General features: G+C 52.7%; 11 protein-coding genes, 3 long non-coding RNA genes and 1 pseudogene across 38 annotated transcripts; 8 read left to right on the top strand and 7 right to left on the bottom strand.

The window, feature by feature from the left end:
• Nucleotides 1–7935: 7935 nt before the first annotated feature.
• On the top strand, nucleotides 7936–19272 carry LOC104153927 (cytochrome P450 3A12-like; annotated as a pseudogene).
• A 12135-nt stretch (nucleotides 19273–31407) lies between these two features.
• Nucleotides 31408–48888, top strand: LOC104153926 (uncharacterized). Of its 2 annotated transcripts, none has more exons than XR_696346.2 (3): nucleotides 31408–31498; nucleotides 41718–41892; nucleotides 45762–48888. It is a non-coding gene; the product is annotated as an uncharacterized lncRNA (long non-coding RNA). The 2 variants fall into 2 exon arrangements; XR_011134660.1 differs by lacking the exon at nucleotides 31408–31498 and adding an exon at nucleotides 35621–35817.
• On the bottom strand, nucleotides 48734–61780 carry LOC104153925 (cytochrome P450 3A24). The gene is made up of 13 exons (XM_009690064.2): nucleotides 61608–61780; nucleotides 58618–58711; nucleotides 58111–58163; nucleotides 56852–56951; nucleotides 56127–56240; nucleotides 55748–55836; nucleotides 54595–54743; nucleotides 53352–53479; nucleotides 52552–52636; nucleotides 51965–52125; nucleotides 50991–51217; nucleotides 49971–50133; nucleotides 48734–49353 (listed from the first exon to the last, which is right to left on the bottom strand). Exons 1-13 carry the CDS (start codon nucleotides 61676–61678, stop codon nucleotides 49255–49257), a joined length of 1533 nt encoding a protein of 510 aa, XP_009688359.1. The 5' UTR covers nucleotides 61679–61780; the 3' UTR covers nucleotides 48734–49254.
• LOC138061054 (uncharacterized) lies at nucleotides 52533–82193 on the top strand. Of its 2 annotated transcripts, XR_011134661.1 has the most exons (4): nucleotides 52545–52672; nucleotides 78776–78974; nucleotides 80354–80509; nucleotides 81030–82193. It is a non-coding gene; the product is annotated as an uncharacterized lncRNA (long non-coding RNA). The 2 variants fall into 2 exon arrangements; XR_011134662.1 differs by lacking the exon at nucleotides 78776–78974 and having other exon boundaries at nucleotides 52533–52672.
• A 7598-nt stretch (nucleotides 82194–89791) lies between these two features.
• Nucleotides 89792–138633, top strand: FOXK1 (forkhead box K1). Of its 2 annotated transcripts, none has more exons than XM_068908346.1 (9): nucleotides 89792–90171; nucleotides 116300–116497; nucleotides 126926–127082; nucleotides 128310–128456; nucleotides 130213–130406; nucleotides 131582–131748; nucleotides 132444–132725; nucleotides 135038–135262; nucleotides 137625–138633. In XM_068908346.1, exons 1-9 carry the CDS (start codon nucleotides 89792–89794, stop codon nucleotides 137843–137845), a joined length of 1971 nt encoding a protein of 656 aa, XP_068764447.1. In that variant the 3' UTR covers nucleotides 137846–138633. The 2 variants fall into 2 exon arrangements, with proteins under 2 accessions (XP_068764447.1, XP_068764446.1); XM_068908345.1 differs by having other exon boundaries at nucleotides 135035–135262.
• An 11861-nt stretch (nucleotides 138634–150494) lies between these two features.
• AP5Z1 (adaptor related protein complex 5 subunit zeta 1) lies at nucleotides 150495–162580 on the top strand. Of its 2 annotated transcripts, none has more exons than XM_068908089.1 (17): nucleotides 150495–150609; nucleotides 151529–151666; nucleotides 152060–152246; nucleotides 154430–154574; nucleotides 155657–155769; nucleotides 156249–156417; nucleotides 156880–157020; nucleotides 157418–157455; nucleotides 157527–157689; nucleotides 157966–158144; nucleotides 158840–158982; nucleotides 159835–159984; nucleotides 160209–160320; nucleotides 160719–160816; nucleotides 161297–161429; nucleotides 161608–161822; nucleotides 162151–162580. In XM_068908089.1, exons 1-17 carry the CDS (start codon nucleotides 150569–150571, stop codon nucleotides 162419–162421), a joined length of 2436 nt encoding a protein of 811 aa, XP_068764190.1. In that variant the 5' UTR covers nucleotides 150495–150568; the 3' UTR covers nucleotides 162422–162580. The 2 variants fall into 2 exon arrangements, with proteins under 2 accessions (XP_068764190.1, XP_068764191.1); XM_068908090.1 differs by lacking the exon at nucleotides 150495–150609 and adding an exon at nucleotides 150650–150694 and having other exon boundaries at nucleotides 151493–151666.
• A 151-nt stretch (nucleotides 162581–162731) lies between these two features.
• Nucleotides 162732–183479, bottom strand: RADIL (Rap associating with DIL domain). 2 transcript variants are annotated; one of them, XM_068908087.1, is made up of 14 exons: nucleotides 182930–183479; nucleotides 176354–176661; nucleotides 174771–175430; nucleotides 174444–174481; nucleotides 173465–173625; nucleotides 172116–172228; nucleotides 170947–171184; nucleotides 170164–170336; nucleotides 169694–169844; nucleotides 169108–169298; nucleotides 167677–168073; nucleotides 167438–167577; nucleotides 166469–166608; nucleotides 162732–165696 (listed from the first exon to the last, which is right to left on the bottom strand). In XM_068908087.1, exons 1-14 carry the CDS (start codon nucleotides 183477–183479, stop codon nucleotides 165588–165590), a joined length of 3369 nt encoding a protein of 1122 aa, XP_068764188.1. In that variant the 3' UTR covers nucleotides 162732–165587. The 2 variants fall into 2 exon arrangements, with proteins under 2 accessions (XP_068764188.1, XP_068764189.1); XM_068908088.1 differs by having other exon boundaries at nucleotides 167707–168073.
• MMD2 (monocyte to macrophage differentiation associated 2) lies at nucleotides 183368–216760 on the bottom strand. 3 transcript variants are annotated; one of them, XM_068908093.1, is made up of 9 exons: nucleotides 216184–216760; nucleotides 200047–200128; nucleotides 199346–199506; nucleotides 198554–198628; nucleotides 198098–198199; nucleotides 197468–197537; nucleotides 191456–191557; nucleotides 186351–186456; nucleotides 183368–183488 (listed from the first exon to the last, which is right to left on the bottom strand). In XM_068908093.1, the coding sequence occupies exons 1-8, from the start codon at nucleotides 216228–216230 to the stop codon at nucleotides 186364–186366; spliced, it is 732 nt and encodes a 243-aa protein (XP_068764194.1). In that variant the 5' UTR covers nucleotides 216231–216760; the 3' UTR covers nucleotides 183368–183488; nucleotides 186351–186363. The 3 variants fall into 3 exon arrangements, with proteins under 3 accessions (XP_068764194.1, XP_068764193.1, XP_068764192.1); XM_068908092.1 differs by lacking the exons at nucleotides 183368–183488; nucleotides 186351–186456; nucleotides 191456–191557 and adding an exon at nucleotides 195513–197000 and having other exon boundaries at nucleotides 216184–216739; XM_068908091.1 differs by lacking the exons at nucleotides 183368–183488; nucleotides 186351–186456; nucleotides 191456–191557 and having other exon boundaries at nucleotides 196907–197537; nucleotides 216184–216759.
• A 5316-nt stretch (nucleotides 216761–222076) lies between these two features.
• Nucleotides 222077–244701, top strand: WIPI2 (WD repeat domain, phosphoinositide interacting 2). 2 transcript variants are annotated; one of them, XM_068908961.1, is made up of 12 exons: nucleotides 222077–222351; nucleotides 229965–230047; nucleotides 234826–234995; nucleotides 236598–236694; nucleotides 237317–237414; nucleotides 237600–237692; nucleotides 238516–238586; nucleotides 239681–239788; nucleotides 240543–240707; nucleotides 241681–241788; nucleotides 243092–243222; nucleotides 244002–244701. In XM_068908961.1, the coding sequence occupies exons 1-12, from the start codon at nucleotides 222278–222280 to the stop codon at nucleotides 244112–244114; spliced, it is 1311 nt and encodes a 436-aa protein (XP_068765062.1). In that variant the 5' UTR covers nucleotides 222077–222277; the 3' UTR covers nucleotides 244115–244701. The 2 variants fall into 2 exon arrangements, with proteins under 2 accessions (XP_068765062.1, XP_068765063.1); XM_068908962.1 differs by having other exon boundaries at nucleotides 222079–222351; nucleotides 243092–243189.
• Nucleotides 244702–249122: 4421 nt separating this feature from the next.
• Nucleotides 249123–271863, top strand: SLC29A4 (solute carrier family 29 member 4). Of its 4 annotated transcripts, none has more exons than XM_068908959.1 (11): nucleotides 249123–249158; nucleotides 262679–262851; nucleotides 264021–264158; nucleotides 264499–264612; nucleotides 264696–264824; nucleotides 265440–265514; nucleotides 265897–266162; nucleotides 266300–266435; nucleotides 266765–266952; nucleotides 267301–267541; nucleotides 267664–271863. In XM_068908959.1, exons 2-11 carry the CDS (start codon nucleotides 262689–262691, stop codon nucleotides 267804–267806), a joined length of 1593 nt encoding a protein of 530 aa, XP_068765060.1. In that variant the 5' UTR covers nucleotides 249123–249158; nucleotides 262679–262688; the 3' UTR covers nucleotides 267807–271863. The 4 variants fall into 4 exon arrangements, with proteins under 4 accessions (XP_068765060.1, XP_068765061.1, XP_068765059.1 ...); XM_068908960.1 differs by lacking the exon at nucleotides 249123–249158 and adding an exon at nucleotides 259676–259767; XM_068908957.1 differs by lacking the exon at nucleotides 249123–249158 and adding an exon at nucleotides 260532–262341.
• A 138-nt stretch (nucleotides 271864–272001) lies between these two features.
• TNRC18 (trinucleotide repeat containing 18) lies at nucleotides 272002–332973 on the bottom strand. Of its 9 annotated transcripts, none has more exons than XM_068908956.1 (28): nucleotides 332895–332973; nucleotides 312978–313103; nucleotides 310573–312372; nucleotides 305805–305907; nucleotides 305137–305342; nucleotides 304782–304928; nucleotides 303715–303899; nucleotides 302647–303070; nucleotides 301183–302130; nucleotides 300369–300544; nucleotides 299293–299429; nucleotides 298713–298841; nucleotides 296629–296803; nucleotides 295199–295562; nucleotides 291827–292123; nucleotides 284201–284434; nucleotides 281265–281707; nucleotides 280257–280421; nucleotides 279268–279409; nucleotides 278707–278824; nucleotides 278360–278435; nucleotides 277885–277993; nucleotides 276606–276722; nucleotides 276164–276328; nucleotides 274321–275615; nucleotides 273613–273849; nucleotides 273069–273143; nucleotides 272002–272485 (listed from the first exon to the last, which is right to left on the bottom strand). In XM_068908956.1, the coding sequence occupies exons 3-28, from the start codon at nucleotides 312017–312019 to the stop codon at nucleotides 272279–272281; spliced, it is 8121 nt and encodes a 2706-aa protein (XP_068765057.1). In that variant the 5' UTR covers nucleotides 312020–312372; nucleotides 312978–313103; nucleotides 332895–332973; the 3' UTR covers nucleotides 272002–272278. The 9 variants fall into 9 exon arrangements, with proteins under 9 accessions (XP_068765057.1, XP_068765048.1, XP_068765050.1 ...); XM_068908947.1 differs by lacking the exon at nucleotides 332895–332973 and adding an exon at nucleotides 328897–330027; XM_068908949.1 differs by lacking the exon at nucleotides 332895–332973 and adding an exon at nucleotides 328897–330027 and having other exon boundaries at nucleotides 295313–295562.
• Nucleotides 332974–345412: 12439 nt separating this feature from the next.
• LOC138061076 (uncharacterized) lies at nucleotides 345413–348170 on the bottom strand. Of its 2 annotated transcripts, XR_011134697.1 has the most exons (4): nucleotides 347971–348170; nucleotides 347163–347313; nucleotides 346299–346432; nucleotides 345418–345746 (listed from the first exon to the last, which is right to left on the bottom strand). It is a non-coding gene; the product is annotated as an uncharacterized lncRNA (long non-coding RNA). The 2 variants fall into 2 exon arrangements; XR_011134696.1 differs by lacking the exon at nucleotides 347163–347313 and having other exon boundaries at nucleotides 345413–345746.
• Nucleotides 348171–368963: 20793 nt separating this feature from the next.
• Nucleotides 368964–394182, bottom strand: FBXL18 (F-box and leucine rich repeat protein 18). 5 transcript variants are annotated; one of them, XM_068908517.1, is made up of 6 exons: nucleotides 394030–394182; nucleotides 392048–392248; nucleotides 389596–391115; nucleotides 386650–386868; nucleotides 376533–376664; nucleotides 368964–374753 (listed from the first exon to the last, which is right to left on the bottom strand). In XM_068908517.1, the coding sequence occupies exons 2-6, from the start codon at nucleotides 392198–392200 to the stop codon at nucleotides 374597–374599; spliced, it is 2181 nt and encodes a 726-aa protein (XP_068764618.1). In that variant the 5' UTR covers nucleotides 392201–392248; nucleotides 394030–394182; the 3' UTR covers nucleotides 368964–374596. The 5 variants fall into 5 exon arrangements, with proteins under 5 accessions (XP_068764618.1, XP_068764616.1, XP_068764617.1 ...); XM_068908515.1 differs by lacking the exon at nucleotides 394030–394182 and adding an exon at nucleotides 393355–393585; XM_068908516.1 differs by lacking the exons at nucleotides 376533–376664; nucleotides 394030–394182 and adding exons at nucleotides 376429–376517; nucleotides 393355–393585.
• A 5180-nt stretch (nucleotides 394183–399362) lies between these two features.
• Nucleotides 399363–404488, bottom strand: ACTB (actin beta). The gene is made up of 6 exons (XM_068908776.1): nucleotides 404309–404488; nucleotides 402504–402632; nucleotides 401919–402158; nucleotides 400951–401389; nucleotides 400464–400645; nucleotides 399363–400100 (listed from the first exon to the last, which is right to left on the bottom strand). Exons 2-6 carry the CDS (start codon nucleotides 402624–402626, stop codon nucleotides 399957–399959), a joined length of 1128 nt encoding a protein of 375 aa, XP_068764877.1. The 5' UTR covers nucleotides 402627–402632; nucleotides 404309–404488; the 3' UTR covers nucleotides 399363–399956.
• Nucleotides 404489–434986: 30498 nt separating this feature from the next.
• On the top strand, nucleotides 434987–447999 carry FSCN1 (fascin actin-bundling protein 1). The gene is made up of 5 exons (XM_068908265.1): nucleotides 434987–435863; nucleotides 443574–443730; nucleotides 444461–444582; nucleotides 444846–445013; nucleotides 445388–447999. The coding sequence occupies exons 1-5, from the start codon at nucleotides 435041–435043 to the stop codon at nucleotides 445588–445590; spliced, it is 1473 nt and encodes a 490-aa protein (XP_068764366.1). The 5' UTR covers nucleotides 434987–435040; the 3' UTR covers nucleotides 445591–447999.
• Nucleotides 448000–450614: the final 2615 nt, after the last annotated feature.

Here is a 450614-nt window from a genome sequence, read left to right as displayed (position 1 = left end):
ATTGAACGAGAGTGCTTGTGGCAGGAGAAATCATGCCGGGAGGCACCGCAGCCGGTGCCGGTGCGGCGCGGGGACCCCCGGGTGCAGCCGGCGGACCCGCGCGGGAGCCCGGCCGGGCCCTCGGCTTCCGCGGTGTCTGCGGCCGCTACAGGAGACTCTGCCCTGGGGTCTCACACCGCATGACCCTTCTTCTCCCTAGGATACAAAAGTATAATATTTTTATAGCACTTGTGCACTACTCAAGGCTCCTAAGGGTCTCTTTAGCGAGAGTCCAGGGGCTTTATCAGCGGGGAAGGGAAGGGCGCTGTGTCGGTGTCGGGGACAAGGGCACTGGCGGAGGAGCTAAGGCCACGTCTGCTTGTGAACCCCAAGGAAGCAATTCCTTTTGGACCATGCAAGTTCCTCTGTAGTTAGAGACAATTAACCCTGGAGACATCGCTTTGGCTGCAAACCATCTCTGTTCTCTAATGCCTCATAGTGCTCGTAGCCTTGCGTACCAGAGAGGCTGCTCGCCGTTAGCGCGACTCTTATTGCTGGGGTTAACCGCTGTCTCAGAGACGCTTCCTATTAAATAGGTTATTATCTGAAATGAGAGAGAAGAAAAACGCACCAGCTTTGTGACGCGGCGCTGAAATTAGAAGGAGCATTGAAGTCACCTCGGAGCAGCCTGCGCTGGGCGCCTTGCAGCCTCCTGAGCTGGGAGGGCCGGCGGGCAGCACTCACGAGGTCGCGAGCAGGGGGACGAGGTCTGTGCTCCCGGGGCAGCCGTGTCAGTCCGCCAAGGATGACCTTGTCCCCCCTCCCCTCCCCAGCAGTGTGTGCTTTTTTAACTGGGAAAATGCACCCTCCCAGGGCTTTTCATCCCCTTATAAAGGTGGGGGGGGATGTTCTTCGTTGTAACGCGGCTTGCAGAAGGGTTTGGGAGAAGGGAGCTGTGGCGGTTTTGCGTTTATTTTAGCACGTCTGCTGTCTGAGTGCGGTGGGCAGAGAGCGTCGCTGCCGCTTGCCAGAGTGCCGGACTCTGGGCTGTGTCGCCGTGCGGGGGCACTCCCCGCGCTCGCCCGTACCGGGCGCCCGAAACGCTCTCCCTTCCCGCCTCCAGCCTGTTTTCCAGCTGAGCTTTGCCTTTGCAAGCACGGCGCCGGCCGCAGCCTCCGTTGCCAGCCTCCCGCTGCAAGTAACTCCTTCTCTAAACGTGAAATGCTCTGTTTTTCCTGAGTCGCTGGTCTTGGATGCAAGAGCTGCATACGGCTCCCGGCCAAAACTTGGGCAATTTTTTCCCTTTTTCGTGGACAAGGCGCTGGGGTGCCACAGCAGCCTTACCTGTAACGCCGTGGCCGGCTTGCCCACAATGCTAAAACCCTTTTAATGTTGCCAGGAAACGTAATCTGGAGAACCTGCCCGGCTGCTTTTTCCCTCTTGGGTGCCGTTTCAGTGACATTCGCTTTCAAAAAATAGCTGTGGTAGGTACAGGCTGCACCACTATATTCAGTCCGAAGGGCTTCATAAGCATTAAATATGCCTTAATATTCTCATTTGGTGTAAAATTATGCAGCGATGAGAGTCCAGTGCTGCCCCACCTGCAGCTCTGACCGGGGGCGGCAATTTTGGTTGGGAATATCTGAAATAGCAAAACAGGCTAAATCCTACCCTCTCCTGCCAGTTTCTCTTTTCTTGTCAATCCCTCTCACAGACTGGAAGTGCTAAGGTTTTTGCTTTAATCCACGCGGGAAGGAGAGGAGGCTGCGCTCAGTCACCTGGAAAGCAAAAATAAGGCACGCGCAGGCTGGGACTGAGCACCGCAGAGCCCATGCTGGAGCGGACTGTGAAGGGCATCTTGGAGGAGGTGTAACTGTTGTAGACTAGAGCAAGCGTACGATTTTTCTCAAAGTCTGCCAGGCCAGGGTGACAACAGCACTATTAGGGCTGTGCACCAAAAAAAAAAAAATCAGGTAGCTATATCCTTTACAAAAGTTTGTGAGCGCTGGTGCGTACCCCTGCGGATGCGGCTTTCCGTCACGGCGCTCCCAGGCTTGCCTGCAGGAACCCTGGATGATAACACGCACAAAACCACCAGCGGCGTGATTTTCCCCTCCTGAATGTGGTTCATTTGTCTCTGTTAGGCTGCGCAAAAGTTATCAGAGCATGCTATTGTGGGGAGAAGAAGGGGTGAATGAATGATTTGGGGGGGGGAGCAGTGTCACTGACCCCTCCGCCTGACCCATCACCTTCTCCGTTGCTGGTGCTATGTAGCGACTACGTGTTTGCTAGGCCTGTGAGTCTCCTCTTTTTCCTCTTACTTCAAATTATCAGTCACCTATAGATCAGTGTAGCCCCCACTCAAACCCATGTAGCAGGAAGGGAAATATTTCCTTGGGTGTGAGGTTGGTACCTGGTTTATTTAGCTTCGGTGGGGGCTAACCCCTTCTTTCTCCTCCAAAGTCAGGCTTTGCCTTGGTTGCTGTCAGAGAGAGGGGAAAATACTGAAATATAAACCAGCTTCCCGCCGAGAAATCACAACAGCTATTAGCAAATGGAAAATCAAAGGCTCTGCGTGAGGGGAAGAAATGCAGCTAACCCGGACTGGGATATTTACAGCTGTGCCTGCAGCACCGCGTACGCTCCGATGGTGCCATTTTAAAACTGAGCACTGGCTAATTTTTCTTCCTGCCTCTAGTTGCAGTTCTGAATGTCCTTATTGTATTGGGCCATAATCACATAATTACTTTGTGGAAGAATAAAGCTTTAGGTGCAAAGAGAAAAGATAACGCCCGGGATATGGCAGCCTCCGCCTCGCAAGGTGACGGGATCTTGCAAGAAGCAGACCATAATACAATGGGACATCACGTTCCTGCCGCTGAACGGGCGGCTGCTGCCTCCAGCACCGAACTGCTGTGTGTTCAGCTACTCTGTGCAGCTGGGGGAAGCGGAAATCAGACACGCTCTTCCATAAACTGACTAATTGATTACTGTCAGTCACTGATTACATGAATCATCGAGCACATGATGGCCTTGAGATGGGGATATCTGAGACTTTGTCCCGCCAAAAATACACCCGCAAACCTGGGTGTTTGCAGAGGTGACCTCTGCACCTGCAGGAAGACTGGTACCTGCTGTGTTTTAGGAGATAAACACAAGTATTTGGGCCCAGGCAAAAATACTCCTAGCCTGTGGATATGGCCGTATGCAATCTGTCGGTGCTGTTGCCTTGTGCTAACTGGCAGTTCATTGCATGAGCACTTTGGTTTCCTCCAGGCTATGGCTGAGACACAGTAGGGCGGTTCTCAGTGCAAATGAGCGTGATGTGTGCGGGTGCCCCGGGCCCGGCTCTTCGGCTGGTTGAACTCGTACGACGAGGGGCTTGGCGTCGCTCCGCTATCTGGGTCAGCCGAAGCGCTCCGGGGAGGCGAAGGGAAGGGGACTGCGCTGTGCCGTGCCAAGGAGGACATCTCCGGCTCTCCCCAGTGGGCTGCCGCCCTCTCGCCGTCTGCTACAGGGAACGGCCACAACATAGACCAGGCCCTAACGCGTGTCCACAGCAGCCCAGGGGAGTGCGAATACGCAACAGCTGTGCCAGCCGGGTGCTCTGCTGTCCCTTCTGGTGGCGTTTCTAACATATTGGCCCTGTTTCTCCAGGAGAAAGCGGCGCGTCCTGCGTGTGTTTGTGGGGGACGCTCAGTTTCCTGAAGACAAACAATAACAAAAGTCATCTCGAGTGTCCTTGGGCCCTACAGCAAGCAGAAAGTCAGGGGCAGAAATGAAACGGGAACCCATCTGGAAATGCTGTTGCTGAGTCTGGGACCGTGAGCGTGCGCCGACCTCCCTGCGTGGTGCTATTTGTGCCAAGGGCTCTTTCGGTCCTTCAAACCGATTCGGAGCCAGTGAGCTGCCTCTTGCCCTAACGCCCTCACCAGCCTTCACAGGGCTCCAGGACACATGCGGATAAATCAACAGAGCCATGAGCGCCCAAACTGCGCGGTGGGCTGCAGGGAGCACGGATGCGGCGCCTCCGCGGTGACCCAGCCTCTGCAGTGGGGAGCCCAGATGCAAAATGGAAAATGTGATCCTCACCCTGTTCCCTGTCCTCCTTCAGGGAGGTACATCGGTAGCACAAACGTGGTCCAAAAGTGACCTAGTTAGTTAAAGCTTCACTGTGCACTTGTGGCTGTTACAGCAAGCCTATGTCTCCAGAGCTGGCAACATCAGGTCAAACCATCATAGGCTCGCGTGCGCCCGAGGGATTCTGCCCCTGCGGGAACCCTCTGGATGGTGGCAGGTCCTGTTCCCTGCTGAATCGCAGCCGCGCGCTCTGAAGGCCAGAGGGCTTTGCCTGTAGATGACAGATCCCTTGCAGCCCTGGGAAGTGTTTCCTGGCAGGGTGCGATGCCAGTGAAAAGAGGGATGATGTGGATGGGAGGAGGTGGGTGGAAGGATGGGATGTGGGACAAAGATGAGGTGAACGGACCTGCAGAGAGGGGGAGGAGGGGACAACAAAAAGCCAGAGCAGAGGGAGGACTCGGCTCTAATGAACCTCTCAGCCCCTGCTGAGCACGATCCCAAAAAGACTGCAGTCTCCTGCAAGGCGTTTCTCTCCTCCCCAGTGTCTCTCCTCCCTTTGGGGCCCCCCATCCCTCCTGTATCCTAAATAGGAGGTGCAGGAAGACAAGATAAATGGAGCTGGGAGAGGGAGACATAAGAGGAACCGTAGGCGATCTACACATCCAGAAACACCCTGGGAGCACCCGACACTTCCGCCTCCTCTTACTGGGGCCGGGAGGGTTAATCTGCCATTCCCTGCAGTGAGAGGCTGCTGGCAGCAGTTACCCCAGGGGACAGCGGGCAGGGGGAGACCCTGCGGGGTAAGGAGGCCGGCTGGGGAGACGGCAACATTTCCTGTGCCCTCCCCATTGTACCCCTCGATAAAAGCAACAAATCCAGCGAAAGTCCGATTGCAACAAGCCACGAGCTCAACAGGGGACCGCGTCCGAGGGGCGATACGGCAGGAAGCTGTAAACCCCTCCTGGCAGGGGGCTCCTTCCCCAGCTGAACTGGGGCCCAATAAGTCACCAGGCAGCTGGCTCCGGTCAGGGGAAGTATTTTTTTGCACGGCGCTCCTGTTTATGAGACTCCTTGCCCTGGGATATTGCAGAAACTGAAGACAACGGTGTGTTCAGAAAAGGACTGAGCAAGCTAACGGGGAACAAATCCAGCAGCGGTTCGATGCAGTGCCGCTCGTTTAGCCAGTGCAAGTGTCTGGACAGTCCCTCTCAGCCCCATGTGAATCTCACTATTTCCAGGCTAAAAGATGAGAAGGAAAGAGTTAAGCAAGGTTGAGCCCTTTGTTATGCCTCCCCTAATGACAATTACACACTTTTAGCAGTTTAAAGTCACTAGAGCTGGACATGTTATTAAGGTCTCAGTTCAGGGAGAAACCTGCCCAAGGGTTAAAGTTTGAGCAACTGAGCAAGCGAGGACACTGCTCCTTTGGGTCATGCGAAGGTGGCTGCAGTTAAAAACTGGGGCTGAAAGATTGCTTAGCGGAGATCAGGGTTTTGTAGCAGATTTGCGCTCCCACAGCAGGCTGGGAGACGCCATGAATTTCCTGCCAGATTTCTCCGTAGTCACTTGGCTCCTCCTCATCCTATTCCTTAGCCTTCTGGTCCTGTAAGGAGAGGCCAGACTCACAGGGGTGACTGGGGAAGGGGAAAAGCGCCTGTGCTCAGGGAGGAGCTGGAGCTCCCTGCACCTCCTGGAGCCTGTGCACAGGCCAGGACACGCAAAAACAGATGCAGTGTGTGTGCTGCCAGTGTTAAAAACAGATCCTTGGCTTTCCTGAGGTACCTTGAAGGCAGAGATAAGAGCTAATAAAGGGGATGGATAAGGAGAAGGAGCTCTTTGCTCCATGACACCTGCCTGCAGACCTCTCCCCCCGTGCCCTTTCCAGGTCAGCTCAAAGAGGGAAAAAGGAAATTGGGTTTGAGGCTATGGGGGAAAGAAAGAACTTCTTGTTTTGTGCTTTTCTACAGAGGTCCAAAGAGAAATAACCTCGGCATTTTTGTTGTCGCAAACTCTGGCTGGTTGCAAAGGAGATTGGGGCGAGGGGAGGTCTCCCTAGACGACTTTTCCTGGCTTGGGTGTGCTAGTGGGGAGCAGGGGAGTGTGTGACTTCTGCCAGTGTAGACGTCTCCATTTAGACAGTTATGTTGGCAAAATCGTCCTTTTGCTTATGCCACTCGGTGGAGCTGTAGTGAGCTATACAGGCAAAAACTTAATTTTGCTAGTTTAATTTATATCCGTACTTTGCTGCGGTATTTGTATAACTCTACCACCTGAGCGCTGCAGTAGGTCTTAGCAAAGACAAACACAAAGGCAGGTTTTGACTTGGGACCTTAATCCCACTGAGGCCTCTCTTCAGTCACCTGAGTCTAAGCTCTCTGACTCAGGCAACTAAATGAGGTCCCTGAATAAAGAGCTGAGGATCTGGGCGCTCAGGTACACCCATGGGTTTGCATAGGTTGGGTTGCATCTCCTTTCAGCCCTCACCTAGGAGGGAGGTGAGCACTCATGCGATGGCAGCTTCTTCTCCTGTATTGAAATGTACCCCAAATGATCTCACATTTATTGCAGGTAGAGAGTATGCTTAGCATGTTGGCTGCTTAGTCCATAATTTCAGTATTCTCCAGGTAGCAGGGGCCAGCTATTTAAGCTATTCATTGCCCTCAGGATGAACCACCTTCTTTCTCCTCTCGTTGCATAAATGCGTCTCACATACTGACTTTAGTACGTCAGCTATGGGATAAGGCCCTTTCAGACCTTCAAGAAGCCCGGTATTCCTGGGCCACGGTTTCTGGAAACGTTCCTGGAGTACCAGCGCGTGAGTAGCGGGCGCTTCTGCTCTGCCGACGCTTTAGGGTCTTTCTCATAGCCTGCTCTGTTCTCCCTGTGCTTTGGCCTTCTCTTTCCCCTGCCCTTGGTTCAGTCTAATGGAAATTATGCTTCTAATTAGGAAACTCTCTGGAGACATAGAGAACACGAAAATTACCTTTAGTTACTGGTTGACCAGGATGAGGTGTGTTATGTTTTCATACACTTCTTAATTTAAGCTATTAGTTTCCCCCTAGCTTTCCACCTCCTCCTCAGCAGCTAAAGACCTGTTGAAAATAAACAAGCAAAAAATAGAGGAACAGATGCCCAAGGCTGCTGTTTTCTGTGAAAACTATGTGCTACTTTGTGCTTTCTGCCAACCACCATGAAGATGCCCTGTTTAGCCACTTGCTGTTTGACTGTCCTGAAACTAAACCAGATGAACGGATTCCTAAATAAAACCAATTATCAAGTTACCAGACCTTACCAAATAACTAGATACTAGCTGGGCAAACGCAGGATGAAATGCATTAGCTTTGGCCTCAAAGAAAGAGGTGTTTAAACTCGTGTTTGCTGGGCTTACAGCCCGCACATGGTCTCTTACTAATGTATTAGTTGATACATGGTGACTGTTATGTTTCCTATAAGTTACATCCTTACATGTAACATCAGTTAAAACCTTAATGTAAACAAAACGAAACAGCCATCATCACGCCAGTTCAGTAAGTGCAGTAGAAGATCTCAGGAGGAAAAGGCAGTAGCAGCTCTGACTTGTTGAGCTGGAAATGAAAGGGCATACTGGGATCTAGTTCTGCCTGCTCAGTCTGCTCATGCTAAAACTGTGTACCCTGTCATACCTTGTCTTCATTATATTTTTAGCTCAGGTTGGCTAGTAGAAGTTGAAAATGCAGTTTTCTTTCTCTACTGTCCTTTTTCCCTCCAGTGCAGATCTCCAGAGCCTAAGTAACGTGGCTCTTAAGAGCTAGTATGCATCCTCTGCCACTTACAATGGGTCTGTAGGATCCACCAAACTGCAAGCTGTGACCTGCTTTGATCACTGTTCACCTACAAACTGTTCATTTCTCCTTTTTTCTTTTACAGGGAGTCCTGAATTTTGATCGGAAGTGTTTTGAAAAATATGATAAAATGTTGGGGTGAGTTTCTTACTACAGAACAAAATGCCCTATTTGAGGTGCTCCTCAGCCCCAAAATGTCATGGTGACACCCATACAAAGTGGCGTGTTGCTGCCATGTCTCAACATTTTACTTCCAGCAGTGATAGGTTGGGTCTTGGGGGAAATCCTGGTTCCCCAATGGAGATCTCTCCAGCCATCTCTCCAAGGCTCCTCGCCTGCTAGGATTTCAGTACAGTGTAAAACTGGGATGATGGCAGCCAGTTTTGGGTGGGGGGGTGTTGTTTACATAAGCTTTGAAAATAACCAGTGCTTCTCCTTTGGGGAACATTCAGAGTCATACAATGGTGTTAGTGACCCTGGGGCCAGAGAAACTTGCACCATAGAGAACCCAGATATTGGATTCTGGCAGCTCCCTGCTGTCCTCCAACCCCCATCAAATCTGTACAGCCAAACTTTCATCTCTTAGCTCTGGATGCACTAGTGAGGGAAGGCACCAATCATTTTCCTACCATGCTACCTGCTCAGAAAGCTCAACTGCTTAGTGTCAAACTGAGCCACATGTCTTTGAAGCTCCTGTTCTGTCTGTCTTGGGCAGAAAGAGAGCTACAGGCTGCCACAGTGTTTTTCATCTTGTTCCCTGCCTCCCCCAGCACCATAGCAGGAGTTAACCTTTCAACCTGTCTCTGCTCCCTGCATAGCACTGGTTTTGTGCAGGCAGATGCTGGGCCTCTTATCACGCTTCTCTTGGGAATCTCTCAAACTGAAGCAAAACTGTTGCACAGAATTCCTGGGAGGCTTCAGGAAACCCAGCACATTTTTTAAAAGATTAAATGTTCTCAAGCCTCTTGAAGATGGCAGCTTCCCTCGGCTGTGGCCCTCGGCTCCCTGCTCTTTGGCCACACCATGGCTTTTAAGTGTTTCTGTCTCCATTGATTGAAAAATAGAAGACATAGAGTTTTTCCCCTCTCATTGCCTCGTATGCCATGCAGGGAAGTCTCTTTACCTCACAGCTAGGCCAGTCTATGCGGATTTATTGACCGCAGATACCAGTTGTGGAAACAGGGCTCAGGTAGCACAAATGCAGGGGATCAAAGTCATAGCAAAAGCTGCCTTATGTCAAAACACATACTGCTTTGGAAGTTCTTTAATAATGCAGACTATAGCTAGAGATGCCCACTTTGTCTATGTTTGGCACCATCTTTCTTCCCTTTCTCCTGTTTTGCTACATAATGAGTTTCAGCCTCATCTGTTTAGCTGTTTTGTCAGAGAGGACTCAGCTGGCTCAAAATCCTTTGGGCTTGGGCAATTTTTGTGCACTGCTCTGGCCACAGACAAAGCAAGCTGCGTTTGCTCCAAGTGACTGTGATCAACAGATTGATTGTGGGTTTCTCTTGGCCTAGGTTTTTTGATGGCAGGCAGCCTGTGCTAGCCGTTCTGGACCCTGTACTCATCAAAACCATCCTGGTGAAGGAGTGCTGTACAGTTTTTACCAATCGCTGGGTAGGTACCTAGTACAGAGCTTTCCCCTCTGGTGTGAAGAGTGCGTGCACCAAGGAAGAAAGTTTCTTCTTAGTTTCCATTCTTGCTCTCTGCTCTCTGTGGCCCTTGGCAAGTAATCACTCTGTGTTGTTCCTCTGTTGACAGTACAGGCGGTGAAACTATGCTGGTGAAGTGTAGAGGCCAATCTGGCAGGCACATTGGTAGCCTTAGTCTGGATGTACCCTAGAACTAACGTCATTTATGACTTATGCTTTCCTTTCCTTTTCAGCTGTTGCTGGTTGAGGCAGAGCTGCTAGGACTTCAGGGGCCAAGTCAATGCTCCGATTTCTTTTTTTTTTTCCCTAGGACTGTCATGTGGAAGAGGGCTGGAAGCCTTCACACATCTCACATTGTATATCAAAATCCCTTTTGCTCTAAAATTCTCCTTCTGCAGAATTTTGGTCTGAATGGAAGCCTGGTCTGACGGCCCTCAACCTCACTGAAGATAAGCAGTGGAAAAGGATTCGCCCTGTGCTATCTCCAGCCTTCACCAGTGGGAAGCTGAAAGAGGTAAAGCAGAGGACACTGGTACTTTGCAACAGTAGTTCGAGGAGTACTAGGGCAGTTCTGGTCAGTACAGACCTTCTCCTCAAATGGGGAAGTCACCCCCGTATGTCAAAATCATGTCCAGCAGCGCCTTTGTTCTTGAATCAGTAGCGTGGTGGCTGTCCAGCCTATCATGGCTTTGTCACTTGGGAACAGGGCGCGTGGGGAGTGAAATGGCACACAAGATATGACAAACTCAGGCTGGTGACCCCGTGACCTGTATTTTCTTCTTCCTAAAGAAGAAGGTCTGACCCCACTCAGACCTTGAGTGCCCATTTTCCATGCACTCAGGAGCCTTGTTCACTCCCAGATGGCTGTTCAGGACCCAGATCAGTACCACCACGTTTGCACAGCATGGTACCCAACCTATTCATCTTCGGCCTGGCTTCAATAGCTTCTTTCCCATACCGCAAACACACTTCCCCAAGGCTGGAAAAAACTGCCTTGTGCGTTTGACCAAGCTCTGGGCCACCACTTTGCTTCCTGCCACTAATTCAAGGTTAGTCGTTTGCAGCTGGCTTGTATTGCCCTACAGGGAGGCTCTCAAATGCCCTTTGGCCTTGGAGTCTGGAGGGCTGCAGTCTGCTGTCTGTGTCACTGACGGGCTGTTCCTGGCTGCTTAGCTGAAGGGGAAGATGCATGTGAGGGGACCCTTGTTCAGTCATACCCAGATGAGTTCTGCAAACAGCTTATTAAGACCAGAGAAAGCAATGTCCGGGGCCTCGAAATGCTTTCTCTACAAGCCAAAGAGTTAATCACTATGAGCTGGCAAATCACAAATACCAATGTGGAGTTGCCTAGCAGCACCCAGCCTTGCTTAATGGAGGTGAAAGAATCAGCAGTGCTTTCTGCTTTGGTTTGTGTTTCAGATGTTACCTATCATTAACAACTATGGTGAGAAATTAGTGAAAAACATTGAGAAGAAAGTAGCTAATGATGAGTTCCTGCCCACAAAGGAGTGAGTAACTGTGTGGGGATGAGAGGAAAGCGTCTTTATTCAGCATGGGGAAGGAGTTGTTTTGGAGAGCCGTTTTCATGCTGCAGGGTGGATTCCTTGTCTTCCCTGGGATATCACCTGAAGACAAACTCCACCACGGTCATGGCCATGGTATATTCCTCAGTTTTGGGCTTGCTGTGCTCTGCTATGTTCAAATTGGGTAACTATGCTTCTCCCTTCCTCATGTCATTTTACTGGGGAAGCATTTTGAGGAAGGAGTCAGACCTGTTCTAGAAGGCCCTCAGACTGCAGACATGGTATTTTTGGGTGTCATTTTTACACTCTCTTTTACAGATGGAAATCAGAATACAATCTTTATTGCCCTGGGCTGCAGTTCAATGGTTTCCATCTATAGCCTAGGTTTTCAAAGCCGAGAAAAATTGAGTCATGAATGGACCTGAGGAAGCTTTGAAAAACATAATGCTGGTTACTGCCAAACCAGGACACGACCTGCTATGTCAGGACTCTACACTGAGTCCTTGGTTAAAAGAGATTCTCTCTCTCAAGGATTGTTCCAAGAAGGAACTGTTCACTAGTCCTGATGGGTTCATCCTATTTGTTCTTTTTTTTTTCTCTACCTAGCCCTTTTGCAGCCTACAGCACAGATGTGGTGGCCAGCACTTCCTTCAGAGTGAGTATTGACTCCATGAATAATCCTAGTGACCTCTTTGTCATCAACATTAAGAAATTTATCAAATTCAGTTTCTTAAATTTTGAACTAAAATATGTTGTTCTTTTCTTTCCTTTCAGTGTTTTTCCCCTTCATTATCCCAGTGCTAGAGAAGATGAATCTGAATCTGTTACCCTCAGAAGTCATGAACTTCTTCAACAACATTTTTAGTAAAATGAAGAAGGAACAGCAAAGGGGCTGCTATAAAGTGAGTGCAGTCCAGATGGCATTTTTTTTCACTCTCTTTCTGAGTACAGGAAGGATCTGTTCTGGCATTCAGGAGCTGTAGCATGTCTCCTATCCTCCATAATAGCTCCCTGCTTGTTGAACCTAGGGAAGGCCATAAATATGTCCTGCCTGGGCTTCCATGGGGAGAAAGTATGTGTGTTCATAAAAGTCCCCCATCTGACCACAATGTGCTCTGAAGTCATGAATCTGCCGTTAGGGTTGCGAATGGAGCAGGTGCTGGCATGTCAGAGAGGAGTGTGTGCTGGACAAGGTCTGCCTTCCTCCCCACCCATGTCTTCTCTGACTGTCTCTTTCTCTCCCCAGGACCAGGTTGATTTCCTGCAACTCATGGTCGATTCGCAGAACTCAGGTGACAGCTCCAACCCTGCTGAGAATGACTCATATAAACGTATGTCTTTAGAGCTGTCTCTCTCTCAGCAGTGAAAAGGGCTATAGTTAAAGGAAGGAAGGGGAGAGGATTTTATTCATTAATTCTGTGGGAGATTCAGGCCCTCAGCAGTGGGCAGTAACGATGCTTACCACGTGTCAACCATATTAGAATATATCTAAGTTCCTGGGACAAATCCTGAGGGCTGTTTGTCCAACAAAGAGCAAAAAGGATGAATGTCTCCTTACACTGCTGTTTCTTACTTTTTCTTCCCCAAAGGCAAGTGATGTTTGACTGTGTTTCATAAAGCACACAAAACACATATGCTGTATATACCTTGTTCATCTGTGAGCTCATGTGTTGCTTATCCTATATAAATTGTTAGATTCGGAGAATAATGGCTCAACCAAGGCATAGCCTAGTCTATCTCCCTCTGTCAAGGCAGGATGCTCATAAACTTTTGAGACTCAAGGACAGAGTTTTCGTACGGCATCTTGCATTGCAGGCTGCATCCTCACGGCACTTGGACACTACTGCAGTAGCAGTCTTAAATCCTGTACTGTTATGATTACCACTGTTATGCTATGTTCAGGGCGGTACTAAGCCTTCAGCAGTGCATGGTTCACCTCAGAGCTTAGAGGAACTTCTGGACATCTCTTCATCTCTACCTGTTCCTGGCTTGTGCCCATATTTTTTAACCTGCTGTGGTCTGGGAGCACAATTTGAAGACTGCAGTTAACAGAGACTTTCTAAATCAGGCTCAGGCTGCATGTAACTTCAACGGTTTGATTTTATCTTAAAGATAGCAATGTCACACTGCAGATTTTTACAGCAGTTTTCTGGCATTACATCAGTGCCATGCACACCACATCGTGGGTGCCAGAAGCTTTCGGTGTGTGTCAGCCAGATGTTTTCATTACTAGGTGTTAAGTAGTTATCATTAGAGTTGCCTGAATTGACCAGTGGGATCCTGGATTCCTGAGGGTTAGTGAGGGTCGTGCTGTAGGTTTCAGCTTCTTGCCTCTGTTTTTATGTCTCTTTTTAGTAATAAGTGATGAGGAGATTCTGGCCCAGGCTCTTGTCTTTGTTTTTGCTGGTTATGAGACCACCAGTTCCACCCTCAGCTACATCTCATATAACCTGGCCACTCACCCTGATGTGCAGCAGCGACTTCAGGATAAGATGGATGCAAATCTGCCCAACAAGGTAAAGGAGAGTGGGAGATGCCAGGGTATTTCCCACCTCTGCCATGTAGACTCTGAGCCAAAAGCCGGGCTAAAAGCAAAACAATCACTTTGTGTGGAGGAGACGCCAGCTACACACGCTGACAACTGCAGCGTTTCCTCCAGTGACTTCATCCCTGTCTCTGAGGCTGACCTGCATCCATCAAAGTGGAAATTATAGAATTTCACCTTCTAGAGCAGGTCTCTGATGCCTGAAGGGGAAGTGTGGGGTGTGTATTGGGGTGGAGTTGAAGCCCCAAGTTCAAAACCATCCAAGAGCACCAGGGCCTAAGATCTAGACACTAATGAAGAGCAAACTGACATAACTACAGTATTCAAGGGGATGAAGTTGAGCAGTTCTGCCTCCAGCTCTGTTTGGTGCGGTCTCGTGTGCTCACTTATCAAGGCAGTCTTTACTGACCTAAGACTTTCCTCTCCCCTGCCCTCCCGAGGCTACTCCCACATACAACACGTTCATGCAGATGCAGTATCTCCATATGGTGGTGAATGAAACTCTCCAGCTCTTCCCTCCCAGGGGGGCAGACTGAAAGGGTCTGCAAGAAGACTGTGGAGATCAATGGCGTAACTGTTCCAAAGGGCATGGTGATAATGATCCCGGCCTATGTGATGCATCACGACCCAACATACTGGCCTCAGCCAGAGGAGTTCAGGCCTGAGAGGTGAGGCCCAGGCTGGGGAAATAGCCACGCGTTCTACCTGAATCCTGGGAGTAGAAATGGCAGCGAAAGTGGGGAATGCATGATTATAACATTTAAATTAGGAATTTATCATTGTCTGACATCTAGTCCCAGCATTACCATGAGGGGAGTTTTATGATCTACATCCATAAACTGTGCATGGAATTTAATTAACTGTATTGAAGAAAACGACAGCGAGACCAGCTCCCAGCAGCTGCAACACTGAGGGGTTTATGGCCAGATATTAAAACACGAGCCATTGGGTGACTGGCACAATGCCATACAAATCAGCACTGGAAGGGCAAAGACGTGTAGGAAATAAAATTTAATTTTTCAGTTCTAGTTATGAAACAGTCCTTGCTCAGGAGTCTCTGTCAGCCCCTGAGAAATGAGGCAATAGCCCAAGACAGATCTGGGAGACCCTTAGGCCGTCAGGTGGCTCAGAGGGCCAGATCTGTGCCCTTACACCAGGTGTTCAAATGCCCTGGAAGCGAAGCCCTGAGTGGAAATGTGGTCTGTCGTCACCTTTGGGACAAAACTTGGCAGCAGTATCAAGCAGAAGTTAGGGAAGGGGGTGTGTGCTGCAGGAATCATATCCTCCAGCTGGACTCTGTTTGCAGCGATGGCAATTATATTGTCCGGTCTGTTCTGGAGTCACATCTACGGCCCTCGTACCTTGTGTTGGTTGTACATGTAAGTGCTACACCCCTATGGCCCAAGCACTTTGCCTTGACTGCACATACGGTACATACCATATACCTATGGCCCAGGTGCCTTGCGTTGATGGCGGAAGGAACCACCCAAACGGAAGTACTCTGCCAATGGGCGTATTTCACATTGGTTGCTCCAGCAGCTCGATCCTTACACCGTTCCACCACAGCAATGGTGCATTTGTAGCTGGACAGATACTCTTTAGGGACTGCTTGTCCCGCTGTGAGTGGATCAGAGGAACATGCTGGGGTCTCAGTAGTAGCAAGATACTTCACTGCTGATTAACATAACTAAGGTTTGTACGCAGACCTCATGTACTGGGAATGAAAAGCCCTATGGCATGAAAACCAAATGATCACTAAGAAGGAGCGTTACTGAAAATGCTCAGTGGCAGATTTCTCTGTGAAGGTGATTGTTCTGCCCTGTTTTTCATGATGAGGAGAGGAACAGCTGGCATGTCTCAAAAGCAACCTTCCTTTTAGTCACACAGGAGGAGAACATCTTTGTGTTCGCTTAATCCTTTGATTTGAAGGGAAGGCATGAAGCTGTAGATATGTGTGTTTAAGGGTTTGAGATCTGGGTTCAGGTTTTGAGCTGAGAACAGGAGTTCTGAGAGAAGAGTCGCTATGAAACCATTAGCATATGTCAGGTCTCCCCTGCTCACCTGATGAACCTGGAGATGCACAGCAAACTCCAAGCACCGGATAAAGGCAGTGGCGTAAGGTATCTATTGAGAAAGAAATAAGGGGCTTGGCTGGGTTTTCCTAATATGCACAGAAACACAAAAACCTTTTGCCTTCCCAGACCCTGCATCACTTCAGATCTGAAAGCTGACATTCCTTTTTCTAAGTTTATTTTTTTGTATTCTGAGCAGGTTCAGTAAAGAGAACAAAGAGTCTGTTGACCCCTACACCTACCTGCCGTTTGGGGCTGGCCCCAGGAACTGCATAGGAAAGAGGTTTGCTCTCCTCACCCTGGAAGCAGCTGAGCTTGTCCTGTTGCAAAACTTCTCTTTCAGACCCTGCAAAGATACTCCGGTGCGAATATGGGCTTGCTGTTTTTCATTATCTGCACTCTAGTCCCACTGAAATGGTCATGTGTGCTCTCTTTTGCCTACATCTCAGGATAAATAGGGAACTGTCTCACATGCACGTTAAATCCCTCTCTTCCCTGAGGAGTTCAGAGACTGATAGCTTCAGGAGCACTGAACCTTGTCTGCAGACTTGGGTTTTACTACTTCACACAGAGATCATGGAGGAAGATTTTACCGTAGATTAGAGAGGCATGTGGGAATGACTGTATTTAAATGCTCTCAGTTATTTTAAATGTTTCAGTACCAGTTACTGATACATTTTTTCCTCTACAGAAGCAAATTTAATGGTGATGGAATATATTAGACTGAAATCCCTGATGTCCTCTGCCTCTGATACACCTAAGTCACGGGGTGTTCACTCCCCATGGTCCCCAGCCAGTCTGGCTTGACCTGGCCTAGGAAGACCCTACTCGAGATAGGAGAAAGTTAGTATCCTCCCTGCCCACCCACCCTGCTCTGAAGCTGTATTTTGTAAGACAGCCACGGATGTTAGCCATGAGAGATCCTCAAACAGCAAAATTCCTCTCTGTTGGGCCACCAGACAGTCCCTAAAGGGTAACAATTTTCAAGTAAGCCCAAAACAGACTAAATTTGAATTAATGACCCTGTCCCCCTTTGAGGCTATGCAGGACCTAGGAGGCAGAGGAAAACAAGGGAATAGGCTCCCTCCCTCCTCCCAGTTTTGCCTGGCATCCCTGTCAACGGTGCAAGCAGGCTCTGCAAGTGCTGGGAGATAGAGCTGTTTGACACAGAGTAAAGATGATGGCCTTAGGAGTCATGAAAACAAGACAATTCCCTGCAACTCAGAGGAGGGTAACACTAAATAAGGTGTTACTGTTGGGTGTGGACACTCAGTTTCCAGTCTCCACCTGGCTTTCTGCACTCATGGCCGTGAAAAGCTGCCCCATTAATATATTTTGTTCTTGAGGCATGCTCAGGAAATCAGAGCACAGGGGGCAGCAAGCATATTCAAAGGACATTTGTTGTATGAAACAGAAAAACGCTCGTAGAATTATTACTTGGCACAAGCTCTCTGCTGTAATCTCTGCAGATTCAGATTGCAACTCAACTAGTAACCTGGAGGTGAAAGACTGTAATAGTCCATTAACAATGCAGTGACCTATCCACCCTCCCCCAAGTATAATGACATTTTTCTAGTCCTCTGCAATCCATAAAATTGATTCTTTTTATAACTGCCTTTAATTAAAGGGAGACAAGTTAAATATGTATTGTATTATTGGTGCCCATAGGTTTATGGTGCTCTTTCAGCCTTTTTTTTTTACAGAAGAAGAAATCATCTATATCAGATTAGAATAGGAGGGGAGAAAAATCACCCCAGAACATCTCTTTGGAATACGTATATGGAAGCTACAGTCTTCTCTCACTCCTTCACCGATGGCGCACTGGGCTCAGAGCCACATTGCTTAAATTTCCTGATACAAAGTTTATTGGGATATGGGGGTTTTAGTGCAGCTTGTCGGGTTGGGGATATATTGCCATTGTTTTGATGAGGAGAAGGAGAGCAGGGATATGAGCAGCATTGAATCAGTGGAAGAGACCTAAAACAGCTCTCCCCTCCCCTGCAAGATGACTCCTTCCATCACTAGTTTTAAGTGTTCATTTTATTAAGACTTCTAGCCCAGCCCAAGCGAGCCTGGCGCTTTCCTGCGTGAGGACCTTTCTCTTGGGTACTAAGCCTGAACAGCTCTCTTAATTTCTTTCTTCACAGAGAGCTTATTGCTCCTCCAGCTCCCATTACGGTTTAGCTCCCCTTAGTACTGGCACATTTCAGCTTTAAACAAAATGGTACTGCATGCCCTTTCCTTAGCTGCTGCTCCACAGATGGATGCTGAATGCTTTTCCCTCCGCATCCAGCCTGTTGATCAGTGCAGTGAGCTCTTCCAACTGTGCTGTGTGAAAGGCAGAACTGACTAACCAATTCATTCAGGAGCTGAGGAGTATTAAAACCCAAGTTTATATGGGTATTACATGAGAAGTAGTGATATTCCTGGTATACATATGTCTGCAAACTCAGGACAGGCATGGAAAACAAGGAGTGGCTGAGAAGTATGTGGGCTGTAGGGGTCCTGTCAGTGTCAGGACTGTCCTTTTCCCAGCTCACATGGCTCTTCTGTTTTTCTTCCTCCTGCTCAAGATCCCTCTGGTTCTGGGCACACAAGGTTTCATGCAACCTAAGCAGCCCATCATCCTGAAGACAGTCCCCAGAGGTTGTGCTGATCTAGAGAAGTAAAGGAGCTGGAACAGATCAGAGAGAAGGTACCGGGGTGGTGCTTCCACTCTCTAACACTTGAGAGGAGATACAGCTTGATGTGCATGTTGCACAAATTTCAGTGGTGCAAACCCCCATTTCATAACAGGGTATTAAGGGTTTGGCCCAGCATAATTGCATGAGCATTATCCTAATGAAAATGTCTTAGCCCCAGATTACACTGTCCCACATCAGTAAGGGAATTTTGCAAGACCATTTGCACTGGAGTTATTGGGATGCTTTTTCTCTCTCTTTGAAGATGAACTTTGCTCAGCAATTTGATTTCAGACACTGTCAGTCTTTTCTGGCGGTGTAATTTAAATCAAGACAGGGAGAGCAAATTGCACACAGTTGAGTAATATTACCACTGCTCCTATTCCTAATGCCTGTTAGGTGACTCTATATGTCTTCTGGGAACGCAGAGTTGTCCAGGGCTATTTCCTCATTTGTGTGCAGTGAGACTCTTGCGACTCTCAGACGTGTTCAAGTGGTCACAGCCTTGTAAGAAAATCTAAAAAAAATCAACACCAGAAAATTTGCCACAGGTATTATTTCCTGCGATTTTAGGTGGCTTTTGCATGATTCAGACTGCAGATTTGTTAACTGGAGGAGTGCAGAGACAAGCAGTCACCCTTAATGACTGGAGATCTGCAGAACGGGAGAGAAGTGCACTGCATGTATTTCCTGATTGTTTGCTTATTTTACCCCGGGCACGCAGCCTTCTCCCATAGAAGGGACTGTCAACACAAGCACCGTCTACACTGCTATCATGAGACTGTTTAGTTTTTTACTTGTATTACCTTTATAACATCAACTTAATTGAATTAACAATGCGGGGTGCAGCACTGAGGTCTTCACTTGTCCTGGAGAATCCTACTCTAGAAGAAAGATGTTGCTTTTGGCTATTGACAGCTGGGAGAGCTTGCTAGACTCTGTCATTTTTATGTTCTAGAGAACATAATGCTATGTACTTTCTCATTTCACATTACTCCTCCAAAAAGTACTAATGGAAGGTGAATTACAATAAGAACCTCGCTTATCTCTACCTCTGTAACCAACTGAAGCCAGTCTCTGCTTCTGCTCTTTCCTCCATACACAAGTGAATCTATCTGTCGGTCTCATAAGCATTTAGCCAGATAATGATGCGGTCCCATTGCTTTTTCCAGTGGGGCTTCTCCATTTTTAGGTGGGAAGGTTTTAAAGCAGGTACCTCTGCCTCAAAAATCAGAGTCTCAGAGTGAAGGTAGAAGCCCTCTTTTTCACTTAATTCTTTCACTATGACCTTTGTAACAATCCAAATTACTGAATGTACTGTCTTGCTAGTCTCAGCCAAGCACATTTCTTTCCGTGAAAGTAAGAGATTTGATTCTTGTGCCTGTTCCACGCTACAAACTGGCTAACTGCACGCAGTGTTCAAAGTGTTCTCCATGTGCTCGCCTAAACACCTCTTGCGCCTGTTTTTGTGTACCCTTCAACAGGAGGATGTCTTATGCTTCCAAACCATAAAATGTTGGTGCTGGATAAAATATTTGTATGTGCATATATACTGAACCCATGTATAGTGATGCTTGGATTCCTGGGGGATGAAAACTCATTAAATAGAAAAGGAACCCAAGGCATTACTTTATGTGTATCATCAGTAGTAAGAGCTGCGCCTAGAGATGCAGAGTTTAGTATAGTCCCGTTCAAAAGAAATGGCTGTGCAAAGTCACTGACAGCACGAAGTGGCTTCCATTGCAAAACTGAGTTTAGAAACTTCAGCCGCTAGACAGCAGCTGGCTAAACCTTTGATTTTTCTATCACTGCATTTTTGAGGAATTTAGTAGAAAGCCCCTAAGGAGACATAGTAACCTTTCTGCAGGGGATTAAATTCCTCTCTATGACTCCCTTGCCTGGAGGGCTGGGAGAAGAGTAAGGCTCTTTTTCTAGAGCATCAGAGTGAACTTGCCAAGATGGCTAGAAAATTCTAGCAGCTCAGACGTGTGCAACCACAGCTTCCCCTGCTGCCTTTTGGGACCTTCAGACCTTCATGACTCTGCCGTCACAGTGGTTCGCCAGAAGTGGCATGGAAAATCCTCTCGTCTCTGCCTTGAGAGGTGACCGAGAAGACGAAGCTGTTTGTTGAAGCAGTACACAGTGTCACAGGTCAGGAATGAATTCATAGCCTTGCTGGACAGAAGGTCGTGGCTTGCCCAGCAGCAGTGCAGGAAGGCGACCAACCCACAGGCAAAGGGGTTTGCCTGCTCATGCCATGCCTGTGTTGGAATAATCAATCACATATAAATGTCAACGCTACAGAAGATATCCTTCAGGATAATCTCTCACAAAGCTGCTTAACTTTTTAGTAATATACAGTTCACTTCCAGGTGTCAAAGAATTTCAGCCTCTCTCATCTCTCTTCAAAGGCATCTTCCTCTGCTGGCACCCAGCGCTGCTCCCCTGCCCTTGCTTGGCATGCACCAGTAAGCAGCTGTGGCCACTTCCAGCCCAAATTTACCTCGGAGAAACTAAGAACAAACTCACAGGACTGTGCTGCTTAATCGCCAAGCGTTTGCACTGAATTCTGGCAAGAGATAAAGTGATGTTGAGGCATGACAAATTTCATGCTCATTTTACTGAATTCAGTCATGTTTAAGAACAGAATTTGCACACCTTTTCCGTGTCCCACTTGTCTTTTATAGTAAACTTTGGGTGCTGAGACTGATCTGGCTTTTTGCCTTTGCCTTGCCTTTGTCTTTGCCTTGAAACAGGAAGGATGTGATTAGGAAAGTGGAGGAAAGAGGGCAGTATTGCTTCCAGTGTGGTATGTGCTCTTTGTTAACCAGAAAACTTAATTTTCACGTCAGTGGAAAATGAAAATCTCCTCCCTGCAATACTGGTGGTAGGGCTGACTGTCTTTGATTCAGCCAGAGGGAGGTGACAGTGACTCAGTGGTGTAATGGTTGTATCAGGGTTATAATGGGAACAATTACATAAATTAGGAGACCTTTCTATCTTGAAAGCTGTTGGAGTGGATGAAGACTCATCTGAGCATCTCATCTGAGTGTCTCAGGATGACTGAATGGAGAAGTGTAGCAGGACATCAAGCCTTGTGCACAGGAGAACAAATCTTGGTTTGTATAGATCAGCTTTAAAAGACGCTATGAGGCACAAGGCTACAAATCTCAGATCCCTTTGCTAAACCTGTTTAGTGAAGTGTCAAGGATGAAAAGGAAGATTAGGGAAAAATAGCTATTAAATGGAGAAAAGGAGCCTGTTTTCATGGACCCCTTAGAGGGAGTTTCACCATTAGAGGGAGGCTTTGTGGGGTGGCTTGATGGGAACTTACAGCAGGGAAATCACTTGGATACTGTGAGTTTTTCAGGAGACAAATGCGACTTGAGCGTAGCACATGGACGAGGACTCCTTGGCTTCATTCCAGCCTGTGCAGCTAGTTCAGAGGTTGTTCTACATCATTCCTCTCTCATATGATTTCCAGAAGTACTGAACATACACAGCTCATCATAGCTAGAGGGAAATAGAGCTGCGTTCTTTAACTGCAGCAAACCTCAGTTTACCTGCCTGTAAAATTGTTTTAAAAATTAAACGATTAGTGATAGAGCGATTTAGCATATGTCCACCTTAGTGCCATGCTGTGATTTACATCACAGAAAGGTCACACAGTGAGCAGGGGGTTTCCTTGTTGACACTAATGCAGATGTGCTCTGGGAGCTCACTAGTCTGCTCCAGCTGCTTTTGGGCATACACTGGACCAAACTAGAGCTAGTTTGAGGTAAGTCCCCTTCTTCTCCAGAAGTTCTTATAGGATGAAGATAGGACCCTGAGCACCAACTCTGTTGCTCTACATATCTCCTCTGATTGCATGGCACTTCTTCCTGATGCAAACATAGATTCAGCTTAGCGACAGTTCCTGCAAGGCACTAGTTTCTACAAGGATAGTTCACCTAAGCTGCAAAGTTTAATCTGGCCTCATTTACTCATGGTTCAATTATTTAAGCTGGTTTCCAATAAGAGCACCCAGGTGCACTTAACATAGTACTCACTCATTGAAGCGGTATCATTCCTGGGCTTTAACATGTGCCTGAGTACTTCGTTGGCTCTCAGCCTTCTCCCCTGGCTGTGCAAGCCAGCAAGCTGGAGGTCCTCAGGCAGGTCCCTATTAGGGTGACAACGCCTGCTTCAATTGGCAAGGTAGTTGGAGCTTTCCTGACCGTGACCCAGCTTTGCATAGAGGTTGTCCATGTTACTGCTGCTGGTGCTGTACTAGACCTGCTGCTGAAGAGACAGGCCTCCAGACACCCTTATTGAACACTCCATTCAGTTAAAAATCAATGGAATAATTAGACCACAGAGCCTGCCCATAGGTCAGGAGTCTGTGATTTTTCCTGAAGCAGCTTTGGTCCTGGGCTCTTGTTTTAGTGTGAGGATTGTGAGCAGAGTCACTTCAGCACGTAGGCTATAAAAGTGTTATGACTACTGGTATTAAACTGACAGGCTAATGTAACAAGTGCATAACAAGGTCTCCTAGAATAGAGAGGTGAATTCTTTGCAGTGCTCATTTCTTGGACAACTCAAAAATGAGCTGATGAAGTGAATACACTGCAGGCTGACCAGGTGTCCTGAAAGGGAAATTGCAGAAAATCCTCACGCAGGAGACTAGCTTTACAGAAAGGAGGAGATAGAAGGATGCCAGAAGTCCTGGTGCTGGACTACAGGAACAGGTAGAGTACATCCCCTCTCGTTCCTTTTACCTGCTTTGTCCCATGGCCCAGAAGTTCATCTCTGTTGCACAGTCACATTCCTGTTGCTCTCTGCTTACAGTGCTCCAGGTCCCAAAGCTTATTAGTTTCTCTTCCCTGTAGCTGTCAGCAGTGCCTCTCCAGTACGAGCTCTGTTTCCGCAGGATTGCAGGGCAGGAATTAGTCTGGGACTGCTAGCTCCTTTTCACATACAGTTTTGCATGACCCATTTGGCTCTGATTTGCTTATAAAGCGTTCAATTCTCTTGGAAAGGGCCAAGGGATCCACTCAGTGCTTTGTCCCAAGACTTCTTTTGAAGGACACTGTTCTCCATGAGAACCATGTTCTGAGGTTAGGAATAAAAAGTACTAAGTCCACATTAAACTCAGCTGTAAATCTTCTAAAGATGTGATAATGTTATATATAGCTTTTCATCCATAGATCTTAACCTGCTCTAAGAAGTATCAATTTTCACCCCCCTTTGCGGGGGAACTGAAGTAGGCCTGCCTAAGCGAAAGGAAGTTAGTGTTGGGAGGAAAAGCCCAGTCTCTTGGCTCACAGCCCATGCTACCCATTAGAAGTAGGAGAAGATTCAGCAAGCGTAGACTACGCTGTCCTCCACTGCGATGTATAAGCCTTGCCTCTTGTGCACTGGGCTTCTTACGCACCTTTGCGCCACCAGCAGTCATCTTCAGTGACAAAGGACATGACAGCTACTCTTTATATAAGAACTCGTATTTACCCCTCTTACCACTGAAGCTTATGTAAACCGTCAGCTAGACACACTACATACTGTGAACTGAATTTGTAGAAACACTTTGCTATTTCATTTTTAAACCCAGTGATTCAATTCCCCACAGAGCTAAGGTAAACTGTGATGCAGTTCCTGCGGAATTTAAGGTTTCAAGTCAAACAGCAGTCATTTACCCACTCTTTTAAAGTTCATATCATTTGAATGTCATATGTCAAACTGCTGCTTTTTGCACTGACGGCGAATGGATATTTATTCCACTCTCAGCTGGCCAGCAGCCTGACATTCATTACTGATGCACTGCAGCTGCTAGGGATTGAAAATACCTGTAGGGGTGCATCTATCAAAGCCGTCTGCTTCTTAAGGGTTACTCCTCCTTATATCAGCTCAAACGTTTTGCTTCAATCTGATTTTATGGCTGCCACAGGTCTTCAGTTGTTTTCTCCTGTATCTGGACAATAGGATTGGGCACTGTTTTTCTCCCCATTCCCTCCAAAATCATGTTCTTACCTAATTTTTCACAGCTCCCCCAGGGTTTGGACTCATGGTCACTGTGCACTTGTCACAAAGGTTTATGATGTTCCCGTTCCTCCTCCGGGGTCACTGCTGTGGCCAAAAGGCCGCCAGTTTTGCAGTCGGGAAGGCAAAAGCCTAAGTCCCAGCAAAGCTTCAGGGGATTGCAGAGATCTTTTTTTCTTTTTTCCCCCTAGTGAACTTCTCAAAAACTGAAAGGTAAAAGGGACAAATTTACAAGAAAATGGAAGAACTTCAGTGGTGGGTCTGCACTGGGCTCATCTACTGACTGTATGCATCAAAGGGAGCAGGATTCGTTTGGGGATGGAGGCTTCAATCCCACAACAGGAGCCTTGCAAAGCAGCACTGTCCCCAGTACAGGTGCAATTGCAGTTTCTGGGGAGTCAGTGTATGAATGAATACCCAATATTTTGCAGCTTATTAGGCATTAAAGTGTTCAACTGACTGCAAAGGAGTTCAGGGGGGAAAAAAAAAAAGACAACAGAAATTATTAGATTAGTTTGCATTTAGACATTGCCCTGAACTTCCCAGAGCAATTTACACCTGCATGAGGAGTCTGTGAAGTTATATTGAATCAGACCAGGAGCATTTTACAGCCACTTTGCACAAGCATAAAAGATAACATAAGGTGCAAAGGAAACAGCCAGCCGGACAATTACATAACGTCTTTGCATGGCTTATTAATCCTCATTACAGCTCTATGTGCTGAGACTCTGCATCTTCTCTTCCTCGTCAAGGGATGGTGAGACTGTGAAGCTGATTTAGCCACCTGCCAAACTTCCAGTGGCTGTGAATGCTGGTATCAGAATGTCTCCTTGATCTTGCAGAGCTGGACCTCCCTTGCCGGTGTCTGAACTGCATCTTGCTGAGTTACGATGATGGAAATCACAGCAGCATCCTGCCAGGCTTCTGAGTGGTATGTGACGTTGCCCTCAACTACATATATGTCTTTTCTGTGTGTGTGTGTGGTTTTTTTTTTTAATTACTTTAGGACATGGGCAATGTAGACAGTCTCTTGTAGTTGCGCATATCCTGCTGGACGTAAAACAGCCTCTCTCTTCTATATTCTTTTCTCTGACATCTGCACGTATCTCAGGGAGGGGGGCTGACCATGGGCCCAGCTCCTTGCTGGTGCTATATGCTCCTGAGTTAGGTCTGGACGCAGTCGTGTGCCTCGGGGCTCCGGCAAAAAGGCTAAGATGTTTATTTAGCCCATTTCCACCAAGAGCTGGAAAGCACCGCCAGCACGTGTCTGAATTGTACTTGTGAACTCAAGTTAATGACCCAATATATAGCTGCCTATATCTCCCTGTATCTACAGTAATATTTCATGAACAGTGTTAGTATTTGCTGTAATTCTTACTTTTATGTCTGATACTGAAATTCCTTGAAAGAGAACAGCTTCCTGGAGTTTCTGAGCACCTCCAGAGCTGTCGCTCTATTTCCCACTCAGAGCCGTTTGCTTAAAAGCCCCTAGGCCTTGACTTTTCTGACCGAAGATGAAGAGACAGATCTAGTGAGTTTGGGGCTATGAAGGCAGGAGACAGCTGGAATAGCTGGACCAGTTTTATGCAGTTAGGAGACTGGATATATAATTTTCTTTCCAGGAATCTTATTAATGTTATCTTATTACTTCATAACAGATATAACCCATGTGCTAGGGCTGGCAGGCTGTAACCGGGCCTTGCCAGGGAATTACTTATATTTTTCCATTCTTGAAAAACCAAACATCGTATTTGGTTACACTAACAGCCTCATTTGTGTGGGTTCCGTTCACTTTACATATCTTCTTCTTGAAGTATTGCGGCTGGAGTAACCATTTCTCCCTCCAGCAAGTGTCTCAGGGTCTGGAGGCAGATGCGCTGTTCCCCAGATGCTGAAGGGATGTCTGCGTTGTGTCTTACTCTCCTTTGGAAGCCGCCAACCAGCCCAAAGGCGATTTTTTTGGCAGAACATGTCTCGCAGATGGTGGCATCTTCTTGCCGTCCCTCGCCGTGTCTCTGGGCACCGGGGTAAAATCTGGAGCTCTTTGAAATGAGGCAAAAACTATTCTTTATCTATTGCTGCTTTATGACTCCTTTCTGCCTATTTATTAAGCCCTATCTGGGGCTTGGGATGGCCTGTAAAACACAAGGAGAGGTAGAGACTGTAGCCAGGTTCTTACCTGATGGATTTTTTAGCTCTCCACAGGGTATAAATGATAGTTTCAGCCATAGAGCCCGTTCCTTCCAGCACTCACAATTATGCTCTTTTATGTGTGTATCGAAGCACAAGCAACACATCCTTGTCAATAAAAAGTCCTTTCTAATTCGTTTTCATTGCCCTCAGGGGAGTTTTTAGAGCCCCGTGGAACCTTGTGCAACCCTTTAATTCCTCCCACTTTGGTCCTAGCCACTGCTTGGGGCCTGTTGTTGCAGCAGCCAGGCCAGCTGTGAAAATCGCTGCTCCGTAATCAAGCTGAGCGGTGGCAGCTGAGTGACACAAAGCGTTACCTGCCCATGGGGACTGAGCGCGCTGGCTGTTTCTGCAGCGTTATCACAAATGTTTCCGTGCATTTGCTTGCAAAATGTCTTTATCGCGCCAGGAGGAATGTCCCTTGAAGTCAGCTAAGCAAATAAATAAATAACAGTCAAAGAACAAAACAGTGGAAAAGTTTCTAGAGGGAAATAAGTGATGGATTGAAATAGATTTGAGGATGTTGGGTTGCGCAACTCAGGGTGACAAAAGGGGATCCTCATCACGCTACTTCCTTGTGTGCCCTTAAAAAAAATGTCTCCACATGCTGATTTAAAAGGGATGAAGAAACAAAACAAAATGGCCAGATGTGCCTTGTGAATGTTGTTTAAAATTTATTTGAATTTTTTTTCATAATATAACTGTCAGTAGCCACATCAGAGGGCCAGAGCTGGTGCTTATTGACCATGGTGCAAGTGGATGCTGGAGCTCCTGAGAGGTTTTTTAGTATGTTCGGGCACAAATGTGAGCAAAGAGAGAAACAATTTCACTTTTTAAAAATAATAATAGCAAACAATGGGACCAGTAACCTGGAATTTGTCTTTGCTTTCCTAGAGCAGCCTTTAGCAGTGTCAAGAGACCCTTGGAAAGCAACTGATTGATCTCAACATTAATGAAAACAAGCACAGCATAAAATTCCAGCCAATGTGATTGCTTCCCAAAGCTTCCCGGAGCGAGGGGTAACTGCAGAGGGAATAAAGCTGAAATCCACTTTGGCTGTCGAGGGATGATGTGTCCTAGTTCAGATTCAGGACTGCGCGTGAGATCATACCAGCCGTAGCGAAGCAGCCTGCGACCTTGGAGTGCTCGAGTGTTTGAAACGCTCTCTCAGAAATGCAGCAGGACTCTACATCTACCGAGAGTTGTTTCCTTTCCCCTCTCTGGCCGACCTCAGCAAAAGCTATAATATTATCTACTGAGCCGCGTGAGATGTGGACACCGGTGACACTCTGATGTGTTACTGCCCAACATGCAGAAAAGAGGGCTCAAATCCAAAGTTTTCTGGTACGTCTTGTGACAAAATAGCAGTAAATATCCCACCCAGAATCAAAAGACAGATTTGTCAAGCTGGTATCTGTAGTGCAGGCGTGTGTGGGTGTGGGTGTGGGTGCGCACACATGTGCGTGTGTGTGTATGAGAATTTTCTGGGTTTTCTCGTCTGTACGTCTTTCTCATTGATCCGGCCAAAGGAATTACGGGATTGAAAGAAGATTAATAGTTCAATGCACAGTCGGCTTCTTATTTTGATTCAATCCATTCCTGTCACTTTGACTGAACTAAGCTATTAATCGTGTTACCCAAAAAATAATTAGGGCTCATATCACATGGACTTTGTTAGCCAATTCTAACAATTGTGTTGGTAAGAACTTCCAAATAACCTGATATTTAATTATAGTCTGCTTGTTTGGTGATATACTGATCTGGAGCTTGCTTTCACTCCAAATTTTGGCCTGTTACATTGATTAAATGAGAACCTTTTATAGCTAGTCTTCAAATTATCAAATACTTGCCTAAAGCTATCCCATTGATCAAGTGTATCATTTGTAATACAAATGTTTTTATTAGGAGGCTTTGTTCAAGCTAAATGAAGGATCAAATTAGCTGGAGATTGGGCTGAGTAGAAAATGCTGCAGCTGGATAATTTCAAGTGCTGAGGCTGAACATTTCTTTCAAATGACAAGAAGTGATCAACTGGGTCTTAACATAAAACACACACACACAAAGGCATCTTTGTATTGATTCCTCTCATTTCTATGATATTCTTTATTTTAAAAAAAAGTCAGGTTACAAAGGATAGGTTTCAAACCTATCACCTCACTGCAGCTAAACCAGTCCGAGTCTTTATTCTAGCCAAAATTACCTGTGCGATCAAAACATCAACATGCACCCAGACCCTCTTCCCTCTCCTTCATTATTCATCTATATTGTATTACCTCTGTTATCAGTTCATTAAAATTCATTATGCATCCCTGTTGTTAAGTCAAATACCTCCTTCGCATCTTGAACGGCACAGTAATTTTTTTTTTTTTTTAGAAAGGAAATCCGCTAGAAAAGGGCCAGAGACTTTGGCGGCACAAATATTTAACCGTACCGACATTCGTGGTAGCTCACCAGAGTCTGGGCATGATTGAGAGTTTATCCATGGTTAGTTTATGGAAAATGGCCATGTGAGTGAGACACTATTACTTTACTTTACTTTATATATATACACTATATATAGACACTATATGTGTATAGTGTGTGTGTGTGTGTGTGTGTGTGTGTGTACATATATATAACTTTATATACAGTCAGAATTAGGAAAGGTATTTGAGATTACATTTTTGGCTATCATATAGAGCTGTAGATATTAGGTATTTGCATTCTAAAGTAGTCTTCCATGTTTGCATCCCACTCCCAGAGCAATATAGAAAGTGTTTGCTGAAACAGGAGTTATGGATGCTTGAGGAGCTGGTATAAAACCTCCCACGATTAACATCTCCTCCATGAGGCTGCTCTGTGGGCTGACTTCACAGGGAGAGATTTCACAGGCATTCAGGATCCTTCTGAATATATATCTAGAGGCATCTGCAATAATCAGAGGAAATCCCTTGAAGCCCATCAGATAAAATATACAGAGTTAGAAAGGGAGCACAGAGGTCAGTTAATCCCTATGGACAAACTATTTCTGGTCTATTCAGGAGCGCAAGGCCAAGTTACAACTTGTGCTAAGCACGGAGAGCCGCTTTCACAGCCACTTCATGAAGAACTCCAGCTGCTCACAGCCTCACCCCAACTCCAGTTTTGTTTGAATTACAGAACAAAAATAAACATAAATCTTCTGAAACTGCTGGTTTTTTTCCTTAGTCTGAAGTAGACAGGAAAGCTTAGGTCATATACCGAGATCGAAATACCTATAATGGCCTTCCTAGTGCTCCATTAACGTACCAGATTGGTACTCAAGCAGTGACATACACAGTATGGTTTTTAGGGAGAATTATTACTTTATTCATTACTTCCAGTGAAAGGAGTAATGAGCCCAGGTGAAGTTACAGGTAGTAGTGAAAAACAGAGATGTGTCTTTCTCAGATACCCTTTGTGGCTGTTTAAAATATGTATTTATGGACACACACACATATATACAGACACATATTATGTATATGTATATATATGCGGTTTTTATACATACATAAAGCTTTATATATATATGCACACATATATTTTAAGGACTGAATGACATACATATATGTCTGTGTGTCATTCTTTCAATCCTTAGAAAAACGTACATTGCAGATATACACACACATGTACGTATGTATGTTATGCTTTCAATTCCTAATTCCCTCTAATATCAGAAGTCACGATTAAATATTCCTCCGCAATATCAGAGGAAGCAACTAAAGCTCATTTTGGAGTTGGCAGGCTCTCAGTTCCAAGGAACAGCTGATTCTTGGGAAGGTCTGCTATGAGAGTGTTTGTCACGTTATCTCTATATTTCAGATCTGCATGTCTTACACTTTGCATTTATGCTGTGGCCAATAATAGCTTAATGCCCTCCTCATAAGGTTTAAAATTCTGCGACCGTTATGTTAACTGAAGGAGGTTTAAACATTAATTGGGAAAACTGCAGTGTATTGGTGCAAAGAGTATCTTTTCCAGAAGAGCTACAGTAGGTGTTGTAATAAAAAACAATCCATCAAATTTAGGAGCTGTATTTACGGAGAGAGACAGAGGGCTGGAGTGAATTAACCCCTTTACTCTGTAGATGAACACCCAAACACATTACTTCAGCCTGCCCAGAAAAGTGAGGAACAAAAGCAATGGCTTGCATTGATAATGTGCAACTTCATACGAGTCAAGCAATTTAATTTCTGTAGGGACTATAGTGATTGAAAGCATCGCTGATGCTGATTAATCCCCCTCCCTCTTTTTCTCTTTTTTAATTTCTTGCTCCTTGGTGCTTTCTTCCTCTCAGAGGATTTCCACTGTATACCTCAGGATACCTCTTGCTGCATGCATTGAATACATGTGCAAAAATCCTGAAGATCACACTGCTGTCCTTCTTAACCTATGTTGCAGTTTATACTACTGTGTTTATCTCTGCTAATTCTGAAAAAATTATGTAACTCACTTAATGACGCTCATAATTTCTCATCAGAGTTTTGGGCAGGGAAGGGAAACATTTCAGGTTCTGGAGCTGAAATTTTGCAGCAACCTGATGATGACTCACTTTAATTGTAATGGTTTCAGGAAAACTGACCCAGAGTTGATTTCACCATGAATATTTGTTTTAGCAGATAATCTGATTTAAAGGGAAAAAAGCATCATCTAAGTTTAAAAATGACTCATGTTTGCTCACCCAAATAACATAACAGCTCTTCAGCTCTTTGCTATGTTGAGAAATCTCAGTTCAAGCTCAACGTCACGCCTCTGTCTCCAGCATCTTCTGGGAAACTGTGGAGGTGAGTCATGGGCTACTTAATCCACCAAGGCCCTTATGACTTCTGCAGTTGCAAAAGAGATTCCTCTGATGTGGCAGCTGGGATGTTTTGTGAGGTCTAAACTGCCTACGAAAACGGAGGATGTCAGGGAGAATGGCTGATACAACACAGCTTCAGGTAGGAACGTATCTGAGGGTGAAGTCTGGCAGGCAGAGCTGTGGCTTAAATGGGGAAAGTTTGCAAAAGTTTCAGGAACAAAATCCTCATTTTTCCAGTATTGTTTTCAAAAGGAAGGAGACCACTTTTGTGGAAAAGCCAGGATTTTCAGTACTTGCTTTTCTTTTCCAAGTGTTAGACAGGCCTTCCCAACATGCACAGAGATGAGATTTAATTGACTAGCTCAGATAAATTGTTCCCAGTTGTCAGATGGGCTAGGCTGTACATGCTGATTAAGAGTAGGCACCACTCAACCAATCATCCATGTTCACATGTGCGGGTGATAATAAGAGGAGAGCTAACAGAGGTTCTCCTTAGGATGAAACAATAAAAACATATTGTTTGGGGAAAAATAGTTCTGACTTGTGTGTGAGATTATGGACATTAAATCCATGTGGTCAAAGGAACATGGTAAAACTGTGATCAGCTGGTGCCACAATGATTGCTGGGAAGGGGGAGAACCAAGAGTCAGCAATGGTCAGCAGACAGCTCCCAGAGTGGAGGGTCCAGTGAGCTTCTCCATGGATATGATAAGTTTTTGCTGCAAATCAGTGGGAGTTCTTGGGAAATAAATTTCGGAGGAACTAAGTGCTGTCCACTGTAGTCCAACTGTGCCCAGGACTGTAGCCGTTACCAGAGTCACCGTCTCCTGCTGCACTACGTTCCTCATGAGTGGTATGAGAAGGTGAAGAGGGAATGATTTTTACTGCCACTTTGAACACAAGAACTAAAGGCATCAGCTGAAGTGAGAAGGTGGCAAATTCAGAGCAAAGAAGAAGAGGTGCTTTCTCATCCTGTGCATAGCTAAGGGCTCCATGAGCCACAAAACCCTGGCGGCTGAGAGTATTTCTGGGGAAGTACCTCTAATGCTCACCCTTCTCCCATGTTTTCCCATGGGCACCTGCTACTAGCATTATTAGTAACAGGCTACTGAGCTAGATACTCTCTCTTGTTTATGCTCCTCAGTTATGTCACTGTCTTTAGATGACCAAGAGATCGTAAACTGTCACATACAGGAGCAGTGTTTCAGCAAACTGAGCATCACCTCGGTTGCATTGAAGACTGATAGACCTGAGACTCAAATGCTGCTGTTACTTGAAGTATACTCTCAGTGCTGTGGAGGTTGATAATGACTTTACATCTGCCTTCAGTTGGAGCAGGCTCAAGGATTTCATTATTCAGCACCCTCTCCATCTGCTTTATTGAAAATGTGTGCAGAGATTAAACATGACAAGGAATTTGTTTCCACGAGACTGATATTTTGGCATGAATTAAGAAATATAAGTACACCCTCCTTCCCCTGGAGAGGGAGGCAGTCTGTGTCTCTCAGCTCTGAAGGCCTCCAGTCTGACCAATACCATGGTGCTGAACAGCAAATGGTACCACAACCACCATGGCTTTTGGGATGGCAATGCCATTTATTTCTCTACTCTTTCTGTAGACACTTTCTGTTCATACTCCAAAAGAAAACAGCGTCACCTAATGCCATCTCAAGAATGTCCATCTGCATCCAGGCATCATGAGTGAGAGAAATGATTTGTCGTGCAATACTATAACTAGTTTTGCCTGTTCCCATCCGTCTGCTATCAGCATTCACTCCTCTGTTGACAAACTGAATTCCACCTTGATTTTATCTTTCCAAATAACACAGATTAACTGGAAACTGTGTCCTTTTTTGTTGTTATTTGTGAAGCATATAGAAGGAGCAATCCTCCAGGCGAGATACAGACTTGGTCTATGGAAAGATTGTACTTCTAGTAAGCAGTTCAGACCAGCATATTGCTGGAAACTGAGACACCAGAGGAACCAGCAACTTCTGTAAGAGTCTGAACACAGTAATGCAAGTGGCCATGTTATTATGCTGTTTTAATACTGTTTTCATATCTCCCAGCCAGTGTCTCCAGCAGTGTTACTCACAGGCTTCATCCTCTCGTGTTCTGCCTTCATCCTCCTTTGCTGCAGCCGTTGTCCCGTATGCAACATGAGTTGAACAGCAGCATTAGACAGACAAGAGTGAGGCTGCCTCTTCTGTCAGTATGATTTTGATGTGACATACACAAGAGGAACTTCTGAAGCAAAACACAGGTTTATGTATTAGTGACAATTTCTGCTATTGTTTCGTGGGCTTAACACAAGCAGAGACAAAAGAGAGAATTAGCTGTGCTGTTGCAATCCTTGCTACTCTGAGACAGTGGTTCCATATTTACTTTTTTTGGCACGAGGAGATAGCGGTTCAGCGGTCAGGGACTTGTCTGATAGCTGTAGCAAGAAGACCCAGGGAAATTAGGATGGATCCTGCAGGTAAGCACCATTAACAAAAACACAGTGAACGCCTTTGCAGGCAAGATATATCTGCTCACCTCTGGAGAACTCGGGCAGAGCTGGAATTTCTTAGAGCAGCCATGCGAGTTACAAAGGCGCAGTGAGTCACTGTCGTCATTATGATACTCTACAGGGACAATAACTTAAAATTTTAAAGAAGCCTTTTCTGGCTTGGTTGAATAAGATGCTTCATAAAGTGACTCTAGATAATCCCTGAGCATCTAATGCTGCTTGCCTGTTAGGCAAGGAGGGAGCTGCGTCTACCTACAGGTTTTGCTGCACATCGGGCTGGACAGTTAGCTTATAGGCCAGGCAGGCAAGGATGGAGCTGGTGGCTTCACATCCAGAGAAAATCAGGATAATTGCTTAGGTCTGAAGCTCTTTAGCTGTAGTGATTTTGAAAAAAAAAAATGGTGGAAAGGGCGAATGGCGAACAGTACAGGCTGTAGTCTATGCTTCTTGCGGCACAGTATATATTACAGTACATACATACACTAAGGAGAGGGGTTCGTTCCTTCTCAATGTGTTCAGGGAAAGAGATGCGGGGAAAGGAGGCTATGCTGAGATAAATGGTTGTTTTGAGGTATTTTTTAATTAGCTCCTGCAGATTACACTGCACTCTTGATGAGCTCTTGCCAAGTTTGCTGTGATTTTTGTAAGTCTGTAATAGTAACAATATAATCGTTTTCTATAACAATAATAATGATAAAACCCAGATAATCCTTCTGTATCTCCTGCATAAGCTTCATGTAATTAATCACTTGGTGAAACATTCTTGGTCTAAGGGATGGATGAACGCAGCACATCTCCGTGACTTGATGAACAAGCAGCAAGCACAGCCTTGCTGTATTCATCATATCTTTATATGCCGAAAGCAACGTCAATCTAGTGCAAGATTGGAATAGGGTTAAAATGACAAATAGGTGTGTTGGGATCTCAGATTTGTCCCTCACTGCCTAGAGGGGAGCGTATTACCAAGTCAGTAGATTTAGTGCTGAGGAAAGAACCCAGTTTGTGTTTCATCAGTGAGTAGAAAGCCAGCTGCTGAACCCCACCAGCGGATGGAGAGTGAGGGTGAAGAGACCTCACAGGACACCCACTTTCATCTGTCCCTTTAGAAGAAGGGCAAGAGTTTCTCAGTAGTGCTGAGAAATGCTATTTAGACAGCTGGAGGCTCCTCTGAAGAGTTTACCCAGCCCATTATCTTTTACTGGTCTGCTCTGATTGATGTACACCAGAAGGAGGCATACGTGCTCATGCTTTCCTTTTCTTTTAGTTAGGAGACATGTTTTCATATAATTTCTCCTCTTATAACAATATCTCATGCACAAGTACATGCACGTTGCGAAGGAACAATCTCTGCACTCAAGCTGGATGAACAATTGCTGACCTGCTGCCCTCCATCCAGGAGCCTGGATATAAAGGCTTTTTTGAAGTTACTTTTATATAAGAATCCAGTCTCTTTCTTTCGTGACTCCTGTTTAAGCCCTTAGAGTCCATCATCAGCTGCAAGTTATTTACTCCCTTCCGGGAAGAGAAAGCCAGCAGTCACCAGCAGTAACACAGCACTCTAATTTGCATGAGGATCTCTGAATGCCGCTGACAGATTGCAAAGCAACCCTTTCTGGTCCCCCTTGAACAATACTGCCATGCATCCCCATCCCAAATTTCACAGTCACAGTAAGTAAGTGTCCGAAGTTCTCTTTCTGTCATGGGTTTTCTGCATAGCGATTAATCATCGCCCAGCTAATGTGGCCAGCCTCCATTCTAGACCTTGCAGTGGGGGAAGGCAAATTTGCTGGAAAACACCTGATATTATTCACCGACACTCTCAGCACCACACACTCACAAGCACCAGGATGCGTGTTCAGGTGGTCTAGCCAAGGTTACTTGCAGAGACATAGAGGACAACAGCTGCTGGCTTCTGAGTCCTCCTTGCCTTCTCCTGGGCTCCTCAGGTCAGTGACCTTGAGCTGTTTTTTGCACTCGTTAGGTAGGAGCTGACAGCGATTGGGATTTTTTTGTCTCTCCACCTCTCATACCCCCCAGCATGAGTCGTTAGGCAACACATTTTTACCTCCGTTCTTTACCTCGCTGTCCCACTATCATTTCTTAATGGCTTCACTCGTTAGTTTGAGCTGTTCCTTGTTTTAGTGTGTTCTGTGCTTTCTGGTCTCAGTGTCCTGAGAAGCTGCGTGTCGATGTGCCATGATCTCAATGGCCTGCTAATAGAGGTACCAGCAGCACATGCCATGCTTTTATCTCTTCTTCTGCCACTCCGTCTGCTGCTTGCGCACACAGACATTCCTATTCATACTCCACTACACTGATCTTAATGTTTCTACTACTAATCTCTAGAGATTAGTATAGGGATGAGAGAAAATACTCTTCCACAGACATGGACATGATCCTCTCCTCTTTTTTTTCAGGATAAATATCAGAGTACGAATGTTAGTGGGCATTTATATTCTCCAATATACCACCTTTCAGCTCAGGAACGTCTCTGGACCTCTCCACTCCAGCTTCTTGGTTCCCTTCTCTGGTAATCTTCTTTCCAGCTAGTTTGCTGGCAAATCAAAGGCACCACATGGCCAAACTGCTAGCCAGACTGTTAGCTGTTAACCTGGTGTGCCCATTCCGCCTTTCTCCTGTGCTCTTCCCCTTCAGCTCCCAGCTGCATGCATTTATTCCTGGATTTTAGTTCAAGAAAAAAAATTTAATTCTGTTTAAAATAACGAAAAACCCAACAACTAAAAACATTTTTGGCTTTCTCTTGAATTATCTGACTTCAGCTTCTCTTCTAGTGCTGAGACACAACTTTTTTTCCATCCAGGCTAACTGAATACAAGCTGTTCCTTGGCTCCTCTGTGGTCGCCTCGCACCTGGACCTCTTTTTTGTGCCTGTGCTTTATTTTAATAACTAATTGTGAGAAGAATTTCAGAGACTATTGGGAGGATGTTCAGATTTGTCCTTTAAGGGAAGCATTAAGGAATGGACATCTACAAGACAGTGAAATGCTTTGGAAATTGGCATGATGCCTTGAGGAAAAAAGTCCATGTCGTTCAGAAATGGGAAAACGCTAACCTCAATAACAAACTTTGACAGCATTTGGATGCATTCTGCTTGGTGCAGAATTCAGCTTTTGCCATCTGCAGATTAGACTCTTAACTGAACCAGGTGCTGGACAAGTGCTTTCCACAGGTCATCGATTCCAACTTCATCCTAAATAGCACCGGCCCCAGGCCAAATTCACTCCTGAAATAAATGGACTCATCTCTCACTTACATAGCCAGGCAGACTGGCATGGTGTGTCTTCCACGGCAGCCCATGGCATCAGGAAAGTCACAGCAGACTAATTTCTTCTTGAGCCCTATTGCAGGCAATGCAGCTACGTGCTGGCCCTTAGACAGGCTACTGTCTTTCTGCTCCAGTTATTGCCACAGCAGATGAACGCCCACAGTGCGAACGGTGCACTCGCATCCAGGGGAGATGAAAGGATAGAGGAGGCCCAGCATGAAAATATCGTGAATGCTTAAAGATCTCCTTCCATTTGTTTGACCTTCTTGAATATTCCTCAGTCTCTTATGTCCCATGCCATAGGAGCTTCTGCTAAACCACTGTGCTGCTATGATTTTTCCTATGTGCTTTTTATCAGATGCACTCAGTTTTGATCTTTGAATAATCACAGAACTTGATCACCAGAAGTCCATCCTACTTGTCTGAATGCTGAAGTGTTATTTTTTAAAAGTTATTTTTTCCTCTTGCTGCTAGGAAGAAAAAGGAAAAAGTAAGCTCAAAATTAACAAGTTATTTACCCCTAACCCCAACAAAGGGGTTTCCAGGGTTGCTCACGGGCCCCAACCAGCCTCACTTGGGGTTTGCACCACCCCCTGCCCATGGGCCAGGCGCCCATTTCAGCTCAACCTGGGGCTCTGTCCTCCCGAGCTCTGCCGTAGGTGGGCCCATTGGCAGCTCAGGCCTTTTTCTCTCTAGCATGAACATGGAGAGGTCGCTGATTGCTTAAGGAATAAAACCAGTGGGTTTGTGCTGTCTGCTTTGAGTGGGAAAGTCCTACAGGAGAAGGAGGTATTTTCCTTATAGAGGTATTTTCCAGTGTTTCTCCCTTTTCAATTCTGAAGTTTCACAGCATCCAAGCTACCTTTTTGGTAAGTTTTCCTCAGCCTACTGGCGTTGTCTGAGGTTTCACTCAGGCTTTCCACAGACCTGTGAGTACACCAGTAACCTGATTCCTGCAGGATCTGATACTTTCAGACATGAACAAGCCTGGGATCCTGGTGCCCCCAGGCAGGGCCTGAGAAGTTGTGTAATTCACTTTTTACACTTAGAGGTTCATCCTTTTACTATTTACTTCTGAGCATTTCTTCATTACAATGTTCTTATGATGCTTTAGGGCCAGAAACACCCTGAATAGAAATCAGTGCTTGTCACTTACAGCCATGGAATTTATTATACATTAATGCACATTTCTGGTTAAAATATCACACTTCGGCTTGTGAATCTTCTGTATTATCAGAAGCTTTTTATTTTAATCATTTTTCTTCCTTTTTTCTGCCCCTTTACATGCAGGAATTAGTATTTAATGATTGGTTTGTGACAGAAGAGATCAGGCCATTTCGAGAGTCTCAGCCTGCACGGTCTCTATGCTTTGACTTAGCAATTTAGTTGCATTTGACCCCCTGGGTTTTACATCTTTTCTTGTGGGCGAAGGCAGCAAAGGAGCCCAGGAAACTTCTTCTCCACTGCTTTTCCACAGCTAATGTGAGAACAGAGTTCAACATCCCCCTTACACTAGAAGTTCAGGGAGAAAAGGCAAAAAAAAAAAAAAAGAAATCTATAATTCTGGAAGGATTTGAGGATTTCTCTGGAGAGCTGGAGAATTCAGCAAGTCATCCTCTGCCTTCCCATGCTCCCTTCACCTGTCACGGCGAATATCAGTCAGCTGTAAAACGCTTCTCAAGAAACGACGAATTGCAAGGGGCACGTGTCGTTACCGTGGGCTGCATGTTAGCTATCAGAAGGAGGTAGGTAACCAGAAGATATTTTTCCTGGGGGAACCCCCAGCTGTATGACCCTTCCGTATGTGCATACGCACGCGGAGACCCCCGTAGCTGCGGCGCACTCTGGGCCCTCGCAGAAGCACCGCGGGCCTGGGAGCGGCAAAGCCCTGCACCGCTCTGCCTGCGCTCCCGCAGCCCGGCATGGGTCGGCCTCAAAACCTCATTTAACTGCGAGTAAAACTTTGTCCTTGAGATCTTTGTATAGCGTCGGGCTGCATGATGTTCAGCAGCTTTTGAAGTGCAGTCGAAAGCTTTCTCTGAGAGCACAGGTACTTGCTTCCTACTGAGTTTTTCCTCCTCCTGATGCTGTAGCCCAGGACAGCGGGCAATTAGCTGAATTGCAGGCAGGTCTCCTGCGCGTCCCAGAGGACCGCGTTGCACGCGCGTGGGCTTCCTGCCGGGCGTGAGCTAGACCGCTGTTGTTTCTTCACAAGGATTACTAATGATTGGAAACGTATTCACCTGCTGCAGTAAAAAATGGGTTACACCAGTCCCGCTTTAATGAGGGTCAGATCCTGGCTGGCCAAAATGGACTGCCTGCAATCAGAAAGCGCAGGGGGGAAAATAACCCATTATACTGAACAACCATTGTTGGAGGGAGAAAAAAATTCATTTAAAGGAAGCTCTTTCCCACAATTTCAGGGATAGCTGATCTGGGCTTTATAAACTTTTTTTTGCAGTATACTCTGCTGACCAGATATGAAAAATAGATCAGATATTTTTTTCCATAAGCTTCATTTATACTCATCAGAGTGCAACAAGTAATAATACCAGGAAATAGATTTGCAGGCCAAAGTATGATTTTTAAGTTAAAGATGTTCATTTAATTTCAACTCTTGTCTCCTAGATGTGCCTCCTCCTAATGCTCTAAATAGCTCTGCTGCCTCTTTGATGTTTACAGCCTTCAAATGCAGAAAGACAGTTCTCTACAATTCCTCATTTTGCCAAGCAATACATACTTAGCGCTTTTCATCTCTCTCCATAAATCAATCCCTTTCCTCCAACAGGAGCTAGAATAGGATTTCTTTCCTTATTAGGCTTGTACTGAGAATTTCTTTTCAGAAACAGATAAATGATACAAGGTTTATTTTTTTCCCCCATGACAAAGCATCCTATCACACATTATTAGCAAACATTTCCACAGTATAAAAGGAATAAAAATAGAAAGTGGGCCATAAAAGAGAATGTACAGCAGGATGGCATCTCATCTCACAGCATGGTACTAAAAGTAGAGCAGTTCCTTTGCATTTCTTTGCAAATCTTCAAGAAAAGATCCAGGAGTCCTAAGAAATGCCCAGCATCTTTTACTGGGGGATTCTGTTAAGTTCTGCATGATCTTTGACATCGAGTTAATGAATTTTTTCCTCATTCAGAAAACCCACCTACGGCTTGCAATGTGTTTGAAGATGCCGTTCTTCTCTAGCTAGCCGCGGCTGCCCTTGCTTTGCTTCTCGGCGCGCTGCTGGAAACGCACACCTTCCTGGGCAAAGCCCGAACTACAAAACTGCCTGCCTGAGTTATAAACTCTTTTGGACCCCACTTCTCTCAAGAATAGACTTTTATTGTTGACTTTTAGTGGAAGCAGTCAAAGATGAGCTAGTTAGGGTTGTCACCTGGTAGGCCAAGTTCCCGTGCATATAACATGCCCATAAGATTGCTTCTTCTGCCAGGTCCTTCACCGGGATCTCATCCTCTGATTTAGATATTTGGCTGTACTTTAGAGACTGCAGTGACAAGGATTGCCTAGGAAAAATACTTACCTGAAGGTTTTCCCATATTTCTAAAAGCAATTTTGGTTGAAATCCAGCAAACCCTGCAGAAATGATTTTAAAATGAAATTACAAATGAAAGATGAATACTAAAATGGACAACGATTTCAGTAGTGATTTGTCAAGAGAAGCTTAGGACTTTTGAGATTACACCGCCTGGGCAACAGCTGCCCAGGGACAGAGGCATGGGCAGATCACGCACAGAAGTGCGTGCATCCACTGGCATGCGATCTGACCTGATGCTCTTCACTGCATTATTCTCTCAGCTACAAACACCAAGAGTGAAGACAGGGAGGCCACTCAATGTGTCTGTTTTCCAATCTTGTGGTTCCCAGGACGATTTAGAGGCCGGAAATGTTCCCCTGGGTTCAAATGGCTCTAACAGCTGCCCAAGGGATTCGCTTTTGGGTTTCAAAGTCTATCTGGAAGCAATAGAGAGAATGCATTGGGACAGGCAGAAGCTAATGGACAAGAGGGTCCAAAACCCAAGTATTCTGGAAATTATTAAATAAATGTGGTAAACAGTAAGCTGTACAGCTGCAGCACACATTCAGGGAGGGCACCCAGAGGGCAACCACTATCATCTCAGAAAGGAACAGGCGCTCCAAAGGAAACCGATATTTAAAACTTTCAGCAAAATGCCAAAGATCTGCTCCAGCCCTCCTGCCAGCTAGCAGAGAGGAGGCAGCAGAAGAAAGCAGAAAACCCAACACAAAGCAGACATGGCTTTGTAATAGATAAACCAAAGCAGTGCCAGAAGTTATCGTGCACCGGATTTTGCGAACATGCATTTTAATTTCTCTTATTGCTCTTGCTGTCCTTAGCCCTGGGTTAGCACAGCAGTGTGTCAGATAGCTTCCTCCTGATGGCTTTTCTTGTCGAGTAATATTGACAGCATTGCAGATTTCTGTTCGCTTTGTATCATTATTGCTTCCACCTCGGGGCCTACTGGATCCCTATGAAGATTTATGCTTCAGCATTTTTGTTTGCCTTTTTCTATGTTAAAACAGCTTTTGAAATATTGGATTTGGGACAGTGGTTGCAAACTTCCGGGGCAGGATCTCTGTCACGCAATCCTTGTTTTGGATCAAGATATTCGGATCAAGACCCCTTGCAGTGGACAAGAAAGAGGACAGGGGACTAGAAGGGATGATTTTACTTCTCGTTGACACTCATCACATAAATGTAAGTGCTGATGAATGCTGACACCTGAAGTTGTAAAATACATTTGTGAGCGTCTGGAAATCATTCACCCATCTGATGCCCCAAGTCTACAGCAGGTTTTGTGAAACCTGCAGGACATTTCCCGAGGGCAATGCTGGGCCAAAACTCTGCCCAGATGTTCAATATTCTTTCTTCAGGGCTAGTCCTGCCTGATAGCTGTGTGCTGCTTGCTAGGAGGACAAGGTGAGTATAGGGCTTGTGCAATTTGATATAGCCCCCATGTTTGCTTTGGCCAAGAGGCCCAACGAAAGCAAAACACTGATTTAATGCTGAACCTCTGCAGGGTGTTCCCACAAATTGTGGGAATGGTACCAAGCTGTCCTGCTGCCCTCTGGGGAAGGGTCAGGCTGAGTGACGTAGTGGAAATGTCTATGTGTCCATGTGTGTGTCCATGTGTGTGTGTAGAGCTGCAGCGATTACAGACATGCTTCTGGGGTGTTACCTGCTCTCCAGGGAAGGGGGGGGTGGCCTGTCTTTCTGGAGCTATCACTTGAATTGGCTCTGACAATCCTTGTTATAGCAGGATTGTTTGGGCCACTTAATCTGTAGAGCAAATTTTGCTCCTCTGACCAATGCCCTCTAGAAGCGGCAGAGGACCAGGACGGGTGGAGGAGCGCACGATTGTAGCTGCAACATGTGCTGGCTCTCAGCCCCCGCACTCTACAAAAGGGGCTGCTCCAGCACAGCGACAGAGCTTTCGCTGTGACATTTTCAAGTGAAAACAGAGAAAACAGGATGTGTGTGTGTATATGGGTGGGATCTGCCGCAGCACAGATCATAAGACTGAAAGTACTTGGTTGCTTAACCAAGAGGGGAAATTTTGAAGTGTTAGCACCTTACAGTTCAAATATTGTTGACAGTATAAATAATCTATCCCTTTGAATAGTTTTCTTTTATTTTTTAAGCGGTTACAAAAGCATCTCAAGCATCAGTAATTGTATGTAGTCCCTTTCAGCCAGTAGGTAGACTTTTCAAACTCAAAGCTCAGTAATTCAAAGGAAAAATAAAATATTTGTAGTGGTCTCTTGACCCATTTTAACTGTTTTCCTGGTTAGCGTGTTGGAAAGTCACTGCCCCCCAGGGAGGCTGAAGGCTGTTCAGTTCTGTACTGTTCCTCCAGAAAACAGAGGTTTCTGTAACTGCTCTTGTCATTGCAAGGGGAAGTTTGGCATGTCAAGACAATGACAGCTAGGAAGTCGTGGGTGGTGAGAAGGTTTCTGAAATTCAAGATGTGAGTCAATGAAGAGCCCAAACTGACCCGCTTGATTTAAATCACACAAAAACAAATTAAGCTGGCAACATTTTTGGTATTTGGATGTTAGTGGCACAGAGGAGCTGTATACTTTGGTGGCGCGTGGCAGGTAAATGCATTGTTCCATGCTCCAGGCACTAAATTCCTTACCCCAAACGCTTCTCGTTAGCGCTACTCTACCTCTGCCCATGACAGTAGCTGTAGATGTAGTCTTAATACAAAGATCCCCTGGCAACTTCCCCGATGTTTTGAATTTTGCATCTCCAGAAAGTTTCTCTCCCAGGACAGCTCTGGCCTGTGAGCCCTTCAGGATAATACAGGTTGGGCCTGGCTGCCTAGTAAGTCCAGCTTGCAGCACCTGCCAGGGGACTGGATGTGTGTGAGCATATGAGCTGCCTTATGCTCTGGAGACAAGTTTTGACTGTGCCCAGGGCAGTGCTGCCATCGCACCAAGTGCATAACAAACCTGGCATTGCAGAGCCTCCCGAGAGGCAAAATAGATCCCTCTCTTCCTTTGTGCTCACCACCTGCGTGGTCTTTTCCTTTGGAATCTCCTTGTTGCTTTTATCTTTAGGTGAATGCGTGTGTATATACACACACACATGCACATATATATATATATATATATATGCTTGATAAGTCTGTACTAGCACAGGCTGATTCTGTTTGCTGCATGTTATGTTTCTTAGGGTAACATTTAGACTGAGAAGCCCCTGAAGAACGGACTATGTCTTACTGAGTATTTCCAATATGCTTAACCCTCTTGGGCTTTCATTTCCTGAATGGCTTTTAATGTAATGTAAAGAACAGGAATAATATCTTCCATTAAAACTTTATTAGGTACCTCTTCCATTTAACAGAGAGCTGTTTCACTTACTCCCAGCCAAATGGGTTCCAATGATTGAAAGCTAAACACAAAAATTCAGAATATGAGAAAGAAAAAAAAAAAAACCCTGCGATCTTGAAATGATGAGGAAAAAGAGAGAAGCAGGTTCAGTGAACTGTCTGTGAAGCCTGGCACAGCTCAGCGCAGTGCCCTGCAGACTCCTGAGTGGGTGAGTGGAACTGCCAACCTGGGCAGCATGCCTCATTTCTTGTGGGGGGAATGTACATCCCTCATTTTTACATCTTGCTGGCTTCTACTGAAGTCTAAGTTATAATTATTGGGAGCATCAGAGGTCTGATCACTTCCACAGATGTTGCTAATGCTGCTGATGGGTTGATTGACATCTGGTTACCACCAGAGAGCAGTCTGAGTGGCAGCGTCTGACCTTCTCTTAGGAGCATCTGTATTGCTCCTTACCTTCCCTCTGGCTTTTGCTGTGACCTTTGGATACAAATCGATCCTAGATTAGTGTTTGTTAACAATACCTTAAAATTAGTATACAAGAGACAAGTTTCTGAAAAGGTTAGACAAGCTTGGGGCAAGTGAGTGCAAGACCCTGTTCTCCATGATGGAGGCAGGTTGGTCTATGTGATCCATTTTCCATAAGTGTTTTCCAGCCCTATTACCTATTATTCCAGGGCAAAACCAGCAAGACAGCCCTAGGACTGTGTGGCATCTGTGCCTTCTAAGCTGGGCTGGATAAAACTCTGACATAGTCTAGGGGATGGACTATAACCTGTTCTTTTTCTTGGCACTCAATGGTATGCTGCTGGAGTTATTTTGCCAAGCAAAGACAGGTAATGCATCCAGCTGTACTGGACTGGCTTCAGTTCATAAGTGGTAAGCAAAGTTTTTCATTCTGCCTTGAACAGATATCATCTTTGCTACTCCATTTGCAGACTTCCGACTGTACAAAATTTATCAGAATACCCCTATATACATGACTATATATACATATGATTTAGAGGCTGCTGGTCATGTAGTGAAATCAGCTTGCATCTGAGTATTTGCAGAGACCAAGCGGTGTAGGAAAGCCTGTAGAGAACATCCGCTGATCATGAACTTTGAACTGGTTCAATAAAATCTTTGATCCATATCCTCAAAGGTGTTCAGTGCGTCTTTGTTACTGAACAGTTGAAGACGTGGCAAAATAAAGCTCTGCAGGTAAAATTAACTGTGTCATGGGTGAAATAAAGCTTCATCAGTACCTATAAAGTGCCCTAGCAACACAGGAGAATTTCTAAGTAATGAACAGAAATGCTCAGTTAGAGCTTTTTCCATATTTTATGTTAATCATTAGGGTAGAGCTGAAATTAGCTTTAATTGATATTAAGGGTTGAAAAAAATGAATCCTCTGGAGAACATAGACTCTCTTTAACCTTTAATGATGCAGTAAATAAAATATCCTGTCCACATTTGTGCAATGGTAAGGGTTTTCAAAATTCTCTATCTACATGGTGTGGAATTCAATATGCCTAATTCTATCCCTTGCAACAGACAGAGGTGATGTAAGTGCATAAATTCAGCTGCAGATTTTCCCCATTTCTGAACTATCTGTCACCACCTGGTAATTCTCCAGACTGGCTTGTTCATTCTAATAGGGAGATTAAACAGGAAGGCAGGACTGTTCAAACTAAACTATTTCCACGTGCCAACTTTTTTTTCCTTTGTGCACCTTCTTTTAACGTGTAGGCATCCAACGCCAGTGTGTCAATAGAGAAGTTGTGTATCAACAGGAAGCAAGGGGAAGGAGCAACATTGCCTCATTCCTTTTTCCAGGTGAAATATGGCTGAAAATATGTTATTTTTCACTTTACGGGCAAGATGGAATTGCACAGGACTTCAATACTTAAAGGACACTAAGTTTGATAATAGAGTAAGGCCATTCTTCTGTCTGTCAGGGCTCAGACCGATGATTGAAACACTTAATAATTGACTTGGTGATGCATGCAAAATACTTATCCTTTGCTGTAAGCCGGAAATCTATTTTTCTTGAAATCCACTTGCAATTAATTGAAAGAATTGCATCATTTAGGCAAGTTACTGTAATGTTGATGATTACTCTGTTACAGTTAATTGAGAAACAGAAAACAAATCTCCCCAGTTATAACCATTCTTGTGTTTCATCAGAACTGATATAATAACAGTTCTCATATCATGGGCTATATCTCTCTTTTGGAAAGCTCCCAGCAAGCCTTTCAGTAGGACGGGGTATAATCATCCGCAAATATATAGAAATCTTCCTGAACGACTGGTCAATACTAATGTTTTATCAGGGTACAATTTCTGTACTCTTGCACAGTGATAGAGGTTATCCCATGGACAATAACTTGTCTGAGAGTCGAAAAGATCCTCGAGAAAAGTGAATTTTTTTAAAATGCTGATGTAACATGGATATTCTTTTCTGCTCTCCCCCCCTTTCTTTTTTTTTGCTTTGAATTTGAGAGGGATTTAAAGAGGAAAGTGAAAAAGAAGTGTCCCCAAAATTAACTTCTGTGGTTATGCTGTAGCTGGAAGAGTATTCCTCTGGTACAGAAAACCCAGATATCTTGGGCCAATACAATGTCCCTATCACTAACGTACCAAAAAGATCAACAGTTAAGGAAGAAATCAACACTGTCTGTATAAGGCCAATATCTTTTATCAGCGAAAACATCTTAGTACTCAAAACGCGTGTGCACTGGGGTTTTTTTTAGCTTGGACAGTGATATGCCCAGGTAAAGAGGAAACATCCGAAACAGTGGAAATAAATGTGATGAATGCATAGCTACAAGGACTAATAGACTGCTGGCCAAATCATATACCTCTTCCTGCTCTGCGGGATTGCCCAAAGTGATGATGCTTAGTGAAGCAACGGAAAGTGCTAGGAATGATGGAGGCAGCCTGTATAAGCAAAGTCATTTTATGCAGTTAGGACACAGAGGATCTAATTTTCTTCTAGAAGACTCATTACCATGATTTTGTTACACATATTATTTATGAGCTGTTATGATAGTCCTGGCAGGTCATAATTGGCTCATGCCAGAGAATTGTTCACATTTTTCATATTTGGAAGAATGAAGGATCTGTACAGTTACCCTAATGACTTCGTTCCCGGAGATGCCATGCACAGTATAGGAACGGCCTGTATTGGGTTATGGCTAGATTAACCCTTTCTTGTCCTGAGCACCGTGCATGGGAGTTCAGTTTTGTTCAGGAGATACCAAAGTGACTTTCCTCTGCTTTGAAGCAGCTGTTTGGCCTACAGGCGACCTTTGCTAAAGATATCTTCTTTGTGATGGTGTCCTCTTTCTTGAATCTGGAGTTAGTTTTGCCTGGCACTATTTTTCTAAGGGTAAAATGCATTTTTTTGTTTAGCTTCTGTGAACATGTAGGGGTATTGCATTTTTCCCATCAAAGCTGATGCTGCAGCGCTGCAGGGGCAAGATAGACACAGTTCCTCACTAATGGTTTTTGACCTCTTATAAGAGATGAGCAATAGAGAGGGCTTTACTGACAGCACTTCTAATAGCACCATTTTGTGTATATAGCAGAATCCAAACAATATTTCACAGTTTGTGAATCAAAGGGGAGCACTACAATTGTTTTATCTGCCTTCTGGGACAGCGCAAGCTGCTAACTCTCTTGAATTAAGGCCCCGTGAATTTTATCAAGTCCTCCTGAGAAAAGGCCAGTTTTGGTTTAAGGATTCCCAGCAATGATGAATCTACCACACAGTTGGCTGACCTCTCTCAGTGTTAATTAGCAGCATCATTAAAGAATGGACTTTGAATTCTTACATAATCTCTCACTATGTCAGATTATCATGTTTGGATCACGTAGTTTTGTTTGCTAGGCTAAAGAGACCTCCTTATCAAAAGTATGTGGCTAGGAGAGAAAATTATTACCAAAGATAAGAGGATTGGAAAACATGCCTTGGAGGGAAGGCTTGCCGGAAGCTTATCAAAAACAGTTAAGGGGTAACTTGATCACTCTTGTGGCTCCCCTCCAAACCTTTCCCATGTTACTAGCATCCCTCTTGGTTTTTAGGCATCGGGACAAGATGCAATATTGTGGTGCTATGTGGTGTGAGAAATCCAGAGCCAGTAGAACATTTCACCTGTCTTGATGTTTCCCGTTTACACGCTTGCAGCATAGGGCTCTTTGGCAGAAGCACCACCCTAACGGCCGGCTGCGCCAAAAGTGGGGCGTCAGCCGTAGGCTGCTCTGAGCAGTTGAGGAGCAAAGTGACTCGTGCCCAGCCACCACGGCATGCTGGGCAATGGGGCTGCGTGGGGCAGGCCGCGTCCCAGGCTCTGCGAGGAAGCAAGCCAGAACGGGCTGCAGCTACAAGCCCCATCCAGGCAATTTCTTCAAGAGCAGCGGCCCTCCGTGAAGCTACCGTCATCTCGTGCAGCAAGCTGCTCCTGGAAGGGGGCTCGCTGATAGGGTGAGAGCTGCGAACGGCTGCACAGCGCCACGCTGAAGGCAACCTCCTAATCAGACTAAGAGGTGGCAGTTATATTGTTTGTAAAATACGTTACCAATATGAGGGTTTGATCGCGTTAAATGAAGGATCAGATTCATTAAATTAAGTGGAAAGCAATGTACACAGATAATTTCAAGGGTTGAGGCTGAATGCAGTTTTTAAATAGGAAGCACTCAGCTGCTATACACAACACAGAGCAGCTCTCAAATATTTTTAATGACAATATTTGTACACACTTTAGTTTAATTAACACATGGCACAAGAGAGGTTTGGTAGCTAGGATATAGTCTCACACCAGTTGGCTCAATTGCATAACACACAACACTTCAAGCATTAAGACATTGAGAAGAACATCACCCGTCCCTGCCCAGCTAGGTCTAGCGATTTGCATTTCCATCACACCTTGTTTCTCTTGGATGCGACAGTATCTCCAGATGGAGAAGTCCCCCTAGAAGTGAGCGGATGATCAGTTCCTCAGTTGGATTTATTTCCTGTTTTCTGCAATCACGAGTAGGAAAGCTGTACATTGTCACTGCCCAGTGAACCACATTACATTTCTGACAGCTATGTTTTGGGGTAAATATGCAGTAATTGCTTCCAGAATTAACTAGAGCTGCTCTTCCATATGTGTATGTGAGAGCTTTCCTGTGATATGCAAACCCTTGTTCACACAGTATCCATCAGACTCCGGAGGACTGTTGCAAACTCCGCTGGGTTTTATGCCTTGGCAGGTGTAGTGTCAGTTCTAGGGACTAACTTCAGAAAAATAGGTTTCTGGGGTGTTAAGAATCCCTGTGAATTCAGCTTGAGAGGGATCTGCAACATTAAGAGGGGGGGGAAAAAACATGTGAAGATGGACAAATGAAATATGTAGAGATTAAAGAAAAGAAACCCAGCCTCAGTCTGGACCCTATTCGATCCACAGTGGTAAACTTTTGCTGACATGAGACATTCTCTTAACCTTCCGTCAAAGCACCCATCCAATTAAGTTTACTCCTAGCCTGGAGCTGCATTACAGAAAACTCATGTAGGTGAGAAACACCTGTTTCTGGGAGCTGCTTAACTTCTGCAGAAATTGAAGGTCCTCAGCAACCCTCTGTCGGACTCAAACACAATATAAATCCACTTTTTCTAGGTTTTGCTACTCTGTCATAGAAAAACTCCCCAAAATTTTTTCATTACAGTCTGCCAGCTGACCATACAACCTAGTTGTCAGAGCACAGAACCGCAGGTCTGGCAAACCAGACTCTTCCCCTGGTTCCACTGTCACCCACCTGCAACTCTCAGTACTGGAGAGAGGGACCCACCTTCTTTGGAAGTGCAAAGCAGCCTGGTTTTAGTACCTATGGTAATAGTTATCACCATAACCGAGCTATTACCAAGTCACCCAGCTTTTCTCATGTGAGTTTCAAAACATGGTGCGTGTTCCTCACCGGAGTTTCCTTGCAGGTCCGGAAGGTGAAATGCTGCAGCAGGATGACGATGGCCGCTTTCAGAGTCAGGAGAGCAAACCTCATGCCAATGCAGTTCCTGGGACCCGCTCCGAAGGGCAGGAACGTATACGGATCTATGGCCTCTTTATTTTCCTTACTGAACCTGGTTAATGACATGTGTTAGTGCAAAAAGAATGAAGGAAGCAGGAAAAGAAAAAGCTGCTTCTTTACCTGTCTTTGTATTTACCTATTTAGAGAGCACCTCCCCTTGCTGGTGCACCACAGAAACTTTCTGTTTTTATCAGCAAGGTGTATCAGCATGGCCCATCAATCTACGACTGTGTCAGAGCCCTTGCCCAGGACTAGGGGTGGGATCTCACTTCAGTGTCTGAATGCAGTACTGGCCTTCCAGAACATCAGAAATTGAGAGCAACATGCTGTCTCCCCAAAAGACCGTTATTTGCTTTCGGTGGTCCCTAGACCAGGAGTCACCTTTGTCAGGAGCAGCCTGCGGTTTCAGTCTGGATGGGAACCTTGACAGGCGTATACCATTTATAAAAGCAACGAACTAGGGAAAAGTTACAACTTCACCGAGACCAAGGAGAGATCAGCTGAAGGAGATCAGCTCTGGTATTCTCTGTAGCGAAGCCTGCATGAAGGAGGCAGGCTCAGCTATGAGGATTATTAACTACTACTAGTAGTTATGATTATAAAAAATTCTAACAAGCTAGGCATACGTTGTCAGTAAGCTTGAAAATTTCATACAAGATGTTGTGAGGTGTCCATGTTATTCTCCCAACAAGATTATGTTTGAAATCCTACTTTAAAGACAAAGCTCATCTTCTTAAAATGCTGCTCCCATGACCCTGCAACTTCTCAAACTGCCGTTATTTGTTTGTGTAAAAAAAAAATTAGCCACCACTGGGAGTTTATTAATTAGAGGCTAATACTTAAGAATTAATTACTGTATCCGAGAAAGAGCAGCATGATATTTCTTCCCTTTCATTACATAAGTTGTACCTTTCTGGTCTGAACTCTTCCGGCTCCGGCCAGTGCTCGGGGTCGCGGTGCAGGGTGTAGGGTGGGATCATAACCACAACCCCTTTTGGAATGGTCACACCGTTTATTTCTACGCTTTTCTTGCAGGTTCTTTCAAGTCGTCCTCCAAGAGGGAAGAGCCGGAGAGTTTCGTTCACAGCCATGTCAAGATATTCCAGTTGCATCACAGCTTCATATGTGGGCGGAGCCTGCCAAGCAGCAGGACAACGGTGACCCGGTATGCTAGCGTAACGATTAGATTTCCCTAAAATGACTGCTGAAACCACTGTGTCCCCAGCCCCCTCTGTGCCACAGCCCGAAGAACAAAATGTAAGGTGTGAAATAGTAAAATTGGTTTCATTTTCTGTCCCTGCAGGACAGAAATTACTAGAAATCCATAGCCATTTGTGCATGGATTACAAGTACGGCAAACGCATTCGTGCAGCTGGGTGGCCTGTGATGCTGATGGTACATCTGTGCAGCATGAGGGATCACACACCCAGTGATGAGCATCTCTGAAAAGAGGTGAGAGTAGCTGAGTGGTGCATCCCCTCCTGGGACTGCAGTGAGTTTCCCCCACCTCATGTTTCCCTTTGCTGCCCTCTCATGAAGAAGTCAATGTACATTAAAAAACTTAAAACAAAGCAAGGTAGGACGGGATAGAGAGAGCACAACAGGATCATGGCTGCGACAGAGTCACGGTACAGTTTATAAATGCAACTTCATGTAATATTCTTGAAATAAGTGTTTTGGAGGTAAATTTTCAACTACCAAAATGAAATCCCTGCAGAGCTGAGTTTTCCTACTACATACCTCTGAGAGCATTTGGAAGATCCCAGAGGAGAACATCTAGCTAAAGAGTTGTCATTGCCTCGACTGAATTAGAAAGAAGACCCCCCCCCGCCCCGGCGCCCCGGCGCAGTGACGATCCGTGCCTTCTCTCAAGGGTCCCGTACCTTGTTGGGCAGAACAGAATCGATTTCCTCCTGCAGTTTCTGCTGTACGTCAGGGTGTGTGGCCAGCTCATACGCAAGGTAGGAAAGCGTGCTGCTGGTGGGCTCGTATCCAGCGAAGATGAAAATAACCGCTTGTGACAGAATTTCCGTGTCAGTCAGGGCTGTGAGGGAAGGGAACATGTGAAGTTAAGCTGAAAAGGAATTAACAGTCGTGGCAAGAAACAGGGAGCAAGGGGTGGGTTTCCGACAAGTCTGTGGTTGTGCTGTGGTTGTTTCCTGATAGCCTAGATTCACAGTTGTTTTGCCATCTGTGTGGGAAAAGTCCTCTGATCAGAGAAGCCAGACAATTTCCTAGGTATAAACGATTGAAACCGCAGTCCTAAGGCCTGGCAAAGGACTTGGACGATTCACCACAGCCCCAGCGCCGGCAACAGGGGACAGACTTTTGCCTGGAGCTGGCTGGTTCTTCCTGCTTTTCCTGGAGAGGGTGGTGAACCATTTAGGCTTTCTCTAGGAAACTCAGCTACCCATATTCTCCTCCACCCCACAGCCCCTGCTCCCATGATGCATTTTTTGGAGGCTGTTACCTTTATACGTGTGATTCACTTCATTGCTGCCAGGAGAGGCTGAGTTCTGGGATTCAATCATCATCTGCAGAAAATCTACTCTGCCCTGAGAAGGAAAACAGGAGAGTTTCTTTTGTGACAAGTGAGTAGTCAAGGATGGCTTGAATAAATAGATTTAATAGCCTAAACTTTATATTTTAAACTGAGACGGTCCCCAAAATGCATTGTGACTTCCTTGTTGTAAAAGCCAACACTTGCCCTTTATGTTGAAAACTTATCTGCGTTTTTTACGAAGACATTGGCTGGCAGAGCACTATCTCATAAATGAATTTCACAAAAAGAAATCCAAATTAAGAGGGAGAATTTTGCCAGGAAGCACCTTCACTTTTTGAAAAAGGAGAAAGGGGAAGGCACAATCCTGAAAAAGGCAGTATTCTTGTTCCTGTACTATTGTACCGCTTACTCTTTTTTTTTCTCTCTTTTCCTCTGCCTAATCTTCTCCAGGGAAGATCAGTGTCTTAGTCTGTTGATTTATTACAAGTTTTGCAAACCTAAGCTTAATCCAGTTCTGTGGAGCGTTTACCAGGATTTAGCATCAGATCACGGATATACAAAGTCTATTGTGCTCCTCTGTGTGACTGGTCAAGTGAGAGTTTATTCTTACAACATTAAAATCAGGTGCTTACAATTAAGCAGCTTTGGGTTCTTGTTGAGTCATTGGATGTTGGATTCACCTTTGATATTGTCACCTTAACTGGTTTTCACTTTGGCTTATTGGAAAGAAAGTATTTTCTGCCACAAGCAGGTTCATGCTAGCTTACCTGGTGGGTTTCCTTTTCACGATTCTTCTTAATTTTGGAGATTGACCTTATGAAGAAATCTACAGCATCTTTGGGGAAGAAGCTTATATTCATCTTAGCAAAAAGAGGAATAAGGAATGGGCAAACAACTGAAAAATAAATCGAGAATGAAGTCACATACTGTAAACAAAGTTTATCTCATAAAATAGCTGTGGCTGCGAGCAAGGAAGCAATAACATTCCCAAGAAATTATTTTCCTTAAATTATTTTCCTTCTTGATTCCTTTTTCTGCCTGGGGTGTGCTCTTTTCTCTCTTCGGGTTAGTTTGTCTTGACACAACCCTCTTCCAAGTTCCTGTGAACTGGGCATGTCTGAATTGGGTATCATTTTTATTTAAAAGACTACTAAAGTATATGCCATCTGCTTATACTAAGGCACTGTTTTCTAAGGACAGGTCACTTCTCCTGTGCTTTATACAGCACTACCACAAGAGTGTGAATCAAAACAGAAATACTTTAAGTTCTGAAATCCTTTCAAGCTGGGCCGTTCACTGCTCTGTTATGCTCATACAAATAGTTTCAAGCCCTCGTCAGGGCATTTCCTTCAACACAGAAGCTGGATCCTGAGCTTGCTTATAGATTCATAAAATTTACAGCACTAGAACCTCCTCTACACACAGATTACAATTTTCCCTGTATTTTAGCAAGGTATATAATCTTGATTTAAGGTTGCAAGATCTCTTCTCTAATACTGCTTAACAGTCCCGCTTTAAAAAAAAAAAAAAGGGAAAAAAAAAGTAGCTTACAGGAACTCTTTAACCTGAAGCACTATATTTACAGCTCATGTTTCACCATTTCAAGGACAGGATTTCCCCTTCAGGGGATGTCAACTGAGCTCTTCTTTCCCAGGTGTGTTACCTTGCGTCTAGCAGTAACACTAGATAATGTTACTGGGTCAGGATTACATCAACCAAATGATTTAGATCAGCCCACTAAGCTTCACCAGCATCATTTGATTATAGATAAAAATAGTAAGTAGCCGACTTCCAATCTTACCTCCTTTGCAGAGTTTTAGCATGAGACTAGCAGTGGGGAAATGAGAAGCCAAGACTGGCAGGACTTTCATCCTAGATAGTAAAGTTACCTAATAGTAGTTGATTGGCTAATGTATAGGATGCAGTAGCGTCTGATACCCTTGCTAAAGGCACACCTTTATGGTACTCTGCAACATGAAAATGAAGTTTTCAATAAAAAAAGTCATTTACATATCAGAATGAAGAGCGGGTCAAAAAAGTCAAACTTGACGAGCTTCTTCATCTCTCTGACAAATGGATCTTTGGGGTTGTTCATGGAATCAATGTTCACACCAAACGAAGTGCTAGTGACAACATCCATGCTGTAGCTTCCAAAGATGCTGAGGAAAGGTAGAAAAGATAGGCTGTGGTTAAATATTTGGAATACATGAATAATGCCTATGTCCCACTAAAAAAAGGAATTCTCATGAGGCCTTCTTTCCCAATATTGAAAAGGATGTTGGATATGTGGCAACTGGGAAGCATTTGTAATGAAAGACTTTTTTTTTTTAAAGCTGTGGTTTCAAACTCACACAGCTTGCAAGCAGACAGCCTTTCTGGGGACATTAAACAGCAGGTGGCTACATGAACAGGTTACTACAAGGATAGCATGTGGCTCTCGAGCACGTTAGCTTCTCCTCAGGGGCATGTGCAGTAACACACGCTGCTTTGAAGAACGCACCATGGAAGCAGTTTTGTTTGACCCAGCATGGCCATGTGGCAGTATGAATGGTCCTTTAGGCTATGGGGTTTTTGGTAACACAGAGTTTTGCTGATGTGTAAGTGCTAGTGTACAGCTGCCCTTTCCATACCTGAATTATTGAAGTTCAGGTGAAACATGCAGGTTTTGCTCCAAACAGAGGGTGCAGATGAGGGCAACAGAGAACCTGGGCCACACTACAGCCTTCCTCCCTCTGCCAAGCACAGGTGGTGTGGCAAGGGATGGAAAAGCGTCCTACAGGGTTGCATGCAGGTTGGGAGTCTCATGTGCACCAAGGCAGCCCAGCATACTGCTGAGCATGAAGGAAGAGTACAGAGATCCTGAGTATGCACAGGAAAACGGGATTTTCCTGCAGGGATTCACAAAGCTGTGCTCAAGCACCTTTTTCTCCATCTAATTCCCTTTAGAAGGCTCTTCCATGGGTCTCTGCCTCCAGGAGGTTTCACTAACATCCCAGCTTAAATTTTCCCTTTGAGATTTCCAGCCAGTCTTTCAGTTAGCCCTGTTATTCATTTCAGAAGTCTGGTCTACCAAGAGAGTGATCTATGTTGCCGGGAACGAATGAACCACAGCACTTGCTAACAAGGTTTGCTACGTATCCTGCTGCCCCTAGCATTTACTTACTCCTTCACAGCTATAGACTTGTCCTTTTCCACTTCCTTCTGAACATTTTTCACCAAAGCTTCCGCATAGTGCTTTATTATGGGAAACATCTGCAAAACAAACCAGAGCCAGTCACTTCAATATGGTGCATTTTACTCCTTTAAGACAGGCTTACAAAGGACTGTAGCAGTTTCATAAATATTTACAAATAAGATCTTTCTGTCGAGTCTTTAACTTAAGCTTTTTTTAAGCTGTTTACATTAGGAGGCATAAATTAAACAGGCCTGCTTAGTCACCAGCCTCTGACTAAAGAAATTAGACCCCTATGACTACCTGAACCTGAAAACACTCTGTCTACTGACTTTCCAATTTAGTTTGCACCTGATCCACTGTGTATTACCTCCTTTAGTTTCCCACTGGTGAAGGTTGGAGAGAGCACAGTACGAAGCCTTTTCCAGTGTTCATCTTCAGCTAGCGAGATAGCGTTGCTCAGCGGCCCTGCTAGATCTGCGTGCTGGAGGGAAAAAGGCAAGGTCACAAGCCTGCAAAAGATAGCGGATGCGAATGCAGCATGCAACTCCCTGCCCCGTGGCTCTGCGGCGTTATTACTGGCAGCAGGCTAAGGCCTTACAAACAGTCTCTTTTAAGGCATATATTCTACATAATCACTTTCTGGCAGTAAAGCAGCTTGGAGATACCGTTTCCCTATTCAGAATAAGGAACCAAATGCATCGGAGCAGCTGGGGACACGCGCACGTCTAAGCGCACGAACCCAGAGCCCTCGCACGGAGCTGGGAGTTGCGGGACAGCACACGCTCCAGCTTGGACTTCTATAGACTCAGGCACGCTCCCCCGGATGGACAAATTCCTCCCTCATTTACTAGTGTGAGAGCAGAATTTGCCCAAAGTGCAGGCAAACAGCTTCCTCCGCCAGCCAGGGTATCTGGGGTGCCCCCAGCTCTTGTACAGCAGGGGAATAGTGACATATAGTGGCCATTTACGGTAATCCCAATAGTGCAGTCACTCCATCTCCTGAGGGAAACGCTGCAACATGCTTGGTGCGCTTGTTTCCGGCTGTACTTTTATGTCTTCGAGACTGATACATTGCAAAGCTGCTGCTCTTACCCTCCGGTTGGTGAAGATGTTGTAGCACTCTTTGACCAGCACAGTTTTAATAATTTGGGGATCCATGACAGCCAGCACAGGTTGCCTGCCGTCGTAAAACCTGGTGGGGAGAGGGAAGGAGACAGCTAAGCAGACGCGGAGAGCTGACATGCAGGGCTTTGCTGACGTTCGGGAAGCAACATGTGGTAAAGAAATGCTTCTCCGTCACTAGCCTTGCCAGTCAGCAAATGCCTGAATGAAGAAATATAGAAATTAGAGCTGGAAAAGGGCTCCCAGGCTACCCATCTGGTTTTGTAAATGATGAAGAGAGTGAAACACCTCCCACATTCACTGGGAAATGAGCAGGGCTCAGTCCCTCGAAGGGGCAGATACTAAATGAAGCAAGTGTCTTCACTTTCTCCCTTGACTCTCTGTGTTTTTCCAGACACTTAAACACATTACAGTATTAGAAGGAAACTTGTTCGACCCCTTCCACTCTCTTGAATTGGGTGTCTGGAGACTTGGGCTGACAACACTGGAACATCCTTGGAGATAAAAACTTGAGTTTTGTTTTTGTCTCTTTTCAACTGCCAGTTCTGAACGCTCTCCTTGAACAGATGTAGACTAAGTGGATCTACGCATTTTCCCCTTTCATGTAAAGATCTGTTTTCCAGACTTGTAACTTTAAAAAAAAAATTTGCTATGGAAATCAATGGATGCATTACAGAAGACACGTAAGTTTGTATTCCAAGTTATAGCAGTAGTAATAGCAGCCATAAGAAATGCCCAGGGTATAGAGGTGGTAGCTGTTACACTTTGCACTGTCGTAGGTGAGGATCAGGGACACAAGGAAGGCAGTGGACCTTGGATCTGTTTCTCCTCTCAGTATTGGGAGTTCACGCACATTCTTTCTGCTGCCTGTAAACCCGAAGAACTTGACTTTCCGGTTCCAAACTCTCCCTTAAGTAGATAGTTCTTTGCTACCAATTTTGTGAGAAGGGGGTGAGGGCCTCTTGCGTATGTTTTAAAACAGTTTTCATAGTATAGGGCAAATTAACTTCTATATAGCACGGCGGTGGCACAGCCCTGCAATCAGGCCTTAATGTAGGCAGACCGCTGCACCTTGCCCTTGCTGTACTCACCGCCACGGGACCGCCAGGGTCCGCCAATAGGCCTGCAGATACAGAAAGGGGATCTTTCCTAATGCATTTTTTTCCTCCTCTTTGAATGGATTCTGGTTTTACCTTAAGAAGAGATCACCGGTTCATACAAATACTCACCCCCAGACTTTCCCGTATTTCTCAAAGCATGCATTGTCAAACTCCACGAAACCCTGTGGAAAGCAATTTAAAAATGAAATCAAGCAGTGAAGAGGCTGATGCTGGAGATGTGGGTTGGGAGCAATACCTTTAAACTGGTGTCTAGAGCTGACAGGCAGCTGGAGCTGACCCCTAAACTCTGCTCCTCTCCTAAAACGTTGCAGAGGACAGCATAACTGTGTATCATACCTCTGTAGAAGGAGGCTGCAGAGACCTGTTTGCTAGGACCCCAGTAACGGCAAGCGTTCACTTGGGGGCTGCTGAACCGGGGCTGGCTTGACCATTGCAGCAGCCACAAAGGCAGGGAAGGGGGCTGCACTGCTGAGCCGTCATCCCGCACCAGCCTGTGCACAACCCGAGCATTAGAGCAGAGCTTGCCGTTTGTAGATAACTTATCATTGCCATGTATCCATTTAGCTGCAGCTGTACGAGCAAAGGCAGCTGTTCCTGGAGGCTTCGATCACTTACTTTGCGATATTCCAGGCACGTCCCAAAGAAAGGTAGAGGCCTTGGCCCGGGAATACCTAACTTCTTGAACAAACCAAATGGCCAGATCCCGTATCTGTAAGACAAGAGATGCAACTGAGTGCTACATCGCCGTGGGGCTGGGACTGTGAGCTCCCCAAAACGTACTCAGGACTGCAGCAATGCCACTTTGGCTCAGAGCAGAGGAGGTTGGTCTGGGAGCTGGAAAAAAAGTGGCCCAAAAGAATATTACCCGGTAGAACTACTTAATAAACACGGCAAGCCTCACTGCTGCTACACAGATCTTCAGAGAGATGGCTTTGAGGAAAAAGCAATCGCTTCTTAAAGGAATAGGTGCTCCAGCGGAAAGAGGACCTTAAAGCCTTTAGCAAAATGCAGAAGAGGAGCTCATTGCCAACCGGAGGAGAGGCAGTAAAGGAGGGGATGGAAGAATGAACATCAAGCTTACATATTATTATTGTAGAGAAATCAAAGCAGTGCCAGAAGTAATATCCCAAACAGGGCTTTTGTCAAGCTGCACTTTAATTTCATTTATCGTTCTCCCTCCCCTTAGCCCAGCGTTAGCACAGTGGTGCGTCAGGAAGTCTTGTCTTGGTGATTTTCTCTTTAGATTTTATTGACAGCTTTGCAGATTTCTTTCCTCTGAAACACCCTTTTTGGCAGCTATAAAGTTATTACTTCTACCTCGGGGCCTTCTGCTTCGCAACGAGGGTCTAGGCTGCAGCCCTTTGAAGCTCATCTTTGGCTGTGTTGAAAGAGCTCCTCAAAATATTTGTTTTTTTGTTAGTAGCTGCAGCTTCCCAAGTGAGTGGATCTTTGCAGAGGGGATGTAAAACTGCTACGGTCTGACAAAGGGATGTTAACGGAGATCTTGTGGGCCGTGCAAAGCAGTTGCTCAGTCCGCCCTTGTCTTGGTGAATCTTTTCTGCAAGGCAAGAGGCTGGCTGAGATGTAGAGGTGTTTCCCTTGCAATTAGTAACGTTTACTTTTCTAAACCTGGGGGAAGCCCTGAATGAAACCAATCCAGCTGGCCCAGGTTTGACCTGAGCACAGAACTGAACATCCTCTGACAGACCAAACAGAGCAAGCAAAAACTAGGGAACAGAGGAGGTACCATTACATGGTGTTTGCAGGTGAGGAATCGGTTCACAGAGCCCTTACCAGTTTTTCTGCGTTTGCTCCAAGAGCTTGTGTCTCTGCAGAGCAACTCCTTCCCCGCGTAACCGCTGCCCCCTCTGATGCTGAATGCGGCCGCTGACCACGGAGCAGGCTGGGAAGTAAGGGAACGCCTGCACTCTTCCCAGCTCTGATGTGGCCTGAAACTTCCCCTGCCTCAGTTTTAACCTTTTCCTTCAAGGTTTAATTCACTGCTCCACTTGAAATGTTTATGGATGCTCATTTGTAATGTTTACAGGCAGCTGGAGCTGCAGAAGGTCCAGGAAAAGCCAGGTTTGGCTGGTTACAAAGCCCAGAAACAGTGTACGAACAGAGAGTAGGCTGAATTCATTTGAAATATAGCCAGGACAGTACAGCCTAACACTCTTACAACTAAAACGTGACACACTTTTCTGCAATCTGGGAAGGGCCATTCAGCGTAAAGCCAGAGAATAGTCATTACATCTTCTCAAGTTGGATTTGAGCCAGAAATGCCTGATAATTGTTTGTTTGTGAACTAGAACAGCGTTGCCCCAGACAGAAGCAAAAATGTTGGAACAGCCTCCTAGTACAAATCAGCGGTGAATTTTCTGTTTTAGCTCCTGGGGTTTGTCCCTTGCAGGCAACTGCAACTGGTTGCAGGAGGCAGGGATGTGGTAACCGGCAAATCGGGCATGACCACAGAGTTACTGAGACAGGAAGGTTTGGGTCAAATAAACAGAAGGTTTTGGAAAGAGCCTGCCCCAAACAAGTCTTTGAGTGGCACAAAACTACCTAAGCCAAATCACAGGAAGGGGTTCAAAAACAGGGCTGAAAGTTTCAGAAGGCAGAAACCTTACTGAAGTGTAGAGGCTGGAGCATTGCCAGCACAGATAAATGGATTGTGCTCATGTGCATTGCATTAATCATTAAGGTTTATGGCTAGAAACATGCTGTTCCTGCCTAAAGGCTTGTTAGCCCTGCAAAGTTTCTGCCAGCCCAGCCTTGTTGGCAGGGTGCTAGGGGTGATGCTGTGTCCCAGCAGAAGGGGTTTTGGCTGGCCCTGCTACGCTCTGAATGGCATCTGCTAAGCTGAGAAAAGCACTCTTCATGGGCATGGCAGCCTCTGCAGCAGCAAGGTATGTTTCTGCTTGACAGCATTTGTCTGAAAACCTAGGAGGAGAGCGCTGGCCTTGCTTTGGGCTCCCTTTCTTTGATCAGCAAGGGTGGGCTAGGCGGAAAAGCCCTGGTGTGATATTCCTGTAGGTATGCTGAAGGTCTAACTCCTGCAAAGCAACCTGGACCAGGTTTTGGTGCATGGAGCAGCCTTAGCTGGGCACTACTAAAGGAGTCAGGAAGAGTAAGAACTGATCTTCTGAATGCTCTCTTTCTCTGCTGCCTTTCTGCTGCTCTCTACCTTTGCAGGTCATATAGTATTATCATTTACGGCCTACCCTCCTGCACAGGGCAACTTCTAGCCAGTAGACTTCTTTGACTCTCTGTTTCTGTCCAAAATTGCATAATGGACCCTGTTCCTTACTGAAGCTTGCATCCTGCTGTTAATTGAATAATGGAGAATGCCAGATATTCAGTATTACCTTGATGCTTAGAAGCAAGCTTCTAACAGTGCGCAGGAATAGTGCAGATCTCTGTGTCTTGGAGGAAGAGCTCATGTCCATATGGATCTTTAGACCACGTGTCCATATGGATCTTCTGCCAGTGCCTTGGAAATCACACCTACCTGTTTGCGCTTCAGCAGACTAGCTACATTAAAATGAACAATGAAAAGAACAGGAAAACGGCATGAGCAAAGAACCAGTAAAGGACGTTTTACTCACAATGTCAGGAGAGCTAAGAAAATGAGCAAGAGAGCCCAGGTCTCAACCGAGAAGGACGGAAGGAGGTTCATCTCAGCTCTTCCCTTGCCCACTCTGGGCTCTGGCACGCTGTGGCTCTCCCTCTGTCTGAGGACTGAGGGAAATAGGGGTGTTTCACAATGTGTAATCTGTTGTGCCCAGTCATATGATTTAGGGGCTGTCCTTCTGTCAGGAAGGAGGAGGCGTGAAAGGCAAAGGTAGCAAAGTATGTTAATCTAAAGAATATATTTCCTGTTGTAGATAAACGTCTGGCAGTAATGTTTAAGGACCTTCAAATAATTTGATGTATAAATTGTCAGGAATTCCAGTTAGTTTCTCTGTTGTTATAGTCAGCAATAACTGACTTTTCATTGAGTAATGCTCCTGGGCTCCTACACCAAAAACAAATAAAACCAAGTTACAGTGAAAAGGTAAATCCCAAAGCAAGTGTCAGAGTTGGTTTACAAAAGGGTAAGGGAAAGAAAAGCGAAAAGGTTATTGGTGTATTGTATGACAAGATCTTTTCTGGCAGCTGAATTAGCTGTGGCAGAACTTAAGATTTAGTTTAGAATATCTTTGTTTCTGCATGTGTTGTGAAGAGAAAGGGCTGTCTGCTTGCATCTGTGGTGATCAGAAAGAGTTTCTAACAAATGGGGTGACTGGGGCAAGTTATGCAATAGGCTACAAAGAGTCTGGAGGTCTACCTTGCTTGTTGGCTTGTGGCTGGACGTTTTATAAGAAAAATGCTATTCTGCAACTGAGAGCAGGCCTTGGCCATGGCACTATCATTTCCAAAATAACAGCTCAGGATTCATGGGGAAAAAAAAATCTTTCTGCAGCACCTGGCAAAGGGCACAATCAGGGGAAAACCAAGAGCTTTGTAACGGTTCCTCCCTAAGGATGGTGCAGCAGTGTAGTAGCCCCCAAGAGACAGGGACATGTGGTAAGAGAAGATTGCGGTGGCAGAGAAAGCTTGGCCATTTTGATGGTGTCTGATGTTAGTGGTCATAACGTCAGGGCAGGAGGATACGTGATTTACATGGAGGTACACTACAACATCTTTAGGGCTTCATTCATAACTTTAAAACGAGTAATTCCCTTCCTAGTGACCGAGCTGACGTCCTCAAAAGGAAGTTTACCGAATGCACTGGGTGTTATACAAGTATTAGGAACACCATGTGCCTTTATCTCCACGGATATTGCTATGATTGATGTATTGACTGATACATGGATATCAAGCCGTGTGGTGATACAAGGCATAGTTGGAGAGCCAGCGTCTGACCGTATCTCGGGTACGTCTGTACCCATTTCTCCTTTGCCTGCCCTTTGCCCTGAACTTCAGGCACAAGCGAGTTGCAGATTAATTTGTAATAAACATGGTCCGCTCCAATTTATGACATGAATAGACAAGTTAATGTCATAGTTATGCAAGCCTGGGTTGGCACCTACCTTGCTTGATTCAGATATATTGCAAGAGCATGTGACTGAAGACATGCTTTCCTATCACTAGTCACTTGACAGACTCTGGATTATTTTTCCAAAGTTCCTCTTTGTATGTTTTGATGTTTCCTTGAAATCTGAATTTAGTAGTCTCTAAATGTTCATGACCTACCCTGTTGGGAAACAGGTAATACAGTTTATCTGCAAAAAAGGATTGCTATAGGATTGCTCCATCCTCTGCAAAAATAAACTTCAATCCTTGCTCTGCTTGAGTCATTTTTAAGGGTAAGCATAGTCTCTGGGACTGCTTGAAAGAAGGCAGACAGGTGCCAAGTCCCACTGCTGGTTTTGAATTGGGGTCTTTTGACCACTGGCAAGTAGACTGTGCATGGCGTTGTTGTTGTTTTGGTTTTTTTTTTTTAAACTAAAACAAAGTCCTACAGAAGACTGACAGATTAAAACAAAAAATAAACAAACTGATTCTACTGATCCATGCCAGAGGAAAGCCAATGACCCAGGAATGAATGACTGACTTTCACATCACATGTTCAGTTCAGAGCTGAGTTTATGCCCTAGCTGGCTTTCTATTCAAATCATCATCCCCTAATCCTAGATTGCAGCACTATCTGAGCTGCCAGCATCGAGGGCCAAGGCAGGATGGCCTGGCTAAGCTTTCTCATGCTATTTAAAGAAGGGGCAGGTCGTGTCTGAGAGGTGGCTTGGCATCTTCCAAACAGAGAGCAAGGAAGACTTCTCTTCCTGCCCTCCGTTCCTGGAAGAGAAGAGAAACACCAGCTTTTGGTGTCATATTCAGCCACGACTGAACCTCACCTCATAGAAACAGTACGAGGGAGGAGGACAACACCACCAAACCCCTGTCCACCCTCTCCCCTTCCTCTGGAGGCCTCTGCCTGCCTGGGGCTGCACCATCCATGAGCTAATATGGTGCAAAGCCAAAATCTATCTTAGGATAGCCCCTGAGGCTCCAAAAGGCACATCCTTCTCTAAGCATAGCCGCATGTGTCTCGCAGCTTGGTAGAGATTTATGCCAATAACACACAATGGGTTTTGTTGTCACTGCAGTTTCTCCAGGTGGAGGAGTTGCAAAGCAAAGACTGTCCTGTAGTCTAGCAGCTAAATACATTTTTTCTTCATAACTGAATTGGAAAACTCATAAATCTATTTCAGGAAAGGTCAGTGGTGCCCCAGACTTTCAGCAAAAATCAGAAGCTACAGAAGATCCATTTTGTCTTCCCTGTTGTTTACTCTTCTACTCGTCCAGCAACAAAATGAGTCAAGGAAGAGGTGCGAGGCAGGAGAGGGGACACAGAAGAAAAAAAAAAAATGAGAGGAAAATACAAAGCAAGGAAAAACAGGATCTGGTTTCCCCATGATCACCAGGACCAAAGAAGCTGAGTTACTAAGGGCTATCCTGTGGATTCTCTGTTGCCTAATAGGGGCTAGTGCTTTTCAGTCCCTCTCTCAGAGAGGACACAACTAGAGTCTCCCTACCCAATGGCCTATTATCCTGACACCCAAAGAAACTCAGTACTGCAGTCATCTCTATCATATCCCATCTGACTCGGACTGACTGGTTCAAAAATTATTTGAGAAAGAAGATGCAAGAGCTTCTGACAGACAGACAGGCAGCATCATCAGGCAAGACTCACTGCCTTAGAAAACCAGGCTTAAGGCAACCTCCCCAAATCACAGAACGGTTGAGGTTGGAAGGGACCTCTGGAGATCATCTAGTCCAAGCCCCCTGCTCAGGCAGGGTCATCTGCAGAATTTTAGTTTTCAGAAACTAGGGAGAGTCTTGACATTGGATGTTAGATGTTATTTCTGATTAAAATAAAATTCTCAAAGTCTTCACTATGGGAGCAAGAGAACTGAATGAACTTACTCCATCAGGGATTTTCCCTTCCTCTCTTCCTTCCCACATATTGTCCCTTCCCTTTATTCGGGTCCTTTAGACCTGTCGTCTTCCTTAAACATCGCTGATCTTTTGGGCCTATTCTGCTTTTCATGGACATTTTGAAATCCGCTGCATCTTGTCACAGCTTTTGGTGAACATGACAACACAGCTTTCCTCTGGAAGAGACGTGCTGCTCTGCAGTGTGAAAAGTTGCAACCCTGAATGGAGATTGCAATTATACCTATGGAAATGCACTTCTAGTGACAGAGCTTGTCTCATTCATGGGTGACATTACACATAATGTGGAATATTAAGTGTATATGCAATGTTCACCCTAAGCCTTTAGGCTGCTGCAGTGTATGGTAATTCCTGCACTGTCACTGTGCTTCCAGGAGAGAGACAGGCTGAGGTGAAAGGTTTAAAAAGCCAAACTTTGCAGCAAATCCAGAAGAGATTTGAGCTGCTTTTCTACTTCTAAGGCTACTAAGTAGCTCAGATTAATGGATTAATGGCTTTTGGGAAAGCAAAATAATACTGAATTGTTATTTGCAGTGTAATGAAAGGAGTGCTCCTAATCCAGGTGGTGAACAAGGTTTGATGAGCATGAGGGATTTTGTTTGTAATAATGGCTGGGGGCTGGGCAATAAAATAGAAGAACATGTATTCCTTTCACAAACTGTAAAACAGAATGATATAGGGGTAATGGATGCACTGTGGAATAGCAATTATGACTGGGACACAGGTGTGGAGGAGAAAGCACTGTTCAGAAGAGAAAGAGCTATGGGTAAAAAAAAAACAGTAGGTAGCATTTTGTGTTAATGATGGAAAGGACTGCAGAGGGATAAGGAGGGACAGGCTGGTTAGGGCTGAATTTTTTTTTTTTTTTTAAATCTAACCCACTTTTAAGCATGACCATAAAAGAGGTTCTGCTGAGCTACTTCTGCGATTTTGATGGCAGTTCCCAGGGCTGCATGGGCTATGGCAGGGAATCTGCAGTGTTTCTTAGGACATAAACTTTGCTGGGGAATTATATCATTGTGGAGTACTTAAAACTTTGCAGAGAGGGATCAGAAAAATGCTAGTAATTGCAGCAGAGCTCAGATAATAGCTGTACAAGAGATTGCAGGTTTCTGCACCAAAGAAACACCAACCTGGCAAACAGTGGGACTGGCCTTAGATTCAGTTTTTGCTAAGTGATTTAGGATATTCTAGAACAGTTAGTAGCAAAATTACCTGGGGTTAAATGAAAAGCATACAGTTAGTTTAACGTAAATGGAAGTATGAACAAAAGTAAGCTTATAAGTAAGGTTCTCTTTTTCCAGAGGACAAATTAATGAAATGAACCAGCAGATCATCTCAGGGCCTTTAACATAGACTATGCCTAGGCCCTTTAAGTCAAAGGTGCTAATGTTATTAGCTAGTTGTATGCCAGCTGATGAGGAAGAAACTTAGAGGAATGGACTCTACACCTAACTGGCTAGGCAGCTACATTAAAAAGGATTTTAGGAATAAGCTCACAAGCTTGGAGAAGCGGGGGGAAAAAGCCCCAGTGGTTTTGTGGTTCACTATTTACAGTTGTGTATTGCACCCATATGACCTTCTGGGCTGGAAGCTAGTTTTTGTGCCCTACTCAGCGCCGCCTCGAGTTTGAACGCGCCAGCTCACTGGGGTCCAAGTGGGGGTCCAGCGTACCTGGCATTCCTCACCACCCCGGAGACGTGCCCCCAGAAAGCTTCATTTGTTTAGTTTGGCAAATGGATAGCTGGGCTGGAAGGTGGTTGCTGGGCGATGAGTAGATGCCAGGTAGATGAGTTATTTAATCAAATTATGATGTTCGCCCAGAGACAAATGGGTATAACCCAGCCATGAATAAATGTTAGGCTGGGAATGAGCAGGATCCTAGCCTGTAGAGCTCAGGAGACTTCCTGTTGTGCTTTTGGGGTTAAAAAAGCTCAGATAATGTAAAATGAGGCTAGATAAGATAGCTGCTGGTAGGAGGAAAGAGGAATAAAATAAATGTCTTACCAAAGCTCTTTTGCCTTAGCCATGTGAGTAGTGCAGTTTCTGCATAGGCAGAATATGTGTGGAGACAACTGTTTATTTTCCCTAATAAGCAATGGTCTAGCTACCCGCAGGAAAATATGCGTTCATAACGAACGCTGCATCTTGGTTAAAATATTGATACACTACTGCTGGATTAAAAAAAAAAATCAATGTATTTGGAGGGGTGGGTAATAGTACTTTACACAGTTCTATGTAGAGATGACTGATGCCCTCCTGTACGTAGATTTCCTTGGGATTTAAAAAACTCAACAAAAAAGTAATTAATTCCCTTGGATGTTTTGTTCCATATTCTGAGCTTTGGAACTAGACAGAAACTAGGACATTTTTCAGATGCTTTTCAGTTACAGTAATATCTCTGAAACATACCAATCTTCCTTCATAATCTTTACAATACACTATTATATTCCTTTTCATTATAAGAAATGACAGCTATAAAAGCTATATCATGTCTGGATAGCTAATTAACTCTCAGAAGTATATTCTTTTACCCAAACCAATACAAATGTAACTTCGAGGTTCTCCCCATTAAGCCTTATAAAATAAGTTGAGAATAAATAAAGGAGAGAACCTGTATCCTGCTAGCACTCCACGTGACTCCTTACCTGTGGTGCAATGAAAGACCTGGTTCTGCCTCAAAAGTGAGCAACAGGAATAATCGTGGACAAGTGTAAACTGGAAGAGAGATATACCAGGTACAAGGCGCAAAATCATGTTATTTCCTGGAAAATAAAGAGAGGATATCCTGATGGGTTTGATTGCATGTGAGTAAGTGTTGCATTTTTACCTCATAATTTTGGCCATGAAAGTAATTACAAGAGTTGTCTGTGCAAGCCATTGCCGTGAGCCAACTTCTGCATTTGCGTGTCAAAGCCTGGTGAAGCAAGTGCACTTGACTCCTTTAAAGTGATGGATTTTTCAACGGGTGACCAAGCTAATTGCTCATCCAGAGTTATTAGGATTTCCTTATGCAAAGCACTGCATGAGATCGTGCATGAAGCAGGAATAACGAAATGTCTTCCATCATTTTCCCAGCCATCAATCCAGCTTTCCATAGGATGACTCGCTCTGACTGTAACCCGGCAGGTCCGGTTCCACCACGGTCATAGTCACACTAGTTAGTAAGGTGCATGAGACTGATGTATTCGTAGTAGGAGAAATGGGAATCCTGGCCTCATCCTTCAGTTGTTTCTCTGTGGCCTGACTTAGTGGTGTTTGTTTTCTTCACCGCTCTTTGATAGACTAAGATAGATGAGGCAGCGTCTCACAATGGATTTTGGGCACAGCCGTAGCTGATGTCAGGCTCATGGCACGCCGGCTCTCACTGTTGGGTGGGGTTTTTTTGTTTGTGGGTTTTTTTTGTTTGTTTGAAGCTTCTCATTTACCCAACAAGACAAATACAAGTGTTTCCAAATTGCTGCTCCCCGACCCCCATCCCTGCCCCTCTGGACAGCTGCTTGCTCTGCCTCCAGCTATCTGTAATGTTAAAAAAGGATTCCCTTAAGGATATTTTTGTATCGCGTGACAGTGCATCCTGAGACTTCCTTTTCTGTTTTCTAAACAGTGCTTCTGCAGTGTCTAAAGTCCGAGCTTAAAGTCAGGGCTTCTTCTCTTTTCATTAAATGCAAACAGCATTATTTTGAGAATGGGTCCTTAAATGCTCACATATTTACCTTGTATAATATAATTTTAGGTCATCTCAGCTATCTGCTATGTTGTTTGAATTAGCTTTTGATAAGTCTTTGATTAGTATGCATTTGTGTTAAGATAACTGCACTATAAAAACAAAAAAGACAGGAAAGGGAAGGGGGGGGGAAAAAAAAGTTGCGTCTTCTCAATTGCAGATTAGAAGTGAGTCTGAGAAATGAACTGAGTGTATGCGCCCAGCAGCGTGGACCCGGGTCAAAGTGTCGATGAGACTGGCTTATCTGGCCCCGGGCCTTTGTAACGAATGTCCTTTGGGAGGTCACAAGCTCCGGTCTCCTGTTGAGCTGTAAAAACAGCTCTCGTTACCTGCTTTGCCCCTGCAGTTTACTTTCTTGGATATTTAACTGGTGACTCGACGGCTTCAAAATGCCGGGCCCGGAAGTCTCTAAGGGAGGCGTGGGAAAGGATGGGGGCTGCGTCCGCACTCGGAGCGACACGAAACACCGAGCTCTGCTGGTGACAGTGGCTGGGCACAAAGCCCCCGGCGGGGCCGGTTGCGGAGCCGGGAGCGCGTCTCCGGCGCCGGGAGGCTTTGCCGGCTCTTCCTGCCGCTCTGCCAGCTCGGAGCAGAGCGCGTTTCGGAGCAGGGCTCGGCGCACTCCCACCGTGCAGCCTCCGCCGCCTTGGGGATGCGGTTACGCGCTGCCTGAGACAACCGCCTCCGCGGTGAATTCGGGTGCAAATCTGACAAGACAGGTATAAATGGCAAGGACAGAAATAGCAGCTTTGAAACACAGTTATTCCCTTAGGTTGACGCTCACGCCTGTGTGCCCAGCGGCGCGTCAGGCTCTCGAGGGGAAAAAACAGAGATGGGGAGAGCGGCTGGCTTCAAAACCTTTTTCTCGAGATTCATGGCCTGATCCTGCAATCCTTAAATGCGTGAAGAATCCTGGCATCTGCCGTCGGCCTGAGTAACTGGTGCTGCTCACCTGCGTGGGAAAGGAGGATGAGACCCTGCTCAGAGGCACTGCGCTCTTAACTACAAACTCTTAGCCCGGATTTTGAGCGCAGACCCCCAGCTCGTCCAGGCAGCCCTTGTTCACCTTTGCATCGATTTATGCATTCAAGAAGAATTCTAGGAATAATGTCGAGCCCGGCAGGTCTCCGAACTTCCTTCCGCTTTGTTCCTTCGCCACGCAGAACGCAATAGTTGCTGTTGGCCCCTACGCAACTAATTTCTTTAAGTCTGAGCTGCTTTTCAGCAGGAATGCTCTTTGGAGCCCCGAAAATATTCTTTCCTCTCTTCCTCCTGTACCCACAGCAATTCCCGCTCTTCCCAATAACCTTCAGCTTCCCTGAGCGTATATGTGTGACAAAGAAAGACCTTTAAAATGTTGGACAGAGACCCAGACTGAAGGGCACGGTGATAAATTCTGGCCCAAGTTTGACATGATGGGAAATTCATTCCTCCCACATAAATTATTTGCTGGTGCTTTTCAGACTTTAGCTTTTTACTGCGCCTTTCCAGTGACAAATAGTGAAATATGACATTATTTACTTGTGAAGCACTAATAATGCGTGCAAGCCATAAAACCTGACGACGCCCAGGAGAGCTCGCAGTCACCAGCCTAAACCCGGCGAAGACAGCATAGGCGAGAGACCCCGCGAGGGGACGCGCCTGCGTGCCCGGCTGCTCCTCCGCTTTACGCCTCCCAGTATCGCTTTTTGCAAGCAGCTCAGTTCATCCCGATTCCTCGGTTCCCCAAACATGTGGGCTGCCCTCTGCAACCTTGGTTGTATAAACATCCCTGAGCTACTTCACTGCTGCCTGACGCAGCCTGCCCAGCGATGCGTCCCTGATGGAGTGGAGCTGGGCACCAGCGCTGCGATTTGGGGCAAAACCTTGCTGAACTCCTGTTGCTGCCGTCTCGGTTAACCCGCGATGGCCTGCAGGGCAGAAGTGATTTTTAGGCATGTGGCTGTTCACATGGACATAAGCCCAGTCTGCTTTCAACTTTCCTGTGTTTGGAGGAGGTTGTTTTTTGTTTGGTTGGTTTTTTTCCTTAATGCTGCTCATGCTGGGCCCTTGTGCGGTTTGACTTTGCAGTTATGGAGCAGCAGGTTGGCTCAGCCTGGTGCCATGCGTTCAGACCGCGGAGCAATTCCCACCCACGTCCTCAAGCCTGCGGCGTGTCCCTGCACCCATGGCATGTCCTTGAGCCCGCGCCGCGTCCTCAGCATTGCTGCCCTTGTCTCTGCGAAACTGGGTCTGGCTGTATCTGCCTGGAGAAGAGATTTGAAGGAGGGCACCTGTGGCATCTCAGTGGTCTAATTTACTCTGTTATGCCGAACCTGGCAAGTTTTAAGCAAAATTGAAGACTAAGCCTGGGATTGCCCTTGTGTCCCCAGCCACGTCTGCTACTGTCAGGCTGCTGAACCCAGCAGGATTCCCGAAGGCATGATGGAGCTGAAACCGAGCTGAGGGCTTGGGTCAACTCTGTGGTGCGCGTAGATCATACTTCTTCATCTCTTTGGGCTTTGGCAGTTTGAGGAGTGTGGTTTGCTTATTGAGCGGTCAGAATTCATCACAGACGAGAGCCGGCAGCGCAGTTAGCCTGTGCGCGAGGGAGGAGAAGGCATCTGGCCTCCTTCAAAGAAAACGCAAAGCAGCTTTGGCCATATCTATTATCGTTATTGGAGCTGTCAGCCGCGATTCAATGCAGAGCTGCAGACAGACGTGTCGAGGCCAGCTCCCCCGCTGCCTTCCCCCAGCAGCACAGGAGCCAGCGACCATCTCATTTGTGCTCATTTAATCCCATCGATTTTGGTGGCGCTGAAGGTGCAGGGAGGCCCCAGCTGGCTTTGTGGAGCGTCGCTGGTGGCACCAGCGCGGCGTGAGCCCTTGTGCCCTGCGCCAGCACCAGGAGAGGAGGGGATGGATGCAGGATGGATGGGGCTGAGCTGCCTCTCTGCAGCCCTTCGCTGGGAGAAACACCAGTGCTGTCCCCACGTCCATCCCCTTCGTGCAGGAGGCACGGGTGGCTGTTTAAGCATCCTCCCTGTGCCTGGCTATACAGGATGCAGCTCTGAAGGCCATCTCTCCTTGTGCCACCCACTCAAAGGCAAAATTTTGCCAGTGGCTGAAACAGGAGCTGAACTTGCCCAAGGGGGTCCCGCATTGTGAAAGCATGGAGTCGTGTTTTGGCCACCCTCGCGCTGGGCAGCCCAGGGCTGACGCGCAGGGATGAGCTCTTCCGGAGTAAAGAGATTTTTCCTGCATCAGGTCACTGGACAGGCTGGGCTGCAACCCTATCACTTTCTGATGTCTATCACCTTCCCTTAGGAAGGTTCTTATAGCTTGTTTTTACTGGTTTTGCTCCATCTTAAGGTTGCCCTGAGAAAGGGAGAGCTTTTACTGTTTTAGTAAAGTTTAGTGAATATTTCTCTGCTTTCAAGCCCATTGCACAGAGCTGTGCAGCAGGCAGTCCTGAAGAGGCAGCTCTCCTTAGCAGAACTAAGGAAATTAATTCTCAAATCTATTTAAAAAAAAATAAATCAATTGTGTCAGAACTTAAAATTCCAGGGAGGTGCTGATTTACCTTGAGTATCTATGCATTTCTGTAGAAAATAAGGATATCTCGAAGAGACAGTCAGTATTTCTGCGAACCTGAAACTACAGCTAGAGTTTGCTGCCCAGATTAATTAAAGGGCTGGAGAGGCTGCAAATGTGATTACCTTTTCTTATCTTGTTCCAAAGTCCGTGCAATATCTACAGCGTTTCAAAGCTCTGAGTTTAAAAAAAAATCAATAGTAGTGGAGCTCTCATTATCACCAACCTAAAAATAAAGTTATATGCGAAGTGGAGAAGCAAAAACAGCAGTGAGGAAGCAGGCTTCACCTTCACATTTGTGAGTGGATTTCCCCCTAGGAAAAGCTAAGGAAAGTCTGAAAAAATACTAATGTAAAAAAAAAAAAAAAACCCTGTAACCCATCACCATCGTCTCTTCAAATGAAGAATTAAAAGGGGGGTTGTCTGAGTAGTCGGTATCATGTCCTTAGAGCGAACCAGAGAGATGTGATTTTTGGCTTGGCTGCCAAACTCCAGCCTGGGAGCACTTTCGTCCTTCTCCTTGGACAAGGCCTGTTTAATAGTAGGTCCATGCAGAGGATTTGGTAGGATCTTGAGAAATAGAGGAGAGAGACCCTCCTTTGCCCGAAGAAAGGAAACGCAGATAGTGGTAGCTAGCTTTGCTTCCCCCAGGGAAGTGTGGGTCTCCCCTAAATGCAGTTATTGAAACCGCTTTCAGGCGTTAGTGCAGTCCATGCTTGAGATGGGGAGGGAATGTGCACCTCTGAGAAGGGTGCTTTCTCCCATCCATCTCATCAGGACCTTGGTTTGCTCCTGCCCCCTTGGCTTGCTGTTGCCACCACCCAGGGATTAGGACAGAGGAGGGCAGCTTGCTCCCCGAGGAGGTGCGGAGAGCTTCCCCAAGGGCTGTGCTGAATGGAGATAGCTGCCAGCGAAGCAGTGCCAGGCCGGCTGGATGGCCCAGGGTGTTTCTGCCACCAAGGGGCTCTCGCATGGCCATGCGATTGTGACTCTCCAGAAAGCCACCGGGCCCACGCTGCTCCAGCTGCATCGGCTCCGAGACCAGCAAGCATTGCCACCTGCGAGCAGCAAGGTCAGCAAGCTGACAGTGCCCTCTTGGCCCGCTGTGATAAACACCCAGTCACCAGGATTTTATAACGCAGCTCAGAACAGTATCTGCCCTTCGTTATGCAAACAAGGTCAAATCTGTGCCAGCACATAGCTATGAGTCATGGCAGGTTTCGATCGGGATTTCTGATTTCCCAAACAAGGACTGATGAGGCTCCTGGTCGCTCCCATTAATCTTGTTTTCTGGGAGCTTGGCATGGCTAGAGTTGGAGTGGTTTCGTGTGTGCTCTCAGTCGTTTGCACAAAAGATAACAGCGGAAAGGGACCAAAAATCAGGCGGGAAGGATCTAGTCTGGGTTTCTGCCTGTGAATTTCATCTAGGTCTTTGGTCGTTGCTCAGTGGTGCCTTGGCAGCGTGGTAGAAACCCAGCGGAGCCCTTGCTGCGGGCGGGCAGGGGGCCGCCGGGCGGGAGCCGTCCCGCGGGGACGGGGGCTGCATCCCTCCGCCGCAGGCACGGGCCCCCGGCCAGCTCCTCCGCGGGGCAGATCGCTGCCCGGTCTGCGGACAGTAAAGCCCCTCGCGCCGTTCGGCTTGCGCTGCCTCCTGCTCGCGGTTGGGTCTCGCTGTAGCGTCTTGGGAAGTCGTTAACCTCTCCGCTCGTCACGGGGCTTCGCTCCTGCCCTTGTCACAGGCTAGCCGCGTGCCTGCGTATAAATGACCTTAAACACACCTGGGACAAGACAAACAAAATTCATCTGCCTGCTGCCGCCTCGCTAGACCGCGCTCTGGAGGAGGGCGAAGCCGGCGGCCCCAGCCGGCGCGGTCTTCGTTCGCGAGAGGGGGGCGACGCTGGCGGGCTCTGTCCCTAGGACTGGCTAAAACGTCCCCACCGTTACGCGCGATGCTAGAGCGGGAGCGCTCAGCCCGGCAAGACGATGGAGGTTGGAGCCAACGGGGACGGAGCTAAGAGCCTGTTAAGCTCTTCTGCCCTCTGAAATCTTCACACCTTGAACTAGTTTTCCTTCTTTGATTTGTTCCCCCCCCCGCCCGCCCTTTGAGGCAAGCAGCCAATAAAAGAAACTATCAGAAACCACATAAGTCACCTCCCGCTGAGCTTTATTCCCCGCTGGCTCGTTGCATCAAAGGCAAGGCAGCAAAACAGGGCCACCACGGGCTACGTGCAGAGGAGGAGGAGTCCCGTCCTCCGCGCGCCGTGCCACGCTGGCGGCGGGTCACGTTGCCTGGAAGGGGCCTCGGAGTTGACGGGGACGCCGGCAGCAGCCGGGGCGAAGAGAGGAAGTTTCGAGGCCTTGCACGAGGCAGCAGCGTTGGCGCCTTTGCCCTGCCGCCCTCCCCGCCCGGCCCTCGGAGGGCAAACCCCTGCACCGGCCGCTCGGGCTCCTTCCCGTGTCCTCCCGCCCCAGCCACCTCCGCGCTTGGAAACCTCCTTCCCTGCTTGCTCTGGTCCCTCGCGCTGCGCGTGTCGAACCCTTTCCCCCGGCGCGCTTCTGGCGGGGAGGTGCAAGGGGACTATTTATCCTGTTTATCTCCTGCCTGCCCCTTCATTAGGAAGGGTAGTTTCAGGCCCAAAGTTTTGTTGCCGCTCCTGCTGTCTCCCTTTTCGCGCTGGAGCTTGCTGACCTCAGAAACGTCGAATTAGCAAAGCCGGGCCTCGTGCACGCAGAAGACATTATTTCCACCTCATTTGGAGCTTACCGCTCAGACGGTTTTTGTTGTGCTCTTTCCAGCACTTGGTAATTTTGCTCCGTAATAATGGGATCAGTGTCTCATAATTAGTGCGAACTGCAGTGCTACGTCCTGGAAAATGAGACACGTTGGGAAAATGCTGACTGTTCCCCCTTCCCGAGAGACATTAACCCTGAATTTTTCAGGGCGGCGCGGAGGGGCTGCGCTGAGGTTATCACGCTCAGACGCAGCCCGTGGAAAATGCATCGCCAAGGCTGAGCAATTGATGCAACGCGGTAAAACCCTTACCCAGCGCTTTGGGCGTTTGAATAAGGGCTGCAGGCAGGATTGAAGCAAAGTTGCGTGCCGAGGGTGTCATCACCACTCGAGCCTTCGGAAAGGCTCTGGAGCGTTGCATCCTTCCCCGAATCCCTGCTCGCAGCCCCCGCGTTGGCCCGGTGGGGCGGGCACGAGGCTGTAACTGGGCCACGGGGTGGGAACGCATCGGCGGGTGCAGCTCGGGGCTGTTCGTGCACCCGCTGCCCCCGCCGCTGCCTTTTGGCTGTGCATATTTATGGTCACCTTCGCGCCCAGCCTGTGCAGGGCACGTTGGTGGAGCTGCTTTTGATTTCGGGTGTTACTTAGCCGCAGGCGTGCTGCCAGTAGTGCGCTCTGAAAAGATCAGGGGAATGAGCATTAGGAGATAATAAGTCTTATTTACAGTATGGGGAGTCTTTGTTTCAGAACAAGGCCCCTTACTTAAAAATCCAGAGAGACAAAGGGGCAAAAGCGAGCGTTGCCTGGGCAGCTAACACAGCCTGCGCATCGCGGCATCGCTGCAGACCTGCCGTTAGCAAACACGCTCACCGCAGCGCTTTCTCACAGGCTTAGCCCCTCGTTACGTCTCACTCGGGTCCGCGCGTGCTCTGCCAGGGCGCCAGGCTGCTGCAAGGGACAGGGCCTGGCACAAGAAGGCTGCGTATGCCGCCGGCAAGAAATGCATCTTCCTCCAGCCTTTTGGCGGGTCCAACCTGCTGCGCTTTGCAGCGTTTCGGATCTGCGCTTGCACGCAGCACGGCCTTTGCCCCGCGCGCATGCCCTGGGACGGAGCCGGTCGCCGTCCTGCCCTGCCTGCTCGGAGCTGAGCCACGACTTCTGCATGTCTGGCTGTGCCTTATTTCAAAGGCACGTTTCTACAGTAGCCAGGCTTGAGGACAGATGCTTGCTATTTTTTTTCACTCTTTTTTTTTTTTTTAAGACACTGTAAAAGAAAAACAGACTCATCTTCCCGAGTCGGGCGTTCTCCTGACAGCAGAAGGGAGTGATGGATGTGCCAGGGCAGCGTTTCATCAGACTATCGAGCCACGAGGTTGGCTGCTGCCATTCATTCTTGTCATTTGAATCCTCCTGATGTGCAAGATCGCATTAAAATCCTGTAAGGGAAAAGTGCTGCATATCTCCTTGTCAGAGATGGTGACGCGGCTTCATCCATCCAGCGCTGGGACAAGCGGAGGGGAGCTCTTAGTTGGGCGGCTGGTTGAAGGTGACACGAGACAGTCCGCCAGCACCGGCCTCCACCGCCTCTGGTCCCCGGAGCATGGCAACATGGGAAGGGGAGGCTGGCCGGCGCGAACCGCCACCGCGGTCTTGTTTGCCATGTTCTCCACCCTGCTCATTAGCAAAATCTGGAGCTTTTTCCTTCATCTTGCTGGTGACAAAAGAAATTTGCCTTCCTTAAGCTTTTTACTGCTGTCCTCTTTTTTTTTTTTTAAACATGAACAGTCGGCCGGTGGCCAGATTTCTGAAGGTGTTTAAGCATCGACAGATGCAGCTGGGTACCTGGAGGGATTTTTCAGACGCATCTTGCTGTAATTGTTTATGATATTTTTCACTTCCTGACATGATCTCTTTGGTAGCATCACCATCCCTGTTAGGAATACATTTTCTATTGCAGAAATGAGTTGAATTTTGCTTCTTTTCTTCGTTTTAGTCCCAGAACTCGAGGAAGCTGTGCAAAGGGGAGAACAAAATGGGCAGTTTGCTGCAAATGATTACATTTGTATAGGTTTTAGGGTCCTTATAAATACTAGTGGGATGCAGAGAAAGTGCACGCTTTTAGTTACAGCAACAAAATGCCGGTATGAACAGAGTATTTCCAGAGATGTGGACTTTCAGTGAGAAATATTCAGAGAAATCAACCGCTCAGTCCCTTTGAAATGCAAAATATTCCTGCAGTAGAACGCCACGGCCAAATTTGCCAGCAAATTTGGGGTGTTTCTATATTTCTTTAGAAGAAGCAGTTAATTCACAGAGAGCTTCCTTGTCACATTTGCCTACGCAGAGATGGCAAAGTCACTGTAAATTCTGGGGCTCATGTCCGTGTTATCATTAAAGAACAAGGTAAAAATCTGAGTGCGAGCTTGAGACAGCTCTGCTGAACGGAAGGGTTTGGGCTGAGCCTCCTGCCTTGCACCTGGGCAAGGAGCAGGTGCCGTCTGGCCCCGGAGCCGCTGCTGGCGCACGAGCGGGGCTGCAATTTCCATCCTGCACTGCCATCTATAGCATGGCGCTGAGCACAGCAAAGCGCCAGGCGGCATCCGAAGACTAACCGAAGCGGCAAGTTCGGGGCAGGCAGCGAGAAACCTTACCGCAATGGATTAAATTGTCTATTTGTGCATGCAGCGAGGGGGCAGAAGGGCGGCTTGAGCACCACGGCTCATGTTTTGTTGGGATGGAAGACGCAGACTGGCTCGGGCTGTAATCATGGTCCTGGAGAGGTGATCGGGCAGGATTTATGGCCCCTCTGGAAATCCTAGGAAGTGCCCAAGCAGCAACATGTTTCTCCAGGGTTGCTTTCCTCAGTGACAGATTCCTCCTGCAGCATCTCCAGCTATCGCCCCGCTCCATGCGGTTGGCACCGGCTCTCACGATGGCCGTTTTCGGCGCTTGCGACCTTTCGCTTCTTGCCCCGCTGCACCCAAGCAGGGCAAGCACGCCCCGGGCTGCCAGTGCCCCAAGTCCTATCCACCATCCTGGCCATCTGCCTGACTAATTTTGGTGTTTGCAACACAACTTCATCCCCTCCCAAACCAATACAGCAAAGGGTAGCGTTCTCCAGGGTAGAAGCTCAAGATATGCTAAATCAGAGGTGTGAAACCAAAACCCATTTTGACTCTGATGAGCAAAGGGAATTTCTTTTCATTTTGATTTTTAAACCAGATGTCGCTTTCATGCTCTGAAACCTCCGAAACAGCTGAATGGATTTTCTGCAGCCTCCTCACACGCACAAAAATTCACCTTAGGGCTGAGAACAAGCTTAAGAAATTGCACTGTGTCGGAGATGGGTTTTTTTTTCCTCCCCTCTTCCTTTTTTTATTCGAAAAGTTAAAAGGATCCTAAAATAGCAACTGAGAATTGGATTAAGAGTCCCTTTGTCAACCCCAGCCCGCTGCTCCAAGTCTGCAATGATCATTTCTCACGGGGCCTGGCTCCCCTACCACTCACCGTTCCGGGTGCGATATTTCTTACTGAAATGACGGACGTGGCCATGCTGAGGCCCAGCGTGTGTCAGATGCAGCCCGGAGCGGGAGCTTTGCTGCGAAGGGCTGAGAGAACGTGGCCCAGTTTCACGTGCCTCCAAAATTTACCTGTGAGACAGGGGAAGGAGAGCAAGGTCCCAGGAGCCAGGGAGCTCTTGATCCTGAGGAACCTCAGCTGTGCTCCTCTCTTTCTCCTTTCTGCAGGCAAGGAAGAGGAAGGGCCCGGCAGGCTCTGGTGACCACCTTGTCCCACTGGAGGTGGCAGTGCTGGCAGCAAGCTCCCCTCGTGCCGTGGGGTCCTGCAAGGCTGCTCTCCCCAGACCTGTGATGTTCACAGACTAGAAAAGCAGCACTCGCTTCACTCCCAGGAATGGATAAATATGTCTCAGGCAGCTTTCCTGAGGTAAATCTAGCAAGGAAGGGACATGAGGAGTAAGAGGTGTAGTTACATCATGCACGTGTCATGCGTAGCTATCACTTCTCTTCTAAGCAAACCCTGCAATGCTGCGGAAGTCTTAGGTTTGTCCCACCACAATATGTGGCTGCCTCATCCTCGCTTCTTCAAGACAAAGCTCTAACGAAGAGCAGCCTCCAACATGGAGATCTTGCAGGATGCCTAATTGTAGCACCGGCCCTAGAGGGACGCTAATTAGTGCTCGCCACAAATCTAGCTGATTGCAGTCCCTTTTTGTACAGAGTGGGAATATCCAGGCACGTTGGCTTCCTTGGGAAACGCTCTCATTGGCCGAAGATGGGCCAAAAGCACCAGCTCCTGCTCTCACCATTAATCTTTAGTGAAACATCTTGTATAAGTAAGTACTGCCGATTTGAATACGGATTAGCTGAAGCCCTGTGTCAGTGTGGGAGGAGACCAGAATGGGCTTTGCAGATGTCCAAATAATTGATTTTGGGCATCCAAGAGCACCAGAGATTGATGGGGAGCTGTTCATAACCTCCAGAAAGGACTTGGTGAGAGCAGCCCTTCATGCAGAGAAGCCGGACAGGCTCTGCACAGAACGATGCATTAGTCAGCCTGGCCTCTAGCTGTTTTAACAGAAAATTATGCGCTAAATGAAGCACTGGGAAACAAATTGCATAATCGACTTGGCTGGGAGGCCCGGTGCCGCGCCGCCGAAGGCCTGGCACTGCCGGCCATGCTCACCAGCACAACAGAGGCTGTTTCCACCGCCCGTGGGACCTCACGTCAGGGATTTGCGATTAGCAACGCTGAACAGCCGGAGGTCAAAGCCGGCACCGCAAGGGCAGTTTCAGGACGCTGCCTCGTTTGCACGCCTCTCCTAACGGCGGCGGGGAGATAACGGGCACGCAGCAGAGACCGGTACGCGCGTGCTGTGCTCATCGCCAAAGCTGGTGGGTCCCTTGGGGGTTTCCACCAGGGGAAATGTGTGCAATGGGGCTGCTTGCCTGGCCAGGAGGGGAACAAAGCGCTGGCCTTCCCCGGGAAAGGGCTGAAGCCTCTGTGGTTAAAGCCTTGTTGGGCAATGCAAGAAGTTCGGGGGGGACCGCGGTGTCGGGACTAGCATTTCCTGCTCCTGAGCTGGAGACAGGAGGGGATAAAACAGAAACCCGCTTTATGATCCTAGCTAAAGATGTTAGCAGTAAACTTTACCTGTTTACACCTGCAGCAATTCCTCTTCTTGTTCTTCCAAGCCTAGCTCAATTTCCCTTTTATTCTTGTGTATGTATCTGTAAATAGCCAATTACTAGCGTTAGACTCTGCCAATAAATTGCTTGCTTTTTATTTGTCTCCCTTCCTCCCAGAGTCAGCTTGCATTAAGTTACTGCTGCGGTGTAGATAAAGGGTTGAGACAACGGCTTGGCGTCCACATAAAACAAGTTTTTATTGAACACGACCCACTCGTTCTTGCAAGAGGGAACAGTCCTTGCCCTTGGAAGATGCGAACAGCTGGAATATGGGTAATTTTCTGACCATAAAAACTTCATTTTACTTTTACTGCTATTGAAAAGCCCCAGATAGGTGCTTTTCTCATCCATTTGATTAATCCGAGGTTAGAGGCCATCGCAGCAACAATTACAGAGCTGTGTACCTTTGTGCATGTGGTAGCAGTGCATCTCACCCTCTCGGCAAAAGAAAATCAAAGGCAGAGTGTTGCTAGTGCTCAGAAACAAAGAATACCCTCTCTTTTTCATCTGACACTCCAGTGCCGGCTTGCTACGCCCACTTAGGCTCCTTTCAGCTCCCAACATGCTTCCTCCCCGTTGCCTAGCAATCCTAACAATATTTTATGAGGCCTTATTCCAGAGGTACCTTTTGCTAATATGGAATTTGAGCTTGAAGCTCCAGGAGCAGCGTGGAGGAGGCCTGAGATAACATGCCTCCAATTTATTATAGCCAGGGGATGGCAGGAAAAAAAAAAAAGCCGAATAATCATGATGGGCATCTTAGCAATAAGGTCTTAAATTGTATCCCAACAAGCGAGCACGACGCCGGAGGAGGCCTCCGTCCCGCTCACCAGCTCCAGCGACGGTGATCTGCTGCAACGGTTTCTGAGCAAGAAGAAACGATGAGTAAAAACAACTTCTGGCTGAGCGAAGGAGAAAGGCGAGAGGGGGACGAAATGCCGCATTCGGTGCAGCCGGCTTTTACCATCTGGAGGTTGGGCACCTCCGAGGAGGCGAGTGAAGCCCCTTGTCGCCCACGGCCGCTCCGGGGAGCGATTCGCCCTGCGGTGGGGTAGCTGGCTTGGCTTTAAGTGGGCTCTCCCAGATCAGCCTCGTTGGTAAGGCCAAAAACTCCACGGGCCCCAAAGAGCACCTGCTGGTGGGCCTTAGCAGGGCGAGAGGAGGTCCGCGGGAGCTGCGCCGGGCAAGGGGGGGCCCTGGGGACCGCCTGGGGAAGCTGGACCAGAGCTTCTTCTAGCGATACCTCCTCTGAGAAGGACGACGTGCCATAAATATGAAGATACTTGTTAAACAGGCCAAGCCGCTCCTCAAGTCACTTGCGTTAAAACGAGCCGCAACGGCAGCAGCGGGAACGAAGATGGGCTCGCAGCTCGCCCACCAAGGCCTCGCGCCGCTCGCCAGAAGAGCGAGGGCGGACGGAGCGGCCCAGACCCCCGGGCGCTGGAGAGCTCCTGAAGCCCGTGCGGGGACCGTCCCGGCGAGGTCAGGGCTCATCCGTCCGAGCAGGTGCCACCAAATCTCTTTTGGCCATACAGAGCACAAAGGCGCCAAAGTGCATCAATCCCTTAAGAAAACGGCATTCCCTTCACTTCTTGCTCTGTAGTCCCCTCCAAAAGTACAACCAGGAAGAAATGAGCCCTTGGGATTGGATTCATTGTAGCTGAAGGCTACAGAGTTCCTATATTTATGTTTTAGTTTGGCCAATACAAACTTTGTCTAAGATCTATGCTTTCTGTAAGGTTACTTTTAATGTTTTTCTTCTTTTAATCCTGGCTTTAAAAAGAAGAAAAACACCCTGAACTTTATCAAAGATTGCTCCATAATAGTAACCACTCGCTAATATAAGCTGAATTAGATTTGACCATTAAACTCCTATATGATTATTATTTTTGTTGGTGCTGAATGACTTCCAGTTAAATTCAGCAAATGTTTAATTTCTATAAAACTTGTATTTATTAAAAAACAATATAAATGTTTTCATACTTTTTTATTTCTCTCTTTCTATTTGGAGGGGTTTTTTTTTCCTTTAACTTCCAGGGTGGGCAGTTTCTCTGAGCAAACACGTCCTCTCCTGGCTGTAAAGCAAGTGTATTAGCATGTTGGAACTGGTAAGTGAAAGGGACTGGAAACAAAAGCGAAACCTATTCCATGGATTTTCTCAAGCTGAAGTGCAAGTAAATTGGATTTTTAAAATCCTTTAACTTTTAAAACTGCATGATATTATTAGTAAGTAAGTAAGACTGTTTATAGCAGATGTTTTTCTAAAGTAGACAGTGTGCCCTTGAAGTGACACCTAATCACTGTAAATCTAGTCTTTTGCAGCACTTGCAGCAAATGCCCTTATTGCACCAACATATCTAACATAACCAACTGGAAGGGGGAGTGCAGAATGGAAAAGGGGAGAGAGTTTAACACTTAATCCAGGATTTAACTAGGAAACGGGGTTAGTGCTGTAGATATAATGAAGAGTTTGGTCTGCAACCAAACAGAGTGTCCCTGCGGAGGAGCAGGATGGTCACAGGGGACTGTCCCCAGGAGAGCCTGCTCCCTGCTAGGCTGCGCTCGGGATGCTCGGGATGCTGGGGCCCAGGAAAGCACATGTGGCTTCTGCTAGTCCCTGCTTCGAGAATAAGCTGTAGACGGCCAAACGGCAGAACAGGTCATGGTTACTTCTGATTTCCTGACGTGATGCTCTGCGGGAGCTGGAGCCCATGGCTGCTCCCACCTGGGTCCCGGGACACCCCGGGCAGGGCAACGCAGCCCCTGCACTCTTCACCTCCGTCCTCACTTACTCATCCCTTATTTGAGGAAAGGCAAAGCCACATGGCCCAGGGCCACCACATCCTTCCTCTAGCCTTAACCCACTGCCCGGGCCAGGGTGTATCTAGAGTGCATGCGCATCCCTGTGATCCCAGGAGCCAGGGGCGGGAAGGCTGTGAGGACATCTGACAGCTCCTCCTTGCACTGAAGGGCTCTGGTCTGTGTTGGGCCAGCAGTCAGACAGCAGAACAGACACAGCAATGTTGGTTTCAGCTTCTTTTCTCTCTACCCACACCTCTCCATTGCAGGCTTGCAAGTGTGTCCTGCAAATCTACTATATCCATATGGCCACTGTCACTCCTGCTGGATGCTGGGAGTACCTCTAACCCTGAGATCCTGGAGGATTGCCATCGACTTTGGGGGGACACAGCTAGCTTTTCATCTTGGTAGAGCTTTTTGCTGGTCACCAAAGTAGTAGCTGTGGGGCTTGGAGCATTTCCTAATGGCCTTGCAATGGATGGCAAGCACTCTGGAGAAGGAATGTGTGCCCAGCATGTGGGCTGCTAGGGAAGCAAAGCCTCTAAAGAAGGGAAAGTGCAGAGAGTGGCCAGGCAGCTTTTGATGGGAAGCTTTTGCTGTCCTCCACTGGAAGGAGGCAGAGGAAAAGAGGGAAGGAGGTTGTTCACCGAAACCTTGGACGCGGTCTTCCCTCAGGGCCAGGATAACGCAGGGTTGAGGTTGCCGGATCGGATGCTCGTGCCCAGAAGGTGCTGCGGGAAGGAGAGCTGTTACACACTCCTGCTGCTGTGGGCGGTGGTCCTGGTTTCCGATTAACCCAACCTTTCATGTGCGGTTCACACCTGCAAAAACACAGGAGGGAAGTAGGCATCAGGTATTACCCCTGTGGTCCGGCCAGCGTGTTACGCTCCCTCTGTAAAGGTGTGAATGACGGTATAAGGCTTGGGATGCTAAACATGCAGGCCCAGTGTTTTCTGCTTAACTGTTTTGGAATAATGCAGGGCACATTCTAGTTTTACTAGGTTTACTGGGTTCTCTCTTTCCTCGGGCATGTTGTAAAGCAAGATATTTCAGATCAGCTGCTTCCAACCATCCAACAAGGCGTGTGGCTTCTTTTCAGCAGCAGGCGGGCAATACATGCTACAGTTGCTCATAAAAGTCCCCAAACATATTCCTTTTGGACTGAAATCTTCTTCTACGTTCTTCTTCTACCATAAGATCTTATATTTATCATTTCAGTTGTTTTCAGCTGTTAGAAAGTGGGGTTTTTTGGTCCCTCTGTTTGCATTGATGGAACATCAGAAAATGAGATCATTCAAAAAACGACTAAAAGCAAATAGGTCAGACCTGGCATGTTATATATATTTCTCCGAGGCCCAAGTTTCGAGCCTAATTGAAAGAAAGTTAGCTGAGCAGGTTTAAAGCTGTCAGTGCACATGACAGTGTAAATGTTATGAATTATTTTAACTGCAAGCCATGAAATGGTATTGCTTTTGTAAAATTAGCTTGACAACAAATGGTCTTCCTCAAGGCTCTCCAAAATGGGCTAGCATACATCAGGCAGTCCCTGGCACGGATGCTAGACCAGAGACAGAATATCTGCATTGCGAATGAGCAGATCATATAATATCTTAGGAATGGCAAAGTCTGGGCATCAGATGTTCCTAGGTCTTTATTGTATTTCGGCGAACTTACTGCGAAAATACATTCTTGATAAGTGTGATCTGGAAAAAAAAAAAAATCCCTCTGTGAAACCTAAATAAACTGTGATAGAAACATTTCCAGCATGCTGGTGTTTACAGTAAACAAGATCACAACTGATTTAAAAATGAAAAAATTCATTGCTGGGGGAAGACCGACCTCTCTGGGCTGCACAGCCCCGGGAGGGGGCTGACGAGGAAGCGTTTCGTTCAGCTGCATCCTGCCGGGCCGCGGGATCGCGGCTCGCACCCGCCCGACCTGCCCGGCCCCTGCGGGAGGGAGCCCGGCCCGAGCGGGCGCTGCTGTTCCAGCGATCCCTCGCGTCTGCTGGCTCTCGCCGTCGGCGTGCCTTTTCTGTCTCTAACACCGCTCCCGTCAGCACGGCAGCTCATCGGTACTAGGGAAAACGCTTCTTGGTGTCTTTTGTAAGCTTTGGGCAATGCGGGTGCTCGCGCTACGCTTCTGAATCACTGGCACTGTTTTCTTCCACCTTCTGCTGACTAAAAGCTGTGCAGAAAATGCATTAATTCCTGTATCAATTTATCACGTCTTTCATGAGCGGCCCCTTTCTTATCAGGCCATCTGGATTAAAACCTTGCTCAGAGCCGCTGCGAAAGCTTTGTAAAGCTGTTCGGGTTGAGGATGGGTATTCTGGGGCAGCCCCGACCCTCGGAGGCAGGCGGGACCCCAACGCCCCTGCACAGCTCGCCGTCTCCCCGCAGCCAAGAGCATTTATACAGGCTGCTCCAGGCCGGGTCTGCGGGACGGCGCCGGAGAAGTGTAAGGACCAGGGCTGGAATCGCGGATCGTTCAGCAAAATTGAGTAAATGGGCAGAGATCGCATGGGGGAAGCTGGGGCGGGCACGGCGGCACGAGCATGCGTGAGACGGAGACGCTGTCGTCCCGCTGCACAGGTTTCAAAAGCAAACTGCGAACCACACTGCGACCGCTTGGTTAAGAAGAAAATACGGACAGATTATAAGATCAACCCGCTTTTTGCTCCTGCGTCGCAGCTCTGTGATTTTTCACAGGGCTGGCAAGTGGAATAAAGGACCCCTCCAGGCGGGGAAAGGAGACGGGCTGCTGCCGAGCGCCGGCGTGATCGGAAACGTCACGCCAGAGACGCAGGGCACATCGTTCCTCCCTCATACCTGTTTCACATCAGTTTGGCCAGAAGTGTTTAAAATCTGCATGACAGCGGCTGAGAGACAGGAAAGGGAAGAGGTTTACAGGGCGCTGTGCAGAAGCAGCCGAGCCGGAGGGCACGCCGCCCTCTTCTTTTATATTTCATCAAAGTGTTTGTGCGAGACGAGCGCTGAAGTCTCTGCTCGGTTGCTAACGATGCACACTTTAGGCTGGTGGGAGCTGTATCACGCCCGAACCCATGTGAATGGCAGCGCGCTCGGGAGAGCCGCTGGACCGGTCTAGCATGGAGACAGCAGCATCTCTTTTACTTCGAGCAATTGCTTTCCTGCCCGCCTCCCCCCGCCCCCCAGCCCAGGTCAGGGCCGCGCGCAACAGGCTGGCTTTGGCCGGCGGCGTCCGCGCTGTCTGCCGGGCGAACGCGTCAAGCGGCTCGCGCCCGGCGTGCGGTTCACATCTTCCCCTTCTGCCCTGGCTGCTTCTCAGTTACGCTTTGGTGGAGGAGATTTCCCGCGGTGTTTGCAGCCAGGCAGAGCTCTGGCTGAACTAGGAGGCGATAAATATGTGTTCAGTCTCATACATCCGAATAGCAAGAAACAGCCGTCTAAAGTGCTACAGAAATGCAGTATTTAACTTGCACAATCTGAGCTTTTTAAAGTAGGCACCATCCAGCAGACAAATGCAGAAATGTACCCTTTTATCACTGTTTTTGCCAGACTTGTGTTTGCCCAGTGCAGTGGTATCTGGGTGACCATAAGAGCCCATTACATTCATTTGCCCGCAACTGATAGCACCAAGCAGATTCCTGCTGTATACGGCTGTATGAAGACAGTCGGCGATGATACACCACCAAACAAATATTTGACAAGGAAAGTCAGGTTTTCGCACCGCTCTGAGCCACGCTGAGTCTACTCCTGGCTACTCTCTTTTCTAGCCCGACCCCCTCCTAGCTGCTCCCTGCTTTTGGTTCGTTTAATCTCTGCTCCCCGCTTAGCTCGTGCTATTGCACAGATGTGGTGGAGCTGGTCAATGCCCTGAAATGGCTAAAGGCGTCACTACAAAGTCACTACCAAGGGTTTTGGATTATTTTAACATGTAACCTGGCAGATTGCTACACCTTCCTCGGTAAATTGCCCCGATATTAGGCAGCTCTGCCCTACAAACCTAAGAGTTGTGTTAATGCAATGTTTTCAACCCCTGTTTGCACAAGGCAACTGTGCAAAACCCCTGTTTGCTCCTCGCACCTGGGAGCAGTTTCCCGGCCGGGGTGAGCCCACGTCCGGCCAGGTCAGAGCACGTGCGGCGCGTGACGGCTGGTGCCGGCCACCGCGCGGCTCTGGGGTCCGTCGCGGCGGAAGCAGTGGGCCACCCCCACGCCAGCCCGAGCCCCGGCATCGCTGTCAGCTCCCACCTGGCACCGCTGCTTCCCCATTTGCGGTACCCGCCTGGTGGCTCCCGGCCAGCCGAGTATTTTGGTATGCAACTTGTAGAGCCAGGAAGTTGGGCCACACCTGTAGACATATCCATCTAAAACTTGCCGAGGAAAACAAACCACTTTAAAGTCAATCTAGCCATAGGCATAATTCAAACAGTTGTGAGCGCATTTACACTGGGGTAGCCGGCTTGGCTTTAAGCGGGATTAGTTGATTGGAGGAGTGCAAAAACCCTTGTCTGAAGGGCCTCTGGTTTGATGCTGTTGCAGGGTGGATTAGAGCCGCGGCAGGGTGTTGCAGGGCTGCGGAGCCTGGTTCTCGGTTACTCATCACGCAATGAGCTCAGGGAATAGCTGCCGGGGGCTGGCGGGCTGCTGAGGACACCACGCTAAGCACAAACCATCCGGCAGCTGGGAGGAACCCCATTCCTTTATACCGCTCGATCCCATTTTGTGCCAAGCTGTGATTTATCTTGGCGGCGATGCTGGTTTCTGCAGCAAATTCCAATCGGAAAAGATTTCCAGGCAGGGGAAAAAAAAAAAAAAAAAAAGACGACCTGTCAGAAGAATCACGGGCGTCGAACCGCCCGAATCACGCGGCGAACGCCTCGGTGGCTGCGGAGCGACCGCGACCCACGTGGACGCGGCTGTCGCCATCCGGCACGGGCCGCTCCGGGCGCTCGGGAAGCCGTGAGCAGGCTGAGGTCCTCACCGCCAGCCTCGCGTGCCAGCTGCAGGAACCTGTAGCCCGTATCCAGCATGGGCTAGGTAATGGGACCAGCCCGCGCCGCAGCTGGATGGGCCCCGCTCGACGAGGGCGCCCAGCTCTGCCTCGCCGGCTGGCTGGCCCCCAACGTGTTTTGCCCTGTAACCTTAGAAAAAATCACTGACAAAGTCTGGTAATTGCCTCATCCTATTTCGGATGAACAGGCCAGCCTTAGGTTTTAGAAAATCCTTAGACTAACTGAACTAAAATCCACATTTCTGGTGCCACTTTCTCTTTCTTTGGGCAAGCCGAACGCTGCACTGGCAGAGCACGTGGTTTCGCTTTGCCTTCTTGCGCGTGTGCATGCACACCAGTTTGGATCCAGTTTAAGCACGCTTAAGCTGTGCTCACATCCCTGGTGCAACAGGACAGCAGGGATGAGCTGGCTCTCCCGCGCCGGTGGCTCGTGATGCTGGGGCCGACTGACCAGATGGTCACGTCTTACTTTCTGGCCATGAGTGTCTGCAGATTTTGAACAATTTGGGGGCAGGATGAGGATCTCAGGCACGTGGGTGTGAAAGAAGCAGCTCCCCAAGAAAGTCACGCGGCAGCTGTGTCAGTGCAAAAAGAAACCAAGGCCACGAAGCAAAAGCGTTTAGTCCCACTGCTGTGTGCCAGGTTTTGCTCCTCAGCGTCGGAGAGCCCTATTTCTGCATTAATTTAATGGCAGGTAGGTTGGCGCTACTTGTGTCCCTCGTCCCGGCATGCCTTTCCTCTCCTTGGGGACTGCGACGCCGGGCTGGAGAGCAAACGCCACGGCCGGGTAGGAAGCGGCGCTGGCGCTTTGTGCGATGGCACTTTTCTTTCTTCCTCTCAGCCGGTGTCAAACTGAAGTGGCAGCGAGCACCCTGTTACTGGAGATGGCGAGATGTGTAGCTCCGGACCGGGCGGCTCAGCAGTCATTAATCACATGGACGATGTTGCAGGAAGGGGGATGTTAACGCTGTGGTCCTGGACAGATTCCAGCTTGTTTAATTATAGACTTCATATCGGAAATTTGCTCTGCACTTTTGACTGGTTATGGGATGGGTTTTTTTTTTTCCTCCCATTTTCTGCAAACTGTTGAGCAGCCTTGCTACGAGCTGCTCTGTTCGGCGCGCGAGCAGAAGTAGTTATGGCTGGTGGCAAGGTTTGCAAATTCATCGTGTTTTCTGGTTACTATTACAACAATTCAGCAGCCTACGAAGCACCGAAAAGTTTCACCTGTTTCATGTGGGTCGTCTAACCGGGCGCGATCCGCTTACACGCTGTTATTGCAGAAAAAGCGTGACCTTTATCACCCATCACGGGGAACTTTCCGAAAAACGTACCAATAATTTCAAGTAAGAAATAAAGGAGTACAAGCTGAGCGGCAAAGGGGAACGATCGGAAGGGACGGGCCCCTCCGCGGCCGGCCTCTCCGCGAGCTGCTCCGGCTCACTGACCCAGCAGAAAACGAGATTTGGGGAGGTTGGGGGTGGGGGGGGGGGAAGAGAGGGTTGACTTTTTGCTGCGGTAGCAAATGGAGCCGGCTCACGCTGCGGGGGGGGAACCGCTGGGTCACGTCGAGCGGGGCTCGACGGAGCCTCGGCGCTGCGGCTGGCGGCGGGGCAGGGCCCGCGGCCGGCGGGTGCTCGGCGCTGCGCGGCCGGCGGCGGCAGGCAGGCGGCAGGTCCCGCCCCGCCCCGCGCCGCCCCGCCGGCTCCGCCCCGGAGGCCGGCACGCTGGCTGGCTGGCTCGCTGGCTGCCGGGGAACATGGCCGAAGTCGGGGAGGACAGCAGCGGGGCGCGGGCTCTGCTGGCGCTGCGCTCGGCGCCCTGCAGCCCGGCCGCGGCGCCCCCTCCCGGGCCGCCGCCCCCGGCCGCGCCACCCGCCGCCGCCGGCCCGGTGCTGGCGCGGCTGCAGGGCCGCGAGTTCGAGTTCCTCATGCGGCAGCCGGCCGTCACCATAGGCCGCAACTCCTCGCAGGGCTCCGTGGACGTCAACATGGGGCACTCCAGCTTCATCTCGCGGCGGCACCTGCAGCTCAGCTTCCAGGAGCCCCACTTCTACCTGCGCTGCCTCGGCAAGAACGGCGTCTTCGTGGACGGCGCCTTCCAGCGCCGCGGCGGCCCGGCCCTGCAGCTCCCGCCGCAGTGAGTGCGCCGGGCCGGGGGGGGGGCGCCTGGCCGAGCGGGGGTGAGGGACCCCCTGCCCCGCGGAGGGCCCGAGGGGGCGGCGAGGGGGCCTCTGCCCCACTGAGGGGGACGACGGGCCTGCCCGGGGGACGGCGAGGGGCCTCCCTCTACCAGACGGGGTGGTGGGGGAGACTCCCCCCCCCCGGCCTGATGTAGGGGATGGTGAAGGGTCCTCTTCTCCAAAGAGGGGGGTGGGGGGGGAGCCCCTTGCCCGACGTAGGGGACAGCGTGGGGTCTCCCCTTCCAAAGGGGGTGTGGTGGGGGACCTCCCTGCCTGACGTAGGGGATGGTGAGGGGCCTCCTCCTCCAAAGGGGATGGTGGGGGAGCCCCTTGCCTGAGGTAGGGGACAGTGAGGGGCCTCCTCTTCCAAACCGAGTGGTGAGGGACCCCTTGCTTAACGTAGGGGATGGTGGGGGGCCTTCTTCTCCAAAGGAGATGGTGGGGGAGCCCCTTGCCTGAGGTAGGGGACAGTGAGGGGCCTCCTCTTCCAAACGGGGTGGTGAGGGACCCCTTGCTTAACGTAGGGGATGGTGGGGGGCCTTCTTCTCCAAAGGAGATGGTGGGGGAGCCCCTTGCCTGAGGTAGGGGACAGTGAGGGGCCTCCTCTTCCAAACGGGGTGGTGAGGGACCCCTTGCTTAACGTAGGGGATGGTGGGGGGCCTTCTTCTCCAAAGGAGATGGTGGGGGAGCCCCTTGCCTGAGGTAGGGGACAGTGAGGGGCCTCCTCTTCCAAACCGAGTGGTGAGGGACCCCTTGCCTAACATAGGGGATGGTGGGGGGCCTTCTTCTCCAAAGGGGATGGTGGGGGAATGCCTTGGCCGACATAGGGGACAGCCAGGGACTCCTCTTGCCCAGCAGAGGGCCTGAGGGGACGGTGAGGGACCCCCTGCATGCAGGAGGGGGTGGTGGGTGAGGGACCTTCATCTGATGGAGGGCCTGAGGTGGTGCTGCGGGGCGCCCATCTGGTGAAGGGCCTGGTGACATGACAGCAGATCTTCTGCAGCGTGGGCAAGGGTTGTCGTCCCCATCCTGGCCACGCTGCCATCCCCAACCAAAAAAAGGGATGTCAGTCGTCAGGGCTGGCGCAAATCTGGGGTTGCTCTCTCTGGAAGAATCACGCCTGGGGAGGAAGCATGAGCCCTGGCCCCAGGGTACTTCTCTAGTGGGATGCCTGCCATAGTCCTTCTTCTCTGCACCTGCCTGCCACCATGCTCAGATTTGATTGGTGGCCCTTGAGGGTCTTCCAAAAGATGAATAAGAGAAGGAGGATGCTTTACAGTGGTTTGAAACTTGCTACACCCAGGGTTTGTCTTCACTGGAAAAGTTCTAGTGGAAAAACCATTGTGCTTGAGTGCTTATTTTAGGATTGGCCAGTTGTGTGTCGTTCCTCATGTCCCTCTGGGGCAACAGAAAGAAACAGGGAGCGGCCTGGCCCCCAGGGGAGGCCAGGGGAGGGGCAATGTCACTCTCCAAAACCCTTGGAGAGCGCTCGCCCAAAGTACCTCCGCTTCGTTCTGGAAGGATAGAGGGCTGCAGAAGCGTTTTGTGACATTTTAGACAAACTTTCTTGTTTGGGAAAAGCGTAGAAAGAGGAATGAAGTCAATGTTAATCTATTTTTTCCTCTGAAAATATTGCTCATGGTTGCTGAGCACTGTCCAGCTCCTGCAGTGCTTCACCCCAGAGGGGCAGCATGGCAGTGGCAGGGGATGTCCTCTGTGGACTTCCCTTCAGGTAGGACTGGACAGGCTACGGCCATCTCTAAGTGCAAACACTCAAAATATGAGTCTCCTGCATGTATAATTATTTTCCTTTGTACTTGCCATTGTTTGTATAAAGCATCTGTTTCTGTCTGGCAGTTTTTGGCTTTGGTACCGTTTACCTCCAGCGTGAGGGTCCTGGAGTTATCCCTCTCTCACCAGCCTGTTGCTCAGGGGAGGTTTTTTTAATTACTCATTTCCTCTGCAGGCTGCTTCATTTTATACTTAGTAATTTAGTTATAACTCCCTAGCTGCTTGCTCTCTGAGGCATTCTAGTTTGCAACGTGTTTCATTTTCTAAAGAGTTGTCCATTAGTGTCTGTTTAATTAATCTTTCTTTGTAAAACAAGCGCACCCAAAGCCCAGGGCATTCGTGTTGTGTTGCTCCCTCTGGTTCTGGATTTACTCGGGTGAGCTCTCGCCTCCTTGCCGTTCTCTTTCTTCATTTAGTTAATCATAAGCATTGTGCTCAACAACTCTCTCAAGTAGAGAACTGATTATTTATTCCCCCCCCCCCCCCGTTTGCTCATGACTTCTGGAGTGGGAATGGCAATTTTCCTTCTTCATCACTTTAAAGGGAGGAGTTTGTTATGTACACTTAGGAACTGTGCACAATAAGGCATCCTCTTTACTTGGCCACTGTTTATAAGCTACATAAATAAACTGAATGCTCCTCCCTTTCTGAGTTCTAGAGTAGAAAAATGTTTTGCATCAATCTAAAGGAATTTGCCCCCTTGCTTCTTCCAGGTAAACAACTCCATGCGTTCTGCCGGGCAGTTAAGGGTTTGTAGCCCAGACCAGGAAAAAAAAAAAACTTCCTCAAGCTTGGTATGCGCGATCTCGATTGAGACTTAACACTGATCTCCTGTCCACTTGTATCTCCGCTCTTGAAAAATCAGACAATCTCTCCTTGCCCCTCCCCACCCCAAGCAAACCATGGTTAGGGCCATTTCTTTTCTGCAGAGAACTGTGTAGGCTAGTTGCTGGATGACTAATGTAGTCAAAAATGGAGGGAAAAAAGTGAATATCGTGCGCAGGCGTCAAAGTTCAGTTTAGATATTCTTTCAACTATTATTTTATGGTAATATTACTGTCCTGTTTGGTACAACTATAGCTTCTCCATGTGCCAGCAGAATGTAAAGTTTATATTAAATTTCAGGAATTAATGGCTGCTCCATTTAATGATTTAAATGGGAAGCCCTTGTGATATGAGGAGCACTTGCTGGTAGTCTTCTAAGAACTGGTTATCTGAATAGTTTTCCCCCTCTGTCTTATTTTCACCTGTAAATGGTAGCTAAAAATATGCAAAGTCCTGGTTCTTTTGTATTAGTGCAGTCACTGCTGCTTTTATGTTACAGGCAAAGCAGATGCTTGTGCAAAGTCATGAATGAAAGCAGAGGTTTCTAGGAAAAAAATGTCTTTAAGGTGTAATTCATACTATTAGTTAAAATAAATCCTTAATTCATAAATTCTATTTCTGAGGTTTCTTGTTACTTGACCTTTTCCTGTATAAAATATCTCTATTTATTACAAGCCATCTTTGGAGTTCGGAAGGAATTATATCCCTCAAATTTACAGATTTGGAGGGGGAGAGGAAAAAGGAGGAGTTGCTGTGGGATGTTTCTTTTTGAAGACTGTAAGTACCTTCTAAAACAATAGACTCTTTCAAAATTAAGGGCCTTTGAAAGTTTTCGTATCACTTCCTCCATCTACATCATCTGTATGTATAATCTGCTGTAACCAGAATTTCACTGCTGGACAGGAGTATTGTATTTCACAGCTGTGTTGTTATGGAAGATTATATTTCACAGATGTGATGACATAACTGTGAAGTATAATTAAACAGTAATGACCAACAAGGAGGGCATTTCCTAGAGGTTAATGACAGTTAGAAACAAAGTACGTGGAAGAGTGGAGGGCCTGCAGTACAGCTGAAGACCCCTTAACCTGTTTAATTAACATGAGAGTCCCACTACGGCAGTTATTATAAATATAAATCAAGATGAAATTATGAAAATACTTGGTATTAAAAGTAAGTGCTGTAAATAAAGTTAAGGATTGCTAGAAGCTTTTGATCTGTGCTAGTGGAAGCTGGAAATCTGTAGTTAAATGATTGGGTGTTTTTTGTGTCTGTTTTTGTTTCCTTTTTTAAGGAAGAAAAGGGAAATCAAGACTATTGGTAGGATGGACACTAGATTTTTAAACTATTGATACAAGCAAAAACTAAGATCCAGCAGGAATCTTTAACAGGAGTGCTTTTTTCCTACTGATGACAATAACTTGTTTCATATATACCGTGTAATCAAGTGTTTACAGGATCAGGTTAACATTGAATTATTAAATTTCTCTTTGTAATCTTAAAAATTGATTCTAGTTTTTTTTTTTTTTTGAAAGAAGTGATAATGACCAGTTACAGAGACTTCCAATAACTAAAATAAGCAGTTGTCTTCCTAAATAACTGAACAAACTGAAACAGAAGTTGAAACTTAAGCTTGTTAACCTGAATTTTAAGAAGCTGTGGATCAGGTTTTCAAATCCTCCTAAGTACAAAAGTCCTATTGACTAGAAATTGCAAATGTTGATTGAGTGTAGCTTAGTAATAGCACTTCAGCTTTCTGAACTTGTGGGAGTTCAAGAGTTTGGAAAATGGTACTTCACTGTGAATATTTTATGGGGTGTTTGCTTATTGCTTCTGTGCCTCTGTTTTGTATTTTTGCAGTAGAGGTATTAATGGGGCCTAAGGTTTGTGTTTTTCACTGTAAGTAGGCATTGTCAGTGTGAGATTTTTTTTTTTTTTAATTTAAAAAAATAAGTTGTTAAACCTGCAGTTCTTTTAGCATTTAGAAGACTGAAGAAATGAATGGAGTAGCTTTTTATTTTGAATGTAAAAGATGAGGGAAGTAAATATATGGGAATGTGAAATTAAAATATGGAGTTAAAATTTAAAAAAAATCTATTATATGTATAAGCCCTGTTATAAATCGAAAACTTACTGTGCATCTGAGCTTTTAAATGTTTGCTGCTTTATTTATAATGAGATTTTCCTAGATGCTTAATAAACCTGACAACAATAAATAGTCCAGCGCTCTGAGCACTTATCATGGTGCTGACCCTGCAAAATTTTATGCCTATATTAAAATTTATGTATTGCAAGTAATCCAGTTTGCTGCAGCATTTGGGTCGTAGGGATGTCTCTGCAGTTGGGGTCTGAAGCATTAAAAAACAGTTCTGTAACCAAGTAGAAAATTGTATGCTGGATTCAACAGTCTGTTCGTTTCCCTTTCCGAGGGAGCTTGTACAGTCTGTTAGCCAGTGGGCTTGAGACACGGATTAAAGTAAAAATGACACAACCTAGAAAAACTGAGACACACACAACATATCGCAGTGTTTTGATGACCTCACTAACCACTCAGCCTCCATTCTTGTGGTTAGCATGATGCCATCATGGTGTGTATGAGTGTGGATATCCTTACATCTCAGAAGGAACTGCAAGCCCTGTGTACACATACTAAGGAAGTGCTTTGACCACATAACCACGACTACAAAACTCGAGTTGTTTCTGAAATGCTGCATATGTACGTTGACTCTGATAACTCCCTGTGTGTAGTTTTGTTTCTTAGCTGTTGTGTAATCTCCATTTTCAGCAAAAATAATTCCATTCTTTGTTTGAAATGCATCTTTTTCTTTGCTTTGCTGCAACTACTGGAAGGTGTTTTCGTTTTATTAGATACTGTTTAAAAGTTTGCTGTCTTGGTGCTTCATCTTGTCTTTTTCACGCTTTTTTGGTTTCAAAGACTGTCTTTGAGAACAATTTTTCTTTTGTTGTTGTTCCATCGTGGGATTAAGATAAAGGATAACTTGATTTTAGTTACAGAGCTTCTATCAAGTAGTATTTTTGGGGTGAGCAGCTCTTCCGTTTGTCATGAGTTATATTAAATGTTTAAAGAAAGTTCCTGCTGCTGTATGAAACTAAGGTTGGATTTGTCGGTTCAAAAATAGCTGTGCTGTAAGTCACGTTGTGAATATAAACTAAACCTATGCAAACCTCAGTGTATGTTCTCTTATGCATTCTTTTAAACCAAGCTAGGTTCATTTTAGCTGATGTGTTGATTATGAAAAGATTAATCTAAGCAAAACATGCTGCACTTGTCTTGTACATTCTTTTGCACAGTCTCAGCTATAAAGGCTTAAATGTAGGTTCAAGTTGTGCTGGTGTAACTTCTTTATGTTAACAAACTCTCAGTCATGGCATGTATTCCTAGCTGACTGTTGAATTTTTCCAGTGGGTACTGTTCCATGTTTATATATATATATCTCTATGGGATGAATGAGCATAAGAGTTTTTGCTTTTGTGAAAACGGGAATAAAAATGATGAAATGCATAATAATTCACATCTTGCATTATTTTTGTGCAAGCTGTGTGAGCATCCTCACCTCAGAATGTCTGTTTTGACTTCTTGCAAATAATGCTTTTTTTTTTTCTTTTTGTTTCATTTTGCAGAAAATGGGGCGTGCAGTCTTGCACCAAATAGCTGAAAGTATAAATGACAACCGGATTAATGTGATTGTTTTCTTTGTAAGCAAGCTCTTAGTAACTGTGCTCCGATAGCCATTTGGCGTCAGAGCCGTTCTGTGGGATGCCAAATTCTCTCGCGCGGTGCTGCAGTTTCCTGGAGGAGTAGATGTGGCAACAGGATGTTGGTAAAGAACAGGAAACTACTTGAATTTACTACTTATGCCATGCAAATAAAATCTTATTACTGGCCCGTACGTAGTAATTGGTGTCTGCCGTTGACTGAAGCTTCTGCAGCTATTGAAGGCTGCGGAGCTTGGCAAGCGCGTTAAAGCGTGCACTTTGGGGAGTTACGCTCTGATACCGTGGGGTGACAAAAGAAGCATAGCTTGGTCGGGAGGTTGTTAAGCCGCTGTTTGAGATTTGACAGTTACCTCCAGCTGGCTTTATTTGTGTGGGCTGGATCCCAATGAGCACTCAGCTCCGTATCAGTTCTTCTGACATGTGCTAATTTACTTTGAGCTGCTCCTAGCTCTAATAAATGTCTGAGCAGGCAGCGTCTGGGTGTTCTGCAGTCGGAGCCAAGGGGCACCGTAACCAGAAATGCGTAACAGCCCGAGCTTCATCTTACTATTGCATAGATGAGCCAGCATTCCCTTCCTGATCCAAGTGGAAATGTGGCTTAAAACAAGACCAAAATCTGTGCTTTTGAACAGGCGATGTTAATGAAAAGGGAGAAGAGTCATCTTCTTTGCTTTTGATATAGATTTTTTCCTTTCCTTTTTTCTTAATGGCGTTCCAGAGCACGGCGGCTCACACACACAACCATACCTAACACTCTTTCTTTTATATCCCTTTGCTTCAGCCCTCGTGCCTCTAGAGGTTCCCTGAAGGTTTCCTTAGGTTGCAGATTCACGGCTGGGTTATCCACTTCAGGATTCCTTCCTTTTTTTAAACAGCATTAAAGCTAAATATGCTGTAGGGCTTAGAGTCCAAAGCGTACTGGGTGGTTAGGCTCTTTGCTTTGTGTTCTTACAGTTTTATATTTCTAGGACCCACGGTGAATTCTGGAAGATGACTGCTTAGCTTGTGCTGTGCTTGCTGACGGGCTCAGCGCGATAGCTCAGGCTTTGGTTTATGGATCGGAAGAGGCTGGTGGGCTGCTGTGGACAGCAGGATGGCATCGATCTGAGAAATGCGGGGAGCCAGAGGTCTAGGAAAGCAGGTGTCATTTTGTGGTGATGTTTTGATCAAATCTGTAAGATGAAGAGGTTGAAGTGGTTTTTCTGCCTTACGAGTCTCAGCTATGAGAAGACATATTAATGTACTTTCAGACTACTTGGTTAATTGACTAACCATGAATACGAATTATTGTATAGTCTTAATGTGTGTGTTCACTTCAGTGGCTAATTCTGTATTACACGCTGAGTACTTTTTTCAAGCATTTATACATCTCCTATTTCAGCTGATTGTAGATTGCTTTTAAAATCAGATTCATGTAGCGCTAATCTCTCATTTAGGTATGTGTGACTGAAAATTTCTTTCCAGTACCATGTTCTTTGTTTTCAAAATATAGATACAATTTTGTTAATGTCTGTTCACGCTGGTGCACAAACATTTTAGCTAGTCATTGTCTTCGCTTTCTTCAGGACAGCTCAATAAAATGCATGCGTGCATTCCTTCTGCATGGCAGTTAATTTTTATGAAATACGTACTTTATTGGACAGTAAAACATTTAAAGCTTTTAATGGCCTAATTAATACTCTATATCCACTTCTGTCTTATGTATTTTAGTCTTTGTTACATTACTGTTCCTTGTTTCTTGTTTTCATGCATTTTTATCATAAAAATTTCAAGTAGTCTTGAGAGAGCACTCTAATAGAAGCCTTTACTTTGAATATTCAGTAACTGTAATGTAAGATTTGATTGATATTCCCTTCCCTCCCTGCCCAATCTGTTTTTAGTAATTTGAAGGGGAGTTTAATTTCTTGGGCTGTCATTCGTTGTGTTTGTGCGTGCTCTGATATGTTCTGGTGTTTCTCTCCCCTCTTTAAACGTAGCAGTATGTAATTTTCACACTGTTTGAGGACACTCTGGCTGTTTTGGAGAAATAACGTAGACATGAATTGGGCGTTCTGCTGCCTTAGCTGAGGGGTGAAGAGGTGCAATCTTTGGTTCTGTTAATATATTTTGTTCAATTAGGGTAGGAGGGTAAGTGGAAGATAATTTTAAGTGCGTTATCACTTACTATCCTGTTTCCAGAGTCTTCCAGTGTAAAATAATCTGTATCTTTTCATGTGCAAGTACAATCCGCTCCATCTTTTGGAGCAGAACGAGGAGACCAAACGCCATGCCGAGGTGGTCTAAGTAGAGTGGGAAAACCATCCCTCCCCTTCCCTCTGAGATACAACACCATTGCAGCTATCCCCCTTTTTCTGCATCGTGCCACTTTAAAGGGAGCCTTGAGAAGTCTTCCCACACAAACTGTTTTTAATCTTCTATCTCCCTTAAGGCCACATACTGAAGCCACCAGCATTTTGACTAAGCAAGACTGGACTCCCTGCAGAGCCAGTTCGTGCACTTGTTAAAGGGATTGTTCTTGAGCAACTTAAGACCTTTCCTCTCTCGAGGGCATAAGAACCCTGGGCTCTTAAATACTCAAAATCCTGATTGTGTGGGAGGAGAAAAGGACTAGGCATAGAAGGCAAATTTGCTTTCCATCTGATGGGTAGACCAGAAGTGTTTTGATTTTTCATATTCAATCTGAGGCATGGTCCAAACTAGTAAGAGTAGACTCTGGGTGTGGGAAATGTTGTGCCAACTGCTAGTTATTTATTGATTTTTTTTTTCCTTTCCTTTTTTTTTTTTTTTTGGTGCATGGTTTGCATAGCTCGGTGTACCTTGCATTGGCTGCCAGCCCACCATGTGTAAAGAAGTGTTGACTGTCAACAAGCCTGGCAATTGGATGGCTTTGCCTCCTTCTGTCTTGACCATTCAGCTGTATAATTATCTCTATTCTTCTACCATTTCTCCCTTAGGCGCTGTATAAGGAGACAAGCCATAATGCAACGGTTCTTGCACTGGCAAGGCCTGCAAAGGAAGTCAAAGGCTGGCACATGCTTTGTTGCTAGTATCTTTAAGGCAAGCACTGACTTCTTCTTCAGGCTTGGGAGTGCTTAAGAAAATACTCTCAGTATCCAGTGGTTCAGTAAAAGTTTCAGTTTTTTTTTTAATTTTGTGTAAACAAGGCATATGCAAACGAGTTATTAGAAACAGGTGTAATCAAGTAGTTTAGACTTACACGTAATGTGTTTACAGTTGAGTGTCCTAGGTCTGTTTCACTGTCAACTGAGCTTGGACTCATTTCATGTGCCGTGATCCCAAATCTCAGGTCTCTGGTGACAAATGGATGTATCCTCTTTTCTCCAAGTGGTTTACTATTTTTTCTGATTTACCTTCTGCTTTATGCTCCACCAGGAGGTATCGCAAGTGTGAGAATTCTTATAAGCAAAACAGACTATAGCGCAGAAAGGTTATAATCATGTTCCCAGAAGAGCTGATATCACTAACTGTTAAGTTGGCATGAAGCTTCCAGATAAGATGCATCCTTCTGAAAGGAAAATGTTTCTTGAATTCAGTGAAGCACAGGAGAGGTGCATTAGAATATGCCAGTAGTTAGACAAGTTAATTCTCTAAAGTTTCCTAATTTAAAGGTAATGAACTAGTATGGCAGTAACTCACATGTGTCATTGTCATTTTAGTTTGTTAAATTCTTTTGCAGGAGGAAAGCCCTCAGCACAGTAGTAGATGCTGGCAGGGTTTACAACACTTAACATAAAACAATCCCAAGATTATTTATTTGCCAACTTAGCTGTGTCCTGCTAGGTGGTCTTTCACAAGCCAATCCAGTGAATCTCCTCCTTAGAACTGAATAACATTGAAACAAATTTTTTTCGCTTTCCTTTGGTAGGAATGTTTTATCTTACTGTGTTTTGTGTCTGGGCTTCTCTTTCAACCTTTATTTTCAATTTCAGTATTTTAGAGCCTGCAGGTGGGTGTTACTTGGAAGACATATTTGTGAGAGATGATCTGTGTTGCCCCAAACACTTACTTTGCTCTGAATCCAGAAGATGCCAGCTTTTAAAATATTTAACATACCCTCCGAGCAGCTTTTTAAACAGTACTCCTGGCTTCCTCTGCTGAGTATTGAATGGATTGTGAAATGCCTTCAGAGGGAGCAGAACGGACTTGAGTGAACATTTTGCGAAGTCTGAATCCATATGGATTGTTTTTTATAAAGTACATAAATAGCACATTAGCTCTTTCCAAATTGCCTTGCGAATGAACTGAACCAGGCTCAAAGGAAAATGTAACATAGTCATGCTCTATGTGTTAGAACCCTCTTAGTGAGTCTGATTGAACTCAAAGGTTAGTAACGTCCCATGTGTAAGCGCCTGCTGGCGAATATACCTGGGAATTGAGATCTCCTCCTGAGTTTTACTAGGTTATTTTGTTTTGTGCAGCCTTTGCGAATGCATTTATAGGGTCTTTCCTTAGCTTTGGAACCGTAAGTCTTCTGGATGGGTTGTGAGACCTTTCAAGGAGATCAGCTGGCTCCTTCAACGAAAGCGCTTGGCGATGGTTATTAAGCTGTTTTATGAGCTGGCCTTTTCAAATAGGTAGTTTCTCCTCCTTTGCCACAATATAACATTTCCTGAGGACTTGCATATTTGTGATAATAAAGGAAGGGTCTCCCCAAGAACTTAAAGGGGGTGAAAATGGAGGTAGAACCAAAGTGCCATGTTCTCTGTGGCAGCCATGACCAGATCTCTGTGGTGGGAGGGAAGAGGCAGAATCTGTGGCAAACTGGAAATTCCCTGGCTGTTAGCACCAAACATTTTAAAACGTTGCTTGAGTTAGGTATGGAAATGAATAACCAGAACTTCTGGGAGAGTCCAACTTTGGCCCTGAAGTTAGTTCCATGCTGTCACTACATTTTAAATTCTCAGTGTACTGCGTAATTTCTTATTGAAAACAGAAGTCTTTGTAGAAGCTGTTATAGGGAAGTTCCCCAAAGCGTGGGTGCAGGTGGGGCTTTTTTTTTGGCACTGAGGTAGGTGTTGATTGTGGCTTGTGATTGAGGGAGAGACACATTCAGTTGGGTGTTTCTGTCAAGATGAGCAAAGAAGGAAAATAGTTAATATTGACCTTTTTAATATTAACAAAGATCAGCGTGAGCAGCGGTGACTCGGAAAGCCAGTAAGAACGGCTCTCAGATTTCACAGAAGCTGGGAAGAAGCGAGAGATGCTGGTAGTGGCCATGCTCTGCTGAGTCACTGCTTGTGGTATCTGCTCTGGTACAATTGAAGCCCAGCTTATCTTCTTATCTTAAGATTTGTCTTGGGGGGGATGAGGGGGAAGCCCAGTGCTTGATGCATGGGGAATAGGTAGCCCTTTCTGTGCAGGAACACTGTGTGGGCAAATATGTATGTTACAGGACTTGTATTTGCCATTTATTTGACATCTCTGAAAAACAAGCTGAATGTCAGCCTGACTACTCATTGGCCTGCGCTGCCACGACAGTAATAGCATTCCCGGTCCGTCAAACCAGCCTGGCGCTGCATGTTGCCATCGTGGCTGGAGCTTGTGGTTTGGCATCCCTCCCAAAGGACTGGGGAGAACGGTAAGAAATACGAGAATTCCTACAGGAATGTGGAATACATCACATCTTGGAGACCTTGGAAAGGGCTGAGCAAAATGTACTCATGATCCAAGACATACTGCAGTGTCTGCCACTTAAGTTTTGCTGTGGAGAGTTTGCCACCACTTTGTGAAGAATAGGTGTAGGACAAGAACGGTGATAAGCAGAACAGGGAAACGAGTATTATTCTGCTCTTTCAGACAAGTTGCGTTGCATTGTGCAGTTGCATTATCTTAGCGGGGCAGCAGGTTGGAGCTCAGAGGTGGGGAGGAATAACCTTGTTTGCCACTGTGATGTGTATTGTATTTTTTTAATAGCATAAAACCTTGGCTGCTGTCAGGCACATGTTTGAATATTTGTCTTCTCAGTGTTTCCTTTCACTATCTGCTCTGCTCCATAGTTCTCCTAATTTGATCTGTACTTTAGCTTTGTTTAATGGATGTCATCTGATAGCATTAGGCTGGGGTTTTTTTGGTTTTGGTTTTGAAACGTCAAATTGGAATTTGAATTGATCAGCTTTAAAACTGAACACGAGGGCAATACAGATATTTTTACCAATGTTGTCAGATTGGCAGCCCTGTAACATGATTTTCTGTGTCTTCAGAACATACCCACAGCTTAGCTAAGTGCCGTGCCAGTGAAAAGTCCTCTCTGAGGCTTTGTGGAAAAAATTGGCCTATCTACTCATTGAAGTCAGAGCAGGAGTGACAAGTATGAGGTTGATTCTGAGATGGACCCTGACTTAACGGGGCTGAAATTACCGCTTCCACATGGGCCATTTTGTAGCTGTCGCTACAGGCCAAAATTGACTGGAAGGCGTTCGGAGATCTTTGAACAAGGCTTGGAGGGGCTGCTGATTCAGTCGCGCAATCTAAACGGCTACCCAGCCCCACAACGTAATGCGGTTAAGACCCCGTGAGAGGTCTTGTAGATCCTAAATACACATTTACCACTGAGGCAGGTGAGCGGCGCCTGTGAAGAGACAATTGATCCTGCTCCGGTGTTGATCAGCCTGGTGCTATCACAGGCAGTGAGCAGGAGGAGTTAATTTTAGCTTGATTAGCAACACAGAAGGGAGTACAGATGACTGCATTGTAAATGGCACCGGGATGAGATCAAGGAGGGCAGTTTATTTCCATACCTCTCAGTGGGTGTTCTAACCAATTTCTTTTTCTGTTTGTTTGTTTTGAGGCAAACCAAGACTGTTAATGCGCTTAGTCCCTGAAATCCTTTTGTGGGCATAATTCTGAATGCTTCAGTATTATTGCACGGTCATTGCTTCCAGGGCACACCAGGTGCCTGTAGCCCATTCCTCATCCGTTTGCTGTTTCTTTGCTCTGTGCTACCTGGCCCTGCAGCAAGTGGCGAGTGCTTCGCGGTACGGGGCTCGCGGTTTTTTTCCTGCTCACCTTTGTTTATATTCCTGAGCATGTCCACGTCTGTTTATGATTAAACATTGCTCAAACAGCCAGGTTAAGATTTATTGACATAAAGGAGGCTGGGAGGAGGGAGTGGCTGGCCGGTCATCGGTGTCTCTTTCCGGCTGCCTAGAGCGATGTTACTGAAATCGTACACGTGTCTGTGAGGGCTGTGGCCTCTCAGGCCGGCTCCTCTTCCAAAGCATGGTGGCAAGGGCCTGTGGTCTTCCCCCCTCTCCCATATCGCGTGTTAAAAGCTCAAGACAGGGTATGTTGGAGGTTCTGAGAACATCCCATGGCTCTTGAGCTGGGGACCGCGGTGTTTCTGTAGGTGGGAGACGGCTTGCATGCCTCTGAGGAGAGAGAGTAGGCTTTGAAATATATGTCCTGACCTACTGTAGCTTAAAGGGGGGATCCCGGGTAGACGCCCTGCAAAAGAAAAGGCTGTTACGTGGGAGGGAAGGAGGTTCAAGATGAAAGGTGAGCCGGTGAGCACTCTTTAGGAAGTAAATTCAGATGAAAGTAAAGAAATAGCAGTGTTAGAAGTAAGTTCATAAAGACTCACCATCTTTTCTGAAGCTAAGGTAGTTTATTTCCCTCATAGCTACATGCAAACGAGAGGTATTAAATAGTTTTTTCGCTTTCGAAGGATTCTGTATGTAGAATTTTCTTTTTTTTTTTTAAACCACAGATATTGATTATTTTCAGGCCTTTTTTAAAGGAAAAATGTAGTACTCATAGCACACTAGAGAAATTAATAGATTGATCAGCCTAATATGGAAAGTGATTTTTGCAGTCATGAGACTTGATGATAAAAGCAAGATACCCCCCCCGAAGAAGCATGTTTTAAGTAATATACGTAATGCAATTTACATTTTCTCTGAAGTTCCAATATTTATTGGTTGATAAAGAAATCCTCAAGATAGGATCTAGCCCTTACAGGCTAGAATACTTGATTACTGCAGTGGTGGTATACAGAAGCAGTAGTGTGTTTTATAGAGCCTCTGAACAATCGTTATTTTTTTTTTTTTATGTATACAAACACACACAACAAAGTAACATAACAGGCTTGCTGCGTGTTACAGATCATATCAGTTGTCTGCCTTGCTGATAGCGAAACTTTCTGGTGCTGGTAGCCAACCTCATTTAAATAAGAGCATTGTCTGCTCTCCGGCCCGCCCGCTTCTTTAGTGGCAAACTTTCATATCAGGTCGTGGTGTTTTATCCGGCCACTCATTCTGACACTTAAAAGAGCTTCCTATTCCCAAACTTCAAAATAAATAGCAGCTTTACGGTTAATTTTAGACTCTGAAGACAGTTCACTAGGTGCTCTCCCCAGGTAGCTAGCTGTTGATGTCTCTGACAACATGACTGCTAAGTTTCTCCACCATCTTGCAGCGAGAGGAGCGATAAATTATATGCATTTTAATTGATTAGTGGAGCGGTGCTGGGTTAAAGTGAGTCTTACCATATGACACACTCACATGCAAAAAGTTCACTATATTTTAACTCTTCACTCAGAGACACCACGTTGTTTATGGACAGGGAGTACAAGGGGGAACAGAGCAGCTTCTGTAACTGTGGTAGAAGCTGGGCCAGAGTTCACCTTCAGGAGACTTCAAGAAGCAAACAAAAACCGAGCCAGGATTGATTAAATGGTAGCTGTCGCTGCTGAAGCTGCGTATGAATTTATATGGATGTAAAATCACATCTGATTTTTGCGGGTGTAGGAATGACCTTCTGGACTCGTCCATTTAGTACGTTGACAGACTTGAGTGAGATCTTCCGCTGCTCCCGCCTGGACTGGCGGTCCTCCAGGTAATCTTTCCTGCTTGCTGCTGAATCGCATCCTGCGTGCGTTTAAAGGAGCAGGAGCACTGGAGGAGCCACCTCCGGAGAGCGAGCCCAGCGCTCCTGCTTTGCGATGAATGGCATATTTTGCAGCTGACACCAATGTTTTGAAATGTGAAACTCAGTGAGGTACAATTACAGCACCACCTCTTTGTTTCTCTGTTCTTGATGGATGGGCACCGAGTAACTCCTGTGGCGTACTGGCGTACACATTTAACAGGGTGGTCTTTGAGGTGGGCTTCAAGTGAGTCACTGACCCAACTACCCAGTGTCTGCCTTAAGAGTGTTTATTATAAAAGTCTGTCAGTGATATTCTTTTGATTATCCTAGGGCCTAGTTTCTGAGATCACCTTTCATATTTATAATCAGTCTGGAAATATTTGTTAGACCCATGTCAGGACTAATTTTAACCTAAGTGTTTATACTTGCTGTTTGTGTGTTTTAAATATATAGGTGAATTCATCCCTCGTCAGGTGCACATCGTCTGGTGTTTCACTGAGTTTATGACCTGGTAGGATGTCAAGAACATCCTCAGCTTTTTGTAGCAGGAAAATGAACACAGATAGGCTGCTAGCTGGCTTACCATGGTTTCTGTTGGCGAGGTTTCAGAAAAGTTGTTTTTGGAGCTGCAGATACTTGGCCCTTCGCACTCTAATAGCTTTTTAGAGGTGTTTGGGGCAGCTTCAGGTAGGTTTCTCAATACTGGACTGAGTAGTGTTGCTATAGGTCCTCTCCTGTAATGTTGGAGGTGCAAGGATCTGGAAAAGGGCCACATCCAATGTGGGCTTCAAGGGGGGGGGGGGGGGGATAGTTCCCAAAGGGACCTCCTGCCATTTCTGCTAATTTTCTACAAGCTGATTAAAACGCCCATCTTTCGCAGCAGTTTAAGGTCTTCTTTCCGTCTTTTCTCTGAGATTCTCTTGTGACACTTTGTGAATTTATTCCTTGACCTTGTTGTGTTATTGCACTGCACTGAAAAAACATCAGCTCCAGTATCTTAACTTTTTTTTTTTTTTTTTTACTTCCTGTTCTGCACTGTGTTTTACTTTTCAAAGGGAATACTCCTGAAGTGGAGCTATGTTGGACATCTCAGGTAATTTTAGAAGAGAAAAAAATCAGAACCCAGTTACAGGGTTGCAAAGGCTGTGAAAATAGAAATCTCACTCTCCATTCTTCCTTACTGAATTCTCCAGGGTGAAACAAACTTTCCAGGAGAAACAAACTAGAACACTCTTGCTTGAAATGGTAACTGTCACTGTTTATATCAGGGTTGTTGCTAGATTTATCAGTCTGCTTTGTGGCAGCAGTTACAAGGTTTGCTAGGGAGCCAATAAGAAGTTCTAGGGAAGATGTGCGTTTCTAGGGAAATAGCTGTCTTCGAGTTGCAAAGCATGGTATTTTAGTACAAGTTCTCTTGAAGGTTTTGCTTTCAGCATTTTCAATAACAACAACAACAAAAGTCCCTGTCTTCTGCTGAGCTCTTAAAGGAAATGCATGTGCACCCAAACAGCATTTTGATGCACACTGGGCTGGGCTTTGGTGTCTGTTTTCCTGGCCTTCCCGAAGAGCCTGGGGGGGTTTGCTCTGCCACCTGCTTGGCTCAGTTCCTCTTGCTGACTCCTGCTCAGGCGGCTGGTGGACAAGACCTTGCTTTTCCTTAGCACAGCGAGGTGGGACGCCTTGCAGAGACTGGGGGAGGACTGAGGGAAGAAAAATAGTTTTTGTGTATGTCTGTTTGTGCATGGTGTTGGCAGGGAGCAGGATTCCAGAGTTTGCCCAAACTATCCTGTGAGCATTACTCTCTTCAAAGGAGTTTGCTAAAATACCTATTTGAAAATGTGTCTGTGTGTGGAAGTGTTTCTCAGTGTGTTTGTGAGCCTTGATGAAATGGCATAAAGGGAAGCCCTGTGCACCAGAGCTCAATAGAAACATTCATTACAGCTAATTTACTTGCTGCTTTTAAGAGACATAGCTATTCATAAGTTGTGGTTTTGCCTGATGCTGCTGGTAGTATTTGTTTTAAATAGATACACTTGCCTGCACACGCTCTTTGCCCATATGAAATCCTGTCTGGCTATGTTGGAAACCTCATTTTAAACACGGTAATATGCAGTGTTAGGCAAATCCCAGCATAACCTGCGGTGCCTTTTCATTAAGGAAGAAAATCCTTTGCTGTATGTACAGTTATGTACCACTCCAGCTAAGCAGTAGCAAGAAGCATAAGGAAGATTTTGCCTGTGAAAATGAGAAATGACCATTTTAATTTTTGTCTGAAGCTTTGTCCTTGTTCAGCCTGCATACTTTCTTTGCTTCTCCCAAGGACAGTTGGTGAATAAACTTTGGAAGCATAAAGGTGCTATAAAGCACTTATTTTGCAGCGTGTAGAGCCTGTGCATCCCGTTTGAGGTGACGTAAATCTCCTTACTCTCCTTGCAGACGGGACCTGCTGGTTGCCATGGCAGGATTACCATGGGTACGGGACAACTGGGAAGCACTTGTTGGAATGCAGAAAACATTTTCCGTCTTTGTTCATTCCTCTTGTATACGTCTGAGTGAGTTCAGGTTTGAAATAATTAGCCAAGTCAAAACAATTATAACTTTTCTATTTCAAGAACTTTTTGACACTTCCAGGCTTAAAGCATCAGCGTGGCAACTGACAAGACTTACCTGATCGAGAACAGACACTTTTCAAATTAATGAATTGCATTTTGTTTCGTGGATGCATGTGCGAAGGTGGTGTTTGGATCATGTGACTGATTAAATCTGAGTCGGTGGTTACAAACTCTGGGGTTTTTTTTAATTTTTTTTTTTTTATAACTTGTCAAATCTGCAATGTTTCTGCCGCTGAAATGTTGGTACCTTGCTCTTCCCTTCCTCCTTGCGATTCTTGGCCCCTCCATGTCCTTTATATCAGCATTGGTGCTTGTGCTGCCACGTGGTAGGCAAGAGCAGGGACCTGATCTGGCTGACAATTTACTGCAACATTTAAAAAAAAAAAAAAAAAAAGAATTATTAGTTCAGCTACCTGATTTGGCTTGTTGTGCAGTTACTTGGATGTTACTGTTGGCACAAGGGTGATGTTAGGAGGAAATGGCTGTGGGGGAGGAATGGTTGTGGGGGGAAGGAAATGCCTCTTACAGGAGAGGAACACGTTTAGATTGTGTTAAAATAAATCTACCTGAGATTGAGTGGCAATAACTGATGTCTTTTGGGAGGAGATAATGCTTAAGGAAGAAGGAACCAGCAGGCCATCCAGAGAACTTTACCTAGTTGACTAGTTGCTCATCCCATTGAGCCCAGGGTGAACGTAGGAAGAGGGGGGGGTTCCGGCTAAGTCAGATAGCACTTCAGTATCGGGGTGCAGGGGACAGCCTAAAATCCTTCTAGTAATCCAGAACTGTAGGTTAGCCAATGTTAGTTCCACTGGATTGGGTGAGAGGAATGCTCGATTACTTCAGGATGAGTTTGCCTTTACTAAAACCAGAACTGCATTAGCTCTGGTACAGGAGCAACGGCCAAGAGGCACTTCATGCAGGTACTGCGTTCCCAGGCTGTATTTTACACTGAAGTTATTTGTGCGTCTGGCGTAACAGGATGATGAAAATAGTTGCTGGTACTTCCTTCTGGGAAAAGTTCCCAACACCAGAAAATTGAAATTCATGAAATAAGATCGCTCTCTCTTGAATTCAGCTAATTATTTCAAGCCTGAACTCACTCACATATGCACACAGACTGTTTTAGTTCAGTCCCAGCTGATATATCTACTTCTTTGTGTATCTGCAATGTTAAGCATGACAGCTTATATGATAGAAAGTGACTGTGCTACAAAGCACGCAAGGCAAATGATTTGTATGCTGAGGGTAACTGTGCAGTTAGAAGCCAGTCTTCCTGTGTCTAAACTCATATTTAATTTACAGAATACTTATGACCAAGTGTTTCAGTGGCTTGTTCTGTCTTTTTTCAGTGTCGATGGAGTCACTGTACTCCTCTATTTGCAGATAATCTCTGATCCTAGTTTTCCTTTAGTTATGTTAAGAACCTTAAAGGTGAAATTCATGGCTTTTCTGATTAAACAATGTGGAAGAACACCCGAGGCCTGTTTTAGGGATTGTTGCAGTTTCTTTCTTTGTCCTGCTGCTATCTGGCAACATGCTTGTCTTGCCCCGTCTTTGGATTGAGTCGATCCGTTCCAGGAAGGACCCGTGTGCTGAGGTGTCCCCGTGGCTTTCCTGAGGAGCGATGGATCCTAGGCTTCGCCATTCAGTTGCCAACCCTTTGCTCATCTCTTCATAAAAGCAACAAATTTTATTTTCTGACCATTGTCTTATAGGTGTTTTTCTGGCGTGCGTTTGACAAGGCCTTTAAGTAGGCCTTCAGTAGGATTCTTCTGTTAAATCTGGTCAGATCAGCAGAGCAGTTGAAAGGGAAATAGCAAATGCTTAAAAACCTCACTACTTTAAGACTGGTAACCTCCAAAGTGGACCATGCACTCTTAAAAACCAGGCAGTGATGCTGCCTATGTCCCCTAGGCTAAAGAGATGTGTAAGGAAAATACATATAATGTCTTGTACGTTGCCACGGAGATATGGACAGCCTGTTTAGTGAAGTGTATTTAGACTTGAGAGAGCAAAATGTTTCTCCAGAACTCTCTGCATAGTGCAGTGAACTTTATTTGGACTATAGGTAGAGCCAGCCAAGTAGATGACAGAACTGGTTTCTTACAGGTATTGCTTACAAAGTGTTATTCAGGAAGACATTCTGGGGTGGGAAGGGGAGCGGGAAATGCTGGAAGTTATTTTGTTGTTTTATTATAAAGGAAGGATGAGTGGTACATAATCTCCTGTGACGACTAAGACAGCTTTCAGAGCTTGTTGTATGATTTCACAACATTCATTCAAACTAACGGTTATTATAACTTAACTCGAGATTGAAAAGTGGTTTTGTTATGCGTACTCTCCCCAGCTTGCTCTTTCAGACAGCTGTAGCTCATGCAAAAACAATCATGTTGAGCACAATCTGATGACTATTCTCAAGCCAAGGACTAGTTTATTTTTACAAAGGTAGAGAAAACTGATTTTGTTATGTCAGTTACTGAGATGGGGGAAACCCTTCTAAACGCTTTGCATTTCAAGCTTTTTGTTTTGCGCTGGATAGCACAATGAATGAGGCCTCTTTTAGAAAAGCTGAAGCTTTGAAACACGTTGTTTAAATGTGATCAGACTTTCCATAGGCAAAACATTCACAGAGAAACAAACCTTGGTTGTTAGATGTTCACAGCTCAGCTTTTCTCCAGTGGTTACTGCTATTATTAAAGCACCGTTGTTGAAGACATATGAATATGAGGGAGTAGTTCTGTCTCGATAGCTTGCCCCTCTGTCTGAGGGCAGACCTTCAGGGCTTAGGTAGGTGTTTAAGTGAAGCAAACTTATCTTTTGTAACCAAATTTAGTTTGATATTGGGCACACTGATGCTTAAATTTCTGCAGTAATTCTTTTATGGTGTCCTAGGCACCTCCTTTTTTACTGCCTCAAACAGGAACTGGGAGAGGGAATGGATTTCTGACTTAGTGGGAACTTGATTTTCATAGACATGGGTATGTTGTTCTTCCCTTTGCCGATTACACAAGATGAACAAAATTAGTTGCAGGAGGTAATCAGAGCACTCCTCTGTACAGGCTGCTACATACAGTACCTGCACATTGGTCATGGCCTGAAATTTTGGTATTTACCTTACGGATTGGCCTAAAGGGTAAGAAGGCTCCATCTTGCCCTCTGTTTTTTTTAAATAAATAAATAAATCATGCCAGGTACCTTGAAATAATTGGTAATGGAAATAGTTAGCTTGACAGAGATGACTGAGAGCAAATTCTCGCTTGGGCTAGGAAACTCTAGATGTTTTTGAAATTTTGCACATAGGAATAATACCATGTTCTTTGAGGTACGTTACACTTAATGATGCAATGAAGAGATTGGTTTCAGAGAAGATATTAGGGACACAATTTGGGCTGTTGTGGGGGGGGCACTTTTTTAATAGGGATTTCATGGAGATCCTTGATCGAATTTTAGCTAGTAACGACAGTTCTGCTCCATTGCTACATTTGCTGCTACAGTTAAAGCTCTGGCTATGAATGTCTGCTGAATCCAAGGAATTTACTGATCCTAGAGATTATCTGCTTCACTCTTAGAGTTGGGCTACTGTCCATTCACTTGATAGAGCTGCAGGGAAGATTTAGATGTTTAGAGTCAATAATGCAGTAGCAGTATCTTTCTGTAAGCTTAACAAGAAAAAGTGGCAGTCCCGGTCAAGGGAGACCATCACCCTGGCAAATTTTTCTGAATGAAGCCCCAGCCCTATGTTACTGTTCTGATTCAAATTGCTGAAAGTGCTGTTTTTAATGAAACGTTGCATAAAACCTTGTTCCTCACTCAACCTGCATCTTGGCACCGTTGATGACACAGATGCCACTAGTGCGTTTGTACTTGCACCATTCAGGAATAACGAGATTCCAGAAATTAAGGCAAGGTAGAGTAGACAAAGATGGTACTGACTTGCTGATCACAATTCATGTGTAACAGTCTTACAACTTACTTTTCTGGTTATTCCCTTTTGCATAATAAACTGGAATGATGTTTTATATATATGCTTCACTTTGGGTTTTTCATGAATTATGTGTCTTCTCCATTTTGTCACTGTGCTTTTCCACGGTGTAAATATGAAAACGCAAATCTAGCCTTATTTCCTGCCTCTCTTTAAAATCTCTTCTCTTGCTCTTGCGCAGCAGATCTTAGCAGAAGCCATGTGGCGTTGAGCAGCCCATGGGGTGCTCTAACAAAGAAACCAGTGACTGTAATGGCTTCTGTTTCTGTTCAGTCTGGTGCTGTGTTTTGGCTCGTGAATCTCAGTTTCTTTCGCATGTGTGAGTAAAAGACGCTTTGAGGAGGGGGAGAATATTTCTGCTTTTTATAGAAAATCATGCAGTGGAATCTTCTTGCCTTCCCCCTCCACCCCAACCATTTTCCCTGAAGTCTGCTTTTGGGGTGAATGTTTATGTAAAGTCTAGTGTTTCCTAGCATTTTATTTTCAGACCTTACGTAGATGAAATGCTTGTGGTCACTGTCACTGGTTCACCACATGAAGGATGCTTAATAGCATGGGTGTTGTGTTGTCAGTGTGAGGAGCTTATCCAGGAAACTTTTTGGAAAAATCTTTTTTTTTTTTTTAAAATAAGATACCAGCAACATCTCTTATACATCCCTGTAGCCATGTGTGGCGTGTTCAGCCTTTCTCCTTGCCTTGGTCTCCCAAGCAGAGCATGCATCCAGCTGGTGCTGTGGAGTGTAACCCATGCATGCAGCAGCCAGCCAGCAACCCGTTTTCTTAGACTCCCTTCTGCCTGCAATCTTGCAAGGCAAGAATTGTTTTTTATGCGCTTTATGGAGGTGCAGTTTATGGATATGGTGATGCAGGTTGTTTTAACAGAAATGTTCACGCTGTCTTGCAAAGCATCCCGGAGAAATGGGAATCCCTTTCCCACAAGGAACTGAGATGTATGCTATAACGTGTTATAACTGTGTATGAATACAATGTTTGGCTTATATGGCCAGTGATTGTGGGATGTACCTGCCTGTAGCAGGTATTGAACAAAACTCAGCATTTCTGGAGTTAAAGCAGGTTGCTTCCTGCCTGTAACCACCCAGGAGTTTTGCCGACCATAAATTTAACCCTCTTTAATCAGCTGGGGATCTCAGACGTGCTTAAGAGTTACCTGTTAGGCACCTTTGAAAATACCAGTTATCTTCATTATGCTTACTATGTGGAGTCTAATGTGTCCTGTCCGTTTGAGCTTTTTCTCATGATGGAAGCGTTAAGGAGTAGTAGTAACTGCTAAGCTTGTTTGATAGGAATCGTACAACATGGATCAAATAGTATAACTTAGTTTAAATAACTTCAAATATATACAGTAATCTTGAGGAATGCATACACTTGGTATTTGTCATTAGGGTAACTTCTTGCATCCTGGGTTTTTCACAACAGTAAGTGTATAGTTTTTGTTTAAATAGCTAGCTGCAGCCTGTCTGTTCCGAGCAAAGGTTTAGAATGTATGGCAGTTTAAAAAAAAAAAAAGTCTTAATTTGGGACAACTCTTCTGATAAATTGCCCCCACTGTGGCTCCACAGGCAGTGTTAACAGAAGAAGCACTAGCACAGACCAGGCTTCAGAAAGTTTCTAAAGCTGTAAAACACGCTTGCATATACCTATTCTCTGATTTTTGTAGGACTGGTTCTTTACAAAATGGCCAGCTATGTGCTAGCTAGCAAAATATGTTAAAACTGGTTGTGTGTCCTGGGTTCTGCTTCAGCGGGCTGGGGAGCTTGTCTTCCTAAAAGTGAAATCACAGCAGCCAACAAATTGTTTGCTTGTGCAGTCAGCCCAGCCCAGCCTCTCTGTTTCTCTTCCCTTGTTCTCTTTTAAGACTGTGGGTAAGTCACGTGGCTGAATTTGATAGCTTTGGGGAGGGCTGTCAAGGAAAAGCAATGTTACACAGGGCCTTTTCTGCACACATGTTTACAGGGTTAGGCTAGACTTCACATTTCAGATTGACTCATGATTTTGGAAAAGTAAAAGTTAGCTTTTGTAAAGGCTACCCATACTCACAGACTGATGGGGCAGCGTAGCAGTTTTGGGTGCAGCTTATGACGCTTTTAGGTAACGTTACAGCATCAGAAGGTATAGTAGGATGGAGGATCTAGTGAGCAGGAAGGAATGGCTGTTTATAAGGAGCTAGCTGCACCATTGCTTGGAAGCAGTAACGTGTCGGAAATGCTAGCCTTGCATTACTAGGCCCTTCTCAAAGGGAAGCCTTAAACGACAGTAGGGTAGAGATTGTCGCTGGTGTGGAGCTGCAGTGGGAATCTCCTGGCCTAGACACTGTTGCAGAACTGCCCTAGGGCTCTGCAATCAGACGTGGTGAGATCATCAGCAGGTTGGCATTGCACTGCACGGTGTTTAACAAGCACTAATTTGTCCTTGACTCAGATATTGAAAAATGCTGGGCACCTGGCATTGTAGTAGAGAATTCCATCGCTCCATGAAAGCTTAGCTTTTCCCCAGTAAGGGATTGAAAAATGTCTAAGCTTTGCCCTTTCTGGTGTTGAGCCTTAGTCGATATAATACTCAAGTGCAAATGTATGTGTTCTCTGTTTTTTCTATAAGCAAATCCATGCAGCAGTACAAAAGCTGAAACCCTGGAGTCGTGTTTCAACAGTCTTGTTTCAGGTTCATCTAAGTTTTGTGCCTGCTGCTAATAGATACTGCAAGGTGCAGGCACTCCACTGTTTTGAATTGCGCTCTTCTATTGAGTCTGCAGGGAACCATGTTTAGAAGGGTTAGGTAAACATGATTAGGCTGCATTGCCAGCAATGATGTTCTTATATGATGCATTAATGAGTGCAGGTGGCAGGACCTCTGAAGTGAATTAAATGCAATGCAAACGCCAGCTGCACAGAGCAGAGCCGTTGTGATTCCAAGCTGCCGAACGCTGAGTAAGCTCATTTGGGAGATGAGATGGGAATGAGCTCCCCGTGCCTGAATGATAATTTTGCACTCTTCATGGCAGGTTTCTGAGCATTACCTTCCTGCAGAAATAGGTCACGCTATACCAAGAACAAGCGAGTATGTTCTTAGAGCAGCAACGGCGTGTTTTCCTCTGCTTCTAGCAATAGCAGCAGTGGGATAAGTTAGTCTCGAACACCAATTTACTAACCTGTCACCTTATTCTGTTACCTGGCAGGATTCAATAACACATTAGTTAAAAGAATTGTGTCCTGACTATGCTGGGTTTTACAGTGCTAGAACAACACTGCTTGATTCCCTTAATTTCCTTCTATAGGCGAGCTTGTGGAAACCAGCATAATTACTGTGCTCTGCTGGCCTTTCCCACAGTGAAACCTGGTTTTTATTTCCTGCTTCTCTAACCTTAGTATCAGCAAAATGATCCCTGGAAAGCTTGTATTGATTGCACGTTATTGTCTAATTAAAGTGCAATAAGGTGGAGTTGTAGAACACTCGCTTTTACAGCCCTGTTCCTGTGGTAGACACTATAAATTAGAAAGCTCTCTGTTCAAATATGGAAAATGTCAGTGCTTATTTCCTTCTGAATTTCCCAGCATCTCTCAAAGGCTACACTTAGATCTGTGATTAAAATTTTTCGGAAAGAAACGTACTTAGGTCCTAAAGGCTTGATGGGCCCTCTTCTGACCCTGTATGCTATCTAAAGGGAGGCACTTCTAAATAAATGTATTTTAATCTGAAACCTGCTAGATGATCCTTTAGCATCATGTGCAGAGATATAAATGGGTATTAGTTATACAACATGTTCATGCTGGTCTGTAAATAGTGCTGTCTGGTCTACCTGGAGGCTGTTGGTTGCTGGGTCTGGCCTTTCTGTTTCTTTTGATCCATGTTGCTTGTGGTTTGATACTTTCTAGTAACTTGCACCTTCCTGGGTGAGTTATTTGCAATGTGCTAATAAAAGATAAATTCCAGTCCTTGTAATAGCGGGAACCCAAGAGCTTGTCACTGTAGTTCTGCATCTTGCTGAGTCGTTGGTGGGATACGTGGCCATGGGGAAACGACTTAGCCTGCCCAAACCTTCAGCTTGCATCTAAAATCACTCTCATACGTATGCAGAGATGTGTTCAGTAATCTGGGCAGAAAGATACTTTACAGGAAGGTAGGCTCTTGTGCGATGAATGAATTAATGCGACACCAATTACAAAATACATTTTACATGGTTTTTGTGTACATCCTCTGTGAAACTGAATTTTCCTTCTCTTTCCTGTGCAGGTGTACTTTTCGATTCCCTAGCACGGTTATAAAAATCCAGTTCACATCTTTATACCATAAAGAGGAAGCAAAAGAGGAAGCTTCGTCGCCTCCCCTTCGGCCTCTTTACCCTCAGATATCACCTCTGAAGATCCACATTCCGGAGCCGGATCTCCGGAGCGTGGTCAGTCCCCTCCCGTCCCCCACAGGCACTATCAGGTAAGACAGTGACTACCCTGAGCGCTGCTGTTGGGAATCGAGTCGTCTTTCTCCATGCTGTCTGCAAGCTCCATCTCTGCTGTCCGACACTAGTCTTTATCAGCCTCATGTCATTTATCCAGTGCACATGATGCATGAAATGCCCTATATATATAAAAAAAAAAAAAAAAAAAAAACTTGTTAAATACTTGATATTCAGAATGATGGAAGACAGTTGAAAGAACTTTGTTAATGGTGGCCAGAAATAGGGATCGAGGGTTTTGTTTAAGAGCTCCAATGACAAGAGCGGAAAAAAACCAATGAGCCTTAGAGATGAAGGAATATCTCCATAGTATGAAACCATTTCTGGCAATTAATTAGAAATATCTATCAAGAGCTACCTATATGTATGGAGAAAAAGATAAAACAGGCAGTTCTAACATAAGAAAGCAGGCAAATATTTTCTATCTTAATAAAACTCTGTTGATGCTTGCTGGTGCTGTTACTATCTGAAGTAAGGGCCAAGGGTAGCCATTGGCATGTGGTTTTCTGTGAACAGAAGGAAAGGGGGGTAGGCTGCTGACCATACACTGAGGGGCTGTAGCAATTTGAATGTGTATCTGTGCGAATATCCTGTTTTGTACATGAGCTGATTCATGAACGTGCAATAGAAATAACCTGAACATCAAGTTATTGTCTCAAATATTTTCTTTCCCTCTTTCTCGGCAAAGAGTTTATGTTACAGAGTTGCAGTGATCTCATTTAACATTAAAGATATCGTTTCCAGTATAGTACACCTTATTTGCAAAATATAATAAAGTTCACTGGCAGGTATAGGACAGTGATTTGAGTGTTACGGTTTAAAAGCTGAAGTGCCAGCATCAGAATAGAAGTCTGCTTGGTAACAGCCTTTGTTTTGTTTTCTTATCCAAAGATTTTTAAAATGATATAATACACAAGCATCTTCTGGTTGTTAACAGTAATTTAATGAGTAGTTTTGAAATGTATATGGCTGAGAATGACTTCAGTGTCACAATGAAGGCGGTTTGGTTTTGCATAGATCGAGAGGCACTTGCTTGTTTGGGTTTTCCCCCCCCCCCTCCGCCAGCGCTTGCAGAGTCGCACAGATGTTCAGTGCAGATATTCTAGAAAGAGGGGGCTGGTGGTAGCTGTGGTTTTAGTCCTCTGTTCAGGCACTGCTTTTAGTTTATATTTAACCTTCTCTTTTTAGATGAAGCTTGTTGCTGGGAGAGGAGGGGGATGGTTTCTTTGCCAACATATGGTAGTTAGTTTCCATTCAGTCATCCTGTGCAAAGCAGCAGTGTGGTTTATGTTACTAACAGAGGCTGCGTCTTTTGACTCTGGCATATGCCTGCAACTGTCATTTGACTCCCCGCGAATGTTTCTTTTGCATACGGAGAAAGTGGAAATAGTAGTGTTGAATTGTGCTCGGCCCCTAACGGAGTGTTTACTAAAGATGATTAATGGTTGCATCCGTTTGTCTTGAGCAGAAGCAAATCCAGCAGAGTCTTCAGAAAACCTCAAAAGACTCGTGAGGTTTCACATCCAGATCCCTTTCGTTTCTGAGTCCCTCTCGCAGAGGAGGGGCCGACCCGTTTGTAAACATCCCCGTTCAGCCCCTGCAACCTGCCCTGGCCCTGCGCGGGGTCTTGCGGCTCTCATATCCTGGCCTCCGCGTCGCAGGAAGCGATTCGGGTGTTTCTGCCCGAGAACGGGAATGCTCTTCGCGGGGCGTAGAAGCGGCCGGCTTGGCTCTCAGGATGGGTCTCTGCAGCGGGGCCCGGTTTCATCCCGGGACCGAGCGAGGCTGGCACACGCTGTGCCAAGGTCTGCCAAGGGCCTGGGCCGGTGGGAGGGGGCTCGGGACCCCGCACCCCCATCCCCTCCCGGAGTTTGGGAGGCACTTTCATGAGCTCAGCTCTCCTCCTCCTCCTCCCTCTCCCCCTTCCAGTATTTACTTTCCTAATTTGGTGCGTTTGCCTCGCTCCTCCCTGATTGGCCCATGGAAAATTATTGCAGTTTGGAAATCCTGGGCCGGGTTAAATTTCCTTTTTGGAAAGTGCCTCCTGCCCCCCCCCCCTCCCTTTTTCCTGCCTCCACCCCAGTGTGGGGTGCAGGAGGAGGCTGTACCTGCACACCCTGCACACCCCGCACACCCTGCACACCCGCGCTGCTGCTCCCGCAGCCAGGGCCAGCCCTGCCCGCCTGCCCACAGCCCTGCTCTGCCGCCCTGTTTGCACTGTAGCCTGCTTCCCTGCAGGTTCCCCCCTGCAAGCTTCTGGGTTTGTTTTGTTTTGTCTTGTTTCTTTTTTTTCCACCCCCCAGCCTATTTATTTCCCCTCTGAGAAGTGCACTGCCTAGAGAAGGGAACGAGCTGCAGTTAAAATCAAACCTGCCACCCTCAGCAGCTTCGCGAAACAAGATTCCTGCCTGCTCCTAGGGAGAAACGTTTCCACTGTTTTCTTGGCGAGGTGCTTTATCTCCAGGAGTGGCCGTTTGTGGATGTGTGTTTGGAGCGCTGCTGTGTACGGCTTTAAGGAGAAACGTTTGCTGGCGGCACGCTCTTGAGAGGCTAACGCACAGGCATGGCCGGTTTCTTCCTGCCTCGAGTTCACAATTCCTTTAAAAAGAACCAAAAAAAAGTTAGATTTGTATGTCCCGAAAGGAAGAGGCCACTGTGGTTATCAGAAAAATCTAGGAGCAGCCTGTCCATTTCGCACATCACAAGAAAGGGCAGAAAGTACCTGGATTCAAGCACATCTCTCTCTTTCAATAGATTCAAGGCATTGACAAGCTGGCTTGAACCCTGTGTAGTTAGGCTAAATTCAGTTCTATCTGTTGAGAAATACACCCAGTCCTCACAAGAAGTTTCAGGAGCCCAGGGACTGTCTTTCAGGGGTGGCTTTCAAGTTCACAGCTTGCATTTGGAGCTGCTTCTTTTCATGATACCCTTGCTGGGGACCTTAATTTCCTCACCTGTGCTGCTCTTAACTTTGTCTGGTTTTGCTGCAAGTCCATCCCATCTATGTGAGCGCAACTCGATGTGGGTGTTGTAATCCTGTCCCAAGAATGGGTTGTGCTTGGCGTGTAAACATCTGCAGTCCGGGTGAGATGTAAGAGCTTGTTCCTGGTCACAAAGTTATGTTGAGTTGCAGTTGAGATTTACAGTATTTAGTTTTTCTGTTTCATCTTGTATTCGCTATTAATGACCCTCTAATAGTAACTTAACTCTGTTTTCCAAGTAACATCTCTTTCCAGTAGGGTTGTTTTTTAAAGTTGCTGAAAATGAAACTATTTCTCCATACATGCTTCCCTATTCTAAATAATAGCAGTGATGTTCTCACTGATAAAAAATACGACAGTAAAGAAATATCAGATGCTGTACTTTGGAGGTCAGCATCATCATTCACATTTTACAGCTGCTACTTCTGCCTTATCTTTGCACCAGAATGACTGTAGGCTTGAACACTTTGTCTTGTACTTGTTTGTTTTTGCTGCTGAAAGGGCATGGATAGTTAGCTCGTATTTACAGTCTTTATCAGTAAGAAAAATTTCTTTGACATGTAGGAGGGAGAGCCCTTAAAGCCCTCTGAGAACCACTGTTTGAGAAGTGTCTGGTGAGGTTCTGTGCTAGTTTAATTAAACTAGCAACGTATTTATGTGTGGTCCCAAATTTATTTTCTAAGCAATTCTTGGTGCTTACTGTGCCTGCCCATGTTTGACTGTTGCTAAAATGGTCAATTCCTAGTTTACAGTGAAATTAATGGTATGAAAAATGAAAGATCAGCTAGTATCCACATGTGGGTTTGACTTTATAGGTTTGGCTAGTAAAAGCGAATATGTGAGCTGAATTGCCATATCTTCAGAAGTTATAAAGGTTTTTAACCTCCCCCGCGCCATGTGTTTTCACAGGGCAAAATTACTTTTGTAGCATGCTCTGCGCTCTGATAGCGGATAATTCGGAGGCCTGCGCTTCAGGAACTGACGTTATCTTGGCTCAGCCGCCAACTTGTTTTGTGGCCTTTGACAAGTCATTTAAATTCATTGTCTGTTTTTATGCATGTATGGTATGTGCAGTAATAACTACTTTCTAAGAGTGTAGTAGATAAATTATGTATTGGGCTTTGATTCTCTAAAGCATTACGGAAGTGTGTATGTTTCTGTGAGCCGTGTTATACTACATGTGTGCAAATGCTGGATATGCTTTACTTCACACTTGGCTTGGTGAAGACGGAGTGCTTTTTGTTGAGCTCTAGGACAACTTTACAACGTGGTTTCAGATCACTTGGGATTTTATCTGAACTTGCATGTTTCTTCTGAAGGTGTCGAAGTGAGAAGCTGAGGGAACCCTGAGCTTAATTGCTGCAGTCATTCACTGGAACAGGATGCATAGATCCCACCTCTTCCATCTCATTCGGGCTTTTCTTCTTTCTATAACACCTATTAGCCATTTAACTGAAAAGCCAAGGAAGAGCTCCACGGCAGGCTTTTTGCAGGCTCTTTTGCATTGTCTCGGTTATCCATTACTTCCTGGAGTGGGGCAGAATATACTGCACTGGTAACTCCCACAGTTGGACAGAACAGTGATTATTTTTAATCACCCTTGTCTCCAAACCACAAGCCAACTAAGTGTGATGCACATGCATCATGTAAGAAGAGCAGCAATCTATACCAGGCTTGGGATTTCCTACGCACGTTTGTTTCAGATGATGGACTGTGTGCTGGAGGAGATGTGCCAAGCCATGTGCTGGAGGAAAGCTTGCAGATGTCACCAGCTACACGAGCACTTCCTCTTCCCTTCACTCCCCCTGGTTAGGGCTGGTGTGAAGTACTCACTGAATCCACAGGGTGAGCTCACTTCCTTTCTATCAGGGGAACTGCTGGAGCAGAGACAAGTAATAAGAATTTGAACTTTTGTGGATAGTTAGCTTTCTCTCCCTGTGGCTTGTTCAACAACATGGTTTTTCTTCAGCATTAAGCAGGCAGAGTTGCTCTCAGATTTCGCCTTTCACGTCAAAATCCAGCTCGGTTTGGCAGTCTCACCACTTGTGATTGTTTCTGAAACTTGTCTGAAACATGCAACGTGCAAGGACTTGCCTTTCTTTGAGTTGCATTTTTTGGGGCTAGGCTGGGGAAGGAGAGAGTGGCAGAGGATTCTCACCCATTATTTCTGATTGGTGTATTGTGGAAATGCTTGTTTCGCAAGCTGAAGTACTTTGACCTGATTCGTGATTATTGCACGTTTTAAGGAAAAAAAAAAAAAAAAAAAAAAAAAGGTCCTAAAAAGGTCCTCTATGTCTTTTTGTGCCCCTTGTGCAGGCTCATGAAATGGAATATGGGAAGAGTGTGAGATTTGTAGTATTTCTGTAACATGGTCCTTGTGCAGCATAAACCAACCTCCCAATTTGCATTTGGGGAGGAGAGTGGGGAAGATTTTGTTAAGAAATGAGGATTCTCCCTTTGAACTGAATTGGGTCCAAAGGAGAGAAAAAAAAAAAAAAAAAGCCTGCTCAGACAGGAATCTGTGTATTAGCAGTGTTGCCAGGGTAGTAACTCTTAACACTGCTGTGTCTTTTGTGCTTGCTTTGCAAATGAGCGTTTTGGCAGTTTTCGAAGACGCTATCCATATGTATGCTCTATCCTGAAGCACAAAATTGGAGAGGGTTTTTTTCGTCATCTTTATCAATGCAGGTTCTAAGTCAGGCGAACAATTTTTTTTTTTTTTTGTGGGATCTGAGGTAATCTTTCCTCTTTGTCCCAGAGAAGATAGGTACTTCATCCATATACCTGGCTTAAATTATGCTTCTATAGCTAGAGCCCTACAGATATTTCTCTGGTGGAGAAGAACAGGATTAAGTAACAGGGCAAGTTTCCTGCATTCTCTTAGTGCTGCTCCTTCTGGGGAAATTGGCAGTGGTATTTGGGAGTGCGTTCTGTTCTCAGCTTGTTCATAGACTTGTAATATGAGCATAAATCATTTAACCGCTTGTTGCTCCCGGTCTATAAAATGTGGCTAATACTGAGAGAGCTTGTTTGGAGATTTTACGTGTAAGAATTGCTGTATGAGTTCAGGCAACAGATCCATCTAGCCCAGGATTCTGTCTCAGACAGTGGTCAGTAGCAGGCAACTTTGGGAGGGTGTAAGGGCCCGGGTAATATATAATAATGCTAAATCTTTGTTCTGTTTGTTGCCTCTAGTCTCTTGCATCAGGGACTTCCTGATCTCCTGCCAAATAAAGCCCCTGATAGATCCTCTGTCCTCCTCCTTTCTCCATGGATTTGTATAATGGCTTTTTGCATTCACATAGACTTTCAGCATCTGCCCTGTCTTACAGCATGTAGTTCCGCAGGTAACTGTTCAATAGAAACACTTATTTTGGACCTACCACTTAAGTTTCATTTTGATTCAATAGTGCTTGGATTGGCAGAGACCAGGAGCCAAACACCTTCTCTGTTGCTTGTGTTTTTATAAATTCTATCACATTGCACCTGAGTTGTCTGCCTTAAACTATCTGTTTCACGTGTGGAATCTGCTCCATATCTCTCACCATCCCGGTTTCTCTAACTTGTACTTTATCTGGCTCTACTGTATCCTTTTTTTGAGATGAGAGGAGACAGAACAGCACACTGCATTCTAGATATGGACACTCCACACATACAGTGACACATCCTGTTTTAGCTAAAGTAAACCAATTTTTGACATTACAGCAGAAATGCAGTAAGTTGCACATCTTCTCCAGGAGCTGATATTTAAAGACTTATTAGTTGCTAGAAAGTGCTGTGACCTTAAGAGGCTGGATTCATGTTGGCAGGAGTTAAAAGTGAATTATGATGCTGCAAGACTTGTCAAATTCTTCAACAGCCAGAAATAAGCTCTGTGTTTAAAACACATTCTGCACATTGTAGGGATGAATATATTGCAGATGCCGCATTCAGTCCTTGCCTTTCTGGTCTTACAACTAAAGAAGGGTTAAGTATTAAATGGAAAATGTATTGCAAAGGACTGATGTGATTCAGCATATGATTGTAGTGTGAGTCTAAAGGCTGAGTCTGAGTCTCAGCGTGATATTTGGGGAACTGTGGCCCAGAATCCTTAGTGGATATCAAAAATCTCTGCAAGACTTTGGCTGTGACACCACAGCTAACGCCCCAATTCTGGGGTTAAGACTGTAGGTAACTGCAGCTGGCCTATAAGCCCTGTGTTTTTTTCAATGTGAGAAAACATTTGCTTCCTCTCTAAAATGCCCTCTTCACAAGTTTCACTCAGATAATCTTGCCTTTCTTGTAAGCTAAGAGCGCTTGCATGGACAGTGAGCATGGATCAGGGCAGTATGTCATTTGGCTGTCTGAGGGCTGGGTGAAACTGCGTATCTATCTGTAGCTTTTATCAGGAAAAGGTTATAGTATTAAAGTGGATCAAGTTATCTGTTCAAGTATTGATGTAGTATTTATATCCAACACATTGTAATCATTGTCCCCGCATTTACTGCATGTGTTTTATAGCGCAAACAGGTGTTCGCAGGGAAAAAGTCTTTGTTCCATAGTATTTTTAAAGGGGGTGTGAGTACATGCAAGCTTCCCTGACCAGCCCCTGCACTGGGTGGTGAGGAGAATTCCAGGAACTCCAGGAAATTGATGTCACTGCATTGTGTTTGCTTGTTTTCTTTAAACTGCACCAATGTTTAATTTTAACTTAACCCTCAGAGGGTATTTTTAGTAAAACTGTTTCTTTACTCCTCCTGTCCCACTTGGGAGGGGGGAGTGAGTGGGGGGCAACAGATTCTGTCTCCTTGTTTTTTCCAGTGGTCAGCACTCTTTCTCCTGTCCGTCCCTCCTAAGAGCTCTCTGGTGATGGACTGAGAGCTCTTCATGGAGCAGCTGAAAGTTTTCTTGTTGATTTGGTGCCAGTGGCTCTTGATGTGATCATTAATCCAGGCTAAAAGGAGGTAGGATTACCTGGGTAAAAGTGCTCCATTCTGATATAAGCAAGATACCACTCCCAGGTCTTCACATACTGCTGTGGGACTGTTGCCTCATTAGGAGACGATCAGGTTCTTCAGTGATGTTCCACTGGGAGAGACTGGCTTGTCTTCTAAAAGTTAGCAAAACTTCAGGTTGAGGAGGTTTGTTGACTCTAATAGAATCACAGCCCTGCAGGGTGTTGCTGTTTTTCTTTTTCTTTTTTTTTTTCTTCCTTTCTTCCTTTTCTTCTTCTTTTTTTTTTTTTTTTTTTTTAACAAGAGGTCATACTTACAAGATTATCAACTTCAGAAGCTCAGATTTGAACAGTAAAAGCTGGGCTGCTTCCTCTACTGATCTGGAAGAATTAGCTCAGTGTTTGTGTCTGATCTGCTTTGGAACGGTCTTTGAAGCCATCCTAGTTTTAAAAAATGCAAAGAAATACAGCCCTGGCGAAGTGCTGTAGTGGAGGTGCTGGAGGACTTTTCTTTTCCGTATGCTTGACCTAAGTCTTAGCTGCTGTGTTTTTGGCTTGCTGTTCGTGTATTTGTGCAAATGACGAAGAACAAAATTGGCAAATTCTGTTTCATCCTATTCCACTGCCCGTCCATGGGTTACAGTAACTGCTTGGTTGCCAAATACAAGGACTTTGGCTTGTCATTGTTTCATGTATGAAAACGATTTTCATTTGTAGTTATCCACATGTTATAAGTAACATATGTATGGAGGAGCTATTGAAAAATGACAGATGCATAATTAAATTCACGATGTCTTAGTATTCACCTGGGGAGCGACAAGAGTGTCTTCTGTGCTTTGACACTATCCACTTCCAAAGTGGGTCCAAAGCATGGAAGCGCTAACTTTGATTTGCGTTCCTGCACAAACAGATCTACTGTGAAAAAGTGAAGTAATTCACTTTTAAAAGGAAGAAGTCTCAGTTCTGCTGAGCTCAGCACTACAGCGTTTGCAAAGAAGCTGCAGTGAGAGGCAGCGCTTCTCGGTTTACAGGGTGGACTGTGTTAGGAAAGGGTCATTCTTTACACTGCTAATTTGCTTGTGTGCTGAAGGGATTGTCCGTGTTGAGCAAACCAGTGCTGCCTCACTCTTTCCTTTCCATCCACATGTGCGAGGGTGTTGGGGAGGAGCTATTTAGACGGGCAGCTTTTGAGGAGGAGACTGTGATTTTTTTGTTCTTTTTTTTTTTAATTGTTGTTATGGCATTTAGCACAATGCCATGATGAGTGTCAGTTGTTGCATTCATTTGTATCAGGGTTAGCATTGCTGTTGAGCATTTTACAGGGAAGAGGATTGTTCATGCCGTTTTTAGTGAATTCTAGTTTCCAGCTGTGGGCTTCAATTTGCATCTTTTCAGTTTGAACTGCTGGTGTTGCTATGTAAATCTTCAGTGTGTTGTTTTGCTTTCTTGTTCATTGTTTCCAACTCTTGTGCAGAGGACGTATGTAATCCTGTGACTTGACTCTGCGTCATAGTGCTCTGGCTTTGCACCCCTCAGCGCAGAGCAGTACAGAAGGGAGGAAAGACCAAAACATGGAACTTCAGATTCCCAGATTCGTCCCTCTTCCCCTGTCCTTCCTACCCCGCAAATCAAGGATGCATGATCCCTTGACAAGTCTTGCTGATTAGTTCTCATCTTGTAGCACTCAGTTGAGTGCCTGAGTGGTGCCACAAATTACAGTGACCTTTTATTTGTTTGTAGCTTTTTCTCAACTTTAGCGTGGCTTTCCTGCTCTGTAGTTGTTCCTGTAATGCCATCGTGTGGTCGTCCTAGAGCTCTAAATGTGTCTTTTCCCCCATGCTAACCAGAACTGATGAGATAAGCTACCTCCTGCACTGCATAGTAGTGAGTGTGGCTCCCTTTTGTTATCTGTGCTTGTGTGCTGGTGAATCAGGGAAGTGCCTGTCTCTAGCTATGTGGCATTAATCTTGGTGTGATGTTTGGGCGTCTGAAGCCCATGTCTCCTATTAGACAGGAACCCTTGGGGCAGGTGACTGCACTGGGTGTTTTAACTTTGATGCTGTAGAGGTAGGTAGCCTGTATCTGTTTGAAAAGTTGAATAAACGTTTGTAGCATAAAGAGAGTGATGTTTTGTCAGCTTTATAGCTGCAAGTCATTTTTTTATTTATTTAAGTATTCATCCCTGATACAGTGGTATGTGTTTTTCAGTGAAGTCCCATGTATAGAGAAGCTGTTTAATGCTTTGAGATTGTGTGAAGGTGAGTGGGGATCAGACTCTGTAGGAATTCTGCTTTTGTCACTGGTGTGTGTTTGTTTGTGTCTCTTTTCAGTCTTTCTGTGCTTTGAATAAGCCACAGGGGCAAAAAAAGGTCCAGTCCTTACCTCCTTCTCAGTGACCTGGAAGCTTTGCTGTATCTTAGATGTAAGAAGTATGTCTACCTTGCTAATAAATAAAGTAATGAATAACTGTATTTCCTTTTTTTTCTTTCCAGTGTTCCCAACTCTTGCCCGGCCAGTCCACGTGGCGCTGGATCCTCAGGATATCGTTTTGTTCACAACATTACCTCGGATCTGCAGCTGGCAGCAGAATATGCCGCAAAAGCAGCATCAGAACAGCAGGCAGATGCATCTGGCGGGGACAGCCCAAAGGTTCAGAGAAACATTACTTACCCAGCAGTGTTCACTGGGAGACTTATTAAGACCTTGTGGTTTATTGCCAGTGCAATAAATGGGTCTAAGAATACCCTGTATTAAATACAGTATCCTATAGGGATACTATATTTAGTATTGTCCAGGGTTTTGCAACAGTGCCTTCAAATCTGCTTGCTTAGCTGCTGAAATGCATTTAAGTCATTCCCTAAAAGGGTTAAGCTAGAAGAATTTGTCTTGCTTGCTTGATAAATCAGAAGCTATAAAGAGTATTAAAATTCAGAGTCTTTTTTTCTCCATTTAATTAATGGTATTTTGCAAAATGCGGTTGGGGAAAGGGGAAGCAGGGGAAGAAACAGGATCCTCACCGTGAGAAGTCTGTAGTCTGACTTCAAAACAAAGGCCTGTCAAGCAAGCGTTAAATGAGGAGAGTAGCAAGTGGAATTTAGATTAAAAAATAACTGAGTTGTAATGATAAAATTTAATTTTGGTGAGCTGATCTTCAGATCAAAGTTGAAGGTCTGGATCGAAAACCACCTGATTTGGGATTGGGTGGAGGAGCACAGTGCTAGATGGCTTTTTTGTAGGTTGAATTCTCCCTTGAGACAAGAAGGGCTGTTCTTGATGGAGTAATATGAAGAGCTGGGAATATGAGATCTGGCCCATGAGTCAAAGTTCCTAGAATGAAACAAATCCTCCTGGAGAGGATCAGGTTTCATATTGGGCTTGTTGCTGGGAGGAGAGCTGGTAGCATGCTTTCATGAAGCCTTTCTAACAAAGTTTAGTTGTACCTGGGTAGAATTTAAGGCTTTAGTTTCATGAACGCTGACAACAGTGGATGTACCCTACAGCCTCTAGCTCTGTCTTTCTTTCAATTGCTTGTCCTGATTCTGCCCCTCATGATGCTAGGAGCATGTGTGGCAAACTCAGCAGGGAATGGAACCAGATTAAAGTTCTGTGTTTTTGGGGGTGGTGGGTGGAGAGAGAGACTTTAACTTGGCTCTAGGCCTATTTGCATGCAACTGCTTATGCTGAGTTGGGGGATGACAGTGCAGAGCAGGAGGGAAAGGGAAGAGGATGGTACTGCTTTTAGCTGCCATCCTTATGCTCTCTTAGTGCTTGTGAAATACAGCCGAATGTGCTTTCTTAATCAGGTTGGGTGGTAAACTGCGGCATAAGAATTCTGATTTGGTAACTACATTTGTGTGTGTGTGTGTTCTTCTTTAGGATGAGTCCAAGCCTCCGTATTCTTACGCTCAGCTGATTGTGCAGGCTATATCTTCAGCACAGGACAGACAGTTAACACTAAGTGGGATCTATGCCCACATTACCAAGCATTATCCATATTACAGGACTGCTGACAAAGGCTGGCAGGTGAGTTCTTGAGACTGACAAGCCTTTAAACTACTTCAGTAGGGCTTATTGCCTGTGAAACGTAGTTAATAAAGATTTGGGGCACTGGGAATAGAACTGCTTTGACTATTCCCAGGATGAATTTGTTTAACATAAGCTAAATAGTTTGCTTGTGGGTGATTAGTTTTTGGAAGATTTTCTGGGGCAGTGTTGAGTGTTACGATTGGCCTTCTGGTTGTTTTTGAAACCCTGTTATCACCCCGGCCTGTTTTCTGTTAAGTTCACAGTCATCCCTCTTCAATTTTTGTGTGTTTTTTTTTCTTATTCCTTCGTGTCCTTGCTATCAGCAGTCACTCCCTTGTTCAGAGACTGTTAACCTGAATCTTGCTTTGTCCTTCATGCTTCCTGTCTCTCTTTGGAGAGATCTGTCCAAACAGAAGATGTCCGGCCTCAAACTGATGTCCCAGTTTTTAATCATAACTCCTTAAATCATCTCAGGTGTTTTCTTTCCCCAGTATATTAACTGTGTTGCCTAAGTAACAGCTTGCAATGTTAGAGTCTCAAAATGGGAACTTGGGGAACATCAAGTCTGTACCTTCCTTGCGGTATTAAAGGAAATCATAGGAGAGCTTGGAGGTAGTTAACACACGCTAGATCAGGCCTCAGTTTTCACTTGAGGGCTGCTTTCAAAGTCTCAGAAACCTCAGCTCCACCTGCTTCCCCTGCCCCAGCACTGCACCTCTGAAATGGGTGTTGTCTTTTGGATAGAATATACCAATGCATCTGGAAAGACTCTTGCAACTGCTGAGTTTATTGTGTACAACTGGCAGGAGCAGTACGGCTCGGTGCACTTTGAGTACAGCTGGAATAAATACATGCTGCCTCCCTGGTTTTCTCCTCCAGTTCTAATTAGTTGTGGAATTCACTTCCTGCCTGAACCTGCTCTGCAGAGCTGCGGTGCTTTGCGAACCAGTCACTGCATCCTGCATTCAAAGCCTGCTTTTTTTCCCTACCAGCAGTCGTGCAAGGCTTTACTTGTGAAGAGCTTCTGTTGTCTAAAGCTACTACAAAAGCTCTTGTTTTATTTTGAAAGTGGAAAACATAAGTTTATGCACGCCTGGGCCTTTCCCCTAGCCCAGCAGACAGCGCTACACCCAGAGATGGGCTTTTGCAGTGAGTAAGAATAACTAGTCCTGTCAACATCTGCAGAGCTGTACAGTGCTAGGCTGGTGCCACATAAATAATGGATTCTTCTCGGAGATAGCTATCTGAAGGCATGTAGGCTGGCTTGCATGATGATTACCGTGAGATGCAGTGTCCTTTAGGGCATGTTCAGACACCCCGGTGATCGTTTGGCAGGTAAGCAGTTAGCCCAGGCTCAGACAACTTTTTTCCACTTGTCTAGAATAAAATCTGTCTTTTGAGTGAGTTCTGACACGGTTTCCACTTGTTTCCCCCTGCTTCAGCAAAAGATCTTCCTCTGTTTCTTTCCACAGCATAGCTACAGTACTCCTTGGCTCTAGAGGTATGTCTAAGTGATCAAGCAAATCCATCTTTCTGCGTGGCTAGTAGAAATGCTATGTCCAACTTATTTCTCCAGGTTTTCTCTTGCAGTTCCTCTGTGACTCTGGAGCTGTGGGAGTGACTTGCTTCTGCCTTTAACACAGATTCTGACAGGGGGCATTTTATTCGTCCGGACTGTGTAGTGAAGCCTGTTTGTCTTTGTTATGTGCTTCCTCGTGGCAAAATAATCACTTCATTCTTCTGCTTCCTGCAGAATTCCATTCGGCACAACCTCTCCTTGAACCGTTACTTTATTAAAGTCCCACGCTCTCAGGAGGAGCCTGGAAAGGGCTCTTTCTGGCGAATTGACCCTGCCTCTGAAGCCAAACTCGTAGAGCAGGCCTTTAGAAAACGAAGGCAAAGAGGAGTGTCTTGCTTCCGAACACCTTTTGGGCCTCTCTCCTCCAGGTAACTTCAACTTCTTCTAATCTCTCTGCCAAATTCATTGCAAAGAAAACAAACGTAAACCTTTCCTGAAGTACAGTGAGCAGACTTTACTGCTGTTTACAGTTTTGAGTGGTAATGTAGTTAGATAGTCCTGAGGCATGGTCAGAAAACTGTTCTGACTTCTTAAGCTTTAAAAAAGATTTAAAAAAAAAAAAGCACACCATAGAACCAAACAACAACGCACCAAACGATCAATCTGTTTTGGCATAATTTCAAAGAAGTTCAGAACGGTTATCAATAGAGTAAATGCTTTGGGATGCCAGTCTTTCGTTTCAGGAAAGCTGGGTTTAGATGTAGATGAGATCCCAGTGGAAGTATTTTTTTTGGTGGTATTTAAGACACTCTCCTATAGGGAACATCATGTTCATTGTGGCTGTCCAAGATGAAGCACTGGGGGGGAGGGATCTGTGCAACTACTCCTGTCAATGGTGTAACTATAAAAGAGGAGAGACGTGCCGCGACTTTCTCTGCGCCCTATAGCTGCAGGGTGGAGACTTGCAGTCGAACCCCGGCTGGAGCCGTTTCTCGTAACAGTCCTCCCACACCTCGCTTCCTTTCTGTCCCTTTGAAAACAGGGGGAGACAAGGGGAGATCTCTTCAGCTGATCCGTTCCTCAGCCGTGTTTGTCTTTAAGGAAGTGTTGGATTCGTCCTCTGTTTGGCCACATGGGGCCAGGGGCAAGAACCAAGCGGTTGGGGAAGGGAGAAAAGAGGGAGAAGGGGGAGCAGCTGCTTTGTAAGCATATGTGGGGCCAGACGCTTGCATCTACTTTGCATCTTTCTTCCTCTTTCTCTCCCCATCGCTCTGAATAGTGACAAAGATTCTTTGAGAGCGGCCTGAAATTTTAAAATCCAAAGATGAGGCACTTTGAGCTTTCCTCTCAGCAGCGGAAGTCTTAAACATTAAACCTAGAGCATGGTCTTGAAGGGTCCAGTTTTTTCAGCAGTGAGTAATACAGCTGCATTTGGTGCTAGAGTGTGTATACAAGGTTATTCCTGACAAGTCGGTAGTGGGTAATGCGGAAAAATGGCTGTCTTCCTCCTAGAAGATCCTGTATCTGGGATAACTTGTTCTCTGCTGCTGTCTTGTGGTCAAAAAGCATCTACACTTGCCAACGCTACATTCTGGTGTTGCAGGAGCGCTCCCGCCTCCCCTACTCACCCTGGCCTGCTGTCCCCTCACTCTAGTGGCCTACAGACTCCAGAGTGCCTGTCGCGGGAGGGCTCACCCATTCCACATGATCATGACTTTGGGTCAAAATTAGCCTCAGTTCCAGAGTATCGGTATTCTCAAAGTGCACCTGGTGAGTAGCTCTCATTTCGCAGAGAAGTGTTTCATTCCACTGAGTGCAATTCTGAGTATATTGCAGGCGTGTTTCTGCCAGTCTGTTATAGGAGGATATCGGTCTCCTCTCTTTCCACTTTGTTGTTGGAGACAGATGATGCTTATATGGCTTCAGAGTGTTTCTTTCTTGCTAGTCTTTGGGTTGGTGCGGGGGGAGGTAAAGAAATGTGTAGACGCACATGAGTACGCCTTAAACTAAGTGAATTTTGGGAACTGACAGCAGACTAGCCACAGCAGAGCATAGCTCACGCAGGCTAATTTGCTGGACTTCTTGATAAAATCAACTTGCCGGCCCAGAGCTCCATGGTGCTGTGCTCAGGGACCTGGTAATTTGTTAAGCCCTAGTAACTGTGTCTGCTTGTCAGCTGTCCTGTAACTGATCTTGCGTATGGTATCCTTCCATTGCAATTGGAAGGCAAAGCTCATTAGGTAAAACCTCATATTTTTGTGCATACTGTGTTTCTTGTTTACAAGAGCGTGCTCAGATTGCAAGTATGGGGTTTTTTTGTAAGCTAAGAAATGTGAGGTTGAAGGTAGCTTTTTTGGCACCTGCTGCCAATGCTGCAGCACTGAGCATTACAGATTGGAACTGATAGGTAAAACAAGTGGAGGCTTTTTTAGCTCTCCTGCTAATGTCTCTCTCTTGTGTTTTAGGATCTCCGGTCAGTGCCCAGCCAGTGATTATGGCTGTTCCTCCCCGGCCATCTACTCTGGTGGCAAAACCAGTTGCCTACATGCCAGCATCAATAGTGACTTCTCAACAGCCTTCATGTCATGCAATTCACGTAGTTCAACAAGCTCCCACTGTTACGATGGTCCGAGTTGTGACCTCCTCCGCAAACTCTGCAAACGGATACATCCTCACAAATCAGGGCACAGCAGGAGGAGCTCATGAAGCTGCAGGAGCAGTGTTGGACTTAGCTGGTGACCACCGAGGTAGCTTTTCACCTCCCATGCTATTTGACTAATACAGTTTGAGTGGGCCTTTGGGGAGGATGGGAAGGTCAAACAGCTGTTTCATCCACCAGGTGGCTAGTCCTTGATAAAAGATGTCTCCAGGTGAAACGTAAACCAAGTAAGAGCTCAACCAGTTGATCTTTCCACCAGTAAGCAGGAAAAAATATGCTGCTTTGTCCCCTATGGGAGATGAAGGGGGACACGCTAATCTAACAGATCTTGTTGGAGGCTGAAATAACGTGTAGTACTTACTGCAGATATAAACATTAGCCCCAGTGCTCATATTATGCCTGTGATTTGCTCTGTTGGGTACACCGTGAAAGTGTATGCTTATCTAGCCAGAAGAGATGGCATTGGAAAGGCTGCAACACTCTGCTGCAGGATGACCTTGGCAGTGAATGGCTACCTTTCTCTTCCCTGGGCCTCGTTTCCTAGGGGAAAAGGGGCTGCTGAAAGTGCAGGCAGTGTCCCATTAGAGAAATCTTCAAAAGCCGGTAACAACAAGGGCCCCCCTTTTTTCTTCCTAAGCTGGAAATTCCAGCCTCAGGGGATTTAGTGAGCTAAACTATAAAAAATACTTTCTCTTCCTGTCATCTAGACAACACCTTGTCTGCTGGACACTTCAGAATGGCATAGTGCTGCAAGACAGATGCATGTGTTGCACCAGCAGTGCAGCAAGACTAGTTATTCTGATCGCTTTTATGCGGGCAGTGGCAATGATCCTTCTCTAAGGGAACGGAGAAATTATAAAGACCTTTCCCAACAGTAATAGCACAATCACTGGCATTTTTAGTTCAACACTGGTTATGGTGCTTGAATTACGCTTGCATTCTCCAGAAATTCCTGTCTGGATCCCATCCGTGTTCCTGAAGCATCAGCAGCAGCTGCCTACTTGTCACCTGTTCCCCTCTTTCACTCACTAGTTCTGCTGTCATTCTTTCTTTTCCTACTTCTCCAGCTCCTGTCCCCTCTCATATCTCTTTCTAGCCTCTACCTTCCATGTGTTTTTCCTGATTGCTCCATTTTCCTTCCAAATCTCCGGCTTTCTTTGCCTTTTCTTTCCCATGCTTCCCATCAGCATGCCTGCAGGTGCCAGCTCAGTGCTTACTGTCACATCTAACACCTCTCCTGTGGTCTTCTAGTGTTGATATGGGAAAACAAGTCTTCTCTTCCTACAGGAGTAATGAATTTGCGCTTCCTAACTGCCTTCACTGCTTTGAGACCTACAGAGCCACTGGAAGAGAGGAAGGGGTCTCCTCTCATGCATGCCCAGCAGGAGACTATCTTGTAGCTGCTGAATTGATCCCTTACTTGTCTTGTAACCTGCTGAACTGATCCCTTAGTTTCCCTGGGAAGTGAAATAGTTGGTTCTGAGTGTGCTCAGTGATCTCTACCCAGAGACTCGGCTCTCCCCACCCCCAGCCCTCTGATTTCGTCCTGTGTCTCCATAGCTGGCAAAAGCTTGCGGTCATGGGAAGGCCTCCTTGTGAATCGACCCACATGCAGGCCTGACGGCAAGCTGTTGTAGGCTTTTGGCCCCAGGCATTGTTTGAGATCCTAATGGCTCCTCCTGCTGTGTGGTGTTGAGAATCAGGCCAATTGGCATGTAATTGGAGAAATCTCATAGCTCATGTTGCAGTGACTGCTTGTCCACATGCAGTTACAACGTGCAAATAAGGGAGAAGATGCCTTTTAAGGACAAAGGGTCAAGTTTATAACCTTGTGGGGGTTTTTGGTGTGTGTGTTTTTTTGTTTTTTTTTTTTTTGGCTGGGTGGCTTATGCAACAGAGAATAAGAGTTTAGTGTTTTCAGTTATCCATCCCTGACCTGATATGCTTCAAAACAAGCATTTCAGAGGGACTGATCTTCCCTATTGTTATGTCCCTGATTGCGGTGTTCTTCCCCTAGTGAGCAGGGTGAGTGAACCTTTGCCTTCCCAGAGCTGACCACACTGTATGAATCAGCCAGCAGAAAATGTGTGTGTGTAGAGCCCAATCCTGCCTGAAGAGTTCTGGGCACCTCTCACAGGATTAGGCCTCTAGGAATACCCTCAGCTCCTCGGAGCACAAATGTGTTGCTCTTGTGACTAAGCTGCCTTGCCCTGAGATGCAATGCTTTCCATTCCCTCTATGTAAACTTTGTGGGATGCGTCAAAGGCAAGTGACTTTGTGGTGCTGGGGGGTTCTCATATTTGTAAGCCTGGGGTAGGTATTACTGCTAAAATGTTAATGAGAAGAAAGACTGTTCCTAAGCCAGCCCAGTGGTGAATATCTGTTCTGCTCTTCAAGTAGGCATGGATGACAAACCAACAATTGCATTTGCCACGATACCTACAGCCAGCCGTGTTATTCAGACAGTCGCCAGTCAGATGGCGCAAGGTGTCCCAGGACAGACAGTCACGATCCTTCAGCAGGCAGCTCCCGTGGCCATTGGACAGCACCAACTCCCTGTGCGGGCAGTCACCCAGAACGGGAAGCATGCTGTCCCCACCAACAGCATCACTGGCAGTGCTTATGGTATGCTATGTTTCCATTGCTTTCTGGTTTACAATTGCTCTCCAAGCTTTGCAGTTAAGGTATAAAGTTTGGAGTGTTTTGCCTTCTTAGCTGTGCAAGTCATTGTGTGTGTGTCTGACTCCAAGGTTATACACTCTGCAACCTCTGTGATGCAAAGGTAAGTGATAGATACTCTAACAAATTAAGCCTTGATCCCAACCACCTTTGCTCAGTTTTCCTTAGTGGAGAAGTTTTCCAGCTGCAACATTGCTTCTGAAAAATCCAGTCTCTTTCTGTGTCCTTGGCGATGCATATATTACTTCTTACACTCTACCTTTTGAGACTTACTTGTTGAAAGTGTTAGTGATTCTTGTTTTGAGCCTTTTTTTAGCTCTGACAAAAACAGCTCTTGCTTTCAGTATGCCTAATAATAAAATTTCCTTGGTGCTCTTTAAGTATCATGAAGTCTTAACTCCATAGAATATGAAGAAAATGACTTATACTTTCCCATCTTAAGGGCTTAGGGTTTGAGAGAAGTAAGACCTAATTCATCAGGTAGGTGGATAAATGTAGGATAGTTTATGTACAGGATGTGTTGTAGTCATTTGTGAAGTCTGTTTCTTAAAATCCCATACTAGCTATCACTTTGGCAGCCTCTTCTATGCTTGTGGGGCCCCTCAGGTTTTGTCAAGTTAAGGATGATGACTGGGGATGGTAAAGTGCAGGCTTCTTACTGCCCTTCTTCCTGATGCAACTGTAGACACCTCTGCTGTCCCAGGCTGGTGCTAACAGAAAGTTTGAAATGAAAGGCCTAGGTGGGGTTTTGACAATTTTATTAAGGCAGAATATGAGTGCTTCTGCAAGATTTTTCTCCTGGTCTATTCCTCGGTTTGCCTGCTTTGTTCTTGAATTGCAAGGATGTTATTGAAGCAATGGAAAAATAATAGTAATAAGGTTTTTATGCAACTAAGATATCAAATAGGATCAGATAGGTGGAGTTGCTACTGCCTCACAGTACTGTTTATCTAATCTGGAATCGGAATTTTTTCTTATTTTACATTCATGCTAAGATGTGCTAATATTACTAAAATTTGTCTAGCGCTCTCTCTTCAAATTGGAAGTATTTCACTCACATCTAAGCTTTTAATAAGTGGTAGTGAATTTTCTAGCAGACAAAATGGAGCCTGGGTCTCTTGATTTTTTTGGCTGTGCAGAGTTAATGTCTCCAGCTGCTTGGTTTAGGTTCTCTGTCAGCTGCTGAATTGTAACTGGTGACTGCCCTCATCTGTACCCTGTTTTTTTTCCTTCATCCTCTTGATACTGTGTAGCCTCCTTCCCATGCCCTGGTGGAAGTCGCTGGGCTGTGAGGGCCTTTGTTCTGTTTCCTTTGTTTATTTATCCTAGGGCTCCTTTTTTTGATGCACTTAACAGTGAACACACCACCGATGTTCTGTCATTCCATCCCTTGCAAATCAGTCTGGAGGGCAGAGGATGTGCTGTCTCCTGAGTCCTCTTTGGCTGCCTCCCCTATTGATGCAGAGTCCAAAAACTGCATGTGTTTTGTTTTCCAAGTAGTGCTGTGTGCCAAAGCCAGTGTGTAAGCACATTCTCTGTCTGGAACTAGGAATTGTAAACGCTTTTACACAGGGTCGCTACTTAAACCATCTTTTCTCACTGCTTTTATTAATGAGAGGGTGAGAGCTTTTGTCAGTACTGGGATACAAGATTGGGAGCCAGAAATTCCTAAGTTCTAATCCCAGTTCTGATGGGAACACTTACTCCATCTGGACAAATCAAAAGTTATTAAGCCTTCCTGCCCCTTCTCAAAGCAAGATATCAGTACGGTCGGCATTTGGACTGTAATCTGGTTCCCAGCAGGCTGGAGCTCTTGCTGTGCGAGCTCTGCCCAGTTGACTTTCTTACTAGCAGTCTCAGAGAAGCCAAAGCGGTCCCTCTAAATCAAAGGTGCAGCACAGAGATGTTGTAACTTGCAAGAGGATTTGATTGTAGGTGGTCAGAGAGCTACCTCCCAAAGAAAAGTTATACTGTAACTTTAGCAGAGGATTGATCCTCCGCGTGTGGACACGAATGCCTAGCTGGCAATGCCTTGTTTGGTCATGGATAGAAAGAAGGAAGTTCTCCCATGGAAGGTGTGTTGCCAGTTTAGTAAACTTGTACAAAGCTGAAATTACGTGGGAAGAAAGAGAGAAGGCTAGCAAGTCTTACAAAACGGATTTGAAAACAGCCCTTGAGTATGTGCCAGTTATCACATTTGACTGTGATTTTGTTTTCTTGTTTTCTGGAATGGCAAACATTTGTGTTACTTTGTCACATTAATGCCCTTCTCTCCCTCTCTCTCTCTCTCTCTCGTCCCACTTCCCAGCTCTTACAAATCCATTGCAGCTTCTTGCAGCACAGGCCAGCTCATCCACTCCTGTTGTAGTCAGCCGGGTATGCGAGGCAGGGACCGAAGAGACAGCAGCAGCCTCTTCCAGTGAACCTGAAGTCAAAAGGCCCCGTATAGAAGAGCCCAGTGGAGCAGTCCCAGCCCAAACCGGTGTCATCACATCCGCAATGCCACAAGGACAGGCAACCAGTGAATGAAGAACCGGTGGGAGGAGCTGGAATGGTGCGGGGTGGGCATGGGATGGCAGCAGCCCCTAAAGCAGCTTTCAAAGAAAACAAACCACGACTGTAACAGCTTGAAACATAGAGAATAAAAAGCTCTTTTTAAAGTCAGATTTTTTTCAATGGGAGGTCAACACCTATTAGAATCACAAGGTGCCAAAAAGAATGAAAAACGCCTCCCAAGAACCCATACCTGGAACTTGGTTCTGTCTTTACCTATGGGATATTTTTCCTCCTCTTTTTTTTTTTGATTCAAAAAAATATACAGACAACTGATTGTATGACTGCTGGGATTTTTTTTTTTTAACCGTCTTTTCCCCTTTTGGCTCCGAGGGGATGGCATTTGCAGTTCAGCATCTAAAGGAATGTAACACAGATACAGTCTGCTCCCTGGAAGGAAAACTCCTTATTTTCTATGCCTTAATACTTCTCAGAGCTTTGAAACATAGGACCATTTAAAAGGGCCACAAAAGGCAATCAAATGCTGAAAGATGGGTGCAGTATTTCACAACAACAGCATTAAAGAAACATGGTACCAAGCTTAAAGAAAAAGGCAGAATGATTTTTTTTTTGGTAGAAAAATTCTGAATATGAATGAATGTTTATTTATGTGGGGATTCAGGAGGAAGAGTTACACGGCTCAACCACCTGGATTTCCGAATGCAATTTCTCTCCGTTCCCTCTGAGGGAAAATAAGATGACAGAGGAACTGTATTAATTTGGTTCCTGAAAAGAAATTAAAAACAAAGGGTTTTGTAGCTTCAGTGTTTTCTTACAATTATTCATCAGTTGCTCTGGACGACAGCTAAAGTATCTTGATGACTGAGGGTTACTTGGGGATGGGTGTTTCGGAAAGGTTCTGGATGTATTTAATTTTTTTTGTGCTCACATCCTGTGCTGGAGCACTAACTAGAGTTTGTTCAAAACTAGCATTGGAGATCAAAGACATTGCCACTGTCTCTGTGAACCTAAGAAAATATCAGTCAGTCTTCTGCGCTAAAGTGGTCTGCTTTCATCCCTGCTAGAAGTATGGCCCCCGGCTTGAAAACTAGATGGGCAGCGATCAAAGGCCAGGGTTGTGTGTGACCCTCTGCCACAGAGGGTAGCAGCCAGGCTCTGGTGTTATGCTACTGAGAGGTTAAGTGCTGGGGTGAGAGGCAGCAGAGTACACGAACAGTATTTAATACAAATTCTGTAAGTGTGTAGAAACCAAGGAAGAAGAGACCTTTTATTTTCTATGAGGGAAAAGTCATTTGGGCGTCTTCAAGTTCAGTTTGGAAAACCTGTTTGGGGTTTGTTTCGTTCCTCGACTCCCTCTCTCCTCACTCCTGGTAACATATATTTGGTTGGCCGGTAGGAGAAGGCTTTTATTTCGGCTATATTCCAGGCTCTGTATGTAGTACATCTTACAAGTCGAGCAGATTTGAGTCACTTGAACCATGTGGAGAAGTGGGTATGTGTGACATGCTGTGTGACTGGCAAAGAAATCAGCCTCAACTTAGCCTCCAGGTAACCCATTTGGTTTTACACGTTTGATCCCTTTGGCTAACTTGTCTTCTGGCTACACAGTAGAGATCTTTTAACTTGGAAAACTTCCTGGCTTTGGTAATGGCAAAAGAGAAAGCATGAAGGGGATGTCTTCTGTAGGTTCTCCCTCTGCCTGTACTAACTTATTGTGGAGTTATTGTCTTGTCAAATCTGACAGTACTATTCCAGAGCAGAGAGCAGCACACCTGCCATACAACCGTGCTGCAAAGATGTCCCCGATCTGCACTGAATTATACTGTCAGTATGCCCATGGGGATTAGAGAGTAAAGCACAAGGGTTTAATGTCTGCTAGAACTTGGGGAGAGGGAAGGAGATCCAAGAGGTAACAGCTGGTATCACTTGTTCCCCTCTAGGTTTCCTTTCTCTTTGCCAAATCCTATTTAATAGCCAAGTCCCATCACTTGAAAACAAAACATTCCTGGGTTTTATCCAAGTCAATTGTTTTGTGAGAAATATTTCTGAAAGAAGGAAAGAATTTCTTGGGCTTGCGATTCGCAGTTAAACTCCACAGTTAGAGGCACACAAAGTATTCAGGACAGTTCATTTATCTACAGCTATACACCTTATAATTTAGGTGTGTGCCTTTAATGACAAGTTATTAGATGAGATTTTAGTACTTTGAAATGATTTTGTGAATGAGGATTGTTACAGACCACAATCTGATTGAAGCAGGCCAGCCTGCAGGTTCCCTTTCCTGCTAGGAAGACTAGGTGCGGCACAGTGAAAAAGCGCACAGATTGGTTCTGTCTCTTCTGAAGCCTTTGTGTTAAAATGGACTTCAAGGAGGCATACACGAGTGAGAGGGCCGCATAGTTTATCTATGACGAACCAGTGATTTTGGGTGAATGCTGTTTCAGATATAGGCACGCCTCTGAAACAACGCTGAGGTTACAGAGCATCACTGAAGAGAAGATTACTTGGTTTTCCTGTATGTTAGGTGAATCGGTGCAAGATGAGCAACCAACAGAACGCAGTTCAGGATGTGAAGCTAGCAAAGTGGGTTTTCCTTTTTTTTTTTTTTTTTTTTTTTTTCTTTTGAAAAAGTCTAAGTAATTAGGCAAGCCCTGAACTTACCCATTCTCCTTTAGGGTACCTGGAGCTGTCAGTTCATCCTATTAGGCTTCTGCTCTATCAGTCTGCCACGTTCCCCTGCTACGGTAGGAAGTGCAATGCCACTTGAAAAAAAATTTTATCTAGTTACAGCATTGCCTGATATTAGGCAAAGTAACAGTTCTTGCTAAAAATCCCATAGGGAGCTATGGAGAAATGTGGTCCTCATCTGCAACATCTCATGTCAGGCTTCCAGATTCGTTCTTCTAACACGCTGCCCAGTCCAGAAGGCAGCATGTTTAGAAAAGCAGAAGGTAAAGGAACCCCCCGTAGCTGCTAGTGGCAGCCTTCCCGCCAAACGTCAGCTCGGAAAGTGGCAGGTTACAGAAATGAGAGGAGCAGCTTAGAGCTGTCTAGCTTATTTTTGTAGTGTGGAATAATTTAGGATTTCTGGGGATCGTTTTGTGGATGATCTTTTCAGAATCCTCTTTAAAATGCTTTTTCAGACCTTTAAAATACAGGAGAATGTGAACACGCCAATAAAATTTGTCCTGTTTCCTGTATTGATATTTTTTTAAAAAGTTGATCAGTTTACTACTTTGTAGTTGGGGGGTGGGGAGGGAAGGAAAAAAGAAAAAGCACGTCTGTGTTAGTTGGAACAGACAGCTATTGACATTCAGTATGTGAAAAAATTTAAATAGCAATTTTGTGGGTGGAAGGATGAGCCTAGAAGTTCCCAGAATTTTATTGGCTCTTCATTTAGAAGTGGCTATCATTTTAATAATCCTTTATCCCTGAGGGTTGCAGTCAGTATGCCCAAAGAGTAGGTAGGCCCTCTTCAATCAAAACAAAACATTTGACTGGTTGCTGTCTGTGCAGCCAGCACAGGATTCAAACAAGAGATTTTGGATTTCTCCCTTTGCTTTTCCAAGCCACGTCGTTTCAGCTGACTGTGACTCATGCATTTCTGTTACTTGACTTGGTTTCCTCAGGTGAAGTCTAGCGCAACTCAAAGGTCACTTTGAAAAGCAAGTAGCAGTTTCTTTCTTCTGTGCTGCGTTCAAATGCTCCTTCATTCCAGCGTACTCTAACCTGTAACTCTTCCCTCTTCATCAATGTGCCAGTCACAGAATAGTAACTCTTTGTTGTTTTTATGAGCAAGAAATACAATGTCAATTCCCCAGAGAAACCTTTGGAATTGCTTTAAAAAAAAATTGAACCACAACAGTCTTTCCATTTCTAACTGGAAGCTGGAACTGCTAAATTTTGTGCTGAGTCAAGAGTCCTAAATGAAGACTCCAATGTGAAACTTTTTGAAGTCTATTTCCATTTTGTTTCTTCCTAGTGGCACCACTCTTACACAAGGTATCAGTCCTGATTCTCCAGGCTTTCAGTTTTGAGCGCTACAGAGAACAGTGAAAGGAGAAGAACATCACAGGATGTGATGGTATGTAGAATGAGGCTTCCAACTAGAAAGAAAATGCTGTCTTAATGGCTCTTTGGAGTGCTTGGTTTAACCTAAATTTGGTCATCCAAGACTTACTTTCTTAGAGTTGCATCTCATGTCCTCATGTCCTCAATATTAATTGATGCAGGCTTGCGGGGGGTCATCTTATGCTGTCGTCTCCTGCTCCCTGGATAACAAAGGTCATGGCATGTCAAGTGTTTGATCTGCTATAAATTAGATCTGGGAAGACTTAAAAACTGAATTTTTGAAAGTTGAATACATTTTATGATGTTTCTTTTTGATATTTTTCTCGTCTTAGGCAATGGCAGATTAATTTCACTTTGATTGCAGTCAGTTTATAGCAACTTTTGTTGCCTTAATTTGCAAAAGCTGAATGCAATTGTTCTGGTTTTGTTCTACCGGATTTACTTAAGTTATTTTTTTGTCTTGACCTTGACTCTTTTGATACAGGAAGCTTTTTACAGTGAGATCAATGTGGTCTGATTTAGTGATAACACAACACAGTGCTGAGCACAGAAATGAAGTTCACGATTAGCTTATATATTCTTTTCATCTCCTCTCTCTCTTCCTTTCTCCCTCGCTCCCCCCTACACCATTAATGCTGTCCCTTGTAGCATATCCAGTCATATTTATCCACTGGCAGGAGCAGCACCTTGCAATAAGTGCTTCCCAAGGCTATGCTGAAAGAGGATTCAAGGATGAAAATGTGTGGGATATGGGGGGCTGCAGAGCAGGGGAGGGACTGCCCCAATGGGACCCCCATTGAAAGGGGTCAATTTGGATGCCTTATTTTTAGTTTTTGTTACATATTTTAGAAATGTTGAACTGTTGGGCACAGTTTGTTCAGGAAAGTGTTTTCACACAGCCATGTTAAAGCTTTATAGAAAGGAAGAAATAGTTAAACAAAAACCTGCAGCCTTTACAGTGCTTCTGAAATCATGATGCCATGATCTGCCTCTGTTTTTATTGGAGAAGGGGGAAACTACTGTCCCTCAGGCCTCTGGCTTGTTGATATTAAGCATCATTAGTAAAGGTGTTAGTGCTGAAGGAGCATTACGTAGTAGGCTGTACACAAGCAGCGTGTTTTTTTTTTTTTTAATTTCCTTTCACATGTGCCTCTGACATCTGCCTTGTCAGAGCACTTGTTACTGACTTGCAACTGCTGTTCAGTCAAATTCCACACTTTTCCCCCTTTTTCAGTAGGGAAAAGCTGGTAGTAAAATAAAATTTGAAGCGGAAAGGGCTGGGGACCAATATGTAAGCAAGTGAGAGCAGCTGACCTGAGCTTTTGTGCGGTGTGATGTGGAATATTATTCACTGCCTGCTGGAGGCATTAATCTGGGGTTGGAGCTTTTCCTCCGTACTAGCAAGGACATTTCCCAAAGAACTAGTTAGTATTACCCTAACACGGTGTGGATAAATGCTAGAATGCAGAGTGAAAGGAGAAGAGTTTCCCTACTGTGCCTGAGTGTGTGGGATTGGGATGACAAGGAACTAATCTAACGATAGTTCAACTACTGTACCTTTCACTTGAGGATCAGAAGCATTTATTCAAGGTTACTGCGTTTAAGGATTAAATCCTTACTGGATGGTTGTTCCCATCTTTGTTTCTCAGGTTTAAACTATGCCTCATAAATCACAGTTTCACTGTGATGAACATAAATTACATAAAACTGCAATATTAGGTAAGATGAAATCTCCTTCTAGCTCTCTATTCTGCCGTTGACCATTTATAGATGTCTAGAATCATGGAATAACTCGGGTTGGAAGGGACCTCTGGAAGTCTCTGCTACAGCCTCCTGCTCAAAGCAGATCCAGCTAGATGAGGTTGTCCATGGTCTTGTCCAGCTGAGTTTTGAATATCTCCAAAGATGGAGGTTCCACAACTCTTCCGGCGTTTGGCCATCCACGTGGTGCGTGTTGCAACGTGTGTCCGTTGCCTCTTGTCCTGTCACTGTACACCTCCGAGAAGAGTCTGGCCATGCTCTCTCTGCCCCCTCCTATTAGGTAGTTCAAGAAACCAGTAAGATTTCGTCCTTTGCCTTCTTTTCTCAAATCCAAACCAGCCTGGTTCTCCGTCTCTCCTTGAACATTATGCGCTCAAGCCCCCAGGGCATCAACTGGAGTTGCTCCGGAATGTCAGTTTGTGTCTTGTACTGAGGAGCCCAAAACTGGACACAGATTCCAGATATGATCTCAGAAATGCTGAGTGGAGTGGAAGACGCATCACTTTCCTTGACCTGCTGGCTACGCTTCTGCAAGTACAGCCCAGTACATGAGAGGTCTCCCTTGCTGCAAAGACACGCTGCTGACTCATGTTCAACTGCTTTGAGTATAGTATGAGAAATGGTGTAGCAAAATAACCTGGAAATATTCTGGATTGCATTTGTATATATGCCACCAGCTCATCCTTCTCTGCCAAGGAAGAGTGCCAAACGTGGTCTTCTAGCTTTTTGAACAGGAAGGCAGTGCTGAGGGGTGCTGATCATTTTCATAAATGTCTTGTGCTTTACCTTATCAAATGACAGTTTCAATTCAATGTGGAGCTGTACTTTCAACTTCTGCCTTGACCCAGAATCTTTTGGATTGTTTTGAATCCTGCTGCCAGTAAGCTGGACTTGGGCACTAAGAATGAACCTCTAAAAGGAACATGGCTAGCTTCATAGTTTTGTCATTACAGTACATTGAGCTTTTGTGTTTGCAGATGTCATCCTGCTGCAAATGATCTGTCTTCCCATGTCAACCAGCCTCTCAGACAGCTCCTGTTTCTGCTCTCCTTTCACAATTTCTTTCCTCCGTAGTTGTTTCTCTCCGTTCCAGAGTCCTTTAACCCAGATCCTAACTTAATACCATTGCTTGCAGGTCCGTGTCTGGTGAGAAGCTGCATTAGGTTGCAGGTGGACAACACATTTTTCAGTTATGTAACTTTTTCTTTTCTTCTGAGTGAAAAAATATTTCAAAGCTGCTATTTCTATAGCATACACTACTGCTATAAAGTGTAGCTTGCAATGGAGCCAGTTGTCATGCTGCAGAATATAGTTACACTACAAGGTCATCTGGAGTGCTGGAACTGATGAGATTGGGAAGTGAAGCTTTCTTGCGTTTTGGTCTGTATCTGATGAAAACACAGCTGTGACTTGGTGTTGGAGTGTCTCCCTCTACGTGGCTGTCTAGTGGCTATTTGACGGTGACTAGTTAGATCAGCAGCCGTTGCCTTTGCTAGGTGCATTATATGCAGGACAGAGAATGTGCTTATTCACACAGGCGTGTATATATACATATATAGTAGTCAAAAGCGGAAAACATCTAGCTGTGAAGGTGGGCTTTCTCTGTTAGATTCAGTCTTTCATGGAGCAGCAGTATGAACGTTTTACTTTGGACTGAGCAAGACATTCTGGAAAATACTAGGTTTTCTTGGAGCACTATATTTAAATTCCAAAATTTTAATCCACTTGACTTGTAGCCATTGTATTTATGATACCTTCTGAAAATTCTTTTGATACCTTTTCAATTTACCAACCCTGAATTAAAACCCTTGAGAGTATATGGCTGGTCCTTTCCTTACATGTCACTTTAGTTTCAGAGCCTGGGGGTAGTTGTGCCAGGCCAACCCCTTCGCTCTCAAGGTAGAAGAAACCATTGGCGATTCATGGGTGGCAGCTAAGGAATAAACCCTTTAAATATTTTTTTCAGAGAATATTAAATTAGATCTGTGTAAACATAAATTTTATATTTATTAATATGTGTGTGTGTGTGTATGTAAATATAGATATATAAATGGTCCATGACTATTTCTTTCTCTTAAATGGTACTTTACACAGACTTTTTATACAGTATGTTGGTAAATTCCCACACCAGGCACTGAATCTAAAAGAATGATGTACCTATTTTTGTAACAAATGTGGGCAGCCTGTAGAAGCAGCTTTACTTCAGCGATTGCTTTCATTCCTCTCTCAGAGCAAAAGAGCCAGTTTGATGCTTGCATCCTCCTTGTGTAGGGGCCCTGCTTCCAGCAAAGTCGTGCGTTCAGCAACCCCAACCCATGCTGTTCTGCTGGCAAGGAAATCCCCAAAACGGCACTAGTGAAAGCTGGAATCCTTTCTAGTCTCAGAGTATCTCTAGGTGCGATACCTGGAAGCTCTTTACAGATTCTCCTCTGTAAGTAATGGGACCTTATTTCTAATACAAATTAATTGAGGGTCCATGAGGATGCTATAAAGTCGAGGAAGTCTTCCCTGTCTCTCTGTCAGGTGGGTAAGCAAATGCTGGCGCACTATGAAATAGTGTCTTTTCCTTTGTGGTGAGATTGTTTTCCTTTTATGATACTTCTGTCTCTCTTTATGGGGCCTGAGGTTTAGATATCCCTTTAAAAACAAACATATAACCATTTTTCTAATGTTTGCATTCACAGAGAGTAAATTTTACCTAGTCAGTCAAATTTCAGGCCTGGTTTAACTCCATGCAGATTACTGTATTTGCATAAGGATGCCTATTGACCCACTTGGGCCTTTTGAGAATTATTCGTAGAAGCAGATTATACTTAGCTGCTTAATCCTGAGAACTCTCTTACAAAAGTTGAAATGTGTTTCTCCGTAAGGACTTGAGTGAATAATTTTTCCTAGGTTTCTGCTCTCTGGTGGTTGGGCTTTGCTACTTCAGGGAGGCAAGGCTGGTGATAAGGGGAATAACCATAAGACCAGGGAAAGGAAACAGCTTTCCTGCTCAGCACAAAAAAGCCCTTGTGCAAACCAGACTTCCTCTAGTATTTGACTACTGCTTCATGTCTGCCACTGAGTTCAGCAAATGCCCTTTGGAGCCAGCATCCTGGCCCTAACCTTGGCACCTTATTCATGATCTAGACCATTCAGTCTCACTTCTGCCCCACTCCGTTTTGTTTAAAGCAGTCCAAAGCAGACCCTTTCCTTAAAGGTAAGGGCAATGTTGAGGAGAAATGTCTGCTAGCTTAAAAAAAAAAAAAAAAAAAAAAAAGAGAGAGAAATTTAACTCGAGCAGAAAAAATGAGGTTTCCTTGTTTCACTACCTTGCTGCTAAAAGTTTGGTGCAGAACATGCTCATGTTCTGCTGATTTATACGCCGCTCTTTGGATGTGGACAGGCTGCTAAGTAGGCAAGCTGGCTCTGTAGCAATGAAATGCTGTAAACCTGAACTCCCTATATCTCTTTCCCCTTCAAATGGTCTTGACGTGTAGGGAGCCAGAGTACTGATCTTCTTTTAATGGAAAAAAACAGAGAATGTATAAGTTTTACTTAAATATTCCAGTATGGAAAACAATGAACAATGGAAAAACAGAATGGTTTAAAAAATGGAATGATTTTTAAAATTCAAAATTCATCTGAGTCAGTGTATTGTCTTGGGATCTGGACGTGCTGTTCGCACCGTGATGAAACTGGCACCGCCCTGCCTGCTCGCCAGCCTCCGAGCCCTGGAGAGGAGCAGTTAACTGGTGCCTGCGGCTATCCAAAGGTCTGTTAAAGGCTGCTTAGAGATAACTCAAAACACGTATGCAAGCAATGGATCATAAAGCTGGAAGTTCTGATCAAATTCGGAATATTTGCTTTAAAAAAAAAAAAAAAATCTTATCTCCCCCAGTTGTATGTGGACGCGTTCCCGCTGAGTCCTTTGGGGAAGGCTGCAGCGCGATGCAGCCCCGGAATACCTCAATGGTTTGACAGAACTTTTAACTGTTTTTGCTACATAGATCTAGAGGGGAACCCTTCCCCTTTCACAGATATTTGGCACTTAATTTAAGGAATCTTATTGTGGGGGGGGGGGGGGAGGGAAAGGGGAGGGGAGAACTAAAGCCATGCTTGCATTTCAGTTCCTGTTTTTGCCTGTACAAGACACCTCCAGCCAGATTTTTTTTTTTTTACAGCTGATATCAAAAGTATTTTTTTGTGACTTGTGTTTGCAATCAGTGCTTTTTAAAAAGCAGGTGTGTATCCCAAGGGAGAAAGCTCCATCTGGGGCAATGGGTGTGAATTTTGTCATCTTTTTCTGGCCGTGGTGCAGCACTGCCCCATGAGATGCTTAAGGACGCGCACCGAGCGGGGTGGGAATGCACCCTGGCAGCGCCGAGGAGGCTGCTGCTCACCGGAGAAGAGGAGAAATAGCAGTATCCATGGAGCAGGACCTGCATTTTCACATCAAGTGGGATACAGGTTTTTTTTGTTTTTTGTTTTTTTTAAATATGGAGCCATACTTTTTTGTTTTTTTAAGTAATTTGAAATCTGAATGTGATTTCTAATGTATCAAGAACGTTAATATTTTAAAGCTATAACAAAGTTTTAAATTTCTACTTTTTTTTTTCCATTTATTTTAACTGTTCTGTTCTGTTACCTTAATTTGATGTATGTGGTTGGGGAGTGTTGCTTCTCCTCTTAGCATTTGTTTCTATAACCAGAAATAAAATTATATATGAAAGAGAAGATGCCCTGAAATTGCTTGCTCCTTTTGAGTGGCTGACCTGCCTGCCGCCACTATCACATGGCAGAGGGTTTAAGATTTCGGCATCTGCTGTCGAGCCTGCCACGTTCTCATTATGAACCGCTTGTGTTTAAGGCTTTTGGACACCGCGCATCCTAAACGCGTTGTGGCTGCCTTCAGATGAGATCCGCACCTTCACAGGGATGTGAAGTCGGCAACTGTGGCAGCACCGTTTCGCTCGCCGCGAGGGAGCAGGTTTTTCTTGTGATTCCATTTTTTTGGGGGGTGGCTGGGGTTGCGTAGCCGTGTCGGTGATGAGGCTGGTGGCCCTCCGTCCTTCCCTTCGTCCTGCCGCGAGGGAGGACTCTGGTCTGCACAGCCGCTCTGAGCGGCGTCTTCTGCGACGCAGCGCGGATAGTCTTGAGGTTTTCCTAGCGTACATGCAGATAGCAAGTGAGGGGACACCGGTTTTAAGGATTTTTCCCTTATCTCCACCGAATCATGCAGGAGGGAAGCATGCGTTTGGACACCTTGGTCTTGCTCAGAGTTCACGGATACCTTTTGATCCCTAAGCTCGGCCCTGATGCTTGTCAATTATTTGGGAAGCTGTTAACTCAGAGCAGAAACAAACATATGTTCCTGTGTGCTTGAGAGCCGTAATGCTTCCCCTGGGGACTATAAACCATGCCGCAAGCTCTAGTTCTAGCTCTCATTTTATTGTGACATGCCACATCGTGTTATTTTGCAAGTTAAACCATTTCAATATATCTTCCTGTAATTTAGAGTAATTGCTCCCTTTAAATATCTGAGGATAAAAATGTTCCTTTATATACTCTACCCAGGTTAAATAGTTAACGTTTTTCTTCTCTCGTTACCTAAAGGAGGTTCCATTTAAATTCTTTGTTTATTTTGACAAAACAAAGTAATTCTGAGTCCCAAAATTGAGTAGAAACGTTTCTAAGACCTGACTTGACTTACAAGTTAGTTACGTGCCGCTGCTCTAAACGTTTAAAAAGCAATTGCAGTGGGTGGCCAAGATGCTCAAGCCAGAGCCCTTCTTTGGCGTCCTTTAAACTGGCCGTATCGTGTTTGGCCCCCGTGTTCCCAAGGCGCTCCGGGCAGGGTTTCCGACGGAGCCGAAGGAAGCGGTGCCTGGGGAAGCCGGTGGCTGTGGGTCGTCCAGGGCCGCGGAGGCTCGCGGGTGCCAGCCCTGCGGGCCGGGGCCGGGGCGACGGACGCGGCCGCTGGCCCGGGGTGGGGGGCCGGGGGACCGAGGCTCGCTGCTGATGAACTTCCTCAGGCCGGCGGGCGGCCCAGGGCAGGAGAGCACCGGAGGGTGAAGGAAGCGCCAGGCCGCGTCCTCGCCTTCCCGGGGGGCTGACGCCGAGCGCGGCAGGAGAGGCTTCCGGCTTTTTCTAGCGGGGTGGGGGGGGGGGGGAACGCTAACGCCTCTTTAACCTTTTGGAAGCTAGGCCGAGCACCTGCTGAGCAGCTATTTTTAACAGCGCTTGCCCTTTTCGCAGAAAGCGTCTTTTTTCAAACCGGTCGCAGGAAAGGCTGATAGCGTCTTTTACCTCAAGGCCGGACCTGTGCAGCGAGGTTTGCTGCCGCGCGGGCCGCTCTCTGCGGCGGCGGTGCCCCCGGGCCTGATCTGAGGCCTGGGCCGGTTTGTCTTTCGTAAACCGTACTGCGCTGGTCAGGGCAAGAGGGCTGGCGCCGCGTGAACAGCTCAGGGCTGCCTCTCTCCCAATAATAGCATAATAATAGCATAATTAGAATAGAGTAATAGCAATAGCATAAATAGAAGACAATAACAGCAATCCCCTGTAGAAATAACCGGCAGCAGAGAGCGCAGGTTGTGCTGCCGCTGCGGCGGGGTCTGGCCGGAGAGGCTGAGGTACCTGCCAGCATCCACCCCGGTACCCCTTACGGGGGGGAGGAAGGCTGGGCAGGGCAATGCTCCCCGCAGTGGCCCCTGCGGCGCCAGCGAGGCTGAGGGAGGGGGCAGACGTCCCCCCGCTGCCCCTCTGGCGCTGCTGCAGCTCTGCCCCCTGCCCCCCGGCCGGCGCGCCGGGCGGAACCTTCGTGCTGCGGCGGCCGCGGCCCTCCGGAGCCGGCCCGGCGCGGACCGCCCGCCTCTGGCGGGGCCGCTTTGCCGGCGCACCGAGGCGGCGGAGCAGCGGGACGGGATGTTCACGGCGGCGGCCGAGAGCTTCCTCAAGCAGGCGAGGTACCGGGGCGGGGGGAGAACGGGGGAGCTGAGAGGGGCCTCAGGCACCGGGCGAGGGCGGGTTGACCTGCCGGGGGGCACTGAGGTACCGGGGAAAGGGGGCTAAGGCACTGGGGAGGAGTGCTGTGGGTCCGGGGCGGGGGGAAGGAGCTGAGGGACCGGGAGGAGGGCCTAGGGGGACCGGGAGTGGAGCTCGAGGGACCGGGGCGGGGGGCTGAGGGACCGGGAGGGGGGCTCGGGGTACGGGGAGGGGGGAAGGGTCTGAGGGACCGGGAGGGGGTCTAGGGGTACAGGGAGGGGGGAAGGGTCTGAGGGACTTGGAGGGGGGCTAGGGGTACGGGGAGAGGGGCTAGGGGTACGGGGAGGGGGGAAGGGTCTGAGGGACTTGGAGGGGGGCTAGGGGTACGGGGAGAGGGGAAGGGTCTGAGGGACTTGGAGGGGGGCTAGGGGTACGGGGAGAGGGGCTAGGGGTACGGGGAGGGGGGAAGGGTCTGAGGGACCGGGAGGGGGGCTAGGGGTACGGGGAGAGGGGAAGGGTCTGAGGGACCGGGAGGGGGGCTAGGGGTACGGGGAGAGGGGAAGGGTCTGAGGGACTTGGAGGGGGGCTAGGGGTACGGGGAGGGGGGAAGGGTCTGAGGGACCGGGAGGGGGGCTAGGGGTACGGGGAGAGGGGCTAGGGGTATAGGGAGGAGGGAAGGGGCTGAGGGACCGGGAGAGGGGCTAGGGGTACGGGGAGGGGGGAAGGGGCTGAGGGACTGGGAGGGACTAGGGGTACCTGGAGGGGTAGGGGTACCGGGAGCACTGAGGTAGCGAGGGGAGAGGGCTGAGGTGCTGTGGTGAGGAGCTGGGGGGGGGGGTGTGGAGGTGCCGGGAAGGCCCCCAGCCCCACGGCTGGTCCTGTCCCATCCCGTCCCGCCAGGGAGACGCCAGAGGAGGAGCTGGACCGGTTCACGTCCCGCGTGGCCGCGCTGCTGCAGGGCCGCGACCCGGGCCCCGAGGCCGTGGACGGCCTCCAGCGCCTGCACCTCGTGGTGGCCGCCACCAAGTACCCGCGCAGGTGCGTGCTCCCTCTCTGGGACGGGCCCCCTCGGGTTCCCCTCACCGGCAGAAGAGGTGAAGCGTCCCTTTCTTGAAGAAAGGGAAAAAGAAAAAGCTTGGTGCTGCAAAGAAACGCTCTGTTTCACCGAGCTAGGTATATGTGTAAAAATCCCTTTTGCCTTTCTTTCTACTGCAAAGTGAAGGCTATCTCCTTTTGCTGCGAAGGTAACCAGTGTTTGTCAGTGAGCACTCTTTTAAGTTGTATGAAGGAAAAAAGCTCAAAAGCGAAGAGGCTAAGTAAATTAGTCAGAGTCACTGTCAGAAGAGATCATCCCAAGACCAAGAATATGTAGGAAATAAATGTTTGCATTTTTCCTTGCCTGGCAGTGATGCTTTGCTGTGGTTCTTGCAGGCTAGATGGCAAGTTTGTGGAACTGCTGCAGACAGTGCTGTGTTTGCCCAAGTGTCCTGAGCAGGTTCAGGTGTTATGTGCTGCCATCCTGAGAGAGATGTCGCCTTGTAGTGAGCTGATCCTCTCCTGTGAGGAGGTTCAAGATACAAAGCTCTTGAGTCTAATATCCTCCGTCCTTTTGGCTCAGGTAAATGACCTGTCGTATCAGAAATCTTCTCTCATCAGTATGCATTTGCTTTCTGATTCTTCCCTGTCTGCTGAGGGTGCAAGTCAATTGACGGTCTCTAGGAGAAACCAGAAATATTTCCATGTTCATGTAAGGAACCTAATAATTCTGCTTTGTGTAAACTCAAATGCCAGCTTTTGTTGTGTTCAGTGTTTCATAACAGATTGCTTAAAATTGTGCTGTGTAGGGCATGAGGGCACTGGAGCAGTAGGTTGTAACTGGAAGCGGAAATGAACATTTTGATGCTAGCTGCTGTAAACAACTTCAAGTCAAGGTTGCTTGTACCTGTAAGAAAAAGATTTGAAACTGAATTTATTACTGCTACTTTTTTTTGTATGGTACTGGCTTTCACAGTCAAATATAGGATATTACTCGTAAAACTCGAAACATATATGGTGCTACAAACGTGGATGTTGTTTCAAAGATGTAGATTAGTCACAGAGAAGAAATCATTAGGATGTTCCTGTTTTTAGTGCTGCCTGCATGGGCCGCCCTCTGGGAAATAAGCTAGATACTCTTTTTTTTTCCTCTTCTTCTTTTATATGCTATTATCATGCCAATTAAAGATAAAATATTTTTTGTGAACTGTTCTGAAACTTCTTGTTCTGAGTTTCAGTGCGTGATCAGAAATGCCTCCTACATTTCTCATCACCCCTCTGAGTCTCCTTTAGCTAGAGAAAATGAAACCAGAAACAGAAAACGGACAGCAATGTGCTGTGTTACTTGGATGTTGCCTTACCAAGAAACTCTCCCATATCCAGCCTTGAGACAGTTTTGTAATCTTAAAATATAAAAAGATACTGTATCCATTAGTTTTTGTTAAATCAAAACTAGAACCATGAAGATGTTTTCCTAATTTTTTGATGTTATTAAAGTTAGTATATTTTAACTATTTCAGTATCACTTCTCTAACATTGGCTAGAAGTGATGTGACAAGCAGCAGCCCTTCTCATGAAAGCAGGCCAACTGTAGTAGAGCCTTTAAAAAGGTCTTCTGCTTATTCTCCTTTGTTACTGCTTTGGGTAGAAATCCTCTTACTCTTTGCCTTCCTGCTGCCCCCTACCTTCTTGGCTGTGCAAGGTTGTTCTTTTTATAAAGCATTTGGCTTTCTAGAAATCACAGCCTCTGGTGTTGTATTAGGAACCGTTGATTTGCGGTCAGTCAGGTTTTGCTCTGAGTAGCAAGAGACGTGTCAGCAACACATACAGGTAGCCCTACCATTTGCAGTGGGCTGCAGTGATGTATCTGCAGGAGAGGGGCTGTTCCTTCTCTTTTCCTTCACTGCACAAGTCCCCAGACCTTAAAGTGGATTGCATGTCGCTTTGGTCAGTCTATCCACGTCTGTTCAAGGGAGAAGCACAGAAAGTAGCCCCAGTAGTGGATGAGGTTCCAACATGCAGTTTCCTCACTGGAAGCTCACATGAAACTTCCTAATTGCTTCTAGGGATCAGATACAAATGTGACTATTAGATGGGGAGTACTGGAGATTGGTGTTTGTTCACTGCTTTCAGCAACCAGCTGTCAAAACCCCTGAGCACATAGAGAAGATTCATTTTTTTGTTGGCATGGTGGCATTTGTGGGGGGAGAAAGCCTCTCAAAAGGCTGGGTGCACCTGCAATCTGTAACAGTCATCTTGGACAGAATGATTTGACAGCATCTCAAAACTGCAGCTATAACAGCTTCCAAAAGGGGAGGCTGCTTTATTTTCCTTCTCCTGAGGATACAGACTAAGCAGAGAGTCCTAGAACCTATTACAGTGGTCTGCTTTATGATCATAAATTTCTAATTTAACAATTGAGCTAGCAAATTGACCACACGGGGAGTAGTTAGTGCTAGTACTCACTGCTCTGGAATTGATGGATCAAAGTAGCGTTTAATGTGAAGACATCCATTGCAGCTGTTAATTTCCACTTTAGGTGACAGTTGTCCACAAACCTGTTGCTCCATCAAAGTATTCCTCCCTGCTGGGAGCTATGAATTCGCGTTACAGAAGAGCTCTGTAAAGCATGGTAAAATAGTGTGTATCGTGAGTTCTCTTTACATTTGACACTGGCATTGATACCTGATGAAAGTTTGTAGGGTATTGATTTCTAGCACTGGTAGAAAACTGCCTGCCTAGCTTTACCTCTGATTCGTTTTTAAGGGTGATAAGAAGGCTGAAGTGTCTGCTGTGGGGCAGCGTATTGTAAAAGTACTCGAAGGGAGACTGCCAGAGGGTCAGAGTTCTCGGCACCTCCTTCCTGTCCTGTCAAATGTCATCAGTCTTTCGCCGGTATCTCTAACTGAAGGTAAATACAGGAGGGCCTGAGCTTATGACCTGCGTAGTGATCAAAAGGGGCTCTGAAGGCTTGGGCTAGGAGTATGGCTTGGAAACTACCATTAGAAGTGATGTCTCTGTCACAAGGAAAGTAAACTTCTTGGGTGAAATATATTCCACTGTTCAAAAATTGTACCAGGCCCTCGGGTGCTGTGGCCCCTCCTGGGAGACGGAGTCCCTGGTCTGTGCGGTTTTGCATCAAAGTGACACGTACCCTAATTGAGATCTCCAGATACAGTCGGAGTATGAATCCGTAGCTATCCTGAAGAGCATCAGGGCAGATGATGAGAAATAAAGAGAATTGTGTCTGTGTATCTGTTCAAGAGACCAGCAAAAATAACTAGGGAATGGAGAGTTCAGAAGAGAGGCAGGACAGTAAGATAGTAGTGAGTGATATGTCCTGGCGAATAAACTTTAGGAGAGACTGCGGGCATAAAAGGGTGAGCATATGTGTTATGATTGAGTTTGTTTCTAGGCATGTCCTGTGGGAAAACTCTAGGAGTTTGCACATGTTGTGCAGGCGGTAGGAGAAGCTTTGGGGAAGACAGTGGGCTGGGGCGTATGGGTTGGCTGAGCAGGCAGGATTACCTGCCTTAGCTTCTGTGCGATCATGCTTTTATCTGCAGAGCTGAAGCTAGCCACTGCACGAATATGTTTGACAGTATTCTAGCACCTTCCCCCTTATAGCAGCTGCAGTTAGAGACATATCAAAGGAACAAGTATCTCTGGACTGATCTGGTACCAGAAGTCCTTGGTTTTAGCGCTCACTTCCTGAATTTTTTGTTGACAACAATGAAACCAACTCAGTTGCTAAGAATGAATGAGAGAAGGGCGCAGAGCTGTGAGATGGGTGAATGATCCTGGATTCTGAAGTTGTGTAAGGAGGAGAGGGCGTCCACCTGGGAGGTACCCATTTCTTTGCTGAGTGCTGGATCAGAGAGCTAGCGATCTAGGCCAGAGGAAAAGCACAGCAATTGAAAGGCAGCAAGGGTGTGCTGCAGAGGCCGCTTCTGTGCCCGGTCTAGCAATGACCTTGTGACTTTCCCTGTATAGAGCAGATCAATGTGGTCAGTAAAAAGATGGTCGACTGGCTGAGATATGCGAGCGTTCAGCAAGGAGTCGCTCAGCCCTCTGGAGGCTTTTTCTCCAACCCCAGAGCCAGACAGGTAAGTGCTGACTTGCTATGGTATCCTACATGGGCATTTGCTAGTCAGTTCCCTGCTATTATATGTTGCAAATTCAACTTCTTGTGGGAAATGGTGACCTAGAAGTGCCACTGCTCTTTGTTGCTTTGTCTGGGGTAAGTGGTCAAGATGCGAAGTAGGGGGGATTTATAGCTCCAAAATTTAGCAAGTGCTGTGGGGCCAGAACCTCAGTCCATGGAGTAGGTGTGAGGGAGTGTCTTCTGGTGATCAGGTACCTTGGACTAAGAGGAAAATGAGGCCTTCGTCAGAGGGAGGGGAAAAGTTTGGGGTTTCTCTGCTGGACAAAATGAATCTAAAAGACAGCAGTTTCTCTCTCTGGAGAACTGCCCCTCTGCAGGCCCCAAGGTACATATAAACAAGGGTTGCTAGTCTCCATGCGGTAGGTAGAGTCTTGCTTAGCCGCTCCCTGGGAATCTGACCTAGCTCATCTTTCCTCCCAGCCTGTCCCTGTCACAGAGGTGGACGGTGCCATTGCCACAGACTTCTTCACAGTGCTCTCACTGGGTCAGCACTACACGGAGGACCAGTGGCTCAACATGCAGGCCTTCTCCATGTTGAGAAAGTGGCTGCTGTGCTACGGGGGTGAGGGGCTGAGCACCCCTAATTCAGGTGCGAACTGAAAGCCTGCGGACCAGTGTGGATTGCACCCCCAGAGAAGTGTGTGTTCTGAATTCTGAACTGCTTTGGTGGCTTCACCAGAAACCCTGCAAGGGGCAGGGTCTGGCCAAGTGATAGCTGTGGCTTACAATTCAGGGCTCTTGAACTAAGAGCAGGGAAAATTTGGGAAGGAGTGTCCTTCCTTAACTGACTCTTCTAACTGACCCTTCAACAAAGAGTGACTCATTCAGTGGGTCCCAGGATTTCAGGCCAAACCCCCCTGGTCCCTGCGAAAACAATCCTGGATGGTGGGAGACAGCATCTACCTGGTGTTACCGTAACACTGCCTTCTTCCCCAGGCTCCTTTACCTCCCGGTGCACCTGGGAATAGACAGCTCCCTCTCTGTTGCTGGGCAGCTGCGTGGGTTACACTGCCCGTGGTGTGGCTTATACCTGGTGACCTTTACTTTGTAGATGACAGATCAGAAATGGATGGCTCTGTCATGTCCATGGTCTCAACTACATCCACATCTAGTCATCTGCTTCCCCCGAAGGAGCGTCTGCGGGAAAAAGCCTTTGAGTACTGCCAGCGGCTTATTGAGCAGAGCAACCGGCGTGAGTCTTGCCATGAACGCTCCTTGCAGCCTTCTTGGGCCTGTTCTTGAAAATGCTTGTTTGCTACCTCTTTGGGTTGGAATCTCACGCCCTAGAGTTTAGAGTTGGGGTCTAGGCATGGGACCAGGTTTGGCTGCTGGTGCAAGTCATTGACCAGGCTTAAGCTGGGATGTTGGGAGGGATTTGGAGGCAATGCCCATGTTCTGCCTCCTGCCTTTGATTTGCAGGGAATGTCTTCCATAGCCTCTGTCTCTTGGCCCTCGTTAGCCCAGAGCCTGGAATTGGGATCAGTATTTCCTCCCAGCTGGCCTGAAAGCCCAGTGGGCTCGTGCTCAAACTGACGGCCTGATGTACCTATTTGGACCCAGAGTTTATCTTTGACTTCTTTCTCTGGCAGGGGCCCTGAAGAAAGCTGATGGGGAACTGCAGAAAGCTGTAAGTACGCAGAGGAGGGGCTGGAGCTCTGGGAGATGAGACTTCCCCTAATCTGATCTGCTCCCCTGCAGTGTCTCATCGAGGCGGTGACAATCCTGGACATCATCTGCAAACAAGACTCCTCCTATGTGTACCGCACGCTCTCCTCCCTGAAGATCCTGCATGGCAGAATCAGTGGAGATGTCACTTACGCGAGGGCACTGCTGCCCATTGCTCAGTTCTTCCTGAACCACAGTAAGTCAGCAATGCTCACCCCCTCCTCCACAGTTTAGTCTTGCATGCTCTCAGCACAGCCCTTTGTCCTGGGGACTTGATGGCAGCCAGACCTGGTAATTCAGCCTTGGCTGTGCTCCAGGATGGGTGATCCCAGTCCTGGAGACGTGGAAGCTGTGCTGCCTTGGGCTCTCTAGAGTAACATACCCCAGGCTTGGGCTTTACATAAGCCATTGGAGCCTGTGCTGGCAGGGCTGCTGGGTGGGCTGTGCTCAGGAGTCTGCTGTATCCTCCCAGGTGAAATGGCAGCTGTGGACTCCGATGCAATCTACAAACACTTGTTCACCGAGATCCCAGCTCAGCTCTTCCACAACCCATCACTGGCCTTCGAGTTCATCCAGTTCTGCAAAGACAACAGCCAGCTCTTCACTGACACATCCAGCATATTCAGGCAGAGCTTCCCAAATCTCTTCAAGGTACTCCGTGTTGGAGCAGCACAGAGGAGATTCTGCTGCATGTGCCTTTTGGTGCCCCTCAGAGCACTTCACATGCCTTTTGGTGCAGTTCAGAGCCCTCCCTCTTCCTATTCATAGAGGGAAGTCTGAGTTAATGTCCTTGGGGTGGGAAGTACAGCGATTTAGCAGCTAGAAAAGGAGCAGGCTGTAGCGGAGGGGAAGGTCTGGCTTTTGGCATAGGCAAATTCCCAGATTGTTCCCGACAAGTGTATTTTCTTTCTGTGGAGTGCACTGAGCTTGGGTATCAGCGTTCAGAGGCCACGAGGGCTTAATTTACCTGTAAGTCCTCGAGACAAGTCTTGAGATCAGCCCTCATTTAAATGGTCACAAAGGAGCTTGTGGTGCCTTCCTGTTGGGGTAAGGCCAAGAAAGGCTCCGCGTGCTGGGTCAGTCAGCACAGTTAGGAGCCAGCACTCTGTTTTTGGAAAACTTCAAGAAGTTGCTGCTTGCCAGCCACTGACCCAGCTGCCAGGCACCTGTGATGAGCTATGAGCAGCCTCCCCAGCTCTTGACTGAAACCTCAGCCTTCTCTGTTGTTGCTTTTCACATGTGACTTTCCCTTCCCCATCCCCTTTGGTCACAGTGGGAGGAGAATCATCTGGGCCTCAGGGCAGAGTGACAGGGTTAGAGCAGCAGCTGGTGCTTGTTCCCTGCAGTTCCTGGCGTGGAACAGCCCACCCCTTATCTCTGAATTCGTGGACCTTCTCCCATTTCTGCTGGATGCAGGTACAGCCATTGAGATTTTCCATTTGCTGCTTGACCTGCCCTGTTTGACAGCAGCTCTGGACATCCAGCTGAGGTAAGGCTGCCTTCCCCTCCTCTTGCTTGCTAATCAGGGTCTTGACATTGGCCATAGCCTAGTACCCACTGCTCTGAGCCTCAGCTGCCCTCTGCTGCTGTTATGGAGGGAGAGGTGTCTGCTACAGCCAGTTAAAACAAAGCTGCACATTTATCAGCCCAGTTTTCCTAGTAATGTGCTGTGCACAGGGAGAGAAGGTAACCAACTCTTATGCTTCAGTGCTGGGTTGTCTTTGGGTGTCAGGATGTTGTCATCCCTCCCCCCGTATCCAGCTCCAAACTATCACGAGGTGCTGTTCTCCTTGGGTGTCTGCCATCAGCCTCTGCCACAACACTGTGGTGTGGGCTTTGCTGGTCTTCCCTCCTGACTCTTATCCCTCTTTGTTGGGTTTGTGCTCCTGGAGGCAAACATAAGTTCCCTCTTAAGGTCAGGAGGGACTGGAGGAGTCTCCAGGGAGGTGGGATAGGGCTGGGACCAGCTCTCACAGCTGTACCACTGCTCTTCCTTGTCTTCCTTGGCATTAGCAGCCCTTTCTGGAGCGCTTAGAAAGGGGAGGTCACCCTGGAGGTAGGAGGTTGGTGGGCTTTGGAGGATACAGAGCACCATTTTTATCTCTCCCAGCAGGGACACAGAAGGAATTCTGGAACTACTGCCTGAGTCTGGAGGCTGTGGTTGGTCTGAGTACTTTACTCAGCTTTCCTGCCATCCTGGTTTTCTAGCTTCCAGGAGGCCTAAACTGGGATGACTTATTTTCCATGTTTCAATGGCAGGATAGTGATTCCATTAACCAGGATCCCGACTAAGGCCTGGCCAGTTTTCCGACTGCAGCACGTTTTGTGTGCCTTCTGCTAGGTCAACCTCTCTCCCTGGCTCCGAGAAGGCTGCCTGCGACCCAACTGTGAAGCCAGCCACCTGTCTGGAGGCTTTTCGCCATCCCCTCTACAAGAGCATGTTCCAGTACCTTCTCCGCATCGAGGCTGCCCCTGAAGACTCTCCGGAGAGGTAAGAGGCTGCCACAAGGGTTTGGTTGAGCCATCCAGATCGGGGAGGCAGCACTCGGGTTTGTGAGAAGGTGTAGCTGCTCTCAACTGGAGTGCAGTGGGCTTGACTTTCCCTCTGTTATCTTTGCAAGTGCTTAAAGACCTTGTGGAGGAATATGGAAGGAGGGCCTGGGGAAGTAGCTAGGATCAAGCCTACTTCAACAGTAGCCTATCTGTTGCCCACAGCCTGATTCCACTTCGGCAGCTGCTGGGATCCCTGGCCAGCAGCGCAAGGGTCGTGCAGTGTGCGGAGACTGTCCCTGTCTTACTGGAACTCTTCTTCAGTGTGGTGGCAGAGGTGGGCACTCTTTGGGCAGTTTGGCTCCTGGACACGCTGGGAGGGGTCTTTTATTACATGGATAGCAGCCATGGATGCAAAAGTGTTAAGGCCCTGCAACCTTGACAGAGGGTTGAATGAGGGGAGGGTGGGATGGTCTAGTATTGGCATGAACATAGGTTGAGCCAGCTGCTTCATCCAGAGAAGCGGAAAAGCTCCACGGTGTAGCATCAGTGTTCATTGCTGTTCTTTCAGCCAGCTGTAAAGCAGGCAGGCAAGAGCAGAATGAGTGCTTCATGCCTGCTTTGTACACTGTTTCCCTCCTGCTAGATCCTGTTTCTGTCCTGGCCTAGTTCTCTCTGGCTGAGTAGTTTGGTTTTTGGCTGCTGGATGTCACTGAAGCAAGGGCTGTGTCTCAGTTTGCAGATAAGCCACTGATAAACCAGCTGGTACTGTTGATGCTGCAGAGGAGTGACCAGCTCTATGAGACCCCGGCATTTAAAGATGATGTGCACAGGTGAGACCAGAAGACAGGAGGCACAGCCAAGCGTCCAGCCCCTCCCCTGGCTACAGCCTGGCTTCCCAGGACAGCCCAGGAGCCTTTTCAGTTGTGGCTGAGTTCCTGTTATCACCTGTCATTGGAGAGTCCAAAGTGGGAACTGCACCTTCACCTCTTCCGTAGACACACCGAGCATACAGCCTTACCTTTGACAGGGGTGGCTCGCAGCCTCCTTTCCAGGGAAGAGAAAGGTCTGACTGGCCTTGAGGATGGGGCTCAATGTAATGAGAGGTTTTGAGCTTCTCTCTCTTGGGGAGATGTCAGGGAGGATGACAGTGCAAGGGAAGCAGCTTGAAAAACAGAAAGTTGTGTTGCTCTGGACACCATTTTTGGGATGTGTCTTAGGGTAACTGTCAATCCTGTGTGCCTATGGCCAGATGCTGCTAGTTCCTCCTTGGTTTGGCCATGGTCTAAGTGTTCCCCACCTCTCTCCTCTAGGGTGCTGAGTTCGCAGCTGCTGACCCTCTGCAAGTTGCACCCTGCGCTCATTGTGGAACTGTCCAAGGAGCTTCTGGAGTTCTCGGGATCAATCAGCAACATCCGGAACAAGGAGGCCCTCTTCACCCACCTGGTAAGTGGGGCCTGCCTACTTCTGCCACAGGACGTTCCAACTGCAGGGCACTCTTCTGGTCACCTTCCCTTTCTTCCTTTCCTATCTTAGCGTTAGCTAATCTGATTTGCCATTCCCTAAAAAAAGATTCAGTCCCCTTTGCTTTAGCTTGCCCTGAGCACATGTGCCTTTGTTTTAGGTCTGGGCTATTGGAGAGTACATGTCTGTGTCCTACGACAAGCGCTGCACCGTGGAGCAGATCAACCGGTTCTTTGAGGCTCTGGAAGCCATGTTGTTCGAAATTACCCAGCTCCGACCGCTGGCCAGCATCCCCAACTACCCGCCCCGTGTCATCACTGTCCTCATGACCACATTGACCAAGCTGGCGTCTCGCAGCCAGGACTTGATCCCCAGGTGAGAAGGGATGGCAAGGGAGGACACAGGGCTGAAACATACAGATCAGATGGGTTCAAACGCCAATGTTTGCCACTGTTAGATGATCAGACTTAGCAACTGGTGGGACCTGAAACTGAAACAGGACTGAGGAAACAAGCTGTGGAGCAACACAGTTTGGGGAAGTGGAGTCTGTGTGGTGACTAACACTCCGTGTGCTAGGAGGAGCGGCTAGTTAGCATCCGGTGTTTGCCCGCAACAAAATCTTTTGGGAAACACAGGCTTGAGTAGTGACCTTGCTGGGAGTAAAGGTCCTGCCAGCTGAAGGTCGCGTCCTTCTCTCCTGCAGAGTATCCTTGTTCCTGTCCAAGATGAGGATGTTTGTGCAGAACCCTGCTGTCACCTCTGTATACTGCGAGGAGGACTGTGAGGAGATCCTCATCCGGGCAACTGAGCTCATGAACCTGCTGAAAATGCCAAGTGTGGCTCAGTTTGTGTTCACACCATCTGTGGACGTCGCCAGCACACAATTTCAGAGAGATGTGAATGACACTCTCCCTTTTGCCCTGAGGATAGTCAGCCGGCTCTTAGAAGGGGGCGCTGGCTTCGTGCCAGGGTGAGAGAAGAGGGTTTCTGAGAGGCTAAAGCCTCTGTTATAACTAATCTGCTGCTGACACTCGAGGCTGAGGCCCTGCTCTGAACTGGAAATGAGGAACAAATGATTGCAAATGAAATGGAAAACAGGAATAAGAAGAGCTGAGGCTGCTCTTCTGGCCTGAGCCTGTTGTACTTGTCTTTCTTAGTGCCTGTTGCTTGTCTACTGCCCGTGCTTGTCTTACCTCTCTTTGGCCGTTATAGATTGAAGATCCCAGTGGATTTGTGTGAGTGTGGCAGGAGGGTAACTGCCTGCATTAGTATTCTGCCAGCAAACCTTGTCCCTTGGGAGACATTCTTTCTCTACTTCCCTCTCCTCCGATTTGTTTCTCCTTCCCCTTTTTCCCTTGCAACAGCCTGGCTATGTGTGTGCTTCTGCTCTTCCCTCTCTGCTTGTAGCAGATGGGCCAAACAAAGGCCTATGTGAGGTGGAGATAGCAGAAGTGATTCTGTTAGGTCTGCTGTGAACCTTCACTAGCCTTTTGTCTTACCACCACAGTGAACATGTTGAGACCCAAGATACATCCACCAGACAGGAGGTTAGAGAGATTTAATGATCCAGTTTATTGTTGACACCAAGAGCGTTTCTTAGCGTATATCAGCCCCATGTCAAGCAGGTGTCATGCTGTCTTCTGTATCTGCACTGGAAGTTTATACACGTTCAAGCTGTACAGTATTAACAAATTGGGGAAGTAAATATGTCCCACTGCTCCTCCCAGGAGAAGCAAGCCCTCATGCAGACTAGTAAATAGCAGGGTTTATTTACAGTTGTTTAAATACCTGACTGCGCTGTGAGCAACCTACAGCTCTGGGGCTGTCTCCCATCTCCAGGGGTGCCTGCCAAGTCAGACTCAGCGGGAAGGGGAGGGAGCCTGGACTGTGGCTGCTTTGGTACCTCCAGAACTAGCTAGGGTGCAGCCAGTGCCAAACAAGCCTCCCCTGAGCCCTGGCTCCTGGGCAGAGGGTAATAAGGAGAGCATGCAGTTGCCCAGGGACTCCAGGCAGCCCATTTCCAGCTCTCCAGACCTCAGGAGGGCCACTGCTAACTCCATGGAGGATGACTGGGCCAACGTACCTACTTGACTCAAAATTGAGCTAGTCCCCAGGAGCCCTGTGGTGCCCTGAGTCTTTGCTCGCCTGCGTCATACAGCTGTGTTAATGGCAGGAGTGATGTGTTTTCCCAGTCTCTGCTGTGGTGGTGCCCTAGGCCATTTGATGCGAGCATGGCCCAGCAGGAAAGCAAGGCATTAGCATCTCGGTGAGGGTGCTTTGTCCATCTTGCCCTAGAAAAGGCAGTCCAGCCTGTGTTCAAATTCAGTCACCTAGATGTTTCCACTGCATGCGTTATTTTGATAGCTCTATCCTTCTGCTACCTGTGAAGTGCAGGACTAAGAGCGTGGAAACCAAACTATAGCAGTGAAATATCTAAGGTTTAATTAAGGCCAACCTGTTAAGTGCCTCCTTTTTGGCATCACGGTCCTTGGAGAACTGTTGTTGTGAAATGCAATGTTGTCTAATCTGCTGCCTGGGCCTGGACTATGCTGGCTTGTTAGGTGCAGGGTGTAATATAGGGCTTTCTCGCAGGCTGTTTTAATGGGGTTCGGCTAAACTATGCCTTGGTATCTGTCTATATGTGGAAATCAGGTCAGGTTTATCCTGTTAATGTTGCTAAAAGCACACATGCAGCTTATCAGGCATAGTGTCCAGGAAGCTGTGTGTGCAGGGGACCAGCCAGCCGCATGGTGGAGCTGCCACCTCAGCTCTGCTGACACCATTTCTGTTGGCAGCAGAGAGCAGCGCTGTTTCTGGGACTTCTAAGACTGACCTTCTGAAAGGGAGCCTTTGCTGTCTGTCATCAGCTGTCTGCATGTCAGCAGCAAACACTTCTGAGATGCTCAGCTAGGCAGGAAACAGGGTGGCCTTACAGTGGCCTGGGAGAGCTGGAGGGAGAGGACCAGGACATGGTGACAAGATGTTGTTTGCCTGCCTGGGCTAGCGTCAGCCACACGTCTGGTTTGGCACCGCAGGCTGGAGCGTTCAGTCAGGTCCCTGGTGGCAGCAGGCACAGACCCCCTGGTCCCAGGATGCAGGGGCCAAGGGCAGGCGCAGAAGCTTTAACCAGCCTGTATCCCCTTGGAGGGGGGTGACAACGCCTGTATGGGAAAAGGGCTGCCGTCTCTGCCTATAAATGCCCTGCTCTGCTGGGCTGGCCCTGGGGAGAGGAGTCAGGAGGTCTTCTGCCAGGAGTGTGGTGCCAGAGCTGGGCAGTAAACCTGCTGCATGGGAAAGGAAGAGAGAGCTCTTCAGGAAGGCTCTTCCCCTTGCAGAGAATTGCTGGTGGTGTCAGCCCGCTGCTGTAGCTGTTTTCCATCCCGAAGCAGGGCTGGGGCAGCATGATTGTGGCCCAGCAGCAGTTAAGGCACTACACTAGGGCTCCTGACTTAGGGTACGGCACCAGGGGGCTTAACTCCTAGCAAGGTGTCCTGCTTGGGATCCTGTGCTACACCATCGTACCGTACTGCAGTGCACAGACACCACTCCTGGACACTTGTGCTGTATTTGCCACCCCCAGAGATGGGCACCTGCTCTGACTGCCCCTTTCCCAGCCTGACCTGCCAGAGCCTCAGGTGGCTGTTGTCGCAGTGAAGCCCAGGCCTGGCCCACATGTTAATCTTTAAATTCCGAGGGTGTTTCAAGCCTTTCATCTGCCAGCTTTAGAGAGCAATGGGAGAGCTGGAAGTCTCCCTGCCAAACCTGTGCCAGAATAAGAAAGATCATGCAGGGCTGTCAGCCTAGAGGAACGGACGAGCCTGCTTACAGCCTCCATGGGGGGGACACCCCCTTCCTGCCCTCTGCCAAGAGGAATGTAAGAGCAGGAGAACTCCTGAGAAGGAAGACACAGGGTGTAAGGTCAGGCCGGACAATGGATTAGGGAGTGATGTTCCCAGCCAATGCAGTGGGAGAAGCATCTCCTTTCATCCACTGCAGCACAGGGCAGGATGTTGAAAAGCAAATTGAGGGCAGTAGTGGAGTCCTGGCCATCCCTCTTGTGCTCCAGGCTCCAGGAGGTCAGCCTTAACCAGAGCTGCACCCAGAAGCTGCTGCTGCAGAACAACCCTCATACCACAAGAGCTAAGAGGAGGAAGAGGAGCTGGAACTGATTTTTTTGGCTATTTCCACATCTGACTTGGCAACCAGGAACCGCAACTTCTTCCCTCCGGAGCGGATGAGGTCCACCGCACTGCAGAGACCAGCAACAGGGAGAGAGGTGAATTCTGGTTCTCCCGTTGCCTGCCCACAGGCTGACAGGTCCCCTAGGAGCCTTCTAAGGTCATGGACCATGTGTTAAACCAACAGGCCTCCATCTCCCTTGGCCACCTGGCTTACAGCAGTGGTCATGCTGGGCGCCACAGGGCAACTGTTTTCTATTTGCAAAACACCCCCACCCTCTGCTTTGTGCCTGCTCAGGTTCGTTCAGTGCTACAAGCAGGGCCTGTTTCTCTTCTGCATTCAGCTTTAGGGAGAGTCTGGCCTTCAGGCAAAGTGCTGCCAGGACAAGGGAAAATGAGTCCAGAGCTGCTCTGCTCCTTTGGCTTTTGTGGCTCTGTCTCAAACAGCCAGGCAAGGTGCAAGCTGCTTCATTCTGCAGCGTTTGAAGGAAGCCTGGGGCAGGATGAGGCTCGGCAGGACTGGAGCAGCTCTGCCCTGCTGATGCACCTCTGGGAGGGTCACGTTTATCTCCCAAATGTGGCCTCAGCCTTTCCTCTCTGTATCCTCTTGCAAATTCCCAGTACAGCTGCTTTCACCACGTCCCAGTTTCATGCTAAGGTAGCTCTGCTCTCTGACACCTGCCCTTCCTACAGGCTCCTGTGTTTTGTTTGCTGCGAGCGTAGCAACAGGGACTAGGAGACCCTGTGCAACTCTTTGCTACAAAACAGCAGAAAACCTGGGCTTCAGCAATAAATTTCCTTGTGCCGATCCTGGCCCAGGCCCTCAGTTAGGGTGGGACTCACCTCTGGTAGTCTGCCCCAATGAGACTGGTGCCGTTGACGGCCAGGATGCGGTCCCCGATGGAGAGTCTGCCGTCCGCGGCCGCCGGGCTGTCCTGGATGAGGGTGCGGATGTAGATGCCCGGAGAGCTCAGAGAGGTGTGCTGCGGGCAGGGACGGGCAGTGAGTGACCAGCCAGGGCAGCCAGGCACCCCGCGCCGGCCTGGCCAGCAGCTCTTCCCCACGGGTCGCAGCAAGGCTGGACCCTGGAGGCTCTCGGGTGCCTGCAGCTGGGTGCTGAGGAAAGCATTGCTAACACTGACAGGTAGGAAACACGAGCCTTCAGTTTTTACGCTCTGTGTGGACACAGAAAAGAGCAGTAGGGGCAATCTTTTCTTGTTCAATTTAATTACAGGTACAACATCGTTAACAAGCCTGCTGCCCTGTTTGTGGAAAGGGAGCTCTTTGCTCACAACTGTCCCTGGGGTTGAGTGATGCTCTGTTTCCTACTGACTAATGCACTGTCGTGAAAGGCCACTTAGTAAGATGATCCACTGCACTAAGCCAGATTGCAACGCGTCCCTCTGCCGGAGCAGGGAGAGCAGCGAGCGGTGCCAGCGCTGCTGGCCTCATGTGAGGACAAGCTGCCGCGCTGCTCCTGCTCACTTTGCCTCTCACCGAAGGGTGGAGGAAAGACCTCGGCTGAGTCATTTTCCTTCCACAACAGCTTTGGGCCTGGTTGCTCTCTCCAGCTGCAGGACAGCTGTGCTGGACTTAGCATGCACAGCACAGCGAGCCAGGAGCAGCGATCTGTTTCTCCCAGGAGATTCCTCTGTGCCTCATTTCCCCGGGAGAAGCAGCCTAGCTCGATGCTAGGGTTGGCATTAGCTTCTTTGCTGGCTTTGCATGGGGTATGAAACATTCCCTCCCACATGTCCCACTCCAGCTACTTGGTGGGGCATCAGCCCTGTCCTGTAGTCGGTGTGAACTCACCAAGCCATCGATCAGTCCCATCCCCAGCCCGATGGGGCCTCTCTCCAGCTCCACTACAAAGACGTAGCAGAAGTCATCAGTGGCAGAGCTGCGGCTGGAAGATGCTGGTGTGGGGTAGTCATAGGGGGTCGGAGAGCATCCTGGCAGCAGAGAGACTGTGTTACTGCTCCAGCATCGCCCAAACTCTGCCTTACAACTTTCCATGGAAAGCATCTCACCAAAACCCCATCAATGCTGACCTTGGGTAGCCCCAGGGCTGGTTTCGGTACCTTCAGGGGTGCTGCCTTTGATGCTGTTCAGCCCGTTCCTGCGTGCGTCCTGCAGGCCAGGGCCCTGGGGGGACTCCAGGCTCCCAGAGTCGAAGTTCAGGGGGGTGGTGGGTGGTGTCAGCAAGTAGGAGGTGTCCACGGGCAGCACGCCACCCTTTGAGGCCGCGCCTCGCCCCAGCTGCAGCTGCTTGAGCTTCTCCTGGAGCTGTGGCTCGCTGCTGGGGTGCTCTTGCGGGAGGCCCCCGTCCGCCTCCGGCTCCTCGCAGCCACCCGGGGAGCAGCAAGCCGCGGGGCCCAAGGTGCTTCCCAGGGCAGGGACGGGGCTCTCGCGCACCTCCGGGACATCGAATGCAGTGGACGCTTCTTTCTTTAGAAGGAGAAAAATGCTTGGTGTGAGCCCACGCAGCTGCTTTACAGCCTGTCCGCCCTTCACCATCCTCCTCTCTGAGGGAGGCTGTCTGCACTGCCCGGGTGCTTTGCATGCTTTGCACAGCTTTGCACAGCTCTCAGCTGCATCCAAAGCGTGAGCAAGGAGGACGCCGCTGGGGCTCGTCCTGGCTTCCCGCGCAGCTCTGACGCCGCAGTTGTGCAGCCGGGGCAGGGCTGGGCATGCACGGCCAGCCAGGAGGGGACGCGGGCTAGTGACATCCCCACTGGGGGAACCAGCTCTGAGCAAGGGGATCCCCAGCGAGATCGTGTTAGAGGGGTCGCAGGGGGAGCAGGGCTCCCCGAGGGCCCCAGAGCTGGGCAATGAGCCCCAGGGTGACCGGGAGGAGCCGGCGGGGCCCACGGGTGCTGGGGCCGATGGGAGCAGGCAGGGAGAGGAGAAGGGATCAGACCGGTTGGAAGAACGTCCTCCCCAGGAAGCTGGAGGCAATTACACGCTGCACCCGCAGCACGTCTTGCCCTCCCAGTGCTTTAAGGACATTAATTAATGCCTTTGTGAGAGCCTGCCCGGCTCCATGAAGACTTTGGGGATGGAGGCAGTACAGGGGCCCTCGCCTTCGCCCTGGCAGGGCAGAGAGGACAGGGAATGTGCCGGGCAACGGGGAACGCCACCTTGCAAACATCTCTCCCTCCTCCCTGCTAATGAGATTGCTGGGTCAGGTCTGTCCTTTCTGCTCACCTTCCCGCGCTCCCCAGGCGGGGATTAGCGGGGGCTAATCCCTTCCAGCAGCTCTGCGTGCTGAGCGGGTGGCATGCGAGGGCAGCGCGCGGGCCGAGGCTTGGCTACGGGCAAACAAGGGCAGCGAGCCCTCGGTCCGGGCCAAGAGCTACCGGAGCGAGTACCACGGGAGTAGCATGGGTGGGATGGAGAAGGAGCCCTGCGACCCTCCTGCCCGCCCAGGAGAAGACAGCCCCTCGGCAGGGCACCGCACGGGCCCCCAGAGCCAGGGCTACCTTCGCGGGGGCCGGGTCCGGCACGTCACCGCCGTGGGGGCTCTTGGTGTGCAGGCTCCAGAGGAAGTGGCGGATGTAGAGGAGGTGCCGGTAGATGTTGTCGTCCAGCGTCTCCACCTCCAGGTCCACCCGGAAGCCGCTGCTGGGCAGGATGATGGGCGGATGGTTATCGAAGGACTCCAGCACCTCATCTGAAGGCAGAAAGGGAGGGAGGCTAGCGCTGGCCCGGGCTGCAGCCCCGCTCCCCGCTGTGCGCAGCCCTGCTCTTCTCCTCCGCCCTCCCCGCGCTTCCCCGCGGCTCTCGGCCGTGCACAGCGATGGGGAGGGGAAGGCGGACACGCTGAGCTGGGAGAGGCCAGCATCCCTCGTCCTCCCTCTGCATCCTTCACAAGATGCTGGTGTCCTGCGAGCACGGTTATTGCTGATCACTGCAATTACCCCCGGGAGCCCCGGGGAAGGGAAGGGAATTACTCGCCGTTTGGTTTAGACGTAAAAACCTCGCCCGGCGCCTGCGGGTGACGGGAAGGCGATGACGGGAGCAGCGCTGGGCGCAAAGGCAGGGGCTCACCGCGCCGCAGGGGCTCACCGTGCCGCAGGGCGGCCGCGCTCTCCTCCTCGGCAGGCTGCCAAGCCGCGACGCGGCCCACGTCCATCGCCGCCTGGCACTGGCTCAGCACGCGCTGGAGCTGCGCGGGGCTCAGAGCGGGGAACTCGGCTCGCAGGCACGGCCAGGTCATCTGGGACACGGTGCAGGGCAGCCGCGTTACCCTCAGGGCTCATTGCCGAGCTGCGGCCGCGCCGGCTCCCTGGGGCATCCCCGCCTCGCTGCTGCCCACCCTGGGCCAGGACGGACGGACGGACGGATGGACGAGCTACCTGCTCCCATGAGCTGCCCTCCGGCCAACAGGCACCAGCCAAGGGCACGTCCACAGCCCTGGCTCGGCACTGCCACGGGCACCTCTACCTGAGCTGTGAATTTGGCAAAGTCATTCTCGCTGGTGCCTGCCCCCCAGCAGAGACGGGCGCGCGCCCCGGCTGGCGCCGGCAGCCCCTCACCTGCAGCAGCTGGGAGCCCGGCATGGCCAGCAGGTCGGCCACGCTGGCCAGCTTGGCGAAGAACTGCTGCGCCAGCTGCTCGAAGCCGGCGCCGCGCAGCCACTCCAGCAGCAGCCGCACGCAAGCCCGCAGCTTCACGCCCTTGGACCAGTGGAAACAGCCGAGAGAGGAGCCTGCGGGAGGCAGAGCGGCCGGGCTGAGCGCCCCGAGGCTGAGCGTCCCCCACCGCCCGCTGCCTGGGGGGAAGCCCACCACTGAGCGGGGTAAGAGCTGCCCCGGGATGGAGAAGCAAAGCCGGGTTAACGCTGCCCGTGTCCCACAGCCCGTGGCTCCAGGCACGCTAGCGCTCAGCGGGGCTGCTGTGTTAATCAGGGCTGATGAGCACCATCGTGCTCCTCAATTAAAAAAGCAGGCGGCAGTGGTTTATTACCCAGGTGGCCCCAGGAAAGGTGCTGCACTCAGCACCCCTCTGCTTGGGCTCAAAATAGGAGCCATCTTGCGGGGGTGAGGGCAGTGCAGCCAAGGAGGCACAGGGCTCAACCTCTCCTGGGCAGCAGGGCTGTGGGGGCAGAGCCGGATTTGGGCTCAGCTGCCCCACGAGGATGGTGCTGAGACCTGCCTGTTGCCAGCCTCCTCCAGCTGCCTGGCAAAGCCCCTTCTCCTAGCCCTACCACCTCCCAAGGTGGGCATGCTTTAAAATGCCCCGGGATGGTCCCTCAAAGCCCTCAGCTTCACCTGGGTGGGAAGTGCCCTGTCCCAGTGAGGCATTTGGGGCGGACTGACCCTTGTCCAGGAGCTGGTTGAAGAGCAGCGTGTTGGAGAAGAAGAAGAGGTAGGCGAACATCTGCGAGGTGATCTCTGGGTGCACTTCGTACTGGCGCAGCAGGTCCAGCACAGCCTGGTAGATGAGCACAACCCTGCGCAACTCCTCGGGCAGCGCGGGTGACGTCCGCCACGTCTCGCGGCCCTCGTTCTGGAAGGGGTTGCACTCCAGCAGCGCGGGGAGCGACACGTACAGACACTGCACCGGGAGGTACAAAGAGCTGGAGATGTGCAGCAGGATGGGGTATTTTATCTTTTTTTTTTCTTTTTTTTTTTTTTTGCATCAGCCAAATCCTTCAGACCTCCTCACCTCTGCAAGCAAACCCTGCTGGCCCTACTCCAGCAAGGGTTTTTTCCTGCTCTTATTCTCCCTTGCAATGTGCCAGTGTTGCACAAGACTTTTCGCTGTTTTTTTATAAAGACTTTTCTTCGCCTTTTTTTTAAAAAAAAGAAAAAAAAAGTGGTGGTGGGCAGGGGAACGGGGCCAAGCTTTCCCTATTGCCTAAATGGGGAGGGAGCAGCATGTAGCAGGCGCCTGTGCAGAGGAGCGGAGGGTGCAGCAGAGGGGTGGGGGGCGGCCGGCGCTGCCGGCCAGGCTCTGCCCCGGGAGAGCCGCGCCGAACGGACCCGGCCTCGCGGATGCCGGCGGAGAGGCAGCGCCGTCCTGCGAGCCCGGCGCCTCCCGCGCTGGAAAGGGGCCTCCCCCGCGGACACAGCAGCCTTTCTGCAGCCGCACACTGCGCGCTCTGTTCGCGGCGCGGGCGCTGGCGACCCCGCTCGGCCCCCGCGGTCCGGCGGCCGCGGGCCAGGGGCGCCGTTCGCGCCGCGGCCGTGAATCGCCCCGTTGTGCCGGGGGCCGGAGGCGGCGCGCTCCGGCCTCCCCGCGCCAGGCGGGCGAGCGCGCTCCCCCCCGGCCGAGGCGCCCTCCCCGGCCGGCTCGCTGCGTGCCGCGGGGATTCAATACTTTCCTTGGGCCGCGACCAAAATCGGAGCGTTTCAGCCCAAAGGAAAAAAACACCCTCGGCGTTTTGCAACCGCAAGAAACCGGGAGCTGAGTGAAACCCCTGCTGGCCGGGAGAGCGCTGCTGGGGACGCCCGCGGGGAGCCGCCGCGCGCAGCGGAGCGCCGACCTTGGAGACGTAGTAGACGCACTGCTGGAAGGTGTACATGATGACTTCCTCCAGGACCGTCATCGCCTCCTCGCTGGCTGTGATGGTCGAGGAGAACAGAGACTCCTTGGACCCTACGGCACGGAAGACGGAGCTAAAACCTGGGCGCTAACCTAGCTGGGCTGCCCGCTGGCTGTGCGATGCTGCAGGGCAGGAGCCAGCCGCGGGGAGCGCCCCGGCGGTGCGGGCAGGGAGCCGCGGCGCGGCCGGCCGAGGAAGAGCAGCCGGCTCCAGCCCAAACCAGCGCAGCCGAGCGGGGCCGGGCAGAGCGCGAGGCGGCCGCGGCCCGGGCTCCAGCGCGCCGCACGGGGGTCCCGGTGCGCGGCCCTGCCTCGAATAAACAGGCACCCAGAGCCCGGGAGAGGCGGCCGGGCGGCCGCAGGCAGCTCCAGGCTGGTCGAGCGGGAGAGGAAGCAGCGCGGAGACGGCCGAAAGCGCAGCTGACGCCAGCTCCCGAGGCCGCGGCTCAGCCCCCCGGCTGCGTCCCCCTCCCGGCTTGCTCCCAGGTCTCCTCTCCTGCCAGGCGCCCGTATTTTTAGCCCATCAGTGCTTTTTTTTTTTTTTTCTCATGTGAGCTGTCACAGGTTAAGAACGGGCCAGGGCTTGGGCCGGGGGGCCGCGCGGCCAGCATCGGCATGGGAGCGGCGGTAGCCGGCGAGGGGCGAGCAGCCGACCGCGTCCCTCCCGATGGCGTGGCCGGCGGCGCCGGGGGCAGCCCAGCGGTCTCTGCTCTCTGGGGTCCGGGGCAGGGTGCAACACGGCCCTCCGCCTTCATCGCCTCCCTCAAACACTCCTGCCTCCTCGGCCGCAGACGCACCGAGACCTCCTTGATCTTGGTGACAGCAGCCGCGGAGACTTTGATTTGCTGCGTAGACCAGACGGCTCCTGAAGCTGATTTCATCCCCTTTTCCTTTTTTTTCCCCCCCTTTTTCCCTGCATCAGCAGGTTGGCTGGTGAGCGATTCCAGAGGGTTTCCTGCAAATTCCCGTTGCCCCCCGCGGCGGCTAATGCACTCTGCAAGCTGCCGTGGCAGAAAGGGGAGCCGATGCCGAGCAGCCCGGCCCCGTTTAATCGCGGGCTGTCCCCGCCGCCAAGCCGCAGCTCGGGCGGCCGCCAGCTCGTCTCTGCGCGCGCCGCCCGCGCAAGGCGGTCAAAGGAGCAGCTCCGGGGCAGCCGGCGACGCTCGGGCCTTCCAGCAGTGAAGTTGCCCCCAGCAGCGGCAGAAAGCGGCGGTGCCAGGCTCACGCCGCTCCCCCCGGCCGCCCCGTGCAGCAGGCAGAGCCCCGCGCTGCGTCGGCCCCGCGTCCTACCTTTGACGTCCAGCTCTTCCTCCATGCTCTGGATGTAGGTGGGGGATTTCTGCTGCACGAAGTAGAGGATCTCGATGGCGTTGGACATCCAGAAGAGGATGTGCTGCAGGTCTGGCAGCAGGTCTGTGACGGTGAAGCGGGACAGGGACGCCGGATCCTGGCTGCGGAGACAGGGAGAGCGTTTCTGACCATCGGTCCGCTTGTATTGCAGCAAACGAGCGTGGCTAAACAGCAGCTCCCCGGGGAGCATGCGCTAGGTATGCCAGTTCTGGAGGTTTAAATCCAGCCTGCCTGCGCTGGCCTGTTCAAAAATAAAACAAAATAAATAAAAAGCATCTGGAAAGCTTCTCAACTGCTGAAACATTTTTTTTCCTGCTCTAATAAAGTCTGGGAAGCTTCTCCTGGAAGCGGCCTTAGAAGAGACCTGGGAACGAGCACCAAGAACTTCTCCAGATGCTGCTTTGGAGCCCAAGCGCTGGAAGCCGCCGTGAACGCGGCCTCGCGCGCTGCCCCCAGAGCCCCAGAGCGGGGCCCCGTCGCGGGGCACGGCGTGCAAGCCGCCCCCGACCGTGCGCACGTAGCGCCAGCCCCCGTGGGGCCAAACCCTAGCACGAGCGGCCGGAAAGTGCGAGCGCGCGGGAGTTGAGCCCAGGGCAGCGGGGCCCAGGCGTGGCGGGGATGCGCGTGAGCCAGCGCAGCTATTTTGCAGTGTGCATCTATTAACTGAGCCCTTCCGAGCGTGGGAGGCACCGGGCAAGAAAGGGGGCCAACGCCGGGTCTGCGCGGGATGCACCAGGGATGCACGCAGCAGGAAAATGGAGCGTGTCACGAGCGCGCTGAGCCGGGGCGGGCGCTGGGGCTGCTGCAGCTGGCCCCGCGCTGCCCTTGCTGGGGAAGGAAGGGATCGCTCTGCTGGCGGGTTGCATTCGCCCCCCACCCTTTCCAGGAAAAGCAAGGCCGGCAGGTTGGTCATACTTACTGCTGGGACTGCTTCTCGGCCAGCTCCCTCGTCTTCTCCTGGGACCAGGGAGAAAAAGAAAAGGCAGCAGTGACTATAAGGAAGAGCAGCAGTGCTGGTGGCGCGGCGGGCACCGGTACGGGCACCGGCACCCCGGGGCCACTTCGTGGGCGGCTCGACCCGTTTGTGCTTCCCCAAGAGGGTGAACACCCCTCTGCTCTTCTTCCCCCTCCTGCCAAAAGCTACGTGTAAAGAGCTGGCGGGAACCGGGCTGCACCAGCGGCTGGCGGAGCCGGGGATAACCCAGGCTGGGGGGGGGGGCTTCGCCGTGGGACCCCCCGGACTGACCCACACCGTCCGCTGAATCATTTTGGCCGCCTTGAGCAGCAGCTGCCCGAAGTCTCCCGGCTCGAAGGCGGTGGCCGAGTGCTGGACGCAGAGGCAGACGAGGAAAGCGGGCGTCAGCTTGTGGTCGTCCCCCGCCGGCTCGATGAGGGTCAGGATGCGCCGCAGCAGCGCGTCCTCGGCGGCGCGCTCGAACTCCAGCAGCAGCTTTCGGCGCGCCGCGTTGGGGCCGCCGGCCGGGCCCGGCTTGGCGGCGGGGTGCCGCGGGCCGAGCCGGCCGCCGCAGGCCGCGCACAGGAGCGGGGTGGCGGTGGCGGCGGCGCGCTGCAGGGCTCGCAGCCTGGCCAGCGTCTGGGCCGGCAAGGGCTGAGCCTTGGCCGGGTCCTTGTAGAGCAGCAGGTAGTAGAGGCCGAGGGAGAGCAGGTCGCCGTGCCGCAGCGCCACGGGGCCCGCCGCCTCGCTGAAGTTGACGGCCACGGCGGCGCCGGCGCCGGGCTCGAGCAGCAGCCGCTCCTCGGAGCGGCGCCGGGCCGGCGGCAGCCTCCGGATGGTGCAGTGCAGGGCCAGGATGTCCGGGGCGCACAGGGCGATGCTGGGGCTGCTGGCCGCCGTCCGCTGCCCCACCGTGTGCTGCTCGCGGTTCAGCAGGTAAACCAGGCTGTCCTGCGGGGTTGGGGGGGGGGGGTGAGCCGGGCACGGTGCTCAGCACCCCCCGAGGCTCTGCCCCGCACCCCCTCCCCGTCGCAGCCCCGAGGGTGAGCAGCCTCTCCACCGCGGTCCCGAAACGCAGCAGCGGCGGCGTTGGCAGGAGCGGGCGACGGCGCGAAGCCAGCCGAGAGCCGCCGGGTGGCACGGCGGAAGGAGCCAGGATGCCGCCCCCCTCGCCTCCCCAGGCCCTGCGGCAAGGCACGCCGCCGCGCCGTGCCTCAGTTTCCCCAGCTGCACGACGGGTTGAGCGCCGCAGGGCTGCAGCGCGTCCCAGAGCGAAGAGCGCCGGGGCGCTGCGGCCGCGTAAGGGCTGCAGCGCCGCCGTCACCCCGGGGCAGAGCAGGAAATCTGGGACTATCCAGCTATGCAACCCGGACAAAGTAGCCACTAACGAAAAGAGCGGTCCCAGTCGCTCGCTACGGGCCTCCTCCGCTCGGGGCAGAGGCCTCCCGGACGGGCTGCCTGCTTACCGGCTCGCCTTACTTTCGGCGGTAAGCAGGCAGACGGACGGGGACGGGGCAGCTCGCGAGCCGTCGGCCCGCGGCGCCGAACGCCGGAGGCTGCCTGCCCGCGGCGCCTGCGCAGGGACGTCCGAAGGCCGGCTGCCGAGCGCGCCGAGCAGCAGCGCGTCCCTCCCGCTGCACAACCACCTCCGCTCGCCCAAAAAAACCCACCGCCGGGCCCGCGCGCCTCCGCGGAGGGGAGCAAAAGCTGCTAAAAGCGCCTGTCTTAAGGATGCTCTTTGGCAGCAACGCATGCCCAACGCAGCCATGCAAGAAGCGACCCATCCCGCCGATCCCGAGGGCTCGGCCGGTGGCAAGGAGCCGGCGAGGAAGAGGGTGCCGGGCCGGGAGCGAGGAAGGCCGCGCGGTGCTTACGTGCTGCTGGCTGTAGCCCTGCAGGAGCAGGAGGTGCGGCGACTGGTAGAGGGAGAACCGCATGCTGCTGCCGGGCCGCTGGCCAGCCGGGCTGTCCCGCGCGCCGGCCGGGCCGCGCAGCGTCTCGGGCAGCGTGCAGTAGTGTCGCTGGAGCGGCTCGTCGTGCCGCGGCGCCGGGCGGCCCAGGCTGGTCTCGCTGAGGCTGCGCCGCAGGGCCGGCGGGCTGCCGTGCCGCTCAGCGCCCGCCGGCAGCCGCACGGCCCCCTTGGCCCGGTTGCGCTGCAGTTTCCGGGCTTGGGCGTTGATGCCTGCGGGACGAGAGGCGGGATGAGCCGCTGTCCCCCGCCGGCCGGGCCACCCTCCTCCCTGCAGCAGCGCTGCAGCCGCCGCTCCCGCTGCAGCACGGAGAGAGCCGGGATGAAGCAGCTTAATCCCCCGGGACGTGGGCGCGAGGCGGCGCGCACCCTCCCCGGGCCCACGTCCCCTCGCCCTGCGCCCTTCCCGAAGGGTGACGCCGAAAGCGGCTGCCGGCAACCAACACGAGGGCGTTTTGTGCCAACACCCCCCCCCCGCCCCATGATCGCCGAGGAGCCCTGTCCCCCCCCGCCCCACGCGTCCCAAACCTCCTCCCCGCCGAGCAGCCGGGCAGCGGCTCGTCCTCTGCAGCATCCTCGGCCGAGCCGCGCTGCCCGGCCGGAGCGGAGCGAGAGGAGACCTTGGCTAGAGCAAACAAAAGGGCCTGGATGCCTCCGGGGATGCAGCGCTCGCTCTCCCGGCGCCGAGCCCGAGCCCCCCGCGTTTCCCCGGCTGCTCCGGGCACCTGCCGGTGCCGGCCGGAGCGAGCGCCGGTGCCGCAGCGGGGGCTGCCTGCCGCAGCAGCGGGCTGCAATTAACTTCTGCCCAGCGTCGATTCGGGAAGAGCTGTCAGCAAGACGAATGGGAGCCCGAGCAAATGAGCGGGGCTGGCGCAGGCACAAAAGCAGGCCCGGTCCCCGCCGCGGCAGCGCCGCGCACGAGCGAGCCCCGCGCGCCACTCGGCGGGGGCAAGTCCTGGAAAAGACATAGAAAGAAGTTGCGGATGCGGTTGGGGATGTACCTTGCATGGGGAGCCTGCGCGGAGCAGGTCGCTGGCGCTCGGCGACGCACGCGGAGGAAGAAGAGGGGGAAAGGGCCTGCAGGATTTGCTCTCGGGAGCGATGCTGCGGAGGGGCTGCAGCAAGGAGCCGGGTCCCCGCGCGCAGCTCTGCCCCTCGGCTCCGCGCGGGAGCAGGCGGAGGGGAGAGGGCAGGAACGGGGCCCGAGTCCGAATCGGCGAGCCGGCGAGCTCCGGACAGGAGAGGCGATCCAGCCCAGCACTGCTTAAAGGGACACTCACGAGCTCAGACCCAAAAAAATGCCATCTGCCTTATTTGGTGAGGAACAGGCTCCCCGTTCTGAAATACATTTTTGTGTTTGTTTGCTTTAAATCGAGCGCTCCTTTGCTGGGAAAATGAAAGAGATGGGGCTGGGAGAGAGAGAGAGAGAAAATAAACCCTGCTGTTTACATGCCTTAGGATTAGGGCAAGAGATGGCCAAGCAGCCTGCAGCGGTCCGAACCGCGGCCTGCAGCCACTGCCGGCAGAGGCGCAGCCGGGCAGGCCGGGAAATGCCCTTCCACGTGCCCTCTTCCTTCTTAAAAAGGCAACCAGCCCCGCACCCCATCACCCCTTGCAGGGCCGGCGAGCAGCACGTTGGGGCACGTGGCGAACGAAGCCCTCGGCCGGGCTCTGGGCCGAGCTCGCCGAGGGCTGCGCGGGAACGGGAGCGCGGGAACGGCTGCGGGAGCCTAACGCGGCCCTGCAGCGCTGTTTTCTGGGGGAGCCCTGCAAAGAATTGGATTTCGGGGCATGATAACTGTGGCCAGGCTGGGTCCGGAGGGGACTAGGGAGGCCCGCACGCAGCAGGACGGCCATCCGCAGGACCGGGACCCGACGGCAGCGGTTATTGCCCCAGGTAGCATGAGCCGGGCTGGGAGCACGCGGGGGCTGCTGGGTCCCGTGCCAGGACGGACAGGCCATCATCGGTCCCTTATCTAGGGGAAAGGAAGCTTCTGTATTTATTTTGTGGCATTAAACCTAATAGGAAAAAGTTGCTTTTTCACTCCAGCTAGCGCCCCCGCCACGGGCTGGCTGCTAGCCCCAGAGCAGCCCTGGAAAGACAAACACAGCTCTTTTCCTGAACGTAACATGGGCCTCCTGTAAACCGGGTTCTTTGTTCAATCCTCTGGTACCGTTTTCTCAGTTGCAAGCTAACCCACCCAAAACACCGGGAAAGCCATGCCGAGGCCGGGGGAGAGCTGGCAGCTGCTTGCATAAACGGCACCAAAGAAAAGGGGAGAAGGGGGCCAGGTGTGATGGGGAGCGCTGGACGGTGACGCAGCCGCCGCCTCCAATCACAGCCTTCTCACTCTTCCTCCCGGGGGCCGGCATCCCCTACCGCACCGCCCCAGACCCGATCTTCGGTAGTACGAAAAATAAGGGCGAGCTTGAAGATGGGATGTAATAACCTGAGCAGGGCAAGAGAAAAGAGAACTGCAGAGGGAGGCCGGCGCTGAGAGAGCCCGCTCGCACAGAAGGCCGCCTACATTGGGAAATAAATAAAAGCCCAGATTTTTCAAGCAATTTCCTGCTTCCCCGGGAGAGAGGTGCTGCTGCTCCTGTTCACCCCGGGCTGCCGCCGCCGTCACGCAGACCGCGGGGTTTTCCACCTGCTGCTGTGAAGAAAGTTGGCTTCGAATTTACCCAGGAGGAGCTAAAGTGGGGCTGGTCCTTCCTAACTTAGCTGCTGTGTCGCACCCGAAGGAGATCCCCCCCCAAGTGCAATCATGCTAAGGTGGTTTTTTTTTTTTTGATCTACAACGCCAGCTCCTCAAAGATACCTTTTAATATCTACGACTTTTAATATAACAGGCTTAACTTCTGCGCTTCCCAACGCGCGCAGGCGATTCAGCCCGCTGACTCCTGGGGAAGCCCCGGGCAGCAAGGGCCGAGGAAGGAGCGACCAGCAAGGCTGGGGCACGTGCCCGAAGCGGGCTCTGCGCTGCCGGCGCATCTCCTGCTCCCGCCGGCGAGCGGGGCTCCTCCTGCCTCCTCTCCCCCGAGCCGGGAGCCCGGCTGGCAGCTGACGCCACGGGAGGACGTCACCCCTCGTTTACAGCAGACATGCTCAACCTGGGCTGCTAATTAGTGGCACGAAGAGGGAGCGACTTCCCCCTGCAGCGGGAAGCAGCTAATAAACCAATTAGGATAATGGGTAACTGAGCAGATAAAACTCTTAAGCTATGGGCTAACAGGTCACAGATGGATGCAGGGCCTTTCCTGCCTGCTCAGCAGAGGGGCAGGCTGCAGCCCGTGCGTGGGCAGCGAAGCCTGGCCCTCCCCGGCGGCTCTGGTGATTCCCGGGGCAGGGAAGAGCTTGGGACATGTTTCCGCAGAGATCCTGCTCTGCTGCACTTTGCTCCCGGGGAGCTGCCAGGCCAAAGTCCTGTTGTTCCCGTGCAGATGCTGTGTTTTCCATGCCAATGCTCTGCTCCTGGGGACCTCTGCCCGGCTGCGGGGACGAGCCAGCCAGCCTGCGTCATGCCAGGAGTTTTAGCTATTTCTGAGGTGGCCGCCAGGCAAGGGGGAGGCTGCAGAGCCGGCTCATCGGGCTGCTGCCCTGCTCAACGCTCGCTGCCGACCGCGGGCGCTTGGGCAAGGGGAGCAGAACAGGCCCCGTCTGGGGTCTGACGGGCAGGAGGCCTCCCGCGCTGGGCCAGGCAGCAGCAATATTGCAGGCTTTCTAGGATGGCGGAGACAAAAATGCTAAAGGTATGCCTATCAAGGTTGCCTGCAGTTCCTCATCCTCCCTGCGTGCCTCCGGCCCCAGCAGCACGTGGACCGGGAAGCTGTGCTCGCCACCACGGTGTCCCCTTGGCCGTGCTGCTGCCACGGGGTGAGATGACTGATGGTGCCACCAAAAGAAAGACTGTTAAAAATGCAATTTAAATAAGACCAGTCAGGGCTTTGTAGCCTGCAGAGCAGATGCCCTGAGTAAACGTTGGTGCACGTTTCCTTTCTTGGAATAGTCCAGTCAACCAGGGAAAAGGCCTCAAGGTAAGAAATGAAGTCTCCTTCTGCCATCCCCACCTGAGACTGCCCAAACAAATGAGGTAGTATCGGTCCATCGAAAGCATAACTGGCTTATTTCCAGGTCTGGGGCACGTGAGTGGGTCAGGAACTGCTTTTCAATTGGGAAAAACCCAAGATGCCAAGCCTGGACCTGCTCTGCACTGCCTGCTCCCGGACAGTGCGGGGCCCGGTTCTTGAATCACCTGAGCTTTGCTGCAGGCAAATGAGAGAGAAACACCACCCAAACTGCTCCTCTGTGGCTTTAGCAAACCAGAATAGATCTCGTTCCTCCCTGCAACAGCACCGGGGTGCATAGGTGCAAATGCTCCCCTCTCCCTATGGAGACCCCTCGCAGGAGAGCCTTAAATCACAGGTGGCTTTTCAGAGCGTTGCACGGGTTGGTACCCGATGCACTGGGCTGTTCCTGCTTTTCGGGGAGTGTGGGGGAGAAGTGGTGCCAGCGCCTGGGCTAAGGGATGGAGCTGGGGTCCGCCGTGCCGGGCACGTGTCCGCGGTACAAAACGAGCCCTGGCTCGAGCTGCTCCAGCCCGTGCTGGGGTCCAGGCGGCAGCGCTGCTTCCCGTGTTTGCTGGCGCTTTGCAGGCTGCAGTGAGGCTCGGCGTTAAAAGTGACCTCGAGCTCGTGGCGGGAGTGCTTGCAAGAGCCAGCAGGCGACCCTCAGCACCCGCAGCTAACTGTAACTATTGCACTTGGCTCTTTCCCTTTTCTCTACTCAAAATGAGCCATTTTTAGAGTCTGTCCAGCCCACAGCTATTCCAAAGCTCTAAACTTCTCTCTGATCTTGGAAAAAGAGAAGGAGCTAAAAGCAGGCATCCGCCTCTGCCTCCTCCTCCGACACTCGCCCCAGCCCGGGCCCAAGCCCTGCGCCAGGAGCAGCCCCTCTTCCTCCGCTCGTGTCGCCCGCGGCAGGGCAGGAACGATCTCCCGAGGAGCCGGAGGGGCTCAAGCTGCTCCCAAGATTGCAAATTCCACTCCCAGATTTCAGGGCACAACGGGCAGTTTCCGGGACGAAACTGCAAGCCAGTGAGTTGCGGCTGGCGGCGGCCCTGGCAGCCCCATCTCCCCCCTTAGCGCGCGGGGGTCTCGCAGCCCTCTCTGCTTTACAAAGGGGAGATGAAACGCACTGAGATCTGCTTGATGACTGCTTTAAAAAAAGGTTCTCCTGATGCTCTGAAGAAACCACCTGCGCTCAGGGGAGAGCCAGGTTTAGTAAGAGCCCGGCCCAGCAGCAGGGGCCGCAGGAAACGCGGGAGCTGGATGCTCTCCCTGGAAACCCGCGTGGCCGCTCGCCGCGGCTGCATTGCCCCTACGCCGCGTGTCTGGGCTCCTCCAGCCCTCCTTACAACCGAAGGGAAGAGCCCCGTTCCCGCCGGCGCAGGAGGCATCGGGCCGTTTGCTCCAGCCGCTCGCGGGGAGCAGCCGGGCTCCCGCTCGGCGCGTGCCCGGAGGGAGGCTGCTGCCGACGCCTGGGGCTGTTCTCGTGGAAGCGCGACCCTTGGCTACGGGCGTGAGGAACTGCTCCGCTCCCGTCCCCAGGCCGTCCTGCCCCAACACCCCACTGGCGAACGGGCTCTTTTGGCCCATGCCGCTCTACTTGTTATGTTTCCGCTGGGTTTCGCTGCAAGAGCAGCGTGAAAGCAGCCCGGCGCGCGCTCGCAGGGGACGGGCAGCTGGATGGGCAGCAGGCAGCACGGCCCGGCCGGCCGAGCGCGAAGCTCCCCCGAGCCGCGACGGGAGGAACGGACAACACGGATGGTCTGGGGAGGCCGTGGGTGGGCTGCAAACGGGCAGGGGGGGATTTGGGTTGGTGCCTCGGTGTGAAACCCCAAATCAGTTGGGGCGAATGTTTCGGGTCGCAGGTACTAAACTGAGCCAGGAGAGCACCGGCTACCAAATCTACCCGAGAGAGTATCGCAGCGCCGCGTGGGAGCGAAAAGACTGCTCCCATCGCACCCAGCGCTTGCACCCGTGCTCAGGAGGACAGACCCGAAATCGCCTTTCTCCACTGCAAAAGGTATCGCCGTGGCCCCACGCAGCCGCCCGACGCCGAGGACCAGCAGGCCCAACCCCTGCGCGCGCAGCGTGAGCGGGGCCGGAGCGCCCCAGGCCCCCCGCCGCAGCTGCTGGGCTCCCGCGGGCAGAAAGCAGCCGAGCACCACTGATGCGCAAAGGAGGGCGGAAATCAAACGGACCGAGCCTAACGAAGGCACGGCCCGTCCGCCCCGCCAGATGACTCGCTCACAGCCATGCTGCCAGGAGATCCTGTCCCCTCGGAGGGTGCGTGGTGCAGGGCCAGCTTGGCACCGGCACCGCGGCGGGAGCTGCTCCCTGATCCTCTCCCGGCCCCGACCGGCTGCCGGGAGCTCACCGAGCACCGGCACGGGGAGCGTTCGCGCCCGGCTCTGACCTGCGGTTGTGGTGTCCACGTCCCTGGATGCCAGCTCCTCCACCTCTGCCCTCTTGCGCAGCTCCAGCCGTCGGGAAAATCCCTCCCTGGGCTTCCAAAGGTCCTGGATGAGGAGCGGCTTCTCGGCGTCGCCGAGGACCCTCAGCCCTTCGGTCTGCCACCGCTTCTCCGAGCCCTCAAACCGGCCGATGACGTCGCACAGCACGTACTGGCCTGCGTTCACCTGGCTCAGCCCGTACCGCTCCAAGGCCTCCTTCACCAGCTCCCGCGCGCCCGAGCTCCCCGTCGCCAGCACGCTCTTGTAGTTGGTGCCCGCGCAGATGTTGCCTCCAAAGATCTTCAGGACACCCGGGGCAGAAAGCTGGGTGGAGAGCTCGGCTGGATCATCGTTGCCAGCCGTGGGGAAGGATGATGCTGAGCTCCGGTCCTTGTAGCTCAGTGTCCGGTACAAGACCTGGGAGAAAATCCGGCTCTGACGCTTCAGTCTGCTCTTGGATGGTGGAGCCATGGTGGAGGAGGACCCATAAAACATAGTGCATGACGTTGTCATGGGACACAGCTGGGCAAGGGAGAGACAAACAGGGAAGAATCAGGGCTTTGAAGGCCAGATATGTGACCGATAAGAGGAAAGCAGCCGTCTGCTCTGGATGGGGTGCAGGGAGCGCATGGCAGTCTGTTGCCGGCAGCCCATGGAAGATCTGCTTCCTCCTCCGACACAGGGAGAGGAGAGCAGAGAGGGAAGGCAGTTTCCCTTGTGTGACCCAGGACACCAGCAGCCAGGTTCATCCAGGCTTCTTGGGATCAGCAGTTGCCCCCAGGATGGATTTGTCCCCAAAAATTTGACCTGGAGCAGTCCCAAATTTCTACATTGTACATATTAATAGCAATCCCTCTTGCCTAAGCAGGAACATGCTTATCTGCAGCTGGTCTTGCAGCGAGAGAAAAGCAGAGCCCAGCAGTTTTGTCACACCCAGGATTCAAGAGGGACCTTCCTGGTTAGGAGCCAAGGCATTAGGAGTCACTTCCACTAACGAGTTTATGGAGCAATCCCATTTTTTAAAGGTGAAATACAAAGCTCAAATGCAAATTAAATCACAGTCAGAGGAGAGGTCAGTGCTAAATGCCCTTGCTAGCTAGGAGGCACCAGGTGAAAATGGGCTTTAAGTAGCCTTTCTAAAAACATCCTTACCCTGTCAAATCCTTTGGCAGCTGCTAGCCTGCTAAGGATGTTAAAATATACCTCAGCATTAGCAACAGCAGTGCCCACGAAGGGACCCTTGGCATGTGGGCCACCCGGGTTGTCTGCAGTGGCCCCATGAACAGGCCAAAGACCATGAGGATTTTTTGCTCTAGGCAGATGACAGTCAAGGTGATGCTGCTGCCAGCCTCTGGAGCTGGCTCTTAAATCGCATGCTGGATGCAGAAATACTCGGTGTTTGCACAGTGCTGACTATGTCACAGGCTATATGACAAACTGCTGATGGGAATGGCCCAGAAACAGACTTTGAGCACTTCTGATTTGGACAGGGCAGAGTTTGCCCAACTCCAGAGTTTTAAGCCGCTCCCTGGGACTGCGAGAAGCTCTCCGTTTCTGGACCTCTCGGAGACATCCCTCCCCGAAACAGCCACGATCGGGAAGAATGATGTCGGTCCTGGAAAGCCTCCAAACCACCATCTAATTCAGGAAGAAAAAGCATCCCTGCTGCTAACGGAAGAGGTCACCTTCTCACCCAGAAACAGCCTCTGGGCTGCGCACAGGGAATGGTGCGGCATGCAGCTCCGCATCTGTGCCCTGCTCCCCGCGGCCCCTGTCCAGCTCTGCTGCTGTCTGGGATATGCTGCTCCGGCGTGGAGATCAGAAATGCCTCTCTTCTCAGGACAGAGAGGGCAGGGCCCTTCAGGCTTGCTTGGGTCATGTTTCTGGGGAGCACTGCTGCAGATTGGACCTCGGGTCCAGGGGAAGAGGTCAAGCCACCCAGCAGGTACCCCACAACTTGATTTACAAACCACTTCCCCAAGCTCTTAGCGCTACTCCACCAGCCCCGGGCTACATTGGGTAGAGGAAAAACTGCTCTAGCATCCCAGGAAGACCCCGCTATCAAAGATGCATGAGACAATAACTTTGTTATCAAATTGCTGTTTTCAGTATGCAGATCTGACCCGATTTGATCTCATCTCATCCCTCGAGCACAAAAGGAAACCTTTTCACATCTGCTATTGGTAAAATCATTCCTTCAAGCCCACATCATAGGCAGTGAAACCACACTCACGTCTTGCTGGTCCCTGCCTGGTTTTGAATACGTTTATTTATAGCTCAGCTATTTTCCTGCTCTTTCTATCAAACGCAGCTTCTACGGAGTGCAGGGCCAAAGCCATTTCGCAGAGCAAGTGTTAGGAAAAACATGAAGTCTGGATAGAAAGATGTTTCCAGCCTGGCCGTTTCATTATTCAATAGCCAGAGCTACATTGGTTTGATTGCATTAGGCACCAGCCCAGACCACCTGAGAAACGATAGCTTTCCCCAGATGACGGTCTAATACGTAGTCTTAATCCCGTGGACATCAGGAGATGATCATGAAAGGTGCTGTCCCCACAGCTGCATGCTCAGCCGTGCTGGTCGCGGCCTTCGCCTGCGAGTCTAAAGGGGAAAGCACGGTGCGTGCAGTGCAGGTGAGCATCTGCGCCGCTACCCGTGACCGCGTTGCTCCGGCTCTGAGCCGCTATCTGCGGACAAACCGGCAACGGCATGAACTCTTACGGCGAGTCACCAGGACACCGGCTCCGAAACCTCCTGAGCCTGTTCGGAAGTCGCCTCTGTGCTGCACGCGGCCCCGTTTCCCCGTCTTGCCGTTTGAAAACGTGCGCTGCTTGGGGACGCAAAGCTCGCAGCCAAGGAAGCGTGATCCGGACTTTCCCAAAGCTTTGCTTTCTTATTCAGCGCAGGGCAAAACTTTCCCTGGCACTGACCGCTGCAAACCATGCAGGAATGAGCCAAAAGTCTGTTGCTGGCTCCCCGAGGAACGTGCGTCAGGTATAGACCGTCTCCTCGCACGCCATGCCTGACCACACCAAAACCGGCTCCTTTTCTCTGCCAACGCTGCCTGTATTTATTCTGCAGTTATGACAAATGGGTTTGACATTCACGCGGCCAACCCACGCCGCTCCATGACCACAGCGGACTGTGCTGCTCGGCAGCCCGGTGAGTAAAATACCACCAAGTCTAAAGGCAGTTTGAGTTTACCCGCCTACGGCATCGAAAGCCAGGTTGGAGGTGGGGGGGAGGGAAGAATTTGGGCAGCTCCTGTTAGCAGCAAGCAGCAACCCCCAGAGAGTTTCCCAAGGGCTGCGGCGTTCCCGCTCCCTCCTGGATCGGCAAGGCCAGTGCCCCCGATGCAGCACCCGTGCGAAGGTCTCCTCTTACCTTGCCATCCTTCTCACGCGCCCTTCCTCCTTCCCTTCGTCCTCATCCTCAACACGAGCCTCGGGCTTCCCCCCGCGTCGTGCATCCTCCTGCGCTCGTCCTGCCCCTGCAAGAGGGAGAGACGGAGCGGTGTCGGCTGCCGGCGAGCGCCGCCGCGGGGCTCTCCCGCCGGCTCGGCGCGCGGGACGGCTTCGGCAGAGTCCTGCACCGGCCCCTTTCGACCGCGACCCCACCCCGGGATGCTCGCCGAGACTTTCGTTTTCTTGCAGCTTGTTCTATTTTGTGGAAACCGGGAAAGCGGCCGAGCGTGCGGTCCCCCCGCCTGCCCCGCGCAGAGCTGGGGCACGACAGTAACCCGAAACGAGAGAGAAAGAGGCACCTGCTAAGCACCCGCCTGTGATTTCATGGGTGTTTCTCGGAAAAAGACAGCAGGCAACAATAAAAAAAAGCTTTTCCGTGGCTCTGCAGAGGTTAAAGATGAAAGTGTCGGCTAATCAGATCACCTAATTGCGGCTGCTGTACAACCAGCTCGATTCAGCCTCCTCTCGCCAGCCGGGTGCACGACCCGTAACCGGCGTCCGGGCTACGGGGGAAACTTCGGAAAGGAGACCGGCCGGGATGCGAAAAGCAAAGAGACGTTGAATCTGCCTCCGTCTCTCACGGTGTCTTCCTATGATTAATCGCTCTCACCGTTTAAATATTTATGCCTTATTTCCAACGTGTCTGGCTTCAGCTTCCAGACGTTGATTCTTGTCATGTTTTTCTCTGCTCAATTAACGAGCTTTTGGGTACCAAGCTGTTCCCCCCCCCACCCCAATGAGAGTATTTAGACAGTTTAATCAAGCCATCCCTCCCCTCTCCCTTTTGTTTTATTTATAAGTAGACTAAACAGATGCTGTCTCCCGCTGTAAGGCGTTTTCTGCAGCCCCTGCATCCTCTTTGGGGGGTGTCCAGTGCCCTCCCCCATTTTCCAGCCCTGCTAACAGTGCACCCAGCAGGGCAAAACACGGGGACGCCTGCGCTGCGCTCCTGCTTCCCAGCCGCAGCGGCCCCGCGTCCGAGGCGCGCAAGCTCTGCTTTTGGCTGCTCTCAGCTCAAAACCAAGTCTCACAGTGCTGTGACAGAAAAAGCCCTTAGTGCACGTGACACCCCCACCGAGTGAAATTTTTGTCACCTGGAAAATTTTTCACTTCTCCAGCAGAAAAATGAAGGGGCAGCTGCGCAAGGGCCCACCCAGCTAGCTCCCGCCGTGGTCCTGTGGATGGAGGGCGACGGGAAACTCCCATTTAGCTGCACCCAACATCTGGAAATCAGCTCCTACAGAAAAGGGTGAGTGTTCAATTTGTCATCCTGACTGGGGACAGGAAAACGTTCAAGACTCCAGTTATTTATTTTTTTGTGCAAAAAGATTTCCATTGTCCATTCTGCCCTAACTACGATGCCTGTCATTTGCCCAGTTCACAGTCCAGATATGTACACACTATTAACACTGTACTAATCTTTGTGTCATCTACAGACCTTTCCAGAAATAATTTACATCTCTTTTACTGATAAAAGCACTGAAACTACCAACTAGCGATGCCCAACAGCGGGTGATAATCTCCTCTGATAACTGCCTTTGCAATGTATCAGGTTTATTTAATACAGGCTTCCTTGACACTGTATAACGTCAGCTCTAAATACTGCAGAGGACTGACTTTTAATACTGTATACTGCAGATTTTAACAATAATATCACATTGCACAAATGCCTTACAAAAGTGTACCACATCCACACAGTCACCCCTCTCATTAGAGGATGAAATCACTCTTACTTGACAAGAGTTATTTTCCATGCAGCCGTGCTGCACGGCGTGATTTTTTTTTCCCCTGATGCTTAAGTCTTTAATCAACTAAATCCTGAGCCAGGTATCTCCTTATTTTCTCCAGGCAGGATGATATCAAGCCAACCAACCTGTAGCTACCAGGTCATCTTACTCCCTTTCGGGAAGAGCAGCAACACTATTAAAACACTTTTTAATCTTCCGGAATTTCCCTTGGGTTTATCCGGGCGTAGACACAGCTCTGCACAGCAGCGAGTGCATGTGCACGCGGGTGAGATTTCAGCTATAGCCATCCCACAACTACAAGCAGAAAAGCTATTTCCCCAGATCCCTATTTGATTTTTTTTTTTTTAACGGAAACCACTCAGATTTGCAGCCTCGGTATAATGGAAACGACCGCAGCCTAGATGCTCCAAGCGGAGGGAGAGGCCGCTCCAGCACTACAATGTGGAACAAATTATAACTCGGAGAGCAAAGGAAATGAGAACGCTCTGGGCTCAGAGGCTTTGACGTCGCTCCTGGAGCGTAAGTCGTGCCCTGCGCCGATCCCCGACCTGCCGCCCCGGCCAGGCTCACGGGGTGCCCGGCCCCGCTCTCGCCCCCCTCCCCAGCCTGCACATCCTCTCCCCTCAATTTCGCATCAAGCCTCTACTTTTGAGACCAGCACTTTATCGCCTGTGTTTTATCTGTCTAATCTAGGGACAGATCCGAGGCCGGTAATGTCAGGGCCAGGCTGGCTGCTGTCTTCAGCCGGATCAGAGCCGGTAAACTCCTTACTGTGTTATTATTAGCAGCGGGCGTTCTGGGGTAGTGCCCCGGACCCCACGGCTGCTAAAATGGGATATAAAGGCAGTCCCAGCCCTGTAACGGTTAAGTTTTTCTTAGAAGCAGCCTCAGCTCCACAGATTATAATGATTTGGGACCCAATTCTGCAAGGAACATGCTGCAGCATGTTCTGCTCAGAGAAACAGGAGTCCTTTTAGCAGTTCTTTTCTTGTAGTTTTCATTATTTTACAGGGTCTTTTGAGTTGCCAACTCGCATCAGCTCTCTGGTAATGAGCGCGTACAAATGATAGCCCTCTGCCTTTGCCACGCACCTCCATTCACACGTGCACAAGAAACAGCTTAAAGAGTGGGTCTGCTTTCGGCTGCCTTTTGAGCAGCTGGGTCTCAGTAGGCTGCCTAATTATAAGATCTTAGTGATACTTTTCTTTCCAGTGATAATTAACTGATCGTGGAGAGCCCTGAAAATAGGCACTTTGAAAGCAAGCGACAAACTCCCCTGAGTTTTCTCTGCTGCCGTCACACCTCTGCAAGAAACTGCTCTGGTCTCACTGGACACGGACGGTCCCACCGCCTCCCCGCCGAGGCCAGAGGTGCCAGGACCGTCGCAAGCTGTCGAAAGCAGGCGAAGGAGGGTGTGCGTGCAACGGGAGAAGGATCCCAAGGAAGGAGCATGCAATGGGAAAAGGATCGCAAGGGTAGTGCAACGGCAGGAGGATCCGCAGGTGCCGCGTCTCCCCACGCGAGCCCCCGTGCCTTCCCGCCGCCCGGTGCGGTTTGCCAGGCAGCCGGGCAGGGTTGGTCGCCAAGGGCAACCACACAAGCCTCAGCTCTCGCCGCTTTTCTCCTGCCTCTACTTTCGAAGGGGATAAAAACAACTGTTCCGGGCCGAGCAGGCGGGGGGACCGGCCGGCCGGACCCCGAGGAGGGGCTCTTGCTCCCACGCTGCGGGATGCCAGCACGGCGCTCGGTGCCCGCGAGCAGGGGTGGCACCCCGCCTCGGCCCGCGGGGATGCCGCAGGAGGGGATCGTCCCCCCGCCTTCCTCCCCAAAAAAAGAGGCACCACCGGCCCGCTGCGGCTGCGCCGCCCCCCGCGCAAGGTACTCACCGTGCGGGGCTCCGCTGCAGCAGCGCCCGGAGCCGTCGGGGCTCTGCGGCGCGTCCCGCCGCCGGGGCGGAGCGCAGCGCAGCGCAGCGCAGCGCGGCGGCACCGCGGCGCCACCCCGCGGCCGCCCGCAGCAACCGCCCGCGGCGGCGCCGCGCAGCGCCGAGCACCCCGGCGCCGGCTGGTGGCGTTTTGGGGGCGAGGGCTCCTCGCTTGGCTCCGGGGCAGAGGTGGGGGCTGCTCCTTTGGGGGAGCAAGAGCAGCGCCGAGGGCCGCCGGTGGTGCAAGGCGCGGCCGGGCAGGAGGCAGGCGGGAGGGCGAGGGGCTCTCAGCCCCATGGCTTGCCTGGGGCTGTCGCCTGGCCCGCACTGCAGGGCTGCCCGCGCCTTTCTGGCCCTGCGTTAGCGCTTCCAAACGGCTAAGGCACCAATTAAAACCTGAGCGAGCAAGAAATGCCAGGCCGGCGCGGGCATCAACACCTTGTCTGCGTGGCACTGGCTTTGTGAAACAATTTGGCTAAACAGGTTTTATCAAGCGAGTTCTAAAATCGACCCGGAGACTGCTGATTTGACGGTGGCTCATTACAGGTTGGGAATGTGAAATCAGTAAGGAATTGATTTTGACTCAGCCGAGGAGTTATTCAAGCCAAGGTCACTGCTGATGCTCTGCCTTGCTCAGTTAAAAGTTCTCCTTTTAGTTGAAGGAGTGTTTTGGTGCTTGGGGTTCCTTTGGGGTGAGAATGACCCCTGCTGCTGCGACCCCATCCCTGGGCTCCCTAGGGCTGCCCATGCTGCTATGCTCCCAGTAGGTGACAAACCACCCTGTGACACACTTGTCACGGCATCCTGTGACCCAGACGCTCTTGAGAATCACAGTGTGAAAGTAAAGCCAAGCCACGAGGCATCCCGGTGCAGCCGGCCTTGGAGATCCGGCAGTGGTTATAGCCCCCCTGCTCCGAGAGGTGACGGGGAAAACTCGTGGGAGACGTGGAAATGGTGAGTCATGTTTCAGGATGAATTCAGCAGCTCCCCTTGAAAGCAGGGAACCTCCTTCGGTCTCAGGAGATGCTGACCAGTGTTGCACCCTATGGGGTCCCAGCACCAGGAGGAGCGTGATGCCAGTGACAAAATGTAAAGGGAGAGGTGCGAGCAAGAGGGTAGCCAGTGGACGTGCATAGCCCAGGGCGTGTCGCAGAGGAGGCAGCCGCTGTTTGGCAGGCGCCTTGTGTGGGGCCAAATCCTGCCTGCAGGCTAGAGGAGGAGCTGGTGGCTGTGGGAGAGGTCAGGGGAGGGGGCAGGCGATGGCCCGGGGTATATCTGGGCACGGTGCCCCTCGGGTCTGCGGGGAGCAGCGGTTACCCTCTCTGCCCAGCCTGCCGTAACAGTGAACTTCACCTTCTCCCTGCAGCAGGACTGCGTCTGTCGGGTTTGGCATCCTTCCTCCCCCAGCGGTGCCAGCCCCGGGGCCTTGACACACACCAAATACAGGCTCAGACACTGCAAAAATAAGAACGAAAGGCCAGAGCAGGAGCTCAGGGGTTTAAACCGAAACCGCTTCTGCGAAGGGCTTGAAAACCCTTCAGCTGGCCTAGTCAACACGACAGCTGGAGTCAGCAAACTCAGCAATTGTTTTTTTTTTCTTCCGAGGAAACTCCACGGCTTGGAGACCAACCCAGACCTCGGGGAGGCTGCCAGTCCCTGCATTCCTCCCCCCCAACAAAGCCGAAATGTCTCTGGCAGCGGCCAGTGGGAAGGGAGAGGTGGCTCCGAGCTGCAGCCCTCGCCCCGGGCGCTGCCCCGCAGCCCCTCTGGCCCTGCCGGCTTCTCCCTCCCTCCCGGCCGAGCCCCCGGGCTCGGAGCGCTCCCTCAGAGCAAACAGCAGTACCAGCTCTGCTTGGGGATAACTCACTGCTCTTTTGTCCCTTAAATGACGCCAGTCAGACAGAAAAGGGGTTTGGGTTTCTTTCCAGATCCTTCAGGAAAACTCATTTTGACTGAATAAGCAGGCAGAAGTGAGGTATCTCGAGTTTTTATTTCAATCCTACTCCACAGGAAACAATATCCACTAGTGTTACCTTTCTTACATTTGTTTTTAATTTTTTTCCAATACTGTGTTAAATATAAAATACTGGTTGAACAAGAACGGAGGGTGAAAAGTAGAGGACGCTAAAAAGATCACTCAAATCCTCATTCACGGACATCCTGAATGCTACAACTCATTTAAAGTTAGTATAAAACAGGGTGACAATCAGATAACATTTCCCCCGGTCCTCCACAATGCTTTACAAGGAAACGACTTAGAAAGCAAGAGAAGACAGAGAACCTATCAGCCACGGAGACTCCTGCTCGGCAAATCAAGGGTCTTTGCAAAATGGCTGGATTTCAAGCCAAGGTAGCGATGTTCCCCACACCCTCTAGCGGACTTGGTCCCCAGTGCCCACGACTGCTTCTCAAAGCCTGCCCTGAACCGGGTTTCCAGCAGGCTGAGACCAAGCGGCCTTGACAATGCTGGCTGAAGGAAGGCCCTTCCCGTCCCTGCTGTCCCTTTGCCTCGGGAGTCCCCCAGAGCCAGATTTAGGGCTGATCTCCCCCAGATCCCCAGCGCTAAAAGTCCTCAATGGCAAAACAAGCTTCCCAGACAACTCACATGGGATGAAGCCCCCAAGCGAGATATGATGGTGCTCCCTGGTCACCTTTGTCACCAGGAGATATTTGCCCAGCAGAGGAGACAGGTTGAGGACTGCTCACTGCACAGTGTGTCCTTAGTGTGATCTGGTGATAGAGGAGGAAGGGACCTGAGCCAAAGTGGCTCTGGGAACACAGTCCCCCAGATTCAGGAAAGTCAAAAGTGTTTGTAAAGCACTGATCATCTTCAAAGCACTTTACAAAATGCTCACGTTAGCCCTGTGAGGTAGGGCCGTAGCTTCACCCCCATTTACAGATGGGCAAGCTGAGGCACAGAGAAGGGTAACGACTTGCCAGAGAGCAAGTCAGCAGCAAAAGTGGCAGCTCATGTTCTGGGTTCACATATCCCTTGATTCCAACCCAAAATTTGCTCCACAAACAGCCAATTACTCAATTCACAGCTTTATCTTCTTCTCCAATGAGTAAAACAGAGAACAGCCAAGGGCAAAGAAGCAAGAACTGGGTCCTGGAGGGTCTGAGGAGAAGCAGCAATGGAGATACCCGCCTCATACTGGCTCGTTCACCTCCAGGGGCCCTGAGACTGGACCAGTAACTTGCTGCATGGGGCACAAAGCTGAATCGCTCGCCTCCGCACGGCTCCAGGCTGGGGCACCCTTCACTCTCCTGGGGACCAGGCAGGCAGGGAGCCTGGCTCCTAGGCTGGGCTGCTAGAGAAGCAGGCACTGGAGGACTGTAAATCTCCTTCGCTTGCCAAGTCCAGCTGAGGCTGCTGCAGCTGCAGTGAATCAAAGGGACAAGCGGAGCCCATGGGCAATCGATGCATTTAGGGGCTTGTGAGGAATTTGCAGGCAAGGCTAAGGGGAGAGGCGTCAAACCCGAGCAGCGAGCAGCCCCTGCGGCCGGCAGCACTGCTGGCATAGCTGGGAGGTGGGATCACACGGGATTTTCCTGAGGCTTGGCTGGCTGGCGTGTTCTTCCAGTAGCACCGTTGTATCTAAGAAATTGCCAGCACCAGAATTGGGGTTCTCGCAAGGTTTTGCTATAACTTCTTGGTGAATAATATCCTCCCTATTTACAGAAGAGAAAGTGAAGCACCAGGCACCAAGTGGCTCATCCAAGGTTGTGCAGCAGTCGGTGACAGCGATGTGTGTGCCACCCAGCAGCCTTGCTTCCCAGTCCTATCTGAACCGGAAGGCGTGCAGTGCCCTGCGCACCCTGTGCATCCAGTGCAGCTCCTGGCCCTGCCACCAGCCCCGGCCACGGGGCCCGGGGAGACCCTGCGGAGCGGAGGGCTAGCGGGAACGGCCCCAGTGCTCCAGGCTCGTCTTGGAAACTTGGGCAGCGGGAAGGGATTAGAAAGGAAATTTGCTGCAGCTCGGTTAGGTTAGAGACATTTCCGTTTCACTGCTCAGCAGGAGTCGCACAGATCTGCGACTCTCTTTTTACATGGTTAAAATGAAGGCTGAAGCTGAACACTTTTGGACTCCAGGGATGCATGGCTCCGCTTTCAGCTGGGTCCTGCCAGAAAAAAGCGGCAATGCATTGCTCAAAGAGCCTGTTCTTGGAGAGGAGCCTGCTCCAAGGCTCACGTTCCCGGAGAGCTGAGCTTTGGGACCACAGCGGGCACCTGGCCGCGCAGCTTGGCTTTGCAAACAGTCAGGCAAGAGAGGAGTGCAGTCCTCAGCAGCAGATGGAGGAAAACGAGCCTTCGGCCCCGTCCAGGGAGGAGCAGAGTGCTGTAGCACTTACACGCTCGGACCTGGGGGCGTGCAGCCTGGCACGGACACTTCCCCACCCCTCGGCCCAGGCGGCCAAAAACAGAAGAAAGCAGGCTGTGTCCTCCTTGTCCTGCCTTGGAAAAACCCACAGTGGCAGTGATTCATTCGCAGAGGGCTCCTGCTCGTCAGAAGCACGTGGAGCCGCCCAGCGCTCCGAAATCTCTCCCCGGTGGCTGTTTCCTTCCTACCTGCCGAGTATCGGGCCGGCTCGTGCCCTGCCGGGAGCAAAACCCCCCTGCCGAGGGGGCCTGCTCCTGCGGCAGCAGCTTCTGGAGGGCAATAGCCATCTTGTACACCGAGGTCTCTCCCTCCTGGCCGAGGGCTGCCCCTTGCTCTGTATCTACCAACCGTGACCGCTTCCTTACTGCCCCGTGGAGTTATGTAGTCCTGCCCAGGTGTTTAAAAAGAGTATCGCTAGGTCCTCTCTGCCCTCACTGCTCATCTCCAAGCCTCCCGCGGATGTGTCCTTTCCCTGCAGCGTTCCTGGGAATGCCAGAAATCCTCCCAAGAGGGGATTTAGTCTGACAACCAGCAAGAGATTGGAGCAAACCAAGAAGCTACAAAATGGGAGAAGAGAAGGCCGGCAGCCCCTTAATCCTGATACAAAGGGGTTCACTTCCCTCCCTTGAGGACCCAAAGGAAAAAAAACTGATATAGATCGACTGAATCCAGCCAGATGGATGCCAAGAGCCAAATTCTCCCTCTCCTCCCTGCTGGACAAAGGCACGCGCGTGGCAGACGCTGGGAGTGGGGACCTTGCTTTTCTGGGCTGCCACTGCAACCACGGCCGGAGAGAAGAACAAAGTGCTTCATAGAGAAAACGTCGGTCCGGGCTCTGCGTGCCCGTCCAGAAGGAACATATCAAGTTGTACACTTAATACTGGCTTAGATAAAGAGTTTTCCAGTGCTCGGGGACTCTGGGGAGACCTGGAATGGGTTCAGGTTTCAATCACATGTAAGGCTTTGTTGACTCTGGACCTTCCAGTTGAGAACTTGGGAGGGGGAGGTTAATGCCAAAATGATTTATGAGCAAACCCCGGCCGAGCGCTGGTGCCGGCTCGCAGCCCCCTCCTGGGGCCAGGTGTGACCTGGCAGCCGAAAGCGCTGCTCCAGCCTGCGGCTGGCGACGTCTTGCGCTCGGGGCTTCAGGGCGCTGCTGCGAGCCAGGGCGCTGCCGGCGCCGCTCAGCTGCGGGTGCCGCCACGGGCTCGCTTGGGCGGCAGCGTGTTTGCTTCCTGATGTAGGCTGCTTAGGACGTGGGCAATTCCGCTGAGGAATCTCGTTGCATGCTTTAAAAGCCCTCCGAAGTCACAGGAGGAAAACGCAGGGTTCCCAGACTGCCTCTGTTAGCAGATGCGTAAGCAGGAGCTGGGAAATGGGGTGACAAGAGAGCCCCGAGAAAAGGGCCACATCTCTCGTGCCCTAACCAGGAGCCACCCTTGGCTTCCCCCTGTCTGGTCCTTCCAGTCCCACGTTCTCCCTCTTCCCCAGACCTGGCTATATTTGCTCTCTCGGCTGCAAACCAGCCCCAGACACTGCTGCGTTGACTTCTCAGCCAAGGCGAAGCCTGGTTTCCATCTGCAGCTCCAATAACAGTAGCAGGACCTGCCAGTGCTCAGCACGCCGGAGATCAGGTCCTGCATGGCTCGCGCGCCAGCCACATCCATCCCTGCCTAAGAGGGGATTTATCCGGGACAGCCACTGCACGATCGGACCTTGGGGCCAGTCTTTCCTGTGGGAATGCTCTGTGTAAGGGGAATGCGGTCCCTAGACCCCCCCAGGCACACACACCAGGTGAGACACCTCACATTCCTTGTCACCCTCCTCACAAACCCCTTGCACCTCATTCTATGGCCCTGAGTCACCAGACCAAGGTTGGGTCCAAAAGCAGCTTCTCACCTCATGTGGCCCAAGCTGAGGGCCCCAGTAGCTAAACCCAGGGTGGTCGTAGCCAGGGGTGTGCAGAGCCCCCAGGTCCCACGGGATGCTTGGGGACAGCTAGGTGAACAAAGCTTTTGGGGCAAACCTCCCTGAGACCCTGGCAGGTGGCCCCACAGCCCCTTGGCTGGTGACCATGTTACAAAACCTTTGCCTACAAAAATAGACAGTTCTCAAGATTAAAAAAGAAACCTGTTCAAAATCAATCTTCAGGCTCTTCTCTCTGTGCAGGAAGGGTGCCAGAATGTCGCTGCCTGCAGGGAGAGCAGGTGATGGGGGTGGCTCTGTGGCAAGTCCGTGGTCCGAGCTCCTGCTCCCTGCTCCCCCTCGGTCCCCCAACATGCCGGCTGGTGTCAACAATGTCTTTAAGGTGTCTATCGGGATGTTTTGGCCTCCAGCGCGTCAGGCCGGTAGAGGTACCTCCAAATGGCATAGTAGTGGATACCAGCTCCGATGGCCACAAAGAGGTGCCAGATGGCATGGGCGAAGGGGATGCGGCCGTCGCTTTTGAAGAAGACCATGCCCAGGCAGTAGAAGAGCCCGCCAGCCACCAGCTCCAGGAGGCCGTCTCTGTTGGGCTGAGAGCAAGCACGGAGGCAGGGGTCAGCAGGAGCCATGCTGACCTACTCGTTCGTTCCTGCCCTGTCTCCGGAGCACGATCAAGACCGAATAGCGACGATGGCTGAGAGACGCGAGCAGGCCCTTTGCCTTCCCGTCTACTACACCCTCTCCTCCAGCAAGGGAGCATGTGGCCCAGGAGCACGGCTTTCCTGGGACCCTTTCAACACAAGGGCATCCAGACAGTAGGTCCACTGGAGAAGCCTAGTGATACGCATGAATGTCTGCAGGGCACCAAAACACTTGCAGAACTGCACCAAGGCACATTGTACCTGGGCATCGCTTTATCCGTCATGGAGCTGCCTCTGGGCTGGACCACACCAGCCCATGAACAGCCAGGAGACACATCGGCCCAGCTGAGACTTGCTCTTCGGATGTTATGGACCAAAGCATTGAGCCCGTGTGCTTCCCGGGCTGGGGGACTTACCATGGACAGAATGACCAAGGCAGGGAAGAATCCCATGATAACGTAACACACCAGCTCCACCAGCTTGTACCTGCAACGGAGAGAGAACAGCCGCTTGGAGGCAAGGTGTGCAGGGACTGTCACAGTTAGGCTTACAGTGACTGCCACCCTGCTATAGGAAAAGGCGAGCAGCTCTTGCCACCCCCAGCAGTGCTGGTAGCACATCCCGCAAAACCCCTCTGGCCCCCAGGACCCTCTCTGGGGTTCTCTGGAGTGCTTTGGGAAGACATTTGGAGTCTTTTTGCTTTCTATTTGGTGCCTTTTGCTTTCTAGTTGGTGCCACCACGTGGAAGAACCACCTCATGACAGCAGATCCCCTGCTCCCATGTCCAGGCCACCAGAGCTGTGGCCTCGCCATCCTCGGCCCTAAAAACAGGGTGCAGATGTGAAGGGCCATGGTGCAAGGAAGCCCTCTGCTGCCTGCTGTTCACGACACCGCCCAGACCTACCTACCTACCTAGCTGTCCATCTCCATCTTTCTTGCTCTGCCCTGCAGCTCGACTACCATCAGGGCATGAAGAGGGGATGGAAGAGCTGAACCGGGCGATGCAACGTACCCCTGCGAGCGCACGGCCGCGGGAAGGCACTCACCGTTCGTGGAAGAAGAAAACGTAGACGGTCCCGATCGAGGCCATGATCCAGATGATCCAGCGCATGTGGGATGCCCAGGGGCCCAGCTCCCGCAGGTTCAGCCTGCAAAACCCGGGGTCTGCGCTGAGGCAGCTGCGGGGGAGCCAGCGGCGGCCGCCCTGTCCCGGCTGTGCTCTGCGGGTGCAGGGGGAAACGCTGCTCTCACCGCATGGCAAAGAAGGCAAAACCCCAAATCGTTTGGGAAGCTTCTGTGGCCGCAGCCCTGCCAGGGCAGCTCTGCAGCCCCCCCGCCACGGGGGAGAGCCCTACAGCCATCACCAGAGCGGGTATAAAGCCAGGCACCATCTCTTGGGATCACCAGGTTCGTGGCCCCCGTGCTCAGGGAGGAGCGGTCTGAGTTCCCCCCCGCGGCAGGACCCAGCGGCGGCCCCGGCCACGGCCCCCCCGGGCACTCACCAGGGCGCGTAGGAGGCCGCTATGAAGAAGTAGATCACCATCCTGTCGAACATGTGCAAGCAGTGCTCCACCGTCCTGCAGGACAGACAGACGGACGGACGTCAGGGCGCTGTCAGACCCGCTCGCCCAGCCCTGGGCAGCATGGGGGGGACGGGACGGGTGTCAGGGGGGCACAGGGCTGCACTCCGGCCACGGGGCCGCGATGTGAGCTCGGGGGCTAGGGCGGCTGCCAATAACCCCTATAATACTGCCCCAATAACCCCTTCCAGTGCTGCCCCTCCTAGGCCGGCTTGCTAAACTTGCGATGCTCTGGGCTAGGGCTGGTGTGAGGCACGGCTCATCCCCGGCTCCGACTGCTCCATGGTCTACTTGCTGCTAGTGGCTTTGGGGACTTTGGCCTCTGTCTTTGGCAGGCAAAGGAGTGAGTGTCACTGGGGTCCCCGCGGCACCGCACGGAGACATCAGGATCTCGGGTCCTGAGATTTTTTTATCTGGAATATTTCATTGATTTTTGGTTTTAGTGATTGTTTTCATTGGGAAGTTTGGAGACTTTTAACGGGAAAATCAAATTGCTCTATAAAAGCAGATGCTTTTGCAAAAATTTTACTTTGTTGCAATAGTTAAGAAAAACCCCTTGACCGAGAGGACTTGGCTGAGTGAGAAGAGAGGCAGCACGTGAGCAGGCGGCAGAGGAGGAGGCAGGATCTGCCTCGCGGGGCTCAGCAAACGACTGCTCCCGGCCGCCGCCTGCACCCTTCTCTGTTCGCCCCAGCACAGCCAGGGCCGAGCTACCTGAGGTGCCTCTTCTTCCAGGAGATGGTGTGAAAGATGGTGGAGACGATGAAGAGGCTGGACAAGCCGAAGCCATAGATCCAGGCCGAGATGGTTTCCCAGTGGTCGTCGGAGAGGACGTAGAGGATGGAGCTGCCGAGGATGCTGGGCAGGATCCAGAACTGGAAGGGAGAAGCACTCCTGTCGCTCGCTCACCGCCTGCGGTGGGGTTTTTCACCTCGGGCTGAAGCCACCCCGGTAAGGGTAGGCGGCAGAGAGTGACCGAACGCTTTGTGCCGGTGGTGGTTTTATTTGAACCCTGGAAATCTGAGAAAGGGGGGACCTTGCGCGGCTCGGCGGCCTGCCCACGGACCTGTCTTCGGGGGGTGACCCCCGACCGCCGAATGCACCCAGCCCTCAGGGAGCAGGGTTTTATCGCTGTTAGCGTTGAATGCGCCCACCCTAACGCCGCTGCTTTTGCAGGGAGCAGCCCTCAGCAAACCCTCCTGCTTCGCTAACCCCCCCGAGCGGCTTCCCCGGGCGCGGGAAGCTTGCGTGGGTGGGAGCGCGGGGAAGGAGCTCAGCATCCCAGGGCAGGTGGGGGAAGGCCCGGAGCGCGTCCCTGCTCCCCGGATGCACCACCCTGGTCGCCGCACCCTGGTCCACATCCCAGAGCCCCCGGCACGGCCCTCGTCCTCCCCGGGAGCGGGACCAGGACTCACTGCGTGGGTGGCGCAGTTGGCCGCGTGTTCATACTCCGTCGGCTGGTACCGCCGGTTGGACGGGACGCGGTGGTTCATGAACCTGCGGGGAGAGAAACAAGGTCAGGGGACAGGGTTTGGGGGAAAACGCTCTCACATAGGGTCTGCACGGGTGCCTCTGGCGTCACTTGAAGAGCAAGGGAAGGAGCTGGCTCTGCCTGTTGCTCCGGGGAGGAGACAACGGATGCACTGATGACATGGAGGATGCAGGCGAAAGCTGTGACAGGTATGATCTGATAAAGGTCTGGAGCACTTTCCACCCCAGGATCTGGTGTCCCAGAGAGAAAAGTCTCGACCTGTAGGGCTGAGACAGTGGCGCAGCCCCACAGCGATAGCGAGGACACCGGGATGGGTCGGACTCACCGTGGGGTCCGCACTAGCTGGTGGTGACCCCGGCGCAGCCCAGCACCGTGGCCAGCTCTGGCTTCTCCTCCAGGTGATATCCCCTGCTGTGCCTCGGGTTTTGGGGTATCACCTATACCTGTTTCTAAGGCCTCCTGTACCTGCAGAGGCGGCGTCTCAGCACAAATCGCTGCAAAGGGAAACCACACCGTGTGCTCTCTTGCAAACTTTTATCTTCTGTTTCTCGCTTAAGCCGAGGTATCAGATTGCTCTTGGCGTCCAGAGGAACATATCGATTTCCCTTGTCAGATCAACACACGCACAGCGACAAAAAATAGCGTCGGGGCAAGCTAGGCTGTTGCTAGGTGCATAATGCTATAGCAGGCGGCAAACTAAATGTGTAGCTGTCCAAGCAGGTCAGAGCGAAGCGTCATCTAGCTCAGCGCCCTGGTCCTGGCAGTGGGCAATAGCGGCGACTCCGAGAAGGACTATAAGAAATGGGCAAATGCAGAGTGGCCCTTCCCAGGCTGCACCCTCCTGCTCCCCGTAAGCAGCAGTTTAAAGGCTTTTCTGCTGCGGATCAGATCAGGGCAGCTCAGTTCAACAGGCCCCGATGGAGCTGCCCTCCAGGACCTGGTTTATTTGCTTTCTGACCGTTTCGATCTGGCAGCTCCCGTGCCATCTGCAGCGCGGGGTCACGCTGCGTGAAAGAGGGTTCCCGCAGCCGGTTCGGACCTCGCGGCTGCACCGTTTCACGCTGGGGTTACCGGAAAGGGATTCAAGGAGGTACAACCGTGCGAGGCAGTCCCCAGCAGGCGGCAGTGACGGCCCGCAAGGAGACGCGGTCCCCAGCCCGGATGACACCGCATTCAGCCTGCCGCTGGCCTCACCACGGCCAGGCGGCACGCTGACGAGCGGGATCGCGTTTACTGAAAAATAGCTTCAGCTCGGAGCGAGGAGCGGAAGGGTCATGCTCTCGCTGCTCTGCCGGGAAAGGCGACGCTGCTAGCAAAACGCGAGCAGGACGGGTTTCAAAACCACTGGGGTTTAGGAAGGCTGCTCATCCTGGGAAACACAGCACAGTTTTAAGGCAGTTGCTTGTTTTTTAGAGCAGCGGTTCTTAGATTTGAGAGGTGATGGGCTGCACCTGCCAAAGGCCGTTCACACCTGCTGCACCGTGCAGCATCCTACATGCCAGGTGCTGCGCAGCATCCCTCATACCGGGAGCCGTGCAGCACCGCATCCCCCCGCCGCGGCCCAGGGACCCCCACGAGGCCGGGGGGCTCCTCCAGGCCCCAGGGATTTTATACACTCATAAACTGCAAACCAGCCGGCCGCAGGACAGCATCGCTCGGCCCCGGGGCCGGGCTCCCTCCCGGAGCATCGGGACCGCGAGGCCGTTCCCGCAGCCGGGGCAGGCACATTCCTGCCGGCCGGGAACAATATCCCTCCCGCTGGAGGACATTACTCTCCCGGCGTTGCCAGGCGACCGTCCCCAGCTCCCCTTCGCTTTCTTCTCCTTTTTAATAATAATCAGCAGGAAAAAAAAAAAAAAAAGAGGCCCTGCCTGACGTTGCGGTTGCTGTGGAAACGCGCAGGAGGCTTTTGCCTTTAATTTATTTATTTTAACAAAGCCTCGCTCTGTCTCTCCTGCCATTCTGGCCCTAATGATTGTTATTGCTATTAGCAGTAGTAATAATAAGGCTAAGGGAAGCCGGTTCCCACAGCCTCGCGGGGCCGAGGGGTGCACGGATGCCCGCAGGGGTTTTCTGTGCGGGAACGCAGGCAGGGCCTGGCCAGCTGCTGTTCCCCGCCAGCACTCGGCGCGCCCCGCCGCGGGAATGGGCAGAGTGGAGGGATGCTCAGCGGTCAGTGCCGTGGACCACGGCCGTCCAGCAGCCCCTCTGTCCCCCGGAGCATTGGGTGGGGGGGGGTTCGCTGGGAGCCAGTCCCGCGGCCGGGGGCGTGGGAAGGCGCTGGGCTGCCAGCGTGGCTCCGGCCCTGCAAAGGAGGGTGAGACGATGCCTCCTCCGTGGCTCTCAGCCCAGCCCTTTTCATGAGCATTCAACTGCCACAAGCGCTTGTAAAGAAAGAAACGGCAAAGGCAGAATTACGGAGAGCAGCTGATCTAGCGAAAAAGCGCCCGGCGTGGCTCCCTGCCGCAGGTCCCCGGAGCTGCCACCGCTCCCTGCCGCCGCGGCTCGGCCCCAGCACCTTCTCCGGGCACATCCGCCTCCCAGGCCCAGCCGGGTGGTACCCAAATAAAGATGCATTGCCAGGCCGTGGCACGGGAACATGTGCTGCTGTCCCCGTGTCCCTGTGCAGACTCTTGCCTGCCCTGCAGGATGATGTCTGGCAGTGTGTGCCTCCCCAAAGCCCAAGGCTGTGCTGGGCAGGCACATTGAAAAAAAACCTATTTTTCCTGGAGGTTTAAACAGCCTTAAAAAATTCTCTTATTTCATTTGCCTAGAGTATCTCTTTTTGCCCTGTGAAGAGATTTTTCTCATTTTCCTGTCTCACTTTCTAATAAGCATCAAGGCAATTGAATCCCCCTCTCCCTCGGGCTGCTTTTCTCTTTGAATCCGCAGCTGGGAGTTCCCTTGGGCTTACAAGCCCCAGGAGCATCCCGCATTAGCGCTGCTGCTGGCGGGGCAGCGAGGAGGAGTCCCGGACCGTCCTGCAGTCAAGGGACTTCCCAGGGATGCCGGTTGCGGTTGCGTTTCCTGGCCTGCAGCGGGTCAGCACCCCGGGGTGCAGGGAGCCCAGCAGCACCTCCGGGACGGTCTTCTGAAAGTTGCTGTTCCGGAGCGGAGAGAGCTGCAGCGGCAGACAGCCGTCAACGCGCGCCTGCGCTGGATGCCTGCCCACAGGCACTGGGCTTGGAGAGGGCACCCGAGCCCCTCGTCACCGTCGGTGAGAGCACGGATCAGCCGAGCATGCCCAGGGGCTGCTTAGCTAGCTCTGATTCCCACCAGCAGGTCTCTCGGCTGCCTTGCTGGATGCTCCCCACCCGATGGTCTTTGCAAAGTTCGTGTAAGTGCCTGCACCCCTATGCTGGGGGACACCCTGACAGTGTCCCCAGGGTGCAAGGAGACAAGGGCAGCTGGTCCCAGACAGTCTCCAACCCCAGCTGGAGCTCACCTGCCTGGGGATCCTGAGCACAGCCAGGACGATACGGTTTGCTCAGTGCAGAAGGGCCCTGCTAAGCAGTGAGCAGGTGATTACACACCAGGTTGGATGCTTTAATGCATTTTAGCAAATGTGTTAGGATTGCAATGTCCAAAAGGCACTAGCAGGTTTCAAACCTTGTGCATTAGGGGAACATGAGTCCGTTCAATGACTCTTCCAGGGCCACGGCAGGAAGGACCAGAGGCTGTATGGGCACCTGGGCACCCAGTTACAGCATACAGCAAAACCCAGGTGTCTGGCTGCTACCTCTCGTGACCCACGCAGCTGAAAAATGCAAAGGTTAGTGGTGTATCTGGGGGAGAAAGGGATGCTGGAGCTGGAGTGAGGGGAATCACCCTGCTTATTTATAAAAAGTGCCTGAAGTCCTCAAATACGGACTGCAACTCCGTCCCCCTCCTCCTCCCATGCTGAGCCCCGTCGCTGTTGGCACACGTCACCCTGTGAACAGAAGCAAGGCCAAGGGGTTCCCCGGCTCTTTCTCCTCCAGGCGCTGTTTCTGGGAGCCGCTTTGCGGGGCTCTGTGGAGCAGTCAGCCCTCGCTGGGGCTCGGTGGGGAGCCGAGGCGCAGGTTATTGACTGCAGCCCCGGGGTTTTGCCTGCCCTCCTTGTGCCTGCCTCACGCTGGCCCCTTTCCCAGGGAGGGGGATCGCCAAGGGCCAGTCCCTGAGTCTCCAGCCCGGGAAACAAAGAGCCCCTTGTCCCAGGGAGCCCGGGAAAGCGCGGAGCTGACTTCCCAGGCTTGTTCCTTTCTCCTTCTCTTTCTCCCACTCTGCTTTTCTGTGGGGTTGTTTTGGGAGGTTTTTTTTTTTTTTAAAGACTTTTATCCAAGAACAAAGTTCTGACCTCAAAATCATGCAGATCTGCAAATTGCCTCCCGGCTCTTGCTTTGCTACGGGTGGGGGAGGAGAAGGTGAAGAGGATTAAAGAGAAGTATTCCTTGAAACACCTCGTGAGCGAGCATTGGAGCACCTGGGCTCTCCAGGGCCCCCGGGGCTGGGAGGGTCATGCACCTGAGGGTCATGCACACCCACATGCAGTCAGACACACCACGTCCGCTGTGCGGCAAGCTGGCACACGTGCCACGGGCCCCCTCCCAGGAACGCCTCGCTGGGCACACATGCACCCATGGGGGAGGCACGGAGTGAGGAGGGTGCGAGGGATTCAGGAGAGATGGGCTTTGTTCCTGGCTTCAACATGGGCTCTCTGGCTGGACTCTGTCAAGACCCTTCATCTTCTTCCTGCCTCAGTTTCCCCATCTCCAAGGTGAAGATAACAATTTTACCATCTCCTTTAGGGAGAGCTAGTGGAAAGATAATGTGAGGAAGGGGGTAACATCACCACTAAGACACGGATGGGAGCATGTAAGACTGTTTGCCCCTGCTCCCGCTGAACAGCTCGCCCCCGAACCCAGGCAGTTCGTGGGAGCTCACCCCCATGCCATGGGCTTGCTGTGGGCTGAAACAGGGTGGGAAAAAGCAAAACAAAGCAAAACATGGAGCTATTCAGGGAGCTGTCAGGGTTGTCAGGGAAACCCACCTCGCAGCTCCTCAGGAGCAGGCCCCTCGCAGGGCTCAGAGGAGCTCAGCCAGCTCCAGGGACCGGGCTCAAGCCACCTCCTGGGAAGAGCTGCACCAGGCTCCAGGCACCCTTGAGGCTTCCTTGCCTGGGACACAGCCTCTCATTGCCCAGGCGCATCTCCTGGCTGGTTACTCCCAGAGCCGCTCTGTCCTCCACCCGTTTAAACAGGGTAGCTGTACCCTCAGCAAGGCGTGTAGGTGCCCTGGGGTTCCTCCTTGCTGGGGACTCGGGCGAGCACTGTTTTTGCAACAGTGACCAGTTTCATGACTCTGCTGCACAGAAACAGCCTGAAACAGGCAGAGGAGGAGGCAAAAAGGTCCCATCTGGCCAGAAGACAGTTGGGGAGGAAGAGGCTGCTCTGAGAGAGTCCCTCATGGATCCTCATAATCCTGAGAAATTGAGGTGCTGAGTGTCTCATCATGGAGAGGAGGTTGGCGTCAAAGGCTTGTTGAATCCAAACAACTTTGGATCAAATCCCCTTCACACTAAGCAATAACGTTGGGCAAGATGTTGAGTTGTGGACTTGGGTACTAGGAGGGCAGCAGCTCGGTGTCATTGGGAAGGACCTCTCATAGGAGGACAGAAAGATGTGAAAATCCTGGTTAGCCAAAGGCTGGAAGGAAACACACGGGAAGGAAATGCAAACTGGTGAGTGAACATCCAGCTCCCACATAGGATTTGGCTGAGGAGGGGGTTATTTAAGGCTGGATGAGGCTAGGGCTGGAACTGAAAGCAGGCTGGGAGGCCAGAGTGGGGCTGGGAGGCGAGGATGCATCAGGAATTGTTACCAGGTGATGTGAATCCCTCTAGACTGTCTCATCCCCACAGGTTTCAGCTGTGAATGACTTAGAAAAGGGCTGGGTTTGGGCAGGATCTGGTCTAATGTCTCCAGAAGCAGAGGTGCTGGTTTGATGTGAGTCTGCCCCAGGAGCCACAGGTGAGCAGAGTGGAATGTTTTTAGATAGGGTCTGTCCTAGCTTTCCTGCTGGTTGCTCTGCAATGCTTTGGGATTTGACTGCAAATTTAGAGGCTTCATTTATCTCCTTGTGACTGTGTGTGACAACTGCTTTTCAGATAGCAGTGAAACTGCTGAAGGATTATAGTACTATGGTGGTATCTCAACAGAGAGGAAAGATGGAGAAAGCACAAGCCTCTGACAGAGGCTGGCCAGCATCAGTGGTAAGTCCTGCTATGGCCCTTCTGGCTCCTCGGTCATCCCTCAGTAGCGTTGAGAGTTTCTGTGTTGTGATGCCTGAGGTGACAATGACTGAGGGGATCTGTCCCTGCAGAGCAGGCTGGCTCCCAGACCTGCCTCTTTGAGGCTCCTGTTTCTGCCTAACTTGCTCCTCTAGATCAGCATGGAAAGCCACCAAGAGCATGGAGGGCTCCCTGCTCTGCCTACCTCCTGCTTGCTCATACCCTCCCCAAAAAACAACGTATGTACTCATGGAGCTGGAAACATCTCTGCACCAATGCAGCTTTACTGCCTCTGTGCTACCCCTACAGACTCCCTCCATGCTGCAGTCTAGTGCATGGTCTGGATTTGACCTAATAAGGCCTTGATGATGCTACCCAGCCACAACAAATGCTGGAGCTTGACCTCAGAGTTGTGCTTATGTGTGATGAGCTGCTGTGGGTGCCCCTGTAAGCTGGGGCTTGGCATATGCTATGCTTTTGACCTGTAATCTAGTAATGCTCCAGTTCTGGTCCCTGCTAATAGGATTCATTCTCCTAATCTCTTCTGTGACTTGTAATTAGCTTGTTCCTGGGGAGCTGGGTGTGACTGGAGCAGAGCACCAAATACAGCTCCTGGGCAGGGCAGGCTACCCAGGCCAAGCAAGATAAGGAGCAGGAGAACAAGTATGTACTCATGGCCTTCTTGAGCCTAGGACATCACTTCTGTCACCTGATGACATAGGAAAGGCTTGGCAGTCATCTCCCTGCCAAACTGTTTGCAGCTCCCTACAAAGAGCTCACAGAGTTGCTTTCTCCAGACCTGGAGCACTCCAGAAATCCTGCTCTTCCTTCCTGCCCACTGCCACAAGAACATATTCCCTTGGAAAGCACAAAAGGAAAGGCTTGGGTTGACACTGCCCAGCGCTGCCATCTGTGAGGCCACCCACGCAGGCACGTGCATGGATGTGTGGTACCCCATTAAAAGAGAGCTGAAGCCTCTATTTCCATGCCTGTTTCTTGATGTCCACATGTTCCTATGCGAGCATATGGTGCTCCAGGTTTGGAAAGATGAGCTGTGCATGCTGTAAGCTTGTAAGTCAGCTCCCTGCACCTCCCAGGCAGCCAGAACAAGTCAGCTCTGTGTTTCTCCTTTGCCTTGACTCCAGCCCATGTCGCATGAGAAGGGGCAATGGGGTTGAAGGAGCAAGGCAGCCCAGTTTTCTTTTGTTACGCTTTCAGCATTATGCAAAGAGCTGACACCTTGGATAGGGAGCAACTGAGGCAGAAAACTGAAAGGTTCTTCATCTAGAACAGCCTTTCTTGAGAGTAAACTAGAGGATCACCAGGTCTTTGGGTGACCAGCCCAGAGGCCCCTGATGCTCTCCTTCCACAAAGCAAGTCAAAATGGGCTGTAGTTTAAATGCTCGTTTATCACCTTTAAATACCCCCAACCCTCTTTTGCTTGTTTCCAGTGCTCTGACATGCAAACGTGCTGGGCTAGTTGTAGACCACCTCCTGGCACTGTACAGCCTGTGAGCCCCAGGCTGAGAAATGCTGAGCAAGATCACTTGCCTCCTTAGAGATGCTCCAGGCCAGGAACTGTGTATTCAGTTGCCTGTGCTGTGCCTAGCGGGAAAGATCACTGCCCTGACTTGTCCTCTGAACCCCTGTCAGTGACAGAAGTGACGGTGTTGCATATGCATGGCTATATTTTTATGCAAATACATTAGTCTTGGGGGTAGGAGGGAGCAGACATCTCAAAAGCCTGGGGGTATCGAGCACCTTCAGGCTCAATGTGAAGTTCAGATCAGCTCCTTGGTGTAGCAGAGCTGCTACAGAGCAGGTCGTACGTGAGCGGGGTGGTGTGAAAGGGCGATTCTGGCAAGCTCAGGGGCTAAGATGGGGTGTCTAGTCCTTCCCCTTGGAGAGCCTGCTGCGATAGCAGTGAGGGACTGAGACTGGAGGGAGGGGGATATGCTGTTGTTCATCCCTCAAGGGTTCAGGGAAAATGGAAGTGTGGGGTTTTTTTTGTTAGTCTTATTGATTTATAAAGAATAAAACAATACCAAGGGTACACCAGACTCATATTACTTAGCTCTGATCCTAGTAGAGACAACCTTGGAAGGCTCCAAGCCAGGCCTGCAGGCACAGACCATTCCTGTGCCTGGGAAAGCCCATATATCTCTAGTGGGGTTTAGCTGGTGGGTGGAAGGAAATTCAGCAGGTAATTCCCAGCAGGGTTATGTCTGCCCCTATTCCTGCCCTATTTGTAGGGATATTTATTTTTCTCCTCAGCCTGCTTTCTTCTGTTTATGTATATGGTACCTGTAACTCTTCCAAGGCAGTGCATGACCCTGCAACAACAGCAGATCAGTTTGTTTATTCACAGCAGATGGGACTGGTGAGTGTTTCCCAAATTATTTTCTGACCTGGGACTTTTTGTTTCATTTGGTACTCGTGAGACCTCCAACAGCAGATGATTAGTCATAACTATCCCAGGTGTTTCACAAATGTTAGAAAGACTGTTCCCATAGCCAAAATTTCTCTAGTCGTTATTTGCTTGTTTGAAAAGTTACCGTGCCTGCTCCTTGCTGCCTTGCCTGCAATGCTTGTAAGGACAGAAGTCAGTGGCACAAATTCTGAGCTTAAACTTGATTTAAAATCTCTGTGACAGCCCCTAGAAGCCAGGAAAGCGAGCTCAGTTGCTTGTCCCATTGCAAGGGTGAGACCCAGCTGGCTCTGCTTCCTCCATCAAGGCCTGTGGCATAGGTGTTGGGCAGACTTGGAGGCTGGAGTCTTCCTAAACCTCTACCTCCAGGCTGCCAGCAGCCCTGGGCAGTTCCATTAAAGCCCTGTCCATAGCAGGGACCAGGGTCTGGTTCAAAATCCTGAAGGGGATCCCTTATTTCCTCTAGCCAGCAATGTGCTCTAGTGATTAGATGCCTCCAAGTTTAGAGCTCTTACTTAGACCCGACTTCTACTGTTGCTGCTAACCTACGTGAGCAGGTTGCACCATTTCTCAGGTCTGTGGGAGTCTCCCCCATAGCATCCCCTGAGAGACGTGATCTTGCTCTCATTTAGGATTTCTGGATGCTACTGAAATACAAATGATTTCTGTAAATTATTCAGCAAATGCCTCTGGACAACAAATGCAGAGAAGGAGAATCAGCTGTTTCACAAACCAGGGAAGCAGAGACAATGATTTTAATTAGTATTATTTACAATCAATAGTAGGGCTATTTCTAATGCTATGGTCGCAGCCAGTGTTGACTGCAGCAAGGGAGGAAGTCAAGCGTGGAGGTAACTATTTACCTCTGACTTGCTGATGTCTCTCTGTGCATAAAATCCTTTCATCGCCAGGAACAAGCCTGTAGTGTAAACTTGAACAGGGACACCAACTTTGATCTAAACTTTCCTGAAGTTCAGGATGGCTCAACTAATTGACTCCTGAGGCAAACACCAGGAGTATAACACTCACAGTATTTTCTTTTTATCACGAGAAGCTGCGCCACATCACATTGAGCCCATTTTCATGCAGTGCACAAATCCAAATGTTGAGGTTCAAGTTCTGCTCATGCCTGGTAAACCCCAAAGGGAGACCTGAGGGGGGTGTGTGTGGGTCATGTTTCCTCTGCCATTTTTAGCTTTTCTGATCCAAAGCGCCATCTCCTAGCAGCATCTCTCTAGGTACTCCAACAACCCCTTTTTGTTGCTGCAGCCAAGCGCCCCACAGGGACAGCAAATTGAACTAAGTCATGCTCTTCCCCTCTTCTGTAGGAGTAGCATCTGGTTTGCCAACTTTGTCACCTGGTGCATTGCAGGGGTGTGGGAAGAGATGACCAATGGAGAGGCAACCTGGCAGCTGTGGTCATGCCAGGCCCTTGCAGATAGGCTCTGGTGAAGTCTGACTTCTTGCATGTGCCTGTGTACGTTGGGCTCCCAGCTGCACGGTGGTTTGAATTTCCCATGCATTGCATTGGCTGCTATCTTGTGAGACGGGCCATAGCAAGCTGTGCCAAAAAATCACATCAGGCTGATATCCAATACCAGCGGCAAGAGGGAAAAGACCATCGTGCATCTGCTTCTCTGCCAAGGAAGAGCTTGTCCTGAGCACAAGGCACAGGGCTCATCACGCCCGCTGCATTGTGCTTCCTGTGGGTGGTCTCCACCTGAACCTCCATGCCTGGTCCCCTCTGGCCCTCCCAAAGAGGATATATTGGCAGTTTAAGGCAGTTAATGCCTCATCTCTAGTAGGCTGTGCAAGTCCTGCTTTGAGTGCTTGTTCTCTGCCAAATAACCGGTTCCAATGATAACTGCACCATCTAAACTACTAACTGCACATCTAAAACTACATGAGAGTACACTAAAAGGATATCTGAGTCACACTGGCACCACAGATTGGGTAATATTCAATTATTCAGTAAGATCAGGTTATCTTACTTTTTTTTTATTAGGTGTTTTTAGGGGCCTTGTCTGGCCTTACTCGTCTCTCAGAATGGCATCTTTCTTGGACCTGCTCATCTGGAGGCTGGCCCTGGGCAGCACTGTTCTCCACCAGCTGTGAGAATGGTAGGGTCTTCCTGGGGCATGGAGAGATGGGGCAGCTGGCCCCCTTGTGAGGGGGCACCGTGAAGAACCACCACCTTTCCAGCAGCTCAGAGCCACGGTATTGGTGCTTAAAGCACTTCCCTTCTTGCTGTTTCATCCTACTCAGGCTGTGGGGGAAGGAGAGCTCTTGGAAAGCATCTTGGAGTGCGTAGGAGCTGGTGAGGGCTGATCATGCTTTCTTTGCAAAGCAAACAGGGAGTGAATCTTCCTGATCTGGTAACTGGAGAGTAGGAGCTTTGATCGGGCTGTCAGCCTGCTACTGCTTTTCTTTCCTTTGGGGGATTTGAGTATCCCAGTGCTTTCTCTCCCATCTATTCCCGCTGTCCCTGTGAGTCTTGGACACGATGGTTCTCCTCTCTTGCTTGGATGTGCTGATGGAGGGGCTCTGGGGGAGGCTGATGTCTCTGCTTGCTCCATAACTAGGTGTGCTGGGAAGAATAGGGGAGGTTTTCCCAGTTGCCCTTTCCCAGATCCAGAAGACCTAGTTTTGAGGAAACATGGTGTTTGGATCTACCTCACCTCACGCTGGTGAGAAGGTGGCAATGTCTATGTGCGGACACTGGCCTGGCAAGGACAAGCCAGTTCCTAAAGGCAGGAGGGCCAGATCTGGATCCATGCATCTATGAAGGTCTTCAGTCTCTCTAACCTCCTCCCTCCCCCTTCCTAGCAGAGAAATTAATGTTAACTTTCCTGGCTGTTCATCTTTTCCTTGTTATTCTGTGCAGGGCAAGACAGGCAAATGCAATAAGATTTAGAGCCTTTTACATACATAAATCAAATTCTGAATCTGTATCAGTTAATTATGATGATTCAGTGCCCTGCACAGCTGGCAGCTCCCTGCAGACCCCTCTCCACTGGCTGGGCCAGGGCTGGTAAAGATGGCCAGATACACCAACTCCTTGTCTAATCATGTTTCCTTTCAATTACAGCTCCTGATGACTAAAGTCCAGGAAGCACTTCATGTGCCTGCAGGGGGGTTTGGAATAAGCCTCAGCTGTATGCTAGCAACACAGGCAGGAGGCAATGGACCACTTCTGAATCCAGAGTAAAAAGTGGGCCAAACCAGTGTCAAAGACAGCGGTGATGTGGACGATGGTGTCAGTTAACAGCTTGGTGCAACTTAGCTGATGAGCTCAAGTGATGAAGATGTGCAATTGGCACCACTCTGGTAATGTGGGGGTGTGGAAACAAGAAACGCTTATACAGTGAGAGGGGAGGAAGGAAAAGGGCAGGGGCAGAGGGCTAACAGGGAGGAACTAACAGAGGTGGCCAGATAAAGCAGAAGGAGCTTTAACTCCCTTTGCCCATGGCGTAGTTGCTGGAGGAGGAGTGAAGGGGATCCAGCTCCTACTGACCCTGCCTGTGCTTCCATATTCTTCTGGCTCCAGAGGAGGGGACACCAGGCCCTCACCCATCGCTCACTCCCACCATCCTGCACTGGAGGCAAAAACTTAACTGCAATCTGCTCAAAAGGCATCATGATGCATTGATATTTCTTTCCCACTATGGTGACAAACTCCCTCCAGTTTCTTTCTTCCCAGCTGCGATGCCCCATCTCCAGACCATGAAGCCAAGCTGGGAAGTGTCTGGGGACATCCTTGTGCCCCTTCAGCCCTGAATTTTCTGCTGGCAGTCCACAAATGCTCCTGCATTGATTACTGCCTTTCATCTCTTTGTTCAAAGCCTGGTGTCTTCATTGCAGCTTTTGCCCAACAGGTCTTTCATCATGATGCTGCATTTTATTCATTCCTTTTGGTGTGCGTATTGATGGCTAAACTCCTCCTTTTTGGTCCTCACTTGAGATAAAACTGCATTAAAAATGGAAGTTTTCCAGGCTTTTCCACTGCAAGGAGAGAACTCTCTATTTTCTTTTGTTTTGCAGGATTGAGGAAGGCTACAAGAGTCTCACATCATCCTCCGAAAAGATGCAGTGAGATGCTTTGACTGCCTTCCTGCAAAGGCCAGCTACTTCTGAAGCCATCTGAAGAGCTTGTGCTGGCATGTATAGCAGTGACCCCATAGCTCCTGCTTGTGCCAGCCTCCCTTGTGGAGCCCAGTCCTGCCCTGCTGCTCACCTGGGCCCAGAGGAGCAGAAAGAGGGTCTCCAGGCAAAAAAAAAAAGATGGAACAGTTTATAATGTCACTTTCTAGCATGTCCCAGCATGGTTTGTCCATGTTTCTCCTCTCTGCTGTCAGCTGGAGTAACCCTGACCCACCCATCCTGCGAGGCACTGCATCTCCCTTTAGCATCCTCCTGCAGACTGCTGAGAGTGGGACACCGAGGGAGGATCAGTGGAGCCGGGCCGCCTCCTGCGAGCCCCGAGCGAGCGCGTCCCTTGTCAAAGCCAGCTCTTCCCTCTGGGATGTGCCACGCTGCAGCACAGCCAGGAAGCGCCTTTCCCCTCAGCAGCGGTGGGCGTGATGTCTCCCAACTCACCCCTGGGGCACTGGGAGCTTTCTGTGGAAAGGAAAGCCTATGTGGGAAGCCCTGGGGAGAAGGGGGATTAGCTGATGGTTATTTTTAAGTGATAAGTTGAGAGGATCTCTGGGGTGAGGTAGGAAGCTCTGGGTTAGCGTTACATGCCGATGACGCATCGGTGTTCCTCGGTGTGAAAGCTGAGGGAGCGAGAATGCCATCCCGCTTGCTGTGCTCTCGCTGGTGTCGCAGAGCTGGCCAGGGACCTCATGGTGGCACCCCTGTCCCCTCCATGCCAGGGGTGCCAATGCCTGTTTATCTTCTCCCGACTTCAGCATCACCCAGCTACTCTCCTGTGTCTAGTTTTCCTGTTTTCTCCATCTCGGGGTGGGGAGGATAGTCTAGTGCATGGGAACCATGCTAGAAAGGGGAGAAAAGCAGGGCAGAGTCCCTGTCTCAGGAGAGAAGCAAGTCTCTTCCCTTCCCCTCCTGCTTTGTCCTTAGCCTTCCAAAAGCTTACTGGAGTCATCTGTGGGATATGTCCAGTGGCCCAGTTCTCCTCGGTTCAACTGCTAGCATCCAGGGAGAGATGGAAAATGGGTGGAGAATACCCTGCAGCCCTGATCCTTCTGGTGCCCTGCAATGCAAAGCTCTGATTTTGCCCTGAGACCTGCTGCAGTGCTACCCTTCTCGTGCGCTCTGCCACCTGGAAGGCACTTTTTAAAATGCTATGCATATTTAACAAGTTTTCTCCATGAAGGACTACAAGGTTTGAGCAAGCTGGTTCTGGGGGAAATCAAAAGACATGGCTGACAGATGGGTTTTGCTAGAGGAGCATTGAAGTGGGAGGTAACTCCTGCTTTGCTCTGCTTCCCAGCTCCCAAAGTGCCTCTGTGCTGCAGCTGCAAAGCAAATGTACAGTTTTCCTCCTGCTTTGGGGAGACAAAGCTTCATTCTGCTCCCATCTTCCACTGGCCTTGTCCTTTGCACAATAGCTGGGGAAAAAGTTTCGAGTTCTGTGTTTTCAGGAGGAGTTTTGGGTCAGATGCATTAGTAAGCATCACATACAACTGCTGTGTAACTTGTGTGTCTCCTCCAGGTAAAGGTAATCTGGAGAATGCTACAGCATCAAAATGGTTCTTGAACAGGAGCACCCTGCTTTCAGGTAACTTCTGGAGGTGCAAGCACAGATTTTCCCCGTGGGATACTGGGAAGCAAGGGAGTCTCCAGTAACGCTGCCCTTAACCCAGCCCAGGTAAACATCTTCCAGGGCTGGCCCTGCCCAGGGCAAGAGAAGAAATATCATTACTGCTCCTGGTCCTTTCCAGACCTATTTTTCTGTGGGTGTCTGCCTCTAACCCTCATGGCAGGGACCCCTTTGGATCTGATGCCACCAGAAGTGGAGATCTGAGCACCATCTGGAAGAGCGCAAGCCAGCTGAGCCTCTCCACAGCCCTGAAAACCTCCCCACCACTGTCACCAGTGGGAACGCTATGGAGGCTGAACCCTTCCGGGTGAATGCTCCAGGGATCTTGCAAAGCACCAAAACGCAGGCTTGCTCATCGCCCCAGTCTCTAAAGCCATCAGCAAAACCATCCTCAGTGCAAAACCCTGCTGGAAGCTCTCTTAACCAGCTATCCCCAGCATCCTTCCCCTGCAACATCCTTCAGCTACAGCTTACGCGGAGGGCTCTGCTTTCTGACTTGCCCCTCAGCTGCCCCACGTAGCCGAGGCATGTGGGGCAGCTCTCGGGCCTGAGGTACCTGCCAGCTCGCTGATGCCATCTGCACCTGAGCCCTGTCAGCAGCACGTGCTCAGCTGAGTGTGCTCTTTGACCTGGCCCAAGTTGCTCAGGTTTCCTCGTAAGCAGATAGTGCTGCTGCCTCCTAGCAGCCCTGAGCCACTAAAACAAGTCCCCAGTGCTGTGGGAGACGGCTGCTGTGGTGGAAACCTCCTGTGCTTCGCAGCAGGGAAGGAGCTGCACCCCGGCCTCGCAGGGGAAGCACCAGACAGTGCTCACGGACCAGTGGGTCTGCAGATGTTGACAGCTTGGTCTGTCCTCTGTAAGCCCCTGCCTATGGGCAGCCTTGGAGAGCCACCAGGGTCCTGTCTCTGTGCGTGCAGGGAGCATGTCGGAAGAGATGTCCTGCTTCTCCCCCAGGTGAACTTTAGGTTCAGCAGTGTTGCAGTGGGACCAATGGGGAAATATCTGTCCTCTATGGGAAGGGTTTGCACCTGCTGTCCCCATCAGGACCTTGGCTCCCAGGTCCCTCACCAGTGGAAGGACAGCCTTGAAGTTAAACCCAGCATGGACTGGGGGGAGAAGCCCAGGATCTATCCTTAAACCCAGCACCAGCTTGAGAGAGCTACTTGATTCAAATAGCTTTATTCTGGAGGGAGGCTTTGGGGGTCAGTATGTCCAAATAGCAGTCAAATAGCAAGGAGCACCCCTATCTCTGGTCACTCTTGGTTTGTCCTCTCCAGCAGGGAGTGAGAGATCCCAGCTCCTGGAGGTGCTATCAGACTGAATCCCTTATGGATGCAGAAAGGCAGGTTGCGTTATCCCAAAAGACAAACTCTGCAAGCATGCGAGGGCAAAGGGACCAGCCTGCACCTGCTCTGGGCTTTGAGGAACTCAGCATCTTTTGAAGGTCTCTTTCAGCTCGATGCCCCCTGCCCTGCGAGAGCTGTACCCTTTGCAGGAAGAGGCACGGGCTGGGGACTATCCTGGGCAGCTGCAAGCACAAGCCAAACTGAAGGAATCAAAAATGCCATGCAGATGGCTTTACCTGGCATATCGGGTCTTCTGGAAATCCAGGACTCTGGACATGAACATCTTGACAGTGCCATCAGAGTCCAGCGCTGGTCCAGAGCTTGCCGAGGGAAGGAGGATGTGTCGGGGCGGTGGAGAGCAAACTCGGCAGGCTCAGCCCGCGAGGCAGCTCTCCAGCACGGCAGCGGGCAGAGGAGCCCGGGCTGTCTGAGAGCCGGGAAGGAAAGTGCTGCCTGGGGGAACTGCACCAACTTGGTCGGCTCCTTCTTTGTCTCTCAGCTCGGGCATGCGGAGGCGGCGCCCGGGACCACGGAGCAGACCTCTCCGCACGGCTGAAACGCAAAGGAGGAAAAACGAAGGCTGGCCTCGTCTTCCCCCTGCCCGCCCTCCTGTTGCACAAGAGAATAATACAGTGAAAACAAAGGCGAGCGAAGGGAGGCAGCCTGCGAGGGAGCCGCGTCCGGCTCGGGAACGATCAAATGCTCAAAGATGAGGAGGAGGCAAAGGAGGCGGGGGGGAATCCCATCCAACTCCGCCTGGCCACGGCAACCTGCACAATCTCCCTTATCCACCGAGGCAGCTTTAAGCACAGCTAAAAATACCCCCTCCTTCCCCCTCCCATGGATCAAATAGCAGCGGATTTGAATTGAAAATGTAATTAAAGCATGTGGGGGAAGGGAGCGGGGTGAGCTTCCCGGGCCTGCCCGGCTCCCCCAGCTCTTCCCCATCACCAGGGCTCCAGCCGCGCTCCCTGGGCACGGGGGGGACCCGTGGGGTCCCTGCCGGCGTACGGCCTGCCCCGGCCAGGGCCAGCCCACCCAGCATCCCCACCATCCCGAGGGACTGCTGTGTCTGGCTTTGTTTCTATTTCTTGTCTTTTATTATTTTTTTATTTATTTGCCAGGGGCCCTAGCAAGGATGACTGGCTCCGGCGGGCTGGGCTGTTGCCGCAGGGGTGCCCGGGGTCTGGGCGCAGCTCTGGCAAAGTCCAGCCGTCTCTCCACGCTCAGGACCAAAGGGATGGAGTTAGCCACGGGCTGGAGAGCCCAGCGCTGCTCTCTCCATCTCCGTCCAAAGCTTTTGCTCCCCCTGTCCTTTGCCCTGACTCGGTCCCTGGGGGAGGCTTTTTGTGGCCGTGCCAGCTCAGCATAGGGATGGGGGAAGCAGAGGGGCTGCGTGGAGTGGCAGCTTCAGTGCAAAGTAGGAGCTGCTCTCTGCGAGGGTCTGACCCTGTCCTCTCCCCTGCTGCCCTGGGATGTGGGATCCCGACTTGAATCCGAGGTCGGGGAGCTCCAGGGGGGACCTCAAAAGGAGATGGGCGGTTGCTGATAGACAGGCTGCCAGGCATTGGGAAGCGGTACTGGTTTTGAGTTGGTGTGAAACACCAGTTTTCATCCGTTTCAAATCATGCTTTTAAGCTGCTTTGTGTGGGCAGGTGAACCCTAAATCCCTCGGGAGGGGCACATGCGTACACATGCGACGCCTGTTTTAATTTGAGGCACTTTGAGCTTTCCTTTTGGCCATCCTCTACAAACCTGCAGAGACTTCCAAACGCAGCCTCTTCCTCCCGGGGTCGGGCTGGAGGTGCTGGAAAAGGGGCGATGCTCTGCGGCGCGCGACTTCGCGCCTGCACGTGTACAAGCAGCACACTGGTTCCCCAGCGCGAGGAGAGCTGGGGCCAGGCAGCAGGTTAAATTAGATGCTTAGAGCTGGGTATCAAGGTCTGCCTCCAAATCTCTGATGTACTGAAGTGCTCATTGCTCAGTAACCAGCAGACTCGCAAGGAGCCACGTATTTTATCTGGGAGAGGCTGAGGATAAACGCAGCTCTGGACCAGTGGAGGTGCAGTCTTGTAGGGATGCTCAGCTCTGCGTAGGGACAGGTAGAGCACCTCCTGGGATCTGACAGTTTTAAAAGAAGTCCTGCTGGACACGATGTCTTTGGGCTCCATTGCTTTGCTGCATAGACGGGTCAGGCACCAGGTCGAGATTTCCAGGCTGCCTTGACTGGCCGCTGCAGGGCTCCTGCAGGCCCCGGTGCCACCTCTCTTCTCTGGCTGAAGTCAAGGCCTCTCCGTAGTGGGATAGAAACCCTGGCATCCCCATCAAGGAAGCATGGGCAGGCAAGCAGGAGGCTTTCTCCTGCAGAAAACATTGGGTAAAATTTTGGGTGCTCTAGGAAGCAAAGATCAGCATGAAACATGACAACCCCAGCAGGACAGCGAGAGAGACCAAGAGCACCAGGGGAGCTGCAGCACATTCTCCACCATGGTCCTGTCTCCTGGGGATTCAGGCCAGTTTGGCCTCCATCCTGCAGCCTGGATGGAGAACCAGCCGAGCACAAGCAGGGCTGGGGAGCTGGAAGAAGCATTCAAGGACGTGGGGCTGACGGCAGCAGGACCCCAGGAGGCGTGAGAGGTAGCAGAACATCCTCATCTTTGACAGGATCTTCCCAGTTTATCTGGGACAGCCAAGCCCTGGGTGAGAGTGGCAGGTCCAAACCGAGATGCTCAGCGAGATCATCTCCGAAAACCGCTCCCACGCTCTGCCACTTAGCTGTGAAGATTTGTTTCAAGTTCCTTCCCCAGCCTGCAAGATGATGAGGTTTTGGTAAAGGCTATTTAATGATGCCTCTTCCTTCCTTTACCTTTCTCTTGGCCTGGGCGGGGGAAGGAGAGAAAATGGTGATAAGCTATATTTAACGAAATAGCCCCCGTCCCCAAAGCCTCCGTCCTGTCCCCAGGATGGGGCCAGGAGTGTGGAGTTCATCGGGAGAGGGACACCTGGAGTGAACCATCCGTCCCGAAATAGATCTGCCTCAGAGGGCAAAAGGCAAATTGAATGAAAAATAAGTTACTATTTTTGAAGCCTGAATTCAGTTGTTATGGCAACGAAAGCCTCCCGGATCATGCTGCGGAATAACTCCAGACCGAGCGCTGCCTCTAAATCCCATGGCTGGAGAATTGCACACGGCCAAGACCTGCTCGATGGTGGGAGACAGAGAGGTGCGTTCACGTGCCGTCCCGGGAACGGGCCCGGACACATCCCTCCCGCGCAGGCGGCCTCCCTCGGGCACCAGCTGGCCAGGGCACTGGCTTGCTTTGCTTTCCTCCCCCATCTCTGGCTGCCTCCCTCCTTCTTGCAAAGATCTGGATAATTGCTAATTATATTGAGGAGAGTTTCCAAGATTCAGGAGCAGGAAAACTATCCCCCTGCATTCATATGCAGTGGCATTTTGTTTAATGTCGCCAAAACAGGGGCTCTTGAACAGTTTTCCTTTAGAGGAGGAATGGGCCACAAAGCCAGCGCAGAGCTGCTCACTCCCCAAAACAAGCAAGGTCCCAAAATATGCAGGAGCTGCATAGCTGGAGACACCTGTGGGGACCTCTGAGCTCTTTTCAGCCAGCATCCCACCCAAAAGCTCTCTAGGACCTTTTGGCACGCGACAGCACCGGTTCAAGCTCTTCGCTTCTCAATTCCTTCTCACCACTCCTCTAAGCTGAGCACCCCGGAGAGACACCGGTCCCAGCTCAGCCGCGTCCCCACGGAGGCGGGTGTCGGGCTTGGGGACGCGGGTGCTGGGTCGTGCACCCGCCGAGCCGTCTGCGGCGGCGTCGCCCGACCGCGGGCATGACGATCTGTGCCGCCGGGCAGCCGCGCTGCTGGCACTTTGCTTTCCTGGCAGTGCTCTCTGTAATCACGTTTCCCAGCGAGGGAGGCTTTCCTGCACATGAAGCTGATGAAGGCAGCGGAGGCAGCAGAGGAGCACCGGGAAGAAGCCCTGGGGTCTCTGGCGAGGCTGGAGCTGGGGCGTCCCGCTGGGGCAGGGTGGGCGCAGGGCTGGGGAGCAGGTCGGGGCAGGGGGCTGGCATGTCCCCGCGCTGCCGGCTGGATTTTGCAGGCAGGCGGTCCCAGAGGCTCCATTATTCCCTGCTTGCGAGTGTCACTCACAGACCAGCCTGGACCAGCTAGCCCAGGGAGGGTGAATACAACAACTCCTGCTCTCCCTTCGGGAAAGCACTGCACTCTTCACGTCCCAGAGGGTAAATCTTTTCAGGAACATGCCCTTGGTTTTGATCCAGTTTCCAGGCTAAGTTCATTTGTGACCTTTGGCTGCATTTTATTTCATCTTATAAAAAGCTTCTCTCTGGATCTCCCAGCCTGCAAGCCCCCTTGCTTTGAAATTGTCCCCTGGCAGTGCCTGTCTGTCCTAGCAGCTGGGGAATACTGCTAATCCCCAAAGGCAGGTGCACCCTTGGGCACAATAAGGCCACTGACAATTGCACGTAGTTGTGAGCTCTGCAAAACGCGGCGTGCATAACACGGGCACAGCAGAGCCTCTCGTCCTGCCCGCAGAGCCTCTGGATGCATGGCTCTAGCATAAGAAATAATACCCAAGCGCTAGAAGTTAGAGAGAGATTTGTGGTCACGTTAACAAAAGCCCAGATGGGAAAAAATCTGTCCCTTGCTATGAATAGCTTCGCCCACGAGAATTTATGGCAGTCTCTAGCATCCTTGGCATATGCCAGCCTACACCCAGCTGCAATCTCTTTCCAGGCCTGCGCACCAGAAGACGGGAATTTGAGGAGTCAGGGCGCAGTGTGGGGGGCTACCACATCTGCTAAGCCTTGGTGACCTCCCGTGGTACGAAGCAGAACTGCAAAGACACCGCCAGGATGGAAACGTGCAATAAAAAAATGACTGCTGGGCTCAAAGCTGGAGACCTTGGGGATGTCTCCGGCCTCGAGCACGTCACTTTGCACCATGTGCTTGAGCTTCTCCGTCCGCGAATGGGGCTCACACACTTGGCTGCGCGCTCTGAGCTTTTTCTCTTCAGCGTTCGCAAAATGCCTTGAGTCCCCGGGAAACCAGGGTGAGATAAGGGGCAGAGCATTAACCTGAAAGCAAGCAATCTGGGGGGAAGCAGCCTGTCTGGATGGCACTTGCCCTCACCTTGCTGAGTCTGAAGAGAGATCTGCGTTTTTCTGCCATTTGCTCATTCCAGGAAAGCAAGCGCACCTGAACTGCAAAAAAGGTAATCGTTTAGCGGCACGCTGTCTCGCCTGGCACGTGGACACCAGCCTGCTCCTGCCTCGTCTCCCTCAGGGTCTCCCGTGAGCCTGCACGGGGCACGGCCCTCTCCCGGAGCTGCTGCCAGCGCCTGCTCTGGACCGCAGCGGGACATTGCCGTATCCCTGCCCGCTGCAAGCACCGCTGCGCCGCTGGCCCAGAAAGGGTGGTGGGACTTGCTGGGCACAGGCAGTCTGGCAGGCAGGAAGGATGGAGGCTGCTTCTTGGAGCAGAAAGGAGGCTGGGAGTAGGGTGGAGCAGAGGCTCCTTGGGACGGTCCCGGTCAGAAGCGTTACTGCTTGCACAGTGAAGGACTTTCCCCCTGAACTAAGCAGGGGGCGAGAGCCCGGAAAGCTGGAGCGGGCAGGGAGAAGTATGTTAAATGACAGCTCCAGCTCCTGAAACCTGGGGAGAGGGTTAGTTTGCAGCAGAGATTAGCCAGGGTCTCTGCCAGACACAGGGTCTGTGCGCCAGGGATGAACGGGGGGAGGGCACTGCGCACAGGGGAGAGGGGGAAATTAAGAGCACGGGGGACGAGCCTTGGCCGCCCCGCGCCGAGAGCGGTGCATCAGTAACAGCCTTGCAGCGCACGGCGTGTCGCCCCGGTCGCCCATCCAGCGCCCGACCCCGAAGGCGCCCGCTTAGCTTCAGACCGCCGCCTCGCCCACTCTCCCAACCAAGTTCGGCGCCACCACCCGGGCGCATGCGCAACTTCTCCCCACCGCCCACCCGCCCGTCCCCCGCCCCAGGCCCCAGGGCAGGCGCATGCGCAGAGGCAGTACGGTGGCCCAGAGGTGGGCGGGCGGCGGGCCGGAGCCGAAGGGCGCCTGCGCGGCGGCCGAGGCCGCTGGGAAGGGGCGGGACTGCGCAGGCGCGGGGCCGCGCCGCTGCCCGGAGCGTAAACAAGGCGCTGGCGCGGCCATGAGGAGGCCGCCGGTGCGCGGCGGGGGCCGGAGCCGCCGGGGCTGAGCTGAACCGAGCCGAGCCGCCTGCTGCAGGCGTTCCCCCCGCCGGACGGGGGTGGCGAGGGCCATCGCCGCCATGAACTTGGCCAGTCAGAGCGGCGAAGGCGGCAACGGCCAGCTGCTGTTCGCCAACTTCAACCAGGACAACACGTAAGGGGGCGGCGCCCGGGCCGCAGCGCTAGGCCGGGCCGGGGGCTGGGCGGGGGGGGAGGCTGAGGGGACTCGGCCGTTTGGGGGTGGGGAAGGCTGAGGGGGGGCTTGCGAGGAGCCTCAGTGCCCCCTTCTCCTCCTCCCCCCTGTTGTAGGGGGTCCCCGCCGCTCCTCTCCGCGCCTCGGAGTGGGGCCGGGGTCTTTCTCATGACCCTCCCGCCTCCCCCCGGGCTGCGCATGGGGCTGCCGGGCGTGAGGGTTCCCCCCTCAGTGGATACGCAGGGAAGTTAGTGGTTGCTCGAGCTGTGGTTTATAGCGTGTTGCTTGCCTGCCTTCCTCCCCCTCGTTTCCCCCCCCGGAGAGCTCATCCTTCTTGTTATGCTTGTGAAATATCGCTCCCTCTTGTTTTGAACGCGGGAGGGAGGATGGCTTTTGCTGCTTGATGATGCCTAGGCCTTTAGAGGAGACTGAGATAATGTGAGGGCCCAAGCCTTCCTGGAGTTGCTGAGACTTAGTCTGCAGCTCACTGCAGCTGTCTCTTTCACGTGGCGTTTTTATTTCCACTTGCTGTCTGTGGAGAAGCAGTATGCTATGTGGACTTAGAGAGATTTTTTTTGAGCATATGCTTCTCTTGGGTTTGGACTCTTTACAAAGCAACTCTTTGTATAGAGAGAAATATGGTACTTGATACTGTACTTGCTTACTTGGTTTGTTTCAGTTCTAGAGTGGGTCAGATGCTCCCTACCTTACATTTTATAAATTACTTGACTGTTGCAGTATATTTAGATTGGTGTGTATTAATCTGTATATGAGGCATTATAGAGCAATATTTCCCATTCAAGAGGTGCTGATAGTAGGAGCTATGATGGGACTATTTTGAATACTTCAGAGATGAGACTGATGGGAATAACCTAAAGAAACTTGTGCGTGAGGAAGGAGGAGGAGTTTTGTTTTAGGAAGTGAGTAAGAGGAAATGATCTCAGACTGGGATCACAGAATGTAATCCATTTGTGGATCTGGGGGAATGGGGATTCTAACAACTTAGTTGTTAGTTCTATAAGCAATAGTAACTTGTTCTCACAGTAGCGTTGACTTTTTTTCAGCATTTAGAGTAGTGTATGGAAATTGTGAAGGCAAGAAGATTGCTTGTGGTGGCTGCTAAAATTGAGGGGAGAGGCCACATCTCTTACATCACAGAAGGAAAAACTATATATGCTTTTGTAGGTTATGTTGGGGGTCCTGGGGTGAAAAGAACAACAAGTGGAGCTGAACAGACTTGATGCAGGAGACTTTAAAAGTAGAAAACTTAGCATATGTGACATGGAGAGGAATAGTCTTCTGCGCTTTTGCAGCTAAATCATTATTAATCTATTCTGTTGATTTGAAGCCAGAGATTTCTGCAGCTGCTTTTCAGACTTTGTATTGAGCATCATATAGAGCTCACTCTGTCGTTGAACATATGTACCCATGTTGTGCTCAGACACCATCCGTTTTTTACCCATTACTAGATAAAACAAGTCATGGTAACTGGGAAATCTGTCACCTCTCTCTATTGGAATTTGTAAAGGCCATTATATAGCTTCTTGAAGTTAAACGGACTTGTAAAAGTTGTTTAAAGGTTTTCTGCCCCCCGCCCAGTCTGTCTTAGTTTCTCGTTTGAATAGAGAAACGAGAAATCAACCATCTAGGTGTATTAACATGTTATTTCAGTTATCTTGAAAAATCACAATTTGCCAGGTGAAAAGAGCTGAGAAGAACTCTGATTAGGAATGAATTACGTTTTCTTATGCTGAGCCCCAGAAAGCGTACTTATTTTCAGCTTACGTTACAAGTAAAGAGGATCCTTTTTTTCAAGACAGACAGAGTGAACAAATGCACGTTCTTTTGATCAATATATGAAAGACGAGCTTTATTTACATCTTCCTAATCAGTAGAAGTTGCGTAGTGTTTTAAGGCGTGCTCTTGGAAAGATCACTGACAGACAAGACTGAAAGATAAATGACGTGGGTGCTTTGCTATTATATTTAAAGCTTTCAGCTTCAGCAGGGTGCCAGTTCCGCTTACTCAAAGTGTCTTCCTTGCCTAGATACTAGTCCCAATTGCCTTGCGTAAGGGAAAGATGGTACTTGTTGCTGGAAAAAATAGGTGTCACCTAACCTCTTCTAAGCTTTACAGAGGGTTTAGTAATAAATTACTGCATCCTCTAGGAAGTAGATGAACCTACAGTACTATTTTATACTCTTGGGAAGTTGGTTTCTTGATAGTTAGAAGAATGCTGTCAACATACAAGTTGCTGTAAGTTTTCTCAATTGTTGCAGTTCCTCATGATTGAAGCCAGTATCCTCTTTATCTTCCTTTTATTTTTTCAGTCCTACCATTTTTTGAATGTTCATTCCTGAATGCTGCATGTAGTGACATTAGCTTGTAATGACATAGATACTGTTCCAACTCACTTGTCTTGCCTCTTTATTCCGTGTTGACCAAAGCTTTATTTACATTAGAATTTTGAATTATTGGCTGAGACTGGGACTTTGCTTGAAAAACATCCTACCTATAATGCAGCAGAAGCAGTTGGTTTGTGGGTCCTCTTTCATATGCGTCCTTCTTAAGTAAAACAAAGAGAAGGCCATTTTCAGAAGATAATTTGCTTGTTTTGGACCTAGCCCTTCTCCCATGTTAATCAGTGGTTGCACAACTCAGCATGACTGGCATTTTCTGATTAAGAGGCTGCAGAAAGAAGTGAAGTAACTGATCAGAATTCAGGTGTCCTGGCAAAACTGTGCAGTAGAAGCTTGTAGGTGATCTTGGTGCAAGTATATTCCTGCAGCTACAAATCTTTAGCTATATACATTTGGTAAAGAGTACCATTTTAAGCTAAGTGTTGTTTGTATTGCATCTGGGAGAACTATTATATTACATGCTTGCTTTGTGGGTTTAAAATCTCATATGAATTTAGAGATGAGTTTAACTTGTTCATGAATGTAACCATGCCTGGTTATAGTGGAAGTATCTAACTTTCTAACCAAAGCATAATTATAAGATCTCAAAGTTTGCGTATAGACATAAAATAGGTAAAGCTTTCAGTCCTAAATTGTTACACAAATTTTTCCTAGAGAAATACCACTGAAAAAACCTGACGATTCACTTAAATGACCTACAGGTTCTGTTTAAGAAAAAAAAAAAACAGCCTACTTGTGAAATTACACAAGTTAACAGATTTTAGAGAGGTTTTATTTGCTGTTTTTTAAAAATGAAAGTGGCAGTACTTGGAAACAAAATAGACTCCTGACTAAAGTACAACATAAAGCCTTAAGTTTGGATTTCTAATGAAAACAGTGGTATGCCTTACTGACAGCATCCTCTTCAGCCTCTACTCTCATTTATGTATGGAACTACGTGAGACGACTATCAGTCCATATATCTATTCTTTCTGATTTAACTCTGCCCTTTCTTGCCCAAATAAATCAAATTGGTTCTGTGTTGTGAGCAAAAAGTTTATACAGCTAAAGTCTTATAGCGTACTTCATGTTGCTGAAGTTGTATTGTAATTCCCTTGTCATGTGATGTTTGGGTTTCTGTTATTACAACTTCATTTTATTTTTCTTGTATACCTGCTTGTGGTAAAAGAAACAAGGTGAGCTGAGCATTCACTGCTCTGCCTTCATTTCTCCTAGGTTCGTGGTCATTCATTGTGATCCCCGATAGGATCGGGACAGTAAAGATCTTTATTCCAAGGAGAGTTTAAGGCTAAAGGAAAAATAGAGGGAAGAGACATCACGTAGCTTTTAAGAGTAGCGATGTTTACTTGGATTATGAACTTTTTGTTGCACAAACTTATTGCTGCCTCTTAAGTGATGGAAAGTCTGGCCGCCTTTTGCTGTATTAGACTTAAATCTGGGGTTTTTTGTTTTTCTTTTTTTCTTTTTAAATGCAAGATCTATGCAAAAATCTCCTGTAGGTTTTCAGAGTGGTGCTGGTAAGTGTTGAACATACTAGAGTTTCTGTATTTGGCTCTTGTCTTACTAGAAAGCTGAAGAATGTTTGTATTTTGAGCATATCTGCAAGATGTTATAACTTTATTTTCACCATACACTTGGGAGAGGGGAAAATAAAGCAAAATAAGCTTTTTAAATAACTTTTTCTTAGATCACTTCATTTTTTTCTTCCCTCTTCATCATCAGCCTTTATTCACTAAATGTTTTTTCTCTAGAAATGTACATAGATTTTGAAATGGGTTGGAGCGTTAGTGTAATGAGACTGTATCATCATGAAAGTAGGTTTAATTAACCAGTTAAAACAGTAATGACTTATCAGGTCATGTCTATACTGCAGCTGCAAATGATTTTAATCTTTGAGAGGGTTGCCCTTAGAATCTTTCTGATTAATAATTAAAATCCTTTATAATATACAGAAAGTATGATTTTCTTCCTTGTGGTATTTATATTAAAGAAGCAGAAGAAAATCTGTACCAGTTTCTACCCCACCTGAAAAAAACTTATTTTAAAATTAGCCAGAGAGACTGAATCAGCTGATTTCTCGCTCTAGGTGAGTGAACTTCACGGTGAATGTCAGCATCTTGAAATGAGTGTGTGAAATATCTCATTAAACAAAAAGTGTTTTGAGATTAACTTTACTTGTGACAGCTTTTCTTAATGCTTTCAAGATGTATGTAGTCTTGGATCAGACTACAGTATTGTCTTTGAAAAAAGTGAGTAAACACAGCTTCATAAATCATGGATATATTGGCGGTTTTGCATTGAGTAGACAACTGATGATGAAATAGCTCAAAATCTACAAAATAAGGAGCTTGTAATAGAGTCTACATGTAATAGGGATAAAGCCACCTGCGTAGGGCATAATGTTAGAAGGAAAAATGGCAGTTTTCTTAGGTATTGATTTTATTTTCAATTTCAGTCCCTCATCAGCATCTGAAAATTGGTGGTAATACAGCATAACACCCACACTGTAAAAGGAGTTTCTGTTAAACTTCAATTTCTGCTTGTTGGCCACTGTCTGTTTGAGCAATAGCTGAATGGAATATTGATCTTATTTCTTCCCATATGGTTGCACGTTTTTAGGAGGTGAGGTAATTTTGGCTAGATACTTAGACATCATTGTGGGATTTGGTCATTTAAATAGCTATCAGGTGTCTTAAGGGCTTAAGTGTAATATCAGTGTGAGGGAAGATGAGGAATGTAAATCATTATGATTATAGCAGTATAACTTAGCCTAGTGGATTCTCTTATTACATATACAAAGCCTTTTTCCGTTTGTCTGCTAAGTAATTTGAGAGCAATTTAAAAAACCCTCCCAAACCAAAAATGGTATTCTAGAGCAAAATTGGTTGGTTTTGCTGTTATGCTTGTATTCTGAAACAGGTTTAATCATGCTGACACAGCTGGTGAAACTCTCCTGCGTAAGCAAATGTTTTGTGACTTCTTCCTCACCTTGATCCAGAAAGAAAAAAATAAGTCGATTACAGTGGACGGAGAGAGCAGCTCTGGGGCTTCTTTCTTCTGGCTATTACTCTGCCTAATGATTTTTGTTATTACATATACTGCTTGCTTTAGCAATTCCTTGTTTAAAGCTCAGTGAAATAAAGTATGGGTAGTCAGTAGGACAAGAAAAATGGGGGTTGCTTTCTGATTCCAAGGATGCTGTCACTAGAAGAGTGATACTGCAATAATCTGCATTTAAAGCTATAAACACAGTACAGGAATCAGCTTAGCTATTTGTTAGTGTATTACTAGGCAATGTGGAATTCTCCGTGAAGAAATCGCCCTGTCTTATTGCAAGGAGCCTTGTGACTCCACTTATTTTTAACTCAGTTGAGCCCTTGTTTACCTTTGAAGTGACAGTTTTAATGTCATTCTGCATTCAGCTTTCTTTCGAGGGAAGCAGTAGATGATCTAAGAAGAGCTAACTCATGACTCGCTTTGAATTAGATTCGTATGTTTCACAGCACGTGGATTTTCATTGAGTTGTCCAAAACCTTGTTGAGAACGATGCTGAGGAGTCTTTGGTGACTCATCAGATACAATGTGTTAAGCTTATCAATTTTGTCTAAAGTAAAATTCAATTTAGTATTCTTAGGGTGACTTAGAAGAGCAGCGATGGAATTTATTTTTCACAGTTGCTTTTCTATCTTTAAGCCTGATATGCTTATTTAATATCATGGCTACTGAATCTGGAGAGGCTTATTCTTCCTGCCTAGATGATGCGTATTTTAATTTGAGCATTTAAATCTTAAGTATGCTGCCAGCTGTGTTTCCTCTAGAAGAGAAGGTCGTACTGTAATACAGCAGTTCACTTCATAGCTCAGAACTGTAGTTTGAGAGCTATGTTAGTAACAGTTTTTAATCGCCGGAGGACCTCCCAAGTTTTTTTTTTTTTTAAAAAAAAAAAAAAGCCCACTTCTGAAGCCAGGAGGGGGAAAATGGAAAAAGCAAGAAATCTAGGCATCTACGTTATATTCTAAATGCAGAACTGATTGTTAGTGCATCTGAATTATAGTGACTCATTGACTCATCTTACTGAGTTCAGGAGGGTAGTGTGGCAGGGAGACCGACCGGGGTTGGTTTGACTGGTACTGCATGACTTCAAAGTTTAGTATGTCCACATACAGCTTATTGAAAGTTCATGTTTTATTTCCATATGTCCTTGATGATAACAAACATGAACTATAAGCATAGCAGCACACTTCTGTAAAACTATGTATTGTTTTCTTTTTCCGTGGTTTTAAAATCATCTTCCAAGAGGGGGAGGGGAAATAAGAATGTGCCATCTTCTGCTGCTTTTCTATACCAGGAAGATCTGCGAGACAAGCCTAAAGGTTTTTCTGGCTAAAAATTCAAAGCCTGTCTTTGACTCTGACTGGGAAAGCAAAAGCAATTAAATGGTCCGTGAGCTACGTGTGAAAATTGAGTAATAGAGGAAAGAAGGGTTTATAGTCAATTTTCAATATTCTGCTAATGTTAAAATCTGTTTAACATCAGTGACTAGTGTTTTTGAGAGAGCACCTCTGATCAAAGACTTTAGCATGAATATTCGTACGATTGAGACCTAACTATGTTCTTTGGACATGCTTGAATGTCATCAGATAAAACCAGAGGAGAATTAGAGTTGGCAGTCTTTTAATTTTTTTAGTTTTATTTTTTAATGTGAAAGTTATTTTGGGGTGGTTGGGGAAGGATGCAATGTGAAATCCCCAGACAATCCCAATTTAAAAGGATTTTCTTTTCGCTCCTCTTTCATGATGAGGCAATGATGTAATGGATTTGCATTATGTTACTCAAGTCATCTTTTGGTTTCAGTTTGTATGGAACGTTATGGAAAAATTGCCAATAAGTGTAAGGTGGTAGGCTTAAATTAAGCATTGGACTCTCATGTCTTAAGACATGAGAAAGGATTCCACGCTTGGGACAACTCTGAAACTATTTGGCCTTTTCATACTTCAGGAAACTTGTCTGTCTTTTTTTTTTTTTTTTTTTTTTTTTAATTGCTGTTCCTACTAGACTAACCCAACCAGAGTTTTAGGATAGGGTAGGAATCTGTCCGGGTGTAATTCATAGCAGATTTTATTTCTATTCCTGACTGGCTTGTTTCTTTTCCAGATCCCTTGCTGTTGGCAGTAAATCAGGCTACAAATTCTTCTCTCTTTCTTCTGTGGACAAATTAGAGCAAATTTATGAATGCAGTGAGTATTTTCTCTTCCTCCTCTTCCCCCCCCCTTCCCCCCCTCTTTTTTTTTTTTATTCCATCAGCTGACTTAATTCAGGAGGAATAAGACATGTTTCGTTTTTTCACAGGTTGTTTGAGAGTCACATGAGAGGAACCTTAAGTTTATGATGAAATATCACACAAATACAAAACAATTGATTGCTGGCAGGGTAAAATTACATATCAATGTTTTATATTTAAATTTAGGGGGCATGCTGTGAAATCTGTTAATAGCTATGTGAAGGACTCTTTGCTTTTCTAATTTTATGGCCAGTAGTCAGGTTAAATACAACAAAACTCTATGGGCCAGGAGAATTTATGGGTCTTTATCCTGAATTTTGTGGCAGGCAACCACTAATATACATTTATTTATCAGAAAACCCGAAGCCTTGGTTATTAACGTTGTTTAGTTTTTATTCTATTTCTTGCTGTTAGAAAAATGGTTTTGAGCATGATAGCTGAAGGTTTTCTTACCCAAAAGGGGAAAAATCTAAATTCTAGTGACTCTTCCATTATTGATCACGGTTGATGCAGGATATGAAATGAAAAGGGGGGAGGCTCAGAGGAGAAGTATTATCCCCTGTTTTGCCAGGAGTTCGTTCTGTTTCTTTTTTTGAGATGCTAATAAACAATCTGAGTGCTATGCATGAGTATCCTTGCTTGCTTATAAACTCTACGTGAATGGATAGTACCAAAAACTATGATGCTGAGATTTATAGTAGGATCTTAACGTGTCGTGCTACAAAACAGAGTTGTCTTCAGACTCCGTTCCCTAAGTGACCTGACCTTGTGGCATCTTATGTTTGAAAATGGTATGACTCAAATCGCCTACTACCTATGGTGACAGCCTGATTCTGTATACAGTCAATAGAGAAAAGTAATTATGAAGTTCAAATTAGGCGCCTGCGGTCAGCTTGATTTAGGTGTTGCAGCTACACCTGTCCATTTGAGTCATGGTCTGGCTGTCCTGGTTAAGAAATGATTTGAATTCCATTTTTTTCTGTTGAATTCAAGTGCTTGACTTCAGTAGTATCTTTGGTACTTACAGTGTCTGGCCTCATACAACCCTAAGAAACTTTAATGAAGATGGCTTCCTTTATAGGAGACACTGAATAAACATACTGAGAGAGACTGAACTTTGCAGAACTGTTTCTTCTAGGTAGTTCTTGAAAGGAAAAGTCCAGATTAGATAGTGCCATGCTCAAAATTGTGTGGCAAACTATTAAAGTAGCTCGGCTTAAACTTGGATCTATTGATTCCAGTCCTGTATTGGAGTTGTTCTAGGCTGCCTTTATTAGCTTAACTTCTTTCATATTCGATGTTTTCTTCCATGAGCATTAGGACTATAAATGAAGAGCATAGAATGCAAGATAACTTATAGCAGAAGACTGATAGTTTGAGCTGTGTAAGCCATCCTGACTTTATCTCTGCTCATAGGACATGCAATTTCTGCAGCACATCTGGAGACTTAGATATTTTTATTTTCTCTGTGTAGTTACTTGTTAAATAATTTTGAGACGTGGGGTTGAAAACAATGCCTTTTTAAAGCCGTACCCTTGATACGGAGGTAGAAGACTTCCTGCCTGTTGGGTACCTTAGTCCATTAAGGGAAGGTATTTTGAGGTTTTCCCTTCTCTCCTCCTCACCCCAAGTTAGATGGTAAGTGGTTCTAAAACTTCATGTTGTTTTGGGTGAGTGCTTTTTCAGGATTCCTCTTTTTTTTTTTTTTTTTTTTCCAATCTTCTTTTTCAGTAAGATTGATCTGCAAATTCCTGTGTAGCTGTCTAAAGTAAACTGAGGAATATGCTGTAGCTGTCTTGTGTTTGAAAGCATGACTGAAAAGGATGGGAGGCTGCTTTTTCTGCTGTCATCACTGTGACTCTAAAAATTGCCTAACTCCCTGCTCAGTTGATCCCCCTGTAGAAATACATATTATAGTGGAGGGTGCTTTAAGGCATAATGAATGTTTATAGCGTGCTTTGCTCTTGGATTAAAAATTGAGTAAAAGCACAGCTGATCATTATCTATCTGGTTCCAGCCAGCCCTTGTCTGCGATGCTGCATGCTTGTGTTTATGAAGCTGTAGTCTTGTTATGTATTTGCTTGTTCTCCCCTTGCTGATACTTAAATCATTCTACAGTTCTGCTTTGTTCTTACTGGTGTTTTCAGTCTGAAGTTTTTAGTAATCCTCACTTGCACGGTGTAAGGAATAGTATACAAATAGAAAAAAAGCTGTGATTAACTACATTACTGTAGGACTTAACTAGTGCTTCTAAAAATATGGCTAATTCAAGTCAGCTGGATGTAGGACGTGCAGTATAGCTTGGCGCCTTACTTGAATGATTTCTCATGGAAAGCCTGCATGACTTGGCAGCTATGAAGAGATTATATCTCTTACTCCTTCCTGTTACGGGAAGACAAAGGAACGGAGATGCATCACTTAATCAAGTTCACACTTTAAAACTAAAAGCCCCTCACAGAACCTTTCTTTAAAAGTACCATCTGTATTGTAATATATTAAGTCTTTTCTTGCAGGACTGAAGAAATTTCTCAAGTTTTAAGGATCTTCTCTGAAAGTTTTTCTTTTTGCTTCTGTAGCTGCTTAATTCTTGACAGTGCTCTTCCCTGCATGCCTTCTCTGCTGGCCAACTTGCATCCTTGCAGCACGGTGCAGTAGAACATTTCTTCCGTCTAAGTTTCTGCTGCTGTTTCTGCTCTGAAATACCTGTTCTCCTTCCAGCCCTGGGAGAGTAACAAATCCCCGCAGCCCATAGTTGTTCCTGAATGGGGAAGGAAGCTGATTTTTCCCCCCTGCCACACACACTGCCCCAAGGAACAGGGAGCAGTCGGACTCTGTTTTGGGGCTCTTTGTGCTGGTCTTCTAACTCTCTTAAAATGATGCCATTATTATGATGGACTCCAGGCTCAGGTGGAAATCTGATAAAAGATCAAAGGTTTACAACACAGGTTATGTTACCAGACTTGTTCAAGGAATGTGGACCTGTGCCTCTTTTCATGTCGTGTTTGTGGCATCAAGAAAGCGGAGAACAACTTGAAAACAAAGTTACCGCTAAAATGCGTTTCCCCAGCTACAAAAGTGAGGAAACGGCATTTTCAAAGCCTCTCTGAACAACTTTCTCCCCTGGAGAAACATTATATTGATAGAACAATTGGATAAAAGTCAATTCTGTTGCATAGAATACTGAAAAAACTTAGTATTAAACAGCTCCCTTTCCTTAGGAGGCTATTTTTGCGTGCTGTTCCTCTTAGAAGAACTTACAGAATTTAAACATTTTCTTTTTTTTTTTTTTTTTTTTCCCCCTGAAATAACTGCCCGGAGTAATCACTTCAAAACAAGGCATGTCACAATGGTGGCATTGTCAAATGCTGAGACTGTAGGGCAGATAACTTCTTTTTCAGGGAATTTGTCTTTTGTAATGAGAATGTGTTAATTGTTTGATACATCTGTTGGCCAAAACAGAAGCCTTCAGAAATAACTTTTTTTTTTTCCTAGCAGTATTCCTCTTTAGAAAGTATTAAGCATTGAGCTAATCCAAATACTGGTTTCTGAAAAGTCTGACCGCTACAATGGACCAAGGCCGAAGTCTCAAGTAGCTTGTCTTGGTTCGGTTCTGTAATGGTTCGGTAGATGTAGCCAATAGCTCTAGAGATTTAGTAGAACTCTCTTCTGCTTCCTTTTGATATTTAACAACTCTTTCTTCATTCTGCTCTAGTATCAGATGCATATGTGCAGCTAGCTTTGCTTGAAACTGCCATTTATCTAGCAAGGGAATAGGCTTTCTGTTTTCTTTGATTGCCTCAGTGCTCAAAATGCCCGCATGCTGTTCTGAACTATGTTCCTGTTGACTATTTAAAAACCGCTTTGAAAAGCATGTCCAGACAGCTTTCCAAGGGAAGCCTCAGGAAGGGAGGGGGAAACAGGTGCCAGGGTAACTGATGAGGGGTCTTGGACTCCTACCACCTTGGTCTCATACTGGGCTCTAATCAGATGCTCTGGAAACACTTCTTTGCTGGAGAGCCGGGACTTCACTCCTTCCTGCTGTTTTGCCCAAGCTCTGAATAGTGACTGTGTTCCTCCTTTGCCTCTGGTGTTTTCATGGTAGGACACATGACAAAATAAAGCTGCTTTATGGCTACACATGCATGCTGTGCTTCAGTGGTTCCTCTTCCAAGTGTTTTTGTGGACTATCAGGTAAAAGATGGGTGTAAAAAAAAAAAAAAAAAAAAAAAAAAAAACTGATCAGTGGCTGAAGCTTAGAGCAAATGAATTTACTGTATTCAAAGAAGCTGGTAACTTTTCTTCATGGATCCATGTGCAGAAATGTTATGTTGTTTGTCACCAAAAGTCTGTTTGTGCACTGCATCACAGATATCTAGGTAAGTGTAGGTTTTTGGCAGGGTATACAAAGAGATGGTCAGAAGATTGTAAGATAACTTGCTATTTTACATCTTTTTGCAATTTTTTCTTTTGGATCTATGTTTAAAAAAAATAGACACTTCTGAAGCATAAACGTGCATGATGTGTGAAAAAGACCCTTGTAAATCAGCGTTCACTATGCAGTTATTTTGCTTTAGAACCCCATTGTGCATCCCACCTTCAGTTAGTGACCTGTTGCACCAGAATGTTTTCTTAGACAATATTTTCTTAGACAGTATTTCTTGTTAATGTGTATCATCATCTTCCCTGAAATCTCCCTTTGTGTTTCCCTCCCCCCCCCTTTTTGTGATGCCTCAGCTGACACAGAAGATGTGTGCATTGTGGAGAGACTGTTCTCCAGTAGTCTGGTGGCCATAGTTAGCCTTAAAGCTCCACGCAAGCTGAAAGTGTGTCACTTTAAGAAGGGGACTGAGATTTGCAACTACAGTTACTCCAACACCATCTTGGCTGTGAAGCTCAATAGACAGGTGAGTAGTAATTTTGACTATGTGAAAGCAAGGGGAGGGATTGTGGGTCTTCCTCTGGCACTTTCTCTGCCTACTGCCCCCTGCCCTTGGTGACAGAGTTGCTATTTGAAGTTTTTACTTTTCCAGTTATAGCTTGGAAAGGTATATAGACACTTGGTACGATTTCACACAAATGAAAAGGTCAGATGTTGGTATACGCATGAAAAGTCTCCCATGGCATCTTCCTCAAAAGCGGATAGGAAACTGCTATGCAATTCTTTAATACTTTAAAATTTTACAGTGTCTCCTATAAAAAGTTGTTAGTATGGCCCTCAGGCTTAGATGTGTACCAGAACCTAATTTAGACAAAGCTGCTTGATCTGTTCTTTCCCAGTCTAAGCGTCGTTCGTTGGGTCTTGATTTGGGGCCGCAGGGGTTAACATCATATATCTTGCTGGGGAAGTGGGTTTCAAACTTCTGAAAATCATATGGCATCTGAATAAGCATATCAGGTTAAGCGTTTTTTGTTCCGTATTTATGCATTTCCTTAGAAAGCAAGTCCTGAGTAACCTGGTCTGACCTCATAGCTGACCCTGTTTTGAGCAGGAGGTTGGACTAGAGGCCTCCTAAAGTCCCTTCCAACCTGAATCATCCTATGATCCTGAATGTAAAAACTAAGTGAAACTGACCGTTCCTGTTTAGGCTTAAACTTAAAATTTGAGTTTTTATATATTTACTTTTGTAATGTTTATAAATACAGGTTTACTGCATTCTTAAGAAAATGGTATCACTGAGCTAGTAAAGTCTTTGCGCTAGGTACCTGGAATCGTACTTTGGTGTAGTAGTAAATCATCAGCAGCCTCGGCTGCAGATACAGGCTTCTCCATATTCAACCAGCTCATTCAAAGTGAGACAATGGTGTTTGAAGAGGAGATCTCTTTTTTTCATTCTGCCCCTGCAAAGAAGTTTAAGAAGATGCGATTCCTATTTAAAATCGCAAGGGGCATAGTGGCCTGTTACATTTCTGGCATAGTGAGGTAGCGTAAAATGAGTAATTATCTTGTTAGTCATCTACATGTAGTCTAACAAAGCACAAATGAGATGTTGAACTTAATCCAAGTAAAACATATTTGTCCCTCTCAAAGATTGAGGAATATGAGAAAGTATTAGGCTCTCTAACTAGTTTAGAAAAGGTATGTCTTGGCTAAATAGAAAAATATACAAAGCAGAAAATTATGAAAATCTTCCTTTTAGGGGGAAAATACATGAGGGCAGGTGCAGAGTAACAATGAAATAGCTTTAAATGAAGGTTTCTGGTTTGCTGATTTAAACTAGTGATGTAAATCATTTTCATTTAAATCAGTTTGCACTAGCATGGTTGAGAGGCGTCAAGTACGCTGGTCAGTTTGAGTGACCAAGTGTAGTATTGCGCTGTTGAAGTCTTGTCAAGAGGTGTATCTTGTGTATCTTCTGTCGGAGTCTTATTTCTTCCTCTCAGGTGGGTGCAACCTTTTCCCTTTTGAAAGGTACCTAGTGCATTTTGGGCACCGTTTTTTTTAGGATTGATAACCGCATATAAACTCCGGCGTGATACCAGCGTTTCATCTTCTTTCCCTTGTCTAGAGGCTGATAGTGTGTCTGGAAGAGTCTCTTTATATACATAACATACGAGACATGAAGGTATTACACACAATCAGGGAAACACCTCCCAATCCTGCAGGTAAATAACAGAACTCTGAAAAAGTTGTGTTTTCTCTCTGTTTATGATTCTGTGTTTCCTAAAGGGAACTGTAGCACTGTTAATTCCATTGTCAAATGATAGTGACAAGTATGCAAGTATTGTAGTAAAGTCTGCCTGTTCAGTCCGGGTGAGATTTTTAGGAACAAAAGGCAGCTTCTGCCCATCCCTTGAGCTGCATCTTCCCGATATCTTTGTTTCCTGGAGTGAATGTAACAAAATGTTAGTTCAGAAAGGAGTAGTAGAGGTCCTTACGAGCTAGATATTGCCAGAATTTGTTGCAGTTAAAAGCTTATGGCAGGCTACCACTTTAGGAGGCATGGTGTCTTGGGAAATTCTACTTCTTCATCAGTTATTGTAGATTTTAGCATTTTTGTGTGGTTCTTTGTACTTTCTATTAAACTTCATTGGTCTTTATAATCAACTGTTAGATGTGTTGCAGGTTGACTCTGAGATTACTGATCCTTTTTCCTGCCTCTGTCAATACCTCGTGAGGATGATTTGAATTGATGTTTGCAGTATTCAAACATACAGAATCAAAAAGCTCTGCTACGTAAGTTTTGGAATGTGCCTCTTTTTAATTCTATTTTCCTTATTCCTCTAGGATTGTGCGCGTTATCAATAAACAATGACAACTGCTACCTGGCCTACCCAGGGAGTGCAACTATCGGAGAAGTGCAGGTCTTTGACACCATCAATCTGGTACGGGTCTTTGACTACGGTTTCCCCTTCTAAAGGAAGAGGAAGTCATTTGGAAGTGATTTAACTTGCTCAGAGAAGAATCACTAGAAGGATCACTGCTCTTGTATATAGAGGATTAAGCTGTGGATATGTAGCTCTTAATCTATGCTATACTAAGGTCCTATTCTATTGATTCACTCCCGCAGAGAGCGGCTAATATGATCCCAGCTCATGACAGTCCCTTGGCTGCTTTGGCATTTGACGCAAGCGGTACTAAACTTGCCACTGCGTCAGAAAAGGTAAGGTGACTTCTTATGGGCTTGTCTACAGTGATCAAAATGAAATTTGTTTCAAAGCGTTTTAAGCAAGTTTAACATGCATAATTGCTGTACGAGTGCCAAAACGGAAGGCTTACAGTTAAAATGACAAATCTAAGTTAAGAACTCTTAATGATATTTGACACAATTTTCATGCTGTGAAATACTGGGCAATAAGGTTATTTAAATAAATACACTTTAATCTGTCTGTAATCAGGGCAATCCTCTAAGCGTTCCTGCTGTTAGTGCAGGGTATTTATTAGATATTAGTTGTCTTGTTTTGATGCTTGATTTGGTAATGAAAACGAGGCAGTTAAAGTCAGAGTAGAGAGGAGCATCTTTCCTTTCTTTGGCACATGATGATGAGTTATTGTCTCTGAACTGTATAAACTGGAAAATGAGAGGCCTCTTCTGTTTGGATAACGCACTTAAAATCCAGAGATGTAACATGCTTTCACCTGACAAAGGTAGAAATATGTCCAGGTGATTGTACTAGTGGGTAGTGTGGTCATTTTTGTGATTAAACATGATAAAAGAAGGGACTGTGCTCAATGCCTAGCTGCTGCTTACATTAGTAGCTCTCTCCTTATTTCTCTGCTTTTCAATTACGTCCTAGGAATAAGTTCCATAAATATTTTGTGTTAGTGTGTGATGTGCATCGGCTATGGTACGTTTATAGCAAAAGGGGTTATTGCTTGTGAATCCACTCTGTTCACCAGAGCTAATGCACAATGAAGGTACTCGAAATGAAAAACAGTTGTTTTCTTTTTTTCCTTTATTCTTTTTTTTTTTTTTCCCTTTACAGGGGACAGTGATCAGAGTATTTTCCATTCCAGAGGGACAGAAACTCTTTGAATTCCGAAGAGGAGTGAAGAGGTAAAGTTCAAATAACTGGTTAGCTGAAGCTCATTCCTTGCAGTAGCTCTCCAGTATGTGCTACAGTTGAGTTGGTATCTTGATTTTTTTTTTTGTTATCTTCCATCTTCTTCTGCCGCTACCTGCATGCTTATAACATTTTCAGATTGAATGTCTTCCAATTTCCCTCCCTCAGACTTGTCTGTCCTACAAATCAATCCATTCAGAATTGTACTTGCTCTTGCCTTTTAAAAATGTATTGGTGAGGGCACTTGCTTAACATGGGTCACCTTTTGTAAGATATATAGTATTCTTATGGCTTTGCGTATGGCTGCTGTGTTTTCTGAATAGCTATTTCAAAATAACTGATTCGTGTGTTTGGTTTCCATAGTGCAACTTCTCTTGAGACCATTGTGCTGCTTTTCTTAAGATCACTAGGGGTTCATTTGGGATAGATTCCAGTCCCATAACAAAAGGGAGGTGTGAAGCAGAAGCAGTACAGCTGATGTTTTCAGTCTCTTCTAAATCTTGCTAGCACTGTGATCGTTGGCAGTCACTGTGATGTGATTCTGTAGCTTATGGTAGTAGTAACTATGTAGCTCTTCTGGACTCTATGCAGAGGTAAGTCTGAGGTCAGACTGTTACTAATTGATTCCCATATCTAATATATGTCGGAGTTGAAAGTCATTAATGGGGATTTTGCTTTTGAGGTGCCTTAAGAAGGTATCGATGACTGGGAATGCTTACTGTAGAAATGTTCTTATTTGCGAAGCAGTGGCGATTGAGAAAGCTGCTTAATTATACGGATTCTTTAGATGCTTTGGCTGAATTGAGTGACCTGCAAACTCTGTGGGGGGGGTGGGGAGAGGCGGGGAAGCAGGTGATTCTGCCATGCCGCTAGAGTTCTTCCCAGCTCTCACATTGCAGCTTATGTGAACGTTATGGAACTCTTTAGTGGTGAACGTACAGAGAGACTCCTGCCTACCCACATGGAGAGCTAATATTCCCATTTGCATTCATTCTCATGAGACACTTAACAGCACCTTTCTTCTTGATGCAGCATTCAAATGTCAATACTAATGCCTCACTATGGAGTTTTTTTTCTTTTTCCCCAGATGTGTGAGCATCTGTTCGTTGGCTTTCAGCATGGATGGCATGTTTCTGTCTGCATCCAGTAACACAGAGACAGTGCATATCTTCAAACTTGAGACTGTGAAAGAAAAGTAGGTTTCAAAGGTGCTTTAGATCATTCAAGAAAGGCTTTTAAATTGATTATACTTGACGGGATGTGTTCTCCAAAGTACGGGCGGACTCCTTTTGAACACGTCTTTAAAGTTAAGGGCATAGCAAGTCAATTATGAATCAGCTGCTGCTGAGCTGCACACTGTGCTAGTTAATAGAAAAAGTATTTCTACCAAAGGGAAATCAGATGTCCTTGGCAGAGGAATGTGAGAGGCAGTTAAATGTTTTCAGTCTTTGTTTTGCCTCCTCGTGCATTGATATGCCTCAGCAATATCTTCCAGCTGCCCATAGAGATTTCAAAGGCAACAGATTGTTAAATGCTCCTATTTAGGATTTGAGGAGATAGTCTTATTTATAACTTCCCTGGAAGGTATTGGAGACAGTAATTTGGTTAGTGATCAACAGATGAATAAAAACTTGTTGATGAGGTGTAGTACTTCCCAATGGATCCTACTCATATGTTATAAACCTTATGAAATGGAGTTTTATAAACAGAAGTATCAGTTTACAATAAACGTTCTTCCTCACCAGGCTGAGGGTATTGCAAGACACACATGTGCCCTTGCATAAATAGAGTGTATCAGACTTCTCACATTTCTGAAGAGAAACAAAATAACTGCTTAACCTCTTCAGAAATAGAGGTTTCAAAGTGCTTACACCTCTGTCTCTATAACGAGAAGCCAAAATCAGAGCCTTCGTCTCTTCTCTTCCCCCCTGCCTCTTTCTGCATTGTAGACCTCAGGAAGAGCCTACAACCTGGACAGGTTACTTTGGAAAAGTGCTCATGGCCTCAACGAGCTATCTGCCCTCTCAAGTCACAGAAATGTTCAACCAGGGTAGAGCCTTTGCTACGGTCCGCCTGCCGTTCTGTGGACACAAAAACATCTGTGCGCTTGCTACGTGAGTAAAGAAATCGAAACTGCATTCGCCACCTGCTGGGCTGCCAGTGTTGAGCTAGGGAAACGCTGACGTAGAACGTACCTCTGCAAAGTGGGTAATATGCAGAGCGTTGGTTCATCTGTTATTATGTCAAGGCCTCTTTCGGCTCTTAAACTGCGTGTGAGAGCTAATCTCAGTCTAGGGAGAAGCGTATTTTTCTGAATGTTCAATAGGCTGTTTCTAAGTGTTGTTTGAAGATGATGTCTTAATTTTGAAAGAAGCGTTCTGAGAACACACCCATGGGCTTACGGCACTTCCTTTATGCAGAGTAATCTTGTATTTTATGTTGGTAAATTGCAGAATCTACTAACTCTCTGTTAAAGAAGTCTTTGAAAGCAATTTCATATTACTCTTGTCTCTAAAGTAACAGCGAAAGCGATAGCATTCGTTTAAAGTTAATTGTGATGTCTAAACGTAGTCTTTGTTCTGTGTTCACCAAAGGCAGGGCTTGTTTGGCACAGCTACCAAAGCAATAAGATGAGCAGTAGTGAACTTACTTTTGTGGGATTTCTCTAACTTTATGCTAAATTGACTTTGTGTTTGTATTTTCTCTTCTCTGATCTCAAGGCACTATTTAAGCAATAATTAAGCCTTGTAACATTTCTGAAATAAGTGAATGCTTCATGTTACAGTATTGGTTTGCAGAGTTACACAAAGCTAGTAACAGAATAGTAACTTCAGAATTTATTTTACTGTGTTATGTGTGAGTGGATTCCCATGGCATCCCATTAGCCCCGCAGAGTGGTTATGCCTTACTCCTTGGCACACAGTTCTTTCCTAGGCGCTCTATCTGCGTAGTCATTAATAATATTCCTTATCTAGAAGTGAGAATGTGGAAAATAACGGCTTAAAATCACAGAGGGAGGAGGGAAGCTCTTTGCTGCTGTGAAACTTACGTTCTTCATTTCTATTGCCCTCCCACAAACCCTTCTAGAATTCAGAAGATCCCTCGTTTATTGGTGGGAGCTGCTGATGGGTATCTCTACATGTACAACTTAGACCCCCAAGAAGGAGGAGAGTGCACACTAATGAAGCAGCACAAGTAAGTTCACGTGAGCTGCGTTTTATTTCTTTACAAAGTCCTACTTGTTCTTAAATTTATTTCCTTGCTGCCAAAGTCTAACCTAGAACAGCTCGTTTCTTTAGACTAATTTTTTTCCAGACCTGTGACACGAATGAGTAACTTCAGAATCCCCCTGTGTCTTTCTTCCTAGTATCTACTACACTAAGCACCGCTCTACCAGCAGAAACTTAACACTGTCTGATTGCAGTGAAGAGTCAATCGTTGTTAGCTGTATGCTCCTATTTCACTTGGCAGTTCAAATTGAGTTACTTTAACAAGAATTTGAAACGTCTGAGACACCATCCACTTCATCAATAAATGAAGTGTTTACAGAGATAAGAAACAGGCGTTATTTTGATTTTACAGAGGGGAATCTAACCTATGGAGTTACCTATATTCTCTCTCTACAGGTATCTTTATTAAATTCCCTTGCTTGCATAAGGCCAGCCAAATGATGTATTTTGTGGCAGTACCGTAGAACGGTTCAGGGAAGCGTAACAAGGCTTTGTTACATTTCTAAGGTCTGGAGGGAACGTATAGGGTAACATGGTTGGATTGCGTTTTTTATAATCAATCGTAGAATTAAAGCCAATAACTTGTGCTGATGATTCAGGTCTGCAGCTTCTGTCAACTGTGTAATATTGATCAAGAATGGATCTTTTGGAAAACTTCTATGTGAACGCTTCAAAGCTTGAGCTGTGCTTCCACTTGTGGATGAAGTGATGTCTATTTAGGGTGAAGCTTTTATCAAGTTCTTAATCTCTGAAATGCTCTAATACCTTCACTAGGAGGGTTCCCCAGTATATGGGAAGCAGCCACTTCTGTTGTGGACAGAGCTTAAGAGACAATCTGTAATATTGCTGGGAGTTTTGGTGGGGTTTTTTGTTTGTGCGTGGGTGTTTTTCTTTTTTAACATGCAGTCAGTTTTGAGTCATTTTTTTTTTCCCTAGCATCAGCTACTAGGATTTAGATCCTGATACCATGCCAGAGGTAAATGCATGGTTGACGTGTCTGCAGTGTTAAATATGAAATATAGTCAGAAAGATGCCTTACTGACAGCCCTCTAGAAGGGTGTGATACTTCTGTCCGTACACAAGTGATACGTAGCACAGGGGATGGGCAAAAGATGCCTGGCCTTCCTGAAGGGACAAAGTTTCTCATGTAACATGTGTACATGCATTATTTTTGCATGTCTAATGAGATGTTCTTGGGTAGCTGTCAGCTAAAGCGGTACTGTGCCCAGGTAGAGCACCTGTCCAGCTAACCTCTCTCTGCTTGGTAGGCTTGATGGCAGTATGGAGCCAGCCAACGAAATTCTGGAGTCTGCATCCCACGACCGGCCGTTGGTAGCACAGACGTACAGCGCTGCTGTGACTAAAGGTACATATGTGCCTTCCTCACCCACAAGGCATGGTAAGGAGAAGGCTGGAAATGGGGCAGAGAACGCCTCTGCGTGTTGTTTCATTCTAGATGGCTGCTTGAGCTCTTCTCTTTCAACGCTGAGCTTTTCATAAGCATCGATGTGATGTCAAGCATTGATGAGCAGTAGGGAAAGCGTCCGTGATGTGCAGTTGCTCCATCTGGATGGATCAGTCATCTTGTAATAGGGCTGTAACGTTTGCAGTATTTGCCAAATGTTTTTCGAGATGCCTAACATAATTGCTTCATATGAGAGTTCTGTACCTAGACCTCGGGCAAAGCATCTCAACTACAGCCCTTATTTTACTAAGGCTGTGGTAAGTGCTCCCACAGTTCCTCTCTGGAAATGGTGACCTTTTACCATGATTTGCTGCTTTGTTAAATTGAGAGGGTGAGAATTTGGTTAATGCTGGAGTTCCTCAAGTGACCGGAGCCTGTGCATAGGGAGTTACCATATCTGTATGGCATTCCAGTCACGGCTCCAATTGCAGAGGAGTTATAGTCTGCCCATGCAGCGTCACTGATGCAGTAGCAGCTGCTGTAGTTCATGGGTGGAAGAGCAGAAAAAGAGCGTACATTCTGCACACGTGGTTGAAGTTTGGTCAGAAACTGCTCTTGGCTTGGAGAGGCATGGTTCAGGATGAAGGCAAACAGGATGGCAATGAAGCTGTTTCAAGTAATGTCTGATACTTCAGCTTGAATCGGTCACTTTCTTGGATCCAGGCTTCAGTTTGTGCTGCTGATCCCTCAACTGCTTACTCTTTTCTCTGCAGCCTATACAGATGACCTGGGTGCTGTGGGCGGAGCTTGCCTGGAAGATGAAGCCAGCGCGCTTAGATTGGATGAAGACGGTGAACATCCCCCCATGATCCTTCGGACGGACTGAACTTTGACCTGTGAACTCACTCCTGAAGCAGAGAACACTGGCTTGATGTTTCTTGAGGAATCTCGTGTTATGCTGCTATGAACTTTGACATGAGTTGGGAGAGAGGATGACAGACTCTTTACCTTTTAAAAGTCGTAGCTGTAGTTCTAAACCATTGGAAAAATATATGATTTTCAATTCAGTGGCTTTTAATCTTGCTTATCTATTTTAGCTGTGTTTTTTTGTTGCCAAAACCTGCTATTTGTTCAGCCCTCAGAGCCTGCTAGCTTTGCATGCATTCATGTGCCAAGCAAGCATAGGAGAGGGAGAGAGAGAGAAAGAGAGAAGCCACTTTATAACAGACTCAAGTTTGTATTTTTTTTATATATGTATATAATATTTAGCTTATATAAGGAAGGAGCAGAGAAGTGGTTCTGGAAGCTGAGACTATTTCTGCACTGACAAAGGTCCAAATGGTTTCCTGTGCATGGGCTTGCAGGCATACCTAGTGACTGACATGCAACCTTTCAAATGCAATGGCCTGTTTTGGGGGTTTTCCCTCCCCTTTCCTGGACCATTTTGTTAATTAAAATTCCTTCTGAATGTTGTGTATTCGTGGGAGTGTTCTGTTTGCTGGGATGGAAAACTGGAAGTCTTTCCTTGCACAAGGGTATAGAATACAGAAAGTGCCTGTGCAAGGAAGAAAAAAAGTCACTGCAGGAGGAAGGCTAGAATGAAGGAGGAATTGCTAGAGATTTTCTTGTCTGTATACCTTCAGTACTTAAGTGTCTGTAGTTCATAGTAGCTGGTACGCTGGTCAGTATTTTTAAAGATGATGTGGCATGCGCTTTCTCTCCTGTAGGTTGTTTTATGTCCATGTCGGAGTAGCAATAATCTCTTTTTATATATTACTTTAATGTTATCCAAAGCAAGGACAGTATCCTTTCTGTCAGTCTGGACTGAAGTCCCTTCAGAGTATGTCAGCCCTGCTCTTTAAGCAGCCTTAGGGTTTTTGACTGGAAGGCATAAGTCTCCTTTCACTTCTAGCTTCTCTCGAGCCTGGAGCTGAGTGTAGTGCTCTAATAGTGAAGATTCAGGACTTTTTTTCTCCAAATGTTGATGTAACTATAAATGATTTTGGAAGCTTAGTTTTCTTCTGGGTTCTCTTCTGTCGGATAACCATACTCACTTTTTTTTTTTTTTTTTACTTCATCTTTCATCGGAGTACCTTTTATGATGTTCTCCAATGACTGGTTATCTTTGTGGCAGCTTTGGAATGAATCCTTAACTGCCCTGACCCTGGCTAGGCCTGCTCAAGGCTGAGCAGTGCTGCAGTCTATTTTTAGGGTTGTAATGTGCCTTCTCTTAAGTTTTGGGTAACAGTGAGTAAACGATTCGCAAAGCACTTGGGTGAGCGTTGTTTTCCTTTGTCAAAATGAGCCCATTTTGCCTTTTGTGCAGCAATGTGGGTTGCTTCCTTTTCCCTCTAGTGACTCTTTACAAAGAGATGAAAATAAAAGCAGAAAAGGAGATTACAGATTTTGAAAGGAAGACAGAACCTGGACTTAACTGAGTACTCTGACTATGTGTAAACTTCCTATCACAACAAGACAGTGATGTGCTTTCAGAATTTGGTACTGTTACGTGTCTTCTGTCAAGAAATAGAAGATGGCGGCACTGTGTCCCCAAAGCCCGTGGTGGGCTGCTGGTCCTCCCCCTCTGAAAAAGCAGAAGGGGTTGGGAGCCTATGCCAAAGAGAGCTGTTGGTTGTCAGTCAGCCGCTGTTAGCGTACAGGGAAGATGTTCTTACATGCACGCACATGGGAGGGAAGAGATCAGGCTTGTTTAGTCACTGAAGACCCTTGACTGTCTTGGCTGTCTTGACTTGTGGCATCTTCTTCAGAACCCAGTACGTTCAGAGTAAACCACTGAACTACGCTGAAATATCATTTAATCTCTCAACTTCAAGCTCTGGCTGACAACTGCAGAGTAAAATGTAAGTCTTGAAAAAAATACAAGCTCACTGAGCTTTGCTGGCAAACTGAACCACCTGGGAGCTGTCAGATGTCTGCCCGTTCCAGACTAAAGCTGGTAACGTTCCTGGTAACGTACTTGGAGGCTTGGCGTAAACTCGGCAGAGTTAGCAGCAAACCCTCATAAGCAACGCGGGTCTGCTGAACATCCAAGTTTTGGAACTCTTCAGTTATAACGAAGGCCGTGATAGCTAGCAAGATACTGACTGCCCTGTAATGAACTTACTAACTTTTACTGCTTAAAAACTGAGAGCATTTATCATGCTAATTCTAACCCCATTTTAACTCTTGCGCCTGCTTATCTTGCAAATGTGTTTTGGAGATTCCAATGTCTTCCATATGCTGTAGTCCCCTTCTGCTGTTGCATGTAGTGCCTGATGAATCACTGCGCCCTGCTTGGTTCACTCTAGCTGGAGACTGGAAGCCGATAAGAGTGTCTAGCTTATCTGTTGTAACTGAGAAGAGAATCTTAGCAAAAGTAGCAATGTTCTGGGCTTAGTAACCAGTAATTACCTAATAGGGCAGAGCAGGTGGTTTTCCGGTCCCCGCTGACAGGGTAAAGTGGTGACGGCAAACTGTGGTGTCCAAGTTTCACTGCATGAGGATATGAACTTTCTCAGATAAAATATGGCTAATAACCCTGCCCCTTATGGCCTTAGGCTCACGTTAGGCCCTCAATATTTGCCCTGTTGCAGTGTGCTACCAAAGTCGGAAGCCTTTAAGGATGAGGTTTCATCCCAGTGACACAAAGGCTTGCTGCCCCCCTTCTTTAAACATAGCAGAGGTGTCGTTTGCAGCAGCATCCTCATCTGAGTTTGGAGTAATGACCGAATTGTTAGGCTCTGTGGGTCAAATGGTGTCTAAATGAATTTTTATTCTGATGGTCTAACAGCCTTGCCTTCCCCAGGATAAGCCAAGGAGGCTGCAGCCTTGTGCTGTGGCCCTAGGCTTTGAGTCATACGATATGGGAACAGCTCTACAGCCCCTCTCATTTTAGACTGACCTTCCTCAGAAGGACAGTGTTCTTCCTCGGAAAGCGTCTCTCTCTCTCTTTCTCTCTCCCTGGATACTGACCGCACTTCTCAGTAGCGTTTCCATCCAGTAGAGCCTGGGGGGCAGACCCGGACAATGGAAACAACCAAAGCTGGGGAGGGGGGAACTTTATAAACTTGGATTTCTGAACTCAGGTTGTAGTTTCTAGTGGGATCTGTTCCCTGTGCGTATCGCAGGGAAGGCGTGTTCCTCTTGAAGTGTAAATAGGTAGCAAGTGTACATACTGTGTCTCCACATCAGTCAGTTTAACCTACTTCATCTTTCAAGTTCGGAAGTAGAAAGCTTCTGTGCACTCTGGAGTCTTCTTGTGCCACTATTTCCAAAACACAGTTATAGATACAAATCTAACAGTTAAATGACTGGCCTGGCGGAGGAGGAGGAAGTTAAAAGCGTGAAGAGGTTAGTAAAAGCTGTTTCCTCTGAGGCCCTGCTCAGCAAGACGCTTGTGTGAGTGCTCCCTCTGAAGCCAGGCGTGTGCATGTACCTAGGTGATCCAGGTCCTACGTGCGTGAGTTTCTTAGGCTTGTGCTTCTACGGAAGGGAGGGGGGAAAGCTTGTGAATTCTGCCTTGATGCAAATAAATACTGGAGAAGGATCTAAATGCAGTGACAAGTGTCTGCAGTTTGCAAAGGAAACTTGTGACTGACCTCTGCCTGATAGGGAAAGGGAAGAATGAACTACCAGCTCTGCAAATAGGTTACCCGGAGCCCTGAGAAGCTCATTGGTAAAACACTTCTGCTGGATCTCATGCTGTGCTTTCTTGGCTCTAATCGAGGTATTAGCACCAAAGCAACATTGTAGTAGGGACTGTAGAATTTCTTTCCTCATAGGTCGCCTGAGCTATTCACGATGCCGCTTGTATGCACAGACAGTCTGCTGCTCTTTGGACAAAGACTCCTGTTGCTCTGCAAAGCACTGATGGGGATTAGTCACGGCAGAGATTTGGGAAGTTTTATTCTTTGCTCCAGCTGTCCTGGCTAACAATCGCCTTGATTTAACCTGTTAACATCTGAGAGCAATGCAGAGTGTCATCGCTGTGTGCACAGAGCAGGCCCTTGTTTTTCTGGAGTCTGTGCCTCACCATGAAAGGCTTGCAGCGAAGAAAGCGTGGCTCTTTGAGTGTAAATAAATCCTTCCAGATTCCAGTTGCGCAACCAAAGGAATTCAGCAAATTCCCATTTTTCCTAACTGTAACATGCCTCTGTTTTAACACACTTTAAATTGGCAAATCCTGTCTTACACTGCCTTGACAATAATGGACAAGGCATTTTTATTCTGGCTTGCAAATAGTTGTTGTGCTTGCTACCAATGTCTCAGCTCTGTGACCATGCGGCTGCAGTAATCTCTACGCTGACTTTCCCTGTGCCGCCTTTGCATGCGTCCGATTCATCTCGAAGAGCAGCGAGTTGTTTCCAAATCTGTAGCTCTGGGGTTCGGTGGGACATCAGCTCAGCCCTTTGCTTGGATCTATTTGCTTTCACATTTGCTTCCTCCTCTGGAAGCAACTGCACCCTGCAGTGCTCCGTTACGCTGTTCAGTATCTGTGTTGTTAGGTGGAGGGAAAAAAACCCCCCAACATTCCGCATCACCAAGAGTCTGGCTCTCACTGCTAGCCCATTGCTGTTTGTAATTTTATAATTGCATAAGAAATTAAACCTGTGTTGTGATAAGTATTTTGCGTCTTCCTCCTTTTGTTTGCTGCTTGAAGACGGGGCCAGATAGCGTAAGGGTGACACTACGTGTGTCTTGTACTCTCTGTGGCCCAAACTAAAATGCTAGTAGTAATAAACCTTAGTCGTAGCTATGCGACGTAGCAGCTCTTGAAAGACACTGTCAGCATGGGTTTTGCAGAGACCAGGAGAGGACCACGTGAGTTTCTTCTGGCACGCTTTCTCTAAAAGTATAATTTTTCTCCTTGTTCTTCCTTAGATCTTTTCTGGGGGTACTCACACTGGTGCATCTTTCTGCTTGTTCCTCAGGTGAGTTTAGATATCTAAACTTTCTTTATTCTTTTATGGGTTTCATCTGCAGTAGTGTTTTTCAAACATGCACCCCATGTAGCTTTGTTCTCTTTATAAACTCTTTGCTTCTCGCCTTCAAGCCCATGGAGTGAGCTGGTGTGGATGGGTGACGAGGCGCCTCCTGTTTTTGCCCCTTCTTTTTATCTTGTATGAATGCTTTCCTCTGCAAAGCCATCATGAATGTTCTGGTGAGGGTGGGAGAAGTCTTTCTGCTGCTACTAACGGTGGAAGAGCATGCAATGATGGGACCCTCCTTGTTTCTCTTCCTGACTTCGTAGAGAGACCTTGTAAAGGTGCAGGCGTCTCCTCTCGTGGATCTAGCTCTGGTGGGGAATGCTGCCCGGCTGGCGCTGCTGGTGTGTGTTCGTGCGCTTCAGGCAGAATTGGCGATGTTAGCTCAGATGAGCGATTCTAAACTGTTCATTCAGCTGCTGGTGACGTTTTTCCTCCTCCTCTTGCCTGGAGCGAACTAAGGATCTGAGACAGACTATTTGCTGGCAGATTTAGTATGTGGCAGCAGCTTCCAGCCAAGGTGGTCGCGCTGACAACTCTTCCCGTCCCCAAAGTCCTGGATGGATGGAGTCCTCCAGACCTGCTGATGCAGGGGAAGGTCTGACTGCCCCTGCGCTCCTGGCCTGCCCAATGCATAAATACAGATTGCCATTTAGAAATGGAAACGGCTCTCTTTGCAGGGGAGAAGTGACTGTTTAATGACATCGAGCCAAACAGCAGCAGCCACAGTTTGCTGTTTAAGGGCCGCCGCTTAACGCTAAATATGATCAGCCTAGGGAAGAGCTTGTGGCTCCAGAGGAAGTCACCAGAATGCAGATACTGGGCACCAGGGGAAGGGAGGAAGATGACTGTGTACAAAGGCGCAAAAAATAAAGACAGGGCAAACCAGCTTTCAGTTGTTTGCCAATAAATGCTGGTCAAGAGCTTTCAGGTGGGTGTTGACTGTATTTAGGGTCTCTTCTCGTGCATGTGCAGTTCATCATTAGGTCTCTAATTCTCTGCCATTTTTCCCATCTCCACCTATTCACAAACTAAAGATCAAGAAGAGGTTATCTGTAAAGCAGCAGCTCCCATACTGGAGCTAGTCCCAGGTCTCATCAGCCACTGAGACTCGAAAACTGCTCTGCCCTTCAGGGATGCATCAGAGGCCTCCAAAGTAGTCTGAGGCTGACAACGGTTACTTTGCAGCTCTCCTTCTGGCCTGGGGTGGTTTTGTTGTCTTGGTGGTCTTGTCAATGAAGCGTTTCCTGCGTCAGGCTGGTGGAGTGGGCTCGGAGAGCTTGGGGTTGGTGTGACGTAGTGCGAAACAAGTCAGCAGTGTGCCAGCTTGCTGGCTGCGAGCGGCTGAGATGCCGCTGGGAGACGGTTGCGAGGCTGTAGCTGTGTTGCAGGCACCTGTTGTAACCTACAGTCTGGGCAGGTTCCTTAAGGTACGTGATCTCTAGAGACAGGGATCATGCCCTCCTATCGCTGCTTCTTCTCTGATTCCAGATCACGGCAAAGCACCAGGAAATGTGAATCTCTTGGCAAGAATATTCTCCAGTGAGCCCTCCACCAAAATTCGAAATAATGAGTCAAAACCACGAGACGGGCAGCTGCAGTTCCACTGAAATGGGCAGCCTCGCATCTGTCTGTGCTGTTTCTGAGTCTGGCCCTATTAAGCGTGAATTCCCAGCGAAGGGACTGAGAAATCTCATCTCCAATTATTTATCCTATTACAAGGGCAGGCATACTCACGTCTGCTTTCCCCGCTGGCCCGCTTTGTCTGCGGGTGGTGAGCAGGCTTTTGAGTTCAGCCGCGTCGTTTTGTTTGACCGAGAGACCAGGCACCGACGCTGCTTTTCCTTGCTTGTGACCCAGGACTCAAGTCCGAGATGAAATGGTTCAGGCAGGACCACAGCTCGGGCGTCCTTGCCTCGGAGCCCGCACCGACTGCGGCGTTTCTCCTCGCGTCCCGCAGCGGCCGCCGGCCCCGTGCAGCAGCTCTCGGCAGAGGCAGGCAGCGCGCAGGCTGCGTTTTCGGCCACGGCTCTGCCAGGCGCTCGGCAGAGGCTTCCTCAGCTGATTAGCGGCGTGATGTGAGCTAATGAGGGTTTTCTGCTCAGCCAGCCGGCGTGCAGGAGACCTCTTTTGCCTGCCCTTCCAGTACCTTGTTACGGTGTGGTTTTGTTTTTAACCAGTGAGGTTTTTATTAATGTAAAGTTGCACAGTGAGATTGTAATAAAGGAGTCAGAGCTCTCTAAGTCCGCAAAAGATTATCGCGGCTGTAAAGCGGGCTAGAGGACTTTGCCAGTATTTTGATGTCCCGTCCCGTCCCCCCCCCCCCCACTGTTTTCCAGGGGCAAGAAAGGCGTTGGGAGGGAGCCCCAGCCTTGCGTTTGCACGTCTCCGGGAACGGCCTCGGGGACCGGTGATCCGGCGCCCGGATCCGCCTTGGCCCGCGAGGTGGGTAGGAGACCGCCGTGTCCCTCCGTCCGTCCGCCGGCGAGGAGCGGGCGACGCGCGCGCAGCCCCTCGTCGCCATCCGTGACCCGCTCCCCTCGGCAGCTCCCGACAAGGGCCGATAACTTATTTGATCCGCCGAGGCCAGCTAGCGAGACGTCCTGGCGGGAGCGCGCGCGGGGTTTATCGCGGCGAAGGCCTTGCTGGGGGTTGGAGAGGGCCCGGCGGCGCGGGCTCCTGCCGGCGTGCCGCCGCTGGGCGGTGGTGCGAGGCGCCCGGAGGAGACATCCCTGCTCCTCGGCCCGAGCATCCCGGCTTTCCCCTCGCAGCGTCCCTCTGCCCCGTTCTGCAGCACAACCGCTGCGGTGCGTTCAGTGCGGGCTCGGGGCGCCTCCTCTGCCCTGGTGCACGGTGAGTTGGTGCAGGACAAGCCGGGGAGGAAAAAAAGCCAAAAACTAATTTTGGTTCGGCGGAAGGGGGTGAGGACCCTCGCCCGGCCGCCCTGGGCTGCCGAAGGAGCCCGTCTGCAGCCGTGCCGGGCTGCAGGGAGCCGCGGTGGGGCCAGACGCTGCCTGTCGAGCGGCTGCGGTTAAAGCCGTGTTTCTGGGCATGGGGTTTTTCTTGCCGATTTGAGGACCAGCTGGCTGTGTTTTCCCCAGCAGATGGTTCGGCGGGCTGGGCCGGCGGCGGAAGGAGCCCTGCCGGGAGGGGGCAAGGCGAAACGGCGCGGAGCTCCTCTTCCCTCTGCCCCCGAAAGCAATGTCGTAAACAGAAGCAGGGAGGCAGAGCTGGCCGGCTTCATCTCTCTCCTTTTCGACATTTCGGATAGGAAACAGCCTTTCACGTCTCCCAGGGCGGGAGGGAATTTGCATTTCGTAGAGGTCAGGATGCAACTAGTTGTTTTTACCAGCTGAAATCGGTTCTTTAAAAAAAAAAAATTAAGAAATAAAAAAACCTGTTTGGAAATAAAACTAAAAGCCAGCACAGCAAGGTGGCCTTCCCGGGCCCAAAGTACCTGCTGCGGTCGGCCCGCCTGCTCCCTGCCGCTGGAGGGGGCCGAACCGCGATGGGGAAACTCAGTGATCGTCTCCGTTTAAAACAAACAAACCAAAAAAAAAAAAAACCAACAAAAACCAGCCTCCCTTATTGTTCCCGCTCACTGCAGCGCGAGGCCCCGGCAATCAAATTGCGCTTAATAAAAAGCCTCTGGCGGCTGGGAGCCTGCTGCTGCCGCTGGCCGGGCGCCGCGCTCACCACCGCCTCTTCTTCAGCGCCCTGCCGCGCAGGCCTTTTCGGGAGTCATCCACGGTCAGGTTTTGGGGTTTTTTCTTTCTTTTTTTAACTTGCTTTTTAAAGAGAGGTGCAGCCCCAGGGACGGGCAGAGCGGTGGCGCTGGGTAAGACAAACAACAAAGAAAACCAGGTGGAGTGAAGAGGGGGGATAAATAAGGAAATAAATAAGCCTGTTTATGAAATGAAGCGGCCGGGTAGGAGAATGATCTCCGGGAAGAAAGTGGCTCCTGGGGCTTTTTATCCCTCCTGTTTCTTTCCCCCCCTCCCTTCCCTCTCTTGAGCCCCAAAGCAGCCCGGCAGTTTTGGTGCGCCTCCCTCCTGCTTGGCTCACGCGCCTCCGGAGGGCCAGGAGATGCTTTTCCTGCTCCCATCTTCGTGCCTATAGGCAATAAATATATAATTCCCTTATTATTCAATTAGGAATTTAACGCACAATCAGGTGATTGCTTTAAGAGGATTTCCTACAAGACGGGATTTGAATACCCGGGCTACAAGTAATATATTCCCTTAACTGGTTTATTCCTTTATCAGATTTTTTCCCCTCCCCTAAGCACTTTAACGCATTTACTTTCCCGGCGTCACCACTCTTCTCGCTCCTCTTCCTCCCTCCCCGAGCTTATGCAAATCCCCGGTAAGGCGTTTAACGCGCCACGCGCGCCAGCAGCACCACGGGCTTGGCGCTGGCGTCAGGCTTCCTGCGTGCCCCGGTGCCCACCCCGCTGCGGAGGAACGGGCCGGGGCAGCGCGTTTCGGTTAAGCCAGCCGCCTGGCCGATTGCCGTGGCGACGCGTGCGGTGCTGCCTGGCGGCCCTCGCCGCTCCCTTTTGCTTTCCGAGGACGGTAGCAGCCGCCGATGCTTCCCGCCATTCGTCTACCGGCCGGGTCTGGAGGCACCTGCCCGGCTTACCTCGGTGGAGCGTTCACTCTGAAACCTACAGACAACCACTTGGAACCCCCTGAACAGGGGAAGGGGCGATGAGAGGGACAGAGCATGCTAAGACTGGTAGTAATACAGTAATAACCAAAGGGGCCGTAGTTCTTGTACATCTGTGCCCTCATTTACCTAAAAGGAGCGCTGCAAGCACGGCCCAGGGTGCAGAAGGCTCAATAGCGGTGGGTCCCATCTGCCCTCTGGGAACCGGCTGAGGATAACTAACTGTTGCCAGTAATTATTACCACTATGAGGGTAATTATTTCTGGGTTTCACCCAGATCCCAAGGGAAGAGAGGATTTCCCTGAGCCGCCTCCGTTTCCCACGGCCGGAGGCGCGCAGGCCCCGGCAGCGCTGAGGCTGTGCTCGCGGCTGCAGGCGAGGTCTTTTGTCATCCTCGTGCCGGGGGGGGGGACGTTCCTGGTGGGTGTCACCACTCTCTGCCTTCAGAGAAAATCTCTTTCTCGCAACCTGGGTCTTTAAATAGCCCAGATCCGTGGGCGAGAGCTCAAACTCGGGCCCTGCCGGGCCCTTTCTCCCGCTGCTCCTGCTGCTGATTGTCTCCTTTTTTCCCCCCATCTTGCGGCTGTGCTGTGCGTGTGTGTAGCAATTATGCAAAGTTGCAATCAAGGAACTGAATTAGCAGCTCATCTTGGATTAATCAGGGATGGATGCAAATCTGCTCCAACAAGGAGGGGGAGGAAAAAGGCTCTGGGTATCCTCTGCGGGTTTCTCCAGCTCTCCCGGGCTGGTTTAGCTGGTGCGGGGGCGGGAGGGATGCGGAGAGTAACCCTTTGCAGGAGAGAGTCTCTGAATCACGGCATCTGGCTGAAAAAGTTTGTCCTCAGCCTCGGTGAGCAGCTGGGACCCCGAAGGTGATAAGCTCGTCTCTGATTCAGCCCCTCTGTCCCCCAACGCGGTGGGTTCAATCCAAATCCTTCTGCGAAGCCCGGGGAAAACACGGTTAATCCTGGCGCCTCGGGGGCCTAACTGCCTGCCAGGGCTGGGGATGTCTGCTCGCCGGCAATCGGATTGTGACAAAGCCCCTCGAGTTGCCTTTAACGAATTCCCTGGCTCTTCCGCGTTTCTCGCCGGCGGCGGTCACCCCTCGAGCGCGACTCCGGCCAAGCGGCGACGCTCGCGGCTCCTCTCCGGCTCGTCGTGCAGAGCCGGCTCGGCGGCAGGCGCCCGGGGACGCGCGCGGGGCGCTTGGCCGGCTCCGAGGCTCTTTAAAGGAGTGTTTTGCAGGAGGGCTTGCGCGAGCGCGGGGGAAGCCTGTGCGTTTCCGTGGGTGAGCCGAGGCGGGACGGCAGCGCTGCCCGCGGGCGCCGAGCGCGAGACAGAGCCCGCGGGTCCCCCTCTCCGCCCGCTCGGAAACCGCAGGTACGATGCAGCCATGCATTTGGGGCAGAGGGGACGGGGTCTGGGCACAGCCGTGACACGTCCGTCCTTTCCTGCGAGTGCAAGCAGAGTTTGGGTAGGGAATCGGTTTTTTTGGGGTTTTGGGTTTTTTTTTTTCTGCAGCGGGGTTTCTGCAAAGCGGACACTGGAGGGGATGGCTTGTTTGTGTGTCCCCCGGGATGGGGACAGCGGGGACGAGCTGTCCCCGAGGGGAGGCAGGCAAGTGGAAATCAGCTGCTCAGCGTGATGGGACAGAGACCCCGAGAGACCTCTCCTTTCCCTCCCCTTGGCGGCAGCAAAAATGAATTAAAACCAACCCCTCTAGAAGGGTGAGAAAAAAGACACACAGGGCGTTTGTCCAGACCATCCCTAAATCCCAAATCTAGCATCCCTGAGCCAAACGAATCAGCATCGTTTTATTCCAACGCTGTGGGACGGATCAGGGTTTGACCAGGTTCGGGAAAAGCGAGGGGACGCTGTGATGGGCAAGGAGCCGTGGTGGCGGGCCAGGAGCTCGGCAGCTGGCTCCCGAGCTGGGCAAACCCCTGCTGCGCAGGGCTGCCGGGGGGGCCGGGGCAGCCCGGGGCAGGGGTCTGCCCTGGCCGGGGCTGCGGGACAACTGCCGAGAGGCAGGAAAAAGGAGAGAAGCCAAAAAAAAAAATCCCTCCAGGGAACAGCAACAGAGCCCGACCCGTGCTGGGGGCGGGTGGGAGATGCTCCATGCCCCGTTCTCGCCACGTGGCATCGTTTGACCACGGGCTGCTGGGAGGCGGGGGAGAGCCCCCAGCAGGGGGTCCAAAGCCCCTTGGGTGCCCAAGGAGCTGGGGGCGAGCGGGGTGTCGTGGCCGGGGCCGGCTTGGCCCTCCCACGCGTGGAGCATCGCATCTGGCAGGTTCTCCCGGCTTTGCAAGTGGGTCAAGCAGAAAGCCAAGGAGCGTTCAAGCTCGCAAACCGTGAGCGAGCTGCATCGGCCCTAAATTATTCACGTCCAGGTGAAAAATTTAAGAGCCCAGCAAAACTCAGAGGGAGAGACCAGATTAAGGGGATCCCTGAATGAACCCCCGTCCTCACCAAAAACCCCCATCGCAGCTGCCAAAGGCGCCTTGGGGGCACTCAGCCCTCCGCCGCCGATGCTCTGCCCGGTCCTGGCTCGGGGGGGACCCTCCAACCCAGGCGCGAACTGGGGGCTCTCGCGCCCGGGAGGGTTTCTCGCCCCGCTTGGCTGGGCTCCGGCTTCAGGCCCTCGCCGTCGCACTCAGCAGCCGTGGCGCTTCTCCCGCGATAAATCATCCTTAGCTGAGCTTTCAGCTCCATTAAGCTCGGTAAAAGCCCCTCGGCAGCGCCTGACGCATCCGAGCGGGCGCCAGGCTTCCCGGGGAGCGCCCTGGCGAAGCGTTCGCCGGCCTCCATCAATATTTACAAGCCCCTGGAAACCGCTGCGGTGGCCGAGCCCTTCATGGAAAGCGCCTTCAGCCGGAGCGCCGGATGCGAAAGCAGAGCCGTCCCGCCGATGACCGAAACCCCAGCGGCGCGGGCGGGAAGGGAAAGCTCCTCCGCGCCGGGCGCGGGAGGCGCGGGAGCCCGCGGGGCCGGAGGGAGCAGCAGGGACGTTGGCGCCCGGGTGCGACCTGCTGGCCCAGGCGCGGAGGACGGAGGAAGCGGTGCGGGCAGCGGGGCCGTGGCACGCCGGGCCGGGCGGCAGCCCTGCGCTGCGTCGCCCTCCCGCACCGTTGCTGCTTTGCAAAACGCTCGCTGGGCCACGGGGGCAAGGCTCGGCCTCAGACCCGGCTCGGGCCGCCCCATCGAGCGCATCCGGGTCCCTCGCTTGGCAAGTTCCTTGTGGCCCGAAGCACGGCTTGAGAAATCATGGCCTGGGGGGGCCATGGGGCGCCGGGCGCCGGGCCCCAGCATCCCCCCCAGCCCTGGGTCCGTATCTGGGGCTTCAGGAGGGGGCATCCGAAGGCGTTGGGGGGGCCTGGAGGAGCCGGGTTCGCGGCCCCGCAGCGGGGCAGCCTGCAGGCTTGCTCCAGCTGGATTCTTTGGTGTCTAATAGGGTTGTGCTTAGCCCGCTCTCCCTCGGAGGTGGTGCCAGCACAGTCTCTCCAGGCCATCGCTGCGAGAGTGTCATGTCTTTGTGATGTCTTCTCTGCTGTTAAACTGGATGGAGGGTGAGAGGGAGCCCAAACACAGCAAAATCACCCCCTCCCCATAGGAACAGAAAAGGTCATTTAAAAGTATCCGTTCCTGGTACTGTTAGCATCCTCTCGCTAGGATAAAGGTGGCCTTCATCCCAGGACCCGCCTCGCTGCTGGCCTGAAACCCTCCACCGTGGTAAAGGGGAATTTCTGAAGTGGCTGAACGCTGCGCCTGTTTTATGAAATCCTCCGCCGCCGCCAGCGCTCTGCGTGGCAAACCGCGGGGCCGGCCCTGCAAACACAGCGCGGGAGAAACCAGCAGGTCCCAGGTGACGCCGAGGGCATGTGGGGCTGAGGTGCGTTTTAGGGGCTAAAGGGATTTTTGGAGAGCCAAACTGTTCTTGCCTGGGGAGAGGCAAAATTCCTTGGCGTAAACCAGGCGCTATCAAATTAGAGTGGAACAAATCCATCCAAAATGGATCTGTCCCTTGCAGCCTGAAAAAGAAAAGAAAAGAAAAGAAAAGAAAAGAAAAGAAAAGAAAAGAAAAGAAAAGAAAAGAAAAGAAAAGAAAAGAAAAGAAAAGAAAAGAAAAACCTTTTCACTAGTGCATTGAGCCCTGCCTGTGCTCAGCCAAGGGGGGAGCAGCGAAATGAGGGCCTCACAGCTCCCTTGGCCTTTAAGAGCTAAGTGAGGTAGTAGGTTGCTCTGAGCCAAACTCTGACTGTTTCAGCCAAGGAGAAAAGATGGAAATTTCCACCTGGCTCATCTTTTTCCCTTGAATGAATTTGCTGGAGACCCTTTGCTCAGCTCTGCTCCCAGCAAAAGGTGACTGAGGAGATGCAGCCTGTTTTGTCTCTCTAATTTCCTCTGGCATGAGAGCCAGCAGCGCATCCCACCGGGCCACGCGCTGATTTATTCAAGGTGGCATTTATTGACTGGGAGAAGATTGTAATTCATAGCCTGGCTCCTTGCAGTTGCATGCAAGGAGGGAGCAGTAACTCTTCCCCTTCCTGCTGGCTTTTGCCCCCCTGCCCCCCCCCCCCCCCCCCAGGAAAGTCCTGGAGTAACCAGAAAGCACAGCGAACGCTGCTCCTGCGTGTAGCCAGGGTTTGGTCTTCTCGTGGCGTCTCTTCTCAGTCCTTCCTCTTGCAAAAGCAGCACTGGGCTGCAGCCCGGCAGGGGCTGCATCAAGAGGAGGCACTGAGAGCAACAGGAGATGGATGGGAAACGCGCAAGGTATCTGCGCAGACGCAGGAAAGAGATGCCCAGCCGGCGCCGAGCTGCGGTGCCGATGCAGCTGCAGCTGCAGCAGCTCCTGGGGCAAAGGATGGCACCTCGGGCCGCGGGGAAGGGCTTCGCCTTGTTTTCTGGAAGTCAAGGAGCAAAATAGCTCGAGCTCTCTGGAAAGCTGGGGGATTTCTGCACACCACCAGTCAGAGGGCATCGCACCCGTTCACCCGTCCGTCCCTCTTTGGGACAGTTTGTGCCGGCCCCGTTGGCCCCTCTTGTGCTGCAGCAGTCTGCAGGGAGGGGAACGCTCCAGCTTCCTATAACCAGACTAAAGCTAATGTAGTCAATGAAATTACCCGGACATCCTCCCCAGGACCTCACTGCGATGAGCTCCAGGCCTCGTGGAGTGCCCCTGAGAGCCTTTCTCGGTACCTAGGAAGGTACCTATGGGTGGTGCCTAGGGATGGTACCTATGGACGGTAGCTATCGACTGGTGAAGGAGCAGGAGACACTAAGCAGCTGGCAGCCACTTCCCAGCGGTGCTGGGGGCCGGCGGTGGCCCCGGGGCTTGGGGGCTGCGGGGAGAGGGAGGAGGAGGAGGTGAGCAGGGGAGGAGGCAGGAGGTGAGCAGGGGAGGAGGAAGAGGGGAGCAGGGGAGGAGGAAGAGGGGAGCAGGCAGGAGGGGAGAAGGGGAGGAGGAGAAGGGGAGCTGGGGAGGAGGAAGAGGGGAGCAGGCAGGAGGGGAGAAGGGGAGGAGGAGGAGGAGGAGGAGGAGGGGAGCAAGGGAGGAGGAGGAGGAGGGGAGCAGGGGAGGAGGCAGGAGGGGAGCAGGGGAGGAGGAGAAGGGGAGCAGGGGAGGAGGGGAGGAGGAAGGAGGGGAGCAGAGGAGGAGGAGGAGGGGAGGAGGAGGCTCCCTCTGCCTCTCGCTCTCCCTCTCGCACACGCTCGCGGCGCCGCCGGCTGCGGGTGGCGGCGGGGCCGAGGCTCCGGCATGGCCGGGCGGCGGCGGCGGCGGCCGGCGGCGGCGGCGGAGCCCGGGCGGCGGCGGGGCTGAGCGGAGCGGAGCGCAGGGCAGCGGAGCGGAGCGCAGGGCAGCGGAGCGGAGCCGCCCCGCTCGCCGCAGGTAAGAGGAGCCGCCGCCGCCGCCGCGAACCTGTTGGGCTCGGCCCCCCCCCGGCCCGGGCGCCTTTGTGCGCCGCGGACAAAGGCAGCGCGAGGCGCCGAGGCGGGAGCGAGGGGCTGGGGCGGCCGTGCCAGCCCGCCGGCGGGGTGCCGCGCGGCGGCGGCGCCCCCCTCCCCAGACCCCCCCCCGAGCGTCCCCGTGCAGCCCGCCGCCGAGCACCCTCCCCCCGCAGGCGTGCGGGCTGCTTGCTCCCCGAGGCACCGTCCCCCCCCACCCTCCCCCCCGCCGTGGGTGGCTTCTCCTTCGATCACAAAGAGGGTTTTATTTGATTCTCTTTTTTTTTTTTTTTTAATTGCGGCTTCGGCGCTTGCGAGGTGCCCCTGAAGGCAGCGCTGCCAAAATGCGGGTACCTTCTTGCTGGGCAGAAATCTCCTATCATCTCCCCCGGATGGGCAGTGGGGGGGGGGGGGGGCTGAGGGGGTCTGCGCTGCCCAGGGCCCTCCTGGAGCCGGGACGAGGAGGGGCAGCAGCCGCTGCTTCTGCTCTGCCCTGCAGAGCTCCGTACCCTTGGGGTCGTGGCTGCGAATCTTTCAGGCCGGGCTGCGACCGAGGAGGCCGCTCACCTCCGGGTGCTGCGGCCAGAGAGGTGCCGGGGCCCGATTCGCCCCCCGGGTGCAGGGGCGCCAACGCAAAGGGGCGGCCGGCTCGCCGCGGTGCGAGGGAGCAGGAGGCGAAGCAGCCAGGCGCTGGCGGGCTGGCTCCAGCACCGTGGCCGCGCACCGCAGCCCGCTTTGCTCCTGGCTCCCCTGGCTGCTGCTGTCAGTAAGAAGTTCGAGCCACATTAAATAAGAAGCCGTTGTAATAGGCTTATTCTCCAAGCAGGATTTCCTTACAAAAGCCTGCAACAGGCTTTCCAAGCGGCCTGGGAGATGGCTCCTGTCGGGTCCTACCACCTGGGGTGTCTCTAGCATCAAGTGTGTACGGGCCAGGCTTGCGTTGGCTGGTTTTCGTGCACAGTCCTTAGTACCGGGCGGAAGGGGGCCCACGTTGGGCTGACAAAGTGTGGCTCTCCCAAGGAGGGACGAGGCAGGCGTGTGTCAGCTCTGGCACCAGCTCCATCGGGGCTGGGCATGAGCCAGTGGAGAAACGCCTGGTCCTTGTGGGAAGCCAACAGAGGATGCGCCCGACTGGCTCCAGGGCAGGGATGCTGCCTTTGGTTCTGGGGGGTCTCTGTGTGGGGAGAACCAGCTTCTGGCCTGATTTGGGGCCCTTCAGCACCGCGGGCTCTGATACAGCCCTGGGTGCAGGGCTTACTGCTTTGCAGGTGCAGCAAGGCCCTGCAATAAGCAAATATATTCTGGGGCTGAGGAAAGAAAGGGGAGAAAATGTAAAAAGTGAAATCTCAAGTGATATCCGGGGTCAGCTGCATGCACACAAGTCTGTGGGCAGCTGCGTTTGCAGCCCACAATTTTCCTGTCTGTTCATCTTGTACGTGTCCTGGCAGCTTGGAGCCAGAGAGGCTCTGAAGAAACCTTTCTGCTCCTGCAAACACCACAGCTTGCAGAGAGACAAGACAAATGACTTTAATTGATTTTTCCTCCCTTGCTGGCCTCGACCTGCTGGCTTGAAGGAGGTTTTATTCCCAGCCAGATGGGTGGTCCCTGGCCTGGCTGGCGGCGGAGGCAGGCTGGCATCTAGTGACTGGTGCCGGTAATACAGAGCATCCCCTCCTGTACACCAGGGCTGCTCTCCACGGGGGGGATTTGGGCTGGGATAGACCTGAAAGGAGGAACCACATTTCAGTCTGATGTTGGTGGGGTCTCTGAAGGTTGCCAGATCTTTTGGGAGCTGTTACTGAGACGCAAGTTTGCCTGTTTGGTCCATCCCACCTCCGCCAGCATCGCTGTGCTCATTTGCTGGCCCATCTCATGAGCAGAAGGGTATCTCCCCAATTTAAGCCCAAGCCAGTAGTTCAGCCCCTACCCATGGTCAGTCAAGAAAAGAGCACAAAGACAGAGTTAACATGGGATGACACAGGCTCAGGGTGCGGTGAGCAAGGACTTCCCAAGGCAGTGGGCTCTTCCCTTTCAACCGCCCTCCGTGAATGGTTTTCACCCATTAATTTATCTAATTGCTTTTGGAAGTCATGCCAGCATTTGGCATTCACAGCATCCCGTGGTGAGGAGTTCAGCAGGTTAATGCCACTGCTGCTGATTTGCACTGCCCTAGTTTGGCCATGGACCCCAACAGTTCTCCACTTGCAGCCCAAAACCTCTGCTCTTGCTTGGAGCAGGATGCTTGGAGCAGGGGCGCCTGTCCTGAGTCGTTCTCATAAATGGCGTTCCTCCTCCTCCTCTGCTCTTGTGGCTCGCGGGCTGCTGCTGCTGCATGGCCTGCTGGGGTCCCCACTGTGCTCGATGAAAGCAGCCTTCCTGGAGGGGAGGATGTCGAGGAAAAGAGATCCTGGTTTCTTCATACCCAGAGTGAGGCATTGGTGGGACGGAGGAGAAGGAAGCCATGGAGATGCTTTTACTCCAAGCCTGAAGAGCTGAAGGTCGACAATTGCATCCCAAGGTCACGGGCAGCATGGGGACATTGCTGGGGTCACGGGGGTGTTGATGGAGAAGAAGCACCTGGGGGGAAGGGCTGAATGCTGCAGAAGCATCGTGCCCTGAGCAGGCACATCGGTCCCACTGGGGACAGCGGTGCAGCATGGGCCCTGAGCCACCGTGGCTGCAGCCGTCCCTTGCAGCTCAGTGGGGTGCAGCCGCCCTCTAAATAACAACCCTATGGTGAGGGCTGCAAAGAGACTGTGCCACCTATGTGGGGACACCTGGGACTGTCCCAGGCAGGGCGCGCCAGAGATCTCACCCACCCATGCTCCTGACTGGTGTCACTGGTCTCCTGACAGGTCAGCCACCATGGGCTCGGTGGGAGCCAACCGCTTCAAGGACACCAGCCCGGCAGGGACACCAGAGGGCAACGTGGTGATGAGCTTCAGCTTCGACAGCTACCAGCTGGAGGAGGAAGAGCTACAGGGAAAAGGGAGCCAGGCCAAGGGTGTCCTCACCTTCATGGAGCCAGGTAAGGGCTCAGCAGGGGACACAGCCATGCAGGTGACGGGCACTGCGAGGAACCCACTGTCCACCCAGTGCCAGCACCCTGAGGCTTGCGGATGGGAGAAACTCAGGGGAAGGATAGAGCTGCCCCACAGGGTACTTGCCACCAAGGGACAGATTTGGGAGGACAGCAGGCTATGAGCTATCTGCACTGCTGCTTTTCCACTTCCCAGCAGAGTGGGAACTTCCTGGGCTGCGTTTAATAGCCACAAATGGACTGAAACACCATAAAATTGCCTAATGCTTTTTTGGGACCTATTTGTGCCTATTTTAGCCTGCACAACATCCTGCAGCAGCAGATCCTGCCTTTTACCAGCAAATTGCACATTTACTGCCTTGTTCCTCCTGCCTGGCGCTCATGGCTCTCTGCTTGGCTTGTGCCCCCTGCACTCTCTGTCTTGCCCTTTCCCAGCTAGGCAGAGGCTGGACATGGGGGACATCTCCCAGGAAGCCAGCAGATTTGCACTGAGCCTTGCCCTGGCCCTCCGCTGCCCTTTTGCACCCCAGGCCACTGGTGTCTCTGCCTCCACATGGTCTTTGATGCCTCCTGTGTGTTGGGTTTGGTTGTTATGGACATGATCTGGCCGTGAGGCTATTCGGCTCTTACTTGAAGTTGTCAGCCAGCAAAGCCTTCTATTCTCCTACCTCCTGGGCCTCTCATTGAAACGCCTTTATTTATGGAAGGAATTTCTTCAGGCTAGTGCCGTTTATTAGCGCAAGCGCTGCCGGGTGCCCACAGCTCTCCTTGCTGCCAAAGCACTTGCTACTCATGGGGCAATTTTAGCCAGCCATGATACTCTCATTTGCCATAAAGGATCCTGACAGGGCTTTCCTCCAGTGGAGGAGGTTGGCATGAGACAGGCTCTGGGCAGCCAGATGTGCTCCCTTGGGACCAGACCAGCAGCACCAGCCCCGGGAGAGATGCTGCTCCCTGGGACAAGGGATGTTCCTCTGAGCTAAGAGATGTTATTGAAAAAAATACCCTGAACAATCCCACCCTGTCTCAGCTGGCTGCAGGGCTATACCACCACCAAGGGCTGGTTCCCGTGTGCAAAAGCAGCATCTTGTATTTGCAAGCAGGGGGTTTTGGCATGCAGCACGACCGTCAATTGTTCTCTCTCCTTCCCCTTTCAGGGACAGTTTCTGAGGACCCCGAGCCCCAGGACCGATACCACGGGATTTACTTTGCCATGCTGCTGGCCGGGGTGGGATTTCTCCTGCCATACAACAGCTTTATCACTGATGTGGACTATCTGCATCATAAATATCCAGGTAGGTCTTCTTTGGCTGCAGTGCTCTCAGCACGTCCCGGGCCTGCGTCCTGCATGCCATGGTGGTGTGCAGGGAGATGAGCCAGGGACAGGTTTAGAGGGCATGGAAAAAGGCTGATGTGGGAAGGCCTGCTTGAGCGGGTCCATGATTCGGGCTGATTTGTTCCTGTAAGTGAGCCATCTCCACACTAGAAAGGCTGCTCTTGGCTGAGCTAATGGTGCTGAGCGGGCTCAGAAGGGCACAACGGGCCCTGTCCCTAAGTGTGGGAAGAGCTGGGGGATGCTTCCTGCAGGAGCCAGGCCACCAGGCGGCCACCCCCAGCGCCCTGCCTCCTCCACAGGGACCTCCATCGTCTTCGACATGAGCCTCACCTACATCCTGGTGGCCTTGGTGGCCGTCCTCCTCAACAACGCCCTCGTGGAGCTGCTGAGCTTGCACACTAGGATCGCCGTAGGTGAGTGTGCAGCCCCACGCGTCCACGGCCAGTGCCAATCCCTCGCTTCCAGCCACTACCCACCTCTGTGTCCCCCCCTGCAGGCTACCTCCTCGCCCTGGGGCCCCTGCTCTTCGTTAGCATCTGCGATGTCTGGCTGGAGCTCTTCACCCACCGGCAAGCATACGCCATCAACCTCATCGCTGTGGGGGTGGTGGCCTTTGGCTGCACAGGTATGTCAGGGCGGCTGCCGGTGCAGATAGGGGACACGGACAGCCCTTCTGATAAGGATGGGAAAACAGCCCCATCCCAAAGATCCATGGTCTCTTGGGATAAACACTTGTTTGCCCATCCCACTGCCTGGTCCCCGAGCCCCTGAATCTGCATGAAGCACACTGCCCGCCCTTGGCATCACTGCTGGGGAGACGAAGCAGGAGGAAGGAGCGCAAACAGCTGCAGCCAAGGGCTCCTTGGGATGGGACCACCCTTGTAGGGCTTTTCTGCTTTTGGGGCTGTTTCTAGCCATTTCACGATGGCTGTGTGATGCTCTTCGCTCTTGCGGTGTGGGGCATGTTCACTCCTCCTCTTCCTCTGGCCACCAAGTGTCGGGCTTGCGACTGATCCCCCTCGCGCCTCACTCTCCCCATGGCAAGCCAGGCTCTGCAGGGTGTCTGGCGCCGTGATATTCCCTGCCGGCATCACTCAGGGTGGCTCCGTGCCCTCTGAGCTGCCCTGGCTTGATCCGACGCTGCTTAATCACATTGGGGCTCCAGGTCCTGGGGCAGGGACGGTGCTGGCTGGAGCACTAATCCTCTTCCTCCTCCTCTTTGCACATCTCTGTCTTGAAGTGCAGCAATCCAGCTTCTACGGCTACACCGGGCTGCTCCCCAAGCGCTACACACAGGGGGTGATGACGGGTGAGAGTAAGTACCCACGTACCGCCTGCGTCCCCGTGTGTGCTCAGGGTGGCTGGGCGCTCGCAGCGGAGTTGCAGGGGCTATGGGCACCTCTGCGTCCCCCAAGAGATTTGGTTATGGGTTGCAAAGTTGCTGGAGGTGGACAAAAGGAGGCCCCACCTGTGCAGCCTTCATGCTGCCCATGCAGGAGGTCCTCCGCCGTGGGATGGGTAGCAGCCAGGTCCATCTCCCCAAAATTGTTGCTGGCAGGTGCTCCACGTCCAGAGGCTGGCATTGCTCAGCATCGCATCTCTGCTTAGGGCCAGGCTCAGCCGGGCTTTCCCAGGGTGACTGTTCCTTGGTGGTGGAGGGCGCTCTCCTGACCATCCTGCTCTGGTTGTCCCACCAGGCACCGCCGGGGTCATCATCTCCCTCAGCCGTATCTTCACCAAGCTCCTGCTGTCAGACGAGAAGGAGAACACGGTCATCTTCTTCTTCATCTCCATCGGCATGGAGCTGACGTGCTTCATCCTCCATCTTCTGGTGAAGCGCACCCACTTTGTTCGCTACTACACCACCAGCTCCCGCAAGGGCCTCCCCGAGCCCAAGGGAACTGGGGACTGCGGGACAGGGTACCGGGTTCACCATGATGTCACCGCTGAGGACATCCGATTCGTAAGTGCCCTGCTGCAGAGGACGGTCTGGCACAGGGACAGTGTTCCTGCTCTCCACTGTGGTCCCCACCATGCTCCCCTGCCTCAAGCCCACCAGCCCCGGGGCTCACACCTTGGGGCTCATCTTCCTCTGTGCAGGAGAACAGGCCTCGAGGGCAGCTGGGATCCCCCACAGGCAGCCTGGGACATGAAGCAGAGCTGGCTGGTAGCGGGACCTACATGCGCTTCGACGTCCCTCGGCCCAAAATCAAGAGGAGCTGGCCAAGCTTCAGAGGTAGGTTCTGAGTGGTGGGTTTGCCTGACAACCTGGTCTGGCAGGCAGGTGGAGGGCACGGGGCATTTTTGCAGCATTTTATGGGGCAGAAGGCACTATCCACTACCCAGGACTTTGGGGGGCTCATTTCTCTCTGTGCCCAAGAATTTGGGGAAAAAAATCTCTTCCTGAGAAGATATCCCCAAATGTGCCAATGTGTGAGAGCTGCCACCTCACTGGCACGGTCATTTTGGCTCTGACTTTTGGGCGGAGGCTGACGGGAGGCTGGAGGAGGGGAAAGAGCTCTGGTTTATCCATTGCTGGCTGAGCTGCTCTGCCTTCTCCCTCAGACATGCTGCTCCACCGCTACGTGGTCTCCAGGGTCATCTGGGCCTATATGCTTTCCATTGCTATGACCTACTTCATCACGCTGTGCCTCTTTCCTGGGCTGGAGTCAGAGATCCACAACTGCACACTAGGGGAATGGCTCCCCATCCTCATCATGGCCATCTTCAACCTCTCGGACTTTGTTGGCAAGGTAGGAGAGCCCCACTGGGGCGACGCTGAGGAACGGGCTGAGAGAAGACCTCCCCACCTTTCCGTGGGGAGAGGAGCTGACTCCCTGCACCCTTTTTTTATCCTTTCCCTTCTCTGCTCTTTGAAAGCCTCTTGTCTTTATCAAGGGTCATCTCTGGCCCTTGGGTCATCTAACCAGTGTGAGGTTGTTCATCAGGATGGCCAGTGTCGAGATCCTGCATCAGATGCTCTTGTCTTCAGCAGTTCCTGTCCTCTTTGGGGCCACTGATTTGGACTCCCTGCCCCCCTCATCCATCTAGCCCTTGCTTGGCTTTCTACCCTAGTGTGGTCTCTCCCCTCCTTGGTTCAGATCCTGGCTGCCCTGCCTTATGACTGGCGAGGGACTCACCTCCTCATCTACTCCTGCCTCCGCGTGGTGTTCATCCCCCTCTTCATCATGTGCGTGTACCCCAACGGCAAACCTGCCTTTGGCCACCCTGCGTGGCCCTGCATCTTCTCCCTCCTCATGGGCATCACCAACGGGTACTTTGGCAGTGTCCCCATGATCCTGGCCGCCGGCAAAGTGAGCCCGGAGCAGCGGGAGCTGGCAGGTAGGGAGCGCATGGTGCTGGCGGGGATGGCTGGGGTTGGCTGGTGCAGGCGGGACTGGAAGCAGAGCTCTCGCAGGCTTCCAGGCGGCCGGCCCTGATGTCCCATGTCCCTTCCCCTGCAGGTAACACCATGACTGTGTCCTACATGACGGGGCTGACGCTGGGCTCTGCCGTGGCCTACTTTGCCTATAGCCTCACCAGTGCATCCCACAGTACCTGTTTCCACACCGAAACCTCCAACGGCTCCTTCACGGCGGGGTACTGAGCCCAGGCATGAGCAGGGCTGGTGGCAAGAGCTGGCAGCCGGGGGCAGGAACTCGCTGGCCCTGCTCCTGCCGCAGTCCCGCTGCCCCGCTCAGCCCAGACGCCCCTTCCCGTCCCGCCACATCCCCAGCCGGGGAGAGCAGCATCGCGGCGCTGAACGGGCTCAGGTGCTGACACCTGCAAACACTGAGGACTTGGGAGGGGAGAGCAGGACCAGGAACGTGCCCCGAGGGGCAGAGACCGGCATCCAGCCCGGTCAGGGTGATGGCATCTGGGGCAAGCAATGCGTGGGTCTCGGTTGGGGGCGGGGGGGACGGTTCTGCCCATCCTGCTTGAGCTGAGCAGGAAGAAACTCTTGCAAGAGCTGCAAGGGGACAGGAAACCCCGCACCGGGCAAAGGCAGAGGGAATTTTTGCCCCCAGCCCTGGCTGGTCCCTGCCCCACGGCGGCTGCGGGTGTGCTGGGGCCGGCGCCCTGCTGCTGCCCCCGCGCAGGGCGTCCCGGCGGCTGGCTCTGGGGCTCGCCTGCAGCCGACAACGGAGTATGGGGAGAGCAGGGCCGGAGCGAGTGGGGGTTGGCGAGGAAGAGGAGGAGCAAGAGGCAAAGGAAACGCTCCTTCAGACCGTGGTGGGGCCGGGAAGGTGGATTTGGGCTTCTCTTGACGGTGCTGCAGGTTTTCCCTGAGAATGGCTTGAAATCATGACCCTCTCCAAGTACGCAGACTCCTGAAGACATGTGTAAAAGACCCAATTCACATTAACTGGAAAAAAAAAAAACAACCTTTTTTTTTTTTTTTTTGCTTCTGTCCTGCGTCTGCTTTTTCCCCTGTGTGCGAGAGGCGCAGGGGCTCGGCTCACCACCGTCTCCTCCCTGCTTGTCGTACCCGGGAAGCCAAGGCAGAGCGCGTCCCTCCCCACACCGGGGCACCCATGCAGGGACACCCGCCGGGGCGCCAGCGCTGCGGTGCCTGTGCGCTGCTGGGGATGTGAATGCAAGCCGAGCCAGTGCCTGGCAGGAGGGTTAGCTGGGAGGGCAAAGGTGGCACGTGCTGCCCCCCCCGCGTCCCTAGTGGGATCCATGTTGGTTAGCATCCCACCACTGCATGCAGTCAAAAAGGGAGCCCCAGGTGTCCACGTGATGGGGACTTCAGAGCCATGACAGTCCCAACTGTTGCCCCTATGGCTACTGCAAATGCAGCTCCTCTCTGAGCGCTGATGCACTCATTGCACCTGCCTTCTCATGCACTTCTTTAGCAGGTCCCTGCTCCTCGATGCGCCCTGGTTGCTTATCAGCCTGCTTAGCATGGCCAGCGCCACGGCGGTGCCTGCCAGGAGGCCATGCGGTACCCAAAAAGCGAGCGCAAGGCACAGCAGCAGCACCACCATTCTGCTGCTGGCGAGGGACCAGGAGGGCCAACGTGAGCATTGGGTGATGCCTGGTGGCCTGTCATGTGGGGCCACTGCAGTGTAACACACCTGGTCGTGGGGTCCGCTTTGTCACCTGGGGACTTGCTGAGGCTCAGCCACAAGAACAGGTCCCCATCGAGCTGCTGGCAGCTCGCAGAGCGCTGCTAAGGTGATACGGTGTTAACACCCCGATGGGCAGCAAGCAGGCGAGCAGAAACCATCCGGTTTCTCCGCCCCGGGAAGCGGAGCCCAAGGTTTGGAGGTGCCGAGGGGGCTGGAGAGGCAGAGGGAGCAGGGAAGAAGAAAGACCAGATGCTAGATCTCTTCCTCTCCAAATCGGTCCCCGTGGCCACAGTGCCCTGGGGAAGGGGGCCGCCGAGCCATGACCATGGCCGCAGGGGTCCGGGTCGGGCCGATCCAGAGCTGCCCTCCACTTGGTGGCACCTCTCCACGTCCCCGCAGACCTGAGCGTGGAGGTCCCAAAGCTTCGGGATCCAGTCCCGTCCGTCAGGAGACACCACAAGGGGACCGGCCAGGACCCCTAGGCTGGGGAGGGACGGACAGACGCCCCAGGGCAGCAGGACGGACACCAGGGCAAGATCTCAGCCGTGCGTGGTGCAGCCTCAGCCCACGGCAGAGCCACGAGCCGCCGCCGCCGATGCCGCCGGGCGTCTCTCTCCGCAAGCAGAGCTTTTCCCCGTCACAACACACGCGAGGCTCCGGCCGGACCAAAAAAAAAAAAAAGACCCTTGCCACCAAGGGAGGAAAAACCCACGCGGTCAGTAAAAGCGAGACAAAGAAAGATGCTTCGTTGGGTTTCTTTTTTTTTTTCAATTAATTTTTTTTTTTTTATGAAAAAAGATCACACGGAGTTCTCCAACAAACAGAATGCCAAAAAAATTGTTTTAAACAAAACATAAACAAAACAAAACAAAAAAAGACAAAAAAACCTGGCTCTCCTTTCCTCTCGATTGTCTGAAATATCCTTGTGTTCCATAGAAGGCAGTGGGTTTTAAGTGCTTTCTATTTAACATTAGCATAAAATCTCTCTCTCGCGCGCTCTCTCTCGCTCTTTAAAATATGCTCACACAATTTGCTTCTAGAAGTACAGTACACTTTGAGCGTGGGGGGGTGTGCCTGTTCCCAGATCATTTACAATCACAATCCAACAGGAAATAAAAAATAATATTCTAAACGTCAGACTGTGTTCATTTCTGTCGTTGACTTTTTTTTTTATAATTTCATATTTTTTTTTCACAGTTTTAAAAAGTTTATATTTATATATATATATTTATATTTATATTTATAATTAAAAAGTTGAATCCATTTAAAGACTTATAATACAGGAGGGCTAAAGAGTCTTTTGGTACATTAAAACTGTACAGTTTAGAACCGCTAACATCCGCCACGTCATGAGGCGCCCGTGGCCTGGGTAGAGATGGCATGAGTTCAGCACCATGTGGTTCTTCTGAAGTATGAGGGGTCACTTTGCGGGGCCGTCCCTCTCCCCTGAGCCCGGGCCTCTAGTGTCCGGTACGCCGGCGGTACCAGGGCGGATAGCTTCGGATCTGTCCTTGCGAGCGTCTCCCCACCGGGAGCTGGGTCGCCGCTCGCGGCCGAGCTGGGCCCAGCTCCGCATCCTAGCAGTCCGTAGTGCGAGTCGGTAGTTGCAAAGATCAGTGCGTCTTTTGGAGTTTTCTTTCGTTTAAGTGCAAGGATGTTGTGTCGTTGCGGTGGTCTCCTCCGGCGCCCTCCGGCCCCGCTCCCCTGGCCGGACGCTGCGTCGCAGGGTGCAATCCTCCACAGCTGCTGGTCCAGCGGCGGCGAAGCTGTGGGTCCGGCCCCCGCTCGGCGGGAGTGAGATGGAGGCTCAGCTCCGCAGGGGGAGGCGATGGACTCGGCTCCCCAGGAGCCACGGGGAGGCTGGCCAGCTGCAGGGAGGAAGCTTTACAGCTCCCCTCTCCCTATCCCAAGATGACAGTGTGGCTCTAGCCACAGAAATGCAGCTTGCGGGCACGGGGTGGGGCTCGGACGAAGGGTGAGGGCTTCTCCCCAGCTTCAGCTCCATGGCTCTGCTCAGGCAAAGCGTGAGGGGGAAAGCCGGGTGCGGGGAGGCGAAATCTCTTCTGCCAAGAGAGGTAGTCCCAATGGCCTGTGGTCTCCTCTGCTCCAAGCCCCAGGAAGCAGCTTTTCCCAGCTGTTTCCTTCCCTGCTTTGCTGCACACTCCAAAACGAGTTCTTTGTCCACCAAGTGTCACCACCTCACCATGTGCTTGCAGGCAATCTATCTCCCCCATCGTCCTTCGGCGGCTGGACAGAACAGAGGGAAAGGGGAGGTGGATCCAGACCTTTTGTTCAAGGCAGTGGGAATGCAGCCTCCAAGACCCCGCTGGCTCCTCTTCTGCCTGGCTTCTCCCAACCTGGAGAACCTCTCCTGCCGTCTTCATGCTCTGCTCCTTCGTGCTCCATATGTGCTGGGCCGGGGGCTTCCAGGGAAAGGGGACTGCGAAAAGGCGCTAAGAGGATCAAGGCGAGGCGCTGAGAGAGACTCATCTCCTTTCTCTTCCACCCTGTCCTTCCTAAAGGGTCATGCGAAACTAAGCAGGAATGGGAATATAAGGACGGAGAAGAGTGTATGCAGAAGGCTAGCTGGTGAACTTCCACATACAGGCAGCTTCTGGGTTAATGGGGGGCAAATGACACAAAAGGGATCCCTCCTGCTGGGGGGGTCCCGCTGGTGAAATGATCATGAGACCCATGTGCTTTCCAGGATCAAAATGAGGAAGGGAGAAGTTGGTCAAGCGTCACCTTAATTAAAGCCACTTCCAGAAGAGCCTTGGGGTTCAGGCATCACCACCACCCACGGCATCTTCCACAAGTCCTGTAACTGCTTCCCCAAGCCCTTTCTCCAGCCCTCTCCTTCCTCCTCCCTGTCTCTCGTGCTCTCCTGTCTGTAGTGTGACACAGAAGTCATGAGCATTGAAAGAAACAATCATGTCGTCTGAACAGGCACGTCCTCAGGTTTGTCCTATCCTTTCCCAGGGGGTGGCACGTGTCCCCTGGGCGGTCAGCAGATGACAGGGACCCCATCAGTGTTGAAGATCATGCCCGTAGTGGGCTCATAGGTCCCTGCAAGGTAGTAGAGGTCCTCACTGTCTTGATATTTCTTTGTCTTTAGCATCTGCTCATATTGATCCAGACCAACAACAAGACACTTGTGTGAGATGGTCTGGACATCATTTTCATCCACATGCGAGGACTGGTAGAGGGCTCGCTGCATGACAGGAATGGAAAGAGGGAGACAGAGAGAAAAGGAACCGTCAGTAGATCACAGCATTTGAAGCATCATCTTCAATATGCAGGAAAAGCATTCACTGCAGTCACCCGGGGCTTGTACTCAACACTCCAAGCAAAGCTCCCCAGTCGTCCACACTGCCTCCAGTTGGACCCAGTCTGGGGCAGGGACACACGTGGGCCTGCTCCCATGGGCAGCGCGGATGCAGTCAGCCCAGGGTGCTAAATCTGAGCCCTTGCTCAAAGCCAGCTCCCAACTGTGGGAACCCTTTGGCTGCAGAGCACTTGGGACAGGGAAATAAGAAGGCTGGGGTTTTGTCATCCTCCTGTCAAGGATGGAAACGCAAAGGTGGATGTCAGAATGCCAGCCTCCTGGCCCCTAACATCCAGCACTGGCAACTATTCCCACCCTCCAGGAAACAACTAGCCAAAGTCCTGGACACAGCAGACTCAGCTGCTGAGATAAAAAGCTAGAGCCAGAGATGGTCATAGGCTTTTGCCCTGCAGCATTTGTTATGCAGCCCCCCTGCAGCCCTTCCCAGTGCTTCCCCAGCTCCACCAACCTCCATAAAGTCCTTCCTCTGGTTGGATGCCTGCAAAGCTGTGGACAGACTCCTGCCAGATTTCTGATCCCAGCGCTGCGCCCAAGAGAAAAAGCGGGGACAGAAATGAAAAGGTGGTGAATCAGTTGTTTTCCCTTTTTTATCATCTACTACTCCCAGCATGTACGTTCACAGCCTCCATCTCCATCCACTACCAGTGGTGATAAGTACAGGGAGCAGGCTGTAAACCACACTGCACATACATGAGTGAAAGTCAGTGTTTTTGAGTACCAGGTCACTAGTGTTTACCCTCAGTCCGGCTCTTGATAAAACATTTGGATTCACACACAAGTTTGTTTCTAACAGGATAAAACGCCGCCCTTCCCTCGCTCAAAGGGTAAATGCCAGACTTGTCCACACCACAGGCAGCCCTAGCACATGAAACGAGGGGGGCACCCCGTCTTGGGTACCAGTAATGAATGGGGCCATGGGTATTTTCCTTGTCCTTGGAAAAAAATGGGGACAAGCAGCTTTGCAGCCCTCTCAGCAAAGCAGACTAGCCTACCTTGCCTTCATTGAGTTTCTTCCCAGGGTTGGTTTCTTCTGGGTGATAAAACCATTTGACCCGGACCACCATGTTGTTCCCCCACGACTCCCACATGCTCTGGATCCGGCCAATGTAGGGCAGGTTGGGGCGGCCAGCTGAGAGGAACACCGCACAGTCTCCAATGCGGATTATCTCCTTGCCCCGGACAATGGCCTTGTAGAAGAGCTTCCTGGCCTTCCCTTTCATTCCTCGTCTCTGCCAAGAGATGAGTGCACAGGTAAGCTGCCAGGCATCACTCAAGTCTCCCCAGCCACCACCGTCTGCCCAGTTTCGCATCCTGCTTTTTGCTGTCAGCAGGGCTAGCCACGGCCTGGCAATGACCACAACCTCCCCCTCACTGGGAGGTGTTGCTGTGGCCTTGGTACTACCCACCATCTAATGCAGAATTGGGAGACAGGTCCAGGTGTTAGCCTTCAACCAGGACAGCAACAGGACATTCCCATGGGAAAAAGTGGGCAGAAGGACACACCAACACCAACCTCCTTCCAAAGTGGAGATAGCTCCACAGCCAGGGCCAGGATGGGAACGCACCAAGCCAGCAGAGTTTTGCAAGTCCAGGAGAAGGGAAAGGCTCCTTTGGGCAACCCCAGCAGCACGGTAAGGAGGCACCACTAGGCAAACGCCAGTGCCGAAGCCCTACAGAGCAGTGGGAGAGGCCATATTTACCTGGGTGGGTTTCCCAAACCACTTCCACAGCTGGCGTGCAGGGAGGAAAGCGGCGATCTTGGGCCTGTTCTCCACTGAAGGCAGCCGCTGGCGTTTGGCCAGCTCCTTGGTGGTGGGCAGGTGAATGCCCTCACGCTTTTTGGGCCTGCTCTTGTTGCCGCTCTGCTGTGGTGCCGGCTGCTGTGCTGGCTGCTGTGCTGGCTGTTTCTGGCTCTGGGGGTGGGAGGATGCACGGGATTTCCCTGCCTGCTTGGTTTGCTTGGGAGGGAGGGTTTGCTGGATGGAGGAGCTTGGCTGGGCCTCTGCTACCTCATCATCAGAGCTGCAGGAGGAGTCTTCATCTGTGGTGGAGGAGGAAGAGGAGCTGGAGCTTGATGAAGAGGAAGTCGATGAGGCGGAAGAAGAGGAGGAAGAGGAGGATGAAGAGGAGCTGCTGCTAGAAGAGGAAGAGGAGGAGGAGTTGGAGGAAGAGAGAGGGGTGGATGCTCTCGAGCTGGCTGAGCTGCTATCCTGGGCCTCTCCCTGGTTCTTCTCGGCCTCCTCTTCTCCCTCTGACTCCGAGCTGCTGTCGCTGCTGTTGCTCTCAGACTCCTCCACAGCTGCCGGAGCTGCCGTCTTGTCCTCCTGGTCCTTTGAGGCTGTTAGGCTTTCACCCGAGCCATCAAACTTCCCCCCAAAGCTGGCAGGGCAAGGGTCTCCCTCAGCTCCCTTGCCTCGGGAAGACTTCTGCTTGCCCTCAGCACCCATGGCAGGCGAATAGCCCAGCCCCAAGAGACTCTTGCTGTCCCTGCGATTTGCCAGGTTTGAGTCCTCCAGCATCCTCATTGCCTCCTTCATCTTCTTCGTCTTTGGAGACATCACGCCCTCATGGTCCAGCTTGATCAGGATTTCGCTGTCATGCTTCCTCTGAGCCTTGACCATGGTGCCAAACTCCTGCGTCTCTTCTGTGGCCCGCCCCTTTTTGGCCTTGGCTTTTGCTGCCGAAGTATCACCAGAGCCAAAGGCTGCCAGCGTCCCTGAGAGGTCGCTGTAGGGCTCTGTGCTGAGGATGTTGCCAAACACAGCAGGCTGGTAGGCGGGCTGCGGAGGACTGTGCAGCTTAGTGGAGATCTTCATTTTGCTGGCTTTCGACCGCTTTTCCTCTGTGGGGGCAGGAGAGCCTCCAGCTGGCAGGGACTGGGATTTTCGCGACCCCTTCACGCTTGGCTTGCCTAGGCAGGCTGGCTTCTCTGGGACTGAAGAGGCACCCGGTGAAGAATCAACCTGATCTTTCTCTTCCGGCAAGGCAGCCTCTTCTGCAGAGGGGAAAAAGCACATACGCACGATGGTATCTACCCAAATGAGCACTGTTAGCTTAACACAGCCTGACACCAATGCTGACTGGTTTCTGACCAAGTGTGCCTTGTTCCTGACTGTTTAGATCTCCCTAAAAAGGAACACGTCCTCCTCGCTCACTGAACAGGTTTAATAAGGAGCCTAGGCCATCCCGGGACGATGCCAGCGCACACGAGCGGCTGACTGGCAATGCCCAAGGGTGCTGCTTCGACCGCAGAGGAACCAAACTGCAGATCTCCTTCATCTTTGGCCCTGCTGATGGCTGCTGCGATGCTCAGCTTAAAAACGCATGCTCTACAGCTGACTGACAGAAAGAGGCTCTCTGAGCCAGCCTCCTGCGAACTGTAGCTCCTGCAGAAAGGTCTCATGCTTGGGCACTCTGCTGGGACCAAGAAGTGCATCCATTTCCCTCCAGACCTTGATCCAAGCAACTGTCCTAAGACAGGGAGAGTGATGGGGAACTGCAGAAGGACTCTCAGTTTCAGGTCCAGCAGCAGTGACTACTTACCAGCTTTCGCTTTGACGCTCGGCTTTCTCCCACGCCCTTTGCCTTTTGACACGGGCTCCTCTGACCCCAGTGTAGCTCCCTCTTTTCCTTCTCCAGTATCCTTGCTGGATTTACGGCTACGGCGCTTGGTGCTGGGCACCAAGAGGGCTGGGGAGGGCTCAGCACCTGCAACAGGTCAAAGAGATGGTCAAAGGCAATCAAACAACACATACAACAGAGAGGAGACACAGGGAACATACCCCTGCCAATACTACAATAGGGATCAGGCCTTTCTCCTGATGGATTATGTCCCACTCTAGCTTTCCACACCCATAACTGGTGGTGCAACCTTTGTGTATCAAAGTCTGTGAATTAGCCCCAAAATCTCAGAGGCTGGTGGCCCCAAACTCCCTAAGTTTGGTAGTAGGAAGTGTCATGCAAAAAGCTGAGCAGCAGGACTCACACTGGATCTTGTAGTCAGGTGGGAGAAGCCGAATGTGAGACAGTGGGATGCGTCCTGTATCCCCATCATCAAACTCTACTGTGATGAGATCTCCGTCTTCCTCCAGATCCAGGGCTCCTGTGAGTTTGGAAGACAAAAGAAAAGGATTAGGAATAAACAGGACAGCACAAACCATTCATCAGGAAAGTGGGGACACACAAATGACAGATCTGTTTGTTGGAATCAGATCCTAAGCAGATTATGCTGGTAAGCCACAGTGGCCCCTGGGTGTGAAATTTAGCCCACTGGGGCCAGGCTGAAGGGCCTGGAGCAGATAAAATGTGACAAGAGCAGGTCAACGGGCAGAACAGACTCCCTTCTGCTATTGGAACTCCCAGGATTCAAGAAGTAGATGGGATCCATTCCTGCACAAGCTCCAAAGTATCCTGTCCCCACTTTTCCTATACATCTGTGCAGGGAGAGGGCAGAAGGCTCACTCCACAATGAAAAATCCCTGATGATACTACGTTCATCCAACAAGTGCAAAACTTCCCTGTCAAGGGTATTGCTCCAGTGCGTAAGAGCTGCTTCAGTTTGACTTCCCATCTCTTCTCCCTGCTTCCCTCTATACTTGCACAGATTCACTTTACCATTTTTATTGCAGTTTCTTTTTTTTTTTGACCTGCATTCTGTAACTACTCTCAATAATCACAAGCTCCTGTTTTTCATCTTCTCTTCAACAGAAATAAGTTGTGTTTCCTCCCTCTCTCCCTGCATCAGCATCTCTGGTCTATACACTGTAAATCATAATTCCCTCATACACACGTGTAGTGTGACTGAGAGCCCAAAGGCAAGACCAGTCATAGCAGAACTGTCCAGGACTCTTCACTGGTTTTTTAACAGGGCCAGACCAGGAGGCACCAGGAGTTGGTGATGTGTCAGAGGCAGCTATGAGCAGGCAGGTGATTTAGAAACCTCCACCACCTCAGAAAACACGGAACCCTGGGCTGGAGTCAATCCTGACCTTTTGAAATGCGTTGAATTGCCTGATATTTTAAGCTCCTAAACCCCTCAGACTTCTTCCTGCGAGAGCACAGCTCCCGGACCATGGGATGTTACTACATCAGTATCCTCACAGAGTTGAGTATGGCCAGAGGAGAGGAACGGGACAGGCTCCGATCTCTGAGACACTCATAGCAGACCTCACGGCTGCCCCTGACAAGCCTGGTGTCCCTCACCAGGGGTCCACAGGGTTGAGATGTCCTTGTTTCACAGTGCAGGGCAGCCAGGGTGGCCTTACCTCGGACAACTGTCCCTGGGTAGAGGCAGCGGTACTGCTGGCTCCAGTAGGCTGCAATCCTCGTGCCCTCAGGCAGGAATCGCACAGAAGGCGGCTTCACGTCAATGATCTGCTTGGGGCAAGAGGGAGGCAATTACCGATGCTCTCCGCACCAGCACAGACCATCCCACCACACTTGCCGTGTAGCAAAGCAGCTCTGGAGAAGACAAAGGACAGTTTCCCCACTGGGAAACAGCCTTCTATCTCCTCACAGGGCAGCATGAAGGACTGTCCCCACTGGCACACAGGGCTGGTGCTCACCTCCAGTGGGGAACTGAGCCCACAGGGCAGCCACCCACACCAAAGGAAGTTCTGCCCAGATGGGCTACAGAGGCAGAACCGGGACTCCCATGCTGCCCCAGCCAGGGGGACTTCCCAATAGCCTCCTCCACCCTGAAACAGGGCCCAGGCACAGGCACTCCCTGGCCTCACATACCGCTTCCTGCAATAGCTGCTCTAGGCAGTAGATGTGGGGACGGTTTCCCCTCTCACCCTCCACCACCACGCGGTATCTGAAACACAAAGGCTCAGTAAGACACAGCATGCAGAAGAGGTCACCTCGGTCAGCTAACATCTCCCTCTGAGCCCTGCCACCAGTTTAGTTGAGAACATGTAATGAGGGGTAATTGGATTTTCCTCAGCACTGACAAACCAGAGTAAACTCTTCTTTCCTCCCTGCCATACACTGTCCATCTCTTCCCGTAGCCCCAAAGTCAATCCCTGCATCAGCTATGTCCCATTCACCAGCAGAGCCCAGGCAGACACGGAAAGCCTTTAACTTACATGTCAGGCGAATGCACTGTCTTGACGTGACCGGCGTAGAGTAGCTTGTCATCCATGGGGATGAGGACACGCAGGCCATCTTTCAGCTCATCCTTGTCAATTATGCAGGAGCGGGGAGCTGTGAGGTGTTGGAGCAAGATAGAGGTTAGAGAGCATCGTACATGAAAAAGTAGTAGCAAGGGGAGAGGGAAATCTGATGGTCCCAGCATCACTTGCCCTTATGACAGCGCCAGCAAGCCCTTTGCAATAAGGGCTGCCTCTCTTTGGCTAGCTCCTGGAAGAAAAAAAAGGCCTCCTTTTCGGTGATAATAATATACCGGTCAAGGAAAACAGGGCAGCTCAGAAACTGGGCTTCATCTAGACATCAAACACTGTTGGTCATTCTGATGAGGCTTACATTAGGCAAGCCAATTGACTGGAAAGGTGGGTCCTCCAGCCTGAGGACTCATGCTCTGGACAAATAACACAGGAAAGCTGGAGAGCCTTCCTTCGAGCAACTCTGGGAACCTTGTCTAGCTCTTCCACCTGCACAGTTAGTCCGCTGGCCCCTCCTTCCCTCACCTGGTGTGGGTGGCCGCTCGACCAGCATGCTCAGCGGGATGTTCTCATCCTCTGAGAAGCTGCTGTCTTGGTTGGGTTCAAAATCCTCTTCAGCCGCCATGCTCTCCATGAGCTTGCTGACTGCTCCTCCTTTCCCTCGGTTCTGCAGGAGAGCAAGCACCGTGTCCGCGGGACGCCAAGGGGCAATAGTTTGATCCCATCTTACCTTCCTCTAGCAACAAATAACTTGACGATGTTGAGACAAACTCATCTTCATCCCCAGCCACATTAACCACTGCAGAGAGTGAAGTGGGTGTACCCAAAATTGCCTTTTGGCTGCAAAAAGACCTTTGGTTTTCTGGGTTTCTTCCCAAGCGTTACTGACAGCTGAGCAACAGCCCTTTCAAAAATCCTAGCTGCATCTGACTCCTGGACATTACAAGAGATGCTGAGGAGAAGACAGCCATAGCGCTGCTCTGCGTTTGCCACCTTTTTGTCTTTACAAAACAGGTAGCAAACACTGTTCACATTTCTTCTAAAAGTCCTGCAATCTGTTTCTTGCTGTTATGCATGGACAATAACTACTACACTCCGAATCATGCAAAAAAGATGCAGCGATGAGAGAAGAGAGGCCACAATAACGGAGAAGAAAACAGTGGTGACCTGGCATGGACCAGATCACCCAGTGGTGAACAGAGCAACTCCATCACCATCTCCTGAGTCTTTGCCATCCTTGAAGGCTTCCCTCCACCCCTGTGGTGGCCTTAGAGAAAATTCTGTCTGCACATTAACTTGGGGGATGAAGTCAAGCTAACACCAGACGGTGGAGGTAGGTACCCGCTCTTAGCCTTCCTTGGAGTTTAGGCTTCTCAAACCAGCACTTTGTCTCTAAAGCACAGAGCGAGGCCTCTGTGTTTGCATTTTTCCCCCTCCCATTGCAACAGACCAGGAAAAGAGCACGGTTCTACTGGCCGACTCCAGCCAGCCCAGGCCTAGCACCAGCCCCTCACCTCTTTCTTCACCTCCTTGGCTTTCACCTTGGCTTTACTCTTCTTCGAGGAGCCTAGGGCATTTGCCAGGCTGACTCGGACATCAGACGGGGAGCTAGGGATGCCAGGAGGTGACATGGATGAGGAGGAGGAGCAGCAGGGTGCTTCTTTACCCTTCTTCCGTTGCTAAGAGAAAAAAGAGAATATCTCCTATCAGTAAAGAGACAGGATTAGCAAAGATCAGGGTCCAGGGAGAGGTGAAAGGTGGAGCAAAGCAGACTGTATGCAGATAGGAGGACATTCAGCCAGCTATCAGTTCACTGACTGCACCACACCCTACCTCTGCAGCACACCCTCCGCATTCAGGATTCACACGCTCCAGTGAGAGCTCTTCATTACCCCAGAGAGCAACTCCTACCCATCAAACTTTCCCTCAGGGAGCTCCAAGAAGATCCTAGCTGGCCTCATGTCACAACTTGTCTAACTCTCCCCACAACCAGCGCTCCCCATAACTCCATCAGGAGCTGATTTGGAGATAACGGGAGCCGAACTTTCAGCTAAGTCGAAGAAACAGCAACTAGGGAGAGATCACTGCCACTACCGGCCAGGCACAGCCCCCCGGAAGACACCATACGTAAAAGATGAACGGCCTTAACGGCTAGCATACAGGGCCACAGCTCAGCAAGCCGACAAGGCTGCCCTTGGAGAATGGGACAGAGTTTTCACAGAGGTTTTAAGGCAGGATTTCCGCTCTGGGCAATCCAGGCAGGGTGGATTTGGGACACAGAGGGTGGCACGACAACCTGCCCTACTCAAAAACGACAAGCTTTTAATCCCTGAGAGTCAGACCCAAGCCTGAGAGCTCCTCTTGGTGTACATGGGGCTGGTGGAGGGGAACAAGGGACACCCAAACAGCATCGAGGCAACGGCTGAGACGGGCTCAACTCTCCTCTCCCCTGGAGGAGTTAATTGCCCTCAGCTTCCAAGAGCCCCACTGCTCCACACCAACCCTGCCAACACGGTCCTCACCTTGCTTAGCTCCTTCCTCTCCTTCCCCTTGCTGCTCTCCTTTTTGGGGCTCAGGGGTGCCCCCTTCCCACAGCGCCCGGGCTTGGAGACAGGGGTGGAGCTGGCAGGCGCTGCAGGGGTCAGCATGGTTGAGGACATGGTGGCATCATGGAGGAAGATCCGCTCGCTCCGGCGCCGGTTCCACAGGTCGTCATCGCTGGCCTCCAACCCAAACTCAAAGCTCAAGTCCTTGGGGGACTTGAATTTCTTCAGTTTGCGGCCTTTCTCAGCCCCAAGCTTGGCCTTGTCAGCACTCCCAGATCCAGGGTCGAGGCTGCTTGGGGCCTGGCTCGGTGGGATGCTGCTTGACTCCAGCGGTCCTTTCTTCCCCCGCAGCAGCCCTGAGGGTGATTTTTTCCTGATCTTGATCTCACTCTCCGAGTCAGTGTACTCAAACTCCGTCCCTAAACGCAAAGGATTTAACTGTCAGCCAAGGCCCTGGCTGGGTCACGTCCAGCTGGAGGCCTTTGGGCTTTATGGGCTTGGTGTCCCCCTGTTAATCCCTACATCCCTCAGATCTGTGTTTCCACCCCATAAAACATTGATTTCCCCAAAGATGAGGCTCTCCTGCCCCAAACCAGAGCCCATTCATTCAGGCAGTGTGGTTCAGGGCATTCCCTGCCTCCATTTTCCCCCTTCTGCCACACCAAAACCCTGCAGGGAAGCTCATAAGACAAAGATTATCTAACGTCTCCCTCTCTACAAAAGGAGTTGCTGGGCTGAAGCAAAATACAAACCCCGTACGCTGAGCCTTCCTCCTCTCCTGTGTGGGGATCCTCTCCTGCATCATCTTTGTTTCAGGAGAATGATCTCTTTAATGAATTAAGTAAACCCAGACTGCAAGCTTGTTTTTTCCCATTGGCCAACAGACACCAAAGGGCTTTTTATTGGCTCAAGTAATTGCCTTAAAGTCAAGAGAGGTAAATGATCTTTTGTTTGTGGCAAATGGAAAGCCCCTCATGTTGGCCTCCACTCAGCATCATCGCCATGGCAGCACCCAACGGCCTGAAATATTGTGGTAATGCCAAGGTGTTCACCACCCTCAGTGTGTTTCCCCTCCCCACAATCCAATGAAGGAGAGCAAGATCACATGTTTCCAGAGACAGAAGGCAAACTGAGGCACAGAGGCCATAACCAATGCCCACACACCCAGCTAGCATGCAGCAACATGGGCAGGAGGCAAAGCAGTGTGGCTCGAGGTGCATGGGAGCTGTGCTTTCAGACGCACAAACATAGCCAGAAGGAAACTTGCCCAAGGTCATGCAGTAAGTCTGTGTCAGAGCAAGGAAATGAGACCAGATTTTCTAAACGTTTCTTTTCCAGGGCATTGGACCTCAGAAGATGGCAGACCAGCTCTGAGGAGGTGTGGAAACATCATCTGAACCTGGTTCTCCCTCTCCAAAACAGAGCATCATCCAAAGGTCCCTCACGTGCCCTTCTCTAACCTGCAACAGACCTGCTCGCTCTGTACATGCGTGTGACTGCACTTTCAGACTAACCAGGTCTGAAATCAGACCTTGCTTCATGTCGAGGAGGTGACAGAAGGAGTCCAGAGCTACAAGAGCATACAAGCCTAGCTTATTTGTCAAAACAAAGCAACAGCCACAGGCATAGGCTGGCAGAAACTCTTCTCAAGCCCAACACTGAACAGGCCCTGCTGTGATAACCACTGCTTGCAGGAGACCCTTGAGAGAGGCAATACAGGACTGAACAGCATTCATGTGGGTGAATGAAAATGCACAAGGCATAGACATGGAGAGAAAGCATCTTCTCTCAGTCCTTCTCTCTGAAACACACACTCTTTCCTGGGTAAATTCAGTCTGCAGGAACCTGCTCTCATTTTCCAACCAAATCTCTTCCCCTGAGATAGCGCCAGCATGAACAGGAAAAGAGCAGGCCTGTAGAAATCAAAGCATGGCAACGTTCAAGATGAAAAACCCACTGAAAATTACAACACTCATTCTCCTTTCTCGCTCTGCTGCATGAGATAACTTCTAGACGCTTCCAGGTTCAAGGAGAGCAGGTTACAAGACAGAGCCATGATAAATTCTTAACAGAGGCTGTTGGAACAATTTGGCAAAAGCCTAATATAGCAAGGAAACCATGCTAAAACAAGTCCAGCTCCCTAGGCAGACATCATTTTCCATTCTGAAGCATGCTATAAATTCCATTATCATTTAATAAATATTAATAGAGAATTTATAAATGGAGGCCATATAGATCCGTCTGACTTGGAACCGTGTCACCCTGGGGCACTTGTGCAGCAGGGCAGGGGGAGGGAAAGAAGCGAAACTCCAGTTATTTGTAACACAGTGAAACTGAGATGCAGTCTGGCACGGCAAGCACATGAGCCGAGGAAGGAACTCTTGGTTTGAGTATCCCTTGCTGGAGTCTGGGGAAGCCGAAGGGGTGGGCGGATTGAAGGGGATTTTCCTCTGCTTGGGTGTCTCTGCTTCTCTTGGGTGTCTATGATCAGCTGTGTTTAGCATGTGCTTCCGTCTCCAAAACTCAGCAGCACTTCATTGCCTGCAGCACTCTGTCCAAGGGGACCCCATATCCCATCGCTTGCCTTTGCAGTGCGTGCGATGCATGTTAAAGGTTTGCCAGTTAGGAAAAGAGGAAGCTTTGAGGAAGCCACAGGCAACTGCCTCTACGGAAGCCATGGCTGCAGCTGCTAAACATGCCCTAGCCACGGCCGGACTGGTTCTTGCTTTCTGGCTAGCAATTACGTCCTCCGCCATCGGGATCAAGCAGCCAAAAAGGAAAGAACGGGAAGGACAGTGTCAGGGCAACAACCTGTTTTCTTGCAGCACATCTGGGTCCTCCAAGGACCTCCCTCCAAGGTGGAGGACCACCTTGCCCCCCACAATGACGCCAATGCTAACCATACAACTCACCCATCAGGCTCTGCCGCTCCTCCTTCTTCTTTGCCTTCTGCTTGGCCTCCAGCTGGATGATGGAAAGCGGAGGGGGAACGATGGGGCTAGGCATCGCGCTGGCAGCAAACCTGGCTAGCAGGCCCAGGCCACTCTCATCAAGGGCAGGCGATGAAAGCCTGTCGGTGCCGTCGGTCCCATAGTCTTCCACTTCCTCCTCTTCATCCTCCTCTTCCTCCTCCTCTGAGCTAGAATCTAGCACGCAGAAAAGAGGGAGCCCATTACAAATCTCCTGGGGCTGCACGTCAGCCACATTTCCACCCCGAACCGCTTGCTCTCCTGCTGCTCTGGACTCATCCAAAGAGCTCTGAGCCACCCATAAGCCAAGTTACAAGACGTTGGCCATCGACACAAACAAGTCTTTGCAGCCATACAGTTGGTATCACCCTGCCTACCACCACCCTCGAAGCACACAGTGACACAGGGTACGGCAACGAGGACCCATCCAAGGCAAAGGAGGGAAGAGCAGGGTGTTGGCAGAGCTTTGAAAAGGAAGCCAGACACCCTTCCCTGTGGTTTTCAGAAGGAATTAAAAGCTTAACTCCTTTGAAAATCCCAACCTCGGAGCTGTGGGATTCCCCTCCCGCCCACCACCTCTTCCTGCGTAATGAAATCCATTAGTGTAATCAGAATTGGAGATGAGCATGGAAGGGGAATACCAGAGATTGGCCTGTGCCATGGCGGGAGGCAAGGAGGACACAGAGAGGAGAAGGGACAGGAGGCAAAAATGCAAGGAGCAGGGAGAAAAAATAATAATTGAAAGCAATGGATTTGGAATGCATAAAGGGAAAATCGTATCTGCAGATGAAGGGACACAAAGGGAGAGGAATGACATTTCCCAGGGGCAGGCTTTGGCAGGTAGTTGCGGAGCTGGCAACAAGGAGAGCACTTAAACACCCTGCCTCAAAACTCTCAAAGCCTTTTAGCCCCCTCTCTACAGCTCAGGCTAGGAAAACCCAGCTCAGGAAAGGCAGAACAAGCCGCCCACAGCCCAAAGTCTAATTCTGGCAAGGAAATCAGCCTTGCAGCCTGCCTGGGCTGGCGCATGCAGAAAGCAGTGGGCTGGGATTTTCCTTTATGGTGTGCGTAGAGCAGGTAGTTGGGGGGAGATGCTCCAAGAGGGGTGTCTCTCCCTTCCCAAGAGTCTGTCATCAGCTCAGAGGCAATTAATTTTAACAACATCTCATCCAGTTAGTGCTGGTGAGCAAGAATCATTATACAAATGTGTATAGACCACACACATACATATACACACACATATATGAGCACATATACACATATATACACACATATATATTTTTACATATATATATATATATATATTTTTTTTTTTTTTTTAAACTGCAAAAAGTGGGTCTGGAAAATATACTTCAATTTTCTTGAAATTGAAGGCTTAAGTAGGATCATGAAGGATACCAGAAAATTTCCACCGCTAGCAGGAGCACTGCTCTCCCTGCCTGAGCCTACTTGTCAGCTGCCTGCCAGCCGCTATCCTTAAGTCTGAAAGCCGGCCAAATGAGAAATCAGATCCCTTCAAAATGAGCTGGAATGAACATGAAAATCCTTTTCTTTTCACTTGTGCCCTCTGGGATAGATAAAAACGTTCTCGACAGTTGGTTGTCCAAAAAAACACAATAGCACAAGTGTTATTTTTCTGTGACATTAGAAATAACAGGAATATCAAAAAACGGTGTTATCATCCTTGGATTTTACCAACTGAAATAATAGCCAGCTAGTTTTTACTGTTTGTTTGTTTTTACAAGGACAGCTTTTCTCCATAGCATGCATCAGATAATAACAACAAAACACTAATTTTTTTACTGCATAAATATCCCTTCCCCATTTCAGTTACTCGGACTGGTTACTCATGATATAAAAATGCTACTAAACCTATAGTCCTTCAGGAAATACCAAGAAATTCAGCCCTGTTCACTCCTTGCATAAAAATCACGTGCCAAAAAAAAAAAAACACACACCCAAAAATGGGAGCAAGTTAGGATCAGAGTCCTTCTTCCAACGGACAGGAGAGAAAAGGGGGACACAACTGCTACTTCTCTACCACGTTTTAACAAAATTAGAACTTATCCAGATGATCTCCTCCATTCTGAGACACAGAAACCGCCTGCCTGGAAAGTAGCAAAACCACACGAGTTTGGTGCTACCAGGGCACTGCCACAGCCATCAAACCAGAGGGTGGCCCAGCTAAACCGGCTCTTTTTCACTCCAATGCGGGATGTCTCAGTTTTGCCCGTGTTTCTGCAGGCCATGGCACGACAGCAAAGCTGCCCATCACCACCGCAGTTACAGCCGCCCCCTCGTGCAGCGATTTGGCCAACACCCACAGGGTATTGAGGCCTCTGCTGCCACTTTCCTGCCAAGTATCTTTTAAGACTAAGCTCCGGGGAGATTTCGGCAAGCCCCAAACTCCCCCTCGCCCTCCGCCGCCGGAGCGCGGGAGGCTGATGCGACTCCGCGCCGTGCCTTCCCCTCGCACGCGTTCAGCCCCGGCACCGGCACGCACAACGCCCTCCAAGCATCTCCTTCGCTTCCAAAACTCAAACCGCTTTCAGGAGAGACCCTGGGCGAGCATCCCCACGCGGCTCGCTCGGCCTCGGCCGGGCCGGCTGCCAGGGAGGCATGGCCGAGCCCGGGGCGGCGTTTCTCCTCCCGCGTCGCGCCGCTGCTCGTCCCCAGCTGCCACCGCGGATTTTGCACGTGCTAGGGCACAAGCGCATCAAACAGCTACAGCACTTCAAATGCACCAAGGTAAAGCGGATTGGAAAACCGCGATGAAAGCGGCTATTACTCACGCTACGGAAAAAAAATATGACACAATAACGCGCCTGGCAGTTATTCTAACCTCTTTCAAATACACGGTGTCACATTATGGAAAGACGCCCGAAGACTGTCTCTCGTCAGCATTTTTACCAAAACGCTTATAATTTTATCTGCATGAGATTCAAGTGTCAGCCTGAAAAACACATTTTAACACGCTCACAGCCTTCACCCACGGAGAGGGCAGCTCTTGCTACCGCTGCTTCACACGCACGGCGCGTCCCTGCTCCTCGTCCCCGATTTTCCACGGGACAAAATCTACCAAATTAAACGGTAAGAACACACCTGGGGCTCGTCTCAGAACCCACACGCTGCTGAACTAGATCCCCAAATTTAAGTTTAGGGTGGAAAATAAGCTCTTATGCTGATCTATAGCCACTTGCACGGCTTCTTGGAGAGACCCGTGATACCTGTATTTAATTTGAAGCACAGGAGACTTACTCCTACTGCACCCAGGCTATGTATGAGCTTAAAATGAAGCATGCACTGATGCTCCATTTTGAAGCCTCAATTTTGTCCTCCTGAAAAGGTGATTTTTGGCTAACAGTGGAGTGAAAAAACATTGAGAAAAGAATTCTTCTGCAATCCTGGCTATATACATGCTGAGCATAGGTAAAAAGAAAAACATTTAAAGTCAAAAATCTCTTATCTAACTGATATTTTAAAGAGCACGTATATGTGTGTATATACCCACACATGCAATCACACCTGTACACACAACTCTATAGCCAAAAATAAAAATTCATGCTTAAATACTACTGATGCCAGATAAACTGGAGCCAACAAAGATTTTATTAATAAAATATTTACCTGCACTAAATTCAGAACAGAAAAGAATCACAAACACTAAACTTTCTCTTTGTTTTTAACAGCTAAGCTGCCATGGGATTTTCCTGGGAGAGCAGTAAATGAAGATTTGTTAATGATGAACAGAAACTGGTTAAGCAATTTGATTTTTAGAGACTGATGTAACACGATGGGATTGCGGAGGGTGTGGAGAGGAAAGGCCTGGGGAGGGGGGGAGAGGAAAGACACACACTTAAAAGATTCATTTCACATTATAAAAAAAATAGCATGATTTTCTCGTAATGCCAAGCAGGCCTACAGCATACAAAGCAGGCTAAGTACAGGCAGACTTTAGACAGCTCTCGGGTCCTTGACATCCGATTTGTTTGATCTGTCCAAATTCTGGAGGTTTTTTCTGCTCAAATTTCCCAATTTAAGTTTTTACCTTTTTTGTCAAACACACCCAATTCTCATCGTTTGACGATTTTTCCCCTATATGTGCTGTGCTGCTGACTCCAGAAGTACTTTTCGTTACCAAAAAAATTAAAAATTTTACAAGAATCACATAGGATCAGTCATGTAAGGAAACGGTTACTTTTCACTGGTTTTACTCAGGGGTAAACCATTCTCCAAGCCAGGGAAGGTGATGTTAATTTTTTGGGAGAAACCAGGAGGAGGCAACATGGGTCTTCAGTCTTGGAAAATCCATGGTATTAACCATCTCGATGGCTTTCAAAGCTCCCATGTGGTTTTGGCCCCCCCAGAGCAGCTTTCTCTCCGAGCTCACTAGGGTGAAACACCACGAGCTTTGTTCGTTATCAGAATGGCTTGCAAGAAAGCAGCGTGCTCCCGCCTCTTCTACCTCAAAACCAGATGAAAACAGCTCTTCCCACAGCTACTGCTACGCCTGACGTAAAGATCGGCATGGCCACAACCTAGCTAAGTACCCTGATACCAAAACAGTCTGCATCGAGGCCCAGCAACCTCCAAGGACAGTGGTAGCACCTCTGCAGGCAATGCCACAGCTTCCCATCTCGGCTCCACCTGTACCCCTTTCCCTTTGCTGGGATGAGGGGTTCTCCAAAAGAAGGTGTGCAAGCAGCAAAGCATTTCTGGAGTCCTCAAGCAAACACACTCAAGCAAATCCTCCATGTGAGATTCTTCACGGACAGAGGAAAATCAAAAGTGGACAGCAATCATCTTCAAAATTAAAATAACCGAGAGGATGCAAAGAGCTACGTGTCATTATTCATGGAGGTAACAGCGAAACATCTGAGGCTGACAGATGACAAAAAGAAAAGTTATTTTGCCTACCTACATAACAATGGTCAAGGTTCGGGTTCATGGCTAGTGACCCTCGCTGAGAAGTGTCTGCCCTACAATCAGCCAACCACTTTGCTTCTTTAGTGCAGCGTGAGAGCAAATGCAAGAGACCGACACAGACATTCAAAGCATCATGGATAGGGGCAGGGGTGAAAGGGTTGGTCAAGCAGCTGCAAGGAGAAAGCGAGCACTTCTAGAAAAGCTGAGGTTATTAATCGGTTTAGTATCAGGGAAAGTCATTAGAAACCCTATTACCCAAATATCCCTTCAAGTAATGCTTCTGAGAGAGAACAACAAAAAAAAAACCATTGGCAGAAAAAACAAACCTGTAACCAATAATCCCTCCCGGCCTCCCGCTCCATGCCCACCTCCCACCCCAGGAGGTTCTGCATCTTTGGTTCCCCCCCCACTAAATGAGACCCCAGAGGAATTAGCAAAGCATTGCCCCATTTGTTCCAGGTTCCCCGTCCTCCTCCCATCTCCCCTCCCCTCCCAAGACTTTAATCCATAAAATTGGGATTTTTTTTTTTTTAAGCAGATAGGTTACTTGAAAAATTGGCAGAGCCAATTAGGGACAAGTTACCTATCTGCTTATGTGGAGCAAAACCAAAAAACAAACCCCTCAAAACCCTCAAGAACCTGGGAATCTAAAAAGGATTGATATCCTCAAAATTTCCAACAGCAGCCAAAAAAAAAAAAAGGTAAAGAAAATAAAGAAAAGATGCAGAAAGGAGCAGGGAAGGGAAGAGATGTCAAGTCGAATGGAAGTTAACGCAGACTCTTCATGGAAATGTGGAAATCTCACCCTTAGAGGAAATCCACTATCCCCAGAACATTTTGGGTTCTCTAAGGAATAAATTTAATTTCTCTGGAAACGTCTATTTCTCTCTTTTGGGTTTTCTTTTAAGTGCATTGATGGGTCCAGCCCAGAAACACATCAAACCAAATCAGCGCTCTGGATCTTTCTGCTGTGCTTGCTCATTTTGTTTAACTTAAATTATCTTTCTTGGGAGGTTGGGTTTGGAGGGAGGAAAAACCAAAGAGGTGCATGGAAGAGATTAAGTTTAAAAAAAAAAAAATTAAAAAAAAAAAAACCAAACCAGAAAAAAACTATCCTGTCCCATCTTGTATTAACAGCTGTCTGAGCAGTGCGAAACGCTACAAGGCTGTCGCTGTGCTACATCCAGATCTGCCATGTAACTTAAACGATAACAACTGGGGATGCTCTCGCTTAGCATTCAGCCCAGACGAGCTACCTTCTTGCGGGAGCCGAGCGCTCATTAAAATGACCTTTCCCCACAATTATTATTTAATGAGTGCGCTCTAAAACAGAAACCCCTTGTGCCTCTGGAGGAAAAAGTCTCAAATAATCTCTTTTCCCACTGAAGTACTAATGACAGGCTGATAAAAAAAGAAAAAGAAAAAAGAAAAAAAAGCCAAAAGGAAAAAAACTGGGGTGAAGGTGGGGGAGGGAAGGCACCGAGTCAAATTTAATGCAGTAATTGCCACATCCTTGAACACTGTGGGTTACGTAGGCCTGGGCAGCTGGCAAAAAAAAAAAAAAAAAAACAAAAAAATCGCCAGCCGAAAAAGAGACTTTAAATATGCATTTCAGAGAACGAAAAAAGAAACTCTCCGGCTTTCCAATGGCGGCGACCTTGGGCTCAGCACCCTCGCGGGGGCGCGGGAAGGACCGAGCACCCTCCCGGGGCACCTGCCCGCCTCCAGCGAGCCGGCCGAGAGCGGAAGCAAATCGGAAAGGAGGAAGCGGGGGGGGGGGGGGGGGGGGAGAAGGGATGAACAAAATAAAAAACAAAATTAAGAGAGCGAAGGTGAGGGGGAGAGAGAGGCCTAGGCTTTAATCTTGACAAAGGCAGCGAAGGACAGTCGCTAGCAGGGATATTTGAATAATAGAGAGTACCCAAGACTAGGTTAATTCCAGTTCTACTCATGGGGAGTGGGAGCAGGAAGGGGATGCAGAGCAGGATGGAGTGAAGCGGCAACCTAATCGCCTAATAAGAGACACAGCAAGAGAGACAAGGTACACAGGTTTAGTTAAAAATGAACTCGGTATGTTTAATAAAGCTTGGTATACCAAATCGCAGTACAAACATCAAGTCACACGGCCACACGACAGTATCCCGGTATTTAAAAAAAAAAAAAAAAGGAGGGGAGGGGGGAGGAAAATAATAAAACAAAAAAAGAGCTCCTTCCAAACCTCTACAAAGGCCCATGCCAAAATAAAATAATAAAAATAAAATAAAATAATAATAATATAATGGTGGTGGTGGCAGCAAGGAAGAAAGTGAGGGGAAAAACTGAAGGGAGGAAGGGGAACAGGAAAGCAGGGGAGAGGCGGACACTAAAACCCAGTCGATATAAAAGCTCTCAAAGAGCCAGCCGGTAATAATATCACAACGATACAGGTACAAAAAGGATTAAAAAATAAAAGCCGGGCTGATAAAAGCAGGCTACGCTGCCAAGAACAAAGATGGCCGCCCTCGCTCCGACCATCAAAATGGCTGACCCGGCCCGCCAGGCCCCTGGCTCGCCCTCGCTGCCCCGGGCCCGCCCGCCCGCGCGCCGCAGACACGGGAGAGGGGCGCGCCGGGGAGGGGGTCGCGTTTGCTATAAGCTAGTAACCTTGATCGAACGAGTCCTCCGAGGAGTCGCTGAAGGAAGATCCCGCCTCGGCCTCCCGCAGCAGCAAGCAAAAGGGCTGCTTCCGGCCCGCGGCCGGCTTCGGCTTGAGAGTCCGCCCGGCCGAGAGCCCGCGCGGGGCCGCCTTGAGGCCGCCGGCCGCCTTGCCGCCCTTCCTGGCCGCCGCGCTGTAGAGGCCGGGCGGCCTGGGCTTGGAGCCGGACGGGGACTGCGCCGGCCATTCGTCCCTCAGCGATCCCTCCTCCTCCTCCTCCTCCTCCTCCTCCTCCGAGTCCGTATCTGCGGTCAGAGCGGGGGAAGAGCGTTAAAGCAGCCAACGGGGGCGGTTTTTTGGGGGGGTGCTTCGGGGCTGTTTGGCTGCGGGGCGGCTTTACACCGGGGGCGGGCAGGCGGCTGAGTGGGGCCGCGCGCCGCCGGCGTCCCCCCCTGCGGCACGGGAGCAACCGGAAAATACAGAAATGTGTGTTTCCCGGGGCTCTGCCAACAGCCTTCTTTCGGTCAGAAATAAACACTCTCCACCTAGGCCAGACAACTGCCGTCCTTCCTCGTTTTGAGGTGGGATTCCAGGGGTGTTTGAGGCTTAAGAATGGAAAACTGAGGTGGGAGTTGCCGTTAGGAACCTGGCCATCAAAAGCGTAGCGATGCCAACAGCTGGGCCATCGATCTGAGTCACTCTTAACTTTAGTTACGCTAAAACACGCTGACCTAAACCGCCTTTTATGTGCGAATCGCTCTCCCGAAGGGTTTTTGTCACCGGCAGCCTGACGAGCGCGAGGGTAGCACGGAGGACGTCCGCTCCGCAGGCAACGCGTCAAACTCTGAACAAACTGCCCTGCTCTTTGTCGGGAGTGAGGCCTTCGATGGGTGCAATAAAGAAAGGGACACCAAAAAGGAGCAGAGACCAAGTCGTTCCTCGGTCCGTGAGCCGAGGATTTCCTAAGCTCACAATCCCCACGGGCGCTGAGAAGTTATCCAGTGGTTCCCTCCCGAGTCGGAGGAGTGGAACAAGAAGTATATGGTACCCATGGATGCAGTCAAAGCGGGCATGAACTGTGACATCCCAGCTCATGAACGCATCGTTAACGCCGCAGGGCTACGGATGTTACGGCATGGCGGCTTGTGAGCAGCAGCAGATGCTCTCTAATATCAGCCCTGGTCAGGCATTGCTCTTCCGCTTCTCTCGCACTGGTTTTGGAAAGGGAGGAACAAGCGGTGGCAGTTTAGGAGGCCCAAAGCCCAAATCCACAAAGGACTTCAGGAATTTAACTTCTGTTAAAATCAGTGGGAATCACTCAGCCTGCTCCTTGGATCTATGCCCAAGATTTTCAGGACTCCAGCTAAAAAGTCATGAGGTTAGGATGAGGTGGAAGGATTTGGCACTAGTCCCATTTCTCCTCCTTCACAGGAAGAAACCTACCAGCCATGGAGATGCTGCCATATGCTCGACCTGCCCTCCCAAATGCATCATGCTTGGGTGACCAAATGACTGGCTAAAGCCCTTCGTTTGCTTGAACCTGTACACAGCTGAAAGATCCGGGACCAATGCTGAGGCATTTCACAGATTAAGTTCCTCAGTAATGGTTATCTTCCTGCACCAATTCCTGCATTGAGGGGCACATTCCTGCACTGCTCATCTACAGGGAGACTTGTTGGAGGGTCGGTGAGGTTCAGGCAATGGCTCCTTTAGATCTGGGAGGCAGTTTTTGGTCTTGAAACCACAACACCAACTGCAAGCGCACTGCAAAAACTCTCTGCCAAGAGCCAAGGCTTCCAGCCGCAACGCTGGCTTGTGCCTCCTCCCCGCCCACGGCCCTGCTCCCCTCCCCAGAAGCTCCAGAGCTCCCAGTTTAGGAGCCACAGGGCTGTTCCTGGATGAGAAACACATTCAAGAGCAGAACAGATGAGTGGTTTGTACATCACCGCCAGCCAAAGGCTAAGCGCTGTGTTCAAGTCCAGTGGACACAATGGCTCTTATTTTGCCAAGTAAATGGCTAATTTCACGCCAAACATTTGTTCAGTTGGAAAATCACTAGCTCATCATCCTCCCCATTAGTGAAGTTTCTAAACTGGTGTTGCACGGGGACATACATTTGTTATACTCACAAAAACCCCATAAGTGATTCAACAAGGGACTTATGTAGCTGCAAGCAAAGGAAAAGATACGGATTTAAGTGAGCTAAGACAATTAAACAACCAAGCTTCAGATCATAAACTCCAAGTCCCTAACACACTCTCTGCCCCATCTTCTGCCTGAATCATTAAAGACTACGTCAATCTGTTTCTCCTAGCATCCTCTTTGCTCTCCCAGGGATGAAGGGCAGCACGCACAGCACATTTACATGCTACTGTTTCAGCAGACGCTCCTCTCCACTGTCCCAATAACAGCATCTCCTCGTCACCCCAAGTCATGAGCTCTGGAAACAGGTCGCCCATGGCAGGGCTACCCCAGGCACACTCAGACTGTCAGCCAATGAGGGCCACACTGGGACAGCAAGCACCAAAGGACATTCCCCATAGTGCTAAATACATTTAGCACCTGACACCGAGAAGGCTCCTACCACAGACGGATACCATAATGTAATGGCATCCTTCTCATATCACAAGTCGACTGCTTGGTCCTACCACCTTCCCAACATTATCTGCCATTCGGATTTTTCCTTCCTTAATAGGGGTCGCTAACTTGCTTGGTTCTCATACCCAAGATCCTCCACCTCGGGTGCACTCGGGGTTCAGAAGGGAGGACTATGGCAGTCAGTACACAAGATGCTGGGGTGGAGACGAACCCCAGTGAGACAGATGGGAAGGCTAAGCATAGCCAGCTAGAAATCAAGCCATAGGAAGCCAAAGCCAGACACCGAAGAAGGGCAGGAGCATGCTTGCAAATATCAGTGTTTCCTGGCAGGCTTTGTCTTCTCTAGCTGCCTCCACCGCATGATCCTAAGGCTATTCCTACCCAAGGCATTAAGGACCTTGAAAATCAACTACTAACCACCTCCTGGAGCAGAGGCTCCAAGTTCTCCTCTGGCAGGTAGATGGAGAGTGTTTACTCCCACTGAAAGCAAGGACATGGGTCAACTTCATTTTGACAACATTTTTCCTCACTGACAGTACAACACTGGCCAGGAAGAGACATGCTAATGTCAGCTATCTCTTGGGCAGTGATTTGTGTGGACCCTGGGCAACACAGACTCTCCCAAAAGACACGCCAGCATTGATTAGTCAGGGAGGAGATCCTTTTGTCACACGGCAAAACCAGACCCCATCTCAAGACCCCTTCCAAGGGGCCAGAAACCCCTGCCACAAGCCCCCACGACAGATCGCGCCACAAGAAGAGATAAACGAGGGGTTACTTACTATAAGAGTAGCTGCTAACTTCAGATATTGCTGGTGAATGGGAAACCTTGAGCTGATTTTTGACTTTTAACCCCACCTCCATCTTCTTCATTTTGGCAGCCACTTTGTTTTTACCTTCCTTGGCGGTTTTCAGCGACAGGCCCAGGTTCTTGGCCAGGCTCTTCTTCTCCTCCTTGCTCGGCAGAGCCTCATGGGGTGGGAGGTACCTGCCACCACCTCCGCTCGTTTTCGGCTTCCCTCCAGAGCTGTCGGCAAACTTGAAGGGGGATTTGAGCTTGTCTTGTTTGGTGAGCGACAGGGCCTTGTCAAGCTTGCTGGCCAGCTGCTCCTGATCCGATGGCACCTTCTTCTTCTTGAGCTTTAACTGCCAAGAGGAACGGAAGGGACAGTGGTGAATACAGAGCAGATATTGTGGCAGACCCTACGGATTTTACAAGCTCTGATTTCAGCCTCTCATGCACGCCAATTAATAAGGCCTTGAAAGGAAGGACTTAACCCCCGGGCTGCCATAGCCAGCCAAGGCACTGGGGAGGAAGAGAAAGGAGATGCCAGCGAGCAGTGCAGCTTCACCCCTGTCGAGCATTACAAGATTAACTTAGAAAAATTGAGTTTTCTTCCAAAAGAAACATAACCACGGAACAACATGTTCTTGAGGGATTTTTTTCTCATCACCTTCTGGATTTTAGGATATGTTTGGGCCAGTTTTGCAAGTTTTTCTCTAACTCATAAGGATTAAAAGTCTTTTTTACCCCAAAACCCCAACCAAATAAATAAAGATTTCCACATAATCAACCAGCTCCAGAGGCTGGATGCCAAAAAGAGTCAAATATGTCTCAGCAAGGGCATCAGGACCACTGCATTATACACAGGGCTGTTACACTCTCTCGTTTTTTCTTGATCCTTCAATAATGCAAATACACTTTACATGCGCTACAACTAGTTAACAGCAGCTCTAACACAACACTTTGCCCGTACGAATCTGAGATTTCATCATTAGCTTTAAAGGTCTGGTAAATATCTCGTAGCTTTGACAGCAGCAGAAGAAAACCCTACATGTAAAACAGCATGGCTGCAGTCCCTTTCCTCCCTCACCTTGGGAAGTCAGTCCCACTCTGCTGTCTCCACAGTCAAAGGAGTAAGGCAAGCACTGCTCTGGATTCGCATCACTGCGATGCTCTGGCTGGCCTGAAGGTATTTGCCTCTCTCTGTTGCCTACCAAAGAGGTCCAACCTCTGTAAGCCAACGCTAGCCTTTGCACGCACCCTTCCACAGCACGGAGAGCTCTCCCACAAGGAGCTTCCAGACACATGTGGACTGAGAGCAGAGGCTCCAAGGTCTGGAGAAGTTATCCAGTGCAATTCAACACCAGCAAAGCAGGAAAGAGATGTGCTTTCCGCCCACAGCTCTGCATCCCCCATTAGGGCACTGACCTCGTTTGAGAAGCTGGGAGCCGCATCGTGCTCTTCCCAGCTCTGGTTTCTCCCTTTCATCTTGCCACCGCTGCTCTCCACATCGTCATCCTCCTCCGGGAGGGCCCCTTTGTGCCTCTTCTTCATGCCCTCACCAGTCTCAGAGTCTTCAGAGAGCAACAAAGACTTGCTCAGTCTGCAAGCCAAGCACAGGATGGGTCAAGATGGGGGACTTTCCTTCCTGTGATCCCCACCAAGCTCAAAAGTGAGGCTAAATGCCTCCTAGGGTAGCAGGGATCCTCAAGGGGAGCCAAGTCCACTGTGGAGTAACAGCCGTTTGGACAAGCTGAGGGTCTGACCCTTGTTTTCCACTGAATAAGAGAGCCAACGAGCCCTTCTTTTGCACACTCAGCTATCAGCATAGACGAGGTTAGCTGAAATCAGAGACCTGCAAAGCGGCCTCTGAAAGGAAGCAGTGGGCATGTTGAGAAAAAGCCACCGAAAAATGCCCGATTCGGTACAGAGCAGCGGGGGGAAGAACAGACAGCCGAGCTGACCCTGTAGGTCTTTTTCCACCTCTGCCCTCATGGACTGCCTAGGTGCAGAGGGAGATTCTTGGGTCCCAGGGAGGTGCCGCACCACCTGGACTCTTGCTCTGGTTGCTCGGGCGTAAGCAAGGAGGTGGTAATCCCGTGGAGCTGAAAGGAACCAGCACACAGGGCGGCTGGGAGGAGACAAGGGCACTGGGGGGACTGGCTCGCGCAAAGGGCAGAAATCTGCCTTACGAGCCTGACTCCTCTGTAAGAGATGTTTGCGGTCTGCATCTTCAGTCTCTCTCCAGGATTTAGGGGGAAAGGAGAGGGTAAATAAATAAAAAATAAAAAAAATAAAGTAGGTGAGACTAGAAGCACGTTTTTCGCTGCTCCCGAGCAGTGTCCAGCAACTAGCTGATGAATTAACACCTCAAGACCTCTACCAAGCCTCCATTAAATGCTTTCGTATGCCACTTCCTTCATGCTAAGCCTGCTGGCCCAGGTCAGACCACCACCATGAAGCTGCTGACAAAGGGCAGCCTCCTCAGCTTCCAAGCATATCCCCTCCCCTCCATCCTCTCTGCTGACCTCCGCAGACAGTTGAACCAACAACTCAGGTCCTTGATGCTGACTGAGGGTGCATCTCCGTCTCCTACACCAGGTTGTTCTAGCGTTCCCACCACATGGGGACAGGCACACACAACACAAGCACACACATATGCACAACTCCAGCCACCTCTCAACGCCTCCAGCCTTTCCAGGCACTCAAATCAGAGAAGCAAAATAAAGAGCCACCAAGAGGACAGATTTTCAGAAGCATGTGGTCAGTGGGAGCTGGGGACCTGAATCTAATTTGTGGTCTTGAAAGGACATTTGCAAAAACATGTAACACACAGGGAGGCAGCTTGAAGGTGCCTTCCCTTTGGAGAGACTTGGTCATCTACAGATTGTTACAGGGCCAACTGTGTTGTGATCCAGGCACCCAAACAAGAGCAGTTGGACTTGCAGAAAAGAAAAAAGCAGAAGAGAGAATGATCTAGACTCTTGAAAAAGAGCGATCAGGCCGAGCCAGCTCCCACTGATTAAGGGAAAAGACGACAGCAGAAACACAGCAGAAAGGCCCTAAAAACTAGTTAACCTGAAACAGCCCTGTCCTTCCAATTTGTGTCATCAGCTTCCTTGCAATTAGCCTTACAGTGCCCACATGCACCATCTGCTCTCCCGAACGCACACCAAGACACGCTCCCTGACACCAAGAGCTCACCTGAAGGTCCCTGCCCAGCTGGACGCTCCACAAAACCTCAGCGCTGCTCAACTCAGCCTGCCCTACCTGCGCCCAACACCAAAGACATGTGCTCTACCAGTGGGGAGGGAGGAGGCTGGCACCATATTCCCACTGCAAGGACACACTCAAGTTAAATACACACGCTTCCACAACATCACGGCCGCCAGGGACCGGCCTGCCAACACAACGCCACGGTGGGCCCCCACTGTATCCGAGTTGCTCTCCCCAAGCAGGACCCTGTGCAGCGACCCTACCATTTTCCCATCTTCCCCAAATTCCAGCCTTACTTTCCACTCTTGCTGTCACTCTTCCCTCTCTCCTTAATGGGCGACAGAGCGCTTGATCCAAGTTTCCTCTTCCTGGGCCTTCCAGGGCCTCTTCTTGCCAAGCTTCTACTTTTCTCGTCATGCTTTTCCCTTTAAAAAAACCACACGCTTCACTGTTAACCAAGGCAACAAAAAAAAGCAAAGAAAAAAAAAACAAAATAAAACGTTGCAACCAAAAAGCAAAACAAACAGGAAAAAAAAAATAAGGCAAATAAATCCAAAAGGAAGAAAAAGGGGAAAAAATTAAAAGAAAGCAAGCAAGAACGGGAGCCAACCCGGAACCTTCGCCTGTCACCAAACTGCTAAACTGAGCTGCTGAAGCCAAGGTTGTCTCTAATATGGTCTCCCAGCTGCATTCACCAGTCATCAGGTTGTCGAGTCACATAGCCTAGGAGTGTGTTGCGCAAAGCTCTGGCGGGCCATACCAGGAGGAGAGGAGAGAGACAGGGATGGATGGAGGGCTGGTTTCTCTCCTGGATCGAGAGGAAGTGAAAGTGCCCGGCTGGAAAGAAAAAGACCACGCAAACGGCCTGCAACTTACTCAGAGTCCCTGCGCCGTTGCAGCTTCACTAGCTCCCGCTGCTTCTCCTTGTACCGCCGCTGCAGCTCTGCCAGCCTCATCCTGTAGTCCAGCTCCATTGCGTCCATATTCTCGATGGCTGATTTGATGGAGTACATCTGGGGTGGGGAGGCAAGACAGGCACAGAGGGTCAAGGCATGTCCAGGCCCCTGCTTAGATAAGGGTGGTGTATGCAAGGGTGCTCCTGCCCTTGAAAAGGCCTGGCGGATGGGCTCCAACTCTGCACACGTATACGGAGGACACAGGCCTGCTCCTGGACAGTTACAACCAGCAAATCTGGGGAACGGCTGGGTCAGGGACGGCAGCACGGAGCATTGGGCGGTAAAGATAGGGAGTTAGCAAGGCATGGATGAAGTAGCATGTAAAGCTTCACCTTCATCTTGTGGCTCTGATGCAAACCGGGCAGGGAAATCCCTCCACGCTTGCAGTGGAGCAGAGTACCCTTGCCCGTATCAAGCACAGCCCTAGAGTACTACTCGAGCAAAACCGGGCAAGCAAAGATGTTCTGTGGCTTAAGGATAGGAGAGTATCAGCTTTGAGGGTGAACAATTCTGGGAAGTGACTTGCAGAATAAAATTAATGCATGAAGCCTATTCTCCCTTACTTAAAAACTCAGATCAAAATATTGTCTTGGAACCTTTATTTGCTGGCTACAAAAGAATTTGCCAGCCTCTCCCTATGGAGAAGAAATGAGAATTAAAAACAAGGAAAAAAACCCTCCCGCCCCTATCTTTATTTATCCCCTCTGCTGAAGCAGTAACATATGAGTTCCTGCTGGCTTTGTATTACAAACACCACTTCTAGGGCTGCAGTGGGTCCTGCTGAGATCAATGGTGTTGATTCGCAAGCAAAGGAGGAAGCAAAATCACACTACATTGACTCCTGCTCAGCTGCAAATGCAGAGGGAAGCAACGTCTCGCTTTGCCAAAAGCGAAAGGGCAGCACAAGCCGGGCGGTAAACTGCGGCTGGAAGGGTGAGCTGCAGTGAGCAGATGCACCGCAGCTTTTCAAGCTCAGTCACAGGAAGAGCTACTTACAGGTTCATCTTTCTTCTGCATCCAGCTGTACTTTTTGTTAGGATTCAGCTCTCGAGGCAGCCGGATGGTTTTCAGACTTTCCATAAAGGGGGTGGAAAGTACTTCCATGAGCATGTGGGTGCTGGCAGCCAGTAAACTCTCCAGTGTTGGCCGGACAGGGAAACTCTCTGGACCTGCTAGGAAGGACAGAAAAAAGGCTATAGAGGTTCAGCCTCCAAGACTGCCTCTCCAGGGGGCACAAGGAGAGGTTGACAACTCTTTCTGGGCCACGGCAGCTCAGCTAGCCTCCCTGCTGCTTTTGAGGCCCGCCCGAGATCTCCCCTTGTGTCCAGACATGGGGCAACTGGCAGATCCCCCAGCGTCCTGCGTCGGGAAGTTACTGGAAGGTGAGATCTTTTCAGGATCTGCCAAGCTCTTATTGGAAAGCATCATCTGGAGCTACTGGGACCTCTTGTGCCAAACCCCGACAGACTCTGGACTCAGTGCCTGCCAGAAGGGTGTTAACCTGGCAGAACTAGACAAGTGGGCCTTCGTTTCCGCTCTGCATACCACAAACTGTCTAGACATGGAGAGGGCCTTCGGAAGGGGAAAGCAGTCCAGAAGCCACACACATCTCAACCTACTGCAGTAAACACCCTGCTCCAACCCTATCCAAAGCATAGCTACTCTTGCAGTTCAGCGCATTGCTCCTGGCTGCCTGGCTGAGGTTGCAAGATACCCCGGCTGTGCCTCTGCTCCTCTGCCCACTTAGAGAGGGCACTTCGGGAGACCAAACTTAGCCCAAGGCTGGCCGGACTGCACATTCACAACTTACTCTGCCTTTCTTGCTTCCGCTTCTCCAGCTCCATCTCCGCAATTTCACTCAGCAAAGTGATCCCTTGCAGGAAGGAGTGCTCCAAGGCCTGGTCAGGTAACACCTCCATCTTCACCTGGGACGGAGTGACACTGGCAGTAGCCAGCAAGGAACAAGCCTGAGGCATCTCTGTGGCAGCCACCAAAGCGTTCATCCCAGCCAGCGGGTCACCCGGCTTGATGTCCAGAGCCGGGATTTTGCAAGAGATCGCCTCATCTGTGTAGGAAGGGATCTCTGGCCCCTGCTCCCCCTCCTCGGGGGGTAGGCTGGGAAACTCCCTCCCCAGGGGCACATCACTGCTCTGCAGATCCATGGCTACAGAGGCCTCCTCCCGCTGGGGTGTCAAGTCCATCTCGGGTGGCTCGCTCTCCGCGTGCACGAGCGAGCTGTCATAGTCCATGTGCATGGAGCAGGTTTCTGCTCCACTTCCAGCCTCTGCCTGGGCCTCTGCTTCTGCAGGGCAGGCCACAACCTGGTAAGGGGGCGGGCAGCTTTGGAGCTCTTCCTGGTCCTGCTCCATAGCACCCAGGGCTTCACCTTGATGCAACAGGAGATTACAATTGTCCACGTTCTGCACTGGGACGTTTGTGGAGGTGGCAATGTTCAGAGCCCCCATGTCCTGCTCACACATGTCTTCTTGGCTTTCCTCCATCTGCACCTCTGATTTCACCCTCTCTTCCAAGGACTCCTCTTCTGCTGCTGCTTGGATGGGCTCTAGCATTTTGGACGGAGACAGGTGGATGGGCTTGACCTCAGGAGAAAGTTCCATGTGCTCAGAGCCTTCGGCAGGCAGCGGGACGTCAGGAGCCAGGCCATCCGCATCAGATGCTGCGGTGGGCTGGAGGAGGTAGGGATAGTGTCTTCCGAAGGAGGGAGGCAGGGACTGGAATGGGTATCCCGGGGGAATCTCTGCAAGACATAGAAGGGACAGGCTGTGTAATGGCTGGGTCTCCAAGGCACCTTCTCTCACTAAGGCACAGGGATGGCTTCCCTTTGATTCTGTCATCTCTCAACTCTTCCCCTTCTCAAGTAGCACCTGCTTTGAGCACCTCTCTTGTGGTCCAGATGCCGCCCTCTTCCTCAGGCAGCAGCACCTAAGAGGTCCCTTCTGCACCTTTCCAGCCCTCTCCTGTGACCAGAGGGGGATTTGCTTCCTGCATCCTTCTCCCACCGATACTTCAGCCCTGGAGGACCTGACCCAGGCTCAACCCACAGGAAGAAGAGAGTCCACGGCCTCAGGTACCCCTACGACTCAAGCATCAACCCCAGCCCACCTCACCTCCCCCCGGTCCTTGCCTCTCGCCTGCCTTTTAGAAGAGCTACACGGCTTTCTCTAGGGGAAGGGCTGGAAGCAGGAAAGAGACGAGGAGCAAAAGGGAGCCAGGCACAACACAACAGGACTCTGCCAAAGCAGGGCTCTCTTACCTGGGAACAAGGCCTGAAAGGGACCGGCAGCCTCTTTTTCCAGCTCCAGGTCTTTCTTCTCCACGGTCTCGGGTGCCTCTTCCTTTGGAGGGATGGCAGGGGCAGGGGGTGGAGAGGCAGGGGGTGGGCTGGAAGGATGAGAGCTGGGGGTGGCAGGGTAGGAGTAGGCTGGCTGCGAAGGTGGCTCCTCCATCTTTTGGATCACCTCAGCTTTGAGCACAGACACGGGTGAGGCCCTGGGAGAAAGGGGAGGTGGACTCACAGCCTTGCTGTAGGATGTGGAGGCGCTGGGAGACAGCACAGGTGGCTTTCGGTGCACCAGTCCCGGGGCAGAGGAGGAAAGGCCTGATTTGGCACCGTCCAGGCTCCGTTTCGTCACCTTCTCTTCCATGTCCACGCGCTGCTCGTTCGCCTTCAATCTCTCCTGCAGCAAGAACAGAGCAAAACTAAGCACAACAGCTCTACCTCCTCCTGGAAAGCAATGAAATGAACAACAACCAAATGAAACCAAAATACAATCTTACCAAATACAGGCTGGAATAAAACACATGCCCCCCAGTGCAACACCATTTTAAGGCATATCTGATGGAGAGGCACACCGGCCTCGAACTAACGCTTCCTATGCAGGGAGCACGCCAGGACAGAGGAGGGTTAAAACATTCAGGGTCAGGAAAGGCTGCAGGTCCAGGGCTCCAGGACCCAGGGCCACTGCTACCAGCATCAGAGATGTTTCTCTGAGCCACTGCGAGAGGTTTGTTTGGAGGTGACCAGGGATGAAACCACTCAACTAAACAGAGATGTTCCTATGGAAGGAATCAAGGCCACACTGCTGTTGGGCAGTTCCTGTGACTGCGCTGCTCAGTGGCGCCACATGAAACCCTTCCAAAATCTACCTGCAGCCCTGCAGGACACACCACACACCCCCGACTGCAGGGACCGGGGCTGTACTGCCCAGAGCATCCCTACCCTTGAAACACACGTGCAACACCGTCATGGCTGCTCTTCCCCATCAGACACCCCAACTTCAGGCTCATTTCACCTCCAAGCAAGGAGCTCCTGAGAACGTACCACGAGCTGGGCGCTCCTCTGGAGCTCCATGGCGTGGGCCGCTTGCTGCTGCAGGATGTACAGCTCGTGCTGCCGCAGCAGCTGCTGATGGGAGAGGAGCTGGAGCTGGTGAGCGTGCTGCAGGGAGCTCCTGGTCGGGGGGTACATGGCGGGCCACAGTGGGGGCGCCCGGTCCATCAGCTCCGCTGGGGAATGAGCAAAGGCAGAGTCAGGGAGGCACAAGGACAGGAGTGGCTGAGGGATTCGGGGGTCCCTCACTGCAAGTCTCCCTACCAGGGCGTGCGGGATGCCATACACCACGCTACAAAGAAACGCATCCAGAAACGCGGAGAGGGAAGCGCAATCTCTGTTGCCCAGCAGCCCCACTCCCACCCTCGGGAGTGGCCCTCAGGGCCACTGGGGCCTGGGGCCATCTGACTTGCTTTGCTCTCTAGGTACCCTTGGCTTCACTGTCCCAGGCTGATCCCAAGAGCAGATCCTCCTAACCAGGGACCCAAACCCTACAGGGCCCTCCAGGGGATGAGAAGCCACTGCTGAGGGCTACACATTTCCATCTCCAAAATGCACTTAACAAGAGGCTAGTTCACTCCCACCCTAGAGCTGTGGCTTCTGGTCCCCACGTGTATTTAAGTTCCTAACTAGCCACCTCCAAAGTCTGATTTCTCCACAGCTGTCAGAGCAGTCCTCAGGCAAGCGATGGCCTGCAAAACCCTTCCCTGCTTTGGCAGCAGCGTCTTCAGAAGCGATGGGACATAGTCAATGGAGACAGCACAACGTGGCTCCAAGCAGCAAGAAAACAACCCCTACACTTCCCCGCTGTGGGTCGCACCACACAACCCGTCTACCATCCTCATCTTTCATTAGGTCCATGAGCACTTTGTTGGAGGGTGAAGCAATAGGGAACCTTCCCTCTGGGATGCCAGTGCTGCCTGCTGCGAAGGCTTCACGCTCAGGCATCCTTTCGGGTCTCGTGCGTACCCAGCCTACTCAGACAGAGCCCACCTCACTCCCTGCCTCTCACCGGCATGGCACGCCATACAGGACCCAGGATCTGCTCACGTCCTTACCAAAGTGCGGCAAGTGCTCGCTGGGGATCACGACAAGCTGCCCCGATTGCGGGTCTCTGGCAAACTGGTAGGCAGAAGGGAGAGCTCCCCCCATGGCAGGGGGGAAGCCTGGAGTCATGCCCTGGTGCAGGGAAGGGTGGCCAAGTCCTGGAAGAAGAAACACTACAGTCACAACTCAAGGGGTGCAGCACAGTTCCTGCCAGTCCAGAGGTCATGTACAGTTTGCTCCAAAATACCGCCTTCCCTTTCCCCTGCAATCAGACACCAGCTTCGCTGGGCACTTAGGGATACCTCTCCCTGGACTGCATCAGCGTGGACGCCCCGCGGGCTCATCGCTCCCTCCCAGCACACTCACCGTAGGGGTGGCCGGCCAGCCACATGGAGGGGCTCCCCGTCCTGGGGAGCCAGGGGTGGGCCGCCAAGTGCGAAGCTGGGTCTGCAGACCAGCGCCCAGAGCCTGTCAAGGCCGGGCCTCCTGTCACCATGAGGTTGGAGTTCAAACCGTTCGTGGCACAGCCTGAGGGGTGTATCCGGGCAAAATCTGCCAGCTCCTTGCTCTCTCTGGACATGGGGGAGGCAAGAGAGAGAGTGAGAGATGATCTAAGTGCTACAGGTACTGCGCGGCTGGAGGAGCCCAGGGGTATGGACCAGCCTGCAGAATGAGCACGATCGCAAATCAGGGTCAGACACTCAAGGACAGCAGCGGCAGAGGGTGGTTAACATCACGGCCAGAATAAAATACCCCATCCCTCCATCTCTTTGGAAGAGGCACAGAGTTGCAGCAGCACATTAGAATCGCTCTGCTGTGGATTCGGGATCTATCTGTAACCCCGTGGTACCCCACCGAGAGCCACTGCCCACCGCAGCGCTCCTCTCCACACCAGCAAGTCTGTTGCAAGCAGCTACAGCAGGACAGGCCCAGCCCCGGCCCCTCTCCAGACAGGCCGTCCCCAAGCACAACCTGCAGCAGCCACGGCAGGCCACATGCTGCGGCCAGGGACCTTGTCCCCTGCTGACCCTCACCTGAGCAGCTTCTCCTGATCCCGCTCCAACCGCCCTGCCAGGAGGTGGCTGTCCCGGTGGCGGCTCCTCTCATCCCCACAGTCGTCCTCTGAGCGTCCGTGCCCTAAGAGACAACCCAGAGCCATGAGACGTGAGAACTAGCCTGGGAAACACTGTCCCCTTTCCTCTGAGCATGGAGACAGGGTACCCTGGGACCCAACACACCGAAAGGTCACCGTCCCAAGGCCACCTTAGGCTGAAGCCCTAAACGATAGGGCAGGACTCTATCCTTGGTACATGATCAAGATACTCTCACTAAGGAGTTTGTGGAAGCACCCAGCTGTGCGCCATTTGAGGTTCACATTTTTAAGCCTCTGAGGGACCCTCCACTCCCCAGGTCAGGCAGGTCCCCCAGGACAAGAGAGCCACCAGCCCGTGAGTAACAGGACCAACTGGACCAATCTGCCAAAGGACAGTGGTGGACTTCCCATCTCTCTCCAAAGGAGATTAGGCCCAGCTTAATCCCCACATCAAGCCATGCAGTCCTGCTGAGCACGTCTTGCAGGGGGAGATTTTAGCTCTGCATCACTAAAGAGCTTCCTTCTGGTCCTAAAAACTAGTCCACGAGCACCAGGTATGCACCGAAGCGAGGGCAAGAGTCCAAAAAGGGGACTGGATGCTCATCTGGAGAAACAGCTCACCCAGAATCCAAACCGCTTGTGTAAATACAGCCCGGCGCGGCAGCAGCCATGCCTGTGAGAGATTAGGAAACAACCTTCACAGGAGCAAAAGATGCAACATTTGCTCAGCGGCACCTTGCTGGCCTTACCAGCACACTGCTGTGGCTGCTTTCCTGCCTTTATCCAAAGTGCCACCTCCATCCCAGCTGTCTGATTTCAGATTGGCCTTTCCCTAGCTTCTTTCTTGTACGTGCAATTTTCCGCAGCTCCCAGCAGCCTCCATCCATTTTATAGTTCGCTGATATGATCCGCCTCTGAATCTCAGCCCTGCTTGCAGCAAGCTGCCGGATGGTCCAACAGGGCACAGGCGGGTCCAGGAGGAAGGTGTCCCGCTCTCCGCCGCGGCTCCTGGCGGTCCCTGCCGGAGCGCGACCCCTGCCCGGGTGATGCTCCACTCGCCGCGGGGCTCAGCGGCACCGCGCAGCCCCCCGTAACTACACCCCGGCTCTCTGGCAGCCCTTCCCTGGGCCCTTGCTCTCTCGTGCGGATAAGACTTAGCACATGGGAAAGCGCCTCGTAACCTCAAGTCCGTTCTGCTGACAGGCAGTCTTTTAGAGGGCTCCGCTGTGTATTTCCACAAACCTGGACAGCCCGTGGTTTTTGCTGTCAAGTCTCCAATTCCCTCAGCTTTTACTGTCAGAAAGAATCCAGGAATAAAACAACATCTCTCCCAGCCCCTCGCCCGTGCTCCTTACAGAGGCTTCAGGCAGAAAGCAGAGATGCTTCAAAACCTGGCACACACCTCTCCCTCCCGAAGGACTTCCCAGGGTCACCGCACTTCACCCGGACCCACGAGCACGCTGCGTGCAATGGCTGGCCCCGAGCAGCAACTCCCCGGCTCCCTGAACGATGCCACGGGCCATCTCCATCGCTCCGGTCCCCGCCGGGAGGCGCAACGGCTCCCAGCGCACCCCTGCACCCTGCAAGTGCCGGGGGCCGAACACCCCCCTGCCCCTCGCCCTGACCGCGGTGGTGCGTGTTTGAAATTCCCCTCTACCCCCTGGCCCAGGTTTCCCATTCAGAGCTCCTTTTTGTATTTATTTTCCCATTCAGAGCCCCTTTTTGTATTTATTTCCCCATTCAGAGTCCCTTTTTGTATTTATTTTCCCAATAAGCGCCTGGCCGTCTCTTTGGCGTCTGCAATTTGGAACGATCCCTCGGTTAACTTGCAACCTCCCTGCCCTCCTCGGCCCAAGGCGAGTGACCCTCCACCCGCACATGCCCCCTCCCCACTAGCTTTTTATTAGAAACATGTTATTTTATCTCAGCTCCTCCCTTGCCCACCTACATTAGCTGTAATCTGTTATTTATAGATGGGTTTATTATCTTTTTTCATCCCCCATCCACACACACACACACACACACACACTTTCTTATTCACATAATTTCTCCCTACCCCGCTAACAGGACGGTCCCTTTTCTGCACAGACCGATGATTGTCCGGACAGTGAATGATCATTTTGTCTATATATATGAACATGACGCACGGACCGCATAGAAAAATTCAATCAGTTATGCACAGAGGAAAGGCTTAGACCCGTTTCCTTGACAACCAATGCCCGGCACTAAATACTTGCATTTTACTTGCCAAATACTACAGATTAGCCAACGAAAGCCTGCTTTCTCGTTCTTAAAAGGTCTAAACATTCAAGCACCGTCCACTCAGCGCGAGCAAGCTAATGTTATTAGACGAAGATCTCCTGGCGCACAAAGGCGGGGGGCAGCGTTTGCGGGGGGCGAAAGGAGGAGAAAAGCGGGCTTGTTTTCTGTCTGAAAGCCAACTGCATCACTTAGCAACCGGCCCGGAGGCCTGCCAGAATCCAGCCCTTGTTTGCAGCCTTTTAGTTCGGCTCAGTAAATTACATTTAACGCAAGCCGGGAGGGTCTGGGCGACGGAGCGGCTGAACAAACAGCTCCCTGTGCTGCCCACGAGGTCCTCGGGCGGCTCCTGCCCGGCCGCCGGCAGGGTGATGGGAGGCGATGGGAACGGGGGCAAAAGGGGACGGGGAGAGGGGCTGCGAGCCCCGAAGAAGCCGGCTCTCGCGATCAAGGTCCGGGCACAGGGGTGGCCGACGGGGAGGCAGCCTCCGGGCCGTGCCGGAGGCTGGAAACGGCAACGAGAGGACCGTTTGGCTCGGTCCTGCTCTCGCCAGGCTGAGGGTCGCCCCGTCGTCGGCTCGGAGGAGGGTGCTGCGGGGAGAGGGGCCGGGCACGGGACGCGGGTATCCCAGGTCCCGCGATGCGGAGCGCCAAGCTCTCCGGCCGCTCGCTTTGGCATCGCTCCTGGGCACACCGGAGCCGAGCTCGCCCCGGCTCTGGGTAACCCGACACGTATCTCACCACGCAGGCTGAGCAGAGCGCCGAAACGCACACGGGAGCGCCACGACCCCCTCGCGCCAGCACCGCGGCCCACCGGCTCCTGCCCCAGCAGCCCCAGGGGGTCCACAGCCTTCGTCGCCTTGGCGGCCTCAGGTTCGCTGTCTCGGAACTGGGGAGCGTCTTAGGAACCAGCCGAGATGCAGATGGACGCGACCTCCGCTCCTGCACTGTCTCAGCACTTATTTGCAGGTACCATCGTCCCGCAAGGACGGGTGGGAGCTGCACTTGGACCCTCCGGGGTTGGATGCTCCAGAGGGGACCAACGAGGCATCAGCGGTGCCTGCTGGCAGGCACCGACAGCGGGGAAGAGACCTCTTTCATGGAGAATATATTCTCTCCCACCACAGCAGGCTCAGCAAGCCGTGGGAGACAAGTCAGCCCTGCCCTGACTTCACTGGAATTGGTTTTTAAATGGATTTAGTTCAACTAGTGCAAAGCTTTCCATGTATTCCCCAGCAGATGCTGCTACTGCTGCCTCAGAGCTTACTCTGGTTGAGCCTTTTAAATCAAAACCATTAGATTAAAATGACAGCACAAAGGCAGATTGGACTTTCTCTGTCACCCCCTTTGCTAATGGGGGTCAACCACGGCGATGGGGTGCCCTCGGAGGCCTGCGCTGCTTTCGCCTGCACACTTTCCTCGGAGATGCACAGCAGAGCGAGCGGGAGCAAGAGGGGGAAGCTACTCTTCTACTTTAAAAAAGCTTCCAGAGAAACAGGGATTATTTGGGGAGGGAGGGGGAAATACTTGTAAAAGAAAACATTTATCTGGGGCTTGTCAGAACTGATCCATCAGGTTTTGGTGGATGTTGCCCAGAGCAAGAGGAGGACTCCAGGCCCTCGCTTGGCACCTGTGTCCCCTTGGCACCGGTCCCCTTGGGTGTTTCACTGGCACCAACAACCATTTGCCTGCACCCAGGGACCCGCTCACATCAGAGGGACCCCTGTGTCCTCCCTGATGGAGAGAGCTGCATCTGGACAACACCAAGGAGCAGGCAAGAAGCAGGTTTGCAATTCCCACGCTTGAAGAGCAAAACCGGTCCGTGCCCTCGAGGACCTTCTGGGAGCCATCAACCTTATAAAACCAGGGCAGCCGAGAGCCCAGTGAGACTGCACTCAGCTCCTAGGCTCTGCAGGACCTAGGCTCTGCTCTCTCTTTCATAGGAGTCTCAGACAGAGGGATATAAACCGGAGGAGAAATATGGGATGCAGGCAGAAAGAACGGAGGCATGGGGAAAAGCGGGAGCTGGAAATTCGTTTCCCTTCTTCCTCCCTGCTTACCATGGGTGGCTGAGGTCCTTGGCCCAGCCAACAGCCTCAACCAGGATCCGTTTTGGCTTGACTAGCTTTGTAACGCTTTGGGGTTTGGTTCAGTGCAGTTGTAACCACTGGAACACGGCAGAGGCAAACTGCAGACAAGACTCACACCACTGCCTCTGCACTGGGGGCGGTAAAGCCACAACCGCAGCACGAGGACGCGAGGACCAGCCCTATCTCTTGCGTCGGGAGCCCTGCTTTGCCCTGTGGTTTGTCACATGCCCTTGGGCACGAGAGGCAACGGGGACTGAGGACACCCAACTCAGCTCATGCCACACAACCAGCTCAGAGTGGCCGCTCTACCTGGTGACCAGATCTGTGCAGAAAAGCCCAAAGAGAGACCTAGGGACTTACCTTTGATGCTGCTGAGAGACAGAGAGCGATCCCGGTCCGCCAGGCTAGGCCCCAGCTTGCTGCTGCTGCTGCTGTTGTCCTTCTGCCGGGCCACGGCCACGGCAATGCCAACAGGCAAGTGCCTCACCTCCACCTCGCCCTGGGAGCCAATGCTCTCGCGACCGAAGGATTTGGCACTCTCGGGTCTCTCGGGGTCCCTCTTCAGCTGCTTCGCTGGCTGCTGCGACAACAGCTGCTGGACTTTGGAGGTGCCCAGCTGTGAAGAGTCCAACTTCATGTTGCCCAGGCCACCAAAGGGGCTCTTCTTGCCACAGCTCTGCCGGGACGTGGTCTCCTTGGCAAAGCTGCCACTGTACTTGATGAGGCTCTGCATGGCCGACCCTTCACCATGGGAGGTGGGGTGGAGGACATCCGCAGTGCCCCGCGAGCCCACCACTGAGGACCGCGGCAAGCCACTGGGGTCAAGGTAGACCTTCTTGGCTTCCTCCTCTGCCCGGCTGACATGGTTGTGCTGCGCAGCCAGCACCGCCATCTGTGTGGTGGCAAAGTTGCCCATCTCAAAGGGCTTCCACTTCTGCTCAGGCGGCTTCAGCTGGCTGTGGTCCAGGTGCTGCCGGGAGGAGTCCAAAGTGCTATAGACCTTTGCTGCTTCTTTGGAGCTGGACCGTTGGAATCGGTCCCGGTCGCAGGGGCGATGCTCTGCCTCCGGATTCGGCTTCAGCAAGTCCTTAGAGGCCAGGAACTCCCTGCTCTCCGGAGAGCCCAGCCCCGGCCGGTTGAGAAACGGCTCCGAAGCGACCTGTCTCTTCAGCGCCATGGAGTTCGCCCTGATCACCGAGCCCTTCTCCCTCAGAGCCTCCATCCTTTTGGCATCGCTGTGGCAAGAAAAGTCCTGGGACAAGAGTGTGCGGGAGGTATCCGCGAGGCACCGCTCCGTGGGCGACTGCAGCACCCCCACCTTGCCAAGGTCCTTGTCCTTCGCCTTGGCGTCGCGAGCCTGCGAGGCGATTTGGATGGGCCCGGTCCTCTCATCGTAGGCTTCGACCGAAGGCACGAAGGTGGGGGCGATGACTTTGTGCTCCCTCCCCAGCTCCTTGGCCGGCGGGAAGATGGTGTACATGCTGGAATGGACGGGCTGCGGAGGGAATGTCGTGGCGGGTGTCATCTTCCCCGGCTGCGAGGGGTGTGGGGACGGGCAGCTGCAGGAGACGTGCAAAGCGCCCATGGAGGGCAGGAGCGGCTCGCCCCGCTTCAGCCGCTCTGCATGGGCGTGCGCGGAAGGCCTCATGTTCTCGTCGTGCCGAGCAGGGTCCTTGGCACAGCGGTCGGGCTCGGCGCCCAGGACCTTCAGCATGGGGTCCCCGCCGCCGTTGCAGTTACTGAGGGAAGAGCTCTGCAGTGGGTTCTTGGACTTTGGTTCCCCGCTGCCCCCACCCCGATTTGGCATGTGCTCAGCCAGGAACGGCGAGAGGCGCTCGCCGACCTTCACCGCCTTCTCCACTACGCTCGTTTTCCGCTCGCCATCAGGCTTGGTGTCCTGGGTGAGGTCGACCACGCTGCGGGGCCGGGGCTCCTCCTTCGGCTTGCCCTCCTTCTTGGTGAAGGGCAGGGAGAGGTCGCTCCGGCATGCTCGCTCCTTCCCGCCAGGGTCTTTCAGGCCTTCTTTCGAGCTCTTGTGCAGTTGCCCAAGGTCCTTCTCCCGCAGCAGAGTGCTCGGCGTGTGGTTGCCCGCAGTCCTCGAGAGGGGAGGCTGAGGGTGCAAAGCAGACTGGCCCGCGTGGCCAGACAGGTAGAACCCATCTGCAGAGCAAAAGCAAGCAAGATTACCATGGGCCTCCACCCGCCTCAGGAAAAACTGCATGGAGACAGGCAAGAGGTGGCAAACTGGGAGGGAACGGGTTTTTTGGATGTCTCAGCAGTGAAACGGAGCATGGTCAGGGAGGTCCAGGGCAGAGGAGACCAAGGCAGGCACGTCCAGGTGGGACGCAGGACAACCCCATCTCTGATGCACACTGAGCACTTTACTGCAGCAGCAAGCAGGGGCATCAAGGGGGAACCTGGCTGGCTCACTAAAACCCAGCCACATCCCAAACAGCAGAGGAAGAAAACTGGAGGACGAGGGCACTGCTAAGACCTTTTCCAGGTCCCCCCACCCCTCTTCAGGGCTGTCCTAGGAGCAGTACTCTTTAGGGAGTGGGGGCAGGTGTACATGCTGCATTTCAACCCAGCAGCATCCTCAGACCTCCCAGGAACCATCCCTGGACGCCAACCCCAAGGGGTTCCCGCTTTTCCCCTCGATGTCCCAGCAGCCGGCAGCTCCAAGCAGCCACGCGGTCTCCGGAAGAGACCACCCTGGGGTGGACGAGGGCCGGGGGCCGGGAGGCGGCGCGGGGGCCCGCACTGACCTTTCTGCGACTCGAAGAGGCTGTGCTGCCCCAGCTGGGCCAGGAGAGGACTGCCGGCGCTGGGGGGCTCCAGGTGGCTCAGGGGAATGTACGACGGGTACAGCCCGTTAGGCAGATGGGAGAAGCCTGCGGAGAGCCGGGAACAGAAGAGGGAAACATGTTTCAGCCGGAACCGGCACGCCGCGCTGGAACGAGCCCCGGGGGAGCGCAGACTGTTGTGGCTGGCGGTCCCCCGCGCGCCAGGAGCGGCGAGGACGTGGGCGGCGAGCGCGCCGCGCAGCATCGCTCGGGCCCCGGCTCGCCCCTTGCGCCCCCGCCGCGCCGGCTGCGGGTCCAGCTCGCTGCTTTCTGGGCCGAGCCGTAAATCTGTGGGTAAAAAGACTAAACAACGGGGCTGATAAGCTATTTTATCGCGGGCACAGCGCTCTGCAGGCGAGGGCGCTCCCCAGGACGCTTCCCGAGCAGCGGTAAGAGCCTCTTCCCAGCACAGCTTTGCCGACACAGCCCGGCCCAGCTCCAGCAGCCCAGCACCGCGGAGCAGCTTTCGGGCAAGCGCAAAAGCGTCGTCCAAAACAGCTTGCAAAAAGCAAGTTTAACGCATCCAAAAACAGCAGCTTATCCAGGAGGAGGTGAAACAAGAGGAGAAAACCTGCTGCCCACCCGCCAGCTGACACCAAAGCAGCGTGTCCCCAAGGCCCTGCTGCCAGCGGTCTGGCTTACGTCCAGGGCACCGGGGCCTCGTCTGGGAGCGAGCCCCCCAGCTACGTCCTCGTGCAAATAAACATCAGCAGCATTTTGTCAGTGAATATAATCATAATAATAACGGTAATAAAACCAGCTCTTGGCTACGGATAGCAATTCCTCTGCAACACTGCCACCAAATGGCACCCGGGCAATATTACAAACCCAAACACCGCGCTCGGCTCTGCAACATGCCCAGTGAGAATCAGCTTCCCAGTTTGTGTCATCGCTTAAAAACTGAGTAAAAGCCAGCAGGAGAGCGTGGAGGAACCAGGCAAGCCCTCTGCAACCCCTCTCCCTTCCGCCTTGCCCTCGGACCCCAATAATAGCAAAACTTCCCCAAATTCAACCACCTCGCTGAAAGCAACCAAGCAACAGCGAGTTTGTGGAGAGTCCAGCATCCAACTGGACCCATAAAAAAAACCACACCAAAACCCAGCAGGAGACAGAGAAGTTCAGTCCGCGACGCTGCACGTGGAGCACCATCTGCGAGAGCTAGTCAATATTTCACATTATTTAGACAGCCGGGATCTCTTCCGCGTACATATTTGCATCCCGGCACATGTGTTTCACCGACTCGGTGCTCCGCGCAGCTCCTGGCTCAATTCCACCGCCCGTCTGGCTCGGGGAGGGGTTCGCTTCCCGCGCGCGCCGCGCACAGCCGATCCCCGGCGGCAGTCACCTGCACGCGGACCCTCTTTGCAGCAGGACCGTGGGAGCTGTCATCTCCACAAAGTTCAAAGCGGAGCTCGTTTCCAGCGGGTGAGACTCACTATCTAATCTCGTGCACGGTGCTGCAAAGACGCCGGGCATGCCCGCACAGTCGCACCTCGCCTCTTTAGCCCCAAAACCTTCGCACGGGAGCGTTTGCTCCGTGGACGGCAAATACTTTTTCTCGTTCCAGGGCTGGAGCGAGCTGGGAAGCGTCCACAGACGGATTTACCCCGGCTTAGCTGTGAGCGGCTCCCCTCCGAAGCACCTTGGCCTTGGCCACGCCGCCTCCACCGCGCTGCTTTGCCGCAGCTGCTCTGGCAACAAGCCAGCGCCTGGAAACCAGGAGCGACACATTTCCCCGGGAACGGGAGTCCCTGCTTGTGCACAACGGCCCCAAGGGGACACGAAGCCACGTGCTGAGCCCTGGGAACAAGAGATGACCCAGCCCTGCTGTCCAGCACCAAGATGCCTGCACACAGCTTAAGCTACCAGTATCCACAATGATGTTCTGGGTACCAGTTACGTTCCTGGTCCTACTGGGGCAAATCCCCGTCTTCTGCGTCTTATCCTATGCAAGGACAACACACGCTGGAGAGGACAGAGCCGGGGGATGCAGCAGGCTGGCAGGATGCTCAGGGTGCACTGGAGAGGCTACTGAGCAGGTTTCCATCCACCCCTCTCCAATGCCACCAGATGAGCCCTGAAGCCACCCAGGACGGAGCTGGGGGCAGTCCTGCCCAGCGCCTCCAGCCGCCGAGGGGAAGGCGACCCACGGGAGCAGCGCTGCTCCGGAGGGAAGCATAAACCCAGCACGGGATCTCAAAGCGCATCCAAAGGAGCCTGCGCTCTGCTTTGCAGCTGGGGAAACTGAGGCACTGAGGCAGGTGCAAGGGCTTGCCCGTATCACCCAGCCGACCAGCAGCAAAAGCTGAACGAGAGCCCAGATCACCCAAACTCCAGCCTTGGGTTTACCCACGACACCCTTCTTCCCTGCTAAGCGCCCAGAGGGAGAAGCTGCCTGGGCAGCGCGTCCCAGGAGCCGGTGCTGGGGCAGGGAGGAGGGAAATAGGGGCAGAGCCTTGCTAGGGATGAACCCGGGATGTAAACCCAGCCCAAAAGCAACATGAGAGCATCCCTTCCTCCATACAGCCCCAGAGCTCACGGGATGGCGTAAGCCTCGCACGCAGCCCAAAACCTGCCGCCCTGCTCCCGCGAGCGGGCCCGGAGGGGGAACTGCTCCTTTACACGCTAAGTAGCTCCATTTGCAGGAGGCGGCCGCAGGCAAGTCGCTTCCTCCTTGGATCTGCGAGCCAGAAAGCGATGCCAAGGGGAGAAACTCTACCGCAGTGAGCAACGTACAGCTCACCCCAACCATGGGCTCCTGCCAGGGGAAAGGGAGGGGAAAGGGGGAAACCGCAACCACCTCCATCTGCCCGGGGTCAGAGCGTTTGCTGAACCAGCGCAAGATCCTTTTTTCCCAAGGACGCGCCGACAGGTCCCAGCAGGCTGAGCCACGCTCCTCGAGCCGGCTGCTCGCCCGGAGGCGGGCTGGCACCGAGGCGCCAGCGCCGGCAGCCGAGACCAGCTGCGTCCCCCCTTTCCCGACCGCGCCACGCCAAAAGCACGCGTCCGCCCGCCAAAAAGCATCGCCGGCACAAGCTTTGAGCGTGCTCCTTGCCTTCGTGGGCGCACGCGATCCAAAGCACCGCAGCTTCAGGGGACGCGGAGATGTCGCTCGCCCGCTAGCCCATCCTGGAGAGCCTCCAGGAAAGTCGGGGCGAAGCGACAGGGTCTTTCCGGCACCTGCTGCCTCGGCGTCCCCCGCCGTAAAACGTTACCTGCTTCACACGGGAGCGGGCGACTGGGACATAAAACACTTAAGGGCTGTTACTAGAGGAACTTGGCGGGTGCAGATGTGCCAGCCCGGCTGAAAACATCTTCATCGCCGCTCAGCTCTCCGAAACGGCAGCGGGGAGAGGCACGGCTGGGTGACTCACCGCCGAGAGGGGATGTGACCGCCGGGGAGTCGAGATAGCAGCAACCGCACAAACCGCACAGCAAACGTCTGGAGGCGGCTCCGGGAGAGGCGGAAGGGAAACGGGCCACACGTGCTCAGCCCGGCCGCGGCTTGCCCGAAACTCCCGCGGAGGAGAAAGCCGCCAGCAAACATTGCCCCGCGCGTGCGGGGAACAGGCGGTGAAGGCGGATGGCGGGTGCCCGTGCACCGCTTTCCAAACCACCCGGCAGCATCAGCATCCCGGCTGCATTCGCCTCTGCTCGCGTCCAGCGATGGCTCCCCGGTCCCTGCTGTCCCCCTGCAAGGAGTCAGGCAGCGGGACGCGGCGTCCCGGGCGGGCAGGCGGCCACGCGCAAAGCCGGCCGCATGGCGCACGCCGATGAGCAGCCCCGTGCACGAGCCTCTGCACCGCAGCCCCGTCACCGGAAAACCTGCGGCCTCCAGCGCCGTGGAAGAGGTTAAGTAACTCTCCGCCGTTGGGGTTTCTGCCGCTTATGAAATATTACCAACCGCCAGCATGTCCATCCGTCCCCATCCCCGCCTGGCTCGGGACGGATGGGCACGGCGAGGGGCAGCGCACGGAGCACCTCTGCGGCTCTCGAGGCGGTTTCAGGGGAAACAAAGGTGCGGGCTGGGGTTTGCTTCTGCTGGATGTTTTCAGCGCTGGGCGCCGGGGGAGGTCCGCAGCTCCGGCTGCAGCCGCGCTCTCTCCCGCCGCTCGGCCCGCCCTTGGCCCGCAGCACCGTCACCTCTTCCCCAGTCCGGCCCGGAGCGCCGCGCACGCTGCCAAATAGGACATCGGTCCAGGACACACACAGCTGGATAAACGCTTACGTCCGCTAAAGTCCCCTTTTCCTGGCGGAGGGAGGGGGGGGATCCAAGCACAGCGAGTACCCGGACGGACAGCCCTGCAGGGCTGCTCTGCCGCCCAGCGCAGCGGGCACCAGCGGCAGAGCCCGTCGATGCGTTGCTCCCGCGCCCGCTTACGGCTCCGGACAGCTGGGAGCCGGGCAGTGCTGACGCTGCAAATCTTTGCCACCTCCTCCCCTGTCTGCCAGGGCAGCTCCAGTGACACCCGAGGCACCGGAGCCGTTTTGACTCGGTGCCATACACGAGACAACAGCAACGCGAGCCCCCGAACACGGCCGCGTGAAACCCGAGCCCCCCCGAGCGGGATCAGGTGCACCTGAGCCACAGCGGCGGCGGCCGGTCCCCGTCCCCCCCGCTCCGGCCCCCGAGCTGCTCTCGCGGCGGCTGCAACTGCAAGGGGCCAGCGGCCCCCCCACCCCGAAACCTCACCCTGCCGCGTTCCCACCCCTTGCACGGGGCTGGCAGTTGCTTTCAGGCTTAATTTACAGCCTTGATGCTGGATGTCCCCTGCAGGCCTTCAATCTCATCCCCGGCACACAGAGAGCCGTATCAGCTTAACTCCCTGTTTAATCTCCTGCGGGCCCCGGAGACCTCTGAGACAGTCCCAGCAGACGTAAGCTGCGTTTTGGGGGGGGGGGTCCACTGTCACAGTCTTTGCTGTCTCAAATGTCCTTGCACTGTTTTCCCGTCGCTGCAAAACCACCACCTTAAAAGCCAAGGCAAGCCCTCAGCTCAGCACAGACCTCTATTGTTTCTTTTAATTTCATTTTATTACACGTGGGAATCTGTGTCCAGGCTGTTTTATTTTTAAGTGGCTCTTGCTCAATGTTTACTATCGCTCGCAGCCGCGTCGGCGCAGGCACACCAGGCACGCTCGCCGGGGAGCGGGGCTGCCCGGTTTCCGTGTGCCCTCCCGCAGCCTTTACCCCGGGCTGAAGGCCGTGCCGTGATTTTGCTGCTGTCCTACCCCTGCGGTGAATCACCGCTCACCCGACAGCCAAAACACACGGAAGGGCAGGGCACGTGCAGGAGAAGCGGGGGGATCCCGGGATCGACGGGGAAAAAACCATCCCTGTGCACCCGGACGCCCACCTTCTCCTCATCCAGGAGTGCGACCACGGCTGGGGGAACTGCAACCACCCCAACACCCCAGAGACATCGAGGAGGAGGACAAGGGAAGAAGTGGCCGCAAGCGCCCAGGGATCCTGTGTTTGCCTCCCAGGTCTGCCCTCGGCTTCCTGCAGACTCAGCGTGTGTCTCTGTTCCCCAGCTGCAAAACCCAACGGATCAAACGCAATCCAAGGTCCACCAGCACTTCGGGACTTGGGGCCACAGGAGAAGGCCATGGCTGGGACACCCCGACAATTTCCTGCAAAGTCTCCCCAGCTCTCAGACAACTCCAGGAAACAGCCGGGCGCAGCGAGAAAGTCGCCCCAGGGGGACACGAATCCCCCTAGCAGAAGGCAGCTTTTCCACCTAGAGGTCACACGAAGCTCTAGAGGGGAGAGGATGGAAACCATCCCCTGGGACCCTTGAGACTCCCCCTACTCCTCGCGGCTTCCCCGACAGGTCTCCATCCTTCCCCCCAGCCGGGGCCGTTCGGACCTCGGTACACCAGGCATCGCCATGGAGAGTTTGCACAGCCTGAGACAAGAGCCCATCAGGTCCCATGCATCCCATTTTAATCCTGAATCTTGAAAACAGGCAAATCAGTCTCAATGCCCCCGTTTCACTGCTCACTGTTGGAGCAGAAGCATCTCCGCTGTGCCCCCAGTCCCAAACCCAGCTCATGTCTCTCCTTTTACGCTGGCATAAATAAATCTGACACCCCAACGGGTTTCTATCGAGACCTCGAGGCTCTCTTTGCACAACTGCAAAGTCTTCCTCAAATAGCAAGGAGAAAACTCATTGCACTCTTCAGCTCCAGATGCAGTGAGATGCTGTATGGAAGTTAGAAAAGAAATCTCATTGTCAGACTGTTCTTCAAAATCCCCAAGAACTCAGGACCTAGCTGCTAGATTTTAGTCCAGGCTTGCTCTTCTGATTTTCCAGGACGATGCCACAATGTCTTTGCACTGATCCAGCCTTCAGCGTGACTTTCTACGGTACCGAAACCCACTCTAACCCGTTCATCATTCTCTCTGCATAGGCGGCCAGGCTCATGCTAGCAGGCATTTCCAGGGGAATCAGAAAAAATAATCATAGCCATCTCCATCCGCTCTGTTCCCCAGCTCCCACTGCTCCCAGGAAACGCCCTGGGAGAGTGCATCAATTCAATTCTTTTCCTCCCCAACGCAAGCCAATTCTCAAAGTTTCGGGAGGACTTTGAGGGCACTGCCAAGCTAGCAGCCCAACTCACGCTGCAGAGAAGTTCTCCGTTTCGATTCACGTGGATCCTTTAACGACGGACCCTGCTGTGCATACCATGAAGGCAAGGCTTCAAAGGGAGAGCAGGACTTTGCAGATGCTCAAAGGGGCTACTAGGGCATAATTATAGAATTTAACCCTTACGAATGCAATACTTGTGGCTTCTTCTCCAGGCAACACCATTTTGCTGCTTAGCAGGAGCATGTGCATTGCAATTTGGCTTTCAGCTGGAAGAGGAGCGACAGAGCGATGAAGCACGTTATACTTGCAACTCGCTCTATGCTTTACATGCCTGAAAACAGCCCCGTAAGCGAACAGCGGTGGTCCAACCGTTTGGAAGCCCTGGCCTCCTCAGCATCACAGATGCACCCTAGGTCCTGCTAGCGTTCACGCCACTTATATGCTAGGTGACCAAAGCTCATCTCCCAAAGACAGAGCACTTGCTCGCGCAACACAAGCGTGAGGGCACCGCCCGCCAAGACAACCTGCACGTCGTCAGCCAGCAGTAGCTGAGCTCTCCAGTTCCCGATCTCTTCTCCAGCGTTTCCCCCCCAAAGCAACGCCTGCCATGCCCACTCCTCCAGCAGCCCGGCTCCACGGACGGGCGCCGTGCGGGCGCCAGCGAACGCGTTCGTTCCTGGTGCTTCCCCTCCTTCCTCAGCACGGAAATTTAGCCCACCCTGGGTTGCTGTTGTTGTTGGTTTTTTTTTTTTAAACTCACACAAAATCAGCACAAAGACGTAACACACACAAACAAGCCCCTGCTCCCTCCAGGACGCCTGGGCTCCCAGAGCCCTGCCTGTGCAATTAACCCAGCGACACCCACGCGCCGGCCCTGAGCTACCGTCCCCGCTCCTTCGGCCCGCTCCCTCGTTATAAAAGAGCTCGTTACTCTTGGCTGCCAGGGCCAGAAAGCTGCAGGCGCTCGGTGGGGGAGGTGATGGCGGGATGGCACGGGCGCCCGTCCCCACATCACCTGCACCAAGTGCCTGCCAGCAGCAATTAAGTCAGTCTTCAAAGCGAGATCCCAGCTTTCCCAGAGCCATTAGCCATGCCCTGGAGGGAACACGGTCTATTTTCAGCCACAATGACTTAAGACCAGGTCACCAGCAGGTTAAACGCGACTATGCCGCATTATCTCCCTTCCTTCCCATTGAGAAATTAAACGCTGCTGCGCGATGGGCAGGAGCGCGGGAACGCGGCGGCGCCGCGCACGCCGAAAGGTGAATGCCTCCTGCCCTCTCCTCCGGCCGGACGCGGCTGCGGCGGCGCGAGGAAGGCACGGGCTCCGGGAGAGGGCAACGGCCCCCAAAAACACCGCGGGGGCGGCAGCAAGGGCAGCGTTTCCCCCTGCCAGGCGCGGACCCCAAGGGGGTCGGAAGCTCTTGGTGCAAAACCGAAAACGGGCCAGAGGCACGGACCTGCCCTGCTCCGCCGCCGGTGTCCCGCATGGCCTCCGGGGACGGCGGGACATCCCGCCTCCGGGACGGCAGACGGGCAGCCCCGCTCCGGACGACCGACCGCAAAGGAGAGGGGACGTCGGTCCGCCGCCGCCGCACCCGGCGCGTAGGTGCGGCATCCGCGGGAACTGCACCCACCGCCGCCGAAACGAGCCTGGGCGAGCTCCAGCGCCGGGCCGGGGGGGAGGACGAGACCCCCCAGGCACGCGGGCGGACCGCCATGCCGTAAGCCTCTTTTCCTTAGGAAACAGCTCAAAAGCTCGGCCTGCTCCCAGCCCCTCTCAACGCCCCCCCGCACCGCTCAGCCCGGCCCCCGCGAGGCTCCTGCCCCCCCGGCGGCGGCCCCCGCCACCCTTCCCCTGCCCGAAAAGCGCGGAAGGGCGAAGCGGCGGCTCTCGGCCGTGCGGCCCCCCGGCCCCGACCGAGGGAGATAGACACAGAGGCAAATATGACGGCGGGATGCTTTAATTCCCGATAAATTATGCAAATCTGCCTTCAAATTTAAGCGCAGCCCTTGGGCTCTTGCCAAGCGGGCCCCCGCGTCCCAAGGCAGGGGCAGCCGAGACCGCCGCCACGCGCGGCCTGGCATGGATTTCCCCACGCGCACGCACGCGTATATGTATATTTATGTGCACACGGACGCCTCTATGTTTGCGCATCGACGAGGAAAGCCGCGGAGCAGCTGCGGGAGCGACGCAAGAGCAAGCGCGGCGCTGCTGCCCCCTCGCAGCCGGGCTCGGCGGGCCAGGGAAGGACGCGGAGCGCTCGCCTCCCGGACGAGGCCAAGGCGAGGTTCGAAGGAGGAAAGAAGAGAAAACTAACAACGGTCCAGGCTGGAAGCGGGGGGGGGGGGAGAGGAAAGCCTAAAACGCTTGCGCCACCCCGAACGTCACGCCGCTGAGGCCGAGGAGAGGGAGAGGCGTCCGCAGAACGGCTGCGGCGAGGGCTCATCCGACGAAAGCGGGAATTTCCGCTCCCCCAGCGGCGCCGAACGCGCGTTAAAAGCGGCGGAAGCATCGCCGCTCTGGGCCGCTAATCTCATTAGGGAGAAAGCGCCGCGGCAGCGCCGGCGGGCGCCCCGCGATGCTGCCCTGCCGCGGCTCACGCCATCGCCCCCGGACCGCGAGCGGCCCAGGGCAAGAGCCGCATCCCTTCCCAGCGCGTCGGCCATTGCAATTGCAAATTTTTTTTTTTTTGGGGGGGGGGTAATTAAAAGCAATTAAAGCAGATGTATTAAAAGCATATTCGAGCCATAGGGAATTCTGCTTAAAAGGAAGGGCGCGCTGCAAGGGAGCGGGGGCAGGAAGGGAAACGCAGGCGATACGTATCTAACCCCGCAAAATAGGAAAGGCTCTTTGCGCTCGGTAAGGCAGCCGGGTAAGATGGACGGCAGCCGGAGCGGCAAGAGCCTTCTCAGGAGCCGCCGGGACGCAGGTCTGCGGAGAAGGGCCAGACCGCCTCCAAACCCCCCCTCGGTCAGTCCTCTAAAAGCACCTTCTCTCTCGCCAGCAGACCACGCTGCTCCTTTCGTTTCTCCAGTCCCGCCAGGTTCGGCTCGCCGCCGGGATCCGGCCCCCTCCAAACGGCTCCTAAAATCTATTCCCGAGGTCACTTCGAATCTTTCGCCAACGCTCCCAAGGCCTGGCTAGACGGAAACAAAACCCAGCCTCCGTTACGGGCACCTTTCGCTTCCCATAAGCGTCAGCGGCAAGAGCCGGAGAGGAAAACCGGAGCGGGGTGCGCAGCCGACGGCGGAGGCGGGCGGCGCGGGGAGTTCCCGCGCCCCGGCCCCTGCGCGCGGCGGGATTTCGATCCTCGCGACGGTCGCCGTCCCCTCGGCCTCTAAGAGCCGGAGAGAAGGAAAAGACGAGCAAAGCGAACCAACGGCCAAGAGGGGCCGCGCTTTTCCCAGCCGGTGGGTGCACCGCGGCGCCCGCACCCACGGGCGCGCAGCCGCGCGCCGCCGCTGCGGAGCCAGAAACGCACGGCGAGAGGGAAATAAGGGGAAACAAGGAAACCCAGGAACGCCCCGTCGCCCTGCCGGGGAAAAGGGGGGCTACGGCGGGGACGAGCCACGCCGGAGCGTTCCCCCTGCCCCCAAACTTGCTTCGCTTTTTAAAGGGAGGGAGATGGCAAAGGCTGCTGTCAAGGGACCAAGCGCTGCCCCTCACCCCGGCCCCTGGGCTTTCCACCCCAGCACAGCGAGGGCTGGAAAATCCCCTGGGGGAAACGCCAGCACAAAGCCGCAGACCTGGTCCCGGCGGCATCCCGCGCGCGCTGCCCCCCGGCCGCCTTCCCGGGTCCGGGCAGCGGGACCCGCCGCCGCTGGCAGCCGCGGGGCCGGCAGCACAGAGCGCGCCCCGGTCCCCGGTCCCCGGCGATGCTCGGCCGCGTTGCCCAACCCAAACTGACGTCTCGCCGCCGGGGCACGGCGGCGTTCGTGCTAGCGCACGCCGGGCTGGCCCGGATTCCCTGCGCCGCCTCCCGCCCGCAGCTTCAACTGGACCAGTTCAGCAGAGGCCGAAGACTCCCGGCGCCTGGTTGGGACTGGTCGGATGCTCACCCGAGCTGGAGGACGTGCTCCGACATCCCCCCTTTCCGTCGCGGCCTGGACCACGCCGCGACGCGCCCACCTGGAAGGCGCCCCGGAACGAAGCGATCCGGTTAAAACATTCGTTTCCATATTCAGCTGGTGAAACGACAAGATTGAGGTTATTTACTATATAACTATAAACTAGTTTCGGCTTTACCTTGGGTTATCCTAGGAAGGAAATCTAGAATTTCCCTTACGAAAGCCCTGGCGCTGCAAACCGCATCTGAAGCGGGATGAATTCCCGGAGGTTTCCATTTCTCCGACAGCTGCTGCGCCGGGAAAGCGCAGGAGCCTCTTCCTAGCAGGACCGACGCGGGGGACCTTCCCGGCACCCCGCGCCACCCCGGGCCAGCGTTTCCTAGCACGGGCACGACGTCCAGGTCACGTTTCCTGTGGCGCACCAGCCATCAGGGCTGGGAGCGGGGACTGCAAGGAGGTCCAGGCCGAGGGGGCCCGGCTCGCGCGGGGAAGGGAGAAGAGCTGCTATGAACAACGCTAATAAAAGCACGTCTTTGGCAGCGCCGTAGAGCAGAGGCAGGGCCAGGCTCCTCCGCGCTCGGCTCCAGAAGGTATTGAAAGCCCGACCGTAGGCGAGGATCCCGCGGGACCTTGCTCCGAGCGAGCTCGCGTCACCGCGCTCGAGCCCGAGCCGCGCTCTCGGCCGCGGTTTTAGCCCGACGCCCCTGCCGTCGGCACCCGAAGGCGTCGAGAGCATCATCGCCGGGGCGGGCGGACGGTCCTTCCCACCGCTCCCGCTGGACGGAGGAGCTGCCCCGCGACCCCCACCACCGGGACCACCGCGGGGGAAACACCACCCTGCTACCGGGCACGAGGACACCCCTCTCCTGCCCTCCCAAAAACGCAGGAGAAACCCTTTCCTCCCCCCGTTTCGTTCCCATGGGTGCAAAAACGAAGGGACGGTTCCTGCTGCGGGGCGACGAGCCGGCCCCCGGCCGCAGCGGCATCGTTTCACGGCCGCTATCTCCTCGGCCCCCGGGGCTGCCCGGTGCGAACGGGGCAGGTCTCAGCGTAACATCCCCGGCCCAGCCGAGCGCCCGGATCTCCCCCTAGCCCTGCTGGCGGAAAAACACAGATCAGAAAGCGTCCGATTTCAGCGGGGCCCCCAGGGAGGGGAAACACCTCCCCAGGCAGGTCTCCAAGCCGTCCACATTCCTCCCGGTTTTTCACGGCCAGCCCCTGCCCCGGAGAGCCCCCGGCGCTCAGCCCCTCGCACCACCCCCTGGGCGGGCGAGCGGGGGGCGGGGGGGACACACACGATTTCAAGGGCCATTAAACACGACGATATTTTCCTTGCAACATATTGTAATTGCAAAAATAAAAAATAAAAAACACAAAAATAAAAAGGGAAAAAGCCACGTCGAAGCTCGAGGCTGACCGGCCAAATTGGCACGGCCGAATTCGCGAGCCCCCTGCTCCCCAGCCCGACCCGCGGGGCCCGGCGCGGTGCAGCACCGCGAGGCAGAAAACGCGCCGCGGTGCCACGGCACAGCCATCCCGGCATCGAGTATCAGCAAAGCGCTTCCAGCGTGGCTTGCAGCTGGGGCGAGCAAACGGGGCTTTGCTGGCAGCGGCGATTCCTCCTGCGCAAAATACGCAGCCTCAGCAGAAGCACAGTTTTGCCGTTAAAAGTATGTCGACAGTGGGATTTTGCTGGCACAGCCAAATCACGCCGGGGGAGAGGATTTCCCCCCCCCACACCCCTTACATTCCTACCTGGCCCAAACGTAGTGGAAAACTTCTCCCTGGGCATGTCAGGCCTGGAGCTAGACCCCAGGGGTGGAAGCACGGAGGGTTTCCACTCCGCTTGAAATCCCTGCGTTTGGGGGCGCGCGCTAGTGCGCCCGCAGGAAAACAAGCGAAAAAAATCTCTCCCCTCAGCCGACTGCTCTCGAGCACGATTTAACGCAAAATCAGCACGGTTTGCACAGGTTCGGCACTTTTTTCCTGGGTGCCGGGCAGCGTTTCTGAAGCACCTTCCAGTGGAAGAGGTCGGACGGGCTGCGCGTGCCGGCATGCGAACGCGGATGCGACTGGGTGGGCCCCCCACGAGCATCCCAGACACCCGGCCAAGAAAGAATAGCTCAGTGCACGAGGGAAAAGCAGTTCAGGTTTTATTATTGTTATTTTAAACTTTGGGAGTCTTTCTGGACGTGCACGGCTTTGCTCACACGCAGACCCGAGGCTGCCAGGGACACAGCCCGCCGCAGCCCTTCGTGGTTTTGTCCAAGGGAGCTTTTTTCACTCCCCAACCCCTCCTTTCCAAAACGCAAAAGCTGCCAAGCTTAACACGCCCATCGCCGGATTAAGCCGAGACCAGGACATTCATTTCACTTTTACCCCAAGGAGGTGCGGCAGGGACGAAAACAAAACTACCCCTCGGATTTTGCGCGCGGGGCTGCGGAGAAGAAAGAGCTGCTGCCTTAACGGACCGCGCCGCCCGACTGCATCGATCGCGGCCTCTTTTATGCAAAGGATCCTCGGTCTCCCGGCGAGCTCGGCCGCTGCCAGGGACGAAATTCCATTGCAAACAGTCACTTTCCTCCGGCGGGGAAGCGCCCCGGGGCCCCCGGCTCCCGTAACCCCCCGGCGCAGAGCCAGGGGCGGCCCCGAAGCGGGGCACCGGCTCGCCCGCCGCTCCGCGCCCTTCCAACAAAGGGCTCCGGTGCCCATCCCCGCGGCTGCCGGGACGCCGGAGCGGAGCGGAAATCCCCGGGAGAGGAGCCGACCGGCCGGCCGGGGGTGGCTGGCGCAGCAGCCCCCGCGCTGCGGCACGGCGCCCGGCCCGCTCCGACGCGCAAAGGCTACGGGAAAAATAAGAAACCCAGGCCGGCGATAACTGGATCCTCAAATATGGCAAATGGCGCTATTTTTACAGGGGCGTATTTATTTTAAGAGGAGGCTGGGACGGGTTCAACAGTCCCTTCCTTCAGCTTGGCGGTATTTAAAGGTTGGAACGGGCTCTATTTAAAGGCTTCGTCTCCTGCCCGTTTTTCTTAACCCCTTGCACAAGCCTTTGCTTTCCACCCCTCAAAGCAAAACACCAAAAAAAACAAACAAAACAAAAAACACACACACAAAAAAACCCCACCAGGAACAAACAACGCTGCAAATGCAAAGCTACAAAAGGCCCCTCCGTAGCAGGAAGCAATCATCATTTCAAACGATATTGTTAAAGCCGTAAAAAAAAAAAAAAAAAAAAAAAAAAATCCCTGCCCACCAACTGCCGTGGTATAATGCAAGTTTAAATTGTTAATTGTATGTATCTCTTTTAACGCAGTTTAGCCTGGCCGCAAATTACGGCGCCGTAGCGAAGCCGATCTCGCAGAGCGAGCTTTGCCAGCGAGCGTCCTGGGGAGCGGCGCGCGCGGGGAGGGCTTTGAGAAGGCTTCAGAAACGAGGTGGGGGGGAAGGCAATAAAAAATTAAAAATTTGGAGGGATGGCAAACGCACAGCCTGAGTCAGGGGCCGCATCCGAGGCTCGCTCCCACCCGGAGAGGCTGCGGCGCAGCAGGGAAAGCTCGGGAAGGGCAGCGAGGAGCAGCGGCTGCTCGCCGGCCGCGGACCAGCGCTCGCCGCCTCCCTCCCGGGCTGCCGACCTTCAGGGAAACGCCACCAAAAAGGAAAAAAAAAAAAAGAAACTTCAAAAAAAGAAAAAAATGCCAACCCCCCCCCAACAGACAACCCCCAAGAACCTCCACTAGATTTGACTTGAGATTGTCCAGACAAATTTTGGCAGAGATTGCGTTCTGCTTTTAGCAGGAGGTGGGGAGGAGGAAAAAAATAGAGGGAAAGAAAAAAAGGAAAAAAAAAGACAAAAGGGGAGAAAGAAAGGTGTTTGCCCATGTGCTTGGCTTCATGGCTTTTTGCTTTACACCTCTTCTTTTAGCACCTGGGAAATTGGCACTGCCACCTAGTCTAAAACTAATAAATCTTTTCCCTCGATTCGAGCTGCTTCCTTCTTCGCAGATGTTGGCAATCAGGTTTGCAAATTTCAAAGTCATTCATCCCGGGCAGCTGGGAGAAAAGCAGGTTTATTATTGCAAAACCTGTCACCCTCCCAACGCCTAAAGTAAACTCCGAGTCACCTCTCCACGCCCAGGGGAAAGAAAGGGGGAGAGGAAAAAAGGAGGGAAAGAAAAAAAAAGAAAGAAAGGAGAGGGAGAGCAAAAAAAAAAAAAAGAAACGGTCAGAAATCTGCGGCAGCCTCGCAGCGCGGCAGCTCGGGGCCAAGGGAGCTCGGGGTTTTTCATTTTGCAATTGCAGGGACGGGCTGCGCTGATGCCTTTCGCAGAGCCATTCCCGATTGCCTCTGCCTAGCCCAGCTCCCCGAGCCAGAGGTTTTTTTCGAACCGGGGCGGGGGGACGGGGACTAAAAAAAAAAAAAAAAAGTGATTTAAGCAAACAAACAAAAAGCTGACTAGGGGAAAAAAATTTTTTCAAACCACACATTTCTAAGCCTGCTTTTTTTTTTTTTTTTTGCATGCGCCGACAGCGAGGCAGTCATGGGGCTGCTCAAGGCTGGAGCACACCGAGAACGCAAAAATACAAGGAGGGAGCAGTCTAAACAGAGAAGTTTTGTCTGCAGATTTAAAAATAATAGTTACCGAGGGGGGGGGGGAAAAAGGAAAAAAGAAAACACACAACCCACCCACTCCCAGCACTTCTGCCTTCGAGACGGCAGGAAACGCGGCGAGGGCTAAACCGCCCGGGCAGGGACCCGCGCGTCCACCAAAGCGCCCAAACTTTCCCGTCGCGCCGCGGGGAGGGGGCTCCGCGCCCGGCCACCGCGCCCCGAGCAGCGGCAGCCCCCCGCTCGGCTATCCCGAAAACACACACACACACACACATTTATTCCTCTTCTCCTCGCGAGAAAGAGCATGCAATGAAGATAGGAAGCGAGCGGCGGGGCCGCTCCGACGGGGATTTTCCGCGGTGCCGCAGCCGGCGCGCAGCGAGCGGCGGTTTCTTTTTCCCACCTATTCCTGCCCCCTCCGTCCGGGGGGAGCCAAGCGAAGCGCAACAGCCAGTTCTGGATGGGGGGGGGGGGAAAGGCGCGGAAAACATCGAGGAAATTAATTTTTTTTTTTTTTTTAAGCGGGGAGGGGGCCGAAGCGTCGCCGGTCCGCGGAGCCTTACCCGGGTGCGAGTGGAGGCTGATGCCCGAGGCGAGGAACTTGCCCGGCGGCAGGGCGGCGGGCAGCCCGGCGGCCAGCGGCCCGGCGGCGGGGGCCAGGCGGCCGGCGGCGGGGGCCAGGCGGTGGCTCTCCATGGCCAGCGCGGAGAGCAGCGGAGGGGGGCCGTGCACCGAGCGGGGGGGCCCGAAATCTCGGCCATCCATCATCCACTCGCCGGCTTCGAGGAGTCCTCTCGGATCGCTGTCGGTGACCCCCCCCTCCTCCTCCTCCTCTTCTTCTCCTCCTCCACCACCCACCTCCCCCGTCCAAAAAATAAAAAATAAAAAATCAGATGTTTTTCAAAATTAAGGCGTCCAAGCGTCCCATGGCGCGGTGCAGGGAGCCGGCCCCGGCGCGGCGGTCTCGGCGCTGCCTGCAAGAGAGACGGGGCGGGGGTGAGCCGCGCTGCCGCCGGCTGCCCGCCGCCCCCGCCCCCGCGGCGGGAAGGCAGGGAACACTGGGGACAGCGCGATAACAACAACAAAAAAATAAAAATAATAATAATAATAATAGGGGTGCTAAATCGGCTAAGTGGGGCCGTCAGCCCGCCAAGCGCGGCGGGGAGCGACGCTGGGCGCCGGCCGCGCCGACGGCAGCGGCTGGGAGGCTGCGGCGGTATTTCTGACCCAGCTGCGGAGGGGGGGGGAAAAAATAACGTAGAGGGGGAAAATTTTTTTTTTTGTTTGTTTCCAGAGGGGTGTTTTAGTCCACTGCAAATAGCTTTCGCCTGGCAGCCGACTGCTGGCACAAGCGCCCCGCCGGGGGAAAGGGCTCGGCGGTAACTCTGCCTGCGCCGAAGCTGCGCTCTGCCCCGCTCTCGGCTCCGCTCCCGCTTTGCTCCGGCCGAAAACAAAATGTTTCACGGCGGGTTTTTTTTTCCTTCCCTCCTCCCCCGCTAGGAAAAAAAAGATATATATATATTTTATATATATACACTATATATACTTCCAGGCTGACAGGGATCTATCTGCCGGGCTTCGCCCCAGGAGAGAGCAGCGCTGCGGGCAAGGCAGCGCTTTTTCCCAGGCGCGGCGGGGCTGCGGGAGGGCGCGGAGCCCAGCGCGGCCGCGGCGCCCTGCCCGCTCCCATGGCCGCCGCCGCCGAAAAATAATAGTAAATAACGGGGGGGGGGGAGTGCGAAAAAGGAGAGGGGGGGAAAGAAAAAACAAACAAAAAAAAAACCCAGGAGGGAGAAAGGCACCCCACCGCTTCGCTTTTTTAATCCTTTCCCCCGGAACAGGACCGCAGAGGGGAAGTTTCGGCGGGCTGGAGCGCCGCTTTTGGGGAAAAAAAAAACCCGAGGCTTGGGGAGGGGAGGGGAAGGGGGGGGGAGCCGCCCGCCGCCCCGCCGGGCCCCGCCGTCCTACCTGGGCGCGCTCAGGCCGCCGTGTCGCGGGGCCGGGCGGCGGCGGGGGCCAGGCGGGGGGTGCCGGCTCGCCGCCCGCCCGCCGCCGGCGGCTCAGGGGCAGCGCGGAGGCGGCGCGGCGGCCGCGCCATAGACCGCGGGGGCCCCGCGGAGCTGCGCGACGCCAACCCCCACGGCAGCGCCCCGCGCGCGGCGGCGCTTAAAAAAAAATAAAAAAAAAAAAAAAGAGAGAGAGAGAGAGAGAGGGAGAGAGAGCGAGAGAAAGGAGGGGGGAGGGAGAGCGCGGGAGGAGGGGGGAAAGCGGAGGGGAGAAGAAGGAGGGAAAAAGGAGGAAAGGGGGGGAGGGAAAAAAAAAAAAAAAAAAGCCGCCGCGCTCGGGCCATGAAACGCGCATTGTTCTCCCGCGCGCCCCTCCCCCCGCGGGGCGGGGCCGCCGCCGCCCCCCGCGCGCCGCCCATTGGCCGCCCGCGCTGCCACTCGGCGGCGGGTAAACAGGCGCCCGCGCGGCCCCGCCCCCGCCCCCCTCCCCGCCGCGGCCACGCGGGCCCGCGCCCCGGCGGCCGTTTCCAGGCTCCCCACCCCCGCCGCGGCGCTTGAATGGGCCCGCGCCGGCGGTGAGAATTTCTCGCGGCCGTTTCCAGGCTCCCCCCCCACACCCTTACCCTAGCCAAGCGCGCGCGCCCCCGCGCGCGCGCGCCCGCGCTGCCCCTCCCCTCCCCCCGCCGCCGCCCCTCCCCCCGGCCGGGGCCGAGGGATCAAAATAGACGATGGTTGTAGCGGCGATTCACTTCTTTTCATTTCGCTCTCTTTAGTGAAAATGCTGTCAAGTTCCCCATTTTCTGGGAAGCTGCCCGTGGAAAGGCGGCGGGGAGGGAGGCAGCAGAGCGCCACCAGCGACCCCCGCCCCCAGTTTTTTTATTTTATTTTTTAATCCTTTTCCTCTCCTTTGCCAAATTCCATCCTCCCCCCCCTTCTTCTCCAGTCTTTTGCAAAACACTTCCCAAGTCGGGGCGGAGAGGAGGAGGGGGCGGAAAGCGCAGGCGGCTCCTCTCCCACGGCCCGGCCGCGGACAAAGCGGCCATTCAGGGCCGGGCCCCCCGCCCCGCCGCTCGGGGGTCTGCCCCCGCCGCCCCCCAACAGCGGGGCACCCCCCCCAACAACCCCCACCCGCCCCCAAAACAACCCGCTGCCGCCGCCTCCCAGCGCGGCTCCGCCAATAGCCCCCCGCCCAAAATGCAGCCCCGACGGGCGCCGGGGCCGCCTGCGCAGCGCCGAGCACCGCCGGGGCCGCCCGGCTCCGCAGCGGCCCCCGCAGCGCCTCCTCTGGCCCCCCCGTCCAATCCTCCCCGAGAGCCTTCCAACTCACCGCCCCATCCCTTTCCTTTTTTTTTCCTAAATTAAAAAAAAAAAAATGTTTTATAAAGGCGGGGGGGGGAGGGGAAATCTAATTTAATCCCAGTCTAAATTAAAAAAATAATAATAATAAAGTCGATTCTCCCCAGCGCCGCCCGCAGGAGAGTTTCAAGCCGCCCGCAGGCGCGCGGGGCGGTTTCCAGGCTGCCCCCGGCGGGCACGGGGGAAACACCCCGAGGTGCCGCGGGCCCCCCCCACGCGTGGGCGGGCGCGCAGCGCCGCGCACCCCCTTCGCTGCTTTTCAGTCGGCGGCGCCGGCGCCGCTTTCCTCGAGAACCTCGCGCGTTTCCCAGGGCGCTTTCCTGCGCTCCAGCGCAACGTACGCACGGCTCCTGCGACGCGCGTTTGCGGCGGGATCTACGCGGGCGCTTATGCGCGGCGCGGGCGGCAAAGCCGCTGCGGCAGAGCCGAGCGCGGCTGGAGCCCCGGCCAACTGCTTCCAGCGGCGCGTTGGGGGGGGGGGGGTTCTCCCTCCCTTTCTGTCTCCTTTATTAGACCAAAGGAGAGGGAGAGGGGCTGGAAAAAAAATATATATTAATGGCTTAATCGCTTTTATGTGGCTTTAAAAAGCATATTTTATAAATGTTTAATGTTTTCACACCCGGCTCCCACCCGCCGCTGTAATTGCGACGGTGGGCTACGCGTGCCACCCATCACCGACTTGGCTAATAAAACCCTGCCCGCTCGTCCCGGCCGGGCCAACGGGGCGGGGGGGGGGGGGGGCAGCGCCGCCGCAGCCCCCCGGCCCGCGTCCCCCCCCCCCCCCGCGGGCCCCCGCGGCGGCGCGCACCGGCTCCGGCCCTTCCTCCTCCTCCTCCTCCTCCTGCTCGCTGCAGGCGCAGCCCGGCTGGGAGCCATCTTGTAGCAGGGCTGCGCTGCTGCAAAGCACGGGGCTGCCCCCTCCTCGGCATCTAGCCCCTTCCCATATATATCTATATCTAATATAGAGAGATATATAAAATATATATATGTTTCTTTTTTTTCTCTCTGTAAATATTTTTTTTCTCCCCACGGCCAGGCTGCCGCGGCTGCTGGCCGCGCACCGCTTTCCCTCCGCGCACAGCCCGCTCCCGGGGCGTTATTGTCCCGCTATTGTTTCCCAGCCGCCCCCCCCCCCCCCGGGGCCCCGGGCGAAGCACCCGGCGACGCTGGGGACCGCGGACGGGGGGGGTCGGGCTCACGTTTTCCCTGCCAGGCTCGCACCGCGGAGCCGGCGGTCCCTCGCCATCGCCGCCCTCTCCAACGGCACCGGCTCCTGGGGTTTTTTTTTGGGGGGGGGCGCTGCCCGGGCGCGGCGGCCCGTTCCCACGGTGCCGCCCCATCCGCCGGCCCGCGCAGGGCCCCCCAAACCTCCCGCCTGCCCCTCTCCTGCCTTCTCCCCCTCTTCCCTCCCCCCCCTCCTTTTTTTCTTCCCTCCACTTTTTCTCCTTTTTTTCCCCTCGTTTTGTTTTTCTTTTTTTTCCCTCTCTCTCTTTTCTTTCCCTCTGTTTGGACACGAAAGTCTCTGCCGGGCTCGCCCCTCCTGCCCCCCCCCGTCCCCCCCGCCCCGCGCCTGGGGGTGCGGGAGCCGCCGGCCGCGCTGCGCAGCGCCGTGCGGAGCGCGCTGCGCCCGGGGGCCGCAGGTAGGACGGGGCGGGCGGGCGGGATGGGGAGGAGACTGCAGAAACGGTGCGTGCCCCCCCCCCCAACCCCGGGCCTCGGGGGGCTGCCGGGCATGGCTGCCCCCCCCCACACGCCTAGTGCAAACGCTGCTGGAGACCTTGTGCCCTGCTGCCTGGGGACGGTGTCCTGGAGTTGGGGCTGTGCTGGGGGGGTGCGCACACACACGCACGCACACACACACACGCACGCACACACACACACACGCACACACACACACGCGCACACACACACGCACACACACACACGCATGCACGCACGCACACACACCCCTTGCTTGCAGCACCGTGGTGCACACTCTCCCCGAGCCCCCCCCCCCCCCCCCCCGGTGCCGCAGCCCTCTCCCCCTTGCCTGGGCTCCGAGGGGTGCAAAGTGTGAGTGTGTGAGTGTGCGTGTGAACTGGGAACAGGCCATACTGTAATCACATCCCGGTCCGTCTGCCGGGAGGCTGCCCCCCCTTCCCCCCCATCACCCCCTCGGTTATCTCCGCATCCCCGTGTATAAAAAGGCTCTGCAGTCACAGCTCCAGAAGTGGAGGATGCTGTGCATGCATTTCGCCATGCATTTTTAACGTGCTTACTACACGTTTTCAGGGTGTTTTGGAACAGGCGAGCTATATTTAAAGTGTGCAGTCAGTGACTTGATTTAGAAAAGCAGGCATAAATCACATTAAAATACTAATAGTGAGGAGCGCACAGCGTTTGGGGAGGTTTGCCCTGATTTGGTTGCCTTCGTTTCTAAAGCAGAACTGAGTGCAGCCGTGGGGGCCCCCCCAGCTAAAACCCTGACGGAGCGGGCGAGCTAGAGAAGAGGGATTTGAAGGCGGAGGGGGTCGCCCGGCAGGATTTATTTTGATTCGTTCTGATGACGAGCAGACAAATTGGGGAGGGGGGAGGTTAATTCGAAAGCTCGGGGTCTCTCCCAAGACAGGCAGCTCACCCCAGTCTGCAAGGAAAAACTTGGCACCCGGACCTGCTGCCCGTGGGGCGGGGGGCTCCGGGCTGGGGGGTCCCCGTAAGGAGATCCCCGGACAACAGCTTGGGAACAGGGCAAAGAATTCCTGATTAATGACCAGAACAGCTTGGGATTTCGTTTTTCTCCATAAATCCTGGCTGATTATAAACCCAGCGCTCAGCCTGGCTGCTGGCTTTGCACGGGAGGGGGGAGGCGACGCGCGGGGAAGGGGAGACGGAGAAACAACCACCGGAGCCTGCACCGAACCCGGAGCGGGGCCGGGGGCCGTGGCAGCCCCCCGGCGCCGTGGCACTGGGGGGCCGGCAGGGCCGAGCGCGTCGGTAGGAGTTACGCACCCCCTCCACCCCAAGGCTTTCCGGCAGGCAGCTCTGAGGTTTGCAAAACAAAAATGCTTCCTAACAGCAGTACGGTTTTCAAGGAAAAATAAAAGTGTTGATGTTTGGGTTTTTTTTTTTTTCTTGCACCATCAGCCAGCATGGGGAGGGCTGACGTTTACACACAAAAACGCCCTTCCTTGCCACCCGGCCGCCTGTGCGCGCGCTCGCTCCCCCCGGCCCGAGCTGGACACCCCCACGGCGCCGGGGCCGTCCCCTGCACCCCGCACCGCGGCGGCACCCCCGGAGCACCCGACACGGGCAGCGCCAGCCCACGCCATCGTCCTCTAATAAACACATTTTGGGACACAGGGTTTGGGCTGTGTTATTTTCCTGAGCCCTAACTCCGGATCTGCGGGCTGTGCGTTTAAACCCCGGCTTGGGCATCCAGACCCACCTCTGCCCTTTTTCTTTTTTTTTTTTTAATTTTCCTCTCCCCCATCCCCAGCCTGTTACAGACGTCGTCCCTGTAGCGATCCGCCTCAAATCCAGTATCACCTTCCCCGACAAGAGCTGGACTGCTCGCACCCACCGAGAAGCCCGCGCTAAGGGGCTTTTGTCACAGCCAGACCGTATGCTTGGGAGATCAGCGTTGTTTTGTTTTGTTTTCTTCCTTTTATCCAATAATAAGCTTTTTTTCATCCAAGATCGAGGGGGAAAAAAGAAACCACAGGAAGGAGAGATGAACTGCACAACCCCTAGATAGCTACGAGAGGAGCACGAATCCCAAAGCTATAATTACCGCTTGCATTTTTGGGCTACGGACTGGCTTCTAAATCGGGTGTAACGTGAGGGAAAGGCAGTTACACCTTTCCGAAGAAAAGATGTGGTTTAGCGGCGAAACGCGTGTGGGAAAGCTCTCCGAACTTGCAGTCGCTGTATAACTTCCCAGCGTTACAGCTTTGCATATGTAAGTTTTAAAACAATCATACGGCCAGCCAAATGGGAATGCTGAGCTCTGCGGGGCGAGATTTTCTACATCAGCAGAGTGAATTGCATATTTTTTCCCTTGAACTGTCACTTGAGTCACAAATACACTCTTGGATGCGTATAAGACAGAGCGGGAGTAGCGGGAGCCGTTCTGAGATCTGCTGTAAAATAGATACCCTGGCTTGAAACATTCCTCCCTGTCCTGGCCCGCAAGAGCGGCAGGTACTTCCATATGCATACAAAACATTTTAAAATGGAAAATATTCACAACTGCTCTTGCCGTTTTGACAGGGGGAAGGAATCGCCGGGCATGTTAAGGAGATATTAAAAGCCACGGTTTGAAGCTCCTAAAGCATTTACTCAGCGGGAGACCCAGGGAGAGAAGTTTAGAAGTGAACTGCCGAGTTGCGTGCCTTTGCTCTGTCCTTCTTAAAATTCACCTCTCCTATCTGCTTCTAATTTAAACAAGCAGAGCCCTCCAGGAACTGGAAAATCCAGATTTGCAATATCTCTCGGAGAAAGAAGACTTGCTCCGAAGGGAGGCCGGGCGCCCCGCCGGCGCAGAGGTCCTGCTCAAGGTTACCCTGCGGCAGCGCTGCGCGGTTTGCACCGAAGTAAAGCTAGTCTTCCTCAAAACGCACGCGCCGGAGGAGGCCAGGGCGCGCCGGAAAGGCCGAGCCGGAGGATGCACGGCCGGCCGCGACCGCGCCGCCGTGCCCGGCGAGGGGCTGCGCGCCTCGCTCCGCGTCGGGCGCTCTTCGGGGCGGCTGAAGTCCAGCGTTTCCCGGCGGCGGCGGCGGCGGCCGCTCGGGAGCCGGGGCGCGCTCGGCTCCCCTCCGCCAGCGCCGCTCCTGCTCCCTCCGCTGCCCGTCGGCCGCCTTCGACTTCCCCGTCCAAAACCAAGGCAGAAAACCCAGCGGCCTCCCCAGGGCACGTTATCGTGGCTTAAAATTAACGCTCACAAACGTATTTCCAAACCCCCGCGTGCAAGGCGCCGGCAGCGCTAGGTATTATTATAATAGATCTTTCGCCTTTTTAACAGCTGTTCATTGCCATTAAAACAAAACGTCTGCGGCTTTATTTGAGCAGAAGCGGCGTTTCCCCGTCACCCCGGGTGCGTTGCAGCGCCTGCGTGGCCTCTCTCGCTCCTGCGCCCAAATCCGTGCCCCAGCCCGCGGGCCGGAGCGGGGGCAGCAAAATCCGGCTCCCCAAAACACTCTTGGGAAGCAAACCAGGAGTCAACCCACGAGGAAACAGGTCCCGGAGGTTGGGTCGAGGCCGCGGCACCAAGCGCACGCAGGATGCGGCCCCGGCGGGAGCGGGCCGGTCCAGCCCGCCGGGCGCCAAGGAAATCCCAGCGGCTTCCCCACCTTCCCGCCCCGGCCGGTGCCTTTTCCCCGCCCCGGCGCGGCGCTGGGGCCGAATTATGATTTCCTTGAAGACGAGCCGAGCAGCCCGAGACAAGACCGTCCCCTCTGCTCGGAGCTGGATTTTGATGTCCTAGCGACTGGTTTTGTGCCGTGCCTGTTAGAGGAAAGAGCTCGGCAGGAGGGGGGGGAAGCGAGATTTAATTATAGAGCCGCATTGTGATTTTGCACACATAGCTGGCTGTTGCAATCAGGTTACAAGTGTATCTGATTTTCTTCCCTCCCCTCCCTCTTCCTCCTCTTTTTCTTTCTTTTCTTTTCTTGGCTGGTTTTTTTTTTCTCCTCCTTTTTTTTTTTTTTTTCCCCTCCAGTGGTCCAAATTAGTTGCTTGTGTTTGGGTGCCTCCGCGCCAGGCTGTTGTTTGGCTCCCCGAGGAGATCTCCGTCAAGCGAGCCGCGTTGCCCGAGAGGAGCCGCGGCAGCTCTTTGCCCGAGAAAGCGGCCGATTCCCGGCTCCCGCAGAAACGCGCCCGCGCCGCTCGCCCGACGGGCCGCGAGGCGCCAAAATCCCTGGAAAAAGGGGGGATTTCCTCTCTGCAGCTGCAGCGCCAAGATAAAGCGGGAAAGATATACGACCCCCACCCCGGCGGGCCAAATTCCAGCAGATTTATTCCAATTTCCCCAATAAATAACAGGTTTTGAAGCAGAGGAAGAGTCCTCGCTATCTCTGTCGGGATGGGAGGAGGAGAAGAGGAGAAAATGCCTTTTAAAAAGCAACTTTACGTTTCCCTGTCGGAGGCAAAGGCCGCCCCTGGATTCGGGACATGTTGTTAGGTCCGCTTAGGAATCCATTGTTGTCCATGTGAATTCTTTTTTACATTTCAAATAACAGGATTATTTCCCCAGGGGGTAATATCCTGTAATTTGAACACAATAATGGGAATAAATTACTTACTTAGAACTAATAACGACAGCCTGATTCCAATATATATAGGAACTGTAACAGCTTTGGTTAGTTAAAGTGTAATTGTGTCGACGGATGACATTTTCTTTCAAAGGAATCTGAATGACTTTTAATTAAATTTGCTGAGGTGGCAGGGAGGAGGGAGGGACGCGGGAGGCGATGGCGGCGGCCCGGCGCGCACCCCGCTCCACCGCGCGGCCTCGCCCCGGCGCGGCGCCTGCACGCCCGGTTTGCACCCTGGCACCGCTGCGGGACGCGGGCATGCTGCGTGTGGGTGGCGAGAGCCCACCGGCACCCGGGGCCCTTGGCCTGCCGGCGTCCCCCCAGTGCCCCGGAGAGGTGGAAGGGCTGGAGGGGGAGAGGGATGGAGGGGATGGAGGGATGGAGGAGATGGAGGAGATGGAGAGGACTGAGGGTAGAGGGGAGTGAGGATGAAGGGATGAAGAGGATGGAGAGATGGAGGGGATGGAGGAGATTAAGGGAATGGAAGGGACTGAGAGATGGATGTGATAGAGCAGTGGAGGAGACGGAGGAGATGGAGAGGATGGAGGAGATGGAGGGATGGACAAGGTGGAGTAGATGGATGGGACGGAGGAGATGGAGGGAGTGGAGGGGAGTGAAGGTGGAGGGGATAGAGGATGGAAGGGATGAAGAGGATGGAGGGGATGGAGAGAAGGACAGGGTGGAAGAGATGAGGGGAATGGAGGGGACAGGGATGGAAGAGATGGAGGAATGGAGAGGATGGAGGAGATGGAGGGGATGGAGGAGATGGAGGGGATGGAGGGGACTAAGGGATGGAGGAGATGGAGGGGATGGAGGGGATGGAGGGGATAGATGGGATGGAGGAAATGAAGGGACAGGTTGGAGGGGACTGAAGATGGAGGGTATGGACAGGATGGAGGAGATGGAGGAGATGAAGGGGATGGAAGGGACAGAGGGATGGAGGGGATAGAGGAGTGGAGGGGATGGAGGGGATGGAGGGGATGGAGGGGATGGAGGGATGGAGGGGATGGAGGGATGGAGCAGCCAGGCCCATGTCCAGGTCCCCAGCGCTGGCCATGCCGCTGGCGAGGCAGTGCCCACACGCTGCCCCGTGCCGCTTCCCCCGTGCAGGGGAGCAGACGAGGCGACGAAGGGCCGCAGGCGCCGGCAGAAAGGCAGGAGGCTCCCACCACCCCGCGGCCCCACGCCGGCGGGCTCAGCCCCCGCGCCATCGCGGCTGCTCTCGCCCTGGGGCTGCTCCTGTCCCCTACACGGCCCCAAAAGCCCCGGGTTTTGCAGCTCCTCATCGCCCGCCGCTCTTCGGGTTGCTTTCCGAATCCGAAGCGCTCGAGGTTCCCGGGCAGGAGAAAGGCACCCGGCGGCGGCGGCGCGCGGGGCGCCCGGCCCCCTGCCCCGAAGCGCCTCCGAGAGCAGCAGCGCGCCACTGCCGGCGCCTCCGGCCTCCTCCCGCACTCCTTTTCCTCTGTTTATCTTGAAAATATTTCAGCGCTGAGGTCCGAGCCCGGGCGGCGGAGCCCGGTGCGGCGCCCGCAGCCCGACACGCGGCCTCTTGTTTATCCAGAGCGAGTTTTACGCATGGCGCGTTAAAGCCCCGCGGGCCTGCTCGCTGCTCCCGAGAGCTGGGCAGGGAAACCCTGCAAGCGGCCCGCGCCGGCCGCCCCGCGCCTCGGCCAGGCCGCGTTCCGCCCCCCCCCCGTTACATGCACCGAGAGGCCCAGGCCTCAGGGGGACGGCTGGCAGGAGCTGTCGCCTGCCGGGTTTTGGGGTTACTTGTGACTTACAAAGCTATGACTAGCGCGGCGCGGGAGCTGCCGCCCTGGGCGCGCGTGACGCCCTCTCTCCCGGGACGGTCGGGCCGTGGTTTCGAGGCATCGCCCGGGGATGCTCCTCGCTCTTGGGCTCCCACGGCAGCCTCCGCCCCCGGCCGGTTATTATTTTTCCCAAGGCGCTTCCTCGGCTGTGATCCCCCTGCTCTGCAAAAGCTCCTGGTTTTCCAGACTAAGGCTTTTCCAGGGTGCCAACGGGTGGCCGGGCCGGGCGGCACGCGAGGGGCGCAGCGTGCAGCCGGCCAGGGCAGGGCGGCGCGGGAACTCCGGGGGGACGAAGCACCCCGTACGCCGGTCTGGGGGGATTTGCTGAACTGCAGCTAGTAAAGCTTGGTACCAACCTCAGCAGGACCCAAAGTCTCTTGGATGAGGCAGGTTTCTCATCCCGGGGCTCCTTCCTGCCTCCCCGGGTGATTTTGGAGCAGCTGGTCCAACGCCGGGCTCCGGGAGCAGGAAAGTGTCGCCCCTTCCACCTCGGCGCTGGAAAACGTCGGGAAAAAGGAGCTGCAGCCGGCCGCGGCGGGGCGCGAGGAACGGCCGCCTTGGGCCGTGGGAAACGCGCCGCCGCTCGGCGGCAGACGCGGAGAATCCGGCGGGAGCAGGGGCCGGTTTCGCGGGCTCGTCGGCCCTCCGGGTCCGGGGAGGCGCAGGGGAGGCGGCAGGCGGCCGGCCGGGAGGGAGATGCTCGCCGCGACGGGGTCTCCCAAAGGCACGGTGGGCACCCGCTGCCCTCCCCGGCCACGCCGGCCGCGAGCGACAGCCCTCCGGCTCCCGCCCGCTGGTTCGGGACGCAGCAAACGGCGTCGGACACGGGCAGCTCCGGGCTCCTGTTTCAGCGCCGTGCGAAGGGCGTTTTTGGCCGCCGGGTCCAGCAAACCCGTTTCCAAGCATCCCTGGACGCAACGCTCCCCTCCGCAACAGGCAGGCGAAGGCGGCCGCGGCCGGGCCACCTCCACGTCCCCGCTCCCTGGGGGCACATCCGTCCGGCCACGAGTTCAGCCACGGCCCAGAGGTACCCCGGGAACCCCAGCCCCGAAACGGGGCTCCTCCTCGGAGCCGGATCGAGCCTTTCGCTCTTCCCAAACAAACCCTGGGGAGAGCGGTTGGCGAGGGATCCGGGGAAAGCCGGGCATTTTGCACCGGTTCCTGTTTCTGCGCGCAGCCGGAGGAGGCAGGCGGATGGCACGGAGGGGCCGGCGCGGCGCAGCGCGGGCCGGCGGCCGCGGGGGCAGCTTGCAGACGGCTTGCGTTTTCAATTTTGCCCCCCTCCCGCTTCGTTTCCAGCTCTCGCCCCTCCTGACGCCCTTTCGAAGCGCTCAGACCTGAACGCGCTTAGCAGCGGCACAGCAACGCGCCGGCGAAGCCCCCCGTGCCGCCGCGGGACAGAAACCCCCTTTTCCGCCCCGCGGGCTCCAGCCCCCGGAGGGCGGCGTGGCGGGACCCCGACTCAGCGTTTCCCGGAGCATCCCCCTTGGATGGGGCCGGAGCCGGCTAAGCCGCAGCAGCCCCAGGAAAGCGCCCGGGGGGCTGCAGACACCCCAAAAGCAACGTTCCCGCATCACCCGCGCTCAGAGAAAATCCTCCTTTTTTTTTTTCCCTTAAACATAGAAACATTCATAACCTGCCCTGGCCGATGAGATTAAATTACCTGCCACTGAAGGAATAAAGGAGGCATTCAGCAGGGTTTTATGTTTTTCCCTGCCAAGGCCAGACGCCACGGTTATGGGCACGCGCAGGGGTCGAGAAACGCACTTTTTGCAGCCGAACGCGGGCCCCGTGCAGCCTGCCCTCTCCCGCCAGCGGGGACCCTGCTCCGCATCCCTCCTCCGTCCCCGGCCCTTGAGCGCCTCCGAGGACACACGCTCCGCTTGCCCGCCACAGGCCCCCTTATCTTTTATTAAAACCTTTAAGAGCAGAAGTCAGGCCCTGCCGGCACAAAGGCTGCTAAATCGCCTCCCGGGACATTCATCATTGTCTTTGACACGTTTTGCTAATTAGCTAAAGCATTTGCGTGGAAAGGGGAGAAATAGGAGCGGGGGGGGGGGAATGGAGAAAGAGAGGAAGAAACGGGCGCAGAAGGGGCCGGGGTCCAACGTCACATCCTCCCGCGGGTCTCCCAGGGCCGGCCCTGCCAGCGGCCGCCGCTGCGGGGCACCGGCTCGGCGCGGGAAACGCCCCCGCAGGCCCTGTCTTCACCCTCCCCGCGTCATCCACGGCACCCAAAATACACGTTTCGCCTTGCACGGTCCGCTCAGAGCCTCCCCCCCCAACCCGTTATGGCATCCTGCGGCAGCGGTGGATTATTTGGACCCCGCTGCTCGGAGGTTTAACCCCCCGCTCTATCTTTTACATGGCTGTTAATCCTCAGGACACATGTTTCCTATAAACTGTTGATATTTAACACACAATAAGTGTCTTATTAAATTGCAGTGACTGGCTCCACGCAGACCCACCAAAAGTGCTCTGGGGGTGGGGGTGCCCCACGGACGGGCACCCGAAGGCCTCCGAGCCTGGAGACACCCGGGCGAACGGGGCGGCTGCAGCAGCCAAGCCCGGCTCAGCCGCTGCCCGGGCGCCCGCAGAGCCCCCCGGCCCGGCCACGGCTGGCTTGGGGGTGGGTGATGCCTTGCACCCAGCGAGGGGGGAACAAAGCAGGGTGCAAGGCCCTTTGCACTGGCTGCTAGCCGGGCGACCTGGGCTGGCCCGGCCACGCACAAGCTCCTGGTTTTGTCCCGTCTGTCCTCAGCCCCCTGGTGAGGTGCACGTGCATGCACAGACATGGACACGTGCATGCACACGCGTGCATGCACACACATGTGTGTGCACTCACACAAACCCCTATATGCGTGCACACACGTGCACTCACACAAACCCATATATGCACATGCACACATGTGTGCACTCACACAAAACCATATACGCATGCACACACATGCGTGTGCACTCACACACCCCCATATACACATGCAAACACGCACACGCACGTGCCGGAGCCCCCGCCCCGGCTGCGCCTCCTGCCCCGCTCGGCCGGCAGGCAGGCACACACCGGCGGCGGCGAGCAAGGGGCGAGCTCGGCTCCCGGAAGCGTGCCGCCCCGAGGGGCCGCGGCCAAGGGCAGCCCCAGGCTTCCTGGCCGCCCGCCGGCCAGGCCTTCCCGGCAGCTCGCCGCCCCGCAGAAACCCAGCCCCGGGTGGAGCGTGCCTGGGGCAGCCGGCTTGGGGGGTCCCGAAACGCGAGAAGGGGTGGCCGTGCCGCTGCTGCCCGCAGCGTCTTCCAGCTCCGGGAGAGGCCACGGCACTTTCCATCGGCCCTGACGACTTCTGGGGGGAAGGAAAGAGAGCGAAACCCCGAGCGAAACCTCTCTGCTCCCCTGCCTTGAAGCCTCCGCTATGGGAGCGGGTTCCCCCCGGGCGGCGCTGGGTCCCCGAGGGAGCCGGAGCAGCACCCCGGGGCCCAGACCGTCCTCGGGGCGGCGGGACGGCCGCATCCCACAGCTCCCGCGGCTGCACCTCCGCACGAGCTTCTCATTGCTGCGCCATGACACACGCCGCCCCCTCCAAAACAAGGCGCTTGCTTATTATTCTGTTTCTAATTTAGGGTTTGGAAATAATTTTCCATCCCTGCTTCCAAACTAAACCATCCAAAAAAAAAAATATATATATATATATATATATTTTAAAAAAAAAAATCTGCTTTCCCGAGAGCCGCGCAGGGGTCGGCGGGAGGGATGCAGGCGGCAGAGGGGGCGGCAGAACGAAAAGCCCGGCGGGAAAGCTCGCCGGGATCCCTCCGAGCCGCTCCGCCGCCGCACTCAGAAACCCGCGGCCCCGGCCGTGCTTAGGCATCGGGAGCGCCGTTGAGCGGCGGATTTTCCGGTCCGCTACGAACCCGGTTCCCGGAGGCTCCCGGGGGAAAACGCCAGCCCTGGGGCCGCCGCTTCGGGCCGAGCGCCGCTCGAAAGCCGCCCCGGCGGGTCTCGCTTTCCCTCCCTTTCTGCCGCCGAAAGGGCCGGAAGGGCTGCAGGGAGCCGGCTGCGAGGCGGCCGCCGGCGCGCCGTCCCTGCGCAGCCAGGCAGCGGCGGCGGGAGGAATTTCCAAAAAAAAAAAAAAAAAACAAAAAAAGAAAAGGAAAGAAACTCGAAACAAACAGTTTTGATTTATCGCTCGCAAGAAGAAATAGAGCACGTTGAAAGAAAGCACAGGAAGTCCTGGGGATCGTAAATCCTGCCTGGGAGCAGATAAAGGCAACGCGCGGCCACGCGCTGGGAAAGCAGCGAGGTTACGGCCAGGGCGGGCGGCTAACGTTGAGGGAACCCGGGGGCTTTTTTTCGGGGGGGGGTTAAAAAGAGCAGCGATCGCTGCCAAGCGGCGTGAGCCTCACTCGGCTGCTGCCAGCGCAGGCGGACGCCGCAGGGCTGGCGGAAAAAGCAGCAAACGGCACCGATACCTCCCCGCTGTCCCGTCGCCCCGCGCGGGGCCGGGGTCGCTGGCGGAGCCCCCGGCGCGGCCCCGATTCCCAGCGGCGGTGGGGGGGGGCGCGGGCGGGCTGGGGACGGGGCAAGCAGGAGCGCGGCGGCACCGTGGCCCCCAGCCCCGGAGGCAGCGCCGGGCCGGGCGCCCGTCGCGGCGGGGACGGCAGCAGCACGCGCTCGTTGGGGCTCGCAGCTCCAGCAAGGCTCTGGCCGCCCGGCGGTTTGGAAGCTGCCTCGGACCCCGAAGAAACGAGCCAAAGCTGCGAGCGGCTTCCCGAGGGGTCCAGCCGCTCATCCCCGCCGCGCAGCGGCTCGTCGAGCCGGCAAGCGGCCGAGGCGGACGGTGCCAGCCTTCCCCGCGACTTTTCCTGAGGCCTCCTCCGGGCTGCAAAAACCCCCCGGGAGAGGGGCATCCCCCGGCCTGGCCAAAGCCCGGAGGCGAAGCGAGGGGCCGGGAGCGCTGGGGAAAGAGATGCTGGGGAAGAGGGGGGAGGATTTAGGAAAAGAAAAGCATTGCCCCTCCGCACACGGCCCCGGCGCCGGAGCAGCTTTCCAGAGAGCATCCGAGCCCTTTGCCAGGGCCAGGCTTTGCCTGCCGCCTCCAGATTAAAGGGCAGGTTATCGGATGGCTGGCAAGTGCCTGCTCGGAGACCCCCCTCCACCAGCACCGCCGGGCTGGTGCAGATCCCGCTTGGGCGCTGGGGCGCGAGAAACCAAGCAGGGCGTATTGAGGATGAGGGGAAAGGGGACCAAAAAAAAAAAAGAAAGAAAAAGAAAAAAAAAGGAAAGAAAAAGAAAAAAAAGAAAGAAAAAGAAAAAAAAAGAAAGAAAAAGAAAAAAAAAAGCAGGAAAATTGTTGGCCGGGCCCCAGCGCTCGGGATGCGGCCGGCGGGGGAAGATGTCATGCGGGAGGAATGCGCGGAGGCGCGGGAGCGGGCGGCGCAGCGCGCCGGGGCCGGCCCCCCCCGCCGCCGGCACGAGCCCCGGCCGGCCGAGGGGCCCGGGAGGCGCGCGGGGAGCCCGTGCCGCTCCGCCTGCGCCGCCCGCGCCCAGCAGCGGCCACGCACCGGAGTTTTTCCCCCGGCCGCTTCCAGCCCTGCGGCCCCGGTGCCGCCCCGCCAGCCTCGATTCAACTGCCTTCAGGACGCTTTAATGCATAAAAACGGCGAAAACGGGTTTTCGTGCAGCCGCTGAGCCGGGAACGCGCGGCGAGAGCGTAAGCTGGCGCCAGCCCGAAGCGGTCGCGTCCAACGACTCCCGGAGGCAGCGGAAAGACTTCCAAGTAGGCGTTTGAACCACGTCCTCAGCGACGACTTTTAACTCCCTTAGAAACTGCTTTTAACGACTCCTTGGGCCGGCGGCCGCTCCGCGTCTCCGGGACAGACCTGCGTGTTCTCGCTCCCGCCGTCCCCGGCGCAAGGCTGCGCCCGCTCCGGCGCCTCTCTCCGCAGCGGGCACCGACGGCTGTAAAAAGACCCGCAGTAAAAACACGAGCAAATTACGAAGCGCCCCAGAGCCTCCCGCCGCCCTTCCCGGGCTGGGGCCAGGCGCTTCCCTGCCCCGTCGGCGCGCCGGGACGCCGGGCTGCCCGGTCTCCTCTGCCCCCTACAAACCGGGAGCGGAGCCCAGGCTGTTTTACTCCTGGAGCTGCCTGGGAACATGCTCCGGGTGCCGTCGGGGTGGGGGGTACCGGTGTCGGCTGGGGGCCGCAGGGCGACCCGCTTCCCAGGCGGGCTCGGGGCCCCTCGCGCTTTGCTCGCTTCGGAGAAGGTTTTTAATTCGTATCACCGTCACCCCATGCGCTGGCTGGAGAAACAAGACTTCGCCTCGATGTCTGAAACAGCCCCAAATCGTTCATCTTAACTAATACCCCCGGGGCGGCGGGGGGGGGGGCGGTAAATCACCAGCCTCTGCCCGAGGGAAGGGGAGATGCCCGCGCCGCGTCCCCCCGCTCTGAGCTCGGCCCGGCCTCCCGTCCGTCCCCATCCCCGCTCTCCGCGTCCCCCCAGACCGGACCTTACGCCGCCGAGCACTGAAGAAACCGTTCAAAAAGGGGGGAAACTGCTGGGTTTCGCTCTCGCTGAAAGCCGGCTCCGCATCAGATGTCCCCCCGCCGCTCTCCAGACCGGGACCCCCGGGAGCCGCCGGGGCTGCAGCGAGCCCAGAGGTTTAAACCAGGCAAGAATTACAAACAGGATCCCTCCCCAGCCCCCCCAAAAAACCCCAACATTTCTCTGGGAATGGAAACGTTTTCACCGCGCTGAGCATCTGTAAAAACCCAGACAGCCCCCGAAACCTTGCCGCAAGCGGCGATCTCGCCAGCTGTGCACCCTTCTGCAGTTGAACCCGTCCCGGCCCCCGGCGGAGGGGGGGGACACGTTTCAAACCGCGTTCAGGCAACCCAGCGCCAAACTAGGGATGTTTGGGACCGGCTGGGGGATGCTCCTCCGGGACGCAGGGCTGGCTTCGGTCCCCCTTCGCCCACCAAAAGCAGCTTTGGCCAATCGTTAATAACCCGCCGCAAAGGGGAAAACAAGCCCTTCGCGCCCCATCCTCTGTGCGGCCCAGAAAACGCCGTTAAACTAAGACGAACAAACAACCGAATCGCAAGGCCCAGAGAAAAATCACGTTAACCCAACTGTGAATCATAAATACCAGCGAGGGGTATTTACAGGCTGATTTGCAAAGTGCATTTAAACTGCGGAGGATCAGAAAAGCAGATAGTCATAAATGCAGGCGACGTTCATGAAAAAATGCTTTGATTAGGATCTGGGCAGCATTCAGCCCAGATGTTCGTTTGTCAATGAAAGAGGGATGGGGGGGAGGTGAGAAAGGCTTTAAATTAATCTTTACAACTAGAAAGGAGCTTGTAATACACACCATATGGGTAGAAACGTCCTTCTAATCCCCTCCCCTTCCCCCAGAGCAGCTTGTTTGGAGTCAGGCCGGGGTTAGCATCGTTCCCGGGCTTCAACCCGGCCCGAATTTCGCCTCTCCCTGGTAGATGTCCCGTCCCCCATCAGCACGTATCCTTGGATATGATAAAGGAAACAAGCAGAATATGAACCCAAACCGCTCGGCCCAGCCCGGCTCCACACAAGCTTTTTTCTTTTTTTTTTCTCCTTTTTTTTAGCGTGAACAAACCAAACCGCGAGTCCTCGTACAGCACCATCTCTGTTTTACCATTTCTTCCCAGGACGGAGATACCTGCTTCCTCCCCTCCCTCCAGCAGCCACATGTGGTTTCTTTTTACCCCTTCCCCAAGCGGAGGGAGGGGAGAGGAGGGACGGGGTTGTTTATTAAACGCCATCCGTACAAATTAATTCCCCTAACGGACTCGTCGACAGCACGGCGTGCGTTTCAACGGACGCTTTGCCATCTTTCGGCGCCGACCTGCAGCTCGCTGCAGAGCAAACGTGCGCAACAGCGGGCTGGCGGCGGCGGCAGGGCCGAACCGACAGCGAAACAAATAAGAGTTGAACGCGAATCCCAGGGGTGACGGGCCAGAGCCGAGGGCGCCCAGGCAGCACGCACACACGCACGCGCGCACAGTCGTACTCGCGCACACACGCACGCGCGCACAGTCGTACTCGCGCACACACGCACGCGCGCACAGTCGTACTCGCGCACACACGCACGCGCGCACAGTCGTACTCGCGCACACACGCGCTCTGCAAGCAGCAGCTACCTGCCGGCTGCGGGCGGCCGCGCTCTCGGCTTCTCCTCCCGTCTTGCTCCCTCTCTTCCTCCCTTAACAGCTGCCGGGAGGTTTCTTGCCGCCTTCGAGGGTCCTCCTCCTCCTCCTCCTCCTCCTTTTCGCCATCCTTGCTGGCCCGCTCCTCTCCCCGCCGGGGACGGAGGAGGCGGCGACGGCGGAGCTGCCGGGAGGGGAGGAAGACCCCGCGGCTTTGCCGTTCCCCTCCGTCTTGGCACGGCCGCCGCAAAGTTGCCCCGCCGCAAAGAGTTTCGGGCTGCCGGCAGCCCTCGGGGACGCGGGGCAGAGCCGCCGCTCAGCGCCCCGCGCGCAGCGAGGCGGGAAAGGGGAGAGACGGGGCACGTGCAGTTCGGGGGGCTCTGCCGCCTTGCACGCGCGAGGAGGGCGGCGGGAAGCGGCTGCCGCCGGCTCCAGCCCCAGCAGCTCTTGCGGCAGAGCTCCCCCGGGGGCGAAGGGCGAGCAGCCCCCAGCCCCGGCCAGCCCCTCCGCCGGACGCGGTGCCCTGCCGCAGCGGGGGATGCCGGCCGGGGAGCCGAGCGTGGCGCCGGGACGCTGACGGCGCTGCAAACGGGGCAGTGCCGCGCGCCAGCTGCACCCACCGCCGGGGGCCAGGGCGAAGCTGCGCGCGCCAAGCCGGCAGCGAGCCCGCGCGCGGGGCCGGAGGTGCCGTATCCTGCCCGCCCGTCTTTGCACACGCCAGCTCCGTGCTGCTTGCTCGAGCGCAGCCGGAGCCGTTGGCCCCAGGAAGGGCCTAAAGCGCCGGCGCTCGCCGGGAACGGCAGGCGACTTCCAAGGGAAGCGAAGCGGGAGCGGGGATGGGAGCAACAGGCATGGCCTGCAGGCGCTTGCTGCAGACCCCAAACCAGCGCGGTACCTGCCAAGGGCTCCCGGAGCCTCCTCGGCCTCCCCGGAGACCTCTCTGTCCTGCAATGGAGACCCCAACGCCACGAGGGCCTTGGCCAGCAGCAGCCCAGCAGCAGCTCGGCAGCTCCCCGGGAGCCGTCGTGGCTAGCTGCGCGGTCGGGAACGAGCAGCCCATCTACCGGGCTGTTATTTCTTTAACTGTTTTTTTAGCAGGGAGCTGGAATAGAAACATTTGAGGACCCAGCTTGCCACTCGGTTGGGTTTTCCCACCAGCCACGGTACCGGGGACGGCTCGGATGGTTCCCCTCCCTGGCTTCCTGGCGCCGCTCATCTTCTCCCTGTACCTCGACGGGGCAGGTGGTGGGATCCAGACATCCCAGCAAGGACGTGGGCGACAGGCTCAGAGGCACACGTGGGAGGACAGCGTCCAAAGGGGGTTTGCGTCTCCTCCACGAATCCGTCCCACAAACCGATCCGCCGCTGGTGCCCCGTGAGCCCAGCACCGGGGCTGCGAGACGAGCCGCAGCATGGAAAGTGGAGCAGCATCAGGACCCGAAACGCAGCCCCCCTGAGCACGTACCCGCTCCAGCCATCTTCCAGCCTGAGAAGCCCGCCACGAAGGGTCGGAGCCGGTTCAGCGAGCGATTCGTCTGCGTTCCTGCCAGCTAGACAGCCCCCGCTGCAAATACGGGCTACAAAAATATTAATGATCGTCATCATAACGGCCCTTTAATTTTCTTTCTATACGAAAATAAAACAGCGATGTTTGCAGAAGGTTCTCATTTAGGGAAACATCTGGAGTCAGCACTTCTCCCCCGAAGGGCAGCAAAGTGGTTCAGGGAAACATCAGCCTGCGCACGCTCCGGGGGAGGAAGAGGAGGAGGAAGGAGTTGATTAGTCCGGTCCCGAGGGGAACGGATGCAGCACGCAGCTCTGTTCCCCAGATCCCGACGCCGAAGGGGAGCACCGCACCTTCGCCGCGCGGCTTCGATCGCCCCCGCGCTCGCCCCGGCTGAAGGACCGCGACCCTCCAGCACGCCGCAAAGGTGACCCCGGTCCCAAAAGCCGCCGTGCCCACAGGGCATGGTCATGTCTCAAGCTCACGGTCCCGCCATCGTTTCCAGGTCGAAGCCACCCCACTGATAACCAGACCCGCTGGGCTCTCCTCAGCCCCCAGGTTGCTGCCCCCCCCAGGCTCTTACGGCTTCTGGTGGCACCCAAGGGCCCACGTTGAACCCTGCAAGGAGAAGGGAGCTACCACGGAGGGGCAGAGGCTGAGGAGGACTCAGGACTACCTTGCGACACGCTGGGCTGGGAGGTCCATGCCCAAGGCTTACAACTTCCTCGCGTCCTCCCAGGATGGGAGAGGTGGGACGGAGGGGGACGGGGGGTCTCCTCCGCGCTCCCAGCTGCCGAGCGGCTCCCGCTCCTCCCAGCCGCGGCTTGCGCCTGTGTGGTCCTGCGGGACCACGGCGTGACAGTCCCTGGCCCGTGAGGGGACACCCGCGCTCATCCAGGGCTGCTGGGACGGACGGCGCCTGGGGGACCCCAGGAGGGCACCGGGAGCAAGGACGCGGGCGGGTGGGAAAAGGGGTTTCGTAAAGGCAGCAGATGGGGGGGCCACAGGCTCGCGTCTCAGCCCGGAGCGCTTGTCCCAGGCTGAGGGACAGGGGACGTCAGCCCTTTCTGCAGCCAGGGCTGGCCGGCGGCCCCGTCCCCCGGCTGTCACGCAGCCTGCAGTGACATCTGCTGGGCTCTCGCTCGGGCGGTACCCGCCGAGCCCCCGCGGCCGCTCGAAGGCTGCCGGCCTCCCTTCTCCTTGCCGGGCGGCCTTCCCGAACCGTCCCGGGGGAGGGAGAGCAGCCGTGCGGCGAGCGGGCAGAGCACCCCGCGCGACGCTCACCGCCCCTGGGCGGCTGCTCGCCCTCTGCTCGCCGCCAGCTTCCCCGCCGGCCCGGGCCCAGCTGCCACCCCAGCTCCGGCCCCAGGAACGGCCGGCCGTGGCTCGTCCGGCGCCTTCCCAGCCGGGGCCCCCTCGCAAGGCCACCTCCGTCATCCCCGAGGCGCCTAGCCCCCACTCAGCCATCGGCACGCGGCTGCGAGCCCCTGCAGACCCCTGCCCAGGGCGAGGGACCCCCGGGATGAGATACCGCGATGCTCCCGGGAAGAGCAAACTGCTGTGTCGGTGTTAAAGGAGCAAACGATCAAAGTAGGAGCCGGCGTGGTGGTGGTGATGGTGGTGGTGGAGGAGCTGTTTACCCAGGGCTGATTTCGATTTTTCTCCTTCCAAACATCAGCAGGATGCTGAGCCCAGCCTCGTTATGCAGATAAAAGCAATTAGAGCTGGCCCAGGCTCTGCCCACCTGAGGCGGTTTATGGCACGGGCAGAAATCGTTCCTGCGAGGCGAGGGGGACAGCAGCAGCCCCGGTGGCACGGGGGCCGCTCCGCTCTGCAGGCGCCCCGGCCCCGGCGCCGCAGGAAGCCCAGCCACGCTGGCGCGCTTCCTCACCTCGATAAAGACGTTCTCCGACCTCAGGCTTTCTGAAGCCCTCGGGGGAAGGACTTCCCAAGGAAGAGTCACCCCGTCTTGCAGGGAGACGCCAACCCTGCCGGCAACAAGTTCGCACAAGCTCTTGGCACCGGAGAGGAGGGAGGACTAACGGAGGGGAATGAAGTCAGAAGTGACTCTGAAGCCGGTTTTCTCTACCAAGTTGGAAAGGGCTGAGTCCCCCCAAAAGGCATTGCTACGCTCTTTGGGACGGCGTCTGAGTGGATCCGCTTTGCTGCAGGGTGCTTTTAGTTTGGGAGAGGGTTGAGCACCAGCAGAAAGGGGCAGAGCAGAAACATGCTGCATGCAAGGCAGCAACCTTCCAGGAACTAGTTCAGCTTCAAGTTCTGCCTTTGAAATGACCTAAATTCACTGCTGCAGGGTTAAAAAGCAACGAAAGTTCCCCCCCCCCCACCCCAGCACACAAAACACCTGGAAAATGAGTCGGCAGCAGTCACAGCTTGGCTGCAGCAGAGATGCATCCAGAAGGGACCAAGGGAAGGACGCCCAGGGGAGCGGGCCCTGCTGCGCATTGAACAGGACGAAGCAGAAGCATGTTATACCTGGGTGAGCAACTCCCTGCAGCAGGTTTCAGCAACGTGTTCAGAGGAGGCCGGAGCACAGGCAGAGGTCGAAGGAGCTGCAGCAGCAGGATCCCACCTCTAACGCCCGCTTCGCCTTCCCGGGGCTCACGGGAACCGGCAGAGTTTCACCTAAGGGACCAGACACAGGAGCGTAAATCAGCAGCAACGCCAGGAAATTCATCACCTTCCTCCTGTTGTACCTCGATGCAACAGGCAGGATTTGTTCCCAAAACCCACCCCCAGAGGTGCACGAGAGCGAGGATACAGGTCGGTTCTTTTAATATCGATCTTCCTCCTAAATATATATATATATTTTTGTCTTTGCTGTTATTCTGGATGCAAATGGAGATGGATGAGCCGCAGCGCAGGTCTGCCAGGGCCCAAGCAGCTCCAGAGCGAGGAGCTCTTTGCCTCTGAGGGTGCTTTGCCCTCCGTTTTCACCGGGAAGCAGCAGCAGCGGGAGGCCCGAGGGACCCGCGCCGTGCCCCGCGCCGCGGAGGCTCTCGCAGGCGGCTCCGTGCAGCCAGGAGAAGCTCCCTGGCAGCTCCTTCAGCCCGGGGGCATCTGTTGCAAAGCGTGCTGAGAGACTTTGTTCTGTGTCGCCTCGCAGCGCTATTACGTTTAATCGAGCGAGCATCCTGCAGGAAAATACCCCAGGCCTGAATCCCGTTTCCAGCCACCCCCTGTTCTCCGACTCGGTCCCCTCCGCCTGCGGAGATCCCGGGTGGAGCGCCCGTGCGACCGCGGAGCCCTGGACTAGCTGCGCTTCGCGGGGGGCTTGGGGAATCGCCGGGGGGCTGAGAGCACCGAGTGAGCTGTTTCTGCCCCCCAGCTCGATCAGCTCCGGTGCACGTCCCCTGGAAGGCGTCCAGCAGCGCGCCATCACCGAGGAGAGACGTGTTTTGCAGTCCCAGGACCGCGAGGGTGCAAGGCTCTTGCAGGCGTCTGCTCCCACGCTGAAGGACGGGAGCGAGTCCCAAAGCTTTAGGAGCCGCGGATCAGCCGAGCATCTCGACAGCCTTGAGGCAGCCCCGGAGGCAGAAGCTTGCTCAGAGCAGCACCCTTCCCCGGCCGGGCCGGGCTGTCCCGGGGGTGCCCAGGTCAGACCTCCCCCGGCCCACGCGGGCTCCTCTCCGGCACCCCGACGCCCGTCTCTGCCGGGTGGCCCGGGCGAGGGGTCCGGCCCCAGGCCCCCCAGGCCTCGTCGCTCGGGTCTGTCCCCTCCGAGCCAGGCACGTCGCCGGACGGGGATGCTCCTCACAACACGGGGTTACACCTCGAGCTGCGCTAGAAGGGGACGCATCGCATCAAACTTCACCCCAAACCTATTTATGGGGACTGAGCAGCTCGGTCCAGCTCCCTCCGGCACGAGCCGGGAGCAGGATTTCGCAGCTGGAGGCGGCCGGCGAGACCCGGGGGAGCCGCGTGGAAAGGGCTGAGTCAGCTCCAGGAAAGTCACTCCGAGACAGGCCATTTGGCAGGCAAAGGTTGGGAAGAAGCTTTTCTTCCGTAACAGAGCCGAGCGAATAATTCAGAGTGGATAAATTATTCACTACGAGTTTAGCCTTCCTCTGGCAGCGAGTCGTCCGCGAGCTGTTAGCAATTATCCCGTGTTTATTTGTGATTCAGAATTTTGAGTTAAATTATTCAGACAAGTCGTTCCCGGGCTCAGGAAGAGTCCGGGGAAAGAAGGCGATACCTCAAATAACAGCAAAAAAAAAAAAAAAACCAACAAAAAACCAAACCATCATCAAGATGAGTTTGTGCTCCAGTAAGACGCGATGTTGTTACGCATCTGCAGCTCAAGAAACATGCAGGGCTGCAACAGGCCCTACAGCCAGAGGCAACGCAGAAACACGCACCGCGGACGGGTGGCGAGGAGGCACCAGAGCGCTGGGTTTGACGCAAACGTGCACGAGCTCAGCTCCGTTTCCAGCCGAGAGCTCCCCATCGTCCTTGGGTTTTCGGTTTCCTGCGGACTCATCTGTCGGGAGACTCGTCAGAAAGGACATCGAAGGAAAGAAAGTTCAAGCAAAACAAATTGCAATTTCTCTTTGAATGAACGGCTCCAAAATTGTTATAATGAGATATTTCCCCGTTTTGTTCGGTAGCCGGCCTGCTCGGTGGCCTCGCTACGCCCACGCAGGAGCTCGCCGGGAGTCATCAGCTGCCGCCAAACCCCCGGGCTGGATTTCTGCCTCCTGGGCACGAGCCCGACGCGGCTGGCAGAGGGGACGCCCACGTTCTGGGCTCCGGCGAACAGCACGCTGTTTTCAACTGCAGCAGACCTTGCTTGAACCACGACGCTCCCCGGACGCCTTCGTCTACTCTTCGTTCTCCGAAGACCTAAAACGGTGCCGTCCTCAACGCGCAAGGCTGCCGGCTCCGCTGCTTCATCCCGGAGGTCGCCCCATCGCCCGAGGCGGCCAGCGGCCCTCACCTGCGGGTCCTCTCTTCGTGGAGACCCCCGCCGCAAGCGGCAGCGCTCCAACCTTCCCAAATACGGAGAAAACCTCGGCGGGACAAGTCCGGAGGACACCTGCGTCATCACCCCCACCCAAGAGACTAAAACTAGTAATAGTAAAGCCCCAGAATCTCCTAGCTGGACTTTAAGCCTCTCTCACGGTTTTCAGGGTTGAACTCGCCTTTGCTGGTTTCTCGGGGCTGGTCACCCCGGGTCCGGCGGTGACGGCCCTGGAGCGGCCCGGCGAGGCAGCAAGCCCCAAAACCCGTGGGGCTGCGACGCGCTCTGGCCTCGCAGGGTGACAGCGTCTGCTTTAGAGCAGCTGGTCTTTTTTTTTTTTGTTCTCACCCTCCCGAACACCGAATAAATACAGTGCGGCCGGTCTGCCGGACCACGGCCAGGCGGAGGCGTCCCGGAGCAGGGTCAGCGCTCCCTGCTAAGGGGCATCTCGGAGGCGCCGCCGGCCGTCCCCGTCCCGCTCCTGCTGGCCCTCGCAGAGGTTTCCTTTGGGTCCGAGTGGTGGGAAACGTCGGCGCTGTCGCCTCTCGCAACGGAAAGCCTCCCCTCAAGCGGGGGCTTTGGCGACCTCGCGCCCTCCGCAGCCCGAGGCCGTGCGAGTCTCCCGGAGGTAAGCAAACCGCTCCCCGCCAGGAGCCAGCGGCCGCGGGCTCAGAACCGACGGAACAGGTAAAAGAAAGAAAAGGGAAAGGGATCTGCGTGACTGTTCCCCGGCAGATGTTTCATCACCCGAAAAGGAACGCGTTTCCTCCTGCTGTACTGATGTTCCCGGTAATAATACGCATTTCTTCAATTTTCCCTTGAATTGCCAGTCATGCATTAAAAAAATAAATAAATAAAAAGCCATTGCCTAGGGACGTGCTAATTCGCAGACACGGCCGCCCGGAGAGGCAGGCGAGGGAAGAGGAAGGGTCTCACCGCACGACGGACACGGCCGACGGACCTCCTTTCTTCAGGAAAACCAGGTTAGACAAGGGTGAAACAACCTTCAAACAAAACCACAGCGGACGTTTTGCAGTCGCCCCGGGAGGCAGCCGGGCGTTACCGGTCGGGAGCAGAGAGGCCGAGCAACCTACCCCCATCCAGCTCCCAGATCTCTACCGTCCAGCTCTCCCACCACGTCCCGAGCCCCCTTTGCAGTGTCCTGGGAAGACAAGAACTTCCGTCACGCCTCGTCCTGCCAGCACATGGTGGGGACTTGCAGCAATCTGGCCCCAAGGCCTCCAGTGTCAAAACTGCCAAAAAGGAGAGCTGCTGACCGGGAAGGGGGGGGACGTTGCTGACCCACTGACCAGTTCACATCCAGCGACTCCTCAGCTACCTTCTGAGTCATCGGGTCAGGTCACGCCAGTGCCTACTTGCTCCTGCTGTCCACAGCCTTGGCTGGATCCCCTGACCCCAGGGCACTTCTTGACACACACATGCTGGACCTCCACCTTTCCCAGTGTGTCATCCCATGTGACAGTCACCAGTTCCCAAGATCACGTCCCACCAAGCCAGCTGGATGTCCGCATCTCAGTGCCCTAAGTATCCGCTGCGGACAAAGCTGGAAGGCCAGGGCAAGAATTGCCCAAAGCACGTGGCTGACCCATGGCCACCAGGAGGCCCCAACAGGACCTTCCAGGGAGATGGGAGGAGGAAGCTTTTCTAACAGCAGGAGAAACATGATGGATAACCATTTCCAACCTCTCCTCCTTGTTCTGTCCCACGTGGATCAGGGCTCGCACAGTCCCACGCTCGCTCACGGTCCTTCCTACCTACCGACTCCTCTTCCACTGCTACCCAGACAGGACTTATCTCCTCTCCACCTAAACCACTGTGCCTCCTCGTCCTCTCTGCAAGGCTCCCACTGCCCCCAGGGGGGTTGCCAGTGCCCACTGGGGCTGTAACACCAGCCCAGAGACCCACAGCCCAACATCTGAACGTCCTTATCAGGACCCGGCCCGGCCGGCCATCCGTTTTGCTCTGGCGCTGCGTCTGCAAAGGGCGCTGGACGCGGGGAACACCGGCCCTGAGGGTGAAGCAGCGTTACAAGGTGCAGCAGCTCCACCGCTCGTGGGCCAACCCTTCCCGGCGGCACGCGGGGAGCCCCGGGGCTCCGGTGGGCCACCAGCACCGCGGCCGCCTGCGCGCGGCCCAGCCGGGCCGGGAGGCTGCGGCCGGAGGCCCGTCGGCCGAGGCACGGGAGCTGCGAGACCCGCCGCTCCTGGCGCAGAAATATTCCGTCCGGGGGAGAGGCGGACGGAGACGGGCCCCCGGCACGCAGAGGCGCGCGCCCGTTAGGGGAGCTGCCCCACGGCGCGGGGAAGCGGCTCGCGAAGAATGCTGCGCGTCAGCGCTCGGCCGGCAATCAATAACGGAGGAATGCGGCGGTTCCGGCTCCGGGCGCTTGCCAGACGCGCCTTCGGATTGAAACGAGGGCCCTGAAGCTCCCCGGGCGTCCCTCCGCGCGGAGGTTCCCCCCCCACCAAAGCCAGGCGCGGGGATTACCTGCAAGGGGCCCGCCCGGCTTTCGTGCCTTTCCCGGCGAGGCACCAGCACGGAGCGCGGGGCCGGGCGGCAGGAGGGGACGGCGGGAAGCTCCCGAGCAAATCCCCCCGCCGCCCCGTGTGCCCCTCCAGCGGCTCCATCCCTCCGGCCGCCCCGCGGCACCGAGCTTTCTTTTCCGCTGCACCCGCCAAGCGCGGGGCTGGCGTCGGCCGCCCAGGTTTCCGCCGGCGCGGAGGGGACCGGCCTCTCTGGCCACCCCGGGAGCCGCCGGGCGGCTGGGACCACGGCGGGTGGCTCCGGGCCTCGGCAGCCCCCGGGAGGGCGAGGGAAGGACACAGCTTTGGCACAAAAACCGGATACTTCCAGCCCAAGTGATGTGCGAGGGACAGGAGAGAGGGAAAAGCAGCCGCTGGGATTTTTTAGAACAATGAAAGGGGGAAAAGGAAGAGGGAGAAAGAGGAGGGTGGTAAGGGCCGGGCCCCCAGCGGCCGGCGCTCGCCAGCCCTCCTCGGGGGGCGGGAGGGTTAGCGAGCAGCCACATCTGAAAGCGGCCAAAACTGCTTCCACATGCCCGTAAAAGCCGGCGCACGAAGGGCTCGCGGGCCGCTGGGGCCCCCCGCGCTGCCTTTAAAACGAAACAGAGGAGCCGGGAAGCTCACGGGGGCCAGAGCTGGCGCGTGGAAGGGTCCGCGGCGGTGGCACGCGACCTTTCTCTTCCTCCTCACCTGCCGAAGGCACCGCATCTCATCTCTCCCGGCGTCCCTCGGCCTGCAAAGCCATGGGAAAGCAACCAGGCGGCACGCAGGCTGGTGATGCTCATGGGGGGGGGGGGGGGGTCTGAGAGCTGAGAACCTCAGGCTCGTCGCACTCGTGTCTCCAGCAGGCGCCGCCGTTTGGGGCGGGCAGCGAGGGGCCTGGCAGCTTCCCGTGGTTATCAGCCCCAATTGCTGGAGGCCGCAGCAGAGTAGCGGCCCCCGGTGGGGCCGCCAGGACCCGGGGGCAGCCCTGGCACCGCCACAGCCCCCGGAGAAGGGGAGGAAAAGCCTGGTCCACGGGAAGCAGCCTCAGACACGGATCCACCCCGTCTCCTCCGCGGCCCCAGGAAGGGAGACGGGGACGGTCCCAGAGCCGTGGCCGAGGCCGCGGGCTGAGAACGGGGCTGCACTCAGCACGCTCCTGGCTGAGTCACCGCCGCACGGCAGCCTTGGCTGAGCCTTTAATTCACCCGCGGCTCAGGCACACCGGCTGTGAAACGCGGGCAAACGGCGAGACCTTGCCGGAGAGGAAAGCGGCTGCCGCCCTGCGCCGAGCTGCCATAAATCATTGAAAAGAAAAAGAAAAAAAAAAAAAACCCAGCGAGGCACCTACCTCCTGTCTGCCCGGCTGTAAATCTCCAGGGGCAGAAACCAGAGCGGCTTATCGGGAGAGGCCCCGCGGGGCTCTGCACCGCCGCGCGGCCCCGGCGCGGGAGAGCGGAGCCGCCCGCGACGCTGCCTCTACCGCCGCTGCCCCAACGGGCGCCGGAAGGGCACCGGCCGGCGGCTCGCGTCCCTCCCGGTGCCGGCGCAGCACCCGCGGCCCCGCAGCTCCGCGCCTGCTCCTGCCTCTCCGGCCGGGGCGGGTGACGGCAGTTACCTAAGGAAATTGCCTCCGTTGGGCTACAACCTGTTTGGCCTTTTCCTGTTTGCTCGACGAGGCACCGAGACCAGACAGCTGCGATGTTTGCCGCGTCGTTCCCACGTTCGAGGAACTTGCGGCACCTCCGGGACGACAGCAGCCCCAGCTGAGCACAGGAGGGCTCGTTGCACAAATGGCTGTCCAGGCACAGAGCAAGAGGTGCTGCTCCTGTCCCCCAGCCCGGTCACAGGAGATACGACCGCAGGGCGGCGTTGCCGTCCCCATTGGAAAGGGGAAAAGGAGCCAACTAAGGAGCCTGTCCAAGGACACCCAAAACACGTGTATTTTGGCCACAGAACGTTTTGGAAACCGCAGCAGGAAGGACTTCAGCTCAAAAGGCAGCCTGAAAGTCACTGCTGCAGGGCTGGTGTCCACACGACGCCAGCTCCGATCTCTCCAAGAAAGCCTCCAACTTCGCTACAATAATTAACAGTGCGGGAGAAAAATTGAGCGCGTCTCTGCCCTGTCCCGTCACCCTGTCCCTGCCGAGGCGGACACATCAGCCGCTGCAGCCCCTGGAGCGCCTTCCCCGTCCCAGCGACTCCTCAGGTCTCATCACAGGATGATGAGACCTCCTCTCCGCAACGCTGGCCCCTCGCCTTGCCGCCGGTTCTCCCTCGCGCTCCCTTCCCGGGTGCAGCAGGACGTGCGGGGTCAAGCAAGGCTTTGCAAGGTGCTTGTATCAAAGGCGGCATCTTGCACTGAGAGCAGAAGGTAGTGATGATGCTCATGGTGGTCCATGATCCCAAAGCGGCTCAGGATCCCTCTTCCGCAGTGTCCTCAGGGAGCGGTGACAGCACGCAGGTAGCTGAGCCCAGGTCATTTTTGCTAGGATGAAACATCACCGCGGCCATGCAGAGCGTTTGCCAACATCCAAACCAGGGCGCAGCGCAGCAGCGAGGCACCAGGAGCGCCGAGCAATAAGCCAAACGCGGCAGCACATACCTCCAGCCCAGCTCTTCCAAATGCCTGACCACCACCGTTGGCCAAGGTTCACCACCGCCTGGCCATTCTTCGTTCCCCAGCTGATCTTGTCCAGCCATTGGGCAACACTGGTGTTAGCACGACTGCAGGTGGAGAAGGAGAAAGCGAGCTGCAAGTCAGCTCTACACGGCTAGCACACACAGAAAGGAGAGGCTTTGGGAAACTGCTCACCAGGAAATATAGACAGTTTTTGAGTGACTACAAGAGCCCTAAGTGAAGCCAGATGGAGGAAAGCAGGTACTGAAGGCTCCTTTGCTTCGTACTGCTCAGATGCTGCACGCCAGCCCTATCCCCAAACGGAGCCTGCTCATATCTTTTTACTTTCAACAAAAATGATCTTGGACAAAACCTGCGTAATAGCAATCAGGGGAGGTGCCCAAAAAAACGCACAAGGTGGCACGCAGGAATCCTGCGCCTTGCTCTCGCTCTCGGCCACGCTTTGCTCCTTTCCCGCACGCTTACTTTGTGGATACAACATCACACCTGATTTTTTTTATTCCTGCTTTGAGGCCAGCTCCAAGCTGCTGAGGGAACAAGGCAGGCTGTTGCTAAAGCCCTTCACCATCTTCCTTGTGGCACTCCTAAACAACCAACACAGTAGGTAGACCCTGTGCATCTTTATATTCTTAAAAAAAGAAAAGATTCCTAGTGACATAATTAAAGGTTGCATCTTACTGCCAAAAGGCAAGGCAGGCTGCCTGTACCACTTTCACTCTGGTATGCCTTAACTTTTAAGCCCTTTGAGTCATACGCACTTAATACCTTCTTAGATTCTTTTAATGACTTCTTTTTTAATCTAAGATTGAGAACGGAATTGGATTCCCCCAGTTAATTCCAGTGCAGGAGCACGGTGCGTCTGGTCTCATCCACACAATACGCCCTCCCGCTAAAACAGCTCCATCAAGTCAGTCTGTTGCTGCAGCCTCTACATCAATCACCGGCATGAGATGCAAGTTGTGTGTCGGCTGTCAGGAGTAGCTGCCTCTTATTATGTGCATCATGCAACCTAAGGTACGTGGTAGTGGACCACCGCAGCCTCTGGGATCCTAGGGATCCTCAGGGGAGAGACACGTGGAGAATCCAAACAGGTTCATCTCCAGCCCAGAACGTCAAAGGAGGTGGCCTGGGGAACTGCAGGATTTTGATAGATGACATTAGCTAATTGTCAGTGGTATCACAGCACAGGTAGACAGCAAATGCTGCCCACTTCCTTAGGAAAAGAGGAAAACAAGCCAGCTAAGAAATGAAAAATTGCTAATCCAATGTCAATAGTAAAGTAAGGCTGTAAAACCCATTTTGAGACACGCTAAGTAAAGCTAAGAGGTAAATTGGACCAACATTTTGTTACCTGTTAGATCAATACCTAAACAGAACTAGATCATACTGGATTTCTCCACCAGCATATGACTTCCTTGAGAAAGGAAGATCAGTCCTGGGATCACTACTAACCTTGACCCAAAAAGAAACTCCTGTGGATGCAACACTGGGATGCGGAGAAGGAGCCGGTTTCCCCCAGGATCTGGGTCACTCCGAAGAGCAGCGGGATGGAACTGAGACAGCCCGCAGCAGCATCAGGGGAAGGTGACGCGCTCGGCGAGGGCAAATTTGGGGCATAAGAAGGGAGCCTGCATGGAAAGTAGCGAGGCAGGGTGCGTTGGTACATCAGATGATCAAGAGCCACTGATGGGTGAAAGAGTAAACGCGATTTTAGACTGGAGAAGTGTTTTCAGTAAAGGCAGGGGAATACAAATGCCATTAGACCAGGCACTAGGGGGAACTTCATCTGAGGGTCAAATATTTCAAGGGGAGTAAAATGTCGAGAAGGGCAAAAGAACTTGCCCAGCTAAGGATCAGCACTGCTCCAAGGTGGTTACAAATCCGTATAACTTAAAGAGAGTGGGAATTCGAAGACGGCTCCCAGCCATGGGAGCAGGGAGATGCTGGCACTGCTCTGCATAAGAAAAGCGGGTGTGAAACATCTGACTGCTCAGAACAGAGCTGGATCCATTCCCCTGACACGGTCGCCTGCAATAACAGGAGACGACAGTCAAATCAGAGCCTTAACCTTGCCATAAATGAAGAGAGACGTATTCTGATTAAAACAACTGGGCGCCTAGTTAAAGTCTGATTGCAATAGGCTGCTTACACGTTTGTTGACCAGCTGAGTCCTGCTCCTGCAGAGGCTGTAGGGCAGGGATAGGATTATGCTGGAAATGGGAAGATTCCTCAGAATCATACATTGTGATGGGTTCATTCACCCTCCCCACAGCAAATGAGCTTGCAAAAGTCAACAGGACAAGAAAGAAAGTGGCAACAAGGCCCTTGGGTACTGAAGGTGCCACTAAAACCAGAGAAATTTTCTATATGCAGAGAAATTTTACTCTAGGTCTTAAAAGAATTAAGCCTGGTGCAGGTATCAGACCGTCTGCAAAAGGCCGGTGAGACTCCTGCCCTCTCCCATCGTTCTTGGTGGTGGTATTTGCATGCCACCCCGAAGAGCTCAGCAATGTGCTGCACCCAACATCTGCAAACTGCGGGAGAGCTGGCAGGCCAGAGACACGACACACCTCTTCATCCCACTTCTGACTATCACTACCGTCAGATATATGGTTTGTTGAGCTCAGCTGGTGCCCCTTCAGCTGTGCCTAGTCCACGTGCTTCCAAGAAGAAAGCCCCCCAGCCCTGGCCATGCCAAGGCAGGATCCGATACACCCAGCTACGTCAACTAGCCTTGCTGGCCGGGAAGCGCCTCTATGAAAGCTGCGCTGAGCGCAGCCATCCTGCACGGTCACTGCCCCCCTCCAGGGAATGGCAACTACAGCAGTGTTTTACGATGGCATTAAACTCAACGTTCTCGGCACCTGAGGTAGCGCAGGACCTGCCTGGCGCCAGGCCACAGGCCAGTGCTGTCAGAAGGGTTATTCCAGCCTGAAGGGCAAATTTAACACAAAGGAATCCAAACGGAGAAGCAGCCACGGGGCTGTTTTCACACCTTCTACCAGGAATTGCTGGGGCCTTCGACATGAGAGGGGCAACAACTTGCTTCTTTATCTCTCCTTTCTCTTTCCTAGTAAATTTAAAAAATAACGATGGTAGTAAAACCCCCTTGGCTTTATCGCTCCCCACCAGAGCGGATCCAGCTAGTGGCTTCCCCGAGCAGCAGAGGTGTGGTGTGATTTACTCCCAAAACAGGATGCGTTGAGATGCAGGGCAGCGGGAGGTTTCCACCTCCCCTCCCTATCCTTCCCATTGCTGAGGATCAGATAAGCTCTTTCTTCCTTCCTCCTTACCAGAACCTGTTCCTCATGGAAAGGGCATGCCATCACCCAAGCAGCTCATCGCACACTCTCCGGGTCCAAGCGTCCCTCCGAAGTGTGGTTGGTACCCACTGGCAGGGCACCAGCTACTTCAAAACCAGAGCTGGAAGCTGCTGCTACCGCTAGCCAAAGCTCTCCAAAGTATCCCAAGCCATTTAGCAGAAAGCTAAATTCCTGCATTTCCGGCAGGCACACCAAAGGAAAACCAAAGAGGACCCCATGACGGTACACAGTGCCAGCTCTCCATGCTGAGGCCCTGCTGATGGGAAGGCATAAGCTGTGGGGTCACCCTATGCTGCACACAGCTTCTGCTCGAGCCAAGCTGCTGGCGAGATGGTGCAGGAATAACCGAAACCTTAACGCATCCCATAACAAAAAGGCCAGCTCAGTCCCTGACATGGGAGCTGGCCGCAGCATCCGAGGTGCTCAGCTGGCTGAATCAGCTACAGCCAACCCCATCCATGCCCCAGCACCGTTCCCCACGCAAGGGCACTCATCAGCCCCAACAGAGGACCTGAAAACGCGAGCTGTTCCCTTTCCACACGCACGTCTTCCTCCCAACGTGCTCACCCAGGATTTCACACCGCTTCCCAGAGCCCAGCTCCCAGCGAGGGCCAACACGTCCACACAGAGGCCAGGGAGGAGAGGTAAGATGCTCTGCGCCACAAGGCTTCCTTTAAGCTCTCCACATCCTGCAATTTCTATTCGATTCCTTTTTAAAGGGGCTGTAACATGGCGCGTATTTATACTTCAAAACAGCTTGTTTGTGCAATTGCCAAAAAAAATTAAAAAAACCACACACACAAAACAACCCTGCTACAATGACTAATTAGCTCGCTCCTGCCTCGTACCCCGTAAACAAATGTATTTGTAACCAATTTGCAAGCACTTTGCATAAGGGGCCCAGAACACTCGTGCCTGTTTGATGCATTTTGACATTAATTTGATAATAGCGGCTTAACAAGGAATCCAGGCTCCCTAGCTATAAATATGCTGCTTTTCCACTTCCTTTTATCTGCACAGTGAAATAACGTTGTTTCTCCCCCTGCTGCAATAACCACCATCCAACCCTTTCATGAATGCCCTTTATGTCCTTTAGCATTTCCAAGGCTTCTTTTTTCCTCCTCGAGAAAGCAAAAGGGTTTTATTAGTAGTATTTTTAATTCCTGTTTATCGGGGGAAGGAGAAGAAAGGACAGTAGTGCGGCATCCAGGTGGCAGTGCTGAGAGACTTGTTTGTTCAGAAATACTTCTCCATCCATCTGCGCTTCACGGGAGAAATACCTTCTTCTTCTTCCTCACTCTGTATTGCTCTCCTCCTCCACGCAGGGCTTCACTGGCGCATCAGAAAGAAAAGTCAAGCACGAAACGGAAACAGGACAATGATAGGAGTCTGCTTGGATGCCAACCAGAACAAGAAGGCCACCGTGGTCCACAGCCCAAAACAGTTATAGGATGGCACTACAGGACCACCTCGCTCCAAATCTCTGGCCGCAGACCCCATTCGAAGGACAGTTTGTCCAGAGCCCACACCACCGTGACACCCATCGTGTCCCACAGGGACAGCCCCAGAAAGGCTGGCTCATGGAGTCTGAACCCTGGTGTTCCTCCAAACCATGACCCACCAGCTTGTGTTTCAGCTACAGCTTGTCCCAGCCCTGACAACACCATTTCTGCTCCTCAGCTGTGCCCTCCAGCCCAGCTCATCACTCTCCAACCTCATGCAAACTACAGGTGCCGAAATAGGTCTCCTCTCTCTCTTTAGGTCGCTGCCAAGACTTTCCATCTATTCCAGCATCAGGGTCAGACCTCAGCTCCTGTCATGCCATACACACCTCTCCTTCCTTTCTCCTCCCTCTACCTGCTTCCTTCTCCAATGCCACCCTCGGCATTGTCCTTCACTCAGAAAATTGTACTCATAGCTATTACATAACACTACGAGCCCCAACAGATCTGGAGGTCTTGTTGCATTTGGTGGGCCCACTGTGCTCCCCAGAACTTCTGTTCTTAGATGACAGCATGATTTCTCCTATTTAAAGAGAGAGAGAGATGGTGAAATAGTAATGCATATAAGGAAAAAAGCAATCTTCCTCACCAAGATCACCTTGCCCTTCCCCATCTGGGAACCTCACTCGCACCATGGTCTTTCACTTGCACGCCCATCCTCTGCCTTGCTTGTGAGCCCCACGGGGAGAACCTGTCTCTAAGTCTGGGAAGCACCAAGTATGGAGTTAGTACCTTAGAAACTGTCAGCCACATCCTGCAGTATTTCCTCCATGCCACTGCTAAAGTACCAGGCAATTCAGCCTCTGCTTCTCCATACGTCTTTCTCCCCAGCCTCAGCCTTCACCTTGGAAGCCAGAAATGCACAAGCTGCCCCTTCCTGCTGCCAGATGGATTAAGGGAGAGAGAAGTCACACTCAGATGTTGGTTGTCCAGAGACCCTCTGACAAAATGGGTCAGGGAAAAAAGGACAGGGCGATCTTCCAAAATGCACAGTCGCATGCAGGCTTAGCAGATGTGGGAACCTCCTAATCAAAAAGAGCATCACCGAAATCACTCTGAGCACGTACCCGGAGAGTCTTGTCTCCTGCTGTACCAGGCCTAGCAACCTTTCAGGAATGGGTCCCGGCTGGAAGGAGACCAAGCATTTGTGGCTGTAGTCTCAGAGCAAGGGTCTGGTGAGCACTCGAGCCAGTGCCCTGCAGATCTGCCTCCTCCCAGCTGGTCTCGCCCAAAACAGTTAATACTGAGGAGCGGCAACTGGTGGGAGGCAAAAGATAAGGACTAGGTATAACAGATCAGGTGGACAAGCTCAGAAGGCAGCACTGGAGCTGCTCCCCATTTTGACCTGAGCGCGCACTCATCACAGCGTTAACTTGGGGCTGCTGCTGGAAACGAGCACTGGCAAAGGCACATCCCTTCCCGTCCAAAGGACCGGTGATGCAGGCAGGCTACGTTGCCCTGACCCGCACTTGGAAACGACTGTTTCTCAGTGTCTGGTAGCAAGAGACTTCATAAAGAGAGAACAGGACTGGCTCTCCAGGCAGGAGAGAACTGGATTGCCTGGTCCACTTAAATACGTCCTCCCCAAACCCTTAACTATGATCACCTGCCAGCTTGTTTCCATGGCTAAAGATGTTTTTAGTGACACTTCTCCTCTGCTTTTCTGCACCTGCCTTGCCGAATCTCCCCGACTTCTCCCAGCCTTAAGCTCACCTCTCACCCGACCAGACCGCTTCAGCCCACGCACTGACCTTTCTCTGCCCTATGCAAGCAGGCTGTAAATCTGCGGTGTTAGCGGTAACCTACTGCTTTCCAAGCAAGCTGGTACTTGCAGCCCAGCAAGCCCAGTTAAACCAGGCAGCACTAAGCAACGAAAGCCACTGAGACCTTGGCAAAAAACAAAAGCAGAGGGGCGTGAAGGGAGCGCGGAGACAGCCTGCTGCCTGCAGCCCTGTGCAGCGCTCTGCAGGCAAAGGGAATCACTAACGATGCAGACCTGCACGTACAAGCTCCCCTTCTCCTTTACATGGAAAACATAAGGAAAGACATAGCCTTGTTCTCCATCATCAGGTACCCACTCTGTTCTCCTCAGGCACCTGAACCTGGAGGTCAGCGAAGGGCCTGGGTGCTGACATCCAAGACCCTGCATACCCACACGCTACCGCTAGCCCAGAGGAGCTCTTTGACCGCCCAGGTGGGGATTAAGAGAGCATCTCTGCAGGTGCAGGGCTCCGTTCTGCAGTTGCCCAGCCCAGTTAGGAGACAGCAGGAGAGGAGAGGTGAAGCTCACGGGATAAGTCAGTAGCCTTCCCGATTTTATTTTTTCTTCTCCCTCTTAAACACATCCAGGGTTGCCACGATCTGATCTCAGGCACTTCCCCAGCCTCCTCCTTCCCCACAGCAAGCAGAAGTGCCTCTCGGCTCCTCTCCCAGACCCACCTTTCAGAGCTCAATACTGTATTTGCCCAAATACCAGCTGCATATTTCAAGGCAAAATCTGGGGATAAAACCCAAGAGAACAGCTATTATAGTGTCGTTTGAGACCAGGCAGGTAATCTGTTGCACAGTACCAGCAGGGGAAACAGGGAAAAAGCAGTTACTACCTTTTGCACAGCCATTATTCAAGAAAACAGGGTAGCACAGTAATGCAGAACGTAACCGACTGGTTCCAGCAGATTTTTCAGCCTGCCAAGCCGGGCTCTGCCCCACTTCACTGCTCAGCCACTCCACTCCTCCCTTTCCAGGTCCCCCCTCCCAGAATCGGGCTAACGGACCCCCTTGCCAACAGATAAGCTGGCAGAGGGCACCAGATCAGCACAAAATGGGAAGAGGGCTGCTCTGTGTGGGCCTTCGCTGTGCTTCCTCCCACCAGTGCATGGTATCCACTGAAGTCCTCTCAGCCGTTTCCCCCTTAAGTCCTCTTTTCGGATTATTAATGCCGAAACAATGCAGCAAGCCCCAGTGATAAGTTGGAGGCCTATCGGAGTCTAAAAGCACATTCCTTCCTCAGCCTCCTCCCTCCTTATCTCCTTCCTCCCTCCCCCAAAAACATGTTCAGATAAAAGTTATTGGAACAATAAAATCCATAACTTAAACATGAGCACAGGCGAGGAACGGAGGGAGGGTCTCTGTCCAATGCCCCTTTGATCAGCCCTACCAGAACAGAAAAGCCGCACGGGAGATCCTACGATCGCCTTTGAAACGAACCCCAGCGCCGGACCGAGGATCACTCTGGCAAGAGACCGCAGCACGCGTGCTCTCCAGCAGTCCGGTTATACGGCCTGCCTGCACTCACCTGTTTGAAACCAATTCTGCACCAACTTTGAGTGCTCTCCTAGTGCCTTACTTACCTGGGGTGAGTCAGTTTAAGCACACGGTACATGAAGCTGCACCACTTTTCACCATGCTTTCTTCCTGCATGTTTGTTTTGAGAGTCTTTTTTTTAAGTCCAAAGCAGGTGCTGCAAGTGCCTGTGGCCCAGCTTCCCTAGAAACAGCAACACAAGACAGAGCCGGACACACGCACGCTTTCTTTGACACTGCTGCGGTCAGAATTGATCAGCTTTTCTGCGCAGGCAAACCTGCAGGCTGGTGCTGCCCAGCTGTTAGCGTGCTCAGGGCTGTGGTCCAGCACATCAGTCCCATCGCCCTCCTTCCCTTCAATATTTAATGGCAATCTGCTTCTAATTACCACCGCGTGCCCCCAGGAACCGCGGACCACACTTCCAGCAAGGGGCTTGCAGAGCTCACGCTGCCGTGGCAGGTTAGCGTCTACAGAGCTCCTTCGTCACCAGCAGCCCAGGCTGACCGCTTCTATCAGACTGGCTTCCCCTCCCGACGTCCTCGGCATTTCAGGTCAGATACATACGCCCGTGCAATCCTGATGACACTAATGGAGTTTTGACCACCCCGCTTGACATTTACTAGACCCCTGAATTCAGTCTTTGGCTGCATGCAAAGAAGTGGCCCAGGCCCAGCCTGCTGCCCAAGGGTGGAGCGGTCAGAGCACGGCTTAAGTCATAGCCTGGTGCTTCTCAGAAGTGACAGACCCTCCACAAGTCACTTTGGTTCACTCACCCACAGCCCAGGGATAACAGCTGTTTCACCGTGCAGCAACAAGGCTCAGTCCGCTTCTGGTCGAGGTCGGAGATCCACGGAGGACAAGCATCCCCTAAGCGCAGAGTCGCTCCTTCCGTAACGCACAGCTGAGCCCACGGCCGCAGGCACCAAGACGCGCAGAGCGGCACCTGAAAACCTCAGACCTGGGGGAAAAGGGGGCTGTAAGCCCCATTAGCACTGCCGGCCTCCGCACTCTCAGCGCGCAACGTTTCCACAGCTCCCAGTGCGGACTGGGGCTGCTCCCAGCGCATCCCTGCCCCTGCGCCCTGCCCCAGCGACTCACCTCGCGTAGGCTTCCATGTAAAACGCAGCACCGAAGCACGCCTCCTAGGAGGATGGCTTGGGCTTTAGTTTTAAAGGGAAAATAAGAGGCAGGAGGCAATGAAAGAGGCCTAGTTCAAAATCAGTTTCACTCTTTATTTGAAGTTTTACATGCCACCAGCGTACATGAAAGCTGCACATTCAGATTTTGGTTCACTACTAGAACAAAGGGCCAGATGCAAATACAAGTGTCACACGAGTGCACAGATGGAGGAGCGTGAACCGAGGAGCTTGCCGGTATTTGCAAACGGGCTGTGCGGCGTGCTGGCGTCACTTCACTCGTTAGAGGCCAGCCCACCGTTTTGAGGGCCACCCCTCGCTGCCATCTCCAGGGTGCTGGCGGTGACCTGGGTCCTCTCCCCCAAGCTCCCTTTCCACAAGCTAGACCGGCAGGTTTGGTAACATCTCTGCCTGAACCAAGGGAGCTTGGAGTCCAACCGCCCATTTAATGCTTTTCCGAATTCCCCTTTCTATCAATGCCAGCAGTTTTTACAATGAGAAACAATTTCCACCCGCCGTTTATACGGGAGAGACGACAGAAATAGGGACTCTTACACTGACATTTTATTTTCAAAGAAAGTTTTGATAGAAAAACATTTTTTCCAGCAGCCTTGGGCAGGGAGTTGCAGCTTCCACTTCAAAGGACAAACTTCAAAAACAAATCCAGTGTCCTAACGGTTTTGTGCTACATTACTTAATTGTCATACAGCTAATTAGCAATGCCTGATTTCACATTCTCCGTACAGAGATGAAGTTCACAAAAGAAGGGGCTACTTAAAATAATAAATAAAACAAGGCACCAGGCAGCCCGACTCTGACAACATTAACATAAAACGTTACACTTTACCATTTTAAAAACTGAAATAAAAACCCCATCATAATTAAACCTATATTGATCAGCCTTCCTTCAGATCTCAGAGCTTTGAATTTCCACAGGGAAGGGGGAAGGACGCGAGGCAGGAAGCGGGGGCTTAGCGCGCGCGCCTGTGTATGCATTTTGCCGGAGCGCAGCAGAGATCTTTAAAATTCTAATTATTTCCCTATCGCTAAGTAAGATCGGGATCAATAGATGGTACAAACTGACCCCTTTCCTCGAGTGTCAGGGGAAAATTAAAAAAAAGAGGGGGGAAAAAAAAAAAAGAAGGGGAGGGAGAAGCGAGAGCGTCAGAGGTCAATGCCACAAAACAATAGATATTGATGTCTCCATTCATTTCAAACAGCGGAAAGGTCAATGTCTCCCTTGCTTCATGTTTTATGGCTGAAATCCTGCTGCTAACAGCAACAATGTTAGTAGTCAAACCTCATCCATCCTTTTTTATTATTATGATTATTTCTAACCAGGTTAGCCATTTTGAAAATTTGACGAAAGCTGGGAAGCAGCAGCGGGGGGGCAGGGCGGGAGGAGAGGAGGGGAGGCTGCCCTGCAAATTAAAGGAAGGGATGGTTTCCATTAGTTTTAAGACTGCCTATCCCCCTACCTGTGCTCTGGCTTGTCCCTCGCTGCCCCCTAAAAAATGAAAAGGGCCTGAGGCAACATCCCTTCACTATTAATCATTATTCCCCGTACAACATCCCAATTGGTTTCTATGGAAATGATTCTCCTGCTAGAGTACCCCGGCTGCCTGCGCATCTAATCAGGGAGGCAGGAGAGCTGCAGGGGAGGAGATCTGCCTCTGCGGCACCCAGCCCCGCTCGCACTGCTCTGCGCGGGGCTCCCCGCAGACAGGAGGGGAGTTTTGGCTGGACACAGTATCCTCTGGGACCGGCACAGGGGGGACTTCGCCTCCCTCAGGCAGCTGAAAGACTCCTCCGCACTGATTTCACCCCGCAAACAGAAAAAGCCCTGAGTTTTGTTTTTTTTTTTTTTTTTTTTTTTTTCAGAGAAGCACCCCACCATTAAAAAAAAGGGATGTTAGGAGAAAGTGCTCGGCGCTTCCCGAGGCACAATCCCGTTCCGGCACAACGCCCCAGGACTTCCCTGCCTCTGAAGCAGGAGGGCTCCCGCTGAGCTCGACCCCCGGCTGCGAAGGGGCAGCCGGGGCCCGAGAGCAGGAAACAGCCCAGGGAAAAGCAGGAGCTGAGCCATCACTCCAATGCACAAGTCATTTAAGTCCAAGCTCTCCTGAAGCTTTGCTACCATACAGCCCGCTTTCCGAACCGAGCCGTGAATGCACGACCTTTTTCAAAAGAGGCCATGAAACCAGACTTGCAAAGAAGCTGAGGAAGCGATCCTTTAAGTTACAGTCCCTCTAAGAAACCTATTGAAATGTTGGTGACTTGCTCCCGTCAAACCTCTCTACCCCAAAACCACTGTCACTCTTCACATCTAGACCCTCCCAGTCTGCGGGAACCAAAAGCCACATTGATAAACAGACTTCTGCCATTAACAGAGTGACAAATGGCTTTTGATTTCAGCCACCGGCTGCACTTGCCCAAGAATATCCTTCTCCCAGAGAAACGTGGCGATCTCTTTGGTGGTCGATGCAAAGATTTCTTCTGCAGTCTCCAAAGATGGGAGGTCTGATTTGGAGTGCAGCAAGAAACGTGCCAGCAGGGACCGGGAATCTCGCAGAGGCAGCCCCTGCGAGAAGGGCACCTTCTGCGATTGAATTCATTTGTTTTAAACTACGGACAGTGGCATCAGCAAGCTCAGGAGATCACCTCATTTAGAGGCTTACAGAGAGCAGGGAGAGATTGCTGGAGAGATGGGGATAGAGAGCAAAGAGGGGATTTCGTATCAAATAAAAACTAAGAATAAAACGCCAATCTCCCCGTTCTTCTCTCCTCCTCTAAGGCCGCACGCCGCAGCCTCAGCGCTGACTGGGCTCCGAGTCCCGTACATTGCTCTGCTCAGAACATATGGTGCTATGTTTAATAGCCCGGCTCTGCCAATTGGGGACTATTAGGGTGGGTTCTTTTCCCAGTGTAAATGTTGCAGAATATAAATTGTAATTAACACCGATGCCAAAATAGCACTTAGAGAAAATAAGCACATTATTAACATCTGGTGAATCCTGCCTGGAGTGCAGAAGCAGCGGAAATTCTCACTCACCATAGGAGGATTTGTAGTACAGATACTGAGCACTGGCCTGCAGTTGGGGAACGGAGGTTGGAAGAAGTTTTTAGCTTTTTATCACTATTTGTGGTGCTAACTCAGTCACCTGTGGGTGACCTTTCCTAGCCCCGACTGCAAGCGGCACGTTCGTATCAAGACCACTGACCTGCTACCTTGAACACAGATGTCTAAACATCGTACTCCAGGCAACGGAATAGCGGTGTTACAAAACCAGATGGGTATCGTTTTGCCAAGCAAAAGGCCTAAGGAAAGCACGTACTCGTCAGGTTAACCTCACCCTTAAGACCAAAGGGTTAAGAACAGCATTAAGCAACAGGTATTGTGCATACCACTATCCCCGAGCTCAGGTTTTCCAGCAGGACGGGAGCAAGCGAGCTGGCAGTTCTGCCAGACTCCTGCTGGTGCCTCGGGGTGCGCGCGGAGGGGAAATCCCTCTGCAGGGTGGGACAGGCCTTGCCCCTGCGGCACGTACCAAACGTCAGTATTCCTCCACGGGACAAAATAGGTCTCCTGAAGCATTAGGGAGCTGGCTCCACACCTCCAAACCCTCAGCCTTCCCTCTACCCTGCCCTGAGGCTGGAGACACGAGAGGAATGCAGCTTTGGTCATGCTTCAAACACCGCTCACTGCCCAGCCCTCCTCCTTCGTGCAAGGAAAGGGTCCCAGACACAAACCAGGCAGAGCTGAAGTGGCCTGAACTGCACAAAGCAGGGGCCTGCAGTCCTGCCAAAAAGCACATCTGATTTGCTGAAGGGGGGAAGGAAGAGAGGGCAGCTGTTGAGAGGGGGATTCAAGCAAGCAAACAGGGTGACGAGGTAGAAAGAACGACCTCGCCTGGAGAGCAAGAGAGAAAATAGTCACAGGATGCCAAGAGCAGGGTACCAGCTCCTCACACCCACACCACGATGGTATTTGACCAGAGGCTGAGACTCTCAAACGTTTCAGGAGCGCTCCCGGCTCGGCAGTGAGGAAGACGCAGTCGTTCCTGGGCAATTGTAAGCCTTCCTCACCACCTAGCTCCTGGCTGCAAATCTGAGACTGCTGCTGGCCCCCAGTCCTGACCAGGGAAGGGGGAGAAACCAAAGGCAGACAGCAAACACACCCGCGGTTAATTCTAGCAATGCACAGACTTTATGCTAATAAAAGGCTGCGGCATTAATGAGCATGTTAACATTAACCTATCTGAGCATAAGAGATACCACAGTCTCGCCCAAAACATAAACCAACAAGTCATAGTTTCAGACAGGTAGGTTCCTGACTGATGGGAAAGCAAGGAGGGAAAGTCCTCCGAAGCTGCGAGATGCATTTTGCTCTCAAATCTATCCCCTGTCAAACCAGGCTTCCTGGGAGCCACTGATCACAGAACAGCGCTCAGGAGATGGCATTCTGCATAGAAAATGCTGACGAGGAGCTGGGGACATCATCTCTGGATAACCCAGGGCCTCTCCCAGAAAAGTAGCGTTACAGCAAAACCACTCAACACATTAGGTAGCATTTAGGAGATTACAGGTAGAGAAATTGGATAAACTTGAGGTTGATAACTGTTTTGCAAAAGACAAACCCAGCGTTCTACCACAAACTACTCCAGCAAAACAGAAATCTGACTGCCACCCAGAAATGTCACGCCAGAAATTTGCAGTTTGGCTTTTGGGACAACTGTCTGATGCTTTCAAAAGTGCTCAATAAATAAGGCAATATGAAAGTGATCCAGACCACTACTGATGCCTGAGGAAGTTCTGTGGAGCAGAGAAGCCGTCTGAAATCACACTGAAAATATTTCATTAATATCTCTAAAATTAGCATGAGCTCAAGGCATGGGATCTAAGGACAGAACTGGAACACTACATTCCCATCTAAACTGCAAGACAGACTGCATTTAAATCAGATCTAAGCTTCAACTTACTCACTGTGGGCTCCATTGACCCTAGGACAAGGATTTCAAAAACCGCTGAGAACTTCTTCCACCAGGCCAACTGATGGAAACATTATCAGCAAGAAGAATATACCACGACCAAGGGACGAATGACCATGATTTGTTATTCCAAAAAAAAAAAAAAAAAAAAAAAAAAAAAAGAGTCCTTGAGGTACTTCTCATTCAAAAAACTCTTTAAATATCTGTGACTGCATGTGTATGCGACTATGAATGCATGTTTGTAACACAGAAAAGATGTGATGCATTTCAACGGAGCAACACACTTTTGTGCCTCTTAGCTGGCCTAGGCTTGCTATTTTGCCAAAAATAGGCCAAAGCAAAGAATAATTTCCACCAATATCACAAAACACTGCCTAAATACACAGGGGCCTTACACCAGGCAACACAGGGGAAGAGCATCATTAAGTCAGTTTCTCTTACCTTTAACTTAAGTGAAATAACAAAGCAAGTCATTATTAACTGCAAGGAAATACTCATCGTATTCCAGAAGCCTTGGAGATAGGATTTTCAGATGCAAGCATTACCCAGTCGATGTTTCCTCATGGCAAAGGCCCAGCATTTTTTATTTTGCAATTGCACCTAATTAAAGTGATTGTACAGAGCATCCAGTGAGGCAACCACAGGCTGAAGATGGGGAAGCCAGGCCAACGAGAAATTTTCCGTGTGTTCACTCCAATTGTCCCTTCCATGCCACGACAGTCACCACCACAGGTTGGGAGGTTCCTCAGCCACTCTGCTTTTAAACAAGGTAATTTCATCCAAGTGCCTCATAGGGACATCTCTGATGACCTCTGTCAAGTCCTCATGAAGCAGAGGGAAAATGACGACATTTAACGCAGGGCGCTCTGCCTGGAAACTAAATCAGACACAGATTATTAGCCAAGGAGAAACATCAGTTCTCCAGTGCAAGAGAGGGGCTTGCATAGATACAGTTCGCATGGCAGGGGAGCAAAGCAGGGTTGTTCAGATGAGGCAGGAGGGGAAACTGGAAGTCAAGGTCTCCCCTCTTTCCTCTGTGTGCGAGCAGAGAGCACAGGCTGGGATTGCACCACTTTTCAGCGAGTCTTTTGAGCTGACACAAGCCCAATTCAGGCCTGACACGAGGCAGGAGGAGGGAGCAAAATCACAACATACGGGTATTCTCAGAGGACCAGAGATCCCAAGAGCTTTGCCCAAGTTGGGCAAGGTGCTGAGGGATAACAATTTAAGCCTTCTGCAAACCAGCAGCAAGTTGCAGAGCCATTAAAAATCAGGCCAGAGCAGCGCCAGGCATTCCCCCAGGGCTGAACCTGGGATTATCACTTCGGGCTCAGATGTTCAGCGTGCACAGTCTACATTCTGCAATTAGAGCAGAGGCAAGTTTAGAAAGCTCAGATCTGCAGATAAGCATTTAAGTGTGTTCACATACACACACGCAGCAGCCTCCTTTTTAATAAGAGCTGCAGAAAACCTGTCTTGGCAGCATGTGATCTGCTCTAAACAGAAATGCATGCAAGTATCCCCATTCATCACTTGAATTCTGGGTTCCAGCTTCTGAAGCCACAGCCTCAGACTTTTTGCCCCCTCTTAAAAAAATCTGTCTCCTGTCCTCCCAGCACCCCTCGCCAACAATACACCACTGGGTCTGCTTGCCAGCACCCACCGAGCATCCCAGACCTTGCAAGTGAGAGGCCTGATATGACAATAGGAGAGAGGAGCAGCAAGGTTATCGTTACACAACAGAGGAAGAGATCAGCAAAAGCTAAAGCCGTATATACAATGTAAAAAGAACCATACAAAAAAGCCCACAACCCCATCAGTTCTACAAGACAGCAACCTGGTGAGTAAGGGACCGTGGGGGAGAGAAAGAGCATTGCTCACTGTACCATAACAAGAAAAGGTCAGCTTCCCCCCACTAGCTTTTAAAGCTGGGGGGAAGGGAACGTATGCCATAGCTTAAGGGTTACGCCCTTAAGATCAAAACATTTGTGACTATTAGTAATATGCCACCAAGACACTGCCTCTGGGCCGTGTGGTGAGGGCCAGTTCGCTATCGCTGCAAAGGAGGCAGCGCCAGACTGGCAGCATCAGTCCACTGAGGCTGAACCAACTTGTGCTGGTCTGAAGAGGAGATCACTGCTGAACAAGCTTCTCCTTTACAGACGCGCGTCTGGAAAATTCCCAGCTCATCCCTAGCACTGAAACAGCCAGTTTTCTCCCAAATAGAGAGGGAATAGCTGGAGATCTGGAAACACGCATGAAAATCCCAAGTAACCAGTGCCGGCAATAGGGCCAGCTGAAGGAAAGGCCACAAGAGACTGGCATGTCTCCAGGAGACAGGAAAGGTGTTCTCATCCACAAACGATTTGCGATAGAGGTGCCAAAAATGTAGCAGGCAGATACCGACACCAAATTTAGTTATTCAGTCCTGGTGGATTGAATTAATTTGCCTGGACCTAAGTAGCTACAGGAACAAGGATTTCCTGCACCAGAACTACCTGGGGAAATTTTACACCTTTCCGCATCACAGACCTGCCCTTCATGCCTCATACCTAAGGTCTGGCAGAAAAGAACACCTTTCCTAGAGCTCATCGGGAGGCTTGTGCAGGAGCCGTACAGGTTCTTACTTCCACAGTGCTGCCTACAAGAAACCAACCAGCAAATAATCGCTGATCTGGGAGGCAGGTGGGTAAAGTCTGCAGTGAAATTACATAAAATACAGCAAATGTCTGTTTGATAGTCCCTCCTCTGCCTCGGTTCTTCATGTTTCTTATCCAACCCCACAGTCCTGCAGAGAAAATCATGTTAATAGACCAAGCTTACTGAAGTTCAGCGTAGAAAAAAAACCAGCCATCTTTGTAGGATACAGCCTTCCTGACCATAAAATCCCCAAGGCAAAGAAGCCTCTGCTTCTTTCTTTGTATATAGACTCTCTTAAATTAGATCTGCATGCTGCTTTCTCACCATACACAAAGTTGTAGCTTATAAGCAGTTTTTACATGTATCTATAAAAACAAGAACCTAGACAAGTTTACATGACAATCTGCCACCAAGACAGCTTGGGGGAGGGGGGGAAAACCACCAGAGCAAGTATACCTTCCAAAAAGGCTGGATTTATGTAAGAGATTTGAACTTGATCTTAAAAATATATATATAATAAAACAGAAAATAAAACAAAAAGAAAGCTTTGTAATTGTCTCCCCCCCAAACAGGAAGCTGTATGTGACTGCAAACCTTGTAAATTCCATACCCCAGCAAGTTGACGCCGTAGAATTCTTTCCATGTACAATTTGCATGATTTAAGGAAAAAAAAAATCAAATGCACATGGCTCACTATTATTCTCAGCTAAAAGTGCGTGCAAAGCCTCTCCCTTAACTGCCTGTTAAAAAACACCCTGATTTTAACAAGCAGCTGTCATAATGTTAAACTGGGATTAGCCGTTCCCAAAAGCAGACTCCCTCTGCAATCTATGCTCCTTTAGTCCTTTCCCCGGAAGGCAATTCCTTTCTTCATACACCTGTCCAGGTGGGCTAGATTAAGCGAGAAGCACTTAGAGCACTAGTTCGAAAGGCCCCAGGCATGGGGAGGAGATAACAAGAAGGGGAAGAGATTGAGTTAATGAGTTGCAGAATAGCTCCTGTAATCTTCTTGACGGTTCTTTCCTCATTCCACACCTGGATGGACTTCAAACTGGATCTACCTCTGCAAGCACATGGCTTGTAAAATAAAAAGCCGAAGGACAGAGACGGATGTTGACCTGGGGAGACAAAAGAGCTGCAGTTCCAGACATGAAACCCTGCCTTCCTCCAAGGGAAAGAAGCCAAGGATATGCTTGCTTGCTCTCTCCTACAAAACCTCCAGACTAAACTCATCACGATTAATTAAATGAAAGCAAGTTTTCTAGGCAACTGACTAGCAGCCCCTTCAAAACAGATCCTTTAATCAGAACCAACCACTGGGATAACAAAAGAAAATACCCCTCCACACAGATATTTTCCAGTATAGCCTCTAGCCCAGCAGAGGCAACACCAAACCAACAACCACCCAGCAGGAACTTTTACAAGGAAGTCTCCGAAAGCGTCTTCATTTGGATGTCGACGCAGAGTGGGTCTGACTTCAGCAGTTGGCTGGAGTCATCCCTGGAGCTGGGAGACGGACACAGAGATTAAAGCACACCCTGCTTCCCCGATTCATCCTGGCATCGGCTGAGGTATAACCTCATCCTACAGTTAGATCTTGAACACATTGCTCATGGCTGGAAGGGTTAATGGTGCTTTGTTATTTGCCTCCAGAATTATCCCCGAACAGGTGTGGACTGGACACAGTAAGGTTATTTTCAAGTGAACAGCTTGGTAAATAGCCTAACGCTATGGTCTCAGTTACTTCCAACCAGCATGGCAAGACCCAATAGGTAGGTCAGGGACAAAGTCAAAAAGCAGGGGAAAAAGTCTAAAGCAGGGCTGCACTTCAACCAGATTTCCTTGATTTTAGCAAGACAAAAAGAGTTGCTCCCTAGAATGTAGTTATCTCCTGGCAAACACCCTCAGAGTGTGTTTTCGGACATACTTCTTTAAAGAGGAGCCCACCGAGTCCCCAGAACTCCACCTGCTGACGCAGCTAAAGGGCAGCCCAAAACTACAGGTAAGTCTCACCAGGCAGCCCAAAACTACAGGTAAGTCTCACCAGGCAGCCTGCAATGATGGACTATGCTCCAGTGTAACTGTCTGCACCACAGCTCCCAGAAGAAGACAGATTGACTCTGTTAGGCCCTGCTCAAACTTACCTTTCTCTTTGTTATAAAGAAAGGACAATGCAGTATTTGGAACTGAAGAATGTATTTTCCATTGAGATCTCCAGAGAAAACTGAGAAAAAAAAAAACTCTATGCCAAATTCAGAGGTTTCAGCACATCCCACTTCAAATACTGGCAGGCAGGAATAAGGGCACACAAGGTGGTATAATTAAGCACTCGCAATAAAAGAGGTACACATCAGATAAAATGAGGAAATACGGAGTATCAGGAGTGGATCAAGGCCAGATTTTTAAACTTCAACAAACAAGATGATCTTATGGGGAAAGAGGCTCCAGACAGAATTTGAAAGGAAACCTCGAGGAGCTTGATTCGGCAGAACAAAGCACAGCGGGTCTGGAGAAGGCTTGCACTCCAGTCCACATCACTTTCACAATAACCCTCTAATCTTTGCTGTGGTCGCACAGCTCCTCTCTCCTTCATGCAGACTTCACGCACAGCCCTGTCACCTGGCAAGTTGCTTCTGGAGAGGAGCAAGTTTCCCAAGAGAAGAGAATTCAGTCTGACTCTCATTTTAGCCTGAGCACAGCTCTTTCACCCACACGCATAAAAACCCTGTTAATCCTCCGCCAAGCACAGCATAAGTTTGTTTTCACTGGAAGATGGAAATCTCCAAAGTTCAAATGTGGCATCTGCCTTGTAAGCTTCAGCCAATGTACCTGAGCCAGGGCTGGAAACTCCCATCCCTGAAGCATGGCATGGCGGAATGGAGAAGGGCCAGGACAAGCTGGAGCAGCTGACAAGTGACATGACCCAACGTACATACACATGCTTTTCTCATCCCTTCAGGAAGGCCAGACGTGCACTTAGGATTCATTCCACTGGTCATTCCCAGAAGTCAGGACTGGGGAACTGCAAGACCTCTCTTTGCTTGCAATGACTGCCAAGAGCATAAAATGAAGCTTCGCCAGAGCTTCTGCTAGCCACATCGAAGAAACTGAGGGTTGAATTCCCCTCAGGCACCTTCATCTGTGAGCAGGGTGGACCCCTGCCACTCACCTCTCAATAAGGCTCCAAAGCCTGCACGCAGTGACTGTAAAGCAGACCTGTTCCCTAATACCAATCTCATTTCCAACCCTGACAGAGTATCAGCATTGAGCACACTTTACCTTCTAATCTCAGAAATGGACTTCAAAAGTTCCTTAGGAAAGCAGTTGTGTGAGGTAAAAGCAATTTGAGGAATCACAACAAGGTATTGCCTCCTTAAAGTGTTGTCTTCCAATGGTGTCTTCCACCTGCCATGTCTATACCCACCAACTGGCATCCTACCAAAGCCTGTCATTTTCCCCTCACCTAAAGTCCTATCGTTACAGCCTCCAACCTGAGACAAAGGGGCATAGACTGGACTCTCTGGAAGTCGGTCACACACGGTACTGGTAAGTCTCCCAGCACATGTCAACTCATCCCCTGAGTGGAGGCAAATTATTTCTCTGGACTGTGGTCTTTCTCTATAAGAGATGAATGATGCTCCACTACTACTCCTGCGTGAGCTGAGGCTTATATCAAACATGCTTCCAGAGTTTGAGGTTCTTGCGTTATTTGGCCAGCCGAACTCTGCATCAGTCAGACATGACCGGACAATTAGAGAGGGAGGGAACGAGAACCCGAGAAGCGATGCCAGAGTGCCCAGGACACGTCCTAGGGGAGCGCTCTGCCAGAGCAAGCTGAAAGTTATTTCCTAATCTCTTCCACAAATTAAAAAGCTACTGCAATAACTGTTCAATTAGATTTATTTTACTATGGAAATGCTTTAAAGCTGCAGTTAATGCTTCCGTTCAGCCTTTTACACCCTCATGAAGAGAAAAGCATGACAGTACTATTCCAATATTATTTCTCAGCCAAGAGAGAGAGGAGGACACTGCTCGAAACCTGTTTCATGTACAAACCAACTACTCTCTAAGGAGGGTTTTGGGACTGAACTCTCCTCAAAACACAAGACCTAGCCTTTAAAACACGTCATTTGCGTTAGCCACAGGAACGCATTCAAGAAGGAGACATATTAGTACCCCCAAAAGAAGATATATCAACATACAAAATTGGGGATGGTCCCCTACGTTGCGCTAGCTTGCAAAGTATTCCAACCCACCCTTAAACAACATCCCTGGTAGAAGCAAAGGTGTCAGGACCACACCCCAAGCAAAGTCAGTCTTCACCAAGCCCGCCAACGAATTCTTGGGTAACGCAAGCTGACAAGGATGCAGTTTGTTATTCAGCCTGTGACAGAATGATTCAGGGGTTTCTAAGAGCAGGAAATGAAACAGACAATGAAAGCTGGAACAGGATGCTAATGATTCACTACACCAGCCTAGCGATACATTAAGTCTTCTGCAATCAGACGCAGGGACTGAGCCCACAACATGCTTAGGCTAGCGGAGTGGGATTGGCAGCTACCGTGCTGGCTCTGGGATTCAGGAAAAACAGCAGTGTACTGCGAGGTACTTTTTCAAGGTCAGAAGGAAGAGAAGGTGATGAAAGGAAGCTAAAGACAGCTTGAAAATCTCAAATAAGCCCTAGGTGGTACTACCAGCTTTTTGCAGTGTCAATACAACTGCGGCAGTCAGGTGGGCAGCGCAGAAGGGACAGCGGAGGACTTCGCAGAATTCAAAGAAGATTTTCTACTCACTTACTGCCCTACAGCCTCCTCCCATCCGATCTACAAGTCGAGAGGAACATCCACAAGGGCTTTTCTGAGGCCAAGCCCAAAATGAGAATCAGGCCATGAAGAATAAATCAGCTTACTAGAAAGAGAAACTGAAGGGACTTTCAAGGCAATAGCAACAAGGGAGGGGAGAAAGCTTAGCTCTGAGGTGAGCAAAAATTCAGTTGTGGCATTTTAGTTCTGTGCCTAACACAGAAGAGGGACTGGCTCACTCAGCACTTCCCAGACACTCACATTCCTGCCCCAGGCTCCCACCTGCAAGTCCCACTTCTGCACCTGAATCCCAGAAGGGTCCTGCAGCCCTTCCATGTCATGGCTGTCGCCGCCTGCCAGGGCCATTGACATCAGCAGTTTAAGAAGAGGAAAGACCCAGCCAAGAATTTAATGTTAAAAAGGACAACAACAAGCAGGGGAAAATTTAGACAACACCAGAAAAGTTTGAATAGCAAGATCTAATTCGGCTTGAAACAGCTATTCCTGGAAAGTGGCAGGAGTCCTACTGTGAAAGTCACTTCAAACTAAGCAGCGCTCGCACCTGCCCCAGGCAGCAATGGGAAGGCTAAGTTAGCATCTCTCTTTCTCCAGGTCCTGGATCCCCAGAACAAGCAGGTTATCCTAAAATAGTAAAAATTCACTGCACTTGAGAGCACTGGTTAACCCTCAGAGCTATCCGAGTAGTGGGGCACAGCAGGGCACAGTCACGTTACAGAGCCATTTGCTGGGGACAGAGCCAGCGTGGCTAGGGTACCAACAGCAGAGACCTTGACTCGCCCTGCAGCAGGTAGCGGAGCCGGGACCGCCAAACGCTGCTGCTCCAACCCTGCATACAACCCCTGGGGGATGCTGTGCCAGGACTCGAGCTAGCCCTGGTCCTCTACACCACCTCCCGACAGCTGTCGGGCCACAGGAGATTACAACAGCGCTCTCAGGAGATGCGAGTAGCTGAGCCAAGCTGCCTACCCACCTCCCCGAAACACGCTTCAGCTGCACCACAGGCTTTTGCTTCCTGACCACGCTTTCTACCATGGCTTAACTTGGATTGCATTTCTATAAATCACAACTCAGCTCTACGCCTTGACACTTTCTCCCTATGTATGAAGAATCCCTAATGACACCACTCTCTCTCAGAGATTTTTTTTTCCCCCCCACTGTTGCTTTCTTGATCTGTTTCAAGGTGTTTTTCAAGGACTTTTCACAGGCCTGTATTGTTTGGTATTGTAGAGTCCTTGAAATTATTACAAGGATAGGAGCTACCTAAACACTTAAGCTAAAACCAGTAAAATTCAAAGAAACCCACCAGAAAATAAAAACTGTCCTTGAGGCCACGGGGACATTTTCCAAGCATTCCCCATCCCCTCTGCCAGCCTGTTTCCTGCCGGTAAGCTTTAAGAGGAAAGCAACTTGTCTTACAAATCTGAAGTGCCCAGTAACGACGCCATGCAGCAGCGCTACGCTGAAGTCATCCAAATTCCTTTCCCCACTAGATTTCTGGGGCAGAGAAATACAGGCGTATAGACAAGATTATTTAGCAAGCAATACGTCAGGACAGCATGGAGTAGTGGGACGCCTACCATAGGTCACAGCTCCATCTACTGACTATCTCACAAAATCACAATTTGAAAGCCCTCTGGGAAGGCAAGCCACATCCTCCTGGACCACGCCGGCAGGACAGGCTTTGGATACACTGGCCTTTGCAGGCATTTAGAAAGAATCACAGCACAGCAGGTCAGCCCCAAAGGAAGCAGCAAACCTCCCATTTCAAGGAGGCCTCTTGCACAACAAGAGAACTGCGGTCACACTTGAACCTACAACCTTGGGTCCAGTAACCCTGGACTGCAGTGTTTTACCATGTTTCTGGAGTTAACATTGCAGTGGTTTTAACGGAAGAGTTATTAAGCAAAGACAACACACGCCTGGAGCTAAGCATTTTGGCAAAGCTCGGGTGCAAGCGTAAAAGGGGAAACATTGTGTTCATTAGGTTAGCTTCTATCTGAAGTACGGCAGCTGAGCACCATATGATAAGAAAGAAATACTGTTTTACAGAGAAGCTGCGAGACAAGACCACTGTCACATGTGAAATCTGAGGAAGATCAGGGAAGTGGATAAGGATCACTCAAGCCACATCTCCCACTCTAACCACTAGGACCTTTTTTCCTTACGTGCACAGAGTATGTCCCTGAACCATAAGGGAGATTACCCCTCCCATACGCACAGAAGAAAAAAAGAAGAAAGAAAAACACTGCAATGATTTATCTGCCCACAGGGAAACAGTCTTCTGTAAAGCTCAGAGGAGACCTTGCCCTTGCAAGCCTCTTGTTTGCTGATGAGAGCTCCAGATGAGTTCTGCTCAGCTTACTGTGTTTCACTGCAAAAGAGGCAAAATGGAATCAGAGGCGTTAATGATTTAAATATGAAAACTAATCCCTGTCAAACGGCAGCAAACTTTAACCAGGAAAACGTCTACGAGAAAAATGGACAACATGGGGCCTAGTTTAGAGCTGTCATAGATGTGAGAGCAACTCTCTTGGCAGGCAGGCAAAACAAATACATAAACACTATCCTTATTTTACAGACAAGAACAGTTTGAGAATCAGATCAGGCTTTAAGTCATCAATGTGAAATAGCAGATTTAACACCTGAGCTCCCAACATTACTCTTTGTATACGCACCCTAACAGGTAACTAGTCTGTTCTCCCCCAACCAGTCTCTTCTGTGACCTGATCCCTCCTATGGATCAATATTCGAAAGCAAACAAACAAAAAAAACCCAAAACCCAAACAAAAAACCCCACTGTACTGCACTAGATTGCATTTTCAAGCCTCCCTCAGCTCTACAGCCTGCAGCAAACTACTGGTGCATGCTCAGCCCCAGGCCTTTCCAGCTCCTCACTCCCATTCTTCCCAATCCCCTCTAAAAAGAGAGGGCATGAAAATCACTTAGGCCACATCTCCCTGTTCAAAAGCATCAATCCCTTGGCTGCTCTCAGCCTAAAAAAGGTCATCTCCATAGCCCTGAACCAGGAAGTCTAATCCTTAATGGGACCTGAGGAATACGGATCGATTCCCCCAGCTCAAAGGAAGAGGAGCAAACAAAGGAAGGCTTGCAGCTTTGCCATCCCCGCTCTCGCTTCCTCCTTCCCACCTGCTCTTCACGTCTTCCCTACACACTCACTCAGCATCTGCACAGATTCCAAATCAAAAAAGATAAATCACCCTCTTTCATTCTGGCACAGGATATCTTACTTCAAACCTGCTGCCCAATAGGCTCTTACAATTTAGGGCTTGGATTAAAGACATGCTAGCAGCACATTTTTACAGGAAGCCGTGCTGGGTGAACTCGAGCCCTCATCCACAGGTTTAAGCAACGAGCTAGCTAGCAAGAAAACGCACTCACAGATTTTATGGCATGTCTCTTTGCCCTTGGAGTAATAGATAAAAATGCAGCCAAGAGAAAGTCAATTTCTGACCCCATCTGTAGGCGCATTTGGGCAAGGACAAGAATGGGATCACTGGAAAAGTCACATGGTTAAAGGCTTGCCGATGGCTCATGGAAAACTCCAGGCCTTGCTTACACATCATTTTCTGTATTTCGTTCCTTGCATTTTATTACTAGAGACAGTTGCATGAGAACAGGATCTTTGTTGCTTAGGAGAGCATCTGCTCCCACTGCTTATCCTCCTCCTGAAGTCATAATCTTCCGTGACATCAAAATCGTTTCCAGAGCCACCAATTACTGTGTCATAGAGGATTATGATGACTTCAGGTGCAGAATTAGCAGTGGGAGCAGATACTCCCTTAAAATATATCTAGCTCTATCTATATATATATATATAGTTTTCATACAAATGTCCCCATTAATAAAATACAAAAGAAGAAAAATAATATGACGGCCAGAATTGTTGCTAAATATAAAAATAGTTCTTAACATTTCCATGAGGCATCAGCTGCTCTTTGGAAAGTTCCCAGGGTTTAAATTATTAAGAGGTACAGAATGTAGTGAGGATCCATATGCGACACAGAAAAGGAGGAAAAGAAGACTGCAGAAAAATATATTTCTTTCCAGTAAAAGGACATTAAAATTTTGGCCAGTTCTGCAATAGCATCTTAGACAGGAGGGCAGAATAAAAAACGTGAATTGTGGATTCTTGGTTCTTTCTGAGGATCCTCAAAGCACAACTGTATCAGACCAAAGAATGCTCTTACAGACATGAAGCCCTGTAAAAAAAGAAAAAAAAAAAAACCCAAGAAGCCCTTGACACATCACAAGGAATTTACTTGGATGTGTCCAACAATCACCATCCCAAAAGAACACAGGCCTTCTAAGAGGCAGCAACAACCAACCTCATATGCAGTTTGATAGGTAGCTAATATAGTCGTAGGCTCTTCTGGATTTGATTCTAGGAAACAAGCCAAGTCTAATAAGTCAGTTTGAAGCTGGAGAAAGGCTGGGGGGAGGAGCACCCTTTAGGATGCAGTAATAATGCCATGTGAGCCCATGTGATTTGAAATTTTTATTAGAGCTTAACAGGGGAAAGCAACAGTAGGTGACAAAGAAAACAGACTGAAGGCGGAGAAAATGCCTTATAGGGGGGAAAAAAAAAAAAGAGTCTGTTGCATGGGAAATATTTTGTAAGATGACTGCCACTATTAAAAGATTTCAAAATGCCAAGCATAATTAAAAGCCCTCTTTTCAAATGCAGTTCACGGCTCACACACAAGCGCTTCCCACCATGTGAGCTTCAGAACACTGCAAGGGGCCAGGCAAGATGCATTTAAGAACTGCCAAACACGCAAAGGCAGTTTGTACCATTCCCCCCTCCCCGCCCTGAAGAAAAAACCCTTCACAACAACCCTTTAAAGGCTTTGAGTTGCGCTGCCAGGGGATTATCAGTAAGTGACATTTACAAGTGATTAGAAGACAGAATTATCTTAGTCACTTGTGGGAAAGGAGGAAAGCTTCAAGGTCAAACCTCTCAGTACTTAAAATGTCGCCAGATGTTTTGTTTACACAAAATTGCCACTTGATTTATGACGGAGCTGTACATCCAGAACTTCAGCTCAGCCCTGACAGAACTGCAGAGAACATGGGTGGGAATGGAATCAGAAATTCATATACCACCTTCAAATATTTCACTGATTGACTCTTATTAAAATAAGAGGCTAGCTCATGTGCCAAGCAGTTACACAGTACCTATTAGCTTCTTGGAACAAGTGCTCCAAGCCATATAAACCTTAGCGGGCAAGGAAACGGAGATAAATCTTGAGCAGCTCCAGAAATCACCCATCAACCCCTTTCCGCACTCACCTCCGGACAATAGACTGCTGGAGATTTTTGCACACGGTAAGAGATTCTCCCATAAACATGTGGCACATGATGACCTCAAGGCAGCTGGCCATGAATGACATCACTGCGTCAGACTGCAGAGTCCCACTCCGGGAGACGATGCAAAGCCGCTGGAGAGAAGAGCAATGACTCAGTGCTTGGAAGAATTGGGCGCCTGCACTGAAGTACGGCTGTTCTAGCCTGCAAGAACAAACAAAAATAAGTCAATGGGCAATTCATGCCTAAGCGCTTTCAAACCAGAGGAAAGACAAAACATTCAAGGCCAGTTAGTAAACGGAGCAATCAGTTTCTCCCACCTGTTTCACTTACACATGCAATACCCTTCTACGTGCATGTGTCGGGAGTATGGCAGGACAAACAAGGCTTTGCAAGCTCAGGCCTCTTGCTTGCTAGCTACCTTCGAGCTATGCAATCTGGAGGACAGAGACACAAATGTAACGCTACTGCAGAAAGATCTAAACTGCAGAATTCCAGATCGCACAGAGCATTCCCACACAAAATCCTGGTTCTGCCAGTTTTCCACCATAGCACATTGGTGAGATGGGCCTTAGATATGACCAGTAGGTCCATCCTGCTCTTAGAACAAGCATAGCCTAGCTTTTGCTACCTAGTATCCACTGAGCAGCTGCTGTGGAACTGGGGAGTTACTGCTCCAGTGCACCAAACGCCGATCAAACCAGTCATATTCGGTGTACTACCTAGACAGAAGCAGGCATGAAAAATTCATGACTCACACAGGGTGATGCAGAACTCATGCCTTTGAGCCAGAGCAACCATAACCAGCCCTCCCTGGTCACAGGAAAAAGGATGGAAAAGGATCAAAGCTACTGCTCTCCCACAGCAAGAACCATCATCAGTCCAAGCTTTATCTTAAACACCAGGCCCAGAGAACAGTCAGGATTTGCTATTATTGCTGTGCTCAGTCTTACATCGTGGCCCAGAAGAGCGCAAAATGACTCAGTGAAGCCACACGTGGCCAACGAGAGGTCCATGTTTCAACTAACAGCCTCACTGGATTGCTCCCTCACACAAACCAGTCTGCAAGAGCAGAACCCGCTCAGGGGCCGGTCTCACCAAGAGAGCATGTCTGCTTAATGCAGATTTACTACAGGACCTCGGAGCACCTGGGAATCCCAGTCACTGGGTCAGCAAGGCCAAGAGCCCCAAGATGGTTAATCCACTAGGTGATAACATGCTGTCAGTCCCAACCTGAGCTGGATAATCTCTGTGCAGGCTTTTGCAGTATGTGGGGGTATCTCAGCACCTTAATCTCGTTAACTGATAAAGCGTGGCTTAAAGTCCCAGCCTGAGACTGCTGGTCAGGTAACAATATCAGAAGAACATAACAGCCCACTAGCACATTGGGTAATAGCTTAAAATGAACATTAGAGAAATGGGGAGCCTCTCCAATTTTTCTACAGTGTTACCGGTCCATAATAAGTTCAGATCAAAAAGCACAGAAGCTCCTGCCTTCTCACAGGAGGTTTCTAGGTCAATCTCTGTGGAAGTGGCAAGACATTTGCAGTACTGCCTTTCACCCGCTAGATGACAATGTTGCTTTGGAATATCATCTACAACTAATTTCTAAGCCTAGAGAAAAATCCTTAATGGGGTGGGGACAAAAGGGTAGAAGCAGCAGAGAACTAGTTAAATGGAAAGGAAACTGCATTATCAGGAGGAAGTACCAAGCATTAAAAACATGTTAAACCTACGCAGAACCTTCCCAGACTTTACTCAAAAAGACAGACAGACAGACAGACATCTTACACCGCAACGCGTAGCTGTTACTGCGAGAAGACACCCTTGCTCGTCCTCTACGCTGCCTCACGTTTGGCCTCCACTTCAAAATCTCTGGAAACTACAGGGCTTAAACTGAGCGATGCAGCAGCGCACATCAAAACCCGTTTCCCCGATCTCCGTACTCCCACGGTTGTTTAACGTCTTGAAGGGTAAAGATATATGCACGTGACTCAAGCCATCAAAAGCAATTCCATCTCCAACAGCTGCCATCCCTTCTAGGAGAGAGGGAGACCAACATGCTCCTTGCCTGCTACAAAGGGGAAGTGGTGTGAAAGGAAAACCCCCCCTGAAGTTTTAGCCACCCTGTTTCCCTTCACTATGGCAATGGATTAGGAAGATGAACACAAACACCAGCCTCAGCTGATGAGCAGTAACTTTTTGTCACACTGTAACTGTCTTGGCAATCACACCAGTATTCCCTGAGAGCTTGGCCTTGCTTTTACTGTTGCTGAGTGTTTTACACTTGTTTTGTGAACTGAGGGTGGCAGCAGGGCACCTTTCCAAAGTAATAACATTTGAAGAAGCAAAACATTTAGGTCCTACCAAGCAAGAAACACCAACAGGAAGAACTCTAGATTTGGAATGTTTTCAACATATTATCAAGAAGAGAAAAAGAAACACAAAAAACAGGCAAAACTTCAATACAAACCAAAGGTAGAAAAATATCTCAGGGGGAAACTTGAGAAGATCTCTACATTAACCAGATATCTTAGGAGAGTCTTCCTCCTTGGAAGTTTTCCAGAGATTTAAGCATATAAAAAGCCAAAAAGTCAGAAAAGGCATACAGCGTTTGACACCGCCCTGGCAGGCTGTTAGCTCACAAACAAATTGCATCCACTCCTCCTTAGCTGAAAGGAAGACAGCTGCAGCATAGAGACTTTATACTCTTACAATAGCGGTTAAAGGGCCTGAGCCCTTGAGGACAGCATGAGATTCATTCCCCTTCTCCATAATTCCGGAAGAAAAACATTCAGTTTTCAAGCCGTTGCAGCTACCTTTCACCAGACACAAACACTTGCTATATTGTTACGCTAGCCATAACCAATCGCATACTAGATTTCCAGAAATCCACAAACAAAAGGGCAATGTTCAGCAACAACCCCTCACCTGAGATCTCTCAAACACTTGCAGCGTTTCAGCATGTCCGTGAGAGCAGACATGTAGACCATGTTCCCCATCATGCCCAGGTTGGCCAACGAAAGAGTCCGCAAATGCTGGCACTGCAATCCAATGCTAATAAGCCCAGAGCCAGTAAGGATATTTGGCAGCTGTGCTAAGGTGAGGCTCTGCAAATAAGTCAACTGGCCAATGGCAGCTACCTCCGAATCCCCCACGCTTTGGGCCCGGACACAAGGAGGCAACGAGTTCCGAATCGCTGGCTCGTTGCGGGGCATGGCAGAGGAAAAACTGGACCCAATTATTTCCAAGTTTTCCAAAAGTGGAAGGCTTCCCATCAAAGCCCAGAATACTGAAGACTGTGGCTTCTGACTTGAATACGTCTGTACCCCTATCCGGACTTTCTTTCCTAATGTTTGGGGCATCACATTAGACTGCATGGGAGGCTTTTCCACGTTTGCAGCAACATCCGTGATGGAGCAGACTGGTAGCGCTAACGAGAGTAGGTGCTTTAGTCTGGCCAGAAGCTGGCACAAATGATTCCCTATGTTTTTTGAGCTGTGATGGTGAGCTGCAGAGAGGTTGAGGTGTCTCAGGTTACAGCAGGACACTACCAGACTTTCCAGAATGCTACTGTCAATGTCATCTTCTGCTTTTCGAAGCAAGGATTCCGGAGCCAGACAGTGAATACAGCCACTGAGATTCAAACTGGTCAGGCTTTTAAGATCCTTGCCACCGTTCATAACCCTCTGGATCAACTGACCACCAGATAAGGTGCACCGGCTAAAGCTGAAGTAGAAAGGGTTGTTGAACTTCAAGTGTTGCAGGAGGCCAGAGCCATTAATCCAGGCTTTGGGCAATTGCAAAGCATCCAGACGTACGTTTCGAGCCATGGAGTCCAGAAGGTTTTTAGTGGCTCCTGTCTCTGCAAAACTACCAGGGGCAGAAATGAGGAAGGCATGAAGATTCTCAGGTGTTCGATCACTCAGCACAGCCAAGTACAGCCTCACCACCTCCTGATTAACATAGCCCGGAGCCAGCCTAGCATAGAAGACACGAAGGTTCTGGTAATGGGGGACATTGCTCTCACCTACCATTAGTTGCCCAGAAAGCATAAAACCTTCCCGTGAGCGATCAAGGATCTCAAAATAAAGCAGCAGTTTCTCAAGGCTAGTGCAGCAGGGAACAACGCCATACGATGGAGTGTAAAGGGTTTGCTTCAGTTCCAAGACACGGCTAAGAGTGGCTTTACACTCGCTGCTTAGTTGACCGGCATCGAAACCCGGATTGACGTCTATCGCAAGGGAGCGCAGGTGCTGGAGCGTGGACAGCGTCTTTGAGAGGTGGAGAGAGGTGAGGTGGCACCCAGACAAGTTCAGTTTTACCAGGTTCTTGCACCGTGTGATATGGTCAATAGAGGAGCTGGGCAGCCAGTAGCACCCAGCCATGTTCAGCTGGTAAATCTCTTTTCCAATATCCCTCATCAGCTGCTTCACTTTGTCTTTGTTTACCTGTACTTAAACAAAACCAGATTCAATGAGATATATGGTAAGAGCGGCTAGCGACTCAGTTTCCTATCTGAAGACTGGGATAACAGTGGTTAGCATTGAGATTACGTGGCTCATCCAAATGTCTCAGGACACTAGCACAGTCTAAGAATTATTATAGAGCTGATAGTTGGCATAGTATTTGCCATGATTTGGACTCTTAAGATTATACTTCCTTTACCTCCTCAGTCTGTGCAGTTCTGCAATACCGACCGTGAGGCTGGATCTGTTCAGCACGCCACTCCAGTGGCATGGAGGACAACCTCCATTTTCTAATGGCAAAGCTATTTCAGCAGACAGATAGAAACAGCTATCTATGGAAATATATATTGAAAGAAGAGTGTTTCCATTCTCCTTCATCCAATTTCCTTGTTTGGAAATGAAGCAAAGAGGCTCTCCTTTGAGGACTGTATCACCAAGTCCCAGCAAAAAACTTACTACCCTTCATCCCTAGTTTTATTTTTGTTACAACAGATACACATTTTCTGGCTTAGCTGACTGCACGCCTGACAGCTACATGCACAAACTTTTCTGGTTGTGCAGATTTTTTGTACAATATGGGGAAAAAAAACGTTTTGAGAAAGTGTTAACTTTCCAATTATAGCTGCCTCTGACTGTGGTTGAGTAAAGTCACATTTACTTTCATTTTAGCTTCCAGAAACTAAAAGACGACAGTTTTGACTGACGGCGTTTTATCTAACTAAGGGAACAGAGAGCTCGTCTAACAAAGCATTCTGGAAAACAAATGCTTTTGTAAAACAGTTTTATTGTTCATTTGCCTTCACAGTTCAACTGCAGCATATTTATGCAGACACACAGAAGCTTATTCCTTGGAACTTTGTCAGAAGTCAGATTTGTCTTCAGAGCTAACAGAAGAAGCAAGCTACTCTCCCCACCTTGTAGTCTTTCTGAAGTAAGACTGTATGGGTTAGACTCTTGTCAAGGCAGAGCGTTGCAAGTTTCCTGCAGGTTCTCCTGACGTTCAGGACAAGGTCTGTGCAAGGGACGTAGCTTAGGATGTGCAAAAGGATCTCATCGGAAAAATCCATCAAGTTGACACCGTTACTTTCTTCCTCGCACTCCCCACTTACGATCTCCTGCAAAAAAAAAAAAGAAAAAAAAAAGAAAAGAGAAAAGAAAAGCTACTAGCTCAGAAACTTCAAAGCTCGTGAGAAAACAGATACCTTAAGACTAAGAACGATTTATGAAGTGCAGCAAAACGGAAGTAGAACCACTTGTATCACAAAGTACTTCTGTCCGCATGGAGAAACCAAAAACTTTCCCTTAGAAAACAATACTGAGTAGTACAAAACTATGCACAAAGCCACAGTATTTTCATTCACTCTTTTGCTGTGGACCACTTTAGAATGAGAAAAAAAACTCTTTACGTTCAATCCACTTTTGCTGCTTATTTTGCGATTGGGAAAGTAACTTCCCCCATTTCTTTCACAATGTCACACATCATTCTCCCTCCACCTTTCCTCTGAGTGCAATCTGTTGAGATAACCTTTAGCCTTTCGAAAGGTTACACGTATACATCCACATATATAATAAAATAACAGCACTGCAGTCCAGCTTCAGAGCATCCACAGGTCTTCTGCCGCACGTTTGCGCCTTAACCACTCAAAACGGCGTAGACTCACAGTTATGTCCCCTCGGCGCTCCGCTTGAGGCTTGGCGGGTGCGGCGGCAGGCACCCTTGGGAGCGCGGGGCTCGCCGCCACCGCGGCCCCACGGCCCAGGCCTGGCGAGCGAGCGACACAGCACTCGCTGGCGTGCCCGGGGACATCGCCGCCACCGGGCCCGGCTGCGGGCGATGCCGCCTCGCCCAGGCCACGGCGGTGGGAGCGACGCTGGCGACGGCTGCTGCTGCTTTCACCCTGTCTTTAATAAAGCTCAGATCGACGCTAACGCAACGCCACCCCCCCAAAAAGGGTGATTTGACCCAGCGTCCCAACCCTTTCGGAAGGCCAAGAGAGGGATCCCAGCCGAGGGCGGGAGGGTTATTTCGGGCCGCGCCGCCCAGCCCCGCCAGAGAGCGGCCACCGGCTCCCAGCCCAGCCGCCCCACGGCCCCGCCACCCCCGAGCGGGGCCGCGCTGCCCCCGCCGCCCTCAGCGGAAGCCCGAGGAGGGCGACGAGCCCGCGCGCAGCCCCCGCTAACGGCCCGCCGAGGCCGCCGCCGCCCCGCGGCCGGGCCTCACCTCTCCACAGCGCAACATGGCGGCGGCACCGCGGGCCTGCCGCCGCCGCCGCCTCCCCCGGGCGCCGCTCAAACCAGCCGCCTCCCGGTCTGGCTCCCAGCCGGCCCGGCCGCCGCACGGCTCTTCCGGCGCTGCCATGACCCGGCTTCCGCGGCTCGCCACTCCTCCGAGTCCTCTGCAGCCGCCCCGCGCCTCCATCTTGAGCGTGGCCCCGGCCCGCGTGCGGTGGAGGGCGGGAAGGGGCGGGCAGCCCTTCCTCGGCGCCATTTTGGGAGCGGCGCGGCGGGGCCGGCGCCGCCATGTTGGGAGTGGCGGGGTCCAGGTCGGGATGCCGCCTCCCCCATCTCCCCGTCTCCTCCAGGCCAGCCCTCGCCCCCACACACCATCCCCTCCCGCCCGGCTGCCGATCGCGGGTGGCGGCTCTCCACCACATCTGCCTCACAGCCGCGAGCGGGGAGGCTTCGGGTAGCGGCAGAAGATGGGGCGAGCGGCCTCCCCTCGGCCTCCCTAGCCCGCAGGCGGCTCCCGGCCGTCGAGCCCCCGCGCCGTCGGCGGGCCGGTTCTTCCCCCGATCACAAGCACCCGGCACCCCGCGAAGCCGCCCTGAGTCAGCTCCGAGAACATTAAATGCGGCCTTTGAGGCGCGTCAGGAAACCGGGCGCAGCGCTGACTCACCCGGCAGAGCGACGCAGGCAGCGCTGGAGGCGTTCAGAAAAAAATAATCCTCTCGCTGTCCTTGGTGGTCTCCTAGCCTGGGAGGAGCTGGGATGTAGGAGATGTGACACGCGTGGGCCCTAAATTGGTTAGCACTAACAAGGAGGGCATGGGTTCCTCAGTGTCCTTCCGCTTCCCTCCAGTGCACCCACCCCAGCTGGAAGACCCAAAATATAAACCAGTTGGCCTCACGTTCACTGCTGTCCCAGGTAATGATCGTAAATCTGGGCTCTAACTAGGCTGAATTAGCTTTTGGCCACAGGTGTGAGGTGTAATCCTTAGCTTCGCTGGTGCATGGAGGACCTTGCAGAACTCTTCAAGAGCTGCGGTGAGCTCAGCCATGGCAAATAGCAACCTCCTGTGGGTGCAGCTGGCTTGGCATTGCTATCATTAGCTCCTGATCCCAAATCTCAAGTACAGGCAGGGCTAGAGTGCTGGAATTTCTAGAGTTACACGTACTCTGTGGGAATTTCATTATTCATAAAAAGTGCTCTTTAAAGATGACCCCCAAAGGAAGATGAATAGGCTGCTGCTTTCTTCCTGCTTGATTGTTGCTATTTTAAGGCCATGAATGAGGACTCAAAGATTAGGGGTGGGGTGGGTTTCTAGCTTAGAAATATCGAGTGCCTCAAGTCTTGAGTTACCTATTTTGTTTCTGGGCCTGTGAGAAGGATCTGGAAATATAGAGAAAAACCCCTCTGAGCCCTTAGCTGAGGGAGAGCCTCAGTAAAAGCATCTGCCCCTGCTGTATTTGTTACATGTTTGAATTAAATAGAAGGTAATGACAAATTAAATCCAGAGGCTCTTCATTCAGGACTGACTTGTTTGACATCTGGAAAATCTACCAACCTACCACATTTGCAGTCATCAGGGAAAGCAGAGACCAGGCTGGAGAAGACTTGAATTTCCAATGCAAATGTACATAAAATCAACAGCAGGGCCAATAAGCAGAGTAAAAGCCCTGCCCAGACTCTGGGCTGAGCCTCCTAGGAGCAATACAAATTAGAGACGCAAAGATGGCCAAAACGGGGCCAGCGATGGCCACGGTGCTCAAATACTTGGCCGATACCTGCATGTCGCAACGAGAGCGCGTTGGCTGGTGCAGCCTGTGTTAGGACCAACTGCAGGTTCCCCCCAGCCCTGGGACATGTGTGGACCACGCAGCAGTTGCTAACTCCAAGTATGAGCTGGGAACCCAGATAGGTTGAAGAACCTTCCCAGGAGAAACTAGGCTCACAGCTGTTCCAAAGAGGAGCTGCACTCAGACTCACAAGCCACCAAGCAAATAAGCCATGTGGCACTATAGATAAGACACAGAGGTTTGATACAGGATGGCAGTAGGACATCAGATAGACCGTAAGGGAAGAAGGAACAAACTGCCAAACCGAATGCTGACACACCCCGTGAAATTCATGAGAACCTCCACAAGAAGGTAGGTTCAGTTCCAACCTGGGCCATCTCAGAGCAGATTTGATTATCTTATGACTAATACGCAGCTGTTTTTGTCCCAAAGAAGGCAAGCACATACCATGCTATCCCAGTCCAGGAGGGCAAACAAATAAATCTAGTGATAGTATCAAGTCAGTTTGCGTAAGGCAACATCTCTTTATTGTTCATGGCCAGACTGACCTGGAAACCCTTGGGTCATTTCTCTCCACTGATTCTTCTTAGCACTGATACAGCCCAGACATCTCATCTTTTTATCAATATAACTAAAGCCCAGCTGGATTACAGTGGCTAGAGCACTTGGTATGCTTAGGAACACTGGTCTCTCTACCGCTGCAAGTGATTTTGAGTACTTGATACAGCCTAATACAGTAAGGCCTACTAAAGCAGATTACAGATGGATATAATGCAAGTCAGGGCAGGCTGCAGGTCAGTAATCCCTCTGCAGAGACCGACTTCAAAGACCAGGACTTCTCCTCCTAGCCCAGATGATGCCCACAGTCCCATCTGTGAAATGACACCTCAGCCCGTTTTTAAGCTGATGCTTTGCATGCTTGGAGAGGACTTCCACAAGGAGGCAATTCTCTTTGAATGCCACAGGACTTCCCAGGCCATTTGCATGCAGCCAGCTTGCACCTTTCCTGAAGCAGCACACACCCTCTAAAGAGCAAAACGGACCCCACTGATGAGGGAGCATTTCTCTGCAATGCAGCAGGCTGCCAGGTCATGGAAAAGTGCTCCCTCGCAAGGCTAGGAGACCACTGAACAAGGAGGCCCTTCAGGGCTAAGTCCCAAGAACTGCAACAGTCTCCTTTGCCAAGGACATCACTAATTCTTGGCAGTGGCTTGATTCCATAAGCGGCTCAGCGAGGTGACTTTCCAGTTCACCAGCTAATTGCAAGTGAACTGCAGGTGACTGTCTCCAGCAGGAGCAAAAGTTGGGAGCTCTCAGCAAAGAAGGGGCGTGAACTGTGTTTGCTCAGCTCCCAGGTGAGCCATCTGCCCCTGTGCCACTGAAGGGCAGTGAGGAAGGGCTGCCTGGCTTGTAACGATCTATTCATCTCAAAGGCTGTGGAGGGAGATGGTCCTGACATCTCTGCAAGCCTGGGAAATGCTGGTACCACACAGCCACTGAACCAGACCCACTCAGCCTGGCCCATCTGGGGGGACTGGCCTATTGGTGGCCATTTTAACCCCTGATCCCCGCACAACCCCTGGCTCAGGAGGTGTCTAAACCTCTTTGCCAGAGGAGGAGGAGGTAGCCAGGGGCCTGCTTATTCCCGACACGTCTTCTTTGACTCCTACCTTAAAGACCCCACTGCTGGTGGCTTGAAGAGCCAGGACACAACTAAATACTCTCTTCTGTGACCCTCTACAGCCAATCCCGTGGCCAATGTCAGCATTTCCCCGGCTCTGTCAAATAGCAAGGGGAGGAACTGAGTCCTCCAAAACACACTAACGGAGAGGCTGCAGTTAAAAAATGCCTCCTTTCCAGTCCCTGGCGTCCCTGAGAGGAAACATCCTGGACTCCCCCCTGCTTGCAGGAGTCCAGAGCAGTGAGTAATGCTCACAGGCTTCCCTGCTCGGCACCACATACTTTTCTCCAGCATGTAATGGCCCAAAGGAGGTATAAACCACGTCTTGCTGGAGCAGCCTGCAAAGCATCTGTGCGCATGGCAGCCTCGCACTGGAGAGGCATCGGGAAGGACTGCAAAAGCCCAGCCTTGTTTTAGTTGGGGGGCTGGTCGCCTGGAGCAGTAAAATAGGAAGAAAGGAAAAACCTAGCGAAGTGTTAACTGGGAGAAAGCCTGGCTTTCTGCTCTCTGAAGCATGCAAAATCAGCCCAGCTCCCCTGTGCTCAGGCAGCTCTGCATCAGCGGGGCGCTTGTCTCTCCCTGTACCCACACTTCTTCCTGCCTGAACTGCTCTTAGCCCCGGGCATTTTGCTGTTCTGTGGTTTCTCCCCCACTGCCACCATCACCTCTTCTGTTGTTTGTGTCTCAACACATTTTTCCACAGCAATCAGTGGAAAAATTTTTCCAAAGCAGTCAGGGAGGACTGAAGGCAGGAGCCAGACTCGCAGACTGATGCCCATTTCCCAGTCTCCATCTTCTCCCTTCCCGGCCTTTCTCCGGGCCCACTCCCACCAGCTCCTACCCCAGGGGCAGCCATTGCCTCCTCCTCACCCCAGTTCCCCTCAGACTCTGGGTTATAAGCCCCGTGTGGGCCCTGCTCCAGCCTGTTTCACCTCCCCCACTGGGAGCTGACGTTTCCAGTACCTCCTCTGCCCAGCCTGGAGTCTGCACCTACAGCCCTGCCAGGCTCCTGCTGCACCCAGGGCAGTCAAAGGGAAGCTGAGGAGACAAAGGGCAGAAACCAGCAGGTCCACCCTGAACGCAGCATGACGCTGGAGCAGGATCAGGCTGGGCAGAGGATTAAAGAGCTAATGGAGCTTGTTCCTGCCTTTCATCTGCTGCGAACGTGACACAAACGCAGCCATTAGCTCTTCAAAGGTGGGCAGGTTGGAGGAGTCTCGGAAAGCCAGCATGCCTGTAAGCGAGGCTCCAAGGTCTCGTCCTCACCTGTGTAGGCGATGCAAAGCATCACCTGGCATTGCTTGTCTGGTCCCTGACCTGGCAGCCCTGCTCCTCTCCAACTTCTTCCTTTCGCACCAGGACAAGCGGCCGCAGTTCCCTGAACCTTGCAGGTTTCCCTGTGCTTGATAGGGCTTAAGCTCCCATCAGAGCTTTGTGAGGATCCCCAGTGCGGCTGCTCATTTTCACACCTGCAAGAACTCAGTCTGCTAAGTAAGGCTGAAATTGCACAGGCGGTTCAGACATCAAGAGGATGGGGACTGAGCTGAAGAGCCACACAAGTCTCTTTCCTGGAGGAAGCCAGGCCAGCAGCACATTTCTGCACAGCTCAGAGCAAGGGGAGCACAGTCAGAGTTTCCCCACCCAGGCTGCCTCATCTACTCAGCCAGCGCTGGAGCCCGTCTCTAGGTGTTACTGAGTAAATAACACAGCTTCCTCCTCCAGCTGCTTCCTCGCACCCCTTTCCCAGCCCCACCCATGCACAGCAACGCACAACAGCCTCAGAGCTCTGCTCTGTAAAGTCACAATTTTCCTACTTCACAGGAAAGACTTGCTCTTGCCTTCACTCCCCAGAAGCTGCTTACACTCCAGTGAGCACCTCCCTCTCCCAGCCAGGACTGTCACGGGCTGCACCTAGGGCACAGCAAGCAGCTGCCGCTTGGTCAGAGGCACAGAAAATTGGAGCAGGATGGAGACTGGAAGCTCAGGCACCTGACACAGGGAACAGAGGGCATACCGCTCCCTGGGATTTGGAGAGCTGCATTCCCCAAGCCTGCCTTGGCCACCGGGCTAGAGAAGCCAGCTACTTTGGGGCAGTGTTTAGGGCAATCCCTCACCCCATTTGCTTTCACCAGCTCAAAGCTGGGTTACACTGCAGCAGCAGGGAGGGAATGCAGAAGGTTGCTTTTCTGAAGATGCTGTTTTAATTCCCACCAAACCCAGCTCCTTCCAGTGGCTGGTAGCAGCAGGGAGTGCTCTGCCCCCACTGGCCATCCCTCATAGAGCAGCTCTGTATTGCAGCACACAACAGCACAGGGCAGCCTCAGGGCTGAGCCCTCACTGCCTGGCAGGCTCAGCCCCCCCCCCCCCCCGGTGTATCACAGGGAGCCATCTGGCTTCCACACCAGCCAACCCACAGCATGAGCACACAACCCAGGTCAGATACCCAACCCTCACAGCCTGGCAAGACTAGATTGGAGCATGTAGTAACTGTCACAAAGCACCACAGAAAAGAACAGCTAACACCAGTCAAGCCTCTATTGTGTGCACTTTTATTTGAACTGGTCTTAAGTCAGTGTACAGGTAGCCCCTCCCTTCCCCACATACTGGCACCACTTCTCCTAGACTCTGCGGGGGACTGTAAAGCCTTCATTCACATCTATCACTGGGGAACACAGCCCACTTGCTTGACAAATCAGAGAAAGAATCAAGTGTGTTTTGTTTTTAAGGCGGAAGATACAAAAAGACACTTGTTGGGTTACATAATTTACAGACAAGCAATTATAACCAAACACCAGTAACTGGTACTGGCTCCTCAGAGCTGGGCTGCTGCCTTCACAGAGGCGAGTAACTTCCTGTAACAATGCATTATAACAATATTTGGAATGACTATTAAAAAAGAAACAAATGTACAATCAAAGTCCTCAGATGCATTGTAGAACTTTGGGGGCGTTCGCTCCAACATGTTTCATTTTAAGACTGCTGCTGACACCTTCACCGTTCCAGTTTTTTAATCCTGAGTCAAGCGCCAAAAAAAAACAAATAAAGCCATGCCAATCTCATCTTGTTTTATGCGCATTTATGGGTTTCATTTCATCACAAGGGTGTGGGTGTTGGTAACAGTCCGGTTTAGAAGCATTTGCGGTGGACAATGGAGGGTCCGGATTCATCATACTCTTGCTTGCTGATCCACATCTGCTGGAAGGTGGACAGGGAGGCCAGGATGGAGCCTCCAATCCAGACAGAGTACTTGCGCTCAGGTGGAGCAATGATCTGCAGAAAAGGAGTGCATCAGGTGAACAATACAGTACTAAACCTACTGCTCACGCACAGCCCTGCAAGCCAGGGCTAACTCCTCTATCCAGCCTCAGCCAAGACACAACCCAGTCTGAGCAGCCTTCAAGTACAGCCCCACAACAACCCGCTTCTCCTCCATTCAGAGCCAGTATCTATATTACTGCTACACTCTTCATATGGTTGAATGGATGTCACCTTGGCCAGAGCAAGGCCACGAGGCTGGACTACTCAGACACGCAGCAGTATCTCCAGGCAGGAGGAGTTAAGTTGATCCCCTCCACCCACTCTGGATTTCAGCAGAGGCAGGGATGCCCAGAGGCTCCCACGTCTCCAACCTACCTTGATTTTCATTGTGCTGGGTGCCAGGGCTGTGATCTCCTTCTGCATCCTGTCAGCAATGCCAGGGTACATCGTGGTACCACCAGACAGCACTGTGTTGGCATACAGGTCCTTACGGATATCCACATCACACTTCATGATGGAGTTGAAGGTAGTTTCATGGATACCACAGGACTCCATACCTGTGAGGAAGAAAGCTCCAAGTCAGCAAAGGCTCAGGGACACAGCCAAGGAAGCAGACTGCCAGCTAAGAGCCAAGCAATTCCTTCAGCAGGAAGCCACTACAGGCAGAGCCAGACAGGCTCAGCCTCCCTGCTTGACTGCCCTAAGCTCCTCACATAGCTTCAGGCTATGTGGAAAGAGAGACTAAGTGGCAGGACAGGACAGGCCTTGCTACCAGTACAGCAACCACCAAATGCCAGTCTAGGTCACCCCTTTACAGAAGGGAACAGAGGGGCACAAGGTCTCCAAGAACAGTTGGACTTACCCAAGAAAGATGGCTGGAAGAGGGCCTCAGGGCACCTGAACCTCTCATTGCCAATGGTGATGACCTGACCATCAGGGAGTTCATAGCTCTTCTCCAGGGAAGAGCTAGAGGCAGCTGTGGCCATCTCCTGCTCAAAATCCAGGGCAACATAGCACAGCTTCTCCTTGATGTCACGCACAATTTCTCTCTCAGCTGTGGTGGTGAAGCTGTAGCCTCTCTCTGTCAGGATCTTCATGAGGTAGTCCGTCAGGTCACGGCCAGCCAGATCCAGACGGAGGATGGCATGGGGGAGGGCATAACCTTCATAGATGGGCACAGTGTGGGTAACACCATCACCAGAGTCCATCACAATACCAGTGGTACGACCAGAGGCATACAGGGACAGCACAGCCTGGATGGCTACATACATGGCTGGGGTGTTGAAGGTCTCAAACATGATCTAGAGAAAGAAGAGAAGGCACTGCATCAACAAGACAAACCAAGGCTCGCTTACAGAGGCCTACACCAAGTCCATGCAAACGGTTTTACTCAGAAGTCCATGTCCCTAGACAAGACACTTCATCCCCTCTGGAAGGTGGTGTCAGTGCTTATATCTTGCCTAGCATCCACCCAGGCCTGCCAGGTCAGAGCCTGAGAAGACCACCACCATGTGCCCATTCAAGCATCACAGCAAGGAACAAACAAATGCTAAGTAACTACAGTAGTCACTCCAGGTTGGTAAATGGATTAGTGTCTAGTCAGAAACAGCAGTCAGACAAGTTGCTAGTTCAGTCTCAGAGAAAGCCAGCTTAGAAGAGCAAACAAAACCTGTCAAGGTCCAGCAAAGAGGAGACTCAGGTCAGGAAAGGAAAACCCTGTAAAGATGGCAAAAAGGAGAGAACAGTGGTGAAGGTGCAGAGAGGACAACAGGGAAGAGGAAAGCTGGCTGCAACAACATCTGCTCTAGCACCAAGCTCGGTTTTACATACCTGTGTCATCTTCTCTCTGTTGGCTTTGGGGTTCAGGGGAGCCTCTGTGAGCAGCACAGGGTGCTCCTCAGGGGCTACTCTCAGCTCATTGTAGAAAGTGTGGTGCCAGATCTTCTCCATGTCATCCCAGTTGGTGACAATACCATGTTCAATAGGGTACTTCAGGGTCAAGATACCTCTTTTACTCTGAGCTTCATCACCAACGTAGCTGTCTTTCTGGCCCATACCAACCATCACACCCTGCACAACAAACAAAGCAATTAAACTCAAGGGCCAGCCTGACTGGGTGGATAACCCCCTTTTTCTTTAAAAGGGCTTGACCTCTCATTATTTTTCTTCTCCTGTCCCCACTCCATCAGGAAACACCTTCAGTCAATTCCCAACACACTGCTGAACACCACAGGAGAGCTCTGCAGGATGCCATATTTCTCCTCCTCCCCCCCCCCACCCATTACTGATGCTCCACAGAAGCCAGTGCACTACACACAAATAGAAGGGCTTCTTTAAGGTTACTGCCTTTAAGGGAACTGTTTCTACAGAGAGCTCCTTTACTCTGTACAACAAAGTAGCAGCCCAGCCCCATACCTGATGTCTGGGGCGACCAACGATGGATGGGAAGACAGCACGTGGGGCATCATCCCCAGCAAAACCGGCCTTGCACATTCCGGAGCCATTGTCAACAACGAGCGCAGCAATATCATCATCCATGGCTGGCTGTGAAAGGATAGAGAGCAGGTCAGTGAGCACCGCCACTCATGCACCAGCAGCCTCTAAGGTCTCAGCAGGGGGACTCCTCCTCCAAAGCCGCAGGAGGAGAGAGAAAACCCCACGCAGCGCAGAGCCACTGGTGTCCAGGTGGCCGCCCCAGACCACACCACCAACCAAGGCCCTTCCCCACCCATTTCCTTCCTGTTTGCGCGGCACCGCTTCACCCAGCGCCCGCTAGAGGGGGCGGCGCGTTCCAGGCTCCGACACCGCACAGATTTGGGACAAAGGAAGTCCCCGCGCCCTCGCGCAGTATTACCATAAAAGGCAATGGATCGAGCGCGCCTCGCGCCGAGCCGGGCGCGCGGCACCGCGCCAGCGCTGGGAGGGGAGGCAGGCAGGCAGCCGGCTCGAGGCCCCGCCCCCTCCCCGCCCCGGCCCCGCCCTCCGCGGGCACGCCGCTCCCGAGCGCGCACACGGCAGCGCCGCCGCACCCCCTCCCCACCCCCACCGCCCCACGGCCGGCGGAGCGAGTTGCGCCGGCAGCCGCGACGCAGCCAACGCACCCGCCGCGCTCCGCCGCTCCCCGAGCCGCCGCCCCGCGGGCTCGAAGGGGGGGGGGGGGCGGGGAAGCGAGGCGACCTTCGTTTCAGCCACCTGGCCCAAAAGCCGCTGGCCGGGCGGGTGCCCCCGGTTCAGCGGCGCAGAGCGCACCGGGCATTAAGAGCCGCGGCGTTACACAACTGGCCCCCTCCCACCCCCGCCCCGGGAAGGGCGAGTTCAGCTCAGGCGCTTCTCAAAGCGCCTTTTTTTAATCCGCGGGGAGGAGGGGCCGCTGCCAACCTCCCTGCCGGCCCAGCGGGCCGGGCACGCCGGGAAGTGTAGTCCCCGACCCCAGCTAGGGCACCGCAGCTCCCCCGGGGCGGGGGGCTCTTCCCCGTCCCCCGTGTGGGTCAGGGCAACAACCTCGCCCCCGAGGGAGAGGGCGGCCGGAGCCCTCGCCCGGTAGCGCCGAAGCTCCCCCCGTGCGTCCCAGCGCCTGGATTTTGGGGGGAAGAGGACCGCACCCCCTCGGCACCGGCTCCCCCCCATGGCCTCAGAGGGCTGCGCGGAGGGGGGGCGAGGGGGAGCACAGCGCAGACAAAGCCCCTCCGCCCCATCCCCCCGCTGGGCGAGACACAATAGCCAGGCGAGACACTCTCCCCCCCCTCCCCCGGCGCAGCCACCGCCCCCGAGAAATCCTCTTAGAAGGCAGATCAGCCCCACAGCAGCCCTCTCCACAACCGGGCAGGCTCCCCGGGGTGAGGGGGAGAACAGCTGCGGCGCCCCCCTTCCCCCGCCCAAACCGGGCGGTTCCCCACCGCCGCCTCACAACAAAGGGCGCCCCGCGAACGGCCACGCCGCCAGGCGGCCCGGCCAGCGCGAGGACCGGCAGCGGAGCACCGCGCCGCCCTCATCCTCCACCCACTCCCCCCTCACGGGAGGGCAGCCCCCTCGCCACTTCAGCTCGCCGCTGGAATTGAGGCTGAATTAGAGAAAATGAAAGAGGAAAAGGATTGAAGGGGGGGGGGGGGGAAACACCACACACAACACGAGCGCGCTAGGAGGGAAGGAAAGAGGGCTGTGGAAACGCAGCGGGGAGGGCCCCCGCCCCCCTCACCCCCCCCCACGCGGGCCCCGCTCACCTTTGGGGAGTTGCACGGTCAGAGCCGGGGCGGGCGGGCGGCGCGAGGCGGGAGCAGGGCACGCGCGCACACACACGCGAGGCGGAGGCAGCTCGCAGCGACTCCCGCCCGCCGCGCGCCCCGGGTTTTATAGGGCCGGCGCCACCGCCGCCTCGCCATAAAAGGAAACTTTCGGAGCGCGCCCTCCTGATTGGCCCCCGCCGCGCCTCCCCGCCTCGCGCCGCCGCGCCTCGCGCGAGGCAGCGCCCCCCGCTCCCCCCCCCCCCCCCGCGCTCTCCCTCCTTTCCCTCACCACACATCGCGGAGGGGTGTGGGGCTGGGGGGGGGCTCGCCCCGCGTGGGCCCAGCGGAGGGAGGGCGGGCGGGGGGCGTCCGCGTTGTCCCCCCCCGGCAACACAAAGAAGCGGAGCCGGCCGGGAAAGGCCGCAGCGAGGGGCCGCCTCGGCCCCGGCCCCCCCACGCTGGGTGTCTCTGCGGGGCGGCGGGGCCCGTTGTCTGTCTGCCCAGCGCGCTGCCCGGGCGCCGGGCGAAGGGTCACGGCGATCCGGACCGGATTCCGGTGGAAAGTTAGATCTCGGGCCAAGTGCGCTGCTGGTGTCAGCAGGCGGCGGGGAAGAGCTCTCGCGACCCGCTGCGGCCGGTCCGTCCCGTGAACCTGCCGGGCGAACGCTGCCTTCCCCTTCAGAAAACCGTTAAAACACGACTATGTTTTTATGAAGGGAGAAGGCGCTGCGGACATGTCACCTGGAAGAAGGAAACGCTCCCCCGGCTCTGACTAAGGCGTTGAGTCAAGCCGAGCGGCTCGGCTGGCCGGCGAGGGATGCCTGCCCCTCTGCACGGGGGTCACTGCCTGAGCAGCGATTTGGCTGGATTTGGGCAATATTTGGTTCCCCCCCCCCCTTTGATCCAGGTGGGGCAAGGCTTGCTGGAAGGGTGTGCGGCGCGATACGTGGCTGTCCCTCTCCGGGCTGCGTTTCTGCAATCCTGTGTCTCGTTACTACGATAAGATACCAGTTCAAAATCAAGGCGAGGGCACCATCAGCAAAACAGCGGCCAGCAGCGACAGAGGGCTTTGCATCCCCAGAACACTGTACAAACATGGGCTGATTAATCAAGTTAATTAAGCAGCCCTGTAAGTAAAGTAGCAGCATCAACTTGCAATCTGTTGCCAGTGTGAAGCACACCGGCTTTAGCATAGGTGCTTTAAATATCCAGTCTAGCTGAAAGCAGTAACAACAGAAAAAGTCCCCGGGGCGGGGGAGGGGAAGCTAAAAATGCATGTTGTTCATGGGACACCTCTGGTTTGGCATCTCAGAGAGGGTCCTGAGCGGAGAGGCCCCAGGTGAGGCAGCGTGAGCAGGGAGGTGGCGCACGAGGGAGGCTGCTGCTCTCCAGCCGGCTCCCGCCTGCTCTTTGTCACCGGGGAGCCGCCGTGGGGGCTCCACCGGCGAGGACGGGTGCGGGTTAGGGCCTGGAGGACCAGGCTGCCCTCCCCAAACCGCCAGCATCCGTCCCGGCGGCGGGGTCCCTGTCCGGAGGGAGGGGGAAGCGCAGCGCTCTGTCTCCCGGTGAGCGTGGATAGCCGCACCGGTGCTCCCCGGGACAAACAAAGGAGAGAGCAGCAGGAGGAACCGTGCAAAAGCCTCTGAGATGGAGTTTTGCAATTACCTCATGTGAGGGAGGAGAGACGAGTGGAGAGCAGACACGGGGTACGGACTGGGACCGGCAGCCCCAGCCCCAGGGAGCCATCCGCGGCCTGGGCATGGCTCCGTGTTGGCTGCCTCCTCCCCGCAGAGCTGCCCCGGCTGCGCCAGCGCCGATCTGGGATCGGTGTTTCGGAGGGGACAGAGCCGGGAGGAGAGAGTCGGGAACCTGGTGACGCCCCTGGGACCCGTGCCCTCACTGCTGGAGCTGGCCATTGTCATGGGCTGCCCCAGGACCATGCCCTGTCCCCTCAACGCCGGAGATGGCCATCACCATGGGCCACACTAGGACTATGCCCTGTCCCCTCAATGCTGGAGGTGGCCATCACCATGGGCCACCCTAGGGCCGTGCCCGTCCCCTCAATGCTGGAGGTGGCCATCACCATGAGCCACCCTAGGGCCGTGCCCGTCCCCTCAATGCTGGAGGTGGCCATCACCATGGGCCACCCTAGGGCCGTGCCCGTCCCCTCAATGCTGGAGGTGGCCATCACCATGGGCCACCCTAGGGCCGTGCCCGTCCCCTCAATGCTGGAGGTGGCCATCACCATGGGCCACCCTAGGGCCGTGCCCGTCCCCTCAATGCTGGAGGTGGCCATCACCATGGGCCACCCTAGGGCCGTGCCCGTCCCCTCAATGCTGGAGGTGGCCATCGCCATGGGCTGCCCCAGAGCCATGTCCCATCCCCTCAGGCCTCGTGGGAAGTGTTCAGCCAAGAAAGATCAAGTCCAGCAAAGTGAGAGGTTTTTGTTAGGGCCGCGCAGGCAGGAGGGGCACAGGGGCTAACATGCTCTTGCTGCAGATCATTTTCTCTGCGACCTTGGCTGAATGGTGCCAGATCTCTGTATCTCAGCTTCCCTTGCAGGACAATGGGAATAATCACTGTTAATTACCTACCTCACGGGGAATTAATTAATGTTTGCACTCCACTTTGAAAAGGCTGATTATTAATTAGAAGATTATACGTCAGATAAGGGGAGCCACAAGGTATGGGTATAGCTGGTGGCTCTGGGGGCAGCAGGGATAAAACGGGGTCCCTGAATGCGCTGATGAGGGGCCTGCAGAAAACAACCACTAGCAAAAACTCCTACAAACGCATCGGGGTGATGGGTACGGGGAGGGAAATGTCAGCGGGAGGTCAGCATGGGGAGGTGGCTGTCACAGCCAGCAATCGCTTTGCTCCGTCCTGCACACAAAGGCTAATGGGAGCAGGGGCTGAGGGCCAAAAGTATGAATGAGGTGCTGTGAGGGCCAGGAAGTGGGCAGCCCTCGGGGTGAGCGGGAGGACAGGGCGCTTGGGAGCGTCTGTGTTAGCTGGACCAGGCGTGCATCCGCTGAAGCCCTTCTCTGCAGCATCCTGGTGAACAGGTAAGGCCTACCAGAGCTGGGGAACCACAGATAGGAGATAGCCCATTAAGCAGGGCGGGAGATTACCAGGCAATTAGAATCTCCTAATTATGAGAATGAATCAGAAAGCAATCAATCTGCCGACATCCGGAGCACAATAACACAGGCCCCAGGTCTCATGTCTTTTGGAGGCAGTGGGACTTTCGGCCCAATGGGGATCGCAGGATGTGAACCGCAGCAAACAGCCAGTGATCCAGGCACTGCCACTTCCTCTGAGGTTGGGACGGGCCAAGATTTGTGTGATGAGCGTAAAGGCAATTTGATAGCAAGGCCACCCACCAATTGCTGTGTTCAAGGTCTAAACAGACCATAATGCGATAGACTGAGCCAGGATCCTCTGGTCTTGCATTCAGGGCTCTCTTCTAATCTGTACCTGGGTGTGTCACGAGAACCGAAAGGAGAGAAAGAGGAACAGCGAGCAGCGAAGGTCCACAGTGATCGTCCTCTGCCATCTCGGGCCTGGCTTGTCTCCGAGTCCCTCTCAAACGCATCAGACTGGGAGAAAAGCTCATGTAGAGCCCAGCTTTTCACGCACCCACTAAAAAGTAATGGAAAAGAAGTTATGCCTCTACGTCTTAGCAGAGAGAGAAGGAAGATGGAGACAAGACTTCCAATAAGCAACCTTCAGGGTTTGAGATCTGAGCTAAGGCAATAGTCAAAACTACGTGCCGTGAAAACACAAGGCGGTCTCAGTTTCCTATTGCCAAAAACCTCAGTAGAAGTGTGTTACCCTTCAGCACACAGGGCACACGGGTCACGGTGCAGACAGCCTCTGCACAGCCAAGACCTGCCGTAACCCAGAGAGGAGAGAGCAAAAGAAAGCACAGGAAACCCCCCAAGCGGTTTTTCAGTGCCGAGGTCTGCCAAGGCTGCTCTAAAGGTCCATGAGGACAGCAACGGCCATGGAGTACCTCCTAGCGCCAGCCAACCTGAAACCAAAAGCAGACTCCAGAATTTCCCTGTTTTGCTTCACTTCTCCTTGCCTGTCCTTGGGTCTGTGCTGCAGAGCTCAGCTCACGCTGGCTCCGGACAAAACCATCTGGAGGAGGATTCCTCCTGCCCTTCGCTGGCTGATACGGTCAGGCCTGGCTCTGGGCACCGATAGTGTGCGGTCCTGCCTTTATTTCTGCTTCCTGCCCTGTACCTCCCACTCCTTCAATTTTACTTTGTCTGCTTTCATGGGACAAAATGTGAACTCTCTTTTCTGCCTGCTTCTCCCTGTGCCTGTAACTGGGGCCTTATTTTGCTTAGCATGTGCTGTCATTGTTCTCCTTGCAGCCGCCTGCTCCTGCTGTCTCCGCTTCCAGCCCATTTGGAAAGGCTGGTCTGAGCCCCCTCATTCGCCTCGCCTTCCCGTCCTTCCCCCGGAGCAGCAGCCCTCATTCATGCAGTGACTGCATCTGCCGCTCTTCTGGGGGAGAGGAGAGAGAATTAGACAAGGGGGACACATTACCCAGCCAGCTGAGGGACTGGCTTGAACTCTCACGTGTCCTGTTCAGAGCCAGCCGCTCTCCACATCCATGCCTTCCCTGACTCATTCATCTGGGCTTCAGCTCTGTCCCTCTGGCTGTCATGAGACCGAGAGAAGAGGGGGAAACTTCTGAAAGAAGCAAGACTATTTTAAATCACCCTTCTGCCTCAGTCATAGAAGTTTTTCTAAGCGCTGCCTTTTCCCTCTCTTCCTGCTCCAAAGGGGAAGAGGGAAAGGCCCTGGCCACATCCCCTATTTCACAGCATGGGGACCCATCCCAGCACCTTCCTCTTTTGCAGTTCAGCCCTCGCCACGCTAGCTTCAGTGGGGATTTGCCTGAGGTGAAATCTAATCAAGGAGCTGAGGCCTGGGACCACAGACAACTGCGAGGCTGGAGACTTCACCACACCGTGCCTCCTTTGGAGGTGCTTGCTCTGGTCGATTTAAACATCCAAGCGCTGATGGCCTCCACCTCTCCCTCTATGGAGACGCGTTCAATCTAAAACCTCTCCAGTCTGACGCTAAACAGCCCCTGACACTTCCCTTACTCATTTCATTGTCTCCCCGATGCTATCTCATCTCTTTCAAATAGCTGCAGACTCTCCTCTTCCCCTTTAAGGATTACTCTATATTCTCATACATCAATAGCCAAAGTTCCTGCTCCTTCGTATTGATCTCTTCAGAGCTCACTCCGATTTATCAATGCCTTTTGCTGGAGTGAGATGAAAGCTTTTCTCTCTGCAAACCTCTGTATGGGACCGTTCTCCCCTGACCTGCCGCATCTACATGGAGAAGCTAAAATCACATCAAGCGTCTCCTTCATCCAGGGTGAATTAGTATTTCGTACTACACTGGAAAACCGTGTGTAAATTCACCACCTCCCATTTTCAGGACACTGATGGACAAACTGTGCTAGATTTAGCTGGGGCAGCGCAAGCGGGCACAGTCCTGCCCAGAGGTGGTAGAAAGGGACATGGGGCTGATTTATAACCTATTGTACTAGCTTTAGTCCCTGATAACAGGAGCGGGGGAGGCTGAAGCACTGAACGGGGCTTGTTTCTGCATCCGTTTCCCCAGTTGTGCCTGCAGCTCTGGTCTCCCCTGGCCTCCATGCACGGCTTTCCCAACTCCTTCCTTTGCATGCTCCCGAGCTGGTTGCTGCGCCTTCATTTCCAGATCATGACACTCGCCCCAGGGTCGCCTCTTCCTACCAGCCCACGCAGGTGGCGTTGTGCCATGAGCAGATGACCAGGTCTGGATTTTCAGCCCTGGCTTAAGGAAGCAGGGTAAACGGCCAGCCATGGCGCCAACAGGCATCCTGGCTAGCGCCGGGGCTGTGCATCCCCGGCCCCTTGGCGCTGGCCCCGTGAAGGCCAAGGCAGAGCCGGCTCCGCTCAGCTCGGCTCTCCATCCGACGGCAGCGGAGCGAGGCCCTCCCTTCCCCCAGCCGTTAAACACGCTGCTGGCGCTGTCTGGTTGACCTTGACAGGGAGAGACGGTGAGGCCTAAGTGTTGAATCATTTCTACCCAAGGTCATTCGCCAGCGCAGGGTGATTAGGCTGGCGCAAGCAGACCGCTGTAGCGGTGCCGTCTTGCTGCCTTCCCCAGCGCTCTCCGCCTGGCTCATGCATCTTTCAGGTTTGCTTCTGTCCCGGCAGTGGGGGAGGAATAAGCTGAGCCCTACACTGGCCTCTTATTCTGGTTGGAGAGCTTCCACGCGGGGATTTAGACCAGCCTCGCTCAGCCAAAAGATCCCCCGTGTAGACCTGCCCTTCCAGCTAGGCAGAGCATCAGCTTCGGGGCATATTTCCTCCAGCTAAAACCAGAACAAATAAGGGGAAGAGAAAAAAGCAGACACTCCCTGGACTTTCTTTGCAAGTGTCAGCCCTCTGGCACTGTTCGCCACCCCACTGGCACAGCCTCTGACTGAAACCGGGGACTCCCAAACCGGCGTTGAGCAACACGCTGCCATGGTGCAGTCCCTGGGGGACTTTCCCACAAAGGACGTTCCTTGGGGTTTTGTTACCTGGCCCATCGAAAGGCTCGCGCACATGTTACACAGCGTTATGTCATCCCATACGGTGTATTTTCAACTGCTTTTTAATTACTTGGAAAATTGATTTTTCTCCGTCGTTAACAATAAAGACAGGGGGACAGCTGGATGGAGTTTTCTGCTGTCTAATACTGTACCTGGGAGATGAAACAGATACTGGAATATCCAAGCACGCCGTGAAAGTCGCTTTGATCTCATCGCAGCTTTGCTGACAGCAATGAGGCTAATGGCACTTTCTGTCCAGGGGTCTTTAAGCCTTTGGCAGAGAAGGCTGTCTTTATTTTCCATATGGGAAATCGAGATACGGAGAAGGTGGAAACATATTTCCCCCAGTTTGGAGGACTGTATAGCTCATGTCAGGTAATATGAGATGCTTTGCGTTTAGGGGGTTTAATTGCCGTTTACCTCCAGCAACAAGAGTCACATCAGCTTGGTGGGCTAATGGGAGAGAAGGATCTGGGATAGCTGTGGTTTAGGGCCAGCCATGAGATCCTGCAGATAGGGTGCCCTGAATGCATGCCTGGCTCCTCAGCCTGCAGGCGCAGGGGCCGGGGTGCGCAGGGATGAAGCAGGCGAGGTGGGAGCTTGTCCCTTCCTAGGAACAGCACTGCAGAGGCCCATGTCAGAGCTGCTCAGGGCCTGCCCGAGCCCTATTTCTGGCTCTCTTTGCACAGAAGGTGGGAAACCCTGACGTAGCGCCTTGCCCAAGGCAAGGAGTCCACGGCGGAGAAGTGGGGCCAGCTGTTGTCAGTCCCCCATTCACTCCCCATGTCTTCCTTGATTAAAATAACCCCCTGAGGGTGATTCAATGTGTACGGAGCACTCGGCCCTTTCACTAGAGCCACCGATAATGACATCCAGCTACCATCTGTCACTTCCCACCTTGTCCTCTCGAGGTCCCAGGCTTGTTCCCTGCCGTCAGCGAGTGGGTGCCGGTGACTCAATGGAGCAGGACCCAGGAGGTTTTTCCCCTGTGTCAGATAGACTGAGCTCGCTGCAGGGTCGGTCCCCAGGCCGTGCGCAGCGGTGCAGCGCAGGGTGAGTCCGCTCACATCGGGCAGTCAGCGGGACGAAGGAGAGAGACCGTTCTCTCCAGGGACGATGTGGCTCCCAACCAGCCCTCTGGTCTGGCTCTCACTGAAATCAGTAGCAAACCTGGCTTGGGGGGATCCTGGAGGGCAGGAGGTGCAAGGGGGTGAATCCGCTTCGAAATCACCCGGATGTCACTCAGCGCACAAGTACAGGGACTGAAGAAACCCACTCATTACAAAGCTCCTGTGCAGAGACACCGATCCCCGCAAGAGAAATCACAACAACTGTATTTTATTACCCTCTCAGCCCATTGCCCCAGAAGTTTCCATCTCTCCGTCAAGACAGTGTTTTGGAGTGTGCTTTGGCTCGTGTCACGCATTCCTGCTGGCAGGAGGTAAGATCTCAAGAGAAAGTTAAACAAAAGCTGTCAATGTCATGTGCTAACTGTGACTCCCTTGGCTTGTTGACATGCCGTGTGCCTGGTCTTCACCCAGTCTGAAATGAAAACTTTCCCCAAGGACTAATGAGGACACCTTCATATTCATCTTGCAGCAAACAGCTAGTTTGTATAAGGGGCTGGCCCTTATAGTACAGATGGAGAAGGAGAAAGCGTGAATGGACTCGGCAGATTCCTCACGGTTTTGTCAGATGTCAAGTCTCTCCTGCCGCCTTCGAGGAGCGCGTCGAGGAGCTGGTCTTTCCCTGCGCCGGGGTAACTTTGTGACCCTCGGGAGCCTCTTTGCAGTGCTGCTGCCTGCATGCCCTGGGGCTGTGGTGGTCCCATGCAGGCGACATGCGTGAGCCTGCGTTTATCCCAGCCAGGGCGGTGGCGACATTATCGGCTGGGAGAATGTTTGAAAAATGCAGGTTGTGTGTATGCATGGCGTGAAACTCCCTACCCAGTGGGAGGCCAAACTACCACTTAAATCTCATTTAAACCTTGAGGGCTTCCAAACTCGAAGGTGGCACACTCCACAGAAGCACCTCTCATGGCACCGTGCCTCCGTGCTGGCCAGTCAGAGATGGGAGGATGGGGAAGCTCAGCTGGAGCATTTGGGTTTGGCTCTTCCTCCGATGGCCAAGAAATGGGGTTGGGACATCCACATTCCAGCTCTCTTCCTTCCCCCATGCCAGAGCTGTGCAGGGTTTCAGAGGTGACTTCCAGGCCTCTTCCTTTGCTGGAGCACCAGGGTCAGCAGAGCAGCAGAGGAAGCCAAACAGATACAGGGGCCATCAGGACCATGGGATTGCTCAGACGGAAAATGGGTTGTGACACGGAAGGGTGACTGTCTCTGCAACTTCCCGCATGCCCCAAGGAAGAGGCAAGCCAGTAGGCAGAAAATCAGGGACTGGGTTTCCTGCAGGGACTTTGTAGGAGCAACGCACAAAACAGTTCCAGCCTGGATCCACCTTGGTGAAAGCATTTCTCTCCAAATATTGCTATCTATGGGCATAACATCCTTTGCACAGCACATTTCACTCCTTGTAACCTCTTGTTCTTGTTTCGAAGGCCTCCGGGGTGACGAGGAAGAGGAAGGCACAGCAACGAGCCGCCGTGCTCCTCGGAAGGAGGAAGCCCCAGGCAGGGGCAGATCTGGCCTGCGCAGTGGTCTTGCCTCACTCCTAGCAGTAGTGACGGACTGGCACCAGCCACGTCAGGGCTGCTGCGGAGCGTGTTTGGGGAGAAAGGAAGAAGGATGAGACGTTCTCAGGGTTTATTGGGCCACGGCAGCATTGCACAGGCAAGCCGGGCCCAGGCAGCTTGAGGAGGGCACAGGGAGGAGGAGGAGGGAGCTTTGCTGCCTGGCGGCAGCCGGGCAGGCACACAGTCAAGCCCAGGGCCATTTGCACTGCAGCTCTGGACAGCCTCAGGGGCTCCCTGTCAAGTGTTCAAGGTGATGCTGGGTGGCACCTGGGAATAAGCACCGCAAGCCAGCTCCTGTTAAAGCCCAGCCCAGGGCCTTGCTCTCGAGGGATCGCAGTGCCCTACTTCTCGCCTGGCACATGAACCTACCCGGCTCCACAACCGCCCACTGGCCCTCCCTGCCCCGAGGTGCCGGGAACGGAGGCGCTTGGCTTTGGCTGGGGTTTGATGACAGCTCCCGGAGAGAGCTCAGCTGCCTCCCGGCTCCCCCTTTTCCTTCCCTTGAGCCACACGTTCTCCGACAGTCCCTCTGCGCTCACCCAGCCCTGGGTGCCCGTTCGGGGCTGGGTGCAGGTCCGCTCGGTGGCAGGGGTCTCCGCTTGCCAAGGCCCAGGGTGACCAGAGCCCCACACCTGGGCACTGAGGCACCTCCCACTGAGAAATATTTTGTCCTGCCCTGTGGGGTCATCTAAAATGGGAGCATCACTCCACAGCCAAAACCATATCCCTTCTCTCTACTTTTCCTCTGCCACAGAGGCCAGCAAAAGCCGGAAACATCACCTTCTCCCTGCAGCGTACGAAGGACAGAGGTCAGGACGGAGAGGAAAGGAGGGAAAGGGAAAGAAGGCAAGGGTCCCCCCTCCCCTTCGACAAGCCTTCCTGACTTCAGGGGCATGCATTGAAATCAATAAAGAGTCACCTATTGACAGACCTACTCAGCAGCTCTTAGCACAGCCTTGAGCCTGGGGAAATAAGCCTTAAATGGCAAAACCTGGCTGTAGCCTCGCTTAACCAATGGGGCCTGGGCTCAAGACAGATGCAGCGGAAACCGGAAACCAAAGAGCAGCTGAGGCCTGCAGTCAGCAAAAGATGCCCGCCCCCACCTCCTCCTCCTGTGCTTGATAAGCCATATATTTGCCAGAAACATGCCTGAGAAATGCTTCTCTTCTTCCTCTCCCTGCTCTGAGTGCTTGGAGCACTATCCCCTTGTGGCACGAATGCCCCGGCCCCGTGCATTCCCCGTGCCGTAGGTGCTCTGCATGGAGGCTCCTTGGCAAGGGATGAGTGGAGAAGAGGCCATTTTTCTTTCCTCCTTTGTGCATCAGCGGAAAAGCTCCAAGTCTGAGAAACAGAGAAGGAGAAGAGCCCCCCCACAACAACTGGTCATTTTTTCTGGGTTGGCTGCCAGCAGATGCTGGGGCTCAAACTACTGAACTGCTGCAGGCCTATGTTTGCATCCAAGATAACTCTCTATGCTCAGCAATGACTATGTTTCTGAGCTTGCAAAGCTTTGGGGTATTATAAAAGGAAGGCAGTTTTGATGCTAACTCATCTTCTGGGGATTTTGAGGTGCCCCCTCCACTCTAGCAGCCCATAAAGAAGGCCACCGATTTGCCTATGGCCTAAGCCCCCCTCCAGAGCTTAATGCTCTTCGTTGGGGGTTTCTCCACAGAAATAGGTGAGGAGCATCTTGCAGCAAGGACAAGCCCGCTCCATGGAAACCCCAAAAGGCAGACTGGGACTTTCCTCTCGTAGACTACTGGTCCTGGCTAATGAAATCGGCTCTCGTATCCAGCATGCGGAATGCTCCTGCAGGCTGTTAGAAAAGAAGAAGAAGAAGCTACTGAGAAACGGCTTCATGGAAAGAGAGGGACCACAGTGATGTTTGCCAGAAGGTCTGGCATTGGGTGTGCCAGCGTTGCGCCTGCACAGCCCGCAGCCCAGGTTGTGCTGGGTGAATCATGCAAAGCGGCTAGTTTATTGGCTGCACTCTGTCTCTTTTTCAGTGCACGCTTTTCTTGCACTTATTCAAATTACATACTGGATTGTGTCACCAAATAATTACTGGGCAGCGGACTGTTAGCAAGCAGCTCCTTGCTGGTGCTCCAGTTAGAAAGCGAGCTCCTTCACCCAGCCTCAGGCTCATGTGGATTTGCTTCTCCGGGTGAACGGGATGGGGCGGGCAGCACGGAAAGCTGTGATCCCAAAGCCAAAACTTGCTGCATTCCCATTTTCCAGCACGTTTCTCCATAAGCATTCTGCCAGCAAACTCATTAGCATGACATTTCAGTAAAGCAACCATTCTTGGGGGAATCTGCTTGCAAATGTGAACGCGGTTTTTGGTGTTGCGCTTTTCCTCCCTCCCCGCTCTTCAGACCCTGACATACCGTGAGCTGGAGGCCAGAGCAATGACTGAGCAATGAGAGGAGACCTGCCTGTTTGGGCTACAAGCACAGTTGCTCCCATTGCTGCAAAGGGAAAAACTGCAAAGGGAGAGTCAGAGGGAAAAGCTTGGACACGTGAAAAAAATCGCAGCAAAGTCCAGATTGTTTAGAAGCCACACAGACAGATGCCTCCCTACACATCTCATTTAACCTCTGGCGAAGACAGGCTTGTCATATGCAAGGACTCTTTTCCAAGCCATAGCTCGTCTCTAGCCCCGTGGGGAAGGAGCTTTTCCCATCAGCTCTGCTGTCGCGGGGGCCCCCACCCAGTCTGGGAGCAGCACCGGGGCATCACCAGCAGCATGCACGCCGCAGGGACAGGGGAACTTTTTCTCCTGACAGAGGAATATGAAAACGACCTGGAAACTGGCTCTACGTGGATTTAATCCCGTCAGATTTCCTCCTCTGTGATCTTCAGTGATTCTTTTGAAATTGTTTACACTCCTAAATAACAAGAAATGTTTCCAGACTGGATACACTCCCCTTCATCAGATAGGAAAGCACTATCCCCTTCCTCTCTCTCTGCTAAGAAAGTCCTGAGGACTTACATTAAACAGGACACAATTGTCCTGGTTGGATAGAGACCCAAATTCCATAATGCTAAGCTTGGCTTTAAACAAACTGGAGAGACCTCTTTGGTCAACAAAACTGGGCTGCAAGAGGCCAGCAGAAGCAATCCCAGCAGGCTGCTAGCTGGCCATTCGCTACCTGCGCCAGAAATGTTTCCTGTTCAGGTCTGATTATTTCCCGTGTTAAAGGTAATGCCGACACCAGCAGGTCCGGTGTGCTGCCTCACCAGGTAGGCTGAGCCACTTCCCATGTTTCAATTTTCCCCAACTGCAGAAAATAACAAACAATGGGGCTGGAGAGGTCCCAGGAGTCTCTAGACCATTCCCTGCCCTGAGAGAGGGAATCTGAACTACCCAAAGCGTCCCTGAGAGCTGTGTCTAACCTGCTCTTAAAATGTCCAAGGCTGGATGCTCCACAGCCCACCCGCAGGCAGGGGGAAGGTTTTGCCCACATCTGACCTGTTTCTCCAGTGCTGAACGTTCAGCATTTCTTGCATGGTCTCCATGTTTTCTTGCTCGCTGTGGACACAGAGGACAACGTGCTCCTCTCCTCTTCGCAGCAGCCTTCTCCATACGTGCGTCTCCTCTGACTTCTTCTCTCTGGACAGATCATTGTAAGAGGAGACTCTCTGCAGCCCAAGTGCTAGAGATGCACAACACGTTTATAAGGTAGGCAAGGTTTTGTTCAGGGTGTTATAGCTGCGTCTGGAGCTCACATCTCCCAGCCCAGCGCCACTCTGCTTTATTTCTAAATACCACAGGCTCCCTTTCACGTGGAGGGGTTTTGAGCATGGCCCGCTCAGGGAGACCAGAAGGAGAAAAACAGCAAGGAAAACTTTTTTTTTTTAAATCTTCGCCCAGACTTTTTCAAGCTGCAGAAAAGTTCAACGACTCGCAGCATGAGCTTTTGGTGACATTCCAGGACACTTCTTACTTCCTATAAACCGTTTTACTCATCTGCTCTCCAAATTACTCCACCAAGGCTGTCCACTGCAGCATGCCCACCTCCAGCATACCCCCAACTCCCCATCCCACCCTGCCGGTACCCCCGGCAGGGCCGCAGGTATGTTGCAAAAGGGTCGTTGTCCCCCGAAGGGGAGCAGACCGTGAGACAGCTCTCTATATGTCAGGCTGTCTATCACAGCCGCCACGAGCATCCTAGGGAAGGGAAGAGAGAGGAACGCGTGCTGAAGGGTGGCTCCTGGATGAACCCAGCTTGGACTACGCTGGTACTGGGGACGCACCGGTAGGCGATAGCAAAAGTGTGAAAAATCAGTTCTGCGCCAGGAACTTGGGACTTCGGGAAGAAGAGCCGTCGCTGTGGTCTGCCTTTGTGGGGTGCGTTTGTCCGGGGAGCCTGTTTGGCTGGTATTTTCCCTTTCTCATGTTCGCCTGCTGATGGGTGGATGCTGAGGACTGCTCTCCGCAGAGAGCGGAGCGAAAAGGCAGCTTGCGGAGAGCTTGCACCTGCAGCCCGACGCGGGCAGGGGCCAGGGAGGAGCGGAGCCAGGCGCCGGCGCCTTGCCGGCCGGCATTTAGGAGCAGGCACCGGAGTTGCACAGAGCCAGCTATAAGAAAGCCCCGTGTGCCAGGCCGAAGCAGCAACTTTTCCCCTCCCCTGTCCCAGGGCATGGGAGCAAATCCTCAAAAATGACCCGAGATCCTTCTCCGTGGCTTTATTTTTCTGCTGGCAGGTGCCAGGAGCGGCTTTGTCGCTCAGGAGGCCGGATGGTATTTTTCCCCCATTGGTTTTCCTGACCTTGGGCTAAGCACGAGCGGCAGCGGCTCCAGCCCAGGCGGCTCCGACGGTGCCAGGGATTGCGAGGCGCCCTTTTCTCCGCCCGGCTTTTCCCAGTCTTTTCCCAGGCCTTCGAAGCTTTCAGCTTCATCAAGGCGAATCAGCGCCTAATGACAAGCAAAGGATGGTGCCACACCTGCAGAAAGCCATTTTTGGAAGGACAGCCAGGGAAGAAATGAGTCTCATGTTGCTGCTCTGTAATTAGCATTAATTACCAGGGCTTGTGAAACCTCTTCCCGATTTACTCCAGGCAGCACCTGACGGGAACTGTGGGAATCCCAGGCGGCTGAGTCAGGCGGCGCGGCGCAGCGGGCGCCCCGCAAGCTGCCGGCCGGCGCTTTGGCCCGTCTGCCCGGCCCCGGCGGGACGAGCGGGACGGGGGGCTCCGGCTGCCACCCCCCGGCCTCCTGCGCCGCTCCTCGGCTGTGCCGCGCGCGCCGAAGCACCGCAGCGAGGGGTCTGGCCCCGGCACCCTGCTCCCTTGCATATCTGCTATTACCCCAAGCCGTTCCCTTTCGCAACAGCCCGGGCATTATCATAGATCCGGGGAAAAACAGCCCCCAAAGGCTAACCCCCAAGCAGCCGCTAAATTGTCATCAAACGGCAGGGTTATCATTGGGTGACTCATTTTTTCTTTAATATTAATGATTCGAATGAATCAGGGCATTTCACCATCCGGAGCTGCTTCGGAGTCATCTTAACCCGCCCCAGTGACGCCGCAGTGGCCCGGGGCTGGGGTCGCATCCAGCCTCCCCCCGCATCCCCCCCCGCACCGGCTGCCCCAGCCAGCTGAGCCCCACCGGCCGGCCACCGCAGCCTTGTCCCCAAACCGCCAGGCTTCAGCTTTAAGATTAAATGAAAAAACAAGATGGATAACCCTTTCCTGGCCCACAGAGGCTGTGTTTTCCCTGCCAGCTGCAGCTCAGGGTGGCTCCAGCACCCTATTCAGCCCAGTGGCACCCACAGCCCTGCTCCCGCGCGCGGCCCCGGCTGTGGCTCCATCCCTGGGGGCGCTGACGGGGGACCTGGGGACATCCGGGGAGCAATAGCCAGGTGTCCTCCCCCCTTCTTTCCACGTATCATCGCTGCTGTGATCCCTGGGGATCCCCCCCACGTGGGACCCCCCCCCCAGGTCCCTCCCCGTGGGCCCAGGCGTCCCCCAACCCTCCCGCGTGACCTAACCTCCTGTCCATAAATGGAGCGGTTTGAGAGCCTTCCCTGGGCTGGAGGGGAGGAGGAGGAGGAGAGAAGGCAGAATAATGCCAAGAATGCAGGACACAAGGGAGGAGAGCGGTCCCAGCCCCCTCGCCGCGGGCCGGGGGCTACGGCCGCCCCAGATGCGAGGGCAGCTGCCGGGGACGTCAGCCAAAGCCTGTCCCCGGCCCTGCAGGGCAGTTGCTTTTTAAGCCATCCAGCCTGCTGGAAGGTGCCATTTTCATTTCTCTTTCTCCTTATTTCTCACCAGCTGGGGACTTCCCAGGTCTGGGCTGCCCTGTTTCCATAAGTGCCCTGCAGAGCAGCTCCGGCTCGGAGCGATGGCTCTGGCCTTTGTCCCTGCACCGATGTCCCCCCTTGCAGCGATGGCCCCTGCAGTGGTGTCCCCTCTCAGCAACGTGTCCCCTCGCAGCGACATGGCCCCTGCAGCAATGAGTCCCCCCGGCAGCAGCGGCCCCCCTTGCAGCATTGCATCCCCTTGCAGCGATGTGTCCCCTTGCAGTGGTGTCCCCTTGCAGTGGTGTGCCCCACAGTGATGTGTCCCCCACAGTGACATGTCCCCAATACCCTCTCTCTCTTTCCCTCCGTGCCAGCCCAGGCTCCAACTGGGTTTTTACCCGGCTTGCCTCGTCTCCAAAAGATATGCCCTTCCCTGAGGTCACCGGGGTGGAGCAGGGCTGCGGGACGCGGCAGCGATTCCCAGGGCACAGACGGCATCGCCGTGGCCGGTGGCAGAGCTGAGCGAGGGGACCTGGGGTGCAATGGGGTGCCCGCTCCCCGGAAGGGGTTGCAGACACCCCCCCAGCACCTCTCCTTCACCCTGCGCCTCGAGCCTGCGGGGCAACGCACGCCGGGCGCCCGGGACACGTGCCCGAACCTGGCGGGAGGCGGCGGGCCAAGCCTGCGCCCGGAGCCAGCCGCCGGCTCCTTAAAATAGAAAGTGAAAACATTCAGGTGCCCTGGCCGGACAGGGGGATACGGCGCTGCCTCCGCTGCCCGCGGCTTCCTCCTCCGGCCCCGGCGAGGCCAGCGCGCTCCTGGCATGTCCCGTCTGCGCCCCACGCACCCCTGACCACTGCCACGCGGGGACAGTGCGCCCCATCTCCTGCGAGATCCCCGTCCCCTGCGGGACCCCCATCCCCTGCAGGACACCCATCCCTTGCAGACCCCCATCCCCTGCAGGACACTCATCCCCCTGTGAGACCCCCATTCCCTGCGGGACATCCATCCCCTGCAGGACCCCCATCCCCTGCAGGACCCCCATCCCTTGCAGGACACCCATCCCTTGCAGGACACCCATCCCCTGCAGACCCCCATTCACTGTGGGACCCCTGCCCCCTGCAGGACACCCATCCCCTGTGGGACCCCCCCCTCCCCTGCGGGACATTCATCCCCTCCTAGACCTCTGTCCTCCCTGGGACTCCCCCTCCCCTGCAGGACCCCCACGCCCTGTGAGACCCCCATGCCCTGCAGGACCCTCGCTCCCTCCCAGACCCCCATCCCCTGCCAGACCCCCATCCCCTGCAGGACCCCCCTTGCCTCCCAGACCCATCCTCTCTGAGATCCCTGTCCCCTGCAGGTCCCCTGTCCCCTCTGGGACCTCTGTCCTCTCTGGGACCCCCAGCCCCTCCTGGACCCCCCTTCCCTCCCCGACCCCCATGCCCTTCGAGACCCCCAACCCCTGCAGGACCCCCCCCTTCCCTCCTGGACCCCTATACCTTTCAAGACCCCCAGCGCCTGCAAGATCCCCCCTTCCCTCCCGGACCCCCATGCCCTGCGAGACCCCCGGCCGCCAGCATCCTCGGCGGGACGGGTGCTGCCCCGGGCGCGTGGGGCCACCGCCGCCCTGCCTGTCCCGGCCATGCCCGGCCGGGGACCAGGCGGTTCCCGTCTCTCTGAGGTCGGGGTGGATCCCTCCCGATTCGTAAGGAGAATTGCTCCAGTGGCTCTCTCGAATCCTCCATAAAAGGCAAAACAGCGGGCAGGTAGCACTGCCAAACTTAGTCATCCGCCGTCCACCAGCGCTCGGCGCTCCGTCAGCAGCAATTTCCTCCCCGAGCTTCCCGCGGCGGCGGGGGGAGGACGGGGAGGAGCGGCCCCGCGCCGCCGCCATGCCTCCCGCCGTCCTCGCCGGGCCGCCGCCGCGCAGCGCACCCGCCGCCGCCGCAGCGCGAGAAATCGCGCCCCGGGGTCAGGCCTAAGAGAAGCATAAATCTTGGCGCGGCCGGGGCTACCAGCAGCCCGGAGGCCTTTGTGCCCCGCGGGCCGGTCCCCGCTGCCGCCTCCGGCGGGGCCGCGCGATGAGCCGCAGGATTTTACCCCACGCAGTGAAACCTCCGTGATTTAGGCACCAAAATCTCTCTTTTTTTTTTTTTTTGCAAAGAATTAGGTCTCCAGGCGCAAAAGTATAAATCCGTACGGGAACGCCTCTCCACGCCGGGGTCTGGGGAGGGGGCTGAACCCCCCTCGCTGCCCCGGCGGCCGCGGCGAGGCGTTGCGGCACGCCGCGCGCTCGCGCCTCGGGGCCTCGATTGCTCCGTCGGTAAAACGGGGCTGATGGCCACCTCCGTCCCCGGCCATAACCAGCAAAGAGCGGCGCGGCGAGCGGCCTCAGCGCTGCGACGGCTCTTCCCTGCCCGGCGGGCGCCTGCGTGACGCATCTCACCCGCCGGAGCGACCGCCCCGAGACTCGAGGGGGAAAAAGCGGCGTTTGCACCGGCGCTGTCCCCCGCCGGCACCCGGCGAGCTGGACCCGGGCACGGGGGACACGCTCCTCGGCTCGGCCAGCCCCGTGCCCGGCCGCGCTGGCGGGCGTAGGCGAAATCGGGGGGCGGGAGCGCTGCGGCCCGGCGGGCGCGCTGTGCGCTGCTGCCTGCCCCCCGCCGCCCCGCTCCCCGGCCGTATGAGCAGTTACCTGCCCCGTGCCCTAAATTCTCCTTTTGCAACCGGTTCCCGGTGCCGAGCGACCCCCTCCCCGGCTGAGCCGGAGGCACGGTGCACCCAGCCCCGGCCACCGCCGGCTCCCGCTGCGGCACGGCTTTGCACGCAGGCTGCCCGGCCCCAAAAAACCCTTCACCCGCCTGCTAAAAGCCTTTGGAAACCGCTCTGATGGCATCGGGCTCCGGCTCCGGCCGGGGCGACGGCCCCGCCGGCCGCTGCTTCGCCCCGCGGCTGCCAACAAGGTGCCGCCGCCGGTGCAAATTTCCAAACCTGCTGCACACAGCGGCGTTTTTTTTTTTTTTTTGCAAACCGCCAAAGTGGCGGGCGAGCGGCGCAGCGGGGCCCCGAGCGAGCCGGGGCAGCGACGAGCCCGGGAAGGCGGCGCTGGAAGGAGCCGCGCCGGGTGGGAAGGGGCCGCGGCGGTGCCCCGCGCCGCGCTGCCCGGCTGCCCTCTCGCCCAGCTGTGCAAACAGCGGCGGCACCGCGCCGGGCCCTGCGCCAGCCCCCTCGCCTCCAGTGACACAGCGCGGCAGGAATGAGGCGGAAGCGAGCCCGGCCCGGCCGCCGCGCCGCTGCCGAGGCCCCGGGGAGCCGGCGGGGGGGGGCGGGAGGGAGGAAAGAGGTTTGCACGCTCCCACACGGCGCTTTTGCTCCGCCGGGGTTCGTGGCGGCAGGAGGAGCCTCGAGGCGGCTGCAGCGAGTGCTCGGGCCGCTGCGTGCAACGAGAGCGTAAGGCCTCAGGGCTTTAATCATCTCCGGGTCTCTTGGAGGGAAAGGCTGCAAGGCTGGTGTCTGAAGAGGGGCAAAAGCGTGCCGAGCCCCCCCCCCCCCCCAGCACCCGGGGGGCGGCTGGGCATCCCCCTCCCCAGAACCCACTGGGAAATGCCCCCGGCTGGGCTGGGGCCAGGCGGGGGCCTGGGGCACCGGCGCCCTCCCGGCAGCCGGCCCGGCACAGACGGGGCCGCACGCTCCCTCCCGCTAGACACCGCTGCTCGCCTCCCGCCACCCCAGCGCCACCCTTCCCGGAGGGGCAGCGCCTGTCCCCGGGCCGGGAAACGCTTCCCGGGACGCACGCGGCTGCCGGGAGCGTGGAGCGCCCGGCGCCGCCGACAACGGGCGTCTCGCGGCAGGCGCCCACCGGTGCTCGGGGGACGCGAGCGGGGCAGGGTGTCCTCGGGGCGGGCGCAAGCCCCCGCCGCAGCCGGGCCCGCAGCTCCCGCACCCTTTGGGTACGGAGCATCCCGGGCCACCGCGGCCGACGTCCCCGTGTGCCCTGCGGGGCTGGGGGACACCCAGGCTCTTTCCTCCTGGAAGGCACCAGCGGGTGATGCTGTCCGGACACCCGAGCATCCCCGCGAGCTTGGGTGCCCCCCTGCTTCGCGCTGCTCCGAGCCGCCCGGCGCCGCTCGCCCAGCTCCCGGCCCACCCACCGGGCCGCGGGCCGGTTCCCACCGCCCACCGCCCGCTCGCCGTCCCCCAGGCGAGCACGGCTTGGGGGTCGCGGGGCCGAGGCAGCGGAGCCGAGCGAGTCCGTTTCCTCCAGGACGCGGACGAAAGCAAAAACCAGAGCGGCAGAAGCTCTGGCCAGGCGCGTCCCCTTCCTGAGCGCCGGCTGCGCCCAGCCCCGAGCCTCCTCCCGCGTCCCCCTGCCCTGCCGGCTGCCCGCGGCCGCCGCGTCCCCATCCCCATCCCCACCGCTGCTGCTGCGGGGATCCGGCCGGTCTGACTCAGCCCGGACCCTTCGCTCCCCGCGGGGCCGTGCAACACCAGCACGGACGTTCGGCAGCCTCGTGTTCGCACGATAGCGCCAAGCGTTGCCCTGGCGCCTGTGAAGCCCCCGAGTGACGCTGAAGCCCCCCACGTCCCCCCAAGGCAGGGATATGGCAGCGTCGCTCCCGACAGCGGTGACACGGGTGCCGCGCGGGACGCTGCCGCCCCGACGGAGGGACACGGCCGCTGCGTGCTGACCGCCGGCTGGCCGGGCCGGCTCGGCTCGGCCGGTTGTGAGCCTGGAGGACAGCGAGCGCTCCTGGACAGTCGCGGGCTGCAGCCGCTCCCCTTGCAGCTTCCCGGCCCGGAGGAGCGGGGACGTCCTGGGTCAGGGCACGGCGGCGTGAGCGGTTTCACGCACAAGGCAGCCCAGCCCGGCTGTACGGCCTGGACCCCCCTCTCGGCAGCGCCGAGCCCCGGCCTTGCTGGACGGAGCCCGCTGGCTCGAGGGTACCCGAGGACCCTTGCCAGGATGCTGCCTCCCGTTGTGGGCTTGAGTCCTGTAGCATCAGCTGCCAGACGATTGTAGGGTCTGATTTTGTGTCTGCAAGTGATGCACACAAGCAAGGGACCTGCTCCTGGGAGAGGTGCAGCCCCCCCAAACGAGGCCGGAAGCTAGTCCTGGGCCCTCCTGACTCCTGGGGCCCTTCCAGCCTCTGCAGGGCCCAAGGAGATAGCACAGCTCCTAGCTGACTCCCCTAACCAGCCTCGCCTGTCTCCATGTTGTCCACCCCGAACAGGATTTCGAGTAGCCAAAGCGCCCAGCCGAGCTGCTGCAGAGCGCGGCCAGGCTGCTGGGTGGCAGTGTTGGGATGCGCACTGCACGCAGGGCTGCACACGCCGAGATGCACCCTGCACACGGGATCACGCATGCCGGGATGCACCCTGCGCAGGGGACCACGCGGGCCGAGATGCACCCTGCACACGGGACCGTGCATGCCGGGATGCACCCTGCGCAGGGGACCACACGGGCCGGGATGCACCCTGCACACGGGACCGCGCATGCCAGGATGCACCCTGCGCAGGGGACCACACACTGACCAAGGACCTGCTCTAGCTCCAGAGCTAGAAAGCTCCCCGCCAAAGGCCATTGCCTTGCCCTGAGAAGTGACAGCAGTCCCCGTCTCGTCCCCTGCTCCCTCCGGGCCCCTCGGGGCTGGATCCTCAGCGGGGACCCAGTTCCTTGCCCAGGAAACCCAGCCTCAAGCTCGAGGAAATGCTGCCCCAGGAGGGGCTGGCTGGGTGGCAGGGGAGATGCCCACGGCCTCACCCAGCACCCTGGCGCTGAGCCCCCCAGGGGGGCGAGACCCTCGGGCCGGGAAGGGCGCAGCACTGCTGCTCAGCCCAGCGCTGAGCAGGCGAGGGGCGGCCGGGGGCGACGCCGGTCCTGCCCTTGGCCAACAGCACCCGTGACTATTGCACCGGCTACGACCTCTTCTTCCAGCTCCCTGCAGCTGTCTTTTAACCCATTATTGCCTATTTTTCAGGCGATTTGACCGTTTTTCGCTCTGCAAAGATGGGGGTGATTGTTTGGGAGCGTGGCTGTGTCCGACAGCAGGGAAGCGCCCTCTGGATTTGCTCCGGACTGCCAACCCCACCTAAACCAGGGCCTCGTTTGCCTCCTCGGCTCTGCTGCCTCCCTCTCGAGGCGGCTCGCCGCAGCACCCGCGGCCGCCCCGAGCCGGGGCTGCAGCCCGCCGGCCTCCCGGCCGCCAGCGCGCCAGGGGCCTCCCGGCTGCAGCCGGCTCGCGGCCGGATGCTGGGACCGGGGGGCCCCTCGGAGCCGGTTTTGGGTTTCAGCGCCCGCCCAGCCTCCCCGCATTCCTGCCGTTCCCGGGGGCCTCCCTGCCGCCAGCCCCTCCGTTCGGCAGCGAAAGCCCCCCGCTCCCGCCCCGGGCTGACGTGTCTCCCCATGGCCGCGCGCCCGGGATAAAGGCGGCGTGACAGCCCCCCCCCCCGCCGCGGGAAGCCGGGGCGAGCGGCAGGCTGGGGCAGGCGAGGCGGGGGAAAGCGCCCCCCCCGCCCCGGCTCCCATCACCACCAGTTTCACGCCCCGCAGCCCTTGGGTTTCCTCAGCCGGAGGCTTGCGCCCGGCGCGGTGCAGCAGGCACACTGCTATCGGGCCCTCGGGTTGCACCTCCGCGGCGTCGGGCCGCGGCCCCCCCGGGTCGCCCTGCTGCTCGGCCGCAAGGGTTTTGCACCCCCCCCCCCAAAGGTGAATTCAGCTGGCTGCAGCCCAGCACGTTCCCCGGCGGGTCCCGGCGGCGGGGCTGCGAGCGGCCTCGTCCCTGACCTCGACGCGGCGGCTGGGCATCGCCGGGCCCCCCCGGCCGGCTCCAGCCGCGGGGCACTTCGGGCCGCGGGGGGCCGCGGGGGGCAGCGGAGCAGCGCCGCGCTCGCACCTCCCCACGTTCATTGGCGCCGGCGGCTCCGCTCCCGCTTGGAAGAGGCGGACGCCCGTCGCTTCGCGAAGCCGCTTGCCTCCTAACAAAGAAAACCCGAGCGCTGCCTTGCCCCCGCTGGTCCCCCCGCGCCCCGGCGGACGGAGAGGCGCGCGAGGGACAGACGCACGCCGGGGACGCCGGACGCTGAGCTCGCCCGCGGGGTCCACGCGGCCGGGCTCCACGTGGAGCATCTTTCCCCCCCGGCCTCGAAACGGTTCGAGCTGCTGCCGCCCCGTGCGTTACTCGTGCCCCAAGGCGGGCCAAGGCAGAAGCTGTCGGGGCAGGATTAGCCCAGGCCATGGGGTGCCCGCTGCGGGGGCTCGGGGTGCTGAGCTCTGCAGCAAGGGGGTGGGCAGGCCGGGGGCGACCGGCCTCTCTAACCCCGTTGCATCCAGCCTGAGCCTCCGGCAGCCTGGCAAGCCGGCGCCGCGTAGCTAAAGCCGAGCCCAGGGCCCGTGGAGGGCTCCAGCAGGTACCTAGGAAGAGCTTGCAGCAGGTTACCGAAGCGCCTGGCAAACGCCACCCGGGCCAGCACGGCGCCCAGGCTGCGACCTGCTCCGCTTCCCGCTGCTCGCCTGCCGGAAGGCGTTGAAGGGAAGCCCGGCACGGGACGCCCCGCTGCCCAGGCGCATCCCTCCGTCCCTGCGCCCTGGCCCGTCCCGGGGACCCGGCCTGGCAGCGGCAGCACCCGCCGGCGTCCCCTGGGCTCGCCAGCTGCCCGTCCCCACGGCGCCGCAGCAGATGGGCCGACCCCGCGCCCCTCCGGCCCGCAGGAAAGCAGAGCCCGGAACGGACAACCCTGCACCCAAGGCAGGTGCCAGCAAAGAGATGGATTATCCTAAATGACCCAGCGGCAGTAATGGGCCATATGTCGGCCTAGGCACGAGGGAGCTGTCCGGGCGGGGGGAGGTCGGCGGGTCACCGATCTCGCTCAGACAGGTTTTTCCTGAGATTTTACCTGCTCCCCGGCATCACTCACCAGGCTCTGCCGCCCGGGCGGACGGCAGAGGCGCAGCGTGGTCCGGAGCACGATGACAGGGAGGGTTGCTCTGAGCCCTTCTGCAGAGAGGTCACAGGACACCCCAACTCGTCACACTGCTGGAGACCCCAGTGCAGCAGGAGACAGAGGGTCAGCCCCGGCACCGCGACCGCCCGGCGCGTGCGGCTGGGGAGAGCGGGCGTCGGGGGAGGCCGCTGTTCTGCGGATAATGCGAGGTTGGGTGCTGGGGACCAAACATGGCTTCTCCGTACTTTGGAAATGTTTTGGCCTCGAGGAGCCTGCAGCGATGACGGGGGCGTTCTGGCACGACGGCAAGGTGCTGCAACGCCGCCGTGGCCGGGAGCGGCAGCACGGGGGCTCCCCCAGGGCGGCTGCTTCGGCAAGGGGGTTCACGAGCACGCCAGGAAACACAGCTGTTTGGGAGCAGCCAGGCATTCCTGGGGGACTTAAAGCCGCTTGTGGACCCAGGTCACCCCTTCCTGTAGGCGACCTCCCCCTTCTGCAGTCCCCTGGCTCAGTGGGGACCCCTCTGTCCCTCACATCTGAAATCAGAGAGGGGAATTGTGCCATGAGGAGACAGAAAGAGCAGCTCCCTCCTCCAGAGCCGAGCGCTCAGAGGGTCCAATCCCCATCCCCATCCCCATCCCCATCCCCATCCCCATCCCCATCCCCATCCCCATCCTCATCCCCATCCCCATCCCCATCCTCATCCCCATCCCCATCCCCATCCCCATCCCCATCCCCATCCTCATCCCCATCCCCATCCCCATCCCCATCCCCATCCCCATCCCCATCCCCATCCCCATCCTCATCCCCATCCCCATCCTCATCCCCATCCCCATCCTCATCCCCATCCTCATCCCCATCCCCAACCCCATCCCCATCCCCATCCTCATCCCCATCCCCATCCCCATCCTCATCCCCATCCCCATCCCCATCTCCATCCTCATCCCCATCCTCATCCTCATCCTCATCCTCATCCTCATCCCCATCCCAATCCCCATCCTCATCCCCAACCCCATCCCCATCCCCATCCTCATCCCCAACCCCATTCCCATCCCCATCCCCAACCCCATTCCCATCCCCATCCTCATCCCCATCCCCATCCCCATCCCCATCCCCAACCCCATTCCCATCCCCATCCCCAACCCCATTCCCATCCCCATCCCCATCCCCATCCCCAACCCCATTCCCATCCCCATCCTCATCCCCATCCTCATCCCCATCCCCATCCCCAACCCCATTCCCATCCCCATCCTCATCCCCATCCCCATCTCCATCCTCATCCCCATCCCCATCCTCATCCCCATCCCCATCCCCATCCTCATCCCCATCCCCATCCCCATCTCCATCCTCATCCCCATCCTCATCCTCATCCTCATCCCCATCCCAATCCCCACCCTCATCCCCAACCCCATCCCCATCCCCATCCTCATCCCCATCCCCATGCCATCCCCATCCCCATCCCCATCCCCATCCCCATCCCCATCTTCATCCCCATCCCCATCCCCATCCCCATCCTCATCCCCATCCCCATCCCCAGTCTTCATCCCCATCCTCATCCTCATCCCTATCCCCAACCCCATCCTCATCCCTATCCCCAACCCCATCCCCATCCCCATCCCCTCCGGGGCAGAGGGCAGGACGAGCAGGAGGCACAGAGCTAATCCCCAAGGGCCCCTTTTTAATCCTGACTAATGGACTCTTGTCACCGGCACAATGGAGCCAGCCATCCGGAAGGGGCTCTCCGGGCCCGGGGAGCCACAGCTGGCGCCGGGCAGGGAGGCTCGACCCCCCCGGGCCCCAACGCCACGGCCCAGCCTGGGGCTGCCCTTCCCCGTGCCCAGACCCCAGCCCTGCCCAGCAGAGGGGACAGGACCGGAGGGGCCGGGGTGCAGCGGTCCCCGGCAGCGGTCAATGGGCACACCGCTCCGGGAGCGGATGGGGAAGGAGCCGGTGTCCGCCCTGCCAGCCGCAGCGGCGGCACCGTGTCCCCTCGGCCCCCGCGCAGCTGCGGCACGGCCCCGGCCCCCCGTGCTAGCCGGGGCTGGCTCGGCGCGCTTGTTCCCTGGGCAGTGGCCGCGGAGGCTGAATAGGGCTTTGTCGGGAGACACTTGCCCTGTGTTCCCTGCGCCGCCCCTCGGGCCCGGAGCAGCCGGCGTCTCCCGGCGGACGCCGGCCAGCGGCAGGGCTGAACCCGACCACTTCCGCCTTCGGCATCGGCTCACCCCGCTGCGACGGCCGGGCTCCCCCAGCGTCGCTGCAACGGGTCCTGCTGCTGCAAAGCCGGGGTCTGCTGCACCGGGACATTGCAGCATTGACCTGAGCCCCTTGGAGGCTTAATTACTCATTAGTGCAAAGAGACTGGGTTTAGGGATGCACCCCAGGACGCAGCAGCGAGCTCCCCGCTCGCGTCCCCGTGCCCAGCCGAGCAAACGCCGGGTGCTTCAAGCAGAAGCAGGCGCATCTCTGCAGCGTGCTTTGGGGTCGGGGGACGCGGCGGCTCTCCTGGCACCCGGCTAGCCGTCGCTGACCATCATTAACCTGCACGCGACCTAGCGCACGAGCGCTAAGCCGGTCCCTGCGGCGACCGCAGCAGGGAGCCGCAAACGGCGTCCGTCCGCCCGCCCGCTCCGTGGCCGTGCCCCGGCATCGCTCGGCCCCGCGCCCTGGTGCTCGGGGCGGGTAAACAGGAGCCTCCTCCGCATTGTCCCTCTTCCTCCAGCAGCTTCCTCCCGGCCCTGCTCGTTCCTTCCCCGGAGGAAGCGCCGACATCCTTCCCCGCATCCCTCTGACTCATTTCCACCGCCCTAAGGCTTCGCTGCTCCCGTTAGGTCCTTTCCGGGCTGTCCCGTGCCCAGTGGCGGGAGCAGGATGGAGCCAGCGCCCGGCGTGTCTAATAACAGCGGCGTCGGGCCGGCCGCAGCCGCCGTGCTGGGAGGGGGCGGCGGGGGCTTGGCGGGCGGGAGGGCGGCGTGCCGGGTCCCGGCTCTGTGCGGCCGGGCTCCCGCTGCGCCCGTCGCGCGGGGACGGGCGCCTCCGGGCATGGCTGGGCGAGGAAAGGAGCCGCTGCTGGCGCTGCTGAGCGGCTCGGGCGGCCTTATTCCGGCGCGACGCGTGGGCAGAGGCTGATAACACGCTTTCCTCTTTGCTGCAAAGCCGTCTGCGCTGCTCCCTGGCTGCTGCCGGTAGCGAAGCGGGGCTGCATGCACAAGGCAATCAGCGGCATCTTAACATCTGCCCGGTAGGTTGTGGGAGCAACTGCCGTGCGGACGGGTGCAAGCGGCTACGGCTGCAGGCAAAAATTCGGTTTATGCGGCTGGAGGGCAGCTCCTCCCCGGCGAGGGGGGGGCGTTGGGAAAGAGGGCACCGCGCTAGGGCAGGCGGCTCCTGATCCCGCGCCTGGAGGACAGCGAACAGCGCGGCGCCGCCACTGCCGCCTCCCTTTGCCCCTCTGAGCACTGGGCTGAGGACGTGCGCCTTCGTGGCGGCTGTGGGCAGCACGGCGGGCGAGGGGCCTGCCGCAGCCCGGCGCCGCCCTGGCACGCTCCCCCGGCGCGCGCGCCAGCCCCGCTTGGGCGGCCTGCTGTTTCAGGCTCAGCCCTGGCGCGTGGGATGCGGGCGGCGGGGTGGCGGCGGTCGAGTCGCCCCCACCAGCGCCTCCCGCCCCGGCGAGGAGCGCCGTCCCTCGTCCCTCGTGGACAGAGAGCAGCCAGCGCTGCGGGGTCCCCAGCCCGCACTCCACGTTTCCTGGGCCCTCGCTGCTCGGCCCCCCCCTCCCGCCCTGGCCAGCCCGGATGTGAGCGCCGGGGAGCTCGCTGCCCCCCCGGCGCTCGGCCGTTTGGAGAGCCTCGTGCCGTGCCGGCCCTCGAGCAGGTGCCCCGCTGCAGCCCGCGCGGCCAGCACCCGCCGGCTGCACGCCGCCGCGCAGGAATCCCGCCTGCCGGGAAACCCTCGCGGCACGCCGCGCTGCAGCAGGAACCCCCCCGCCCCCAAAACGGTGCGCTAGACAAAGACAAAGAAAACGCAGGAGAAAGCGGAGAGCCGGAGAGCACAGCACCGCTCAGAGCACAGGGGCCCTTGCAAAGTCTGGTGTGCATCGACCAGAGAGGATCGGTTTCCGAGCGTTTCCCGCCAAGGAATCGCCTCCGCTGATCGCATCCCCCATCGTTCTCTCGCCAACCGCTGGCTGCAGCTGGCTGGAGAACACGGGAGAGGACTGGTGAGCCGCGACGGCAGAGGCTGGAGGATCTGGTTAACGCTGATGCATTGCGATACCGTGCCGCGGACACGCCGCGCTCGTGGGCACGGCGGCACGTCAGCCTGGAAACAGGCCGCCTTCGGCCGCCTGCTAATCCTAGCAGAAAGCATCCTCTGGCTGCTGTAACGCGGGCTGGTGCCTCTGCGGCCCCGTCCCATCCACCCAGATCCACCCGGGCGGCTTGGGCTGCTGCCCTGGGACAGCTCCTCTGCCTCCCCAAGAACAAAAGGATGAAACGGCCCGCTGCACCGGTGGCATAACATCCATTTGCATGCCTTGCCATACGGTACGTTTGATGTTTCTGGCCCGTTTCAAGCGAAACGCGCCCGCTGTTTGCAACGCGGAGGGTTGCAGCGTCCTCCCCGCCGTGCACAACTCCCCCGTGTTACCAACTCGATACTCAAACCCGATTTCATGAGCTTGGCTAAAAGCTCCAGGACTTCATAAATGAAGCTGAGCTGCAGCAAAAAGCATCCAGGCAAGCATGAAAACCCAGGGTGTTTTCTGTGCCAAAGGCAGGCAAGGCGAGGGCCGTCCGATGACGGGTGAGACGCGCGGGGAGCTCCTCGGAGGGCCGCGGGCGCTCTGCCGGGGCCAGGGTGGCGGAGGGGGGGCCGCGCGGCCGGGGAGGGCCGGAGGGCAGCGCCAGACCACGGGGCAAACGCGCTACGTCAAGGCAAACGCAGCGCCTTTCCCGCTGCTCTCGCCTCCCCGCCGTGCGGATAGGCGGTGCTGGCCGGGGCGCCCGCGCCAGCCGCCCGCGCGCCGCAGCCGGCCCCGCTGAGCCAGGCCGTGCCAGCCCTCCGCCCCCGGGCTGCGGGGACAAAACAGGGTTTTTTTTTTTTTCTGCATAATTGCTATTTTTTTTTTTTATTTGCCGGCACAGAAGAGCCGTTTCTCTCCCAGCCTCGCTGCCATCTGCCCGCTGGGGCACGAGGCTGCAGAGCCCGGCACCGGCGGGGCCAAGCAGCTGAGCCGGACCGGCTGCAGCCCGAGGCGTGCAGGGCTTTCACGGGATAAAACCGACTGTGCCTTGGTGCAAGCAGGGAGGGGGGGGATTTTTTCCAAACCCTGCTGGACCGCTGGCTTCTGGCTGCAAATTGTTCGTACGTGTGGATTTGCGGGGGGCTGCGAGGCGAACGCCATCGGAGAGCAGGTCTGCGCCAAAACGACCCGCTTGAAACGACACTAAAACCCGAGGACCTCCGAACGAGAAGGCGGTCCAGCGCAGGGATGAGCCGAGCCGCGGGGCAGCATCGCGAAGGGGCCGGCCGGGCGGCGCTGCACAGCCCACGGGTGGCAGCAGCGGCTCAAACCAGTACCACCAGTGCCAAACCAGCGCGGGCGGTGCGGGCTGGACGCAGGCTCTGCCCCGGCGCGGGAGCGAGCCCCAAGGGAGCCCTTCTGCCAGCGCCGTCCTCACGGCCGCACCGTGATGCCGCTGCCACCCCGCAAGCGTGGTCCAACGCTTCCCTTGTCCCGGCACGGCGGCAGGCGGTTCAGCTCACTGATCCAGCTGAAAGCTAATCTTTCCTTTCCTCCCACTCGCTCGCTCTTTGCTTTTTTTTTGGTTTCTGCAAGTGTCCCTGCAAGCCCCCCGGCACGGGTGCGAGGAGGGGGCTATTGCTGCTCCCTCTGGCCGGCAAGGGGAGCGCTGCCTTGCGGGACCGGCTCTGAGAGGCGGACGCGGGAGCTGGACGAAGGCACAACCGCATGCCGGTCACCTAGAGGAGCGGGAACGTTTGCAGGCCCATGTGTGCAACTGGGGGCGCTTCAAGTTCTCCAGTCCTCATGGAAGCACTTTTGGGAAGGTCTGGAGCTCAAACCCAAGCCCCTCCGCAGCGAGGCCGTTGGGTTTTGCCTTTGCAAGCCAAACTGCTTCCCCTCCCGCAGCCCTTCGTGGCCTGCCAGCATCTCCTGCTCTGCGGTGTGCAGTTCGCATCCCCCAGGGACCGCATGCACAGGCCTCGCTGCTGCTTGGTGGAGGCCGTTTGGATGGCTCAGCGATGACGGCTGCGAGACGTGGCGTCACTCACCCTTCTCCCCGTTCTGCCCGTCAGCCCTGCAGCGTGGCTACCGCTCAGGGAGAGGCAGAGGGATGCAAGGGTGGGGGGGGCTCGCAATGCAAGGGGGGGGTGTGTCTTAAAATGTAGGCAGGGCCTTGCAATGTAGGGCAGGTCTTGCATTGCAGGGGGAGTCTTGCAAGGGAGGGGGTCTTGCAATGCACAGGGGACTCTTGAAATGTGGGGGGCATCTTGCAGTGCAGCAGGGGGGGTGTCTTGCAAGGCAGGAAGGGGTCTTGCAAGGCAGAGGGAAATTTTGCAATGTGGGGGGGACCTTGCATTGCAGGGGGGAATCTTGCAATGGAGGAAGGGTCTTGCAAGGCAGAGGGGGTCATGCAATGTCGGGGGGTCGTGTAATGCAGGAGGGGGACATGCAATGCAGAGGGGGGTGTGCAGTGTGGGGAGGGGTCGTGCAATGCGGGGGGGTCGTGCAATGCAGGAGGGGGACATGTAATGTGGGGGGATTTTGCAATGCAGGAGAGTCGTGCAATGTGTGGGGGGGTGCAGTGTGGGGGGTGTCGTGCAATATCGGGGGGTCATGTAATGCGGGGGGGACGTGCAATGCGGGGGGGGGTCTTGCAATGCAGAGAGGGGTGTGCAGTGCAGGGGGAGTCATGCCATACGGGGGGGGGTCGTGCAACGCGGGGGAGGGTCTGGCAGTGCAGGAGGGTCGTGCAAGGTAGAGGGGGGGTGTGCAGTGCGGGGCCGGGGTGGGGCGGGGGGCGTGCAATGCAGGAGGCCGGAGGGCAGCGCAGCGGGGGCCGGGCCGGGCGGCGGCGGCGGGCGGGGGTCGCGGCGGCGGCGGGGCGGCCCCGACGGCGGGGGGCGGCGCCGCGGCGGCGGCGCTATAAGGGCGGCGGGCGGGCGGGCGGGGCGGCGAGCGGCAGCGGCGGCGGCGAGCCGGCAGCAGCAGCAGCACCATGACGGCCAACGGCACCGCGGAGCCGGTGCAGATCCAGTTCGGGCTCATCAACTGCAGCAACAAGTACCTGACGGCGGAGGCCTTCGGCTTCAAGGTGAACGCCTCGGCCGCCAGCATGAAGAAGAAGCAGATCTGGACGCTGGAGCAGGACGGGGAGGACTCCAGCGCCGTGCTGCTCAAGAGCCACCTGGGCCGCTACCTGGCGGCCGACAAGGACGGCCGGGTGAGCTGCGACAGCGAGGAGCCGGGCCCCGACTGCCGCTTCCTCGTGGTGGCGCACGGCGACGGGCGCTGGTCGCTGCAGTCGGAGCCGCACCGCCGCTTCTTCGGCGGCACCGAGGACCGCCTCTCCTGCTTCGCCCCCGCCGTCTCGGCCGCCGAGAAGTGGAGCGTCCACCTGGCCATGCACCCGCAGGCCAACCTCTACAGCCTGGCCCGCAAGCGCTACGCGCACCTGGGCCCCCGCCGCGACGAGCTGGCCGTGGACCGCGACGTGCCCTGGGGCGTGGACGCGCTCATCACGCTGCTCTTCGTGGAGCAGCGCTACAGCCTGCAGAGCTGCGACCACCGCCTGCTGCGCCGCGACGGCCGCCTGGTCGCCGCCGCCGAGCCCGGCACCGCCTTCACCCTCGAGTTCCGCTGCGGCAAGGTGGCCTTCCGCGACGGGGAGGGCCGCTACCTCGCCCCCTCGGGGCCCAGCGGCACCCTCAAGGCGGGCAAGAGCGCCAAGGTGGGCAAGGACGAGCTCTTCGCCCTCGAGCAGAGCTGCCCCCAGGTCGTGCTCCGCGCCGGCAACGACCGCAACGTCTCCACCAGGCAAGGTAAGGGGCGGCCGGCGCGACGGGGCGCCCCCGGGGCAGCGCCTGCCCGGCCTGCTGGCCCCCTCGGCATCACCTCCCTGCCTCCCTCCGGTACGGCCACCCCCAGGGTGGCCCCCCCCCGCGATCCCTGGCATCGCCCCCCAGGGTCCCATCCCCCCCGCCTTCGCATCCCTCCAGCATCGTCGGCCGGAGCATTTCCCCCCCCCCCCCCCCCCCGCATCCTTCTGGCATCGCCTCCCCGGGGTCTTCCCCCCCCCCATCCCTCCCCCCCACCTCCCTGCAGCATCCCCTCCCCGGAGGCCATCGTCTCCCCGGCGCCCCCCCCCCCCCCCCATTGCTCCAGCCACCCTTCCCCGGGCTCTCTCGCCCACCTCCCTCCGGGGTTGTCCCGCTGGGCTCGCCCCCTCCACTGCCGCGGGGTACCCCGAGGCGCCCCCCCCCCGGGGCGGGGGGCACGGTTAGGGGCCTGCCCAGGGCCCGCGCCGGGGCGGTGCACGGCCTCCCCACCCGCTTCGGAAGGCGGCCGCGATGGCAGCTGGTGGCTGGCGCGTTGGTGGCCTTCTACCTGCCCAGCTCGTTGTGAACCCAACCCAACAAAAGCCTCGGCTCGGCTCCCCCTGCCCACCCCCTCCCCGCGCCCCCCTCCCCGCTCCGCCGCGCCAGCCCGAGTGGAGCGCTGTGATTGACGCGTCCCACCCAGCCCCTTGCCGCCGAGCTGGGGGGGCCCAGCGGGGACAGGAGGCGACGTGGCGGGGCGCGGGCAGCCCGCTCCCCTCCGGCAGCCCACGGTGGCTTTCCATAAACGGGTTTGCTGCTCCGCTGGCGTCCAGGGACGCCGCTTCGAGCTGCGCCAGGAAGACGCGACCCACGTCAAGGCGACACAAAGGCAGCTCTGCCTCCGCGCCTGCGGCTCCCGCTTGGGCAAGTCGCGCTGGGAGCCCGACTCCCTCTTCCTCACTTAAGCAGCAAGAACAAAGTGCTCTGGCTTCCGCGCCGCGCTCGCTGCGGACGGGCTTTGTGCGGGGCGGCCGCGTGGCTCGGCCGTCCCGGCACGCGGCCTCGCTCCGCCGGAGCCCTGGAGCACAACGCACCGCGAGCCCCTGCCTGGTTTCACCCCGGCGCCTCCGGTGAGGTTGCGGGTGGCAGGAGAAGCCTCCCACCTCGTTGCTTGAAAGGGGCTTTTTTTGAAGCCCTGGGGCCCGCCGAAGGGCGTCAGAGGCGCTGCTGGGGGCGTGCAGCCGCGTGCTGCGGCAGGGCCGGAGCCCGGGGCCGCGCAGGCAGGTCGCTGCACGCCGCGCGAGCGTGTCTCGCTGCTGACTCGCCCCAGCGTTGCCTCCATGAACAAGCACCGGGGATTTTTTTTATTTTTATTTTTTAATACAATATTCCAAGGTTGCAGCTTTGCCTCCATTTGCATCCGGGCAGCTTGTTGCAGTGATTTTTCTTTTTTTTTTAACCGCCTCCCCCCTTTCTGGCAGTAAACCATGCACTGCAATCTAGTATTTAAATCCAGGCGAATATTTGCAATATTGGCCCAGTGGCAGGGGCTGCTCGGGAGGCGGGGGTCGGGGCAGGGAGCGGGCGCCCTGCGCGGGGGAGGAAGGGCCGGCGAGGCCGCGCTGCTCCAGCCCTTTGTCCCTTGTGCGGGGAAAGGCAGCGGCGCCGGGGAGGGGGCCGGGGCAGCGGAGCATCCCTGCGGCGCGGGGACAAGGCGGGCTGCGGCGCGTGGCGGGGCCCTGCCGGCTTTGTGCGATTTGGCAGCGCTGCCCGGATGTTGGGGGGGGGGGAGGAGGAAGAGGAGGGGGGGGCGAAATCTCCCCAGCAACAGGGGTCTCTCGGCTCGCCGCCGTCCCTCTCCAAGAAAAATAAAGCAGCGGTGGGTTGGGAGGTGTGAAATGGGGGCTGGGAGGCTGCCGGAGGGCAGGGGGTGCCAGCGCCACCAGACCCCCCCCGGAGCGCCTCTGCCGAGCCCGCCGGCGGAGGCAGGAAGGGGGGGCTGCCACCGCTCGCCGCAGCCCCTCGGCGTCCCTTTTCCCCCATTGCAAGGACCCGCGGTGCCGAGTCGGGGAGCCGGTGGGGGGGATCTCACCCCTGCACCCCCCCGCCACAGGCCAAGCATGCCCTGGGGAGAGGATGTGCGAGCCCGCCCCGGATCTCGGGGGCAGCTCTGCAGCCATAAGGGCACGGGGGGGGGGTCTCGCTCGCCCCCCTCGCAGCCAGGGCAGCCGTTCCCGCCGGCCGGGCCGGGAGCTGCCGCCCCCCCCGGGCTCAGCTGCAGCCCCTTTGTGCAGGCTCGGCCCCCGTCGGCCTCTCCCGCGCTTCGCCTGCCGGAAAAGCGCTTTGTCCCAAGGTTAATTAGGAACCAGGCTAAAAACAAAAAACAAAAAAAAAAAAAAAAAACAAAAAACCCACACAACCACCACCCGCCGGCGGGAAGCTTTTCCCCCGCCGAGCCGATAAGCGCAGCCGGCTACGCTAAAGGCCGCCGGCGCTGCGCTGCGTTTCAGCTCGCGACGCGCAGCGGCGAGGGGCTGCTCGGTCCCGGCAAAGCCGGCGAGAGGCCGGGGCGAGCGCGGCGACGGCCGGGCTGTGCCCCCAGCAAGCGGAAACGGGAGCGCGGGCAGCCCGCGTCTGCCAGGCTGGACCCGCTCGGCCCCGGGGGGGGGAGCAGGGCAGCCCCGCGGGGGGGCAGCGGCCGAGAGCAGGCGGCTCGGGGAGTCCCCGGGCTTCTCGGGGCCGGAGCCCGGCCAGCCTCGGGGACAGCCGTGTCCCGGCAGCGCCTTGCAGCCGCCTCCCCCATCCCAGCCGAGCTGCGTCCCCGGCACGGCCGGTGTCCCCCGTGGTCCCCTGCACGTGGGGAGCTGGTGACGGGGACCTCCCAGCCCGCCCGGGCTTCGTCGTCCCCCGGCAGCACGGGCAGGGTCTGCTGGCAGCCGCGGAAGGACGGTGACGGCCGGCAGCCCGGGCCCTTCCTCAGCTCGCCAGTCGAGGGGGAAACGCGGGCTGGCGGAGGCGGCGGGGTTTCGCGCGTCCTGCCCGTCCTCCGGGCCCGGGGCCGCTTGCGACGGGCACCCAACGTGCTGGCGGCGGTGGGGAACGACGGAGGGTCCTTGAGAGCCCAGGTCTCAAGGTCAGCCTAATCTCACCTTAAAAATAAGCCTGGCTGGGGCGTTGCTGAGCGGAAGCCGGCCTCGGGGCTGGGCTGGCCGGCTCCTCTGCCGCCCTGCTGCTGCAACAAAGGGCCTTTGTGGGAGCCGGGGTCCCCCAGGGCAGAGCGCTGGCCTCCCCCCGGCCTCCCCCCCCCCGGCCGGCGGGGCTCCTGCCAGCCCTTCCGGCAGGGAGCAGGCAGAGGTGCGCCGCGGGGCATCGCTCCTTCCCCTTCCACCGCCGTGGCGAGGAAGCAGCGAGTTAGGAAACAGGGGATGGATTTTTTTTTTTTTTTCCTAGAAAAAAAGTTTTCCTAGAAAATTTTTTTTCCTATTTGACCCGTCTTTAACCTTGCAGAGCTGCGGCCAAGCGGAGGTGCTGCTGCCCAGCCCTGGTGCTGCCCGGGCAGCCACCCAGCTCTGCTGGGTGTTTCTCGTAGGTGCAAGACGTGTCCCGGGGCAAAGTCACCCCGAGCAGCTTTCCCTCCTGGAGGCAGGGAGGGGGCCCCTCTCCAGGCAGGTGCCAGATTGCCGCTCGCGGCGGGAAAAGGCCAGAGCGCCGCAGGGAAACTTGGCTAAACCGGTGGAGGCTGGCGGCGGTGCGGCCGGCCGCCTGGTTTGCTGGTGGCTCGGCCGCCAGGGCGGTAGGCGCCGGGGAGCTGCGGTCCCGCTTGGAGCAAAGGGAAGGAGCAATCCCCCGCTGCAGCCCCCGAGCGCCCCGGCCCAGGGCCCGGCTGCTCGGCGCGCCGGCTTCGGGCATTGCTGGGCAAGGCGACCGCAAGCTGGGCCGCCCGGAGCTCGCCGGGGGTTAGATGCTGATGCCGCCCCGCTCATCCCTCGACGGAGGCAAGCTCATGTCTTTTGGCCGTGACCACGTCTTTTTGGAACGGAGCCTCCTTGACTCTGTACAGTCGCAACGATGGGAAAAGGTGCATCCAGCGCCTGCTCCCATTGCTCTACCCCAAGTGCTGGGCTAAAACGCCAACTCTGGGCCGTGCTGCTGGCTCCCAAGCTCTAGAAACCAAACAAGCAGCCTGTGCACGTGCAGCTCCCCAGCTGCAGATGTGCCCTCGCCTCCCAGCTCTTCCTGTGCACCCAGCCGCCGTAGGGGTGAGCTGCATTTTAGCTGGACACTGCTTCGGTTCGGTCACACTGCTGCTTCCCAGTTGCCCCCCCGGACGCTTGGACCTGGCAGCACGGAGATGTTCTGCACGAGCCGGCACTGCTGTGGGAAACAGCTGCCCGTGGGTCCCCTCGGCTCCTTGTGAAGCCATGCTGCTTTCTGAGGTGGAGGAGCTCGTGTCTTTGCTGGGGAGAAGCAGGGAAGGGTGTCTGCTTGCTCCGTGCCCGGCTGCCGTCCTGGGAGCGCTGCGCACAAGAGCGGGAGCGGTGTGGGCAGGGACATCAGCCTTGCTAACCCAAGGTGTTGGCAGCAGTTGGAGACTTGGGCAGTTGAGGACTTGGGAAGTCGTTTCCCGCTCCGGCGTTCCTCCCCACGGCGCTGCCCCGGCTGTCCCCTCCTGGGAGCTCGAGCGCAGGGCGTCTGGGAGACTGATGCCGGCTCGCCGTGCGGAGCAGCTGAACGCTCGGCCCTGGCGGCACGATCGCTTGGCTCTTGTATCCAGGCTCCTGCAAACGCTGGTGCCAAATCCCCCGCCGTGCTGCAACTGCCTCCGTCAGTCCCGTCCTTCCTCCGCCCCCGAAGCAGAGATGTGAAGAACATGCTGCTTCACGCTCACTGGGTCCAGCCTCGACGTCTTTGCCTGGCAGACGTGCTACTGAGACCCGTCCAGCGAGCCAAACCTGCCATCGCTTGGGTTCTCCGAAGAGGTTGCAGAGCGCAGCTCGGAAGGCACCCGGCACGGGGATTTTCCAGGGCTGGGAGCGTCTCGGACGGAGCCGGCTGCTCCCGCTCCACCTTCCTGCCGCCGAAGCGGCGTGCTCGGTCCCCCTCCTGCCTCCAGCTTTAATTAGCAGCTGAAGTCAAGGTCAGGGAGAGTTGTGGTGGCTGCAGACTCTGAATTTACCAAGCGCTGTAATTAACCTTCGGCGGTGGCGGTAACGGCAGCGACTTTGCAGGGTGCAGGAGCTGGAACGACGCCGGGGGCCGGGCACGTCCGACGGCTGGATGCCCGGGCTGCAGCAGACGTTCGGAGGAGCCGGGCAACGCTCTCCAAGAGCGGCTGCCAGCCGGGACCCTCCTGCCTTTCCGCGGCGAGGCTCGTCCAGCCGGCAGCGTTGCTCCGATTCTGCACGGCTCCGACCCCCCAAACCTCCTGCCCGGGCTCCGTTACAGCCCTTGGAAGCCTCCTGCTGCCAGAGCCTTGATCGCATTCCTTTCCGCTGAGTCGGCGTAACCCAACCCAGCGGGGCTTTGAGGAGGGGGTGCTGCTCGCTGGCGCGCTCAGCAAGGGGGGTCTCGCCCTCGGAGTCGGGCAAAGGCTGCTTCGGCCAAGGCGGCACCGGCGGCACCAGCATCACGCGTTCGGCCCTTCCTGCGAGCAGTGCCTGGAGGCAGAGCCACATCTCGGGGCTGAGAGCAGCCTGGCTTGGCCCGTCTTCCCCAGCGGGAGGGCAAAAAAATCAAAACCACCCGTTTCCCTCCGCCGGGCAGAAACGGGCCGGGGCCGGACCGCGGGGCAGTGGGCGCCAGCGAGCTCCTGCAACGAGGGACAGGGCCGTCGCTGAGCAGAGCGACCCGGCTGCAAGCTGCCCGTCCGCCGCCAGCAGTCCCGGCTGCCCCCCGTGACGCCCCAGCCAGCCCCTGCGACAGCTCCAGCCGGTCCCCAGCTCCCCCCCGCTATGCTTTACCCCCCGCTTTGCACCCCTTTTTGCTGCCTTTGCCCTTCCCGGGAACCCCCCCAGCCCGCTGCGGGGCACGGAGGGGGGCACAGCGCTCTGGGGTCCTGCTGCGGGGACACGGGTGGCCCTGGCAAGCAGAGCCGGGTGGCCGCTGCCTGCCGGGCGCTTTGCACCTGGGCGGCTGCAGAAGGTGTTGAGAGAGGCCCGGCTGGCCAAAAGGCAGCAGCGCGGGCGGTAGCCTGGAGAGGACATGACGGTTTAGGCCTGGCAGATAAGACTGCAGACAACAAAGGAAAGCCTTCAGAGCCTAATCCCCTTTGAAAGGGGTGCGGGGCAGAAATGCAAACTGGTGGTAGTCTGGAGCTGGGGAGCAGATAGCGGGGGCCTGGCAGCGCTGTTGAATGCAGATGCGTGTTTGGAGATGCAGATCGCCGATCTGGCGGTCTGGAGCCGCCAGGTAGGTGTCTGACACAACCGCCGCGGGGTGTTGGTGGAGGAGTTTCCATTTCAAAGAGCAGCAAGCGCAGCGTATCTGGTGAACTGTTCCCTCTGTAAAGGCGGTGTTTCCTTCCACGGATGTTCAGCTTCCTCTGAACAGAGCGGAGGGGGCTTTGCTGCTGGACTTACAGTGCAAAAAGGGCCGCGAAGGGCGCAACCTCCAAAACCCGCAGCACCTAGTGCGTGCTGCAATGCCCACGAGCGCAGAACCTGAGAAACCAGGAGGCAAAACAGCGGCGACGGTGCCGGCGCGGGGGCCGAGCACCCTGGCTGGCGCGGCTGCGCCGGGAGCAGGCACGCAGGGCCGCGCCGCCCCCGGGCTCGGGGACCCGGGCGGGTGGGAGCGCAAAGACCTCGCAGTGGCCCTTCATGTGCTTTAAAGCGCTGGGAGGCGCGGGAACAGGGGTGCCTGCACCCGGCTCCCTCTTTGCAACCCACCGCTGGCTGCTCTTCTCTTTTGCCTGCTTTAGCTCCCAGCTCCAGCTTGTGGCTCGCATCCCAGAAGCATTTTTGGGCAAAAAATCTGCCCTGTTTGGCCCCGGTAGCCCTGACTAAGCAGATTTTCTCGGGGTAAACGCCTGTGGGCAGGTGCGTGGGTGGCCTGGCGTGACGGGGCGGGTGGCCGCAGCAGCGGGGTGCCCCGTTGCCCCGACCCGTGGAGCTGGGGGACCGCAGGGGACCCGCAGCTTTGCCAGGGCCGCAGAAGGGCTCGGGTGCCCCAGGGCTACCTGGGCTCAGCCCGCTCTCCCTCACCTCCCTAACGGACTTGGACAACTCGCAGACGAGAAACGGCGCCACGGTCTTTAAACATGCCATGAGCTGGCAATTCATAGGTGATGCAGTGGCCTCTGCTAATGGGTTGAGTAACCTGGCTGTCACCTCTTAGGGAAAAAACTACAGTGCTTTCACTTGTGAAATATCTAAGTTCGTCTTCACTTGGTGTTTAACCATAACGGAGCCTCGGGGTCCCGGGCTGAAGCTCGCCGCTGTTTCAGCTCAGCCTGTAAGGCTCATTTCTGGCCTGATACTCCAGGACCCGAAGGAAAACCCAGGTTTGAACCCACAGTGCCTTTGGGGAGGCCACGTGTGGGGGACTTGGGTGCTGCCAAAGCACGCTCAGGCGAGCGGGAACCAGCCCCCCAGCTCTTGCACCCGCGTTCCCCAGGTCCCCTCCGCGCGCGGACCCGCACGAGGCGCTGCTGGAGCCCCGGGGCCACCAGCTCCGTCCGCCGGTCGGTCCCCCCTCACTGCCTCTGCCCCGCAGGGATGGACCTCTCCGCCAACCAGGATGAGGAGGGCGACCAGGAGACCTACCAGCTGGAGATCAACAAGGACACCAAGAAATGCGCCTTCAGGACCTACACTGGGAAGTACTGGACCCTCACCTCCAACGGGGGCATCCAGTCCACAGCCTCCACAAAGTGAGTCCCGCGGGGGGTCTCTCCAGGCCTCCGTGCCCCCCATGGCTGGGGCTGGCTGCTTTGGGCACCTTTGGCATGACGCACCCTGGGAAGGGGGAGCGGAGGGCTTGGGAGCAGCCGTCCCCTCTGCCCCAGCCGCCTCCCCTTCTCCCGAGGCCGTTCCCAGGGGCGCAGGTATTTTGTAGCCACCCCACGACGGCAGCGCAAGCAGCGGACAAGCCTAGACACTTGCCTTCAAACGCTTCCTTTGCAAGGAAGCACGTTCCCTGGAAAGCCAGATCTAAGCCTGGGCTTGCTGTGAGATGCTCGGGAATTCCCTTGGGCCACGTAATCTTTCCCAGCAGGCTGGGTTGTCAAAACGCTTACCCTGCAGTTAAACCTGGCTGCAGGAGCTAGTTGAAAGCCAGGCTGAAACCCCAAAGTGCATTTAGCTTCCTTCCCTCCTGCTGCCTCTGCTCACCCAGGGAGAGCACTGCTGGAAAGACGACTTCCTATCAGGATAGTCACTGCAGCGTTGCCTGGTATTAAAGGATAAATTAAGCGAATCCAGAAAGCCAAATCTCGTCTTGGCAGCACAAGTGATTTTGAGCATGCAAAGGTGCACTTAGCAATGCTCCTCAGAGCCAGACTACCCGGCAGCACCTCCCGGCGCCCCTGCCTCGTGCCGGAGCGGGCGAGCTCTGCCGAGCGGCGGCCCCCCTGACCGGCCGCTGCTCCCTCTGCCCGGCAGGAACGCTAGCTGCTACTTCGACATCGAGTGGTGCGACAAGCGCATCACCCTGAAAGCCGCCAACGGCAAGTACGTGACGGCGAAGAAGAACGGGCAGCTGGCGGCCTCCATGGAGACGGCGGGTAAGGATTGCCCCCGTGCCCAGCTCGGGGGGCTGGAGAGGACGGGGCAACACGCTGGGGTGGGAAACCTTCCCCAGACGGACTCCTCTTCCCACCGCGGTTGGAAGCAACAAAGCGTATTTTCTTAACAACTCCGAGGAAATACCCTCTGCTGCTGAAGGGGCCGGCCGGCCCCGCTCCCTCGCCGGCGCCCGCCGGCCGCGGGGACCCGGGTCTGCCGTGCCTCGGCCTCTCCTCACGCCCGCCTCTGCCTCCCCGCGCAGGCGAGACCGAGTACTTCGTGATGAAGCTCATCAACAGGCCCATCATCGTCCTCCGCGGGGAGCACGGCTTCATCGGCTGCCGCAAGGTGACCGGCACCCTCGACTCCAACCGCTCCTCCTACGACGTCTTTCAGCTGGAGTTCAACGATGGCGCGTACAACATCAAAGGTAAGCCCGGCGGGGCGGACGCGCTTCGGCCGGCGGTGATTTCTTACTAGCGCCCATCCGGGGCGGGGGAAGCAAGGCGAGATCGCCCCGCACGGCCGTGCTCCACCTCCTGCCTTTAAGCCTTTTCGCCTTACCCGTTTCAGTGAGCGCTAGTTTTGGCCGCTTTCCTGGAAACTATGTCACCTCTGCCCGTTTGGGGGGCGAGCCAGAACTGCTAGTGATGAACCAAACCCTGTGGTCGGTCCCGGGCTGCTCCAGAGCCCACTGGCAGCCCGGGGCTCGGCCACGGGGGGGTTTCCGAGGCTCTGCCGGGATTTTGCCGTCGGAGCGGTCGCTCACGGGGGCCGCGTTGTCTCCCCTCCCTCTGCCCGCAGATGCCACCGGGAAGTACTGGATGGTGGGGAACGAGTCGTCCGTCACCAGCAGCAGCGATACGCCCGTGGACTTCTTTTTTGAGTTCTGCGACTATAACAAAGTGGCTATCAAAATCAATGGCAAATACCTGAAGGGTGACCATGCCGGCGTCCTCAAGGCATCCGCCGACGCCATTGACGCCTCTACCCTCTGGGAATATTAATGCACTTTAGCGTACCTCCCATTGCCAACTTCTCTTTCCCCTGTCTTTTTTGTTCCTCCTCTCTGTACAAGGATTTTCAGACCGGCTTGCCCTCCCCTCCCGCCGTAGAACCCAGTGCGTTGTGGTGGAGGTGGGTCTCCCTTAAGCTCCTTCAGAACTGGATAAATTAACCTGGAGAACGTGGTGCAGCCTGCCTATAGATTTGTAGAGGGGTCTCTCTCTCTCTCCCCTGCCTCCTTCCAGGCTCGCTCGCCTTGGAAAGTCACTGCCGTACCCCGTCCCGGCCCTGAGCATCGCCTACGTAGGTTTTTTTCCCCCCTCTCCTGTATTGAAAAAGGGAATAAGGTCACCTCTGTGCTCTCGTACGCCATATCAGCGCCGGCACCATCTCGCTCGGTCCTGCCGGCGTCCCCGCGGCCATCCCACGCAGCCTAAAGCTGGACAATCTCCCGGAGAACCTGTCCCACGCTAGCATCCCTCAAACCAAGGGAGGCCAGAGACCACGCTAGGCTAAACCTGCTCTTCCTGGCTCCAGGAAGGCATCGTCTCGCCTCTCTTGGCTTTTAAAGATTTTTCCATCCTTAGCTGAGGCATAAGAGGTGACCTTACATATCAAAACGTCCCTGGGATGGGGCTGGCACACGCCGGCAAGCGTGTAGGGTTAGCGAGTGTAACTCCCACCGCCGTACAGGTGATGTACCGAGAAACTATTTTAGAGTGATACTGTCTGGAAAGCCTCAGACCTTCATCTCTGGAGTCCCGCACTCCTTTCAAATGGGGTTGTCCCTCTGCCCCCGCCTGCGCTCCTAGTTGCTGAAGGAACATCTCAGACCCCGTCAGTGGGTATCAGCAGGAGCCCAAGGCAGCTCCCCCGGTCCCCAGGGCTCATCGCACGGCTGCGCCTGGAAAGGGACCAGCACCGCGCTGGGTAGGGCTGTCTGGCTTCGACCCAGCCCCCCTCCGGCGCGGGGAGTCTTGTGTCCCCAGAGGTCTTTCGAGAGGCGCTTGCCCTCCTCCCAGGCCTCCTCTGCTGCGGCCAGCCGCGCGCCTGGCCGCTCTCGTGGCGCCGGGTCTCAGCGGCGGCCGCGCCGCGAGCCCCGGGAGCCCGGGCCGCGGGGAGCGCAAGCGCGGCTGGCAGAGACAACCTACCCTGGGCGGTGGCTGGAAGCATGAACTGCAGATTTTGGTTTACAGAATAGAAAAGTTTGTAGCAAACTTTGCACAGCGGTATCTGTTCAGTACTTTTTTTTTTTTCCCCCCCCCTCTCCTCATAACCTGGAACGGTGAACGTAATCGCCGAGCACCTAATGCTGAATTACGAGCTGCCCGTCGCGACGGCTGCCCCCTCGGTGATCCTGCCCGAGGCGGGCAGCCACCTGGTCCCGCCGACCCAAGGGGCACCTCTGCTTTGACAGCACGTCATCTCAACTTTACTGGAAGCAGAAAAATGACCAAAACAGTATTTTTGTTAGTTATCTATTTATATATGCTCGCCATGGCACTGTGTTACCGGCTGTTGTCTGTAATAGGTCTGCATTAGCGTAAAATGTGAACGTTTGTAACGGGTGATGCTAACGTGTTCTTTAGGGTGTTGAAAGGCACTTTATCCTTTGGGGCCTTCCAAGGGGGGGATTGCCTCCTTGCCAACGCTCCCGTCGGCCTCGGCCGCCCCGGGAGGGAGAGCCGCCGCGCGCGAGCCGGTCGTCAGCTCTCGGGCGGCCGGCCGGCTCCGGCGAGCCCGACCGCCGGCGCTCGCCGCCGTGCCGAACGCAAGGCCGGTGCCTCTCGCCAGAGGCGAGGAAGGGGCTCGTAAGCCTTAAAGCCATCTCGCTGCCGTAGGGATCCCTCCGTAGGAGCTTGGTGCTACGCTCTCGGCTCGGGGAGCCGCTCACCCTTCCCCTGCGAGGGGAAGGGCAATAACTCAGAGACGGGTCCCGCGCGCCCACCGGGGACCCCAGCCACACCGTCGGGACTCTACCTCGGCTCTAGCTCTCCAACCCAGCCGCTGGCTTCGCTCGCGCGGTCCAACGCAACCCGTTGCGCGGGGACAAAAGTGCCTCTCAAAGGGCCAAGTGTCTTGGTGAAACCCTGAGTGACCCTGTGACTCGGCTCAGACTTTTGGCTGGCCTTCACACCCACCGTGTCGCCTCTTCCCCCTGTTCCTAGTCGCAGTTTGAACCATGTAACTCCTGCTCTGGCTTCTTCCATGTGACGCTAGGTCAAGAATTTCTCCTGTCTCCTCTTTATCGGGTGTCGTGACTCTCTGAAAACATCTCACTCTGAAATTAAGTTTTGGGGGTTTTTTTTGTTGTTGGGTTTTTTTTTAATTTTTTTTTTTTTGTAAGTGCCATTTGTATAACTTAAAAATAGCTTCAAATGGAGAAAGACGAATAAAAACCGGCATTCGGAGAGGAGAGCTCGCTGTGTGGTTTATCAGGAGGCCCTGGCTCCGTGCCCGCGCTGGCTGGTGCTTTGGGCCCCATCGCTGCTCCCGGCGGGAGCTCGGGCGCCTGGAGCCCGCAGCCCCCGTCCAGCCAGAGGAGCGGTGGTGGCTCCACCCCAGCATCTCCGGTGGCACCTGCGACCTCTAGCTGGCTCTGGGGGTCTGGGGTGACTACAGCCGCACATCGGGGAGGGAACGTAGACCAACAGGCTCATCTCTCCACCGAGCGGGCTTAAAACCGGAGCCCCCGGGATTCACCCCCTGCTGCGGCACAGCCCCAGTGCCACCTCCTCCGGGAGACCCCGGGGTGCAGGAGACCCCCAAGGTGCAGGGGACCGGGCTTCCTCCTGCCGAGACGGCGTTTCGCTGCCTGGAGGCAGCGCCCGAACAAGCCTGAGCGCGGAGGAGCCCGGCAAACCCACCAACTCTCGCCAAAAACGTTGTTTTTTTCCCCAGGCCGGATATCGCCCTGCCCATACGACAGCTCCGAGGGGGAGGCGCTGGCCGGGAGCGATGGGCCGGGGTGCTCGGCGCCGCAGGGGTATCGCGGGTCCCGCGCGGGCGATAGACGCCCTCCTCCTCTGCTCCGCGAGATGGAGAAGAGGAGGGGGGGAAACCCCCAAATCCCCTTATCGCGTGAAGGGGGGGAAAAGCCCATCTGCTCGCAGCCCGCCTGCCCCGGGCTCTCCCCGCCGCAGGCGCCCGCTGAACCGCCCCGGCCGAGCTGCCCAACGCAGAGCATCCCGCGGGAAGCCCCCGCCGGGCCGAGCCGAAACGCCGCGTCCGGCCGAAGGAGAGGCAGGTGCCTCTGCCGGCCGGGGCGGCGGCGGAGCAGGTCCCTGCCCGCGTGGGCACGGCCATCGCCCCCGACGGCGCTTCCTCCGCTCCCACCCACTGCGCTGGGGCACCCCCCAGAACACCACCGGCCCTCCCTGGCCTACCCAGCTCCTCTGCTCCTGCCGTAGCTCCAGCGCCTTCCTCTCCCTCCTCCTCCTCTCTGCCCGGCAGGAGGAGGCACCTGGCCAGGCTGATCAGGGCCGTGCACAGCTTTCAGCTGGGGCTGTTTTGCCCAGCCCAAACTCCCAGGCAGCTCCCAGCCCTTCACCCAGCCTGGAGCAACTGCCATACCTTAATTTGCGGTGCATTAAATAGCAATTACCTGCAGCAGGGAGAAAGCGCGCTAGAGCCAGCTGGGCTGCCTCCAGCGCTGCCCGGGTACCGCAAGCGCCTTCTCCCCTTCGGGCTGCTGCAGATGCAAAATGGAAGCAGCTGTTGCTCTTGCACAGATGCAGACCCCCAAGGCAGCCTGCGCGCTGCCCCGAGGTGCCCGAGCACCCGCAGCGGGCTGGCCCGCAGCCCCGGTCGCCTCGTAGCAGCAGTCATCAGCAGCGTTTCTACCAGCCGTGAGGCCCTGCTGAATTGCAGCCTGCGCTGGGCTCGGCCCCACGGACGTCTCCTCTCGGAGACCCTCGCGGAGCAGGACGGCTCCGGCCGGCGCAGGGGCTCAGCTCTTCCGCACGGGCGCCCGTCTGCGCCGCGCAACGCCTAACACCACCGCCCAGCGCGGGCACCTCACCGATGCACCCTTTTTGGCCCGCTGGATTTTTAAAATTTAAAGCTCATCAAGCAGAACGGCTCCGGGGGCTTTGAGGGCCTGGCACGGCCCAAAAACGCAGCTGGGAGAGGCAGCGCTGCGATCTCGGTCTTAGGAGGGACTTCTAGCTTTAGGCAGGTACTAGAGCAACCGGGGACTGAACAAACGACGGATGTTATTTCACTGCAGACAGGGCAAAATTAAGGCCGTGTAAACTTGGCGTTGAGCATCTTCCGGTTCCCGCGCGCCCACTTCTGCACCCTCAGCAACGTCCCTTTGTCGGAGCCGTGCACGTGCCGCCGGTCCGGATGGGAGCACGGAGAGCGGCCGGGCAGGCGCACGCCGCGCTCCCCGCGCTGCGCCCCCAGCGGGTCCCTCTGCACAAAGGCTGGCGGCAGCTGAACAACAAGGGCTGCCTTGAGCCCTCCGCGAAAGCCAGCCCCTTCGGTTTGATCGGAGGCGGCGGCTTTATTGACGGTTTGGAGCAAGGACGGCCTTGCCGAGTAATCAGCAGTAAGCCGAGCCTATCTCGGGACAAAGCCTTCCCCGGCGAACAGCAGTTGTGCAGTGCAGCACAGCGGCGTAACCCAGCCCTGGCCGAGGTTTTAGATCTCGGTGTAGCTGCAACAGGTAAAACCCAGGGAGCCACCATGCCCGAGGCTACCCTCTGCCCATCTTAAGGCTTAAGGGGGAAAAAAAAAAAAAACCCCATACACATACACAACCACACGCCATGTTGTCGAGGCAGCAGCAGCCCCCTCTCCTCCTCCTCCGAGACCCTCCGTGGCTGCGGAGGAGACCCTGGGAAAGCAAGGCTTTTACGCCCATGGCATTTACAACCCGCAGTGCATTCCCCTCCATGCTGCTTTCTCCACCAGCAGCTCCAAATCACTGCTGCTTTCTTCCTATTTCCAATTTTAGGGCACAACTGACCGGGGCCAGCGGCTTCAGCTATGTCTCTTCCTCCATATGTATTTTAGGGCAAAA

This window comes from Struthio camelus, chromosome 15, assembly GCF_040807025.1.
Source record: "Struthio camelus isolate bStrCam1 chromosome 15, bStrCam1.hap1, whole genome shotgun sequence".
Classification (NCBI taxonomy): domain Eukaryota; kingdom Metazoa; phylum Chordata; class Aves; order Struthioniformes; family Struthionidae; genus Struthio; species Struthio camelus.
This window is presented reverse-complemented; position numbering and strand designations above follow the sequence as displayed.

Excerpts from the sequence above, each read along its gene's own strand:
- LOC104153925 (XM_009690064.2), bottom strand. The coding sequence starts at position 61,678 with ATGAACCTCCTTCCGTCCTTCTCGGTTGAGACCTGGGCTCTCTTGCTC. Across the intron at positions 58,712-61,607 it reads TTCTTAGCTCTCCTGACATT|ATACGGGATCTGGCCATTTG; the intron begins GTGAGTAAAACG and ends CTTGTCTTACAG. Across the intron at positions 49,354-49,970 it reads GGACCTGCAAGGAAACTCCG|ATCCCTCTCAAGCTGAATTC; the intron begins GTGAGGAACACG and ends TTAATGTTGCAG.
- FOXK1 (XM_068908345.1), top strand. The coding sequence starts at position 89,792 with ATGGCCGAAGTCGGGGAGGACAGCAGCGGGGCGCGGGCTCTGCTGGCG. Across the intron at positions 128,457-130,212 it reads CTGCTGACAAAGGCTGGCAG|AATTCCATTCGGCACAACCT; the intron begins GTGAGTTCTTGA and ends TGCTTCCTGCAG. Across the intron at positions 130,407-131,581 it reads TTTGGGCCTCTCTCCTCCAG|GAGCGCTCCCGCCTCCCCTA; the intron begins GTAACTTCAACT and ends CTGGTGTTGCAG.
- AP5Z1 (XM_068908089.1), top strand. The coding sequence starts at position 150,569 with ATGTTCACGGCGGCGGCCGAGAGCTTCCTCAAGCAGGCGAG. Across the intron at positions 158,145-158,839 it reads GCTTCCCAAATCTCTTCAAG|TTCCTGGCGTGGAACAGCCC; the intron begins GTACTCCGTGTT and ends TGTTCCCTGCAG. Across the intron at positions 161,823-162,150 it reads AGCCAGGACTTGATCCCCAG|AGTATCCTTGTTCCTGTCCA; the intron begins GTGAGAAGGGAT and ends TCTCTCCTGCAG.
- RADIL (XM_068908087.1), bottom strand. The coding sequence starts at position 183,479 with ATGACAACGTCATGCACTATGTTTTATGGGTCCTCCTCCACCATGGCT. Across the intron at positions 170,337-170,946 it reads CAACCAGCTCCTGGACAAGG|GCTCCTCTCTCGGCTGTTTC; the intron begins GTCAGTCCGCCC and ends TGCCTCCCGCAG. Across the intron at positions 168,074-169,107 it reads CGGACCCGGCCCCCGCGAAG|AAAGAAGCGTCCACTGCATT; the intron begins GTAGCCCTGGCT and ends CTCCTTCTAAAG.
- MMD2 (XM_068908091.1), bottom strand. The coding sequence starts at position 216,230 with ATGTTCATGTCCAGAGTCCTGGATTTCCAGAAGACCCGATATGCCAG. Across the intron at positions 200,129-216,183 it reads CAGAAGACCCGATATGCCAG|GTTCATGAACCACCGCGTCC; the intron begins GTAAAGCCATCT and ends CTCTCCCCGCAG. Across the intron at positions 197,538-198,097 it reads GTTTTCTTCTTCCACGAACG|GTACAAGCTGGTGGAGCTGG; the intron begins GTGAGTGCCTTC and ends TCTCCGTTGCAG.
- WIPI2 (XM_068908961.1), top strand. The coding sequence starts at position 222,278 with ATGAACTTGGCCAGTCAGAGCGGCGAAGGCGGCAACGGCCAGCTGCTG. Across the intron at positions 234,996-236,597 it reads CTGTGAAGCTCAATAGACAG|AGGCTGATAGTGTGTCTGGA; the intron begins GTGAGTAGTAAT and ends TCCCTTGTCTAG. Across the intron at positions 239,789-240,542 it reads CTTGAGACTGTGAAAGAAAA|ACCTCAGGAAGAGCCTACAA; the intron begins GTAGGTTTCAAA and ends TCTGCATTGTAG.
- SLC29A4 (XM_068908957.1), top strand. The coding sequence starts at position 262,103 with ATGGCGTTCCTCCTCCTCCTCTGCTCTTGTGGCTCGCGGGCTGCTGCT. Across the intron at positions 264,159-264,498 it reads TCTGCATCATAAATATCCAG|GGACCTCCATCGTCTTCGAC; the intron begins GTAGGTCTTCTT and ends CCTCCTCCACAG. Across the intron at positions 264,613-264,695 it reads GCACACTAGGATCGCCGTAG|GCTACCTCCTCGCCCTGGGG; the intron begins GTGAGTGTGCAG and ends CCCCCCCTGCAG.
- TNRC18 (XM_068908947.1), bottom strand. The coding sequence starts at position 329,101 with ATGATGGATGGCCGAGATTTCGGGCCCCCCCGCTCGGTGCACGGCCCC. Across the intron at positions 302,131-302,646 it reads CTTTCAGGCCTTGTTCCCAG|AGATTCCCCCGGGATACCCA; the intron begins GTAAGAGAGCCC and ends TATGTCTTGCAG. Across the intron at positions 276,329-276,605 it reads ACCTGACTACAAGATCCAGT|GTGCTGAGCCCTCCCCAGCC; the intron begins GTGAGTCCTGCT and ends GACCTGTTGCAG.
- FBXL18 (XM_068908515.1), bottom strand. The coding sequence starts at position 393,552 with ATGGAGGCGCGGGGCGGCTGCAGAGGACTCGGAGGAGTGGCGAGCCGC. Across the intron at positions 391,116-392,047 it reads TACTTCAGAAAGACTACAAG|GTAAACAAAGACAAAGTGAA; the intron begins GTGGGGAGAGTA and ends GTTTAAGTACAG. Across the intron at positions 374,754-376,532 it reads AGATCAGCGATTATTTGCTG|TTTCCAGGCAGAGCGCCCTG; the intron begins GTTGGTTTCTTG and ends TGTCTGATTTAG.
- ACTB (XM_068908776.1), bottom strand. The coding sequence starts at position 402,626 with ATGGATGATGATATTGCTGCGCTCGTTGTTGACAATGGCTCCGGAATG. Across the intron at positions 401,390-401,918 it reads ACAGAGAGAAGATGACACAG|ATCATGTTTGAGACCTTCAA; the intron begins GTATGTAAAACC and ends TTCTTTCTCTAG. Across the intron at positions 400,101-400,463 it reads CCAGCACAATGAAAATCAAG|ATCATTGCTCCACCTGAGCG; the intron begins GTAGGTTGGAGA and ends CCTTTTCTGCAG.
- FSCN1 (XM_068908265.1), top strand. The coding sequence starts at position 435,041 with ATGACGGCCAACGGCACCGCGGAGCCGGTGCAGATCCAGTTCGGGCTC. Across the intron at positions 443,731-444,460 it reads CAGTCCACAGCCTCCACAAA|GAACGCTAGCTGCTACTTCG; the intron begins GTGAGTCCCGCG and ends TCTGCCCGGCAG. Across the intron at positions 444,583-444,845 it reads GGCCTCCATGGAGACGGCGG|GCGAGACCGAGTACTTCGTG; the intron begins GTAAGGATTGCC and ends CTCCCCGCGCAG.